The 576,716-nt window shown below is 40.4% G+C and overlaps 4 protein-coding genes and 1 long non-coding RNA gene across 5 annotated transcripts; 2 read left to right on the plus strand and 3 right to left on the minus strand.

Moving 5' to 3' along the window:
- Positions 1 to 1,637: 1,637 nt before the first annotated feature.
- Positions 1,638 to 60,434, minus strand: MAP3K21 (mitogen-activated protein kinase kinase kinase 21). Its single transcript, XM_037510411.2, is given in 12 exon segments — positions 1,638 to 4,384; positions 5,616 to 6,392; positions 9,311 to 9,408; positions 11,775 to 11,925; positions 17,283 to 17,405; positions 26,535 to 26,775; positions 35,162 to 35,337; positions 36,112 to 36,260; positions 42,878 to 43,058; positions 59,602 to 59,712; positions 59,715 to 60,084; positions 60,087 to 60,434. Coding segments are annotated over 12 exon segments (3,129 nt in total). The 3' UTR covers positions 1,638 to 3,980.
- A 33,641-nt stretch (positions 60,435 to 94,075) lies between these two features.
- On the plus strand, positions 94,076 to 337,563 carry PCNX2 (pecanex 2). The gene is made up of 34 exons (XM_037510412.2): positions 94,076 to 94,228; positions 114,982 to 115,187; positions 115,802 to 115,922; positions 117,599 to 117,635; positions 122,295 to 123,584; positions 128,550 to 128,697; positions 128,834 to 128,979; positions 130,426 to 130,519; positions 144,770 to 144,905; positions 152,926 to 153,071; positions 162,112 to 162,265; positions 162,352 to 162,384; positions 171,404 to 171,575; positions 180,416 to 180,526; positions 181,667 to 181,758; positions 198,291 to 198,400; positions 199,320 to 199,416; positions 208,004 to 208,096; positions 208,931 to 209,081; positions 227,350 to 227,491; positions 231,158 to 231,335; positions 252,574 to 252,682; positions 258,026 to 258,155; positions 274,236 to 274,294; positions 277,513 to 277,728; positions 298,662 to 298,915; positions 308,197 to 308,430; positions 310,198 to 310,310; positions 323,874 to 324,018; positions 324,500 to 324,730; positions 325,387 to 325,661; positions 326,325 to 326,509; positions 334,699 to 335,147; positions 336,565 to 337,563. Exons 1-34 carry the CDS (start codon positions 94,076 to 94,078, stop codon positions 336,736 to 336,738), a joined length of 6,384 nt encoding a protein of 2,127 aa, XP_037366309.1. The 3' UTR covers positions 336,739 to 337,563.
- A 4,498-nt stretch (positions 337,564 to 342,061) lies between these two features.
- NTPCR (nucleoside-triphosphatase, cancer-related) lies at positions 342,062 to 371,553 on the minus strand. Its single transcript, XM_037510413.1, has 5 exons — positions 371,422 to 371,553; positions 366,864 to 367,026; positions 366,358 to 366,454; positions 350,131 to 350,340; positions 342,062 to 342,176 (listed from the first exon to the last, which is right to left on the minus strand). Exons 1-5 carry the CDS (start codon positions 371,453 to 371,455, stop codon positions 342,108 to 342,110), a joined length of 573 nt encoding a protein of 190 aa, XP_037366310.1. The 5' UTR covers positions 371,456 to 371,553; the 3' UTR covers positions 342,062 to 342,107.
- An 85,546-nt stretch (positions 371,554 to 457,099) lies between these two features.
- On the plus strand, positions 457,100 to 553,948 carry LOC129145760 (uncharacterized). The gene is made up of 3 exons (XR_008551777.1): positions 457,100 to 457,357; positions 459,323 to 459,428; positions 553,793 to 553,948. It is a non-coding gene; the product is annotated as an uncharacterized LOC129145760 (long non-coding RNA).
- MAP10 (microtubule associated protein 10) lies at positions 487,524 to 491,647 on the minus strand. Its single transcript, XM_037511474.2, has one exon. It carries the CDS (start codon positions 491,610 to 491,612, stop codon positions 488,883 to 488,885), a length of 2,730 nt encoding a protein of 909 aa, XP_037367371.1. The 5' UTR covers positions 491,613 to 491,647; the 3' UTR covers positions 487,524 to 488,882.
- Positions 553,949 to 576,716: the final 22,768 nt, after the last annotated feature.

Below are 576,716 nucleotides of genomic sequence, written 5' to 3' on the forward strand. Positions count from 1 at the left end.
TGGAAAGCAACAAGAGAAAAATGATTCAAGGACTTCCCTCGGTGACTAGTGATTATACGGGGATCACCCCTCAGTCACTGAGGTCCTCCTGGCTTTCTCAGGCACCTTTCTTACCTCCGCCCAAACAGCATTGGCTCTTCCAATGCTACCAACACAATAACTACTTCACCTGTTGTATCACTCATTCCTTTTGTCAGGCTTGGTCACATCATTTAAGAGGCCTACTACAAAGCAAAATGATGGAGCCCTGTTCACAACTTAAGGATTTCAACATGTTGGTATCACGTTCAGGGACCTTCTGAGTGGGAAGCTCTGCTCAACTGCTCAGCTACTCAAGTTGCATGCCTAGGAAGTTGGTCCTGTTTAGTTTCTCATTTTTAATTTTGCTAGATATTAAGAATTGCAGGCAAAGTACAAAAGTGCTATTTCTTGCTCACCACTAAATCCCTTTATCTTTTCCAACGCTTATCCCAGTAGCTACTCAGAGAATGTGTCAGTGTATGGAAGCTCCAAAATTCAACTTACCTATTTTTCTTAGCTGTAAAAAGCAGCTAATTTTTGTTTTACCAAATGATACCTATTACACTATTTTATTCATAAAGCCATTGCCATTCACTGTTGAACTTTCAGCATATTGAACTCGCAGAAGAATAGACAGCTTAACCTCAATTATTTCATCCATTGCAGTTCTTAAATAATTTCACCATATTCACAGGCCCACTGAGCAGGATATTCCATTTTCCTGAATAGGCATATAAGAGATTTATGTTTTAGTACTTTCCATTTCATTTTATATGCACTGAGACAGCTCTCCATTAAAAAACCACTGTTAGCTTTGCTTTTAAGTAAATACTCATACAATTCTGGACTTCTGAAATATTTCATGAGTGAAAAACTGCCTTAGCTTTGGATTCCATTTACAAAATTCACATTTCAGATGTCTTCTACTTCTATGCTCTGTGTGTGGTTACAATAGGTGTGAACAGGTAGTATGCACCACCTAGTGGTGACTAAATGCAAGCTGGGTCTTTGGAAATTTACCAAACTGCTGTTTATTTCATATCTAATTAAATAGAGGTATGATTACCTACCTCACAAATATTATAAAAAGAATTACACGAGGTGTTTTATACAGCTACCTAGGAGGACTATTAACATTTAGAAGACACACAATGAATGTTAAATTTCTCTCACTCTGATATTGTAGGGTGATACATGGGATCCGCATGAGATACTATGATCTGCTTTTCAAATTCAATCTAGCTTTTCACTTAACAAGAATTACCAGGTGCTGGGTTGGCTTTAAAATTCTACTGATTTATACATGTGAATAACTGACATCCCATCAAGCACATTTCTCTAGCATCAACTAAAATTTGAATTATATACTAATTACATGCTGCAAAAATGTGCTTTCTGAAAAGCTGAAGTTGCAAACTTCTTGCAATAAAATACAACTTTTCAAAGCAAAAGTATAGCAAATATTTTAAATATTTCATTATACTTTTTAAAAAGTATTTAATCCATTTACTCATTTAGCAAATGAATTTAGCAGGTTAATACCTGACTTATTAAGCATTGATAATCTTTATTAATGTACTTTTCCTTACTGAGTACAGAGTAAATCATAACAAACTATAATCACAATCACTGAGTAGATCAAAATCACTGAGAAAATAGATTAGCTATAAAAAAGTTTATTAAAAAAATAGACAACATATGTAAACATCTTTTTCAGTCACAAGGCTTCATGATACAGCATATCAGGTCCAAGCCTTAAATCTGCAGTGGGAGCACCTTAATTATTGACTAACAGTAATCAGCTTAATTTATCTTTCAATGTGCTATTAAATCTATATGAAAATAAATAACCAGATTTGGCTAAGTATACTAACACAAAACAGAAAATCACAAATGTACAATAGATCTCAGCAAAAAATAACTATCTGCAGTAATATGTGAAAATGAATATATCATAATTATCTTTTTAATACAGCTTCATTCTAAATTCATCATAATGTAGAGTTAACTAAAATAGAGCTAAACAAGAGCAGGAACAAAGGAACAAGATAGACAAATACCCACCACTTCCTGCCTCTCACACCACACACACACACACACACACACATACTGTTTTGGTCGAAGCAAAACTGAGAACACACCTTCTATAATTCTTTCATGTATTATTTTTTTGGCATGTACTTCCTTTACTTTTAGCTGGAAGTTACATGCCCCCAAGTTACTGAATATGAAGCAGACAACTAGTGTGTCAAATATGATAAAATTTTGAGGAAACCAAATCTCTTATTACCTAATTCAACAGCTACCCCAAAGTGAAGTCCAACCACAGAATGAACAATAATACAGAAAAATGTAGCAAGTACCTGAGATTATGCTGCAAGAAATATGAAACACAAGATTGTTTCCTTAGGGCAAAATGTTAATAGAACCCTGTCATGTCCTCTTCACCATCTTCTGGGGCTACATGCCTGGAGACTAAGATGTTGTAAAGTAGCCAAATAATATAATTTTCCTTGTTTTCTACTACCAGTAGATAGATATTTTATCATATATGATTCAATTTTAAATCACTGATATTTCAACTACTCAATGAGCTTTAACCCATGTATAATTTAAAATAATATCAAGTAATGTTTATCATATAGTTTTTCATGGCAAATTTAAACATCTATTGTCTGTCATCTGAACAACCATATTCTAATGACAGAAGAGGAATATTATCATATTTCTAACAACAACAAACCTGGGAAATTTACCAAGCTCCTGGATAACCATTTTGTAGCTGAATAACTCAGTAGTCTATTTGTATCATACATGCATGATTTACAAGGGACTCATAAAATATCTTTAAATCGTTAAAATCCTGATCTAGTATCTAAAGATGTATTTTATAAACTCATATCTGAAAATAATCTATACCTTATGTATCTTTTCCACCATATCAGTTATCTCAGCAGATGTTTAACATTTATTTACAGTTAAATGAAATGTGAAATAACTGCAAAATACCTCAATTCTCACAGTACTGCTGTTTCTTCTCTTGGCAGTGTTGCTCTTTAACTGTATTTGGAGTTATTCAGATAATTATGCATTTAAATAGAGAAAAATAAAATTAAATGTCATAAGTATTTATAATACATGTGTCACGATTCTTAAAAATTCTTAAAATTTTACAAAATGAAAAGCTTTTACACTTCTGGACACCAAATAAATGGTGACTGAAGATGAAGAAACTACAGATGAGCCTCTCAGGAGGGTACGATATAGTCATAACCACACATCAGAGACCGCTTATCTTCCGAAGATCTATATTGGAATTCTAATGGATAAAACTTTTATAAATTACATTCAGTCAAACATTTACAAATTACATTCAGTAAAATTTCCTCAAAGAGAGAAATATTGCATAATTTGAGAATTGGACATATTTATGCATAAGACTACTGCTGAATTTAGGTAGTTTAAATAGGTCTCTGTATTTATTCTAGTCATCGATTTTTTTTTTAAATAGACACCTTTACTTACTAATATCACATATTCTTCTTGGTTTTGGGTTTCACAAATAAAAAACAAAAATAAAAGTAAGAAGGGGCAGAAAGAAGGAAGGAAACAAAAATAGAGCCCTCATTCCAATTTCTCAGCACTAACAAGACAGGATACAAATGAGAACAAAGTATTAAAATTGTGCTTAAGGCAATGCTACCCAATAGTTTCACATTGCAGCTCATATCTTGTTTTACCCTTGTGTGTTCAAGATACTGGGCAAGAGTCCAATAGAATAGAACAAGAGACACTAACAGAAATCGTATACATTTTTTCAAGGAAGTCAAACATTCACTACTAATTTAGTAACAAGGCCACAGTTTTTGAAAACCTAGCAGCATGAAAAAGATTCAAAGGGAGACACATTGCTTTCATTTGTTCACCTTAAGAAGAAAAGCTTGAAAAATATAAGGCACTTAAGACAGAAATTCTTTCTCCAGATCATATATGGATGGGCGGTTCATCCTGCTCTTCATCCTGCACAAGGGCACGGTGCAGTCCCTGCTCTGGCCTTCCATGTCAGTGTCCAGCAAGGAGGGCATGTGGGGTTTAGTTCTCTCTTTGGCGCCGGGGGCACAGGTGGGGGTTGGTCCAGGCCCCACCACCACTGGGTCGGCCTGTGTGGGCTGAGGTTTCATTCTGAGTGGAAAAGCCAGCACAGGGTCTGCTCGGCGAGGGTGGGGTAGAGGCGCGATACTGACAGCTCTTTGTTTTTCAGGTAGGACCTCAGTGCGCAGGTTACTGTGTGGACCCAATGAGGAGTGGGGCACCCCCAAAACCCACTCAGAGGTTTGAGTGGCTGAGATAACAGTCGCACCTGCTGGTTGAAGAAAAAAAAAGAATGTAATTAGATGGCGGTTTCTAAAACAATGAGTGTCAAGAAAAATACCAACTGTGACAATTAAACTAGGTAATCACATTAAAGCGGACTTCAATTAAAAAATCAAAATGCAGGCCTTTTTGAACTGTTAGGGTTTTTTGTTTTTTTTTTTTTAATGAAAAAGCACAGCATGATTGGAAAGATGCGTCCACCTGTGGAAAATATATCTGTAGACAGTGAATCAGCACCAAAGGGCATAGTTGCAACTGGTGACAAACAGGGAGACTTCAAAATGGATCAGCCTCAAATAAAATTAAGACTTTAAAAAATAATAGTTAATATGATTAAGCTTCACTTTCAAGTTACAGTTTGAAAAAAAAATTACTGTAAATAAGAAAGCAGTTACTTTTTACGTTCCCCCTTCTCTTTTTACCACGCTAGCAAATAATTACTGACTTATAATTAAGAGAAAAAGAACAGTTTCTTATAAGACTACTGTGCTAAGATTTCTCCTTGTGCAATTACAAATTACTTATGTTCTAATGCATTACAACAGAATAATAACCCAAATTATCTAGCGATAATGAACAATAATCTGAAAAAAGTCATGTCTAGGTATCGTAAAGAGGCAGAGGGAAAGATAAGGAAATGACAGCAGTTTTAGCTTTAATATAGCTTTAGCATTTCACAACTTAAAAGGCACGTTTTATATACATGACCTCACTTAATACTCAGGAGAGGCACATGAGGTGATTGCAGTTACCTTCACCTACCAAAGAGATCACAATGTGTACCCCCTGAGCACTCAGAACCTCGCATGCCATTTGAGTTTTACACCTGCTAACCACAGTCTCAGCATAAACTGAGTAGTGAAGGGGGTAATAGAGATGACAAGGCATGTGGGAAGGTGAGGTTAGTTCCAGCTCTCCCGTCAGATACTGGTTCAGATTTGGGCGAGTGACCTGTCTTCTCCAACACATGATTTTTGAGTCTCTACATGCTCTTTCTGCTAGAATATATTTACATCATTGAAATTTAATTATATTTTACCACAGAATCTAAGTGATAAAGTCAAATAAAATAGGGCAAAATTCAGAGATTATGTGAAAAGTGCAAATAAATTGCAAATGTAATCCATTGGACAAGATAAAATCAGATAGCTATACAATTTGACAGGCAAATCTCAACAGTTGTTGAGATTTGGTACTTCCCCCCAACTAAAACAACCTACTTGGGGTCCAGAAGGCATTTCCATCAGACCTGGTCCGTCTGTGACATGCTGTTCTTTCTTTAGAAGGGACATAATAAGGCACGTGTGTCTGCTCTATGAAGGGCACAGATGGGTTTTTCCACACACTAACATCAGTTTCCAGTCTTGGCACAGAGGTTGGCTCTTGATTATGTCCTCTGACAGCAGGGCAAAAACCTGGAGCAGGCGTCTTGGGGTCATAAATGATGTGTGTGCTGCCCTCAAATGAATCGTCACCATCAGTCTGTAGCAAGCACTTTGTGGAGAGAGAAGGCATGGAGAGAAGGCTCACAGCACTTGAGGGAGGGAGGGAGGCTGGGCTGCTGCCCCCTTCACTAGCAGATGCCCTCCTAGGGGCAGTGGTGCTGCTACGGGACTTGGGAGCCCTCTGGAAGATCCCCTCACGTTTCTTCTTTTCTTCCCGGGGCAACAGTTCCTCAGGGGCCTGTGCTCTGCTCAGTTCTCTGATATCCAGGCCCAACGCCACTGACGCCAGCAGCATGGTGCAACCGTACAAAGCAGACTCCATTTTTTTTCTCTGGGGGGTTCTACTCAGACTATTTGTAGGGGTCACCTGAGGAGTGCCAGCAGCAGGACTCACAGGGGTCCCCTCCTCCCAGCTTTCAGGTTCCCCAAGATTCTCTCTCTGGCCATCTTTCCAAAGAGGTAGATCAACGTAGGCTTGACCCGGAAATTTTATTTGCTTTGGTTTTCTGTGTTCTAATCCATCAGGGGCAAGTTTTGGCTCTTCACAAGCACCTAAATAAAGGTTGAAACAGACACATGGTACTAACATTTCAGAATCAGTTACATCCTACTGTAAAACAACCGCTGAAACCTAGTAAATACATAATCCAAATGAAATATACTGCCTTCTTTACAGCTCAACAAATGGTTCGTCTGGGAGGAGCCAAGGAAGGAGAGTGAGGAGGCTGCTAGCTACCCAAGGTTCCCTGCACAGAAACGAGCAAGTGTATTATGGCTATTCCCTATCATGGAGAAATCGGCTCTTCACTGGCAAGGAAGACAGAAATTACTATAGAAATAAAGTCATGAAGATACAAACATGCACATGCACATATACAGGCTCTAGGCATATGTCAGGCCAGATGTGCACTACTCCTCTCCTGGATGAAGGGCCAGGCCACCTCAAGGACTCACCAGGTAAATGGACTGTCAGGCCTAGACCAGCAGCTTCTCAGTGTGCAGCCTGCACCAGCAGCACCTGCATATCTGGAAACTAGAATCGAGGATTCTTGGCCCACTCAGACTACGGAACTAGAAATTCTAGGGGTGGAGTCCTCAGTTTGTCTCAGCAGGCCCTTACCAAAGTTTGAGAGCCCCTGTCATGGAGGAAGATTCTCCAAAAAAGGTTAGAGTCCCAAAAAGCTACACACTTAGGAACTGAAGAGGAAGCTGTAGTGGGAGCACTGAGGAGCTTGCCAGTGAATGACGGAAACAACAAACTCCTCCACATGGTGTTCTAGGCAACAGGCAATGGAGTCGTGGGTGATTCTGCCGTCCCACTACATCTCCAACACACTCTATAATCTAGATATGCCAGCTCTTCTCCAAACAAGCCAGTGCTCGGCATACGCCCCTCTTCTCATGCCTCTTCCTGTTTCCACTCTAACACTGAATACCCCAGCTCACCTGTCCCTCAGAAGGCTCTCTCAGAAAACCACCTTGCCCTGCCCAGCTCACTAATGCCTACTTCCCCATGTACAAGCCTGACTTCCTCTGAGGCCTCGGAAGCCTCTCTGTTTCTTTTACTCCTTTAAGATCAGTCGGCTGTGTGCACGTCTGCTATCAGCAAGCTTCTGACCATATGTTTTTTCTATTTTATCTTCTGGGGGGCTTCCCTGAGTAATGCCTGCATCAAGTAAGCACAGTCTACATAACAAGTATCAAAGTAGCAATCATTACCAATCCATCATTTAAAAAAAATCTACAGATTTCAGTCTGCTAATTCCTAATGTGAGCTGTTCCTAACATGAGGTATATGCACTCTCACTGAGCAGCACAACACACATCTTCTCCCTGCAGTCACCACAGACTCACACTGACCAGCCACAGTCTTTCCCAGTGCTCTTCCTGAGCAATGACATGCATGTGTAGCCCCAAGCAAACGTAAATATAATTATTATTAACATAATAGCAAACAGTCCTTTTAGGATTCACTCATTCAATACATATTGAATATTTGACATATTCCAGGCATTGGAGCAGAGCGCTGGGCAAAGCAGATGAAATCCTTGCCTTCACGGGGCTGACATTCCAGTTTGGGGGTGACAGAATACATACACTACAAATGGGTGTCCAGGTAGACAAATGAGCATTTCAAATAAGAGTTAAAAATTAACAAAAATGTGATAGAGGGATGTGGTGGGATACTACTCTGGCTTAGGGGAAAGCTTTCAGGAATTTTTGAGTTGGGCCATAAATGCCTTAGAGGAATCAGGTCACAGTGGACATTACGAGGGGGTACAAGGAGGGAAACCAGTAGCCCAGCACAGACAGATGACACCTGTTGCCCATTAACCCTTTGGTTAATGGTGAATTTAGTGGTAACTTAATGGACATAGAGTCAGCCAAATATTTCCTTTTATTTCCACTGTCTTTTGAAGGAGTTATTAATAAGATCAAATATTTAAAGAAAGAATAAAAGAATTAGAAAGAATAAAAGAATAGAAGAAAGGATAAAAGAATTAAGGGGAGAAAAGGCAGGAAGACTTCTTTGAATAACCCTGAACAGTGATAAATAATGAAAAATATACTATCAGGACAGCAGCCTTATTACTTCTAATTGTTCTTCATTAGTCCCCAAACTATGATAATAGATCACAGTATATAAGAGAATCTTTTGCCTTTACAAGCAAGAGTCAGAGCATGAGAGTGAATCTAACCACACAAAGCACTTATGCAAGAACTACAAAGCACCTGTCCTGTGTAAATTCAAGTGTATTTCTACGGAAACCACATTCTCATGATACAGAAGAAAATTAAATATGGGTAGTGAGTGGTAAGGTGCCTATAAAATTTATTATCAGATTGCACTGAAAATAAATTCAAAAACTTTATACCACATTTTGCTAAATTTGGCCACAGTATCAAAGCATTTTCTTAAATTGTCAAATACTATAAAGACCCATTTTCTCTGGTGATAACAATATTTGAAGTTTTTCAAGAATTTCCATATCCTTTTCACCTTCTATGAATACCTAAACAGGATCACTTAAACAGTGATTCCCAATATTATACTGTCTGAGTAGTTTTTCACAGCTAACTTACTGGCATGATTTCATCATCTCAAGAAATGGGGGTATAGCAGGAGAACTCCCCTTAATATCAGCAGAATTTCAGGGTGTCTATATTTTCAACTTACTATTTCTTATGTTAAATAAATTCTATATAATGATTTTTGACACTAAATTTTTTGGTAAACAACAGTAGTTACAAATTTCCAATCAATAAAGTAACTAGTGGCTTTCTACCATACAGCTTTTAGGACAGATAATAACTTTAGAACTTAACTAAATGTATAAGCAATGCTGTGTTATCTGCTAACCTTCCCTATGCTATTTGAATAACCATGTGAAACTACTTACACAAAGCTTGTGAAACACTCAGGTGCTAAGTCTAATTCAAACAAATTCTATTTCCTGAAGCACATTTACCTGGTTGGTCCACAAATAATGAAGCCAATGGCATGGCTTTCTGATTTTTTATGAAGAGAGTTGACCAAGGACTGTTGCCATCTGAGAGAGGTCTTATTCTACAAGAGAAAGATGTTTATTTTGATAAAATAAAAACATACAACACACAAACTAAGTTTTGGTGGGTGCACAACACCAACATTCCCAAGGCAGTAAGACAGAACACATCTGTACTTGTGTTCTGAGAAGTCAACAAGTACAAATAAAACCTTAACATGAAACAGAAAATCAGATAATTTTTTTTTTTTTTAAATAGAGGCATGTTTTATTTATTTATTTGTTTGTTTGTGCAAAATCAGATAATTTTTTAAAACCACTTGACTAATAATTAACTTAGTATGATAAACTCACAAGTTAAATTAATATTCAGATAGCTCTGTATTATTTTGCTTTTAAAAAATATTTATTTATTTATGCATACAAGAACTGGGGTATAAGCCAGAGGTACGGGGGAAGGGGCAGGGTGAGAAGATTCACCAGAGAGTGGGGAGCAGAACAGGGAGATCTACTGAAATACACTGCTGAGAGGAGCAGCGGGTGAAACAGGAAAGGTCTGCTGCACTATATGTGTTGCTCCCTGGCCAGCAGGATCGAACTTGTGCTGCAGTGGCTGGTTGTGCTCAGTGGTCAGTCTTGACCCCTACAATTGGCATAAGTCGGCAAGATGATCCATGCAGACGGGTATGGAGCCCTCCGAAGACCTGGAGGGACTAAGGAGTAAAAGACTGCCTGTGACGACGCCGGAGGCATTGTCAGGAGATGGACAATGTCCAGGATCTATGGGATAAGACCTCGCCGAAGGAGACGCCTAAAAGAACCAGCCAATGACACCTGGAAGGACCAGCCAACGACCCCTGAGGCAGCAGAATCATCGGGGAGGAGAGGACCACGATTCAGAGCTCGCCAGTGCTGATGCAGGGAGAGGCCAATGGACTTCGACTGATGGACATGGACTGATGAACTTGGACTGACAATCCCGCCAGAAGGCGGAGGACCTTGCAGGTTGGTATGTTTTGGGACCCTGGGGGTGGAACAGTTTTGTTTGTAAACCCCAGGAGATGGTAGTCTGGGGGTGGCCAGTGGGCCTTGATGGCCAAAAGCAGCCTGTGCATGCCCAGCAGCCAGGCGGAGGAGAAAAACCAACTGAGAAGGCAAAAGCTGGTGCTGATGCTAAGTTGAGAAGCCCTGAGTGGCTGTTAAGCAGCCTGAGTATGCTGAAGACCTGTGAGTCTCGTAAAATCACCTGTGGGTGATGCCCTGCTCATTCTTGAGTGAGGGTGAGGAGCTGAGGAACCCGTCCTTGAGGGACGGGTGGGGAACGTGGCTTGGAGTGGAGCCCAAGCCGCATGTAGAGTTTGGATCCCCAACCCATGTGCTTGTGCAGTGGGTTGGCTTGAGTGCAGGGGTCTGCTAGTCGCATGGGTGGCTATGAAGGCCGAGTGTTGGAGCGACTGCTGACAGAAACCCTGAGGGTTGGCAATGACCCCCAACAGAATAGAATCGCCAATCCTGGAGCTCGTGCATCCTGGGGGTGGTGCTGTGTGTGGCTTATAGCTGAGACTACAGCCAGAGAAGGCCAGGAAGCCCGACGGCTCCTGGTGTGTTATAGTAGATGCCGTGAATGGTTCCCCTCCCTCATATGAGCAGTGCCTTCGGCAGCAGATGTGGTGGCTCATCTGCTGGTACCAATAATTGTCTTTTGCACTAGGTTGGGGCCCTGCCTGGACTTATTTGTGTTCTGTTATATTTTGTTATATTGTGACGTATTTGCTTTTGTGGGCCATGGCTGCATTGTTTGTGTTTGCTAAGAAACAAAGTTGTGTATGTGTGGATTATATGGCAGAAAACACTGAGGGGGTGGACTATAGGGTAAGGTAAAAGGTATCAGGCTTTTCTGCCCTCCCGCCATCAGGATAGATGAGGGAACCCCGTGATCCTGAATGCATGCCTGATGGCGGGCACCTGAAGTGGGTGCACCTGCGCTAAGACTGTGCTTTTAAGGGCGGCGTCACGGGGACACCAGTAGAAGCCGAAAGAAGCTGAGAGAGAAGCAGAGCCATAGAAAGAAGCAGAGAACGCCAGAGAGCCCAGATAGAGTGAGGATTTGCTGGGGGCTGGGAGGAATGCCAGCCTCCCGGCCCCCAGCACCCCTGCCTGTCATATGCCTGGTGAATCCCAATAAAAGACCTGCAAAAACCCACTAAGGACTCCTCCTTTACCCAGTCTGCATGGGATCAGAAAACCTGCTCTGTGTCCATTCCTGCCCTTACACTGGTGAAGCTTGATAGTGCTGTCTTAAACCTCTGCATCACCAAGGAGGACCCTCTAACTGCTTTTTGAAAGACTGGCCATGCCATGTTTATACAGGCACCGCTGCACCCTGCCACAGAGCACACTAGAATCCCAATGGGCGCCAAACACGCACCTTTCTTTGCAGTCAGCTCTCTCTTTCATTTGAATTGAATTTGGTCCCCAGGTACAACCTTTTTTCTTGAAATTCCTTTTCACATCTTCAAATTCTTCTTGTCGACAGACCATGTTCCTTCCCCAAGTTTTATTGCTTTCATCTGAAGTCACTAAACAAAGAACAATACTAATCAACCAGTGGAAAAATATTTAAGTTAAATGAATCAAGTCTGTTGTGAAACGCCATAAGACATGTAGTGAAAAATGTTTTTTTTCATTCTATGCATGGCAAACTTCTTTCCTTAGTCATGAAAATAACAAGAAAAGTGTACTAAATTAAAAGAGGAGATAAAAATTTGAGGAAATTCACAGCAAAGATCTGCTTATTTATTTACCTGTTTTATTTGGGGCAAAAAAAGAGTGAAATTGAGTATTTAACTTAAACAGCACCCTAATTTTTTTCAAGGTAATCTGTTTCAATATTTAATCCAACACTGTGGCTTTTAATACATCTTAATACACTTTATCCATATTCTTATCAAGTTGTATTTTATAGTAAGTTTTTGTTTCCAGTTTTATTAATTGCCATATACCACTGTATAGGTTTAAAATGTAAAGCATAATGGTTTGATTTCCATATATTATGAAATGATTATTACAATAAGATCAGTTAGCATCCATTACCTCATATCCACAATAAAAAGAAAAATCAGAAAAAGAAATTCTTTTTTCTTATGATAAGAAATCTCAGGATTTACCCTCAACAACTTACATATATATCATCCAGCAGTGTTAAGACAGCATGTTGGACATTACATATTGACCTTATAACTGGAAGTTTCTTTTTTTATTTATTTTTAATTATTTTATATATTTTTTACATCATTTTTCATTTTTGTACAGTGTATGCATTTTCATCTTGGTTATAGTCCCCGTAAAATTCCTGCCACCCTTGTTTTGATCCTACTCCCTTCTCCCCACCTGGTTTATAGTTGCCTCTTGATTTTGATTTTTACTTTATTATAATTAGCTTTTTTTTCCTGATCCCTTATTTGGATCCTCTACATTCCTGCTACAAGTGAGACCATCGGTATTACCACAAGTTTCTACCTTTTAACCACCTTCCTTCAATTCACCTTCCCCTGGCTCTAGTAACCACAAACCTGATCTCTTTTTCTATGCATTTCTTTGATTGTTTTTAAATCAGGTTCCACATAGTAGTGAGATCACAGATTACTTTTGCTTGGTTTACTTCACTTAAGTCCTTCCATGTTGTTGCAAATGACAGGGTTTCCTCTTTTTTGTGGCCAAATAATATTCCAATGTGTGTGTGTATCAGACCACAACTTCTTTATCCCTTCATTGATCAGTGGACACTTGGATTGTTTCCGTATCTTGGGTATTACAAATAATGCTACAATGAATATAGTAGTACAGGTATCTTTCCATGTTAGTGCTTGGCTATTTGCTTGTCTATATTCTCAGAAGTGGAACAGCTGGATCATACAGCAGTTCTATTTCTAATTTTAATTTTGTGAGGACCCTCCATACTGTTTCCCATGTCCCCCAATACCTTTAACTGAACGAAGAAGCTGGAACGGACATGGTGAAGAATCCACATGCTTCACCACTGATTCATAGCTACTGAGTTAGGTCAAGATTGATAACCTCTCTTTGCCTTTTTGAGGGACCATAACAGTATCTACTTGAGAAGGCTGCTTTGAGAATGAAATGGGTTAGCACATAAATACAACTTGGAAGTGGGTGTTTGGTGGATGTGAACTGTTATTACAATGGCGCTGGGGCTGGGTTACAAAGGTCTGTGCCTTGGTGGGGGTCATACTTTACTATACTTCTCCCTCTCTTTACTCATTATCAACCTGTTATCACCACTCTAGTTACCAGAGATTTCTGGTTTTTTTTTCCTTGCTATGGACATCAGTAAGTAGGGTGGAATGGGGGAGGACTATCAACCATCTCCTTGGAAAAACAAGTGCTTCTAACTTCCCTCTTCATTATGATACTTTTTATTGGGAAACATGCCAAGGACATACAATGACAGCAAGTCCCTATAATAACAGGAGTCTCTGTAATTGCCTTTTCTATCATTTGATTCTATTCAGTAATAGGAAAAAGGTGTGTGTTTGTACTCACTTGAAGACATCAACCCTAAGACACACCCTGAAACCTGAAATTCTCAGAGGATTAGTGAATTCTACCATTTCCTAGTCTCAAAGAAAAGGGAGCCCTAAATATGATATCATGCAACAATGCCAATCATTAGAGCAAGCCAGAGGAAGTTAGAATAAGAGAGTATTTTGTTCAAATATATTAGACTATGTTCTCTTTAGCAGACAGTGATTCTTTGTACCAGGGTGAAATAACTATGTTTTTATCCAAAGTCAATCTTATACATCTAAAGTCCTTTACTTTAGTATTCTTTGAACAATCTTTGGGGTAATTACTTTTAATTCAACTTTACCTAAATGAGCCACATCTTGCTCAAATTGTAATTATCCTTCCCTTTAATTTCACAGCTTTTTCTTTCTTTCCATGCTTTCCTAAGAATTTTTCTCATTTAAGTTAACTCACACTTTCTCATCTTTGTTCAGGGAAAGTATGCTAGATAATATCTACAACGCATCCGAAAAAGAAGTCCATTCATCTGAATCAGGTGTGCATGTAAATATACCTCAATCCATCTGAGAGAGGCAATATCTTTAAAGGAATAAATATCAATACTATAAATGGCAGACAATAGTGAGAGACCTTCAGGCCACAAACAGCTTCAGAGTAACAATAGTAAAAGTGAAGACCATGACAACTGCTGACACATATAAACTGCTTACCATGTGCAGACATTGTTCCAAGTGTTTTATATACATTTGGGCCTTTGAAACTAGTCTCATTCCCAGCTTAAAGAAATGGAATCTGAGGCATGATGAGGTTCAGGCACTTGTTCAAAGTCACAGTATAGTAGGGCCAGAGCTGCAATTCAATCCTGGACAACGTGATTCCCAAGTCCACGCCCTTCACTGTCACACTACACTGAACAGTGAAAACGAGCTAGTGACCAGAGGAGACCCAGAAACCAAGACACGATAAAGCTGTTGGGGGCAGTTAGGGTCAGAAAAGATAGTGACCAAGATTCAGGTTAAAGAAGGTGAAGCAGCAGCTCCTATACATAAAGCTGGTTCTGTTTGGAGTATCTGGATTACAATGCTTTCATGGGCTACCTCAGAGAAAGAATTTCGAGGCACCTGCTGTTTGGGGGAAGTGGGGAAGCTCCCCAAGTTTGCTTCATTTTTTTTTTTAGATTTTTTTTTAAGAGGCATGTATTATTATTTGTTTGTTTGTTTGTTTGTTTGTTTGTTTATACATGCACTGGGTACAGTCAGAAGCAAGGGAGGGTGAGAGAATTCACTAGAGCCAGAGAGCCACATGATCAGAATTTATTTGTAATCCCAAAAGTATTCAGCTTAACTAGCACCAATCTTGAGCCTAGCTCATCCAGATACGACTTCCCCATTCAGTGAGGCCAGCATGTACACAGGGACCCTCCCCTGCTGCCTGTGGGAATGCAAATGGCACAGCCATTTTAGAAGACAGGGTGGTGGTGTCTCACAAAATGAAACATAATCTTACAAATGATCCAGCAATTGCACTCTTTGGTATTTATTCAAAGGAGTCAAAAACTTATGTGCACACAAACACCTACACATGAATGTGTACAAGTTTATTTATAACTAAAATTTGGAAGCAACAAAGCTGTCCTTCAACAGTGAATGGATAAACAAACAATGGTTCCTCTAGACAATGGCCTATTATTCAAGGTTTAAAGGCAATGAGTTATCAAGTCATGGAAAGACTTGGAGGCACCTTAAATGCATGTCATTAAGTGAAAGAAGCCAATCTGGAAAAGTCATATGCTACATAATTTTCACTACATGATATTCTGGAAAAGGCAAAACTATGAAGACAAAAAAAGATCAGTGGTTGCTAGGAGTAGGGATGGGGGGGCAGTATGAGGAGGCACACATGGCACAAAGGGAATGTTTAAGTGAACTAAACTCTCCTGTATGATACTATGATGGTGAATACATGACACTACACATTTGTCCAAACTCAGAATGGACAACACCAAGAGTGAACCCCAATGTAAACTATGGACTTTGGGCGGTGATGTTGTTTATGTAGGTTCATCAATTTGAAATGAACCTCTGATACAGGATGATGGAAGCAGTGGTGGAGATGGTTTGTGCCTGCGCAATCTCTGTGCCTTCCTCTCAGTTTTGCTGTCAATCTAAAACTGCTCTGAAAAATTTAAGTCTTGAAAAAAATTGTCTTTAAATACAAGAAAAAAGAATATGAAGACAACAGGGAAGAGTGCAGAGAAACAGCTGAGTTCTCGATTCTTTGTTCCTTCAGCAGAGCTGGGAGACAAGTCTTTTACACTCATTATATTCCTTTAATTAAGTCCTTACTTTGTGTAGGAAAAGCAAAGCATAAAGTACAGCTTTATAAAAAATGCTTTCACAAAGACCAATCAGCTATAAAAATAAAATGAAGTGCTTTACTTAAGGTCTAAGAGTCTACATTAGATTATTACACATTTATTGAAGTGATTTTCCTTCAAATATAAAAAAGGGTTTAAGAAAAAATTTCTGCTGGTACAAACACTTTCATTGCTAAAAGAAAAAAAATAAATTGATGGCAGAAAACCTGGCTAAACATTATTTTGTAATTCTTTTTTTCCAAATAATCATGGCAGGAAGAGAATTAAGTTTGGTGGTAAAAGGAGAGGACGTAAATTATTAATATGGTAACGTAGACTGATTTACAGATTACGTACATATATACACATTTAACCCCTTCTTTTGCATAGTCTACTTTTGAGCTTTATTTGGAGTCATCTTCAAAAATTATCAATAGTTTTATTTCATTCCACTAACCGAAATTCTCATAGTACAAAGGTGCCAGGCAAACTATCTCTATGTATTTTTTCCACCAATCTGAAAATGGTGGAAAAAATGCTTTCAGATTGGTTATTCTGGAGTATTATATTGGCTCAGACCTAAAGTAAAATCTCAAAAAGCAAAGGACTTTTTTTCTCTATAAAACAAGAAAAGAAGTGGAAGAAACCTTGAATACTTGATTTCATTTTTTTCAAAATATTCATAAATATGCTACTGATAGAATGACATCAATTTTACATTTAAGTGTTATCAATTTTACATTTAAGTGTTTAGCAAAATGTCTTGAGATATATTAATTATTATACTTTCTACTCTGTGGCCTGATCACATCACCACTTGCACAGACCAAAATCATTTGTTGTACAGATAAAAATATTAGACTAAGAATCATAAGACCATATTTTGTTTTCCAAATAGTTATGACACCTACTATATGTGACATGCTTAGTTAGCTATAACCAGCTAGAAAAAACATGTCTGCCTAAGTTTAATCCATGTCAATTAATGACAGAAATTGGCACAGAGGTCCTTGTGCCGGGAATAAAGCTTACATTGTATAGCTCGGAGTCGGGGAATCACTGTGGGGCTACTGGGTGGGCTGGAACTGCTGCTGTTCAGACTCCTCCTTTTATCCAAGTTGGGAGAGGCCTGCACGGTTATCTTGTGCTGGAAATCTGCAGGATATGGAAAAAAGCAAGAAATGAGATTTCATAATTTTTTAGAATATGTTGATGCAGGTAGCATTGGTTTACAACACTGTCTATACAGTTTTAAGAGTACAGGTTCACATCTCTACAAATGAATGCTATTATATACCATGCCCACCCCCAAAGCCCCAATAACATTTCATCCTAGCCCACTGGGTGCCCCTTCCACTTCTGTCAGTCTCCCAGTTTTGCAGAGATTTCATGATTTTAGGTTATCTTCACCGCCACTTCTTTAGCATTTAGCAATTAAAGTAAAACTGCCAGACACTGAAAATGAAGTAGCTATCAGAGTCTATTTCTTAATTTCCCATCTACATCAGGATTCAACGATTGAGATTCTATGATATGTTAGGCATTGTGAGATACACACACCCGCAGAAAATGAAATATTACTGAGAACATCTAGAACATACAATCTTTTGGGAAGAAAGGGTTCCTTTCATTCAGTCTGACATAGTTAAAAACAGAACAGACACAGGAAAGCCCAGACATTAAATGGTTAACGTTAACTGGTTCTGTCACTAACAAACAATAGACCTCAAACCAGAAGGAACCCAGCTCTGGGAGACTGTCTTCTCAACTGCTAAGTGGGCACAACAAATGTCTCACAGGCCTTGCTATGGTGATTAAAACAGAAAGTGTCGGTGAGGATGGGATGCCCTCCCCTCATGCTATTTAACCTATCACATTTCTATGCAATTTCCACTCACGTAAACCTCACATAAAAATACTCAGGTCTGTTTTTTGGGGTCTTCGTTTCCTTACAAAGGTTCCTGTACCATGTAAAACTTACATTAAGCACATTTTTATGCTTTTTCCTTGTTGACCTGTCTTTGTCAGCTTAATTTTCAAACAAACTCAGGGACCCTAAGAAGGTCAAGGAAAAATTTCCTTTGCCCTACAGCTGAAAGCATTTTGTGGTCAAGGCACTCCACAAATGATACTTACAATTACCTAGCTGTAACGCAGTGGTCGCCACGACAGAGAACTAAGGGAATGTATGGACAAACAATTCACATTACCAGAAGGATGAGGAAAGGGTTTGGGACAACTGTGTAAACAGGAAGATTGCCAAGAATGTACACACAGGAAACAAATTACTGGGTGTTCTTGCAGGGTAGTGCTGAGTTCTTAACCTTTGGTTTTCTATTGACTGGGCTATATTTACAACTTGGCAGGGTCAGAGGTTAACCTGTAGATTTTGTCTGGGGATGACACAAATAATTTCTGTCTGGCCAAAAAGACAGTCCAAAAGGTTATAGTTTATTGCCATACTGGTAATTAATCAAGTTTATATTTAACCTAGTAATCTAAGCCTAACATTCCTTTATTAATTTGCTCTTAAATACTTATACCTCCTCAAATTTTCATTTGAACTGACTTTAATGGGCTCCCTCATTAATCAAAAAATTGAATAAAATCTTTGATACATGTTTATTTCATTTTGCAAGAGAGTTAATTTTTGAAAATTATACTCTAAAGAACCTTAAAGAACCACCTGGCATTTGAAATGAGGAAGAGTTGGAATTTGCTAAGTAAGTTACCTATCCAATTATTCATACTAGAAATCTATAAAGTTTTTTTGCTATTGCTTTCTCCCTGACCATCCACATCCAGTCAAACATAAAATATCTTAAAAATTTTGTAGTATATATCACCCTTATATTTATACTTGAGAAGCTTATTTTCTAGGATCTGGAGTTAACAAACTTGGATCTGAAGGCTAATTAACCACATACTAACCAATTCTGGGAAGGCAACTTAACCTTATCTGTTAACCAACATCTCTTACCCAAAAATGGTGGAGAGAGGAAATCATTATTCTTACTTCGTAGGATGGTTGTAAAAAATCAAGTACAAAGAAGTACAGAGAACATTTAGTGTGGGGCTCAGGATCTAAAAAGTGCTCAACATACATTAGCAACTCTTGTTCTCTCACCACCACCATCATTTCATATTGATGCTCCCACAATTCTTCATTCTACATTTTTGCATCTAGATGTGGGCACTCTGGTCTACCCAAAAGCAGCCATGTGCATTTTTTAAATCTTTCAAAGGATTCTTATAATTCTCAAGTTACAGGTCAAAATCATAACCTACTCTATAAGCCCATGGAATACAAATCTGAATTCTTCTTGCTGCTCCAACCTCACCTCTCCCCTTTCTCCCATCATTTGCTGTGGTATAAAGCAGAAGGCAGAAAACCTTCTGTGAAGTGTCACACAGTAAATACTGTAGGCTTTGTGAGCCATTTGGTCTCTGTTACAACCACTCAAATTGATGATGATGATGTGTGAAGGTTGTCACACACAACATAGGTGACTGAGTTCCAATACAACTGTGTTTATGGACAATGCTATTTATAAATTTCACATATTGTTCACATGTCATGAAATATTCCTCTTTCTCTGTGTACTTAAAAGTGTATAGTCCAGGGCCTCCCCGGTGGCGCAGCGGTTGAGCGCTGGGGTGCGAAGCTGCCCGCAGCCTCTGCAGCGCCGGTTCGATCCCTGGCTGCTCCCCGGCCACCGGAGGAGGGTCCCACATGGCGCGCAGACCTCTCCTGCCGCCCGCTGCTCCCCTCAGCAGTGTACTTCGGTCCTTCTGCCTGCTCTGCTCCCCGCTCTGGCTCTGGTGAATTCTCTCACCCTCCCGCGCTTCTGACTGTACCCAGTGCTTGTATAAATAAAAATAAAAATAAATCTTTAAAAAAAAAAAAGTGTATAGTCCAGTTCATGCACTGGACAAAACAGGAAAAGACTGGACCTGGTGTATGGGGCATAGTTTGTTGACCCCTTAAGTCAAACCACACTGGTCTTTTTCCATTTCCTGGAAGGAAATAAAGCTTTGCTCTCTTCCTTTTTTTCCCCCTTAATCCTCTTTATTTGTTAAGATACTACTTCAAGGGGCCTCCCCGGTTGCGCAGCGGTTGAGCGCTGGGTTGCGAAGCTGCCCGCAGCCACTGCAGTGCCGGTTCGATCCCCGGCTGTCCCCGGCCACCAGAGGAGGGTCCCACATGGCGTGCAGACCTCTCCTGCTGCCCGCTGCTCCCCTCAGCAGTGTACTTTAGTCCTTCTGCCTGCTCTGCTCCCCACTCTGGCTCTGGTGAATTCTCTCACCCTCCCACACTTGTGACTGTACGCAGTGCTTGTATGTATAAATCAATCAATCAATCAACAAATAAATAAATAAATCTTAAAAAAAAAGATACTACTTCAAGACTCTATTTAAATATTACTTTTTAAAGAAGTCTTCAGTGATCTCCTTAGACTAGGTGATATCTCTTTGCTAATCATTGTCATATGAATTTTCCTTCATAGTAGTTAATAACTGTAGCAAGTAAAAAAGTGTGCAGGGCCACCCCTGGTGGCGCAGGCGGTGGAGGGCCACACTGTGAAACTGTTCTCAGCCTCTGCAGCACTGGTTCGATCCCAGCTAACAGGCGAGGATCCCACATGGCACAGCAGAGGGTCCCACAAGACACCTTTCCTGTCACACCCGCTGCTCCCCTCAGCAGTGTATTTCATCAGTCTGCCTGTTCTGTTCCCCAATCTGTCTCTGGTGAATCCTCTCACCCTCCCGTGCATCAGGCCTGTACCCCAATTCTTGTATAAATAAATAAATAAACAAATAAATAAATAAATCTTTAAAAAAAAAGTGTGCAATTATTAGCTTAAAGTTCACACCCTTCCCCCAATACAACAGCAGCCCTCCTAAGGGCACAGGTCACTGTAGTCTCCATCACAGCTAGACCCCACTCCAAAATGGAAACAGCGCCCTGCACATAAAAGGAGATTAGTCTTTTGCACAGTATTTTCTGTTTAAGATTATAAGTAACATGAAGGCAGAGATCATGGTTTACTGTAACCCTTAGGACTTGGTACATGGTAGATCCTCTAAGAGCTTGTTGAATGAGAAAACTGTACAGAGTTTTGAAACAGAATCACACTGGCACTGAAATCTAATTGCTGAGAACTAGATAGTTGGGTGGAGGGAAATGGAAATAAAGTTCCAGATGGAGGCTTTTTCCATCTATACCAGATAAGAAATTTTATGAAATATTTGACTAGCAAAGCAGTTTAAGCAAAGGAAAAAAAAAAAAAAACAATGCAAGGAAAATTTCAGCAGGAGTGATGATTGGCTAGATTGTAGGTAGGAGGAGTGGTAAAGAAATATTCTTATTCAGACATGAAACAGTTTATTTTAACTTAAACTGCCTTATAAATGTTCAACTAGCCCATAAGGTTGAACCATGAAATCAAATTCTATATGACATTTTATAGAAGGATCCTCCAGCCCAGAGCAGAAGGCAGGCATGTCCTTGCAAGCCTTGGAACAAAACAAAGCCAGATCACAGCATATACTAAGCACAGGTCAGGTAACTTAGCATGGACCACTTGCAAAGTCAAGGATCAGTAGCCAATGTACAAGGCTGGATTTTAACAATACCAAAGATTCACAATGTTTCTGACCTTTTGAAAAAAGTCTAAATATTTCCATTAAAGGAGGCTTTCTTTCTCTTTAAAAAATAAAGAAAATACTCTTTACTATAAGCATCTTTGTCCCTGTGAAGCAAAGGAAGGTTGATTCTGTCCCAGCACATTTCGGAAAATGAGAACTGAATTGTTCTCATCTGGCTGAGAAAAATGGCTGATGTTCCGTTTTCTTTGTATTAGCTAGAATAAGCATTCTCAAAGATACCTGCCCATAGAAAATTATCATTTGTCCAGACTTTTGGGCAAAACCCATACTTGTATTTTTATTGCTAATTGGCCCTTGAACAATAAAGATTTGAACTTCACAAGGGTTCATATATACGCAGATTTTCTTTTAAACAGCAGATACAAATTTAGAGTATCAATATTCAGTATAGTGTCAACGTGTTTTCTCATGATTTTCTTAACATTTTCTTTTCTCTAGTGTACTTTATTGTGACAATACAATATATAATACATTTAACATACAAAATATGTGTTCATTGACTGTTAATGCAATCAGTAAGGCTTTCAGTCAATAGAGGGCTATTAGTAGTTAAGTTTTGGGGAGAGTTAAGAGTTATAAGGGGCCTCAGAGGTTGAGCGCTGGGTTGCGAAGCTGCCCACAGCTTCTGCAGCACCATTTCGATCCCTGGCCACTGGGCGAGGGTCCCACATGGCGCGCAGACCTCTCCTGCCACCCGCTGCTCCCCTCAGCAGTGTACTTCGGTCCTTCTGCCTGTTCTGCTCTCTGCTCTGGCTCTGGTGAATTCTCTCACCCTCCCATGCTTCTGACTGTACCCAGTGCTTGTATAAATAAATAAATAAATTTTCAAAAAAAATCTTTAAAAAAAAAAAAGAGTTATAAGGGCATTTTTGACTATGCAGAAGATTGGCATTCCTAACCCTCATGGAGTACAAGGAACAACTACATGTTCCATTATGGAAGTTAATACAGGCTCATGGAAATATTCTGTTTTATATGACAGTGGTGGCAGTGCCTTATGAAGTATTGGCCCTTTCTCCCCTGTGATTTGTTCTCACACTCACACACAAGAAGCAGATGGTTGATGTTTCACTGTTGCTGTTTTGGATCCACACCAACTTTGAAGGTTTTTAATCATTGTTGCCTTGTTTTATATATTCTAAAAAGGCAACTTTGGTTTGAAATAAACATAATTCAGCATGATATAAAATGGTCACAACATAAAAATGTCTATGGTGATCATTCTTTTTCTACAAATTCCAAGAAATTTCAACAATTCACAAAGTATAACTTAAAAACTCTTATCTGAGATTCTGGTGTGTCATTTTCTAATCATTTATCTTCTGTATTTGGTAGCCATCTATGAAGGATTGCCTGTAGGAATAACTTCGAGAGTTTTGATAAGTCACCACGGCTATAAATAGCCATAGGATTAAAAGTTAACATCAATAATTCTGAAATTGCCATACTATAAAGTCCTAAGATTAAAGGTTATCATCAATGATTCTGAAAGAAAAAAATCATAATAATCATATTTGATAACAAGTGTTTGAAAGATCTGTAAGCACAAATATTAAAGGTCAGTTTGTAGAAGTCTCAAATATGTTTCTGAGAAATTCTTCAAATTAGTCACACATTGGGAAAGCTACTACAAAAAGTGTTCAAGTAATTTGGTAAACTGAAAGTATCACCACTGCTGATTATATATCACTGCTTCTACTTGACAGTGTACCCTTAAGCAGCTTGAAAATTTGGTAATTCAAAGAATTTTCTAGCAGATAATACTACTAAAATCCACTAACTCCCTTGAACTTATGGTACAGATAAAAGCAAAAAGTCCTGAAGAAGAAAAATAATTCTCCTTACAGCTATCATTCTTCACTTTGAATCTTTGTTTTTCTTTTTCCATTTTTTTTTATTGTGGTCACAGATACATAAATATTTGTGTGACATATATAACATGAAATTTACTGTCTTAAACATTTTTTTAAAGATTTATTTATGCATACAAGAGCTGGGGTACAGGCCAGAGATGGCGGGGTGACAGGATTGACCAGAGACAGAGTGGGGGGCAGAACAAGCAGACTGACTGAAATACAGTGCTGAGGGGAGCAGTGGGCGAGACAGGAGAGGTCTGCTTCGCCATGTGGGTTTCTCTCTGGCCAGCTGGGGATCAAACTCGTGCTACAGAGGCTGAGGGTTGCTTCATAGAGTGGTGCCCAAACCCTTGCACCACCAGGGAGGCCCTATCTTAAACATTTTTTAAGTGTACAATTCAATGACATTAAGTCCATTCTCACTGTCATGCAAACTTTACCACCATCCAACTCCAGAATCACCTTGCAAAACTGAAATTCTACATCCATTTATTTATTTCATTTCAATTTTTTTCAGCTTCTCACTTTCTTTCTTTTTTTTTTTTTTCCCACTCTGAATCTTTGAATGTGTGCCTATGCTAGACTATTACAGAAGTGATCGAGTACGTGTGCATACACACTCAAAGTTTGGGAGTCCTAATGAGGTATTCCTATAGTGGTAATAGTGTTACAACAAGCAGCAGCATCTGGTGGGTATAAAGGTAACTGCCATGCTAAAGTACAGAAGCCAGATTTCATTCCTGCAAGATGAATTAAGATTATAACAGTATATTTTAGCTGGACCATTTTATTAAGTGCCACAACACAAATAAATGTGTAACTAAAATGTCCTCTCTAGTCTCAGAAACAGACAAGTCAAATAGCACAATACAGGAACCATATAAGCCCATCAAAAACAATCATATTCAACCTGCTTTGAATAAATGCAAAGCACTGGCTGAGTAACATTTGAGAAGATAAATAAGATTGAAAGTTTAACTTCAGGATTCCTGAGAGATTTTATTTAAACCTCTACTACTGAAGATCAAAGAATCACTGGAATGATTTGATTTCTCTCCTGTTTATTTTCCATCAGTCCCTCCCTCCAAAGTTTTCCTAATGGAATTAGTTCATATTAATCATAACGTACTCATGATACAGAGAGAAGAATGCTGATATAGCTAAGAACAGGTAAAGAAAATTGAAATGGGTTGAAGTCTCAGTGCTATCAAGCTATCATCAGCCAGTGCAGCCCGAGTTCAATCCCTAGCCTGGGAACTAACCCACATGGCACAGCAGACCTCTCCCGTCTCACCCTCTGTTCTCCTCAACAGTGTATTTCAGTAGATCTGCCTGTTCTGCTCCCCACTTTGGTGAATCCTCCCACCCCCTGCACCTCTGCCCCACACTCCAGTTTTTGTCTGCATAAATAAATACAAATAAATCTTTTTAAAAAAGAAAGAAAACTGAAATGGAGTGCTCTCTGAATTGTTTTTTTCGTCTGTGCTTGCAAGCAGAAGCCTCACTACAAATAAAATAGTCTACTTTAAGTGATGTCTGACATATAAGAAAGTCCAGTCAGTGGTTCTCCAAGTTATACTCCAGTTAAAAGCAGACATCAGAGAACCTGGAAATGTATACCCCCCTCACCTGGGGAGGTCAAAGGTGAAATGTATAATAGGTCCCAGAGCTTATTCTCACCTCATGAAACCAAATAATCAATAACGTACATTTTGTCCTAATGACTACCACATACAGCAATTTTCTGATCAATTGAGGACATCTGTAATTAACCTAAAAAGTAGCAGGTTGCCAGGCATTTTTGGAATAATGCAAAAGCTTCTGAGTGTTTTGCAGTATTTTCACAAGACAATTGATGCATATTTTATATAAAGTAAAATTGTTATTCTTTAAATCCAATTTCCATGCCATCAACAAACATCTTAGGAAAACATTATAATCCAAAAAGAGCTCTCTAATATTTGAAACATATAGATAGAGGGAGAGGGGCATACAGATAGTTATCTAATGCACAGTCTATGAAAATGCAGCCAGCTCTTGTGTTGTCACCGTTCTTCCCTCATATTAGAAAGAATCGTAAACTACATGGGATTAAGTCGAGCAGAACACATAACATTAAAGAACTTAACTTCGCAAATTAATATGTTTGCTGTTTTCTATTCTATGTAGTTTCTCCTAACACACATAATCCTTTTGTTATTGTCAGAACATTTTAAAAATAGTTTTAAAAGCTTGCTTAGATTTACTGGTTCATTTTTATACCACAAGGATTTTAAACCCTAAGATGAAAGCACATGTGTAACTGAAGCACTTGATGTATATTCTTGAAGGTGCTAACACCAACCTCAGTATCCTAAATGAGCTGTTACCAGACATTATAGATCTCTGTAGAAACAATAAACATAACGACAAAGTAGCAATAGTTTTGTTGTTCTCCATTTTCACAATGTCATGTAAGCCTGGTTCAGAACATTCAGCTACGAAGCAATTCTGCTTTGAATTCAAAATATGAAAGTATGCTGAGCATGAAATACAGTGTGCAATGTATTGCAATGCACTCCTTGAGCCATTGCTTAGGTATAAATGCATTAGCACTAAACTATGATCATGAACTGAGGCAAGCCACTGAAGATACTTATTCATTGAATAATTTAAAATCTTATTCCAGCATCTCTACCTGGCTCTGATAAAACAAAGAAGCTGATTGCAGGGATGACATACCAAAAAAATCTTAGGAAACACAAGTACAAAATCATACCTGAAGGTAAACTGATTCGATGTCCATCTTTGAGTTTTAATCGACTCCTCTTAAACTTCCCCTTCCTTTTCTTTACATTGGGCTTCTCCTGGTTTAACTGGAATATCAAAATGTTTAGCTCCCGCTCCAGCACATCAATCTCCCGTTCTGCCAGCTGCTGCTCACGCCGTTTCAGCAGTTCCTCCTGAGACTTCTGCTGAAGGGCTGCTCGGGTGAGCTCCTCTTCCCGGGACCGCAGCTCCTGAAACAGAGTCACACCAACAAAATCAAGGAGCCAAAATTTCCTTCTTAACCACCTTGTTATTCAAGTCCTCACAGGACACTGCTCTTTGTGGACAAAACAGTAGGTGTGAGGTCATTTCCAGCACATCATTACTGCAGACAAAAACCAAAGTTGTTTTCACAAGGCTGTCTTTTGGTCTTTTAGTTTTATGATCCTGAAAGAGGCATCACACATTTTTTAAACCCAATTTTAACATTTCTCTCCCTTCATCTCTAGTCTTTATAACCACTGATACATAACATGAACATTAATATGTATCAATGAAATGAATGACCGATTGAAAATAAAGCCCAAAGTTAAAAGCTTGACTGATTAAAGGATATTTGTTGCAGCTACAAAAGGCTGCATTTGAGATTTCTGCCCTCAGAGACTTCCTAATATTTAAGAATATGCCTAGACAATTAAAGCACAGGAAAAAACAAGCTAATGTGTTAGAAGTGAGCTGAAGTGCATCGGAAATGAAAATTAGACATCAAATTATAAACCAAGGGGAAATAGGTTCATTATACAAAGAACTTTTCAGGATCTCATCAGCATAGGAAAAATATCACTTTATGCACAGATCATCATGAATTATATATAAAAAAAGTTCCCGCTGTCAGGACACTTACTGATTAAAGTTTAACTTCCTGTTGTTTTTTACTCTTAGAATTATTGAACTTCCGAGAAACAGAAAAATCTATAAATTGGAGAATACTTTTATGCCTATTAGAAAAAAAGTATTCAATAGTAGAACTGAAAATTCCACAAAGTTTTAAAATCACACCTCAATTCTTATTTCATTGCTGTAAAGCTTTGAATTCTTTTTTTTTTTAAACATTTATTTATTTATTTATACACGCACTGGGTACAGTCAGAAGCATGAGAGCTTGAGAGAATGCACCAGAGGCAGAGCAGGGAGCAGAGCAGGCAGAAGGACCGAAGTACACTGCTGAGGGGAGCAGCGGGTGGCAAGAGAGGTCTGCACACCATGTGGGACCCTCCTCCTGTGGCCGGGGAGCAGCCGGGGATCGAACCCATGCTGTAGAGGCTGCGGGCAGCTTCGCAACCCAGCGCTCAACCGCTGCGCCACCAGGGAGGCCCAAAGCTTTGAATTCTTTATCAAAGACATAAATATTCCTTTCAGCACTGAGCTACCTCTCTTCTAGATTACTCGGCAACTAACTCAAGCACTTGCACAGAAATCAAGACACTTATAAACTGTCCCTTGCACTACCTCAGACACATTTAACCTCAGAATATCCTAATACTGAAGTCTATGTTAGAGATTATGGATTCCATTTCAGGTGGAGTTTTGAGTTAGGCGCTTTGACAGCTATGAGTGTTGTACAAACATTCCATATTTGATATAAAACAGGTCACACTACATATAGGCCCACCTCAGGAATATTGAAGCACGAAGAAACACTGTAATGTGGAGGCTCAAGGAAGAAACGAGAGCTGAGCCAAGGGACTGAAATGCTAACTCAAGCCTACTAATCCCCTGGACATTTTACAGATGAGTTCAAAGAATAATCTGTGGCTATCCATCAACACAGTTATCAGAAACGGAGAGGACCACCCTTCCATAAACAAACATGATAATATCAAGAAGTGACTGGGAAGCTCTATAAACAAATATAACCGATTTACTCAGATCAAATTAATTCTGAATTTATGGTACATCTATTAAGTAGATGGACATTGACCTCTGGAACATTCTTTAAATTTATGTTTTCAGGGCCTCCGCTGGTGGCGCAGGTGGTTGAGCGCCGCACTGTGAAGCTGTCCGCAGCCTCTGCAGCGCGGGTTCGATCCCAGCTGGCGGGCGAGGGTCCCAAATGGCGAGGGAGACCTCTCCTGTCTTGCCCACTGCTCCCCTCAGCAGTGTATTTCATCAGTCCGCCTGTTCTGTTCCCCACTCTGTCTCTGCTGAATCCTCTCACCCTCCCATGCATCTGGTCTGTAACCCGGTTCTTGTATAAAATAAATAAATAAACCTTTAAAATAAATAAATAAAAATAAATTTATGTTTTCAGAACAAACTTCATAAACAAAATTGTAGAAGAATGATTTACTTAAGACAAATAAGAACTCAATTTTTGTTAAATGTACCAACTGATTCTTACTTATAGAGCAGATTAGTATTTCTTCATTATATTGTGCCTGATATAAATTTTTATTTATTATTTGAAAAGGAAAAAAAAAGGAAATGTACATATCAAAAAAAAAAAAATCATGGCCTCCATTATACCACTGGTGACTTTCTTCAACTAGTCAGCTACTCTGTTCAAATTGGAGATTTTACTGTAGTTTTTCTGGGAAAGAGAGAATTATTTCCATTCAACTTCTAATTTCTAACTCATTACTATCTGTTCTTTTGTTAAGATTTTACTTTTTAGGGCCTCCCTGGTGGCGCAGTGGTTGAGCGCTGGGTTGCGAAGCTGCCCGCAGCCTCTGCAGGGCCGGTTTGATCCCCGGCCGCCGGGTGAGTGTCCCACATGGCGCGCAGACCTCTCCTGCCGCCCGCTGCTCCCCTCAGCAGTGTACTTCGGTCCTTCTGCCTGTTCTGTTCCCCGCTCTGACTCTGGTGAATTCTCTCACCCTCCCGCGCTTCTGACTGTACCCAGTGTTTATATAAATAAATAAATAAATCTTTAAAAAAAAAAAGATTTTACTTTTCAGTGGCACTGATATCAACCCAATTAGTTATTGAGCAATGAAATGGTATGAGGAAGAGATAAGGGTAACAAATTCAATTAGGCTTTTGCTGGTTACAACTACAGTAATTTAAAAAGAAACAATTTTTGATTTTTAATTCTAGGTTCCAAGCTAAAATGTGAAGCCCCTTGCAAAGAGTTTATGAATCAAAAAAGAAAAAAAGAAAAAAAAAAACAAAAAAAAACACTTGCCTAAGATTTCACAAGAGAGAAAAAAAAGAAAAGAAAGGAACCAAGGGATACTTCCTTCTGGATTTTAAAATATTCAAAAGGAAAAGGGGGGCAGGGAGTCTGGAGTATTAGGATCCCTTTGAATACTTCCAAATTATGAAAAATATTAAAATTCTTTCGGTTGCTGAGACTACTAAGCAGTAGTATTTGTTAAATTGTTTGGCACAGGCCTTTCTAGTAATGACAAACCTGGATTCCTGCCGGAGATGTTAATCATTAATGGTGACATGCCTTCATACAGTGGTTCAAAGACAGGTGCATGCACCCCATGCACAAAGAAAGACACACAGAGATAAGAAGCCAGGAATTTAGGGAGGAACTGGTATCTAAGGAGGCTACAGTTTACTGAATAACACAGAGCACAGCCAAGTTACTGGCCATTAATTCCAAGTTTGATGCCTCCTACCTTAACAATCAGTGAACAAGAAAGCAAGATACAGCACGTACACTGGCTTTTCACTCCATCAAAAAAGATGCAATTACAAACCTTTCAGTAATATATAGATATATTAAAAATCCTCTAATAGTAAAGCAAAGGCTCACAAGATACCTCATCTCAAGGAGCACTGCACAAAAATCATACAAAAAAGGAGGAAAGGCCCACTACAGGATAGCTCAAAAAGTCAATCAAAAGAGAAGCAAAGAAACTACCATAAATCTCAAAATGGAGAAAAGGCAGACATACATTCTTGAAACATGCTTTTCTGGTTTTTATAAAACCACATAAGAGCTAATTCATTCAATATGCCTCTATGCTACAGTTTCATAATTCCCAGTAATGTAAAATGCACATTTTAAAATAATTACTAATGTTACTTCCAGTTTTTAAATTCTGTGACTTCAAGTTTTGTTTCCTTAAAATCCTCTCCCATTCCTCAAAATCATCTTACTCTTGCTAATAAACATCTAATTATAGAATTTCTGATAAAAAATTGGGGTAATGCAAAGAAAAACAATCACTTTTAAGTGGACAAAATGTATTAAAGTTTCCAAGAAACACACAATATTACTGATAGTAATCCTTCAAAGAACTGCAGGATTTAAAAAGTAATCCAGTCAGTCATTTTGAGGCATTACTGCTCAGAGCCTGGTTTCCCATATGGCTGACTCTGGAATGGTGGTGGCTGCCAGGACCTGCCCTGGCTTCAATCAAAGCCACCACTTCCTTTGTTGTAAGACTAACACTTAACACTTATTTAGCACTTACTGTAAGAACTGCCCTGAGCACTTTCTGCACATTACTCATTTAAGCTTCACACTATCCCTGAGCGAGATGAGACAGCGTGGCTGTGACGTTTAATAGTGATGAGGCAAAGAGAGAATACTCTGCGATCAGCAAATGCACAATCCCAACTCTAACCAGGCTGTCTGGTCTGGTCTTAACCGCTCCTCAAGATGACTACAGATTTTGGCATTCCACTGAATATCTAATGGTAAAAGAGGTGGAGGGGGAATAATCCATTTTCACAGTCCCATATAGATACCCTCTTCAGTTGGCTTCAATTCCTTGAAGACCAACAGCTCAAGAAGCAGTCTACTGCACTGCCAGACAGCTCCAAAGTTTAGAAAACTGTCAATTCAAGACTAAATGTTAATCCCTGAGCATTCACCCAAGAGGTCCTACTTCTGAACTCTGAAACAACATAAAATACAGTTCCTCACCTGTCTACTTGCAAGTTCTTCCACTTTTCGAGGGTAGCCCCTACATTTCTCACCCCCTTCTGCATCTGTTTTGATCTCTGTCTGCTCAGATTTCCTGGTCCCTCTCCTGCCTTCCAGACCATCTTCCTTGGAGGTGCTTTAAAACCTGGTGACCACAATCAAGCACAGAACTATGGATATGATCTGAACAGAGTCAAACAGTATAACTGTTTCTTATTACATGAGTTCCATGTGTTCATTAGCTCTGTGGGGGCTGGGGGGCGAGGGGGAGAGGGCTAAGGCTATTTTTGCCTGCTACAGTGTTTTTAAACTTTCAAATTACTGACAACTCTTTGGGAGACAAAAAATTACCTTTAAGTCTACTACTTGTAAACATGACTTGTAAACATTAGCAGCAAACATATTTCTCTCTAATCTTATTTATGATCATTCCAAGTTAAGAGATATTGAAAATTTGCTACAATGAAAGAGAATAGCAAGTACCCAAGTACTTACAATCAACAATTAATAGATGCTAAATGGTTGCCCTGTCTGGTTCAGACCTGTTAAGTTCCTAATGCATCACACTCTGACCCTGTCCCCTCTCTCTTCTTCTGGTCTGTGGTTCTTAAGTTGGTATGTATCCTTCCCTTGTTTATGCTTTTAGTCTTTTTATACTATGAGTAGTACTGCTTTGTGTTTTTTACAAATTTACATAAATGATATATAATGCACCCTCTGTAACTCACTTTTTCTACCCAGTATCATGTTTGAAATTTATCCTCATTGAAACATGTAAACAGAGATCACTCATTTTAACTATATAGATTTTTCCACTGTATGGATATGGATAGGATTAGGCATCTAGTCCCCTATTAGTGAGTATCAGGGGGTGCTTCCAGTTTTTCACTATAGCAAACAATGCCCAGTTAACAATCTTCCTTGTGCCCAGGTGCAAGGGTTTCTCAAGAACATTTATCCAGAAGTTAAACAGCTGATTTATATGACTATTTTTCATTTAAATTAGTAATAACAATGTGGATAAAAATTGCCAATATATCTCACCTATTAAAATATATACCAGAAGCATATTAAGAAACTTTACATGTTTATTTAATGTGTTTAATGCCGAGTACTTTATTCAATGCTGCTGTTATCTTGCAGAAAAGACAGACCAAGAAGTATTAAAGAAGCAAATAACAATAAAGTATTATTGGGTGCCACCTGTGATAAGTGAAGTACAAGAAACCATGACACAGTTTTATCTGGTGCAGCAAAATAAAGGACTGAGGGACCTAGAAAGGACTGAGAATGAAGAATCCAGCAATTTTAAAGTAAGGATAAGGGCAAGGGAGAGGACAGTGTTCTCCACAGAGAATTTGTACAAGGTCACTGTCAAAGGCTTGGCGTTCGAGGAACTGAGAGGAATTCAGTATGGATGGGAGAAAAGTGAAACTAAATATATAAGGACAAAGAAAGTTAATAAGGAAAAGTAAGGCTGTTCAAATTTGCTGTTTAGAAAGGTCTCAGCAGTAGTGAGGGGATAAATTAAAGCAACAAGATGAATGGAGAACCGCCAGGAAGGATGCTACTGCAGGAACATAGGGGATAAGTGAGAACAACAGGCATCAGGGAAGGAATGGTCATTGATGATCTTCCAAGACCTCTGAAACAGAAAACCTAAGAGGACAGCAATCCCACATCACAAAAGAGGAAGCAGAGGGAAGGAAGGCAGAGGAGGAGTAAGGATGAGATTCTGATTTCAATGTTTGGCTTGAAAATGTCAACAGCATATTAAGTCAACACTTACATGTTACACTAATGTCCTTGATAATAGATAGTATATTAAGCCCATTTTAAAAACTTATCAACTGGCCTGGCATTCAGAGGACCATGCAAGGCTACAGAATCCATATCCATATTTGTATCTCAGTTCTCTAACCCTTTTCCCAGCATACAGTAGATATTCAGTATTTTTGCTGAAATAAAATGATCACTTTGAAGCTCAGAGCAATTTCCCCATAGACACAGTTGTCAATTGTTTTTGTTTTGTTTTAGAAAACAATTTGTATTTGGGGGAATACCCATGATAAACCTTGTATTAATTCCCCCCTCAGATCCAATTAAATCCCACACAGAAGTAAGTTACTCAAGGACAGAATTTGGGCATATGAGGTGGTAGTATCACAACAGTATGGCATACATTAGCTCTCAAGAAATGTCTGAGCATATATATTGATTCCCACTTTTGCCCTTTCCTTTGCACTTAGGTTGGCTTTAGACCTTTGTGTTTTGGTCAAGGTACAAGTCAAGAGATAATATGAAAGTCACACTACACAGGACAAGGTGATTCTAACACAGGAGAGTGGCTCTCAGCAATGCCATAAGGCATATTCCAGTGTCATAAATTGGAGTAAGCAAAAGAACTCTCTTTAAAATAGCAAAATACAATCACCTACTTTAAAAGAATTCCACCATTTTAAAATTACAAATATGAGTTATAAAAGTTCCTTCCTGGGAGATAATATGGTTTTATAAAGGTTATCAACTACTTGCAATATTTCACTTTAACCTGACATTTAATGCATGTATAAGATAAAAATTTAGCATCCTGAACAATTATGTACTTCAGATAACTGGAATAAACCATACTTCAAAATGCTCTGGTTCTACAAACAGGTTTTTAAAAAGTAAGTTACTGTCACAGAACTATGCCCTGAATTTGGGGTTCTCCAATGACTGGTAACAGTAATTTGACAACAGCCAAGAGAGACAATTTTAGTTCATTTCCCAACCAGTCTGGCTTCCAAATAGGGGAGGTTTTACTTCTCATGTTTCACTTTGAACATGACAATATAAATGCAGCTTCAGTGTGTTTAACATATAAGTTTATTTTTGTCTTTTTCTTAAAATATAAAAACCAACCAGAACTTGATGCATCTAATTAAAAATTTAAAAATTACACATTTTTCCAATTTCCCTACAAAGCAATGTCTTGAAGATAAAAGGAAATGGGGTGATGCCATTAGTATAAAAGTCTTTAAAGGATATAACTAAAACCTGTAAGAACTCTTTGAGACAAATTGTGACATTTGGTTATGAAGTATTATATGACATCAAGGAATTACTATTACCTTTTTTTGGTGTAGAAGAATTGGGGTACAAGCCAGAGGTACAGTAGGTTGAAAGGATTCACCAGGGACAGAGTGGGGAGCAGAACAGGTAGATCTACTGAAATACACAGCTGAGGGGAGCAGTGGGCAAGACAGTAGGGGTCTGCTGCACCATGTGGGTTAGAATTCAGGCCATTGCAGTGGTAGCGCTGAGACTCAACCCCTAGGCTACCAAGGAGCCCCTGCTATTACTTTTAAAGATAATAAAAGAAAGTTATTTTTAAAAATCTTACCAATTAGAGATGTTTATTGAAGTATCTCAGGGCAAAATACATGAGTGTAGGATTTGATATGAAATCCTCCAGTTAAAAAAAATGATATAGGGAAAAAGATTAACAAAATGATAAAATATTGACAATAATTAAAGCTGGTTTTTGCACATTTACCATGCTATCCACTCTTTTTAACATTTGAAAATTCCCTTAATAGAGGGAATTATATTCAATTATGCATTTTGAAAATGGTTCAGTCTTGTTTTGGCAAGAATTAATAAATATTGGTGACTGAAAATATTTTAGAACAATACCCACACTGGTTCTTGACTCTGACTTTCTATGATATTAAAAAATGTGCTTATATAGTCAAATATATATCTCTCACCTTTTCCTTTGTTCTCAGCTCATCAAACATTTGTTGAATTTCCAGCTTCCAGTCATCTTGCATGGAATGAAAAGATTCTTGAGGCATTTCAGTCATAACAGCTCCTTCAATAGCCATCAATTGTTCAAGAATCAAGGCGAAGGATGGACGGATATGAGGGTCTTGCTGCCAGCATTCTAAAATAAATAAGAAGCACATTAGTTGTACTTCTCAATATAGTTCAGGTAATATTGATAGTGTCTGCCGAAGATTTTAAGAATCCTTTGAAAATCTTATTTTATACAGTCTCTGTGTCAGAGAGATATATAACAGTTACTCTTAAATATTAGACAATGTTTTCACTGCCTTTGTTACAGACATTACTATGTATATGTGGTGTTTTCCATGCCTTGCAGTGAATACTGTGTTTCTGGTACCTAAACTGCCCAGGTCAGATAATACACTAACACAGAGTTCAACAACTCAATCCAAGAAAACAAAATCTCCAAAAAGAGAAGAATTCAGAGACCTGCCCTCACAAAGAAATAAAGTAACTTGCTGCTTAACAAAATGAGTTAACAATGTTTCAAAGATAGGTCATATCAAAATCATGCCAGTTAAAACACTTTTGATTATTAGGTAGAATTTAAAATAGCCTGTCTGGAGCCAACTCAATATTGTCTTTGAACTCTACAAGTGTACTTGATGAAAGCTTTAGTACCATTCAGTTGAATTTTGTATATAAATGAGTCACTGATAAAATTGGGTAATTTTTAAGTTACTTAGTTCATCAAATCTTTACCTAATATCTTAGATCAAAGACAAGGTTTCTAATTCTTCAATCAGTATAATTACTTAAAAGTATTTGAAAATTAGAATCATAAAAATTCTTTTTGATTAAAAAAGGATAGATGTTTTCATGAACAAGTCCCTCACCCCCCACTGACACAAAAACACAGGTGTGCAAATACCTTTCATGAGCTTGGCAAATGGCTCAGGGCAGGTAGATGGAATGGGCAGTGTGAGTTTATTGACTGCAACTCCATAAGCCACAGCAAGACCATCAATGCCACGATAGGGGACTTCTCCCGTGAGCAGCTCCCACAGCAGCACTCCGTAGCTAGAAAGCAAAGTTTTCATGAAGTTACACAGGTTGTGTACTCCTGATACAGCAGGTGGGAGTAATGCATTCAGCTCCTAATAATAATTTCCTCTTCTAACAAAGCCATAGTGGCCATCATCCCAAGGTGAGAGGTGGACCCTTCTAGTTAACCTCTCAAACGCGTGCAAATGCATGCCTTCCCAGAAGTCACTTGAGCCTTCAGTATAGAAATTAAAACCACTACTGAATAGGAAAGCAGTGCCTAACAGAATTGAACAGGGTCCACAGCCAGGCTGCACTTTTAAGAGTAATGTAGGTACATGTAGATGCTTGGATGTTTCCCCTGCTATCTCATTTTTTTACACAGCTAGGTAAAAGCGCTTGAGGATTGCTACACCCTGAGGATTCTAGTCCCACAGAGATCTCAGGCTACAGACCACAGAACAGAGATACAATCAGGTTGATTTTAACTTTTTAAATAGTTTTTTTTCCACACTGCTTACTTTTCTCCTCTCCCTTTATATTTTAGGAAATATGTTATTAATATTTCCACCATAGGGCTAATAGTAATGGAGAAATCATTGTGAGCCTCCCTATGCCTGCTGATGGGACAAAACATCTTTTTTTCATAATGGAAGAAGTGAAGTGAAATGGAATAAAAAAAAACAGGGAAATCCTGAAGCTGCCACATCTTCCCTGTAGTTAGCAGATGTAGCACAGACTCTGAATGAGAATACAGCAGGACTTCTAAATGCATTTTTAACCTGAAGCTGAAGGACTAGCTCTCACTACACATCCAAACTACAGGTCTTAAGTACCCCACCCCTCAAGGTCATACAAAGAAGTACAGGAATAAGAATATATTTATTCTCTGCTACAATGCAGATTTCTCCCTCTCTTCTTCAAAACATCCTTTGTTAATACATAAAGAAGCAGAACCACTCCAGAGAACTCTACTTGATTTGACATTGAAACACATAAGCATTATGTAGAGCAGTCCTCTTTACTTTCTTTTTAAATTCTATTAACATAACTAGTACACAGTCTTATTTACTTTCCTAATCTTTTAAAACATCATTATCAGTAAGTTTTAAAGAGTTCAAGGTTTAAAGTGGTAACAATTCTCATTCCTTATGCTTATTCATAACATGTAAGCATTACTGTAAAGATAACAGACAGAAGGTAGTAAAATATGCCTTAAAGTTAAAAAGCAACCCAGAATAACACAAAAAAAATAATTTAAACTTCTGAGCCCCACTGGATTATCTTCTGAGTTTCAGAGATGGGGGGCTTGAATGCATGACTGACCCATACAACAGGAAAAGCCTCCCATCAAGAAAACTGGGTTTGCAAAGAGCTGCAAGTTCTAACTCCAGATTCAGATCCTTCTGAATGTAATACCTTTCCATTTGAAGACCTCTCCATTAATGAATGCCTACTGACATTTAAAATAAAGAATGTAGAAAAACAGAAGACTTGAACTTGAGCTTTGGAAGTATTACTAATTATTAGCTATGTCTCCACTCCCAAAACCATTAAAGGTGATGCTGAATTAACTCATCAATAAAATAGTGATATCTGCTCCACCACCTCAAAGCACTCTTTTACATTTTAAAAAGGAATATGGAGTGCAGTACTTAGAAATTACATAATGATATAACTATTAGCAATTAAGTTAAAAACAATATTTTACAAAAGTGATATGCTTAATTTCTTGAAATTTTACTATAGTTCATTATAGAGCTTCACTTTTTTTTTTAAAGACATATATTTATGTATACAAGAGCTGGGGTGTAGGACAGAGGTGTGAGAGGGTGAGAGGATTTGCCAGAGACAGAAAGGGGAGCAGAACAGGCAGATTGACTGAAGTACACCATTGAGGGAAGCAGCAGGTGAAACAGGAGAGGTCCACTGAGCCATGTGGGTCACCTCCCTGCCCAGGGATCCCAGGGATCGAACTGGTGCTGGAATGGGTGTGGACAGCTTCAGAGTGTCGAGTCTTAACCCCTTGTGCCACCAGGGAGGCCTCTACAGAGCTACCCTCTTAATTTCAATATCAAAATCAATTAAAATCAACTCCTCACAGTACCAAAAAATTCTTAAAATAAGTAAGAATTGGCTAAACGCAAAGAAACCTCCTTACTATTCTCATTAGCAAGTAACAAAACTAAAACAAATAATAACAACAAGGTAACTTTGCTTCTTGGTAGTTTCAGAGAATAAATAACTTTAGGATAGGTGATTTTCCAAAGAGAAGAGGGTTTATTTCACATTGTGAAACTTGTGAAAACCAATGTGAAAAAATGCAACCATCTCACTGGAATTATTTCTAAAGTAGAACAGATGTTCTTCTGTTCTCCAAAACCAGGTAGGAGGTATAGTTAAACCCTTTCCTGAAGACTCAAGTAGACTCATGATTAAGGACTTGGGAAATTTACCAGTTTCACAACCCTGAGGAAGTTTCTTACCCTCTCAGTGCGTTGGTTACCTACTCTGTAAAGCCGAGGTAATCACCAGAGATAGTATAAAAATTAAATGATAGCATCTATCTAAGTTACCTCGTAGTAAAATAACATTAAGGAGGAAGTATGTAATAAATACACTAATCCACAAAAATGTTACTTCAATAAAATTATTTTTTTAAGATTTATTTATTTATACAAGAACCGGGGTACAGGCAGATGTACGGGAGGGTGAGCGCATTCACCAGACACAGAGTGTGAAACAGAACAGGAAGACTGAAATACACTGCTAAGGGGAGCAGCGGGCAAGTCAGGAGAGGTCTGCTGAGCCATGTGGGTATCTCTCCAGCAGGCCAGGATCAAACCCGCACTGCAGAGGCTGTGGACAACCTCACAGCGCTGTGCTCAACTGCCTGCACCACCCAGGAGGCCCCAGTAAAATTATTTATGGCATCAGAGGAAGACAGTCTAAAGCAGAGGCCATGTGGTTCAGAGCAATGGCCTTGCCCACTCTCACACACCCTGACACCCAGTGGCTCTAGGGCTTTAATCTACTCATACGTTGTCTAGCTGTGTGGGGATATTTGGCCCCACAACTAGAGGGCTCCTAAGGGTCAGTAGTTTCTAGTCCTCTTCATAGTATTTCATGCTTTTTTCTTCCTGTCACCTACTTTCAGCTGCCAATTTTTTTTTATAATAATCTTTTATTTATTTATTTGTTTGTTTATTTATTTAATTTATACAAGCACTGGATACAGTCAGAAGCGCGGGAGGGTGAGAGAATTCACCAGAGCCAGAGCGGGAAGCAGAGCAGGCAGAAGGACTGAAGTACACTGCTGAGGGGAGCAGTGGGCGGCAGGAGAGGTCTGCACGCCATGTGGGACCCTCCTCCGGTGGCCGGGGAGCAGCCGGGGATTGAACTGGCTCTGCAGAGGCTGTAGGTAGCTTCGCAACCCAGCGCTCAACCACTGCACCACCGGGGAGGCCCCCCTTTTTTTTTAATATTTTATATAATTCTTACATCATTTTTCATTTTTGCACAATGCATGCATTTTCATTTTGGTTATACTCCCCATACAATTGCAACCCCCCTTATTTTGACCCTAATCGCTGCCCCGCCCCATCCCTTGCCCCTGTAGTGTGTCTGTGGTTTATAGTTGCTTGTTGATTTTGATTTTTACTTTGTATTAATTTGTCTTTTTCCTGGTCCCTTATTTAGGTTTTCTAAATTCCTGCTGTGAGTGAGACCATCCTGTATTTTTCTTTTTCTTTCTGACTTATTTCGCTGAGCATGATCCCTTCTAGCTCCACCCATGTTGCTGCAAACTGCATGTGTTTATCTTTTTTGATTGCTGAGTAATATTCCATGGTGTATATGTACCACATCTTCTTGATCCAGTCATCTATTTTTGGGCATTTGGGTTGTTTCCATATCAGATGCCAACTTCTACTATTATCACATTAGCATTGCTCTCCTCTCTTCTAATTATCTACTTTTCCTCAAGATCAGATAAGCTTTTAAAACTGAGAATTAATTTTGAAAGACTAGAGACATATGGACTAGAGGCATATGACTGGTTTCAGAAATTTTTTGCTTACTTCCTGATTCGAATCTATGTTGACAATAGATGAGGTTGCTATGAAACATTTATATGGATGATACAAATTGATATAGCTTGTAATTATATAGCTTATAAAATAAGCAAACAAAACAAGATGGTCATAGTCTTAAGTAATATTACTTTGAATGTAAATTTGATTTATGATGTATTTTGTTTTAGTACAATTTCTTAAAAATATGGAAGTGTAATTTCATATAAGAATCACCAATTTAACTTAAGTATTTTGGTATTATCACATGGTTAGAAAATTACTGTAATTAAATCAAGAAAACACAGTTAATTTTTTAAATTTAATTAAACTTTTTTATTTTCTTACATTATTATTCGTTTTTGTACAATATTTCATTTCTCCCTCAAGTGTAGTCTCCATATATCTCCCACCACCAATTCACCTGTGAACCATCACCATAGGCCCTTGTGCTCTTCCTGGCCCTGTTTTGATCCCTCTCCCTCCCCGTCCCCTATGGTATTCCTCAGATCTATAGTTTGCCTGCAAGTTTTGTCTTTTTTCCCTGACCCTTTGTTCACTTTCCCAATATTCCTTCTATAGTGAAACCAAATTTTTCTTGTTCCTTCTGACTTACTTCACAAAGCATAATCCCTTCCAAGAAAATGCATATAATGTTTTATAAGGACCCACATGCTCAGCTTCCACCAACAGAGTTTAATTCACTAAGTAAGGGGTGAGGCTCAAGCATTTGTGTTTTTCAAAATGACTCTAAGACATTACAGAACCTTTAACACGGTTGATAAATTTTTTGAAAGTCATAAGAACTATTAAATTATATGTTGAATACATACCTTTAAATAAATTATTTTGAATGTATACTAATAGGCTCTGCCAATAACTTTATGTGTGAATTTAAGAGAATAACTTCTGATGCCCTATTTGTCTCCTAGTTAAAAAAAATGGAATTTGAACCATATTGTGAGAAACCACTACTAACTATAAAATGGCTATAGCCAAAATGTCAGCTTACAAGTGTTGGCAAGGATGTGAAGAAACTGGAACCTTTATATACTGCTGGTGGGAATGAAAACTAGTGCCACTGTTTTGGAAAAAGTCTGGCAGTTCCTTAAATGATTAATCACATCATTACCCCGTGGCCCAGCAGTTTCACTCCTAGGGACCTACTAAGAGAACTGAAAACATATGTCCCTACAAAAACTTGTTCACAAATGTTCTCAGCAGTGTTATTCAGAATAGTCCAAGTGGAGACAACCTAAATGCCTATCAGCTGATGAACAGATGAACAAAATGTGGAATATCTATCCAAAGGGATATTATTGGATAATAAATAAGAATGAAATTCTGACATATTCTATAACATGAACCTTGAAAAAATTATGCCAATTTTAAAAAGAAACAAAGGATCATATATTGTGTGATTCTTTTTATATAAAATGTCCAGAATAAACAAATTAAAATATATAAAACATAAATTAGTGGTTATCTTGGGCTGGGAGGAATAGGATGTTGGGGGTGATGGTGAAGGCATGTAGGGTTTATTTGAATTATAAAATGTTCTAAATTGACTATGGTAATAGAGATTTATACCTCTATTAATATACAAAAAGCCACTGAAATTCTACAGTTTAAATGGGTGAATGTATGATATGTGATTATATGTTAGTACAGCTGTTAAAGATGATCACTGAAAAAAACCTGCAATTTCAATACTAGCCACCCAGAACTTTCTGAGAATTAAATAAAGGCAAGTAAACTCCTGGTGCACTGAAACTATTACAGTGATTTTTCCTTGTTGTTCTGTTACTGATAGTATCTTCATCCCTTAAGACACAACCAAATGGAAAATCCAGCTAACCTGAGAACACATTTGAATCCAAATCTCCATCCTCAAGCCAGAAGCTTTAATCTTTAGATGATGCAATCTATAATATAAAGAGGCTGGTCCAATTTTTCCCCCTCAAACTCCTCCTTTCTATGCTAATATTCTGTGAATCATGAAGAATCCAAATATTGTTTCATGCAAAAAACTTACTTTTACTTACTGATAGGCCTTACAGAATCTTGGTATCATCATTAACTCAAATTAACCCCAGTTTTAATCAAAGCTGAGACAAAGGAGGGCTCTCCAATCAACTGACAAAGTCATATGACAATAAAAACCTCAAGTTACCTGTTCTGTTGTGATTAAACTTCCTTTTTCAAAACCATAAAACCCTCTTCCAAAAGGCCTGTCCAAGACCTCCCAGGTGGCACAAGCTCTGCAGTATGAGTTTGATCCCGGCCGGCCAGGCAGCTACCCACATGGTGCAGCAGACCTCTCCTGACTCGCCCACTGCTTCCCTCAGCAGTGTCTTTCAGTCAGTCTGCTTGTTCTGCTCCCCATTCTGTCTCTGGTGAATCCTCTCACCCCCCACATCTCTAGCCTGCACCCCAGCTCTTGTATGCATAAATAAATAAATCTTTAAAAAAAAAAAGGCCTATCCTACCCTTTTTGCTCTTAATTTCTGAATACTCTGGGACTCATTTAAATGAAGCATAACAAGCAGCTTCTGCAGATGTGTGCAAACACCTGGAACTTACCTCCAGATGTCACTTCCCTTAGAAAACAAGGAGCATTTGATGACTTCTGGGGCCATCCAGGCATACGTGCCTGCAGCACTCATCTTGGTGGTCCTGTGCCACTCTCGTGCTAGCCCAAAATCTGTGATCTTCAAGGTTTTATTGCAGATGTCGTCATGTTCTATCTTCTCAAGGAGCAAAACTAGAGAAAAATCACAGGTTCAGTTTTCACGTTCTTATGATTTTTCAGTTACAATTTTTGTTTGACATTTAAAACACAATCTTCATTGCAGTTCCCAGACTAAGTGAGGATCAATTTGCATCTTAGCATTTTATCTTACATCTCACCTATTGTAACCATTAGTGGGTCATTTGTGTCCAAAGTCAGAGGTTAAAAAAAAAAAGCACACACAATAAAGCTGGCTTTATGAATGTTTCCCTTTACGAGAAAGTAAATGATTTCTAGAAACGAGAAACATTTACAGAGATATCACAGATGAAATCAGAAGTCTGTGAAAGTTTACTTGACAGGGAAAACATATATATTACTTTCTTCCAAGAAATTAGATCCTGGTCTAAATGTAGTCTTTACTAATGAATGATTAGAGAATATTACCGTAAATCATTATCAAACTAATATTTACTTACAAAAAGGCTTATAAATCCTTTAACTAATAAATACATTTCATAAGAGATGACAACTTTATTAAAGCACTCCCTAAAAAGAGAATGGTTTAATCCTACTGTTTGTTTTATCTCCTCACTTCTTCCTTAAAACCCTGCATTCCAACTGTAGTCCATTGTTTTCCTTCATCTGAAGGCCCTGCAAATCCCCTCTTATCCATTTCCCCTACTACTAAATTACTTTTGGCCTTCCACCTCACATCTGAGTAACAATCCTATTAAATGGACTGGAGGTTGCCACTCCCCTTGGCACCCTATAATCCACACCAGCACTAGCAGACTCATCTTCCTGAAGGGACTTGGCAAAATTTCTTCATTTCTTAAAGCTTCCATAAACAAGCTGCTGTATATTTGTAACAACTACATGCATCTCAAAATCATGATGATTTGTGAAAAAAGTTAGCCAGCACAGGTTACATGCTATGATTCCCTATGACATTCTGGAAAAGACCCAGAAATCAGTTCAGTTGTTGCCAGGGGCAGAGGGAAAATCACTACAAGAGAACTTCTGGGGCACATTTTTTTATCTTGATGGCTATGGTGATACAGGATATATGCATTTGTCAAAAAACATCAAACCAAACACAAACACACTCTGAGGATGACTCTTACCATATGGAAGTTATACCTCAATAAATCTGCTTAAAAACAAAAGTCTCCATGGTTCCCTAAAACTACGGGATAGTGTCCTAAATCTGGGCATTGATATCCTCTACATTTGCACACAAATTATACTTCTGACACCTCATTCCTCTACAGGTGAAATTCCTCTGCCTAAGCAAGGCTTGACTTCTCATCCAGCCCCCAAATTATCTTCTCAATATAATATCCCAAAAGCCTTTAAGCAAAGGAAATTATTCCCTCCTTCATGATCACATGGGTTTGATGTTTCTATTCCACTTGCTTCATAAGTTTTTACTTGTGACTCCTCCACTAGACTTGTTAGCTCTGTACGAGTGAGTGTGTATGAGAGTGAGAGAATAGGTGAGTGTGAGAAAGTAAAAGTAAGTGTGAGAAAAAGTAAGTGTGAGAGTAAGAAAGAGTGAGAGAGAATACGTGAGGGGGTGAGTTGAAAGTTGACAGAGGGAGGGAGAGAGGTGGGAAGTGGTATTGGTGAGGAGAGGGAGAAGATGGGGAGAAATATATTTGATCCACCTTTGTATTCATGCATCTCAACTCAGGTCTGATTCAGAAGTGCTCAATGTTTACAAATGAAATGAATGAAACATGCACATTTTTATAGTTGTACTCTGCTTATGCCACCTCCACTTAACAGAAATATTACAAATCAGTAAGTCACTAACAATGATTGAGTAGTCACAGCATGCTTTGCACTTCACATGCACTAGTCACTCAATCCTAACAAAAATTGCAAGAGATAGGTCTTCATTACCAGAGGCTAGTTAGTATTGAAAAACACAAAGTGACAAAGAAAATCCACTTGGACTGTAATCCAAATTTCAGAGTAAATATGGGGAGAAGAATTGATGTTCCGGTTTTACACCGAAAAATAAAATGAAAACAAGTTGATTTCAACCTTTATTTAATGACATTTTTGTTACTGCAACCATACATTCATTCTTAGATAAAAATTAAACAAGTATGGGAGGCTTTTTAAGAATAAATGATCCAAATACTGGGGAAGAGCATAAGACCATCACGTTTGACTTTTGTTACGTGATCATGAAAAGGGTGACTTTGCAAATAGCTGTAGATATAATTCATGTTCAATGAGCACATTAAAATACTTACAGGCATTTTAGTCATATAATCCACATCACAGTGCTATGGGTAGAAACAATTTACTACCTGTACTTTATAAATAAGGAAACTGAGACTCTGAGTTGTTGCTCTTGAGTAATTTGTGCAAGGACATGCAGCTTAAGGCGCAATGAAGCTTAAGCAATCTGGCCCCAGAGCCCATGGTCCTGACTACTATTGAATTGCTTGGTTGAAAGCTGTTATTAATCTTTCACAAGTTTTCTCTATTCTTTGGAAATCTGTCTCTGTTCAGGTATATTCTTCTCCTTTATGTTTTTATTAAGGATGATTATCAGCTGACAGAGGCAGAAGCAGTATGACACCAGAGTCTGCATGCCAGGGCAGGCTGCTTGATTTGGATGGACTCTGTGCATCTGTCCCGGTGCCTGTCACAGGAGCTATGGCAGTTTGTACTTATAAGGCTGTAGTGAGGAAGAAATAAATAATGGAAAGTATTTTAAAAGGTGTCTGAAACATAGTAAGCATTTCATAAGGATTACACATAACAAAACTTTATCAATGGGTCTGAATGTATTTTTAGCAGAAATTACTTTCAGGAAATCCTATATTTTTGACAAGGCTTGAAATTTCACTTTGCAGCAGATACGCTTTTCATAGTCATTGTCTAATCAACTGTTTACACCATAAGAGAGCCATAAAAATCCAAGAGTTAATGCCACTGGAAAAAAGCAATACTAGGTTTAAACATGGGAGAGTTACTTAAATGGGGACTTAAAAGTCACCAATAAAGAATCAATATTGTGTTGTAATGTTTTTTCCCCAAATGATCTTGCAACTGAGATTCAGAAAGCTAGGACCCCATCCTGACCTATTCTTTTTTTTTAAAACTGATTTATTTGTAGTGAATAAAACTGACATATAACACTGTGTAGGTTTAAGATGGACAATGTGTTACTTTGGTGTACTGTTATTAACAATTAATATATTGTAATATAATTGCCTTTATAGTGATATTGATCATGTTACATAATTGTAGTATAATGTTATTGTCCATATTCATTACAGTACATGCTAAATCTCTATAGCTTATTTACCACTCATTGGTAGCTTATATCCTTAAACAACATTATTCTCACCTCCTCATACCCCATCACCTGATAACCAGCACTTAACTCTTCCTTTTAATTTTTCAGGTTTAACATTTTAGATTCCACATATAACCAATATCACACAGTGTTTGTCTTTCTTCCCAGCGTTCAGGGTATCACCTTACACGTGCTATGGTGACTGTCATCAAAAGACGAGAAACAACAGGTACTACTGAAGATGCAGTGAAAAGGGAACTCTTATGTCACTAGTAGGAATGTAAATTGGCCCAATCACTGTGGTAAGTAATATGGAAGTTCCTCAAAATATTAAGTATAGTCCTACCTACAATCCAGCAATTCCACTCTGGGTATATACCCAAAGGAAATGAAAGCAGGATTTCAGAGAGATACATACACTACCATAATTATCACAGTAATATTCACAATAGATATGATATAGAAATAACCATCAACTGATGCATGGGTAAAAAAGATGGGATACATATACACACACCAGAATGGAATATTATTCAGTCATGAGAAAGGAGGGCACAACTGCCATTTGTGACAGTATGAATGAGACCTCTATCCTGCTTTCACAGGCATCACAGATCAGGTTTATGGTGGTTATGCAGGTAGTTACACAGTAAGTACTGAGGCCAAAATTCAACCATTTCTCCTACTCTTAATATCAATGTTATACTACATAATGAATGGTGGAGAAGGGTAAGACACTGCCTTCTGTTTGAAATAGCCTCATTCTTTCTGTCCATACATACTCTACCTGTTCTTCAGATCTAGATACAGCTTCCTAAAGAAAGCTTCCAAAGCACCCTGCAAAATAATGACTGTTTTATCTCCCTAATCATTTTATGCACATATTATGTTGTCTCATCAGTTATCTCTTTACCTAAAGTATATGGCCCGAAATTATGTACAAGCTATGTAAACTCAGTAACTTTATTCTACCGCTTTCCACTGTGTCCTCTAATAGCATCTAACATAGCACCTTGTGTATCACATATTTATTTATTTGTTTGTTTATTTATTTATTTATTTTGTGGGACCCTTGCCAGTGGACGGGGAACGAACTGGCGCTGCAGAGGCTGCGGGCAGCCTCTGCAGCGCTCAACTGCTACGCCACCAGGGGAGGCCCATGTATCACATATTTAATGTAATAGTTATTAATGATAATTATCACCTGTGCTACTAATAAGGATATTATCTACCATTTACTGACCCTCTGCTTCATTTGATCCTACTACTATTCGCTGAAGAGGGAATTTTAATTTCCAGCTTACAGTTTGGAGTATTACCAAAGATCATATGGCTACAAGTAAACAGCCAGGCTTCAAATCCTGCCTGCAGGACTAGCTCCCCAACCTCTCTGTGACTGACAGACATACTAGTTAGTTATAAAAGAGGGGGTGGGGGGAGGAACAAGCAGAAACTTCATTTTGCACATTGCTCAAAATAATAATTTTTAACTTTCCTTTTTTCCACATTAGATAAAGATGTATTTATTTCTCACTTATTATTCCTCATGACTCTCAAGAAAAATATAATCTTTAAAACCCTATACATAAAGAAAGCAAAAGCTGAAATTAAGAAGCTACTTCAGTCAAATGCTGTTTTTCCCCTTTTAACACTAATTTTACTTTAAACATAGGTTACTCTTAACACCAGAAGACTCAAAGTTAACGATCCAAATGGTGTGCGAGTTTTATAAAACTTTGTTTTCCAAGGCACAGATACATACATTATAGATATAAATATATCTTCATTCTTACAAATATCAAATAGGAAGACATGAAGAAATACTGATCAAAATAGGCATTTAGATGATTCTGTCTCCCCAGACCCCAAGTAAACAAAGGTCAAGGGAAGGCAGCTCTAAAATAAGTGAAAAGAGAAGTCAAAAAAAGAACTAAAAAATAAATACTAAAAATTAATTGCATTTCTAAATAAATGTCATGGTAGACTATACCACTAGCAGCCTTTGTAGCTCAGGTTTTAGCTCCCCCACTCCCAGGTCCAAAGTTTCCATAAGAGCCAAACACCTCCACACTTTGAACTAACAGAAAACAAGTTAAAATAACAATCTGAATGTCAAACGTTTATAGTTCCATGAAAGGCCTATTGTTTTGGATTCTATTTCAGAGGTGTTCAGCAGAATTCCTGAAATTCCTTATCTTTTGGGCAAAGTGACCGAAACCAAAAATAGCCAGACTCCCTGACAGGTAACAACTGGGCACCTGGCCAGGTTTCAGCCTAAGGACACCAGGTTGGCAGCCAACTTCCGTTTCCTGCCACTCACCAGGAAGAGTTAAGAGCACTAGCTAACCACCAGAAATTATAATGTACAAACCAGGCAAATAAACTGTTTTGGCCACAGAAATGGTAAATTCTTGTTAGTAACCTAGCAACGAGTGTTTGAGCCCCCTTTTGTGAGACTTCAGCAAAGATTTTTGACCCTCGCTAGTCCCATTCTTCGACAATCAGCCTTTACAACCTTGTACTTAGTCTACTTATTCAACCATGAGGTACTTGATTTTTCCGGCTTCTTTGAAGTTTCACATTGGTATTTTCAGAATTACAGTATATAACGTATATTTTTTTCAGAGCAATTACAATGTACCTATTCTATTTTCTCAACATTTATGGGATTGCTGTGTCCAAACTCCATTCTAGTCAAATGGGTTAGTTTCAATTAATCTTTAACTAGGAATATATTAACAAAAAAGTCATACGAATGAAAACAAGTAGAGAAAAGCAGCAATGTGAGAGAATACATTAAGAAACACCCCCCTCTCAGGCTAAGATAATGAAGTTGCTCTACCTCTAAAAACAATCATCCATTTACAGAGAATAAATAACTTCATAAGTACCAAATAGCATTGAATTTTCAACATTTCTTTCCATTTATTCCCCCACTGGCACACTGTCTTCCTTTCCCAAAACACCAGTCAGTCTATGGAGTCAAGTTCCTTCTCAATCTCACGCTAAATGATCTTTTTCAGTTCTTATACTCCACAAGGTGAACCTTATAGTCCTAACAATTCTGTGTACAAAACTGACTTCGAAAAACTTCAACATTGCATCTCCCTGTCTCAGTGGCTCCTTGCACTTGCTGTACAAAATGCGTTCCCCTTCCATGCTCCAAAAACCACACCGGCTTTCCCACAAGTGCATTAGGTTTGGACTGGATTTGCACGGTACAAGCCCATGAGCCTTTAGAATCTCAATTTTTCCTTCAATTGAAAGAAATGAACAACTTTATGATTTTCTTCCAGTTCTAATATTAAATGACCCCCTAAATAACTCCAGGTGGGTGCCCCCCTTCCTAAAACAAGCTAGGAGTGCTCTGCATTCCTAATACACTCAAGTTGTGATAGTCCCATTGCACTTAAATACTACCTTATCTTACCTGTTATATAGTCTCATCCCTCTGATTAAACTTTAAGCTGCTGGAGGATAGAATTTGCACCTAATTTATCATATTTATTTCCTTACCTATTTATTTTTACTGCTCAGCAACCAGCATTTTTATATGCTCACTAGATACTGGTTATATCAATGAGTAAATGAATACTCTTAGCTCAGGAATGAGTATGAAGATGAATCATAAACTTTTTCATGTGAAGTCAGCTACAAACTATAGAAAATCAGCTCTCCTCTGCACCTCTGAAATAATACTCAGAATTGAGGATTGTTTTAAAAATAATTGTAACACAACAGTTACTGGAAGGTTGATCCATCAATAGAGATGGATAGAATTTGCAATTTCTGTTTCCTGTCCAGAGAGGAACATACACTGATCACACCCTCAGGTGGGTCCTTTACTGGCCTGCACCGCATCACACCCCTTCCTGTGTTTCCTTTCCTGTTCCAGCTGCTCCTTTTTCCAGGTTCCTCCTAACTATTGGAGACCCGCAGGACTCAGTCCTTAGACTCTGATCTTTTCTATCCCCTAGCCCCCAGATAAACTCAGGCCTTTAAGTGCCATCTATGTGCCAATAATTCCCAAAAGTTCATCTCCACTGATTCCCTTTCACACTATGTTCAAAACTGCAGCCATTGTAATCCCATTCAAATGCAAATCATCCCAGCTTCAGTTCAAAAATGCTACAGTATCACAACAAAGACCTATAAGGCCTGAAGGACTTGATAAAACCCCCCTCCCACACCTTTTCCCTACAATTCTCTTTCATTCCTCTCTTGTCACAAGGGCCTCCCACTTCGGTGATTATGCAATTTCTGTTCCCTCTAACAAGGTGTGTTTCCCTCCAGCAAGACTACCTCCCCATTTCTTCAGGTTTTGCTGATAATCCAACTTTTTTGTCAGGCCTTCCTTAGCCATACTATCTAAATGCAAGTGTTCACCCCTGCATTATACACTCCCTTTTTCAACTTTAGTTTTGGTTTTTCTCCTAGGCACTTACACTTTCTAACATACTACATATTTTATTATTTACTATTTAATGTATGTGTTGCCCACTGAAATCTCATTTCCATCAGGAGAGGAATTTGTTTCTGCTAAAGAATAACAAGAATCTAGGAGAGTTCCTGGCATATAGTATACAATCAATAAATATTTTTGTATGAATGAATGAGTTAACGTACTAAATACAAGAGGACAATTTTCTGTTTAGAAAATAGAGAGTTGGTCAGCTAAAAGTTTCACATTGCTTTTATGCAAAAAAAACAAAGTCACTATACAAACCTTTTCATGGACATGTACAACACTCAGTTTTAATGAGGAAACCCCTACATTTCATTGTGTAAAAATCTAATTCTATATTGCTATCACCTTAGTATTTTAGCAGAAAACATGAAGCCAAAGAAGCTCTTTAAAAATCACCTTAAACCAATATTCATTCAAACATCCTACCTGTAATCAGGATACTTCCCCTAATGGCATGTGATGTGCTCTTTTTCCAATAGCTTAAAAAAAATGCACAAATAATGAACAGTGGTAATGAAACAGTTACAATAGTAATGTAGTATTTCATGCCTCCTCCTTGACCCTCAACTTATCAACCCAAGTTACAAGCAGACCTGCCAAAGCATGCAGATGGCAGCACTCCTACAAAGAACAAAGCTCACGACTGTTTCCTCATACTGCTGGCTGGCCTGAATCAAGCAAGCTAGCCAAATTCAAAAGACCCTCACCCCAGCCAAGATGAATAAATACATGATACAGGTCACTATATTTTGCAGAATGACTAACAATGATGTTCTTGAATTATTACAAATTGTAGCAAACATGTAAGTTGCAATGAGTTCACAAACACAAAAATTAGGAAGTATTTACAGTACCCAAAGTTTCTAATATGTAATGTGTTTATCATATATAAAAATGTATACAGTCCCCAGTTTAGATTTAGACTGTGTCACAGACACATTCATTTGTTTACATATTGTCTTTGGATGGTTTTAGCTACAATAGTAGAATTGAATGGTTGTAACAGAAACCCTGTGGCCTGCAAAGTCAAAAATATTTATTATCTAGACCTTTGTAGGAAAAGTGTGCTGACCCTAAAGGTACATTTCCTCACTTGATCTTCGTATCACTCTATGCAGAAAGTGAGGACTCACAAGTCCACAACAGGTGAGTGGTGTCAGAGCTCACATATCAGACCCCATAATGACACTATTTGTCCCCAATGTCAAAGGGACAAATACTTAGAGATATTCTTTTTTCCAGTCACAAGCCCAAAATTAGCTATTCATACTCTTACCCAGCCAATATCATCACAGTTAACTGAATTTGGGACACAGTCTGTAACTAATGAAGAATTTACATGTCCACCCCTAAAGTCCTGAGAGGAAACACACAAATCTGGTCCTTTGACCAGTAGTTTCCAAATTTGACTCTGCATCTGAATCATGCAGAAGCCTTTTACAAAATATGTTGTTGTCTCTAAAGCTCAGACAAGTCCATGGACAATAGGGTTAGATTTGTGTGAAAGCAAATTAGTAAAATTGTCTGTGGTAGAATAGAGGCAGTGAGTACATATTAAGGGGGAAAAAATCATTGTTTGTTCCCAACTAACATCAACTGAATTAGAATATCCAAAAGTGAGACCAAGAATTTTATTTTTTAAAAGCTCCCTTAGGTGTGGGAACAACAGCTCAGAACAACAGCACCATTCTTTAACAACAGAAGTGATCATCTAATCTACAGGTTCATTCAGTATGGGGGTGGGGTGTCCCTAGTCAAGTCTAAGGTGGCAAGTGATTAAAAGCAGCAGATATGAACAGCCAAAAGTCTTCAGTATAGTCTAACATTAAGTGAGCTTCTCAAGTGTAAAACAGTTCCACTCTCTTTGCTAAATATATTTTAGAAAAGCGGGATTTCTTTTCCATTAAATTTGGCCATGTTAATATGCAATAGTTCTGTTGTTATTTTTGTATTATTAAATATCTTTAAACTTTTTCATTTCAAATTTCTAATATGGCAAAAAATCAGCCTCTATAACCCACATGAACAAAAGTTCTTCAGGGTCCTAATAGCAAACATCTGAGAAATATTAATGGCGACAATATATGGAGAAGATAACAGCCATGTTCTGGGATTTGAGACCCTGAATTAAATTTTCTGACAAGCTAAACAACCCTTGATCAATCCCTGGCTTCAATTTCTTCATCTACAAAATGGGGTAATTAAAGTACCTACCTCAAAAAGGTTGCTGAACATAAAGTTTGGGCAGTGCCCCATACCTGGTAAGCATTATGTAAACTGTTGTTCTGTCAGTAATGATATTTTTTAAATTAAATTTATACACACACACACATATATTTACATCCCTGTTCATTTTTGTACAATGTTTGATTTCTCCTCTCAGGTGTAATCCCCATAAAATTCCCATCACCAATTCACCTATGAACCATCATGACAATCTCTTGTGTTCTTCCCTCCCCTGTTTTGATCCCTCTCCCTCCCCCTGCCCTGCTGAATGTCTCCAATTTATAGTTTGCCTGCTGATTTTGTTTTTGATTTTTCCTGATCCCTTGTTTGGTTCCCCTATATTCCCCCTGTAAGTGAAACCATAGAGACTTTTCTTTTTCCTTCTGACTTATATCACTGAGCATAATCCCTTCCAGCTCCATCCATGTTGTTGCAAATATCATGAGTTTTGTTAATACTATTGATATTTAGTTAAAACACCTAAAATGCAGCAATATTTAAAGAAGGTGAATTGTTAAAAACAACCTAAATTCACAAAGATTAGGGGTCAACAATGCAATTATTTTCTTTTTCTCCTTTTTTCCTATTATTTTACCAGTCAAATTTAAATTTCAAGGACTAAAATAAAACCAGTTTCATTCCGAATCTTTCTGCTCCATAAATGTAGAAGTCCTCTATTGGGTGTTTCCAGTTTTGGGGAAGCCTCAAGTACAGTGACATTTAGAGTTAAAATCATCACTGACACAGTAAATATGGTGAATATTTTCTAACACTGGTGAATCAGAGGGAGAAATTAGCCTAAACTAAATCACTGAACAAGGTGTGATTATAAAAACTAAGGTCTGGTCAAAAGATAAACAATTTACATCAAATCCATATCAAAGTATTTTATTTTTTATTTCTCCCCTTCTGATCATCAATAGTAGTATAATAGTAAAGCAAATTATCCTGACCTTTTTTTTTGGTAGAAGTTCAATTTTTAGAAATCAGACCACTTTCCTTCTCAAAGCCTTCAGTGGCTCGTACTTACTAGGCAGTCCACACATGTTAGCATGGCCTTCAAGGCACTCACTGTCTGACCACAGCTAAATGACTATTTTCTTCCCACAAAATACCCTGTCTACCTTTCATTCCAGCCGCACCTAACTATACCCATTGCTCCCCAAAATAATCCATGTGCTTTCATGCCAGCATTTTCCCAAATGCCTTTGGAGGGTCAAGGAATATTAAAGAGATTTTCCACATAGAACTTCTGTCCATGTTCAAGAGAATTTAGTATATAGTATCAGAAGTCAAGAAATTCAGGATCAGTGAGGTTATATAATTTGCCAAAGTCACACAGTTAGCTAATGATGACACCAATATTCAAACCCAGGTCTGACTGATTGAAAGCCAACAAACTATTCTGGAAAAGTTCAATACACTTAAATACTAGAGTGAGAAGACAGAGCTTAGGGATGACCTTCTGAAATGGACAGATTTCTTCTTTCTTTTTTCCTTCATGGGGCTTTGAGTTATTTAATAATAATGACAAAAATAATCAGATGTGTAGAGTGGGCAGTTTATTTGCATAATCCAGAACTAAATAACTGCCTCAACTGCTGTAAAAATAATGAAAATGGGCCTATTTATTTTTTACTATGAAGCACAAAAATGGTGGGGGAAGATGTTGGAAACCTCTGTGATTGCTGTTCTTCTAGATAGAAGTCCTTTAGCTGACTTTGTTTCAGAAGCAGATTAGCTCTGGGGAACTGTTAGGATATTGGGACAGATCTCCCGGTGCCCCTTAGAACAGGAAGCAGCCACAGCATGAAGCTACATGTTCGGAGTAAAAGAACAGACAAGAAGAAAGATGCATGTCTTTTAACTAATAATAGTGTAATTAATAGCTCCTGCAAATCACACTTATGGGCTATTTAAGCACCTTATTTGAAGATTACAGTTGTTATAATTTTCTCAAATAGTTTCTTTATTTACACTGTCCTAAATGAGAAAAGTTAAACAAAATTTTATATTCCCTTTGTAGTTTGTTTTAGTAAGACCTCTAAATTGCATTTCATTATAAATATATCTATAGACTGCCAATGTCATTGTAGAGTACAATATAGCTAGTAATTATTTCCAGGTGATGACAAATGGCATGATTTAAAAAACGCTTAACCCTTGAAATAAAAAGTATAAAAGTAATCACCTACCAAAATTTGTGGTTATTTTCTACTTTTAAAAAAACAGGTGGCATACAGTAAGCAGTATTGAAAATAATAAAAAGAATTTTAAACCATGCTACACAATTTTCTTACAACCCTGGACTACACCAAAATAAACAAAACAGACTAAATTCTAAAAATTCACTCCATCCTCAACAATTCGCAAATTTACACTATCTATTCATTCCTCCCTATAACTTCCTGAAAAACATTCTTCTGAAAACCACCACCCTCAGCCAAGCCAATGCCTTTTCTGTCTTGAACAGCCTCAACAGCCTTCACTGAGGCCAACTACATACGGTCCTTTCTCCAGAGCAGCCAGAGTAAACTTGTAAACACAGAAATCAGATCACACCGATTTTCTGTCAGAATGCTCCAAGGCACTCAGAAGGGAGCCCTCAACACCTACTTCTCCTCCACTCTGCCTCAGCCTTCTGGCCTTCTCTTCACTCCTCCAATAAGCAAGGCTCAATTCATTCCTTTTTGCCTGAATCTCTGACTCATTGCTCCTCCTCATTCATGTTTGTGTTACTTGCTCAGAGGGCTTGCGTTGATCACCCCTTGCTGAACAGCCCGCCGCTCCATCTTTCTAGCCCCCACCATACTTTATTTTCTTGATAGAACTTACTGATAATGCCACCACACAACAGTCATCTCTCTTTGCTGTTAGACTCAACCCAATCATGGTGGATTTGTCAGCTCGTGCTATTGTGTCCCAGGGGTCCAAAAGTGACCATAAAGGATGGACCCTCAAAATGTGTTAGATAAATAAATCGACTTTATAGATGAAGAAACTGAAGCTTAGCAAATTTTTGCCAAGGTTATAGACGAGCTTTAATTTGAACCCACATAAATATCGGGCATTCAAATTTCCTGGTCTACTGTAATTATACAGTGAAGGATTGCTGGTGCTCTGGTGGTGGGTGTAGTGTCACATACATTTGTAGTGGTGCGAACTTACATCCCTAAAACAGATAGTGTGCCAAAAACAATAAACCTAATAAAAACAAAATTCCAAAAATAGATAAAATAAATCAGTTTTCAATATCTCACTCTTCTCTGAATGCATATTAAAACTGGCAGTTTCCATAGCAGGCCAAAGTTGTCTTGCATGATTCCCTAGTTGTTGCATATAAAGACTAGCAAAGTGTTTTCCACTTATTTTACAACCTGGGAGTGAACAGGGCCTATAGCACATTTTAACAACATGAGTGATGCTTATTAACACTTGCTGATTGAATCAAGTTTCAATCCCTTCTACTCTGTTAGAAAAGGGACAAAGTTGTTTGTACCATCACAAGGTATCAACTACTACTTCAATATATACATTGTTTCAAATGATATCACAAATCTTAAAAAGACCCACTAGAAAAGAGGAAAGAAAATCTTTCAAGAGCAATATCTTCCTTGGACAAATTTAAAAACTGGTATTAAACAATGATTTCCACTAACTTGATTCCAAGTTGTCTTATACTACTTCTTTGTTACATGAGTATACTACAGAATGAAAACAAAATTCAATATTTATTTTTAAAACCTTGTTTACATTATCATTAACTCACTAACACCATTAGCAAATAACACATATAGTCAAATAAAACATACTGTAACAAAGTATCTCACTGTACTCAAAAGTTTGAACAAGAAGTTAAGGCTTCATATTATCATAACAGATTTCCAAAGTATATTCAGTCATTCATTGAATAAATACCACCACAGAACTAGGATAAGTCAATGTGCTAGGTGCTATGATTTGCTCATTTTAGCACCTACTCAAAATGTTGGTGTTGGAGTAATTGAATAACTACAATAATAGTCATATTGTAACAAATATCTGGCTAGGCTAGCAACATAGCCAATTAAATCTTTTTAAAAGTGCAACAATTTAAAGCCAAGGCAACCTTGCCTGACAATTACAGAAATTAAAATGCTCCAGAGGGTAAAAAGTCTTTCAAAAATTATGTTGCAGCATATAATCACCTTCAAATTATATAATATCTTCCATATACACAGTAGACAACTTTATACTCTACAAGTTTTTCTGGTGTCAATGAACACTGTTCAAACATAGTTGTTATTATAGGGACATGTTACTTCTTTTTACTATCTAATAGTATTAGTTCTCTAAGTGTTTTAATTTATATAAGTAATGTTTATGATTAGAAGATGGATTTATTTCCCTTCCTCCACTTTTAAAAACACTAGTAAACATGCTCCAGCTTCTAAAAAAATCATGTGAACCTCAGGCATTATTATACCTGACAAAACAAATTAGGCGCATTGTAAAAATAATAGTTACAGATCCTTTCACTTTTTGTGCTAAGGACCACTCCAACCCAAATCCTCTGCCTGTGCAGGTGATGTGATGTCCATGTGCCACATTCTATGTGTATCACAAAGCCACTTGCCACTGCCAAGATACAGAGTAAGTAAAGGTGCTTACTAATCTCCTTAGAATGAATGCTTGGTGCTGCAGAAAACTGGCAGACTAGGGTTGCAGGGCAGTACTGGGAAGAGGGATATGTGGGCCCCACAGAAAGGCACGGAAACCTGGTTCTGGGGTATCAGTTAAACATTTCTTTCAAAAAACAACATATTTTAGGACATAAGCATAAATTGGTCGTAAAGACGGTGTCAGTTTGAAGCATTTATAAAATAAGTATAATGAAAATTGTGCCGTCTTTACTTTTTTTAAAGAGAAAAAAAAAGTTTATTGAGGTGAAAAGGAACAGAAATAAAGTAGGACTCCCAGACCGGTGGAACCTGTGCTGTCTTTACTATTACATAGTAATAGTCCCAAAATAAATGATCTAAAATACTGTGGCCTTTGTCTGAACTTTAAGAATATGCAACTACCACTGCCATTTTTCTGTCATTTTTTAAAGACAAATTTATTTGTTTGTTTATGCAGAGAAGAACTGGGGTAGGGTATAGGCCAAAGAAGGTACAGGAGGTGAGAGTATTCACCAGTGACCAAGTGGGGAGCAGAATAGGCAGATTTGCTAAAATACACAGCTAAGGGGAGCAGGGGTGAGACAGGAAAGGTCTGCTGTGCCATATGTGGGTTAGCTTTCTGGCCCTGGCCAGGGGATGGAACTCAGGTGGCAGCAGTTGATAGTGCTGAGACTTAATGCTTAGGTCACCAGGGAGGCCCTCTATGTCATTTTTGTGTTAGACATTGCTCCTGTCACTTAAGCAGTTGCAGTCAGAATTAGACGATCTGAGAAGTGGGAGTCATTTAAACACACACGCGCACACACACACACGCACACACACACACACCCCCCCCACATCCCTCAACACATATTGAATACATTACTTACTAACACTCGATTTATAATCCACAAAATAAAAATGCTTGTTACTTTAATCAAATAAATTTTGATGCTGAAGGATTCTGAATAGAAAACAAAATCTAGACAAATCTACAACAAATATATCATTTCTCCCTGTCACTCTTGTTTCTGCACACTTGGGGAAGCACAGTGCTTCCCTTTGCCTTAGCCCTGTCCTAGCAGGTTTTACAAGGTTGAAAGACAAGCAGCTGTGGTAGGTCAGTGCCAGTTCTGGCTGCATCCTTTAATCTTTCAAGAGATTTCATTTCATTCTAAGAATATGGAGTGATGTTCAATAGTGAAGAAACATCTTTAAACAGTCATTCTATGAGCTCTTTGACACCAGTCAAATGTAGCAGGATGTGTTTACACATCCAGTTGTGGGCTCTTTACTGACATTGGAAGATCCACCTCAAGTAAACGACAGTCATAGGCCGTCTTCAGGATTTCAAGCACCTGTGCAAGGACAATGAACTTGTGCAAGGAAAACAAACTTGCTCTGAATCAACCCAAATGTGCAGAGAAGTCAGAACAAAAAAGTCTTGAGAAATGTCAAAGGGCTCGAAGTCCTATTTGAAGTGTGAGAATAGTGACTACAACACAGCACTTGTAAAGCTGAAGGTGAGACTGAGTTCCATGAATGAGGCCTCAGTTTACAAAGTTCTACCCAAACGAACCACTTATTGCATGGAAAGGCAAACAGCACCGAGAGGTTTCAAGATGATACAGCTATCTTGTTAGTCTACAAGATACAGATATCTATTTAGTCTACAAGCAAGTCTGATGCGCATTCTTCTAAAAGGCACCCAAAGCAACAAGTCCCGGTAAGTGTCACCTGCCCCAAAGCAAGTCTAGCTGGACCTCTGGGTTCTGAAAGGCCAGCGCCAAGAGGAACACTGGCGTGGAGGCGTTGATCCGCGCCTCTGCCTGCCCGACACCAAGCCCGGTGGAGCCGCGGGGGGGTGACTGGCATCCAGGCGTGCCCGTCTCGCCCCTCCCCCCACCCCGGCCCACTTACTGTTGCTGGACTTGAGGTCCCGGTGCAGGATGGGCACGACGGCCTCCTCGTGCAGGTAGAGCATGCCCCGCGCGATCTGCACCGCCCAGTTGACCAACACGTGCGGGGGATGCGGCGCGCGCGGCGCGGGCCCGGCGCGCGCGGGTCCGGGGCGGCGTTAGCAGCGGCCAGCGCGCGGTTGAGCGCACCGCCGCGGGCGAACTCCAGCACCAGGCAGAGGTGCGGCTGCCGCAGGCACACACCACGCAACTCGATGATGTTGGGGTGCCGCAGCATGGCGAAGAGCCTCGCTTCCCGCCGCACGCTCTCGGCAGCCGCCGCCGCGTCCTGCTCCGGGTCCCGGCGCGCCGCCTTCACGGCCACCTCCTGGCCCTGCCAGGTGGCGCGGTACACCTGCCCGAAGCCGCCGGCGCCGATGAGCTCCTTGAGCTCCAGCCGCTCGAAGTCGACGTGCACCGGCGAGCCGGGCCTGGGCGGCGCCGGCGGCCCGGCGGGCTGCGGCCCGGGGCAGGCGGCGGGCGGCACGGCGCCACGTAGTTGGCGGGGAAGATGCCCAGGCGCCGCTGCACCTGGCCGGCCCACCAGCCCTCGTCCCCGGACACGGCGGCGTCCTGGGACAGCACCTCCACCAGCTGGCCGCGTCTCAGGCTCAGCTCGTCCTCGCCGCGCGCGTCGTAGTCGTACAATGCGGCCCACAGTCCCGCGCCCGCCGAGGCCGAGGCGGAGGCCGAGCCTCCGGAGGAGGCGGACGACGACGATGCGGAGCCCGGAGGGTCGCCCCGGTCCGGGGACACCGGCCTGTCAGCCGCGCCCCCGGCACCTGGCAAAGCCATGGACGACGGCCGCGCGAGAGAGGGCGCAGCGGCGGGCTCAGCCTCCGGGCGGCCGGAGGCGCGCATCGTCCTGCGGGGTCGCGCCCGCGCCCAGGGAAGGCAGGGAGGCGAAGTCGGGCTCGGGGACAGTGGGTGATCACGGGCCCACTACCCGGAGACCCGGGCCTCAGCCCCCGTTCCTCCGCGGTCGCTTCTGCTGCTGCAGCGGTCCCCGCGGCCGCGGGCACTGTGGCACCATGGTGGCGCGCAGGGCGGGCGGCCGGCCCCGGCACCCTCGGCTGAGCCGCCGCGTGGGCCCGCCCCCTCCGGGCCCGCCCCGCCCTCCCGAGGCCCGCCCCTCACCTCCCGGGCCCGCCCACCGCGCCGGGCCCGCCCTGATGCCCAGCCCGGGGTCGCCCCCGCCCCCCGCGCTCCGGGACTGGGGTGCTTCGCGTCCACGTGGCCCGGAAGGCGGAGCCCGCGGAGGGTTGCTAGAAGTTGTCGGGAAAGTTTGTTGAGATTAGGGTTTGGTGGCCTCCCTGGTGGCTCAAGGGGTTAAAGCACCGCACTAGGAAACAATCCGCAGCCTCTGAAACACGAGTTCGATCCCCAGCCGGACAGGGAGCTACCCGCATGGCGCAGCAGCTGCTCCCCTCAGCAGTGCATTCAGTCAATCTGCCTGTTCTGTTCCCCGCTGTGTCTCTGGTGAATCCTCTCACCCCCCCCCCCCACCCCACACACCTCTGGCCTGTACCCCAGCTCTTGTATGCATAAATAAATGAAAAGATTAGAGTTTGGGGTGTCCGCTCTGTTTTAGAACTCGGTGGCAGAGGTGAGGAGCATGTGGTGTTTAGGGTGTAAACACAAAGGGTCTCCGTGCCGGGAGAGACAGAGCAGCCCTGACCAGGTCGCAGGACCGATCCGAGCGCTGCCGCAGACCTGCTGGGCAGGCTGCACGCTATGGAAATCACAGCGCCGCGCAGCGCCGCGCTGACTGGGTTACAGATCACCGCGCGCACCGAGCCGCGGGGTCCTTACCGTTCCGGAAGTTCGCCTGCGAGGCAGATAATGTTGCGTTTGTCCTCACTGTGTGCTCAGATGAGAAAGGAGTGTCTGTCTGGTCGCTGCAGCCCTAAACCCAACAGTGTTGGGTTTACTGGTATTGGCTACGACTGGGTGCCAGAGTCCCGGGCCGTACCTGTTCTCTAGAAGAGCGCATTGAGCAAGAATTTTTTGTGCACAGGAACTCAAGTCGTCACTAGTGTGCCGGCTCTTCTCTTATCCGTGTGTGCTTGACGTTTCCCAGGGAACGGATTAAGTGCATGAACATTCTGAAAGCAGCCCTTCCACCTTCCATTTGATTTGGGTATGGAATGATAGGTAGCCTTCTAGAAGAGTTAGAAAGTGAAGCTTTTGTGTTTGGGGCTAGGGACCATATCAGATGTAATGATTGGGAGGAATTTAGGATTTTCTTATATGAGCTTTCGTCTCTGTAATTTTTTCATTAATTCTATTTAAAAAGATCTCTTTGAGGTTTTACTGATGAGAAGGGTTGTGGAAAGGAATAAAATCATTAAATCGCATGAAGTGGACTGCTGTTATGAGTTGGCGCCAAGGGAGCAGGAGGGAGTTGGAGCAGAAGGGACAGCAGTGCCCCTCCCAGAATTGCAGGGACGTTCATTCTCCAGCCTGCCACCCCTCCATCCCTAAGCCCACTCACAGTTTCCACCTAACAACAGAGATCTCCTCTCTATGTTGATGAGATGTGGGAAGAAACTCTACATATAACATTACATGCAAGACCACCTAGGTTGTTAACTTAAGCACCTGGGTGGATGATGATGATGTTAAGTGATCCAGGAAATAAATTCAGGAGAAAGGCTATTTTGGGGCATGTTGAATTTGGCATGGTTTGGAGGCAACGTGTTAAAACAGTCAATATGAGATGGTCAGAAAGGTGTGCAAGAATGGAGGAAGCTGAACTTTGGAAGTAATTCTCTAAACTTGAATTACTTGTTATCACACAATGAAAAGAACTGATCTGGCCATGTAGAGAGCAGGGAAACCCACTGTGTGCCTTTGAGTTAGCAGGCCTGTCTGTAGCTATGTGACAGTGCTGTTGACCCTGGCAGACTTTTCATACCCTTCAAGGACACTCTGCTGCCTGCCTGATCCCCACCTTGAAGTAGAGGGATCAGTCCAGAGTATTCTAACTGAGATAAACCAGTCTTAACTCACATCCCTGGAACTAAGAGAGCAGTGCCCAGTGACTATAGCTCTTCACCCCACAGAGTTCCTCTTCTAGAACCTACTTGAACCTTGAGCAATGGATGATTCCCTTTGCAACTTTCCCCAACTAGGGACCTCTAAGCAGGAAACTGTCCAGTCAGGATGTCTTTCTGGTCTTCATTATCCTAAAATAATTCATTTATTACCTTTGTTTCTTTTCTCTTTAGCTCCCCAAATCTTACAGTTGGGAAAATAGCTAAGGCTATGCACTACTCATGTGTCATCACACCGTCCACTCTGTCTAGCCCAGCACATTCCACCAAGAAGACAGTAACACAAGAACAAAGCACTAAGACAGAACTTTGGTGAAAAACAACCTTAAATAGAATTTGGTGAGGAAAAAAGCTAAAATAGAATTTGACCAAAAAAAAAAAAAAAAAAAAAGAACCAAGGGAAAACAATAAAAAAGAATCAGGATAGCAGTGGGAGAGGCTTTATGAATTGCTCTTAAAAATAAAATGAATTTGGGGCCTCCCTGTGGTGCAAGGGATTAAGATGCAGCACTGTGAAGCTATCTACAGCCACTGCAGCAGGAGTTTGATCTCTTGTCAGGGAGGTGACCCACATGGCACAGCAGACCTCTCCTGTCTCACCTGCTGCTCCCCTCAGTAGTGTATTTCAGTCAATCTGCCTGTTCTTTTCCCCACTCTATCTCTGGTGAATCACACACACAACACACACACGCACACACACATCCCCAACACCTCTGGCCTGTATCCCAGTTCTTGTATGCATAAATAAATAAATCTTTTAAAAAATGAATTAAAGGTTCCCATCTTTTGGGGAGCCTTCCCCTAATTAACTACCACTGCTCCTATTATCTTAGCTCAGCAATTCTCAAGTGTGATCTGAGAGTCCCCAGAGATTCCTGAGGCCATTTTAGGCAGTCAGCATGGTTAAAACATATTTCATCCTTAGACTAAAATATTATTTGCCTTTTTCACAGTCCTGACATTCATCTTGATAGTGTAAAAGCAATAGTAAGCAGAGCAAATAAAGGCAGTGGCACCAAATTTACAAGTATTTATTATATTCTTCAGTGTCTCTCAGAGTAGAAGGAAAAAATACCAGGTCACTGAGGTGTTCTTGACAAAGCAGTGAAAATTGTTAATTTTACCAAATCTTGATTTTTAAGCACAGGTCTTTAATACTCTGTGACAAAATGGGAAATATAGAGAGAGCAATTCTGCTACATGCTCAAGCCTGATGGCTGCTTTATGGAAAAGCCCTTGGATTATTTATTGAACTGAATGCCAACCTGGTCACTTTGTTTATAGAACACTATCTTTACTTGAAAGAATAACTGACAAACTGTAGTTATTCAGATTTGGATATTTGGAAGACATTTTATTGAAAATGGGAAAACTTATTTTAGATTCCCTTTGAAGAGGGAGACTGATTTTCTGAAGGAAAAAAAAATAAACACACACTGATAGTATGTGTTGCCAATAGTATGTGTTGCCATTAATGAATTTGAGCTTCCAAGCAAAAATCAGAATTTTTGAAAACATGTACCTGCTTTTATGAGCTCAGCAATGTCCCAAACTTAAAGACTTTTCTCATAAGATTGGTATTAATATTAACAAATGTGATGTCTCAATGTTGTATCATAAAATTCCCAATATTTGGAAGATCTGTATAGCTCAGTGAAACAATATTTGCCGAAGACCAATATCTTTTTTTGATATCACAAAATCATGAATGGATAAAACACCAAAGTGAATTTTGACTTCATTAATACATATTTCAGTCTTCAAAAGACCACCACTTGTTAAGTTTTGAAATAGTATCAAAGAATATCCATGATTGTCTAAAAGCCTATTAAAAGTATTTCTGCCTTTGAAAATATTAGTGATGAACTCAACATCGCTAATTATCAGGGTAATGCAATTAAAAACCCAGTGAGATATTGCCTCACACCTGTTAGAATGGTTATTAGCAAAAAGACAAGAAATAACAAATGTTGGCAAGGATATAGAGAAATAGGAATCCTTGTACACTGTTAGTGAGAATGTAAGTTGGTGCAGCCACAGAGAAATGGCATATGATCCAGCAATTGTATTTCTGGGTATTCACCCAAAGAAAATAAAACCACTAACTTGAAAAGATATAATACAACTCCATGTTCATTGTAGCACTATTTATACTAGACAAGAAATGGAAACAATCTAACCATCAATCTATGGATGAATGGACAAAGAAATTGGAATATTATGATGTAATATTATTCAGCCATGAAAAAGAAGGAAATCCTGTCACTTGTGACAAAATGGACAGACTTTGAGGGCATTATGCCAAATGAAATAAGTCAGAAAAAGATAAATATTCTATGATCTCACTTATATGTGAAAAAAATATATAAAGCAAAAATGCCAAACTCATAGATTGAGAGAACAGAAGGGTAGATTCTACAGACAGGTGTGTCTTTGTGTGTATGAAATGGATGAAGATGGTCTATAGGTACACATTTCCATTTATGATATAAATGACTCATGGAATATTCAGCATGAAAATGGTAGTTAATAATACTGGATTGCCCATGGGAAAGGAAATCTTAAGCATTCTCATCACAGGAAAAAAATATATACAACAATGTATGGTGGTGACTGTTAACTAGACTTACTGTAGTGATCATTTCACTATATATACAAGTCTTAAATCATATTGGGAGTAATACAATGTGTTATGTCAATTATATCTCTATAAAAAAGAAATACTCAGTGGCAGGAAAAATATGTTATTATTAATACCTGTAACCATGAGGCAGGACCTGTAAGTAATTGAAACAGAATGGATTCGGTGAATTGGAGAGCATACACACACACTATCAAAACAAGAGAGTGACAGTCAATTTTGCCTAAAGGGAATAAGAAACACAGATAAAAGTATGTTATATTATCAGATCTGAAATATTTTTAAGAAAGTCAGAATTCAAACTTCTGTACTAATTCTTCAACTTTTAAATTAAATTTCTCATTATTTTAATATTAGTTAGTGTTCATGGAGGACCTATTAAAATAGGAAATTCAACAGAAAGTGTAGCTATCCTTCTTACTTTTTGCTTCCATTTAGTATATTTTCCTATATCAAAGATAAAACTCATCGAACAATAAACAGTGTGGGAGAAATTCAAAAGATAATTTCCAAGGTTCTCGGGCATATTATACCACAAAACAATGTTTTTTTAGCAAATCAAGGTATACACATATGCAACTAATTATAATGTTTATCCCATTGTCACCAGATTTCTAATTTTTTCATTATGAACCATGCTACAATAAAACCAAATAGTAATAGAGCTAGCACAGAATACCCAGAAAGAATAGGTTCATCAATCAATGAATATTTTTTTTGAGTGTCACACAGTAATCCAATACTTAGAATGTAAAAGTGAATGAAACAAAGCCCACTATTATTGTGGACTTGGTATCCCAGTCATAGATAGGAAATGGACAGACTATATAGGTAAATTACATATTAGAATTTGATAACTGCTATGTAGAAATAATGAGAGCAAGAAAAGAGATCAGGAATGGTGGTGCAGGTAGAACGAACAAGGGCATGTTGTGGTATTTATTTATTTATTTATTAAAGATTTATTTTTATTTATTTATGTGTACAAGAACTGGGGCTTAGGCCAGACATGCAGGGTGGTGGTGAGAGGATTCACCAGAGACAGAGTGGGGAGCGGAACTGGTGGATCTAGTGAAATACACTGCTGAGGGGAGTAGTGGGCGAGACAGGAGAGGTCTGCTGAGCCATGGGTTAGCTCCCTGGCTGGTGATCGAACTCATGCCGCATTGGCTGATAATAGCTTGATAGCATTGAGACTATAACCCCTGCACCACCGGGGAGGTTCATGTTGTGGTATTTAATAGGGTAAAGAGTGTGGCATTACTGAGAAGATAAAATTTGAGCAAAGGCTTCAAGCTACACAGGAACTATGAAAACAAGCATTTGGAGAAAGATTTTTTTTTAAAGATTTATTTATGCATATAAGAGCTGGGGTACAGGCCAGAGATGCAGGGGGTGAGAGGATTCACCAGAGACAAAGTGGGGTAGAGAACAGGCAGACTGACTGAAATACACTGCTGAAGGGAGCAGCGGGCGAGACAGAAGAGGTCTACTGCGCCATGTGGGTTGCTCCCTGGCTGGCCGGGGATCGAACTCGTGCTGCAGAGGCTGCAGATTGCTTCTTAGTGCTGTGCTTAACCCCTTGCTCCACCAGGGAGGCCCCTGGAGAGAGATTGAAAGAACAAATGCCACAAAGGAGTTTACAGTGTACTTTGACCTTCATGTTCTCCAGAAGACCAAGTATATTACTTCAATATTGTAGTTTGGTAACTAGAAATTAATATCCTGTGAGTAAAAACTAGCTTGAGTGTTTTTTTTTTCAATGTGTTGAAATGATAAACTAACCTTTTTTGCTTGAAACTGCTACTCTGGCTTCCTTTTCATAAGTTTCAATATGTGCGCTGAAATAAATGTTAATGAATGGCCTCCCTGGTGGCTTAGGGGTTAAGTCCCAGTGCTTTCATACCCATGATCTGAGTTCGATCCCTGGCCAGGGAGCTAGCCTATATAAGGTGCAGCAGACTTCTCCTGTCTGGCCTGCTGCTCCCCTCAGCAGTGTATTTCAGTCGATCCACCTGTCTGCTCTGTACTCTGTCTCCGTGAATCCTCTCACCCCCCGCACCTCTGGCCTACACCCCTGTTCTTCTATACAAAAAAAATAAATGATGAGAATGATGATAATGGTGATGGTGATGATGATACTACAAAAATAGTGAGTCCATATTTACTGACATGTATTTATTGCAAGTGTTGAAGCTTTGAATTCAGTCTGTGTGTCAGGTTACTGTTTATTCTCAAAGTTTCAGCTGGCTTTCAGATTTAGACAGAGTAATCATAATTTTTAGAATTCCTGTAACTTTAATCACTGGACAAGACTAGAGACTTATCTGTCCACGCTTAATGGTACAGATTACAGTTAGGGCTACTGAAAGGAACAATGAGCTACTTCATTGAATAATATAACAATGTAAAAATCTGAGTAGTTTCAGAAAGCCAAGGTCTATTTTGAACCCTTGGAGATATCCCTTCTGAAATAAAGCTACAAAGCTTATGACCTTGGACCTGAGATAGGAACTTTGTCACTCCACTCTGAATTGCCATTTTTGTATACTTTGTCCTATCAAAATTAGTTTTATTTATAATTTATTGGGCTCTTTTCAAATATAATGACTAATTCTTCACGATCAGCTAGAAGTACTAAACAGAGGACAGAGATTATTTTTTTTTTAAACAGAACAAATCATTCTCTTAAGAGCATAGAAAATAAACCTTAGAGTAATGAGTTTATAATTGCTATTTTTATTTCTTTATCCAGTGCCATTTTCTTGCTAGTTGCATTACAAAACACACAATAGCTAATGTTCTTGACTAGACTCTTAGGGCTGTTTCTGAGTTGATTTTTCTACTCAGATTTACTCTGTAACACTCTTTTGTCTTATTCATTCTATGAAAATAATAGTTTTTTGCATATCAGATCTATGGTGTATAACCTTCCTAGGTATCATTAGACACAACAGAAGTCATACTTACACCACTGACCTTGTTAGACACCTCGCACTTTTGTTTCAACTCTCCAACTTTCTCATCCATCTATAAAATTCAAAGATTATAAACATACTACCTGAACAGTATGATGACTACCATGAAAATTAATGAAATAACAGAACTGTAAAGCTGTTCTTTTGAAATTCTTAGAAACACCAAATAAATCCAAGATTTTTTTCCCTACTTTTCCCTACCTTACTGCTTTAAGCACATGTTAATTCAGCCTGATCTATGTAGTTCAGGTTTCTTTCATAAAGTAATCTCTTTTTTCTCAGTCTTTTGCAATATCTGCTGAAGTTACCTTACAACTCTTCAATTAACCCAGCTGACCTTTCCTTTATACACAACTGTGGAACATACCAGTTATAACCACTCTGCTTTCACGCATTCCTGTTGCTGCCATTTCTCAGCCCTCAATGTTAGTTTTATTCTTGTCAGAATGTCCTGCACTCAAAGTCACAGCATCTGCACCATAACCTGAAGTTCCTGCTTTATGTTATTGTTACCTGGAAGGATAGATTTTCTTATCCGTGAGGAGCTGAGTATGAAGTACTTTACTGTATCAATGTATTGTTTTGTCACAGGATTATTTGAAGTCTTCCTTATCTTTTCTCAAGTCACTTTTCTTTTTTTTTTTTTTATAGAGGCATGTTTTATTTCTTTCTTTATTTTATTTGTTTGTGTTTGTTTATACATGCACTGGGTACAGTCAGAAGCGCGGGAGGGTGAGAGAATTCACCAGAGCCAGAGCAGGGAGCAGAGCAGGCAGAAGGACCGAAGTACACTGCTGAGGGGAGCAGCGGGTGGCAGGAGAGGTCTGCGCGCCTTGTGGGACCCTCCTCCTGTGGCCGGGGAGCAGCCGGGGATCAAACAGGCGCCGCAGAGGCAGTGGCAGCTTCGTAACCCAGCGCTCAACCGCTGCGCCACCGGGCAGGCCCTCAAGTCACTTTTCTTAAGTCACTTGGTAAATTTGAGGTTCAAAAACGGAAAGTGAACAGTGTTACAGATATACCTCCATGAAAGGAAGGTGCCTTTTTTCCATTTTCCCCACCTCCACTTACATGCAGCCTCCTTGGATTACAAGTCTCAGTGTGTCATCAACTGGCCTTTCTTCTTTTTTTTTCTTAAAGATTTATTTATTTATGCATACAAGAACTGGGGCTTAAGCCAGAGGGGCTAGGGGTGGTGCGATGAGAGGATTCACCAGAGACAGAGTGGGGAGCAGAACAGGCATATCTACTGAAATACACTGCTGAGGGGAGCAGTGGGCTAGACAGGAGAGGTCTGCTGCACTATGTGGGTAGCTCCCTGGCCAGCCGGGGATTAAAGTCATGCTACTGTGGCTGGTGATAGCTTGACAGTGCTGTGTTTAACCCCTGAGCCACCAGGGAGGACCCAACAGGACTTTCTGAACAGGGGTGCTCCTGGGAACGAGGGGCAGAGCTGAGTGGCCAGGTGGCCCTTATAACAGGGAAGGCAGGTGGGCCTGCTTTCTTGCTTCTCCATCTTCAACTTCTACTTGGGGACTTGAAGGAGAGATGTAGAGGGGAGACATGTAGAGACATTTGGGAGAGGTAGTTGGAAGAGATGTGGATGAGAGACATGTGGGAAGTTTGCTTCTGTCCTTGGCAGAAACAATGGCAGATGTTATCTTGATTATTTTACTTTGACTTTGAATTTCAAGCCTCTCCTTTTGTCCCAGCTCTCTGAGACTTGACTAGCTCTTTTCTTGAGGTTCTTTGCCGGTGTACTTCAGACTTGTGGAAAGCTTTCAGTGTTTCTTCTCAATGTTTCTTCTTCAGGCCACCTTTGCCCATGAGGGGCTAGGTAATTTGGGGGGTTGGTCTTATTGGGAAGCTATTATTAGGAATATCATGTCTTTTTTCTCTATGCATATTAATTTTATTAAATATCTTTCTCACTTCAAGAGTATGCTTCCTTTGCCCTTGTGTGGTGGATAGATTAAACCCTTTTTAGAAAATGTACCCCATTACAGTTAGGGGTCCCTGGGTACCCTTTGGTCATGTGCTAACATAAGTATCTCTTTCAGGAATGTTTTCTTAGCTGACAATGATCTTGGGCAAACCAGTTTCCTATACTAACAGTAAGAACACCGCTAAAATACAAACAAAAACCCAACAGCCTGACTCTCAAAGATTTGAAACAAGCCATTTTGAAAAAGTATTGACAAATTATGGTTTTATTAAACAGAGAGTCTCTGAGCCCCAGTTTCTACTTATAACTGATGCTGATTCTCCTTATTGTTAACTTTGAGAGAAGAAGTCTCATTTTTCCTACTTAGATTTATTCTAAGCCTTCGTTTCCAAGTAAAAATAATGTTCTGTTAGTGGTTTTTTAACCTCTTGACTAGTTACCTCCTTCTTCTAATGTTTTCCACATTTAGGATCTATCTAGAAGGGATCTAGAAAACTTTCTATGGGTGTGTTCCAATTATTTTTATACTCATTTTAAAAATAAAATACATAATTTTAAAAAGTTACATACACAAAAGGATAGCTTGAAAAGTTACATTTCTCTCCTGCACTCCCTCCACAGCCCAGCATCTATTTCCTTGCCTAAGAGTTTAATTTGTATCTCTCCAGAGATAGACTCATACAAATAAGCATTTACTTTTGCATTATTTTATACCTTACTAATTTCACTTAATGTATCTTGGGGAAAATCATTTCAGAATAGAATAAAACTGATTTGTTCTCTTTGTTCCTTAGTGCCCACTGTATGCTGTATTTTAATTTCTTTAAAGAGGTCTTTTAACAGAAATTTTGATTGTTGTCAATTCTCTCTTACCACAAACAGTTTGGCAGTGGCTATCTTCACATACCTATGTGCACAAGTGCTAGTATAAAAGCATAACAATTTTCTAAGAGCAGAAAAATGAGTCCAAGAGTATGTGTACATATTCTGATAGATTTGGCTCAACAGTCTTCCATAGAGGGCATACACTTCACACTCCTACCTAAGATTTGCTTCCCTCGCACCCTCCACTACGCAGTGTGAAATGGAACTTTTGGTCTTTGCCAATCAGTTAGTGGCAACTAGTCTCCCAGAGCTGTAAACTGTTGTCTGTGACTGGGAGTGAGTCTAGGCATCTTCTCAGACATCTGGGTCATCTGAATTACCCTTTCTGGGAACTATCTGCCCTTTCTCTTTGCCTGTTTTTGGTCTGTCTTTTCCTACTGATATTTAGGATGTCAGTGCATATTAAATGAGTAATCTCCTTTGAAACTGTTGATTTTTTCTTGATAATGGAGCCAGGAATACCCAACACTCAGAAACTTTCTCTCCCTATGCTCACTCCCTTCCATTCATCCTCTAGAGCCACAGGCTCAGTGACTGTTGCTAGGTCATTCGAGTCCGTGAAGATAATATTTATCAACTATTTTATTACTGCACAACTTGGGTCCCATCTTTTCAGCCTGCAGAATGTTTCCTTCGTCCCCATTTGTTGAACAGCTGCTAAGCCTGTGCCAGCTATTTTAAGTTTCATTATATTTGTAGCATTTCAAGGTAACCTTGTCAGGATTAGGTTACGCTGCTGTAACAAAATAGTCCTTGGATATTTAGTCCTTGGACACAGAATAAAAATTTGTATCTTTCTCATTAAAAACTCGTGGGCAGGAATTTGAGTCAGTTTCACTTATTTTCTTTCTATGACACTGACTGTCAATGTTTTATGACCCCACAAAGCACTACTGTCATGGGTACTCAGCTGGCAGAAGGACATGAAAGGTCATCCAGAAAATTATCTCATCCACTTATATTCTAAAACTCAATCACATGACCATGACTAACCAAAAGAGATCTGCACAATGTAGTTTATTGGAATTGGGAAATACAGTCTATGTTATTCTTCATTATGAGGCAGAACAATGACTTCATAAGCAACCAGTGATCTCTACACATTTTTAGTAGAATAAATTATTTGAAACTGTACATCAGTTTTGAGCGCAGGTTTATTTTTCTGTTTTCCTTTCTTCTTTTTTTGGTATCCTGTTGGTTCTGATATGGCATGTTTTCATTGTTTTCTAAGTATTTTCTTATTTGGATTTTTACCTATTTTTTTTGAACCACAGAATTTTAAGAAATTTTCTTAAATTCAAGATAATATCAAATAATCATATTATTTGAAACAATGGTATATTTTGTAAAAATGAGGTATGTAGTTAATATACAACAATTATACCATCTAATATTACTAATATTTAATAATAATCTTATTATTTATTTTATCTGCAATGAGCAGAGAGAGAATGAAACCTTTTATTTTGTTTCTTCTTATTTATTCCAAAGTTTTTTTTTTTAAGATTTATTTATTTATTCATACAAGCACTGGGTACAGTCAGAAGCTCGCGAGGGTGAGAGGACTCACCAGAGCCAGAGCAGGGAGCAGAACAAACAGACTGACGAAATACACTGCTGAGGGGAGCAGCGGGCAGCAGGAGAGGTCTGTGCGCCATGTGGGACCCTCGCCTGGAGGCCAGGGATTGAACTGGCGCTGCAGAGGCTGCAGGCAGCTTTGCAACCCAGTGCTCCACCACTGCACCACCGGGGAGGCCCTATTCCAAAGGTTTTAACTGATAAATATGGATGTAAAACACAAATTTTTAAATTGAAATAACACTGGTTTATAACATTCTACAGGTTTCAAGTGAGCAGCATTATAAATCATCTGTACATACTACATGATGTTTGTCTCCAAAAATCTATTTTCTGCCCTTCACCATGAAATTAACCCTTTTTACCCTATTTATCCACCCCCTATCTCTCCCCTTCTGGCAACCACTATATTGTTCTTATAATCTCTCAGCTTTTGTTTTGTTTATTCATTAGTTTTACTTTTTTATCTTTCACATATGAGTGATATCAAATGATGTTTTGTTTTTCTCTGTTTGATTTATTTCACTAAGCATAATACCCTCTAGGTCTACTCATGTTGCAAATGTCAGGATTTCATCTTTTATTAATAGCTGGATAGTATTCCATACTATATATTCTTTTTTATTTTTTTTTAAGATTTATTCATTTATGCATACAAGAGTTGGGCACAGTCCAGAGATGTGGGGGGTGAGAGGATTCACCAGAGACAGAATGGGGAACAGAACAGGAGGACTGACTGAAATACACTGCTGAGGGGAGCAGCGGGCAAAACAGGAGAGGTCTGCTGCGCCATGTGTACTGCTCCCTGGCTGGCGGGGGATGGAACTGGTGCTGCAGAGGCTGCTGATTGCTTCATAGTGTGGTGCTTAATCCCTTGTGCCACCAGAGAGGCCCTTTTTATTTTTATTATTTATTTTTTTATTTTTATTTTTGCATAGAAGAACTGGGGTATAGGCCAGAGATGCGGGGAGGAGCTGCGGGAGGGCGTGAGAGGATTCACCAGAGACAGAGTGGGGAGCAGAACAAGTGGGTCTACTGAAATATACTGCTAAGGGGAGCAGACAGTGAAAAAAGAGAGGTCTGCTGCACTATGTGTGTCACCTTCCTGGCCAGGGATCAAACTCAGGCCATAGCAGTCATAGCGCTGAAACTTAACCCCTAGACCACAAGGGAGCCCCCATACTACTTGTTTATCCATCTCAGCTATTGGGCACTTAGGGTGTTCCCAGCTCCTGGCTATTGTGAATAATGCTTCTTAACTTACCTCTTAAAAGAAAAAAGATAGAGTGCATACAAGTTTCCTTCACTTAAAAAATCTTATACTATTTGGTCCTTTTATTTTTGTTTTGTTTAGTGTATCTCCTGAAAATTTGGATAGATTTTAATTTTTGGCTTTCATATTACCCTTTTAACTCTAACATTTTAATATAATCTTTTCTATAGACTTTTGTCTATTGAATCCTTACTATAAACAGAATTGAAAATAGTTTTTTCATTATTTTCAGTTCTTTTCTTCTCCCTTACCACCGATTTTTAAAAAAGTTTTATTTGTTTATGCATACAAGAACTAGGGTACAGGCCAGAGGTGCAGGGGTGAAAAGATTCACCAGAGACAGAGTGGGGAACAGAACAGGCAGACTGACTGAAATACACTGTTGAGGAGAGCAGAGGGCGATACAGGAAAGGTCTTCTGTGCCATGTAGGTAGCTCCCTGCTGGGCTGGGGATTGAACTCAAACCCATGCTGCAGAGGCTGAGGATAGCTTCAGAGTGTTGTGCTTAACCCCCTGTGCCACCAGGAGGCCCTTTACCACCCATTTTTACCTGATAAGCTCTTTTTCATTGTTGTTGTTGTCATTATTGTTCACTTTTATATTTTTAAATATATTGATACATTTATTACTTGATATACCCAAATTATCCTTTTGACCTCTTCTCTTTCTTTTGCTAACTATAATTATGTCATTTCTCTCTTTATGGAGTTGATATTATTTACATGTTGTTCTATTAACATAAAACATAAATTCATTTTTGTCTGATTCATACTAAATAATGCAATGCACACTGCAGTCTTTTCATTATAATTTTCTATTACATTTCTTGGTTAGTAGTCTTTTTTAGTAATCATTTTCAGGAAAAGCCACGTGAGTAATGTTTTCCAGTTCTTATTAAAAATAATTTATTTATATATATTTTACATGATTGTTCATTTTTTTTTTTTTTTTACAATGTTTGCTTTCTTTTCTCAGGTGTAGTCCCCATAGAATTCCCACCACCAATTTACCCGTGCACCATCACCATAGTCCCTTGTGCTCTTCCCACCCTCGCTTTGATCCCTCTCCTTCCTCTTTTCCAGTTCTTCTGTGTTGTTTTTGCCTGTGTGCTCAAATGACTTTAGGTAGACAGGTAATGCAGCAGCCAAGGCACAGCTCTGGTACAGGGAGCCTGCAGTCATTCTGTTGGGATTTGAAATCAGCCTCTACCCCTTATGGCAATTGTTTTGGACAATTGACTTAACCTTCCCTTCCACTGTCTGTTTCTCATTTATAACATAGGGATAATTATCACTCCTACCACAAAGAGTTGTTTTATGGACTAAGTGAGTTAATAGATTAAAATGCTTCCAGTAATGCTTGACTCAAGGAGATTTTTCAAGGAAATTCAAAAAGATCTGTCACAAAATCCTCAAATACACCATAAGTGTAGCAAAATCTTACATTGATCTTTTCCAGAAGATTTGGTAAACATAACTTCATCAACTTCTCACATTATGTAATTCCAAAGAAAGTTCAGAGCCCAATCTAATATTTTCCTTTTACAAGTGACTTTATATTTTTTTCAGCTTTCCTAGAGATTCTTCACTTTTTTGAGTTTTGATAATAAAAAAGAGGAAATCCTCTTTTTTAAAACCACCATTTTAAGATCTAGCACTCATAGGGGAAATGAATATATTTTTTAAATTACTGTATTTGAATATTATTTAAAAACAAACACCCTATAATCATAACCCAGATAAAGAAACAGAACATTTTCAAATCCCAGAAGCCCTAAGAATTCCATTTATAATCACAACTTTCTAAGTCTAAATTAGTTCTTCCAGAATTGCTAAGCACCCAAAGGAAAATTAAATCTCAAAGTCTAAACTAATTCCTATCTCAGTAGTCAGAGACAACTTTAAGCATATATTATGGTTTGTTTTGATGTGTTTCTTAAACTGCTTTATTAAAATATTATCCAGGGCCTCCCTGGTGACGCAAGGGGTTAAGCACCGTGCTATGAAGCTATCCGCAGCCTCTGTAGCACAAGTTTGATTCCCGGCAGGCCAGAGAGCAACCCACATGGTGCAGCAGACCTCTCCTGTCTCACCTGTTGCTCCCCTCAGCAGTGTATTTCAGTCAGTCTGCCTGTTCTGTTCTCCACTCTGTCTCTGGTGAATCCTCTCACCCCCCTCATCTCTGGCCTGTACCCCAGCTCTTGTATGCATAAATAAATAAATCTTTAAAAAAAATAGAATATTATCCATACACCATATCATTCACCCTTTCAAAGCATTCAGTTCAGTGTGTTCACAAAGTTGTACAACCATCACTACTATCTGATTTTAAAACATTTTCATAACCCTGAAAAGAAACTCCACACAGATCACTCCATTGCCTGATATCCTACCCACAGTCCTTGGCGACCACTAATCTCCTTTCGGTCTCTATAGACTTGCCCATTCTGGACATTTCCTCTCTAGGTGATCATACGACATGTCTTCTGTGACTGACTTCTTTCACTTAGCATGATATTTGCCAGACTCATCCAAGTTATAGTGTATAATAGTACTTTCTTTTTGTTGTTGAATAAAATTGTTTGGATATACTGCTTTTAATTTATTCAATCATCAGTTGGTGGGCATATGTTTTATTCCCATTTTGGAGTAACTATGAACAAATCCTGCTGTGAATATTCATGCACAAGTTTCCTTGTAGATATATATTTTCATTTCTCATCAGTATATACCTAGAAGTGGAATCGATGGGCTGTAGGGTGTTTAATGTTGAATTTGTATAGAACTGCCAGACTGTTTTCCAAGGCAGACACATAATTTTAAATTCTCATATGCATTTCTGCATGTCCTTAGCAACACTTGCTATAGATTGTTTATAGTTTTAAGCCTCACGGTTGCTCTTCCTCACAGCTTGACAGTCTATTAAGAAAGACTTTGGTCACACCTTTGGTCCAATATTTTCTTTTTGATAGATGATTTATAGTCCAATCTATAGTTTGATTAAGTTCCAAGGCTCTGAAATGATAAACTTTAGTTGTTTGGCCTGTATTTTTATTGCTTTTTTGGGAGAATGAGTATACCAAGGTGCTTACTCTGTGATTGAGATGATCATCTCAATTCACAGCTATCTTGATGCTCTTTTTGGGGTGGGCCATGTTCATTTTTAATGCTTAGGTAAAGTCCTCTTTTATTTCTGAAAAATTCTTTAATTATAATATAGAATATTTCTTCAGTAACGTTATTTTCATTCTGTTCTCTAATTTGTAGAGAAATTTAAGAAAAAATAATTTAAAAAGTGAAAATAATAGTCACCCACAAATCACACACACAGTACATCCTGTCATAACACATGAACAAACTAATCAGGTGAACAGTAGAGGTATCATTCTGAGGGCATTTTCGCAGTATTGAATTCACCCCTTGTTTATGTTTTTCTCACTTTGTAAAGTCAGCGAGTTGTGTTTTACGGTTCGAAGCAGTGTTCTAGCGCCATCTAGTGCTACAAGTGAGTAAAGGTCCCGCTACTTCCCTGCCCTGCTCTTCTCTCTCTCCTTTCCAACCCTGCTCTTCTTTCTCTTTCTCTCCCTTCTCTCCTTTGTTTTCCTTCTCTTCCCTGTTCTTTCGCACTCCTCTCCCTCCCCTCCAATCCTTCTAATAACTGGTGCTTTTCTATGTGAAATTTGACTGAGTTATAGTTTGTGTTTTGTTTTTTTTTTAAATGTTATTTACATTATAGTTTACTCTGAGACAGCTCTAGGCATATTTTGGAAAAATCTCATAGGGTAAAGGGCTAGTGTTCTACATATTAGTAATTTCCTTCAAGCACAGGCTTGTCCTTATTTTGTATTCCTATTGCCTACAGACCAAGCATTAGCCTATCTTTTTTCTGTTCCCTTCAAATTCTTTATGCTATATGCTGTGAAATCCCTACATCATTATGTTACAGGGCAGGGAGCGGGGCACCCCAGATCCCCCAAACCTGCCTGCTCTAAATTGGTTCTGCCATCTGCCACATCAAGACAAACCATATAGACCTTTAGCGGAAAGGAATTTTAATGCAATTAATGTGCAATACAGAAAAGACAAAGAATATAGTTTCCAAATCAAGCACCTAAAGTTACCCATCCCCTCATGGGAAAATGTCCTGCCACAAGTCTAAAACACCTGCCGGCGAGGACTCATAGAAAAGGATCAGAAATAGACAAGTCTGGGCGGAAAAGAGCAAAGTCAAAAAGGTCTGGCGGTTCTGGGGTGTCTTTCTCCCTGCCCTATAACAATTATAAGTAATCTATGCTTTACCAATTCCTACTCAATAGAATAATAGTGACCCATGCCTGTGCTTTTCTGTGCTATGTCTCCACATGCGTCCTCCAAGTTCCAATGTCGTCTTTTCTACTGTCAACCTTCATTAGAAGCATATAACTTCATGTTTCTGATCTCTTAAAAAAAGGGTTTGAGAATTTATGACTTCGTGCTAAGAAGTTTGAGTAAGCATAATTCATCCAAAAGAAGAAAAAAAAGGCAATAGAAATGTGACTAATTGAAAATTTTTTGCAAGATAAAATGATTAACTCCAAACATATCACTACATTAAATGTAGTCAGACTGTAACAGGGTGGTCCCCAGGAAAGGGGGAGGTTCCAGCTTCCCTGCCCCACCCAAGGAAGGGTGGAGCTGAGCAGGAAGAGAAGAAACTGGAGAAGAGACTGAGGAAGGAGGCAGGATGGAGCCAGGAGACCTGGAGGAGGCGCATGGAGCCTAGAGACACGTAAAGAAACTGTGCTTGTCTTTTGGTCGTGGACTGGGTGACACAGATGTGGGTGAGACCCATGGGGAGGTGACAATGGCAACTTTTATCTTGATGTTGATTTTGCTCTTTTCCTTCCGGGCTTGTCTGGTTGTTTCTGACCCTTTTCTGTGGGTCCCCACTGGAAGATGCTTCAGACTTGTGGCAGGCTTTGGGGCCTTGCTCTGGGCCGATCCCATTTGGATGGGCTTTTACCCACGAGGGGACGGGTAACTTTGGGTGCTTCATTTAGAAACTAGATTCTTTGCCTTACCTGTATTGTTTCCTAGTTTTATTAAAGTTCCTTCCCATTAAAGTCTCCTATGTTTTGTGTTGATGCGGCGGATGGCAGAACCCATTTAGAACAGGCAGGTTTGCGGGGTTTGGGCTGCCCCTCTCCCTGTCCTATAACAAGACTAGGTACTCAATTATAAGGCAAAGATTATCAGACTAAGTAAAAATCAAATTTAGTTCATGCTGCTTGTAAGAGATAAAACCAGAACATAAGGATACAAAACAATTAAAAATAAAACAATGCTTAATTATAATTAGTCTTTTTCTTGGTCCCTTATTTAGATTTTCTAAATTCCTGCTATGAGTGAGGCCATCTGGTATTTTTTTTTTTTTCTTTCTGGCTTATTTCACTGAACATGATCCCTTCCAGCTCCATCCATGTTGCTGCAAATTGCATGAGTTTAAAATCAAAATCAACAAGCAACTATAAACCGGAGACACACTATGGGTGGGGGGGGGGTGCAAGAAGGGGTAGAAGGGAGTAGGATCAAAACAAGGGGGGCAGGAATTGTACTGGGACTTTAACAGGGTGGTCCCCTCTCCCTGCCCTGTAACAGGACTATAACCAAGATGAAAATGCATACAAAGTGCGAAATGAAAAATGATGTAAAAAATATATAAAAATAAAATATATGCAAAAATACCATATGCAAAAATATATGGTATACAAGCACTAAACAAAAGAAAGCTGGTTTGACTATATTAGTGTCAGACAAAATTAAATTTAAATTTAATTTAAAACAAAAAAATTACAGGAGAGATTCTGCATGATTATAAGATTAATTTTTTCAGGATTTATTGAAATACCCTGCAAGAGAGAAGTGGGTAGATGGGAGAAGTCCGGATTGAAGGAGGATTTGAGCTTCTCTTTTATACTGTTTTTGTGGACTTTCTAACTTGGAGCACCAGTTTGCACCAGTTATCTGCAGGGATGTCTGGTCTTGGGCTCTGGCCTTTGACACAGAAACATGTCCAGGCCCAGAGTCTGCATTCCTGGTGCAGGGCTGGTTTCTCTAGTCAGGGTGGGCTAATGGCTCTGTTTCCAAGACAACCTTATCAATTCCCTTATCTATTCAAACCTCCCAAGTCTGCCTGCTGGGCACAGAGTGGGGGCTTAGTTTTTAACCTTATTAAATTGGAGACACTTTCCAATTGTTCTGCTTCAATGGCCTGCTATTTTATTTTTAGTCAGTGCAATATTCCCTCAATTCTCCTGGAGAATATTAGTTATAATTTTAAGTATCTCATTTTTTTTCACGTTTTATTTTAGTGGGGTTATTTTCTCAGAGTGGTTAGTTTTTGAACTTTTAGTTATGTTAATGATTTTTAAAATTTTTTGATATTTTACTCATTTTTATAGATGAGGTTCTCTAAATGAATGAGGATAAATAACTTTCATTACCTCTGTGCAATTTTATCAACCCCATTTCATTACTCAAGCAGGAATAACTTTTTCCACTTGCCTATATTCAGAGCCCTTTGGGAACCTAGAGTATTTCACTTAGGACAGTGAGCGAGAATGGGCCTGCAGTCCAGCTCCTCACTGGGTCCTGATGAAAGCTTAGAGTAGAAAATTCAAGATGGAGGCATCACAAGATCAGAAAGTGGAGGTGGGGGTAGAAATGATTAACATAGTTGTTAAACCACCTATCAAAATGAAAAATCCGGGGCCCCAACTGCTATAGCAAGTATCAGGCTACTACAGAAAGTATCTGGAAGTGCAGACCAGAGGTGGAGGGCCATAGCAGAGAATCACTGGTCCCTACAAATCAACCTAATCACACCCTAGAAGTAATTAATTTAACAATAGATACCAATTCCACAAAAGAATAAACCCCTCCCAAAAGAGCACTGTTGTCAGTACAAGTTCTGCACCAGCAAGATGCAGCTCTCCTGTCCCCTGGAACTAGTGGCTAAGCCTGTGCCTCTTTTTCCCTTTCTTCTACTAATGAGCCCGATCTTTTAAAATGTCTTGTCTTCTTGGTAAACTCTCTGTATGCTGCTGAAAGGGGAATTCTGCCAAAACTTTTCTCAGAGGTAAGCCAAGGACCCTGCTCACTGAATCTCACAACTCATTAAAATAAGACATCAGGGGAAAGAAATAGTAACAATACAAAAGAAACAATAACAATCTGCCCAGAGCAGATTGGTAGATGAGGGCTCTCTTTGAGGAACAGCAAAATTACCCCTTTACTGGCCTAGTGAGTCTGGGTAAAGGCTGGCAGGGATACTTCACCAGGCATTCTTGGTTTAGGGCTTTTGACCACTTTCATGTGTTGGTTTTCTGCTTTGTCATGGCCGTATCTTCATCCTCTGCTGGAACCATCTTAAGGATGCCTGTGTCTTTGATGAGGGTTATAGGGGGAAGTAGTGAAAGAGGCTTTAGAAAGTCAAGTGCATTAGGAATTTTACTGCTTTGCAAAGCCATCTTACTCCACCCACTGTTTATATTGTGGTGACTCAAACATAGTTGAGTCACTGTTCTCTCTCCAGCCAAACTGCCCACATCAAGGGCTGCTAGACAAACACAGTTAGTAAGCAATTCTTACCAAATGAAGTCTGGATATGATTCTGGCAACAAGGGATGATGTTCAGTTGCCACATTATTTCAATATTTCAACAGCAATTATTTCCAGTCCGTAATGTTTCATTTTTTGCATTGCTTCTTTCAACCCTAGCCAACTGGATCATGGCCCACGCTGGATACCAATAAATAGTGTGTAGAAATTCTACATGGAAAATTATAAACTATTATTGAGACATCTTAATAATATTAAGGGATATATTTGGTTCATCAATGGAAGGGCTCAATATTTAAAAGAGGTCGGTACTCTCAAAATTGACTAGCAGAGTCCATTACATTCCCAATAAAAATCTCTCATACTTGTGTCTGCGTGTGTGTATGTTGACATTTTTTGACCTGATAAGAAAGACATTAGCAAAGGCAAAAAGGCATGAAGAAACATGGGATATACAGAGAAATATTAACAATGTGGTTTTCCAGAGATGGGGTTGAAGGGGTTAGTTGAGGTCAGCCTTGAGAAGGCACTTAACTGTTTTTCATTTGTCTTTTCTGTGATAAAATTTGTTTTAAGGATTTATTTATTTATGCATACAAGAGCTGGGGTGTAGGCCAGATGTGCTGGGGGGTGGTGGTGGAGGATGAAATGATTCCCCAGAGACAGAGTGGGGAGCAGAACAGGCAGATATACTGAAATACACTGCTGAGGGGAGCAGCCATCGAGACAGGAGAGGTCTGCTGCACCATTTGGGGCCAATGAACTCATGCTGCAGTGGCTGGCAATAGCTTGATAGCACTGTCTTTAACCCCTGCACCACCAGGGAGGGCCCTGTATGTGACAGAATTTTAAGAAGAGGTAATCAGGTTGCCATTTTACATAAACCACTTAGGTTTCCCCTTTGCTTACTGTGATCTGCATTACACATAACTCATTTCCCAGGCTTCTTGGTGCTTTTGTGTCCAGATAAGTTGGCTGACAGAAGGGGCAGGTAGGAGATTGGGAGACTAGAGAAGAGAAGTCAGGCTATTGATGTGTGTTTCCCCCTCCACCACCTTCTATGGAATCTCCTATGGCAGCTGCTTGTTCTCCAGGTTCCTGTCTCTCCAGACTGTCCAAGGCGATCTGCTTCTGCTTTTACTCATCTCTGGATTGTTCATCACCCCTTATTTACTTTGTCAGTTTTTCTATTCCTATATAAAATTATCTCTGTTAGAAAGTCAAGAGTTGCTCCTTTATTCTGGAGGCACCTTCATGGGTATAGATGGATAAGATATGAAAACCTCATTAGGAAAACTTGGAAATAATTCAAGTGAGAAATCCTGAGTACTTGACCAAGAGTGGTAGTAGGGATAAAGCAAAACATGCCTAGTTAGTCAGCATCTGGAGATATAATGGATAGGCCTTGGTGTTGACTGGATATGGTGGTTAGTGAAAGGAGAGAGAGAGCAGGAATCTAAGACAGATCCCAGGTTATAAATGATTGGGTAGATAAGTAGTTTTTTCAGCTGAGACCCAAAATACAGGAGGTGTAATAGGAGAAACAGCAGTAAAGGAGAAGCCAACTAGAACATATCTGAACATTTTGAGGGCTGATGTGGAGGGCACCCAAGTGGACTAAATCTGAAGTTCAGAAAAGAGATTAGGGTTGGCTACAGATATCTCAGAGTCATAAACAGAGGCATAATAGTTTAAGCCAGGACAGTAGATTAAAACCATTGTGGGAAAAGCAGAGTAATGAAGAAGAAATGAGCTCAATTTTCCCCATATTAAAAGTCAATCATGGGCCTCCCTGTTGGTGCAAGGGGTTAAGCACCACACAATGAAGCAATCCACAGCCTCTGCAGCACGAGTTCCATCTCTGGCCAGGGAGCAACCCACATGGCGCAGCAGACCTCTCCTGTCTCGCCTGCTGCTCTCCTCAGCAGTATACTTCAGTCAATCTGCCTAACCTGTTCCCTGCTCTGTCTCTGGTGAATCCTCTCACCCTCCCACCCATCTGGCCTGTATCCCGGTTCTTGTATAAAAATAAATAAATCTTTGAAAAAAAAAGTCAAGCAATCAATAGGAATACTCCCTCCTCCCTGTACCTGCATTTAGAGCACACCTGCCTCCATGAACTCTTTGGCTGCTTCTACTTCTTCATTTCACATTCACTCTCTTAAATATAATGCAGGACCTCCCTAGTGGCCTAGGGATTAAGTCTTAGTGCTATCACTGCTATGGCTTGAGTTTGATACCTGGCCAGGGAGCTAACCCACATGGCTCAGCTGACCTTTCCAGTCATACATTGCCATTAACAGTGTATTTCAGTAGATCTGCCTGTTCTGCTCCCCACTCTCTCTGTTGAATCCTCTCACCTCCCACTCCCATGCGTCTGGCCCACACCCCAGTTCTTCTACACAATATATACATATATATGAAAATCATTATATATTTGTGTGTGTATATATGTAACATATGCAATATATATATATATATACAATGCAAATAGGTGTCTGCCCACTTCATCATCTTCAGTTGCTGAAGTTGCTGTGACACAGGTTACTCCTAATGATAACTTTCAGTCTTTGTATTTGGCTTCTTCTGTGGCACTTGTCACCATTAACAATTTCCTTTTTTGAATAGTTGCTCTTTTCCTGTATAGTTAGTTGGTGATAATAAGCTCCTTGGTCTCCTGCTCTCTCTCCTCTTCTCTGATCTGTGCCTTTAATCCTTGGGATCCGCAGTGCTCATGTCTCCTTTTTTATAATTTTCCTTCATGTAAATATATGGTGATTTCTACCAAGTTTATTTCCTCTATATCTCTATTTCAAACTCCTATTTAAGCTCCAGTCCCATACTTTCCCTGCCCTTACCCCTCTCCAAAATACCTAGGTCACTCAAATTCAATGTAGTCTTTTATTTTCTTCAAACATCCTAATTCCTGGTAGATTAATTATATTAATTTTATAGCACACTCATTCCACCAAAACCCAGAAAGTGACCTTCTTTTACCTCTACATTGACTTTGTTCCTAAGCTTTATGGTATTTAATTCCTCAATATCATGCACATTCCTGCTAGTTCACATAGTCAACATTTCCCCTGCACTATTGCTCATGTCACATCCATGCTTAAAGCCTTCCAACTAATATGGAAACAACCTAGCTCCCCAAAACAGATGAGTGGCTCAAGAAGGAGGTGGTATGTATACATAATGGAATACTACTCAGCAATCAAAAAGGATAAACTCATGCAATTTGTGACAACATGGATGGAGCTGGAAGGGATTATGCTAAGCAAAATATATAAGCCAGGAGGAGAAAGGATAGTGTCACTTATATGTGGCATATAGAGAAACCAAACAAAGGGCCAGATGAATATTAAAACCAACCCTTGAAAGCTGACTATAGATATGACACATCCAGAAGGGGAAGGGGAAAGGTGAGCATGGGGAGAACTCAATGGACTATTGTTGAGGACTATGGGTGCTTTGGTGGTGAGAGGGTTATGGTGATCATACCCGAGGGAGAAATCCTATACCATCAAAATACTTACAAGGGGGCCTCCCTAGTGGTGCAGGAGGTTGAGCACTGCACAGTGAAGCTGTCCATAGCCTCTGCAGTGCGGGTTCGATCCCGGCCAGCCAGCGAGAATCCCACATGGCACAGCAGACCTCTCCTGTCTCGCCTGCTGCTCCCCTCAGCAGTGTATTTCATCAGTCTGCCTGTTCTGTTCCCCACTCTGTCTCTGGTGAAACTTCTCACCCTCCTTGTTGTATAAAAATAAATAATTTATTTTTTATTTTTTATTTTTTAAAGATTTATTTATTTATGCATACAAGAGCTGGGGCACAGGCCAGAGATGTGGGGTGGTGAGAGGACCCACCAGAGACAGAGTGGGGAACAGAACAGGCAGACCGACCGAAATACACTGCTGAAGGGAGCAGTAGGTGAGACAGGAGAGATCTGCCATGCCATGTGGGTTACTCCCTGGCCAGCCGGGGATAGAACTTGTGCTGCAGAGGCTGTGGATTTCTTCATAGTGCAATGCTTAACCCTTGAGCCACCAGGGAGGCCCATTCATGTATTTTTTTTTTTTTGCCTAATTCTTTTTATTTTTTATTTTTTTATAATAAATTTTATTTTTATATTCTCCATACAATTTCAACCCCCCCATTTTGACCCCAATCCCTCCCCTCCCTCCACCCACTCCCCCAAAAGTGTCTCTGGTTCATAGATTTTTGTTGATTTTGATTTTCACTTTCTTATAGTTATTCATTTTCCTGGTCCCTTATTTAAGTTTTCTAGATTCCTGCTATGAGTGAGACCATCCGGTATTTTTCTTTTTCTTTCTGGCTTATTTCGCTGAGCATGATCCCTTCCAGCGCCATCCATGTTGCTGCAAATTGCATGTGTTTATCTTTTTTGAATGCTGAGTAATATTCCATGGTATATATGTACCACATCTTCTTGATCCAGTCATCTATTTTTGGGCATTTGGACTGTTTCCAAAGCTTAGCTATTGTAAATAGTGCTGCTATAAACATAGGGGTGCAAGTGTTCTTTGGAATTGATGTTTCTGTGTCCTTTGGGTAAATACCTAGGAGTGGAATTGCTGGATCATATGGAAGCTCTATGTTTAGTAGGTCCAGAAATCTCCACACAGCTCTCCATAGTGGTTGGACCAGTTTGCACTCCCACCAACAGTGCAGAAGAGTCCCTTTTTCTCCACACCCTCGCCAACATTTGTTGTTGCTAGTTTTTTTAATATGTGCCATTCTCACTGGTGTAAGATGGTATCTAATGGTAGTTTTGATTTGCATTTCCCTGATTTGATTTGCATTTCTCATCAGCTCTTTGCAGATTTTTGTGATCAATCCTTTATCATTAGTGTTGTGTGCAAAAATGTTCTCCCAGTTGGTGGTGTTTCTCGTTGTTTTTGTTATTGTCTCTTTTGCTGTGCAGAAGCTCTTTAATTTGATGTAGTCCCAGCTGTTTATCTTTGCCTTCACTATCACTGCTTTGGGTGATGTGTCTGTAAAGATGTCTTTGATGTGCATATCCCGTAGTGTTTCGCCTATATTTCCTTCTATGTATTTTATGGTTTCAGGTTTTATGTCTAGTTCTTTAATCCATTTTGAGTTGGTTTTTGTGTATGGTGTGAGGTAGTAGTCAAGCTTCATTCTTTTGCATGCAGCGACCCAGTTTTCCCAGCACCATTTATTGAACAGACTTTCTTTGCTCCAATGCATATTCTTTGCTCCTTTGTCAAATATTAGTTGACCATAAATCTGTGGGTTTATTTCTGGATTTTCTATTCGATTCCATTGGTCTGTGTGTCTGTTCTTGTTCCAATACCATGCAGTTTTGATGATTATGGCTTTGTAGTATAGCCTGAAATCTGGGAGTGTGATGCCTCCATTCCCTTCTTTTTTTTCAGGAGAGCTTTGGCTATTTGGGGTTTTTGGTGATTCCATATGAATTTCATCAATAATTGTTCTATTTCTTTGAAGAATAACATTGAAATTTTTATTGGAATAGCACTGAATCGGTATATTGCTTTTGGTAGGATGGCCATTTTAATAATGTTTATTCTTCCAATCCATGAGCAGGGGATGTCTTTCCATTTCTTTGTATCTTCTTCTATTTCTTTTAACAGTGTTTTATAGTTTTCTTTGTAAAGGTCCTTTACCTCTTTTGTTAGATTTATTCCCAAGTATTTGATTTTTTTTGTTTCGATAATAAAGGGGATGGTTTTTTTCATTTCTTCTTCTTCAGATTTATTGTTAGTGTATAGGAAGGCTTCTGACTTTTGCATGTTGATTTTGTATCCTGCCACTTTGCTGAACTGATTGATGAGTTCAATTAGTTTTTCTATGGAGTTTTTGGGGTTCTCTATGTAGATTATCATATCATCTGTGATATGATAAATAGTGATAGTTTGACTTCTTCTTTTCCTATTTGGATTCCTTGTATGTCTTTCTCTTGTCTTATTGCTCTGGCCAGGACTTCCAGTATTATATTGAAAAGCAGTGATGAGAGTGGACATCCTTGTCTTGTTCCAGATCTTAATGGAAATGCTTTCAGCTTTTCACCATTGAGAATGATACTGGCTGTTGGCTTGTCGTATATGGCCTTTATGATGTTGAGGTATGTTCCTTGTATCCCAAGAATTTCAAGGGCTTTTATCATGAATGGGTGTTGCACTTTGTCGAAAGCTTTCTCGGCATCTATTGATATTATCATATGGTTTTTATATTTCTTTTTGTTGATGTGTTGGATAACGTTGATTGATTTTCGGATGTTGAACCATCCTTGTGTCCCTGGAATGAATCCTACTTGGTTGTGGTGAATTACCTTATGGATACACTGTTGGATTCTGATAGCTAAAATTTTATTGAGGATTTTTGCATCAGTGTTCATTAGGGAGATTGGCCTATAGTTTTTTTTTTTTTTGTGTTGTCCTTGTTCGGTTTTGGTGTTAGTGTAATGTTGGCTTCATAGAACGTGTTAGGTATTATACCTTCCTTCTCAATTTTTTGGAAGAGTTTGTGAAGGATAGGCACCAATTCGTCTCTGAATGTTTGGTAGAATTCATTTGTAAATCCATCAGGTCCTGGGCTTTTGTTTTTGGGGAGGTTTTTGATTACCATTTCAATTTCGCTAATTGTAATTGGTCTGTTTAGGTGTTCTATTTCTTCTTTATCTAGCTTTGGGTGATTGTAGAGTTGTAGGAATTTGTCCATCTCCTCTAGATTGTTGAACTTGTTTCCATATAACTGTTCATAGTAGTTATTAATTATTCTTTTGATTTCTGCTGTGTCCGTTGTGATTTCTCTTCTTTCATTTATTATCCTATTTATTTGTGCTTTCTCCCTTTTTGCCCTTGTGAGCCTGGCTAGGGGTTTATCTATTTTATTTATTTTTTCAAAGAACCAGCTCTTGGTTTCATTGATCTTTTGGATTGTTTTTTTTTTAGTTTCAATTTCATTTATTTCTGCTTTGGTTCTTATTATTTCTTTTCTTCTACTGGTTTTGGGGTTTTTTTGTTGTTCTTTTCCTAGATCTTTGAGCTCGAGATTAGGTTGTTTCTTTGAGTTCTTTCTTGTGTCTTGATGTGAGCATCTATTGCTATATATTTTCCTCTTATTACTGCTTTTGCTGCATCCCATACATTTAGGAAATTGGTGTCCTCCTTGTCATTCAATTCAAAGAATTTTTTAATTTCTTCTTTGATCTCCTCGTTAGTCCAGTGGTCTTCCAGTAGTGTGGGTTTCAATCTCCACGAGGTAGGAGAGTACCTTGCCTTCTTTTTATGGTTTATTTCTAGTTTGATGCTTTCATGGTCAGAAAAGATGGTTGGTATGATTTCAATCTTGGTGTATCTGTTGATGTTTGTCTTGTGCCCCAGTATATGATCGATCCTAGAGAATGATCCGTGTGTGCTTGAGAAAAATGTATACTCAGATTTTTTTGGGTTTAGTGTTCTATATATGTCTGTTAAGCCCAAGCACTCTAGATCCTTATTTAGAGCTTTAGTGTCTTCACTTATTTTTTGTCTTGTTGATCTATCCATTGTTGATAGTGGTGTGTTGAAGTCTCCCACTACGTATGTGTTTTCTCTGATGTCTGTTTTCAGAGATGCCAATAGTTGTCTGATATATTTTGGTGCTCCTTCGTTTGGTGAATATATGTTAATGAGTCTTATTTCTTCTTGAAGTATTGTCCCCTTGATCATAATGTAATGACCACTGGGGTCTCTTTTTATCTTTTTAAGTTTGAAATCTGTTTTATCTGATATGAGTATAGCTGTTCCTGCCTTCTTTTTTGGTCCATTTGCTTGTAGAATTGTTTTCCATCCTTTAACTTTGAGTCTATTTTTATCTTTGCAGCTAAATGTGTTTCCTGGAGACAGCAAAAGGTTGGGTTTTGTTTCTTAATCCAGCCTGCAACTCTGTGTCTTTTTATTGAAGAGTTTAGTCCATTTACATTTAGAGTTAGTATTGATATGTTAGCATCTGTATTTGCCATTGTGTTTGTCTTTCCTTTGATTTTATTTATTTATTCTTTTAATAACTTTCTTTGGCCTTCTTTTGTTGTTATTTGTCCCTCTGAGGTTCTGGCTTTAGGACTCCTTGTAGTATTTTTTGGAGTGGGGGTTTAGTCGTAATAAAATTCCAGAGTTTCTGTTTGTCTGGGAAGATCCTTATTCTTTCTTCATAGAGGAAGGAGAGCTTTGCAGGATAGAGTATTCTTGGTTGGCATCTGTTTTCTTGGAGTCTGTTGACTATGTCCCTCCACTCTCTCCTTGCCCGTAGTGTTTCTTCAGAGAAGTCTGATGTCAGTCTGATTGGTTTCCCTTTGAATGTTATCTGTTTCTTCCCTCTTGTTAGTTTCATTATTTTTTCCTTGTCTTGGATTCTTGGGAGCTTTACTATTATGTGTCTTGCTGTATTTTTCCTTTCGTCATGGAAGTTTGGTGTTCTTCTTGCTTCTTGTATATCAATTTTCAGCTCCTTCTTCGCGTTTGGGAAGTTCTCTTCAATTATATCCTTGAATATTTTCTCTGTTCCTACATCTCTCTCCTCTCCTTCTGGGATTCCTATAACTCTTATATTTCCTTTCCTCATGGAGTCAGATAGTTCCCGAAGTCTTTCTTCGGTCTTTTTCCTTCGTACTTCTCCTTCCTTTTCTGTTTTAGTTCTTTTTATTTCTGTGTCTTCAAGAGTAATTATTCGTTCTTCCATTTCATCTATTCTGCTTTCATTGCTTTTCCCAGAGTTCTTTAGCGTCTCCATTAATTCTTTCATCTCCTGCATTTCTTTTACTTCCCTCTTTAGGGACTCAATTTCATTCTTCTGGTCATTAATTATTTTCCCCTTATCATTGTTTTCCTTTATGACTTCTGTCAGTTTTTTAATCACAGCAATTTTAAATTCTCTATCTGGAAGGCTCAGAAGTTCTTCCAAGTTACTGTCGTTGCAATCTGGTAGATGGTTTTCTTTTTGCGGTGTGCTTTTTTGCTGAGGAGTTGCTGGGTTGCATGTGGTTTTTCTACTCCCTACTGCCTGTTTTCTAATTTGCCATATTCCTTGTGACACTGTGTTGCTGGTACTGGCCGGCATCTTGGGCGACCTTCCCAGCTCACCTCTGGCTCCTCTGGGGAACTTCTGCTGGGTTCACACAGTCTCCAGCAAGAAAGGTCCCTGCTGCAAAATGGCGATGCGGGAACATGCTCCCCTGCATGCCCGATCTGCCCCAGCTGTGGGTGCTGCTCCCCTCTGGGCTGGAACTGCAGGCTAGAAGGCGCCCGGCATGGGCAAGCCTCCCAGCTTACCTCTGGCTCCTTGGTGAGCCTTCTGCTGGGTTCACACAGTATCCAGCAAAGAAAGGTCCCTGCTGCAAAATTGTTATATAAAAATAAATAATTTTTTTTTTTAAAGCTCAAGTCTTTTCTTGGTCTTCATGCTTTTTTTTTGTTTTTTTAAGATTTATTTATTTATTTATGAAAGCACTGGGTACAGTCAGAAGCGCAGGAGGGTGAGAGGATTCACCAGAGCCAGAGCGGGGAACAGAATAGGCAGACTGACGAAATACACTGCCGAGGGGAGCAGCAAGCGCAGCAGGAGAGGTCTGTCGCACCATGTGGGACCCTCACCGGTGGCTGCGGATCGAACTGACGCTGCAGAGGCTGTGGGCAGCTTTGCAGCCCAGCACTCTACAACTGTGCCACCAGGGGATGCCCAAAAATAAATAAATCTTTAAAAAAAATTGAAAGACTTTATTAAAAAAATACTTACAAGGATTTAAAACAAAGAAACTTCATTAAAAATATTAACAACAATAAAACTTTCCAATTGCTGTCCATTGCCTAAGATAAGGTGGTAATGTTACAGGGCCAGGGAGAGGGGCACCCCAGTGCCCCCAAAACTGCCTGCTCTAAATAGTCTGCCACCCGCTGCATCCACACAAAAGCATATGAGACTTTAATGAAAAGGAACTTTAATACAATTAGTAAACAATACAGGAAAGGCAAAGAATATAGTTTCTAAATCAAGCACCCAAAGTTACCCTTCCCCTCGTGGGTAAAAGTCCACCAAAGCAGGATTGGCCCAGAGCAAGGCTCCAAAGCCTGCCAGAGGTCTAAAGCATCCTCCAGTGGGGACCCACAGAAAAGGATCAGAAACAACCAGACAAGTCTGGGGGGAAAAGAACAAAATCAAGATCAAGAGTAAAACTGCCATTGTCACCTCCCCACAGGTCTCTCACCCACATCTGTGTCACCTTGCCTTTGGCAAGTGACCAAAAGGCAAGTGCAGTTTCTTCACGTGTCTCTCAGCTCTATGTGTCTCCTCCAGGTCTCCTTCTGGCTCCATCATACTTCCTTTCTTCCTCAGTCTCCTCTCCAGATTCTCCCTCTGCTCAACTCCACCCTCTTTTTGGGTGGGGCAGGAAACCTGGAACCTCACCCTTTCCCAGAGACCACCCTGTTACAGTAAGACCCACAAAACTCAACCTTGCTCAGCTCTCTTATTAAGTTTCCTACTGTCCCATTTCTTCCTTTTCCTGTCTTCCCTTTTAGGCATACCTGACTATACTGACATCTTCCCAGAATCACCCATGCATCTTTTTCTTTATACATTGATGTGTCTTCCTGGCAAGCTACTCACATATATCTGTCCAGATGCTAATATTTACTCTAAGACCCAGTTCTTTGGGTTCCTCTTTCATAGATATGAACATGTGTCTTCTTTAGTGTCTCAAATCTTACATACCCCATATTTGTTGGTTTGAAACCTTAGGAGTTCACAGGCTGAAAGATGAAACTGGTCTCTGTGCATGGAGGGCCAAAAAGGATGAAAAAAAAAAAGGCAGATCATTCCAGATTTAATAAGTGAGAGTGCTTATATACAAGGCTTGTCTTGAGCCTCCCCAAGACATGCAGATTCAGTGACATGTATACTTCATATGTATACTTCAATGTACACATGTATACTTCAATAACACCATACTTTCTCAATGTTGCATCCTTGAAGTGTTTCCTACCATGGGAACAAGGGTGAAATATACATTGTAGAGACAGGGAGAGGCTAAAGGAGCCCTCTGATTGTCCTGCTCCAGAGTGAACTGGAGGTTACACTAAGTCAGCACCAGTGCAATAAACCTGCTTCTTGTTAGCCCTGGTGTCTAAGTTTCCTTTGTGTCATATCATACTACTAAAGGAGATGAGTTCCTTTTTATATCATCCCTGTCCAAAATCTCTTTTCAGAAGAGAATCTGAAGTCATCTACTATAAATTATAAACTACTAAGAAAGTTTAAAAGTTATAAGCTCAGTGATAGCTTCTAGTGGTTCTTCTTACCTATTAACAATATAGAAATATTAGATTAATGTTCTCAATAGTTGATAGACACCTGGCACTGTATTCTAGGAAATATATAAAAGATGGGTAAACTAACTGAGGCTCCAGAAATTATACCAGGAAGGTGGTATCTCTTTCATTTGCCAAGTTGGACAACAAGAGGGAAGAAGGGAAAATGTTAGAGAGGGAAAAATGTCAGCCAAAGGCACAGGTAGAGCTCCATTCAGTAAATAGAACATCTGGAAAGATTGTGCAGGCAGTGACCAGGGGAAGAAAATGCATTGAGTGATGTGTGGCAGGATTTTAAATTAGATAACTATTTTGGTGCAGGAGGCAAATACGGAAGAGGCAAAGGCTCCTGTTCTGGTTTGTCTTTTCTTTTTTCTAAAGATTTATTAATTTATTTATGCATACAAGAGCTGGGGTACAGGCCAGAGGTGTGGGCCGGGTGAGAGGATTCACCAGAGACAGAGTGGGGAACAGAACAGGCAGACTGACCGAAATACACTGCTGAGGGGAGCAGCGGGCGTGACAGGAGAGGTCTGCTGCGCCATGTGGGCAGCTAGGGGGTGGTGGGTGGGATCCAACTCCTCCTGCAGAGGCTGTGGAAGCTTCATAGGCTGCGTCTTATCCCCTTGCCCCACAGGGAGGCCCTGGTTTGTCCTTTCTACATGAGAACATAATTAATTTTTAAGCCTTTCACCCCCCTCCCCCCTCTTTGAGAGGAGGAGCTGAGTGAAAAGCGGGGAGATCTTGGGGGAAGCGGGAAGAAGGAAAAGCTGAGAGGTTGAGGGAGAGGCACAGAAATCCTTTTAATCCATCCCCCCAACCCCCGGGTTCCCGCTGCTCCCTGCGCCGCCCCTGGTGTGAAAGGGCTGGAGCCCGCGCGGGGCGGAGCCTGCGGAGCATCTTCTGAGCAGCCGCCGCGGAGCACCCTGGGAAAATCCTTCCTCCCTCGGACATGGCGCCCACCTGCCCGGCGGCAGCAGCGGGCTCCGGCGCCGCGGTTCGCGGGTCGGGGCAGAAGAGCAGCGCGAGCTTCTGGCTTGGGGCGGAAGGGGGTGGTGGGGGTGGGGGCGGTGCCGCCCGGGAGCTCGGGTATTAAAGCGGGGCGCGCGCGGGCCCCGGGGCGCCGCCGACATGGGCTCCCAGGTGCTGCAGCTGCTTCGGCAGGGCGTGTGGGCCGCGCTCACCGGCGGCTGGTACCACGACCCGGAGCAGAGCAAGTTCACCAACAGCTGCCACCTCTACCTGTGGCTGTTCCTGCTGCTGCTGCCCCTGGCCCTGCACCTGGTGAGTGGGGGGTGCAAGCCCCGGGGAGACGTGAGCGTGGAGGGAAGACGGAGCAGGCGCCCGGAAACCTGCGTGTGCGCCTCTGGATGGACAGGGTTGGCAAGGGTTCTTCAGAGGTGGGATGGAGGAGGTCTTCTGGAATGTGGCACAGAGAAAGTACAGAGAAAGGCAGGCAGGGACTCAGTGCAGGGAAAGAAGTAGAAAGGACTTTGGGGACTCTGGGACTCATTAAAAATTGATGCTAGCTGTTAGGATGACTCTGCTTGCTTGTCGCTGAGCAATGTTGAACCTGTTTTGTAAGTGGACAATCCAAGCCTCTTGATTGATTAGCCTGGGATAATATTTGGTATAAGATGCTGTGCATGTTAACCAAAAGGCAAAACGAAATATTAAAAGTAACCCATTTCAGTCCATATTCAACACTGCCCCCCTCCTTCCTGTTTTGCTTTTAGAAGGCAGGTTCAATTATCTGTAACTCAGCTTTTATTTGCCACACCACTGTGTAAAGAATTCTCTAGACAGATACAATAATGGGTAAATCGAATTTTATGTTAAGCAAAATATTACAGCTCCTAGCCGGGACTTGACGCCTTAATTGGTAGAGTGATGATAAGTGAGTGCTGTTGAATAACCACACAGGTCACCTTCTTGGGCAAATTAAATATGCCTAATTCGAAACCTAAAAACTTATTTGAAAAGCTGTACAGGTAAGGTACACCATGTCCTATTACACTTAATGTGCCAAGAGTTTAATTTTGATTTGTCTGTTGAAGAACTTTGTACTTGAAACATAATTTGATCATGTTCTTCATAGCAAAAATCTCCACTGAGTTTGCACAGCTAATAGATTCTGAGTTCAACATTAGAGGTTGTCCATGATGTGGTTTCCGTTTACTCTCTTTCTGGCAATCTACCCAGAGGGTCAATTCCGGCTCTGAAGTCATGCTGCCTAGGGTAAATTTTGGATCCATTTCTTCTCAGTCATCAGTCTGTGACCTTGGGAAAATTACTTACCTCATCTGATTTTTCTTTTTCTTATATGTAAAGTGAGAAAATTAATAGTACCAGATTTACAATGTTGTATTTGGACTTAAATGGAATACTATATGTAAATCCACTATCTAGTTTGACCTAGAACTGGACTCAGACTGGTTTACATTTCTATTTTGCTACTTACTTGCTTTTTTGACTTTGATGGTTCTGTTATCTAACCCTTACGTTTCTCATCCTCAAAGTAGATATGATAATGACCATTTCACAGGAAAAAGAAAGAAAATTCTTAAAAATAAAAGCACTTAATACAGACTGATACATGGAGGCCCTTCAATAAATGAATGTTTCCTTCTTCTGTGACCATGTTTATAGTTTGTGCTATAATTTCCCAATGTTTTCTCTTTGCCCAGAGATGTAACATAGCCTAGTGACGAGAAACACAAGCTTGAGTTCAATCCTGGTTCTTCTGCTCACTAGCTGTGTATATACTGGAGCAAGCTTGAGCAAGCTTCAGCTTCCTGGCTTATAACAAGGAAAATAGTGTCTCCCTATAGAAGACTTATGAGGTTTGAATGAGTTACTGAAAGTACTTAGTACGTGGGACATGGTGAGGCCTCAATAAGAACTGGCCTGTTTTTCCCGCTCTCATCTTTCAATTGCCAAAATCTCCCTATCCTTTAAGAGCCAATGAAATGTTCATCTCTGTCTACACTTCCCTGATTCCATTCAGCTAGAATTAATCTCTCTTGTTCTTACACCATTCTGTATTTACTGTTAGTACTACAGCACATTTTTAGTTTAATTGTGTACTTAGTTGCTGAAACATGTATTTTTATTTTATTTTATTATCTTTACTTCTAGTTCATGAGCTTTTGTTGACATGGATTTTGATTTTGTTGATTCATCTTGGTTCCCCTGTTGTATTAGCAGAATTGTTCTACATTTGGTTAACACTCCTCCAGCATATCGCAAACTGCTGGAAATAAAATAAACACGCCTCTTTGCTCCAAACAGCATGATATTGCTATCTCACTAAGTATTTTGAGTATTTCCTTGTAATGAAAACAATGTGTTCCACTTCTTCTTTTAAATTTTTTTACCTCCAGATCATTTTTGAATGTTAATGTGCTCCAAAATATAATTAGATTCTAATTACGAATTAGAATCTACCAGTATTTTAAAAATAAACTGTATCTTCCACTTTTAATTCCCCTTCTTAGCAACAACCATATTAACATTTAATGTTTGTTCCTACAGAGTTTTTTTCTGTGAACATGGGCTTATTTTACATAACTTCTGTTAAGATTTAATGTATGTATAGATCTAGTACATGCATCAGAATCCCGAATTTTTACCTAATGATGCTTTATTGTGTAGTTTGTTATCTACCTTATATTTGTAAACAGTCCTCAGTTAAGTTTCTCTTTAATGATATTGTAGAATAGTTTTTGGCAAAATCTCAAGAGTTTGGAAAGTAAAAGCTGATACCTTAAATAGTTTTACTCAGTTATTTTGGATCAAAATATGTTATACACACATTTTTATGCCAGTGTGCTTTTTAACTCTTTTTTAAAAAAAAAAATTAAAGATTTGTTTATTTATGCATACAAAAGCTGGAGTACAGGCCAGAGATGAGGGGGGTGAGAGGATCCACCAGAGACAGAGTGGGGAACAGAACAGGCAGATTGACTGAAATACACTGCTGAGGGGAGCAGCGGGTGAGACAGGAGAGGTCTGCCTCTCCATGTGGGTTTCTCCCTGGCTGGCCAGGGATTGAACTTGTGCTGCAGAGGCTGTGGATTGCTTCATAGTGCCAAGCTTAACCTCTTACGCCACCAGGGAGGCCCTGCTTTTAACTCTAGAGAGTAATTTTTTATCATTGCATTTATTGTCATGCTGCTTTTTAATAACCTATCCTAATAAATAATGTAAGTTATCCTGTTCTTGCTCTGTCTTTTGGTCTTTGAAAGTGACCTTAGAAATAGAAGACCCTTCTTTCCCAACTGAGAATTCTGTTCTCTAGGTCTTGGTATTTAAAAATACTTGCTCTACCTCAATACTGACTGTGACTGTTAATGTCTTTTTTCAGATTTTTTCACTTGTAAGAACTTGATCCATAAAATATGCTTGACTCTTTGTGCATAGCATGGGCTTGTTCAGAGTTCATTTAAGGAACTCTGAACTTCTCTGGGTTTTGTACATCTTCAGCTTAAGTCTGTTTAAGCTAAACAATTCCACCTTTTAATTTAATGGGAACTTTGAATATAAAATTAAAAGTTTATTATTAGTTATTGAGGCAAATTGTCTCACCACCCCCCTACCCCCACCTTCCCCCTGCCCTCACCTTCCCTCTGCCCTCACCTCCATCTTTCCCTCTCTATTCTCCTTCCCTTAGCACCCCCCTCACCTTCTTCCTGCCCTCACCTACCACCTTAAACAGAATGGAGTTTGAATTGAATGAGCTGCAGCTTTGTGGAAGTTGAAGACATTCTTCCCTGAGTCCTGGGCTATAGACCCAAACTTTCGAGATTTGGGTTGAATACCATTCCGTGCAGGTGTCTTTAACTTTCTGATTCCCCAAGTGGCATCTGGACTGTGTGCACAAATGGCTTGGTTTCGAGAGGGCTTTGCTTTCTTGCTATAAGCACTTTTATTAGGCTGCTTCATCCCCAGGGCATTGCAGGGCAGTCATGTCCACCTTTTCAGGTCAATACCTCCTTATTTGAGTGATGCTTGCGTCCCCTCTGCAAAATGGCTCCTGCCTGACCTCAACTTCTGCCATTTGGACACGTGTATGTCCGTGGGCAGGTTGTGTTTTGTGTCTGTGGCAAAAGAACCAGCACCTCCCTGGACCTGGGTGTCCGCCTTTTGAAGAACCCTCCAAAAATAGCACTTCCCTCTTTCTTTCTGTCCATTATTGCAAGTTTATGACAAATTTTCTAGTGGTTAAATTTGTTTTTCTCACCCTCACTTCTCTTAGGACTTTGTGAGACTTCTCCCAATTAATGGCTATATTTGGATGCTCCTCTCCTCAAGACCTTTTGTTATTTCCTATGATTGTAATCTAATACCTTAATACCCTTGACTTTCTTTTTTTTTTTTATGGAAGTTGGTATTAATCTGGTCGCTCTTGCTTTCTGATTTTAACCAATTGGTCTCTCAGATTTCCTTTACATATTACCCAGATTTCCACTCTAAATCTCTTTCCTGCGTTTTATGGAAGAAAAAAGGGATTTATTCTTAATGGTATTCAGTGTTTCCCCTTTTGTTCCTGATGAATTAACTTTTCACCTTTCACATTTAAAATTGTTATTATATTGTTGGGATAGGTAATAGTAACAGCCAAAACTCATCCAGCATATACACAGCAGGTATTGTTATAAGGACTTTGCATGAGTTAATCATCTCAAACTTATAACAACCCAGAGAGGCACTATAGTTTTACTTTTGATGAAACTAGCATAGAGAGGTTGCCACAGAGAGGAAGAATTTAGATGTATCTGTTGGACAGCACTTACGTCTACAACCGAGGATTCGATATTCTGCTGCATATTGGGGGGAGCAACAGACAAAAGACAGATTGGTGTCTCTCTTCATGAAGATGGCAGGTAAAGAGCCACAGACCAGGGCACCACAGTGATCATTACAGACATAGGGGTAATGTGACTTGCTATGTATTGAAAATGGGAGACGCCATCCTGGCTTTGATGCCTAGGAAGGCTTACCTGAGGGAATCACTTCCAATTTGACACCTGACTGATGACCGTAGGTTAGCCTTTCAAAGGTGAGTAGATCATGAGGAGTTTGGACTTTTAGTACAGTGAGATACACACTGAGGGGTTCTTCTTTTGTCCAGTTTGAAGTAGGATATTATTTTCTCATCTCCCCATTTTTTGGATGTTTTTAGTCTACAAAAAGAGTTGCACAAAAAAGCGTAATGACTAACCAACTTTTAATGTCTTGCCACATTTGCTTCATTGTACTCTTTATATATTTATACATTTTTATTTTCCTGTATCATTTCAGAATAAGTTGTCAGCATCAAAATAAGTTCTACCTAAAAACTTCATCAACTATCTCTTAAAACAGAGGACCTCCCCGGTGGCCTAGGGGTTAAGTCTCAAGAGCTGTCACCTCGATGATCCACTATGACTGCCTGAGTTCGTTCTGAGTTTGATTGCCTGAGTTAGCTCCCAGCCAGGGAACTATCCTACATATGGCACAGCAGACCTTTCCCCTGTCACCCGCTGCTCTGCTCAACAGTGTAATTTCAGTAGATCCACCTGCTTTGCCCCCCGCTCTGCCTCTGGTGAATCTTCTCACCTCCCGTACCCCTAGCTTATACCCCAGTTCTTCTAGGCAAAAATAAATAAGTCAAATCTTTAAGAAAATAAAAAAGCAGAGGACATTCTCCCACACAATAATCACACCCCCCAAAACTGATCATTGATATAATGTTATTATTTGATATATAATTTCTTTCCAAATTTACCAGTTATTTGAATAATATACTACATCTATGAGTATATTTCATTTTGCTTTTCTGGATCCAAGATTCAATCAAGGGTAATACGTGACTTTTAATTCTTCTTAAATCTTTTAATTCTTCATGTCTCTTAATTCTTCTTTAATCAAGGACAAGTTCTTTAGGCCTTTTTGTTTTCTTTTGTGGTGTTGAAAGTTGTTTTGCAGATTGTTTCTTAATTAGGATTTTTTGATTGTTTCTGTAGGATTAAATGTGCAATTGTGCATTTGGGGGCAGGAATGTGTTACTATTAGGTAATATATTCTTGTCATGTTCTTGTCATATCCAAGGCCTAGCCCCCTATTGTTGGTGCTCTTGCTCATTAGTTAAGGTGGTGTTGGCCAGATTTCTCTGCTGCAAAGTACTCATTTACCCCTTCATATTTAGTAATTAATCTTAGGGGGAACCTAGAGGCTGTGTACATGTTGTAGTTGTAAGCTATTGGTGATCCTTGCCTAAAATCATTTTTTAAATGGTGATTTTCTATTTATTTGTATTCTTCTGTGAAGAAAAGCTTTCTTTTCAGATGGCCCTGTAGTTTTGTTGTGCTTATAAGTGTGATCTCAGATATTCACTATTTCTTTTTAATTCAATGGGCTATAACCCATTCTGTCATTCTTTTTGATGTTCAGATTGTCACATGATCTCACTTATATGTCTGATCTTATATATGAGAAAGATAAACTCATTGATACAGAGAACAGGTTGGTGGTTGCCAAAGATAGGCAGTGACAGTTGGATGATATGGGTAAAGTGGTCAGAAGGTAAAAATTCCAGTTACAAAATAAATAAATCCTGGGGATGTGATATGCAGTATGGTGACTATAGTTAATAATACTGTGTTATATATTTGAAAGTTCTAAGAGATAGATCTTAAAAGTTCTCATTACAAGAAAAAATATGTAACTTTGTGGTGACATGATTTGCTCTCTTATTATCTCATTATATATATACATATTGAAGCATATTGTATACTTTGTTACATGTCAATTACATCTCAATAAAAACAATGTCAATTCAACATATTAAAAATAATATGCTGTTTTACCAAAAATATTCTCTGCTGCATAGAAAGTAGGTTAGAGAAAGGAGAAGAATCAAAGTGGGAGCTTCAGAGGCTATTTTATTAAAGCAGCCATGGATGGTATTGGCAGAAAAGAGAGAGGAATGTAGAAATGTTTTGATAGGAGTTAGTGATAAATTAATTTTTAGGGTGGAGGAGTGTGGACGGGAGAGGAATGAAGAGTGAGTTCTGGTTTGAGCATTGGGTATATGGGATACCTTTGAGATGGGAAAGGGTAGGAGAAAAATGTTGGAGAGAAAGACTGGGAAACCAGACACCTAATTTTAGACTTGTTAGTTTGGAGTTTCCTTTTACTTTGTTTTTAAATTTTTTTTAGCGGGCTTCCCCCGTGGCACAGTGGTTGAGTGCTGGGCTGTGAAGCTGCCCGCAGCCTCTTTAGCGCTGGTTTGATCCCCGGCCGCCGGGCGCGGGTCCCAGCTGGCGTGCAAACCTCTGGTGCTGCACCCGCTGCTCCCACTCTGGCTCTGGTGAATCCTCTCACCCTCCCATGCTTCTGACTGCACCCAGCGCTTGTATAAATAAATCTTTAATAAATAAATAAATAAATAAATGTTTAAAAAAGTAAAAAATAATTTTTTTAGCATTCTTAGAAATACCTTTATTATAAGGTTTAATAAACAACTACGTGAGTTACAGAATGTCTGTCCTTTTGCTGTTCTCAAAGCAGCTTGCAAGTCATATTTTTAGAAACATCTTTATTACAAACATTCTTTCTTGGAAAATATATAAAGCGCTCATACAACTCAATTAAAAAAAAACCAAAAAAACAGATTTTTAAAAATGGGCAAAGAAACTGAATAGATAATTCCCCAAAAGAATCATTCATGTGGTCAACAGGTACATGAAAAGATCACTCAGCATCACATATCATCAGGAAAATGCAAATGAAAACCACAATGAGATATCACCTCACAACTATTAGAATGGCTACTATCAAGAAGACAAGAGATAGCAAATGTTGGTGAGGACAAAGAGAAAAGGGAACTCTTGTATAGTATTGGTGGAAATGTAAGTTGGTGCAGACATTATGGAAAACAATATGGAGGGTCCTCAAAAAATTAAATAGAGGAGCTTCCCTGGTGGCCTAGGGGTTAAATCTCAGCACTATCACCTCTGCAGCTTGAGTTCAATCCTGGGCCAAGGATCTAACTCACATATGGCATAGCAGACCTCTCCTGTCTCACCCACTGCTCCCCTCAGCAGTATATTTCAGTCAGTCCACCTGTTTTGCTCCCCAGTCTGTCTCTGGTGAATCCTCTCACCTCCCACACCTCTGGCCTGCACTCCAGCTCTTGTATACATAAATAAATAAAATAAATCTTTTTTAAAAAGAAATTAAATAGAACTAACACATGATCCGGCAAGTCTACATCTATATGCCCAAAAGAAATAAAGCCAGATACTGAAAACATGTGCACTCCCATATTTATTGCAACTTCATTCATCATAGCCAAGATATGGAAGAAACCTAAGTCCCCATCAGTGGATGAGTGGATAAAGAAGATATTATATATATACATATCTCATTATTATTATATGTTTGATGACAGATATTTGATGACATTTTGGTCAATGACAGGCTTCTTATACCATGACAGTTTCAGTACGGTATACCAGATAACCTAGGTGTGTAGTAGGCTAATGCTATCTAGGTTTGTATAATTACACTGACTTTTCACAATGATGAATTTCTGAGCACAAATACCTGTCATTAAGTGACACATGACTGTATACTATGGAATATTATTTAGTCACGAGAAAGGATATTCTGCCACTGATGAAAGGTTATCCTGAGGCAACATAAATAATCTTTGAGCATGTGATATTTAATGAGATAAGTCTCACAGAGAAAGACAAGTATTGTATGTTGTAGAATCTTAAAAAAAAAAAATACAAGAAGAAAAGTGGGAGGTTTGAGAGTAAGACAGATGTTTAGAGGTACAAACTTGCAATAACTAGTAAGGAAGCCTAGAGATCTAGTGCACAATGTAGTAAACATAGATAACAGCACTATCATCAGACTTGCTAAGAGGCTAGAAAGTAGCAATTCTAATCACTAAAAAAGAAATAATCATTATGTAATGGGGATAGAGGTGCTAATTATCTCCATAATGGCAATCATTCCAACATATAGGTATAAAATTAGCATGATGTATACCTTAAATTTGCAGAATGTTATATATCAAATATATATCCATTAAAAAATCAAGTTTCCTTTTCTGCATCAAAGTGGAGATATTGAGTAGACAGTTGGATAAAAGTGTGGGGAACTTAGTGGAGCAAGCTCAACTAGAGATATGGATTTGAAAATCATCAGTGTAAGATATGTTTACTGCCAAGGGACTGAATGAGAAGTTCTAAGTATAATGTGTAGAATGAGAAGAGAAGGTCCCAAGAGCTCTATTCTTAGATGTAGGCCAAAGAGGGGATGAGAAAAGCCAGGAGAGCAGGATAGCATTGAAACACAAAGAGGAGACCATTTCAAGAAGTAAGCAACTTAGTGCTGAGAATAAAGAAAATTGTATTAAATTTTTATCTTGGGAGACATTAATAAGAACATTTCAGTGACATGTTGGCAAGTTGGGGAGTAGCAGCTGTAGGTTTAAGAGGCAATGGGAGGTGAAGAAATAAAGACAGCTGGTGAAGATGGTTCTTTTCATTCAGGAGTAGAAAAACTGGCACACTGCTTGGAGAGAGATTCAGAGTCAAAGGCTTAGGCCTTCTCCCAAGTTTGCAGGAATTAGGAAGGTGGATCTGCCTATTTGAATTATCCCTTGAGCCTAGTTTGGAACTTTATACACAATGGAAATCTAACTCTGTGAAGGAAGACACTTCTTGGTAGTGTATAGTCAGCCCTATATCAATATACTCACCACAATCCTGTGACCAGGATCCAGGTCTTTAAATATGGAGGTTGAAAACCAAGGTGTTATCCATGTATTAGATTGTAAGTTTATATTACTGTTGTTCAAGATAACCTTTGTTTTATTGCCTATGTGACAATTATGTGGGTAGCTCCATGGCCGGGAATCGAACTCATAGTGCAGTAGTTGCTGATAACTTCATAGTGCTGAGACTTAACCCCTTGTGCCATCAGGGAGGCCCAGATACATTATTCTAAAAGAAACTTGGGGAGATGGTACATTCAGTTCTGAAGCCAAAATCTGTAGGAGCCTAAGATCAAACAAGCTATTGAAAAATATTAATGTCATGTTAAATGCATATGGAGATGGGTCAGTTTGAACCCCCATGATGTCATATAAAATGATAAGCATTTTGGAGTAGGGTGTATATTTAAGAAGCATAAGACATTAATACTGTGATATGGAAACTATACTATATGCCAAAGGGCTTATCTGTACCAATAGAAATAGTGGTATGTTATCAGTAAGACTTGCTCCCAGGTCTACCTCTGGGCTGTGGTTGGCTGCAGAATGGGATGGAGTTGAGGGCATTAGTGTCTCCAGCTCAGCAGCAAAGGACTGGAGAAGCAGGACTGACAATGAAAAACAAATATTATCCTGCTCATATTCCTTGGTTATCAGAAAACCTTTAGTTAGAAATTTCTACTGCTCTGCACAGAAGAGCATCCCCTATTACCAAGCACAGTTCTTTAAGATCTGTCCTTTCTCTGATTCATGAAATTGGAGCTCTTAATCCCTGTGGCACCATGGGAGTAAACTTTCTTTTTGAGGTGCTGTTCTCCTTGACATGCTGTCACTGCTGCAGAATCCTCTCTCCCGCCACACTTGACATCTCAAGAGTATGCTTACAGGCCTGACAAGTAGCCCAACATGGGAACCCTGACACTCTGCAATGTCAGCTACTCTTGTGATTTCTCTCTGCACTAGGCTTTGTCAGACTCCGGAGGAAAGCACAGTTTGTCCTTACCATCGACGTCCCAGGTCAATGGGAGCCTGGAAATATATATGAGGAAGACTAGGTCCTGGCATAAGAAAGGGGACGTTACTTACTGTGAGTCAGGCATTGAGGGTATACAAAGAGTGGACTCAGCCCCTGTATTCAGGAACTTTATAATGACCAGAAAAGAAAATCCATAAAAGTGAGATAACTTTCAGTAAGTGGCACCATATTATAATCAACTGATTAAAAAAAAAAAAAGGTAAACACAACCTTTGATATTGCAAAGAAACATGTTTCCTGGCTGCCATTGTGATTCGTTGCTTGTTAGTGTTCTTTCCTTGGCTCCATTTCCCTCTTTTCCTTCAGTGGGGATCTTCTCTTCAAATTGATCTCTGCATTTCATTATCTTCTCTTTGCCTTGAGAGTCTAGCTTCCTGATGATTTTGCCCAATAATCTGTGCTAGTGCTACCCAGCACCTGCCCTCACCGAGATCTCTATTCTTTGTTTTGCCTTATCTGTTTCCTGCATCCTACTTGCTCACCTTCCTCTTGAAACCTCAACAGTAGCTCCCCTTCTCCACAGTCTTATCCACCTTCTCCCATGTGACTGCCTTGGACTCTGGGAGGGTTTTATCTGAGTGAGCCCTGAGTTTTATGCAGTTGTGTTGTTTATACACCACTTTGTGTCTATTAGTCTTATCTCACTATCTAGGTAGTTTACTTCTTGAGGCCATTTAGGTTTGGGTTCTGCCCTCTGTGAGGACAGCAAAGTATACTATTGTTATACAATGATGAAGAGCCTGGAGGCTCAAGAGGGCTTTGAAAAGTTTGAAGCTAATATAAGGAGTGCTAGAGGGAATAAAAGGAAGGTAGTTGCCTAGGGCAGTGATGTGATTTAAATGGGGCTTGAGGGCCTCCCTGGTGGTGAAAGGGGTTAAGATACAATGCTAGAAAGCTATGGGTAGCCACTGCAGCACGAGTTCGATCCCCACCTAGGGAGGTGACCCATACAGTGTAGCAGACCTCTCCTGTCTTGCCCGCTGCTCCCCTCAGCAGTGTATTTCAGTCAGTCTGCCTGTTCTGCTCCTCACTCTGGTGAATCCTCTCCCCCTGCACATCTCTGGCCTGCACCCCAGCTTTTGTATGCATAAATAAATAAATCTTAAAAAAAATGGGGCTTGAGAGGGACTATTTTGAAAACTGTAGAAACTATGCCACTCTCTCACACCATATACAAAAATCCACTCAAAATGGGGTAACATATTTGAATGTAAGATTGGAAACCGCAAAATACATAGAAAACATAGGCAGAACAACTCCATGACATTGGTTTCAGTGATGTCTGGAACTCCACTCCAACATTAAGGGAAAGCAAAAATAAACAAATGGGGTTACATCAAGGTACAAATCATCTGCACAGCAAAAGAAACCATAATTAAAATGAAAAGATATCAAGCATCTGACGAAGGGCTAATATCTAAGATCTACAAAAAAAATTTACACAATTCAATGAAAAGAAGACAAAGAACCCAATCAAAATAGGGCAAAAAATCTAAATAGACACTTCTCCAAAGATAACATACACATGGTCTATGGCACATGAAAAATATCCAATATCATATCAGGAAAATGCAAATCAGAACCACAGGAAAATAGCATCTCAGTTCTGTGAGAAAAGCCCATATCAGAAAAAAACAAAACAAAACAAAACAAACCCAGAAATAACAAGTATCGGTGAAGGTGTGGAGAAAAAGGAATCCTCAAATTGTTGGTGGGAATGTTGACTATAAAACACAAAGAATTTCTCCAAAGTATTAAAAATAAATATACCATATGATTGAGCAATTCCACTCCTTGATATTTATCCAAAGAATACCAAAGACACTTATTTGAGGGGATATATGCACTCCTAAGTTCTTTGCAGCACTATTTACAATAGCCAAGTTATTGAAACAGCCTAAGTGCCTGACAACGGAAGAGTGGACTAAAAAGATGTCATGTTTATACAAAATGGAATACTACTCATCTCTGAAAAATGATGAAGGCTTGCCATTTGTGACAATATGAGTTGAACTCGAGGGGATTATGCTAAATGAAATAAGTCTAAAGGAGAAAAACAAATACCTGATGATTTCACTTATGTGTAATATAGAGAAACAAAACAAAGGAAATGACAAAAATGAAACCAAAAGAAACCCTAGAACTGAGAATGTAAAATTGAGGCTACTTGAGGGGGGAGAGTGGGGAAAAAATTAAAGTCAGGGAGGGGGCCTGTTGTGGTAACATATCTGAGAAGTTGTGAACCTATAACCTAAATTATCCAATAATGCAAACCAAGGTAACCTCAATAAATAAAAAAAAAACTTCTAGGACAGAAGGGAGGTGACTAGGAAGCAAGTAACCAAGGGTCTCCCTGCAGGTACTGAATGAGGACTGAAACAGCCCCCGCAGGTTTTCTCATCTGGCTTCTTCCATCTCTCCAACCTTTTCTCACTCCTCCTGTCAGCTGCAAAGGCCTTTTAGTACCTCTAAGGCTGCTTTGTGGCTTTTTGCATGCTCTGTTTCCACTGCCTGCAAAGTCCTTACTTGTCTTCCCAAGATAATTCTTGTTCATCCTTCAGTGCTCAAGTTAAATACCAGATTCCTGGATGCTCCAGACTAGCTTGGGTTCCCTTGTTGGACAAAAATAAATTCATTTTGTAATTACTTGTAATTAGTCTGTTTTACAGTGGAAACCCCTTGCAGACAGAAATTTGCCTAATTCATTTACAGCTCTCTCCCGTGTACCATGCACAGTGCCTGGTACAGAGTGTATTCAATAACTGCTTGTGAAGCGTTAAATGAAGAGGTAGCTTGACTGTCTGTGTGACCCACTTAACTCTGTGGAGCTTTAATTGTAGCTTACTCTGGGCAGAGAACCCATGTTAATTGGATGCAGTTTGATCTTGAGAGACATTCTAGGACATTCTGTAGGCTGTCTCCTGCTTGGCCTCCATTTTCAAACAGAGCGACCTAACTTGATTTGGTTGATTGTGTTTTTAAGTCGGAAAATGCCATAATCAAAAGTGTTATAAAACAATAATTATCTTGAAAAATTATAATAAAATACACATAACTTAAAATTTGCAGCCTTGTATTTTTGAGTGGACAGTTCAGCAGTGTTACATATAGTCACATTGTTTTGCAAGAAGTCTTCCGAATGTTTTCATCATGTAAAATTGAAACTGTACTCATTAAACAGCAACTCCCAGCCCTCCGTGAGTACCTAGAAATCACCATTCTATTTTCCCTTTCTGTGCATTTGAATCCTCTAGATACTTTATGTAAGTGTAATCACATAGTATTTGTCTTTTTGTGGCTGACATATTTCACTTACAATAATTTCCCCAAGATTCATTTGTGTCAAAATTCACTTTTTTTTAAAGGGCTGAATGATATTTCATTATGTGGATGCTGTATTTTGCTTATTTTTTCCATCTTTGGATAGGCACTGGGGTTGATTCTACCTCTTGGCAATTGTGAATAATCCTGCTATGAACTTGGGTGTCCAAATTCCTCTTTAAGATCCCAGTTTCAGTTCTTTCATTGCAAGTGGAATTACTGAATCATATGGTTATTCTATTTTTAATTTTTTTGGAACTGCCATACTGTTTGCCATAAATAATCACTTTTCAACATAAAATAATAGCAACTTACCATATGGTAGCTACTTGGAAGTAGTCACGTTGCAAGATTATTCATTTATTCCAACAGTCCTTTTAAAACAGGATAAACTCTGGGTGTGGGAGTGGCCTCACTTGGTGGACCCTTATTCCTGCACTTACGACTGTAAGACATGACCCAAAAGCAAACAAAATTTGAAATGATAATAACAAGATTTATTTACACGGGAAGTGGAGAGAGAGTATTCACAGGTTGATGTGGCTAGGAGCTGTCTGTCCTACTCCAGTAGTATCCACTGAGCAGAGACCAAGGTCCAATCCAAAGCTGCATGTGGAGACCTGGTGGCCTCTCCACGACATCCTTCTCTTCAGTGGTTGAACCGCCAAAGCCCCAGCTGAACAACTATCAAAGTGCCAGCAGTTCAACTACCAATGCCCTAGCAGTTTAACTTCCAAAAACCTCATTCTGCCCCTATCCCCTCACTCTGCCCACTTTCCCCCATCAGTCCTCACTGCCCCGGAAGGGCTAGAGTTTGGAAAGCTCCACCTTCTGCTTTTGAGTTGGCTATGAGCACCGTCCACTGGCTGGGAGTTTGCTTCTCTCCCTTCTTACACTTCCATTGATTGTATTGGTCTCACCTTTGGAATTTCTAACACTGACATAGAAGAACAGAGACAATTGTTTGTATTTATATATCACATCACAGTTTTAGAAGTGGTTTAATGGAAAATTCAGTTCATATTACACCGTGGGCATCCACATGGATGATTTATTTGAACTCCACATTAGTTCTAGGAAGTAACTCATCCCCTTTTCTGGTCTCGTCATGGCCACTCTCACTGCTATGTGCAGCTTTCCCTTGTAAAATGCAGATACTGACTTTTCACTTCCTGGCTTAAACCGCATTCTACACTGTTCATGGTTAAGATCTAATTCTGTCAGTGTTACCATTATCTTCCTACTTCGAATGGCCCGTGTGTGTTGTTCTGAAATGTCTGAACATTCTGGAGAATCTGTGTGCTCTCATCTTATGCTCCTGCCTGACTTTTCTCAGCAATCTTTTTAGTTCTCATAGATGTCTGCTTGCCTTGGCCCTTTACTCCATCCTTCAATCTGAGTTAATCACATCCCAATTTACCAGAATTATAGCACTTGCTACTCTATCTTATATGTATTTACTCATCTTTATTAACTTGAACTCTGAGTATAAGGACTTTGTTTTTATCTGTATGTTGGTACAAGGGAATCACTTATCCATTTATGGGCTTAAACAATGATCATCAGTGGGGGGTGTTAATTTTGCACCTACCCCCCCAAAGCATTTGGTAATGTCTGAAGACATTTTGATTATCACAAATTACATGAAGTTTAATCTTTAAGCATGAAAAATCAATTTGCTTTAACCACATTGATAGAATAATTTTAAATTTCCCTGTCTTCTCTAACAGTATATTGAATATCACTGAATATTTTATTTGTACATCTAGAGTTTTTATATGTACTGTAGTGATATCCTGTGAGATGACTGAGGTGTATGTGTCGCAAATATGACACAACATGGGTGTTTTGCTTTTCTTTTAAAATATACTTTTTCTTTTGCTTTTCCAACACTAAGCTGTCACTTAACAGATCTTGTTACATTATTGTGTTTATGTGTATTCATTCTTTAGTCTCCTTTTTAATGTCTGTTATGCACTGGGAGACCAAATTTTATTAGGCTTATTAGGTACCATATAACTTAATTATACACAGATCAAGAACACAAAACTTTCTACTGAATCTCTGAGTATCCCCTCCCCCCCCACCAGTCAAGAGCACACAGTATGCAGAGTTGGTGACCCAATAAATAGCACTTCCTTTCTGAGCCACCTGGGGGAGACAGAGAGTTCAGCAGATAGAATTCAGAGAGCACTTTTATTGCAAATGAAGCTGATAATTGGTACATGATTTATATCTGTATGTAAGTGAACTTTCTATTTGTGAAGTTCAGAGTTGCAGAGACTTACCTACTTGGTGGGGGGGGGTGGTGTGGAAAGTTTCTGGCCATTCTGACTTGCTCCTGATTCTTGAGACTGAAACAAGGAGATGCTACCTGGGGGCACATGTCCAGTCCAGCTCAGCTCCTGAGAAAGAAGGGAAGCAAGAGGAAAGTCTGTTCAGTCCCGAGCCCCCCAACGCCAGTCACAAGTCACCCAAGAAGGAATGTCAGAGGTGTGGACAGGCCACTATGTAGAGGGAATTCATTCTCTCTTCTGAAAGGCAAGGGAGTGCAGAGGAATTGTTTCCCATTTTATAGTTACCTGCTTTGATTTTCCAGACTATTTATTTATTCATTTCTTCTGAGTCCTTGGAGTCTGTCAGGTCATTGAAGTGGTTGGTAAATAACTCAGGTCAGAGGACACATGAGCACTCCTCAGTCTGTAGTATGATACTCAGCTTCATTTTCAAAATGAAAATAGTCACTTGCAGAATTCTTCAAATTTGTTTGTGAAATTAGACTAATAAAGTACCTTTATGAAACATTTGTTGATAAAGCTTGAACTCCGAGAATGTCCCAAGGATTCCCAAGATTGTCCTTCCTTCTGTCTTTACATACAAATTTTCAGAAGTGGTTTATTCTGACTGGACAACAGCATCATTCAAAGCGAGCCCTCACTCAGCCAGATTGTTGGTCTCCCTACACTACCCAAGAGATGGAAAGTAGAAACACATCACCCTAAAGTTAAAAACCAGTGTGGCATATAATGGTGTATTGCAAAACAGTATGGCATTTCTTCCAAAAGTGAGACATAGATTTGCCATATGATACAACATTTCTATCTCTGGGTATATATTCAAAAGGATTGACAGCAGGGTCATAATACATATATCACATTCATGTTCATAGCAGTAATATTAACAATAGCCAAGGGATAGAAACAACCAAAATGTCCATTGACAGATGAGTAAATAAAATGTGGTTTATACATTCCATGGAATATTATTCAGCCTTAAAAAAGGAAGGGCATACTAACAGATGCTACAATATAGCAGAACCTTGAAGATATTATGTTAAATGAAATAAGCCAGTCATAAAAGGATGAACACTGCATACTTTAACTGATATAAGGCACCTAAAGTCATCAGATTTATAGAGACAGAAAGCAGAATGGAGGTTGCCAGGGGCTTGGGGAGGAGGGAATGGAGAGGTATTGTTTAGTGGGTATCGAATTTCAGTTTGGGAAATGAAGAAGTTCTAGAGATAAATAAGGTAATAGTTGCTAGAGAGTATCAATGTACTTAATGCCACTGAACACTTAAAAGTGGTTAATATCGTAAATCTTGTGTATATTTTGCCATGTAAAAAAAAAAAAAAAGTGGTGACTGAGACAGCCAGATCTATAAGCCTAAAGAAACAGCAGTGGGTCCCTTATAGTTTTCTTTGACCAAGAAGGGGCTTTTGAAAAATTTGCTTTAGTATTAATAGTTAGCATGTGATTGTGCTAAAATACAAGTTTATGAAAACAAAAGCAAAATTATGATTTCTTTTAGAACAAGTAAACCTCTATTCAAAATTTCAATATACCTTATATGAGGGGGGAAAAATCTGTGATAAAAAATAAGAACAAATTTAAAACTGCTCATCATGACACATTCCTTTGTGAGCACTCCCTTCCTCCCCACATTCATACCTACATGGAGAGAAAATCATAGAAACTGGAGAGCTGTTGTTGACTGAGCATAATGATGTCAGCTGTAAAATGGTTTTGACAATAATTTTAAGTGACATCCCTGGGAATGTTGAATTGGAGGAGCCTGAGCAGAGCTTAATTAACTAGCATAAAAGGGGGGGGCTATTTAGGAGAGTACTAGATTCTGTTCAGTGTGTCTATTGAAGGCAGAGGTTTTTAAAGGAATCATTTGAGCATGGCATCTTGAGAGGAATAATGTGCCAGGTGTAGCATGCTGTAAAACCTGTCTTCTCACCCAGAAAATTTTTCAGTAAATCTGCTTCTCACCTCACCTGGTGAGGTGCATGGGCTTTTGGGGGATGTGACAAAGTGCCACAAAGTGGTTCTTCATAGAGCATGAGACAAGGCTGTTCTCACTTGACTTGCACACTAGACACTAATCCTCATAAATTTCAAATTCTTACTTCTTGCCTTTTAATTACAACATTACCAGGTCAATGCTGTGTTTTAATTACAACACTACCAGGTCAATGCTGTGTTCATATACGTGAGGGTTGATAGAAAAATAATCTCTCTTATTGTGGCAAGTTAGGTTTTTCCCAAATGATCTCTCCCAATATTCATATATAATCCTTTTTTTTCTCACCCTACTTCCCTGGCATTTTTTTTCACAATGCTTTAGAGTTCTTTTTTCAGTTTTCTCTAGTCTAATTTTTTTTTTTAAAGATTTATTTATTTTTATACAAGAACCGGGGTGCAGGCCAGATATGTGGGAGGGTGAGAGGATTCACCAGAGACAGAGCAGGGAACAGGACAGGCAGACTGATGAAATACACTGCTGAGGGGAGCAGCAGGCAAGACAGGAGAGGTCTGCTGCACCATGTGGGACCCTCGCCCGCCGGCCGGGATCAAACCCTCGCTGCAGAAGCTGTGGACAGCTTCACAGAGCGTCGCTCAACCAGCTGTGCCACCAGGGAGGCCCCTTCTCTAGTCTTAATTTTAATGGACATGTCCTCATGGAAATAACCCCCCAGTATTAAGTGGGTTAAGCAATGCAAACTGCCACAACAGACAAAAATCCAGATTTCAGTGTTTAAGGAATCAAAGATTTATTTCTTACTCATAGTACATATCCATCTCGATTCTATAAGCGTTTTGTTCTACAAAGGCGGAAGCAAGCTCCACCATCTTGTAGGTGGATCATCTGGAAGACATGGCATCTGGCATGATGAGCAGGCCCTTTGCTTATAATGGTCTGGACCTAGAAGTGACACTGGCCACTTCTGCTCATGTTCCATTGGCCAAATGTAGTCATGTGATCCAGCCTGACTATAAGGGAGACTGGGAAATGTAGTGGAGCATATGAGATGTTTAGTGAGCATTAACTCTCCCTGGTACCCCTACTAAGCAGACTACTATGAAGTCCAAGTTATGTTATACATTATACAAACAACTGTTGAATATGATTTGTATATGACAGAATGTTTATCTCTTCTCATACGTACTTGCTTAGTTGTACTCCCTATGAGTTTTCTTCAAACTCATACTCTAGATTCAGCATAAATTTCTTAGACCTCAAATTTATAGACATGTTAAGAAACAGTTTTTGAGGGGGCTATTTGTTTCCCTATCCCACTTTCTCTTTTTTTCAACTTGTCTATATATTTCTTGAGCTGTTTTATCATATATATTCTCATCAGGAGGTTCATGTTGTAAATGTGAAACTTGGGGCCTCCCTGGTGACCCTCGGGTTAAGTCTTAGCACTATCACCTCCATGGTCTGAATTCGATCCCCGGCTAGGGAGCTAACCCACATGGCACAACAGACCTCTCCTGTCTCACCCGCTGCTCCCCTCAGCAGTGTATTTCAATAAATCTGTCTGTTCTGCTCCCCATTCTGTCTCTGTGAATCGTCCCTTCCCTGAACCCCCCACATCTCTGAACTACAACCCAGTTCTTCTATGCAAAAATGAATAAATCTTAAAAAAACTGGAAACTTAACCTATTTCTAGGGTGGGAACCTGACCTTATTATCTATCTCTGATGTTATTTCACTGAATCAGTCTTTCACTTACTTATTTATATTTATTTGTGGACTTTGTTTTCATGAAGTGAAAGCAAGTCAATGATCCGTGAAAATTCTTCACTTCAACTTTTACTTGTTGGTGATGACTTTTACTTTGTTGTTTGTTTGTTTGTTTTAGTTTATCTGTTTTAGAAAAGTTTGACCTGTCAGCTAGGAACACAGAGATTGTGCAGGGTTTCTTGGGAACAGATTTGGGCTGGGTCATACTGATACAGGTGTTATTATGTTCCAGGGCATAATACAAACTAAGATCCTTTGGGAGGTACATTGATAAAAAGAGTTACACTTGTTTATTTAGACTCAAGATACCATCACACAATACTGAAGGTTACTTTCCATCCCCAAAGATAAGTTTGTTTAGGATGGACCAGAAATCCTGGGAGGGAAGAAAGTAAATATGTGCTGGATCTTATAGAGTGAGGCATGAATAACATGAATCTCAGTGATTACTTTTGATGGAATTGGACAGAACTTGAGTTGACCTTCACCATCATCTCCATGCTAAAATCCCATGTCTTTATTGGTAGTATCCCTCTTCCTTTTGGAAACATCCTTTTGTGACACACATCACTCCCCTAACCACATCCAACCTCAAAGGGAGGTCAAGGAAGGGAAAGAAAAGGTTGCATTAGCCTTTTTCCTTCCCCTTTTTCTCTAACTAGTACCAGAATCTGAGACTTTTTTAGAAAGACACAGAGATGTGTCTCTTTCTCCTTAGATATTGCAGTGAGAAAAAGTTATCAAGCTAATAAAATTTGAAATCTTTGCCAATTTATGGTCAATATATAGTTTGTAAAAGCTTTCAGGATTAAAACAAAAGCTCATTCTCTAAGCAAATAATTTTTTTTTTCATTCTTTTCTTTCTAGGCTTTTCCTCCAAATGCCATCACTATATTTTTTTACTGCAGTTCAGTGACTGTATTCTTCACAATAATTAAGTTGATCAGTTATCGCCTACACCTCATGTTTGATAAAGGAGAAATAATTCAGCAAAGGCCCCCCAGAAAGAAAGAAAAACCGAATAAAGACAAGGAGGCCAACAGTGAACATATCATTAATCACAAAAATCCAAGGTAACATTTATAATTATCTGTATTCATAATTTAAGTGTTTGCTTTAAGTACCTTTCCTCATTTACTAGTTACTTATGAAAATGTCAGTTTAGGTAGACACAATTATGTACATTTTTTAACATTTTTCTTATATTTAAGCTTGCACTTAAACATGAAATTGATATTGATAAACAAGATAGTTTAAATGATTATTAATGTAATCCTAATCCATGCTCTGGAATTCATTTGCATTAGCCTTAGCTTAGTAAAATATTACTTCAATATTTTTAATCTTTTCATTTAAATGCTTAACATACATCAAAGTAATTTTAAAAAGAACATTTGTGTTTGTTAACATACCAGTAATACTTTGCATAGAACTGAAATTTTGAGTCATTTTTGAATAAGCATCATTGTCACTATTCTTGCCCTTATTTCTGAGGAAATAAGAGAAGGCATGTTTTGTTTTAAGGTAATGTTTATTACTTTCTTTTTTTTTTGATGTTTATTACTTTCTTAAAAATAAAATTTCTACCAATGAACATGACAAAATGGAGCATAGAAGAAAATTGTTTTGGGGTTAACACTGAGTCAGTGGTAATGTCACTGGTCTTGTGTCTCTCATGTTGCATTAGCAATAACGGGAGGATTACCAATGGCAAAAAGGAGGAGCCCAGTCGAAACCTGTCTACATCTCCCCACCACTGCAGCTCCAGAGGGCAAAGCATAAACTCTCACCACTCTTCTGGGCTACTGGTTAGTGGTCTGCTTTCTGTTCACTGTCTCCATGTTGCTGTAGAGTTGATTTTATCCAGAATGACCTGGAATTGACTGGAGGGGAGCACTTGGACCATAAGATACACACCCAGTTGCTTATTGGAGAGTTTACCCACGAGACTCTGTTAAGGGTCCACCCTGCTGGGCCTCCCACTCTGGCCAGAAGAACCGATTTCCAGGCTTTCACTTCCCTCTGTCTCTTCTGTCTGTCCCTGTCCTGTATATAAATCATCTTACTTGCAATGCCTTCCCTGGGAACCAATGCCATTTCTCCATATTAAATTGCATTTGTCTCTTGAAAAGTTAATACAGGCATCCCCCAGTTTTTGAAAGTTCATGTGACAACACTTTGCTTTTAAGAAAGATCTATGTTAGTAACTATTTCCCAGGAGAATTTTTGTTTTCATGACAAGGGCTGAAATGAAAGCTAGAGCTCTTATTGGTTATGCAATGAGCTGTTAGAAGGGGGGCTTCCCCACCTATGGCAGTGGCACCAGCAGGCACCTTCCCTGGGAAGCACTTGCTACGGGTTGTGTATTATCCTGTCATTTTCACTTTGACTGTATCTTCGTGTCATTTTAGTTTCTATGCATTATTTGATCGGATTTGCTAGGTAATTTTTTGCATCTGGGAATACTCAAAATATTTTACGTGTAAATTAATAGTGATTGCTTTTTTTTTTTTTTTTTAAGATTTATTTTTTATTTATTTATACAAGCATTGGGTACAGTCAGAAGCACGGGAGGGTGAGAGAATTCACCAGAGCCAGAGCGGGGAGCAGAGCAGGCAGAAGGACCGGAGTACACTGCTGAGGGGAGCAGCGGGCAGCAGGAGAGGTCTGCGCGCCATATGGGACCCTCCTCCAGTGGCGGGGGAGCAGCCAGGGATTGAACCGGTGCTGCAGAGGCTGCGGGCAGCTTCGCAACCCAGCGCTCAACCGCTGCGCCACCGGGGAGGCCCGTGATTACTTCTTTATGCCATTTTAACTCATGGAAATTTTCTTAGAAAAGCTTTACTTTGGATAGCAGGGGAAATGTGTAGATCACCTTTTTTTCCTAGATTAACTTTATTGAAATCTGTTTACAGTGGAATAAAGTAGCATATTATTCCTTCTCCTTTTTTCTTTCTCAATTACTGAGCTCTTTCATCACAGTGCAATGGTCTTGGTTGTTTGTTTATACTTTTATCTATTTTTGTATTCATTTGTGTTACCTATTTTATTTTTTTTTAATTTTTTAAGATTTTATTTATTTATACAAGAACTGGGGTACAGGCCAGATGTGTGGGAGGAAGAGAGAATTCACCAGAGACAGGGCGGGGAGCAGGACAGTCAGACGGACTGAAAACACTGCTGAGGGGAGCAGTGGGCGAGACAGGAGAGGTCTGCTGCACCATGTGGGTATCTCCCTGGGCAGCTGAGAATCAAAGCCACACTGTAGAGGCTACGGACAGCTTCACAGGGCTTTGCTGAACCTGTTGTGCCACTGGGGAGGCCTGCTACCTATTTTATTAGAAGCCTAAACAGAGTGGACACTATTGTCTTTTCCCCATGTACCATTTAGAAAAACAACTGCTGCTTGGTGTCTGCTGGCTGCTTGGAAATGGGCAATGAGCTGAGTCCTTTATTGATTTCTTTTGTTCTTTCATTTATTTAGGAGTTGCCAGCACAGGAAACTGTGGAAGATCTCAAAGGTAGAGTGTTTGTTATCATCATTTACTATTTTAATTATAACATTATTCTCTCTGAAGTGAAAAATAGTTTTTATAAAACAAAACACCAGTGAGTTAATTGAAAATAAGAACCATACCTATGATTACATAATTATATTTTAACTTCATTTCTGTAACTCCTAACTTTGTTTCATATCAGAATTTGTACATAATGTCTACATTCATAGTATGATTTATTTATCATATTTCATTGTCTTTTCTCCAGTTCATTCTTCTACTCATATGGCTCATAGTAGCAGATAGAAAATAAGATAAATTTATCATCAATGTACAAACTTTTCATTATAACACACATTAAAAAAACAAAGGAAATTATATTGCATTCTGTATGTATGCATTTACTTCAAGTTACAAATTTTGTCTCTGGAATCTTGTTTTTAAATGCCTCAATTTTTTTTCTAAACTAAGATTTCATTTCATTGTCTTTTGTTTTTTTTTAAAGATTTATTTTTATTTATGTATATGAGACTGGTGTGTAGGCCAGAGGTACGGTGGTGAGAGGATTCACCAGAGACAGAGTGGGGATCAGAACAGGTGGATTGAGTGATATACACTGCTGAGGGGAGCAGCGGGTGAGACAGGAGAGGTCTGCTGCACCATGTGGGTAGCTCCCTGGCTGGGGACCGAACTCATGCTGCAGCGGCAATGGCGGCAATGGCTGGCGATAGTTTTATAGCACTGAGACTTTAACCCCTATGCCACTAAGGAAGCCCTCATTGCCTTTTGATTACCTCCAGAAGACCTAGAAAGAAGTTTTGGAGGTCTGAAGTAGAAATTTATGGTCTGTTAAAAATTTGAAAATAGTGTAATATTTTATTTTCTAATAAACATCTAAAATTAACATGATGTACCTGAAAGCCTAAAATGAAATTTCTCTTTTCATCACTCAAGTAAGTTCCCTGATAATTGTATATAAAGGATTAACCAATTTTTTAAATGTACTACTACAACTGAAATGAAATACATACTAATCAGGTTTCAAATATTAGTTACACACTAAGTTTCATAAAAATGTTATTTTAAGTCTTTTCACACACACACACACACACATATTTCTGCCCATATTGACCTGCATATTCCTCTAGGTTAGGCGTTGTGTTATTAGTACTCTTATCTTGTTATACCCTTTCAATGATTGTTCTGACCTTTTAATTTCACCATTCCTATGGAAATCATTATTTCCTTCCTTCCTTCCTTGTAATAAGAATTGTAGTAGAGACATTGCATATGACATTTTACTCTAAGTCATAGGAAGTAATGTACAGCTGCCAATAAATCCATACCTGACTGTTAAATCCAGTGTTTTTTCCACAACATAGCACTACAACAATTTTTCTTTTAAATCTCATAATACTCCATCCTAATATTCAAATTCTTGTGTTGCTAAAAAGCACAATGGCTTTTTAAAATTATTTTAAATGGCTCCATTGAGATATACTTCAGATACCATGCAGTTCTCCTATTTAATTTTTTTTTGTATATTCACAGAATTATATAGCCACTATTACAATCAATTTTAGAATAATTTCATTACCTTGGAGGGAAAAAACCCATACCACCTCTCAATTTCTCCATCTGTTCTCGCCCTAGATATATAGTTTGATCCTATAGATTTGCCTATTCTGAACACTTCATAATGGATGTGGTGTTCTTTTGTGACTGACTTCTTTCAATTAGCATGTTTTCAAGGTTCATTCATGCATGGTACTTAATTTCTTTTTTACTGTCATAATATTCCACCAAATGGATATACTACATTTTATTTCTCCATTCATCAGTTACTGAATATTTGGATTGTTTGTGCTGTTTAGCTACTATGAATGATTCTGCAATGAATATTCATGTGTAAGTTCTTGGGCACCTTTTTGAATTCTCTTGGCTATGTTCTTAGGAGTGGAGTTGCTGGGTTACTTAGTAACTCTGTGTTTAACCATTTGAGGTGCTGCCAGACTGTTTTCCAAATTAGATGTATCATTTTATTTCCCATCATCAATGTATGAGAGTCACAATTTCTTCATGACCAATACTACTTGATAATGTTAATTTTAAAAAAAAAATTATAACCATTCTAGTGGGTGTGAAATGGTGTCGCATTTTGAATTTCATTACTCTCATGACTAATGGTGTTGATGTTTTCATCATCAGTAATCTTTAGAGAAATATCTATTCAAATCCTTTGCCAGTTTTCAACTGCATTGTCTTTGCTGGTGAGTTTTAAGAGTTCTTTATGGATTTTGGATAAAAGTTCTTTATTGTATATCATTTGCTAATAGTGTCTTTCATTCTATGGGTTATCTTGTCACTTTTTTTTAAGTTTTAGTTATTTATTTTTGCGTGGAAGAACTGGGGTGTAGACCCTGGAGATGCATGGGGTGAGAGGATTTACCAGAGACAGAGTGGGGGACAGAACAGGCAGATTGGCTGAAATACACTGCTGAGGGGAGCAGCAAGACAGGAGAGGTCTGCTACACCATGTGTGGGTTAGCTCCCTGGCCAGGGATAGAACTCAGACCATAGCTGTGATAGTGCTGAGACTTAACCCCAGGGAGGCCTCTTGTCACTTTCTTGATGGGGACCTTTGAAACACAAAATTCTTTAATTTTCATGAAATCCACTGTTGTTTCTTTAGTTACTTGGACTACTTTTTGTGTCATATGACACTATTGCTGAATCAAAGGTTGTGAAGATTTAGTGTTTTCTTATAAGAGTTATAGTTTTAGCTTTTAAATTTAGATGTATGGTCCATGTTAAGTTTTGTATATGATGTAATGTAGAAGTCCAACTCAATTATTTTTCATATATATGGTGTTCCAGCACCATTTGTTGAAAAGGCTATTTCTTTTCTCTTGGTACCATTATGGAAAATCAATGGGCCATACATGTGAGGGCTTATTTTTGGACTTCCAGTTCTATTTTTTGTTCTTGGCAGTTATTATTATGACAGTATCACATTGTCTTGATTATTGTGTATAATAGTGTAATAAATTTTGAAATTGGAACGTGTGTACTTTTTGTTTTGATTCCTTACATTTTCATATGAACTATCAATTTTTGCACAAAAGGCTGCTGAGATATTGATAAAGATTACATTGAATCCATAGATAAATTTGGGGGAGAATTGCCATTTTAACAATTTTATTTTCTAATCCATGAAATTGGGATATCTTTTTCATTTATTTGGGTCTTTGCTCTCTTTGAAAATGTTTTGTAGTGTTTAGTGACAAATTTTTTATTTTTGCTAAATTTAATCTTAGATATCATCCAATATTTTTCTTTTTCCTTCTGACTTATTTCACTGAGCATAATTCCTCCCAGCTCCATCCATGTTGCTGTAAATGGCATGAGGTTATCTTTTTTGATTGCTGAGTAGCATTCCATTGTGTATATATACCACATCTTGATCCAGTCATCTATTTTAGGGCATTTAGGTTGTTTCCTTATTTTTCCTAATTTTTAATAATTTAATAATAATAATATCCTCCCCACAGCTTTCCATAGTGGTTGGACTAGTGTGCAAATTCACTTTAGTGGGTAATGTTGGGAAACCTCTCTGAACAGATAGCATTCTGGTTGAGATCTTAATGACAGGGCAGAGCAGCCATCCACACATGGAGAGTTGATGTGATAGATCAGAGGATTGTGCAGTCAGGACTCAGATGATTTGGCCTCTAGTTTCAGCTTCATCAATAGCTTGGCGACCTTACAGAAATTTCCTGACCCTTCTCGCTTCTGTTCCTTGTAATGGTATCTACACTGCCCAGTAGGATAACTAGCAAAGGATTGTTACAAGGTAAAACAATTTTCACTATCATCATCACCCAACATTCTTGAGCATGGATAAGAAAATAAGTTGGTTTCACTGGCGGATTCAATGAATATAAAATATGGTTGTTTTTCTAGAACTATGTAGTTCAGTTGAGAAGGTAATTTCAATTTTTTTTTCAAATGTGTTATAACAATCAAAATGCTGAATGAACCTGAATCACCACACTGTCAAAGCATCACACTGCTAAAACACAAACAGAAGAAATTGTCTTTTTTGATTTATATCACACACAAATTTTTAAATGAAATTACCTTTCTTTTTTCTACATCATTGTTAATTTTTGAACAATACATGACTTCTCCCTCAGGTGTTGTCACAGTAGTTCTCCCATCACCAAAACACCAATAGTCCATCACCATAGTCCCTTGTGCTGTCTCCCCCTGTTTTCACCCTCCCCCTTCCTTTCTCCTCCTGAATGCCTCAGATTTATGGTGAATTTTCAAGGTTTGTCTTTGTTTCTCTGTATTCCACATACAGTGAGGCCATCTGATATTTACAGGAGAGGTCTGCCGCGACATGTGGGTAGCTCCCTGGCCGGGGATCAAACTCGTGCTGCAGAGGCTGCGGATAGCTTCATAGTTCTGTACTTAACCCCTTGCGCCACCAGGGAGGCCCTGAAGCATTATTTTAAACATAGGGATTTCAAGAACAAAATTATGGTGGAGGTGATATTTTAAAAATAGGCATCCAATCACATTTGTTGCTATTTTAGTTTTGTTATTATTCATTCTTGCTCTGGGACCTTAATCATCTATTTCAGATGCTGATAAAGTTGCTATTATTGTGTATTTCAGATGTGGTCCTGTCAGAAGACCAACCTGTGGCACCAGTGTCATCTACCTCACCTGGTATCAAAACAGAAAGCTTACCTGCTTCCAAAGCATATGTGCCGGATACCACAACCACATCGGCAATACCTGTGACACCAGTTGTAACAGAAACTCTAATCAAAGGCAAGGCAAGAGGAGGCAAGGGGAAACCTCCTCTTCGCCACAGATCTGAGGGCGGCTTAGTGGATAAAGATGTCTTAAAGAAGTTGCCACACCTGTCTTTGTCTCAGTATGACATACTAGAAACAGATGTTTCTTTCCAGCCTTGGGGGAGTGAGAATTCAGTCCTGATTCCAGAATCTGTGAATTATGCCCAGGCCTCCATAAGGGAACAGATGCAAAGCAAGTCACCCCAGGGCAGCTTGAGCAGTAGCTGCCCTCAGTGTGACACCGTTATCACCAAATCGACACAGGAGCTGGTAGATGGCTCCAGGCAGGTGGACCCTCCCTCGAACCAGAAAGTAGACTATTCAGATAGTGAAGTAGCTGTTACTCTTATTGATACCTCTCAACCCGGAGACCCTCTGAGTCTGCATGAACCTATTAAAATTGTCATCACCATGAGCAGTAGCCCAAACTCTATGACAGACTTGGAAAGTTCTCTCCACCTGAAAGTGATTGGCACTGAAAGAACTGGTTTAAAGTCTGATGTGGAGCTAACTACCCCAGGGGTGGTCAGTTCTCCAAGCACTGAACAGATAAGAATTCCTGTCATCACCCTTGAGCTATCTGAGGATGGGGGAGGAGACATTATTTGTCCAGAAGGCAATAGAAGTGAAAGGACTCCAGAGAGGTTGATGGTGGAGGCATCCTCCAATCCGTGTTCTGGCTATGAATCTGCAGAGGGAGGAAATGCCACGAAGGATGTTAGCCTTTCCCCGAGAGACCACTGTGAAACAACTCCGCCTCTCACACCTAATGTGGTCTCTGAGCCTGAGGAAGGAAAGGAAGGCCAGGCTAACCTTGACCCATCATGTTGCAAAACCAGCCATGAAAAGAGACACACCAGGGTCCTCAGTGTAGACAGTGGGACAGATGTCTTGAGTAAGAGCTCCACAGAAATGATTAATGATAAAGAAAAAACAATGCCAACTTCCAAATCTGACCTAGAGGCTAAAGAAGGACAAATACCAAATGAATCCAACTTCTTGGAATTTGTCTCCCTGTTAGAATCAATTAATACTTCCAAGGTGGTGGCCACCAACCAAAAGAATGGCTTGGCAGAGCAGAACAAAGAAACTGAGCATCTCCGAGGTATGGTTCCACCTCAGTTTTGGCCTGATGATATAAGATGATCTCTTTGTTATTTTCTTTCTGTGATTTGCTTTTGCAAAGAGTGCGACAGCTATTGGCCATTCTCAGTTGCTTGGTATTGTCATTGACATTTGTTGAACGTCAGTGAACACTAAGCTATGTGGTGAGAATATATTAAAATTACTTTCTCTCTCAGGAATGTAAGCCACAGTAATGAATTTTTGGCTTCCCTAGAAAGAAAGAATACTTGTCTCTAAGGAAGTAAGCAATTACTGCTTACTGTGGTGACAGAGACTCGAAATAGATGTCTCTTTCTTATTATTGAACTTCTGGGATGACTGATCATTTAAGCAAATTTTTACTAAGTGAATTCATTTTTGTATCGAATCCCATTATAAATAAAATATTCTGCAAATATAATATATTTTCTGTATGAAAATAAGATTAATTTATTTTCAGGATTTCTTAATATCCCACATCAGTTTCCTCACTAGTAAAATGATGTTACTGGACTAGACTTTCTACAAAGCCTGTTAATTTTAAATGTCCATATGGCTGTGATTTTTGAGTATATCATCTCTCTCTGTGTGTGTGTGTGTGTGTGTGTGTGTATGTGTGTGTGTTGAGAAAGTGTCTGTATGATAGCATTGCTTGCCAGAGTTGTTGCATATGGTAGCTCATTTTTTTTGCTGTAGTTTTTTTTTGTAGCATTTTTTAATGCTGCGATCGTCCCTTTCCTGCAGGCTGTACGCTCCTCTCTGGGAATGCCAAGGGGCCTTTGGCTGGCTTCATGTTGGCAGCTCCCAGTGATTTACTTTTGTTGCTTTTGTCTTTTTTGTGCTGTCAACAAGATTTCCATCCTTGCTGCTCCTTTCCATCCTTCCGTCCTCTTTAAAAATTCATTATTTCAATATTTAAGTCATGTAAAGTGAATGTTCTCCATTTTACTGTATCTCTATATCTAAGATTTTGCGAATAGAATAAGAACAGAAAAGACTCAGTTAAACCTTTTAAATTCAGCACAAAAAGTCCCTGTTCACTTTGAGATAAAAGATAAAAGAATCTTTCTGACATAGGATTTGAGTGTTCCTCATCTGTTCAATAGAAAGATGCATGCATGTAGCCTAGCACTATTCACTAGCACTATCTACAGTAATGGGAATACTCTATGTCAATGTCTATATAATAGCCACATATAGTTATTAAATATTTGAAATGGTGATTGTACAGCTGTGAAAAAACTATTTTTAACTTTATGGCATTTTAATTCATTTAAATACCCCTACGTAGTTCATGGCTTCCGTATTGGATAGCACTGATCCAGACAACACATTTATCTTCCTAGGAAGCTTTGTGTGTGGTAGACAGAGCACTGGCTTTGGAACCTAATAGCCCAGGGCCAAGTTGTGGTTTGTAGTATTGGCAGGATGAGCTCGGACACCATACCGAATCCGTCTGAGTCACAATTTCTTCAGGAAAGCAGATATAATTTCAGTTAGGAATGACTCAGTTAGGAAAAGTGAGACATCCTGCTACTTGGACAATTTTAGGGTTTTATTTTGGTTTTCCCTTTAAGCCATAAATAAGGTTTATTTGGTTTGTCTGCTTAAGTTTTTACTCTTAAAAATTTCGATGAACTTCATTCAATTAGAACATTGTTAAATTGGAAATATAGGGAATGTGCACAGAGATATAGATATCATAAAGTTTTCCATGGAAAGGAACAATGTTTGCTTTTGGAACTCACAGCTTACAGCAGGGAAGGAGGAACTGGTGTATATTATACGCCTCTTCGAGGGCAGGGGTTGGTAATTAAAGAATGAAGGAGAAGGTCAATTAGTCCTTTAGTTCTTAGAAGGCAGTCAATGCAAAGGACAAATAAGTGCTTTCCCAGTGTTACCTTTTGTCTTTGAGATTGACAATATCATGTCTTATTCTGCTATCAAAAATTTATCTGTTATTTATTGTAATCTGAAAACCCAATTTTGGAGTGTATTTATAAAACAATATAGCAGTGTTTATTATTACCAGCCTAAGGATTGTTCCTTAATCTTTGTCTTGCTTAATGGTAAAACAATGCTTGCGCTTGGACATGATTATAAAAAGAGATGTGCTTTCCCAGTTCTTTGTTATTTCCAACCCAGGTCATCTCTCAAAATATTTCAGGATTATTTCAGGCTTTGGGACTATCTTTAAAGTAGAAGACTATGGAAAACCACCCATGTTTCAGAAACCTTTAAAACCATATACTTTGTTTTATTGGGATGGTTTTACTTTACTTTATGGAAATGAAGACCACTCACATAAGAAGAAACAAAGGCGAATTCAGAGTTTGCTATCGTGAGGGAGTCAGCCACCATCACTTGCCTTTGGCAGAGACTCAGAGGCAGGCATAGGAGTGGGAAAAGCTTTGTAGTGGGATAAAGGGAGGACTTCCGGTGTACTCTGATTGGAAACTGTTGCCCTGGACAAGTGGAAGAGGGCTTATTAGAGAATCCTGAGCTGTTGGTTAGAGGTACATATTTGACTTTCTCTACTTGGTTGGTTTCATCTGGTTTAGAAAAAGGGACAAAAATTAGGGAAGCTGTTAGTTTTGAATTAAGTGCTGCCCATTTGAACCAGTTGTTACCGGTTTTATTACTTGGCTTCTTGGATCGTTTGCTAGAAATAGTGATCTGACTTCCTTCAAGTCTGATTTGTATATACATTGACTTATTGGGTGGTTTTTTAAACTGGTTGTTGTAGATTGAGGGTCAGAGTTATTTATTTTTATATACATATGATATAAGCATTATATATATTATCTGACCATTGTCCATTTATGTATTTAGTCTCCTCTAGAATTTCTAGGAAAATAGCCATGAATATATGTAGAGATACTGATGAAAGAAATATTTATAGTACAGAAAAATGGAAACAACCTAAATTTACAACAACAAATTTGCTGTAAACACATAGTAGTATATTATAATATGTTATTAAAATGATATAACTATCATTTTTGGATGATGTAGAATTTCAGATGTCCTTAAATTTTACATTACTTTAAGATAAACGTAACAGTTATAAAACAACATCTGTATTATGATTGTAAAAAAATGTGTGTGCTTTTAGAAGAAAGACTGGCGACATGTGTATCTTACTGGCTTCTGTGTCATTGTGGTGGAATTAGTAACCTAAATATTTTTTCTTTTCTCTGGTTTTAAAATTTCAAGGAACATAGACTGTATTTATAAGTAGCAAATGTCTACAAATATTTTCTTTAGGGGAAAAATTTAAAAATAGTCCAAATATTGACACGTGTTATATACTCATCTAAGAGAAGGATCGAGACTACAATATGATAAAGAAATGTGAACAAATGATTCCAAGAACATGTCGCGTGAGTGGATGGAGCTGTCAAGTGTGCTTTCTGCAAGTTTTTATGTGCCATGATCACTGGCTAAAGCCATTTGTTATGATAGCATTTTCTCACAAATGTGTTTCTTGAAAACTGTGAAAACTTCTATCTTGACAAGTTGTCAAATGAAATGCAAACATTTTTATACAGAAGAAGTTCTAATGGTAGTTTCACAGATGTGCTGGGAATGTTTATCTTTAGGACTTACATAGACGTCAGCAATGTTTCTCTAATTACTTGAAGTTTAAGATGAAAAACTTTGTTATATACATAATGATGTGATTTATACCCTAGGGAAGCTAACGTCATTTTACTTTTTTTGAGAGGTTAGGTAGATCTTGGTGGCCTTTCCAAATGGCATGTCTTGGAAGGGCCTATACGTTTAAACCACTTAATCATGATCTCTCAGGCAAAAATTTCCTCAGAAGGAGAAACCCATTGATATCTTTGGTTTAGAAAGCGGATTAATCATTGTGACCTTAAAAGTGGCTGTTGGGGCAAGTCCTTAAGGAAAGGCTAAGTAACCCTTAGGGACTGATTCCACCTTACATACTGGTGTAAGTTAAGGCTTGTTTTAGCCCATTATTTACAGAGGATTCTAAAAAAAAAAAAAAAACAACCTATACCATTGATCTTGGAATGCTTATTTCCCTTAAATCATTTTCAGGGCAAGGAGCATTTGTAGTATCTCGTGTCCTCTACAGCACTAAGCATATAGTTCAAAGTCAGCTATACTTAACAAGTATCTATTGATACTTTGTGAGGGGCCCTGAGTCTACTTTTAGGTTGAAAATGTTGATTTTGGAGAATGAATGAGAAGAAAAGGTTGAAAATACTTAAAATGGTAAATTGAACCTTACTCCAAAATAGCCAGGTTGTTTATACAAGTTTTTTGTTTGTTTTTCATATGATGTTGGACATTTATAAGTTATAACCCTTCTAAAATAAGTAATTTAACTGGGTGATTTAAACCGCATAAGCCAGTGAGCACTGCAGTTACTTCAGCAGGTCTCTGAATTTATATGTAATGTAGATGGTATTTATAGATATCTAAATAAAATGCTTTCCATCTATATGTGCTTCTTTTTTTGAAATATATTTTGGTACATTCATACTTAATAAAATGAAAATTTATTTAAATGTATTCTGAATTCATAGGAACTGCTTAGATATTTTTATCTGTTTTTTTTTTTTTTTTTTTTTAGTTTAAGTAACATTTTCCAAATGCTTGCCTCTTCTTTTTTTTTTTCCAGATTTTATTTATTTTTGCATAGAAGAACTGGGGTGTAAGCCAGAGGGGTTAAGAGGATTCACCAGAGACAGAGTGGGGAGCAGAACAGGCAGATCTTCTGAAATACACTGCTGAGGGGAGCAGCAGGCAAGACAGGAGAGGTCTGCTGCGATAAGTGTGGGTTAGCTCCCTGGTCAGGGATCCAACTCAGGCTGTGTCAATGATAGTGCTGAAACTTAACCCCTAGGCCACTGGGGAGGCCTCCAAGTGCTTTCACATTAATTTTTTTTATAATTTCAATTTCTATATTGGCATGTAAAGCAATGTTTTTCAGATAACTGCTCCCAGGAGAAAAAGGAGGACATCCTAGAAAGCGAAAAGCCTGCTAGGTGCAATTCCAAGCCAGGAAAACCAGAGATGCCAAATCAAGACCCAGTTAGCACCAGCCCTGCGCTCACTGAACCTGCCAAGATCACCACCCTGTAAGGATGACTTACTTACTTAGCTTCCTGTTGGTGAAAGCATGAGGTAGACTCATTTATTGACTGCTGCTTTTAATGCTTTATTAAGGATAAGGACAAGTTCCTAATAGTTTTTGAAACTTTTATATATGTTAAGTTTCCAGGGCAATAGACAAAGACAAATAATCTACAGGGTAACTTCCCAACAAGATAGTTCTGTCTTGCAAGTCATCAGTGGGCCTGAAACATCCGTGCAAGATGAGATATCTATGGATGCTATGCATGTCTTCATTGATGAGCACGGTAAGTCTTTACTAATGAGGAAGGAGGGTTAATGCTGGCAGCTTTCTCAGGATTCCATAGGTTCTCTTAGCCCGAGTACTAGATTTTGGGACAGGAAGACTTCGTCCTAAGATTGCTCACGTAACATGTTTTGAGAACTGTGTTCCCTTCTGCCTCAGGGCCTTTGAGCATACTGTATCCCTTTAGATCTTAATTCTTAGGTAAGTTCTTTAGGAAAACTTTTCCTGAATTTCCTTTTTTAACACTCTATCCTTCCTTCTTTGGTATTGTTGCAGCTTGTGATTATTTATTGACTTATAATCATTTGATTAGTGACAATTTATAACTATAAACATCTGGAAGGCAATGCCCAACATCTAGTAAATATTTATTATACTATTCTCTATTTTGGAAGTCTCACTTTGATATATTTTTAGTGCTTTGTTACAAATAGGATTTAAAATAGTATAGAGAATTACAGTTTCAAAGTTCTATAGATAAAGGATGGAGTTTCTAGTTTTTCTAAGATGGGTCTTGGCTTAAGTACCTTATAGATCAATTAATGTTTGTTATTTTACTCTCAAAAGGAAATTAATATGGGTAATAAATTATGTGGTTATCCTATCTATAGATCTGTAGTTTAGAGTTTTAAGTGGTTTTGAATTTGCAGAAATACAAAGAACCACTTTCACTATAAAGAACAACACTAACACTTATATTAAAGCCTCAGAGGGCCTATGGTTATCCTTGTTGATGTTTCTCCTGGTGGGAACCTTTACCTTCACTTTGAGGTGCAGCTCACCCATGTATGTTCCAGCTGCTCACAGCAGACAAGGTTAATTATGCTTCTGTGTGACCTAAGAAGGCTCTCCTATAATTTCTTTTGGAGAGAGATCATTTTATATGTACAAAATGAACTTATTTTCACACCTCAAAACCCTAGGCCTATTTAGCAGAGCTAATTTATCTCTGCAAATTAATTCCATCTCTTGCTTTCCCTCATTACCAGGCTGACACACCAGGCAATGTGCTATGCCGTGCTCATCTGTGGATTTGAAGGGAGGGATGGTCTCCCACAGTCTCTGAATCAAAACAACATTATCAAGCCTCTTTTTGCATATGATACAAAAACACCTGGTTATAGCATATACATTATACTGACAAATGAAAAGAATATAAAAAGATGAAGAGGCTATCTGAAAGTGAATTAAGAGATGGTACAAGTTAATTTCATTAAAAGTAATTAGTTATAAGTAATGGAGTCAAACTTGTCTGATCATGTTATCAGAGGGAAGCATGTCAGGACGATTTTCTGAAGTTATACATTCTGTGGATAAATGAAATGAATTGACTTAGATTGCCAATATTTATTTTTCAATTAGTCCAATATGAGTAAGCTAAAAATTGAAATTTTATATACAACTAGTTGTGTAACATACTCTGTGCTGAAATTTTGTGATTTTGTAGGAGAAATTAGATCTTGTTATTTAAAGTCTGGAAATCAGAAAGAAGGCCCTTTACAGCAGCAGCCATCAAATCACGATGTAGTCTCTCGTGCTCGGTAAGTAGAGCTCAGTTTTCAAGTTTGGGAGCTGTTGTGTTGCTTACTCTGACATGAAACTTACTCTGACTGTAAATGAATTGAGGATCCTGGTGTAGGATGAATGTGTTGATCTCCTTGTAGATGTTAAAGAATCCGGGTTTTGTGTACAAGGAAAAAAAATCTGACATAGTAGAATAACAAAAAATAAACAGAACCATTTTCATGAAACCCACTGCCAAAAATGAACATATCATGTAGGTAAAAATGGAGTGGAGGGCGTCCCTGGTGGCAAAAGGGTTTAAAGTCTCAGCACTATCAAGCTATTGCCAGCCACTGCCACATGAATTTTATCCCTGCCCAGGGAGCTAACCCATACGGCGCAGCAGACCACTCCTATCTTGCCCGCTGCTCCCCTCAGCAGTGTATTTCAGGGGTCTGCCTGTTCTGTTCCCACTCTGTCACTGGTGAATCCTCTCACCCACCTGTATGTACCTCTGGTCTGTACCCCAGTTCTTGTATGCATAAATAAAGAAAAATAAATCTTAAAAAAAAAGTGGAACCCTTTGCAGAAAATAATATTCCTTCGGGAAGGGTGGTGCAGCTCAAAATCATGTTTAAATTTGTCCCAAGGAATGGACTAGAAATGCAGTAAGTTCCCATTGATACTAATGGAGGCAAGCTCTTTTGTGGCTAGATAATCTGAACATCTTTTTTGTTCTCCCTCAGAATTTATTGACTAACTTAAAATTTTATTGAGTTGATATTAAATTAACTTGCATTCCTGAAAATACACAGATGAATTATAGTATGGGAAAATGGTAAATCTTACTAGTGACAACTGAATTCATCATTCATCTTGAGCTTCAAGATTCTTTGAGGATAATCCATATGTGCATGCCTCCAAGTGGGAAAGCAAATTTTTCAAATGCATTTCTCTAGAATTATATGTAAACATAAGAATGTGTGGGAGACTTTTGCGGTTTTAAAGATTTATTTATTTATTTATTTATTTATTTATTTATTTATTTATTTATTTATTTATACAAGCACTGGGTACAGTCAGAAGCGCGGGAGGGTGAGAGAATTCACCAGAGCCAGAGCAGGGAGCAGAAGAGGCAGACTGACGAAGAAGTACACTGCTGAGGGGAGCAGCGGGCGTTGCAGGAGAGGTCTGCATGCCATGTGGGACCCTCGCCGGCTGCCGGGGATTGAACTGGTGCTGCAGAGGCTGCGGGCAGCTTCTCAGCTCAGCGCTCAACCGCTGCGCCACCAGGGGAGGCCCACTTTTGTGGTCTTAGTCTTCACTCCTGAAAAGCATAAAGGGGGAGCTTCCCTGGTGGATCTTTTGTCTTTGTGATTGGTTTCCAGGTGGAATTCTGTCGTGTGCCAGTCCTTTAGGGTGTTCTCATCACTGCCACTGCTGCCTCTCACCCTCTTAGGGATGCTGGTATGGTCTGTTTGGTAGTGTGGCTGGGTAGTGTAGATTATGGCTTTCCTGGTCACACAGTCCCAACTGGGCCCCAGCTCAAAAGCTGCCTGCTTGTGTCCCGAGTCATTTGCCTGGGGAAACGGCACGTTCCACACACCCTGTATGTCCTTCACTTTTCTGAAGACCCTCAGGTACCCACACACCATTCAAAAGAGACAACAAATAAGACTTTCCTTCCCTAGACAAAAAGCAAATTGAGACTCCTGAAGGAGAGGGAGGCCTAGTGTCCAACCTCAGCACAGTGCCTTGATAGGTTTAATTGTCTCAGATGGCAGCGTTTTCAGACAAAATATTTAATGACATGACAACACAACTTTGAGCACTGTCATTATTTCACAACCCTCAGTTGAAAGCTGTAGTATTCTGAAACTATATTTAGATCAAATATATGTCTCTTATTTTATCCCAAAATAAAATTATAAGACATTTTCATTTTCCTGGGTAACTACTTCCCTCTTGCCTTGTAAACATTTTTTATCTGCAATTGCCATCAATGTCAATTAGAATAAGGTCATATATCCAGAACCTTAAAAAACTAAAAATATAACTATTAATAAAAACATGCCAATAGGAATTAAAGAGCATCCATGTAGGGTTTCTAATATACCCCATTTGCTTATGCCAAACTTCACCCAGAGCCACCCAAAGCCACTCACTTTCTTCCCTTTATTTCTTTCTCTTTATTAAATTTCCTGTAATTCTGCCGTTCTTTATTTCCTCTGAATTTCCTTTCTATATTAGAGCTCATCTTTATTTAATCTGCCCTCCATTCCAGACCTGGCTGGGTTTACATTCCCACAATGCATTTGCTTTAATGAAAGCCTTCTTGCGAGGTCAGGCTGTGGCCCTGCTGGGGTGCTGGGAGGTCCAAATGTGTTTATGCTGGACTTCCTGTGCAGTCATGTGGCTTAGTGGAGAATCTCATATAATCAGTTCCATCCTAGCTCTGCCTTTTCACCTACTTAGCACAGTTAGACCCTTTCTATCATACACAAGAACAATCCAAGTGAAACAGGTCCATCAAATAGGGATCTAGGGGGTCATGCCACTGAGATATCTTTGCTAGACATGTTCAAGGGTGTACTTTCTTTTTCTCTAGCACTGTTTTGACATTCTCAAATATCTCGCCTAGGTGGTCAAAAGATGCCTATAGTAGCCCCAGCTGTTATGTCCTCTCTCATTCAAGACCAACGGAGACTGCTTGCCTCTTTATCATCAACCCACTCTCAGTGCGTGATTGGTTCTTGGCAATTGGTGACTGGCAACATATCTAAGCCCTGTCACTTAGGCTTTCCAAGTAGTTGACTTGACTGGGGTCTGCTTACATACACAGAGCTGGCATTGAAAGTTCTCTTTGAGAATTACTTGGGGTCATTTTTTAGACGGAATTTTGGAGAAAACTCTATGTATGCAGGGCAGCAAAACTCAACAGATAACCCCTGGGGATGCTGCTTCTGGTATAATGGCAATTGAATTAATTATCGAGCTTTTTTTTTAAGGAGAAAAATAATCAAGTTGTGTAAAAGCAACCTTTCCCTTAGAGAAATTCCTAACATTAACATTTCTAGTGTTTCTCTTGTGAACATTCTCATAGATATGGTCTCATTCCTCTAGCCTCATGTGCAAGCTCAAGGTCTTTCACTGCCTGCTCTTGCCCCAAGATAATTTGCAGGGCATTTGGTCTTAAGAGTTCTGGGAAAGAATGACATGTTGCCACAGATATCTTCTCTTTCTTATGATTCAAAGATAAAAATTAAAAAATACATGATTTCTGGGCGTCCTTGGTGGCGCAACGGGTTGAGTGCAGCCCTGTGAAGTTGTTGGCAGCCTCTGCAGCATAGGTTTGATTCCCAGCCAGCCAGGGAGATACCCACATGGTGAGGCAGACCTCTCCTGTCTTGCCTGCTGCTCACCTCAGCAGTGTTTTCGGTCCATCTTCCTGTTCTGTTCCCCACTCTGTCTCTGGTGAATCCTTTCACCCTCCTGTGCCTCTGGCCTGAACCCCAGTTCTTGTATAAATAAATAAATCTTTAAAAAAAAATTACAGGATGTCTATCAGATGTATGGACTATTATTTGAGAATATACATGTTTATTACACTGTCTCTTTAAAGTAAGTTAGTCCTGGGCCTCCCCGGTGGCGCAGCGGTTGAGTGCTGGGCTGTGAGGCTGCCCGCAGCCTCTGCAGCGCCGGTTTGATCCCCAGCCGCCGGGTGAGGGTCCCACATGGCGCGCAGACCTCTCCTGCCGCCCGCTGCTCTCCTCAGCAGTGTATTTCGTCAGTCTGCCTGTTCTGTTCCCCGCTCTGGCTCTGGTGAATTCTCTCACTCTCCCACGCTTCTGACTGTACCCAGTGCTTGTATAAATAACTAAATAAATAAATCTTTAAAAAAAAAATAAAGTAAGTTAGTCCTTCAGAGGGGACTTTCTTAGGGGGCATGATGGCAAATAATTCGGTGGCCCACTGGGCATAGAAGATATGCAGTACTTTTTGTTTGATACTTTGGTACAAAACTCTAGTCACCTCATTTAGCAAAATTATAGCATAATGGAAGCTGTTCCCTAAACAGTTCTGGAAAAGCAGTTAAGGAGCTGCCATCTGTTTAATTCATGCTCAGGAAAAAATGGCTCCTTTGTACGTAGTCAGATGATCTCTGGATTTACACTGCTGTCTGACAGGCTTATCATGGATATTGCACCAGTCCCAAACTCCTCCCCAGACTTGGAGGTGTTGAAATCAATGCCACCAGTTCATGGGAGGCTAATTTCTCTGGATTTGTAATAAGCCTGGGCTTCTGTGGAAGCTCCTGATGTGATGATAATTTGGGTCTTTGAATTGGTTGTAGGAAAGAAAACTTGTAAAATAGGATAAAAGCAAACAAGCTGGTTCGATTAAAATATTTTAATCCCTACATTAACATGTTTCTGTGCGTGTGTTTGTGCTTCTGTGTATATAGATAACAGATGGCATCCCTATTTTTTAATGTAAGGAATGATACCAGAGCATAGTACAGCTGATCAAGTGCAGTGCCAGTAGGTCAACTTTTTGCAGGCTGGAAGGGCTGACGCAGTCACACCTCACACCTGTGCTCCGGTGTGCAGGTCTCTCTATGCAGAGCAACATGTGCCAGTTCCTGGACCTGAAGGAAGCATTTCCTGTAATAGTTCTGGTAGTAGCACGCCCCTCCCCCCACTTATTAAATATTTATTTTGTGCTAAGCACTGTATTAACTTTTCTAATTTTATCTGAACAGCAAAACTGAGATAGAGGATTATTAGCTCCACTTTACAGAAAAGGCGACTAAGATTAATTAAGAAGCATGTTCAACCTCCATAGTTAGACTGTTGTCTCGGCTCCCCTGGCCATGGCAGGGCCACAAGCTCAGAGTTCTTTGGTGTCTCCGCAGGGAGGTAAATAGGTGGGCTGGGCTTGATGCTGAAGTTCTCTTGAGGGCATGTGTTCTGTCTCAGGGCTGCTGCTACTTATCTTTAGTAAGCCTGAAGGGGGACTAGATTTTCTGGTTTTTGCCACAAGGAGCTAGAAACCCACATTAATTTGTAAAACTCAGTTTTGTTTAATGTTTCTTATTTTAATGTTGTGGAAATACCACAGGCCACATGTCGTGTGTGTGGTTGACCATGTGTGTGAGTCACCAGCTGTCAACTCCTGCTCTGACTTCTGGGACAGCATCCTGTGCTCTGTGACTGCCTGTGGGGCAGCTCTCCTTGTTGACACATGTGATAGCCACATGCTCTGATGTGGCCCCCACTGTCTGGGCAGGAAGGCACTGAGCTGGCTCCTCCAAACCCCCTTAATGGCCCTATCCTGCTCCTCTCCTCTCTGGGAAGCCCACACTGCTGGCACTGCTCTTCTTTGCCTGAAATGCCCCTTTCCACTCATTTTTTGAACTTTAGCATTCTTATCTTTCAAAACTCCAATTACAGTTTGCCTCTTTTATTCTCTTTCCTTTATTAGCCTTACTGTGATGGTAAATCTATCCTTCCACATTACCATCAGAGGAGTGTTTATCACATTCTCCCTGGTCCTTCATTTTTTGGTGAGGAACTTCCATCTCCTACTACATTGCACTTGTCTAAAGGAAAACAAGCAATGACTAAAGTTCCTTTAATACTTAGTCCGCTGTAGGTGGATATTCAATAAATATTGGATTGAATCTAATTGAATCATTGAACATGACAAAAACAGGCCCAGTTGGATATCTGGACAGTGCAAAGACCAGCTGAGCATTTAGGGATGGCGTGTGAGAAGCTGAACAGGAGTTGTGGAATCAGCTCCTGGGGACCATGAGGCTGGTTAAAGAATTCATACTTTGTTCTATTTGTAGCAGGAGTGGTTAGGCCTGAATGTAGAATTACCAAGATAGCATCAACCATTAACTCCCTCTCTTGTGGTGGTTGTATAACAGGGTGGTCCCCAGGGAAGGGGGAGGTTCCAGGTTTCCTTCCCCACCCAAAAGGAGGGTGGAGCTGAGCAGGAAGGAGAAGTAGCTGCAGAGGAGACTGAGGAAGGAAGGAAGCAGGATGGAGAGCCAGAAGGAGACCTGGAGGAAGCACATGGAGCAGAGAGACATGTGAAGAAACTACGCTTGCCTTTTGGTCGTGGACTGGGTGACACAGATGTGGGTGAGAGACCCGTGGGGAGGTGATAATGGTGGTTTTTATCTTGATTTTGTTCTTTTCCTTGCAGACTTGTCTGGTTGTTTCTGATCCTTTTCTGTTGGTCCCCAGTGGAAGATGCTTTAGACTTGTGGCAGGCTTTGGGGCCTTGCTCTGGGCCAATCCCATTTGGATGGACTTTTACCCGTGAGGTGACGGGTAACTTCTGGTGCTTAATTTAGAAACTATATTCTTTGCCTTTCCTGTATTGTTTCCTAATTGTATTAAAGTGTATTCCCATTAAAGTCTCATATGTTTTGTGTTGATGGGGCGGATGGCAGAACCCATTTAGAGCAGGCAGGTTTGCGGGGTCTGGGGTGCCCCTCTCCCTGCCCTGTATCAGTTGTAGGGAAAGAGTTAGAAACTAGTAGGTTGTCTGATCACTGCATTTGATTATGGGTTGTGATCTTGTCCTCTTGTTAGTGAAAAGTGGAGGTGGTAGGGACCCTGCAAAAGAATGTCCTTCTCTACACAGACATTAGAAGTACAGACTCAAATTTGATTTTCCACTCCCGTGTTGCATTCATTCACCAGGAACGAATTCTCTCTGCCCATACGAGAGGTGGCTGTTGTGGAAAATCTGACTTCAGGAGCCGTACATCCTTCCTTGAAATCAGAGGTCTAGTATCTTGCAGCACAGATACCAGTTGTAGTCGGAGATGGTTCTGTTGTGGTTTTTGGAGTCTGTGGGTTTGGAGTGCAGGGTCCTTGGGTTCACTCTGGGAAAGGTTTCACCAGAGCTCCCATTTCAGCGACACGCAGCAAGTTTCCCAGGCAAGTTTCTCCACGACGCAGAGCCGTTAACTATATTTAAAGAGCAGGTTTATTAGGGAAAGGGACAGAAGAATAAGGGACACTTGAATAGACACAAGCGGGCAGGAATAGCTGCCCTGAAGGAACAGATTTGCTGAGAGAGGCCTGCATGGTTGCAGGTGGGCGGCCTTGAGGAGAGCGGCCTCAGCTGAGGGAGGTCAGTGAAGAGAAATCCTGACATGGTACAGGTCATGGGCATGCAACGGGCATGGAAGGAAGCTGCTGCCCTGCAGGAGAGAGTTGGTGAAAAGAAGCACCTGCATAGTCACAGGTGTGCAGTGGGAGTGCTGCCCCGAGCCTGTGCAGAGATTGCACTGATACAGTCTTCTGTTTGGGAGGGACTCACTCCTTGAGAGACTTCAGTTGGTTGCTAATTTTGGATAACTATGGAGAATCCGAAAGGGACCAGAGATTCTACAATGGGCTCAATCTCCATGTCTTTACCTTTGAATGTGCCCTTGGATACCTGCTTGAATGTTATGCTTTGTAATCTAGGCTTCCGCGCCTAAGGGTACTAATTTCTGAAACTGTGTTGTCTGCGCCTAAGGATCTTGGTTTCCATAGCTGTGTCAGTGGCTATGCTAGTCTCTTTTACCCCCACCTCCTTGTGTGAGCCAGGTTTCTGGTCTTGGGCCCACCTCCTTTTCAGTTTTTTTTTCTATTCTTGTCCTTCAACAGTTCGACTTCCACTTCCAGATCCAGCAGTGACTATTGCTTTCCGTTTGGCATAGGGTAACTTGCTTAACCATCTTGAGCATCAGTTTTCTCATCTATGAATAGAAATAACACTAGTAATTAACCTACCAGTTGGCTTTAAAGGTGAAACATAATTTTATATACAGTGCTTAGGACAGAGCCAGCCATAGAGTAGCTCAATGGTAGCTCTTACCTGTAAACAGAAGGGATAAGACAACAGTCAAAGTTCACTAGGACTTGATACAGTGAAAAGTCCTGACTTTGGGCCTGGTAGAATGAGCCTTTTAGATGAGCCCTGGTAGAACAAGCACATTTATGAGTCATTTTATGAGCTTTCAGGTGGTGAAGTACTTTTGCATTCTCCCTGTCAACCTACTGTGGCCTCTGGGGCAATTTTAGAGTAGTTATTTTGACATTAAAACTTTGCATTTTAATGCCATCAAATCCTGAATTTTCCTACTATAGTAAACATAAACTTTGATTTTGAACTTGGAAGAATTCCTAGTTGGGACCGTTTCTAAGACAGCCAGCTATGGAAGATATTGAAAAAGCAGGCTGTTCCTAGTAAGGCTGCTCAGCGACTGGGATTGTCTCCAGCCAGGCCATTAACCACTGATTCTTATTATTGGCAAGAAAGTCATTCCTCTTTGCCATTGTGAAGCCTAGCTGCCATGTGACAGTTTTATATCCCTGATTCCCAAGTATGAATAGGGAATTGTTTGCAAATGTAACTTCATGTCCCTTTGGGGATTCCTGGAGGAAACCAGGGGAGGAAACAAATTTCCCTCTGTGGCCCCACTGTCATTGTGGGAACCAATACATTTTCCCTTAACAGCCAAAGAACTATAAGCAGTATTTTCTGGTTGTGCAATAACTGTCCATAAAGCAGGTTCCTTTGGCGACATTATATAATTTAGTTCTGCTTATCCCAGAAATTAGAATGAGGGGGTATGGCTTGAATTGCAGCATTTAGAATTGCAATCTAGGAAAACTTTCAGTGGATAAATTCACTTAATTGTGTCATGGCCCAGGACAAAGGATTGGTCCAGGAGCTCACAACCTGAAATGAGTTAATCTGCTTCAAAAGTTGAAGTTACTAATGTGCCTGAAAAATTGAACTTGAAGCAAGCTATCTGCCTAGGAAGTGGAAGTATGTATTGTGTCAAAAGCATACCTTGAAGAGTAGACTTTTGTTATTTCCCTTTACAATTAAAGCTTGATAGTTTGTTCTTTGTCCAGCACAGATTTGTCTTTCTTTTGTGTGTAGAAATTCTTCCAAGTAGCATAGCAGAGCTTTAGTCTATGAAAGATATATAACTATGCTTCCGTATTAATCCAGTTTTTTTTCAGTGTTATAAACCATCTAATGAAAATACATATGAAGTATATATCATCTTTCCACTGAAATCTGATGAAAAGATACAGAATTTACATTTGCTTTGAGTAACAATAATTCATAAAAGTGTGCATAAAAGCCTACTGAATGAAAGATTCATTCTAGAGCCATCTAGTTCTTAGGATTTTCATACTGGATTTTTGTACCTGTACTTGTTTTTGTTAAAAATACAGAGAGATTTGGTGACAATGTATTTATCTGGACATATTTATTGTTTGGCTTTGTTTTATGACTCATTTATGAATCATTCACTATGCATTGAGTTTGGTAAAGCCCTACACTTAGTCTTTCTTGCCTCATATTTCTTACTCTTTTTTGGCATCATCAACATTTCTGACCCTTATCTCTGTAAAACCTCTTTTATTTATTACCATTAAATCTCAGGAAAACCCTTTAAATACATGATGATGCTTAAGTATATTCCTGATCCTCAACGAAGGCAAGCAGTCAGAAAATTGTAAAAAGTGATCATCTCTTTAGTCTCTATTTTGTGAAGGTCAGAAGATATAGGGACCCCTGGGTTGTAATAACTGAGGGAGACGATGCGGCCTGGAAGTTAGTCAATTCAGTCTTCAAAATGTGGAATGAAATGTGAATTATATGCTATGCATATATGATGTGATATATGAGATTTTCCAGTTCTGTGTCCCATTCAAGTTGAAATTGTTAACTCATTACAAATATTGAGAGTGTGTTGACTTGCACAATAGAGTTATGTGTTTACTGCTTTAAATTTTAAATCTGTGGCCATTCTTGGTGCCCTTGATCACATAACAAGTGGAAGTGATCAGGAAGGAGTCGATGGCCATCCAAGAGTTTGCCTTTGAAGAGTTTCTGCTGTTCCAAATTTTCTCTGGCCTCTCCTGCTTTTCAGATCTTTCCATGCAGTCCTTCCTTTGTTTTCTTAGACCCTTTAGAAAAATATTAAATTTTCATGCTGGCACAAAGTCATAAGGGGCGAGGGCTTATAAGGGTGATTCTAGAAAGACTACTGTTCTCTGAATACTTTGTATGAATCCAGAGACCCCCAGAGCTCTGTGGGGTTGGTTCCCAAGACCACAGCCTCAGCTGCCACAAGGGGGCAGTCAGACCCCATGGGAAACTGTCTCACTCCTGTGTTTTCTTTGCTCACACACGCAGAAATTTGTCTGTCATATAAAAAAAGAGTTGTTTGCAGACATTGAAAGAGGAATCCCTATTAAAATTATAAATAACAGGTTATAACTTTCAAAAACAGTGCTGCTTTATTTAAATATTCTACATGTTGAACAGGTTGCTCTGATTTTCATTTCTAGACTACCCTTCTATGTAGCTTATTCCGGTGTGTCCTAGGTCTGAAAAAAAGGAAGAGAAGCAGAGAGAGGCCCTTTCCCTCCCTCAGACTCTTAAGTTTTGAGATCTGGGGAAGATGAATTTTAGGATTTCTTTTTCCATATCAATGGGAAATTGTAGACTGCTGTAGAAAAAAATGCAGAAGAAGCTCACATATTTCCATTATTTGTTTACTTAAAGCTTACATGAGTAAAAGCCTGATGGAATGTTGCCATCAACAATCCCAGACCCAGTTCTGTCCATTCAAAAGTACACCTTTCTGGCTAAGCCTAGAGTCTAGCCCCCTGCTAACCTTTATCTTCTAGTGGATGATCTTTTTGCAGTTTCCACTACCCATCACTATTTCTGCTATTGCTCTGAGCTCAATTTCGTTTAAGTAAATTTATCTCTGTAATAGTCCTGAAACAACCATTTATCAGAGGTTTAATCAGAGAGCTGGATGAACAAGACCAGCTGTACAAGTGTCACTCTGTGTGGCTGACCATGTAGTCACTGCAGGTCTGGGGGCGTGTCCATTTCCATTGCCATTTTAGAGGCAGCCATGTCTCCTGAAACTTAGCACTCTCATGTTCGATTTAGTAATGAGGAGGGGGGTCTTTGGACTTACGCTGTTAAAACAAAGATTTTTTTTAAAAGATTATGTAACTCATGGTCCATAGCAAAAAAGAAAAAGGACAAAATCAAAGAAGGGACAACAAATTGCAAATAGTTTGAAAAGAGATACAGGTAAAAGGTACCAAGCAACAGAAATTCTTTATGCTTGGTAGGTAAATGCTTATGCAATAAGTAACTTTTGAGACATTATAGACTTTGTGGTTCTTAAATGAACAAGCTGGTGCACCTGCTTGTTGATGCACCTACAACATCAAGATCCCAGAGAGCAATCTCTAAGTCAGGGGGTGAAGATCATTTCCAGTTGAGCAAAGCTTATCAAAGCATTTAATCTCCTCCTGCCCTAACAAGAATCTTATATTCACCTGACAGTACAGGTTTTCTATTGAGGACGCACCAGTCATAAATCTCAGAAAGCTTCCTTAACAACATCATGCTTTGTTTAGAATACTGTGGGATTAATGGAAAGGAAACTTACCATGCTGTTTGAGTCTCTCTTTATAAGATAAAGAGGACTAGCTATAAGTGGAGAGCAAGATCTCTTCCCCCATCCCTGCTATAGAGACAATTAGAATGAATATGTTATTTGTGTGAAAAGCATAGGTATTGTGTTACTATCCAGTATGAGAATAAACAAAGTCAATAAAGGCAATGAAAAGGTTAGGTGTGGTTTATTTAATACGTGGCCTTAGCTAAATGGTGTTTGGTGCTTTATGTACCTCAGTTGGAACTAAGCCCTATATTCTTATGTAGGATTTTTAAGTGACTTGCCTAAAAATGTTATTAATTAGTATTATTTTGCAATAGAAACATGCTTAGCAGTGTGCAAAAATTAAGCTGCAGTTTATTGACACCTTTTTTGCATCATGTTTCCTTGCTGACAGCAAATTGATAGAGGAGGTTGCTAAAACATAACAGTTTGATACATCCTGCACAATAGTCCATGCTTAGTTTATTTCCATTGGCAATAGAGGGTGCTCTACACTTTCTAGATTTCCTCACAGAGGCACATATTTCCATCCTTGCGTGATTGTTTATCATTATCACCTCTATTACTTACAGTGAAGTCAGATGAATTTTGGCGTTAGTGAAACTTTGGCATTTACTGAGCCTTAGATTTCTCTGAATTTGTATTAACAAGGTGCTTAGAATCCTTTTGTGTTTCGCTATGAAATGACAGAATTATAGTACTCATAGTACTCAGTGGTTTTTGTGTAAGGCAGGAGAGTTTGAATGATCATTATCTTTATACATCTTACTGTTTTTCTCTGTTAGTGACAGGTATTATTCTACTGATACAGATAAGAAGCAAAAGCACTATTTACAGAACAATCATCCAAATAAGATAAATGAATTTTTAAGTTTTCAAACTGTTATGTTCTTATCCTACCTGATTCCTTTCTTAATCTCTGACTTTAATATATGAATTTCCCTAAGTGACTCTTTTTAAGGAGGTTTTTACAGAATACATGATAAAATAGTCATAAATTATGTCTTAAAAATGTACAGAATTCTGAGGTTTTTTTTTTTTTAGTGTGTGTATATAAGAGAGAGAGGGATGAATAGTAAAAAAGTATTTTAAACACTTTCTATAAAATAAATATTTGTATGTTTGTGAATAGAGTAGTGGGGAGTTAGGGGAAGGAAAGATTGAAAAGTTAATCAGAGACTTTATAATGAAGTGGGAGATCAGAAATCAGAAGGCAGTTACATTAGTGTAGCGTTACATTCTTGCGCCAGTTCGGGGCTGCATGTACCGTGAGACTCAAATTCAAAATGGGTAAATAACAAGATATGTAATTTCAGAAAATAAGAAATTCAAAGTTATGATCAGGGCAAGGGTGGCAGATCCAGAGGCTCCACACTGTCTTCATGAATCTAGCTTCTATCTCTCAGCTCTGTGGTCCTGGGGCTCTGTCCTGCACCTTGTCCTCATGACAGCAGCATGGCTGCTGCAGCTGCATGTGTTTCTTAATCACATAGCTCCCAAGCCCAAGAGAAAGATAGTTAGTTACCTTCTTCTTTTCTGTTTTAAATAGAAAAACTTGTCCCTCAGCTCCCTTATCTCCAATTGATTGCCCTTTGCTTTGTTATCGATTCTTAGAACAGTGTTATACTCTCTGCCAGAGCCAGCACTGACTAGGTTGAATGCAGCTACCCTGGTGGGTATAAAGTTCCCAAGGTTTAGCCCTGGCACTAGGGAGGGACTTTGTCTTTCTTGTAAAGTAGTCTTGGAGCATTAATAAAATTAGAGTTGTGTTGGAGGAATTCTGGAGGAAAGGACTATAAGGTGGGCAGCCCACAGTGTCTCCTCAATGTTTTTGGCTCTCTGCCAGAAAAGCAGGATGGAGTAGAGTGTCCTTATTTTTGCTTTCTGAGCCAAAGGAAAAATGCCAGGCTGGAGACAGTATTGAGTTCTTTTTTTTTTTAAGATTTATTTTATTTATTTATGCATACAAGAGCTGGGGTATAGGCTAGAGTGGGGGGTGGTGAGAGAATTCACCAGAGACAGAGTGGGAAGCAGAACAGGCAGATCTACTGAAATACACTGCTGAGGGGAGCAGCTGGCAAGACAGGAGAGGTCTGCTGTGCCATAGGGGACTGCCGATAGCTTGATAGTGCTGAGATATAACCACTGCGCCACCAGGGAGGCCCAAGTTCTATTAATTTAAGTCAATGTATATGTGACTAAAGATCATAAAACTATTGAGATGTGGATCACAACTAATTTGCTAAATTCTCTTTTTTCACTTACCCGAGTTACTTCCTTTACCAAAAATGTTCTTTCTTTATTTGAGATGAGGTTGGTGGGAGTGAGTAGGAAAAGCAGAGTGTTGGGGGTTGGAGGAAGGCACAAAGGTATTAGCACATTCTTTCATCCTGACCCATGTCTAGGGAACTGTCTAGCCAACTACTCACAACATATAAAACTAAACGTTGTTGCTACCACTCTCCCGTCCATCAAATACATAGAAAATTAAGGTTACTATTTTTGGCACACCAGGCTCCTGCCCACCCATTCCAGGAACCCTGCCACCCTGGCCAGCCTGAGTAATGAGTGGGAATAATGATTGCCCTTCTGCGTGAAGACAGCTTTGTAGACTCAATTTTCAACTTTTTACTGCTTATGCAAGGTCGTATAGCCTTATCTGCCACCTGTACTGGGGAACCCTAGTGTCCTGTGTTTGTGCATAATAACTAGATCAGTTCCCATACTTCCAGGTAACCAAAACCTTTGTTCTGCTTATCCTCAGAGAGATACAGGTCAGTTCCTCCAGTACCACGACTTCTGAGAGTCAAGATCCTTCTTCTGGGGACCCCGCAGTCAGCGCCCTCCAACAACAGCTATTACTAATGGTAGCTCGGAGGACCCAGTCAGAAACCCCTCGGGTACGTTCCAATATCTCTGTCCATGAATGTTCTGGAAGCAGGGACTTTGATTCCTATTTCCAGGTTTTAGCAGAGTTAGTCAGGTCTTACTCTGCATTTTATGTTGTAGATGTATCACTGCATTGTATTCTACTGAACAGACATGAAAAGAAACCATTTAGATAACAGGTACCATCCTGTTGATAGTAAGGAGTGCCTCTGTCTAATTGCTTTTCCAAATGCATTAGGAATTCATTTACTTTGATCTTTGGTTCCTGGGAAGCACAGATCCCAAAAAAGCTCATTTATTTAGGATGCTCTCCATCTCCCCCCATAGTTTGGAAAATATCTCTATTTTCATTCGTTCTTTATGCCTTTATATATTAAGCATTCAGAGATTCTTAAAAGAAATGTTTGACTTGAAGAGAGACTTTATTCTTAAAGCAAATGACATTATCATCAAGGGGCTTAAAACATGAAGCCTTCCAATTATTTTACTGAGACAACTTATTGATGTTCATTTGCTTATTCAGTAGATCTTTAATTAAACTCTGTGAGAGGCAGAGCAAAGAATTCAAAGGGATAGATAACATGCGCGTTAAGACTTATACCCAGGCTTAAGCTCCTTTAGAGCTAGATTCAACCCTGAGCATTTTGGAGAAAGAGGATGCCAAAGGCCCCTTAGAAGGGGCACTTGGGCTAGACCTTGAAGAAAGGTGGGTTTCATTTGGTACAGATTGAGTGAAGAGTATTATTGATTGGATGCTGAAATTAGTGTGAGGTCTGTTAGCTGCTGTGTTTACCTTCCTCCTGGCAGTGTTTTGTTCACTTGTAGATAATAATCTTACCTCAATCAAATATTATAGTCTTATTTTTTTTTATGATGGCTTAACCAAATTTTTCCAAAAAATGCCTGATAATATAGTGGGTTGACATTTATGCGCAGTTGCGCAAAATAATGTCATGTTATCTTCTAACTGAAAACACTTTGCTCTGGTGTCCTGATTCCTGCAGACTAGGTGGGAGTCGGGATTGGGTAGAGAGGACTGCCAATAAAGGGTTAACTTGATCCTTTTAGGCTTAAAGGAGTTTTTGTGGGAATAAATATTCCATTAGTTCAAAGGATCAGCCTCTCAAACTGTTTCTTCCCTTTTTCTTCTTTCCAAGGCCTCCAGATATAGGAGAAAGCTTCCCTATCCCGAGGGAAGCAAGCAGAGGGGGAGGGCATCTCAGGTGATGGGCATGGTTCATATGCCTGGAACCTGCTTGCTCACTGGGCATGCTAGATGGTACCTAGATAAGGGCCACTGCTTCTGCTCCTTCAGGGTGCAACGCTAGGGCCTGCCCATCTTGCCATAGTCCCCAGCTGATGATCCTGTATTTTGTGGTCTTGCCCTCTTCATCAGTATCCTGGGGTTCACCAATCTTTGCTGTATCTCCGTATACTCCTGGGGGCCCTGTGCCCAGCCAGTTCAGCCTCAGTGACCACTACTAGTTTCCACCACATGCCTTAGTGGGGGGTGTGGGCGGGTGGGGGAGTTGTTGGGGAGGGATGGTACAGAATGGCAGAATGTGGGTTTTCTCTGAGAAACTGACATTTTCCCTCACACAGGTCTGGGGAAGCTCCAGCTCCCTGCTCCAGAGTATCACTATTGAACCTCTAGGGAGTAGAAGGTTATATAAAATGAACCAGATAGTTTGAATAGATGTGAAATATCATAAGTGGAAGAGCCACAGGGAAACTAGGAACTTGGGATTGTCAGAGACGCAAATGCATTGATCGAATATCTCAAAAACATCCAAAGTAGAGCAGAAACTCATAAACAAGTAAATACTGCATGAATAAATCAGGAAGTCATGGTACTCCTTACTTTACATGCAGATTAGCACTGAGGGACTCTGGATATTATCAATCACAGTATCACAGGCATCTCTCTCTGTACCTTGGTTATCCATCTTGTAAGTCTAACCTCATGGGGTATATTCTATGGATTTATTACCATGATTTTTAAATTTTATATTGTTTCATTATGTTATAAGTAACTATTTGAATAATTATACTGAAACACCTTCTTTATTAAATTGCCATTGAGAGTCTACTCAAAGACCATACTGGATCTGAGAGGATATAGTATTTTATGCTTCCATTATGCTGACCAGGATCCAGTTCCATACCAATGCAGCTTGTGCTGCATTACAAAATAAGATTGTATTGTATGTGAAAGTACTGAATAAACTAAAACTAGAGCCTCCTTGGTGGAGTAGGGTTTAAATCTCAGTGCTCTCACTGCTGCGGCCTGAGTTCCATGCCCAGCCAGGGAGCTAACCCATCTATGGCACAGCAGACCTCTCCTGGCTCACCCACTGCTCCCCGCACCATGTATTTCAGTAAATCCACCTGTTCTGCTCCCCACTGTCTCTCTGGGGAATCCTCTCATCCCTCACACCTCTGGCCCACACCCCCTTTTTTTTTTTGGTTCTTTAAAAAAGAACCAAAAGCCCTCCAAATATCACAAAGTAAACTAAGGTTACCTGTAAGTCTATGAAAACGGTATGATAATAATAATGGCCTTTTTCATTACTATGAACACAATAGTAGGAATAGCATGAAAGCCAGGGAGTCTAGTTCATTGGTCCTCATTGGTGAGGATTACGTTGCTAACAGCACTGACCATGACTGAATGTCACTTTAAATTAATGTAAAGGTAACACTCATATCACAATTATTACCATTAAAGAGTGAAAGGAGAACTTTGACTCCTTATATTTCTTTGACCCCCTTATATTTTTTCTCATTTGTATTGTTTTGTCACGGTGATATAGTCATCAATTGCTGCTTTTTTTAAAATTTAAGACATTTTAAAAAGGAAAAAAGAATCCTGGACTCTAATTTGCATGAAATACTATGTGTAATATTTTATTAAATAATCCTTGTCTATAAGAACATTGAGGAAACATCAATTTACATGATTTGTTACAAAGTCTGGAAGTTTGACTGCCAAATCGAGCCACCACTGTAATAGAATTCCATGTGTGGTTTATACTTTTTACCCTTCAAAATGCTGTTCATGTCCAGGCTGCACTGGCATTTCTTTAGCATGTGGGACATTAGTTCTGCGTAGGGTGCTGTGCTGGGCACATCCATATTTGTTATCACATTGTCTTCACCGGAAATCTTGGACATAAAGTGTTACTGCACCTTCAGTTAGCCATCTGAGGGAATCAGAAGGGGTCCTGGTACTTTGGGCATTGACTGGCCCTCGTTCACTGCTCACCTTACTTCTTCCTTCCATCAGTTCTGGGGTTTTCAGTTTTGCTTACTTGCTCTTCAGTGGGCTTTGCCCTGTTTTCTCATGAATTCCCCTTCTGAAACCAAACCAAATCAGGGAGGTAATCTGACGTCTCAGAACTATGGGATGGTCTCACTCATAGCAGGAATCTAGAAAACTTAAATAAGGGACCAGGAAAATGAATATAAGAAAGTGAAAATCAAAATCAACAAAAAACTATGAACCAGAGACACTTTTTGGGGGGTGGGGGGCGGGAGGGGAAGGATTGGGATCAGAATGGGGCGTTTGCAATTGTATGGGGGAATATAAAAATAAAATTTAAGATTAAAAAAAAAAAAAAAGAACTATGGTCTCATGTTTTAAACATGAGTATTTAAATACTCACTCTGTGGGGAAGAATTATGGAAAGGTTTTCAAGATTATATATAATAAATGGCAAAGTTTTGCCTTTTTTCATCAGTGACAATTATTAGTACCATCAAAGTCTTATTAGTTATATGGAGCTTTTGACCATACCATTATTTTGCACAATAAAATTTTTCAGATATCTTGGGGGAGAGGGATAGATCCTCATGTTTTTAAATGTTTTCCTCTACCAAAAATTATTTCTGAAATGTGCTATATACTTCCTTGCCTCCTTAAATTGAATATGCTGATCATTTAAGTCATTCTAGATAATGCAGATTCAGGAAAAGAACCCTAAGTATTGTGTTGTAAATGTAGATCCATCCTTACTGGGACTGTGAGCAAATGCAACTCTCTTGTTTCTTAAAAAGAACTTGTGTTTTTAAAAAAGCACAATCATATATTAGCTTTTACCTGTATTACTAAATATTACAGGGAAATCTCCAAGAAATTGATTTATTTATTTCCAAGAAATATTCCAAGAAATTTACATGGATAACAATATAATTAATCAGTAGGAGAAAAAAAAATGGCTACAATTACTATCAAATCTTACCAAATATAACCCAAACTCAAGACATAGGTAAGAACAATTAGGATCCTGTCTCTTGTTTTTCTTTTAAATAAACCTCCTTAAAAACAAACAAACAAAACAACAATAACAACAACAACAAAAAAAAACTTGTATTCAGCTTATATGCAGGCCCTCTACTTTTTCCATTTTCCTTCTTCTAAGAGAGAATAAAACTTGACTTATGAGACAATGTGACGTGGTTGTTCTTTGGCAGGGCTTAGTTAATGAATCAGAACTGCAGACAGCTTTTTGGTCAGTGTTTGTGCATTTAGATGAGTCACAGATATGAAATTTCACATAGCCTTCACTGGGGGTCCTCAGCCCTGCTAGCCCCTCATTACTGAGGCTCTCTGGGGGCTCTTTCGAGACCCCTCTCCAGGGATATCCACTGTGCACACTCCCAGGCTCATTTTTCTCTCTCTTTGGTCTACTTCCCAGGGCCATCTAAATCCTCTAAGAAAGAAACTATCTTGTTATCCTTGAATGTTCGGCACATATTGAATATAATATCTGGCTTATATCATCTTTACAGTAAATATTTGTTGGATGAGTAATGAATGGTTAAATAATAAATGAATGGTTAAAATTTGAGAAAAATTGGGAAATATTTGAATTTGAAATTTGTACCAGAAAACAGACTAAAAAAAATTGCTGTAATCAACTGAAATGCTGAACTTTTAGATTCCTTGATATTTAAGATGACAAAACTAACCACAGAAATTCTCTGAACCTTACTTTCTCATAAAGGAAGTTGGTATGAACTGATGTATGTTCCTCAAAATTCTTATGTTGAAGTCATCACCCCCAATACCTCAGAATGTGACTGTATTTGGAGAAAGGATCTTAAAAATACCCCCAACCTTTGATCTTAGATATCCAGCTACCAAAATTGTGAAAAAAAATACATTTCTGTTCTTTAAGCCACCCACCATGTAGTGCTTTGTTTTGGGAGCCTTAACATGCTAACAAAGACATAAAATCATTTTTCTTTGTGTGCAACCCTGAGATGTATTTTAAACAAGCATTTCACTTAAGCAGAAATAGCTGATACTGTGTGCCAGCATCTTTAATAAGATTTGGAAAATATGTGACATAATGTTCATGTGATGTGTGTTTATATTATATATGTGTATATATACATATATATAATATATAATATACACATATATGTATATTATATATATAATATACACACACACTGGCCTTTCCTAACAGCACAGGTTGTCATATATAACCTCAACTTAAGAAGAATATTTTTCTTTCTATTCAGAACACTGCTATCATCTTCACAGTTGCTTAGCTGTGACCTATTTATGCATCAACCATGAATTTCCACATTACAAAACATCTTATGCACATATTTTCTACTTGAACTCTGGCCATGAAACATATAAGAAAAGGATTCCTTTTGGGGGAAGGTTTATCATTGTCATTAAAAAAAGATGCTGTTTTTGCTGACATGACACCAGGTCTACAGGAAACTACAGTCTACTTTAAATCCTTTTTAGAAAAATAAAAGGGCAAAAGCAAATGAACAAAAACAGAATGATCCAACAATTCTACTTAAGAATATATCTCCAAAAGATTGTGAAGTCTGAATTTGAACAGGATTATGCATGCCCATGTTCATAGCAGCATTTTGTTGGAATAGGGTTTCAGACACAAGTAGCAGTTACCAGCTCAACTTTCCTATAATAATACAGCCCTATCCATCCTGTATATAGCCTGTGTATTGTCTTCGTGATGGATCAATTTTCCCTTGAAATGCCTTTTACATTAATATTTTATAATCTGAATAACTCCATGTTCCATAAGCTGTGTCAGTGAATTAGCATCTAGGAACAAAATGGTAAAATCAACCTCTTTTGAGAGTTCACAGTGGTCTCCAGTGAAGCAGGTACGCTGCCCTCATGGATACCAGGCATTTTGACTTCCACTGAATTAAGAAAAAAATCATGTAGTCTGTCCAAGTACAACCTTCTTGTTTACAAGTCAAAGAGAAATATGTAAGCCCTATACAAGACAGCAACATCTCAACTGCTGTTCTTCTGAACTGTCCTCACCTCTTTTCTTGTCTGGTTCTTCTTATTAGTCTCCTGTGTCATGTTTATCCACCTACAGGAAACTAGAGCCTACTTTAAATCCCTTTTGGAAAAATATAGGGCAAAAGCAAATGAACAAAAATGCAAATTAGAATGATCCAACAATTCTGCTTCAGAATATATATCCAAAAGAATGTAAAACCTGAATTTGAACAGATCATGCACACCCATGTTCATAGCAGCATTATTCACAACAGTCAAGAAGTGGAAGCAACCCAAGTGCCCACTGACAGATAAATGGAGATTTTGTGTATATATAACATTGGGTTATTGGGAAAGTTGTGGCATATTTTTCTATGCAAAAGTGTGTCATGACTTTTCCAACAACCCAACACACACACACACACACACACACACACTGGAATATCATTGGATCCTAAAAAAAAGGAAATTCTGAAACATGCTACAACATGGATAAATCTTGAGGATATTAACCTTAAGCCAATCACAAAAGGATAGATGCTGTATAAGTTTATTTATATGAGGTACCTTGAATAGTCAAAATATTAGAGACAGAAAGTAGAATGGTGGTTACCAAGGGCTGGGGATGGAGGAGCTGGGGAAACATTCAGTGGGTCCAGCATTTCAGTTTTGCAAAATGAAAAATTTTGGAGAGCTGTTGACAACAATATGAATGTAGTTAACACCACTGAATTGTACAACTAAAATGGTTAAGATGGTAACCATTTTATTATTTATTAATTTATTTTAAAACATTTTTATTGAAGTATCATTGTTTTATATCCTTGCTAGGTGTAGTCACTGTAGCCCTCCCACCACCAAAATACCCACAGTCCTCCACCATAATCCATTGTGCTCTCCTCCAGCATCTCAGTTTACCTTTATCTGACTCTTTGTTTGGTTTATCTGTATAACTACAAAAATTACAGATTAGAAATAGAAGATCTGCAAGGGGGCTAGGTCATTAAGAGAAGGCTTGCTGGTAGTGACTGATGACTTTCTGATAGCAGCAAGTGACAAGCAGTAGCCAGTTAGTAAAGGAGGAGGTGAAGGGAAGCTTTGATTTTATAGTTTCTGAACAGAGAACCGGGGCTGGTCTCTGTGCCTCCAACAACGACTTTAAGGTGGTACTAGACCTCCATGTGGTTGGCAGAATATGGAGCAATGCAATGTTTATTCGTGATTGGTGGAAGTATAAACCAACAGAACCAGTTTAGAAAACTTGTTTCCTGAAAGAGTGTTCTCTATAAATCAAACATTGCCATTCTGCTAATTCCGTTTGTGATAAACTTGTGCATTTCCTGGAAAAGTTAAGGAATTTGTTTCATAATAAAATTCACCATCTGGTACAGTTGAGCATTTGTATTCCTAGCAATTCTGTTCCTAGTTTCTAAAGAAATTCCTGCACGTATGTACCACGAGACATGTCCAAGAATATTCATAGCAGTATAATAGTTTTAAAACCTAAGTTGTGTTTTGATAGGATGAATAGTACAAATTTAATGGTACGTTATAATGGAATTAAGAGTGCCTGTAAGAAAGATTCTTTGGTTGATTGCTATTTGAGAGCCCATTTTTATGAACTGTTTTGGTTTACAGTTAGCATTTGAACCTCTGTTTTTTTGTTGGTTTTAGTTATGATTGTATAGTTATAACAGTAACATGTCAATATGAAACCCTTTCTTTGTTGTTTCTTTTGGGATTTAAAGCATCTAAGTCAAGATCTGGAAGACTCATCATGTTCTTCAACACAAGGAAAATTTAACCGAGAGCAGTTTTACAAATTTATCATTTTTCCTGGCAAGTGGATTAAAGTCTGGTATGATCGACTTACCTTGTTGGCGTTACTTGATCGGTAAGCCACTGGGCATGCAAATGTACAGATGAAAGAAACATTGGGGTTTTAAGAGTGTGCACTTGCCTCTTATAAAAGGAAAGTGGCCTTTTGCTGAGGTTCTGTGGAACATTTTCAAGTGCTACACCTTTGGTGCTGCAAACCTTAAGTTGAAGCAGTGAGATCTTGACAACTGAAGAAATTGTAATTTAGCAATGAAAATGGGAGAGAGGGAGATTGGGTAGCATGGTTTAGTGCAAGGTTAGCTTTGGGATCAGTACTATTCCTTATGTGTCATTCTGTGTACTGCTTGCCACGTTTTTGTAGAAAAGCTCAGGGTTCCCTTCTGTGGCAGGGGTGACTGGACTGCTTTTGGCTATGGGGAAAGGAGGCAAGATGAAATGGGATATTTTCTAGTTCTGCCCTTTGACCACTTTGATTCTGTCTGTCACTCCTGTCTGATATACATTAAGTTGAATGTTAATCATTCCTTTAAAAACTATGTTTACTCTTTCACCTTTTATTGCCATTGTTTCTTTTTCTTTTTTCTTTTTTAAATATTTATTTATTTATTTATACAAGCACTCAGTACAGTCAGAAGCACGGGAGGGTGAGAGGATTCACCAGAGCCAGAGCGGGGAACAGAACAGGCAGACTGACGAAATACACTGCTGAGGGGAGCAGCGGGTGCAGCAGGAGAGGTCTGCACGTCAGGTGGGACCTGGCCGGTGGCCGGGGATTGAACCAGCACTGCAGAGGCTGTGGGCAGCTTTGCAGCCCAGCACCCAACCCCTGCGCCACCAGGGGAGGCCCTATTGCCATTGTTTCTTAAGATAAGATGTTGTTTCTTGGTGGGGAGAGGGGATTAGAGATGGGACTAAGTAGGAGTCTTCCCTTTACATTTTTCTATCCCCTCACCCCAACCCTAGCCCACTGAAATGAACAAAAAACCAGGATTATGATCTTCAAGGACTTTGTAGTTCTGACTGGGGTGTTGGTTTGAAAATTCAAGATGCCATTACAAATGTTGAGTTTCACAGTTAAATGCCAGCCAGTCAGGTGGTGGAAAGACTGGTTGTCTGTTCTGCTCTAGTTGGTCCCCCAGTGACTACTTGTTATAGTAATGTCTTAAATGGTGTGATCACATACTAAAAAACTATAGTCATGCAAAATTACAACAGTAAATTTCAGGACCCACAAGTCAGAGAATGGAGTTATAATGGCTTTTCTAACAACACTATGTTACCCAAGGGGGACACACTTAAGATGAACATTTCATACTTAACTAAAATAATCCAAGATAATACAGTCTGTTAGATGAGGCAGATTTTGAAATATTAATTTTTTTCTGTTAAAAAGGAATAATTTTAAGTTAGGCTGGCTTGTGTTAACCCTTCATGTTAAAAACAAGTGTTTCCTTAGATTTCTAGTTTTGTTATTTTGAAATCCACCAGGTCACAAAAAGTTGACTGAAAAATCAAATTAAGGCCTAAAAGAAGATGATGAAAATTATTGCACTTTTAAAAGGTGTATGGTTTATAGTTTTAATCACTCCTCTAGTAAGTCATGTGGATTTTCAATTTTGTGTCCAGGATGACATAGAGACAGCCCCACCCTGGTATCCCTCAGACCCTAGGTTTTGGGGATTCCCCCAGGGTCCATTCCAGTCTCTATTACTTTCTAGTGTTCATGGAATGACTGTGACACTGTTTTGTGCAGGTTTTCTACCTGTTAAGTGGAGAAAAATCTATACTACAGGGAGGTTGTGAGCATTAAATCAATTTAGCCATAGATAGAGTTCTTTATTAGTTACTGTAATAATTATTCTCTGAAATGTGGCCTAGAATCCAGAAAGAAAAAAAAAATGAATAAATAATAAAATTAGGGTAGCCACAGTAGATATTGTCAAACACAGCCAGTAAAATTTAGGCCCTTAATTCATCGAGGGAATCACTGTTTATTCAGAGCCCTTATCAGCCTACTTTCAGTCATCTATTAGCAAGCTTGATGATCTGGTTTTCCAGTTCACAGTCAATTAAGAGGGGAGAAAGGGACTGCATGAACCCCCAGCTGACAGCAAGGAAAGAGGAAAAAACCCAAAACACTGACCTAGAAAAATGGAGCAGCTTGGGACCTTTGCAAGGAGACTATAATCCCCAAATAGAACAGTGGTTCAGAAACAATTGGGAGCTTTATAGAAATACAGATTCTCAGGTGTGAGATGTCACCCCATGGCGTGGCCTGGAGGACAGTTAGGGCTATATTAGAACATAGCTCACTGGCACACCGTCCTAGCAAGACCATGATGATCTAAATGGTCTTTTTAGGAAAAGAGGAACTTACACTATGAACTTCAGGTATTCTGCTAAGATAAAAGACATAAATAAATTATCTTTGGTATTCACTGGGGGGCAATACAGTCTCACATGAATTACATAACTTGAATTGTCAGATTGAAGTTTAGCAAGAAAAAGTATGCAAAAAGGATTGGACAGGAAGTAGAAGATAATGGTGAATGGCAAATATTGAAATGGAACTAATCTTTGCTATAAACTCTCATAGTTTAAGGCCTTCAGCTTTACTCTGGAATTCAGACTGATCTTCCTCGAAATGTTTCCTTTTATTCTCCGATCATATCTTCACAGTTTCTATAATTGCAGCCTTTTTTCTTTGTCATTCAATTTGTCATTCATCCTACTCATATATTTTTGGACCTGTCTTTGTTCTCCTTTCTCTTTTTATCTAATTTTCTATTCTGCATTACCCCATGCTGCAAAACACCTGGTATTATTTTCATTTATCTAGTTTATCAGGTGGTCACTGGAAATAAGAAACTGTCCATCTGTGCATCATTTTATTCATTCGGCAAATTAAAACAAAACAAAACCAAGCACCTACTCTATGCTATGCTCTGTACTGGGCACTGGAAACAGAGTGATGAATAAAATACATGTGGTCACTGCCTTTGTGGAGTTTGCATTTTACTGGGGAAATAGGCAAAAATGACAAAATGTAATAGTTGCTATGAAAGACGCACATCAAGATCTGAAAGAGAAGCTGGGAAGGAGGGACACTGTTGACAGAAAAGATGGTTGTAGAATACTTTTCTGAGGAGGAAACACAGTTGACACTTTTTGGTCCCCAAAAAGCTTTTATAAGTTTTTCAACTTGAATATCAGAATATTTGAGTTCTTCACATTTTTATACATCTCTATAAAAATCTCAGTTGTATGGGAAAAAAAAATAATGCTCAGCTATGAAAAAGATGAAGTGTTGCCAATTGTGACAATGTGGATGGATCTGGAAGGCATTATACTAAGACAAACACTATATGATTTCAGTCATGTAGAAGATAAAGAAACAAAACAAGCAAATAAACAAAAATCAAATAAAAACAAAGTCTTAGATTCAAAGAACAGAATGGCAGTTACCAGAAGGGAAAAGGACTGAACTGGGTGAAATGGATAAAGGGGGTCAATTTGTGGTGGTAGATGGAAATTGAACTTTTAGTGGTGATCATAATATAGTACACTTGAAAATTATAAATCAATGTTATGTCAATAAAAAACTTTAAAAATGGACAAATGATCTGAACCACTATCCCAGCACACAGATGCCCAGTAAGCATATGAAAAATATTCTGTTAACCTCTATCAACAGGGAATTGCAAGTCCACATGACAGTGAGGTAATTCTCACACCTGCTGGAATGGACTGACAGTACCAAGTGCTGACAGGGATGTAGAGCAACAGGAGCTGTCTTTTATTGGTGGGATGTAAAATGGTATAGATACTTTGGAAAACAGCGTGGCAATTTCTTATAAAACTAAACATATTTCTTTTTTTCCTCACATTTTAAAAGGAAAAGTTTATAGGAAAAGGGGAAAGAAAAAGAAAGGCAACTGCGTGGTCACAGGCAGGCAGAAGAGCTGCCTAAAACTAAACATTTCCACACTATGGTTTAGCAGTCATACTCCTTGGTTCCAACAACTTGAAGACCTAGGTTCATGCAAAAATCTTTATGCAAATGTTTATAGAAGCTGTAATAATTGCCAAAATTTAGAAGCGTTCAAGATGTCCTTCAATGGGTAAATGGATGAACAAATCATAGTGCATCTGTACAGTGAAATATTTTCCAGCACTAAAAAGAAATGCACTATCAACCCATGAAGAGATGAGAAACCTTAAGTGCATATTACTAAGTGAAAGAAGCTGACCTGAAAAGGTTACATATTGTATGATTCTAACTGTATGAAGTTCTAGGAAAGGCAAAGCTCCAGATGCTGTAGAAAGATCCAGTAGAAAGATAGGTGGTTACAAGCATTAAAGGAGCAGGAATGGAGGAACAAATAGGCAGATCACAAAGGATTTCTAGGGCAATGAAAATAGTCTCTGTGATACCACAGTGGTGGGTATATATAAATGTGTATATTAGTGTGGATATCACTATATATTTTTCTAAGCCCATAGAATGTACAGCACCAAGACTGAACCATAATGTAGACCACAGGCTTTAGTTGATAATGATGTATTAATGGTGGTACAGTGATTGTTAACAAATGAAATACTCTGGTAAGGATGATGGTGGTGAGGGAAGCTGTGTTTGGGGGGGGGTGCTATGTGGGAAATATTTGCACTTACCCTTCAGTTGTACTATTATCTAAAATTGCTCTTAAATTCAAGTCTATTAGTGCCTGTATACTAGGAATGAAGTAACTAGTTGTCCTCGTGTGAAATCATAATTTAATGGAGAGACCCGTGTACATAAGCAAAAACTGGTGAGGTTAAGAAACATACTCAATTCTTGTCAATGTCCATCTAAGCTCCTGATTTTGTGGTCCATTCACGTGATCTTCTTTTACTCTAAACCACTCCTTCCCATAAATTCCTCCTGCATCCTGTCCTCTGTAACGGGGCAGGGGAGAGGCACCCCAAAACCTGTCTGCTCTAAATAGGTTCTGCTATCCACCGCATCAAGACAAAACATACTGTAGTGTGTAAGACCTTTAATGGAAAGAAACTTTAAATAATTAGTGTGTAATACAGAAGAGACAAAGTATTAAGTTTCCAAATCATGCACCCAAATTTACCCATCCCCTCGTGGGAACATGACCAGCCAAATATAGTTGGCCCAAAGCAGGGTCACTGAGGCCCAAAAGCCTGCCACAAGTCTAAATAAAGCACCTTCTCGTGGGGATCCATAGAAAAGGATCAGAAACAGACAAGTCTGGAAGGAAAAGAGCAAAATCAAAATCATGATAAAAGCTGCCATTGTTAACCTCCCCATGGGTCTCTCACCCACATCTGTTTCAACCAGTCCAAGACGAAGAAGCAAGTTCGGCTTCTTCACATGTCTCTCTGCTCCATGTGCCTCCTTCAGGTCTCCTTCTTGCTCTCCATCCTGCTTCCTTCCTTCCCCAGTCTCCAGCTACTTCTCCCTGCTCAGCTCTACCCTCCCTTGGGTGGGGCAGGAAACCTGCAACCTCCCTTTTTCCTGGGGACCACCCTGTTCCACTCCCGTAGAAGTCTTCTACTTCTGATGTCAAATCCTAGACTCTGCTGATCCTTCATTTCCTGCCTCAAAGTTTCCCAAACCATCTGTAGCATTTTGACCTTCTACTTTCTCCTCTCTAGAAGCTCTTCCTGTTTTCACTTGCATCCCCATCGTACTTAGGCTCCATGATCCAGTGTTTTGTGTATAGGTCCCTCTCCATTGAAATAATACTAAGGGTTAGAAATGCTTGGGGACACTCACCTGGGCCCTGCTGAATTTCCCATAGACCTTTCTCTTTTTTAAGTCACTATTTCAGTTGCACCAGCCCTGAAAGTTCTTAGAATTGCAAGATGCCCTTCAGCAAAAACTATCAGAAATCTTTGAAGAAAACAGTTTATACTTACAAGACCTGGAAATTATACAGCACACCTGGGCCACAGTGCAGTCTTGGGGAACTCCTGGGGTAGAGAATGAGAGAAGGGACCAGGAGTCCTGCCTTTATTGGGGTCCACAATGGGGGGTTTAGGCTTTCTTAGGCTTGCTTTATATTGACACCTTTAAATCATAAGAGCAAAAATTTAAAGCAAGGAAAGAGAGACGAAAGTAGTGTTTGTCACAACTGTCTAGTTCTCTAAATCAGTCCAGATCTGTAAAAAACAAAAAGCTTGGGGGAAGGGGAGTTGGAGCTGGTTTTCTTTTTTGGAAATATTTAGTGAATTTACTCAATTGAAATGATAAGTGATACGACTGAAAATATTAAATATATACAAATGTCAGTATAAATTAGCTAGCTCCATGAACATCTCCAGTTAAGCATTTATACAATACATATCCATCTTTCTCTTTATGTAGGAATAACAGACATGACATGACATGAAGATTCTGGCAAAAAAAAAAAAAATCAAAGATATTGAAAATATTCTCAAGTTTTAAAAATGGTGTGGGGATAATTTTAACAGCAACATTCTATATGAATGAAAACCCTGATTTAATTTGTGAATTTTATTATGCCTGGAACATGGTTGATTTTAATTTTCTTAGAACAGATATTGGTATCATATACATTGACTTATTAATAATTATGATATTTTGTATGCCCAGTGTCTCCATATAGGCAAACAATTTTAGTATTATTTACAATGATTTTTTTTAAAGATTATTTATTTATCTATCTATTTATTTATTTATATATACAAGCACTGGGTACAATCAGAAGCACGAGAGGGTGAGAGGATTCACCAGAGCCAGAGCGGGGAACAGAACAGGCAGACTGATGAAGTACACTGCTGAGGGGAGCAGCGGGTGCAGCGGGATAGGTCTGCCGCACCATGTGGGACCCTCGCCTGCAGCCAGGGATTGAACTGGTGCTTCAGAGGCTGCGGGCAGCTTTGCAGCCCAGTGCTCAACCGCTGCACCACCGGGGAGTCCCTACAATGATGTTTTAACTTTTGAAGCCTTTCAACATAAGAAAAGAGCTGCACACATTTCAGTGTTTTTTTATAGAACCCCATCTTTAAAAGATGATTGATCTTGTGGTTCCTGTAATAAGTCCTGTCTTATTCTTTCAAACAGTACATATTATTCTTATGCAGGAAATTATTAAGACCCAGTAGTCCTTAAACAGTGCTCTCAAATAACCATATAAATCCCAATGCAATGAAGGGAACAATCTTCCTCCTGCACTTTCATCCCACTGAAGTTGCTCCTTTCAGATACTTTCCCGCTTCAGTGTGAAGTAGATGGTTAGAGTTTCCTTAGTGTTTTCACTGTAGCTTCTTAAGCAAAAAAAAATATATATATATATATATATTTTCATTTCTTTCACAGTTCCATTCTCAGATGATATATTTTTTATGGAAATCATACAACCCAGGAATGTTTTAAATAACCAAATGCTCCTGTGCTCACCAATGGTTTATAGAAAGAAAATCACCACATCTCACTTGACTGCTGTGCAGTCTTATTGCTTCTGGTTTAAAAAGTAGTGGTTAAAGGGGCCTCCCTGGTGGCACAAGGGGTTAAGTCTCAGCAATCTGAACCTATCCGCAGCTACTGCAGCAGGAGTTTTCTCCCCGGCCAGGAAACTAGCCCACATGGTGCAGCAGACTTCTCCTGTCCCCCCTGTTCTGCTCCCCACTCTGTCTCTGGTGAATCCTCTCACCCCCCTCCCCGTACCTTTGGCTTACACCCCTGTTTTTTTCTGCATACATAAATCTTTAAAAAAAGATTCTATTTCTGTTGAAGTAGAACTGGGTTACAGGCCAAAGGTGTTGGGAGGAGGGTGAGAGGATTCACCAGAGACAGAATGGGGAGCAGAACAGGTGGATCTACTGAAATACACTGCTGAGGGCAGAAGAGGGTGAGGCAGAAGTCTGCTGTGCTATGTGGGTAGCTCCCTGGCCTGCTGGGGATCGAACTTGTGCTGCAAAGGCTGCTGATAGCTTTATAGTGCTGAGACTTAACCACTTGCGCCACCAGGGAGGCCCAAATAAATCTTTTTTTTTTTTTAAAGTAGTGGTCAGAACTATTATCCAAAACAGAAATTATAAATGACAGAAATATTCAGATTTTAAAGCAACATTTAAGTGGATTGTGGGAACAGAAAAACCATCTTACTTTGGTTCTAAGACCTACTGGTAAAACAACTAAGGATGAAGATGCTTATTTATTACAGTTGCCTTGAGAGACTTGATCAACTGAAAAAGAGCAGCTGGGACTTGATTCTTATCTAGTCCTGGGACTGGCCAAAAGTTAGGCCTCCTAGCAGTCAGTGCTTTTTTGATATGAATGCTTTGCAGCTAGCTTGGTTCAGGCACTTGCATTACCATAAGGAAAAGTCAGTCTGGAAGCTTACAATATACCCAACTTTCAGACCCTTTATAGCAACATCCTAAAATGTGCTTATGTTGTCACTTGCACACTCATTGGCAATGCCCCACCGTGGATAAGCCCACCTCTCCATCCCACACCTTGTCTGGAGCCCCCAAGACCACACAATAAGGCTTGGGGGTCAAGCAGACCTTCTGCATGGTCAGCTCACCAATGGAATTCTTCTGGAATTGGACTGCACCTGGAAATGAAGACTGTATCTGGAAATGATTTCCCACTCCAACCAGGTGTTAATGACTTTTAAAAGAAGCCACTGAATCCCTGGCCTGTACCCCTGTTCTTGTATGCATAAATAAATCTTTAAAAAAATTAAAAAAATAAAAAAAGCCAGTAAAGTTCTTTATCTGAAATGTATTTCACTCATAGATGGAATAGTTAATTGCCTTTTCCCAGTGAACACAGAATAGTGGTTAAGGAGACCCCACGGGATTATATTTCATTTGTTTCAATAACATAAATCTGGACTTGAAATAAGTGTTTTGTTTATAAAACACAGGAATCAGGAACGGAAGAAAACCTTAAAATCAATTTACCAAAAATAAAACCATGCTTAAGATAATACTCTGTCATCGCTGTCAGTCTTTTGGGAAGCAAATGGATATCCTTTGTTTAAAAATAGAGAAAGTACCTCTTATTTCCTTTCTTTTCTTTTCTTTTCTTTTTTTTTTTTTTTGCATAGAACTGAAGATGTCAAGGAAAACGTGCTGGCGGTTTTGCTCATTGTCCTGGTTTCCCTGCTTGGATTTCTGACATTGAACCGAGGTTTTTGCAAAGATATGCGGGTACTGCTCTTCTGCCTAGTCATGGCCAGCTGCCAGTATTCCCTTTTAAAGGCAAGATCACATCTCATTCTTATCATCACTAATGTATCCCTGAAAGCATGAGATGATGACACAGACGCTTGTGATTTCTGTTCTAGAGTGTCCAGCCGGACCCTGCCTCACCAGTACATGTAAGTGTCAAGTAACAGGCAAGTCGCTTGTCTTTTGGGCTTGTGTTGAAGATACTGGGCCAGCCAAAATCTATTCCAAAGGCTTTGTGTGTATACACACACACACACACACATATATCAATGTACATATATATTGAATATATAAATAGAAAATTTTAATAAAAATACTAATGCATGACGGTTAAGTTCAGGCTGGGTTGAGAGCATGGTGTATGTTGGCAGTAGTGGGGAGTCAAGAGTCTATGGATGGTGTTTTCTATCCGACCAGACTCGTATAAGGAAAAACCCTGTAGCCTGGTGGAAAATGGCAAACTTTTTGATCAGACTACCTGGTTCTTCCCACTTGCATGAGCAAGATTCGTCTACTCACTATGCCTCAGTTTCTCTATGTGTGAATAAGGAAATAGAAAATTTTCTCTGGGATTAAATGGTCTATGTCACATGCTTTCAACAGTGTTTGGCACAAAGCTATTGCTTACTAAATGGGGGCTGTCATAATTAGTGTTATCAGTTATGTAATCATGACTACTTAGCCAATCTCATTCTATGTCACATTTTCAAGTGTATTGTTAACTTTCATCCCCTTACCTTTGGGTTAATTTATAGTCAAGGCTCTGGGCTCACCAGTACTGATCTCTTGGTGCCCTGGCATTTTCCCATGAGCTCTGAGGCACACACAATATTCGCTGAACAGCTGTACCTTCTCTCACGGGGTGCTGAAGGACAGGCTTGTCCCAGCTCTCCCCTCTATCCCAGGTGCCCTGACCACATGCCTTTGCGCTGAGACCACTGCCTGGTGAAACTTCCTGGCACTCTGGGAAACCTGCTTTCCTTTGTCATGGTGAGCTCCTGTGGGCCCTAGAAAAGCCCTTCCCATGAAAGAAAACTTAATCTTCCCTCTATTGTGCTATAAAAAAATGCATATCCAGGATTTAGGACTGCTTTTAAAACTGTGATAGCTCATGTTTAGCTCATAGTAATTAAGAAAAGCTTATAATTGGACAATCACAAGGCATGGTTCCTATCTTGTTAAATTCCTCTGTTGCCTGTAATTGGTTTACATATAATACATCTTCTTTTATCCCAGAGTCTGAACGTCAAGATAAGTAGCAGCAGCATAATTAGGGTATTAAGATGTATTGTTGTGATTATTGTCAGAAATCTGTGTTAGGTGGTGTGCATAGAGGTGTGCAGCTCTGAAATGTTCTGTTCAAGCCCACCCCAGATGCCCCATCACCCCCTGCTTCAGTAGTAGCACTGCAGTCTCGTGTCTTCATCATTTTTCTGGGTGACTTGGGGGAGGGGTGTTGTATGCTATTAAACATTCATTTCCTGCACGTACTTTCAGGAATAATGCAGTACATGCTAGCAAAGGTGATGGTGAGTACAGCTGCATAATCTCCGAGGATGTGAATGTCCATCAGCAGGATCCTTATGTCACCGCTCTCAGCTGGAGTTAGAGTGTCTGTATGGGTCTAGTTCCGAAAGACTAGATTCGGCTGCTTCTTTATCCGAGCAAGCATATTATTAGTGAGACAGTGAAAAATGACTTATCTTACTATCAGAGTAAGACATACTCAGATCTCTAACTACTTTCCTTGCAGTAATTAATTCACTTACACAGATTTTTACAAGAATTACTCCCTAATATGAATTGGCATTTCTCTAACAGTGCTAGTGAGTAAAGAAATTTTGGTGGCTGTAAAATATTTGTCTTGCAATGTGCCCAAGCATACAGGCATTTATAAGGCTGATTTACTATACGTAGTTCATAGGTGAGCATGTCTCCAAAAGGATATGGCCTGGCGGGTCTGTGCCCAGGGACCGTTCTGGAGCCTGCCACTGCCTCTACCCTGGTTACATTTAATTCATCAGTGGCTGTCAAGTGAATCAAAGTGTTTTTCAAAACTACATTACTTTGTACATTTGGGGGAGGGGCTGTTAATAAATTCAGTCAATTCTTGCTTGTAGAGCAACTCACTGGGATTTCTTCTTTGTTTCCTTCCAAGAGCACAGAACTAGCAAGTTTTAAGCAAGTTGGTAAAACTAGAAGATAGCAAAATAAAAAAAAAATTTGGCATAACACTGTTTATTTCAGATATAGATGCAGAATTAACATAACATGCTAATGGATATTGTACAATAGACTGTGGGCAGGAAAAAAAAGGCATCTGATCATAAAAGAAAAAAGTCTAGGAAAGCTTAAAAAACGGACAGGTACATGGAGACTGGTAGTAGCAGGTTGGGCGATCACAATGTAAATTGGTTTACACGGATTTATGCATTGTTATAACCAAAACTATTTACTAATACTCACCAAGAAAGCAGAATTCAGTAGGTTGTTCCCAAAATGGGATCCCCTGTATTGCTCAGGGGCCATTCCCAGTACCAGTATATGTACTAGGTCCACTGCAGGGCCTAGAATAGACTGAGTCGTCTGGATACATTTCCATCTTTTTTTTCCTTATTTTTGGCATGATTCCTTCCTTGTTCATAGTATAAACACCAAAAACTGAGGGCTATAACTGGTTCTATGTTCTACTCATAGAACTGTGGCTACTACATAGTGAGGAGATTTGGTATCTTCAAGGTATATAAAATAATCAATAAAAATAAAAACCATTGGGGATGCTTTTTGTAAATAAGTTTTTTTTTCCCCCAACAGTTTTACATTTGCTGAAATATTGGAATAATAGAACAGAGAGTTCCCATATGCCCTGTACTCAGTTCCCCTATAATTAACCTCTTACATCAGTATGCTACGTTTGTCATAATTTTTTTTTTATTTTTTTAATTTTTTTTTTTTAATAGAGGCATGCTTTTATTTATTTATTTGTTTGTTTTGTTTATACATGCACTGGGTACAGTCAGAAGCACGGGAGGGTGGGAGAATTCACCAGAGCCAGAGCGGGGAGCAGAGCAGGCAGAAGGACCAAAGCACACTGCTGAGGGGAGCAGCGGGCGGCAGGAGAGGTCTGTGCGCCATGTGGGACCCTCCTCCGGTGGCCGGGGAGCAGCCGGGGATCGAACCGGCGCTGCAGAGGCCGCGGGCAGCTTCGCAACCCAGCGCTCAACCGCTGCGCCACCGGGGAGGCCTATACGTTTGTCATAATTAATGAACCAATATTGATATGTTTTTATTAACTGAAGTCTATACTTTAGTCAGATTTCCTTATTAGTTTTTACCTAGTGTCCTATTTCTTTCAAAGATCTCATCCAGGATACAATGTCACATTTAGTCTTCTTAGGCTCATGTGAGCTGTGACAGGGTCTTAGATTTTGTTTTTGATGACCTTGATCATTTGGAGGAGTCAGGGAATATTTTAGACTGTCCCTCAGTCGGGATTTATCTGATGTTTATCTCATGATTAGACTGGGGTGATGGATTTTCAGGAGGAAGGTCACTTTGCTAAAGAGCCATTTCATCACATCATATAGAGGATACATACTATCAGCAGGATTTACCTCTGTCGATATTTACCTTGATCACCTGGTTAAGGTGGTGTTTATCAGAGGGATAATTTTGAATGACATAAAATAATTTCTCAGCCTTCAATCCTATAAGTAAGATTTTTTTTTTAAATGAAGCACCATTATTTTACATTCTCATTATTTTTGGACAGTATAGGATTTCTCCCCTCAGGTGTCACTATAACTCTCCCACCAGCAAAGCACCCATAATCCTTCACCATAGTCCATTGTGGTCTCCTAACCACCTTGTTTTCTTTTCTTTTTTTTTTTTAAAGATTTATTTATTTATCCATACAAGAACCGGGGTACAGGCCAGATGTGCAGGAGGGTGAGAGGATTCACCAGAGACAGAGCAGGAAACAGAACAGAACAGGCAGACTGACTGACTGAAATACACTGCTGAGGGGAGCAATGGGCGAGACAGGAGAAGTTTGCTGCGCCATGTGGGTCAGCTCCCTGACCTGCCGGGGATTGAACTCGCACTGCACAGCTGTAGACAGCTTCACATCACTGCGTTCAACTGCCAGCACCACCTGGGAGGCCCCTTGTTTTCATCTCTCTTCCCGGATGCCTCTGATCTTTGGTCACTTTTTAAGGACTGGTTTTAAAATTTGTCTTTGTTTGACCCATTGTTTGGTTTCTCCGTATTCCACATATAAGTGAAACCATCTGGTATTTATCTCTCTCCTCTGGCTAATATAACTTAGCATAATCCCTTCCAGCTCCATCCATGTTACTGCAAACTGCATGAATTTATCATTTTTGATCGCTGTCTAGCTATCATAGAAGACTCATGTCTTTTACTTCCATTGAGTGAAACACTGATGAAGACTGATGAAGTGGGAAAATATGTGAAATGGGTATTGGTAGAGTGGGCTGTATCCTGAACATTGCTCTGAGGAACACTTTGATATCCATTTCAATGCCCTCTTGGTTGGACAATTGCATCTGCACATTTGTCAAGGTTCACAGATCTGAAAGTTAGGAAGTTAGACCTAAAAATAAATCATTCTGTGGAAATAGAAACTAAGTTTATGGAAACTCATTTGCCCATGTCTTTTTAATTTTTTTAGATTCTATCATTTTTTTTAATTTTTTTAAGATTTATTTATTTTTATACAAGAACTGGGGTACAGGCTAGAGGCGCAGAAGGGTGAGAGGATTCATCAGAGACAGAATGGGGAGCAGAACAGTCAGAAGGACTGAAATACACTGCTGAGGGGAGCAGCTGGCACAACAGGAGAGGTCTGCTGCACCATATGGGACTCTCCCTGGATGGTCGGGAATCGAACCCACAGTGCAGAGGCTGCAGACAGCTTCACAGTGCTGCATTCAATCCGCTCCGCCACCGGGGAGGCCCAGATTCTTTTTTTTTTTTTATTTTTTTATAATTCCCTAAATGTCTTTTTTTTTTTTTTTTTTCCAAAGATTTATTTATTTATTTATACAAGCACTGGGTACAGTCAGAGGCGTGGGAGGGTGAGAAAATTCACCAGAGCCAGAGTGGAAAGCAGAACAGGCAGACTGATGAAATTCACTGCTGAGGGGAGCAGTGGGTGGCAGGAGAGGTCTGCGTGCCATGTGGGACCCTTGCCCGGCAACCAGGGATTGAACTGGTGCTGCAGAGGCTGCAGGCAGCTTCGCAACCCAGCGCTCAACCACTGCACCACCGGGGAGGCCCTCTGTCATTTTTGATTGAGGAAAAATTGGTTTATAACACTGTATATGATTTAGGGGTATAGGTTCCCACCTCTTTGCACCTACCTCAAAGCACCCCTGTGCTCCCCACCCCCACCATTCCCTACTGGTAGCTTCCATTCTGCAGTCAGATTTATAGGGCTTGTTTTGGTTCTTTATATTTCACGTATGAGTGAAATCACCAGATGTTTGTCTTTCCCCTCCTGACTGACTTCACTTAGCATAATACATGGATGTCTTTTCAATTTTTGATTTCTACTGTGATTAAACTGAGGTAGCATCTTAATAATCAACTGTTAAGAATTACTTGACCCTTTGGTTGCTACTTATCTCCCATACTGCTTTCTCTAAAATGTGCAGGATGTGCTGGTACACACCATGCACAAGTCAAAGAGTACTTGCTGTCCAGGGTTTTACTTGGGTTCAGCTTTGTATAGAGCAAATGATGTCTCCAACCCCACCCCTCCCCCCAGCTATTCTCCCTTTGCTCCACATTCATAGGACACTGAAAGTGTATAGTTAAAAATGTTGGTTTGCTTAAGCTAAAGTGAAAAAAACTCATCAACAACCATCAACAAATGCTGCTTAGGTAAAGTAACCTACACCACCAAAAGAAACTATACATATAGTAAGCCTTTAATTAGAAGGATGAGAGTAGAGTCCGTGTTGGTAAGCTGAGGGGCTGGGCAGAATATGTGGTTATTTTTCCACAACCTCCCCAGGTAAGTAGCCCTTTTCAGCCCCTAAAATCCTTTTAATAAAAGTCGATGCCCCAGAGCTTTTATGAATGCCGCTTCCCATATTCTGTATTTGCTTGTCATGAGTGGTGGTCACATTGTATGTTTAAAGAACAGTTATTAATAAAATCTAACAAAGTTCTGTTGGGCCTAGAAGGATCCAGTGTCAGATAGAATCCTCTCCCTAGTTGTTGGGGTGCTGTTTGTTGGGGGCCAAGATTCCAGATGATCAGGGTTCGAACTTTTGCTCAGCCACTGTTTTCTGTCTGTGAAATCCGGAGCAGATTTCTTAGTTGTTATGCTCTATTTACTTTTGGGAAAATGAGAATAGTAGTATATGCTTCTTAGAGTATACTGAGGATTAGCCACAGGAATGCATTTAAAGTAGGTAGAACAGGGCCTCCCCCCCCGCTCTTGTATGCATAAATAAAGAAAATAAATCTTTAAAAAAAAAATAAAGTAGGTAGAACAGTGCCTGGGGCAGGGAAGGGCTGGGGATGCTTAGCTGTCTTGCAGTAGCTGGGCCTCTGAATGTGGCTGGATGGGTGCAGGCTCCGTGGTGAGGCAGCTCTTGACTGCCCTGTACATTGAAGAAGCTGGACATCTGGAGTGGGCATGCGCAGCCAGCTGGTGGGATGGATGTGGCTTGACCCTGGTTCAGGGGCCTCTGAGGCCCAGCTGCACTCCAGCCCCTGGGCCATTTAAGATTCTCTCAGATACCCTCACCTTCCTTACATAAAAACATTTTTTTCTTAACAACAACAGAGTTGATGTATTTGACCTCTTGGTAAGAAGGTCTTTAGAATGACCTCATCCCTCAGCCTCTTGCTCTCCACAGGCAGAGTTCCTGGAGGTTTTAGGGGCTCTCACCCCACTTTCCCTGCTCTTGACCAGAGTGTATACTGTGAGATTGTATATGCAGTGGGCTGAGGGAGCCCCAAGTGCACACAAAGACCAGCTTTTATTACACAGCCTCCAACATGCCCGGCAGCTGAGATGTGCTCCCCAATGTGTTTCAAGATTAAAAAAACAGATGGGAAATAGTCAGATACTAAGTTTCAAGTGTTTCAAGTCAAATTCACCTGGAGGAACAAGTGAAATTTTCCTGTTGGAAAAAAGCAGTCCTTGGGGGTTTTAATGATTGATTCATATGTAATAGAAAAAAATTGGGAAGCCAGGATATTTTGTTTGCAGGTGTTCTTAGGAATCAATGCAAATAAAGGTAACTTCTATGGCATGTATTAGTGATATGCTTAGGATGGTTTGGGGACTCAGAACGTCTTAGAGGAAGTGAGATGAAGCAGACACATGATGGAGAGGGTAGGATCTTTGTAAGAGAGCCTTAAGTTTTTTGTTTCATAAATTACAATACAAAGAAGTAGTCCCAGGGCCTCCCCGGTGGCGCAGCGGTAGAGCGCTGGGTTGCGAAGCTGCCCGCAGCCTCTGCGGCGCCGGTTCGATTCCCGGCTGCTCCCCGGCCACCGGAGGAGGGTCCCACATGGTGCGCAGACCTCTCCTGCCACCCGCTGCTCCCCTCAGCAGTGTACTTCGGTCCTTCTGCCTGTTCTGCTCCCCGCTCTGGCTCTGGTGAATTCTCTCACCCTCCCGCGCTTCTGACTGTGCCCAGTGCATGTATAAACAAAACAAATGAACAAACAAATAAATAAATAAATAAAACATGCCTCTATAAAAAAAAAAAAAAAAAAAAAAAAAAAAAGAAGTAGTCCCATACCCAATAAATAACATTGGGCTTGGCATATCCAAGATGAAACCTCCAACTTGTTCAAGGCCAAAGACTTTCAATTCCTAGAGAATTTATTAATAAGCTCTTAGTAAAAGGAAGAATTAGGGCAAATCAATGGTAGCTACTTAATTATATATTTTTTAAAATATCATTTTGAGAAAATGGCTTATATGCTTATGTATTTGTATACTAAGTAGCTGTCTCTATCACCCAATTTCTTTTGCTATTCACTTGATGGGAAATGCATTAAGATTTAACTTAGACTTTATTTTCAGGTTTTTTCTTTAATGCAGAGGAAGTATTCCCATACCCATTAATCTATGACCTAGTTGGATACAAAAGGAAATTTCATAAGAGTGCAAATATTCCTGCAAGACTGAGTCTGGACTCAGGGCCAAACATAACCAGTCCCCATGGACCACCTGTGTTTTCCTTCCTATTAAAAGATGGTCTCAGAATAGGACTATTTCTATTATAGAAGCGGTGGCAATTTAAATTGCATTTCTAAATATAACATGTTTGAGGCAGTGAATTTAAAAACCCACATTCAAAAATGTATCACTTTTATCTACGTTTTATACTCAAAGTAGTTGGTGAATTGCAAAGAGTACTTTCCCTTTAATATGTCTTGGTTGGATTTTTGAGCCTTATATATTGTGTATTGATTGGCGAGATATAAATTCTTCATTGACTTTTACCCTGGGAATTTGATAATATATTTTTTCCTTAGTTTTTCTATCTATTCAAGGAGAAAAATAGAAAATGTCCCTACTTCTCCTTATTGCAATATTTCAAAAGCTAAGATGAGATCTGTTAAATTTTGGACCCTTCTCAAAGTATATATAAATAGCAGGTTCTAAAAATTGGATTTTTTTCACAGTGCTACATGAAGGCCTTTTATGCAATATCTGCAGGTATAACTTTATAGCCCTATTGTCTTGCTTCCTAAAACATGAGGAAATTAAAGCCCAAAATTTATAATTCTATTTCTTATTAATAATGGAGCGCAAGTTGGACCATGAAGAGCAAGTAATGGTTTAAATTAGTTTTGCACTTGCAAATGAACAATACACTGTTGGGAAGCAGTAAAGTAGATCGAGATTCTCTCCAAGGATGGTAATTAAATTTTCAGGTAAATCTTGTTGAGTCTGAGAGGTGTAGCATTCTTTCTGATATTCTCATTCTGATTTGACAGAATAATCATTAGTTTTTTTTCCCCCCTCTTGGTGTGCATGAATTATGGTAGGTGTGTGTGTGGGGAATTGTTCTATGATCTAAGTTGTATGAAATGGTATAAATTATTGACTCTGAGGCTTTTTTCATTTAATCAGAATAAAGGTACCATTCAGAAATTGTGTTTGTTTTCTAGGGACACAACCAAATGATAACATACAGCAGACCAGTCTATTTTTGTGTGCTGTGTGGCCTTATTTTGCTTCTCGATGCAGGGGCCAAAGCCAGGTACCCTCCCACTTACGTTGTCTATGGCCTGAAGCTCTTCTCTCCCGGGTCCCTCCAATCAGCTAGGGACCTCTTAATAGGTGAGTTAATTTGGGGGTTGTGGAGAAGAATATAGGGAAGGAAGGATATGTTTCCCTTTATCTTCTCATTCCCTAATTAGAGAAACCTGGTAATTGGATGAAGCGATGGCCTGCATACCCTCTTGGCCTGCATACCTTCTGAATACTGTCTGCAAGTTGGAGCATTAGAACATCCAAGAACATAATTGGGTTTTTTTGATGATTAAATATCTTTTTTTTAATTTTATGTATTTTTTACATTGTTTTTCATTTTTGTACAATGTATGCATTTTCATCTTTGTTATAGTCCCATAAAATTCCCACCACCCTTGTTTTGATCCTACTTCCTTCCCCCTTCCCTGTAGTGTGTCTCTGGTTTATAGTTGCCTGTTGATTTTGATTTTTACTTTATTATAATTAGTCTTTTTCCTGATCCCTTATTTGAGTTTTCTAAATTCCTGCTATGAGACCATCCAGTATTTTTCTTTTTCTTTCTGACTTATTTCACTGAGCATGATCCTTTCCAGCCCCATCCATGTTCCTGCAAATGGCATGAGTTTATCTCTTTGTTTTTTATACCCATGGCCGTGAGGTTGCAGTGCTGTAACATCTGAAAAGTAGTCGCTGTGGTGCCTGGTATGGGGTGTCAGTGGGACTTCCCGGGATGGGGGTGATTTTGCTGTCAGGGCAGCAGCCACAGCCCCATCTGCATGGTGACCCATGAGTAGCCCGGTTCTTAGTCCAGGTGGAGGCCTACATATGCTGCCCATCCAGCCATTCACTAGCGCACGTTGCTCCCTTTACACAGGTGACGTGCATATTGTAAGGGCTTAAGGCCCAACTCCAGAGCCCAGATGACTGACTGGTTGAATTCTAGCTGTGCTTCTTTACTTGTGATAACTTGAGCAAAATTCAATTGTAATGTGAGGACAAAATTAGTCTCCACCTCAGAGGCTGTCTCAAACTTTACATGCTTTAGTATATATTGAAACATACAGAGCAGTGCCTGATGCCAAGTATGCACTATCTTTGTTATTAGGCAAACAGGCTGCCAAGCAAATTGCCCTGACTGGACTGTGATGTTCTGAGAAATTTTGTGATGGCCTTTAGGGATGTAAACACACGCTAACATGTGATGGACTATGATTCCTTTGACCATGTGAGCTGATGAAGACGGCTACTGAATTTGTTGCCCTGCCTCTGTGGCATGGCAACAAGAAATCCTACCCAAGAGGATCTTGCCAAAGCCTTAGATCCCCTAGCATCCTTTCTCTAGCTCCCATGGTATTTCCCTAAGTCTCTTCAATGAGACGAGGGAGGGCCCCTGAATATAGAGTAAGTTTTTGTTGTGCTGTGCTCCTTCGTTACAGGTGAAAACTGATAGACATCTGTAGTGGCTGAAAGGCACAGAGCAGGATCTCTGTGATCCTATGCAGACAGGTAAAGGAGAGTCCTGGAGCCCTTGGTGCCTTTTCAGGCTTTTATTTTGTGTTTACCAGGTACAGGACAGGCTGGGGTGCCAGGGGGCCGGGAGGCTGGCATGCCTCCCAGCCCCCAGCAAGTCTTCACTCTTCCTGGGCTCTCTGGCCTTCTCTCATGGTCTCCGCTTCTCTTTCTTCTGCTTTTTTTCCTCTCTTCTTCTCATTCTACTAGAATGAGTGCTCACTCATTTATTCTCCTGGCGTCCCCATGACACTGCCCTTATAGGCCCAGTCTCAGCCCAGGGGTACCCACCTACGTATGCCCACACCCAACTTCAGGTTCCCACCATCAGGCTTGCATAAAGGACCGCAGGGATCATCAGTCCTAATGATGGGAGGGCAGAGAAGCCTCATACTCACTTACCCCACAACATCCTACCCCTGACACTCCTTCCTGCTTCCATCCCCCATCCTCTTCCCACTGTCTTGGTAGCAAATTGCTTGCTTCACCTACACCCAACCCACCACCAGCCCAACTCTGTGTCCTCAATATACCTCTTATTACAACATGTGAGGGCTTGAGGAGCTTCTTGATACTCCAGGTTTAGGTACCATGTCTCAGAGAACATCTGAGCTCAAATAGGAAATAGAAGCATGTTGAAAAAAGAAATGAAAATAGCTCCTATGATTACACTCCCAGTCAGTGCTCTCTTACCTAAGAATATTTCTGCCCTGGCTGACAGTTTTCACCTTCCTTTTTTATATGACTTTAAAGTTCTGTCAGTTGGATCAGGCACACATAAAACGAAACTTTCAGTTTCACTGTTTACCTTCTCTTAATTAGCTCACCTATCATCCGCCTGAGACCAGCTGCAGTGGAGAACTTGAATGCACTGAGATTCTGGCTGTGGCTGCATAAACTTCTGATTCCATCCTTTTCTGTTGTCTTCTTTTTGCAAGCAGCAGTCCAGAGCTTTGCAGACAGTTGGAGTCCAGAGCTAAGGGGTATAGGAGGACCTGGGGATTTCATACCAGGGGGCTTTAAAAGATATGAGAAGATGTACAAGAGACGTTTGTCTATGTCTACATGTGCTTTTCCTGCTCTGCACCCCACACTTGGTCCTGCATGACTCCTGGCCATCTTTTCCACAATCAGGATCATGGGTGTAAGGGCAGGACAGGCCACTGAGCAGGTTTTCTATGATCCAGCAGACCAGGTAAAGGAGGATAGAGTCCTAGAGCATCCTTGGTGGCTTTTGCAGGCTTTTATTGGGATTTACCAGGTACACAGCAGGCAGGGGTGCTGGGGGGCCAGGAGGCTGGCAGGCCTCCCAGCCCACAGCAAGTCTTTACCCTATCTGGGCTCTCTGGTGTTCTCTCTGCTTCTCTCATGATTCTGCTTCTGCTGGCGTCCCTGTGATACCACCTTTAAAAGCCCAGTCTTAGCCCAGGTGAATTCCATCTATATATGCCCACACCCATTTCCAGGTGCCCACCATCAGGCATGCATTCGGGATCACAGGGTTCTGTCATCTATCCTAATGGTGGGAGGGCAGAAAAGCCTGATACTCTTTACCTTACTCTACAATGGGTTAGTGTTGGTAGACTTCCACTCATACAGGTCTCAGGAATTTGTAGCCTGAGCTATAATCCCTGTGATCCCTCCTTGTGCCTGGAGCTGTGACCTTGAGCTGTAACCCCTGTGATTCCTTTCTCTGCCATGGACCTCTGTTCTGCTTTTCCCCATGCCCTTGACTATGCCTATAACAATGGCTCATTTTCCCTTGATTTGGTACCACCTTCTATCCTCTCGCAACCCATTACTTTTCATAGTACTGAACCCATTTTGTAGTAATCAGTTTCATTTTTGATACTGGATTAATGTCTGCCTCCCTAGCTAGCTCATTGCTAAGTCAGGGCAGGGTGGAACTCCTGCCTGCTTTCTTACCACTGAATCCCCAGCTCTGAGCATAGGGTCTGTTGTATATGGCATTAAAGAAACCTTTGTGTAACAGATGAACTACTGAATATAGAATTTAAGTATCAGAGAAATTAATGTAAGGATAAACTTTTGAAATACTTCCTATTCATCAGCCAGGGAAAACAGTCATTTTTGGACCATTCAGCTCAGCCTATGAAATAAATAGGGGCCTGATAGTTTTTGTTGATTTTTCTGTGCATGAGTGTCTTCTCATTCCTGCTTTTCTTTAATATGCTACTATCAAAAAGTCAACATTGTAGAATAAATATAGTTGTCTTAGGACAAAAACTTACCATGGCTTCAGAATGTGAAATATTGTTAAGGCTCAAAAAGTAAGATCTTAATATACTTACTCGGGAAAAAAACAAAAACAGATTTTATTTTAGTAACCCTGCTCTACATTAAGCTACTGACTACGTGCACTCTTATTTTATTTTTCTTTAAATCAATTCCATGAGGAGTGAAGATGGGGCAGGGAAAATGGCACTTCTTATCTTTTCTCACTGGAATTCCTTTTCCCTCATTAAACCTTCTCCTGAATACATATTTTTGTCTGCTTGTCAACAGTGACAAGTAAAAATAGCGATAAATAATCCATCAAGCCTCCACTAAATGACTTCTGGGGTAAAGAAAAAAGGAAAAATAGAACAATAGCAGTCCCTATGGAAAGAGTGTGTTAAACATACTAATTTGCACTGAGAAGGAAAAGATCATGGTACAGATTTAGTGCAATTGGGAAAGAGGAAGGTGATAGAGGGTTATACTATTTTTCTAATTTTATGAGAAAAAACAAGGGCAATTCAAAGCCATCTATTCTTTGCACAACCCCTTCACCATCTGTCCCCTAGCTACCAAGGGATCTAAGTGGTATATAGCTGCTGTCATTTTCAGGTTGAGAGGGAAAAAGAAAAAAAAAAAATATTAGGAGAAAACAAAAGGTTATGAGGAAGAAAAAAGTGCATTAGTTTCCCCTGGCTGCCCTAACAAAGGACCACAAACAAATGGCTGGGAATAGCAGAAATTGATTGTCTCATGGCTTTGGAGGCACCAGGAATCTTAAATCTCTGATGGCTCTAGGAAAGGTCCATTGCAGGCCCCTCCTGGGCCTCAAGATGTCCATCCTCTCTCTGTGTCATCACATCCCCTGCCCTCTGTGCCTACCTGTCTCTGTGTCTGAACTCCCCTTTCTGGAGGGACACCAGCCACTTTAGGTTGGGGCCTGTCCTAATTGATCTCAATCTTCACTTGGTCATTTGTGAAGACCCTGTTTTCATAAAGGTCACATTTATAGATCCTGGGGGTTTAGGACTTCAACATCTTTTGATGTTTAAACCATTCAGCAAGGAGCAGTTAAGGGAAAGGAGAGCGAGAGACAAGAACTAAGGACATGGGAGGTCATTTACCATCTCATGGGGGAGGCGCTGTTGTGTCTCACTGTGGATGGAGTGGAGGTGGCTCATCTCCAGTAGTGCTGGAGAACATGAATGTTTACTACAACCGTGCCTTGTTGGTGCTGTTTGTGCTACCTCTGCCACTCCTGGCTTCTTCTCAGCACCATCAACCTGTTCGAGGGGGTGGAGGTATAAAAGAAGGGGCGTAGGAAAGGGACAAGGGAGAACCATGGTCTGTTGCTTTCAGCAGAGGAGCCTGCTTCCTCCTGCCTCCCAGGGCAGAGGGAACTGAATGCTTAAGACATCCGTGGGACGTGACTCCGGTGTAAACCAGGTGGGTTGGAAAGAGGGAGAACTTCCTTGTTATAGGACAGGAGCACCTTAAAAGCAAGACGAGCACATCAGATAATAGAACAGTAGAAGAGGCAAGAAATATGAAGACTGAAATTGACACAAGAAGAAAAAAGGCAAAATTAGTGACAGGGGCTGGTTGCTATTTTGCTGGCTGGGGATGAATTCAGGCAATGGAGACACTCAGGACAATTTTTTTTTGCTTTTATGATCCCTCATATATAATCAGAATATCTCTCTGGGCATTTCTCTTTCATTATCAGGAAAATTTTATTTCCAGGAGTAAGGTTAAAAAAACAACCCCTTAGTCAGTCCCCATCCCTGTGGTCCATCAGAGATTGGTGACTTCTGGGTTAGAGTTTTTATTACTTTCTTTTTGGGTGACTTCAGCAGCAGCCTATGAGTGAGACTGGCTTTGCAATGATCCTGTAGATGAGAAGGCCAAGAGGATGTCTGTTCTTAGTACCATGTTTTAAAATCAGTAGGTGCAAAGCCAGAGTGTGTCCCAAGGAAGGTAACCATGTGAACTGCCCTGGGTCTGCGGATGGGGCCAAGGCATGGGCAAGTCCAATTCAGAGCAGCAACACATGGGTGCCAGAAGTGCCCTCCACATCTCCCATCATGACAAGGCTGTCAGGGATTTTGTTCTCTGTTGCTGCAGTTATACTATCCAGCCCCAGCAGATAGTTAGGTGGATTAGAACTCACTGCAAGACAGACCTGTGCAATCATTTAAGTTAGTAGTGTGGGTTGGCTAGTGAAGCGAGGAGCTTGCTGATGTGGAAAGTGAGGACAAGACAAAAGTCCTGGGCTGCAGGATTCTGGGTTCTTTATCAAATAGCCTCTACGGCCCTTTTTGGATTGGAGGACTTGATGTTTTCTTTTGTGCATAGATTCATCACCGTGTATCTACAGTCCAGCTACAATAATATAACTCTTAAAGATAAGGATAGGTTTTATAACCTGTTACTGGAATGTACCTGTTCTTATTTGCACACTGAGACCTTACATTTCCATGTCTGTGTAAACACTTGTTTCCTGGCCTCAGTAGTTATCATTGGGTGTGTTAGTGCACAGATATGGTGAGTTGGAGACCCAAAATGTATCCATTCACATCAACTCCATAGGTTTTAGTTCTATTTCCTTGTCATTTTAATTATTCACAGTAATAAACAGTATTATTCACCTTTAACTGTAGAATTAAGCACATTACAGTATTTTCATTTCTAAAATTTTCTTGAAAAGAAATGGAACTGTACCGGAAGTTTTTGCACTTATGATAATTATGAGGGAAAAGGAGGAGTAATAAAAAGTAAGAGAAAATTATGGAGCCCCTCAGTAGTATACTAAGAAAAAAGCTTTTGCTCACAGGAGAAATTGCCAACAACCACAGGAATTGTCTTATTTTTTACTTTTGGGAAAAAGGACAAAATCCAGCAAGCTCAAGTGTGATTTTCCAAATCTCCTATGAAGGCAACAGATTTGGCTGCTTTTTCATTCACATGAACTGCAGCTTGACAGATGAGATCCACCTTGCCCTTATTCACACCCCTGGCTCTGGATTCAAAGACCAGAGATTTCCTCCTCTTGTCTTTGAAATGAGTTAGATTTCCTAACTCATTCTAGAGAAGATCTCCATCCTGGGCTGCCTTGTCTGCTGCTCATTAAGTTCTAATTCTGCCCCAGGACCAGAACATCTTCAGTGAGGACTTTCAGGTGTCTCCTACCACTTATTTCCCTCATGTCATCCTTCTTTGTGTTCCAGTTCTTTCTGCTTCATTAGTTTTGGTTCCATTGCCTAATGTACATCTTACAGCGAATAGTTCCCACCTCCGTTTTGCCAAACAACTTCCAATCTTGGGCTGTATTCAACATGATTTCACACCCAGACTTTTTCTGTAGTTCTTCATACTCAGTTTAGTGTTGTCACACACACAGCATTTGAGACAGTGAGTGAATAAAATCTGGCTGCATCTTCTCTCTGCCCCTATCCTGCCCATGTGAAATATCAAGTAGCAAATGATCTTCCTATCTGAGTTTTGAATCCTGAAGTTAAGAGAACTACTCAGTTTGCTTGAAATTCTACGGATTAAAATTTCAATCCATAACTCTGTGTTCTATAATTAAATGTCTATGTGTTACAGGGTAGGGTGAGGGGCACATATGGATTTCTTATATCTTGCCTTTCATGTCTCTGAGTTCCATTCACAAAAGCTGGAAAAAAAAAGAAAGAAATTGCATCTTATGCAGTCCTGTCTTACAGATCAGTGTCTGTTTCTGACTGCCTACTTTGGGAAATGTGTTCTTCACAGATGCTCTAGGTTTTTACAGGGTAGTTAGATCTTGCCACAGGGAAAAAAGATTATAATAAAATCATCATGTAATTCAAAATATAATTCAAATTCCAAGCAAAGGCCTGTTGATTATAGTCATGTTCATTACATAAAATTGTACTTTTGTAAAGGGTTGACATGCTTTCCTTGTATTGCCATAGAGGGGTTTGTCCCATACTTATTTTTAATTTACTACTAGCAAGAAAAAGGGCTGGGCAATTACTCTCATTCCTACAATTTCACTATGGAAAGGTTGCATTTCCAATTTCTCAGAAATGGGTGAAACACTGTCCGCTATCATCCCTACTTCTACGATTCATTGTAGTTTGTGTTAGGACATAATTTCATGTCTAGGCATATTGGATCAATTTTCCTTAGTTTTATTAAATCAAATTTCCTTAGTTTTATGAAAGTTTGCCAGTATTAAACTTCATTGACTTTCTACCCAATAAACTGAGGCAGAAAGAAGACAGATGTGCTATAGCACTGTAGTGGAAATTTCTGTATTTTCGTGAAACCTAATTTAAATAGAAAGGAGAAAGAGAGAATGATAGAGAAGTTGCTGTAAAATACAGCTCTCCTGTGTTTTATTTCCTTTAACAAATGAGCTCTGTGAAACACTGAATTACAGCTAATGGCTCTTCTGTCCAGTTGCATTGTTATGGTTTGGAGAGGCAGCACCCTCTTCCTCTCCTCAGGCAGGGCCACCTTTATGTCCCCGGCGAGCCCGTCCACCTGGAACCAGGCACCATCTCAGCATGTGGAGTTTCTAAGTTAGCCACCACTCACTCTCCCCGTTCTCCTGGAGTCCGGAGTTCTGACTGAGCTGTGGATCTCCAATGGTGGTTAGAATGTAGTAGACTTTTAGCAATTCATTTTTGCTGGAGGTCACAGAAATGCAAAGTCAGGAGGAGCTCCTTGGCTCCAATTTTTATGCCTCCCTCTCATGCAGGAAGAGATCCCCTGATAAGTATCCTTGGGTTTTGTGTGTTCCTGTGGGTTTCCTAAACCTTTTCCTCCCATCCTCACCCTCCCCCACCTCCCCAAGCTCCACAGTGCTTGTGCAAACTGAAGACCAGCCTTCCTTCTCACTCCCCACCCGGGGGGGGGGGGGGGGTGGGGGGGGGGTGGGGGGGTGTGTGTGTCTCTGCTCAGTCCTGGGCCTGTCTGCATTCCTTTCACCTGGGCCTCTTCCTTAGCAGTAGCTCCTCGGCCTTTCCACAGGCATGTTTTCAGCTCAGCCTCCAGACTCTCCTCCCAGTGGGTGAGAGGGCCCGAGTATTACCTCCAGGGTTGCAGGATGGGGTGGCTGGAGGGGAGGGAGGCAGAATTGCAGCAGGAACCCTTCCATGTACTTACCAATGATCTTGTCTGTTCACTTTCAGTATTTTTATATTGCTTCCCTGCAATTTCCCTCCTTGGACTCTTCCCACAGATCAACACTTTTTGCATTTATCTTTTGGAACAAATTGACATGCTGTTTTTTGGAGGTTCTGGTAAGTCATTTATTTTCTATTCTTCCTGCAAATTTCAGATAAGGGCTAAGGAGCCTCAGTCTTGAAATGAAAGCCTGGGCAGTTGGGGCTCTTCATCTGGAGCATTTAAAGCTACTTCAGTTTGGGTACATCAGGTTGATGGTGGGCACAACTAGATTCATCCAGCCAAACTGAAAGTGGACCACCTAGTAGTTAATGGTAAAGACACAGACAAAAAACAGGGTTGTGTAGAATTCTCTGAACATTGGAATAGCTTTGGGAACATTCTAACTCATCTTTACAAAAATGATCTGTTGTGTGGATGTGTATGAGTTCTGTGAGTGGACATAGCGTGTGGGTACCTGTCCTGGAGTATGTGTCAACGTAGGTGTATAAAAGTGAGTTTGTGAATTGGACATTGTCCGTAAGTATTGTGTGTGTGTGTCTGTACAGATATGTATCCCTAAACATCACTATGACCTTTGTTTGGTGTGACACTTACGATTCAGGTGGAGCATTACCTAGTGCTTATGTAGATTGCTTCGTTTTAAAGCTTACTCTTCTCTAAATGGAAATAAACACTCTGATCTCATAAAATAACTATAAAAGTTAAATGAAATCATATACATAAAGCAGAGAGTAGAGCAATTGATTATTATGTTATCACCACATTACACACACACACACACACACACACACTCTAGCACTTGTTCTTCCTTTTTATCTATTGATCTTTTAATCTGTCCTCTTTCTGTCTTTCCCATTTTCTCCCCCTCTCTTTCACTCCCTCTCCTGCATCATCTCCCTCACTGTCTCTCCTCTTCCTTCTGTTGAAATCTGTTTCAGTGATATTTTCTTGGACTAGCAACTTCCAACTGTAAGCAACAAGGTCTTTATTACCTCCAACCTGACAGGTTCACACGGTTTTCTAAGAATGTTGTCAAGGCTCCTCCTATATGCATTCTTCCCGAGTTTTTAACCCAACTGTCAGTCTCTTCCTGGACTAAAAGTCACCCAGTGCTTTTGGCTGATTGCATAGTTAGTTTTTGCTCCTTCAGCAGACATTTGAGTAGGAAGCCTAAAACCTTCTCTTTACTTACTTACATTTATTGATTGGGAGACTTGAGATCTACAAAGCAATTGTTCACGTTTTCGTTCCAGCTGTTTCTGGGTTGACATCAGCCGTCTACAGTGTGGCCCGGAGTGCTGCAGCAGCTGCCTTGCTCCATGTGTTCTGCTTCAGTGCGGTGAAGGTAGGTGTGAGGCCAAGGACCTTCCCCTTCTTCTCGTATTTATTCAATCAAGAAATTATTTTAGTGAGAAATGTTCTCTCTGATTATAAGAGAAACAGGATTTGAGCAGAAACAGGAGCGGCAGGATCCAGTGGGACAGAGTGGGGAACAGAACAGGCAGACGGACGGAAAACACTGTTGAGGGGAGCAGCGGGTGAAGCAGCTGAGGTCTGCCTTGCCATGTGGGTTTCTCCCTGGCCGGCCGGGCTTGGCAGATGTTAGGAGTCATGTTAAGGCATCTGATATGCCAAGAAGTATGAAACCCACTGGCTTAACATCCCCCTCACCCCCCAGATCTGTTTGAAAGGTCAGTTGATGACACTGTTTATCATGGTCGTCCATGATAAACCTCTGTGTTTGCCTTCAGTTCCATCTGAAATACCATGCAAAGATGGTAAAGGAATAAAATTTATGCATAATATGGACAGAGAGAGGATATGACAGCAACACAATTTCAGAATCTAGAAATCTGATGGGCTTATTCAAGTGGATAAAGTTGAAACCTAGGCTGGCAACAAGGGATGATGGAAAACAAGGTTTAAGAAAACAATATGTTGGATCAGAAAAGAAATGTAACTGTTACATATGCCTGCTCCGTTGTGAATACTATTTTGTATGTGATCTGAATACCAGTTATATTTATAAGGGAAGAAAGCTTTGTGTGGGTCCTTGTTTCCATTTGGTTTGGCGTCATACTCCACTGATCTGAAGAGCTTCCTTTAACAAATCTAGTGAATATTTTCAGCTTCTGTCTGAGACATTCTTTATTGTGCCATCATTTTTTGAAAATATATTCACTGGGATAGAAATCTGGATTGATGTGTTCATTTTTTCATTTTTCCTTCTTTCAATACTTTATTTTTTTTTAAAGATTTATTTATTTATACAAGAACTGGGGTACAGGCCAGAGGTGTGGGAGGGTGAAAGAATTCACCAGAGACAGAGCAGGGCACAGAACAGGCAGACGGAACAAAAACACTGCTGAGGGGAGCAGCGGGCAAGGCTGGAGAGGTGTACCATGCCATGTGGGTTTCTCCCTGGCTGGCTAGGAATAGAACAGACATTGCGGAGGCTGTGGACAGCTTCACAGTGCTGCCGGCGAGTCCCGCTCTTTCAACACTTTAAATATGTTGTTCCCGTTTCTTTTGGATTGTGTGATTTCTGATCAAAACCTGCTATTTTCCCAGTATTTGTTCCTCTACTGGTAATGTTCCTATTTTCTTTGGCTACCTTCACAATTTTCTCTTTGTCTTTGGTTCTCAGGATTTTAACAGTGATGTAACTTGGTGTATCATGTATCATGTCCATTTTTTATTTTATGTAAGGTTCCCTAAAAGGTTTTTTTTTTTTATTGAGCTTTCCAAATACTTAGCCATTATCTCTTCAGATATGTCTCCTGCCCTGTTCAGTTTTTATTTTCTTCTTGGATGATTACATATATGTTGGATGATTCAGTATTGTTCTATCTTCTGGATGCTATGTTCTTTTTATTTTCGCTTTCTTTTTTCCTTTGGAATTTCCTTTGAATAGTTTTAGTGACCTATCTTGAAGTCTACCAGTTCAGATAGAAAAATGTCTTATTGATGGATTCCTGAAGTTAATATAAGGAAGCAACATCATGGGCCTACCTAGTTAAAAATGGTATACTTGAGACAGTGGTTTTCTCTTTTGCACTCTTTATGCACCAGTATTCCTCCCCATGAGTTAATCGAATAAGCCTGCTGCTTCCAAGATGGTGAGAATGGCCAAATACTACCAGTCCACAGATGTGCAAATCCAGATGTTATGTTGTCTGCCAGCCTTGTGGCCTGCCCCTACCCCAGCCCTCTTGCCTCTGATTCCCTGATTCAGGTGACGTCAGAAGGGTGTTAGCAAGACCTTTTCCTGCTTACTTTCTCAGAACTCTCTTCTCTCTCTTTCAAATGGAGAATGGATGTTGGGTCATGTGTTCAACCTCAGAACTATCTTTCAGTTTAGTTTCATCTGTATGATCAAGCATAACTTCCTCAGGGCCTGGTTTATGCACGAGTACCACACTTGAGTACCAGTGTGAATTTATGTTTCTTGCTTTTTGAATATTTTATTAGATATTTAGTGAGAGTAGAAGCTAGTTTTCTGTGTTCCTAATGCCATTTTGACCACATATTGCTTTGCCCCTCTTTGTAATCATGATATAAATCCTGAATAACAAACAGCATTTGCAGTACATATCCTGTGGCTGATGGAAATGGGAACAGGCCAGGCCCTGTGAGTGCTGCAGGAGCTGGGGGTTCACATTCTCTGGTAGTCAGTGTATATTTTTTTTGTTTAGAAATGACTTCCTTGTACTGTAGAGATAGGAAAGGGGGATGTATCAATTCTCCTCAGCAGGTTAACATTCATCAAAGATGATGCTGTGCTTTGGGTGATCAGAGAAGAAAAAATCTATCAGGGAAGGTGGTCTTTAACATGGCCTTGCCAGTCTACCTTGTCAGTGGAGGTGCTGGCCACTGAGGACGCAGTTGAGCTTGAGAAACAGGTTTGGTCAGAGTTAGGAATGAATGACCATGGCAGGTGGAAGAGGCAGTGAGGACATTAACCTGCTAATAGTGAAGAAGTGAGAAGATTAGGTATCTGGGTAGGAAGCATCAGAATTACAGACACTTTCTAATGCAAGGCTAAAATCTATTTCTGATCTGGTGGACACATTATGCATCTTAATTACATATATAAGCTGATAGCCCCAGTGGTGACAGACACAAAGGCATTAAGAAGTTCCACCAGTTAGTTGACTTTCCAAATCACTCCAAGAGCAGGCAGACCAGAAACTCCACTTCCTGATTCTCCCTCAGATGCGTTCTCATCCTCTGTCCTATTACTAATACTGCATCTGCTTGCTCTAAATCTTTGGCTTGTGCTGCACCTTTCTCGTGCCTCATGCTTTTGAGCAGGTAAGACTCACATGTAATGAAAAATAATTTTTTGAAAATAGAATCTTGGTTCAATGTATGAAAGAGAGAAAAGTCTTCCATCTTTAGGATGATTTCCACAAAGGAATGACTCCTGGGACTTCTTAGATTAATTTCTAAAGGAGAAATATATGCTGTGAAAATCCCATTCTATTTGACGAGTGTTGAAGGCTCATTACTACCAATTCAAGTATTATCAAAAATAATGTGCATTCCCGGGATGATAGCTGGGCTTTTCTTACAAAATTCTTAGAAGGTTTTGAAAACTACTGAAGAATCCAGTAATCAAAAAAAAAAAAAAAATCCAGAAATCTTTTGAATTTTTATTTAATTGTGGGACAGGTGCTATCATCCCCTTACCCCTCCAAGTCCAACTCCCTCTTCATTTCAGACAATGCTAATTAATCACACTACTTTTTTTCATTGAGGTCAGTAAGGTCTCAGGATACCCAGACAAGTAGGCAGCCAGCATGAGCTGATCAGAAGTAGCCCAAGTGATAAAATCTCTTTATAATCCTGGGCTGAGATTTTTGTTCATTTCTGCTTTCCTTTCTATATATAGTATGCTATAGGTGCAAAAACTGTTGGATCAGAGTAAGTAGATTCAATTTTGGAAGCACTCTGCTTCACTTTGTGAAAGGAATGAACACATCAAAGGCTCTGGGGTTTACTTAGGTGTTGAAACATGCTTTTTGCCAGGTAATTTAGGAAGGTTTGTTTCATCCCAAAAAGGTATTGACTTCTCTTGCTTAGCATAGAACAAGCGCCACTTGAGATAAATAGTATCGCCTTATGTTAAAGATTTCTAATGTTCTATCTATATTTTGAAATACCTTTTGGTAAAAATAGAGCAATTTGCATTTCTCCCTTCTCACTTGGAAGCCTTGAGTTTTCTAATGGTTGCAGCTTGACTCTCCACTTTAAAATGCAGTACCTATTAAATGCCATGAATTGAATGAGCATGGCCAGCAAATTGGCAAGGGGATCCTTAGGAAAAAAGAAAAACTCACCCGTCTTCAATCTACCACACTTACCCAGAGCTGTGATCCACTTCTTATTTAATGATGCTTTTGTTTATGTCGTTTGTGCTTTTTCTTTGCATTGCCGACTGGATTTTTTTTTTTTTCCTTTTATCTCCACTGTACCATGATAGATTGATGGGCCCTTGTGAATGATTTCAGCAAGTCAGCTGCCTCGCCAGAGATGTTTCTCTATATGGATCTTGATATGTATTTATGTCCTTGCTTTTCATTTTTCTCACATGATATAAACAGACTGAGGGACTGTGAGTTAATTCTTCTCTCTGGAATATTAATTAGGGGAAAAATTTATTCCTTTTTAAATTTCATATTCTCTTTGACTCACCCAAGATGGTAGCCAGTAATATATACATAGACTCCCTTATTGACTTAAGTATTTGACAGTGATGTACAGAAACAACTGGAATATTTGCTCCCTGGAGAAATGACTCAGTAGTTAATTAACTGGGATTTCTCTATGTCTGGATAAAGCATGACTGCTATTATTTTTTTTAATACCTTACAAAGAGAGTCTGTTTTATTGATGGCAAGGGGATCCAAGGGTTGAGGCACATTATTATAATTTAATGTTCCCCAAGAATCATTAAGAATGGCCTGTGGGAGCATTTTCCCTGTGTTCTTCTCGGTACTATAGTGTTGCAGCTAAAACAATAGCATTTCCCCTACATTCAGGTTTTAAAATCCAATTGCAGATATAAAACATACCATAGTTCTAGAATACTTTTAGTACTGAAATGGATATTAGCTATCCCCTATTCCAACTTCTGCATTTTATTATTAAACATGAGAAAATGAAGGTCTAGAGGGAGATTAAGTAACTTAATGTCACTAATCACAGGCCCCTTATCTTGTGTCTTTTCAATCTTTTATGTCATGCTCTTCAACAGTTTTGAAGTGTAAATATATTTTTCTAGTCAAAAGAATAATTCACAAGCCTATAAGAAAACTTGTAAATCTATGCTACTTTAATTTTCAAAATAATTTCCCAAGCGATTTCTCATTTATCCTTTATTATAGCTTCATGTAATACATAAGAAAGATAATAGTATTTTTATATTCCAATGGTGACTTTGAAGCAGAGTGCTTAAATTGTTTGCCTGAGGGCACATGGCTAATTCACATTGTTTTTCCCATTGTAAAACGGATTAGTGATACCTGCTCCATATGAATGTTGTCAGAAGTAAATGGAATTAAATTGATAATGTATAGAGTGTTTAGCTGGAAGGTTCTCACTAAATAGCATGGTGGACAGAATTCTAAGACTGCCTAAAACTCCTACCCCTTGGTGAGCCCACCTTGTGAAAGTCCTATCTCCTGGGTGTGGGCAAGACATGTGAGTAGGATGGGACAGTCCCTCCAGTGACCAAGTTACATTATCTGGCAAAGGGGAGGGGATTTTACTATTGTAAGGTTACTAGTCAGTTCACTTTAAATTTATCGTAAAAGAGATCATTTGAGTGGGTCTGACCTAATCAGGCAAGCCCTTCAAAAGGGTCTATAGGACAGAACCAGAAGCAGCAAGGGAGACCCTCCCTGGTTGGCTTTCAAGAAGTAAATAGTCATGTTGTGGATTGCCTATGGAAAGAACTACCTATCAAGGACCTGAGGATGGCCTCTCAGCTACAGTGAACCCTAAAAGATGGACAACAAGAGAAGGGGGCCTTCCATCTTACAGCTGCAAGGAACTATATATCCTGCCAAATACTAGTGAACTTGGCAGACAACCCCCAGTCTCAGGCTGTCTTGGCTAATACTGTCACTTCAACCTGGTAAAACCCTGAGACATGACCCAGCCAAGTTGTGTACAGACTTCTGACCCTTGGATAGTGTGAATCACACCATTGTGTTTTCTAAACCACTAAGTGCATGGTAATTTATTCCATCACAATAGAAAATAAATACAGATGGCAACTTAATTAGCATAAATATATGACAATTGCAATGGTCATGAATATAATGGTGTAATATAATAATATGTTTGAAAATAAAATCCTAGTTCACCTTTTTTACACTAGACTACAGGTTATATTTTATATCTAGAACCATGTCACTTACAGTTGCAAGGGAGTGGGAATTATAAGTCTTTTAGCTCTCTGAACTGCTAGTGAGGAAGTTCTTGAAAACAGAGGAGGGGGGGATGGGAATTATGTAGGCAGTTGGTACTTAGTGTCACACCTCCCATCCTAGACAGTTTAAAAAAAGGGTCATCCATCAGCAAACTAAGTTCACCCTAAATTGTTTTACTCCCTCGAGCTTCGGTAGGATGACTTTGACTGTGGCAGTGACACTGATTTGGGAAAAAAAAATAGGAAGAATAATGAAACCTCAGGTGTTCAAAGTGGAATTGCAATTGTTGAGTGAACCAAAGATCTGAACTCAAGTTTTGAAACATCAAATCCAAATGTGGTGAAATTGATATTGCACTCTGTGACTGTCCCATTTGGAGTGATAGATAGGGAAAGGGAAGGGCCGAGAGAAGAGTGAACTCTAGGCCTGGAGCGTGAGCAGCAATGTTCCTGGTGAAGCTGGAAGATTATGCTGTCCTGGCCACGTCAGTAAGGGCTTATTTTTTTCTCTTCCAAAATCGTGTAGACTTTTGATATTCACTCAGTATTTATTTTTTTGCATATAATCAGTTCTCTATGGGCAATACACATACTCGCCATAATAATTAGGAAAGTAAAGCCTCTATTTCCTTATGTTTAAAGTGAACAATACTTACCTTTCAGGTGTGCTGTGAACTAAATGTGAAAATATATGTAAGTGGATAGTCAAGCCATTGAGAAGTTTATAGGAACTATTTTTTTTTTAATATTTATTTATTTATTTATACAAGCACTGGGTACAGTCAGAAGTGCAAAGGGTGAGAGAATTCACCAGAGCCAGAGCGGGGAGCAGAACAGGCAGACGACGAAATACAATGCTGAGGGAAGCAGCGGGCAGCAGGAGAGGTCTGCGCGCCATGCAGGACCCTTGCTGGCGGCCGGGGATTGAACCGGTGCTGCAGAGGCCATAGGCAGCTTCGCAGCCCAGTGGTCAACTGCTGCGCCACCGGGGAGGCCCTATAGGAACTATTGTTTGGACTTGAGAGCGTGGTTGGGGGTTCTAGCAGGGGAGTGCAGCTACTTTTATATCTTGATGGATGAACTGTCCATCTCTATGCAGGGAAGGTCCTGAATGAACAGTCCTCCTCACTGATAGCGTAGCCAAATCAACCCTGACAGTCAATGGGGCGACAGATGTTGCCAGCTGGATGGCCCTCACAGCCTCTTGTTTAGGCAACTGATCATCATTCCCATTTGATTATGATCTCCTCAGTTATAGACTGTGGCTTTTATATGCTTCTTTTTATATCCTGTATAAAGCCCAGTGTCTGTTACATAAAAGGTGAACTATGAACTTTGGCATTGAATAAATTCAAGTAACTGAGAAGGTTGAGGAGGAAAGTAAATGTCCATATATCTACCCCAAAATATGTACATTAGAGTGCGTGTTATTTACATTTCTATATGTTGATATAGATAGGTTTGAATGCATGGCACCTATCAGTATATCTCACTAGCTAATGATCTCATTTTCCCCTAATAAAAGTAAACTGTTATCTTAAATTATAAACATTGAATATTTTTCACCAAAATGAAAAAATATGAAACAGAAAAATCTGCTTTTAGTAAACAATGAAGTCTGATTTATCATCTTTATTAATGTGATCATTTATTAATTTACTGAACACATATTGATGACTTCTATGAATTAGACTCAGTGCTCAGCACTGGGGATGCCCCTAAAATTTTCAGGGTCTATGAGGAGTATCAACCATAGCTGCAACAGAGTGAGCACTGGCTGCTAGGGGAGAGGGTGGGGGGCCCAGAGTATGTCCAGTGCATGCTCTTGATCCTGTGATAACTCAAGGGCTGTGTGTGAAATGTGAACAGAGTACTTAGTACAGGGACTAGAAGACATAGCTGAGCTTACTGAATTTCTGGAAGTTTAGGGGCACAAAATTTCTTTAATTTAAAGATGAGATTCTTTTCAATAATAGGCCTAAAAATAGGGCTTATCTCAGTATCAGAGTGATGTGATTTAGTTCTTATTTGAGGATATACAAAAACCTGAATCTCAGAAATGCCCTTATATTTATTGGGCTAAGAAGAATCCCTTGCTTTTACCTTAAAAAGAAATAGTGTGAGTCTATGATGAAGGTCATAGCAAAGTAAGAATTTGGTCCATTTGCATTCCCTTTATATCCAAAGCCTCAGTTAGCCTGCCCTGTAAATTCCATCATAGAGATGTCTAAAATTTCTAAGAAAAAAATGCCAAAACTAAGATTCTCTTCAGAGAATACTTTTATACAAAGTTTAACTTCCCTGTGCGTTTTCATCGAAAGAATCCCCAAATGCCTGTGAAATGTACCACAGAATTGTAGAACTATTAGGAAGTTTTATTTCTACCTCATAAAAATATTTCAAAACCACTGGGAGTTTTATGAAGCCAACACTCATCAATCTGTATCATTCCCAATTCAGAGGCCCATGAGACACATCTCAAAGCTATTAGGGATGTTGATTTTGAAACAAATTGTCACATGGTGTATACTTCATTATTAGTGGATGATACATTGTTTAAAACCTTATCTCCCTCCAAAATCTTCATATGCATGCTTGTATTTGTGTACTCATGTACATGTGTGTGTGTATTTAGGAGAGTAACGATTGATAACAAAATTCAACATCTATGCATTTATATTTAAAGTATAAAAATTTAATTGAAAACTATGTCAGTACTTCTGCTTCTCCTTTCTGCTTTTCTTTGTGAAAAGAAGCTGTTTGAGACCGCTGAACTATGTCTTCCAGATAAAATAAGCAATGTTTCCAATGATTTTATTTCAAAATCCCTCTGCAGGTCAGTTGTTCTATTCTTCATCAAATGCCAATATTTCCTTCTCAGTTCCCATATAAAAATGAAAATAAAATCATCCTCAAATGCATTTTTTTCCTTACCCTGTCTCTGACTTGACAAGTTCTACTTTTTTCTAGAAATTTAATTCCTAGCTGCCATTGATCCTGTAGAAAGTCTCCATCACTCTCACTGTTCTTCTTTCCCACCCATGATGTACAGAACTGCCTAGGGAAGAGACAGTGGAGAGAAACTTGGACCCTGGAGGAATACAGTGTAGGTGATTAATGGCAGAATAACTAGGAGACTAATCAATTGAGCAAGGAGAAAGAAAAAACAAAAGGGAACAAAGGCAGTTTATCCTATTGGGGTTTCCCTCCCAACCTTAATTCTGTAAAACAATTTGGAATAGATCTTCCTTATACTCAATCTGTTTATTTGTATGTCTGTGGGGTGTGTATGTGTGTTAAGTTGTGGAGTTGTTAAAACCATAATGTTTTAAGTTATAAAAGCCTAACAAGAAAAACTTTCAGCAAGCTTCTCTTCCTTCTCTTTTAGACAAGCTTGTATCTTAACTTTCCAAGGAAAATATCTGTGTTTTAAACTAACTTGAGAAAAGGAAATGGTAATCTTTCTCTAGGGTAACTTCACTTAATCATCAGTGTTGGGAAGTTCTTCCTTAAATTACTTTCAGATTCCATTGCTCATGCTTAGCACATTTTCTTTTGTCTGATCATCAGAGTTGATGGCATCTGGCTAATTTTCTTCTCAGTGTAGAAAATTATGTGATCATGAACTGTGAAGGTCATTGCCCCTGCTATTTATTTTCTCTAAGCCTCACTATTTCTCATACTTTTATCTGTTTTTATGCTCTGTGTATATGGTTTATGAGCTGTACCTTTAGAATGTCATCCGACACCAGGTCCTGCAGCATAGTCAGCTCCATACTGGAGACCAGGTTTGTGTAGCCCAGGAGAGTGGCCCCTTCCTTGAATTGGGACATATTCTGGCCCGGTTTATTCCTAATTATCCTTTACAACCCAACTCCTGAAGCTACCCCTGAGCTCCTCCCTGGTCATTCCTCCTCTGGGCATTTGCTCTTTGTGTTAGAACAAGCACTGGAATGAGCCATGCTCTGAATAGAATCTAATATTATTGATTGGGGGATGAGTAAATGAATGAAGACATCTGTAAAACTGGGAACTTCTCATTTAAGGTGACTGTGCAAACTTACCTATCCTCTTTTTAATAGAAAGTGGTAAGGAGTCCACAGTTAACCCTACAAAAGTTTGGAATTGTGGAGCATACAGAGCACTGAATTTGGGGCTTGGTCCTTGTCTTGCCTTCTTGGGTAAGACTGTGCTATTCTTCCTGTTTTCTTACTTTTGTTAAAAGATGTGAGGCAAACTCAGCTATGATATCTCTTCCAAATATAAAATAATCTTGTCTTGCCCTCTTGGGTAAGACTATGCTATTCTTCCTGTTTTCTTACTTTATCAATAGTTAAAAGATGGGGCCTCCCCAGTGGTGCAGCGATTGAGCACTGGGTTGAGAGGCTGCTCACAGCCTCTGCAGCACCAGTTCTATCCCCGGCCGCCGGGCGAGGGTCCCACATGGTGCGCAGACCTCTCCTGCTACCCGCTGCTCCCTTCAGCAATGTACTTCGAGGTCTGCCTGTTCTGCTCCCTGCTCTGGCTCTGGTAAATTCTCTCACCCTCCCGCGCTTCTGACTGTACCCAGTGCTTGTACAAATAAATAAATAAATAAATCTTTAGGGGGAAAAAAAAAAAAAAGATGTGAGGCAAGCTCAGTTATAATATCTCTTCCAAATATAAAATAATCTTGCCTGAAGGTATGGTTTTACAAATATTTACCCTCTCCCTTCTGCATGTGATAAAATAACTCATATAGAAGTAGTCTTTCTTAATCTTTCTTGAGCAATTCACCCCCTCTTTTACATATCTAGGTCAGCTATATTGATGTAAGGACACACATCTGTATCTATTGAAATAATGAACAAAGTTAAGAACTTAGAGTTGAGGCTGTTTCCAGTAGAAGAGACTAGGAAGATCCCAGTGGTTTTCCTTCTTTCAAGCTGTCAGCATACCGGTAAGCCCAGGTTCTTTCTAAGAGAGAGTTGTATCGCGGTCTGAGGTTGGGCTAGAAAACATGCAAAGCACCTCCTGGAACATGGACACCTTACTATCCTGCATCCTACCCTTCTTGGTAGAATAAGTATGCTGGCATCCCCTTCCTTATACATTATTAAAGAAAATATTCATTCCATCTGTCCACCCCTGAGGGCACACTGATGTTCCTTCATGTCTAATAATTTATCCTGAAGCTATTGGTTATGCTTTAACGAAATCACATGTATGGAGGAAGGCATACAGACTTTTATTTTTACTAATATAGGACACACACCAGAAGGAATGTAGCAGTTTAAAGTAATAGATGAGAATTACCCCTAATAGAGCTGTCAATTCAGACTGTGTAGCTTGGGATAATACCATCACATCTTGGCAAGGTCAAATTCACATTTGGTCGAAGAATTCCTCTTTCCTGATTTTCTGTCTGTGGTATAAAATGGAAGCATAAAAAAATCTACAAAACATTGTTCACCCCATCATCTCTTAGAGGAAGACCATACCTAAGGTTGATTCTAATTTTTTCGGAAATGTGATTTATTGCAGTCCTTAGTCCCCTTATATGTTTGCCTTGGTTCAGATATTTATGTCTCCCTGCAATTCATATGTTGAAGTTCCAACTTCCAAGGTGATGGTTTTAGGAGGTGGGGCCTTTGGGAGGTGATTAGATTGTGGGTGTGGCACCTTCATTATTGGCATTACCCTTTTATGAGAAGGCTGAAAAACTCCCTTACCCCTCCCACTGTGTGAGGATTCCCTGAGAAGGCACCCCATGAACCAGAAAGCAATTTCTTAGCAGAAGACTTGCCTTAACCTTGGACTTCCCAGCCCCCAGAACCATGACCAATAAATCTCTTCTGTTTATAAGCCATCTAGTTTATGATATTTTGTTCTAGCAGCTGAATGGACAGTACAGTATCTTAGTAAAGCATATAGTATTAGCAAACATTTACTGAGCATTTTATGATGACAACTAAATGTTTTACACACAGTATTTCATATAATATTTACAACAGCCCTACAAAGTGTGCACTATTAAATTATCTAAGATAAGAAAAGAGGCTGAATAGCTTGCCCAGTATTTTAGTGCAGAGTCGGGGTTGAAACCAGCAACCCTGTACCAGAATCTTGCTTTGAGCTGCAGTTCTGCAATCTAAAAGATCAACCTTCCCTGTAGTTGTAGATACTTAAATAAAACAATCCATGTAGTTTATATATTATAAGCTTTATGCAGTAAGGTGAATTGGTTCCATACATATTGATTAAATGCTTTTCAGCACTGCATAGGTATTGAGAATACATTGAGGTCGAACACACGAGTGCCTCCTGCCCGTATGCTCAGCCTAGCTGAGGGATCAGATGTCAATCAAACAGTCACTTGTCTGCATAGGTCATCACAGATGGAGAAAAATGCACAGAAGTAGAAGGTGGGGGGGGGGCGACATCACCCATCTCTAGCTCCACAGGTTCTGATTCGATATTTTTAACTCCCACTCCCTTTTCTATCATTTGCTGTTTGAGTAGGTAAAGAGGGAGGGTCCGGGGCTGTTCTTTGCTTTTGCCTGGAGAGAGTTATTTAAGTAGAGGATGAATGAAAGACACATTATTTGAGGGGTAGCTGGCAAATAAAAGTAATTACCTATTACTTTTATTAGGTAAACTTAATTACTTAATTATATTTAGTCTAGATTGAATTGATTGTCAGAGAATACTGTCCATCATGGATACTCTTTCTTTTCCAGTGACTAAAAAATGGATGCTGACACACTACTTTGCAGTGTGCAAGGCTGTTTCAAATCTTATTAAGTCACCAGAGCAATGTTCAAGAAAGATGACATTGTCACATTTTTCAGAAGAGAAAGTGAACAACTTAGATGTAAATTTTTTTCCTACAGAATCATTCATGAGCCTGGATCAACTATTTGACTGTTTCCTCTGTTCTGTACAGTGACACTTATTTCCATGGTCATGGTTACTAAATCCTTTTCATAGGGATTGTTTTTTTTAATGCATTTTTGTTTTCTTGAACTGCATGTAAGAGAAATACCCCAGCCTTCATGAAATTGTGAATGAAATACATTGAATAGGTAAGAACAGGGGAAGTAGAAGGATAGCATCATCCACCCACAGGGCTGTTGAGCTGAATTAGCCTTTTCAGAAACTCCTGCAGGGGAGGGAGCATGTTTTGCTGTGATTCTTCTGTGTGAGGCTCCACTTAAAAGCACACTCTTGACTCACTCTGCCCCCTGCTCTGCTCCCCAGTATGGCACTCCTCCCGATTATTTTCACTCCCTGTACCCTATTGCAGTTACTCATGTATTCTTTCTTTTTTTTAAAGATTTATTTTTTTATGCATATAAGAACTGGGGTGTAAGCCAGACGTGTGGGGGTGGGAAAGGTGAGAAGAGTCACCAGAGAGAGTGGGGAGCAGAATAGACAGATCTACTGAAATACACTGCTGAGGGGAACAGAGGTGAGACAGGAGAGGTCTGCTGCGCCGTGTGGGTATCTCCCTGGCCAGGGATCGAACTCGTGCTGCAGTGGCTGGTGATAGCTTGATAGTGCTGTCTTTAACCCCTGTGCTGTCTTTAACCCCTGCACCACCAATAAATAATACTCATGTATTCTTTCTTTCCCAAGACACTGTGTCTGTCCTCTCACAGGGGAGCTCCTTGGTGCCTGGCACAAAGTTGGAAGCCAGTAAATGTATGGTTAGGAAAATATAAAACTCCCACTTTTCAGAATAACTGTTCTGCTATTACTGGTGGCATTTGAGGGAAAAATAAAGTTTTAGAGTCAAGGAACAATTCTCTGATGAGCTGTCATTTTGGTGGAATCTCATTGCTTGGCCACTTTTTATCTAAGCTACTTAATTATTTTACCCTCTTTTCTTGCCAAAAATTCTTTCTACGTAGGTCATGGAAGAGGGCCCAATGTAGTAAAAAAAAAAAAAAAAAAAAAAAACTGAACTGATACAGTCCTTCACTCAAGGATACCTTGATAGCTTATCTTTGAGCCACCTACTGGAGGAAGAGCTGCAAAGCTGAGCCTACTCACGTTGCTCAGTGCCAGCACCTCTCAGATGAGACATGAGGGGAAGTCCCACCCATGCCCATGAATAACAGGAGTGACGTACCTTAAATGCTGCAATTGAGATGTTTAAAGCCAGTTTTGATACACAGAGGGCTGCAGTCTACCTGGAAAGTCTGGTACTGGGCAGTACTAAGCAGGTGATACTTCTCATACTGGGTCCTAAAGCATGGGTAGGAGTTTGCAGAGAGAGGGGAGTGGAATGGCATCAGAGAAGAAGTACCCTCTGGGCAGACAGAATGCTGTTTGTGAAGGCAGGGCCCGGGAAGAAATATATCTTTATGCTATTGTATATATTCTAAGTGGAAGGAATGAGGTTAGAAAGTTAGGTTAGGGCCAAGATCCTAATTGGTTAATGTAGCTTCCTGTGGAGTACATTTTATTTGGTAGGCAATAAGGAATCATTGGAAAATACTAAGTGAAGGTCAATAATGTGATTAATTTGGCTTTTATGAGAGCAGGGTCATTCTTTTGTTATGTGGAAGATGTCTTGGGGTCTGTGAAATGGGGGAAGGATGTGGAGATCAGCATTTGACCTTCTTGCTATGAAGTTGTTATCAACAGTCCAGGAATGAGACACAGAAGCCTTTCCCAGTAGGGTAAAATGAACGCAAGGGACAGATTGGAAAGGTGTTGAAAAGATGCATCCCTGATTCCTGAGAATCAGCTGAGTGTGGGGATGATGGAGAAGCTTTTTGCTTCAGAGCATCGTGTGTTTGTCACCAAGCATGAAGCACTGGGCTCCCCTGTGTCAAAAGTTTTATTCTTAAATTATAACATTATGTAAGTTTCAGGTGTGTGTGTGTCACCTGAAACTTACATGTTATAATGCAATGCTGTCTTAATAAAAAAATTTTAAAAACTTGTGGGGATGATGCCAGCAACTCCAAGTTTCTTTTTTAAAGCTGCCTGGGCTGATGTTGACAACCTACCCAGCCTGGGATGGTTCCAAAACAGTGGGTACACAGGTATGGTTGGCCTTAGGGAGGAGGATGTGTCCTCTCACACAGAAGGGAGAATCTTGCTGAATGAAACTTCAAAGGAGAGAGAAGCAGAGAACAGTTATTATAGTTCTGAGATTTCCAGCAAGATTTGTGGATTGGTGGGGAAGAATCTGCCAGAATTAGGAAAATAAGCAGTTGTGGGACCTTAAGGGTTCAGAGAGTTACTTTGTGGGGCAGTAGGGTAAGAGGGTGAGCTGAGAGGTGGTGGGTGTCCCTGGGGCAGGGGCCTGGTTGCTTGACCTGTGTCTGTGGGCCTGTCTCCCTTCCTGATGTCCAGCTACTGAGCTCAGCATCCCAGCGAGACTGGGTTGTGCTGTGTGCTCTTTCTGGCAACTATATCTTCTTTGCAGAGAGGAAAAGGTAATGCATTTTAATTTCTAGGAAAGCGAGTCATGAAAAAATAAAAATCACTGATCCTACCCAGGGCAGCACTTTTCCAGTATATCTTTGCACTGACAAATGTAATATGACCACTCGCGACTCATTCATCTGTATATTTGATCTGAACATCATTAACAACTTATCCTTCACAAACAAAACACTTGGTAAATTTACAGGTCAACATCTGGACAGAAAAGTATTGAAGTCCTTTACTAGATCCAGCTTTGAGGCCCTTGGCAGGTTGTACTGATGTTGTTGGAAAGTTTCCTCCTTTGCATATGAAGATGCATTTGAGTTGGTGGGAGTTCCAGGTGTGTGGGATGGGGTGGGGGGCGGTGAGAGCTTGTCCCTGCCGCCAAGTTCTCCTGTTGGGTACTTGGGTTTCCAGAAATCTGTTCTTTCACCCCCCGACTGCATTGCCCTGCATCAGTGCTTCTGTCAGATGAAACCTGTAGTCATTGCTCTTTTCAAATAGTTTTTTCCTTCTTTATGGATGGTCTTTTGTTTTTACCAAGATTTGTTTCAATCCATTGGTTGACTTAATCTCTCCTCTTGTGTTTACACGTCTTACACCTCTGAAACCATTGATTAACACTAAGAAATACAATCCTTGTAATCATTATTAAGCGTTCTATTGAATCCAGAAGAGGCAACATGTGTTTTTAATGTTACATCTTATAAAACTCTTAAATTTAATTTTAGATAAGATTAAGTACATATGTTCTTAGAAAAGAGTAAGTAAAGATATTCTTGTAAATATGTGGAATTTATTTGAAATGTCCCTCACCCCTGCCCCTGTCTCTTGTCAAACTCAGTGTTCACTGGTGAACAGGCCACGTTTCTCTGTGGCCATCAGGTGCTGTCTACCCATTGACAGAGGTGCCCTCAGACACCAGTTCCATCTAGCTGGACCGTGGGGCATTTTGTAGTGTCCCTGCCATCGGCACCAGCCATGGAATGACTTGCTGTGTCGTGTGTTTTCCTCAGGAGCCATGGAGCACACAGCACATCCCAGCCCTGTTTTCAGCCTTCTGTGGCCTCCTGGTTGCACTTTCCTACCACCTGAGCAGGCAGAGCAGCGATCCCTCTGTGCTCCTGTGAGTAACACACACACCTACACACACAACTTTCATAACACACACACCTGTCGGCAGGTCCTGCAGCCTTGTTCTCTTTAGTACTCGGGGCATTTGGACTCTTGCTGTCAAGCAAATGTAGGAGCAACCGGAAGCCAGTGAAAAGGGTCAACTTTCAGGGAACATTTAGCTTTGACTGTGATACTTGTGCAATAAAAGGTGCAAAGCCAGGAACAGATGGTTGCCAGCACTCATGCACCATCCCTTTCCCTTGCACGAGAAGCTCTAACAAGAACCCAATTTGTGGTTCATAAATTGGCATCCTGGCCTTCATTCTAGGCAGTTACCCTGGAGAAACTATACTGTTGCCACCTCTGAATGGAGAGGTTTTTGTTTTGTTCTATTGCTTTTTGTTCCCAAGACGCCAGTGCCCTCTGGGTTTAAAGTGAAGTTTGTGCCAAAGTTTTAAAATGTGTTTAATAATAATCCTTAGTTACTAATATCCATCAATCAATCACAGTTAGGTCTGTCATCTCAAGTGATTTGTCCAAGCTTTCAGAAGACTTTGAGAAATTATAATTTTAGGCTGTAGCAAGATGAAAGGCATAGAGAAATGGAGGAAAGTTAAATATGGTTTACACAAGTTTTTGTGTCAAGTATTTTACAGGAATGTTGGGTTTTGCTGCCATTTTTTCCTAGTTAGCTGTTGACAGTCGGAAGAACTGATACCTCTTGAGGTTCTTGACTGCTTTAATTAGGTTGGAATTTGAAAGTCCAAACACTATCTCTGTGATCACTTAAATATGCATCTATTTTTCTTTATTGAAATTATATAAAGGAAAGGGGCACTTGCTTTTGTCATTTGTGAAGTTGTTCACTTTAAATTTTGTAAGAGGCATGTATTTAAAAAAAATAAGACCTGGTGTTTTTCCATTTTCAGGTCCTTTGTTCACTGCAGATTGATTCCTAAATGTTTACATCAAAATCTGGAAGAGCTGGCTGCAGACCCTCTCCCCACGAAGATGAAGGATTCAGTGGTGAGAGATTTGTGTGTATATGTAGCAAGGGCTATGGTTGACATGATGTGGAACTTGTCAGCAAATCTCAAGTTCTCACAGGTCCAGAGCTCGCAGGGCGTGGGAATGATTAGTGTAGAAAGAGGTGCCTTTCTTGGCCTAAACCTGGCAGCACATGATTGTTAAGCTCCTGCCAGGGGTGCACCTTCTAGAGCCTCTCAACGTAGAGCTACACACGTGTGCCACAGGTACACAGTTGGTTTTTAGTTGAAGGCAGTTTGCTGGAATATGCGAACCAATCACTCAGTCAGTTCCACCCACTTACTGGCACCAAACAGCAAATGGATTGAGCATGAATAAAAGTTTGTCAAATAAACACTCAGCCAAACCGCTTTTCTGCCACACTCCACATAGCTCTTTCCATGTCATCTTGCCTTGGCCTGAGGCTGAGCTTAGAGTGCTCTCTGCTGAGTCGTTTGGATCAAAGTTGACAGCTGCACAGCCTTTTTGGGGTCTTGGACTTAAGACTTACTGTCTGGGGTATTGGAGCAGGAAACAGCTATATTGTGTGGGGCGCATAAGAAGATAGAAAAGAAGGAAGGAGGAAGAGAATCCAAAGAATATGGAAAATTATGTTATTTCTTTGTCTACCAAGAGAATGGTTTAAGGTTGTTTCAAAATCCATCGAGCAGGTGTGGCCTCTTTGGTGTTAACTTCTAAACGTTCATGGCTTGAAAAGCAGTACCCATTGATGGTGTTGCCTCCTTTTCATTTTGAGTATTGAGCTTGAAGTGTCTAATGCCTGCAAGTCATGCTTTTCCTGAGTTTTTTTTTTTTTTTTTAAGATTTATTTATTTATTTATACAAGCACTGGGTACGGTCAGAAGCGTGGGAGGTTGAGAGAATTCACCAGAGCCAGAGCGGAGAGCAGAACAGGCAGAAGGACCGAGGTATACTGCTGAGGGGAGCAGTGGGCAGCAGGAGAGGTCTGCGCACCATGTGGGACCCTCCCTGGCAGCCAGGGGTTGAACTGGCGCTACAGAGGCTGTGGGCAGCTTTGCAGCCCAGCGCTCAACCGCTGCGCCACCAGGGAGGCCCTTTTCCTGAGTTTTTAAAGAATGGCAGATCACAGGAAAAGTGGTGAATGGGCCATAAGTGCAAGCTCCCCTACCCAGGCCCACGTCTTACTCATCTTGGTCTCACAGTGCCAGAGCCTGATGCAAGGTTGGGGATGCAGTACATTCCCGGGAACTGAGATGACGGAACTTGCAAGCCACCAAGTCATCATTTTAAGACTATATTCAGGACTCATGAACAACATAGTTACATTTAAAAAATTCATACTCAGGGCCTCCCTGGTGGCACAGGGGTTGAAGACACAGTGCTATCAAGCTATCGCCAGCCACTGCAGCATGAGTTTGATGCTGCCCACATGGCACAGCAGACCTCTCCTGTCTCGCCCACTGCTCCCCTCAGCAGTGTATTTCGGTCAGTCTGCCTGTTCTGCTCCCCACTCTGTCTCTGGTGAATCCTCTCACCCCCGCACCTCTGGCATACCCCTCAGTTTTTGTATGCATACATAAATAAAAAAAAGAAATTAAAAAAAGAAATACAATGTGAAACTTGCCTTGCAGACACTGGTAGCATTTCATTAGTATAATTAGATGTGAGGGGTTAGGTGCTGCCTGACTCATTTTCATACACTTTGAAATGCTTTGTGCAACGTGGAGCATATAACTTGTAGGTCATTTAATATGACGCTTGTGCTCATTTCTCTGCAAAGTCTTCTGGTCTAATTATAATATTTTAATGGGGTTATCAGATTCAGTTTTTACAGTTTGATGTATAATACACTGATATTATGTGCTATAGTGCAAACATAAAATTTCCCCCTGTTGTCTGTGATTTTTCTTTCTCTGTTTTTCTTTCTGACTCTTATTTCCTATGTCCCTTCTTAAATTTTAGTATGGATGAGAAGCCCCTCGGGAGCCTCTTTAGACCTCAGTTTTTCCAGATCTTCCTCCTATTCTGATTCATTTAGTCTGTGAGGTGGGTAGGGAGGTCTGGGGGTTGCCTATTAATGAAAACTGCCACCCAGGTGATTCTGTTCAGGTGACCCCCAGGTTGCTTTAAGGAGCATTGCTCTAAAAGAACTGAGAGATCTAGAGTTCCATCAGTGGGTCTGTATATGTCATGCACACAAAGTTAGTTGCCAAAATTCAATCATTAATAAAGAAAAATGCTTGCCACTAATGGTCTTCTAGGTTAGTCTGTTTCCACATGCCTTATGAGCTTGGTCTTTCAGGTTTGCCCATAACTTGCCCTCATTTTTTTTTTAAAGATTTATTTATTTATGCATACAAGAACTGGGGTGTAGGCCAGAGGTGCAGGGGGTGAGAGGATTCACCAGAGACAGAGTGGGGAACAGAACAGGCAGGCTGACTGAAATACACTGCTGAGGGGAGCAGCGGGTGGGACAGGAGAGGTCTGCTGTGCTATGTGGGTGAGCTCCTTGGTGGGGGATCAAACTCGTGCTGCAATGGCTGCCTATAGCTTCATAAAGCTGAGACTTAACCCCTTGCACCACCAGGGAGGCCCACTTGTCCTCATTTTCAGTTCTTCTTCAGATTCAGACTTCCATTCATTGTGTCTTTTTCTCTGGTCTGAGAAACAAAAACAAGCCAACAAAAACACCTAATTTTTATCTGTAAAATTTAAACAGCTTCTTTTAGACTATTGATGGATCATCTTGATTTTTCGGGTCCTGCACTGTCTAAATCTACTGGATGTATAGTGTTGGATAAGTGCTTCTGAAGTTTCTTTTTAGCATTGGGGCATGAAATGCTACATAAAGGCCACAATGAATTTTAAATATTCGATATTCTAAGAACTGGTACATTAGTTAAATATGCATGAACTCATGCATGAACATTAATATTATTGAATATTGTTTTAGAGGATCTAGCTAGTATAAGTCCTGAAAGAGAAAAAGGTATTGATGATACTAATGTATGCACATGGGATACCCAGAAAGTTTATTAAAACTGGCTATGATTAATAAGATAATTCATAAATACCACTTGAGACAAGAAGATTTGGAAAAGCAAAAGCATTCTAACATATCAAAAAAGAACCTTAGAAAATATCAATATAATGAAAAGGTAATCTGACTGACAATAGTGACAAAACATGTAAATTGATAATAACAATGATTTTAACAGGTAGTTTCAGAAATTAAGAAAACTATAGCAGAATAGGTTGTAGAATAGGTTGTAGAATGTAAATGAATTTCTGAATACGTGGTGATAAATAGATATAACCTAATACTGAATAGAAAGGCTGAGATCTGTTAAATCCCAATGCTTTCTAATAAATTTATAGGTTTAATATCATTCAAAAACAGTTCCAAAAGAGTTATATTCACAAGTTGGGGAAATGATTCTAAGATTCGTTTAGAAGAATAACAATTAATAATAGCTTTAAAACATGAAAAAGATGAATAACAAAGAAAAGCTTAGTTCTTTGAGATTTAAGAGTACATTATGAAGGTTGAATAATAACCAAAGTATATGACACTCATCAATATTAGAAAATGTTTGGTTTTTCTTATTAAAGGAATACAACATTAATAACTTCCAAAGATGAACATGGTATAATAAAAGATAGAAGAAATTTTTCATAAGTAACAACACATTATAGGAATCCTCTGTTACAGTATATTTAAGTCAATTCAAAGTGGATTAATATCTAACTGAGATGACAAAACCTGAAAGCACTTAGAATTATAGTTAAAGGAAATTATCTTTATGCTATCAGGATTGGAAACAATTTTTTAAACAATACAATTCAAATTCATTAAAATGATGACCTTTGATTTGTCAAGTTATACCAGGGATTTATAGAAACAAGTCAGAGGCTGGGAAACATTCTTAAACTATGCACAGCTGATAAAGCTATGGTGTTGAGATGAATAAAAATACCTACAAATCAACAAGAAAAGTCCGATATCTAAATTAAAATGGGTTAAAAAATGTACATGTACTTCTCAAAAGAGGAAATATATAAATCGCCAAAACCATAAACACATGTGCAACCTAATTAATAATAGGATTCTCCAAACAAAAGCCACTCTGATTTACCATTTCGCACCTATCCCACTGACAAAAACTTAAAAGTTCTCCTAATAATTAAGTGTTGACAAATGAAATGTAGAGCAGGGGAACGCTCATGTACTTCATAGTGTGATTTAGTATATTTGCTTTGGAAGCAGTTTGGTATTATAAATTTGAAAATGTTTGTAGTAATCACCAGCTAGCTGTTTACCAGGGAGCAAATCTTACATGTTTGTGCCAGACTACACATTGAAGATTGTTCGTCATAGCATTTGCTCAAAAAAGCACCAAACTGAAGCCATTAGGAAGTCTACCAGGAGTAGAATAAGAAGGAGATAGCAAACAAAAAGACCTTAATAAGGTTGCATGAGGTATCATGAGTGAATTAACCTTATAATGTTGAACAAAGGGTGCAAGACAATTACGAATATTACATATAACATAGCACCCCTTATTGGTTGAAAATAGGCAAGCTAAATTGCTTACAATAGCATACATAAGTGGCAAAGTCATTTTTTTTAAAAAGCAAGAAAATTATTCTCTCCAGTATCAGTATAGTTGTTAGGCTATCCAAGAGAGAAAGGAAGGGTTTGTTTTTACCTTATAGCCATTCTTTAAAGTGTGCGTATGTGTGGTATGTGCTTTTTTTTGTAGGCATGGCTTACAATTTTAAAATTTTGAAATTTTCAAGAGTATGACATAAAATCGAATATGTGTTCAAATTCTAGAGAGGGCATGGTTTTTCCCGACTTGGATTGTATGAAATAAAAATAGATAAAACACACAGAGTTAGATCTGAGTACATAAGAAATTTCAACTGCTGTGTGTAAAAGCAAGGCAATGAAATTCCAATACTTAAAATATTTGTTGCACATTTGAGAAAATTTCGGTAATTTTCCCATACCAATCACTCTTACAATTTAATTCTTAAAATTCTATAACAAATAATGTATTTAATCTGGGAACACAATATTTAGTAAGCAAATGTGTTAAATATATTTTCTCTTCTTGCAAATAAATACAGATTGAAGTAAGATGGCTTTCTTTTGTGTTCACTCAATTAGCACAGGATAAATTAGTGATATTGCCAATTGTGGCAATGTGAGATCTCTTATACATTGTATCTGTGTGAGTTATTGCAGTCACCTGGAAAGGCATAATTTATCAAGGGTTGTAAAATATTCATAACCTATTCTACAATAACATCTACTTGTCAGAGTTTTTCTAGGGAATTAAACCAAAATATGAAAAAAGATTTAGGTGCATAAAAATGAAAATTGCAGGATAATTCATCTTGGTAAAAAATGGAAGGCAACCTAATCTCTGGCAGTCAGGGAGTATTTGCAGTAACTATAGCTCGTTCACTTTTATTTACTGAACTAATGTTTTGAGCGCCCACTGTGGTGCTGTTTTGATGTGGATTGATGTGTATGTATAGGACCTACAACTTGGCAAGATATTTAATCTTTAGGTGGCTGTTGGTAAGTCTATACAATAATATATATAATTCTCACAATATAAAGTACTGCTGAAAAAATTAGAAAATTATATGCACATTAAGATTAGCTCTTTTTAAAATATGCACAGAACTGCCCCATATATATCATGATTACAGATAGTTACAGGTTCAGCATTCACTGGCAAAAAATATTGGTCCAGAATACACAAAAATGCTAATACTGTTAGTGTCAGGATGTAATGATTATGAATGATCTTCCCCTTTTTTCCTCTATGTTTTTGAGTGCTGTAATGTTATTATGCTGTCCTATAATGGAAAAATTAATTAGTCATAAAAAATTGTAGACTGTCTAAATTTGCATTTTGCTTAGATCTTGGGCACTCTCTTTTTGGTAAGATGTGACATTATACAATTCACTGTTAAGTCTTAGGCCATTTATCAAAATGAAAGAGATCCTAAATCTCTTATTTAAGTAAGTAATGCAAAAGGGTCATATGTTTTTTTGATCTTCAAGCATGTAAAGGAAGATAGCAATAAAAGTTATTTTCTTTTTGTACAACAAAACTAAGACTGAAGCAAAGCACACACCAAAAGAATATTTTTTACATATTTTTAAATATTTTTTCACATATTTTATCTTTTAGAAGCAGAAATGTATATCAATAATATACATTTAAATGAGCAAAATATTATTTAACCAGAAAGCTAATCAAAATGAACTTTACCTAACCTCAGTCTCTGAGGTTATTCTCCTCCTTCTTTTTATACTGCTCCAAAAAATTTTATTCTTGAAAATATTATTTTTTAAAAGAAACCTTGAAAGACACCTATAAATGATATTTTAAAGATTAAATACATGAAAAGATGCTCAATATCATTATTGGAAAATGCAAGTTAAAACCACAGTGAGCTACCACTGACCAGTGTTTCACAACCTTACATATTATTGGCATTCTGGGCCAGATAATTCTATTTTCAGGGATTACCACATGCATTATAAGATATTTAATTGCATCCATGGCCTCTAACCACCAGGTGCCAGTATCATCCCTCCCTCTTCCTGAAATGTAACATTCAGAAATATCTCCAGACATTACCATATGTCCCTTGGGAGATAAAACTGTTTATTGTTGATAACTTCATTCTACAAAACCATTGGGATGGCTAAAATAAAAAATACTGACAAGTGTTGGCAAGGATATTGAAAATTGGAATGCTTATATACTGTCAGTGAGAGTGTAGAATGGTTACAATGACTTTGGGTAAGCTTGTGGCAGTTTCATAAAAACTTAAACCTAAGCCTACCATATAATTCAACCATTCTATAAATAGGTATTTACATAATAGCAACAAAAATCCATGTTTGGAAGTATGTTCATTAATATTTGTAGCCATTTTATTTCCAGTAACCAAAAACTGGACACAACTCAAATATCTATCCACAGATGAATGGATTAATGAGTTGTGGTATATCCACATATGAAGGAATATCACACAACAATAAAAAGGAACATACTTGATACAGACAACAGCATAGGTTAATCTAAGAATAAATACACTGAATGAAAGAGGTCAGAACAAAAAAGACTACATATTCTACAATTCCATTTATATAGTATTATAGGAAATTAAAGTAAATTGTAGTGAATGAGCAGCTGAATAGTTACCTGAGGACTGAGTAAGGAAAGAAAGTAAGGATAGATTAGAAAAGGTCCAAGGAGGAAACTTAGGGGATGATGGGTATATAGTTATCTTAATTATGGTGATGGTTTCATGAAGATCTACATATGTCAAAATGCATCAACATGTTCACTTTGTGTATATATGCCAGGTTTTTGTATGCCAATTATACCTCAATAGAGCTATTTAAAATTTATAATGCAGAAAAGAAATGGGAAGAAAGAGCATTTTCATGAATGAAGGCTGTGTAATGGTTGGTATTTACAAAGGATACTCAGGGGCCTCCCCGGTGGAACAGCGGGTTGAGTGCAGCACTGTGAAGCTGTCCGCAGCCTCTGCAGTGCAGGTTCAATGCGTGGCCAGCTAGGGAGCTACCCACATGGCATGGCAGACCTTTCCTGCCTCTCCCGCTGCTCCCCTCAACAGTGAATTCCATCCATCTGCCTGTTCTGCTCCCCACTTTGTCTCTGACTCCTCTCACCCTCCCACGCCTCTGGCCTGTACCCCAGTTCTTGTATAAATAAAAAATAAATCTTTAAAAAAAATAAAAAGCATACTGAGGACACTGACAAAAATCAGTGCAATTCTGAATTCCTGTGTGTCATTGAATTTTGAAGAAAAATGAGCAATAAGTTAAGGTCATTCTCCTGCTCAATTTAAGAAACTTGGAAATGCAACTCTTCTCTTCCCAGCGGTTGTCCTGGTGAATACTCCTCTGCCTTTAGACAAGAATGACTGTCAATTAAAAAGGGCACTTAGTTTTAAATTATTATTTTTGGGGAAAGGTTTATCTTCCTTTTAGATAAGCATTTCTCTCTCTCTCTCTCTCTCTCTCTGTGTGTGTGTGTGTGTGTGTGTGTGTGTGTGTGTGTGTAAAACTTGAAAATCAACTTTACCCAATCTGACTGGTGAATAAAAATGTAAAACCTGTTTTGGTCCAAAGAAATAAGTAAATGTGTCAGAGGCCTCTGTTCACATGATAAAATATAAGCTACCTTAAATAAAGCCAAGTAGAGATATTAGTACTAACCCCCCTTATCAGACCGAGGCCTCCTATATGTGCTCTCTATTCCTAGAGACTAACCTTATCTTATGCCTCTTATACATGCTGAAAGCCTTCTCACTTTCCATGGCTAGCAGACATAGGCTGCTTTTGCAGGGTGTATTTTCCTTTCCCATACCCCTGCTAGTCCTCACACAGGAGGTAGTGAGCAGTCTTTCTAGCGTGTGCCATTGAGATCATAGCAGAACATGCCAGGGAAATGAGGGGCTGACATGCTGTCATCTAATGCACCTTCTGACACAGAGTCACAGAGAGCATGACGAGCAGGCTTCATGACTGGCTTTCTCTTTACAGAAGGAGATCTTAAAATCGGATGTCATCATCTGCTCGGTGGCTGCTGTTTTATCGTTTGCAGTCAGTGCCAGCACTGTGTTCCTGTCTCTGCGAGTATGTATCCATTCAACTTCTTGCTCATCCTTATTCCACATCCTTATTCCTTCAAAATGGAGCTCAGGTAAAGCTCATGGGTATTGCCAGGCGAGAGAGGCAAAGGAGGAAACAAAACCCAGCTGAGAGTGTTAAGGCACATGTACTATTATGTCCATGATGAGACTGGGCTGCACACAGATTTGGTTCAGTTGTTCTATCTCAGCCTTTCCCAGGGGGGAGGGGTCGTGGTTCTGTTTGCAGGAGCAATAGTGCATCCCCCTGGAATTCACCCCGTGCACCCTCCGTAGTGATAAGACAGACTGAATACAGCTACTACCAGCCAGGAAGGGAAGAGTTGCCCTATCAGGAGCAAGACGGAGGTCATGGAGCCAACAGGATGATTGGAACATGATTTTCAGTTAGAAAAACCAAAGTAGAGAGCTCCAGATGGGATTTCTGGCCTGAGGTTCTTACAGACATTTGTCTGTAAAAATATTATGCATGTGAGAGCCCCCCTTTCAACAAGGAAAAGTCTATAAGCTAAGTTTGTTATACTCCACTTCTTTTCAGGAAAAAAAAAAAAAAAAAGGTATTCCAAAGCTCAGAATGCCCCAGCTTCTGGATTTTCCCAGGCGAATCCCTCTCCCCCTTCTTAGTGCTTAGTGGTTCTCAGTGCAGACCAGGTTCATGCTGTAGACAAGAAATTTTCAGAAGCCTGAAACAGAAACAGAGTGCAGCTGTCTATTCTTTAAGAGTAAAGAGGGGAAGGACAGTCGTGTTATGTATTATTCATGGCACCCTCATCCCATCCTTGTAAGCTACATAATGAGATTTTGCCCTCTTTTATCGCAGCCATTTCTCAGCATCGTGCTGTTTGCCCTGGCCGGCACTGTGGGCTTTGTAACCCATTACCTGCTCCCTCAGCTCCGCAAGCACCATCCGTGGATGTGGATTTCACACCCTGTTCTTAAAAACAAAGAGTATCAGCAGCGGGAAGTGAGAGGTTAGTAATAGATCCCTTCTCAACATTGTCATGATCACCCTATTTTGCACTGGAGAGTTCCCAGCCTTGTGAATGGGCTCGAAGCCACAGACTGTGCTTAAAATGGTCACACTGGTAAATGTCACGTTATGTATATTTAATCAAAATTTTTAAAAAGAGAGTGCACACCTGGAATATATAGCTTATAGTATTGTTTCCTGAACAAGAAAGAGAAATGAATTATAGTATGTTTTATAAAACTATTAATTGGCTATTAGTATTGAGAAAAATTAAGACATAAAATTATAACATTAATACCTAAAGATTTTGCTGTTCCCGTTCAAGTTGATTGGGGATCAGGAAAAGCATCACTTCGTTAGCGGGCAAACTGAGGGGCACTCTCAGACCACTGCCTGCTCTAAATGTGTTCTGCCATCCGCTGCATAAAAGCAAAACATACTCCTACTGCCTAAGACTTTCAATAGAACAGAACTTTACTAGAATTAGTGTGCAATAGAGAGAAGAGAACATAGGTAAAATTGTTTCCAATCAAACACCTAGAGCTACCCATCCCCTTGTGAGTAAATGTCTGGCCACACAAGGCTGGCCCAAAGCATGGCTGCGCACGCCTGAAAGCTTGCCCTAAGGCACCTTCTAAGGCACCTTCTGATGGGGACCCATAGGAAAGGAGCAAAAGGGGCCAGGTGAGTCTGGGAGGAAAAGAGCAAAATCAAAATCTGGGGCCTCCCTGGTGGCGCAAGGGGTTAAGACCTACCACTATGAAGCTATCCGCAGCCACTGCAGCGAGGGTCCAATCCCTGGCCAGGGAGCAACCCACATAGCACGCAGACCTCTCCTGTCTTAACTGCTGCTCCTCTCAGCAACGTATTTCGGTAATTCTGCCTGTTCTGCTCCCCACTGTTTCTGGTGAATCCTCTCATCTCCCCCCACACATCTGGTCTGTACCCCAGTTCTTATATGCATAAATAAGTAAATCTTTTTAAAAAATAAAGTAGAATCATCTAGATATTTTAGACCATGGTCTTTTCAATGCAAAGGAAGGTGAGCATGCTTGAAAGTTGACTTCTCTGTGACAGGGAAGGGAACAGACAATACAGCCCTGGAGCTCTGTCCTGTGGGGAGGCCAGGAGTTGTTCACACTTGTTAGCACAGTTTCAAGCAGAGGCTCTGGATGTTTCTCACTTGCCTACATTAGCTGTTTATAAGCCACCTGAAATGTAGCCAAAAGTGATAGATTTGACAGATTAGGCTTATAATGAAAAACAGATTGCATTTCAAAATTGTATTGGGAGGAAAATCCAAATGTCTAATATATGTTGGCATGAGTTCATTGAAGACCTCTTTTCCTGTTCATTTGGTATCACCCATGCCTCCTCTTCTTGGCCTTTTGCTTTTAGGTATTAATTCTTCATTTCTTCTATTAGCAGCAAACCATGCACAGGCATCTCAGGTCACTTACATAACTTTTGAGAAAATTATGCTTAAATTATTATGCTCAAATTATTTTTCTCATAGAGTCATAAAATAGTGTAACTAGAAAAGAAGGGAGACAGAGCAGGGCTAGCAAGACTGTAGCATTCCACTGTAAAAAAAGTCTGCCCTGTGGCAGACTTTTCTGGGAGCAATCCGAAAACTGAGCCAGTGGCAGACATTGCTAATCGATTTGAATTGGCCAGTAAGATGAGTCATAGGGGCTGTCCCTGTCTTTGAGTTTATATAATTCTATTCCACCATTTTACAGAGGAGGAAACTGAAGCCAAAGAAGTCAAGAGGTGGAACTTGGGTCTCATCAAATTTGTGGGCAGTGAGTGACTAGAACCCAGGCCACTATCTACGTAGCTTTCGGTCAAGTGGGGAGATTGTGTTCAATTTGAATGAGTTTCTGACTGTTTTTGTAAGCACCTTTACCCATAAAAATCCCATCCCCGCAATAGGTCTCAGAAAGTCTGACATGCCATAATCAATACTAACTCTACAGAACGTTAGTCGCTAGTCTGAAACATACTCCCTATAGTAAATTCTGGACATTCCTGTGGTTTCTTAAACACACTACATTCTCTCACTGCCCTCTCCTTGCTTTTCCTTTGGGAAGTGTTTCCTCAAGCTTCAACAGACTCAAGCCATAGGATTCATCTTTTAGGTCACTGTTAGAAAATCATTTCCTCAGCAATCCTTCTATGACCTCCTAGACCAGACTGATGTCCCAGTTGCTCCCTAACCCTCCACTTCCATAACATTCTGTAAAGTGATGTTGAGCATCTTGTCTGCTTGCTCATGCTGGCCCTCCACTGCTTACTCTGGTGCCCATCACAGAGGTATGTTTATTTAACTGCATTTAATTTAAATATCATCAGCCTTATGTTTCCTGGAACAAATTTAAAACTTAGTGCACCTACCTTCTTTCAGGTTACCTTCCTTCTGTACAACTCTGATAGGTATTTTTACTTGCTAAGTGAAAACACTTGGATGTGCAAAATTAATTCTGATAGAAAATTTAGATTATGATGAAATGGGTCTGTGTTATCACTCAAGTTACAGACTCAAATTAAAACATAGTTTAGCCAGCTCAGTTCTTTACCTTTGAGACTAATTTAAGTATATATTCTCCCTTCCCATCCCACACCAACAAGGTGTTTCACCCATATTTGAACTAAAAGAATAAAACCCCATCACTTATGCTGCATACAGTTCAGAAGTCAAATGAATCAGGACTATTGGTGTGGGCAGTATTAAGTTATGTTTATGGGAATGCATGAAGTTGCTCTTTTTGTTTTGCTGTTTCCACCAATCTACGTGAATCATGCTGACAATAATAGAGTGGACATCATTACAAGTGGCGCCGTGTCAGTCAGGCAGGGAACATTTAAGACTTAATAGTCAAGGAGCACTGATTTCTACAGAGTAAAACAAATCTGTTGTCCTGAATTATGATCATGATTCTATACCAATGACTGTGTTGACTCACCTCTGTTGCAAATGAGTAAGAAGTTGAGTCTGTTTGAAAAGTTGTTTTACATAGGAATTTTCCAAATTATGTTTTATCTAAGAACTTTCCTAATTATGTCAATTTGAAAGAGGATAATAGAGTTGGGTCACATTTTCACATGGTCCTCCAAGGAGAAATTTCCATAATTATCTAATTCTTAGATCTTAAGAATTTAAGAAAACTTGAGATGATCTGATTTTATGACCATATTAGAGAGATTGTTTTAATGGTATTAAAATAAATTGAGATATAGAATAAATGTATTATTGGCATTCATTTGTTTACATATTTATTCACTCAGAATAAATATGTTTATGAATGTATTATAAAACTATGTTTATGAATGTATTATTCATTTAAAAATCATTATTGAGCTCCTATCTGATGCCAAGCCAGTGAGCCAGTGAGATGGGATGACTAAGGTATAGTTTTTATCATCAAAGAGTTTCTGACCTACTAAACAAATTTATGGCTATGCAGGAATGAAAGAACCGGGATTGCTACATACACAGTGATATGGGATCTGCACTCTGTTAGCATTATAGGAAATATAAAGAAGCAGAAAGAAGACTCAGACCTTAAATAAGAAGCTTCCGATTAATTGCATGTTTACTAGTGAAATTTTCCAACTGGTTGAATATACATATAAAATGGAAAACATATGGGGTTGTGGAATTTAATGTTGAAGTAATGTCTAGCTCAATATTGGTTGAATAAGCAAATGAATGATTAGTGTTTTATAAATTCACTGAAGGAAGAGTTCCCTGTTGCCAGAAAAAGCTCTTTGAGGTAAAGGCTTGTTGAGAGGACTCAAGAGTGTATAGTGTAGAGTGAGATTCTTGAAAACAGGTTCATCACTGTTGAAAAGCTTAAGCTATCATTTTTGGATGTATATAAATTAATACAAAACTATAGAAATTATTAAAAATTGTTTTGTTTTAAATTTATTGAAAATCTCATTTAAATTAATTTAAAAATTTGCTAAACCCATTCATTAATGAGTCCTGAATTGGTAATTCTTACACAAGATTTCCTTTGTCTTTTAGCAAATCTTGCCTGTTGATTTGTAGATAGACTTGTTTCTGCATGTGAGAAATGTGATTCTGAAATAGTGCTTTTTCTAATGTAGTTTTTATTTGTATTGTAGTGTTAAAAATCAAGATGTAATGAAAAGCAGCAGACCCATGACAACTTTCCCCATTTCTGATTTCCCTCTGTCCAAAAAAATCCCTTCTACTCATTAGGTATTTCTTCTGGTTTTTACAACTTTTCTAAATAAAAAGCATGTTCTGCCATTTGTTGATATTTCGGATTGATTCATCTACTCACTTCCTGTTATGAAAAATAGGTTTTTATCTTTCTTGTTTCTCTCATTCATTAACATTTTCCCTTTCTTCTTCCTTCTAATATTTTTGAAATTTTTTTATTGAACACAAACTCAGTTTTGTTCTTTTTATACTATTAAGTCTAATTGTGGCTCACTTCTAGCCTGGTAGTATAGCCTGATGCATTTCCTTTCTGGCTCAGATTACTGTTTTTGCATTTGGTAGCCTCTCTAACAGTTATGTAAAAATCTCTTTGTTCAGTTTTCCATACAGCACACCTGTCAGAATATCTTTTAGTTCCATTTTCTCCTGGGCTTTTCCTGGCACCTGTTCCAATTGTTCCTTCTTCTTTTTATGAAGAATTTTCTCCAGTCATTCAGGGCAAGGGTGTGTTGGAAGGAAACTTCTGAGACTTTGCCACCTCAAAGGCTTTCATTCTTCCTTGCACTTAATGGATAGTTTGTTGCCTGCTGGCATGGAAACACTTTTCTCTCATTCTAAGGTAGTGTTCCATTTTCTTTCAGCTTCCACTACTGCTGCTATTGAGACATTGGATGTCTTTTAGACCCCTGGTTTTTTATATGTGCCCAGGTTTGTCCAATACGAAGCTTTTGGAAAGTTTAGGAGAGTAATTAGGGGTATGGTCCAAGAATGAGCTTTGGAATGAGACAAGGCGGATTCAACTCTGGTTCTGTCACATGCTATTTATGATTAACTATTGTGGTTCAGTTTACTCATCTGTAATTGGGGGTGCCTACAGCAAAATTTGTTGGGGAGATGAAATGAATATGAGAATAATGTAGCACATTTGGCCTAGTCCTTGACATGCAGAATTCACTCAATAATGGACCTTCCTCTTCTTTTTCATCACGGTTCTGAAATTCAATCATTATGCTTCTTGCACTGTGTCTCACTTTGCCCTTATGTTAGGCTGATGGTTGCCTTTTATTATATGGACATACATGTCCTACAATTTTGACGTTTTTGTCAACAAGTGACAGTACTACTTGAATAACTTAGTTCAAGAATTTCTGTGGTGATTAAATCTAGCCTGATTAACATATAAAAATCCTTTGATATGTATATGGCCCCCCATAAGAGAATACAGCATGGCAGGCACTGTGTAATTTCAGAACATAGACATTGCTGGAAAGGTCTCATATTTGTTTGTGATGAGGAGAGGCCATAATCTTGGGGACAAGAATATATTCCTGTTAGTGCATACACTGAGGGACAACTAGGGACCCCCAAACTATACTCTAAAGGGGTCTGGCCATACATGTGCACAAAGACAAAGCTGACTTTTATTGTAAAAGAACTTTAATAAGAATAGTGTACATAGAGAGGAACGGAAAATAGTTTACCAATAAAACACCCAAAGTTACCCAACCTCTTGTGGGTAAATGCCCAGCCACACAGGGTTGGCCTGAAGCAGCATCACCAATGGCTGAAAGCCTGCCACAAGTCTGAGGTACCTTCTGGTGGGGAACCATAGGAAGGGTGCAAAAAGGGCCAGGCAAGTCTAGAAGGAAAAGAGCAAAATCAAAGTCCAAATCAAAGTCACTGCTGCTATTGCCAGCCTCCCCACATGGCTCTCATTCATGCTCTTTTTCAAGTGTCACCACGTCTCTCCTTCAAGCCCCCCAAGTCCCTGGTGCAAGTACAAAGCCCAGAAGCAAGTGCATCTGTCTTCTCCCCTCTTTCCCTGAGCCCACCAGCCTTCCATGTAGCTTCCACTGGCCGCTCAGCTCTGCCCCCTGGTTCCCAGTAGCTAGTCCAAGCGGCTGCATGTAAATGGGGACAGGGAACACGGAACCTCCCCCTTTTACAGAAATGCCTGTTGCAGTCCCTGTCTCCCTTTCCCTTCTCACCCCCACATAAAAAGATGCTAGTATCAGGAGCTAGAGATCTGCAAAACCCGTCAAAGCATCTTTAATTCAAAGTGACTATAATGGTTCAAGCATGGGTGGAACCAGTGGTCATTGGGTTAGTCTCATTTGCTGTGCTGCTTCTATAGGAAAGGTCATTCCAAATGCCAAGGAAGTGGCTGAGAGCAGATGTGTCGGAAAATAGCCTGTCAGCTGGAAGCCTGCCTTATTAAGTTTCCCCTCTGTTGTGATTTTTTCTATGCATGTTCTCTTGCTATCCTTTTCTTTCCCTCCCAGGCATTGCACACACTGACTGATGTTCTCCTAGTCTACTGGGAAGCCTATGTCAGTCTCCATAAGAGGGGGCAACAGGGGATTGGCAGCGAGACCAGGTTCACACTATAGCAGGAAAAAGGAAAAACGGAATACGGTTACCTCTGCTGGAAGAGGAGGGAAGCCTGGGCAGTCTCAAGTGAACCCCAGCCAGCATCCAGAGGATGAGGGCACATGGACCGTGCTCTGTGGTTAGCTGTCAGCCCCAGGCCCCAGCTCTCCAAAACCACAGGGCATTCACCCTATTGTCCACTGCTCCTGGACTTCTGAGAAATCCAAATGATGCAGAAATAAACTGAATTGCCAGTAATTGGAGTAATATAGAATAAAATGAGCACTAAAAATCAGGAAGTGTTAGTAAGCAGTATATGCTGTGGGCCACAGCAGCAGCTTTGCCCTGAGGCACAGGAAGGACCAAAGGAGGCTTTGGGAGAATGAAGTCACTTGTCTGACACTGCAGGTGAGGTCAGTGTGCTGGGTCCTGACTCAACCTGCAGGATGTACATCTGTGCGATCTTAGCTGATGTAGCTCAACCCCCTGACGACGATACAGTGGGTAATACATGGAAATGACTGTCAAAAAATAGAAGTGGTGTTTTCAAGTAATCTTGCAATCTAAATAACATACAAATCACGCTTTATTTGGGGGAAGAAGACTGATTTGTAAATTTGACTTTTACTGAGCACCTGCTGTGTCAAGGCTCCACGCTAGGAAGAGAGAGAATGCAGAAGTGTGTAAGCGCATGCTCCATGTTCTGGTGACATGACTGTCCTAACAAGGAGGATCTTCCTTTGTGGCCACGGCAGGGCCATCTCAAAGTTTCTACAAACCTCCTTCATGTGGAAAATGCACAAATGAGTCTACTAGGGCGTTCAGTTTTAAATACTCCGGCTTGCTATTAATTGAAGACCTTTCTATCAAGAGGAAGAAGCCCATTAATGCACTGATTCTCCCAAGATGTTCTCCATCCCTTTGAGGAAATGTGAAGGATACATTTTTATTCCCACTGAATTAATGAAACAATCAGTGGGATGGTTTGGAGAAAATGAGCTAAACATTTTTTAAAATGGAGTCCGATTTTCTTTATACCAAATGAAATTCCAAATGGATTAAAGATTTAATTTTTTTTAAAGGAAGTGAAAGAAAAAGAAAGAACAAGAATAGCACTGCAAGAAAATATAGGTCAAGTTATATAATCCACGTTGGGGAAGAGAAAAAGAATTTTCTAAGCAGGACCCAAAGTCAAAAACCACTAAGTAAATAACTAAATTTTATTCCTTGAAAAAGGTAAACTTTCATATCCTGATTTCTTTTTTAAATTTCTTTTTAAATATTTTTTATTTTGTATGTTTTTTACATCATTTTTCATTTTTGCACAATGTATGCATTTTCATCTTGGTTATAGTCCCCATACAATTCCCACCTCCCCTTGTTTTGATCCTACTCCCTCTCTCCCCCCTCATAGTGTGTCTCTAGTTTATAGTTGCTTGTTGATTTTGATTTTTACTTTATTAGAATTAGGTTTTTTTCTTAGTCCCTTATTTAGGTTTTCTAAATTCCTGCTGTGAGACCATCCGATATTTTTCTTTTTCTTTCTGGCTTATTTCGCTGAGCATGATCCCTTCCAGCGCCATCCATGTTGCTGCAAATGGCATGTGTTTATCTTTTTTGAATGCTGAGTAATATTCCATGGTGTATATATACCACATCTTCTTGATCCAGTCATCTATTTTTGGGCATTTGGGTTGTTTGCATAGCTTAGCTATTGTAAAGAGCTGAGGAGATGCACCAAAAACAAAGTAAATAATCCAGTCAAAAAATGGGCAGAAGAGCTGAAGAGAAACTTCTCCAAAGAGGAAATGCATATCCTGATTTCTTAATGCTACTCTTCACCAACTTCTTTTTTTAAAAAAAATATTTATTTATGCATACAAGAGCTGGGGTACAGGCCAGAGATGTGGGAGTTGAGAGGATCCACCAGAGACAGAGTGGGGAACAGAACAGGCAGACCGACTGAAATACACTGCTGAGGGGAGCAGCGGGCAAGTCAGGAGGGGTCTGTGCCATGTGGGTTGCTCCCTGGCAGGCCAGGGATCAAGCTTGTGCTGCAGAGGCTGCAGATTGCTTCATAATGTGGTGCTTAACCCCTTGTGCCACCAGGGAGGCCCCACCAACTTCTTTTTCTATGAGAGGTTCACACTGATGTTGAATCTGATAACATTTATTAATTCATTCAGAAATATTTATAGAACACCTAACTTGAAGGTGCAGGATATTGGGGAAGCACTGAGGAGCAAATGGCTTACTTGGTGAGAAAGGGGTTGATTTGGCTGAGAGTGAACCCCAGGTCCCTGTACTGCAGCAGTGCCTCATCATGGAAGCCCCAGACTTTGTTTTGCCTGGTGTCTACTTCAGTTAATTTAATTTTCAATCGGTTAATCAGTGACATTGACTGACTCTACCAAGTGGCAACTATGGACAGGGTGTGGAGCTAAATTATGACTGTGATACAGAAAGACAGTCCTGGACCTCTAGCTGCAGTGGAGAGATGAACACCCATCACACAGGTGAATATACATATTCAGCATTTGAAGTCCAGTGCAGAAAAAGCATAACTAACTAACTAACTAACTAACTAAATAAATAAATAAATCTTTTAAAAAAAAGATTTAAATTGGACACAATTGTCTTCCTAAAGATAAAATAACCTAAGAATTTTTGATTAACTTTTAATTATTGAGAGGACTTATTTTTGTAACAGAAGCAATCTAAAATAGGGAGAATAAGGGAGTCTTGATTTGGACTTAAAGGGGGAGAGAATGACTTCTTTGAGAAAGTGACATTTATTTATTTATTTATTACTTTTTTTAAAATTTTTTTTATTTTTATAGTCCCCATACAATTATAACCCCCTTATTTTGACCCCAATCCCTCCTTTCCCTGCCCCCCAACCCCCATAGAGTGTCTCTGGTTCATAGTTGTTTGTTGATTTTGATATTTTCTTTCTTATAGTTATTCTTTTTCCTGGTCCCTTATTTAAGTTTTCTAGATTCCTACTATGAGTGAGACCATCCGGTATTTTTCTTTCTCTTTCTGGCTTATTTCGCTGAGCATGATCCCTTCCAGCGCCATCCATGTTGCTGCAAATTGCATGTGTTTATCTTTTTTGAATGCTGAGTAATATTCCATGGTGTATATGTACCACATCTTCTTGATCCAGTCATCTATTTTTGGGCATTTGGGTTGTTTCCAAAGCTTAGCTATTGTAAACTGTGCTGCTGTAAACATAAGGGTGCAGGTGCTCTTTGGAATTGATGTTTCTGTGTCCTTTGGGTAAATACCTAGGAGTGGAATTGCATTTTAAAAGAACAGGGTTTTTAGGAAAATGAAAAAGAAAAAGAGATGCTGTGTAATCATAAGTGGGCAGGACAGCTGCCACTGCTGCTTTACAAAGGTGAAAGGTTGGTGAAATGCAAAGAGAGTGACATTTAAATTGAAGTCTGGAGGATAAAGAGAGGGTAGGCCCTCAAATTGGAGGGAGAGGATCCCAGGCATCAGAAGGCCCCATTGGCACACCCTGGGAATGTGTGCCATCTTACTGGGAATGGAATGGGCAGCCCTTGTCTGTCTCCACGGAATTATAGGACTTAGAGCCACAGAGTGATCAGATTTGCTTTGCATTTAAGAATGATTCCTTACTCTGAATTCATGTTACTGGTTTTGGAATTGAAGTCAGTTTCTGGAGAGTAAACCATGACGTTTACATGATACTGCTAAGCCTTTTGCAATCTGAGATTTGGCCCAATAAGAAAAATGAGAGTGAAAAAATTGCTCAGTGTGAAGAACAGTGTCTGTAATAAGGAAACACTACAGCCTGGATGTGGCAATTCCATTCTGCAGGGTTCTCTGCTTCAGAAGCAGCAGAGTGACTAGTGGAGTCGAGCTGCCCCCTAATTGAAATGCTTGTAAACATGTCTGGCCCCTATAAAACAGGATGACTGGTGTTCTTGAAGCTGAAATCATAATTTAAGATTTAAATTGGAGGGGCCTCCCCGGTGGTGTAGTGGTTGAGCGCTGGATTGCGAAGCTGCCTGCAACCTCTGTAGCACCAGTTCGATCCCCGGCTGCTCCCCGGCCACCGGAGGAGGGTCCCACATGGCGCGCAGACCTCTCCTGCCGCCCGCTGCTCCCCCCAGCAGTGTACTTCAGTCCTTCTGCCCGCTCTGCTCCCTGCTCTGGCTCTGGTGAATTCTCTCACCCTCCCGGCTTCTGACTGTACCCAGTGCTTATATAAATAAATAAATAAATAAATAAATAAATAAATCTTTAAAAAAAAAAAAGATTTAAATTGGACACAATTGTCTTCCTAAAGATAAAAACATCCTGAGAATTTTTGATTAACTTTTAATTATTGAGAGGACTTATTTTAGTAACAGAAGCAATCTAAATAAAATACTACCTGAAAAGCCTTGGAGAAAATTTAAAGTGTTCAGTGGAAATAAGTCATATACAAACTTGTAAATGGCAGAGATAGTTTGCATTCTTTTTCTCAAAGGCCTAATATTCCAGGGAAAACAGAAATCATAATGCTAATGTAACGTCTTTTTATGGTCTCTTTGCATATTCAGGATATTGTAGAAAGGCAGTTATAAAATACCCTGGCAATGATTTTCTTTTAACTATCTTTGCATGAATTCTAAGGCAGTTTGGGGACTTAAGAAACATATATTATGTTATTGCATTTGTAAGCTTTCTTTTTTATTATCTTTTCATGGTCACCCCATAAGAAAGAATTAAGATTAGTCCTTTAGAATTCAGAACTCCAGATTTCTACTTTTGTTTTAACTTCCTTCTATATTATTATTCATCTTTGTATTTATTCTCTTATTTCCAAATATAAACATTCAGTAAAAATGCCGTTTATCTGTTAAATTTTCTAAAATGTAGAGGCTGAAGCTTTCCACTGGAATAAATTACCGATCCCTGACAAGGTTTCTGGAGATAGCTAAGGATTAAAGTGGAATCAACTTTCTGTCAATGTACAGGTTTAACAGTACCTGAGGTCAAAAGCTTGGAGGTAGTGGTCTTGGGGATTTTCTGTCATTTCTAGATATTTATGTTAAGTCCTTTTTAATATCCTTTCCTCCCCTCATTTGGCTAGATGCTATATTGAACACCAATGAGTAAAACTATGATATAGGACAATCTTTTACCTAAAATGTTTTTTGCTTAATATATAAAGTGGATACCTGTGTTTGCTGGTGTGTACAGATGGTATAAAATGCATTCGCTGTCCTCTCTCTAGAGATTCAGAATTAATCAGTGGAAGGCATGTGGGAGCTTCTATGTCACATTTTGATGTCAGTGACTGTCACTTTCATTTCCCTTGTAGCACACCGAGTAGTAAATTGGGACTGAATTATGCAGTATAGCCTCGCTTCCAGCTCAGTCTCTTTTGTGACTCTAACTAAGGAAGCTATTTTCTTTTTAAAATAAAGGTTTTTGTAACTTATGAATGAATTCATTTCTAGTTTCCTAGAAGTTCTTTTTATCCTTCAGAAGTCTGACATAGAACTTCTTTGTAGCTTTCATCTTGCTTTGCTTCTAACTAGAGACGTGGTTATTATCTTTGAAAGATGCAGGTCTTAACTGTTCATGTATGTCACTGTTGCCATATTGAATGTATGAACAATGAACACTCTGTTGCAAAGTTAGATAAAATGATGGTGCTTACAATCCAAGACTTCCTAGAGTTTAAAATATCTTGCCCCATCCTTAAAGGTACACCTGTGCTATAGTTTCAAAACACACACACACACACACACACACACGGATAATGAATTTTAAACTTATTGTTGATGATGAAGATGGAATTCAGTGATTTCTGTATTATTTGGAATTCATTGCTTTGTATGTGTCTGAGGTGGATTAACTGAAATTCCCATGGCAAACCCATATTTGTTATCATTGTTTGCACTAAAGCCTTGTAGATGGCAATAGGATTGTGTCCCTGCACTGGCATCAGCTTAATCTTCACTCACTGGAAAATATCATTTTCTGAATGTAAATGTGACAAGCATTTGAAAGTATAGTTCACACGCCCCCAGCCAAATGGTACCCAGATCACTCTACAATGACGAGCCACTCAGACTTTTTTTTCAAATTTAGATATTTTCCTAACAGCACTGAAGGATGAAGTTGGCTTATATTTCTTTGAATTTACATATTTTTGCAGGAACCTAGCTATGGTTGTCATGTTTCTCTGAATTGGTGATAAATGTTGATAGCACTTTGTAAATGTATTTTTATGTATATCCTGAATGGCATTTGATGTGACAGCCTCAATCTGACACTGTTGATCTCTATAAATTGAGAAATCAGAAAAAAAATAATTTGTATAGAAGGAAACCTAACTGTAACAGATTGTATTTTATGAAGGACTAAAACCAAAAATGTTGTCTAATGTGTTAGAGTCAGAAAGCTTTTTGTTTTGTAATCAAAAAAGTAAATTCAAGGGGCTGCTTTTTTGACTCCCCCTTTATTGAATTTAATTATTCAGAGTTACCACCACTGAAACCCATAAGACAATAAATTAACATTTACTGAACCCTGACTCCAGCCCATGCAATCTGCTAGGCAATTGACATTTTAAACTGATAACTGATTAAGACTAGTACCTACTCTTGACAAACTCACAATCTAGTGCCTGGCAGACACCTAGTGAGTACTTGGCAGCATCTAATGGCTGGTGGTTGGATTATGTTGAGAGTGTGGGGGACATTAGCCAATAAAAAGGAGTCCAGTTCTAAGATAATTTCATTAGTCTAGATAAGAAATGGTGTTGGGACTTGGACCAGGGGATCTGAAGCACAGAAAGAGAAATCTCATTGACTGTGGAAGAACTACTCTTCTTTGACTTGGCACTCATCAGTTATCTTTGAATATGCTATGTAATTACTTATTCATTATGCTGATTGTTTGTTGTCCCTATTAGAATGCAAGCTCCATCAGAGCAGAGATTTTTTTAATGTTCTGGGCATTAATTATCCAATGTGCCTAAAAATGTGTGTGGCACACTGTTGCTGTCCAGTTATGATTTATGGGTTGGATGAATGGTGAGCACCGTGGAAGAGTAGGTTTAAGTGAAAGAGTATAGAATGAAGGTCTTTGCTCAATGAACGTATGAGAAATTCAAGATATGTTGAAAAGTTAGTTGGATATACTGGTTTGGAGTCCAGAAAAGAGGTTATGGATGGAATTATAGTCTTGATAGCCAGCAGCTTATTGATTATATTTAAAGACCTGGAAATCCATGAAATCATGTAGGGACTTGCAAGGAGAAGGGAATAATTAACATGATTAAACACTGCTGGGAGGTTGAGTAAGATAAGATTAAGAATGACCACTGGGTGTAGTAAGGGGGAGGTCCGTAAGAAAGCAATTTCATTGAGCAATTGGGATTAGACTCTAATTGGAGTGGACTCAGCTGAGAAAGGGAAAGAAGTTGTGGAGAAAGTGAGTGTAGCCATAATTTTATTGCTAAATTGTTATAAGGGCATACAGAGAAATGGAGTGGTATCTGGAAAATACCCAACAATACCCAACATCAGGATGGAAATGAGTCAAGGGAGGTTTTTATTTTTTTTTTGATGGTAAGATATTATAGCATCTTTGTGTTGTGATGAGAATGAGCCAGTAAAGAGTGGAAAATAACTCTTTTGTTATGAAGGAGTAATGAAGGAGAGTGAGTGATAACTGCATGAGGAATGTCCTTAAATAGTAAAAAATAACGAGATTCAGGGCACAGGAATGGCAGGGTTAGGAAAGAGAGTTTATTTGACTAAATAACAACTATAAATTTTTAGACAAGGGATTGAGTATCTGAGCAGTGAAAATACACATCCAGGGAATAAGTAGATGGAATCCACACAATTTAGTCTTACATAGAGCAAGATCATCCAGAACAGTGGTTCTCAAACATGAACATGTGTCAGAATCACTTGTAGTGAAACAAGTTACTGGGCTGAACCCTAAGATTTCTGATGCGGCAGGTTCAGGATTAGACCTAAGAATCTGCATTTCTTCCAACTGCCCAGGAGATGCTGATAGCACTGGTATCTATTTCTCAAAGTATGGCTTAAGGGTCAGCAATGTTGGCATCACTTAGAAGTTTATTAGGAATGCAGGATGTCTACACTTTAGCAAGTGATTTATTTTCATATGGGAGTTTGAGAATCACAGATCTAGGACTGATTTTTTTTTTATCCCTGTCCCTGGTGATTCCAACATACAGCTATGATTGAGAAGAACTGACTTAGGATGACTTCAAGGTATACTGCCCATGTGACTCCGTGAGTGAATGTAAATGTCATGAAATAAATAATGCAGGAGGAAGAGCAGGTGATTAGAGCTGGACAGAGTTCAGTATTTGATTTGTACTTGAAGATTCTGTTGGGACATCAGATGAAGCTATTCAGTTGAGTATTTAGATCTAGCGGTCAGGCAAGAGATGGTAGAGGGATACTCCAATGTGAGTCTCATCAGCATGGAAGGAATAGTTACAGTCGTGGGTATGAAGAACATTAACTCGAGAAAGTAAGAAGAGCAGGAAAGAGGTCCACAGAAAGTAAGTAGCCAAGGGTAAGAGAAAAGGGGTTTGCAAAGGAAAAGGCAAGAGTAGTGTATGAGGTTTGAGCCTAAGCTGGAATTGGAAGGATAGAGATGCTAAGGGCTTTATTTATTTATTTTTATTTTTTATTATAGTGTTTTTTTTTTTAATTAGGGTAACATTGGTCTTCAACAGCATATTTGACTCAGAAATATAGGGTCCCACCTCTTCAGGTGTGTGTTACTATTCCTGCTCACCACCAAGGCCCCCATAGTCCTTCACCGTGTCCTTGGGTCCCTCCTCCACCCTTTTCCCCACTTCCCCTTTAGTAGGCTTAGTTTTACAGATTGCAAAGGTTTTTTTTTTTTTCTTTTTTTTTTGCTTTTGGTGTGATCTGACTCTCTTTCACTATAGTCCACATATGAGTGAAACCATACAGTATTTGGGCAGAGAGAACTTTTAAAAGAAGGGTTATGCTGTTCTTTTGGCCTCAAAAAGGTCTAGTAAGATAGCCTGAGGAGTGCTGGTTCTTTCTCAGAGTATCACAGGTGGCCTTGCCCTGCACAGTTCTGGGCAGGTGTAGCTACAACACCCAGAGGTTTATATTTTAGCAGTCAGTATGAGGCAGGGAACTGGGATTATCAGACATAGAAAACCTTTTCAAGAAGGTTGACTGTGCAAGAAAGGACATCATGAGCACTAGGATGACATGAGGTCAGTTTTCAATTTGGCAACATTTAAATCTTTTCACTTGCCATTAAGAATGTGCTATTGGTAAAGCAAAGGAATGACTATTGAACCAAGATGTCAGGAAAGATGGGACCCAGGGGACTGGACTGACTATGTGGATATAGTAGATAAATTTCAGTTGGAGGGATGGGAAGTTTAGGGAATTTGTGCCTAAGAGTCTCAATTTGCTCTAGGAAGCGGGGGTCAAAAATCACTTTCTTGGAGGAAATGAGGAGGGGATCCTGAAGATTTCTTTTCTTAATTTTCATATACTCCCCCCAAAAAACCCTTCAATATTTAAGTAAGATAGATCACATACCTGAATTGCATTGATGCTATATCAAAAGCTTCGTTCTTTACAAAGTAACCTATTTCAAAGTCTATACCAGAAAACATTACGCATTGACTATTAAAAATACCCAAGGTGGAATTCATACCCAAATACCTTACTTTTTTAAGATTTATTTAATTTGTTTTTTATGCATACAAAAACTGAGGTGTAGGTCAGTTGTGCAGGGGGTAAGAGGACTCACCAGAGACAGAATGGGAAGCAGACCAGGCGGATCTACTGAAATACACTGCTGAGGGGAGCAGTGGACGATAGAGGAGAGGTCTGCTGTGCCATGTGGGTTAGCTCCCTGGCCGGGGATTGAACTCATGCTGCAGTGGCTGGTGACAGCTTGATAGTACTGAGACTTTAACCCCTGTGCCACCAAGGAGGCCCCAACTTCTTTCTTTATTAAACTTAATTTTCCTCCATCTCTCTCTCTCTTGGTTCCATTTGTCACTAAAATTTCTTCTTCTTTTGATAATTTCTCATTGTATCTCTCTCTACTTAAGTTAATCATTGGGGTGTTTACTATTATTTCTCATGCCTTGAAGTCTTTTCCCTCTATCCAATCTCATCATTCCTATCTTATTCAAGTTAATTCTTTTTGAGTAAGATCTCTCAATGCCAAATTTCTTCTTATGTTTTAATCAAATGAAGATAGCTTTGTCTTCATGAGTTATAAAGACAACACATTCTTATATACAAAGGTAAGTTATACAAAGAAGAAAGTTAACTGTCAGTTCCCAGTGTTGTGTGTGGTATATGTGTGTGCTTGTGTTGCTTTCTGAGGCCTTTTATTTATTGTGGGATGAAGAATGTGAGAAATAGGTGATCTATATCTTAATCTTGAATGGACACCTGGAGAGACAGCCCATTTGATGTCCCTGTCTTGTCATTCTGCATGGTCATGTGACCTTTCTCTTTGATGAGTTGGCTTATTGTGATATAAACCATGTAAATCTTCATGGCGCTCTTGTTTTTTTAATTATAGATTATTGGAGAATAGATTTTTTTATTATAGATTGTTGAAGAATATGACTCCAGAGGTGTGATGGTCACCTTCCCCCTGTGCAGAGTTAGAGACTTTGAAACTTGCTATGGAGAGACTAGCATCTTCACCTAATCTGGGGCCCAAGGCACTAACCAATGGAGAGATTGGCTGGGAAAGAGATGGTCAACCCTGACCCTGAACCTGCTGCACCCTCCTCACATAAGTGAGAAACAGGAGGGTTCAGACTGTTGTGCCACACACCTGAGGCAGGGAAATGCGATGCTTTCCCCACTGAACTTCTCTCCAGAGAGAAAATTAGTAAGAGAGGGGTGAGGGGTACTTACAATCCACATCATCCATGATGGGGTGAGGAACAGTGGGAAAGAGATACCAGTTTCCTAGTAGCAGACTCAGATAGAGGAACGGGCAGGACATCAAAACTGAGACTCAGAAAGATGAAGTTAATAGTTCACAATCACTACTAGTTGGGAGAGTCTGAATGTAAACTCTCATCAACCTGACTTACATCCTTTGTTAGCTCTTATGGGAATAGGCCTCACCCTCGGGGCTTCCTTAGGTGGGAAGGCCCACAAGAATGTAATACATTCATACAAATAGGGACTTGCGATCAACCTCCTCTTATTTGTATATGTTGCTCAAATTTTGAATGTGGATTTAAATACCAAAAGGGGGAGAGGAGAGCCCCGAAACTAGCCTCAACTTCAGAAGTGACTCCAACCTTACAAAGAGATGGATCCATGAGAGTTTCTTCATCCTTCACTTTCCTTGGGCCTTACACTGAGATGCTTGACATTTTTGTGACTACCTCATTTCATTGGTAATAACTAGATGTGAAAAAAATCAATTGACTTAAAATATTGGGATACAGGCCTATGTTGGTGAATATTTTTTATGAACTATGTAAAAGGCAAAGCCAAGAACTGCTACCTGGAAAGAAAATTGGTAGATCGTGTCTAGTATCTAGAGTTCTGAATCATCACCTTTTGAGTTAAAGGATATTATTTATTGTTACATGCACTGAAAGAAAAATAATTTGATCAGCAGCTGTCCTAAGCAGTTTTTGTGTTTATTTCAGATGTCGCCCATTTAATGTGGTTTGAAAGACTCTACGTTTGGCTTCAGTGTTTTGAAAAATATCTCTTGTACCCAGCAATAATTTTGAATGCCCTCACTATTGATGCATTTTCAATAAGCAATTACCGGAGACTTGGTACCCAGTAAGTAGATACGGGTTTTATTTTCATAATGATTTGCATCAGAGTGTTTCAAATTTTAGCAACTCTTCTTTAAACAGACTACAGCAGAAGCCAACTCATGTCTACCCACTAACCGCCATAGCACAGGAAGTCATGGTCTTTTACTCAAACTCTCTAGAGTCAGATGATTATCATAGAGTAACTGCAGTGCAAATGAAATTAGATTTGCTTCAAGTAATGTTGGGAATAGATGTCAGTAGATTTGAAAATCATCCTGCAAAAGCTTATTCACTGAGCCTTCATAAGGTGACAGAAGCACAGTGTGAGTCAGGGATTCCTGGAGTTTGTACCATCATGCTAAGAGCTTTATCAACTGCCTTATATAGTTTCATTTAGCAAATAATCTCATTCCGTACTTGAGGGAGGGGGGATTAATCACTGTCTTTACTTAATCTGCATTTATCAGGCAAAGACTCATAATTGAAAAAATGGAGCATAGAGACTCCATGCCGTCAAAATGGCCATGTTTTTGCAAAGCTTTAGCAAAGTATAGTTATTGGTTTCAAATGTTAAAATTAACTCAGATTTTGAAAATGGAAATCTACTTGATAATTTGTGGATTGGTCATTGTGACAAAAGGTTGCTTCTGGTCAAATAAGTTGTTAGAGTAGGAGGTTGTCAATAGTCTTTCCCAGATTTACTTATTAGTCATGTTGCTTAAAAATCACATGCCCAAGTCAACCATGATGGGTAATGTTGAGCATTTTAATCCCAGCCTGTCCCTCCCTTCATGGTGCTATGAGGACAATTAATAAATATTTGCCAGTGGCTGAACTAGCTAAGATAGAAAGAATTTGATTAGTTTGTTAGGCTTTAAATAGATTCACAAAACAGACATTAAGTGAAATGATCCTATAACTTTCCTGTCTTTATCAGACTCTGCTTTCTTTCAAGTCCTGATCTGTGTCAGGTCAGGGCAAAAAGGCCATGCCTTTTGTTATTTAAGATGCTAGAATTCCCACTCAGGGTTGAAAATCAGTCTCACTGAATGAAGAAGGCAGGCATGGGACTGCAGACCTCTTAGCAAGTATGAGTATATACAAGTCCAGACAATGACTCTCCATCTAGAACAGCGAGTGCTCCCCTAGTGACTGGTGTTTCTAGTCTGGTACAATCCTGGCTGACCTCTTGATGACATCCCAGAACAAGACAGATTCTTTAGAATTTGGGTTTACAATCAGAACCAATGTAGCAAAGAAGGTACCAGTACTGCTCTGTGGAGCTGAATAATTCATAGCGCTTCCTGTGCAAAAATTAGGCCCTAAGCTTGTAGGTTGAGGTCAAACAGTTCTAGCTGTTGGCCGAAGATGGATGCAAGGGTTGGGAGTCATTCAAAGTCAAATAAATAATTTGAAGAGATGTAATATTGTTCGCTAGCCCCTGTAATTTTTTCCATACACCAAAGTCGTAAAGTAACGTCTCACCTATGTACTGCCAAATATTCTCAACTCCCCAGATGACACAAAAATAATTACTTAGAGCCCAAAGCTGACAGTGTCTTTATGTTCTTGAGGAATCCATATGAACACTTATAAAATGTTCTCTCAAGATTTCAAGCACCCCACTAGACCAACTGTTTGCAAACAGGGCAGCATGAGATCCCATATCACCTAGAGGTCTGTTTCAAACTATATAAGCCTAACCCTCATCCTACCTTCTTTGAGAATCACTATCCCAACAATCGGATAAGTGCCTTAATGTCTGGCACTGTTTCTCCTTCAACTTCAACCCAAAGCTCTCGTAAATGTTAGAACTATGGATGGATGAATATGTGGTGGAAGATTGGTAAATGGAAGAGTGAATTGTGATGTCTTGTTAAGTATTTCTATTTTTTAGCCCCATCTGAATGGATGGTTTGTATCTGTCCCAGGCATTGTTTATTCATTCCTACCTGAGCCTTTATATAATCTTCAGCTAACCCTACATGGATCTATTAACATGAACATTAGTGTTGTATTGTTATAAAAGCCATAAACATCAATCCCTAAGATCTTCCATAGTCTCAACCAGTCATTGTTAATAAGCATAAAATAAATGCTGTCCATGTTAACCACAGTCACAGAAAACAGAAAGTTAAAGAGTTGACCGTCATGGAGATTTGGCCTGAAAAATCCAGAATATCTCATCTGAAAACCAAAATATTCTTAGTTTTGAGACACCCTGTCAATGGGGCTCCTCTAAGGGTTTTGTCTAGCCCACTGGGATTTTTGTGCTCTAGACTGTTGTCAGAGGCACTTGGAAAGTCTACTGGAAAAGGAAGGCGAGTTGTGGAGTAATATACAAGGACTTTGAGGACTTTGTTGAAGTTCCTTGGATGCATCCCCACTCTCCCCAAATCGCATGTAATCAAGGGCTCTCCTTTCTCAGAGGTCAATTCTGAGCTTATCCTATCGGGCCTTGTGCAAATGTCACCCCATTCATCCTAGAGCAGAGTGAAAACAATTGCACACCTAGTTCAGAAGGCTTATAAATACCAGGCTGATGCAAACGGTATTGCCAATACCAATACTGACTACAAAAATGACAAGTTTGTACCCGACAGATGCAAAGACTTCGGAAGCACTTTTTTTTTTTTCTTAAATATTGTTAGTTTTGCCCTCAACCTGGGAGAAGAGATTAATAATCCCCATGAGGGTCTGGGCTTAGGGCAATGGGACATGGACTGAGTTTTTCGTACTTAGCCAGAAAAAGGAAAGTTCTCTCTGTCTTTCAAGTGCAATCATTCCCTGCAAAGTGTTCCCACCTATCTTTGTTTTGTGTTCCCAAATAGGATGCTCTAACTGGGGGTAACATGGTTAAACTGTGCAAAGGCTTCCTTCAGAAAAGCAGACCCTCACGGAGGCACTTGCTTGCTCTGTCAGACTGCTCTGAGATGTCAGCTGCCTTCCCAGCTGAATGTAGGGGGCTTGGGCATTGTTGACCTCATCATCCAGTGGAACTGTGCACATACACATGTTCCCCACACAGGTAAATAATCTGACTCCCTAGCAAAGAATTCAGGAATTCAGCCCTCAAAGCAAAGTCCTGGTATGTCTTCACTGGTCTGTTTTGGTGAGCTCCTTAACTGAAAAATCCTATGCTATGGGGAAATAAAGGTGATATAATTTTCAACAGAAACAAAAGAGAGGCCAGAAAGCTTATGTTCACTGGAGAACAAATATGCCGGAAAACATTGGAAGTTAATATGTAAAAGTAAAATGACGTAGCCAGCTATTGCCTTTTCCCGTCTTTTCAGAATTTAGTAGTAACTATTATTAGGTCAAAGCTTCAGTAAGATTCTTTTATAACAAAAAGATATATCCTGGCAGATGTCAACAGGGACAGCATACTCACTGGTTAAATTTTCCATGGACCCTATGGTAGTCCTTCAGATAAGCCCCAGGGCAGCTTGGAAACTGAGTACTGAGTTTTAGTCCTAGCTCTGTCGCATAAGATTTTAGACAAATTGTTCAAAGTCTTGAGAGGCAGCTTACTTCTCTGTCAGGTGGGCAGAATAGCAGACCTACCCTCCTGCTTGCTTATGTCTGTGTCGGTAAACGATCAACCCTCAAAAAACATCAGCCCTTGTGTCCCATCTTGTTGTTTGCCTGCCCTCATTGATTTCTTCTTTGCTTTCATTTTCAATAGCTGGGATATCTTTCTGATGATCATCGCTGGCATGAAGCTGCTGCGGACCTCGTTCTGTAACCCAGTTCACCAGTACATTCACCTGAGCTTCACCGTGATCTTTTTCCACTTTGACTATAAAGATGCTTCGGAGAGTTTCTTACTGGATTTCTTCATGGTGTCCATTTTATTCAGCAAGGCAAGTTAATGAGCTATTTTCTTCATTTAAAACATTTGAAAGGTGCATTTCTTACCAAATGTTTTAAGGACTTTAAACGTTTTCTCTTAAAATATTTGTGGAAATTAAATTGAGTTACATATGCATGTTTTGTTCCTACTGCCATTTTAAAAGCATTCCACAAAGAATATAAATATGACATTTAGTTTCCAAAAGTCACTAATTAAAGTGAAAAAATTATTGGTGTTGCTTGAAATTATATAATCTTTGTCTCTCTTAATGGTCTCATTATAGAACTTCCCTAGTTCTCAAATGTTATAAATTAAATTAAATGTTAGTGATCAGACTAATTTTTTTCCCTTAACTAGCATTTTGCCTCTTGAGGTAAAATTTGAGAACTGATACCCATGAACTAAGTACCTTGAAGTATTTTATACCTTAGTTTGTTTCAAGCCAAGGCTTCATCTGTTATAAATTCATACATGGGCTATGAGAAATCCTCATTACAATTCAGACATTTATCAGGGATGGTATCTAATGCTTAACATAAGGGAGATGAAATTGTCCTCTGGAGACTCGCCTGAGTATATGTTGAGCACCTTACAAAGCTTAGGTTTGTAAACAGAAATGCAAGGAATTTGAAACAAGTCTTGCTGTCAAAGGCCCAGGGCCTCTTATCACACCAGGTTTCCTCCTCCTGCTAGTACAAGCCAGCAGCCCTGCAGCTGACTTCTCCAGCACCTTCCCCCTTTTGGCCAATAATTTTTGAATTTTAAGATTTTTAGCCCATGAACTTAATTTTATTTAATTCTTTTTGAATCAGTTCTCTTAATTTTTCTCTTTATTCCTTATCTTTCCCTTCTGCTGGCTCTCTCTTTGCATGTTTTAGATAACAAAAATCCAAAAATCTCCTATTATTAAAGAAGTGATTGTCATCATCCCCTCGTGTCATGTGCATTTCTTTTATAACTCCTGCTGAACCCCGATTTTCCAGATGCCTGAGTCCCTCCTCTTGTCATTGTCACTCGCTCCTTCCTATTACTTCTGCAGCCTGCTCCAGTTTACGTATCTTATTCCAGAACATTTCTTTTCTTTTTGTTTGAGTTCTGTTCAGTTGTGATAAATGTATCCCAGTTTTCTGACCACTCAAATCACAGGCTTTCATAATCTGTATTCATTATGTGAAAATTCCAGTTATGTCACATAATCATTGTAGAATTGTATATAATGATTTGTAAAACATTGTGAAGTTATTATAAATAAACTTACTCTCAGGGGTAAAAGCCTGTGATCAGATGTGAAATGTGCTGGGGTGAGTTGAACTCCTGACTCTGGCAATATTCATAGTTTGATATGATGATATTTATATTCCTGAACCTCAGTTTCTTGAAAAATGGAAAGTAATGATGTGGATCTCACCTGGGAGTTGAGAGGATTAACTAAAATAACTATAAAAGAAGTTTGTAATGAAAATGTGATTTCCAAATATAAGGCAGGAGTTTTAAATTCTTTGTAAGCAAAAAAAGAGAAGTGACACGCTGTGTAGTATGTGAAGGAGAGTGGCTGGTTTCCTGCACTGAACTGTCCATGTAAACATCATCTTGTAAAGTGAGAGGCCCCAGGTAAACCAAAGCATGGCAGACAGGTACAGGGTCTGTCTGGAAGTCTTAAGAGCGCAGATTCTAAATGATTCTACTTCTGTAATAGGAACACTGACTTTCATTTTCTGGAGCACAGGTGAGCTTTCCCTTTGGGCTGTCTGCTCGCCAACTCTTGTGGCAAGTTCACAGGGCTGGTTCACTGTTGATTCAGGCAGATGGATAAAGAGAGTCCTCGTGCTCTCGGTAGATTTTTAAGGCTTTAATGCTCTCACAGGGAACCAGACACACAGGCACACCATCACGGAGGCTGGCATAAAAGGAGGGACGAGCCAGGCAGGGGGGACTGGGAGGCAGGCAGGCAACTGAGCCTTCCAGTCCCCCACAAACCTTTACACTCTTTCTCTGGGCTCTCTCTGGCATTCTCTTCCTTGTATTGTCTTGTGGCCTCATGTAGTGCCAGGAAGGCACAGAGCAAGATATCTATGATCTGAGCAGATGGGTAAAAGAGAGTCTTAGAGCCCTCAGTGGCTTTTCAGGCTTTTATGGAGATTTTACCAGATACACGGCAGGCAGGGGTGTCAGGGGGCCGGGAGGCTGGCAGACCTCCTAGCCCCCATCGAGTCTTCACTCTTTCTGGGATCTCCGGTGGTCTCTCGTGGCCTCTGCTTCTCTGCTGGTTCTCTTCCACTCTCTCACCTGTTCTCCTTGTCTGGTGTTCTGCTGGCATCCTCATGATGCCACCCTGAAAAGCCCAGTCTCAGCCCAGGTGTACCCACCTACGTTATGCCCACACCCCACTCCAGATGCCCGCCATCAGGCATGCATTCAAGACTGCAGGGATCCATCATCAACGCCAATGGCGGAAGGGCAGAAAAGCCTGATAATCACTTACCCTACACCTCACCTCTTCTGGAGCCTCTTGTCCCCTTGTAGCCATAGTTTCTGATGCTGCCCTATATCCCTGACCTCTAGGCACTTACACTTTAGGTGTCTACAATCAGGCATGCGTGCCCACACTCCCAAGCACCTTCTGCATTCAAGGTCCAAGGTGATAGCCACAAGGCTAGTGGTGTAAAAAGCCTGATTAATTCATTTACCCTACACCAACCAAGAACAGGCCTCTGCTGAACAGATGTGGCCGCAGGCACCCTGCAGAGTGGCTCAAGGGGATAGATACAGAAGGAACCATGGTTGCTATTGTATCCATGAGGACCCTTTACGCAGCAGCCGTGCACGATGGGGGCAGGGGGCTGACAGGACACAGTCTGAAAGGAAATACATAAAACCTTAGCTACTGCAAGCATTTGGCTTCCACTTGTCAAAATCTTTTTGAAGCACCAATTAAACACCAACAATTTCAGAGAGAACCACGGTAGCAGGGTTCTTATTTTCTCTAATTGAGGGAGCATTAGCACATGTAATTTGGAGAGCACACTTTTAGAGTGGAGATAATAACAGAATCTAAAAGCAAAAAGGAAAAAAAAAATGCAAAGCAAGTGATACAAAAGCTAGAAAGATGACCCTACTGGGCAGTGAGTCGCTCCTCACTCACCCATCCACCCACACCTGCTTCCTCTTCATCTTCAGAGTGTACTTTCTAGAATGAGAAGCAAGATCTGATTCCCTGACAAAAAAAAATATAATTAAGGAAAGAGATAGCATTTGGGAGCTTCTGGAAGAAGAGCCAACAGACAGACATCTCTGTCTCTTAGTGACAGAGATGGTGGTGGCTGGTGGCTGTGAGGAAGGCCTCAGCTAATGTTTCCTCTAAAGGTTCTGCCTGCAAGTCCCAACTGATACTTCCTGTTCAGTCTCCTCTTATTAATGTATCTTTAACTTTTTTTCTCAGCATATTTCCTGCAATACTTTCTTTTGCAGACGGCATTGTTCCTTAGCTACTCAGGGCACAATATGCAATTTTATTTGTTCGCTAGACTAATCAGAGTCCTACATAGGAACATTACAGGAACCTTTTCCCAGCCCCACTCCTGTTCTGCTAAATATAGGCATTGTTAGCTGGCAGCCCGCCTCACAGAAGGGCTACAAGATTAATGATGAGACCTTGGAAGGGCATCCAGTTTCCTTAGACAAAAAGCTGCATGAATATAGGACTTGTTATTATTATAAGTCACTTGCCCAAATCCTTCAGGCTTTATGGGTAGAAAGAGAGAGATGTGATTAGAGAGGTGTTGTTCAAAGTGAAATCAAAACACCGGGGGGCCAGAGGATGACATTGATGCCTTCTAGAGGGCCTGCCTATGTGTAATCCCCTGCCTCCCTGAATCCCTGAGTACCTCCTGCCCCCAAAGTCTGGAAGATAAATGTTGGGTCAGTCTCTTCCATCTGCCTGACCTGGTAAAAAATGGGAAATAATGAATTCTAGCACCAGAGCCCTACAGAAAAGATTTGGTGCAGTCCATGCATTGATGGTCGGGTGGCAGTCATAATTAATGGAGTCCTGGGCTGCGGGGTTATGGGGGAGGGGTGACATTGGTGAAGAAGGGACCCTGCATATCTCATCCTGAGATGCGTGAATCCCTACTGCCACACACCCCTTGGCTTTTATTGTCTTTGAGAAGTCAGGCCTTCTTGCCCCTCTCCCCCATTCTCTCAGTCCCTTCCTCCCTCTTCACTGCCCCATCAGTCACTCTTTTTTTACTGATTAATTAATCTCTAACATTTCTGGTATGCCTATTCATTGGGGGACAGGGATAGGTGCTCCAGGTGAAGATACTTGGTTGTGTGGAATATTTGGTTGTGACAGGAGCAGAGCAGACAAGGCCCCTTTTTTGCCATGGTCCTGAAACAGTTCTTAGAAACCACCTGGTCTTATAATGTTTTGTGGTAGAAGCAGGACTTGAAAATATCTTGCCAGAGGATAGTTCTGCCACCATTTCCAGAATCCATTAAGTATGAAATTCTATGGGCCATTAGTTCAACATGGGGCTAGCACTTTTACCATTTAGGAAATTAGAATTAATGGGTAAGGTTGTTTTTATATAAATCTCTGTGAGTAATAGCACTGGAGTCATGATGAGTGGCTATGTTATGAATGACTGCAATTAGCGTTCAAGTTATTTGAAATCAGAGCTTCTAAATGGCATTTTCCTTTATTTTCGGTGAGCAAGTAGAAAGCTTGCATTAAAATCGAACCACTATTTTTTTTTTCCCTTTTTTGGGAGTACATGCTTTGTCAGAAGTATTTGTTCAAATGCATTGTTTAGAAAGGTGATTGTTTATTTACTGAGCACCCCTTAAGTGCTAGACTTGTTACTAGGCACAAAGACTACTAATATTCCCATAAGAGCAAAACCTTATTTGGCTTCTTCCGTGGGCCAGCCACTGTTTTCAGCACTTTCAAGAGAATGGCCTGCTTCATCCCCGCGACAATTTTGTGGGTGGTTACTCTTCACTGTACAGATGAGGAAACTGAGTACATGAACAAAGTTAATTTCCTGTAAGTCTTACCGTTATAAAGTGTGGAAGTTTCTACTCTGAGGCTGTATTTGTGACAGATAATTGATTGGTAGATTGAAAAAAATAAGCAAGAAATAATAATAAATGATATCTACATATCGGAGTAATTTTGTAATAGCTTGAAACTTAACATGCACTTTTGTTGCCAGTCTTTTGAAAGAGAAAGGAGCCTTTTCTTTGAGCAGAAATCTACTAAATTAGGACTAGCTCTCGTCTTCCTGCATGAACCATGGTCATAATATGCTTTCTAGGATGTTCCATTTCCATTTTTTAAAAATCCTACTTGAAGTAGAAAGTTAAAGTTACTTGTGAAGCAGTTCACGTTTTTGTTGCTCCCAAATCTCTTCTATTCAAACCTGAGTTCACAGAAATATTTTTTAGATTTGCCTCCATCAAGTCATTGCATTTTTATATGAGAGAAATGATTTTATTTTGTTTGCTCTCATATTGCATCAATTTGTATGTTTAATGGAAATACACATCATTATAATGACAAGTAAAACTGACATAAACAGTTTGGGAAAAAGTATAAGCATCTCTTATTAAACATTCAACTCAAGTGGTAGGCTCAATCAAGAGCATACAAATGAATTTGAAAAATAAAAGTACTGGCCTTATGAATTCATTGGATGTGTATGGGGGTGTCATCAATAAGTTTCACAGTACAAATAGAAATGTCATAAATCTGAAACTTAATTTGGTAGTATTTAAAGAAGGTGCCCACTCTAGTAGGATAAGTAGGGGCATTATATTGGCTTGTATATTGATTATTAGTATTACTGTTCCCAAGCAGAAATAAGGAAACAAGAAAGATATCATTATAGCAGCATAGAAAATTTGATTCAGTGATGATTGTTTAGTGACAACGAGGTGTCACTCCTACTAGCTCCTTAGCTTTTTAAAGACCTGATATGCTTCAGCAGACTAAACCATCTTAGAGTATAGTCTAGTGGGTGGAATATAAGAACAATAGCAAAGAGTTAATGCATCAGGCTAAAATTCTGATTACTTTCTCAATTCCTTATTCAGAGATTAACCTTCAAAACATATACCCAGTATCTACTCGCTTCGATTCTGCCGGATGTAAGCAGTGTACTTCGGTCCAATTCTCTCACCCTACTGTACCCAGTGCATGTATCATCATATACCCAGTATCTACTCCTTTTCTGCCATGTCAACTATTGCCACTTAGTTCTACCCTCATCATTCTCACTTGCATTACTGCAGTAGACTTCTAAAAGGCTTCTTGCCTCCATCCTCACTACTCTTTAGCCTCTTTTTAACTGATTGGCCTGGATAAGTTACATAGAAACTTTCTGCTCAAGGAGGTAGAATAGAACTTTCCACTCTTCAGATATGGGATAGTGACTTTCCTTCAAAGGATACAATATGGAAAGAAGGACAAAAGGGCAGCTTTATCTTGGAAAACTCTGGCAAATATTACCTAAGCCTGATTATCAAGGTTAACATCAACAATGTTAACTCATATTGCTGGAATGAATCCTTGACATAATTTGATAAGAAAAGCACTGTACTTATATTAACCTCAAATTTGTAACTCCAATCTTATGAAGAGAAAAATATCAGACTCTTTCAGTATACCCAAACATTCATCTTTAAAATTGTCAAGGCCAAAAAAAAAATAAAATAAAATAAAATAAAATTGTCAAGGCCCCCAAAAGCAAGGAAAATATGAGAGCAGTCACAGTCACACAAAGTCTAAGGAGACATGACAACAAAATGCAGTGTATTATTCTGGATGGAATCCTTGAGGAGAAAAAGGAAAATATAGAAAAGCTAAGAAAAATCTGACTCACGTATGGGATTTAATAATAACAGATCAATAACAGCTAATAACAACAGATCAACTTTGGTCCATTAATTCTAACTAGAGTACTATATGAATGTAAATTATTAATAATAGGGGAAACATATTAATTGAATTCATTTGAGAGCTCAAAGATGGAAAAACTGGTATTTGAGAAATGAAATCTTAGCTTGGATGAGGTGGTTGGATGACATTTTGTTATTCTAGAGGAATCATGATTCACAGTGGAAGGGCAGGAGAGTGCATGGGAGGAGCAATGGCTTTAGATTGAACATATGGGTCACTGAGAGTTCCCTCCTCAGTCTCTTCATGGTGTGTGTTTTGGTTTTCTTGGCCTGCCATAAATCTTGTTTAGCTGCCTCCTTGCTGCCCACTGTCCTGTTCACATGGCCGACAGAGCTGCCTGCATCCCTCTGAGTATGGTGCTCTGTGATTTGTAGTCCTCATAGCCCCTTTTGCAAAGCTGAGAGGGAAACACATCTGCTTCTAGCTGTGGTTCTACTCCAGTTGTGACAAGCTGATGTCATCTGACTGGGCAGCTCACTACATGTGGCCACAACATGACTTCACTCTCAACTGGGGCATGTGACTGTTGGGGAGCTGCCTGAACCACCCAAATCTGCTCAAGATTTATAGCCCAGCACACCAACTTTCTTGTCTTCTCCTCCCCAGTACAATATCCACAGAGTAGGAGGATGGGTTTCCCTTAACTCAAACCATGCAAGTGACTGTAATTCATCTGGGAAAGGATGTAGGGCTGAAATAAATACTAGCAGCTCCTCCACACCTCAGCCTTCAAAGGAAGGGTGAGTTTTTCTACTCCATTTGGAACATTGAGTCTAGTATTCAAGAGTTATGCCATTTTCCTCCTGTCATTTTCCCTTTATTCTCATGCTAAAGCATACATGGAGTTAGTCATGTTGTTCAAATATCTATGTAGTTGTAGTTATAGTATAACAGCAATAGCTGTGTGTCCTTGCTAATGTCAAGGAAGTATTATCAACTCATTTTTTTTTAAAAGTCTACAACTTATTTTACTGAAGGAGGCCGCCCATTGGCTAAACACGGCAGCCCCTCCCAAGAGCACATGGTGATCTGTCCTCATGAAAACAGAACTAAAGAGCCACGGCTGGTGAATCTTCATAGGAATGTGCATTTAAGACCAAAAAAGCTACTTGAGTGACTTCAGGGGATTCAGGAAAGGTGACAACTCTAGACTTCCTTGTGTGGGTTGTGAAAGAATTTTAACTAACACATTTCAGGGATTATTTCATTTAATCTTTGCAATAAATTTCTGAGATAGATATCATCACTCTACTTCCTTCGTGGATGAGAAAGCTAAGGTTTAGTTGAGTGAAAATTGTCTAAGATCACACAACTAGTGAGAAACTGAGCTGAGCTAAGAACTCAGGTTGTCTAACTCCAAAGTCTATTCTGGTCACTAAGAGGCTATACTACTACCGAAGGGATGTGAAATTATAAGCCATGTATTGTGGGGACCTTGAAAAGGAGCAACTAGTTAGGCTTGGGATGTAGGTGGAGAGAATAGCTGGAAAAACTTTAGAGGAGATGTCACCGTGAATTGCTTTTAATTCCATTTTATTTTCTATATTAGCTTAATATTGAAGCCTCTTTCTTCAAAAGCTACTGCTGTTTTACTATAAATATAAAAGGTTAAATCATCAGTCTTGCCCTTCAAATGTTATACCACTTCATGTAGAGTGGAATTACAACAGTACTCTCCCTCCCACCTTCTGTGCTATTGTCAGATATTTCGTTTTTACACATGCTGTAAACACATGACATATTGTTACTATTTTGTTTTAGAGCAAAATTGCTATTACAGAGCAAAAAAAAAAGAATAAAATGGTTTTATTGTCACTCACTCCATTTTTGATGCTGTTTCTTTGTGTAGAACCTGATTGCCAACATTTATCATATTTCTTCCTTCAGTAGTTCTTGTGTCAGTGTGTTAGCATTCAATTGTCAGTTTTATTTGTCGGAGAAAGTATTTTGCTTTCATTTTTGAAAGATATTTTCACTGGGTACAGAATTCTGTGTCCTCCAACATCAGCACCCCCTCAACTTTCAAAATGTTACTCCATTATCTTCTGACTTACATGCTTTCTGGTGTCTTCTGTGGTTTTTGTTTTTGTTCTTGTCCTTTTTTGTTCTTTTTGGCTGCCTTGGAGTTTTCCTCTTACTCTGGTTTCAGGAGTTTGATGTCTACATGCCTCGCTGTTGTGTAGGATATGACAATGTCGTGTGTTTGTTCATTTGTTGGTGGGGTGTTTATCCTCCGTGGTGTTAACTGGATCTTCTTGATTCTGTGGCTTGGTGTCTGACATATTTTGGAAATTTCTTCACCATTATTTCTTCAGATACTTCTTTTGGCTTGTTCTCTTTCTGAGGATCAAAATATGCATATGTTAATTTGATATTATTATGCAGTTCTTGGATACTTGGTAATCTTTTTTGCATCGCGCAATTTTACCTTTGTGTTTCAGTTTAGGTCATTTCTTTTAAACTAATTTCAAGGTCACTGAATATTTTCTCAACTGTGTTAGTGTGATGAGTCCTAAAATCATTCTGAACCTCTATTTCCCATTTCTATCATTTCCATTGTAACCCTTCATAACTTCCCCCTGTCTGCTGAAAGTTACTCACCTATTCTTTCTTATGGAATACCTTTTCCACTAGAGGCCCTAACATATTAATCATTATTCTTTTAATTTTCCAGCTAGATAGTTCCAACTATTTGGTGTATGTCATATCTGAGTCTTACTCTAATTGTTGCTTTGTCTTTTAGGAGTATATTTTTCCCTGCCTTTGTATGCCTTATAGTTTTATTTCTGAAGGTGGACATCTTGTGAAGGACATGGAGAATAAAGTAAATAGTTTTTAATACTGGATCTGAGCATGTCGTGTTCTACTAGATTTTTAATATGAGTATGGGTTGTGAGTTAATTTAGTTAGGAGATTAAGCCAGGATGGTTTTTGTTGTTTCTGCTATGGTTACTATTAGGGTACCTTAAGGTATCTTGGAAGGATACCTTGCGTTTAGGTTCTGGCCTGGTTTGCAGAAGCAATGTCAGCTTAATTTCTACTCAGTCCTTAGTCCTTGTGTCCTTGTTGTACCTTAGCATTCTCTCTGAGCAGGCTCTTGTACCCTCACCCATCAGTATCTGCTTTTACTTTTTACTTGAAATTTGTTAGCTTGGTGGGTGGGGGAAAGAGTGTCAGAAGCTTTGGGTTTGCTTGGTTTTTTTACAGATTTATTTTTATTTATTTATGCGTACGACAACTGGGGTATAGGTCAGAAATGCAGGAGTAAGAGGATTCACCAGAGATAGAGTGGGGAGCAGAGCAAGCGGATCTACTGAACTACACTGCTGAGGGGAGCAGAGGGTGAGACAGGAGAGGTCTGCTGGGCCTTGTGGGTCACCTGCCTGGGTGGTATCATGCTGATACCTTGCTAGTGCTAACACTTTAACCCTTGCACCACCAGGGAGGCCCAAAAACTGTGTTTTTAATTAATTTAAAACCACATATACCCTCCAGTTCAATTTATATTGTCACAAATGGCAAGATTTTATGTCTTTTCATAGCTAAGTAGTATTCTATTGCATATCTAAACCTCATCTTTACCCATTTCTCATTGGGCACTTAGTTGTCCATAGCGCTCCTTGTATTAATAGTGAACATGAGTGTACATGTCCTTTTGAATTGGTGTTTCTTTATGCTTTGAATAGATTATGCTAAGCAAACTAAGTCAGAAGGGGACAAATACTGGGCAATTGTATTTATATTTGGCATAGAAAGAAAATACAGGGACAGAAAAAGCTAAACCAAAACAAGCCCTAGAAATCTGACTGCAGAATTGAGGCTACTGGTGTGGGAGGGTAGAGGTGGGGAGTAATGGGGGAGAGAGTCCAGAGACTGGTGAAGAATTGTGGGTGCTTTGGTGGTGTGCTAGTATGGTGAAGAGGTGTGAACCTAAATCCTTTGCAGTCTTGTACACTGGCGTTACCTAAATGACAATACAGTTTTAAAATAGAATCAAAATAAATATTCAAATATCCTCGAAAAACTTCCTTTGAAAATTTCAGTGCTTAAAGCAGAACATTTCTGTCATATGAAACATTACTATATAAGTCACTGCATTCTTATATGTATTAGATTGATGAAATGTTATATAAGTATAAAATCTCAGAAGCATATACAAGTTAGATACCCAAGGGGGTTGCAGAGGATAGGATGAACAGGAAGGCATCCAAAGAAGATGGAGAAAGTGCCTCATAGTTGTGTAAGTTTGCATTGTTTGTTTCCCTTAATAAAACGGCATTTCAGTAAACGCAGCAGTGTATGTCCTAATGAGAGGCTTCTGAACTTGACTCTCAAGCCCTCTCCTTAAAAGCAGTTTTTTCCCCACCCATAGGACTATAATGGACATTTCAGAGACATTTCAGCCCCCCAAAACAGAATCCAGAGAGCTGTCTCTTAAGTAAAATCCAAAACAAAGACTGGGAAATCATCTCCCGTATAGAGCAGGCTGATGAAGACGAATATAAAATCCAAAAAGTTATGGGATTGAAAAGGAAGGCAGAGTGTATCTTGGACTGTTACTTCTACCACTTTATTCCAAGTCAGTTTGGGCAGGATGCTTAAAAAACAAGAGTAACTCCCTCACCAGTTACTTTCATTATCTCCTGTTTCTTCTGTGATTAAATCTACCCTTGTCTCCTTTCTCAGTAACCACCTACCCACACACCTGATCTCCCATCCGCCAGCAAAATGGGAAAACATACACACACACACACACACTGATTACATTTAATTCCTGATTATTAGCTTTGTGCATTCTTACTTCTTGGTAGATTGTAAAATTTCCACATGCATGGTGACTTCATTTGCATTTATAGGTGCACTAATTAGCAGTTGTGAGATATGAACCTAACTAATATTTTCTGCCATGTTCTCCTAGGTTCTGCATTTGTCTGGCTTCATAAGGTCGGCTAATCAAAGAATCTGGGCTTGTGGCATTTTCCCTTATTAGTTCCACATTCATTTGCCTAAGTAGCCTACCCCTGCTGGGCATGCTCATCCCGCTATTATTCCTATGTCTCTTCTTAGCTTCAGTTTTCCAAATTGCAATTCACAGATGATAAAATATTACCCTTGGTTCTTTCTGCCTTCCTTCCATTTTTGTCTCTCTTTAAAGTTTCATTTTTCTGTTGTAGGTTAATCAGGTTCACCTTTCACTTTACCACTTTTTTAACTCACCTAATCCAACTGCAAAGCAGTTTACCTAAAACCAGTTCTTAGCACTGATTAATACTTCTTTTGTAGTTTAGTAAGTCATCAATTCTTGTAAATATACAATGCTTGAAAAATAAGTTCTTTTTCTATTGTTAATTTGTAAGATTCTAATATACACATCTCTTAGATAAAGCTTACTAATTCTGTTGGTCAAATGTTTTATGTGCGTATATATTTATTGTTGAATTGAACTATCATCTTTTTAAATTGTAGATTTGTATCTTAGTTTGTAATTCTATTCCTGTTTACTTCAAATATTATGAAACTGTTATCTCCTGATGATGATTTCTTTTTGTCATTTTGTATGGCTTTTTATCCTTTTTTTGAGTAAAAGTCTATTTTGTCTAATATTAATATAGATAAGCAAGCTTTCTTTTAATTAAGATTTACCTGGTATCTTTTCTTTTTTTATTCTTATATATCAAAACTTTCTAAGCCATTTTAATATTTCCTGTAAAAGAATCTAGGAAGATTTTTCCTTTCAATGCAGACTGAGACTGTCTGTGTTTTAGTAGGTGAATTTTATCATTTATATTTACTTGGTTTACTGATTTGCTGGGTTTTTTATGAATTTTTTTTTTTTTTTTGCTTTACATTTATGATGCTTTTTCTTTTTCCTCATTTCATGCCTTTGAAAACTGGGAATCACAATGCTTGTTTTACAAGCGCATTGAAGTTTGAAACTTCGGAGGTTACATGATTACTCTTAAGTTATCAATAAGCACTCTTAATTAGCATATAAAATTAAGATAACTGCCCTCTTCTCATATAATCCAAACACAAAACACATTAGCTCCTACTCCCTCCCTGCTTAGATCTTAAATATTTATGATATCTAGTACTAGTCCCTGGTTACACATTCAGATAAGTCACCCTTTATACAATTAATCTTCTTGTGATTTTAACATTTTAACTGCTTCTGTTCTCACAATTATGTTTGTATCTTATTTCTCTTTTAGGAATAATTTTCCTTCTTCCCGAAGGACATTCTTTAATTGTTCTTTCTGAAAAATTCTATGAGTTATAAGTTCAGTCTATTTGAAAAGGTCTTTCATTTTACCTCACATTTATGTGATACTGGAGTTCTGTATAAAATTCAAACTTGATAGACATTTCTTCTTAAAAGCATTGTTTCCTTGGCTTGTGGCACATATTTTGCTAATGAGAAGTCTGCTGCCCATCCACAATTGCTTTGTAGGCAAACTGTAAGAAAGAGTTTTCTCTATGATGTTACACATTTTCACTACAACATGCAATACAGTGTGGGTTTGTATTTATCCTAGGTAGAACTTGATGTGCTTCTTCAATAAGCACTCATGCTTTCCTCAAATCTGGAAAAGTCTGAACCATTTGTCCTTCAAATATTTTCTCTCTGTACTTTTCTTTAAGAACTGCAGTTGGATATATGTCATAGCTTCTTTTTCTGTGTTTCTTTTTCTCTAGAATTTTTTTTTTTTACATTTTCATCTTTCTGTGCTGTGTTTTAAAGAATTACCTCAGTAGAAGGGATCATGCTCAGCGAAATAAGCCAGAAAGAAAAAGAAAAATACCCGATGGTCTCACTCACAGCAGGAATTTAGAAAACCTAAATAAGGGACCAGGGAAAAGTCTAATTAATACAAAGTAAAAATGAAAATCAACAAGCAACTATAAACCAGAGACACACTAAGGGGGGTACAGGGAGAGGAAGGATTAGGGTCAAAATAAGGGGGGTGCAATTGTATGGGGAATATAACCAAAATGAAAATGAATACATTGTGCAAAAATGAAAAATGCTGTAAGAATTACATAAAATAAAATATTAAAAAAATAATTTGCTCAGACCTTCCATTTCTATATTCTTCTGTTTTGCTATAACTAATCTGCTTTTAAACCAGCTCCTAAGGGGACTTATTTTAATGACTTCATTTTCCACTTTTAGATTTGGAAGTTTTCTTCCAAATTCCGTTTCTTCTTCTTCAATTCCATTTGTTTATTTTTCATATTATATTACTTTCAGTAATGTTTCTTTTTTAAGTCAGTTCTTTCCTAATTTATTAAATTCCTTTATTTCTTTGTACTACTGCACATTCTTAGAATGTTATTTATCCTGTGTGTTGCGTCTATTGATTGTCTTCTCCTTTGCTCATTTGCTAGCTTAATTTGTAGTTTTTATTGCACACCGATCTTCAGTTGGAGGTTATTGGGTTCCTTTCATAATTATATGCTTCTTCAGTGGAGATTGCTGTAGGAGACCTATATACTTTGGTTGTAGAATTGTTTCTGAAGTCTGAAGGTTTGAAGCTTTAGTGTATTGTGGGTGACCAATTGTTTTTCTCTACCTTAACTCAGGCAGCTGAGCTCCCAGCTCTGGGAGGTAGGGTTTTCTAATTCTCTTTTTGTAGACAATGGCAGCTCTTCAGGTCGATTAAGATCCAAGTCCTCATCTCCCACATTCCATATCCATGTTTGTATGCATCTAGGATTGCCATAGTGTTAGGTGAAGTTTACCATTCTCATTTCAAATTCTCTCTTTGGTTCTGACTGCTGGAAGCATTCCTTTCTTTTTTAATTCAACTATTCCCTTTTTTTCTTATAACCTTTTAGATTACTTATATTATTTTAAATATTTATTTATTTATGCATACAAGAGCTGGGGTACAGGCCAGAAGTATGGGGGTGGGTGAGAGGATTCACCAGAGACAGAGTGGGGAACCAAACAGGCAAATTGACCGAAGTATACTGCTGAGGGGAGCAGGGTGAGACAGGAGAGGTCTGCTGCGCCATGTGCGTTGCTTCCTGGCTGGCCAGGAATGGAACTCATGCTGCAATGGCTGTGGATAGCTTCTAGGTTGCATCTTAACCCTTGCGCCACCAGGGAGGCCCTACTTATATTATTTTTACTGTGGGATAGTAACCTTTCTGCATTACCATGCTCCCCAAAGTCCATGAATTTTGCTAAACTGTGTGTTGTTTAATAGGCTCCCAAAGCACATTGTTTATTGAGGTAGAACCTCTTTCTGGTCCTCTAATTCATCTTTGTTCCCAATTATAAACTTCCACCTAAAAAATGTTTATTTAACTTTTCCAACTCATGTTGTCAATCCTTATTTGTAAATATTTATGTTTCACTACTAATATCCAAAAATTTAATTATGTGCGGTTATGAATCTGTTATTCTTTAAAAGTGGTGTTCCCCTTCCCCCAAAAAAGTGGTGTTCCACAATTGAGATGTCACTAGCTTTAGTTTTTCCAATCCTTCTTGAACATTTTTCTGCTCCCCACATTACTGCCTAAGTCTTAAAATATCTGGTAGTTTTCCCCAATTCTTTTTTTCCCGGCTTTTTAAGCCATCACTAGTGTCCTATCTGAATTTATTTACCTGTTTCCCCTTGAACCTCCAATTTTCTCCCCATTTGTTACCTCTATTCCAAGCACTTATGAGACCCTGCTCCTTCAATGTTCTTTCCTTTCTGGGACTTCATTCAGACATGTATGCCTCTAATGTTGAAAATCAAAAATTGGGTGTTATATTAACTGAAGTGCGTAGTTTTTTGAGAAAGAAATTAGCTGAAACTGACAAAAAATATAAAAATAATAGTAAATTCTAGAATTACCCTGGGAGGTTAGTAAGTTTGAAGCCATAAGAGAAAAGGTGGTTATTTGTGTTGGGAGGGGTAATTAATTACACTTTAATCAAGTGCATGTAAGGGCAGCTCCCTGAGATAATACCCCACATAAGTGTGTTCAATAAATGGTCAGCTTTTTCAATGGGGATAGAATGGGGAGTAGATGGAATCTCCAGTGTAAAGATGACATTTGCCTTAGTTCAGAATGTACTAGCAAGAAAATGTTTTGGAGTCATCTCTATTTGATGAGAATTCTCTTAAGATGGTTCATGGAAACTATAGATCCGAGGCATATGGCAGGGGATATTGAGGGTGAAGGGTCTAAATGGGAAGGGAGAGCACAAGAGACTATGGTGACGCATCGTTCATGGGTGATGTGGTGGTGGGAGAACTCCGGGAACTACACCTGAGGGGAGAAATCAAATATTGTACAGAAATGAGCAACAATGTAAGAAAATAAAAAATTCAATTAAAAAAAGATTTAAAAAACAGTAGTATATGAGTAATAAATAATTGTATTGTTATTTAAAAAAAAAGATGGTTTGTGGATTTATGCAAATTGGGTCTCCCCTCTGTAGCAGAGATATAACAGATGCCTAATTGAAGACATATTTCCAAAAAGGTCATTTGGGATGAGAATATTTATGGTGTCTTTGGCAAATAGCCCAAATTACTCCATTGTGATTTTCTTTACTCTTGTCCAAGAGTTTTCAGTGGAAAAGGCCCAAATGATTTTGTTCTTTCTCACAGATGTACTTGTGAAGTTTATTGTGCTTTAATGGGGCTGAGATTTAAGATCTCGGAAGCTACCCATTAGGATTGAGATAAGCGTCATAAGAACAGAGCCCTCAAACTATCTAAGGAGGTGCAACTTCATAGTCGATTTAAATGCAATTTCTATTTCAAGTGCTACAAAGCAATGTTTTACTGCAGGTGGCAGTACTTGCTTAGAAGGTGCTGCTATTGCAGTTTCCACTAACTCTTATCTTAAAGGTCTTATTATCTTAAAGGTCTTAAAGGTCTTATTATTTTATACATAATGGCCTAACATGGCATTATTGGTTGATATTTAGGTTTCACTTTATGCCTACACTTAACTTTTTCCATATCTACAAATTTTTCACCTGGCTTTACCCTGAAAAAGAAAGACAAAGTTGAGTCCTTTTAACCTGGATCACACCTGTTCATACTTATAGAGAGAAAATGTGTGAGCCTCATCGTTCTTTTTGGAGCTGTGCATTCAAGTCGAACAGGCAACCCAGTGAGTCAGTCTGTTTCTGACACCCACCCGAATGTCACCAAGCTTGCTGGGTGGTGTTTTATTCATTGGGCATTTATATTGAAAGGATTTTCCAGGCTAGATAAGAATCCTTGCTCACTGTGCACATGAAGAAATCCCTGCTGGTGCCTGTAGCCAGCGTCTGTCCTGTCCCAGTTGTGATCCTGTACCTGCTGTCAGCACGAAGACCTCAGCAGAGGACACAGCTCCTTGGCTACATCAGACTGGGCACATTGTACTGTTGTTCTCCTGTAGACAAAGCTGGTGATCTTGAGGGGACATGGTAAGACTGGCGATCACTAGAAAGAGAAAGGGGATTCTATTTCTGGTTTCACATGGGCCAGTGATTTCTTGTCTGACCTAAGCAGCCCACTAAGCCTTTTGAGTCTGTGTGCCTCTGAAAAATGAGAGGATCTGGTTTGGTAAGCTTTAATTGTTTTGGAGTGGGTCCCTAGTGTTTCCTGATTCTGAGCTAAGTACATCTTCATACCATGACAGCCACTTGTCCTAACATTTATCAAACTTTCATATTCATTTAGAGTTGCCAGGCACTGTTTGAATTCCTTAACAAAGATGAAGTCATTTAGGTCCCCAAGGGCACCATGTGGATGTACCCTTATCACTGCCATGATAGGTGTGAGCTGGGACTCCATCCACTCAGCGTGCCTTCAAGTCCACTCAGTTAAATACAGCTCTGTGTGGACATCTGACACATTGACACATCTCTTTTATGTTGGATTTCATGGAAGAATATTAAATTTCTATGCTGTGCAACCAAAAACATAAACTCATGCCATTCACAGCAACATGGATGAAGCTGGAAGGGATTATGCTCAGCAAAACAAGTCAGAAGGAAAAGGAAAATATCTAATGGTTTCGCTTATAGGTGGACCATAGGGAAAGCAAAGGGTCAAGAAAAAGACAAAACTTGCAGGCAGAACATAGATCTGAGGGATACAGTAGGGGACGAAGAGTGAGGGGGGTCAAAATAGAAGAGGGAAGAGCACAAGGAACAATGGTGATGGGTCACAGGTGCTGTGGTGGTGGGAGAAGTTCAGAGACTACACCTGAGGGGAGAAGTCAAATGCTGTACAAAAATGAACAATGATGTTAGAAAATATAAATAAATAAATAAAAATTTCTTTGCTGTGGAGGAATCACCACTTTATAAAGGACTAGCACTGGAGCACTGACTTCATCAGTGAGTAAGAACAGCAGAGCCTATTTTATGAACTTCATATTGAAAAATCTTTTACAAAGCTTGTATTACATTCTTTACAATATACATTAAAAAAAAAAAAAGGAACATGGAGACACAGGAAGAGTGGAGATACCTGTGGCCTTGGCTGTAATTAGCTCATGAGAGCGCATGTGTCTGATTGCTGGTTTTGCTTGCGTGTAAATACAAGTTGCTGTGCTAAGCAAAAAATAATTGTAATAGATTCATTTAATCATAATGCAGCAAAGTTTAACTTGTTAGAGCTTTAAACTTGCAGATGAGCCTTTCCCTGGGGCTGCCTGTCTGATTGTAGTTGCTAAGCCTGACCTACTTATCAGCTTTTTCAGAAGATGGCTTAAACACCTCCCAGGATATATTCATACACTGGAAAATCCAATAGTAGTAACTTTCCATAACGCATGATTTATTTTTAGGGCATTGGGTGGGGGGCAGGGAGGGGCTGTCATACATCACATAAGGCATCTTGTTCATGCTTGTACTTTCACTTAGACGTGAGTCACAAGGTTAATTCTTAATAACTAGATGAAAAATTCTTAATGGTGGGATGACTAGAGGGTTTCAGATTCAGAGTCATTTTGGTAGTTAGGTTCCAACGAGCAAGTTCATACAAGAGAGCCCACTACCAACTTTTCAGTACTTTTGCTTCTGATGTAATCTAGTCTCTTGTATGAATGCCTTCTCTTTGGTAATTAGTGCATTTTTCCTCTGGTTGACTTAAGGGTAGGAATAAAAGAAAATTATATTGAGGGGCCTCCCTGGTGGCCTAGGCATGAAGTCTCACTGCTATCACCACCATGGCCTGTGTTCGACCCCTGGCCAGGGAGATAACCCACATTTGGCGCAGCAGATCTCTCCTGTCATGCCTGCTACTCCCCTCAGCAATGTATTTCAGTAGATCTGGCAGTTCTGCTCCCCACTCTGTCTCTGGTGAATGCTCTCACCCCCTGCACCCCTGGCCTACACCCCAGTTCTTCTACACAAAAAAAAGCAAGAAAGAAAATGATATTGACCTTTAAAGGAAATCACATCCTTTAACACCAGTTAGTCATGAGTTTGAGTCTGTGGTAGAACTTTTAGTTTCTTATTCTGTAGTTTTCATCTATTGACTCAAGAAAATGAGGTGATAGGAACAAGGCTTTTTTATGTGAGCCTGAGAGATGTGACCTCAAGTCACATAATAGAGTAAATGACATTCTCTCGATTACCAGACTCTCGCAGGCCCCGAGAGCTCTGGCATCCCATCCAGAATGGATTCAGAAAGCTTAAACCAAACCCAGGGTTAAAACTAAAGTGGCCTTTCTAAAAGAATTTGGAAGCCAGTTGAAATCAATGCTCTGTAGTTGATGGAAGTGAGCAATGGTAAAGAATGTGAGACTTCAGTGAAAAACATCTGTCTCCCAATGCCAGAATTCGTATTCCTAAACAGTTCTTCAACTCCAGTCATTTTCCCCTTCCTTCTTAACCTTCTTTGTTTTCCAGACTGTTACTTTGTTGTGTCTTTCTCTCTCTCTTTCTCCTCCCTCTCTCCCTCTCCCCTGTCCTTCTCCATTCTCTCTCTCAGCTACATCTGTGACAAGACTCCCTAATGGACACATTTAGATCCATGAGTTCTATACATAACCAGAAATCTGTACTTCTTAAGAATTCCTCGCTTGCTGTACTGTTGAGAGAACTTTTATATTCAGTTCACCTTCTATAGCCTGTGTGATGATGTTTAATTATATGTTAACATTTTTCTCCCAAACCCAGATATTTTTTTGAAAATCTCTCTGGTCAGACAAGAGAACAGAGGAGGACTTGGAGAGGATTCTAATTAACTTTATTTGTCTCCTTACACCTTCAAGGACAATAAGAGTAATTTCGTCTTTTGGCTCCAAAATCACAAGTCTGACTTTCATTGAAAGGCTCAGTTATCTTGTTTCCTTGAAACCCCATCTCCCAATTCTACCTTCTATTCATTGTGGTCTTCTGATGTTTCATGTAAATACCTTTTGAGCATAACTAAGAATTTCATTTTTTCCTCTTTTCACACCTGTGGTCTTGGTGAATGTATTTTATTGTCTCATATGCTAGTCAGTCTAGGGACAAGCACATCTTTGTGGTTAAGACGTTTATTATAATGATGTTGGCATATTCTGCTAGAAAAAATAAAGCATTTGCAGTTTCCAATATGGATGAAAAGTGTGTGTAAAGTTCGGAGCATCCTGGTAAGATATCATTGACTACATGGAGAAGTCACAGCAGAAGGATTTCCCTTCTTGGATTCATTGACCACTTCTTACCACAAAGTAGAAGTCTGCAGCCAGACCAGTCATTCTTCTCCAGCCTCCTCAGTACATATATATTCTGTATTTCCATGTCCTTCTTGTTCATCCTTGGTCCATGGACGTCTCTCTTCTCTACCTTCTATTTCTCCCCAGAATTCACCTTTTTCCTGTGCTGGTTTATCCAGTAAATACAACAGCTATCGTATCCTAGCTGTATAATTTGCAAGTCAAAGGCAGGGGGCTGTTTTTCCTGGCAAGAGCAGATGGAGACATATGATGAACTTAATACACAAGAACTTGAATATTGTCACCAGTGAAGATTATCACCACTTGAATATTGACCCCAGTGAAGATGGGAAGACCACGCTGTGTTACTCTAAGGAAAGCAAAGAAATGCAGCCTCACAGGGGACTGAAATAATCTACTTGGTAATAGTGACCACAACAGGTTTCTTCTTTTCATCTTGTAAAGTAGTTTTAAACTATCCCTCAAGGGCTGTTTTGCATGTAGGAGAAAAGAAGGTAAGAATAAGCAAGTGGGCAAATAGTTTCACTGCCCCTGCCTAACAACCACATGTGTGTCTGGAATGACCTTGTCTGAATGCCATGTCTGATGAATCTTTTTCTTCTTTTGCTTTCAGCTCGGGGACCTGCTTCACAAATTACAGTTCGTCATGACATATGTGGCTCCTTGGCAGATGGCTTGGGGATCTTCATTTCACGTGTTTGCTCAGCTCTTTGCAATCCCTCATATCCTTTCTGCTTCTATTTTCACCCAAGAGCTGAGATTCACATTTTACAGATGCGAGCTTCTCATTGAACTCTGGCAATAAAAATATTTTAAAGTCTTTAAGATTACATTTTAATGGGGACATGGGGAGGCACTTTGGATTCCCTTTAGGCCACTTAGCCTTAAAAGATGTTTCTTAATTTTGAATTCTTCCTGTTTCTTAATGCATATTCAGGAGTTGCTTTAATTTTTCTGATTCTTTCATGTCTATGCCCAGATCTGCGTTTAGCCGTCCTGTCTTTTGAATGGAAACTTACTGTTTAAATAATTTGGTTGACTTGTGCAAAAAAGAGCAAGTAATTTGTTGTTATTAAACATGTGGATAGAGTTTGTATTTTTAATATACTGTTATACCTTATATAACATTATGATATTGTGTGGTTATCATATACTAGAAAAAGATTCAAAAGCCCAGAATCAGATACAACAGAAATAGTCAAATGTTTTTGAAAACTAATAAGATAATTTATAGTTTTGTTTTGTAATTGCTAATCTCCAATTGCTAGTCTTATCACCTGTAGTTTCATTTGACTTCCTGATATTGTTTTAAGTGTTTCAATAATGATAATAATTTATAATTTACTTCAAAACAGTTGAGCTGCTCCTTGTAAAGATCACCTTGACACAGAAGGCTGAACAGTGTGTGTGGAGAGATTAATTCTTTAAAATAATAACACCTTGAAAAGCAAGATTAAGCCAAAGTATTCTTGACTGAAGTCTGAAATTTGCCTTTAAAAAGGCTTTCCTTTAAGAAATTTATATTCTCCCACTGAATTTTCATTTTATAAACTAATCTCTCCCAAGAAGTGGTTCGGGGACCTTTTGCATTAGAATGCGCAGAAGAGCTTGTTAAATAGGTGGATTCTTGAGCCCAGCACATACTTTTATGACCACATTTCAGTGGGTTGATCCTGCCCCCTAAACTTCTCAAGCCTCCCCAGAAATTCTTATCCACTGGTATGTGGGAGCTGCTGGCTTTCCAATAGAGGTACTATTAGCCATTTTTAGTGACCACTCAGTGTTTTCATATGACAATCACATAGGTTCCTAAGACAATTCATAAGGAATCTCTGGGCTCTAAATTTTGTGCACTGTACTTGGGCTGATCATTAAGTGATAACAGATTGTATGTTTTTTAAATGCTCTCCTCCATACTCATTTAAAACACACACATTTTTTAAAATTTTATATATTTTTTACATCATTTTTCATTTTTGTACAATGTATGCATTTTCATCTTGGTTATAGTCCCCGTAAAATTCCCACCACCCTTGTTTTGATCCTACTCCCTTCTCCCCACATAGTGTCTCTGGTTTATAGTTGCCTGCACTCAGTGAAATAAGCCAGAAAGAAAAAGAAAAATACCGGATGGTCTCACTCATAGCAGGAACTTAGAAAACCCAAATAAGGGATCAGGAAAAAGACTAATTATAAAAAAGTGAAAATCAAAATCAACACACACACATTTTTAAGCATACCAAGAGCTGGCCTCACAATGCTCATTGTTCTGGGTTCCTATTCTTAGACCTGCATTGGTATTTCCAAAGTGTTCAAGGTTATTTGGCAGAACAAGCTAAGGAAAAAAATTGTGAAAGAGTGAGCTTGGCCCCACCTTTTTCTTTTAGCTGCAATCATTTTCTATAATGCCAGTAATTTTAGTCTTTCTAAACTGAGTCCTCTGAAAACAGTAAGGTGAAAGATTGAGGTCATTTTTATTTCTGATGTGTTTTCTACAGTATCCTGTCTAGAATTTAAAGCCTGTTTATTAAAAGAAAATTATTAAATTGATGCAAACTCGTGGTTGAGGAGTAGCACTAAGATTTTGAAATTTGAAATTGTGGTGCTCAATTGTACCCTTACCTTATTCATACATAGACTCATAGCATTTCTTTGGGCTATTTATGCCTTGTTAAGTGAGTTCAGTAATACTTATTACTCCATAGTTCCATAGCTGAATTAACCCCATTCTGGGAGCCATACATTTTAATTACCTGACCCACACGTGTGTTGAGAGTTCATGCTCAAGGGTAGCATAAGTGGCATTTAATATCTCCTACAAGAATGAAAGTAGCATTAGCATCTATCTGATATTGGCGCAGAGTGAGTGTTAATTCTAAGTACTTTCATGAAAGGTGGACTCATTCTCTTAAGAAATTGGACACATTTAAGATGTAGATTTTATTGGGCATTTGGTAGTTAGTTCTGTTTTAGAACACTCAAAGGATCCCCTTGGTTTGTTCTTAAAACTTTTCCTGTTAGTGACATTCACTTCCTCCTTCTGCTAAGGTGCAGAGCCTTCAAAATGACCACTTAGGATCAGGGAGTTGTGTTAGAATTCATGGGGCCTTCAGGTCCCCTGTCTTTGTCCAAGGACATCCTCCCAGCCTCAATTAGTTGTAAGGTAGATATTTGCTATTTGGAGTCCAGCATCCTCCCATTCAGAATAAAATGAGATAGAAAAACAGTTTAGGAAACTGAATGTAGATGCCATCAAGACCAAGTTATCAGATTCCTAAACACCAGCCCTGGATCTTGACTAATTTTGAAATGTTAATTATTTTATCACTCTATTAAGAAGCTGTGGGTTCCATCCTGGCACTGAGAAGGGACTAATTTGCTCCATTTTGGAAGTGAATTAGCTTTCAGGCCAGCGGGGCACTGTTTAGTAAATTGCTTTTTCCAGTACTGGCATGTTTTCTCCCTCGGTAGCCTCTGTTAGTTTCTAAGCGTGTAACCTCCAGGGAAAGATGAGAATGTTCACCCTTTTAATATGTGTAGAGACCATGCAAGACCATTGTCTTCTAATAATTAGACAGACTTAGCCAGATTATCTGTTAAATGTATATATTAGGAAGGCTGCTTGCTATTTGAGCTCCTTTTGTGCTTCTAATGATGTTTTGTAACTTAAATTACTGACGTTGATGTTATATTTTAAATGGCCTCAAATAAAACTGAAACTTTTGAAAGAGTCACCACTTACCTCTAAACCTCCGACCTCTTAGCTCTCAATTTCTGGGTAATTGCTGTGGCATTTATTAAATTTATATCTGGCATCCAATAAAGTATAAACAACATAATCTTTAGGGAAATGTTTAGAATACAAAAGAAGGGCAATGGCGGGCCCTGTAGCATCTTGTTCAGCCCTGGCCTCTCTTGGCTCTGTCTTTATTTTTCCTCAAACCCCAGAGTCCTTTTGTCACCTGAGAATGTGGACAAGCCCCTCCTCCTGACACCTCCCCTCCTGACACCTCCCCTGGTGACCCCATTCTACCTTCTCACAATATTTTCAGTTCCTTTATATGCTGACATCTTCCATGAAGTTCTCTTTTCTTCCAGCGACAAGAGGCATTGTTAATTGGGTGTGTTTTGTGACAGAAATATTTAGATATTTTCAGGTTTCAGACCAAGAGGAAATTGGTGGTGATAGACACCACAGTAGCTCATTGTTCTGTAGTTCTAGTTTGAACCTGGGTCAAAATAAACGGAATTTGATTTAAACTGTAACACAATAAAGATGTTTTCGATATTCAAACAATTCAACACCAGAAAGGATTATTAAAAAAGGATGTATCATTTCCTTAAAGAACATGTTTGGAATGAAATAAGTTAAAAATCAGAAAGGACAGTTACTCTTGAAACGAAACTCTGAAATCCATAGAAATGCTTGAGAAGTGTCTGTGACTGGCTCAAAACTCACTCCCTCTCCATATGTGCATGTAAGTGGGGCTTGGGTGGTTCCTGTCTCTAACCCGCCCCTACTACATAACTAAAGCAAATAGGACAATATGTGCAAGCACTTAGAAGCCTGATTTGCTTTCCTGTGTCCTAATGGTAATGAGACAAGTCCTCCTAGAGGTGCCAATCATTTCTTTTTAACTTTCTTTTAGAACCTTTTGAACTGGCTAGAGAGAAAAGACCTCCATGTGTGCTGTAGTGAGGAAGAAACACATGTGGTGCCATTGCAAATGGGAAGATCAGGCTTTAGGAGACCAGACTAGACCTGCAGTAGAACACTCCAAGTCTTTAACCTGTGGAGTAAGGAATGGTATGTGGACGTAGGGCCTGGTCAGTCATGCCCCCCTCTGCCAGCCCCAGGGACCTCTGCCTTCCAGCCCTAAATCCCACAACCACCCTTGCACTATAATGACACAGTGTGATTGTTAGCCAGTTCTCCCATGATGGAGTGAGGCTGGGGAGGGACTAGCTCTCTGGCACCATCCCTAGATTTCCAGAGATCAACTGAGCTTGAGCTAAAAGTTACAACTATACTTATTTTAAAATCGAGCATTTACATTTTTGATCAACAAAGTACATAAAAATGAGGCCAGAAAGTGAGAAACTGACACAGTGCTAAAGAGGCAACTGGGTTGACCAGATGCCATGATTGAGCGTGCCTGTCTTTAGCTTATAAACCAGATCTTGAACTGAACCATTGGTGTTCGGTGTATGAGAGCATGAGAGCAGACATATGTTTTTGAATAGTGGGAAAAGATTCTTGGAGAAACAAAGACGTAACCTTCCCAAACAATGCTATGATTTCTTTCAAAGAGTGTAGCTTAATTTTAACTATTTATAAAGCTACTTGGTACTTCAGCAGATGTACCACGGTGCATTTTGTTCAGCTAATGATAGCTGAGCAAAAAGATTCAGTTCTTTTCAACTCTTAGATACTAAATCTTTGCCGAGATGCACACTGAGACTGCTGGGATGTTTATGAGAATCATTTGGTGTTCTTGGTGGTGGAATGGAACCTAGCAGGATACTACTGCAAGTTTTATATTTCCAAATAAGTGCATAGAACAAGTGTATGCCCAGCTTTCTTTCCTTGGTGAGAAAATGGCTTTAATGTTGTTAAAAAACAAGTCATTTGAATACATTTAGAGATCCAATTGCCTTTATTAAATGATTCGTGAATGGGGCGGCATCCTGTCTAGCAAGCAGTAAGGTGCTGCCAGAGTGGTGCAAAATGGAAGGTTTCTGGCATCCGAACTAGGATAGGATGAGATTATAAACAAAAGAAAAGAGATTATTTCAGACAAAGCCATCTTCTCTCAGGGAAGAGAGGGGTCAAGTGTGCCCATGAACTCACGCGTGCAGAGCAGGAGACTGCAGATTGGTTCAGAATTCACTTTTGGAGAGGCGGAAACTGCCCTTAGGCTAGGTATTCAATCATGATGGGGCTTGGCATACATGAGTCCATTTTGGGCTGGTTTCTTTTCAGAAAAATGTAAACTAGCCAAAATCTGAAACACTGTTTAGAAATAGAACGATAAAAAATGTGTTTACCTTAACTCAGAAGTCAGATTCTGCCATGCTTTTCTTCCAGACGATCGCCACATCTGTCTTTTCAACCCCATTGAGTCCGTTTCTCGGCAGCGTCATTTTCATCACCTCTTACGTCAGGCCAGTGAAATTCTGGGAGAAAAACTACAAGTAAGATCCGAAAACCAATGCTAGTTTCTTTCACTAAGATTTGTGCTTCAGAAAGCTCCTTGGCCTCCTGTCTGTAAAGTTCCAGGCTTTCTGCTTTGCCCAGCGCCAGGCCATGGGGACTCAGCTCAAGGACAAACCCTGGGGGCTTCTGCGCTCTGGTCACTACAGAGCCTTATCTCAAATTTGCAATCAGATTGCACCATTAGTGAAGGGAAATGAGTAATTACTGCTCAATTTTACCATTTGTCCAAGTAAACCTGCTTGAGGCGCCATCGTCCTGTCATTTGGAGTTCTGCTCCTAAATGGCACGTGTGTTCCTCTCTGTCATGCCGCTTCGGTGAGCTTTGTACATTCGTGAGTTGTGTCCAAAGGTACACGCATCACAGCTCAACACGAAAAAGCAGACAATCCCTCTGAGCGCTGTTAAGCTCCTCAGAGATGATTTATGTACTCTTTCTTACTGTTTGGATTGGCCAATCATAAATTTCCTCAAGCAATGATGGATTGGGGGCAGTTATTTTTGAAGGAAGGTGTGAAGAGAGGAGTAATGGGTTGATAAGTAATTTTCAAGAACACTCAGCTACTGATTGTGGCGGGGACAGATTCTAAGAACAGCGAGAAGAGGAGAGCTGGGTGCACCAGCCCGCATCCAGCCTGGGGCAGAGGAGTCACTCCGTGTGCGAAGGGCAGGACTTCATTCCAGGTCTCCTTTGCCCCAATTTATTAGCCATTCCCATGCTCTTCCATAAAAACCCTAATCCATGTTCCATAATAGGTCCATCTCTGGCACCACCCTGGCACTTTACAACACACCCTACATTGTCTCACATAGGCCAACGTGGAGGTAAGAGATTTGTGGTTTCTGCTTCTCTCATTAGTTGGTTTATGTGAACATAAAATGCCCAATCGTCTGGGCCAGGCAAGCAGGTTATGGTGATTAGAAGAAGGCCTGGGCTACCAGCCTCCCGGGGCTCACAGCTCTCCCCTCCCACTTAACTCCTGTGACTCAGGCCTCCCTCTTCTATTCTAACAATGGGGGCAAAATAAAAGAACCTACTTCACACACTTGTTGTGAAGAGATAATGAGTTAATACGCAGGAAGCCTCTAGAACAAAGTGTCGAGTAAGCCTGCACTAGTGTGAGTCTCTGCTCTGCACAGAGGTCCCCAACCCACTATTCATCATGACTGAGTGAGTGGAATTTAGCATGCTCACCTCTAGGGGTTCTCCTGGGGAAAGGTAACCAAAGCAGAGTAGCCCAGGTCCAGCCAATACTGGGACAGCACCGAAGGGGGAGAGGTACCTTGTGTTCCTGGCGGAGCTGCATATTCTAAGAGAGGTGAGCTTTTTGCAATACCAGTAAAGTCATCTTCAAGCTTGTACATAAACAAGAGTCCTTTTGCATGTGTCGAAATATCTTACCTATTACAAAGCCAGAGAGTAAAAGAAAATTATTAGCACTGTTTTCTTGAAGTTTTTTAAGAGAAAGCAGTTTGGAGAACCTTTTCTAGAGCTCTGAAGATCACACTTCTGGAAAGTGCAAGTGCTTGTAAATAGGGGATGGTTTTGGGAAGTGCAAGATATTTAAAAGTTGATCTTCAATACAAAAGATTCTTTTTTTTTGTCTCCTACTCTCAGGTAAGTTTGGAACCAGTCTGGCTGGGGAGGATTTGATAGCAGTGAAATCCATCCTAGGTGAACTGGAAAGGATTTTAAGCATCCCCAATAGAAAGGGGACAGGAGAAATCTTGGCAGTGGAGACTTCATTGTGGGGAGGCCTGCTAACACCTGTGTGGAGTTATGTGTTTGGTTGTTGAGTCTCTGCCATCCTCTCTGGGTCTGACTTGCTGGAGTATGAGCTGCTAGAGCTGGATTTATGTGTCCTTCAGTCTCACGAAGCCTTGATTCAGTTGTGTGCCATCCTTTCCCCTCATTTGGCACCCTGTTCCATGTGGGAGGGTCCACCTTTGCTCAACTTGTCTTGTGTGGGAAGGAGGCTCTATAAGGATATCCAGACTTTATGAGACCTCTCTGAAGGAGCCAAGTTAAAGAAAATGTTCAGTCCAGATCAGGAAAAAGTTCCCAATGCGAAACCCCATCAGTAAAGTTCTGTTGTCGCCTCGAGTTAAGGTATCAGAATATAGAGTCCCGTGTGGTCCATCTGCTTAAAAGATCAGTGATGGAACTCAGGACAGCAGGAGTGGTGAGTTCCAGGAAAGGAAGTGGCGGGAAATCTCATCTGGATCTCTACAAATGCTCTGGAAAGCTCATTTTTTCTATATTAAACTGTGGGTTTTTATTTCAAACACTACTGACTTCTGTTGCTTTACTTCAGAGTGTGTGTCTCTGTTGCTGCTTCCTTCTCTTCAGCCGGCTACAAAGGATCAGTCTGTAAGTGTGACTGGTTCTGTATCATTGACTAACTGCCCTGTCTCTTGAAAAGTCCTGCTGAAAGAAACTGTGGCGTTTTAGTGAGTACCTTTGCCACCCTCAACCTGAGGGTGTGGTGAGGGGCACTCCCAGTCACCCTTCCTGGGCCTCTTCTCGCCCCTGCCGCCTCACTTTCCAGTCCTCTGGTTGCCTTTCAAAGCTTCCAAAGCCAGCTTTGGTTTTTGCAAGTCCCAGGTGAGTCCTTTTCGGTAGTGAAAGCGCTTAATACTCTGAGGAAAAGATAAGTAAATCAGCAGCCACCTGATAACTACCGCTAGCCTGTTTTCCCCAACCCAGGCCGTCTTGAAATCTGCAGACTCCCTCTTCCTCAAAGCTGCTCCTCATTGCCTTTCTGACTAATCTGCCTTCCAGTCCACTCCCCACACATAGCACCGGGTTATGTCCTGCCTCTAAAGTCTGGGTGGCTCCCTGTTGCCTGAGGTACAAGAACAAATAGCACAGAGACCAGTGCTGGCCAATAAGACATTCCCCACTCATCACAACACTGTGTATCTGCCTTGTGCAGCATGGAAGCCCGATCAGCCACATGTGGCTGATCAGCACACAAAATGAGGCTAGGGTGACTGAAGAACTGGATTTTCTATCTAATTTTAACTGATTTAAATTTAAATAGCCATAAGTATCCAAAAGGCTACTGAATTGGACAACACAGATGGGAGTCTTCCTCAGTCTTAATCTTATCGCTAGCCTATCTCCCACTTTCCACACATCACATATTGTGGATTTATCATTCCAAGCATTTCCTTGAGCTGTGCCCTTCATACTGTATGTCCTTCCCTCCCACAACCTCACCATTCTCATCCACACCCCCCAGATTCAACAGGGGAGGAGAATTATATTCTGCCTCGTAATGGATTCGTGGTAAGTTTCCAAAAGGACTTGTCGAATGAGAGGTATTACAGCAGTCATCTTTGGAAAATAAATTTGCTCTGTGACCAGCAGTGACTTCTATGTGGGATTGGTGTAGACTGTATTTACCTCAAATTCTGGACTTGTTTATTTTTCATTTTATGTCCGTATGGGGACATTCATATAGTAGTATAACTGCAACCCCGGGGGATACTCAGGGACCCTGAACTATTGTAAAGGTGTTTGTATTCTAAAAGGATTCAGCCATTTGGGTGCACAAAGGCAGAGAAAGCATACTCTTAGTGTGAAAGGTCTTTAATTGGTCATACAGAGAAAAAAGGGAAGAAAGGATTTCAAATAACATATTCCCAATAAAACTCTAAAAATTACCCACGCCCTCATGGGCAAATGCCCAGTCAAGCATATTCAGCCCAAAGTGGGGAGACTGAGGCCCCCAAACTTGCCACAATCTAAGATATCTTCGAGGGGAACCACAAGAAAAAGATTAGGCAGTAACCCAAAAGCTGGGACAGAAGAGACCCTATATCCAGCATGAGGTCAAGATAATGACGTCATTGTCTCTGCCAAAATGCTACAATCCTAGGAGTAGCCGCTTCATGTGTCTCAACTCCAGGTGTCTCTTCTCCAAGTATCTCTTTTTTCTTTTCTTCCACCTCCACTTATATATTGACCTCACTCTGCCCCAACCCCCCAGTTCAGGCCTGGCATGCTGGGAATTGTAGTCCGAGATGACTGTGTGCAAGTGGGGACGAGGACAGATGGCATCCATTCACTGCTGCAGTGCTCTTCCCTGCTTCACAGAGGTGCTTTCTGTAACAGGAAGTGTTCTGTAACTATTTCTTAAGTGAATTACATCTAATAACATTATGGGAAGGAGGAAGAAAATCTCAATTTTGGGTTTCATTTCCTGTTGTTAGAAAATTCACTCTTAAGCTTCATTAGTGCTCTTGACTAATGATATCTTTAAAAATCTGTCTTGATGAGCTCTGCCTGGCGTCCCATTTAAATGGGCTCCAATAGCAAATGCACTGTAGTGACAGTGCCTCGTGTTTATCAGTGCCCTTATGTCAGAGTATTTTTAAAAGACTTTAGAAACACATTCCAATTTCTGATTTATCATCCTCTTCATATGTAAACAGCCATTAAATAACCCAATTTTGTCATTAAAATGAAGCCAGTGTTTAGGCATGAAAGTATTTGACTCTTGTCCCTGGTGACCTCAGCAAATATCTTGGTCCTAAAGGAGTTGACTGTCTTCAGCCCTAAAATAATGAAATTTTGTTTTCAGATGTCAGAAATCTTATATAAAATGATATAAAAGGATTTTGTCACATGTTCTCTACTCCCTGAGTTGTTTTCAACAAGCTTCTAAGATCTTTGTGCAAGCACAAAAGATCTTTGTGCAAGTTTCTTAAAAGGCAATTTTTAAGTATAAAGCAGGAAGCTTTTATATCTTATTTAATTGGGAAATGCAGCCTCATAGTTAAAGTTTGCAATTATGCAGGGAAGGGATTTCTGTATTTCAGTTTGCAACTAAGCTACCCCATAATTTGCTGGGGGTTTTCAAAGTGTCTGGACATAGTTATGCTGAGATAAAGTCATGAAGCTGTCTTCGGGCTGTTTTATCAGCTGTCTTAGGGCTCTTAGAACTCTTTTAACCAGACCTCAATGGCCATCGCCTGGATATATTATTATTCACAATAATAATAAAGGAGCAATCAGTAGTAGTAGCAGAAACGAGAATCTTGAGAACCAACCAGATCAGAAACACCATGATTCTCAATCTCTTCCTCAATCACGAGGCTGAGCTTTCCAGAGCATTTGTGATACTGGATCACACAAGGCTACTAGCTCAAAAGCACAGAGCCACCCTCTTTAAGCTGGAAGAGAACACAGCAAGGAAAAGCTTTCCCTCAAATCACCTGCGCAGAGAAAAAGTTTTCTTTCCCATGTGTAACTGAGCTTGGGCATAGCGCTTCTCTGCAGGCCACCTTCTTCACGAGGCTGATTGTGTGCTGCAGCCCATCCTGGTTATCGTAGCTCCAGCCTCCAAGCAGCAAGATATAAAGCCACCTCTTTGGATATAGCCTGCTTTCTAGCACTGCCCTAGCCATAACTGTGGGACCTCTCAGACTGGGAAAACTGTGATCATCAACAATGTGAGGGGCCTTTTCCTTCCTGAACTTTCCAGGTCTCTACTAGGTGATTAAATCAGGAATGACACTTTGGTCATCCTCATAGGCAATAAGTGACTTCCTGAGGTACAGCGTGGGTTCAATTCCCGGCTGGCCAGGGAGAAACCCACATGGCACAGCAGACCTCTCCAGGCTCACTCACTGCTCCCCTCAGTAGTGTCTTTGGTCCATCTGCCTGTTCTGCTCCCCACTATCTCTGGTGAATTCTCTCACCCTCCTGTGCCTCTGACTGTACCCTGGTTCTTGTATAAATAAATAAATCTTTTTTAAAGAAAAATAAGTAAGGCGATAGTAGCAGGAAATAGCCCTAGTTGTGTATAATAAAAGGGAGATGTCAAGACAGACTGGGGTCATGTGAGTTGGATCTGTGAACTTAGAGGAGGCCAGTGTCTGCCTCTTGTTCTGCTCCACTCCAGTAAGACTTAGCTCTGAATAAAATATTTTCTAGACCACAGGTAAACAAGAAATAGTCAATCACATGAGACTGTGACCAAAAGGACAGAAGCTGTAGAGAGACCGTATGTGAAACCCAAAGACCCAGAGAGCGATTGTTTCTGCCCAACCTGAGTGAGTTCTAGAACTTTGTGGATGGAAGACATCCAGGAAAAGCAGTCTTCCCTGTTCTGCTGGACTTGGTGGTGTGGGCTGCAAAATACTCACTGCTGGAAGCCTTCTAGTCTATAATGAGGCAAGAACTGTCCTGAGAGCCCAGCAAACACAGAGGAGGCAGTGCCAGGGATGTGGGGGATGATTCCTGTTGATGACACCCCATCCTGAAGCCAACTGGGCTCAATCAACCTCTCAGTGATATCATCAGTGAATTCCATATTGTGCCTGTCATTTCCATTTGTATTTTCTGTCATCTGAAATCAAAAGATCCCTCGTTTAAGGCAAGGGATGGATTTTTTTTTTTTTTTTAAGACACCCTACCTTTTATTTGGAGACAGTGACGGCAAGAAGATAAGACTTATATTGACATGATTCTGTGGGTCTTAAGAGTGAGAAGTGCCAGAGAAGGTGCCAGGTGTCCCCACTGTGCCTGAGTGGCAAGTGCCAGAGCAGCAGTCTGAACCCCTCTATGACTGCTGTCCCTGTGTCTCAGGACAGACCTTCCCTCTCCCTTCCTGGTCTCCGATTTCTTCACCTGGAATTCCAGATCTGTGTCTGAATGCCATAAATGATGAATCTGGCCCCCTCCCATGGTTTTTCTCTCATACCACCTCCTCCCCCCCATGACTCTTCAGGTGTGGTGATGAGCTATTATGCAAATGTATTCTAGAAGGATGATGCTTTTGAGGAAATGCATTGCATTTCCTCAGTTTGAGCTTATTATTCATTATGCTGTGGTGCATAATTTTACTCAGGGCCCTGTTAAATTTTGCTGAGCAGTTCAAGAATTTGAAAAGTGCAGAGTTGTGTAGCTGACGATGTACCTGCAGAAAGGAGTCCAGCCTGCCACCTGCTTCCCGGCTGTCCACTGCTGCTGACTCCACACTTGAAGGTCACCCAGGGGCAAGGCACTGTGACTGAGTCAGGCTGATGAATGGTGGTGGGAGTGGAGGTCTAGGAGTGTAGGACAGAAAAAACCCTTTCTCCGTCATTGCAGCAAGTGAGGGAGGAGGGGCCTCAGCTTTTTTAGTCTTTAGGTCAATGTGGGAGATGGGATTGATTTATTCTAAACAAAGGGAGGCAGGAAGTGTTCAGCTTTTAAATCTACATTGTCTCAAACCATTTTACTCTAAGACTCAAAGGTAGATGGTGCAGGAATGCGTTGGACATCTCTGAGGCATCTGCCCAGCCAGAGCTCACTTGCCAGTACACAGAACCTTGAGCCTTTTTTTTTTTAAAGATTTATTTATGCATACAAGAACTGGGGTGTAGGCCAGAGTTTCTGGGGGTGGGGGAGTGAGAGGATGCACCACAGACAGAGTGGGGAACAGAACGGGCGGATTGACTGAAATACACTAATACACTGCTGAGGGGAGTAGCAGGAGAGACAGGAGAGGTCTGCTGTGCCCCGTGGGTTAGCTCCCTGGCCCGGGATAGAACTTGTGCTGCAGTGGCTGGCAGTAGCTTGATAGTGCTGTGTCTTTAATCCCTGCGCCACAAGGGAGGCCTACCCTGAGCCTTTTCAAGAGTCTTCTCTGGGACTGACAACACTCAAAGTGGGTGCTACCAGCCTTTCAGTATGTTTTAATTCTTCCCATACTAAGAGTTGGATGAGGAATGACCACTTTGGACCCTGCGGGACTTCTGCATTTGAGGGTCTAGGTTAGAATTCCTTCCTTACTATTCTAGTTATTAAGTTGAGTTTCTTTAATCTGTTACCCTGAGCCTATTTCCAAGACTGATTTTATTTTTTATTTTTTTAAAGATTTATTTATTTATTTATTTATTTATTTATTTATTTATTTATTTATTTACTTATACACGTACTGGGTACAGTCAGAAGCGCAGGAGGGTGAGAGAATTCACCAGAGCCAGAGCAGGGAGCAGAGCAGGCAGAAGGACCGAAGTACACTGCTGAGGGGAGCAGCCGGCAGCAGGAGAGGTCTGCGCGCCATGTGGGACCCTCCTCCGGTGGCCGGGGAGCAGCCAGGGATCCAACCGGCGCTGCAGAGGCTGAGGGCAGCTTCACAACCCAGCTCAAACGCTGCACCACCAGGGAGGCCCTTCCAAGACTGATTTTAATCCTACTTTATTAAAAACCAAGACTTTGCATGGGTTTCTAGATGGCTACAGGAGTATTGATTGATTGGTAAAATTAATACCTGACAGGAACATTGGAAGCTGTACACTTTTTTTCTTGTTGCTTTGGAAACATTCTGCCATGATCACCACTCTGGTCTGTAACACCAGGTCAGGTAACAAGACCTTATTCCTACATAGGGATAAAACTTGAAATGAGACTTCTACATTAAGTCAAAACCACTGACGTTCTTCTCCCTCCTTAGGGAAGTGGAACATCCAACACAGAGAAATGAAAAAGAAGCTCAATAATGTCAATTAGAGATCAGAATGAGACCAACTTTCCACTGTGAGTGTACAGTGCCAACCTTCTGCCACATGTAGACTTGGAGTTCAAAAGTACACTACAAATACCTAGAAATCCTCAAGTTGAGGAAGGAACATAAAAATGGTACTGGTTTATAAAAGCTTTGTCTAACTGACAGAACAAAGGACAGCCTCAGCTCATGTGGTTAAACACCCTCTGTAAATAAGCTATAAGTCTGGTACTACAAAATTGAGGAGGAAAATATTCATCATGATCAAAAGCAAGCTAATAAAATAGCCAACTTAGACCCTCCAAAACTATAGATAATGAATAAATTATATGTGCATTTAGATAGAAAAGTCATATAAGAAATAAAATCAGGGCTTCCCTGGTGGCGCAGGTTACAACGCTACCTATGAAGCTGACAGCAGCCGCTGCAGCACAAGTTCGATCCCCGGCCAGGGAGCTACACACATGGTGCAGCAGACCTCTCCTGACTCACCCACTGCTCCCCTCAGCATTGAATTTCAGTCAATCCGCCTGCTCTGCTCCCCACTCTGTCTTTGGTGAATCCTCTCATCCCCCACACCTCTGGCCTATACCCCAGTTCTTGTATGCATAAATAAATAAATCTTTTTTTAAAAAGAAATAAAATCATAAGTCTAAGATACATTGAAAAAAATGTCAAATTGGAACAAATGGAGGTTGTAACAGTAAGTTTATATAACCATTAATTGTATAGTATAAAAGATACAACAAATTATCAGTTAAACACAGCAAACTGGTCCAACCACTATGGAGAGCTGTGTGGAGATTTCTTGACCTACTAAACATAGAGCTTCCATATGATCCAGCAATTCCACTAAGTATTTACCCAAAGGACACAGAAACGTCAATTCCAAAGAGCACCTGCACCCCTATGTTTATAGCAGCACTGTTTACAATAGCTAAGCTTTGGAAACAGCCCAAATGCCCAAAAATAGATGACTGGATCAAGAAGATGTGGTACATATACATCATGGAGTATTACTCAGCATTCAAAAAAGATAAGCAGGGCCTCCCCGCTGGTTCAGCTGTTGAGCGCTGGGTTGCGAAGCTGCCCGCAGCCTCTGCAGCGCCGGTTCGATCCCCGGCCACCAGGCGAGGGTCCCACATGGCGCGCAGACCTCTCCTGCCACCCCTTGCTCCCCTCAGCAGTGTACTTCGTCAGTCTGCCTGTTCTACTCTGTGCTCTGGCTCTGATGAATTCTCTCACCCTCCCGCGCCTCTGACTGTACCCAGTGCTTGTATAAATAAATGAATAAATCTTTAAAAAACAAAAAAGATAAGCACATGCAATTTGCAGCAACATGGATGGAGCCGGAAGGGATCATGCTCAGCAAAATAAGCCAGAAAGAAAAAGAAAAATACCGGATTTATTTATTTATTTATTTATTTATTTATTTATTTGTACAAGCACTGGGTACAGTCAAAAGCGCTGGAGGGTGAGAGAATTCACCAGAGCCAGAGCAGGGAGCAGAACAGGCAGACTGACGAAGTACACTGCTGAGAGGAGCAGTGGGCGGCAGGAGAGGTATGCGCACCACGTGGGTCCCTCGCCCGGCAGCCAGGGATCGAACTGGTGCTGCAGAGGCTGCAGGCAGCTTCACAACCCAGCGCTCAACTGCTGCGCCACTGGGGAGGCCCTAAAAATAAAATTTAAATTAAAAAAAAATAAATAAACACAGCTAAACTGGAAAGCAGTCCAAGAAAATCACCCAGAATACAACAAAGAATAATAAAGATACGGGAAATAATCCAGAAAGGTTAAGAGACATGGAAGATGGGATGAATGATATCAACTAGATATTCAGGAGGCGTTCCGAGAAGAAGGTCTTGACCATGATACCTAATTCTGATCAAGTTATAGAAGAGGTTTACAGCCGTAGGTCACACAGAAGTGTTACAGCTTTCATGTCTTGTCACAGCTCTTGTTCTACAGTTGGAGTGTCACAGCAGAAGTATTATAGCAAAGGTTGAGTAGGGGCTGGAGGACTGCAGTCCATGGAAGGCAGACTCAAGGAGCACATGAGCTGAATGCCCAAGAATCTCTGCAGGGAGCATGCTTATATAGACAAAAGGAGATGGGACTTATCTATTTTGTGCAAATTAAGTTGTCAGTAAGAGCAACTTTGATCGGTACAAGGTTTGTCAAGCTTTAATTTGTCATTTTCAATTCTACGCACTTTTTACTGGCGTGATTTCCTTTTCTTGGCTGTGGAAGCATCTGTCCATGCCCCAACATTCCTGGGACATGAACATCCCAATTCTGTTTTGTTATACCCAAACTCAGGATCATTCCAAGTTCACTTTTCTTTTAAATTTTATTTATTAAAAGACTAGCATAGGGAGAAACATCCTTTTAAGAGAAAATAATATGAATTTTTCAAGATTTCTGAAAGACATGATTTCCTAGGTTCAGAAAGCTAATAAGTTGTGACCAGAATAAAATCAAAAATAAACCCACATATTTACACATAATGGTGAGGTTTCAAAACACTAGTAACAAGAAAAGATCTTTAAAACATTCAGAAATAACAAGAAAGAATACATACTAATACCAGTATGACTAATAGATCTTCTCTAAGTAGCAACAATAGAAAAATATGTATTTCTCAGTATGCTTGTTTACATTTTCTCTTTATTTCCTCCTCCCCTCCTTTATTCTCCTTGCCTCTCCTCTTTTCTTTCTTTCACCCACCCCACCCCCTACCTTTTTTAGTATATCTTTCTAGATGTATGCATTTTTTTATGTGTGGGTAGTTATTTAACTGCTGACTCCATTTTTAAAGTTTTTGAACTATTTGCTCTTCTTTTTCTTCTTAAGTTTTGGTGCTTTTACAGAAAATTACCTGTTTAAATTTTTTAATTTATTGGGACAAAGTTGTTCATGATTTTGCCTTATCATTTATGTTTTTTATAGTATTGTTTTTATGATTCTACAGTCAGACCATAGAGTAACATGCATAAAAATCAAAGAAGCAATAAAATCAGATAACTGGTTTTAACATAAAATATGAAGACAGAATAGGATCAGATATATCTGTCAGTTCACCCAAGACAAAGGCACATCAAATATATAATGACTTGAAAAAGTAAAGAATAAAAGAATGCAATTAAAGCAGAGGTTGTGGCTTAATATTATACAGATGAATCTGGGGCAAAACCCATTGGGATCAAGAACATTTTATAATGGTAAAGACTAAAATTCACAATGAAGATATAAATGTGAATCCAGTAGATCACAATAAAACTCATACAGAAAAACATAAAAGGAAATTTGGTAAGAAATGAAACAGTAGTGTTAGAATATGTAATTTACTTTTCTTAGCTCATGACCATTCAAGTAATCATAAATTAGGTAAAGATGGAGAAGATTTAAATACCATACTCAATAATGCTATCTAAATACATATTACAGAACACACACACATATGCTATATATGTACAGAAAATGGGGTGTGCTGATTGAAGGAGCCACAGGACATTGACAAACACTGATTATAAAATAGTCAATTAAAAAGCTCCCCCTTTCCGTAATCTCTACAATCCATCATAGTAGTTTAATTTCTGTGTAACAGGCTAGGTAATCAAGACCTTCCCTATGAAGAGTAACTAAGGAAAATTGGGTGAAATAAAGAAATAAAACCCAATAAATGTCTTAAAAACTTCAAGGTAGGGAGGGATTCAGGTTAAAATTCAGGAAGGCAAATACCTGTGAACTTACACCTAAGTTCCCCTAAGAGTATTGACTGACCTGGAAGAAGGAACAGCCAGGTCCAGCTATGCTTTGTGGTCTTGAGGGAAAGGAAGTCAAAACCAAGCCTGTCATGGGTGGTTGTGTTTGACAAAGATCCCCTACCTTTGATTTAGGACACCACCCTGCCTAAGATAACAGAGAGCCGAACTAAACCAAGCCTCCAAGATGGTAGCAAGATTAGCAGTCACCTGAGTATCTGACCTCAGACAGAGGTCACCCAATCCGCTATACAACCCTGTGTCTTGTGTCCTCAGGAAACTTTCCATGTCAAGTCATTATGAAGCAAATCACCAGAAAAAGGTCATTGGCTTTAAGAGAACTAATACGGTTATCAGTGGCAAAAATTAAAGATGAAAAAATTCATCTTAAATTAAAGACGAAAAGCAGACCCAGATGAACCTTATGTTTATATACAACTTAAAAGGTTAGTGTCCTGATATTAAGTTCTGACTGCTTTCTCATTATCCACATTTCTCTAAGCTTGACCTGCCCCTTGAATAGCTGGATCTACAATCCATTCATAACTCCAGCTTGGGTTTGCGGTACAAATAGATCACATCAAACTGCTTGTTCCAGCTGATCAGATGTCCTCATCAAAAATGGCATTACTTCTATGATAAATAGTCTCTGTGTGTGCAAAAATGGGAATTTGAAGTAGTGTAATTTTTTAAAATCATTGTTAAATTATTAAGTTCCTCAAATGAAATCATGTAAGAGAGAAGGTGCCTGACATGGAGAGACAGCTCAGGAGGTGGAAGGCAGAGTTTGAAGGGAGAAAGCTAGCTTTGCTATCTACATGAGGGAAGGATGTTTCAGATTAAGTCAGCTTCTTGGAAAGACCCATTATTGGACTTTTAACAGGAGCATGTGCATAGCAATGAGCAGAGACTTTGCCAGATGAGTGCTGAAAAGAGTATACATGCAGATGCACACCTGACATACACCAGCATTCTGTGCTCCCCTTGAGATAGAAGAGTGAGATATGAGCCCCCATTTTCTCTTTGAGCAACAGAATTGATATTCATGCAATAGGACAGTTAAGGCAGAAATCCAATTACAGAGCTAATTAGCACCTTTGAATGGTAAGCACCAAATTTACAGATGGAAAGCACTGGAGACACGCTCAAATTACTCGGTATGGCTGACAGTTCACCTTCTTCGAGAGTCTGGTGGAGAGCCAGAGGCCCTGGGGTACACAGGAAAATCTGCTTAGTTCTTGCTGATCAGAATTTAACACTCTGCATCCCATAGCCTTTCAAAAAGATGGCTTTCCAGTTAACATAGTTTTAGAAGGTGTTTTAATTCCCTAAGGAGTTTGGTAAATGACTTTCTTTTGGTTTAATCCCACTTTAAAAATTGTTTATACTGCTTCTGAAAATTCCATTTGTCCTAGGTCTTAAGGTGAAATTAAAATTCCATTTAGGAACTGACTATGCCAACGAGGGATTTCAACTTTCATTAGAAAAAAACTTTGTTGTTTGCTTTATTTTCTGCCACCCTAGGCTCTTTTATTTTCAAAGCCAATCTGAGGGTATCTGGGAGGAAAATTGAGGTACCAACAGAACAGCTTGCTGGGGTTAACTGCCTTTTTGAGATGTAACAGAGTATTCCTTCTCTCCAATGCAACTGTGGAATCTGTTCTACAAAACTCAAATATGATCTTGCTTAGGTGGTTCTCAAATATCTGGGACATGTGAGGAAAAGAGAATTTTTTTTCTGAAAACACATTCTTCATTCAAATTATAGTTCCATCTTAGTATCTTTTTATCTGTTCTGATTCCCAACAGATAAGTTCATAAAAGAAATGTGCATCCTGAGATTTTTCCATAAGCACCATGACCAACATGTGCTCTTCCTTTATTAAGTCCTGCTCGATAGGCCAATGATCATGTTTAAGTGTAATCTTGCAATAGCTAGTCTATTTTCTTCTTAGCATGTCTCATGAGAAAAAAAAATCAGATGTAACAGAATCTTTGACTCTCATTCATTCAATACTAAGTGACTAATACAGGACAATTATGAGCAAAAAGCTTGCCTCATGGATCTGTTGTAGGAGAGAAATAGCATCAAATAATTGCTTAAAGAAATGTCAGATGTGATATGGATTGAAGACACCAGAGCCAGTATACCTGGGTTCAAATACTGACTCTATCACCTGTTAGCTCTGACCTTGGGTACTTGATTTACTCTCACTTTGTTTTAGATTTTCTGTCTGGGAGAATGGGCATAATAATAGAACCTACCTAAGCAGGTAGGTGTGGGGATACAATGAATTAATACATGTAAAGTATTTGCACAGGTAAGTGCTACCTAAATTTATAGACATCATCATTAGTAATATTAAGCATAAGAAATGCTCCAAGGGGGAAGTTCAGTAAATGACAGAGCACAGGACTCATGAACGCCTCCTAGAGCAGGCATCAGGGAAGACTTCCCAGAGGAGGTGATACTTGAGCTGGACTTGAAGGATGAGAGGAATAGATGAGGAAAAATGGGTGGCACTGGAAAGGGTGAACTCCAAGGTGAATGGGTTCTAAGGAGGGAGGGGTGACAGGTGTAGGATGTGGGGCACATTGGAGACAGGGACAAAGAAGGCTAGCGTGGCTGGGGGATAGAAAGCAAGAGGCAAGAGATAGCAAAGGCCAGGGCAAGATATGCTAAAGATTAGTTTTTCTACACTTTATTAGGACCCTCATTGTGTTCAATGATATATTTCAACTGAAAGTCTTTATTAATGGCTTAGTTTTAAGCATATGAAATTGCCATTTGGGTAGGTTATAAGCAGTTGAATATCATTGATGGGATTTCATATTTCATTCCACAAAGGATGAGGAACCCACTGCTCAATATCTGAAATAACAAGACAGTCTTTCTGGTCAGGCACAGTCTTTCCAAGCAGAGTAGGCTATCATACTCATTGCTGGGTTTTGACGGTGCAAAGTTCAGGGGCTCAAGAATTTTTAGAAGCACAAGTGTGTTGATATCACCTGCACAGGTAATTACTTGGGGAGATTTGCTGTCACTACTCAGAAGTCTGGAGTACGTTTGTGTCTCACTTACTGATTTCCAGAAGCAGGGCGGTCACCAGGGATTGACTGACTTGCAAAAGCTGTGAACTGAGGATAGTTGTCAATATTGAAGAGATTTAAAACTGTTGCTGGTGACCCCTTGTTACCAGAGCAACTGTTGATCTGTCTTCTTCTAAGTGTGAGAATTGTTTTTATTCTTGTGGTTCAACCCAAGAAAAGCTAATGAGAATGAACCCAGTTGGTGCAAAGCAAGTGGTGGAAACAGTGACTACTCACCACGATTTCCTGTGATCAATTTGAGAAGAAAGGTACCTGTGGGTGCCCTGCTCAGATTTTGAAAGTGAGTGACAGACCATTGGCAGTTCAAGTGCTTGCTATTTTTGTCATTCTGGTGCTAAAATCAATAGGGCACATTGTCAGTCTTCCAAATCCTGAGACCTAATAATCACTTTCCCTACACTGAATGTTCAGCAGGTACATTCATAACTTGATAGAATTATAAGTTTCTTAGAGGTAGATCATGTAGGTGCACTTGGGATCAATCTTTACCTTCCTGTACCCTAATAATCACTTCTTGTACTTTTCTATGCCTTCTTCCCCCTCCTTTTTCTCTAACATAACATTGTTAAATAATACGCAAGCTATAAGCCTGCATTTCCCATTCACACAGCTGATTCTGTAAGCCAGCTCTCATTGGTAGGGTTCTAATCATGATTTTTTACCCTTTTGTGGTCCCTGCTAGCACAAGGCGTGTGGATAATTCCAACACAAGGCTGGTGGTCCAAATTGAAAAGGATCCAGGTAAGAAGACCACTTCCTTCTCTCTCTTTAAACTACTGATAGTTACTTATTATGTTATCTAGATAAATTCTTTTAATCCAGAAAGGGGGATTAAGTACTCACACTTTTTAATCATTATGGAGACATGCATGCCTTGGTAAACAGGCTGACTGTAAAAATGAAATTATGCAAGTAGCTCGATCAAGCATCCTGATTTGGTTTGAAATGCATTTCTTTATTTTTTGGATTGATTAGGTCCCTGTTCATTAATGAATGATTTTGTCAAGTAAGACATTTTAGTTTGTGTATGTTAGCATCAAATATAGACAATAAACCTGGGTATTAGTCTTTTAGCAAAAACTTATTTGGAAAAACATCAGCATTATGATATCCTTAAAGGCAACCCATCCCAGGATCCAGCATCCGGAAGCCTTCAGAAACTTCATTCAATATCAAGCTATAGAAGGAGTTATCTGCTAGAAAATTGTTTCACTTTTTTCTTTCCATAATCTATCTCATCATCTCTCCTTTCCCCATATGTCACAGTGTAAATTTAAGTGTTCCTTTTTTTTATCCACCTCACTTTCTCCTCTGGGCTAGAAATTTTGTCTAGAAGAAATTGTACCATTCTCATTATCTACATTTGAATTACATATACATGATTGATTTGAAAATACTTAGAGAGAGGTTTACTTTATTTTTCTGTTGAGTTTTATGTCAGTACAACCTGGTGCATCTCTGGGGCTCTATGACATTGCAGAGTCTTGAATATGAGGCATGTGGATAGTTTCCCAGGCACACCCTGCCTTTAGTTATCTGTAATTGTTATCTCACTTTAATCTAATTGTGCAGATATTGGTCAGTGTGTTCTAAGAAGATTTCCATTTTTAGTGGTTTAAACTTTTTTGTTTTATTTAAACATCAAGCAGGTTAAATAATTAAGCAAAAGTTAATTCCTTCATTGAGGTCTTTCTGATAAAGTGTCAGAGATTCAAAGTCATCTCTAATTAGTGTCTCGGGATGTATGCTGATTTATCATAGAAAATGAATATATTGGCTGGTCAAGCAGGCTTAATCTGCATAGAAGATTAAGTATACGGATACTTTCTTAGATGACATGACTCAGTGCATAGGACCACTTCTGCCCATTAATCATAATTAGGCTATAAGTGCTCTAATTTCATTTCTACTTTTAGCTTTCATGAATGTCTAGCAAGCGCATTCGTAACTTGATAGAATTATAAGTTACTTAGAGATAGATCATATAGGTGCACTTGGGATCAATTTTTACTTTCCTGTGCCCTTTGTGCCCAGGGTCCTGAGGTTACAGGTGGGGAGCTCTGTTCAACTCTGTAGATTTTATCTTCTATCTCCCAGCATCCCTCCAATAGATAGTCTCAGAGGGACCCTTGGGTTTGCTATAGGCATTTTCTCTTTTGGATATTTCTATACATCTCTGGCTTTCCAGGGCCATGACTTGATCCTCAAAGAAAAGGTATTCCCTAAAATAAAAGTATAGAATGCAGACCTCTCCAGTCCCTCTCAGCACTTCCTCTAGCCCAAGCACATCAACCAAGAGGACTTCCCAGTTCACCTTGTCTTCTCTTCCGTGGTTTCTATTCTTAGTCATGAAAGCCCCAATAGAGAGAGTGAAATGAGTCAGGACCCAGCAGGAGATTAAAAAGAAATATACCTTTAATTCCCAATTCCTCAATTCTGTGCCCCCTGAAATGCATACCTTCTGTGGGGAAGCAGGGTATACCATCCTTCCGTCTCCTTTACTATATCCTTCCTTCACTCTTCCTTTGGTGTCATCACCCATTCAATTGGAAGACTAAAATCAAACAAGCAAGAAATAGCTGATAATACCAAGTCCTGGCAAGGATGCACTGGAAGTCTTGGTCACTGTGAAGTAGAAACTGCAGCCACTTTGGAAAACAGTGATCCCACTCCTGGGTATTGGCTCAAGAGAAACAAAAACTTACATAAACTTCCATTTGTGAATATTTTTAGTGGATTTAGCCATAATCACCAAATCAGGAAAGAACTTCAATGGCTAAACTAACTATAGCACAGCTTACACAGGAACACTGCTCACCAGTGAAGCAAAACCAGCTGCTGTATGTGCAAAGGTATTCTTTAATCTCAGATGCATTATTTGAAGCTGTGGCTACATGACTATATGGATTTTTTTAAAGATTTATTTATTTATGCATACAAGAACTGGGGTACAGGCCAGAGGTGCGAGGGGGCGGGTGTGGGGTGGTGAGAGGATTCACCAGAGACAGAGTGGGAAACAGAACAGGCAGATTGACTGAAATACACTGCTGAGAGGAGCAGCGGAGCGAGTCAGGAGATGGCTGCTGCACCATGTGGGTTGTTCCCTGGCCGGATATCGAACTTGTGTGGTAGTGGCTGCAGATAGCTTCATAGCTTGCTTCTTAACCCCTTGTGCCACCAGGGAGGCCCTATATGGATTTTTTAAGACTCACGGGATTATACACTAAAAAGGGTGAATTTTATTCTGCATAAATTACTCCAATAAATCTGAGCTGTATATATATATATATATATATATATGTGATATTTTAAAAACAGTAAATGACACCCATATATAATATAAAAATTTATATCTATGTGTATATGACATAATATATATGCAAACTATGCATCAAGATTACATTATTATCTACTGCTTTCTGCACTGGGACTGACTACATCTCAAGGCTACATGTTATGTACTAGGCCACCTGTGCTGGAAGGTCATGGTGAAAACAGTTAGAGAAAACTGTTTTCCCACAGGTCCTACAGTGCAAAAAGAAATAAAATTTTTTTGAATAAAGTAAAATTGAGAATCTTGGTATGAAGGAATGGAAATAAGGATTCCTGAGGTTATGGCTGACTGGAGGATGGGCCCGTTCACAAAGGGAGAATTGAGAGGGAGACCAGATATGGACATGTTGAAGTTGGGGCACATTCTAGACATGGAAGAGATGTTACGTAGACAAGTAAGTAGACAGGTCTAGAGTATAGACAAGAGGCCCCAGCTGGAGTCCATTTATATAGATGAGCTTGCCCAGAAAGAGTACAGATGGAAAAATATTAAGAGCTCACATAGTCCATTAAAATAGGCAAAGGATCTGAAAAGTCTGACGTACCTTTAATCAAATGACTATTTCATCGATCTGAGTACATGGGGAGTCAGCATTCATTGACCGTACTTCTTCTTCTGTCTATAGGGAATGATGACAACAATCTCAATTCCATCTTTTATGAGCACCTGACCCGGGCCCTCCAGGAGTCTCTCTGTGGAGACTTGGTCCTTGGTCGATGGGGGAACTACAGCTCCGGCGATTGCTTTATTTTGGCTTCAGATTATCTCAATGCTTTCGTTCATCTAATTGAAATCGGCAATGGTCTTGTTACCTTTCAACTTCGGGGACTGGAATTCCGAGGTAAGAATCCTATTATTGTGGAAGTCAGTCCATTGAGTTAATTATCATGTGAATCTCTAATTAGAAGTCACCAATATAAAAGAATTTGATGCCTGTCCTACAGAATGAGAATTAGGGAGCCTGTTGTAACCACCATTAATTATTTGCTTTTATCTACCTTTATTCTGCTGCAAGTAAACCCCAGTCATCTGAGGGGATGATGAAGTTTAGGATATAATCTGGTGGAAACCTTTGAAACAGCAAGTCACAACTTAGGCTTCAATCCTCCTGGGAAAACCCAAGCAACAGGAAGTGGTGGAACATGCATGGGTTCGATGTGGAAACAGCTGGAACTAAAGCAGAACGTGGTCGTGGGGGTTACCAGTATTGTGTTCTACGGGGGACAAGTCACTCAGTGTCTGTGAACTCTTTTTGTCCTGACTGTGTGACAATGAGAAGATTGGTTGCCTCATAAAGTTGATGTGTGATTTAAATGAGGTCATATAATTGAATGCACACCATTCAATCTTGGAAGTGTGACCCCAGTTTTTCCTTAGTCAGGTGCTGGAGCTGTGTGGTGGGGCATAACAGAGGTCCTCATGTTTCTTTTTCCTGTATTCTCTGGGTGCACTTTCATGTCATACATGTTTTTCCAGCACATCCTTTGTGCTGAGCAATGTTCTAACACTGGAAACACAATGAAACTTGACTTGAAAGGGTCCTTCTTCCCTTAAAGATGTTTGATGGTTGACTGCAGTGGGAGAAGTAGAAAATATGGGAACAAGTAAAAATATGAGCAAACTGATTGTGGCTTGGAGAAGTGTTAGGAGGGAAATTCAGGTTCTGTGACCAAACTCTCTGTGAGGCTGAGGGTGAGTGGTGCCACATTGGATGGATTAGTCAGGGAAGCCTAAAGAGAACAGGAAGAGATGTCCCAGGTTGGGCACTGAGCAGTGCTAAAAGTATGAGTCAGGAGCAATGGGGAGCATCCCGGCCCTCAGGAGGACCACCGGGATGAGCTCTAATGAGCAAGCTGGGCACAACATGACAGAAGACAAGGTGAAAACAGGTCACATGGGTCCTCACGGCCACAGTGCTGGGGTTGCGTTTTATTCTGTATACGTAGTGAGACCCATGTGTGGGGTTTGAAGGGGAATGATTAATTCACACTTTAAGAAATTGTTTTGGTACCTATGTGGAGAATGTTCTAGAAGGGGACAAAAGCAGACAAGGGAAGGTCATTTAGCAATGTTTGTAGCTGCCCAAGCAGGAGCCAAGTCATCATTATTCACAACCTCACAGTGGACAAAAGAGACCTTTTAACCAAGAACACATTGCCATTATTTCACATATCTTTAACCTAAAGAGTACCAAGTCTTTTGGTTCTTTCTTTATTTTTTTAAAAGATTTATTTATCTATTTATACATACAAGCACTGGGTACAGTCAGAAGCGTGGGAGGGCGAGAGAATTCACCAGAGCCAGAGCGGGGAGCAGAGCAGGCAGAAGGACCGAAGTACACTGCTGAGGGGAGCAGCAGGCGGCAGGAGAGGTCTGCGTGCCATGCGGGACCCTCCTCCGATGGCCGGGGAGCAGCCGGGGATGGAACCGGCGCCGCAGAGGCCGCGGGCAGCCTCGCAACCCAGCGCTCAACCGCTGAGCCACCGGGGAGGCCCAGTCTTTTGGTTCTTTAGATGATACATACTAACTATTAGTTTTGTGACTAATAATAGCCATTCTTTTAAATAGCATTCCTAAATAAATTTGTACATAAGTTTTGTTTTTCTAGAGCAGTGGGTTCTGTGATTCAGGTGTGTATTCTGTGTATCTTTCCACACTTCAGGAATGTAATTTAGGGAGATTATTTTGGAAACAGTTATTGGACCATGCGAATAATGCTTAGTTAGCTTCTACAGTACAATCCAAAAAATGATATGCCCTTGAAATTTTGCACAAATGTTAGAAAATGTCATAGGAAAAGTGGCAGAAATTAAGTGTCTCCCGTGTAAGAACACAATAGAAATGTCTGTCTTGTGAATTTTTGTTTTTTCCTAGAATTCAAAGGAAGAACTTTAGAGTTAATCTTATGGAATCTGAGTTACAGTTTCTATCATAAGTCTTCTGTGGCTGCTTCTTTAGGAAACTAGTCTTTGACTTAGAAGATTCAAAGTCAATGAGCTTTTGGAAGTTTGCAGTACTTGACCGCTCTGTCTGTGTCTTTCTCCTCATAAATAGGGGTTCTTCTTAATCTACCGCATTCAATGTTTTGACCTCACCTTATATAAATTTTTTTCTTTTGGGGGGCGGACAAACCAACCACAATAGAATTGAAATTTGTCATCCTGAGATGACATGGGTGTATTCCTTTTCACTATTACGTTGTTGGCTGGGAGTTCTGCCCATCTTAGACCACATTGCTCATACAGCTGCGTTCAGTTGGCAGCTGAAAGTCCAAGGGGTCGCATCTGGAGCTGTTTCCAATCCTGCTATTTTTTTTTAAGATTTATTTATTTATGCATACAAGAACCAGAGTATAGGCCAGAGGCATGGTGGGGGGAGTGAGAGGATTCACCAGAGATAGAGCGGGGAACAGAACAGGCAGAGTAACTGAAATACACTGCTGAGGGGAGCAGCGGGTGAGACAGGAGAGGTCTGCTGTGCCATGTGGGTCACCTCCCTGGCCATCTGGGGATCGAACTCATGCTGAAGTGACTGCGGACAGCTCCGTAGGTTGCATCCTAACCCCTTGAGCCACCAGGGAGGCCTCTCCAATCTTGCTATCTTGACCCTCCTTCAGTAGTTGCTCAGCCTCCAGCTGGCTGGATGAGGCATCTTCATGGCAGGTGGTCTCAGGGTTAAGAATAGGAGAACACAGGTACTAAGAGGCCTCTTACTGTCCAGCCTCCAGGACAGGCACAATAGGCCAAAGTAATTCCCTAGAACAGCTCAGATTCAAGTGGCAGAAAAGGGGCCTCATCATGTTACATGACAGACTGGAAGCCAATCTCATAACAATATACCATACTCCTGATATTCCATCACGTAAAATGTGGCAGGAAACTCAGAACTTATATGCATGCATGTGGTGGGCATGAGGCAGAGGCCTTGGAGTTTTCCTGCCTCCTGCCAATCACAGTTGAAATGTAAGCTGGCTGTAAGGGTGAAGTAAGCACAAAATGACATCTTGAGTTGAAAACGCCAATAAATGGCCCTGATACCACCCACTCTGGTACACCACATTTTCTTTGACCTACCTCTACCGTAGTTGGAACACAGAGCTATTAAGAGAGCATGTAGCTTGACAAAATCTAAATTATGCTTTTGTTGCAGGAAGAATCCAGCTGACCTAAAATGAATGTACTGTTCCCTATCTTTTCATGGCATCTAATCTATTTTCCCAGGGAAGATCTGCTTTCTGTCACTTCCTTGGATATTGTCCTAAGATTGCTCTTCAGCATTTCACTTTTCTATCCAATTCCCTATTTTTTCAAATAGTAGGCTTTATTTTGGTCAAATTTAACCTACTTTGGCACATATGTGTTGTTTCTCCCTCCCACAGAGTACTTGCAGTCATCAGTGGGGAAATGACTGGCTCACAGCATGGGCTGACTCAGGAAATAGCCACTATTCCTTGGGAAGCCAGCCTCCCCCAAGCCAGGGAGCAAGGAGGCCTGTCTCTCTCTTTCTCCCTAAGAAGTATGCATTTATATCAAGAGGAATTCTTAGTTTCAAGCAACAGAAATCAACTCTAAGTTAAGTAAGAGATGGGTTTATTGGAAGGTAATATTGCACAGAGCACAGACTTTCTGAGAAGACCAGAGAAGCAGGCCAGGTGCTGTCAGACAGAGCAGCATCTAAAATCACACAGTAGTACTGATCTGTGAAGTGGTTACACCTTGATTGGTGGACCCGAGCACTACCTTCACCTCATGGACACCTGGACCTTGGGTACTGGACTCTGCTGCTACAGGTGCTGCCTCTGGAAACTGGATGAACATCCCCTCCACCAACTCCTTTCCAGAATCCTTCCATGCAAGCCTTACTTCTTTGGGTCACCACCTCATTTGTCAATATCTGATCAATAAAGCTGAGATCACACACATGTACTGCAAATGCAAGCGAGAGTGGGAGAGAGAGCTTTTGACTTGTCAGTTCCTATTATGGGAGGTGATCTCTGCCTCTCTCCAAGACTCATTATGTGGGTGCTTTCATTGGAATCACAATAACTACTCTAATAGTTCAGCATCAACTATCAATGACCACAGCATATATTTATTTTGTACTCACATAGAGTCCAATGAATGAGAGCTAGGGATTGGTAAAGTAATTCTGGCTAATGAAATCATTGCTTATTCCTTAGCACATTGCTCTGAGGTCTCTCTGAGCTTCCATATCAAGCTGGCAGAGAATGGAGGATTGCATGGAAGATTGTTACAGGTCAGGCCTGAGCCTGTGATTTATCACTTGCTCTTGTACTCTGTGGTCCAGAATGGACACAACTGCAAGAGAAACTGGGGAATTTTGTCTGCATACCGGGAGGAAATATAAAAGGGTTTCTATTTCAAAAATTAGCTTGTTTCTGCCATAGTGGGTAATTTTCTAAACATGGTATGGGGATAGGCTCCTGGGTAACCCAAAGATTAATAAAAGTTCAGGACTCATCCAATTTCCATTGAGCAGTACTACAGTAAAGGACTGATACAAATTTGTTTATTTTTATTATCATTTTTAAGACATTTATTTATGCATAGAAGAACTGAGGTATAGGCGAGAGATGTGGGGGGTGAGAGGATTCACCAGAGACAGAATGGGAAGCAGAACAGGCGAATCTACTGAAATACACTGCAGAGGGGAGCAGCAAGCATGACTATAGAATGTCTGTTGCCTGTGGGTTAGCTCCCTGGCTGGGGATTGAACTCAGCTGTAGTAGTGATAGTGCTGAGACTTAACCCCTAGGCCACCAGGGAGACCCCTGTTAAAATTTAAATCACTATAAACAAGAAAGGCATGTCTTTGTAGTATAGTTTGAAGTCTGGGAGTGTGATGCCTTCATTCCCTTCTTTTTTTTTTTTTTTTTCCCAGAAGAGCTTTGGCTATTCGGGGTTTTTGGTGATTCCATATGAATTTCATCAGTAATTGTTCTATTTCTTTGAAGAATGTCATTGAAATTTTTATTGGAATAGCATTGAATCTGTATATTGCTTTTGGTAGGATGGCCATTTTGATAATGTTAATTCTTCCAATCCATGAGCAGGGGATGTCTTTCCATTTCTTTGTGTCTTCTTCTATTTCTTTTAACAGTGTTTTATAGTTTTCTTTGTATAGGTCCTTTACCTCTTTTGTTAGATTTATTCCCAAGTATTTGATTTTTTTTTGTTTCGATAATAAAAGGGATGTTTTTTTTTTTTTTTATTTCTTCTTCAGATTTATTGTTTGTGTATAGGAAGGCTACTGATTTTTATGTGTTGATTTTGTATCCTGCCACTTTACTAAACTTATTGATTAGTTGAATTAGTTTTTCTCTGGAGTTTTTGGGGTTCTCTATGTATATTATCATATCATCTGCAAATAGTGATAGTTTAACTTCTTCTTTTCCTATTTGGATTCCTTGTATGTCTTTCTCTTGTCTTATTGCTCTGGCTAGGACTTCCAGTATTATATTGAAAAGCAGTGGTGAGAGTGGACATCCTTGTCTTGTTCCAGATCTTAATGGAAATCCTTTCAGATTTTCGCCATTGAGAATGATACTGGCTGTTGTCTTGTCATATATGGCCTTTATGATGTTGAAGTATGTTCCTTGTATCTCAAGAATTTCAAGGGCTTTTATCATGAATGGGTGTTGCACTTTGTCGAAAGCTTTCTCGGCATCTATTGATATTATCATATGGTTTTTATATTTCTTTTTGTTGATGTGTTGAATGACGTTGATTGATTTTCAGATGTTGAACCATCCTTGTGTCCCTGGAATGAATCCTCCTAGGTCATGGTGAATTATCTTATGGATACATTGTTGGATTCTGATAGCTAAAATTTTATTGAGGATTTTTGCATCAGTGTTCATTAGGGAGATTGGCCTGTAGTTTTCTTTTTTTATGTTGTCCTTGTTTGGTTTTGGTATTAGTGTAATGTTGGCTTCATAGAACGTGTTTGGTATTGTCCCTTCCTTCTCAATTTTTTGGAAGAGTTTGTGAAGGATAGGCACTAATTCGTCTCTGAATGTTTGGTAGAATTCATTTGTAAATCCATCAGGTCCTGGGCTTTTGTTTTTGGGGAGGTTTTTGATTACCATTTCAATTTCGCTGCATGTTATTGGTCTGTTTAGGTGTTCTATTTCTTCTTTATCTAGCTTTGGGTGATTGTAGAGTTGTAGGAATTTATCCATCTCTTCTAGATTGCTGAACTTGTTTCCATATAGCTGTTCATAGTAGTTTCTGATTATTCTTTTGATTATTCTTTTGATTTCTGCTGTGTCTGTTGTGATTTCTCCTCTTTCATTTGTAATCTGGTATTGGAACAAGAACAGACACACAGACCAATGGAATCAAATAGAAAGTCCAGAAATAAACACACAGATTTATGGTCAACTAATCTTTGACAAAGGAGGAAAGAATATGCATTGGAGCAAAGAAAGTTTGTTCAATATATGGTGCTGGGAAAACTGGGTCACTACATGCAAAAGAATGAAGCTTGACCACTACCTCAAACCATGCACAAAAACCAACTCAAAATGGATTAAAGAACTAGACATAAGACCTGAAACCATAAAATACATAGAAGAAAATATAGGCGAAACACTACATGACATGCACCTCAAAGACATCTTTACAGACACATCACCCAAAGCAGTGATAGTGAAGGCAAAGATAAACAGCTGGGACTACATCAAATTAAAGAGCTTCTGCACAGCAAAAGAGACAAAAATCAAAACAAAGAGAAACCCCACCAACTGGGAGAAAATTTTTGCACACAGCACTAATGATAAAGGACTGATCACAAAAATCTGCAAAGAGCTGATGAGACTCAACAAAAACAAAGAAAATAATCCAGTCAAAAAATGGGCAGAAGAGCTAAAAAGAAACTTCTCTGAAGAGGAAATGCAAATGGCCAACGGGCATATGAAAAAATGTTCAACATCACTTGTAATCAGGGAAATGCAAATCAAAACTACCATGAGATACCATCTCACACCAGTGAGAATGGCACATATTAAAAAAACTAGCAACAACAAATGTTCGCTAGGTTGTGGAGAACAAGGAACTCTCCTGCACTGTTGGTGGGAGTGCAAACTGGTCCAACCACTATAGAGAGCTGTGTGGAGATTTCTTGACCTACTAAACATAGAGCTTCCATATGATCCAGCAATGCCACTCCTAGGTATTTACCCAAAGGACACAGGAACAGTAATTCCAAAGGGCACCTGCACCCCTATGTTTATAGCAGCACTATTTACAATAGCTAAGCTTTAGAAACAACCCAAATGCCCAAAAGTAGATGACTGGATCAAGAAGATGTGGTACATACACACAATGGAGTATTACTTAGCAATCAAAAAAGATAAACACATGCAGTTTGCAGCAACATGGATGGAGCTAGAAGGGATCATGCTCAGCGAAATAAGTCAGAAAGAAAAAGCAAAATACCGCATGTTCTCACTCATAGCAGGAATTTAGAAAACTAAATAAGAGACCAGGAAAAAGACTAATCAATACAAAGTAAAAATCAAAATCAACAAGCAACTGTAAACCAGAGAAACACTAGGGTGGAGGAGAGGGAAGGGCAGGGAAAGGAAGAACTAGAGTCAAAATAAGGGGGGAGGTACAATTGTATGGGGAATATAACCAAAATGAAAATGCATACATTGTGCAAAGATGAAAAAAAGATGTAAGAATTATATAAAATAAAATATTTAAATTAAAAAAAGTCATGTCTTTCTAATCTACTTCTTTTGTCCCATGGTTACTGAATATAGCAAACTCTTTTCATGTTAATTCTCGTGCCCCTGCTGCTCTTAGATTTTTCAGTGTTAATTTCATCTGCCTAACCAGGAAAGCTTCAAGGGAGCAACCCAAGAGTACACAGATTAGTCATCAGCTTTAAAAAAATGTATCAGTATAACAGATAATGCACTTTAGAAGACCAATAGTGTGGAGGGCACCAAGTTCAAGGTTTTTAAAAAGAAATGGAATCTGCTGGAATGTAACTCCTACTTACCCATTATTTGAGTAGGTGGCCATGGAAGAATGGAAAAGCAGGGGTTGATTATCTGTTCAACCCATTTCTGTTCTCCTTTAGTCATGCCGGTGACTTTGGGCAATGGGTTAACTTTTTTCTAAGAAGACAAGAAAAATGAATGAGTCACGGTACTGCTGGCAAGGGGAGCCAGGCAACTTGAAAATACTGTCTGAAGAGGCGGAGAGCCAAGAACAGAAGCAAGAAAAAAAGACCTAGGAGGGAGTCCCCTAAGAGATGCATGTGAGCCCTGCACTAAGAGAGCCTGCTGGTCTGGGAAGTTGCATCTAGTATCTCAGCGGCTCTGATCCCCTTTCTTCCCCGCCGTCTAACCAATGGGAAAAACAAGGCCCCAGAAGAGAATACTTTCCTGAGAGGCTTGAAACCAGTACATGCAAGCTAGGCAAACCCACATGCTCTCTTTTATTTTTTTTATTTTTTTAAAGTGTTTTTTTTTTAATTATTTATTTATTCAAGCACTGGGTACAGTCAGAAGCACGGGAGGGCGAGAGAATTCACCAGAGCCAGAGCAGGGAACAGAACAGGCAGATTGATGAAATACACTGCTGAGGGGAACAGCGGGTGAGACAGGAGAGGTCTACTGGGCCATGTGGGTTTCTCTCTGGCCAACTGGGATTGAACTCGTGCTGCAGAGGCTGTGGATTGCTTCATAGTGCAGTGCTTAACCCCTTGCACCACCAGGGAGGCCCAGTGATCATGAATTTAAAGGAAGGCCTGCTAAGATTGCTCATGCTTTCTTTCTAAGCTACATTCAATTTCATGGGTGCATGTATGGAAGGGCAGAGTTAGAGTTAGTGAGGGTTGGAATTGAGGCACATGAGTATCATGAAGTAAGACAAGGACAAAGAAACTGACATGATTCGCAAGGGGTTGATAATGATTATAACATCTGGCCGTGGAATGTAAGCTGAGAAAGGAGGGCAGTGAGGGTCTGTGAGAGGTGGGAAATGGGCCTGGAGATAGAACTTCCTGGATGCTGGGAGGGTACAAGGGCTGTTGAAGTTGAAATATTATTGGCAATGAGCTGGAAAGATAGGCAGCAGTTCCTGGAGCCTAGAATATTGGAAACTAGGGGAAGTAGTTTTTAGTAATCAGAGTTTAGAGTTATGACCATGGAAATGAGTGGCTGAGGTTGAGTGGAAGATGAGATCACTGGAAGAGAAGCATCAAGTATAAAGTTGTTGGAAGGAACATCTCTGTGGATACTGAAATTCCAGGAGTGGTCAAAGAGGTGTTTTGGAGATGATAGTAAACCAGACCCAGAATCTTCTTGGAAGGACCAGGAGTGACCCAGAGGGGCCATTGCAGGTGGCAAGGACAGAATGGTGTGGGGTGTAATGAGAGAGTGGCCTGAAAACATCAATGAGGTCGGTATTTTCTACCCACCTCAGCATGTAGGTGAGAGGAGTGTGTGAAAGTATTTAGCTCCATTTGGGGGAGATAAAGAGGGAACAAGGAGGTCTGGGTGTCCAGTAGAGCATCAAGGAGGGGAGGAGAACATTCAGAGAAGTTGAGGAATGGATCAGGGATTTCAGAGGGCACAATCCAAAGGATTTTAAGAGTTCCTGGTCCCAGTGGGACTAGGGTGGGGGTTAAGGTAGACTCAGGAAATGTGATTTATAAAACAGTACAGAATTAGACTGCAGGGCTCCTGGACTGTCCATGGCAAATTATTTGAATTGCAATAAAGCAACATCCTCTCCTGGGATGGTGAAGCAGATCTACCATCTAAGGCTGGGTCACATCACAGAAAGTTTTGAAGTTGCCGAAATGAAATTTTCTTATTCACATAGGTATGCATGCAGCTTTCATTATCCTCATTAAGGTTGGACCACTCCATTCTTATCACAGCAAAATCGATTTTCCTGAAATCTTCTTAGATGAGAATTCTAGGAAATATGAATCATTTGATAAAGTGGGTTTCAGAAAAGCTCAGGAAAAACAATACCAGAAATGCTTGGTGTTATATATTTACCTTTTCTATTCTTTATATAGCTGCATTTTTTTCTCTGTAAATTTATTAATTTCTCAGTGTTTCCTTGCAATGAATGTACATGTATTTTCTACATTCCCATGTGGCCAAATATTTCCAGGTTTTTGTCATAGATTAGTTCAAAGAAGAAAACATAACCAACGTAGATTAACATGCCCATTTATTTAAATCAAAGTTGTAAAGAAAGTTATGTTTGTTTTTAGATATTTGTATGTGTGGATCATGAATCCTGAAGAACAAGATCCCTGATGCCACTGTGGGGGAAGGGCATGGTATGGTCAATAAATATTGCTGGCAATCAAATACTAAATAAGAGTTGTAGAACCAAAGCCAGTTTATTTTTAATATTCTTGCAAATGTACATATTCAGTTCTTTATTCCTGCAGGCTATGAAAAATTCTACTAAATCAGGCTCCGTTAGACTGTGACTCCCTCGAAGACTGGGATTCCTTGCCTTATCCATGTCCCTCCTCCAGTTGACTGGTTCATAGTCAAATGCCCAGTATATTCTGGTTGACTGAGGAAGTAGAGACAGCCTAAAAGTTCCTGAGCACTAATTATCTGCCAAGTACCATACGCAGCATTTAATTTCTCAGAAATTCCTTATAATAACCCTAGAATATAAGTAGGTATTTTCCCTATTTTAGATGTGAGAAGATTGGGTAAATGAGACTCATATCAGTAAGTTGCCCAAGGCCTCACAGTAGAAGGAGGGCTAAGTCCCTACATGTGGTTGACTCCAGTGTCCTTGACCTCTGCGGTAAGACCCACTGTCCTGGTGGGAGGGAGACAGGTAGGAAGGAAGGAAGACAGAAAGGGAGGGAGCCACGGAAAGGAGGAAGGGGAGGAGAGGAGGAAGAATAAAGAGAACATATGAAAAAAAGAATGAATGGCCTGACCATTCTTTAAAGATTTCTTTGGCTGTGGAAACACAAAAGTAAAAATTTTACCTGAATGTGTTCTGAAATGTTAATATAGCACCTCTGCTTTTAGCAGCTTAGTTTTTTAAATTTCCAATTGCCTTAGCAACCATGAAACTGGGATGACTCTTGCAGAATGAACAGGAAAAACAAAGGCACCATTTTCAGACTGTAGCTACACATTACCATTGGGTCTGGAAAATATCAAAAAAGGGGGAAGGATTTATGTTCCTGTCTGTGAAATGTTATCAGCTATCTCATAGATTGGCTAACACCCGATAATCACCAGCCTGCAGGGACATTTAAAAAAATGTCTATGTAACCTAATCTTATCTAAAGCTAATCCAACCCAAACCTTTATCCTAACTGGCTAATTCATGTAGAGCCATAGTTCTCCTACTAATCTTGGAGTTATCTAGAATTCTCTCTTCTCTATGGTCAGTTAGGGCATTAATGATTCTTTAGTTCTTAAGTCTGCATAGCTCAAGTAATCTATTAAATCCCTTGGTTTCAAAGTTAACTCATAAAATAATAGGTTCTCCATTCAGAGTTCCTAAATACATATTCTTTTTTCATTTCCAATTTTATGACATGTTAGTAAGAGACAAAGCCTTGTTTGTCTAGATAGCAAGACTGGAAGGAAAGGGCCTTTTCTGTGGAACATTAACAAAGTCTGTGTGTTTTCGCCTTAAACATGTTAAGTAAGTTTGTGGGGAGGAAAGGAAGATACTACAAGTTTGAATTAAATATGAATTAGAAGGTACTCACTCCCCAATGCCATTTGATTTTCCCTTTCTGCTGGTAAAAAGTTAACTTCACAAAACTTTTGCTTGTCATTTGTCTAGCCTTGTTAGACAGTGTGTGACAAGGGGGAAGATACTGATTTTATATTTAAAAGACCAGCCTCTTCTAGCAAACAAGTTATTTTTGAAACTTGGTTTCCTTATTTATAAAAGGGGACATGACACCTGCATAACCAGGCTAATGTATGTTATAAATGAGATGCTATTTGAGAAATCACTTTTTAAGTTGATAAATATCACATGATAGATGATTTTTTATAGGTAAAGAAAGTGAGTTTAATATTATTACTATTTTAGGGATACAGACTCACTTCTTCAAATATATGATTCCACACCATTCCCATTCCCAAAGCACTAATGACCGTAAATTAGAGTCCGTGGGCTGCCCTCTCCCCTTCCCCCCACCCCCACCTCTCTCCTTTCCTGTCTAACAGGTGACCCTGTCACTTTTGTTGCCAGGATCCAAGAGTTTGTTTTATTGTAGTTTTGTCTGTTTGCTTGCTTTGTTTCTTACATGAGTGAGATCATCCTGTATCTGTCTCCTGATTTCTCTTAGCACTATCCACTCACAGTGTATCCAGGTTGTTCTAAATGGCAAGCTTTCATCATTTTTGACAGCTGAGTAATATTTGGTTGTGTATAATTGCCACCTCTTTATCCAATCATCTGTCGGTCAGCTCATATAGGTTGTTTTCCTGTGATGGCTATTGTAAATAGTGTTGCGGTGAGCATGAGGGTACACATATCTTCTGAATTAGTGTTTTCATATTCTTCAGATAGAAATGCATGTGCTGAATTATAATGTAATTCTATTTTTTTTAAAGATTTTATTTATTTATTTATACAAGCACTGGGTACAGTCAGAAGCGTGGGAGGGTGAGAGAATTCACCAGAGCCAGAGCGGGGAACAGAACAGGCAGACCGATGAAGTACACTGCTGAGGGGAGCAACGGGCACGGCAGGAGAGGTCTGTGCGCCATGTGGGACCCTTGCCGGTGGCCAGGGATTGAACTGGCGCTTCAGAGGCTGCCGCAGCCTCACAGCCCAGTGCTCAACCGCTGCACCACCAGGGGAGGCCCTGTAATTCTATTTTTAATTCTCTGAGGAAACACCATACTGCTTTCCAAGGTGGCTTCACCAATGTATGTTCCCATTAACAGTGTACAGGGATCCTTTTTCTTTACACCCTTGCCAACATTTTTTGTTTCTAATTTTTTTTATATAGGTTATTCCCACAGATATAAAGTAAAATCTCATTGCAGTTTTTTTTTTTTTTAAAGATTTGTTTATTTATTTATATAAGCACTGGGTATAGTCAGAAACACAGGAGGGTGAGAGAATTCACCAGAGCCAGAGCAGGGAACAGAACAGGCAGAACGACGAAATACACTGCTGAGGGGAGCAGCAGGCTCGGCAGGAGAGGTCTGTTGCGCCATGTGGGACCCTCGCCTGGGGCCGGGGATCGAACCGGTGCTGCAGAGGCTGTGGGCCACCAGTGGAGACCCTCATTGCAGTTTTGATTGCTAATCAAATCCTAATAACAAGTGATAACGAGCATTTTTTTCATGTGCCTGTTAACCATCTGTATGTCTTCCTTGAGTTTGAGGGGAGAAAAAAAATCCCACTGTGACCTTTTTGGAAATGATAGCAATTCAAAAACTTTTAAAAACCTTTTTTGACATTATCTCATTTGGTCACAAAATGGCCCATGTTATAACCAGTTGGCAGCAGACAATGATGGTTTAGATTTCCATCCTTAGAAAAATGTTTGGGTGCCTTCCTCCTGGTAACATCTCTCATCGGACATGCAGCTCCTTGTTAGAAGTGGAGGGTGCATCTTCAATAAGAGCTCGCTGGGGCTGAACCCTGTCTCACACATCTTGCACATGACATGCATGCACTCCTGGCTGTGTGAGGTCCAAATGTCTGCAGAAATTAATTGCTCTAAGCCCAGCAATGACCAGATCTTATGGCCTCCTCTTTTGTGGCCCAAGCCATTCAGGAGAGAACAATCTTAGCTGTCACCCCAGAAGGGGATGCATTTTATATAATAATCCAACACACACATCCCAAAATGTACCTATTAGTCCCATCTGCAGCTTGAAAAGCACTGGCTTAACTCTATGGATGACTAACTAAAGTCTACTCCATGAGTAGGAACTGACTGTGTTTTAAGGGAAATCCAAGCTTCTCTTGTGTCACTCCCCGTCCTGGTCACCTCATTGCTTGGCACATGGGAAACAGCAGCCCAGTGCTTGGCCTGCTGCACCGATTAAGGCAAGTGACCATTTGAAAGCTCACCTCAAATAAATGTCCAGTACCATTGTTTTGAAACATTACTAGTTTAACACAATCATGTTAATGACATTTGGGGGTTTTCTTTGGAATTCAGTTAGTCAGATTCATTGGAACAACTGAGCATTGTTGCTCCAAGTACTCACATCAGATAAGGAAGAAAATGGGAGAATTGAGATTTGACTATACGTTGTGTACTTAGGGTTTAATGTGCCTTGCCGGAAGGTTGTAAAGCAAGCTGACATTTTCTTTCAGTGCAATCTTCCTGCTGCAGGCAACCATTTTTAATGCATCCCTTTGAAGTTCCCATCACATAAAGGCCTGGAGTCTCCATTATTTCCTCAACCTCTTGGTAAACAGCCCAGACCCCAGTTCCAGTCTCCTTCACTGTCCACCCAAAATGGGATAGCAGTGACTGAGTTCCCCATCACTGGTATCTTCTGTTTACTTCAAGTTTGCAGAGACAGCCTTCTCAAGTGCAATCTCCCTATATTTCCTGGGGACTTCAAAGTCCCCCTCACTTGCCTGTTATCTTCCAGAATTAAACTCACATGTCTCCATAGGAGTCAAGATCCCCCTCCAGCCAGCCTACTTTGAGTGCCCCTCCCCACTTCAGGGGACATGTCCTCTGGCCCAGGCTTCCCAGCCAGGAAGGCACTACCACTCCCCCCACCCTACTCATGGGGTTGTTCAGAATGGAAGGTGGGAGCACTTTTGGTTCTGTTCAGACTGCCACTCTCTTTTGGCTTCCCAACTTTCCCAAGAGGTTGCCAGCTTTCTTCTGTCCTGGCTGACCATGAAAGCAAGTGTCCACACTCACCAGGCACACTGAGTGGCTACGCTCCTATGCTTGTCAGTGAGGATATATACAAGTTCACTGCTGCTAATACGTAATTGTCAAAACTAGGCAAGAAATGATCCATATGAAGGATTACCTGAAAGGGATGAGGTTCTCCCTGTCTTCAGGAATCTCTAAAATTATCCCTTAGGTGTCCTCAGCTCTCTGGAGAACCGCATACCTAAGGCTGAATTGTTTGGGATGCCTATGAAAATGCTTTTTCTTTCTTGTATTTTGGCCATGTTATAGCAACTCAGCAAACCCTGTGTTTGTACTTGACTGCGCTGTGCTGTTAAGGATAGTGTGACTATACTGCACAGTATTTTCTTTATGAGAGTCCTGGGGGCATCATGAATCTAGTATCTTTACCAGGAACAGCTATGATCCTTTTGATTATTTTGTTTTCATCTTAAGGTCACAAGGAACTATTCAAGTGTTCCTTCTGTACTGGCTCCTCGAAACTCTGATTGAAATTGGCAACCCACATTTAGTCAGGGCACCAGAATGCACAATTGGGGTCACTTGGCATTATTCCAGCTTGACCATATTGTTCTTGTCCCCCTTTTCACTTAAATTTATCATTTGCTTTCATACTGTGCATCCCTTCTGGGTTTTGCTTCATTCCCTTTTGGAACTAAGCATGGATCAGTAAGTCAGAGCCAGCTGGACACTGGGAGTTTGACAAACAGTGCTTAAAGGGGATGCTTGCTCCTATGGAAACAAGAAAAGGGAGGAGGAGGGGCAGGTGGTCAGGAGGGAGCTGCCAGTCATAGCTGCAGTGGCTGTCCCCCATTTGGGAACACTCAGGAAATTGATACTTATCTGATGTGGTAAGACATCTGGAATCTACTACATAACTGGATAAATGTTCACTGCAAATACAGAATTTCCACAGTTTTAAGTAGGTGTTCTCAGCCATCAGAAGTAAAGGATTCTGGAATCCTCTTAAAATGAATTTTTAAAACATATGTATTAAATGCCTCACTGACTTAGACCATGAGAACACAGCAACATAAAAGGTGCCGAGAGTCAGATTCAATGGATACACCAGGCAGAGACAGACTGCTCATCAGTCTTCTCCACAGGGTGGGGAGAGATCATAGTGTGGGCACAATGGAGTCAGAAGACAATTTGGTCTTCCATTGGAAACAGATTTTCTGAGCTACTTTGAAAGAATATAGACCTTTAGTTGCATTTGAACAGCAAAATTAGTGGATTTGCAGAAATGATTGGCCTTCATTATTGTCATATTATTTTACAATGTGATACCGAGTATGATGGTTTTTTTCCTAAAAGAAGTACTGAGACCCAGCAGTCCTTCATAGCAGAATGACTTCCTCACTTTTAGCAATGCAGAAATGCACCCAGGCTTCTCACAGCGTGTGGTATTAACCCATCTCATTTGGATAGTAGAAATCCAAACTTTGCATTGTCCCATGTAAGATATACATGTAATTACAGGTGCATAAACACACACACACACTCATGCCAGTTTGTTTGATGAAGGAAAAGAACCTCTGACATTCAACCCAACATGATAAATGCTAGCCTAATGAAAAAGTGGAGGAAGAAACTGGAAATAAACGCAGCTATTTGAACCATGCCTTTTAACCACGTTAGCTAATCTCTTTGAGGTGAAAATTCTTCTCTATGCTTCTTTCTTGTGGAGTCCATTTCTAAGAACTGTTTTTCGTTAGAAGAGAATTTCTTCCTAGATGGTGTTAGCTTGTAGGACACCTTGTTATTAGTTGCCCATCATGGGGAGATGAGATGTCACCCACCCCTGCAGTCGTTAGGTCCCTGGGGGCAGATTGGTGAGGACCGGGTGGTTATCACTCAGCTGGATCCCCCAGAGCATGTGGAATGAATTACTCACTGCTTAGAGTTCAACAACATATATCTATACATCTCTACCAGACGGCATAAAACTTTTATGATACAGAATGAGCTGAGGCCATTGATATGTTTAAAACAGAGTGATTTCAGCTAAGACCCAAAGCAGTAAAGTCTTAGAGAAACAAATGGAATTGTAAGACCTGGGATTGTTAGAGGACAGGGAGAGGGGCAGCCCAAACCCCGCAAACCTGCCTATTCTAAATGGGTTCTGCCATCCGCCGCATCAACACAAAACATAGGAGACTTTAATGGGAAGGAACTTTAATAAAACTAGGAAACAATACAGGTAAGGCAAAGAGTCTAGTTTCTAAATGAAGCACCCAAAGTTACCCGTCCCCTCGTGGGTAAAAGTCCATCCAAATGGGATTGGCCCAGAGCAAAGCCCCAAAGCCTGCCACAAGTCTAAGGCATCTTCCAGTGGGGACCCACAGAAAAGGGTCAGAAACAACCAGAAAAGCCCGGAAGGAAAAGAGCAAAATCAACATCAAGATAAAAGCTGCCATTGTCACCTCCCCATGGGTCTCACCCACATCTGTGTCACCCAGTCCACGACCAAAAGACAAGCGCAGTTTCTTCACATGTCTCTAGGCTCCATGCGCCTCCTCCAGGTCTCCTGGCTCCATCCTGCTTCCTTCCTCAGTCTCTTCTGCAGCTTCTCCTCTTCCTGCTCAGCTCCACCCTCCCTTGGGTGGGGCAGGGAATCTCCCCCTTTCCTGGGGACCACCCTGTTACAGGATAAGCCCTTCGCCTTCGCTTTGTGTTACACAACCTGCTTGCTTTCCTCTTTCTGCTGTTGACTTTCCTTCCTATTAGCTACAATGATGGCTCCCCCTCTCCTTCTGGTCTCTGACTAAGCAGCCCTGGGATGCCTACTCTGATCCCCCTGTTTGAAATAGATCTTCCCACCCAGCCCTCTGTCTTCTTTTGCTCTTTTATTTTTTCACCAGCTGACATTTTATGTTTTTCTTACTCATTTGTCTATTGTCTATTTTCTTCAACGTAAACTTATAAGTTGCATAAAACAGACATTTTTATATTTTCACTATTATATCCCCAATGCATAGAACAGTGTCTGGCATCTGGTAGAGTGCATCTTTGTTTGGTGAATTAATTTATTTGTTAGCTCATTACTTAGTTAATGAATTTCTATCTGCCAGTTCTGTCCTTGTGGAGCTTATAATCTAGTAAAATAATTGTAATTTACTGAGTGGTTACTAATAAATATACATATGCCATTTTATTTGAGCTACAGCCCATTTTATTTTATTTGAGCAGTAGCCCATTTTACAGATGAGGAAACAAACTTGGATGAGTCAGATAACTTGACCAAAGTTGGTACCTACCACCTTTCTTCAAAACCTAGTTCTTAACTGCCTTCCACTGAAATAACATTCTTCTATGCTGAACTTTAAATGGTACTCTATGCCCAAACACTATTTCAAATAGTTTAACTATATTTAAGTAATAACTCTTGACAAATAACTCCATGATGCAGACCCAGAGCGAATCAAGCATCTCTTTTAAAATGAAAAATTTTAGGGACACTTATATCCCCTTTCTTTCCTGCTACTCCCTACCATCTTCCATATTTTCTCTCCTTTCTGAGGCTGCTTTGAATGTCTATCTTATTTTCCAGTGCAAGATGCTTTTTGATTTAACTTTACTTTCATCTAACTTTATTTTCTTTCTTGTATCTTATGTATATTTCCACTCCTCTTAAGTTCTGGTTTCAACCATTTCTTGAATTCCTTTTTTTTTTTTTTGGGGGGGGGGTTCTTTTTTTCTCCCCTCTGCCACTAACTGTATTTGGGACTAAACTATTTTGAAAAATATACAATAATTTACAAAAATAAACAAATCAGTATGACCACCAATAACAACTGCTTTATTTGATCTTGCTGTTTTTTCTGGCTCTACTCTTCTTCCTATTCTCTTCATTGTGACATATTTCAAGTGGTTTGTACCATAGTGATTAACTACTATTGCTTTTGCTTTTCACCAACTGTTTCCTTAGCCTGTTATCCTCACAGGGCAGTCCACATCATACCTGATCATCTAGTTGTTAAAATGATCTTTGCTCAATACCCTTAAACTTTCTCCCACTGTTTACAGTGATGCCCTCTGGAGCTCCAGAAAATATCCAGTTCCTGTTTCCATATTATAGCCCTTCAGATAGTTGGTGAAGGCAACCATAATTTCCCCCAGCCTTCTTGCTGCAAATTAAAAATCCCTGGACTTTGCAGGCATTCTTCAGTAACAGAGTTTTGAGGTATGTTACAACTCTGTAGGTTTCTTAATGTGTACCTAACAATATTTCTAATTGCATTAAAAATCAGTACTAATGTACTATTTCTATTTAATGGAGGAAGTGTAACTTGCTTAGATCCCCTAGCTTTATTTCATTTTATCAGTGACTGTGTAGTATTCCTTTGTAGTATACAAAGGAATGAAACCACATATAATCTGACCCAAGCTGTCCCTTTGTTTTGATGCTAGCAAGGTCACATTGGTTTTTAAATATTATCCTACTTCTGGCTCTTAATATGTTACTACATATTAGTAAATTGTGTAGCTGGGTTTTTGAGCCTAGATACAGGAGATTGCACTTATTTTTAATTTTCAGTGTACTTGTTTCAGTCTGTCATCTTATCTAACTTTAGATCACAACTCTGCTTTCCAAATGGTAACAGTAACCACATATGATTAACATATTGCTATCGACAGTTCCCTTGAAATCACTGACAAAAATTTTTTTTAAGATTTATTTTCTTTATTTATGCATACAAGAGCTGGGGTGTAGGCCAGAGGTACAGGGTGGGTGAGAGGATTCACTAGCAACACAGTGGGAGAAGAATAGGCAGATCCCCTGAAATACACTGCTAAAGGGAGCAGTGGTCTAGACAGGAGAGGTCTGCTGCTCCATGTGGGTTAGCTCCCAGCTGGGGATCGAATTTGTGCTACATGGCTGGCCATAGCTTCATAGTGCTGAGACTTAACCCCCTTGCACCACCTGGGAGTTCCACTGGCAAAAATCTTAAGGAATATATGGTATTTCATTTTCAAAAACAGTTGACAACCATCAACTTAAGCTTTGGCATTAACTCCTTTGAAAATGTGCTTAACTCACTGCTATCGTACCCTCCTTCTCTTGGGTCTAGGGGTGTGCCCTTGCTGTCTGGCAGTGGACCTCTTCCAGGGCATCCCTTTCAGTAATGCTTCAGCATGCACTTGGATGCCCTCAGACATCTCCACCTGCCACCTTTCCTTAGTCTTCCCTCTGCTCATCATGACCTGCAGGCTTTTGAGAAAGGGAAGTTAAGGCTATAATCATTTCAACCATTAATGTCCATGGCTGCTGTGAGAGCGTCTCCCCTCTAACACATACAAACAGAGACAAAAATTATGGGGAGGAGATGAGAATCAGAATAAATATAAGTGATTAAGAGTTAACAACTAGGGCCTCCCCGGTGGCGCAGTGGTTGAGCGTTGGGTTGCGAAGCTGCCCGCAGCCTCTGCGGCGCCGGTTCGATCCCCGGCTGCTCCCCGGCCACCGGAGGAGAGTCCCACATGGCGCGCAGACCTCTCCTGCCGCCCGCTGCTCCCCTCAGCAGTGTACTTCGGTCCTTCTGCCTGCTCTGCTCCCCGCTCTGGCTCTGGTGAATTCTCTCACCCTCCCGCGCTTCTGACTGTACCCAGTGCATGTATAAACAAAACAAACAAACAACCAAACAAATAAATAAATAAAACATGCCTCTATTTAAAAAAAAAAAAAGAGTTAACAACTATGAGAACTGTGACTTTATTTGGAGGCACTATTTGAACTAAGAATTAAACAATTCTTCTGATGCCTAGGCTGTCCTCAGCCTCCTCTTCTCTTATGAAGACAAGAAGAAACTCCATTCAAAGCAAAGGTTATCCTGTGACTTCTTGTATATTTCCATCATGTTTGTACTCTGCCAGGAACTTACTGCCAGCAGAGAGAGGTGGAAGCCATCATGGAAGGTGACGAGGATGACAGAGGCTGCTGCTGCTGCAAACCAGGTCATTTGCCTCACCTGCTGTCCTGCAATGCTGCCTTCAACCTCCGCTGGCTCACCTGGGAGATCACGCAGACGCAGTACATCCTGGAAGGCTACAGCATCATGGACAACAACGCAGCCACCATGCTGCAGGTGTTTGACCTCCGTAGGATCCTCATTCGTTACTACATCAAGGTACTCCTCTTGGCCCCAGACACTTGGTAACTCTGTAACACTGGGCTGCTTGACAGACTCTTGCAAAGCTTTGTAAAGAGCTAGATTGTGAAGCTTCTCCTAAAGCTCCTGAATCCCAGTGAGGTTTGGGAGCCATTAGTTTCATGAAAAGTCCTCAAGAGTTTTGGGTTAGCCTGAGGTTGTACCCCTAGTCATATTTTTTAAGCAAGATTGAATTAGGGAGCCCAGGAAGCTTCCTTGAAGAAGGAATTAGTGCAGGAAAACAGGGTATATTCTGAGGAGGGGTCAAAAATTGGGGAACAAGAGGCTCAGAAAACTATCCAATGAACTGTTTGGGGACTGAGTCTTAGAAGAAAGTAAAAAAGGGATTTATTGAGTCATTTGGAGAATGACTTATCAAGGGGTTCAAGGGAGAACGTAGATGAGAAGCTATTGGGAAACCTGAAGATGCACTTGGCAATATTAGTCAGGGTACGATCCCTTTTTTCTTTTCTTAATTGATGTGTAGTTGACTTGTAATATTAGTTTCGGTGTATCCTATCATGATCCGATATTTGTATAAATTGTGAAATGATCACCACAATAATTTCTTAATCATAACCATACAGAGGAATTTTTTTTTCTTATAAGAACTTTTAAGATTTATGATCTTAACAACTTTAAAATATGCAATACAGTATTTTTAATCATAGTCACTGCTATATGTTACATTTGCCAAAATTATCTATTTTATAACTGGCAGTTTGTGCCTTTTGACACTCATCACCCATTTTGCCCACCCTAACTGCCTGTCATTGGCAACCACCAATCTGTTCTCTATGAGTTTGTCTCTTCCTTCTTTTCTAGATTCTGCATGTAAGTGAGATCATATGGTATTTGTCTTTGTCTCTCTGACCTATGTCGCTCAACATAATAACATCAAATTCCATCCATACTGTTGCAAATGGCAAGATTTCATTCTCTTTTATTGCTAAATAATATACTACTGTGTGTGTGAGTGTGTACACATGTGTGTATCACATTTTCTTTATCCATTCATCAATAGACACTTAGGTTGTTTCTCTCTCTTATCCAGCTTTCTTTCGGTTTCTATTTGCATGGTATATCTTTTGCTGTCCTTTCATTTTCAGTCCTTGTGTGTTTTTACTTCTGAAATAAGTCTCTTCTAGGCAGCATATAGATGAGTCTTCTTTTTTCATCTGTTCAGCCACTTAGTGTCTTTTAATTAGAGGATTTAGTCCATTTACATTTAAAGCAGTTATGATAGATAGGTACTTACTGCCATTTTGTTCATTGTTTTCCAGTTGCCCAGTCACATTCTAAAACTTGGCACTAGTAAGAAGTCTGTCTTCTAACGTGGGTCTGTTTCTTCACTTCTAACACAGCATAAGTTGCTCGTCATGATGGGGATGAGAAATGAAAGCATTCTGGAAATATTACCAAGCTTCAATGTTTACAAGTTACAGATGTCAATTTAGATGCTTTGCAAAGGCTCTGCCTTAGAACCAGTATCATTTTTTAAGCTCATGACAAAAATTCAAAAATATAACTCAATGATACAATCAGGATTAATAATGACAGCCTTTTCTCCTCATTCATGTGGGTACTAATAACATGTTTTTTCAGTTACTTAGTCCCCATGTCTTCTCAGACTACATTCAGCTTCAGAAAATGTGCAGGTTTGGAGTAAGTCTCCTAGAGAACAAATAAGAAACTTGGCAAAAGAGGCAGAACTATAATTGGGGGAAGGGGCAGGCGAGGGCAACCGTGGCTGAGGATGTATGTGTGGTGGCTCCTATCTTGAAGGAGCATTTTACATGGTGGCAGCCCAAGATGGTGTGTGTGGTGGATGGGGCGCGGGAAGAGGGTCCACATTTTAATGCCATTCAAAATCAGGAAGCTCATCCATCTGCCAGCTGAGTCTGACACAAGCAGAAATGGAGAAATACAAAATAAAAGGACAACATGCGTTCCAATCAACTAAAAAGGAAGATATTTAGAAATTTGGGATAGCAACCACATTGTGGGGAGCCCCAATGTTTTCAACAATAAGGGTCAATTCTACAGAAGACAGACTATGAAAGTCATAAGTTTAAATAACTTTTAATGATCACTTCCCAAGTTGACTGCAACAAAAAATGTTTCTGAAACCTTTTTCTGTGTCAGAAAATTTATAACAGATTTAGCGGTTCATACTCACCACCTTGGTGTGTGCTAGAGAGATTCAAAATGTCACATCCAAAACTCACACAAAGCTACAGATGTTTTCCCCAACCATACGTAAATTGGGGAAGATTTGGAAGTCCATCAGGGAGTTGTGACCTCTTGCCTCACAGTTCCATGGTTTGGTCCTCAGCCATTACAAATGAGATTGCAAAATGTTTTTCATACAGAGAGCCAACTCTAAGCAAAATCAGTATATCAGGTGGCATTAGATTTGACTGTGGGTTATTAAATAACAAAGACACACGTGCTTACACAGAAGTGTATTTCTCTGACATAAACGAAGGTGATATAGTAGCTCTGGTTCATGACATCCTCAGGGATCCAGATTCCTTCCAGCTCCCAGCACCACCATTTTAAGTGTCTTCCCCACCTTTGTGTTCCAAGATTTAACTCCAGGCTTAAATGGATGCAGGAAAGGACACAGAAAAGAAAGGCCAAGGGCATGCAGCAGCTGCCCCTTAAAAGGTTCCTGGAAGTTGTCACAGTATGCTCCTGCTGTATCTCATGGGCCAAAAGGTTGCCATATGGAATGTGAGTATGATGGTGTGCTACCTAGCGGAGCACTACTCACAAGCCAGGGCAGACTTATGACATCAAACTTCCCTGTAGGCTAGATAATCACAAATTTGCATTCTATTCGGAAATTCCAAGTGGGTCTGGGGAGAACCCAATCATCTGTATTTTTAAGTAAGTTTCCTAAGTGGTTTGCTATACAACTGAGTTTAGGAATCACCACAGACATATTTGTGTTCCATGGAAAGAATATTCTTAAGGGCTTTCAGGAGAGGCTGAGATTTGGGGACAGATGGGAGCCCTCTTGTTATTTCACTGTTCAGGCTTAGTCTTGCGAGGCTTTCTCTGAACTTTCCTACCCTTTGGTGAGGAATAGCTCAGAATTTTATTCATTTCCCTGGTGTAGTTAAAGGAAATTTTATGAGTGCTGAACAGCTATTGGAAGAGAAGAAACAAGTATTTTAGGGTAAAAACAAATGAATATTTTCTTCTTAGGCTCTAAAAATTGCCTGGTAGCTCCGAATTGCTTCAAGTTTCAAGAGTTTGGTTTCATCCTTATTATTTTTTTAATGGACAGCTAAATTGAAAAGGAAGAATAGCTTGGAATAATTCCTTTACACAAAAGCATATTTTTTTAAATCTCCTAATTAACTGGGTCAGTTTCCCCACCCTCTATGAATATATTTGAAATCATTTCCTTCCTGACAACTTGAGGTTTTCCCTGGTGCCTCCTCCGTCTCTCCTCCATTTATTAGTGCCTAAAACCCTCATAGCAGTCAAGAAATTAGCTGTCTGCCAGGGCCTGGTTTTCTGCTGCCATTGTTTCTGCCCAGCTCCTGTAGAAAGGAGATGTGCTTATCGCTGGCCTTGCAGAATGAAGAGTGAAAAACCTGGACATCTTGGTCTGCCTGCCAGGGCCCGTCCTAGAATGAGTCCTCTGATAGAATGTGCTGATCTACAATTAAAATGAGAAACCAGGAGAATCCCTGCTGGAGAAGTCAGATATGGTGAATTAATTCAGAAGAGGTCCCGCTTTCAACACAGATCAGGTTTTATGCACGCAGTTCCTTTTCACTGTCCTTACTTATTAGTTTTACTCAGTATCCTATTCATTCATCCTGACAGAATCTGAAGGATTTCACACTGTTCAGTGATGATGTCTCCTGACAGAATTTCTGCCTAAATAAAGTGGAAATCAGGTATTGCTTGTAACTAATTGAACTAGTTAGGATGGTTTTCTCCCACTGAGGGGAGTTGGTACTGATTCTCCTTACATGTGGGAAAGCTTAGTCGAGCTGGGGTCCTGATCAAGAGTCAACACTGCAAGATTCTGTCAGACATCGGGGTGGAAGTTTTAACCTCTGGGATTCAGAGTCCTCATTAATTATTCTGACTTCATCCTTTGAGGGGTTATTTTAATTCCTCTGCAGAAATGAATGAGAAGGTAAACATTTGTCTTTCGATTTTTGTTTGTTATTCCTAGCTGGCACACGTGATTGGGACATATTGGAGAAAACTAGACCAGATGTTTGCTAGAACCAGATGTTTAGACAGTCCAAATTTTTTCCCCTTTACAACAATCAGCTGAGAAATGAGATTTTTTGGCCATGGTCACAGATCCACATTTATCTGTGACTTGGGCTGACTACGTAAACTCTCTACCTCAGAGAAGCTTTAAATTATCCTGACAGGGGCCTCTCTGGTGGCACAAGAGCTTAAGCATAGCACTGTGAAGCTATCTGCAGCCTCTGCAGCACGAGTTTGATCCCCAGGTGGCCAGGGAGCTACATGGTACAGCAGACCTCTCCTGTCTCGCCTGCTGCTCCCTCAGCAGTGTATTTCAGTCAGTCTTCCTGTTCTGTTCCCCACACTGTCTCTGATGAATCCTCTTACCCCACCCCCCACACCTCTGGCCTGTACCCCAGTTCTTGTATGCATAAACAAATTTCTTTTAAAAAAATAAAATAAAATGTCCTGCCAGTAAATAGACAATAGACAAGCATCTAGATTCAGAATTTACATTTTTGGTTATTAGATGTGCCCTCTGGTGAGCAGCACAGACCCAGCTTTCTCCTGTCCCCCAACACCTAACCTTTCCAGAGATGCTGCTCGTGCCACTGTAGAGGCAGGACTGGGCACAGGTGCAGGTTTTCTGATCCCATGCAGATCGGGTAAAGGAGGAGTCAGAGTCCTCAGTAGTTTTGCAGGTTTTTTATTTGGGGTTCACCAGGCATATGGCAGGCAGGGGTGCTGGCTGGGGGGCTGGGAGGCTGGCAGGCCTCCCAGCCCCCAGCAAGTCTTCACTCTATCTGGGCTCTCTAGCGTTCGTTCTGCTGCTTCTCGGCTTCTCTTTCGGTTCTGCTGCTGCTGGCTGGGGCTGCTGGCATCACCCCGTGACGCCGCCCTTAAAAGCACAGTCTTAGCTCAGCTGAATCCATCTACCTATGCCCACACCCTATTCCAGGTGCCCGCCATCAGGCATGCATTCAGGACAAGGATCCATCATCTATCCTGATGGCGGAAGGGCAGAAAAGCCTGACATTTTCTTTACCCTACAGTCCACCCCCTCAGGGTTTTCTGCCATACAGTCTATACATATATATACAATTTTCTAAGCAAACAAACAATGCAGCCATGGCCCACAAAAGCAAATACATCAAATATAACAAAATACAATATAACAAAATACAACAGAACACAAATAAGTCCAGGCAGGGCACCAACCAAGAGCAAAAGACAATTATTGGTACCAGCAGATGAGCCACCAAATCTGCTGCCGAAGGCACTGCTCATACGAGGGAGGGGAATCACTCACAGCATCTACTATAACATACCAGGAGCCGTCAGGCTTCCTGGCCTTCTCTGGCTGTAGTCTAGTCTACAAGGCGCACACACAGCATCCACCCCCAGGATGCACTAGCTCTGGGGTTGGCAATTTTATTCTGTTGGGGGTAATCGCCAACCCTCAGGGTTTCTGTCTGCAGTCGCTCCAACACTCGGCCTTCACGGCCACCCATGCGACTCACAGACCCCTGCACTCAAGCCAACCCACTGCACAAGCACATGGGTCGGGGATCCAAACTCTGCATTTGGCTTGGGCTCCACCCCAAGCCACATTCCCCACCCGTCCCCCAAGGACAGGTTCCTCAGCTCCTCACCCTCACTCAAGAATGAGCAGGGCATCACCCACAGGTGATTTTACGAGACTCACAGGGCTTCAGCATACCCAGGCTGCTTAACAGCCGCTCAGGGCTTCTCAACTTATCATCAGTACCAACTTTTGCTTTCTTAGTTGGCTTTTCTCCTCCACCTGGCTGCTGGGCATAAACAGGCTGCTTTTGGCCATCTAGGCCCACTGGCCACCCCTAGATTCCCATAAAAAAACATAACCTGCCAAGGTCCTCCGCCTTCTGGCGGGATTGTCAGTCCAAGTTTATCAGTCCATGTCCATCAGTTGAAGTCCATTGGCCTCTCCTTGCATCAGCAACAGCAACAGCCTGCTGCCTCAGGGGTCATTGGCTAGTCCTTTCCGGTGTTGTTGGCTGGTCCTTTCCGGTGTCGTTGGCTGGTCCTTTCCGGTGTCGTTGGCTGGTTCTCTCGGGCGTCTCCTTCACGCCAGGTCTCGTCCTGTAGCTCGTGGACGTTGACCACCTTCTGTGCCGCCATGGCAACTCCAGCGTCATCACAGGCAAACAGTCTGTTCTCCTTAGTCCCTCCAGGTCTTCGGAGGGCTCCAATACCCGTCTACATGGATCCTGTCGACTTACGCCAATTGTAGGGGGCAGGACTGGGCACAGGTGCAGGTTTTCTGATCCCATGCAGATCGGGTAAAGGAGGAGTCAGAGTCCTCAGTAGTTTTGCAGGTTTTTTATTTGGGGTTCACCAGGCATATGGCAGGCAGGGGTGCTGGCTGGGGGGCTGGGAGGCTGGCAGGCCTCCCAGCCCCCAGCAAGTCTTCACTCTATCTGGGCTCTCTAGCGTTCGTTCTGCTGCTTCTCGGCTTCTCTTTCGGTTCTGCTGCTGCTGGCTGGGGCTGCTGGCATCACCCCGTGACGCCGCCCTTAAAAGCACAGTCTTAGCTCAGCTGAATCCCATCTACCTATGCCCACACCCTATTCCAGGTGCCCGCCATCAGGCATGCATTCAGGACAAGGATCCATCATCTATCCTGATGGCGGAAGGGCAGAAAAGCCTGACATTTTCTTTACCCTACAGCCACCTACCCAGAGCCTCAAGCTAGTTGGATAGGTAAGTCAGAGATGCCAAAGGTACACTGTGTGCAGACTGTGTACTAAGTGCTTCATATACATCATCTTGTTAGAGGGCAGGGAGAGGGGCACCCCAGACCCCGCAAACCTGCCTGCTCTAAATAGGTTCTGCCATCTGCTGCATCAATACAAAACATGTGAGACTTTAGTGGGAAGGAACTTTAATACAATTAGTGAACAACACAGGAAAGGCAAAGAATATAGTTTCTCAATCAAGCACCCAAAGTTACCCGTCCCCTCATGGGTAAAAGTCTACCCAAATGGGATTGGCCCAGAGCAAGGCCTGAAAGCCTGCCACAAGTCTAAAGTATCTTCCAGTGGGGACCCATAGAAAAGGATCAGAAACAACCAGACAAGTCTGGGAGGAAAAGAGCAAAATCAAAATCAAGACACAAATGGCCATTGTCACCTCCCCATGGGTCTCTCACCCACATCTGTGTCACCCAGTCCATGACTGAAAGGCAAGTGCAGTTTCTTCATGTGTCTCTCAGCTCCTGTGCCTCCTCCAGGTCTCCTTATGGCTCTCCATCCTGCTTCCTTCCTTCCTCAGTCTCCCTTGCAGCTTCTTCTCTTCCCCGCTCAGCTCCACCCTTCTTTTGGGTGGGGCAGGAAACCTGGAACCTCCCCCTTTCAGGGGACCACCCTATTACAATCTCATTTTAAATAAAACAGTGATGAAAAATGGGCATCGTTATCTCTCCTGTCTTTCCCACCTATTTTCGACTTCCTTTGGCCTCTTCTTCCTCCCTTCCATGGAAGGGATTTCTTAAGGTCAGCATCAATGTCCTGGGGTGTGTGCTATAGAGGCTGGCAGAATAGATCAACTACTGAGTCCACTTATTGCCTGTGGGCTAACTTTTCTTGCTCCCTCACTTTGGGGTCAGGTGTATCATGGAATCTAATAAAAACATGCCCAAAAGAGGGAAACTCAATGTTCTGAGCCACAGATTAGTCTTGACTGAGCAAGAGAGGCTGAGTCAGGAATTAGCCTTGTCTAGCCCAAACCCAGCCACCAGGTATCTGTCTACTGGAAGCGGCCAGGGGGATGGGGCAATCTGCTTAGAAAAGAGCATTTTGGTGTCACCTTTAGGTGTCAGTCACCTAACCTGTGTTCATGTCCATTCCATATGTGCTACTGTCTGTCTTTTCACTTGGAAAGGAGGTGTTTTTATAATCAGAGAAGCCATCAGTGAAAGGTTTGATCTCTAGGGGCATCACTGCCTCCTGGCAGTAGACGTGGCCCTTCCTGTGGCTCCAGATTCCATGAGCTGCTCACCATGCTCCAGGCCCACCTCAGCCTCAGTGGCACCCGGCACCTCTTCCGATTTCCTGTGTGGTTGAAAAGTGGTGCAAGTTGGAACAGAGTCCTCAGCCACGTATGAGGCTCCATGCTGATGTATCACATCACACTTGAATTTCCATGGACTCTGTCACAGAATGGGCGATAGACTGTTGGAAGGAATCATATTTTCAAAACCTACAAGATGACTTTCACGAAAACTGTGACTCCAAATAATAAAGCCCAGGAGTAGCAGTTCTCCCAATTGGGGCTTACAGGTGAGGTGGCTGCTAGGAGGGAAACATGGGTTATTTTTGAGCATATCACAGATTTCCCCTGTGATATCTTGTTTTCTCTCTACAGAGTCTGGGCACCTGCAGCCGTGCACGTGCATTCTTTGTGTGTGTGTGTGTGTGTGTGTGTGTGTGTCTATGAGAGAGAGAGATGGAGAGAGAGAGAGAGCGCTCCAGGGAGTGTGCGCACGCGAAAGAGGGGAATGGGAAGGGAGAGAGAGAGAGAGAGAGAGAGAGAGAGAGAGAGAGAGAGAGAGAATTCTACATAAGAATTACTGTGATTTAGTTCACCAAACACCTTTTGGGGCCCTGGATGAGGGTCTGCCCCAGTATTTTTCAGGTGGATCAGTCCAGCCCAGTGTCCCCAGAAATTGAAGGGTGCTTTCATGAGCTTCTCTCAGAAGGGATAGGGCTGGCTGCCATTCTTTCTCATCTCAGATTCTGTTCTGATACATTCATTAGCATTTTGATCTTCTCACTTCCCTCTTTCCTACAGTGACCCTTAAGAGTGGGCTTTTAAGAATGTCTTGTGCGGGTTCTATGCATTAAGATCTAGCAGGAAATACAAATGTTACCACATGGGGGGAATTTCATGTCTCATAGTTCCCTGATATTGATTTACCTTATGAAATATAATAAATAAGGAGTCGTTCTGGTTTTAGAAAGGCTATAAAGCCTCAAACTCTTGTTTTCTCTCTGCAGAGTATAATATACTACATGGTCACGTCTCCCAAACTCCTCTCCTGGATCAAGGATGAATCACTTCTGAAGTCCCTGCAGCCTTTTGCCAAATGGCATTACATTGAGCGTGACCTCGCAATGTTCAACATTAACATCGATGACGACTACGTTCCGTGTCTCCAGGGCATCACGCGGGCAAGCTACTGTAATGTTTATCTGGAATGGATCCAATACTGCGCGCGGAAGAGGCAAGAGGTGGGTAATGGAGGTGGGGGACTAGAGGCCTTGAAAGGAAACTTAAAAAGCTTAGAAAGAAGGAACTTTGTAAAGCCCATCTCTTCCTTTAACTCTATGGCAGATTAATGTAGAGAAGAGAAAAAAAGCATTGGTATCAAGATAAATATTTCACAATTAAACAGAATGGAAAGGATGATGCTTAGTGAAATAAGTCAGAGGAGAAAGACAAATGCTAGATAATTTCATTCATATGGGGAATATAGAGAAACAAAATAAAGGAACTCACAAAACTAAACCAAAATAAGCCCTATAATATGACTGTGAAACTGAGTCTATGGAAGGGAAGAGTGTGCATGGGAACAAGGAGGGAGGGGCCCAGTGGTCTCTGGTAAAGGGACAAGGGTGCTTTGGGCCTGGTGTGGTAACATATCCGAGGAGGTGTGATCCTATTCCCCTAAATCATATACAGTGTTGTAAATCAGTGTTACCTCAGCAACAAAAGAAATTTTTAGAAAATGTTTATGTACTATATCTCCTCCAAAGAAAAATTGGAGGTAGTTCCCTCTAAACTGTGCTCAGGGACAGTGCAGTTTTAAACCTCTATCAGCTTTATAAACTTGAAGACTTTGTTTCTCTGTTTAAAGTTACTTTTTGAAATTTCGGTGCCATGCTGAAATCTGGAGAATTTACTGGCCTCCTATTCAATCATGGACACGCAAATGCTGTTTAGCCAGCAGAGGTTCAAATTGCTTCCATAGTTGTTTTTCTTGTGTTGTTATTGCTTCTGTGCTGAGAACACTTCTAGAGATGAATGCAGGCTCTTAGAAATGAAACCAGGGCCGATGATAGCAAATAAAAAGAAGAGAAGGCCAGCCTAGGAGGAGGAAGGGAAAGAAATCAAGTGGGGGGAATTGGTTTACTTTGCTTCTCGGGATCCGAAAACCTGATTCCAGGTGTTCTTGGTGGAAACAGTGGAGACAGTAGATTCAAACTGAAACACAACTTCCTCAGCAGCTGGTGAAGCATGTTGTCGCATGACCTGTAGAAGGTAAACCAAGTAATGACACTAGCCCGTGTCCTTAACCTTTTCATGAGTGATTAAAAACAGGTGGTTGCTGGAGTAGAGAGCAGACTCTCCTTTCTCCAGATGCATCCAGGTCTTAACCCATGGGCCTCTTCTGGTGGCTGAGATATTCAAAGCATCTATTGATATCCAAGGCTACCCGTGAGAGTGCATGCAATTTTTTGTACAAAAGATATTTTGATTTTAAATTTCTTCTCCATTCCCTCCACCTTTTGTAAGCTGACCTTGGATGGTCCCCTTAATTTACTTGTTGACTGGGACTTAGGGTCAGTTCAGTGGGTTCCTCATTATGGGGCGATTGCTTCCCTTACTTCTTTCTCCCTGTTAGACAGGCCTTCCCTCCCTCACCATGCCTCCCTCACTGGAGAATCTTAAAGTGGGCCTCTGTCTCACTGCAAGCTCTGACCACCTTCCTGACCTGAAGTGCCAGATTCAAAATTTCAGGAAATTGGCTCAGCAAGTCACATGTTATCCCCTTTCCTTCCTTAAAGTAGCTTCCCCGTTTTGAATTTTTTTTTCGTGTCCAACATCCAGAGAAGCTGTTTTAGGAAGAAGAGTGATCCCTATCCCTGGGATCATTTTAGTGGGGACTAGAGGACCACAAGGGTCAATAGTACAAGACTCCTATAACCATACATTTGTATTTCTGTGTTGTGCATGGCAGAACCCGTGTTGAAAGCTGAACACCCTTGTTCTTTCAGCCTTCAAAGAACCTGGACAGTGACGAGGACTCTGCTTTGGTGACTCTGTCCTTTGCCCTGTGCATCCTGGGGAGGAGAGCGCTGGGGACAGCAGCTCACAATATGGCCATCAGGTACCTGGAGAAACAATTGTGATGGGCTCCAATATTTGATATTTTGGACAGACCTTTGTCACATTCTTTGTTTTAAAATTGGACTGCTTATACTTGTTTCAGATGATTCTTTCCATAACATATGTTGGATCACTGTGATTCTTTGGAATATTAGAATTGGAAATGGCATTAACATGGATTAATCTGGGAATTTGGGGCTTAGGGCCTTCTGTGTTACAAAGGTCCATGTAGATTTTCTGGGAAGATTAAATGAAATCATGCATATGAAGTATCTAACATGGTATATAGCAGAATCAATGCTCAATAAATGTTTGGTCCCTGTTCCTATTTTTCCTCACAGGGGAAAAATCATCACATCTGTGCTCCATTTAAGATCCTTCTCTGCCTTTAGCTGTGGGTCTTTAGTTAATTGGATAGCCCTTCTGTTTTCTCAGCCTCTCTTGTTCTAGATCCTCCCCCTCTAGATGTTTATAGTCAACTTGCCTTTTCTTAGTGTAGAGGGCAGGCTGGACCACAGTATAGGTTTTCTGATCCCATGCAGACCGGGTAAAGGAGGAGTCAGAGTCCTCAGTGTTTTTTTGCAGGTCTTTTATTGGGGTTCACCAGGCATATGGCAGGCAGGGGTGCTGGGGGGCCAGGAAGCTGGCAGGACTCCCAGCCCCCAGCAGGTCTTCACTCTGGGCTCTCCGGCCTTCTCTCGGCTTCTGCTGCTGCTTTCTCGGCTACTTGCGTCCCTGTGACGCCGCCCTTAAAAGCACAGTCTTAGCGCAGGTGTACCCACTTCAGGTGCCCGCCATCAGGCATGCATTCAGGATCACAGGGTTCCTTCATCTATCCTGATGGCGGGAGGGCAGAAAAGCCTGATACCTTTTACCTTACCCTACACTTAGGGAACAAAATAAAACCCTGTCTGGACCACTCACCCTCCTTCACCTGTCCCTCAGGTCTTGTCTTATTCATAAACTAACTCTTAAACTTTCCCTCACAAATGAAAATAATAGCCCTTGCCCCACTGCTTCCCTGCCAGCTTGCTTCTGCTCCTAGCACTCCAGCGAAATTGCTCTTAATGAATTTCATCAGTCACCCAGTCATCACCCAAATCCGTGGTCATCTCACAAACTCTTTTGGGATTTAGAGATCAGTGGTTCTTAAATCAGGGATTTTGGGATCAGTAGTTCTGCGGGCCTACCCCTATTAGCGCACATTAAAATCTTTTAAGGGGCATTTAAATATCCTGCTACCCAGGGCCTAAGCCAGTCCAGACCAAGGACATCAGAAACTTTGGGGGTAAACCACACATCAGGATTTTTTATAGTTTTCCCAGTGAGGCAGGCTGGATAGAACATATCGGGTAGCTGCAGGACAATGAAAACACTGCAGCCTTGCCAAAGAGAATGCCATAAGAATAGTGAAGTCGGTCAACATCAAGATGGAAGATGAGTCCCACCCCCAAACCTTGTTAGATGCTCATTAGAAAGCTGGAAAAACCCATCCCAAACCAATGACACTTTCGGAAATGCCCTAATAAAGCCAAAAAGTGGGCGGCAACCCCATGGGACGGGGGGAGGAGGGAAAATACCTCCCCTTCTCTTTAAAGTGTTGCATATTCCACCCCGTCATTAAACCTCATGCCAATCCACCCATAAAAGTGGGAAACCCAAACCCAGTTGGCCACCACTCTATCAAGTTTGCACGCGCTTCTTCCTGCTATGCTTTCTCTTGCTACTAACGCCTGGTCTCTACAAACTCTGACTCCTGAATTCTTTCTTGGAACCAAGTCAAGAATCCGGTCAACCTCGGGTATAGGTCTTCCTTCTCTTTTGAGGCCTCTCCCGCCATAACGGGGGGTGGGGGGGGTTCAGTGTGCCCTAAGGTTGAGAATCACACAGGCCTAGGGAGCTTAAAAAAAGGGTGTGTCTTCTGCTGAGCCTCTTCTGGCTCCTTCTCTAGAGGGACTTTCTTCACTTTTTCTTCATTGCTTTTCTGATACAATGTTCTGTAAAAAGGGCTCTTTAGAGAACTTGAGTTTAGGAGGCTGGATTACAAGCTTCTTAAAGGCAAACCCCACTTGTATTTCCCCAACAGCCCTCCCAAACTCTGGCCACTGGGTAAACCTTCCAGAGAACCTTGTTCCCCATGTTCTCAAATGCCCTGCCTGCGGGAGCACTGGGAGTCACTATTGGTGGCAGGTTGTGGAAACACATCACTACGATAAGAGCTGAAAAAGTTGAGATGTGGTTGGGCGCTTTTCTTCATATCTTTGGAGCCAGTGGCCTCCCTCACTAAGAGGAAAAGAACTGAGGTAGTTAGAATGTGTGACATTGACTATTCTTTCAAGTCTACATCTTAGATTTTCTTTTCTTCATAGAGAAATGCTAATGACCTAGCCTTGAAGTCCTGTGTTAATAGTTGTGTAGGGTAAATGGAAGTGAACAGATTTTTTCCCACCCTCCCGCCAGTAACATCAATGATTGACACCTGTGGTCTTGCACGCCTGCCTGATGGCAGCACCTGGAGTGTGGTGTAGACGTGTGTGCGTGGGCACACCTGAGCCAAGAGACTCAGCATATAACGGTGTTGTCATAGGTGTGTGGGGGGGGGTCTGGCAGAGGACAGAGTGGCAGAGCACAGTAGAAGCCAGTGGAGAGACCACAGGAGAACTCCAGAGAGCCCAGGAAGAGTGAAGATTCGCCAGAGGGTAGGAGGTCTGCCAGCCTCCTGGCCCCCAAGCTTCCCTGGCTGCCCTGCACCTGGTTTCCTCGATACAAATGGTGTAGAAAGGTCATAAAAGCCTGAAAAAGCCACCAAGGGCTCCAGGACTTTTCTTACCCCTCTTCCCAGATCTGTAGAGAACCTGCCCTGTGCCTTGCTGGCACTTCAGGATTGTTAAAGGAAAATTCTCTGGGGAAGGAACACTGGTTCCAGGCTTTGTCTTTCTTTCCCTCTGACTCAACCTTACACTAGACCCAGGCAAATCCCTCTGTGGTCATCTGGGAATAATTTGAGGTTTGTTTGAAAGGCTAACAGAAGTGTCTCCGTGGCCTTCGTACAAGGCATGTTGTGACTCTTCTAGGAGCTGCTTCTTACACAGTAAGGAGAATCTTCAGGTATTTGTAGCATCCAGGCAGATGGTCTTCTTATTTGCTAGATTTTAAGTTTTACATAAATTTCAAATTTCTCTTACAAACTGCAAATTGAAATGCTCCAAAGTTTTCCCTCTTTTGGTTCCTGTCTAAGACCTTTTCAAAGACTTCTTCAATCTTGTTCTTTCGTAAATTAGCCAGCTATTCCTGACCAGGTGTTTTTTGCTTGGTCTGCTTTATTTTTTCCTTGATTAAGCACCATGTTTACCAGCTGCTTTTTTTTAACCTTGTTTAGATGGGATTTTCTTTGTTTCAAACAGTTTCCTATACCCAGTGTCAGGTCTACTTGTTGCAAACATAGTGATGAGATAAATCTGGGAATAAACTCTTGCTGTTCTAGGGAAGGATCTGATCATCTGGGACTGGTTCACTTTACTGAGAAGTAAAATCCTTCCACATGCTTTCATTTCAGTCTTTGACTTACAAAAGGTAATTTATTTTACATGCTACCCCAGGCCAGCAGTCAGGCCCGAAGTTCATGAAGTTCTGATTAGGTAGCTGCGCTGTGGGGCATAGAGTGGGCTACAGTGTGAGGAGGTTAGAACCTGGTAGGGTACCCATCTTTGCTTTGAGCAAACAGCTCTGCTCTGCATTTACTGTGCTGGAACTCAATACATGATTTTGAGTTCAAAACATGGTTCCAGAGTTCAAAAAAAATTTAAGATGATTTTAAGACAGTCAAATTGCTCTCCAAAACTGCTACCCCAGTTTGTATGCCCACCAAGAGTGCTTTGCCATACCCTTCACTAATGCTGGACATTTAATCAGTTTAAATTTTCATGGTCTCATGGGCAATTTTATCTTGATTTGAATTTGCATTTCTGTTGTTAATAGTGAACCTTTAAAGGTCAAAATATTTTTTTTATAAAATTTATTTATTTATTAAGATTTATTTATTTATTTATACAAGCACTGGGTACAGTGGTACAGTCAGAAACACTGGAGGGTGAGAGAATTCACCAGAGCCAGAGCAGGGAGCAGAACAGGCAGAAGGACCGAGGTACACTGCTGAGGGGAGCAGCGGGAGGCAGGAGAGGTCTGCGCACCATGTGGGACCCTCACTGGCGGCCAGGGATTGAACCGGTGCTGCAGAGGCTGCGGGCAGCTTCGCAGCCCAGCGCTCAACCGCTGCGCCACCAGGGGAGGCCCAAGGTCAAAATATTGTTATGTATTTATTGGTCACATTTTCTTTTCTGTGAATTGCTTGCCAGTTTATGTTCTTTAGCCATTTTTTGTTAGGTACTTAGAGGTTTTCAGGAGCTAGTCTCATTAAGATTTAACAATGTTGAAAATACTTTCTATCAAGATGTCCCTGTCTTATTTTTATATGACATCTTTTAAAAACTGATTTTACAATTTATGGATTTTTGTCTTTTAAAAATGTTTTTATAGCTCCAGATATGAAAATACTAGCCTCTATTTTCTTTGGATAAAATTTTATTTATATTTATTTTTATTTAATCTGTGATATAATTATAATCATTTTAATTAATTTGTAAATATCATTTGTGAATTACTTATAACTTATTTATATTTTTTCCATCTAGGTTTTGAATCCTGTTAAGTCTTAGAATTTAATTTTGCTCTACTTATTAGTTGCCTTGTTACTGTTTCATGGATTCTGACATTGAAAAGGATAGAAAATTTCAGGGTAAAAGTAATCTTTAAGAATAATAGGCAGACGAGCCAGGCATAGATGTGCTATGCCAACCCCCGTGCTGGAGGCTGCATGCCACAAGACACAAGGGACCTATGGCAGATTGTCACTTGCAAGGGCAGGAGGACACAGAGCAGGTTCCCCATGAACCTAGCAGACAGGGTGAAGGAGGAGAGAGTTCCAGAGAGTCATCAGTGGCTTTTCAGTCTTTTATTGGGATTTACCAGGTACACAGCAGGCAGGGGTCCTGGGGGGGCCGGGAGGCTGGCAGGCCTCCCAGCCCCCAGCAAATCTTACTCTTTCTGGGCTTTCTGGTTCTCTCTGGTTCTCTTGTGGTTCTCTCTCTGATTCTCATGGTTCTGCTTCTGCTTCTGCTGGTGTCCCCATGACGCCGCCCTTAAAAGCCCAGTCTTAGCCCAGGTGAATCCCATCTACGTATGCCCACACCCTACTCCAGGTGCCCGCCATCAGGCATGCATTCAGGACCACAGGGTTCCGTCATCTATACTAATGGCGGGAGGGCAGAAAAGCCTGATACTTTTACCTCACTCTACACACTATCATGGTGTAGGGTCGTATGTGGCATGTGCCCACCCCTTTCACCCACGGTACATTGAGACACAATCTGCTGGGACATAACCTGTTACTCCTTCTAGTCTTTATTTGATTTTTTAAAATTTATTTTCTTACATTGTTGCTCATTTTTGTACAGTATTTGATTTCTCCCCTCAGGTGTAGTCTCCATAGTTCTCCCAGCACCATAATACCCAAGATCTGTCACCACAGTCCTTCATGCTTTTCCCTCCCATGCTTTGACCTCTCTCCCTCACCCTCCCCTGCTGTATACCTCAGATCTTGCAAGTTTTGTCTTTTTATTGACCCTTTGTTCAGTTTCCCTATATAAGTGAGACCATCCAATATTTTCATTTTTCCTTCTGACTTATTTCATTGAGCATAATCCTTCCAATGGCATGAGTTTAGCTTTTTGAATGCTGAACAGTATTCCATTGCTTATATATGTACCACATCTTCTTGATCTATTCATCTGTTTTGGGGCATTTATGTTGCTTCTGCAATAAATATAGGAGTGAAGGTTTCCTTTCAAAATTAATGTTTTTGTGTCCTTTGGGTAGGTATCTAAGAGTTGGATCCCTGGATTATGTGGTAGGTCCATTTTTAGTGTTTTGAGGAATGTCCACACAGTTTTCCATAGTGTTTGGACCAGTTTGCATTCCCACCAGTAGTGTAAGAGGGTTCCATTTTCCCCACATTCTCACCAGCATCTGTTGTTTCAGGATTTTTAAATATGGGCCATTCTCACATGTGTGAGGTAGTATCTCATCATGGTTTTGATTTGCATTTTCCTGAACATTTTTTCATATGCCCGTTGGTCATTTGAATTTCTTCTTTGGAATAGTCCTCTATTTGAGATGAAGCCCCAAACTGTGGCCAGTCATCATCCTGGATCACCTCACCTATAAGATTAAGATCCATTTGCCATACAGGATTTGGGAACTCAGAAGTCAGAACCCAAAAGAGATATAAGCAAAGTAAACATGATACAAGACCCTGACCAAGATAATAAAATCAGTTCATCATGCCAAAATCAGAATCTTGGAGCATGGGGAAAATGTCAAAATTGAAATCATAGAAAAATAATGGTAACCTCAAAAACAGAAGAAGAATTTCTGAGAACTTACACAGTGACACTGGCAGAGTCACCTCCTATCCTGGCCTGGTGTACAGGATCTTGTGTACTGGCTCCTGAAATGTCTGGACATCTTTAGGAGACATCCAGGTTCTCTTTCTTATGAGTCCCCAAATTTATTGCACTGCAGAATTACCTGGGCAATTTGATCAAAAAAGAGACCTCCAGGCCCCGTCACAGACCGCCAATTTGAGAACTCTAGGAATTGGGACGGGTCATCTAGTTTTAATTTTGAACAAGCCTCCATGTGGGTGAGTCCTTTGCAGCCCGACGCCGGTCCCCAGGTGGCCTTGGGGAGCATTTTACACTAGGTGATAGCGATTAATCTTTGGGATTTGGAGGTTTCAAAGCATGGAACTCTTGGGTGTTCAGATACCATGAGATATTTTTTAAAGCTCTTCATCAAACCTTGCCTTTTAGTTACTTCTCACTTGGGGATTATTATTTCACATTTTATTGGGGATTTATTTGAAATAATACTGCTGAAATTCTTTAGCCAGTGATTATACGAGATCCTGCAATATAAAAAATATCCTTTACCACTGAAATCCTTTGCCAGTGATTATACGAGATCCTGCAATATAAAAGTGTTGGTTTATATGCAAAGTTTATGTAGTCTGGACAGACCGGTTTAGGATGAAAATAAGAACAGCAGAGCACCTCTATAACAGGCTCACTGGGTACAGGGAACAGCGCTAAGTGCTTTTTGTGAGTTGACGCACTTTATTCTCTCTGGGGGTCTGAGGGGATAAGACAGGCACTATTTTTGGTTCTATTTCACAGCTGGAGAAGACATAAGCACATTGCTTTGTCAATGTTTTTCCATTGCCGAGTCCTTTCCCAACTCTAGATTCCTGCTCTAATTGCCACCATTAATCCCATGTGCTCTGTGGGATTTCTTCAGGTTGCCCCTAATCTCTGTGGTCATTTTCCTGGAGTGACTTGGCCACACTGTCTCCTCCTCACCTACTTAAGCTTCCTTTTGGGAATACACCCTGTGCTGGCTTGTGTTGCTGAGAATGGCCATAGGCACCTGCTCATGTCTGTGTCGTGGCTCCCAAAGCTCCCTGTGACCCATGCTCAGGGGCATTCCATCCTCTGGGTCGAGGGGCACCTTGCCCTCTCCTCTGGCCCAGGTCCCTTTCCTATAGGTGTTGCTACCACCTTGCACACAATGCCCCAGCTCTCATCAACACATCTGTGTCTCTCAGGACCCAGACATGGGCGCCCCAGGACAGTGAATGCTGGACCCTGGGCTGTATTTGTGCTGTATTTGTACTGTCCCTCCACTGACCCATATCCGTTGTTATAAAGCCACATTTGTGCTCTCAACCCCTCACAGAAAAAGATTCTCAGCAAGCCCCTCCCCAGCCTCCACATTCCCCTGAAATACTTGATCCTAAAGATGAACAAAGGAAAAAAAAGTAAGTGATAATGCAGACAAGAGACTTGCCCAAATATAAACTACAACTATCAGAACCAAAATTCAAGCTTGGGTATGGAGCTTCTGGCTCCAGTTCTTCCAGCTCTGCTGGGCCATGTGATGCCTCCCCATGTAACAGCCAGACTCCAAAACCAAGTCAGGAGTCTTGGAGCTATTTGAGGGACATCATTGCTTGCTTCCCAATGGTCTTTAACAGGTAGGAGAGAGCTGGTATCCAAACCAGGAGGTGGAGTGATTTTAGACCCAAGAGGGTAACTTTTCAGATCGAAAGTGCATAAAAAATGGTTACTGCATTATCAATTCAGGATGTGTGCTGAATAAATACAGCATTGTAAACATTGGAAAATTGCGGTGACCAGCCTCGGGAGGATGAAGTGGGGGGAAGCTCAACCCTTTCTGCCCTGCTTCCTATTAAATGAGAGGGCTAGAATAATGTACCTTTTTTTTTTTCCCTCACCCTGGTCTGCAGTTAGTGATAACTTGCAGTGTTGGACTTACCATTTTTTGTATAAACAAGCCTTCCAAACTTAGCATCTAAGGGTCTGTAGCCACCTGACACTTATCATACCTTTGGAACCAAGAACTCAAAAATGCTGAAAGTATTTTTAAAAAATATAATAATATACCTTTGTTGCGACAGGAACTTTGTTGCCGCTTTGCGACAGGAACATGATAAGGGACACAGCAGTCGTGGAGCAGGCTTGCAAGGCAAAACCCTGCTTCTTGAGCAGAAGTTCATGTGCCATTTATTGAAAGCATGCAGGCTAGTAACAGCTGATCATGCGACAATGGTATGAGGAAACAAGTCCGGAGGGTAGGATTAGAATGGGGGACAAAGTTTTACGAGGGACAGGGAAGGGAACATCATGACCATAAATCAGGAGACAATTGCATTAGCAAAGTATTCGATGTTATCACAGTCGGAATTATCCTGAGACCGCCATGGAGATAGTCATGTAATCAGGTCAACAGCAGCCTAGGTATTCTCAGGCCGTCCTTGTGATAGTGGCTATACTCCATAGGTAATCAAGAAATTCTCTGCTGTGATTTGCAGATAGCAAATAGGTCACAGTTGCCCATGAGTGGCCAGTTACTAGCCAGCTCATAGGAACCCACATACCATGTACAGGCATTCGTGAGGCTGAGAAGAGTTGATGGGAGAGGAAGTTGTCAGTCTTCCAGAAATCACCAGAAAAATGTACTGTCCTTACTAGCTCATTTCTAGTTGATCAAAGGTGGTACTAGTCACCTGCATTGCTGTTTTTGCTTGGGGAACTTTAGCAGGAAAGTGTGTTTAGGAGTGATGAAATTGACCAGTGCCCAGCTACTGAATGCTGGGGTGGGGAGTGAAGCATACATGACGCAGGCTGCTGTCCCCGAGGTCAAGATGCTCTGAGCTTGGGACCCTGACTTAGGTAAACAAGCACATACTCCTGAGCATCTCCATTACTAATAGCAAACATGGAAAATCCAGCCTGCAAATCACACTTAATTGTTTGCATGTGTTCTGCAAACCATCCTTTCATGGCAGTGCACTATAGCAGAAGTCTCTTTGCATTGCCTGTCTGTAAACACATAGTGTACCTGTTAGGAAAGAAACTGAATTAAACAAATCATTCTTTGTTCCAGAGAGCCCATCGTCAAGACCTGCATTGACCCTAGTGTTAGGGCTATTTCCTTCTGACTTGTATGATTCCTGAAGACTGGATCCAAAATAATGACTCCATTGTCAAAATATTAAAATATGTGTCTCCCTATGGCATTCTTTTTTTTTTTTATTTTGCTAAAAGCCAGAGTTTTTCAGCAGCAGAACTATTAAAGTTTTGGGCTGTATGGATTTTTATTATCAGGGGCTATTCTGTGCATTGAAACAGCATCCCTGCCTGAATTTTACCCACTAGATGCTAAAATCACCCTCTCTGGTTGTGAAATTCGTAAGTGGTTTGAAAAATGACATCATAAAGTTATTGCCAGATGTCCCCTGGGAGCCAAAATTGAGAACTAGTTGAGAACCGGTGAGAAAGGGTGCAGGCCATAAGTGAGCAGAGTTGGTCAATGATTTGAAACAAAAGTAGGGTTTACAAGGGCATAGATAACCTCTGGCTAAAATAAAGCTATGTGGATAAAGAAAGATGAGATACAAGAGAGTGAAACAACTTCTGTATCCACTGACTGTCTTCAAATTCTCATCGCCCATGAAAGGTGGTGGATGAATGAGGATGCTGGAATGGGCCACACCTGTTAAAGCATAAGCCTTGGTCAAATGCAAGTGAGAGCAGTAGCTGTGACAAGCTCTGAGAACAACAGCTAATCTCAAGCCAGAAAACAGTCACTCATCTATACTCCTCATCAGAAGTTGAATCATCATATAATAGGAAACAGGATCAGGATCCAGAAAGACAAGAACAGGAGTTACTACAATCAGAGGGTCACTGGAACATATCTTTATGGTCATTGGTGTCTGCTGGGTCTATTCCAGCAAAAGCTGGGAATCCTTTGAATAAACATGTGAACACATATGCACATGCAGGCATACACATGTGCACACAGACATGCACACTCTGTGACAAAGGCAAGGTCACTGCTTTTACTGACTCTGGATCAAATCCTACAAAAAAGGGACAGAAGACTAGCAAGGAAGCAATGCAGCCATGGTCCCTTCTGATGGATGCAGGTGAAGGGTCGAAGGCATAGATTTGTTCTTGGGTTGAGTAGGGCAGAGTTAGAGTCTAAACAATGCATACCAGCCTTTTCCATGAAAAAGAAAATGTATTCAAGTATCAGCTACTCATCATCATATTAAGGAGCAATATTTTACTAGTGCTGTTCTTATTTATTAAAATTTGAGCACATATGAGGCGCCAGGTTTCCTCTGTGTGGGTATGTTTACATGACACGTTTCTTCTGGAGTTTCCCCTGCCCTGTGCCCTATGTTAATCTCACACAGCTGGATGTGGTTGTCCCTGCATTGCTGATTGCCTGGCCAACAAACCCTATGACAGAAGGATTAGAGACCTCCTTCATTAACATCATCAGGTGGGACGCTGGGTCTATCCCAGCAAAAGCTGGGTGAGGCTGTGTTAGTCCCCATGAAGTCCAACCTTGCCTGGATGAGCTGTAACACTATATCCCCACTCCAGCTCTTGACCTGGGGGTGGGAGCCTGTCATGTCTAGGTAGAGTATTAAAAAGACAAAGCCCTCTGAAGCTCTGAGTCAGAAATACTGCAGGTGTTCCAGAGATGTCTGCTCTCTCCCTCCCAGCTTGTCACCTCTCTCTGCTTTCCTCCTTTTCAGTCTCTGAAAGGCAGATAATGAAACACCTCACTTTTAGGATGCTTTTGCCTTGAAGGTACTAAGGATAATACCCCCAATCTAGAGGAACACCATTTTGAGTTTGCTATATTGAGACTCATTTTATTGAATAGAGCAGCTTTGAGTGCTACAGCGTGTCAATCTCTCCAAAGACAGAAATGACAAGTAAAGCATCTATCGTTGGGGTCTGGCAGGGGAGCTTACTGGCTTTAGGGAGGCTTTGGGGAAGTGTGTTTTCTCTCCTGATAAGAAGGTGGCTGGGGTGGCCATGCACTTGCTATGGGATGATGCCCTGAATTCCTTCCTCTTCTCTTTTGTCTGCAGATGTTGCTCTGAATATTTGTGCAAATCCCTTAATCTTCCTTTACCTTCATGGGAGTGTTTTCTCTTAACGTGTCTGCAAGCAGCATGGCATTCCCCATCTTTTCCAAAAGAAACCTCACCCATCTTTTAAAAAAATTATTTATTTATGTGTGTATTTATTTATTTTTTACAATTTAGCTCTCCCTTTGCTGTACTTAGGTTCGACCTGATGGCAGGAATATTGCTAAATGGTTCCCACTGAGAGCACAGAGAACTTCTTTGAAGGCTTCTGCTCTGGATATTCACCCTAATGCAGCCTGCCATTCCATTACTCTCCTCTAGTACAGTGGCTAAAGCTCACAACCCCCAGTGAGCTAAAGCTCACAGTCTTTGTTCTGGGATGGGAGAGCCTTTTCAAGAAGGCTTCCTCCTGGAACATTCTCTGGAAGGTTCCAGGCTCCTCCTGCCACAGGGTCCTGTAGTCCCACCTGATTAGGCCCTGGCTGCTTCCGTTTCCCACAGTCTGCTCTGACTACAAGTCTCAGTGTCTCTCTCAAGGGAGTTCTAGGTAGAAATTAATGATAGTGGCACATTTCACAACAAAATGCTAAAAGAGTAATCAGTGGATCTATTTCCCTGATGTGCAGGTCTAATGTGCTATGTTGAATCAAAAGTCTTGCTCAGTGAGCCAACTCATTAAATCCTTATGAGCAACCATCCTTGGAGAGTCTGTTTCACACGTATTTTCCTGTTCATTCTGTCCCAGTTCAGCCCCTATCTGGGATGCTGTTTCTTGTACTTGCCTCCTAACTATCTCTCTGGGATGTTAGAGGCCAGGGTCATTCAGGCAGCTATGAACCAGTCTATTCAGGGAAAGAAAAGGGAAAAAAAAAGAAAGAGCCCTTCTTCCTTTCTTCACAATACGGAGTGAGTCACTTTCCCAAGCTATGCTTATCCAAAATCTAAAAAAAAAACATGCTCTGAAAGATTTCCCTTGAGTGAGTTTTGTGTTCTTGATCCAGGCAATACTCAGTTACATGCAAACGAAAGCAAAGCAGGAAAAACCTAGAAACACAAAAATGTGAAAAATTCTTTGTCATTCCTTTTAATCCTCTGTATCATGTCTCTTTCAGTAGTCATTTCAAAATGGGTTGGGCTGGGAACCAGATGTTCTCTGAGACTCGAAATGGCTGATTTGAGATTTCATTTTCTTTCTCCATATTATGGTAGAATCCCATGTGTATTATGAGTAACATAACCCAAAAGTAATATCCAGAAATAAAAAGAGGAAAAGTAAAAGCCCCTGGGCAATCCCACAGTTCACCCCACTCCTTCCTGGGAAGTGGGATTATCAGAATAGAGTATGTTGTCACAATTGCTCTGATTTTAGGAGTGTGCATTTTGACCCGAGTGTCTACCATCTTATTTAGTGATGGCTGCAGTGGTTCTAAAAATTGCTGAAGAAGACCACCAACCCAAGTGTGGGGAGGTCCAGATGTGGGCTGCAGGATCAGGTGTATAGTGCAGCCACTCTGGGTCAGCCTGAAGACCCGATGATTCTTTTTTTTTTTTTTTTAATAGAGGCATGTTTATTTATTTATTTATTTGTTTGTTTGTTTGTTTGTTTGTTTATACATGCACTGGGTACAGTCAGAAGTGCGGGAGGGTGAGAGAATTCACCAGAACCAGGGCAGGGAGCAGAGCAGGCAGAAGGACCGAAGTACACTGCTGAGGGGAGCAGCGGGCGGCAGGAGAGGTCTGCGCGCCATGTGGGACCCTCCTCCGGTGGCCGGGGAGCAGCCAGGGATTGAACCGGCATGGCAGAGGCCGCCGGCAGCTTCGCAACCCAGTGCTCAACCGCTGCGCCACCGGGGAAGCCCCCGATGATTCTTCTTGATGTGACACACGGGAGACGCAGACCTTGCTCCAAGAGACAGGATCATGAACACCATTTGCTCAGTGTGAATGGCCAGTAATTCAGACTTTGCTTTGCAGTCTGGATTCCTTCCTGTATGGTCTCCACACGCTCTTCAAAGGAGACTTTCGAATCACAGCACGAGACGAGTGGGTCTTTGCAGACATGGACCTGCTGCATAAGGTGGTCGCTCCAGCTATCAGAATGTCACTGAAGCTTCACCAGGTAAAAGTTCATTTTTATAAAAAGACCAGGTCTGAGACATTAGGAAAGAACATTGAAAAATGCATTTCCCTTTCTAGTCCTGACACTTGAGAGTGTGTTTATTACTTGGGTAACTCAGCAGGCTGTCTGGGTAGTCTTCACACTGACCCAAGGCAGTTTCCTCTCTAGAGCTGCTAGGAGATGATATTCCATTAGGATGGAAGAGGGAAATAGGACACATCAGAAGTCTCCAAAATGTATCCAAAAGGCATGGGCACCCAAGCCACACAGCTGTCTCCCTAGGTGTCTAGCAGTAAGGGCAACAAATAGGATGAAGAGATGACCTCTCTCCAGCTCAGAATTCAGAACAAGAGCAGGGAGGAGAGTAAGACCTGGACACGGACATAGCTTTGCCAGTGACTGGTCAGGTTGTCTCCTGTGCACATCGCTGAGGGTCAGCTCTCAGCCCTCACTGAGCACACAGATGGTTGTCTTTCTCCAGGACCAGTTCACTTGCCCAGATGAGTATGAAGACCCTGTGGTCCTCTATGAAGCCATCCAGTCCTTTGAGAAGAAGGTGGTGATCTGCCATGAGGGTGACCCAGCCTGGAGGGGTGCAGTGCTCTCCAACAAGGAAGAGTTGCTCACCCTGCGGCACGTGGTAGACGAGGGCACTGATGAGTACAAGGTCATCATGCTCCACAGAAGCTTCCTGAGCTTCAAGGTGATCAAGGTACAGTGGCCATTCTTCCTGGGTTGGCATGAGTCTTCTCTGTAGGGGACATGTAATGCTCATGTCCAGCACCAGCATGCCCTGTTCAGGGTGGTCTCGGAGGACCATGTGGTCTCGGAGGACCACTGACCAGCAAGCAGAGGTGGTCACTGAGCTGGTGGGGCAGCGTTCCCCTGCCAGGGTCATTTCCCACCACAGAGAACCAGAATGTAGGCAGGGGCTTTGGAAAGATGCACATGTAGATGAGGGTCAGCATCTACCTTTTTAAAAGACTTTCTAGAGTATTTTCTGAAATAAATTTATTACGTTGTCATTCTAAATTGCTCTAAAATTCTAGACCTTTCTCTATAACCTATTTCTGGACCCAAACATTTCCTTCCTTCCTTCTTTTCCTGTAGCTTCAAATCAGTGAGCTGAAGACTAACTTCAGAAAGTCTAACAAAGACTGACTTTCTTTTTATGTTCCCTTTGTTTCCCCATGAAAATGGCTTCCGATCAGTCCTGTAGGGCTGCCTGTCTAGCTTGACTATGTAAATAGCTTTAGGCCAAAATGTTGTAGCGATAGATATTCAGCCCCAGAGCCCTGCTCACTCAGTGTGGAATAAAGCCAACAGACTGCCATCTGCTCTTCTCCCTGCTCCTTCCCTGACCTCCAGGTTAACAAAGAATGTGTCCGAGGACTTTGGGCTGGACAGCAGCAAGAGCTCATCTTCCTCCGGAACCGCAACCCGGAGCGCGGCAGCATCCAGAACAATAAGCAGGTCCTCCGAAACTTGATTAATTCTTCCTGTGATCAGCCCCTGGGGTACCCCATGTATGTCTCCCCGCTAACCACATCCTATCTAGGGACCCACAGGCAACTGAAGAATGTCTGGAGCGGCCCCCTCACTTTGGACTGCATCAGCACGTGGCTCCGAACCAAGCTGTTAAGGTCGGTCTTTAGGATAGAGACCTCTGTGGAGTGCTGGGCGGGGGGCGAGGGCATGGAGAGCATGCTACTTCTGGTTAGAATTTCATATTTTTTTCTTTCATCTGATTAAAAGTGTCTACCCAAGTGTCATTTAACAAATCATTTGTTTCAACCAGCAGTTTCAGACTGTGAATCAATGGGAAACCTCATGCACTATTTTCTAGAATCTATTTTCCTCGAACTCTACACCCTGGGGGTTGGGCTTGGGTTTTCGGGGGCTGTGAAGGTGATGGGCCTTTTGGAGGAGCTGCCATACATCTGTTACACAGATCCAGGCCTGAGCCCCCCAGCGCTCACCTCACCCACTAAGTCTTCTTACCTGGTTGTAATAATGTCTCTGGTTAGTTAATGAATTCTAAGAAGTTTTGCCAGAATATGACAGAAGTCCTCATTGGTTCTTAGAGCTCAGGGCTCTTGTGGAAGATGGAGATTGCTACTTGACATCTTGGTGCAGTTTATTCATATTTATTAGACCCTGAGGTTTGGGAAAGAGATGCCCCCCCACTCTCCACCTGCAAGCCAGGTGTGCTGCTCACCTGTACAATGTAGTGTGGTCTCAACCCTGATTTAGACATGGATGTGGTAGGGCGTTTAAGGGTTTTAGAAGTGTTTCTCCTCTCGCAGAATGCGGAAGGACTGTGATGCTGGCCAGCAGAACAGTGGCAACATTGAAGATGTGGATGGAGGAGAGGCTCCATCCACAGGGGGGAGCAACGCCCCAAGTGGGGAGAGTCAGGAGAGCAGCACAGAACAGCCCAGAAAAGAGGGAAACCACCACTGGTCACCTCGTGAAGGGACACGGAGGACAGGTGGGTGCCTCATGGTTACTGATAAAATTTCCTTTGGTCCCCGTGACAAATGCCATGGGTTATGCTGACATTCTAACATCTGAGAACTTCTTGCCAGAAAAATCAGTATTGGGCCAGAGGATGCCCCAGATTTACTGACTTGTAGGTCCTGCTTAAAACAAAACTGTTAGATTCAGCTTTTATCCTTTCTCCATCTGTTTATCTGTGACTTTAGCCACCCATCCGTCTGTCCATCCACCTGCCCTTCCCATCTCTCCCTCATTGGTGAGGCACCTTCTGTGTCTGGCTGCTGATCCATGGCAGTGTTTTGTCTGACTGTGAGTCCATCCCGCTCCTCTCTACGTCTGTGGGGTGCTCAGACAAGCCTCCTGCCTTCCCTTCCTGCTTCTTTCTAGATCCCACCTTCCTCTCCTTTCACCTGACATTTCAGAGGATAAGAAAAGAGAAGGTAGGTGCCAGCAGACAGGAATGGACGGTGTGCCTTAGTCCAAGTTAGTTTGACATTATAGTTTAAAATCACATTTAAACAAACACCTGCCTACTTAGACTTGACCAGATGGATGAGGTTCCAAAACGCTGCTCCACTGTCGGGGGTGGTGTGGCCCCTGGGTTAGACCCGGTGGCCCTGAGGGCTTTTGGAGGACATCCCCAGGCAGATGCAGGACTGACAGCTCTGCCCTGGTTCCCCCCACCTTCACCTCCGAGACATCAGTGCTGGGGTTTACCCTTCAAAGCCTGCCAGGGGTTTCACCTCCTGGCTCCAGTACTTGCTTCCTCACCATCCAGAACATTTATTAAGAACCTTTGTGTATGCTTTACCTGCCAGCTCTGCACTAAGTGAGTCAGCAAGGAACAGGCCATGCCTCCTGGAAGTAAGCAGGGAAGTAATTATTTAACTGAAATAATTTAGATTTATGTACATATGGGACATGGGCAGGATGGTAGCTGGATGGATGGATGGAAGAAAAGACAGACAGCAAGCTATTGGATGAGAGAAGGAGTGGGGAGAAGATAGATGGCAGAGAGGAAGGAAGGGAGACAGAAAGACAGAGCAGGGAGGGCAGTGGGTAAATAGGTAGATGGGCAAAGTAGTTGACATTAACTGTTCACAGGGATAAAAGGACCCTTTCCCCAGTGGGTGCCATCTGTCCTGAACCCTGAGCAGAGCACCTGCCCCTGCCACAGGCCTACAGTGTATGGCTAGCTCTCAGCCAGAGTTTCCTGTTGCTTACTTAACCGTGGTTATCACTTGAGAAATTTAAGTTTCAGAATCAAATAAGTGATCTTCCAGATAGGAAAATGCAAAGCAGGTTCCAAGTGGAGACATGCCTTTATATTTAGCTTTTGCTAGCACAATACTGTCCAGGTGGCTTGTCTGAACCAGAGAAAAGCTGGAGTGGTCGAGAGGCAGAGGTGTGGCTTTTAAAAGAGTCAGAGAATCTTGGCATGTGGGGTGAGCTTCTGACTCAGTGACCAAAGGCTGGCACTGCCCAGCCTGGAAAAAGCTAGGCTTCCTTCCTCTCCCCAGAACTCACATGCTGTAGGTACTGAATACTCCCCCCATCTATAACCAGAGACTTGCAGCCAGGAGCAATCACAGACTCCTGTGATGTTGAAGTCCAGCTAGAGCCCAAAGCAGCTGTTAATTTTTTATTATTGCTCCTATAAAATTGCTCCTACCAAGCCCACTCCTGACTTCCCATGCTCTGCAAGGTGACGGGCTTGCCTGGAGACATAGCTGGTGGCCAGTGCTCCCTGCCCTCCTGCTGGTGGCTCCCACCTGCAGCCTGAGGCAGGCCCAGCCTCTAAGACCAGTTGTCCTCCCCTTGGGGACTTTGCGAAGCTCTGACACAAACTCTCCATGCTGCTGGCCCTGCTCTTTCTGTGCACACGGGTCGTGGTTACCACATCTTGGTGGAAGTGATCTCACGTTATGCTACCACACAGCTCTCCAGCATTACTATGTGCCAGACCCATCTGGAGTGGTTTATAAGTGTAAATTTACCTCATCTTCACCATGATGCTAGGAAATGGGCCCTCTCTCTCTCATCATCTCACAGCTGAAGAAATTGGGACATAGGGAAGTTACGTCACTACCCTAAGCACCCCAGCCATTAAGCAGTTGATCTGGGATTTGTACCCAGGCAAGGAGAACCTGATCACCATGCCATGCTGCCTCACCCTGCCTGGGAAGCTGCCTCTTCTCATTAAGGGTTGTCCTTGTCTCCAAGCTTGGGGATGAACTGGTGCAGCTGCTGCCCTCGCTCCCAGTGCACCATCTGTGCTGCTGGCGGTGTCACTGCTGCGCCTGACTGTGTCCTGTCTCCTGGCTGGCAAGGGCTCTTCTTGCCAGTAGATTTCCTTCTGGCCTGAGAGTAGGCAAAGCTGGCATCCAGTTCTTCCTAAAGCAGCCAGCCAGGGTTCCTTTAGGTCATCATGGTGGGCAGGGAAAAGGGACGGGGCAAGAGGCAGCCATGGGTACCCCTCTGCTCAGCCAGCTGGCATGCCTGCAGAGTGTTATCCTGAGATGGGGGCCCACAGAGGGTAGGGAGCTGGTCAGGGAGGGGGAGATGGGCCAGGGCCTACCATCCTCCCCACCTCAGATAAAGGAAGAACTTACCTCTTGCTGTTTTCCATTTCCTCTCTGTTCACGCAGCCCTGACAAATGCACAAAATCACGAATCTCTCCATGTAACTGCCAGAGTGATCTCCCTTTAACTTAAATCGTTCCGGCCATTCTTGTATTGAATATCAGCTTCCCATCTAGAATAAACCTGTGTGCATTTGCAGGGGAAGCTGTAGCCCAGCAGCACAGACGGAATGGCTTACGCAGCAGGGATCCACTGGCTCACAGTTCTGGAGGCCAGATGTCCCAGATTGAGGTGTGGCCAGAATTGGTTACTCCTGAGGGTCGGGAGGAGGACCAGTTCCAGGCCTCTCCCTTAGCTTTTGGTTTCTGGTGATCCTTGTTGTTCTTGACTTGCGGCAGCATTCCCCCCTCTCTGCCTTTCATCTTCACATGGTGTTCTCTCTGCGTGCATGTCTATGTCCAAACTCCCCCTTCTAGCAAGGACAGCAGTCAGCTTGAATTAGGGCGTGCCCTCCTCCAGTAGTGCCCTCTTAACTAGTGATACCTGCGACAGCCCCATTTCCAAATAAGATCGTATTCCTGAGGTCCCGGAGGCCAGGACTTCAGCTGCTGCAAAATGGGGAGCAGATCACAGTTTAGCACTCACTTGGCCCCCCGGGCTCTCCATGGCCTGCTCTCTCTCTCTCCTGGCATCTCCTATCCCCTCCTGCTGGCTCAAGTTGTCCCTGTCCTCCCCTGGGACTCAGCGTTGCTGCTTCCTCCCACTCTAATGTGTTTCCCCAAAACGGCACAGTCGTTTGCTCACTCACTCACCCTCTGATCAGATGCCACTGATCAGCAAGGCCCCTGGCCAGCCCCACCCTGCCCTGCCCCACCAATCACCGTGTCTACCTGTCCATGGTCAGGGCCTGTGAGTTGCACCTAGGACAGCTCAGCATGCAGTGGGCACTCAGTTCGGCTGGCCCTCCCTTCTGCAGGGTCTGCAGGGAACAGGATGGAAAACATGGCCCACTCACTTCCCCTGCTCCATCTTGCTTGGGGAGGGGCCTTGTGCATGTGTGTAGGCCACACCATCCATACCCTGTCCTTGCCTTGGTCCCTGGGGTGCACACAGCTGAGGAAGGCCCAATGTTTACCCTGGGAGAGAAGCCTGGGAAAGAGGCCTGTGCAGCCTTTGAGTTTGGATAGGAAATTCTGGAGCCAGACACCCAGCATGGCCTAGCAGGAGTGTGTAGCAGGGGTAGGTCATCATGTCCCCTGTCTCCTTGGGGGAGATGTGGCAGGAGGACCCCAGCAGGGTCTCCTAAGTGCTAGGCCAGGTGGCTGCTCCCATCTCAGATGGCTCTGTGCTTAGCAGACATGGGTTGAGTGAAAGAGCATGGCCCCCTCCAAATGCAGAAGAGCTAGATTCAGCTGCCCTCTAAGGCTTGGCTAAAGGGTGAGGGGAGCAGTTCTTGGGTCCCAGAATTCCCAAGTGCAACTTCAGCTGAAGCCAGCTTCTGTTTTCTCACAGCCGAGAGCTCCAGAGACAAGAGTTGCTGATCCTGTTGGCTTGTCCTTGGTACCATGAATCCCTTCACCCCCAGAATCCCTCCAGGGACCCAATTTTATATCTTCAGAAGGTTCTTTGGGAAACCTAAACCAAATGCTGTTCTGGTGATGCCATGGGGATAGGCCCCACGTGCACCAAGCTGGCATGATCTGGGGAAGAAGGGGATCCCAGAGGGCAGCAGACTATGCCTTTCCTGACTGTCATGTTCCCCTGCAGGCCATCCTCTGCCTAGAAACCATCCAGGGTGTCACTAGATGCACCAGGATAACTGAGTGGCCCTGTGACAGGTGACAAGTGCTGCAGACAAGCCACCTTTTCAGACTATTTGTATTATAGCCCCCAAAGGAGGGTCTGGGGGGTGGGTATGAGTCCTCTCCCACCCTGCCCAACTCCAGGGGACATAGACATGGCTGGCATCCCTCACTTCAGCAGCTGTGGGACTCCACTTGGGTGAACACTTGTGATGTGAGTCTTTGCTAAAGCAAACTGAGGCGCTTCACAGTGGGTGGGGGAGCATAAGCAAAACATTCATGGTGGGGGCAACTGCCCAGGGCTGGAGCTTAAACTCCCATTCAAGGGGATGCCAAGAGAGAGACGGTTTACTTAAAATTGGCAGGTGCTTGGCTGTACTGGTCAAAGCTTTTTTTAAGCCTCCCAAATTGTTCTAACGGCCAAGGTTAAGAAGCTCTGTAGTACCCACCCCAAACTTCAGGGGTTAACTGTGCTCCAAAACAGGGATTTGAAAATTTCTAGGTTGGAGCAAAAGGACAGTTTTATAGGTTGGTCCCCAGTGTCTCTTATTTGCCAGTGAGTATGTTACGTGCTGAGCCTGTAGAAAGGATGCAGTCGTCCTCTGTCGGTGAAGGTGGTGAGCACCACGGAGTTCGTATAGCAAACAGGACCTGTGTGCTAAGTGCCATGCAGGGGCATCCCTAGGGGCTGCAGGCGGAGGGCCTGGCTCTCCAGATAGCGCACATGAGAAACTTAGCCAGGTGGCAGTGACTGAAGGATGGACATGAACCAGAGTCTAAGGACAGGGATCTTGTTTTACTCATAGTGCCCATGGCTCAATTCACATAATTGGGGACCCTCCTCAGTTCTCAGCTGGTATCCCAATCCTGGGCGCTGGCCAAACTCCTGGACAACTGGGATCCTGAGCCCCGATAAGCAGGACCTCTGTTAAGGCCAGCCATCCTATGTGTGCGCTGTCCCCAGGTGCCCACATGTCATGCAGGGCTGGCGTGTTCTCATGCCCTCTGCTTGGAGTGCACCAGGCAGCCTCAGCTATGACCTGACAACCTGGGGCAAGAAGTGTATGTCCCAGCTGGGAGGGGATGGGGCCCAGTGGTAGAGGCCAGCCCCCTACTTATGAGAGCAGTAGGAATTCATGACTGATCTGGATGCCAGATTGGAGAGCAAGACCTCGCTGTCCTCTTGGTAAGGACTTGGAGGATGTGCAGTACAACCTGTCAGACGGCAATCAGAGGCACAGGAACAGTGCCAGGATAATGAACCGAGGAGAGTAATTTATATGGAATTTCAACACAGGTTGAACCGAAGGAGATTTCCCCTAGAAACACTCATAATTTGATAATGAGGTAACTGGCAGAGTAAGTTAAATTTTAAAATAATGATCCTGAGTAGCATAAATGCTTCGAACATGGCTTGCTTTACTTGGCCCCTTTTCAAAAGTAATTGTTTTTTAAAAAATCAAGAGTGACCCAAAAAAACAAGAAAATCGGAAGCCATGGAATTAGAGGGGCGGGTGCCAGGCTTGTCCTTATCTTACATAGAACATAGACCATCCCCCTTTGACACAGATGGGTCTTTGTCCCTTTGTTTCTGGAATTACCCGAGAAGTTCCCCCACTCAGTGCGGGTGGTCTTTTCCCTGCATCAGAATCACTGCCTTGTGGATGAATGTGGAGTATTTTTGGACAGCAATCAGCGTAACAGTATAAATCACAAACAGATGTTTCGCCTTGCCAAGCTCTGAATAAACTAACAAATCACCATCTCTGTTCTTAATTCTGATTCGTCAGGGCCCTCGTTTTTTTTTGCTCTGTAGGAGTCATTTATTCAGCTATTCAGCAGAGAACTTAAAGATGGGCTCCAGCCTGAGTGAGAGCCCCCTGCCCACACTCATCCCAGGGAGCAGCACCATGGGGGGCACCCTTTCTTTCAGCGTATGGGCAAGAGGGAGCAGGTGGAGACACCCAGACCCTCTGGAAACAGACCATCACGTTAAGAGGATGGGCCCTTCCAGCCAGTTAGCTGCTGTGGGAGGAGCAGGTCTGGAGGCAAGCCTGGAATCTCCATATTCACATTTGTTCCCTCAGGAGTTATCCCTCCAAAGATATGTCAGTTATCAAGTTCTGCTGCAGACACACATAAATAATTTAGACTCACAGGACGCACTGTTATAATTTGGGCCTGTGGTGTGAGGTGGAACATGAGAAAATGCACAGGACAGTCATTTGGGACGCCCAATCTAGCCCCCCCATTTTATGTATTGAATGCCTAATTGGAGCAGCTTCGGGAGCACATCAATAAGGCAACTGACGGAACTGTGACATCACTAGCTGTTTCCTCCAAAACAGTGCTTTAAAATTAGACCCTTGTAATCCCCGATGCTTAAATGAAACAATTCGGCATTCTGGCCCAGCTGTCCTCCTGACTGCTTAGTCCACAGAGCCTCGCAGACATGCGCTTTTTTTTTTTTTTAAAGATTGATTTATTTATGCAAGCACTGGGTACAGTCAGAAGCGTGGGAGGGTGAGAGAATTCAGAGCGGGGAGCAGAGCAGGCAGAAGGACCGAAGTACTCTGCTGAGGGGAGCAGCGGGCGGCAGGAGAGGTCTGCGCGCCATGCGGGACCCTCCTCCGGTGCCCGGGGAGCAGCCGGGGATCGAACCGACGCTGCAGAGGCTGCGGGCAGCTTCGCAACCCAGTGCTCAACCGCTGCGCCACCGGGGAGGCCCCAGCATGCACTTTAAGGCATCCTTCTTTGAGAGACGTGGTCAGCTCCTGATCTTCGGGGCAGTCCTCTCCTTTTCTTTAAAACCCACACTGTCTTGGGGCCTCCCCGGTGGCGCAGCGGTTGAGCGCTGGGTTGCGAAGCTGCCCGCGGCCTCTGCGGCGCCGGTTCGATCCCCGGCTGCTCCCCGGCCACCGGAGGAGGGTCCCGCATGGCGCGCAGACCTCTCCTGCCGCCCGCTGCTCCCCTCAGCAGTGTACTTCGGTTCTTCTGCCTGCTCTGCTCCCCGCTCTGGCTCTGGTGAATTCTCACCCTCCCGCGCTTCTGACTGTACCCAGTGCTTGTATAAACAAAACAAACAAATAAATAAATAAATAAAAACATGCCTCTCTAAAAAAAAAAAAAGAAAAAAAGATATTAAAAAAAAAAAAAACCCACACTGTCTTTACAAATCTCAGTCAGAGCTGGGGGCCAGTAGGCTCTGGAGCTACAGCGGGTGCTAGACATGTAGACACAGACCTAGACATGGACTGTACGCCAGGCAAGCCCTAGGGGTCTGTGGCACATCCTCTTAAAGACCTTGATCTTCAGGAAAAAAAAAAAAAACAGAAAACAGTCCAGCATGTAGTCCTGTCCTCTTTTATTTTTATTTTTAGGCAACTAAAAATGAACTGTGTGTGTTTCCTCTGTCCCTTTAACAAATGAGGATTGGATCTCAGATCCTGACACAGGAACAAAATGAAATTTGCTTTATGAGGCCAAGATATGAGGCTGACGTTTGCCTGGGACTGAGGCTCCCAGGGACGCAGGACTTTCACTGCTAAAAGCTGGGAAGTCCTGGGCAACCAGAAAGCCCACCTTCCCTGCGCTCCCCATTTCACCACCTCCCATCCTACCCAGGGCCGTGAGGCACCCTTGGGTGAGCCGTTCTGTCCTCAGGGACTCATGGTGGTGCGTCCTGCTCTGGGGCTTGACAGCAGTGAGGCTTCTAGGTCCCTGACACCCACCTTACTGCGCAAGCGCCGATGTCTATGACCACCTATGTGGCAACCTGTTCTCCTTTCTTTTAAAGGCAGGAGAAAAGGCAGGAGTCAATCTGTCCAGGCACATGGGACATTAAGCCAAAGGCCGCCCATCCTGAGCTCATCGGGCCCCATCCTAGAGAGCCACCAGGCCTTCCTCCAGACATCCACATCGGTCCACGACATAGCCCAGCGGCTCTCGGGCAGCCGGCCCTCCTTCCACACCTCCACCACGTCCCTGCACTCTCAGCCCCCGCCGGTCACCACCACGGGCCACCTGAGCGTGCGGGAGCGGGCTGAGGCACTGATCAGGTCCAGCCTGGGCTCGTCCACCAGCTCCACTCTGAGCTTCCTCTTTGGCAAGAGGAGCTTCTCAAGCGCGCTTGTCATTTCTGGCCTCTCTGCTGCAGAGGGGGGCAACACCAGTGACACCCAGTCATCCAGCAGTGTCAACATCGTGATGGGCCCCTCGGCCAGGGCCTCCAGCCAGGCCACACGGGTAAGGGGTTTCATGGGGTGGACCAGGGTGTTTGTGTGGGCCCTGGGCCTAAGGACCCCTATGCACTGCTTGCTTGGACTCCTACCACCTTCTCCACAGGGTTACCAGCGTGACATATGTAACTGACAGGAGACAGTTAGTTGTTCTCCGAAGCACAGCTCTATAAGATATAACAACAGGCACATGTTATGGGGGTTCCCGATGTGGGGGAATGTTCACTCACCCACACAGCAGGGCCAAGTCATACTTCATTCTCTTTCTACACTAGTCTTCACTGAGGGAGAGGAAAGGACCCCCACCCTCCCTGATTATATTATTATCAATTCCTATGCACCAGATTTAATTTGAAAGTTCTGGACAGCCTTCTATTTGTTATGTATTTAGAGTTTTAAGGACTTCACCCAAATAAACTGTTACTGATCCAGAGTTCTTTGCTAGCTGACCTGAGGTGGCGCATAGGTAAATACCTAGCAGTTTTCTTATGTGCTCTGGTTGGGAGGGAAAAAATGAGACACTAAGTCAAAAATTGATATCAGATTGGAGGTTTCCCAGGCTCTGTTTGATTGTCCACACCTTCCCTGCCCTCAGTCCATGCTCTTTAAAAAGCACGAGGCTCACAGTCCGATGGACTCTGGTTCTGGGGTAGGTGTTTGGAGGTGGGTGGTGGAGATACTGTTCTCTCTTCCCTCAGGGAAAAGTGGAGCTATATAGCAGGCACATGCAGGCCCCTGGAAAATCAAGCTGGCACAAACCAGCCTAAAGAGAGCCTTGGGGTTTTCAGTAATGGTGTGCCACCTTCCAGAGCAGGCTTCAGGGTCTCTTCCTGGATCCCCAGGTCACACCAGTCAAGAGCAGGGAAAGTGATTACATCAGAAGTTTGGACTAAGTTTAGTTAGATAGCTAACTTTTTTTTTTTTTCAGTTCCTTAATAAAAATGCACAAAATATCACACCTTTCTCCCACCCCCACTCTGTCTTTAAGACAACCCGTGGGTGTAGTTCTCGGATTCTGGCAAATCCTTTCTAACAAGGACAATTGAGTCCTTGCATCCAAAATAAAAATTATTACTGTTTGGGGCCAAATCTTTGGGGCTTAGCATTGGTGACAGGAGCTGAATGGAAATGAAATAACGCTGACCCGAACCCAGGAGTGCCAGGCAAACAGTGACTTTTTTCCCAAGGTATCTCTTCCCAGCAGGTCCAGATTATCTGAGAAAAGGCCTCTACATTCAGAGGCAGCCCCCACCTGTGTTAGGCCTGTGGCTTCACTGCACATCCTTTCCTCCAAGGCCACTCTTTGGTCCTCTGTCATTTGTGCTTCCTACAACTCTGGCTTTAGTACCTACAGTAGTGGGGTAAGTAACCAGTGGCAGCAGCATTTGCTGAGCTCCTTGCTGTTTTTTTTTTCCCTTTGGAAGCACTTCTCTGATCCATGTGAACCCACGGAGACCACCGAGCAGGGGCAGCTACGCGACCGCCGTCTGGCTGAGGCCGTGGTAGGGAATGTGGGGGTGATCTGCAGAAGAGCAAGCCAGGAGGACATGGGCCTGGACGACACCGCCTCCCAGCAAAGTGCCTCCGATGAGCAATAAGGGACCTCGGGCTGGGAAGGAGCGCCATGCAATTAGGGCAGAAATGGAATCTTCAGATTTTACCTCTTTCTCCCTTGCGCGCTCCCAAAGCAAAAGGAACAGATTCTGTGTCCCATGTGAGACTATTCCCTTGGACAAACAAGAACTGTTGTAGAAATCAAAATAACTTTATCTCAGGTCCTTGAAAACAATCTCATATGATAAAAGAAAATATGGACACCAGGCCTTCTCGTCCCCAGCGGGGCTCGGGGCTCACTGCCCCAGAGCTGCAGGACATAGGAGGAACAGAACACTTCAGCATCTGAAAATGCAAACAGAAGCCATGTCATAGCTTAAGGCACGTAGAGTAAGTAGCGCATATAAGTCTTCGCTGCCCTGATGAAAATAAGACAACTGCATGTTAACTAATGGCCGTTTGCTATATCACCGTTACCATGAAAAAGAAATGAGCAACGACATGTGTCATGCCATCCATGCGCCAAGGTTCAGTCTTTGTGTAGCGAAAATCTCTCTTCTTTCTAATATTTATGCAGATGTTAAAGTAAAACCAGTTAACAGCTTTTCTGAAAGAAATGTGATAGTGCATGCAGTCACATCTACAGTATTCTGTGAAAGAGCCCAGCACTACCTTACAATGCGTTGAGAAATCCGGTCAAGGCAAGCGTGGAGAGCCAGGCCGGAGTCTCGTGATGCACAGCTGTAGTCAAAGCTTTTCCTCTGCGCTGGCCTCCCTCGCCCGCGCTCCTGTGCGCTGCTTCTCCAAGCAATCCCTACTGTATCGCTTGCACATGCCTTTGTTTTTGGAATTAAAATGTTTATATTTATTGTTGTGTCCTGTTGTTGGAATTCAGCTGAAACTGTCATTTCTGAAAAATGCATCCTTTGCTTTGAGAATGGCAATTCTGAGACAGTGCTTCCCTTTTTTAGGGTTCGACTGGGTAAGGACCTGACTTCTTCTGACATGAGGGAGGGAAGGTGCCCCAGAATACAGTCCATGAAGAATATCATTGCTGGCCTGTGGAACAAGCCCTTTTGGAGCTAGAAACACTCAATATGGACACAAGTACTCAATTTGTTAACAGTCACATGAAATTTTCAAGGAGAAGCTATGTCCCTGAAGCTTGATTACTTGAGACAAAACAGTGGAAAGATAGAGGACGCTTGAGAAGAAAGGTGTAAGCAAACAGGCATTGCATTGCATTTTATGGGCAAAAAGAAATTGGAGCAGAGTGGTTTTAGAAACGATTTGTGTCCCGTCCCAGGAGGATGGGAGGAGGTGGTTGCAGAGAATCCCTTACTCTTTGGAAGCAGATGGTAATGCTCTTCTTCTTTAGTGAAATAATAATTAGAAATAGGTGGGCCCTCTCATCAGAGACATGGTACATTATCCTCAGATCAGCAATCCCTGGTGACTCAGACATGGTTATTTCTGATTGGTCTGCTGGTGTTTCATGAGAAGCTTAACTTTACGGGAACCTTATAGTAGTTCTCTCAGTTAGCCAAACAAAACTTGGCTGGCAGCTCCTAAAATCCTCTTGGACAATTTTACAGCCAAACTCTAAGGCCCTGAGCTGTGAGTGTGGCCTCCTCACATGGGGTGTCTCGTTAAATTCAGCAAGAAAATGACAAATGCCCAGCAGTGGTCAGCAATCAGCTGACCACTCCTGGGGCTTTCAGAAGAAAGAAACACAGAAAGCCTCCATGTTCCTCAGGAAGTAACACCTGTAAAGAAATGGCAATGCAAAGGAAAAGGCGAAAATGCCTGGACTCACCTCCAGAACCAGCTCTGAGCTGCTTCTCTGGTGTTGGATCTTACTCACCTAATTCTCTATGCAGCCTTTGAGGAGACAGTGGGTAAAGGAAATTTCTAGTTTACCATCAACAGTGAGGTCAGATTCCTCAGATAAAAACACAGCTCTGCTTTGTCTATGAAGAGGAACGTTTCAAATGTACGTACTGGGAATGTGTGCACACACCTAGCCACAGGGGGACATGCCCACGAGAGGAGAGGTCACAGTCAGGACACTTGGTGGCTGTTTGGCCAGCGTCAGTGATGCATCACACTTTTTTAAATTGTGGTAAACAACTTTTATATTTACTACTCATGAGCTAGTTAATCTGGTCTTCCATCAGTCAGCTGTTTACCAGAGTATTCCTTGCAAAATATTGTATTATTAGTCTCCATTTAAAGGAGATTTTCCTAACATGACGTTTCTTGCCAGAGTTATTCAAATTTTTGCCAGCATACAGCTGGAGAGTTATTTTCTGCATTTGGATGTTGAACAAAATTGTTTCTCCTCTCAAGATAATATAAAAACTGTACTGCTTTGGTTTTATATAAATCATGTGGCTAATCTGGCATTATTGATTCTAAATTTTGCTCTGTGTGTTGAAACCATCTGTGTCTGGCAAGTTGTTTCTAAAAATCACTCAATGCTCCAGTTTCTTTTTGCCCATAAAATGTGCAATGCAATGCCTGTTTACTTACCCTTCTCCTCTCAAGCCTCCTACACCTTTCCACTGTTTTGTCCCAAGTAATCAATCTTCAGGGACATAGCATCTGTTGTCAACACACACACACACACACACACACACACACACACACACGAGTGTGCCATCTTCCCAAACACAAACTTCTAAAAATACAGAGGTACATGGGAAGGAGGGGCAAGGCTCATTACATTGTTTCTGGGCTGCCATCATCCGCTAGACCACTGATGATTTGAGAGCTGGGAATGAACTCACAACTCTACTGGGGACTCTTCCTGTCAGTTACGATGACCAGAGAAATTATATTCTATGAACTTAAAAGACTTGTCAGCTTCCCTACATGTGCTTCTCTTATTCGGAGGAAAAAAGAGATGGTTTTTAAAATACTGTGAGTTAGTGGTTTTTGGTACCTTCTGCTAACGGCGGAAAGATTTTGTAAACTCATTCTGTAAATCAGTTTTGCTTTGTCTCATCCATGTTATTCTAGCAAATTCTTTATACAGTAGCACCTATGTAAATTTTGCACTCTTCAAGCTGAATTTTTTCTTGAACCAGTACCCCTACCTATCTATATGTTAGGTACTGGATTTGTTTAAACAGTAGGCACTTCAAACTAAGGTGTAAAAGAGTATTCCTGATGTCTGCCTTCTCCAGCCACTGCTCCCCTTCCTCCCTGAGGGTTCCTGGTCTGGCTAGTGGCACCAACACAGACAGTGCTCAGTCTCCACTTCTAGCCCTGGCTTGTGCTCAGCAAGAGAATGGACCTCAACTGGTGACTGGCCTCAGCATCTCTCCTCCTTTAAGCCTCAGCAGAATGCTCTTTCTATAGGCTGTGCACACTTGGCTCTGAGTGGGGGTTACTTGTGAAGTCATCTTATTTGCTATCACACACTGGGTGGTATACACACAAATATTTCTTACAGTTCTCGAAGCTGGCAACTCCAAGATCAAGGTGCTAGTGGGTTTGGTGTCTGGTGACCCCACTTCCTGGTTCATATACAGCAGCCTTCTCCTGTGTCCTTATAACGCAGAAGGGGTGAGAGAGGTCTTTGGGGTCTATTTTATAAGGGAACTAACCCCCTTCATGAAGGCCCCATCCTCATGACCAAATCACCTCCCAAAGTACCCACCTCTAAGTACCACAGTTCGGCACATGGATTTGGCAGGAATGCAAACATTCAGACCATAATATTGCCCTTTACTGAATATTAGTTCATAAAATACAACAATTCTTCTGACATCTTACAATGTTCCCTGATCGGTGTTTGGCAAGGTAATACAATAATTATCTACTGGGAAGAACAAGGGGCTCCAGACCCATCAGGGCTTGGGTAAATCCTATAAGTGCCCCAACAAACTTGCTTCTTTACCTAAAGAGTGTTTAGAAGCCCCAGCATCCTAAGAATGTCAGGGGTCAGCCTGAATCTCAGTTGCATATAGGCAACATCTGAGAAGATTCTAACCTCAAACTCTTCCATAAGCACACTTGGCTGCAGCTCTGTGTGCCTTCAAATGAGCTACTTTACCTCTTTGAATAAAGTTCATTAATTTTCCTTCTAATTTGAGACAAAATCAGGAGCAGTGGGACAGAGATGCCCTCTTTGTCATACAGGACAGGTCACCCTTTTTAAAGGATTTGCTTATGACCTACTAGGCCTTCCAGTCGTGGTCCCTCAAAGGCTTGGAAAATCCATATCAAGCTTCTTAAAGTTACCTTGGGATAAAAAGCTGAGGAGACACCAACCTAAGAGCCTGTCAGGACCACCGGCCCTTGTCTTGGTGTAGAAATGGGAGAGCTCCCTGCACTTCCACTGTGCCCAGGACCCAGCCCATAGGTCACCTCACCACACAGGATGGGAATGGACCACGGTTATTAATGGGCACCCCAGCTGGGTTTGTAGCTAAGGAGAGTTACTAAAACATCCTAAAAATTCATAGTTCATTAAAATGGCCTAAAAACATTGATTGACCTTATCACTCCAGTACCATCAACCACTAGGAGGTCTGTTTTTATCCTCTCTGAATTCTGGAGTTTCAGCAGTTTTCTCTACAGTGACCTACTATGGGCTGAACCCTCCTCTACCCCATAGCTCCTGACAGCCTGGTTCCCACACCAGGCACTCCCGGGGGTCATGCAGACAGCAGGTAACTGCCTCCTTCTAGATGTGGCTTCTCCTCCTCCAGCCACACTTACCTGCCCCTTTTGCTGGAAGGGAAACAAGGTACATGTCTAAGTGAATGTCGTCAAAGAGGGGGCCCATGGGTTGTACGTGTCCAACACTATGGACATTTCTAAACACTGCTTGTCTCTCCCACAGTAGAAATCGCTGCCAGTAACCATTATATTCCTATTTACTTTATTAGGTAATAAGCAAACATACAAACAGTAAGGGGAAGACCTAAATTGGTGTTCTTTTGAAATAATAATTTCAGAAATCAAGAAACTGTTGCCACTGTCATTTGCAGTGCACCTGGAGAGGGAGCTCATTTTCATGACATGCAGAATTGATTAGCGAGCTCTCTTCACCCGCTTCTCCCGAGCACGTTTATAAACTTCAATGGGGGCAATTCTGTCTAATACTGGGAAAACTGTTTTTCATGTTGTAATTTACCTAAATCATACGCACAACTGCAAGAGGAAATAAACAGAAATCTCTGGGCATAAATAAGCCACAATGGATTGTTGATCTTGTAGTCAATTCCACATTAAGGCTAATTTGATCTTTTAAACATTTTATGGAAACCAGCTGTCATTCTTCCTTTGGCAAAGCCCACAAGGTTTCATAGTCCCGAAGGCATAAAAGCTTGACAGGCCACTGAATGGGCACCTCTCGAACTAGCACATTTCTTCACGTGCAGGAAACCAGGAATGCGGACCGTCACTTCCTGCTGCTCTGCACCCACGTCACAATATCTGGCAAAAGGTGGTTTCTATTTTCTTTGGTGACCTGTGGGAAGCAAGAGATGGGGCTTCAGAGTCCCTTCCTTTTTCTTCTAGCCACTGATAAGTTATATTTGGAAAGAAGAGCCTGGGGGGCCAACAGAGGGTGAGGTATGTTTGGGGCCCAGAAGGAAGCCCTCAAGAGCTCCTCAGGAGCAGAGAGCAGGATGGGGCTAGGAAATCCCGTGCCAGCTGCTGCAGAGTGACTGCTCCTCAAGTGCAAGGGGATTTTGCTGAAAGGAGTTGTGACTTGAGTCCTGTGCGAGGCCCTCTGGGCTGGAAGAGGGGATTAAGGGTGGGACCTGACCTAAGCAGAGGAAGTGGCTGAGAAGCCAGCAGTAGGGCTGCCCTGCAGGTGGGCTCACTAAGAGCACCCCACTCCCTGGTCATGAGTCACACCCAGATTTCTGGGAGCAATGGGCCTGGTCCCACTGCACATCACACCTGAGTCTGACCACACCTGGCACACAGTAGATGCCAAACAAGTGTCTGATGAGGAAGTGCACAACACAATTTACTACTTTTTGTTCTCCAGCATCCACTCATCTTTACAAGATTTTCTTTTGGAAGGTGACCAACTAGGAAACTAGCCCTCGGGTAAGGAGTGTGAGCTGAGCCCTGGAAATCTTCCTGAAAATTTGAGTCCTTAGAGAAGTAGTCAACCATATCCTTGTCAATGAACAGCTCCTAACAATCTCTTTGTTTATGTCTTATAAAATTATTCTTTTGAATACCAAAAAAAAAAAAAGTGAGCGTAGCAGCAAATGGCTGAGGCTGACACCCTAACAGCAGTGTTGGAGGACACCATCCAGTAGCCACATCACTCCCGGGGCAGTTCTGGCTCCAGCGAAATGAACAACATCAGCTTTGCCTTCTGCAGAAAGAGAAACCTCATCACCTTAGAAAGTTCTTTGCTGGTATTTTGCTTAAATTAACTGAGGTCCATTTCTGCTGTTTGCATTCAAGGAAATCCTGATTTGAAGAGGAAAGAGGTAGACAAGCAGGCAGTGATGGAAGCTCAGCAGGCTGGCTGGGGAGTGTCATGTGGCTTTAGCAGCAGGGTGGAAAAGGACAGACAACATGACCCCAAGCCCGGGGTTCCTCTTCCACCCTGACTTCACTAGGAAGTCACCTGGTTCTGCCTTCAGAGTCTCTGAGAGTGCATGGGGTTCCTCAAGAGGCGACTTCAGAGGTGAAGGGCATCTGGGATCACTTCCTTTTCTCTAAACATTTATTTTATCACCTCGTTTAAAAAGCAAAGGATGAGATGTTGAGTGGAGAGGAGAGATGTAGAGGAGAGAGGGAAAAAGAGCAAAAAAGAAGTGAGGGAAGGGGAGAAAGAAGGGAAGGGAACACCAATTCCTTCCAGATGGGAGAACTAACCCTGAGTTTGCAGGGGGGAGTGACGAGGGAAGCGCAGCACTGCTCCCCGGAGTCACTACTGCCTCCCAGCGGAGACACTTCCCTGTCCAGCTATTAAAAGGAGCTGCCACAGGTGGATCACCAGTTCCGCACAGGCCAGCTCTGACGTTGCCCCACTGTAAATGTCCATTACAGCAGCTGGAATTTACAGGTAACAGAATCAGCAATCTGCAGGGAGGATGGGGGAAGGGAAGACCTCTTCCTATGGGTCATTAGCACAACTTTGTTTTTATTCTTTAACCCCCTAAATCTTGAGATGAAATAGTTGGGGGCATATGAAGGTAAGCCAAGGGTGTTAAGGCAGGAAACTCCATTACCCACAATACCAGCTATGAGTGAGGGCACAGCCAAGGCTTGCATCAGAGACAATAAAATTAGGAGCCCAAAGAGCCTTGCCATGCCACACAGCCCCAGATACACACTCCAGGGAGATGCCTCGTCATCTCCAGCATCAAACTCATGCTGCAGCCCTGGATTCCATACAAAGCTCTTAAGACCCTATCTTGTTTCATTTCAATTTCACACTGGGCCTGTGGCAAATGAGACCCGCATGATTATCCCCGTTTCACACAAGACTAAGCACAGGAAGACAAGAGCTTGCCAAAGGCTGATGGGCCTCACCCAGGGGTCCTGGTGAGTCAGTGGCCGCCCTGCCAAGATCCCCTCCCTCCCTCCTCAGTAACTGCTGGGGGCTCAGGGTGGTACAGGAGGAACAGTGCCAACTGCCCCTAACAGTCAGCTCTTTCCAAGCCTCAGTTGGACATGGGAAGAATAAATATAAGAATTGGAAAAGACATTCTAAGAACATTTTCTCATTAAAAAATAGTGAACAGAGGGCCTCCCCGGTGGCACAGTGGTTGAGTGCTGGGTTGCGAAGCTGCCCACAGCCTCTACAGCACCAGTTCGATCCCCGGCCACCGGGCGAGTGTCCCACATGGTGTGCAGACCTCTCCTGCCATGCCCGCTGCTCCCCTCTGCAGTGTACTTCATCGGTCTCCCTGTTCTGTTCTCCACTCTGGCTCTGGTGAATTCTCTCACCCTCCCGCGCTTCTGACTGTACCCAATGCTTGTATAAATAAATCTTTAAAAAAAAATAGTGAACAGAATGCAGCAACTACATTCATGTTTTGCAACACCCCCCCCTTTGGCCTCCCTAAGATTATTTCTGAAAAGCATGCATTGAGATGTCTATGTGAAACTGACTACTACTACTACTACTACTACTACTACTACTACTACTATTATGTTTCTTGTACCCCAAAGACAAACTCCCAAAGACAAGAACAAGCATCATCTGTAAACCTCAGGGACCCTTCCCTTTATGTAGAAGACCAGGTTACTTTTTATTTAGTCACCACAAGTTTGGCTTAGAAAGTCTTTCCTGAGTGGCTAATTAAAAAAGGAAAGTGGGGTCCTCCCTGGTGGCGCAGGCGGTTGAGCGCAGCGCTGTGAAGCTGTCCAAGGCCTCTGCAGTGCCGATTAGATCCCCGCCGGCCTCTGAGCAACCCACATGATGAGCCAACCGCTCCTGTCTCGCCCGCTGCTCCCCTCAGCAGTGTATTTCGTTGGTCTGCCTGTTCTGTTCCCTGCTCTGTCTCTGGTGAATCCTCTCACCCTCCCGCACATCTGGCCTGTACCCCGGTTCTTGTATAAATAAAATAAATCTTTAAGGGCCTCCCTGGTGGTGTAGTGGTTGAGCGCTGGGCTGCGAAGCTGCCCGCAGCCTCTGCAGTGCCGGTTCGATCCCCGGCCTCTGGCGAGGGTCCCACATGGCGCGCAGACTTCTCCTGCCGCCCGCTGCTCCCCTCAGCAGTGTACTTCGGTCCTTCTGCCTGCTCTGCTCCCCACTCTGGCTCTGGTGAATTCTCTCACCCTCCCGCGCTTCTGACTGTACCCAGTGCGTGTATAAATAAATAAATAAATCTTAAAAAAAAAAAAAAAGTAAAGTGGGGGGTGAGAACTGTAAAAGGAGGGGAGGAAGGCTGCAGAAAAGAACAAAGGTGCCCTGTCCACCCCCACACCCCTTAATGTAGGCTTAAGACAGAGAAGGAAGTCCAATGACTCTGCCCAATGCAGGGGCTGTCAGAGGGGAGTAACCCAGTGGCCTTTGGGTGACGAAAAGATTAGACTCCATCTCCATGGGGACTGGGCAGGACAGGAACTGCCTCTCAGAGTGGGTACTTGATGAATGTTTATTAAATTCTAAGCTGAGGGGGGTCTTTGAAATACAGCTGAGTGAATAAATAAAGGTTACAAAGACTGATCATCTTAAGCATCCAAGTTGCTCTGTGCCTCCTGGGGACAGAGAAAGGCCTAAGAGTGAGTCCAAGGTCAGTAATTCTGGCCATAAATTCAGGAAAGCTGTAAACATCCGGATACAGGAAAACATGCCTCTCTGCATGTGTACTATGCAAGAAACTAAAACAAAATCACCCTCATTTCCTTGAAACTGGGAAGGGCCCAGAAAAGTTTCCAATAGGCAAGGGATTATAAAAAGAATTAATGTGACAACACTTTGTTTATTATTGTAAGTTAACACATAACAAGTTATTAGTAGCCTGTTTGTTTCATGTTTTATTTCAATATAGTGAACCTAAAAATAGAATCATTCATGAATCCACCAGCTCAGCTCTACTTTTTTCTCGAAAGTTGATGTTTCTAAACTAAGAATTACTTGGGATTCTTTAGAACCCAGAGTTAAAGCCACAATGCCACATCTCCCTGGAGGAGGAAGAGTATATACAGAAAATTGCTTAATTTAGATATAATTCATATGCCATAAAATTCAACCCCTAATGGGGCATAATTCAGGGGGTTTTAGTATATAATAGTTTTTTTATTTTTATTTTTATTTTTTTTTAAAGATTTATTTATTTATTTATACAAGAACCCGGGTACAGGCCAGATGTGCAGGAGAGTGAGAGGATTCACCAGAGACAGAGTGGGGAACAGAACAGGCAGACTGACAAAATACACTGCTGAGGGGAGCAGTAGGTGAGACAGGAGAGGTCTGCTCGCCATGTGGGACCCTCGCCAGCCAGCTGGGATCGAACTGGCACTGCAGAGGCCTTGGACAGCTTCACAGCGCTGAGCTCAACCACCTGCGCCACCAGGGGGGCCCCACAATTTTTTTTAAAGATTTATTTTTATACAAGAGTTGGGGTACAGGTCAGTGGCGTGGAAGGGTGAGAGGATTCACCAGAGACGAAGCGGGGAGCAGAACAGGCAGATGGACCAAAATACACTGCTGAGGGGAGCAGCAGGCAAGACAGGAGAGGTCTGCTGTGCCATGTGGGTATCTCCCTGGCCAGCCGGAATCGAACCCGCACTGAGAGGCTGTGGACAGCTTCACAGTGCTGCACTCAACCCGCCGTGCCACCAGGGAGGCCCAAGTATATTCATAGTTATACAATCATCAGCACTGTCTACTTAGAATATTTTTATCACCACTCCCATTATTTCCATTCTCATTCACTGCCCGTCTTCCCCCTCCTCTTCCCCCAGGTCCTTGACAACCACTATTTTCTGTCTCTGTAAATTTGCCTGTTCTGAACATAGGAATGGAATTATGCAATATGTAACCTTTGTGATGGGCTTCTTTCACTGAACATACTGTGAACTTAGCCACTCATTGATGCTGTAGCCAAGTATCCATTCCTTCTTATTGCCGAAAGATAGCTGGTTGTATGTGTAGGCCACATTCTACTTGTGCAACCATCAGCTCATGGACACTTGGGTTGTCCCCACTCTGGCTATTATGAGCAATGCTCCTATGAACACACATGTACAAGTTTTGTGTGAATATATAGTCTCAATTCCGATCTATGAGCATATACTGAGAAGTGGTACTGCTGGGTTATATGGTAACTCCAATTTTACCTTTTTGAGGAACTGCCCAAGTGTTTTTCACATTTTTGCCCTCCCAACAGCAGTGGATGAGAGTTCCAACTTCACATCCTCACTAACACTTGTTATTTTCCATTTCTTTTCTTAAATTTTAGGATAGCCAGCCTAGTGGGTGTGAAGTGGTATCTAATGGTAGTTTTGACTGCATTGATATTGCTAATGATGCTTCACATCTTTTTAAGACTTATTGGTTATGTGTCCGTTCTTGGAGACATGCCTAGTTAAATCCTTTGCCCATTTTCTAACTAGTTTTTCTTTTTATTAAGTTATAAGAGTTGCCAGTACACGCAGGGATACAACTCCCTGAGCGGCTGTAATCTGCAAATATTTTCCCCCATCTGTGGGTTGACATTTTACTTTTGTAGTGTCCTTTTAAGAACAAAATTTTAAGGTTGAAAAATTATAGTTTATCCTTTTGTCACTTGTACTTTTGGTGGTGTATCAAATAAGACTGTCCAACTCAAGATTACAAAGAATTATTCCTTGTTTCTATATATTTTCCAAGAGTTAGTTTTAGGTTAGTAGTTTTTTGTTTGTAACATTGGTTTGTAACACTATGTGTGTGCATGAAATTTAGGGGAACAGGGACATACCTCCTCAGATGTATGTCACCACACACCACCCAGCATCAAAGCACCCACACAGCCCCTATACCTAGACCATTGGGGCCCCTCCTCACTTTGTTTCCACACTCCCTTACTCCCTCTCTAGTACCCTAAATTCTGCAGTAATATTTCTAGGGTTTGTTTTATCAGTTCCTTTTTTTATTTCTCTATATTTCACATGAGTGAAATTATCTGGCCTTTGTCTTTCTTCCTCTGACTTATTTCGCTTGGTATTATCCCCTGCTTGGTATTATCCATCCATGTTGTCTAAATGGCAAAGGTTCATTTATTTTCACAGCTAAGTAGTTTTCCATCATGTATATAAATCACATCTTCTTAAATGTTTGTTTAGATTTTGTTTTCTAGTCCCTGTACTAAAATGTTCACTTCGTGAGGTCAAGGACTTGATCAGTCTTATTTATTGCCAAGTCTTAGAATGATGCCTTAGATATAACAATATTTACCAAATGAAGAAGGAATAAATGAAGTTATACAGAAACACATTCTTCCAAGTCAGGTTGGTCTAACCCTAATGGTTGTTTACTATCCTCAAAGTACCCCAGGACACTCTGGTGACAACATATGGATGCCCCACTAATATCAGCTGGCCACGGTGACATCTTAGCCAGGGATGTAAGTTCACTGGCATTTGGAGTGAGAGCTTACTCACTACTTGTCCCGACAGGAATGATTTTACCAGACTGACTAGTCAGTTTACTTGGCACCTGTAAGGCCAGTGAGCTTTTAAACTGGGAGGGGTGGAGAAAGAGTATAGGGGTTAGGGAAGAGGCGTGAGGGATGTGAGCAGAACTCAGTCAATATCTGACTAAGGGCAGAAAGTAACAGGGAAGAAAAGGCAAGTGTTTCAGTGCAGTGTCAGCAGTGTCAGCAGGGACCCTTACAACAGGCTCAGGCAGCACCACTGGCTAGTAACACAGAACTACTCATCTGTCACACATGGTCTACCCTCGGGCTTCTCCAATTCTAAGGGGCCTGAAAACCACCAGACAGCTTATCAAACAGATTCAACAGATTACTCGGCTGTTGCCCAGAGAATTCAATTCATTAGGTCAGGGTGGGTCCTACAACACTGCCCATCTTGCAAGTTCCTGGGTGAGGACCATACTGCTGGCAGCAAGACTGTGCTGTCCATGTAGCTACTAAGTACCTGAAATATGGCCAGTGTGATCAAGGAATTAAATTTTTCTTTTTATTCAATATGATTTTATTTACATGAAGGATAAAGAGCCACATGTAGCTAATGGCTATAGCATCTATATAATGCAGATAGTACACTTCCATCACTGTGGAATGTGCCATTGGACTCTACAGTATCTGGAAGCTCTGCTGGAAACTGTAATTTCAGCCTCTTCTCTCCTAATTCCCAACTTGGTCACACACTAAGGAGAGTTGGGGTTAGGCCAGAAGTATCCACTACTCAGGCAAGTCATTTGCTGACAAGGTCCTGGCCTCTCGTGGGGGAAGGAGACGGAGGCAGATTGCAGGGCGAATGGCTAACAGTTGGGAGCCTTTGCAGATAAGGAAGACTGGCTGTGTCAGAGGAAAGGTGAAGAGCAGCCTCTGAGCCGCTGGGTAGTGCTCACAGCCACCTCTCTGGAAAAAGGTAGAGCTTTCTAGTCTCCACCTCCCGAGTGTGGGCTTATAGGAAAAGGGACAAAGCTAAGGCTTTTAGCAGTCAAGCTGCTGGGGCTTTGGCAGTTAAACTGCTAGTGAGGAGGGGTGTCTGTGGAGAAGTCACCAGCTTACCACACGGGGCTTTAGCTTGGACCTTGATGTCTGCTCAGCAGATGCTGCCTAGGGAAGGACAGACACAGCACCTGGCCACATGCCAGCCTGTGGATATTCTCTCTCTCTCTCTCCTCATTTTTCTTTACTCCCTGTGTAAATAACTGCTGTTATTGTTTCTGACTGTGCATCTGCTTTTAGGTATTCTGCATTCTTAAGCACATGGGTGAGGACTGGGTCAACCCAGTTCCCCTGGGTTTGCTCAGTTTCAGCCATACTCACATTGAACACTTTAATGTCGTTTCTGTTTCGTATTTCTTCCACAAGGGCCAGAGGTTTTCCTTTTGGTATTGGGATGGTGCCGAGGACTACAGTCCCTGGGGTGGACAGTGTCTGACGAACAGCCTGGATGAAAGGCTGACTGAAGAGCTCCATCTTCCCAATCTCATCAATGACACACACTCCATACTCAGGGCCACTTCTGGAACTTGCCTGCAGATGACAAAGACATTAATTGGAACATTAGAGTCACATCAGGCAAAGGTCCAGGGGTCCTCAGCCCCAGTCACTCACCAACCAACAGTTATACCAAGGTGAGTGAGCTACACTTTGGAAGTCAGTCACCCAGTCCACATGGAACAATTAATTAGCAAACTAATCTGGAAGGACTCCTTTGGAGAGGGCAGCATCCAGAAAATTCAATTCCCTGTGCCATCCAGTTTTCTTGGCAATTGCTCCAACCAAGCTTTATATTTATATACACCCAGGAAAAAAGTAGGACTCAAATGCCTCAGGTGTGAAAGAAATGAGACAACTGGTCTGGGAACTCTTTTTATTAATACTACCTTCTTTTTTTTTTTTTTCCCCAATTTTGAGTCATATAAGCTATCTTCTAGGAAGAGGTTACTGCTGTAGGCAGATACCTGTGTATTTCATAATCTGCACTAAGAGGGAAAGAAAAAAGAAGTGAAAATTAAAAGACATCTTAAAAAGTTTAAGAAAAAGTGAGCAGAATTTTTGCCCTTTAAATTCCAGAATCCCTTCTTAATGACTGATACCCATTTGTGGACATTACTTCCTTGAAAACCCCACAGGAACAGGCGAGCAACCAGACTCCAAGAGGGTTGTCCAGCTACTGAGAGTCACACTCTTTGTAGACCCCTCCCACACAGTACCAACTGAATTGGGTCTGTGTGGCCGCTAGAACAGAACAGAACTGATTTTAAGATTAGGTAAGAAAGACTACTATTTCCTTACAGACGTTCCTCAAAAACAAAAAATAGAAATTCTATACAATCCATTATCCCATTTCTGGATATTTACCCTAAGAACATGAGAACATGAATTCAAAAGCATAGATGCACCCCCATAATTCATCACAGCATTATTCACAATAGCCAAGAGCTGGAAACAACACAAGTGCCCATTTACCCATGAGTAGATAAAGATTATTATTCAGTTATTTAAGAAAAAAAAGATGAAATCCTGCCATTTGCAATAATATGGATGAACCTAGAAAGCACTGTGCTAAGTAAAATAAGTCAGATGGATAAAGACAAACGCTGATTTCACCCGTAATTAGAAGATAAAACAAAAGCTTTTAGAATATAAGAACAAAACAGTGGTTACCAGAAGAGAAGAGAAAGGGAGGGGGGTAACTTGGATAAAAGATACCAATTGGATGGAGAAGAACAGAAACTAGACCTTTAGTAGGGAACAGAGTGTAGCATACAGATGTTAATTCACAAAGTTGTACGCATGAAACATATGTAATGATATAATCCATGTTACTCCAATTAAAAACAAAGACTACTGTTTCCAGCTTGGTCTTAATCCCTTTCTCTGAGACCACTCACTCCAGAACATTGCTGTCGTGTTATGAGGACACTCAGAGCCAAGTGCTAAGGATCCCAGCAACCACGAGGCTGAACTGGCATGTGGACCTTTTCTAGTCCAGCCTAGGTCACTGCCGCCAGGCTAACACTTGACATTGAGGCTGAACCACCCAACTAAGCCCATTCCTGGCTTCCTGACACAGGGAAACTATGAGAGATAATAAATATTTGTTGTTATAAACTGCTAAATTTGGGCCTCCCCTGGTGGTGCAGCAGTTGAGCGCTGAACTGCAAAGCTGCCCTCAGCCTCTGCAGTGCAGGTTTGATCCCCGGCCACTGGTGAGGGTCCCACACGGCGCGCAGATCTCTCCTGCCACGTCCGCTGCTCCCCTCAGCAGTGTATTTTGTCAGTCTGCCTGTTCTGTTCCCCACTCTGGCTCTGGTGAATTCTCTCACCCTCCCGCGCTTCTGACTGTACCCAGTGCTTGTGTAAAATAAATAATAAATAAATCTTTAAAAAAATAAAATAAATTGCTAAATTTGGGGGCAGTATGCTACAGACTAAATAAGTCCTTTCTAGAAAGTCTTCCTAGAGAAAGCTGCTATGACTTTGAATAGTTTCTTCAGAGCAGGGACACAACAGAACACATAATACTTCACTGAATGCTTAGTGACAAGCATATCTTATTTATTTACCATTCTTGTTTATTTTTTCACAATGTAGGATTTCTCCCCTCCAGTCCTCCACCACACTCCACTACGCTATCGTCGCCCTCCACCACCTCCACCCCGCACCCCCATTCTTTACTCCCCACCAATGTCTCAGACCTATGGTCTCAGATCGAGGGTCAGTCCTGCAGCTTGTCTTTGTCTGATCCATTGTGACAAGCATGTTCTACATATCTTTGTATAAATGATTATTTTGAAACCTGTATGTAAAGCAGATTTACTTAGTACTTTTTACTTTAGTTCTTAGACTCCTTAATAATGACATCAATACATTATCAGAATGTTTGGTTGAGTTAAGCTAAAGTCTGCTCCACCACACTACAGCTGCACCAGAGCTATACTACAGTGTGGCCTGTGTTGGGGTGCACACGGCAGACAGTGGAAGGAGGGGCTCAGGGGCAGAGCCTAAAGCTTTGTATGGTGTCCAGAGGGGTGGAGATTTTGTTCAACAGTTGAGACATCCTAAGGCAGGAAGGATCCCAAATCATGCTTGACAGGCCACTAGCTGCGTGGAGTCAAGCAGACAAGCTAGACATCTTAGTTACAGACAATATGAAGTTGTGGGGGCGAAACCCAGGGCAACTGGAGGGAAGCATTAGAACAGAGGTTTTCAAGCTTTTTGGAAGTGGCATCCTCTTTATTTTCCTACTTAGTATCATATGCATGTAACAAAGTTCCCCACTCATTTTATTAGCAGAAGGAATGGGAAGGGATCCACTGTAATTATCTGAGGATGAGAGGTCTAAACAATCACTCAAACTTCGGCATTTCTAGCGCTCCTCATTCCTTCTTCCAAAATGAGTGTCACACCGGGAGAAATAAAGCAGCTATCAGCCACCTGGTCTTCAGGATATAGACAGTCAACAGCAGAAGGGCAGGCCATTCCAACCGACCTGACTCTTACCAAGGAGTGTTTGGGACATTTTGCTGCCTCCAGGACTATGGATAATCATAGATGTTATCTTTCCAGCAACTAAGAGCCAAACAGAATCTACTCTTGCACATCAAAATGAAAGTTTCGAAAGCAGTCAATTCAGACAAAGAGAATCAATGTGTGTGCCCAGTAGTCAAATGCACTGGGCAAAGGTGTAAATACATGAGTGGGTACACATATAAAGCACAGGGCTCTACAATTGCCCTTCCTGAGACTCTCTGATGAGTGCTCACATTACTGAATCTTCTGCACAGGTGTCTAGGCATGCCCGCCTGCATACATTATTTCCTACCAACTGGAAATGCTTGTTTTAAAACCTTAGCTTAAATAAAATCTCAATGTGGTACAGAATGAGGGACTTTTTTTAACCAGGAACTCTAGGAATAAAAAAAACCAAGTCTGGGATTTTCAGTGAAAAATGAAGCTATTGTTGCTCTTCTGAGAGACAGCAGATGCTAAGTCACTCAGAAGCCTATAAATACTTTGCTTGTTGTCCTAATTATCTAATGAACATTATCAAGAATTTAAAAGAACCATTATTATGTTAAGAATTATTTTATTTATATATATTAAGCAATTTTAGAAGGTAACAAAATATAAACCAGTAAAAAATACACGACTGTGTTTACACTGTTCTAATTTCTCCTCTGAGCTCATCAAGATGGCCTGATGACTCAGGTTTGAAGCCATCAGGACCTGCCATTTCCAGTGGTGGGGAAGTAATAAAGGGTTCCTGGACTAACTACAGCAGAGATAGGGATGAGGAGTGTGTGAAGAACTTCAGGCTCTGAGCACACTATCTGGGATGCAGTCTTTCTCCCTCACACCCCTCTCTCCCTAGGGGACAATACACGCAGCATCATTACTAAGGGCTCCGCTGCAGCTTTCTGTGTCACCACACCCCTCTCTTAGGCTTCCATTTCAGTAGATCACACATTTTCACTGTCACAAAGGGTGAGAAAAGCATCTCTGTGCAAAGCCTATTTTAGTTCCTTTGTTCTAAGGGAAAAGATATTTCCTTAGGATGGAGTCCTAAATTGACCGGCCAGGGGTGAGAGAAGCTATGAATAATTTTATAGCTTTGGTTGCACTCAACTCGTTTGCTTTCCAGAAAGACTAAAATCGATTTAGAGCAACAACAAAATATCTTTATACCAGTTATGCCAGAGACCTGAAAATAGTGTGATCTCTCTGTTCTTTGTTTAATCTTTGTGTATACTTTTAAGACTACAAAAAAAATGTAAACCTAAAATAAGCCATTTCAATTACCCAAAATAGGACCTAGGAAAAGCTAACTAGTCTTTGCAGAATTCTGAATTATTTACATAGCAAGTGTCTTTGGCGGTATTATTTTTTTTTTTTTTCATATGCAACACACACTCCCTTCTGAGTTTGCCTGCCCAGACCAGCAAATACCAGAAGTCATGGGAGAGAAGGGTCAGGGATATCTGCCCAAAGTCAGGCAGCAGAACTGAAGCCTCCCCCTAAATAGCCACAAGTTCTGGGGAATCCAGAAAGGCCAATGGTGAAAACAACAGCTATGAACTAGCAAGCCCACAATTGACCTTCTTAGGTTATTAGCGAAAAATGCAGAGCTACAATTAGATCTTTATGTGTATTTATGCCAAGTTCAAAAGCTTCAGAATTCCTTAGTAGTCTGGTGGTGTGCTGACTGTGTGTCCTCAGGGAGCAAAAACACAGGCCAACAGCCAGGCAAGATGTCTAGACTGCCCGGCACTCCCTGCAGCCCATCCCTTCCCCAATTAGGACACACTCTGGATGGAAGCTGCCCCTACCCACATGCCAGAGATCCCTGCCCCAGGTCAGCAGATTAGTTCTGAGGTGCCCCTTGAAATGTCCTCACTGGCCTCCCCAGGACTCACCCACATGAGCACCTGACCACAGAACACCCTGGTATTTTCTAAGCTACAAGGACTATTTATTCTAGTACTGAAATAGGACAGTCAGCCCAGTGGGACCAGGAACCCAATACTTCTCATGATCCCAGTGCCTAGGGGCCAGCATCGATTCTGGGCTTATGCATCCCACAAATGACAGATTTTTTGTTTGCTCTGGCCCCCAGGCTCCTAGCAAACACAAACGAGACCGCTGATGCAAGGGCACTCCCAAGATATTGACACCCATCACTTTACTCAATTTCTTAAGAAAAATAATCAGAACTACCCCTATGTTTGCACCTCTTAGCAGGCAGAAACTACTGTACTTTACAACCATTATGGCATTCAGTTCCAATAATTTCATATTGCATCTCTGTTTTAGATAGAAAGAAAGGATATTAGAGATCAAGCAATTTATCCAAAGTGACAGAGCTGGGGGTCAAACTCAGGATTATCTGACATTAAAGCTTTCTTCTCTAGCCCATATGCAATACCACCTGCACGCTTTTATTCTTTTAATTTTTTTTCACATTTAAATTTTATTTTTTATATTCCCCATACAATTACAACCCCGTTATTTTGACCGCAAGCCCTCCTTTCCCCGCCCCCCACCCCCCATAGAGTGTCTCTGGTTCATAGTTGTTTGTTGATTTTGATATTTTCTTTCTTATAGTTATTCTTTTTCCTGGTCCCTTATTTAAGTTTTCTAGATTCCTGCTATGAGTCAGACCATCCGGTATTTTTCTTTTTCTTTCTGGCTTATTTCGCTGAGCATGATCCCTTCCAGCGCCATCCATGTTGCTACAAATTGCATGTGTTTATCTTTTTGGAATGCTGAGTAATATTCCATGGTGTATATGATCCAGTCATCTATTTCTTCTTGATCCAGTCATCTATTTTTGGGCATTTGGGCTGTTTCCAAAGCTTAGCTATTGTAAATAGTGCTGCTATAAACATAGGGGTGCAGGTGTTCTTTGGAATTGATGTTTCTGTGTCCTTTGGGTAAATACCTAGGAGTGGAATTGCTGGATCATATGGAAGCTCTATGTTTAGTAGGTCCAGAAATCTCCACACAGCTCTCCATAGTGGTTGGACCAGTTTGCACTCCCACCAACAGTGCAGGAGAGTTCCTTTTTCTCCACAATCTCACCAACATTTGTTGTTGCTAGTTTTTTTAATATGTGCCATTCTCACTGGTGTGAGATGGTATCTCATTGTAGTTTTGATTTGCATTTCCCTGATTACAAGTGATGTTGAACATTTTTTCATATGCCTGTTGGCCATTTGCATTTCCTCTTCAGAGAAGTTTCTTTTTAGCTCTTCTGCCCATTTTTTTGACTGGATTATTTTCTTTGTTTTTGTTGAGTCTCATCAGCTCTTTGTAGATTTTTGTGATCAGTCCTTTATCATTAGTGCTGTGTGCAAAATGTTCTCCTAGTCGATGGGATTTCTCTTTGTTTTTGTTATTGTCTCTTTTGCTGTGCAGAAGCTCTTTAATTTGATGTAGTCCCAGCTGTTTATCTTTGCCTTCACTATCACTGCTTTGGGTGATGTGTCTGTAAAGATGTCTTTGAGGTGCGTATCATGTAGTGTTTCACCTATATTTCCTTCTATGTATTTTATGGTTTCAGGTCTTATATCTAGTTCTTTAATCCATTTTGAGTTGGTTTTTGTGCATGGTGTTAGGTAGTAGTCAAGCTTCATTCTTTTGCATGCAGCGACCCAGTTTTCCCAGCACCATTTATTGAACAAACTTTCTTTGCTCCAATGCATATTCTTTGCTCCTTTGTCAAAGATTAGTTGACCATAAATCTGTGGGTTTATTTCTGGATTTTCTATTTGATTCCATTGGTCTGTGTGTCTGTTCTTGTTCCACCTGCATGCTTTTTATATGAAGAAGGAATCTAATAAATTCTCCTAACCATTGAGAAACTACTTTTCCCTCCAATGAGAAGGAACTGTGCTTTAGTTTCTGGGGTCTATAAGGTATAACCATGAAAAAATAATCCTATGACTTTCAGTAGTTACATACCTGGGGTCTCAGAACAATTAATATCACCAACATCATTTTAACAAGTATGTAGTTACATACTTGGGGTCTCAGAACAATTAATATCACCAACATCATTTTAACAAGCATAGACACTTGCTAATGGTCAACTTTAGTGGGCAGATGTGACTGCAGGTGAAAGGTCCTGGGTCAGGAGCACACAGCACAGGCGACAGGGCCAGGGACACCAGTTTATACTAACTCCTGCCCCTTCCTTATCAGCTGGCAGTGTTCATCATAACTAATTTTTTTTTAATTCCACTTGCTTGGTGGAATCAAATTCCACTTGATTATACATTTTAATCAGTATTTAAGCATTTGATAAAAGTTTGGTGTGTTGGATCTCTAATATCCTATTATTAGAAACTGCCTGAGGGAGAGAAAGGTGATTGTTTTTCCTACAGTAAAATATGATGATACTTTTTCTAATTACTGAGGTAAATGGATACAAAAAGAGGTATATAGGGCCTCCCTGATGGCGCAATGAGTTAAGACACAGCCTCTGAGGCATTCCGCAGCCACTACAGCACAAGTTTGATCCCCGGCCAGGGAGCTACCCACATGGCGCAGCAGACCTCTCCTGACTTGCCTGCTGCTCTCCTCAGCAGTGTATTTCAATCAGTCTGTTCTGTTCCCCACTCTGTCTCTGGTAAATCCTCTGGCCCCCCACACTTCTGGCCTATAACCCAACTCTTATATGCATAAATAAATGGATCTTTAAAAAAAAAAAAAAGGCATGCAGCTTAGATTAACCATTAAGGGTCTTTTTTAAAATGAAGTATAACTGACATAGAACATATAAGTCTCAGGTGTACATAATGACCTATTTGTATATGCATTATGGCTTTTCCAATTCAGTTTTTGAATGTAGAGATGCTAGGTTTATTAGTTATTGTTACAGAAAGTATTTCAAAAGGCAGAGTAGTTAAATTTTCTTTCTGTTAAAGCCTCAAGAGAAGACTTTTTGTCTTCAGATAATCTAATACAGTGTAAATAAATCAGAATTGGGAGAAATTTTGATGAATAGCATGTTCATGGTCTTCAAGTTTCTCCCCACTCAAACAAATAATGAATATACAGTAAAGAAGATGAATAATTACTTGATCAGGCAAGCAAAGTCACCTAACATCACTTGCCTCCAGAGAAAAGGCCTAAGATGCATCAGCATTTATGCAGCATTCCAGCTGAATCCAGTCATGGAGAAACATCAGAAACCCCCAAACAGGAGTGTCCTATTAAAAGAGAACTGTATTCTTCAAAAATGTCAATGACATACAAGAAAAAGAATGACTTAGTAAGGGCTCCAGATTAAAGGAGGCCATAGAGATATGATGACTAAATATAACTTGGCCTTAGATTGGAGGAAAAGAAATGTAACAGAGAACACTGTTAAATCAGTTGACAAACTGGTTTAAGAATGGTAGATTAGATCAAAGCATTTTGTCAGTGTAAAATTTACTGAATTTGACCACTGAGGTTGTACTGATTACATAGGAGCATTTCTTATTATTAAGAAAAATATACTGAACACTTAAGTTCCCTGATGATTGCAATATATTTTCAAGTGGTTGCTCCCCGACAATGTAAATTTATATAATTAAACACACACACACATACACACATAGAGTAAATAACCAATAAGGCAACTGTGAAAAATAGGTTACTCTGGGTATCAAGTAATAGAAAGGTGGTCTTGTACTATTATTATTTCCTTTAAGAGTTAAAACTATATTGAAATAAAGTTAAAAAAATTAGAATCAATACCCAAATAAGGCTCACATGTATACATTCTTGTATCTTATTCAAAAAACAACTAAGTCATGGGCATCCCCGGTGGCGCAGCGGTGGAGTGCTGGGTTGCGAAGCTGCCCGCAGCCTCTGCAGCCCGGGTTCGATCCCCGGCCGCTGGCAAGGGTCCCATATGACAGGCAGAGCTCTCCTGCTGCTTCTCCCCTCAGTAGTGTACTTCGTCAGTCTGCCTGTTCTGCTCCCCGCTCTGGCTCTGGTGAATTCTCTCACCCTCCCACACTTCTGACCATACCCAGTGCTTGTATAAATAAATTAATTAATTAATTAAATAAAAAAAAAAAAAACTAAGCCATGACATGTAAACCTTCAGAAGGAATGGAGGGCTTTAGAAAGATATGTATGGAAAGTGTCAAGGATATGTTGGAAACTGGACAACTTGGGTGAGTAAAAGGGCGGGAGGCAACAGTTTATACAAATTCTACCCCAGTCCCACTTAAAGAAGTGTGACTTTACCATATTTCTTTGGCGGAGACTGCAAGAAGAATTGCATGGTTCATTGCAGCACTATGTACAACAGCCAAACTATGGAAACAACCTAAGTGTCTGAGGACAGAGGAGCAGATTAAGAAGACGTGCTATCTGTAGACAAAGAGAACTGTTCCCATTTGCAACTACAGGAATGGAACTGGAGGGGATGATACTGAATGAAATTAAGTCAGAAGGAAAAAGACAAACACCTACAGTCTCACTTACATGTGGAGCATGGAAAAACAAAACACAGGGTCAGATAAAACCAACTCAATAACAAAATCTAGAAATGTGACTATAGAATTGAGCCTACCAGAGGGGGAAAAGGATGGTGGAGGTCAAAAGTAGAGGGTGCCCAATGAATTACAGTGGACTGTGGGTGCTTTGGTGGTAGGTGTGGTGTGGAAACACACATCCGAAAAGGTTGGATCCTATACCTCTGAGTCAAATACAGTGTTGTAAACCAATGTTACCTCATAATAATAAAATTAACAATCAAAATACAGGGTAGAAGCCTGCCCAGCATTTAAGTTCACAGTGCCTCACCAAGGCCAGTAGCATAAAATACTGAAAACTTCAGTCCAGAGGGATTAGAAGGATTACCAGTAAGGGTTATGACAAACCCTGAAAGATGAACTGTAGAGTCAACCTTAAATGTAATTTTCAGTTAATTTTCCTATTTTGATTCACTGCAGGAATCCTAGCACTGACATAAATTGTCAAATATGTACCAGATAGTTTTTAATTGACTGGCTGATCTTGCAATATAAATATATATTGCAATATATATATATATATATAGGTGTGTGTGTGTGATTGTGAGATACAGAAATAAAAGTAAGGAAGAACAAAGAAACAAGTGTCTAATCTGCTAATAATAAAGGGAATTCTAAAACAATGCTTGGCCTTTTGTCAACCTTTTAAGAATGAATTCCAGCTAGATCTTGATTTTTCTAAATTCTTTCTAAAGCCCAGTGGCCTGAAAGTACTAAGAGGCACTTCTAGGTCAAGTGATAAAAAAGAATAACCTTTCCTTAGACAGTTGTTCTCTCACCTTCAAATGAAGTTTCAAAGATTTGAAGCAGAGTTTTATCTCAGAATCAAAAGCAGGTTCTGCTCTCAAAAACAAATACACATTGAAAGCCTTTTTTTTTTTTTTTATCAAAACAAGGAAATAAAAGGTTCAAACTATATTGATTTTCACTGGTATCTAGCTTGCTATTCCTTTCATGGATCTTTATTAAAAAATGACACTGTCTAGCCTAGAAAATACAGCTCTAAATAGAAGTCTACTATTTTTTAAAACACTACAATCTACTGTTATCTTTCTGCATGAGAAGATACATTGAGAACCCATAAAACGTTAAATCCTACAGTGTATCAAAATCTAATAAAGCATTTGGTGTAGCTGTCAAAAAAAATCATTATGAAAAAGGCCAGTATCATCTTATCAGACATGTTAAAAAATAAAAAAAAAAATCCCAGTTACAGTAGCATCAGAAAATAGAAGAGACCCATGAATAGCTTTACTGAAAAATTTAAAGCGTGATGGATCATGTTTTTTGTTGAGAATAGAGTATCTGAAAAATTAAGATATTCTTTATAGCAAAGTAACTAGTTTTGTATAGTTCCAATCACTCCGTATAAGGCTTTTTATAATGGATAATATAGTCATTCTACAATTAAGCCAGCTCTACCACTAGTAAGTCAGCCGTTCCTGGAAAAGTTACTTGCTATACTATGACTCAGTTTCCTAATATGTAAAATAGGATTTACAGTGAGAATGCTGTTGAGGATTAAATGAGTTGGCTCCTGACACACAGTTAGCACTCAAAAACTACCACCACTACTACTACCACCACTGCCATGATTACCACCAATACTGCCTCAATTTAGAATGTTGAACATTCAGCATCAGATAATTTTTTTTAAGAATAATAAATGGGGCCTCCCCTGGTGGCGCAGCGGTTGAGTGCTGGGCTGTGAAGCTGCCCGCAGCCTCTGCAGTGCCGGTTCAATCCCCGGCGGCCGGCAAAGGTCCCACATGGCGCGCAGACCTCTCCTGCCACGCCCGCTGCTCCCCTCAGCAGTGTACTGTACTTCGGTCCTTCTGCCTTTTCTGCTCCCCACTCTGGTTCTGGTGAATTCTCTCGCCCTCCTGCGCTTCTCACTGTACCCAGTGCTTGTATAAATAAATAAATCAATAAATCTTTAAAAAAAATAAAAGAATAATAAATGAAGAATCAAGCAAATTAATGGAAGAGAACAGAACACTAAAATTATATACAAACATCTAAGTTATTTTCAATATAATTAAAAAGCATAGTAAACTACTGAAAAAATGGGTTATTTAACAAAGGGTTCTAATAAAGTAGCTAAGACTGATGTATAAAGGGTGTTTGTTACAAGGTTACTTACAACTGTGATGACAACCTAAGTGACCAACACTGTGGGAAGAGTAGTTAAATCCAAGTGAAAATCCAGACCATGTAATAACTCTGCAATTAGCAAAATTGTCAGTTTTGAAAATTATCATTTTGTGAGACTATTTTCATGTCACTCAATCATACTGTAGGAAAAAACCTAAGTCTATAAAAACTGTATACTGCATCTTCTCCAGGTTTGAGCACTGAATCAGAAACAAAATATGCTAAAAGTGATCAACCCAGTGCTAAAATATAAGTTAACCATATTTTCTTTTTTGAGTATGGAGAACTTTAATATTCAAGAAAACAGTTTGCCAGATAAAGAAATATGCCACCCATGGAATGAAAATCACCAACAGTCAATGCTACAAAGAGCTTTCTAAAAATCTTACTGAGTCTAGAAATTTCACCAAGGTCACTCTGTTTTCCTTGATTTCTCACAGGTGCCCATGACAGTCCATCAGTCTCCATTCCTGCCCAAGGAAATGAAACCAGGGCGCCAGCACAGGATGGGGACAGGGTCAAGCCTGAACCACTCCCCCCGCCCCACGCCTCTCCCTCAACTCAAGCTACATTTTACCTCCCAGCCACATTCTTGTTTCCCAGCACACAGCAGGCAGATGCCTACTAGCCCATCAAAGGATTGTTTCTCTTGTGGTTCCAACTGCATTTTAAAAAACAACTCAAAGTATTTTTCACCCATAAGTAATTTCTTACACACAGCAGGCACTTAATAGATATTTCTTAACTGACTGTCAGAGTTTTGGCTTTCATACATCCCAGGCACTATGGATCTAACTTGCTGCTTATATGTGTAGTCTTTCACCTGCCTAAATGTGGTTTTTTAAAGCTTTTAGCTTATTTTAGCTGGTTATTCCAATTGCTAATATTAAAGAATCTATTTCCCTATATTATTCACTTAGTTAACTTTAACTTTTTCTTTCTCTTTTTTTTTGTTGTGTGTGTTGTGTGAAGGTAAAACAGTAATTTTTTTTTCCTTTTTCAACCCAATAAAATATATGAGCTATGAGAGAAATTTCTTCTTCAGAAGAGAAATCCATGACCTTGACTAAGAAAGAATCCACACAGCCAGGAACATTTCCTACATAGAATGCGAATATATGGGTTTGAGAATCAAGGATTAAAAAGTCAGCCTTTATTTTTTAATTAAAAAGAGAGAGATTGAAGCTCTTATTCCAGTCAGTATACAATTTCTTATATCTTGCAGACAGACTTAAGCATGTTTGTGCTCGCTGCTCCCCGAGGACTTAGTCTGCTCTAAGCAGGGGTGAAAAAATCAACTCTTTGTATTGATCTAGTGCCCAAAGGTGGACTCTTCAGTGAGAATTTCATTTGAAGTATTTCACTTGCCTTTTGAACATGTAAGCAGAGAGGTGTGTATCTGATGGGAAAGAACTAGAGAGAAAAATACCATGTGTTCGAAGTGCTCCCACAGAACATAACAGCCACAAAAGTCCCCAGCACAGGAAATGAGGAAACATTCCAAGAGGAAGGACTTAGGAAAGGAGGTTGCAGGAGCAGACACAGGTGAGGAAGCAAAGGGGAAGGAAGGCCTGAGGAACAGCTGCCCCTTTCCAAAATAGAGCACAAGATCCTACTAGCCTTCTGGAATTAGAAACTGCCCTGGGCAGGCTACAATTAAAATTTTCAGTATCCTTGGGCAAGTATAATAGCTCTCTACCACGTATTTCAGCTGAGTCCTGAATGTCAAAAAAGAGCAGAGAAGCAAGGCAGGAGGAGCATACCAACCAAAACAAATATCAAGAACCATGGGCCAAAGGGTAGAGTGGTCCTGGCATGTGTGAGGAATTTGTTTGAGCTAGTATGGCTGAAGAATGGTAAGATGAGGTCAGAGTTGAGCATGGCCAGACAGGGCCTCCCAGGTCATAGGAAAGATCTTGAACTTTATTGTTGGTGCAACAGAACCCCCTGGAAGGCTTAAAATTGTGTCATAAAAGAGGTCTGTACCATTCAATTTTCATGCAAGTAAATCATAGTAGTAAGTCTCCAATAAATTAAGTGAAACTCATATTCCTTAATATAGTCCACAAAAACTTGGCATCACCATCTCACCTAGTTATCTACATTTTCTTTTTCACTTGTTACATCGCCTTACCTCCCAAGGCCCTGGGGTTTCAGTGAGCTGTTCCTGCCATCTCTCCCTATTCTCTCTCAATATACATATACATATCTTCCCCAGCGTATATACATATGTACACACACACACACACACACACACAGAGTATTCTCTATTTGAAATGATCCTGCTTTCTCATCTTTTCATTTCAGTTTAAAAGTGTTACCTCCTTAGAACTCTATTCTGTCACCTGATCTCAAGTCAGTTCCTCCTGCCTTTCTCTTAGAGATCCCTGCTATTTTCCTTCACAGAATTTATGACACTATACATTTATTTGTTCAGTGTTTACATTTACCACTAAACTGAGATTTAGAGAGGGAAAACATGTCTGTTTTATTCTTGACTGTATACGTAGGATTCAATAAATATTTGATGAATCAATGCAAAAAAACAAAACAAATAATAATCAACAAAGCCAAAAGTTGGTTCTTTAGAAAAGATCAACTAAATTGATCAAAGCTTTCAGTTAGAATGGCTAAACAAAATAGAAAACTTCAATAGCTAAAATATGACATTAAAAAAGGAAAATATTATAGAACTTAAGCATAAAAAGGAATATAGGGAGATAGATGAACAACTGTAAGCCAACAAATTACTAAAAGATACAAATTACCACAAGTGACTCAACAAAAAATAATTAAGTTGGTAGACCTATAATAAGAAATCAAATTAAATTTGTAATTAAAAAGCTTCTATGAACAAAAGCCCAGGTCATACTTTGTCTGGCTTTACTGGTGAATTCTAATCAAATATTCAAAGAAAAATTAATATGAACCCTTCACAAAACTCTTCTAAAAATTAGAGAAGAAACACTTTCTTATTCTATGAGGGTGAGACAGGAAGGGTCCCAGGACAGATCTCAAGGAAAAAAAATGTTACCGTTCCCACGGCTGGTAAACAGGAGGTTAAAAACCTGATGACTCTGGGCCAGGAAACTGGCTGCCAGAAATTCCCTTGGCCCATTGTTTTTACTACTTATTCTCCCAGCCTGGGCATCCTGAGATATCTTACCACTGAGCTGGGGCTGATGGGTGCCCACAGTTAGCCACAATAAATGAACTTTAGCCAAGTCCAATCTCCTTGCTTCTCTACCAACGAAGATTAAATTCCTCTGTACTCAAACCTCAATCCTAACACCTATCTAGACCTCTACCCCTGCCACCTCGGAGAGGCTCCCATGCCCAGAGAGGTCTCCTCAGAGCTCTCTTTTCTTGCTCTTCACTAACCAAAAAACGCTGGCTCCTTGCCTGCCCTCAGAGCCTGTGGAGTCCTCTTTTCAAGACCCTTTTCCCAGTTTGGAAATGGTACTTCTCAGCTCATCCCTCCAACTCCCAGTGGGTAGCTCAGCAAACAGTAGCTGGTTTGCTTCTAGTTTATCTGCCTGTGATGTGGGGGAGGTTGGGATAGGGCTGAGAGATCCTGGGCCTTTTCTGTTGTCTGGTGACAAGAGCAAATTGGCAAAGGTTTCATAAGAACTCCATATCCATTATGAATACTGATGCAAAAATCCTCAACAAAATACTAGCAAACTGAATCCAGCAATATATAAAAAGGACTATACACTATGACCAAGAAAGCAAGATTGGTTTAATATCCAAATATCAATGAGTATAATGCATGATATTAATACAATAATATACTATACTAGAAAAAATTGACTGTACATTTTAAATGGGTGAATTGTATGGTATATGAATTAAAGTTTAATAAAGCTGCTTTCAAAAAAATAACAAATTTACCTTACCTATATTTGACAGTGCAGAAATTCTTTCATTTCTCCATGGACTTACACTGCTATCTACAGTAATAGAATCTATTAAGTGCTTACCATTATGTTCATATAATGACCTTTTTTTCTGTTTCTAAATGTTTACCTGTTGTGCTATGAAAATACGGTTAAGATATCAACAAAAATAAGAGAGAGGAAAGGTATCTTTGGGAACCTTGGTAACCAGGCATTTGAACTCTAAATAAAATATATATATGTGCTGAATTTATATGACAAGCAATTTACTCTTAATTCAGAGAGATAGCAAATTATGTTGCATATCCATATTGACTCAATCACATGAAGACTTGTAAAAACTGTAAAATGCAAAACTGGTGTCTCCCTAGGAGAAAAGCCACTCTGCTCCTAGGGTGGGCAATTCTCACATTGCACTAAGAACAGATAGGTTCAAGAAGCAGAAACCATACACTCACATTCTTTAAGACCGGAAGTGCCAACTGCTCGAAGGAAGTGAGATCCACTGCATATTGCCCAACTCGGTATTCACATTTTCCAGGCAGAGGCTCTGACCTGAATGAAAAGCAAGCATGTTCTTGTTGAAAGATTCCTGCACTGATTTCTGGTTCTTTGCAGCTCCACCGAGCCTCTGACTACCCACATATGCTAAATCATCCTTTAAAATCACCTACACAAAAAGTGGAGGCGAGCAAAGCACATCCGGGGAGTTTATGTACGACCAATCTTTGAAAAATGGTGTGAGAAAAGAGCTACAAATTACAAAGCAAGAAGAGCTTATGGCTTAATAAAATGAATTTTATGGTGAAATGTATTTTTATACTTTGTTTTTCATATGATGGTTTCAACCTCTTCTGTCTCTGAGAAATTAGTAATGGTTCAAGATTTTTCAAGAGAGAAGAATCGATTGGCTTCACCCTGTGCCCAAGGAGAATAAGACACTGTAAAAATGAAGTGTAAGTACCCAACTCTAGACAGAGGGCCCCGCATTCCAGATAACGTGACAACATCAAATCCTATTCTTCTCCCCGCCTGTCTGACTTCTTCTGTATAAAATCCATCAACAGGCAGACCAGAGGACTTCAGAACTTCACTGGCTTTTTGGATTAATGTTGTTTTTCCAACTCCTAAACAAACAAACAAACAAACAACATTAAGAACCATTCCCTTGCTAGAGCACACAAGGCACTCAGCATTCACTGATTCCAAGAACAACATGGTGGACAGAGAAATGTAATGCAAATGGATTTTAGGACTACATTTGAATTTTGATTGCTCCAGGTGTTAAAAAATTTAATTTTAAGTACAAGCAAGTGCAATAAAATGAATGGTATCTTAAAGTTGATTTTTAAATTCTGAAACATTATTCCTTTTGTCAGGTACACAATCTCAGAACCAACTGGGTAGTTTTCTGATGATAGTCTCAAATGCAATTTGGATCCTAAAGGAAGACAAAATAGAAGTTTTTGTCCTAGGTTTACTCTCCTCCTTGGCTGGCCAAACTTTTCCACCTCAGATATAAAACTTGTCATGCTTGGGTTGAAGGATGGCCAGGCACTTTAAACTTGACTTTCAACCTTCAGATATTCCTTACCTATATTTGACAGTGCAGAAATTCCTTCATTCCTCCATGGACTTACTGCTATCTCGGGAAAATGTGTCTCTTATGTACACTAAATACCACTAGAAATGGCATTATCTAACTTTTTCACAAGGTCAATCTCATCAGATGGTAATCCCTAAACCTTCCTCTGGCTTGTCTCCAACCCCTTCCTCACCTCTGTCACCTCATGCTGCCCACTTGTGACCCCAACCTTTCCTCTTAGCCTGGCCTGAACTCTTAGGTGGGCCCCTATTTTATAGATGAGGAAAATGGGTAAAGAGATGAGGTAACTTACATAAGTTCACACAACTAGCAAGAGCCATACATTTTTACAGAGGCCTCTCTCTGTCACCATGACTTTGTTTATGTGGCCATTGTTCTCATGTACATCTAAGTCAGTGGCATCATGATTACCCAAAAATGGAAAAGGAAGGCAAACTTCAAGCAGGTCTGCCATAGAAGCAGAGAAGCTATAAATCATAATATTTCTATGGCTGCCCACACAGAATCGCTGGGATTCCCCACAAATCCTTTTACGCTTCCTTGAAGTAAGATCTGTTATTCTTATTTAACATATTTCTCCTCCAAACTTAACAATAACAAACAATGGCATCTGGCCTTTTAGAACATAAACAGCAACCCAAGAGGACCCCATCTACATCTCACTGTGGCTAATAAGAGAACTGTGGAGGGTTCTGATGCCAGCTCTGATCCTCTGTAACTGCTGCTTTAGGAAAGTCACTGACGTATCTGTTTAATACAGCAAGAGACATTAGTGGATATGTAAGATAGTACTTTTCTGAAGGGCAATTTCAATGTGCCTTCCTCAGCACAGCAACTTTATGGCCAGGAATTCATCCTTAATAAAAAAAAAAAATCCGACAACAGTACAAAGATATATGAAATAGCATGCTCCCCTCAGCAGTTTTTATAATAGCAAAACACTGAAAGCAATCTAAATGCTGACCAGTAAGGGAATGTTCAATTATGATACCATGTATATAATGACACATAAATACACAGGAATACCATGCAGTCATTAAAAATACTGCTTAGCTATCTTTATTACTATGGAAAACAGACAACAACATGTAAAACTACCAGGTTAAGAATCAGCAGATACAGACAGTATTATTCTATTATGATGTTTTAAAGTGAAGTGTGTACATGTTTATAATAGAAAATGTCCAAAAGAATACAGAAATGTTTATAGCACTTATTTCTATATGTTGGCATTCTATATGACTGTTACTTTCTTCTTCAAAACATCCTTTATTTTTTTGGAGGGGGTCTTATAGTGAGTGAGTATTACTCTTAATGTAGCGAAAAACAAAGTTAATTACATTTTGAAAAGGAGAAAATGAAGCAGCTGTAATAAAAGAGAATAAGTGGCTCCTGCATGTTAGGTAGAAGGTAATAAAACAAGAGGAAGCCTTTCACTCAAGTCCCCTTTTTCCTCTTTGGCTCTAGTAATCTTCACACAGCTAACTTTTTTTTTTAATCTCTTCCAATTAAGCTGCAACCTTAGTGCTACAATGGCTAAGAAGTGCTGGGGCCTTCCTGGTGGCACAGGGGTTAAAGACACAGCGCTATCAACCTATCCCTAGCCACTGCATCACTAGAGTTCTGCCGACCAGGGAGTAACCTCCATGGAGCAGCAGACCTCTCCTGTCTAGCCTGCTGATCCCCTCAGCAGTGTATTTCAGTAGATTCTCCTGTTCTGCTCCCCAATCTCTCTAGTAAATCCTCTCACTCCCCCATACCTCTGGTCTACACACCAGTTCTTGAATGCATAAATGAATAAATCTCTTAAAAAAGTGACTTGTGCTGAAGGAGACCCCAAAATGATAGCTCTGCACCACATACAGACAAGCTCCAAAATTTTTTTAGTTTCGGTTTCCCATAAACCTGACCCTAAGATAAATATTCAAGTATGGGTAGTTTAATCTGGAAAGTTTAATCTGTAAGACAGGCTGGTAGGAGGTAACTACCTTGGAAAGTAGGAGTTTAATAATACTGGGGCCTCCAAGGAGTTCTGGACATGTAGCTCAGAGTTTGACACTTAGAGGGGTGAGGAAACAGAGCTTATTCACTAACTTCCATCTATCACAAGTTAAAGGCTGCTCTTGGCAGGATGGAAATTCCCTGGTCCTTCAGACCTGCCACACAGAGTGGGCCTTAGTCCTGCAGATCAGCAAACTGAGTGGGTTCCAGCGCCCAGAGAAAGCCCTCCAAAATGGGTCACAAGCTGGATGGTGGAAGTCAGGAAAAATGCTAAGGGCTAAGGAGACATGGATGGTGCACTGACAGTACAGACAATAAAAGGAAATGTCTTTGAGAAAGTGCAGTAACTCCTACATTACTCTCAAAACATGAAGTTTGGGATGGAGTTGGGGATAAGCAAATATAAAACAAAAACGTAATACCCCAAAGGTGGGGGTGGGGGGCTATGCATAAAAGAAAAAAATCATAGATGACTACCTGGTTCTTCTGTGATTAGTTTTTACATAGTCATAATACTATAAAAACTGACTATTGAGCTAATGAAATGTATATTAAAGCTGCATTAAGAAGATGGGAAAGTAGAGGTGGGTGTGTTTGAGGACAGGTTTAACAGAGCAACACTGCAGAATTATTTGCATCTTTTCATCTACCTGGACATAAAACATTTATTAAGAAGAAAACAGAATGAAGAACCTGTGCTGGCCTGACCAGCCTCTGTCCCCACCCATCTCCAGGACTAAGGAGGTACAGTCACAAGAACAGGTCACCACTGTTATGAAACACATAGATGTCCTGGGGTCAGCCTGCTGAGAAAACTGAATTCCAAGTTTCAAATAAAGGACTGCCAAATCAACCTTCAGAAGACAATATTTCTTTGCAATATGAGGGAGTGCCTTGGGATATTAAAAATTTCTCAAACCACCCTGCCCTCACCACTCCCCCATTGTCTGGTAAAAACAATACTCTAAGTCTGCAATATCACATGTAACCTTTGCTACTTAAGGCTAAACATAATCATTAATATAAAGTGGAAAGGAATTCTGGGCTCAGGGTAACAATTTTGACCTGTGAACTCACAGCTAACTTGAAAATGAGACCTGTGTTGCAAAGGAACTGAAGAATCCCATCTTTCTTCTTTAGCTCCTGTGATGCTGCCACCACATTCCCACCTCTCTACTCAGGCCTGATACATGTGCAGCACCTGGTTTGAAAAGCATCTCCACCTCTAGCCTCTGGTTAAACTGAACATTATCCCATACCATAGGTAAGAACTCCACAGCACAGAGATTTAAGGGGTTTGGCCAAGGGCAATCAGTAGGCCTGATACCTACAAACTCTGGGTTTAAGAGAGGGGTACTGTAGATACTAAGATTTCTTGACTTGCAGCCTCATCCATGGAGGGTGTTCAGAAAGTGAGTGACCTTGGATTGGGAGGGGAGGGGGAGCTTAAATCTTTAGTTTCAGTGTCTATCAACTGAAATTCCGCACTTACTTTCATTATAAACATAGACCACGATCCACAGGACAGCGTGTGACTATCAGTAGAAACTAGACACCTCCATACTAACCACAGTGGTGCCAGATAGCATGAGCTCTCTTTTTGCATACATCACAACTTCAAAACTACACCGGTTACTGCAGCCACTGGACCCCGCTATTTCATACCTTAATGAAGAACATCACCACATCACAAGTTTGGTTGCCTTCAATTCCAATCCTGTCTATCCTAAATACTTAAAATCACGTTTTCTAAGAAATACATGCTTCAGACTACCTAGCCTGAAATTTAAACGCAGAACTCTGGAGGCGGACACAGAGTCCCAAGTGCTGCTCCCCGAAATCTCGGGGCTGCCCCGACTCCGCACATCCCCCAACCTCGGCGGTCCCGGAGGCCCACACTCGGGGAAGGGGTTACCTGGGGGCCCGGTCAGAAACACGTGCCGGGCCATAAGGCTGGGATGGAGTGGGGATCGCCGCCTGAGTCAGGGGTCACGGATGCAACCTGGGATAGGGGTTCGCGGCGCAGGTCCCGCCCCCCCGCGCTGCCAGCCCTACCCCTCCCGGAAGCACCGCCCCCGCCGCGCATGCGCCTCCGCTCTCCGCGCAGTCGCCGCACCTGCGCCTTCGGCTGCGTCTTGGGTTTGCGCATGCGCCTTCAGCTCCCGGAGTTAACGTGCTGCAGGCTCGCTCGTGTGCAGGTGCCGGCAGCCAGGTGGTGGCCCAGTGCCCTCTCGGTCCTTGTATTTAAGTCTCTGTGCCGGACTTTCGTGGAGTGTTTACAAGGAAACGTGTGTGACAAAGCCTATTCTGCTCTACGTGAACGCACTCGCCCCATTTCTGCCCTTGGGTTGCAGACTTGAGAGCTGACATTACCCCCTGCGGCCGGAACCGCACTTATGGAAATTTGGGTTCTGGAAGCTTTCCTTAAAGAAGGAAGCTTTGGTGCAGATTCGGACTGTTTACCTGGTGTTGGCGATCATGTGGTTATTCTGCAGAGTAGAATTACCTGATGAAACCTACCTGATGTCTGGGCTCCACTTGCAGAAAGTTGGACATTGGCTTTGGTCTTGGGCAACTCTTGAGCCTCTGGATTTTTTTTTTTAAATGCCCCAGCAATTTCTAAAGTTCACTGGACTTGGGACTCTGCTTAGGCCGACTTGCCATCCTCAGCATACATATGAAGGCCAAGTTTCCCTTCTTTCCTCAGTACCAGCAAGACCCAGCCAAAGGCGCTCCAGGTGCCAAAAATTGAGTGACTTTCCCCGTCACTTAACCACTCGAACAGTTTCAGTCAGCGAAATGAAGTGTCTATGGCCTTGGGCCAGATATACCTGTAAACTCTTTCAGTCTAACATGTGTACAGTTTGACATGTGATCAATCATTCTCCATCCTGGCTGAGAAAGCAATTTCAGTGAGTGCTCAACTTAATTGGTCTGTGCCCACGCAGGACCCGCAGGGCTCCCCCTTCGCCTGTGATACAACCAGTCACATGGTCTTAGTTTGTGACTGCTTTAAAAGGAATCATCCTTGGGAAAAAAAAAAGTCAGATTTGCACAATGTAGCTGTAAACCGTTGATTCTGCTGCATTTGTAACGCTGCATCGCTGGTAATGTATGGCTTTCCACCCAGATTTATCTTTCACCTTCTTTCAAATTGGAATCAAGAACAGCTGATGTACCTCAGTATTGCCCCACCCCACCCCACCCTTCCCGCCCAGCAACAACACACACTTTTCCCCTCATGGGAGTAACTTACAAAAGAAAGGAATGGTACATAGTCCTATGCGTACACTTGTTTCTCTCAAAAACATTTATTTTTTGAGGCTAATTATATAATATTTTCTATCACTGAAAATAATTTTATATTTGCAGGGCTCACCAGAGTTTGGGTTATTTTCTTTTGTTGCTATCCCTGGAATTCTGGTCGCTCCTAGACGATATCAGATAGCTCAAGGAATGTAGAGACTCCAGAATTGATGTCTCAGAGAACAATTAACTATTCTTCCATAGTTGCATAATCGTTTCCACTAAAAACTATTTTTTGGGGTGGTGATTACACAGGAGTCTTCAGTTTATGATAATTCATTGCCTTGAGTCTATTTGTAGTTTGCTCTGTGGGTTATATACATCAATAACTACAGATGAGATACTTTTTATTACAAATTAACAAAAGAGGAGAGCATTATTAGCATTACAGTTAAAAATAAATAGGTTATTAAAGTACTGTGCTGAATCTAACTTTCGCTTAACTATTGACATAGACTCTTTCAACTAAATAACTGTTAAAGAATTTGTGAACATATATTAAAACTGCCAGACCTTAAAATAGACATTCTCCCACTTTGTAAGCTACATACTTGCCATTAATTATCCCACTAAATGCTTAGAAACCCTGTGAGGTAGAGCTTCTCTGTCCTATCCAGACCTACTTCATAGTGAGATAAATCAAGCCTTAGAGAATCTGATTAACCTATCCAACCCAAAAGAGAGAACTATTAGCTGCTAAAAGTGGTGCCTTCAAAACTAGTGCTGCCACACATTGATTTTAATTATGGAATTTGTCTAGAATTTTCTGACAAATTGGAATTGTGTCAATTTACAATCAACCTCTAATTGAGTTTCTATAGTTATTGTATTTTTTTAAGTATAGTTGGAATTAGTATAACAGATACTAAGCTTAGCAGGAGTAATAATTGTATGTGGGTAAAGATGTGCATACACATTTGTGTAGTTTTATGGGTTTGGGGGATATTTTATTATACATCCTGTCTCAATTGGATCAGTTACTGCACATCTGTGGGTACTATGTGCTAATGAGGGCATAGGGAAGTGGAGCTGTTCTGGCACACAGTAAGTACCAGTGGGAGAACTATAAATAATGGCCAACTTCTGACTTTCTGTGGTCAGTATCCTTAGCCTGGGAATGCATTCTGGGCCCAGTCCTCTGGATGTGCTGTGGACATTTTTAAAAGTGTGGCAATTTTAAGAGTGAATGCAAAGAGCCAAAGCAGATGAGAGTCCATCAGGATGCTACAAGATTCCATGAGGAATGGTAAATCCACAAAAAAGGGAATTCTCTCTAGCCTCTTAAATCAATGATGGAAGTGAACAGTGAAGTTTATCTAGGACAAGCTGATAGGTACAGGGAAAAAGGAAGCCTGTTGGCAGAGCTTCTCTTTGGTTTTATGTCATTTCCTTGGGAATGCTAACACTGCACATCTCTGTTCTTTTCAGGTTCATAGTCATTCCTTACACCCGGATGCTGACAGTGGAAAATCTATTGTATGCAGAATAATACGGCACTTGTTCTGGTCTGAATCTGCCTCTGAAGGGTAAGAACCAAAAAAAAAAGTCACTGTATATAATGAATATTCAACAGTTGATATAAATAGAACTGTTTATTTACTAAACCCTTGCTTCTTCCCTTCCTCTCTTACTTTTTTCTCTGTCCCTCTCTTCTGCTTCCTTCTTTCCTTCTCTCTCCTATTTTATTCCACACTGTGCCTGTAGTAAATAGTAGGAATGAAAGATACACTTGAAATAGCTTCTGACATCCTGAGTATATGAAGATAGCCAAAAGCACTGGTTAGCAACTTTATATACCCGTGGTTCAAATTAAAAAAAAAAAAAAAGCAACCATAAATGATAACATCTTCTCCTTCAAAATGAGAATGCCTTTATTTGAGTTTCAGGGGAAAGAACCACTTTTCCACAACTTTATTTTTTTTTATTTTCTAAGGATTTATTTATTTATGAATACAAGAATGGGGGTACAGTCCAGAGGTATGGGGGGGGGGTGAGAGGATTCCCCAGAGACAGAGTGGGGAACAGAACAGGCAGACTGACTGAAATATACTGCTGAGGGGAGCAGCGGGTGAGACAGGAGAGGTCTGCTGCGCCATGTGGGTATCTTCCTGGCCGGCTGGGGATCAAAGTTGTGCTGCAGAGGCTGCGGATACCATCATAGTGCTGTGCTTAAGCCTTGCACCATAAGGGAGGACCTTCCACCACTTTAGATTAACTACATTATTGAATAAAAATTGCCATAAGATTGTTGTTATTGCATTTTGAGCCACCAACGTTTTAATTATATATGGTCATTTTTAACATGATAGTAAGTAGCATTTATGTATTGTTTATTATGTGCAAATTCTACTCTCAGAGCACTATCAATTATATTAACTCCTATAATACTTACAGAAAATTTATATGTAGAGAAACTAAGGTATAGAAACTTAGGGACTTGCTCCAGGCTACCATACATACATACATACATACTCACATGTGTGTGTGCATATTTGTATAACTGTACCCTTGTATGGGTACGTTTGTATATACATGGTTTAAATTCAGCTACTTTGGCATCATAGTCTTTGATGCAGATTTTTAAATTTTGTCCCGAGTATACATGAGACAATATCACAAAGCAAGAAGGGTCATATGAGGACTGACTTTTCTAGGAAAACAAGAATCATATTGCAGTGTGATAACAGCTCTAAAGTAGCTCTTATAGTAGTATGAGCACAGAGATAATGGAGGGGCTCTGACTGCCTGATTCTAATCTCAGTCTTCTCCCCACGGCTTTCCAGAGTGATTACTATTATCCTGTATGTCTTCATAGACCAGCTAACTTATGTGATCCCTGAGTCAATAGGTAATGGAGTGGGCTTGGCAGACATACTGTCTCAACCCCAAGTCACTTTGGGGATAAAGTTGCAGGTTCTTGAAGGGTTGTGGACCCTGTGCTTCTGCTGAAAAGGAGACAGACTCAATTCCTGACTCTGTTAGTCAGCAGAGCTACATCATGAAGGGTTTCTCTTCCAAATTAGGTATAAACTCATTTTTATTCAAGATTTGTTGTCTTTCTCTATAAATCATCTGTAGGGGAAGCTAATTGTTTTTTCATTTGGTCAAAATATATCATCCCAGAATTGTTTGTACAATGTAGCCCAGACAAAGAGGTGGTTGGTTTTAATTATCCATATTCATCCCCACGGAAACCTTGGCAGTCCTCACTTGCTCACATGCCCTCTTGTACATCTTAGTACAGAGTGTGGTTTCTGTTTCATCATCCCCTTCCAACATCATGTGAGGTCTGAAAGCCAGTGGCACTGAGTGTATGAAGCATTAATTTGTTTCCAACTAATAAATAATATGGGGCATTTAAGACAAATATTTTTCCTCCCATCCTTCCAAGAAACACACACTGGCTAGTGAAACAGATATCCTGGATTCTTGCTTTTAGTCACCCCAGTGTGAGACAGAACAATTTTTCACAGAGATGTTGGCAGGTGGAACATGTTCCACCTGAAAACCACTACCTCCATTTCTTATTTTATAATGATGCTCCTGGATGAGTCAGGAGCAAAGTAAAGACTTGCTGAGAAGAGACTCAATTCCTGGTCCTATTCACTGTTCCACAGACCCTTATATTTGACGAGCTGAGGAGAGTTGGTTGCTTGGATAGTTGTAGCCCAGCAAGATATCAAGGATGCCCCCATGACAACTTGGTGTAGGAGAGTGGGAATGATGGCATTGTTGCATGGGAGGGTTAGGCCAATCTTGAGTTTCCTAGCGCTCCTGCTAGGAATGAAGCCGATGCAAAATTTTCTCACATTCCCATAGGGATTCTAAGCACTCTGCCAGAGGGCCTTTGCACATGCTATTTCTTCTGCTTCTGCTTTAGTGTTCTCTACTCCTCCATCTTCCTCTGTGTAATACTTATCCATCATCCCCCAAGAATATTCCAAGTATCCCTTAACTCCCAGAACTTCTGTTTCATTTGATTTACTGTTGTAGTGATTAGATAATATAGTAATTTAAATTTATTAAGTGATACTCTCCTCCACTAGAATGAAAACCTCATGATGGGGCACTAAGTCAGACTTAATCATTATATCTCCAACATCTGGCCTCCCCGGTGGTGCAGCGGTTGAGCGCTGGGTTGCGAAGCTGCCCGCGGCCTCTGCGGCGCCGGTTCGATCCCCGGCTGCTCCCCGGCCACCAGAGGAGGGTCCCACATGGCGCGCAGACCTCTCCTGCCGCCCGCTGCTCCCCTCAGCAGTGTGCTTCGGTCCTTCTGCCTGCTCTGCTCCCCACTCTGGCTCTGGTGAATTCTCTCACCCTCCCGCGCTTCTGACTGTACCCAGTGCATGTATAAACAAAACAAACAAATATAATAAATACATAAATAAAAACATGCCTCTATAAAAAAAAAAAAATCTCCAACATCTAGGAATTCAATTAATGGTTCTTAGCTAAGTGTATTCCTAACTCAGTAGTTCATTTTGGAGTACTTTTGAAAATCCTCCTTGGTGGTACAGATATTTTGGAAAGATATATAAGACTGCACATATCAACATTTGAAGAAATGTAACTATAATGTCATCAATTATATTTATTACCTCTGCTGCTTACAGTGTGCTTTTTAGGCATTCTAAGGTAACAAAAGATGTATTTTTGCCCTAAAAATTAAGTATAATATAGTTTGGGAGCCACACCAATACAAATAGCACAATTATAGATGATACAAATAAAAGCTGTATGAAAATCAATACTGTGGACCCCACACAACCCTGTCAATATCTACTATATACGTGAAAAATAACAAGTATTGGCAAGCATGTGGAGCAGTTGGAATCCTTGTGTGCTGTTGGTGGGGATATAGAATGGCATAGTTGCTGTAGAAAACAGTGTTGAAGTTCCTCCAAAGAATTAGAATTACCATGTAATCTAGTGATTCCACTCCTGGTATATACCCAAAAGAAGTGAATGCAGAGACTTGTAGTGATAGACATACACCTATGTCCATAACACAGAAGCCAAATGGTGGAAGCATCAGTGGGTGCATGGACAAGCAGAAGGTGGTATATCCATTCAGTGGATATTGTCCAATTTTAAAATATCACTCAGTCTTAAAATTAATGACACATAACACAACATGAATAAACCTTGGGAACAATACTGTATGCTTCCACTTACATGAGGTACATAGAATAGTCAAACTCAGGGAGACAGAATGTAGAATAGTAGTTGCTAGGGACTGGGGTGGGGGGATAGGAAAATGGGAGTTATTGTTTGATGAAGACAGTTTCAGTTCTGTAGAATGAAAGGCATCTGGAAATAAGTAATGGTTGAGCAATATTGTGGATATACTTAATACACTGAGCAATACACTTAAAATGGTTAAACTGCTAGATTTTGTTTATTTTACCAAAATTAAGTTGTTGTTTTTTTTAAAAAAAACTGTCAACATATGGAAAGGTAGACCAAATAAAATAGATCATTAAAGGCAGGAGTAGTCAGAGAGGGGGTCTTGGGGAGGTGTGACTTGAGCTGGGCTGTGGAAGAGGCACACTTGAGTGGGTTGGATGAAAAGCTGAGTCAGGACACCTTCACTGTAACAGAATGTCCAGAATCCAGAAGTGGATCCTCTATGAATGAAGCAAGGGCTTTCATTGAAAAGCAGATCCTGGAAAGCTAGCTCCTGCTGGTTCCTAATACTATACTACAGGGCTGGTAAGGACAAAAAGATACATGTCCTTTCCTTGTCTCTATTACACAGCCCCCAACTAGAGACTTCCAGCACAGATAGCTGGAAGATCCAGAATTATCCTTAGCCCTATTTTTCTCCTTTCTTGCAGCTGCCTCAAGTCAGGTGTCCTCGGAGTGCCACATTCCCAAAAAGGCAGACTCCATTGGCAGGGGAGCAAGGACAGAAGGAAAAGTGGAATGAATAGGACTAATGGGTACGATGGCACTTGAGCTCGTTGGTGGAGTAAAATTGGACTGTGCAAATGCAAATCAGTTTTACATAATTATACTCACACAGAGAATGCACTATTCCACTAAGATAAGCAGCATCCCTGCCATCCCACAGAACTGAGGCTTGGTAGTGAGGCCACTAGCTATCTGTAACAGACGTGACACTCCAAACATGCACAAGCAAAACCAGGGTATTTTTTTAACTTTGTAAATTTTATTTTTAATATATATATATTTATTGCATCATGCTTCATTTTTGTACAATGTATGATTTCCCATGAAATTCCCACCACTAATTCACCCATACACCATCACCATAGTCCCTTATAGGAGGAATGTAGAGGAACCAAATAAGGGAACAGGAAAGAAAAAAATAACTATAATAAAATCAAAATCAAAATCAACAGGCAACCTTAGACCAGAGACATTCTGTGGAGCAGGAGGAGGGAGAGGGATCAGGACAGGGGTGGGAAGAAAACCAGGGTATTTCAGCCTGGCTTTCCTGCCACAGGAACAGGAGTGACAACTGAGTTTGGCTGCTTTGGCTAGAAATAAATCTTTTGAAGTGTGAAAGGAGCATGAACTAGGAGTTCTCTTTTTAGATAGCAATTTGAGCATTTATAAACCTAGTTGAAAGATGAAAGGCAAGGTTAGTATCAAAATCTCAAATAGCAAATATTTATGAATAATAAACATATTTGCTTTGTGGTCATGAATTATGATGATAAACATATTATTCTTGTCATTAATTATGATGATAAAATTTTAAATGCCCTACGGTAAGGGTATGAGTAGATAAATCATGACTCAGTCATACTAGGGAATATTGCTTGATGTGGCCAGGAAAAGCTTCTGCTTATAAAGAATTTTAATAAGCATAGAAAAATATGCTAAATGTTTTGAAAAAGGACTCAAAATGATACAAAATTTATTCTAGAATATAGATGTATTAAAATGTTTGCACAGAAATAAGCCTAAACGGTAAATGATTAAAACCTTAGTATTGGTTATCTGTGGGTAATTAAATTATGAATGATTTTGATTGTTCTCATTTATGTTTTTTTGTATCTTCATGTTTTCTATAGCAAATGTGTATCACTTTTATAATCAGAGAATATTAGCATTGTGTAAGTGGAGAACCTCTTGACAGAAATAAACATGTTTAAGCATGTAAACCAATTATTAATCTATTTTTAGAACCCTTCACATTCTAAAATAGCGATGAAACGAGACTGAGAACTAGAAATGCAATTATTTAGCTATAAATCTACAATTTTTGGCAATTATTTCTCCCCAGTTATTGCAAAAGCTTGTGATCAGTCACTCCTCCTAGCGTGCCCCACCTTTAGAAATGAAGTTTGCAGTAAGCAGTTGACCTCTTGTTATCTGGTGAGGCTTAGCTAACAGAAGCCAGGTGAGGGAAGGGCTGTAATTTTAGGGGAGTGGAGTGTCTCATGATGTATGGCAGTGGGATGAAAATGGATTAGTCAGAGTCCACATCCAGAACAATGAGAAGCCTAGAGGAACTGCAGTAAGAAAGTGCAGCCCAACTCCAAGGGCAGTCTCATTTTTATTTAGAATCAGAAACTAAAAAGATGAAAGAAGCAAGCAGGCAAACGAGGAATGCACAAGTGTATGGGGGATGCATAACCAGCTGCACTAGCCAAGGTTGAGAAACAAGGAGAAAGCCAAGGAAAGTCTCAGTGTTTATGCTACCCTAGCCATAACACCTATTGCTGTTTCTGCATGCACTGTTTTCAGCAGGTATAGACCCTCATGCCAGGACTTTTGCCCTGAGAGGTTCCCTGTCTTAAACTTTCCCTGTTTCTGCACACCGAGAGGCACAGGATAAAGCAAAGGATAATCAAGGCAAAGATACAGAATAGTTGAGGCACATAATAATACAAGTTCCCACAGTGGAGGGTACAAAAAGTCCATCTGTCAACATATGTAAATAAAAATCTGAAGAAAACAAGGGAGTAAGCTATGCAGATGTGTGAGGGGAAAGCATCTGCAGTAGGTGGAATAACAGTCTGTGAGGCAGGTTTGAGGAATGGGAAGAAGTAGCTGGAGCCCGGGAGTAAGCCAGAGGGAGAGCAATAGAAAAGGATTAGAACGTATTTTATACAAGAATGTTTGCATTTAACACATTAAAATTTAAAACAAATCCACTGTAATATAACTATATTTTTAAATACAATAATTATAATTACTCAAAAATTAATTCCAAAAAATATATTTATTTTAAGGAATCAGATCATATGATTATGGAATCTGGGAAATTCAGAATCTTTCCAGTAGACCACATAGGCAGATAAGCTGGAAACCCATTGGTAAAGGCCCTCAATCTCCAGCCTCTCTCCTCTTCCTGGAGGTGGGGGTAGAGAGTGGGAATAAAAATTTTAAAAAGTTGTGACCCTTTTTCACATGATTAGCTCCCCTGACAACCAGATCATCTTCACTCTGGAGATCAGGGAACCACTGTAGGGATTTTGCCTGTTGTATGTTCCAGTTATGTATTCCAAACTGGGGAAATCGCCAAGAAGTAGGTCGGTACTCACTATGTCCACCATGAGGTGGACTTATGTCAAAATGTAATTGGTCAGCTCACCTTCATAAGCCCTGTTCTAATTGGTGGAGATCAGTGTTGTTTTGGCTCCAGAAATTAATTTCAGTTTAGAGTAGTAATCCTGTAATCCCTGAGAAGACTGATTATTACAATCACTCTAGCAAATGGTCACATGCCCTTTTAGAGAAAGATTTATAGTATAAATGTTTGCTGTGCAATAGGGTCTTCCTCTACAGGAAGGGGCTCTGTTGGCTGGAGGTAGGGTGAGGCAGGAGAGGTGCTCCTGATGTGGGATGCCTCCGTGTTTCAGTCTCTCAGGATTGCTTTATTTCTCTGGGGACTTTGTGATGCCATACACATTTTATAATCGTTTGTTCAATTTCCTTGGCATTTTGATAGGTATTGCGTTGAACCTGTAAATTGCTTTAGGTCATATGGCCAATTTAACAATGTTTATTCTTCCAGTCCATGAGCACAGGATATCTTTCCATTTCTTTGTGTCTTATTTCTTTTAACACAAAAATTACAGTAACAATTAAAAACATAAAAGAGAAAGCACTGTAAAATGAAAAAAGCAAAGAAAAACAGAGAGGTGCTCATGCACAAAGTTTAAGGAGGTGATTTCTTTCTGGGCCCTGTCTATGCTGATCCTGCATTTGCATAAATCCAGGAAGAAGTACTTCCTTCAGTCCTGTGCCCAAGGGGTCTGTCCTGCTTCACTTCAGTTCAGGCCCTGGCTCTCATCTGGACTTGAACTGTCTCCAGCCTGGCTGAAGGGTTAGCAGTCTATTGTGGTGACTCAGTTCAGACTTCTGTTCAGCAGATGTAGAGCTTTTCTGCTTGTACAAATTAAGACTTTAGGAAGCTGCCCAATTATGTCAGTTCTGGGGACTCCATGACCAACAACAAAGTCATTGCACATCTGACTCGTCTGATTACTGTTTAGCCTGATGAATGAATACCTTTGCCTCTGCTGTCCATGACCACATGTACACTCCATGATTCAGTCCTTCTGCTTAACCCTCATACCCCAGGCCCCGAAAATGCCCAGAGAATGCAGGGAATCCAGTTCAATGACAATAATTTCCACTGTCATTTTGGCTTAAAAATCATTTCACCATAATATCCTCAATCAAGCACAAAGAGCGATTTAATAAATGCACTATAGTAGATGTACGAAAAGGTAGAGGTGTATGGTCTATAAACCTCAGCATTTTGTGTAAGTGGAATAATGAATCTGCTTTCTTATATGGTTCCCACTTGCATAACATGTCAAGTTTGCAGTCCAATGGTATTGGCATTCTAATTCATTGCTAATTCCTAGTGTGGCCATTAGGCCTGCTACCTGCTAGTGTTGTCCACTTTCCAGGAGCCCAACCTTTCAGTGCAGGCCATGCCTGACTGGTGAGGGTACTACAAGTGCCTATGATGAACCCCAGGAGGTATACTCAACTCCCCAGGACTAGTACAACAAAATATCAAGCCACGGTGGTTCAGAGTCTGGAGTGTTCTTAGATGTATCTTGGGGGGCATTTGTATAAACCTGGCTATAAAAGGTAGAGAAAGTAAAAGGAGGTAGAAGGGGCAAGGCTGCCATTGCTCAGGGTTCAGCAATGAAGAGCTCTGTGAATTTATTTTAAAGAACCACTTTGATATGAAGGAATATGGCAGAAATTTGTACATTTGTTCTAAATCTCTGAGTTCTTTTCTGAATGAGATCACTCCCAAATTCCCCTTTCCACCTTAGAAAGGCTCACTTAGTTTTCCTTTGTGTCAGGTTTGGATTGTTGCAGTGGTCTCTAGATTTCAGTATCTAAACACTGTAGGTTTATATGGATAGAAATTACTTTTAAGCTACTCATGAACTGAAAGCCTGAAGTCCTCTTTAGAAGGACTTTACTTAACTACCTCATGGTCTCCTGCTGAAATTAAAAAACAACAACTTATAATTAATGCTTTTCTTGCTTTATTTAAAATATGTTTTTTTAAATTGCAGAACCTAAAGTGCACGTTTTGCTTGTCTACTAGGTTTTGAAATAAATGGTAGTTTAATTATACAAACAAAGAAACTATTTTAAGTTGGGAAGAAAATTAATCTTTCTTTTTTTCCTTATCTCTTTAAGAAAGGTTATTTTCCTTCTGCTCCCATTATTTCATTTCACTTGAAATTCATAGACTTGCTTTCTTAATGTACCAAGTCTTGGGGATATGGGGAAGAGTTCTAAGCTGATAGATAACTTTTATAATATGTATTTTTTTCTAGCTCGTTGTGGTTTCCATTTTTTAACCAGAAGCTTCTGATAGTACTTTAGAAATAGAACCTGTTAGTTGTTGGGCTATACTTAATGCTACAGAGGCTTTGTTTCATTTAATCCACATAATGCTATTGAGACAACTTTTTAAAATAAAGGATATACAGTCTGTCATCAATCTTAACAGATGCATCACAGAGAGCATCTCTGTCACCCCCAGAACATTCCCTTATGCTCTGTCCCACAGAGTCCTGCATATGCATGTCCTCTCCTCTCTCTCTCTCTCTCTCTCTCTCTCTCTCTCTCTCTCTCTCTCTCTCTCCACCAAGCAACCTATGATTTGATTTCTATCAAAATAGATTAGCTTTTCCTGCTCTGAATGCCATGTAATTGAAGGGGAAGAAAGGAAATTTCCCTGTACCAATCTAGTTCTTCTCAGCTGGACAAGAAATCAAATATCAGACAGATTAGTAGAAGAAAAGAACAAATTTAATTACATACATATGAAATATCTACATGAATGTGAGTCTAAAGTCACTGTGGCAAAATGAGTATATTCAATCTGAGCTAATAAATGGGCTGGGACCTGGGACTTCAAGGGGAGAGGAAGGGAGGTACATGATGAGAAGAGAAGAGGGTGACTCATCTGACAAAGAACAGATGCTCCTTAATTAGGTGCTTGTCCTCCTCTGTAGATATGGCCTCTGATAGAAAGGTTATTTCTAGCACAAACCCTCATTCTGGGTAATACCCTCAATTTTCATTCTTTTAGGTCGTTAAGGGAGTGGCAAAGTTTTTCATGACTCTGCAGTTTCTTGATTGATATTAGTTCACAATATAATAATCCACATGTCAGAGTGACACATCTTGGGCGGGCCTGTTCTGAACATCTGGGAAAGGCCTATCTAAACATCTGCATCGTATATATTTTTGCGTGTTTTTGGTTTTATTCACTCTAATATCCATGTTGTGGATTCCATGGGTTACAACATGAGGTGCCCATTCACCTAAACTTAGTTCTAAAGCAAGAGAAAACAAAACGTGGAAGAAGGGACACAGGATGGCATTGAAAAAGGTTCAGAAATAATTACTTGAATTTCTTTCAATGAACTTTATAGTCCTTCCTTTTTATTGTTGCATCTTATTCTATTATATGGACTTAGCAGGGTTTGTTTATCTGTGGAATGATACTTGAATTGTTTCCAATTTGAGGCTACGGGGGAGAAAAGCTGCTATAAACATTATGTACCCAGCTTTGAACATATACTTTCATTGCTCTCAAGTACATTGGCTGGATCATATGGTGGCTATTTGTTAGCTTCATTAAAAACTGCCAAATAACCAATATGCTGTGAAATTTTACATTGCTACAGGAAAAGCAGAAAGGTTTTAATTACTCTATATCCTTGCCAGTATTTAACATTTTCAGGTTTTTTTTTTAAATATGCTATCCATTAAATGATACTTTGTTTTAATTTGCATTCCCCAATGACTATTAATGCTGTGCATCTTTCATGAACTATTTGTATATCTTCTTTTGAGAAATGTCTTTTTGATTTTTTCCTCCATTTTTTATTGGATTGTTTGTCTTCTTGTTATGAGTTCTAGCAGTTCTTTATATAGTCTGAATAGAAAACCTTTATTAGATAAATAGTGAATGTTTACTCTGGCATTTATTAACTGCTCTTGAATTTAAACCAAACATTAAGTAGATATATTAGAAACTTGAAGTCTTCATTGATTAAATTTTATAGACCTGAGATTATACTTTGAATCTGGGAGAAAAATAAGAGTCTTGCTAACCTGCTCAGTATACTTTTGGGATTTCACTGAGCCCATTGCTCATGAAATGAAAGGTATTGACACCTGCATAGGCCACATAAAAGTTAAAATAACCAGATTATTATGCAAATACATTCTGGTTAAATCTGGAGCAGGAGGAAAAACTGGCTCCAGGAGGTCAAAACAGTTGGATAGGAAAGCGTGAAGTTTCCAGAGAGCTGGTTTGTTTCTTCTGTTGCCTACAGAGACTAGATGCAAAGAGAAACAATCAAATGAAACAAAAATGCAGAGGCATAGCCCTGTATGTATGCATAACCACTGGGAAACCAATGAGGGGAGTATTTAGGAAAAAATATTAAAAGGGAAATATAGTAATAGTATTTTATTATTAAAGATGGTAGAGAAGTAATTGCCAAGGTACAATTCTACCCTCTCTTATAATCAAGGAGCCACTAACCAATGTAGGGACAGAGCAAAAACTGCCCCCTACGTCTCTGCCTTTTTTGAGCAATCAAATTGACATCAGACAGATTAGTAGGAGAAAATAATAAAGTTATTACCTATAAATATTGTTGGGGTACAAAGGAAATCATCTTGTACCCCCTCAGTTGATTGCTAATTAGCTTAAGCTAATTAGTAATCAAAGAAACATTAGAGAGATTACTAAGAGGAAAAAATCCAGTAAGAAGTGCTCTGTCCCCACATTGATCATAACCTTCTGTATACATAGGAGAGACCCAGTATGATTGAGTGTGGCTGACCCACATGGATGCAAATGCCATCTTAAATAGGTTAGCTTAGACAAGGGAGGTGGAAGGAAGACAGGGGAAGTTTATTTAGGGAGTTTACTGGGGAAGGTACAGTAGACAAAGATAGGTAGTTTTAAGTTGTGCTTCTCCGTTGAAAAGATGTAAGGTGATTAGGTCTTTCTGGGGGAGGCCCTTACAGAAAGAAGTTTACATATAAATAATTTTTTCAAAGGCAAACTCCACTCAGTTATCAGAGTCCATCCCATTAAATCAGCCTTTTGCCAAAAGACACATTTTGCGTTGACATATTTTTTACTGCCCTCCAATATGGAGAATATGGAGATTAGTAGGAGAAAAGCACACATTTAATATGGAATGTCTACATGGATGTGGATTCCAAAGCCCATGGGGTGAAATGAAGGCATGTATCCTGAACTAAGGAATAGGACAGGGGCCTGGGGGTTCAAGGAGAGAGACAGGGGACTTACATGGTGAGGAGAGGATGACTCAGGTATTAAAGATCAAATGCTCTACAATTACATCTTTGCCCTGCCAAGTAAACATATAGACAGGCTTCTCTGATAGGTTATTTCTGGGGCCTCCCTGGTGACCTAGAGGTTAAGTCTCAGCACTATCACCTCTACAGCCTGAGTTCGATCCCTGGCCAGGGAGCTAAACCCCATATGGAGCAGCAGACCTCTCCTGTCTGCCCCTGCTCCCCTTAGCAGTGTATTTCAATAAATTCACCTATTTTGCTCCCCACTCTGTGAATCCTCTCACCCCCCGCATCTCTGGCCTACACCTCAGTTCTTCTACACACACACACACACACACACACACACACACACACACACATACACACGGTTATTTTTGGCAAAAACCTTAATTCAATAGTACTCCAACTTTTGTCATACTTCTAAGTAGTTAAGGGAATGGAAAAATGTCTTGTGAGCCTGCAGAGCCTTGATGAATCTCAGCTTGAAATAGCCCACAGGTCAAAGTGACATATTTGGGAAGGCCTGCTCTGGACATCTTGAGGAGGCCTACTGCTCACCAATGATTAGATCCCTTGTAAAGAAAAGAAACTAGGCAGTTTGTGGTTGCCAGTGGCTCTCTTCTTTGCATAAAAGATTCTAGTCAGTGATTTTTTTTAGGACTATTTTGATTCTGCTGATTTATCTGCTCAAACTAAAACTTTAAGGGTCAAGGACTTTTACAAAAGGGTGAAGTTTCTTCCTCATTTAATCTGTGGTCCAGAAATATGTATGAAAGATCAGTCAGAAAATGCAGAAGAGGGAGCATGGATCTAATATGTTACTGAGTGTGTGAACTTTCAAGTGGAGGGTGGTATATATTTGTCCCTCCTTTTTTATATATCACTCAGATCTGATTTCCTGAGGATTTTTATTTAATTTTTTTAAAAGATTTATTTTATTTATACAAGAGCTGGGGTACAGGCCAGATGCGCAGGAGGGTGAGAGGATTCACCGGAGACAGAGCGGGGAACAGAACAGGCAGACTGAAGAAATACACTGCTGAGGGGAGCAGCGAGACAGGAGAGGTCTGCTATGCCAAGTGGGATTCTCAACGGCCGGCCGTGATAGAACCTGCACTGCAGAGGCTGTGAACAGCTTCACAGTGTGGCGCTCAACCGTCTGCACCACCAGGGAGGCCCTCCTGAGGATTTTTATTAAAAATTATATATTAATTAAAATGCACATAACAATAAGTTACAAATGAATTGGAAAAGGCAATAATAATTTTCAAATGCCATCCTTTTTGTGAAATCATTCTTCACACATGGGATACATTCTGTCTATTCCAATATGGTCATCCATTCCTGATGATCCACATTAGAGCCCCACACTCTGAAACTTTATATTTACACCAGAGAATGAGGGATGGCGATCTCCTCTGCCTTAGGGTGAATGTTGCTTGATCCCTGACGCATTGTGCCTGTGTTTGCCATTCTCCAAAAGGTGTAATTATAGCATTCTAGATATGAGGGAAGCAGAGTACCACCACACATCTCAAACAGGGTGCACATTTCTTTAAGGGAACACAGCAGGAAGGACAGCTAGCAAATTGAGCACTCGAATGCCAGGCACTGCCCTGTGCACTTTGATGTACATTCATTTGTTGGGCCTCACACCACAGGCCTGCAGGGGAGGTGCCACATTTGTATCCTTTTACAGAGGAGGAAGCAGGCCACTGTTGTTGTGTTACCAGTGGCTTTGCTTGATTGATGTCCTTGTATCCAGTGTCACTAATGTCAACATGAATATTCAGAACCCTATTTAAATGAGATTGGGAGGCTAGAGAGTGCCTGCACTTGCGTAAATCAGCAAACTACATTCCCCAGTGTTTCCATCTCCAGTGGAAGTGAATGAAGGGTGCCCCAAAGTTTATGAAGGGGGTTGTTAGACTTAGAGGCAGGGAAATGCAAGCAGGTCTCATCCTGAACACCCTGTCCATTCTGCCCTGTCTTCTCTTGTCTTGTATCCAAATAAACCCTCATTGTTGTCAACATAACCAATTGTTTTGATTAAGGTCAGCACTAGTTGTTTTATTTCTCTCCCTAGAACTGAAACCACTTACTATAGTTGATCCCCACTATTATACAGTTAGTGAGGCACATACTTTTCTCAAAGCAGGGACTCCTGCTTTTTATTCACTGCCTGGGGACATGATTTTATTCACAGCCTGAGGACATGACTATATATTAGGAGACAGGTATTTGAAATGTACTTCCAAAGCTTTCACCTTCAATGTTCCAACTTCTACAGTGTATTCCTAATTAAGTTCCAAGCAGGGGTTTTGGTTGTTTCCGACCCCCCCTGCCCCCCTCTCCCCCCCTTACCCCCCGCAGATATTTAAAGAATCTACACTGTATATTAGCTCAGTCCGACTTGGATAGTATATTCATTGTGCCCTTATCACATTTCCCTTCCCTGCTGTGGACATCGCTGAGTGTTCAGCTTCTACTTCTGGATCCCGTGTGACCTTGGCAAGTCTTATAACCTCCATGTATCTCAAGTTTCCTCACCTGTAAAATGAGAAAAGCCTCTGCTCCTTTGCATGCCTCCTAAGGCTTCATTTGAGATGTAGTCATTTCTTTAAAATGCTGAGAGAGACGAAAGTGCCCAAAGAGTGTTAAATGGCAAGTTGCTCTGAGCTTGTCATGCTGAAGAGCATAATACTCTTCATTAGCTCCTCATTGCCCTTATGATAAAGTCAAAACCCCTGGCATTTTTACAAGGCCTTCAGCACCTGACCCCTGTTCATCTCCCTGGCCTCATCTTCTGCTCAGTCCTTAGAAACAACACTTGAGCTTCTGCATTACAACCTCTCCCCAGTCTCCAGGCCCTTTTGCATGCAGTCTGGGCTTTTTAGCCCAGACTCTGTCCACTCTTGCCTGCTCATAGTTTTCTCGCTTGGGTATAATTTTGACATTTCTTCTTTGGATATGTTCCTTATACTCCAAGTTAGGGACACTGCACATAATGTAATATCATGCTAGCCTCTTTACTTATCCGTATTCCTTCACTTGATCATAGATTCCAATGTTTTTTATTGAATCTTCTGCAACAAGCACGGTGCTAGGCTGATATGTGGCTGGTGCTCCATAAATATCATTGAGAAAGAAGAATGACTAAAGGAAGGAATATAAGTTTGGGAAGGGACTGGTCATTGCCAGTTCTCCCAAGGTAGAAAATACAAGAATTCCATGGATGGAGAAGAGATAGACAAGAGCTACACACATGTCCATTTTTGGGAACCTGGGGCATTATCTTGCAGGTCAAGAGCAGGGTTCAGAGACCCTGCGAGTAAAATCTAGGAACCACATGGGCATTCTTATGAGTCTGCTAAGGGAACCAAGATCCATTGCCCAGACCATGCTGTGTGGAGGGAGGTTGTTAGTGGGGAGAGCCATGTGGGCACATACATGGACATGAAAGTTTGCTCTTCCATGGCCCCACTGTCCCTTAGGAACAAGATCGTCCCCTAATGAAACAGGTGTTTTCTTTTGTTGGTACTGGATCCTATCACAAAGAAATTACTGTCTGTGATAGGCAGGTGGCTCTTAACTCCTTAACAAGACTAATAAGGACTTACTTGTTCATAAGAGAGGAGGCTACAGAGAAGCTAATATCACCCATGAAGTCCAAGCCAAGTGCCTCCCACCAGGAAAACTGCACCCAGCCCAAGACTGTCTCTCCCTCCCTAGACCTATGGTGAATGCAGACTGTTCATTTAGTGAATCACTATACTTGAATACCTCTTCTTAAAATATTATTTCAGCCTTCCTTCTTTAATTACTAATAAGTTCATGTTTTGGTTAGTCACCCAGGTAATGAGAGAGTAGGATACAATGACAGTGACATCTTGAGAGTAAACGTGGCCCAGTCTTTTGCTTTTTACCCTTGGGAGGTTCTCAGTAAATATTTGTCAGTCAGATTCATTTGATTCACTTCTCAGTCTCAGCACGCAGGGGTCATAGTGGAGTCATTTTTCCTCCCACTATTTGGCTTCTCAACACCCTTTCTTAGAATGAGTTGTTTTGCTTGTGTGGGGATGCTGAGAGGTGTGAGGAATTTGGCTTTTCTCAGGCCCTCTTCAGGCTCAGGCCATGGGCCCTGCCTGCATGGTCCACTGTCTGAGTGTTTTGTGGGCTCTCTTCAAAGCAAGGTCCAGCCTTTTGAACAAAAGGCACAATAGGCCTAATAAGATGATACTGCAACATAGCCAAACATAAATGCATCTGAGAATGGGACACAGATTCTCCCATTCACCACAGCACAGTGCTTCAGGGGTCTCGGGAAGGCTCGAAGAAACCCCAAGTTCCTTTCTTAGAGCTTTGATGTGCCACTGTAACTAATGCACAGCGGGGCATTGCACCCTGGTTTGAATTTAAGCCGTCTTGTTGAATTTGAGCAAGCCTCTCTTTATAGGAGAATTAAACAATACCCACATCACAGGGAAATCTCCAAGTAGCAGCAACATCTGTTGCAAGCATAGTGACAAGCACATGGCCCTGATGGCCCACAGCCTCCACTGAACAAGTGCAGATGTCTGCAGAGAGGAAGAATTCTGTTTGTAAGATGCTTTCAGTCTGGACTTGCCCTTTGGCTCTTGTTAAATGGAGAACTTAGCAATCTATTGAAATAAACCATTCTGTCTCCACCTTGTAGAGCCAAATTGTTTCCTTGCTCCTTTTAGCTTCCTGACTGATGAAATAAATCTTGGTCTATCTCAGTTAGTTAGTGTGGTTAGTGGAGCATTGACACTACTGTCGCAGAAAAGGGAGTGGACCCGGGGTTCCTCAGCCTGATCCCAACCTCCAGCAGCACAGGCACACAGGAGCTGTCAACTGCCATGCCCACCAGGAACTGGAGGGATGGTTCAGGGGCCCTGCTCATGAGACCCTCTGGTCAAGGTTGAAAAAACTCCACAGACACCAGTGAGGGCAGGCGAGGAGTCAGTGTTTGTGGATTAGTGAAAGGGGGTGAACTTCTAGAGACCTCTCTGGGCAAGAGAGACTCTCCAAAGTCCTCGTGCTAAGAGTCTGGTGCCACCTTCCCTTCTTTTATAGCCAGAACAAAGAGGTACCAGTTCAGGACAACCTTTTAACCTTTGGGTGGAGGAAGAGAGGTAGAACTCCTTTGTTCTGGGGGTTGAGAACAAAGGAATTAAGCTTTATTGGCTGAGAAAGCAAGGAGAGTGGACTTGGTTAAAATCCATTGATTGTTGATGATCATGGGCACCCATCAGCTGCTGGTCATGTGGGCCTTGTCCGTCTCCACAGAGAGCATCTCCTGGCGGCAGTTCCAGTTTCAACTGGTCTGGTCTCAAGGTCTGTGACTCCTTTCTTCTGGGTCAGAACCTCCCCTTTTATTCCACAGTAGCCCAAACTGATCAGTTGTAGAAAGAGCTCAAGAATGCTCAGGCTGGGAAAAATTAGTAATAAAAAAACAATGGCCAAGGAAATTTATAGCAACAGGTATCTGGGCTAGAAGTTTTTTTTTTTAAAGATTTTTTTTTTATACAAGAGCTGGGGTACAGGCCAGAGGCGTGGGAGGGTGAGAGGATTCACCAGAGACAGAGCCAGGAGCAAAACAGGCAAATCTACTGAAATACACTGCTGAGGGGAGCAGTGGGCGAGACAGGAGAGGTCAGCTGCGCCATGTGGGTATCTCCCTGGCTGACAGGGAATTGAACCCGCTCTGCAGAGGCTGCAGAGAGCTTCACAGAACTGTGCTCAACCTGCTGCACCACCGGGGAGGCCCTTGGGCTAGAGGTTTTTATCCCTTTTACCAGCCTGTGGGAACTGGAAAATTTTGTCCCAAGTCTGATTCTGTCCTTGTCCCAAGACCCTTCCTGTCTCATTACCAACAAGACACATGTCAGACCTATTGTTCCTTATTGTTCCTGGTAAGGCACAGTTCAGTCTTTAAATATGAAAGCATAGAGCTGCCTATTTGACCTGAGCTCTAGTCCCTGTATTAGTGTGCCCTTGGGTACATCCTGCCCTGACTGTGTATGGTTTGCATCTGTAAGAATCAGCGGTGGTACCCAGCACTTGTTGGGCTCCTTTTCAGCCCTAAGCTGACGTTTCTCTCTTATCCATTTCTCTGGGTGAAAGAAGTACTAGAGAATTTTCATCTTGCTACACCACCCTGACATCTATGAAGAGGAAACACAGGGCTCTAGCAATTTCCTGAAAAGTTTCATCAATTCATTACAAATAACCAAAGGAAATTAATCAGGCACCGAAGTAGATTTTTGCTAACTCTAAACAGTCCTCTTTTATATCAGTCTTGGAAACGTGTGTCAGACATTTTCCGTATCTATTTCCCATATCTCTATTTTGTGGTCTCTATCTCTGGAAGAATTCAGTGGCGACAAAAGTAGATGTCACAGAAATGATTAGTCATTCCAGTTCACTTGTAGTCATGAGAAGGCACATCCCAGAAATACAGAAATGAAGCAGCAGAAAGATTGTTCAGTTCCCTTCACTCTCTCTTTGCTCATAGAGGCATAGCCAGAGAGGCAGCTCCATGATCTCTGTGCCGGATACTCTTGGTAACTTTTTACACTGGGGCAAATGCATGTCCTCAGCTCTTATCCTCAACCAAGGGTGAAAATGTTTGAAATATCAATCCCTTCCGGATCCCATCAGGGTCCTAAATGACCAAAGCAATACCTTTCAACGAATAGTTCCCACTAAAATGGAAGATGTAGTTTGTGGTCCATTTTTACTCAGCTACAACAAACTCCAAAGCCCAACCCAATATTATTGCTTTGGAAGGTCCCAATTACAGTGTCTATATTTTGACACATCCTTGAAGAGTCTTCTTGGGGTCTACTGGTGACATCAAGTTCAAAGCCTTCTTTGCCACATGAGCCCAGTCAGGCAGCCAAGGAAGAATTACCCAAACAACACCTTGTTCTTCCCTCCTTCCTGAGCTGTGTTTCTATTTAGTGAATGCTTTAGGAATTAAGGATAGTTTTACTTGCCATCACAAGCTATCCGAGAGGGAAATGGGAGAAGAGGGGCGAGGTGACACACCCTTGAGTTGGTCTCTGATGAGGTCTAAACTAATCAACGCCTAACACCATGTCAGTGCCTGACTTAATAAGTGACACCAATCAGTGTCTTAGAATCTGTCATTAGAAGCTGGTCCTCTCTTGAAAGAACATTCTTCCACCTTGACCTCACCCTCACAGTAAATGCCACCTTCCCTTCTTTTATAGCTAAAACAGAGAATGAAGTTCCAGTACAGGACAGCCTTTTAATCTTTGGGTGGAGGAAGAGAGTGAGAATGTTCCCTTTGCCACTAGAGAGGCATCATATCCTTGCAGGCTTTTGCTCCAGGCCTGCTGTCCACTCTCACCAGACATCAAAATTGAATGAGTCAGGTTCTCCTGTGAACCCAAGAAACCTATGTAGCAATTTACCAAATGGGACCAGAAGAGTGATCTGGATGAGTTAATTAGCATCTTCCATTGCTTGCCTCTCCTTCCTGCCCCAGCCTTTTGCACTGAGGGAATCTGACTCAAGATTTGTCAAGTGCTGTCACATAGCATGTTTGAAATAAAGGTCCCCCAGAGCACACTTATTCCTGAGAAAGACATCATTTTTTTCATGAAAGGAAAGCAAGCACTCTTGAAGTACTATCCACTTTGCTTAATGTACAAATGACTTGCATAATCAATCATTGTATTGCAGAATTTGTCATTTTGTTCCAAAATTTGAATTCATTTGGTCAAGTAAGTCCGCAGCCAATCAAGTCAGGAAATTAAAAAAGAAAGAGCAACTCAGACTCATTGACTAAGTCAGGCAAATGTATTCAAAACAATCAAATTACTATGTACTTCTAGAAAACACAATCTAGTAAAATGAGAGACCTCATACCTCAGTATCTTTAGTAAAATTCTAAACTCTTGAAGCCAGAGTCCATGTATTTAGATTTTTTTTTGTTGTTTTTTTATTTTTATTTTTTTTAAAGATTTATCTATCTATTTATTTATTTATTTATTTACCTATTTATTTATTTATGCAAGCAATGGGTACAGTCAGAAGCGCCGGAAGATGAGAGAATTCACCAGAGCCAGAGCAGAGAGCAGAACAGGCAAAAGGACCGAAGTACACTGCTGAGGGGAGCAGCGGGTGGCAGGAGAGGTCTGCGCGCCATGTGGGACCCTCCTCTGGTGGCCAGGGAGCAGCCAGGTATCAAACCAGCGCTTTAGAGGCTGCGGACAGCTTCGCAACCCAGCGCTCAACCGCTGCGCCACTGGGGAGGCCCCATGTATTTAGTTTTTAATCTCTACATCTTCAGAAGAGTATGAGGTATACACTAAATGATCTTAAATAAATGCAAATTTTTTACTTCCTGAAAAATTAAATGATGGGCCCCAAGATTTTACCATCATATTCTGTATCTAGGAAGGTATTAATATTGTTTCTGGATTTATATAAGAGTAAAATTTGTAAGCAAGTTTATGGAGGCAATTAGCTTCAGATTTTTATCACCTCATCATTCCTCTCCTTCACCTTTGTGAATATATAATAGTTCTCTTCTTTGGTAGTTTCTTATGCTTTAATAAGCAGTCTAATTTCATAAGCTAATTGGCATCTCCATTGGAAGCATTATAAATCTTTCTCTTTTTTTTTTCTCAAAAGAAGAAGAGTTTTAATAATGGGATAAAAGTAGGTGACCTGATACTTACCTCTTCTACCTTTTCTCCTGGGAGGCAGCCCTTTAGGAAATGGGAACATGAGTCATCATTTTGTGTTTTATAATGAGTATTTTCCCATTTTTCTCCTCCAGTGGAACAACATTTCTTATGGTCTCAACCATTCATAATAAGATGTAAGTAGGCCAACTCCAAACATAAATTACAGGAACAACTGAGGTAAACAACATCCCATTCTTCATTTAAATTTATGCTAACATAATGTCCAACAGTTTTGAAAACCAAACTCACTGAGTACACAAGATTACAAGCAGAATTCTGGGGATGACAGCAATGGGGCACCCATGATGCTAGTACCTCCCCCACATCTCAGTGCCCCAGGAAGATCTTACAAACTGATCCATTTCCCTCAAAACTTAGGAGCTTCTCAGATCCCTTCCCACCTAGGAAGCCACACTCATTTTATCCAGTTTGGCTCATGACTCAAGTCTCTTTATCATTTTCCTATATGTGTAAATAAATTGTTCCTTCACAAAAAAAAATGGGGAGATTTTATAGCTCGCCTTTCAAAAGATTTATCAGACACATTAAACCCCCATGATTTTAAGTGCTACTTTTACTATTAGATGAAATTGAGACTCCAAAACACAGTTTTGTTTGTGTAAAATCTATGCAACTTCTGGTAGATTACATATATGTGTATATACAATGCATAGATGTGTGTATATAAGCAACATAAACACACAGAAAGAGAAAGAGAGAGGGTTGGGGGGGAGGGAAAGGGAGAGTTATTTTAAGGAATTCACACACAAACACATACACACACACTATTGGGGGGCAGGAGGTTAGCAAGTATGAAATCTCCAGGGTGGGGAGGCAGGCTGAAGACTCAGGGAGGAGCTGATATTGCAGCCTGAGACTGCAGTCAATCAATCTGGAGGCAGAATTCCTTCCTCCTTTAGGAACCTCAGCCTTTCCTCTTAAAGTCTTCAATGGACTGGATGAGGCCCACCCACATTAATTAGCTTTACTCAAAACTGACTGAGTTAAATGTAATTCTCATTTCAAAAATTATCTTCACAGCAACTATTAGACCAAACATCTGGACACCAGCCTAACCAAGTTGACACTTAGAATTAGCTCACAGTGTGATTTGAGTTGTCAGAGCACAATGCCCATGTGACAAATATCTCCTCACCAGTGACTGAAAATTCACCTTTAGAGCATGGTTCGCAACTGTAGTGTACATCAGAATCTCTAGGAGAGCAGAACAGGATGCAGAGGATGCAGATTTCTGGGCCACACTATAGAGAATCTCTCTGTGTAGCTCACAGGTGGGAAGCAAGCATTTAGGCATCCCAGGTAACTCTAATAAAGACACTTCTACAAGGTTTACAAGGTACAACACCACATTATAAACTCTCTTTTGTTATCTTAGTGACTTGTTAATACTCATAAATTGCCTTTAAACTACAACCAGGAAACAAAACCATATAACATTATTGTTAGCAATAAGAGAAAAACAAATTAAAACATTGTTGCATTAGTTAGTGCCATAACAAAATCCCACAGACTGGGTGGCTTAAACAATAGAAAGCATTGTTTTACACTTCTGGAAGCCAGAAGTTCAAGATCAAGACATCAACAGGCTTAGTTTCTTTTGATTACTCTGAGAGAAGGACTTGTCCCATACTTCTCTCCTAGCTTCTAACCACTTTTGATGTTATTTAGCTTAGAGAAACTTTACTCCAATCTCAGACTTCATCATCTTCACATGGTATTCTCCTGCGTATTTATCTTCATGTCCAATTTTTCTCTTTTTGTAAGAATATGTATCTGATAAGAACCCACCTTGGCAACCTCATCCTAACTAAGCACATCTACAATGACCCTGTTTCCAAATAAGGTCACGTTCTAGGGTGCTGGAGGTTAGGAATTTTGGGGGGAGGCACAAATCAACACATAACAATTATGTTGTGCCATTGTCCCTAAACTGAGTCAATAATACTTGGGAGCTAAATTTGGCATTCACTTTATTGAGGTCTTGATTTTCCCCAGGGAAGAACTTTTCCCTAGAGTCCTTCTCTCAAGATATTCCTCATGGAAGGTTTGAGCTGTGTAGATTAGTCCAGCTCTTCTCTAGACCTTAGAGAGAAATTTTTCTCAAGAAATACTCTTCCTAAAGTTTTCCTTGCTTCATCAACAAGATTGCAAATAGAGGTGAAAAGTGACAATACAAAAAGATAAGAGCAACATGAACAAGGGTTTAGAGATGGGGAAGAGAGAAATCAATAAGCCATTACTCACAAGGGCATGATTGTACATGTAGGGAATTCCAAGGCAGTTACAGCTAAAATACAAGGCTTGAAAGAAAACATAGCAAAACACTGAACATAAGCTCATTTGTGCTCCTAAATAACTGCAATAAGCAATTAGAAAGTAAACCTCTTAAAATTGAGATCATTTGCAATTGTATCAAAGGAATTATTGAAACATGTACAAAACTTCAAAAAAGAAACCATTATTAAGAAAAATGAATGAGGATCCTAGTAAATTCAGAAATAAACCAAATTCAAGAAGCAGGAGATAACATATTGTAAATATGTGGATTTTTTGAAACAAATTTCTTTACATTCAATGCAGTGCCATTCAACACTCCAGTAGCATTTTGTGAAATTTTGGAAGCCCGTTCTAAAATTTGTATAAAAATGTAAAGGGCCAATATTGCCAAGATGATCTCAGAGATTACAGAGTGGAGTCAGCTTTCGCTGCTGGGTTTTGAGAGTGATTATGAACTCAGGAAGTTAAAGTGGTATTTGGGCAAGAAGAGACAAATGCACTGACAGACCAAAAAGAGAATCCAGAAAAAGACCCACTCATATGTGGATCCTTTATGACCAATATTTTATTACAGCACACTGGGGAAAGGGTGGACTGATGAATAAGTGATGAAGGATTGAAGCCTGGAACAAAAGTCTTCACACAGTATGACTTCATTTGTATAAAGTTATATGAAGGCAAAATTGAACTCAGGATTGCCACTAACTTTGGAGAGGAGGGGAGGGCAGTACCTGAGGGAAACCCAAGAAGATACTGGGGTAGGAAAGCAGTTTGATTTCTTGGCATGGATGACCATGACAAGATATATTCACGGGTCTCCCCGGTGGTGCAGCGGTTGAGCGCTGGGTTGCGAAGCTGCCCGCAGCCTCTGAAGCGCCGGTTCGATCCCTGACTGCTCCCCGGCCACCAGAGGAGGGTCCCACATGGCGCGCAGACCTCTCCTGCCGCCCGCTGCTCCCCTCAGCAGTGTACTTCGGTCCTTCTGCCTGCTCTGCTCCCTGCTCTGGCTCTGGTGAATTCTCTCACCCTCCGGCGCTTCTGACTGTACCCAGTGCTTGTATAAATAAACAAAAATAAATCTAAAAAAAAAAAAAAGATATATTCACTTGGAGATAACTCGTCAAGCTGTGTACTTATGCTGGTGTGTCAGACTTTAATTAAAAAAAAATAAACTCTGCAGAGCATTTGAAAGGGAAAAATGAGGAAATCTTGTATAGAAAATAAAATAGCAAAGAAATTTTAAATAGAAAAAAATCTAAAAGTTAAAGGATTACTCTGGAGATCAATGTCCAAGTACTAAAATTTCCAGAAAAACATTACAGAGGGAAAGTACAGGAGGAAATCTTCCAAAAAATAATTCAGTAAAACTCCCTAGAACCTAAATTCAAAGTATCCTCCTAATGCCCAGGTAAAAGGGTAAAAAAGCAATAACTATACCCATTAACATGGTAGACAAATTTCAGAATACTGTACAAAAAGAAATCTTAAAATCTTTCAAAGAAAAGTAATATCCAACCTCTCCCATCCACATAAAAGTGCCTTCAAAATTTAGAGAGAAAACAATTTTGAATATAGAAATCTATACCCAGAAAAACCTCCATTACATTCGAAGAATAAAGGCATTCACAAAATATATTTGTATCAAAATATATTTGATATATACCACTATTGTGAAATGAAGGTATGTGACATGTCAATTTGACACATGTATATATTGTATAATTTTACCACTGTAGCCATAATTAGCACTTTTATCCCATCACATAATTATCATTTCTTTTTGGTGGTTTGTGTAATTAAGGCCTAGTCTCTTAGCAAGTTTAATGATTATAATGCAATGGTGTTGTCTATATTCATTACACTGTGCATTAGATCTCTAGGAATATAAATTGGTTCAGTCACCATGAAACAGAGTCATGGGAGAGTCTTCAAAAAATTAAAAATAGTTGGGCTTTCCTGGTGGTGCAGGTGGTTGAGTGCCGCACTGTGAAGCTGTCTGCAGCCTCTGCAGCGCCGGTTCAATCCCAGCCGGCCGACGAGGGTCCCACATGGTGCAGTAGACCTCTCCTGTCTCTCCCGCTGCTCCCCTCAGCAGTGTATTTCGTTAGTCTGCCTGTTTTGTGCCCCACTCTGTCTCTGGTGAATCCTCTCACCCTCCTGCACATCTGTCCTGTTCCCTTGTTCTTGTATAAATAAATAATCTTTAAAAAAAATAAAAATAGCCACCATATGATTTGATAATTTTACTTTGGGGTGTATACCCAGGGAAAATAAAAAAAACATTATATAGAAATACAAACTTCTCTCTTAAACACCATCTTCCTTTATGGTTTGTGTTTTCTGGGATGTAGGTGGCAAGAATATTTAAAACAAATAATATTGAACAGTGGTCAGAAGAATGAGCTTACTCCCCAAAAGGAAAACTGCATATCATTTTGTTTCCAAAGGTTACACATTCAGTGTCTGAGAAATCCAGCAGGTGAGCAGCAGGACTAGTGGAATCTGGTTTTGAAGCTGTCTACTAATAAGCCCCTAGGTCCCTGAACTGGAACCTTTTCTTCCTGTAGTGGGCTGGGGGATAAGAACAACTGGGCCACTGATCATTCACAGCCACAGAGTGGACACAGCAGATTATCTCATGTCTTTCTTCTGGTCTTGCTGCTCTTCCAGAAGACAGAAACTTAGTGTCCTCCATGGAAATATTTATTTTAGCTTCACCCGGAGGACTGCCATAAGGACATAGCTCAATGTCTAGCTCGATGATGTCCCTGCAATATTTTTTGCTGAGGAAGCATGGGTGGTTTCTGTAATTTGTGTTGTAGAACAGTAGTCTGCCTTCTTCAGTTTGACTTTGTGTCCCGGTGTTCCACAATCCATTTGTTTTCTGCTCTGCCTTGAGGTTCTTCACAAAAAGAACAAAAAGGGAGTCAATCTAGAAAGAGAAAGACATTGACTCCTACATCAAGGAACCCCTAGGAGATCATGAAGAGAGACTACTGACTTGGAAGCACAGGACTGCTGAGGCTTGTCTGGGCCATATGGCAACCGTGGTCTCGGCTGTCACTGCTGCCGGCCTCAAGTTGTAGGTAGGCTGCACCTGGGTGTGCATGGGATCCCATTGTGGAACCACCTGGTAGAGTGGTTGCTAGGTGTGTGTGTCCACACCTAGGTGTGAGCCTCAGCCTTCCTAGGGCACATTAACCCACAGGGGTGCAAGGTTGACCACAGTCTTTCAGAGACTATAGGTCACTGATTTGTTACAAAGGAGAGGTCTCAACAACCAGATGGAAGAGAAGCATAGAGCAAGTTATGGGAAAAGGCATGGAGCTTCTATGCCTTATCCAGGCTCACATGCTCCCCCAAATCTGCACATGTCCACCAACCTGGAAGCTGCAAGATTTCACCTTTTTTATTTAAAAAAAAAAGACTTTAAAAGGTTGCATAAGGGAAGTGAAAATTGGGAGAGAGGTGTAGTGTGGCAGGAGACTACTGTTTTTTCTGTGGAAATGTTTGACACTTCTAAACCAGAAGTCCTTAGAACTAAGAAAAGTCTAGAAGTTGGGTACAAGCAGCTATAAGTGCTATATTACAGTTATGGGAGGCATGTGCTTGCAGGAGAGGAGGCACAGAAGTGCTAATAGTTGCGCTAGAGAGGTGGCTGGGAGCCTTCCTCCTGTGTCACAGGAGTAGCTGGAGCAGACACAGGCCATGCAGCCTGAGGGCCCAGGCAGAAGCCTGCACTATCCCCCTACCCCCCATGGCACCTAGGCTCTGTGTAAAGGACCGAAGTGGTTTTTCTATCAGAAGGAATCAATAACAAAAGAAGGTAAACTCCCGAGGAGGAAGTAGCCTCAGACACAGGTCCGAGTATCCATGGGAACAGTGGGGTAAAGGCCTGTTCCTGAAGGGCATCCTCTCCCTTGTCTGCATTGATGAGGACATTGGTGGGCATGCACACTGAGTAGCAGCGCTTTAAATGCCTTCTTTACCACCTCAAAAAGGCTCCCCTGGGTACTCTTTGCTCGTCTCCCAGAGGACTCTATTTCACAAAAAATTCCCAAGCTGCTCTGTACAGAAAGGTTAATTAACAGAGCAGTTGTTCTTTCTGTCACCCAATAGCATTGAGAACAGAGAGGGACCCCAGTTTTGGTGGAGCCTGATGAGACAGGTTTTGACTTTTGTGCTGTTTCAAATGAGTGTCATTGTTAATTGGTCTCTAACTCAGTCTCTGTCCAGCCCTGTTCCCTGATAGATTTGGAGTTCCTCAGAGGAATCAACATTATTTTATTCATCTTGATTTTTTCCCTTTAATTGTACCATAGTGCCTAGAACATACCAAATCCTCAAAATATTTATTTTTGAATCAATGAATTGAGTATACATAGTTTCCTTGGCAATACCATGGATATAAACCCCAACCCCAGTCCTATGTTCTGAGGGATAACATTCATGGCCCCTCAGCATCCATTGTCTTTTATTGACTGAGTTCTCTGTTGAATTTTTTCTCATTCAGTCCTTTGAGTATTTTGATTCTTCTCCCCCACTCCCCAGAAATAATGCCTATTATGTAGGATATTATAAAAGTCTAAAATTTTTCAGAACAATAACAGCTTAAATTTCCATCCATTAAATTTGAAATAAATACAGCATGTTTAATTTGGGTGGAAGGGATTGGAGAGGAAGTTCAAGAATCAAATAAACAACAGGATGTTGCAACTTCCAGAAAGTTGGGCAATGCCTGTTCCAGAGGACCAGAAACAAACCTGTGGACTTTTATTAGTACTAGGCTTGGTTCTGCTGCAGACCCTGATAGAAATAAATTTTGCTAAAGTAATGTTTTGCAAGGAGTACCCCTCACCAGGTTTTGTTCTTACTGGCTGTTGAAATCAGGGTGGTCACAGTCACAACATAGCCTCATGGTTCAAGTGGTGCTTAACAATACTCAGATGGGAATCTATTATATGGAAGTCAATAGAAACTTCCTGCAAAGGGACTGAAACTTTTTTTGCCTTTACATCCACAAATCTAAAAGCTATTCAACTGTTTTTATTGTACTAGTGTTCACAGTCAAGAAGTAGATCAGAAAAAACTTTTTCTTTATTACTAACACCTGGCATAAAACAAGATCATCTCTTTTTTTTATTTTTTGGGGGTGTCTTCCTCCACAGACTCCTTTTACCTGGGGTACTGCCACCTTCACTATGCACCCAGGAATGGAAAATTGCAAACTTTTATGACATGCTCCTACCCTTTGGGCTGAGATCCTGGGCATGGATAGCTCTTTTGGCTTAGGCATACTCCTGACCCTGGTATTTCATTCCTTATTCTGAACATCATAGGGCGAATAGACTACAATCAAACAAAATTATTTAAAAATTTAAATTACTTTTGTAGCCTCTCTTTCAATGATTATATAGACATTGGTATCAGTTTATAACTTTAAAGAATTGGTTGTGCTTAACTAATTCTTTTTCATGAGTGTTTTGCTTAACAGCTTTTTTATCTTTAGTGCATTTAATTCAATTGGCTGGTATGTAAAAGAAGAGGGTGGTTGGGAGGAAGTACAAGGATAATGTATTTTCTGAATCCTTCCATGATTTGAGATGTCTTCTTACTAACTTCACACATGAAAACAGTCGGATAGACAGAGCTCCATTGCTCTGGACCAGTTGCTGAAAAGGAGTTTGTTCATTTGCAGGTAGACTTTCATTCATTTTATTACCTTAGGATCCTCCCTGGATATATAAATTCTTTTAACTTTATTCTTGAAATTCACATTCTTCCCCCAGTTAAGACTAAATCAGTCTCTCTCTCTGCCTACCCTCTTCCCCTGGTACTCAGTAAGACTTTTGAGACTATTGTTGAAGTCTTCTCTTTGTTTAGAAAACTCTTCTAATTTTTAATGATCTCTTTCTTTTGCACTTATTCTCTTCTCTTCTGGGATTCCTCTGTAGTTCTCATATCGTACTTTTCATTTTTATTTTTCTTTTGTGCATATATCTTCTGGTTTGTAGTCCCTTGGTTGGCACTCCTTAACATGACCTGTTTTGTTTTCCATTTATGAATCATGTCTGTCATCTCCATGGAATGTTTCATGATTTCACAAAGTTGTCTTCGCTAGGTTTACGGATGCTAACATCCCTTAAATCTTGTTGAAAACTTGAATTTGAAAGTTTCCAAATGTTTCTAGTACCATCTCAAGGAATCTTTGTTCCAGCTCACTGCATTGTCATTCTGAGTGTTTGGTGGGCATTCTGCTTGGTCACCCAGAGAGGGAGGTTCCTACTTGTTCCATTCCCTGTCTACACTGTATGCCTCCATGTTCAAAATCTTAGTCCCAAATAAAAGGAGGAATGAAAGGGTACATTTTTCTACAACTTTCCTTTTCCAGGTTAGAGACTCAAAAATGGGAGAGAAGAAGGAAGGAATTGAAAATTGAACCATTTGTTGCAGGAAACTTTACCAACATGGCAGCTTTGCTTTTGGTCTTTCAGTCAGAAGTGAGCTGGGATGGTGTGCTTTCAATTTCTCCATATGTCACCCTCATTAAATCCAGCTATAAAGTATCTCAACTCTCTGGCCAGCGTTGACTGAGAGCAAATGGGAAGAGGAGTGTGGGAAGTGTGCAAGTATAGAATTGGGGAGACTCGTTAGAAAGCTGCAGCAATAATCCATGCAGAGATGAGTGCACAGATTGTGGGAGTGATCACATTCTGGATATAGTTTGAAGCACAATAGACAGGAAGTGGCATAGGGGAGATGGAGACTGGAATTTTACCTTAGCAACTTGGATGAATTTGCCATTAAGATGGAAAAGGACTATAGAGAGAACATGCTTATGGACACAAATAGAGTGTTTGGCTTTGAATATGTCAAATTTGGACCTTGGGGAAGTGTCAAGTGTGTGAGTGTGGAATTCAGAAGACAGGTCCAGGATGGAGACAGAAATACGAAGTCTCCCTCCTCTGTATGCCTTTAAAACTGTGGGACAGGAAATAAGCATAGAAAGAACAAAAGACTCTTTATAGAAAAGGGCTCTTGAACAAAGAACAATGGATTCCCACAAAGCCAGAGCTGGGAAGTTAGAAAAAGGAGAAACTGGCAAATGAGACAAAGGCTGAGAAGGAGTAGGGGGCCAAATGAGAGGGTGTCTTGAACAGAAATAATGTTCACACAATCGTGTCTTTCTACCATGTCAATTTATTTGCAGTTTATCAAACTAACAGACAAATGGGTGATGACCCATGACAAGTAAACACTTGCCAACCTGATCCTCAGAGTTGGGAGCACACAAACCCCAAAACAAGTAGCCTACCAGCTACTGACAACCACCTTCATGCATCTGTAAATCTAAATTTCTCAAATGTTGCCAAACATAGTCAACTGTTATACCAAATTCCAAGCTGATGAGGGTGCTGGTTCAGTCTGGGCAGAGGTGTTTTCTGGAGCTCCGTGTGTCACATCCAGCATCAGAGGAGCAGTTGGAGATGCAGGGTGCTCTGCAGCCCCGCCCGGATCCAATGGCAGCATGTCAGTGAGTGGCTAGAGGTGTGTCTGTGGTTTTCTTGGTGTCCAGTTGCCATTCTTGTGCTCTATACCTCCATCCTGGACCTGTCTTCTGAATTCCACACAATGTCTGGTTGTTCAGATGGGAAAGTCCCCTTAAGGTGTTCCCCTGGAGTGCTCTGCTTATCACTATATCCATCAGTGCATTTGAGTGCTGTCTGACTTACTTCCCCAAAGCAGGTCTGTGCTTTCACATTGCTGACTCCATTTTATGTTTGACATAAGTTACTTCATTCATAGTTTATTAAATAGTGTAACTACATGAACAATAAAAAGCTCTCATCAGAGGATGACTTCGAGGCTCAGGGAAGAAAGTCTTTTGAGAAGGCAGAGTCTTCAAAGACTGAAACATTGATGGTTGAGCTCAGGGGTTGTCTGCAGGGGAGCAGAGTTAGTTAGAGACATGGGAGGTATGAAGTCCAGGCAGAGCAGATTTATGAGACCATGAGAGAGGAAGTGAAACCCGCAGGTGTTATAACTAACTCTTCAGGGATGTGGCCAGAGAGGGATGCAAAGATATAGCAGTGGGAACACCTCCCTATAATCCTTGGGCTGTTGTTAGGAGGAGAGGAGAGCTGTTAGAGCATGTTTATCCTATGGGGGAGAAATGAATACAGAATGAGGGCTGCTTGAAGGATGTTGTCCTTGAATCAAAGGCCTCAGGTTTTGCACTCAGGATGTACAGAATGACATGGACGTAGGCCAAGGGCGGAGTTTCATGGCAAGATGCATGGAAATTCTCATACTTGCATTTTCTCAGGGGAATAATGAGCAAGGAGAAGAGCTGAGAGTAAAGAAAGGGTGGGTATAGACCCTGGGAGTTCTAATAGTTGCTTCAGTGTACCTCTAAGAATCTAGCTCTGCATCTACCTTTAGTGAAAATAAAGTCTTTATGAGCTGAGTGTCTACCAGTTGATTTCCAGAAAGTCCCCTCATCACTAATATACTTTGAAAAATGCTACTGTCTATTTAAAAAGGTAATGATCTGACACCAGATCTCTATTTCTTCCTGTGCTGTGGTGATGGGAGTGGTATTTCAAACCCTTCTTAGAGGAAGAATCAATTCAATTCAGTAACTCAGTTCAGCAGTGAATTACTGAGTGCTGGGGTGTGGCCCACTTCCTGCCCCGTGTCCAGGTCACCAAGAGAAGTAGCTGGCACTGCTGGTCTGTACTGTGCTTTCCTGCTCAACCAATGTGGGCCCGATCACCCGGGCTAGAAGACCAGTCACGGAGGTTGCCCTTTGTGCATCAAGGGCCATTGCCCCCTGATGAAGAAGGGAAGAAAGCAAGAAAATAAGATTAGGTGACTTCTGCCTATTTTGTCCCTGGCTGGTTATTTTGGAAGGTAGAAGGCTTCACTTTATGTCTATAAGAGAAGAAAAGCTTCCACTGTTGCCTGTGTGAAAGCCTCAGTGACAAATTTAGGCAGAGCCTTAGAAAGCACTATTAAAAAAGTAGACTAGAGAGATGTGATTCCTGTAGCTTAGTACCTACTCACCCTGCCAGCTGCCATCCAGAACACAGGAAACAGTTTTAATATTAGAGTTTTAGGAAAGGCTGTCCCAGATAACATAGCCTTGTGTTCATTATTGAGACTTGAAGGTTAAAGCACTTGAGAATGTTTCTCTTGAGAGAGAGAAAAAAATGGGGAGAGACAGAGAGAGAAAGGAGAGATGGGTGGGTGGGGGAGAGAGAGAGAGAGAGAGAGAGAGAGAGGGAGGATTGGGGAGAGGGGAGAAAATACATGTTGATTTGATTAGGGGCAAAACCTTTGTAAAGAGCTACAAAGAATAAATACAGAAATAATAAGGCAGCTGTTGAAAAAATGGACTCATCTTAAATGATCAGAAATCATTTAATTGACTAATGAAATAGCTACACTGTAGCACCACCATGCTTGATATTGTCAAGGGGAAAGGAAACAGTTAACTTAGAAGTACTGTTAGTACCATTTAAAGTTGTTTTTTTCAAGTCAAACAATAAAAGCAAGGGAGGAGCAATTAAGAACTAGAAAAAAAGGAAATCTAATTTGTGACTAAATTTTCCATAGAATGATTCTTCCCCTGGCCCCAAACCACCCCCACCGTGATTTTTTAAGAGTGTGCTGCTTCCACCCAAGTTTATTCCAAATTAAGTGGTGGTTTTCACCCATTTAAATGCAGATTCTTGAAGTGCACATAAACAAAGAACAATAATTCCTGGCCCCCAAACTATCTAATGAAATTGTCTTCCCCCCAAACTACAGGGCATTTCAGGTATAATAACAGGAAATAGAGCAATGCTATCTTACCTGAGTGAGAATTGCCTTGATAAGAGTTGGCGGGATTTTGCTTGGAATTTACCAGTCAAGGGAAACTGGGCTGTCAGCGTAGACAAGGGGCACCCACATCCTCTCCCCCACTTCAACTGCCCCCCCATTCAGCTCAGGATTTTCATCAATTCCACAAGCACCTCCTGAGGGTTCCTTTGTGCCACACCTGGGTAGACTTTGGGAGGGACACAGAGGTGATGGACATAGCCCTGTTCCCAGAGGCTCAGAGGGCAGAGGGAGGAAATGTGTATAAATGGGCACAATCCAGTAGTGACGCAGTGCCCTGGGCAATCAAGTGCAGTGGGAGAGCCATTCTGACAGGTCCTGTAGAGGAGGCAGGATTTGAGGAGGGATGTGAGATGGAAGTGGATCTTTGACAAGCCTAGGTACCCAAGAAGGAAATTTTGTGCCTTTATAATAACCACACTTCTGCATTTCTACATTCGATGCTTTGGCATCTGAGGTCTAGTTGGTTCTAGCTCATCTCAGAGCTAGCCATTTCCTGCAGAGGGTAAATGACTCATAGGGAGTGTGCCTTTCATGTGACAACTTAACAATCCAGAGCCCATGCCCCATCCACCTCCTCCCTGGGGTTCTCATTCTGGGCTCCTACTCTTCCATCATAATCACCCCGGGCCAGATAACAGACAGCAGAGAGAACCCTTATGCCTCAGAATCTGCTAAATTACTCAAATTACACTGCCTATTCTGCCTTGCCCATTCCTTTCCACAGATGCCACCATAAAGCTTTTTGTTATTGTTTTCCTCTGCCCCCTGATTGACCTCCAGGTTTCTTGGTGGGGGGGGGTGTCCCATGGCATGGCATGCCCCCTCCTATTGGGACCTAACAAATTATCTTTTCAGTGACAGTCATCTGATTTGTGGGGCTTGTCACACCTGAATAATAATCAAATTTACATTTTAAAACACCTTTCTTGAAATGCAGGGATAAATGCAGTGGGGTGGATTTCCTTCCCTCATCTTGGAGGCAGTCACCATGTCTCTGGTTATGAGCACTCTGATAAAGTAAGAAATGCCCAGAGACTCCAATATCTGTTCTCAGGTGGCTGCAGCTTTCCAGCCACTTGTGTCTGTCACCATCTGTGCTGTCGTGGCTTCGTTAAATCAAGTAAGGAGAAGTTACAGCACTATTTATAATAGGTAAAACCTGCAGACAACCCAAATGACCCAAAATAGGTGACTGGATCAAGAAGATGTGGTATATATACACAATGGAATATTATTCAGCAATCAAAAAAGATAAACTCATGCCATTCACAGTAACATGGATGGAGCTAGAAGGAATTATGCTCAGTGAAATAAGTCAGAAGGAAAAAGAAAAATATTGGATGGTTTCACTTATAGGAGGAATATAGGGGAACCAAATAAGACATCAGGAGAAAAAAATAATAACAATACAAAACAATACAAAACAAAAACAAAGAGACACTTATAAATCAGAGACATCCTGCAGGGAGGAGGAGGGAGAGGGATCAGAGGGAGGGAGGGAGGGAGGAGCATAGGGGACCGTGATGAGGGTACACGGGTGCATTAGTGAAGGAAATTCTATGGGGACTACACGTGAAGGGGGGGAAGCAAACATTGTTTAAAAATGAACAATGATGTAAAATACATATAAATAAAAAAATTTTAAATAATGAGAAAAAAATTTCACTTCATCAGGTAGTCAAAGAATTAGGCTATAGCTTAGGATGCTTCTGGAAAAAACCTTAACTTGAACCCACTAAATGTTAGAAGAACATTTATTTTCTCACCAGGAAGTCCAAAGGGATGTATGTGGGGCGAGTGGGCAGGTGCTCCAGGGCTGTTTGACTGAGCAGCGCAGTTATGTCCCTCACTCCTCTCTGTGGCCCTAAGCTGGTAGTGACATGGCTGCTGCTGTTCCAGACATCCCATCCAGACCCAGCAGTGCTTGGTAGGAAAGAGCTAACCAATTTCCTTAAATTTCTCTCTTAGGAGAGAGAAAACACGGAGGTCTTTCCCTCATTTCTCCCTGGCCAGACCAGGTCACATAACCACTCAAGAATCCATCCTGCCCTCACACCCAATTGGCCTTTCTTTGGAACTGGGGGGTGTTGTCAACCACTCCCGAAGCAAGAGACTGGGTGAGGAAGGGTTAGTGCAAATTTGAGCTCTGACTGGACGGAGAAAGAAAATTAATGCTGTGTTTACAACTGCTAGGACCCTACTAGGAGGAGATCACAATTCAGGAATGTGTTTGAAAGCAAGTAACAGACAACAGACTCTACTGCCTTAAATCAGAGGGTTTTTCTATATTCCTTTGCCCAGAAGGCTTGGAGGAAGGACATCCAAAATGGGTGGAACTGCTAGACATTGCCAGCAAGCACCAAGGCTCGCTTTTTCTCTCTGCTCACCCCACTGACATCCAGTAAGAATATCTTGAATAAGACAGAAGCTTGTCTCTCTCACATTAAACATGAAAGTAGGTAATCCAAATACGGTGTGTTTCCTCTACTTCCTAAAATCCTCGGTAACCTAAGACTCTATTTTGCCACCTTATCAAGTGTAGCCTTAGTAAATCACAACTTCATTCCAGATAGCAGGAGAAAGGAGGGGAAGAATATGATACACCTCTACATTTTTAGGGTCCTTTTCAGAAGATGTATGCCACTGCTGTTTATATTCCATTAGCTGGAATTTAGTCATAGACCCATAGAATAGCAAAGGACATGGAGAACAGATTATATGAAAATTAGAAACGTGATTTGAATGAGGTTTGGAGGCAGGAAGAGAATTCTCATGTACATTACAGAATCTAAGAGATAGGCCTTGCATCTCCCACAAGAAATGATGCAACTTCGCTGCCCCAACAACAGGAGGAAGGAGGAGGTTCCCCTTTGCCCAGCAACAGCTCAGCCAATGAGAGAACACCATGGCCCAACAGCTGTAAAGCAACTGTACTTTGAACTCCCAGTTTCCAACAATGGACTCCTATAACAGCTCCTCTAAAACCCATAAAAGAAAATGTCTTTTTTCTCCAGAAAATATGAGTGTGTTTTCCCCTCGAGATCACACATTACAAATTGCTTTCAGTGGTTGTTTCTGAATGAACACATTTGACTGGTGAAATAACTGGCTGCTTAGTTTGAGGTGAATAGTAGCATATGGGCTGGGATAAGTTTCAGAGGCTCTGTTACTAGACAAAGAGAGGTTACCTACCTGACACGCCTCCTTTTCTCACCAAGGAGCCACTGAGTACTTTGGGAGATCTGAAGTCCAGTCCAGCCCTTCCAAATTCCTATTTCTCCTCATCCCAGTTCTGTGTTTCAGTGATTGTCCTCTCTGCCCTCTGGGGAACTATAGCTGGGCATGAAACCATGTAGCTGGGCATGACACTTCCCTGTATTTTCAAGAGAGAGGGGAATTGGAGTTGTGGCATTTTTTTAAAGATTTATTTATTTATGCATATAAGAACTGGGGGCTAGCCCTGAGTTGTGGGGGGTGAGTGGATTCACCAGAGACAGAGTGGGGAACAGAACAGGTGGATCTACTGGAATACACTGCTGAGGGGAGCAGCGGGCAGAATAGGAGCCGTCTGCTGTGCCATGTGGGTTAGCTCCCTGGCCAGGGATCGAACTCATGCCACAATAGCTGGCGATAGCTTGATAGAACTGAGACTTCAACTCCTCTGCGACCAGGGAGGCCCAGCTATGGCATTTTTAAGTAACATTTTCCAGCCCCCTCCTCACTGTTGGAGACATGCAGGTTGTAATGCCTGGAAGGGTTAAAATGGCTTGAAGGACCTCAGACAGCGCAGATACTGAGGAGTTTCTATTGCTAAATTAGCACCATAGAATAGATGCTGTCTTGGTGTTTCATATTTACTCCTCTCTTGTGCATTCTTTCTAAAGTGAAAGCTGCAGTTGCTTATTACTAGGAAATGGATTGTCTGTCATTCTGTCTCTCCCTCCCTCTCTCTCTCTCTCTCTCCAGTTTTAATAGTTGGGATAGTGAGTGCCACATGCCACTCCAGCTTTGGACAGAATGAGGGCAACTTCTATTAGAGGACACATCTCTGTGAAAGGGAGAGGAGTGTTTTAGAGCAGTGGCTCCAGGAACAGGTGCTATTTCCCCCACTCCCACTTACATGCAACTGCCTTGGACTATAATTTCCAGCATGCCATGAACCAGACTTCCTGAATGGGCTACAGCTGGGAAAGAAGAAGGAGCAAAGTTGATATATATTAGAAGTAGAACAAAGGAGAAAGGAGAGAGAGTTGGAGAAGAGACATGCCTGTGAAAGATGCTTTGGAGGCTGCTCCTGGTCCTTAGTCATGGCAGCTTTAGTATTTTGGAAGAGAAAATGGCAGCCATTATGTTGACTTGCATCTCACCATCTAAATTAGCAGCAAAGAATAGATGTAGTCTTTGTATTTAAAATTTACTCTTTCCCTGTGCATTCTTTCTAAAGTGAAAGCTGAAGTTTCTTATTGTTAGGAAATGGTTTATCCATCATTCTAACAGCGAGGAGGGGGTTGGAAAATGGTAGATACATGGTACGGGTTTCAAAGCCTTAGTAGGAAGAAATGCACTTTCCTGAGGAACTGACTGGAGTTTATCTCATGAACATTGAGACTCAGACAGTTGGTTATATTTTCCCAATTGACTTACCTAAAAGGAAATCTCTGTACCCATTAGCCCACTGAGAGCTTCACAACTTCTTTTATTCCCGACTTTCCTTTCCTTTTGATTTATTTTAAAAATTCTGTGATAAATATATTTTGGAGGCCACCTGAAATCCCCTCTTTGTGGGGAAACAGTGGTGTGTAAATAAATTATATTTCACTCACCCCAGGACTTCACTGACAATGCCTTGCTCATATGTTCTTTTTTTCCATTGCCAACTTTCCTCAGACCTAGTAGAGTCCCCAAGTACCATCCAAAATCTAATAGGTAGTGACAGCTTGTCCATCGCACACATAGACTGAAGCCAGCATCAGCTGAGAGTGCAGGAACTAGGAAAAGAAATCTGAAGACTCCTGTCAAAAAGAGAGATGGACACAAGGTTTCTCAAATGCAATTAAGTGTTTTGACAGGCAATTATTTTTCTCATTCAACCTAACCTAAACATCCAGTGCTTGGCAGTCAGTTTGCAGGTAAGCGAGCTTTCTCTTATCAGGGGAATGCCTCTCTGACACCTGGCAACTGCAGCCAGTGGGGCTAAGAGTTTAGAGATGGAGGTGGGGAGTCTTGCCTGGCAGGATTGCTGAAGCCTGAGCGTGAGCCTGGGAGGGGCCACCCGAGTTTCCACCATTGCCAAGTGTTGAGACCCTGGGACTTTAAGAGTGTATCTAAGTTTAAAATGAGGAGAGAAGTAATAAGAACAGAGATTTTGATTTAGTTACCATTGTTAATTATTTTATTTCAAGAGCATCTCTGCTTCTCATCTATCTTTGGAGCCTAGCTCCATCTTCAAAACCAGCAATGGCATATTGAGAGCTCACATCACTCCAACTTTTCTTCTAACATCCCATCTCCTTCTGAATCTCCTTTTCTGACTCCCTCTTACACTTTTAATACCCTGTGACTCACATTGGGCTCACCTCAATAATTCAGAATAATCTCTTCATCTCAAAGTCATCTGATTATCAAATTTGGCTCTGTATGAAAACTTAAATCCCCTTTGCTATATAACCTAACATGCTCGTGGATTCCAGGAAGTGATCTTTGGAGACCATTATTCTGTCTCCCATATTGCACAAAGAGCACACTTGTTTTAAGAACTCCTTCTTTCTTTTGTGTACTGAAACTTGGACTTTTAATTTTTAGAAAAATTATTTATGTCAGGATGCCTCTGCTGTAGATACTAGAGAAGCTTTAAGACCTTGTGTTATTTAGTTTCTATAATTTTGATTTCCATATTCTAAGTGACACAGGTAAAAGAGAATTACTACCCACCTAAGTATGAAAGAAATCTTATTTTCCTCCAAGATTCATAATCTGCCAGTCCCCAGATGTCCTAAAGTTCATCTTTTTTTTTCTTTTGTTGACAGTCTTCATTGCAAGCTGCTTACAAGCTATGAGTCCTCAACTCTCTCCAGTTAATATTAGAGTGTGAATTATATAACTGTCAGTAGAAAGCACAATTGAGCCCCAGGTAGCTTCTATTAGAAACCCTAAGAATTCTGAACACATCTCTGGAACTTATGATGCTGGCAAGTCTGAATGTTAGTAAGGAAGAACCGTAAAATTTTGAGGCTGAAAAATTGAGTTGAAACCCATCTCTATGATTTATTACCTGTGATGTGAACCTTGTCAGTTACTTACACACTCTCAATCTCAGTTTCTTCATCTGTAACATATATGTTTTTATATACATGGTAGAACTGCTAGGAGAATTATAGATCATATAAGAAACCACTTTTCGTAGAGCATGCTTAACAAAGAGCAGCTATTATTACCATTTAACCCCAATTATGCATGTGTGCCCAATAGAATATGGCCACCTTCTGTTTTAGTCTCTGTAAGGGGTTCAAAGAAGACAAAACACAATTCCTACCATGGGAAGTAGTTGCTGCCTAATGAAAAAAATTTCCTGTGAAACAAACAAACAAACAAAAATGTGTGCATGCTCTTTACCAATTTATTTTTCTGGGCTTTAGTTTCCTCATCTAAAAAAGTAATCAAGTAGATTAGATGATCTTTAAAGAGACTTGTGGAGACTTGTGGAGATTTGGTTTATAGGGTTCTTAGAAACATTCCGACTGTTGCTAATATAGCTAACCCATGAAATAAATTTCCCAATTGAAAGGCCTGGCTGTATATGAATCCCCAAAGGCATGTGCAGGAAATGAAAAGTTACCACATCCAATACCAATCTCAGGACCTTGCAAGCAACATACTGTCATTCAAACACATCACTTTTAATGTCTCCTTTGGACTCACAACGTATCTTTGGGCAAAAAGGCTCTGTGAACTGGAACAAAATGGCAGGCAGTGGATTTGAAGAGAAATTGCGCACAAAACACATAGGAGGCAGTCACTCTGGGCATGAAAATGAGTCAAAAGGGAAACATTTAATACAATTGAATGAGCATGGAGCTAAATTATAGTCACTGGAATTCTGGCAATGCTGACCTGGCCATTTAACACTAATGAAAATCTTCCATTTGTTCCCAATATTTTCTGATACATTTTTGCTTTTTTGTTCCCTTTGGGAAATAACTGGGTGCTGTTATATTCAAGCTTTCCTTTTAATGTACAATTTTCTACCTGATCGCAGAAAAGAACAAATTATAGGTTAACCAATGATTTCATAACAGAACTAATTTCCATTTGAAAAAAGGGAGAAAGGTGGCAACATGCTCTTTCTCAGAAACATTCTCTCATGCAGAGTAATGGGCTCAAGTACAAGCCTTAGGCAGATCAAGCTTACAAACAGAGGAAGGAGACTGAATTGGAGGCTGCCTCTGATGACAGCTCCTTGACAAATGAAATGGGCTGGGAAGATGAGGCTGGGGAAGGCGACTGACTTATATCTACTTGTGTTAAATATTTAGAGTAGAGGCAGCAAATTCAAACTCCAGGTCTAATAATGCACAGATAGCAAGGAGACTGTAAATGTGGGACTTAAATAATTGGGAAGTCAGACCTCTTAGGTGATACAGATACACAATAAATGCTGTTGATTAGTATTTGCAGCCTCCTTATAAGTGTTTTCAGACAACACTGTTGTATTGTCTCTGGGTGTCCCATAGGGAACCCTGCTATCAGAAGTTACCTGCCCAATATCTGGACAAATATTTTGTAAAATAGAGAAGCAAAGCAGATTTTATGATTTGTCTTCTACATCTTGTTCTAATTCTCTAATGACTATCAATGATAGGAAGTTGATTAGAAACTACTTCTGAATGTCATATCAACACCAGAATTAATTATATATTAATTATATTATATTTCCCTATTGTTGGAATTTTGCCTCTTCTGTGACACAAGTTTGTGCTTTTCATCTTTGTTGAGGTGTTTCCAAAGGGAAATTTGGAAACAGCATGGCACACTTTAGAGTTTTGCTTTAAAAACAATTGCATCTCCTCTTTTCTGGTCAGCAATGTTATTAGACTGTTACAAGAGCAAGAAGCTTACAGCTTGCTCAAGGTTGGGATGAATCATCAACAAAACTGGCTTCTTTATTCCTAGTTCCTTTGTCCCCAGATCCCATGGGTTGCATAGAAGTTTACTTATGTGATTCTCATTGTTTTAACAACTCTTTTTTAAAAAAGATTTATTTAATTTTGCATGTAAGAGCCAGGATGCAGGCCAGAGGTGCAGGGGGTGAGAGACAGAGTGGGGAGCAGAACAGGCAGATCTACTGAAATACACTGCTGAAGGGAGCAGCTGGCAAGACAGGAGAGGTCTGCAGCACTATGTGGGTCACCTCTCTGGGATCTCCAACTCCCCCTGCAGTGGCTGTGCATAGCTTCATAGTGCTGCTCCTTAACCCCTTGAGCCACCAGAGAGGGCCCTGTATTTATTTATCTATTTATCTATCTATTTATTTATTTATTTATATTTTATATCATTGCTCATTTTTAAACAATGCTTGCTTTTTTTCCCCTCAAGTGTAGTCCCCATAGAATTTCCTCCACCAATTCACCCGTGCACCATCACCACAGTACCCCCCCACCCGTGCTCCTCCCTCCTCCTTCTGATCCCTCTCCCTCCCCCTCCCCTGCAGGCCCCTGTTCTAACAGCTCTTAAAGAAAGATGTGATTGGATAAGAGTGAAGATATGACTTCCAATGTTTGCTTCCACAGAGTTGAATGCAATCATTTTTGTCAATGAAATATTTACTCAATGAAAGAAAGTGAGAAGAGGAAAGAAAAAGTTTAAAATACAGAAAATAGATGGAGAAGGGAGAGAGAGCAGGTGGGAAGGAAGGAGGAATTAGGGACCTGGGGAACTTCCTGCCTAAATGTAGTATCTTCTGATCACCATTTAATGTAATTCTTCCATTATTTAAAAAAAGCCAACAGCTTTCCGTTTAATTGGAACCACGTTTTATGTTGGAAAGTCCACTGAACTTAGACTTGACTTAGTTCTGAGTCTTTTTTTCCCCCTAAGGTAGTTTTAACATCAAAGCTTTTTTAACTACTTGCCTTCAGCTTTCCAGAAAGAAGACATCAATTTCCCCTGTACACCTTCCTTATTACCTCTCTCTTATCCTGTCTCTTGATAATTATGGGTATGTGGGAAGTAGACCTTCCTAGTAGGGCTACTAGATAAAATGTGACACCAAGTTAAATTTGAATTTCCAATACACAGCAAATCATTTGTAGTGTAAGCTGTTCCTAATACTACAAGGGACATACTTACACTAAAAACATGTTGTGTGTTAAAAATGAGAATTTAAGTGGGTGTCCTATATTTCTGTTTGCTAAATCTGGCTTTCATCAAGTTGGCTGCAGTCAGTATTGCCATGGAATGCCTCACCTCAGAATCATGTGACCAGCTTCCTCTCTGCTCCCAGAGCAGGAGAGGTCCCCCAAGTCTCTGAAGCTCTGTCCACCTGGTAAAACTCCTGCCTGTCTAGGGAAAGAATATTTCCTTTCTATCACTCTGCTTTTGCTATTGAATTTTCTGCCCTTTAAAAATTCGCATTTGTATAAAAATTGCATCTCATTAAATAGCATAATGATACACATAAATCATCCTAACTAGATTTTTTTAAACACCGTATTTTTTGTTTCCTTTTTCCATAATCTATATTTGAAAGCACACACCAAGAAATGTCTGAACTTTTAAAGAAATATAGCATTGTCTTCCCCATGTCTTCACCAGTGGTGGCCAGAGGCACACCACACCATGAGCCCCGCAGCTCTGAGCTGAAATGACTCAGAGCTGTTTCCACATAACCCAGGATACATGGGATTATACACCCTCAGGACAAGAGAGCCTCCCCCACGAGGGGTCTTTCCAGCTCTTACACTGTGTGGAGGACTAGACCAAAGTATGAAAGACAATTTGTTTTTTTTAAAGATTTATTTATTTATGCATACAAGAGCTGGGGTACAGGCCAGAGATGCAGTGGGTGAGAGGATTCACCAGAGGCAGAGTGGGGAGCAGAACAGGCAGATGTACTGTAATACACTGCTGAGGGGAGGAGCAGGTGAGACAGGAGAGGTCTGTTGCACCATATGGGTGGCTCGCTGGCTGGTGATGTAACTCATGCTCAGTGGCTACGGATAGCTTCATAGTGCTGCGTCTTAACCCATTGAGCCACCAGGGAGGCCCAGTGAAAGACAATTTGATTCATCACTCTGCCTTCTAATTGGGAAGGAATTTTGGAGATATATTATTTTTACTAACTTAGTATCTATATAACATTTCTTTTAAAGTGGCATGAACATAAACAGTCATCAATTTAATAATATTAACCAATAGAAAGGTACTAAACACATGCTGACATACATGCACATGTAATGCCTGCTTCTTAGATGGTTCATTTACTAGACAAAGACTGATAGATCTTCAGGAAGCCACATGCAGCTCCCACAGAGGGGAAACCCCCCTCCCTAAAAAGCAGGGAGTTAGAGGCCATAAAACAAAAAGACTTAGTGACTCTTTCTTTGTTGGTAAGGAGTCAGGAGAAGCAGCTGTACTTGAGTTCTATCCCTGAAACTGGAGTGAAACAGAAAAGTGGGTGGGGTCTGCTTATGCATCCCCACAGTCAAATGCCCTAAGTGTAAAGCTAACACAAGACATCTTAGGGAACACAGAGTAGAGCGCTCTTGGGAGGAAAAGCAGCTGCACTGCAGAACAGGAGAGCTAAGACCAGACCAGGGCGTGTGGGAGGGAGGAAGATACAGCCCTGCACTTGGTCCTACCCAGCCACACCAGATGAGCAGCACTGGGTAGGGCACCAGACATGATAGGAGCAAGATGAAACAAGGTAGTGCAGGGGAGAGGGCGGTGCCCAACCTTGGGAGGTAGACCTTGTGGACCTACCACTTCCTAGCAGGTTGACCTCACCCAAATCTGTAGGCAGTTTGAAGACAATTGGTGAAATAAAAGTAATGGAAATCAAACAAGACCTCCTGGCATCAATTTACCAGAGCAGAGACTGCAAGGAGGCAGAGGCCTACCGAAAGAGAATCTGATGGGCAGGGATCACACCATGCTAGGTGCTTGTCCTGCAACGAGTCCCTTATCAAAACAAAGGATCAAAGGAGCAAATGATAAGGACAACCTGTTTATTGAGAGGACCGAATGAGGCAGTGCAAGGAAAGCCTGATTTTGAGCATGCTGTAGGAAGCTCTCAAAAAAACTAGTTATGATTATTAGAACCTAATACTGACAGGGGACCCTCATTTTCTGTCTCTAAGGGTATACTCAGTTATTTATGGGGAACAATCAAGAGTTGGGGCCTATACAAATGGGACAGGAATCTAGCCAGTCCTCTTCTAGAGCTGCATAATCTTTCCAGATTCCCATGAATTCCCCATTTGGGGCATCTTTTTCTAAATTTCTACAAGGGCAGTCTGTGGATAAGCAGTCATTCTGGAATGAAACAGCTGCTTACCACTGCATTGTTCTCTGACAGAGCAATACAGTTTTGTACTTCATACCTAGCCAAGCCTCACTACACCAAGAGTGGTTGTAAGTGGTACTCTCCTTTCCTGATTGCTCCCCACCTTGCCATTTCCCTGTCCTCTGCATTACATCCCACTCCCATGGCTGACCAACTACAATGGAGATGATTTAAAGTTCCTAATCAACATCTCCTCCAAGCAGGTGATGTAACTTGGTCCATTATAGTTGTTCCCTTGGACAACATGAGAGCAGGGCCACATACACTGTAGGCTTGGAAAGAAGGGCACCATTTAGTTCTCTCGCTCCCTTTAATACTTCCTTTTCTTTATTCCAAGCCCCTCAGCTGGTGCCTTCACTGCTCCCTGAGGAAATTCTACTCTTTCCCAAAAGGTGAAGGAGATTCTGCAGCATCCTGCTAGAGCCTGGAGCCTCAGATTTAATGCCTGTGATTCTCTTGTTCAGACATTTTGCACTGGCAAAGGGGAGAAAGGAGAAGGGTTCAAATCCTAGGAGTTGGGTGGAAGGTTCTGGTTCTATCTCTAGGAAACTGGAGGACCAGTCTAAGAAGAGGCACATAGTAAATGGTCAGCTTTAACTCTATCAGAGAGATGATCTAATTTTGCAGTGGGGAAAAAATAAACATGTCTTTCAGTCTCACGGATGGGACCCGTCCCCATGTGAAATAGAATCCCAGCATTATCAGGCTAAAAGCACTCAAGGATTTTCTGGACCTGGGTGCAACTCTAGATGAGAACACATTAGCTGAAGTGTCTCTCCATCTCCTTGACATCCTGACGGGGTGGTCCAAGTCATTTATTCCAAAATATTCTCCCTGACTCATGGATTTTCAGTGTTTTCCCTCCAAGTTTATTCTGCCACTGTTGTTAATGACAGTCTGTCACTAACCTATACTCCACATACTCAGTGAGTCTAGAAGAGATGAAGCTTTGTCCAACAGTAGCATAGTGATCGCCCCAGGCGAAGGTCTAAGGCGCCACAGATTTAACTACATTTGGGATTTCACTGGTGAGTGTGATAGCAGAAGAGGGCGGCAAGAGAACTGAAGTAATAATCACAAGCCATGGACTAAGTCAGGTAGAAGCAAAGTGAAGATATTAGGGGGAGGGCTGGATAGACAACAAAAAGTTAATAAGTCACTTGATCAGAGGTCCCAGTAGAACAAAGAAGTGCTTCTTTGGAAGCAAAAGTGGGTGAATGCAGAAGATAAGAAACCACAAAGAATGGGGTGTGGGAAATGAAGATTTTAGAGTTGATGTGCTTTTGGTAATGGCCAGATAGAATATGACCTTGAGGTGGCAGAATGCAGTGGAAGAGGAGTAAGGAGAGAAGGATCTGAGACTTTGTGGAATTGTGAATTTTGAAGTTGCCAAGAAGCAGAAAGGAGCCAGGGGAAGAAAAGGACAGCGGGTTAAGTGCAAAACATTCGTGAATAGGACCTTGAACCCGAGGTGGTGAATGACTACGAACGGAGGAGTGGCAGATAGCCTGGTCAGATGGCACGTCTGCTGAGGAACTGGGTTTTTGTTTTGTTGGTTTGCTTTTGTGTTTGAGGACAGGGAGGCAATGTTCTGGAAGTGGCAGTGAAGAACAGGAGGGCTCTTATGTTACTCGGGGTCCAATTAATAGGAGCTGGAACACAAAGAGATACCACTTGAGGGGCTCACAGAAAAGCAAGGTCCTCTGAAGGCAGTCGTGGTTCAGTTGGAGCGAGAAGGGCAAGAGCTTCCTTTGAAGCAGCCACAAAGACAGAGGACTAGCCGAGGACAGATCAAGAGCTCCCCATGGCTCACTGCCAAAGCTTAGGCAATTGAAAAGAGCTGTACAAAGCTATATGGGGAGAAAAGTCTAGGTGTTGGTGGAGGATGTGGGAGACTCGGACCTCAGTTGTGAGGTGAACAGTGATCCAGGACACAAGGGGGCAGTTCTTTAGGGAGAGATTAGGAAGCTTCTCTGCAGCTTGCCATTTTCCAGCCCAAAGCACCTAGAAATGTCCTTCAAATCTACCTAAGCAGCCTGCAGATAACACATGCTGGTATTTCCTGTAACTATCAAGCGATGTGATCAGGGGAAGCAGCAACAAATGGAACTGAAGATAATTGCTAGACATTAGAGAGTTTGGAGTGAAATATGGATCAGCAGAGGCAAAAGTCACATCATGCAAGCAAATTGTATGGCACTTTGTCACGCCAGGTCATCAGTACCTTTATTTTGGGTCATCTGACCTTGGTTACAAAAGTACTGCTTGGAGTCAATTGGCAGCTAAGGAGATGAGGGATCCCCTGATAGAGTCAGGTCAAACTTGATTGTGGTTAAGGCCCCTCATAGTTACTTATTCACTAAAAAAACATAGACCAAATGAGCCATCTTGGTTAAGGTATTCCTTGGCACCAAGGTTGCACAAAGGTCAGATCTTTAATTAAAGTTTATAACAGTGACTTCCCAGGACTGGTAGGGTGGGGTTCTTCAGCTGGTTTTGTCAGAATTAGACAATAAAGGAAAGTGACCAGGAGAAGCCAGGTGTTGGGACCAAAGCCTACATTCCCCCATTCCTCAGTTTCTGATCAGGCATGGCCCACCTCCCTAAATGGGCTCATGGGGTGCAGTGAGGGGTGGCTTCCAGTTGCTTTGTGTATGCACCAAGAGACCCAATTTCAGACCACCTCACCCAAGGGTTGTGTAAAATTGGCAGGTTGCAAGTCCCTTCCCACTTGGGAACCCATGATGTTATATCCTTCCAAGATTCCAGGCAGAGGGGAAGTGACTATTTCCAGGACTGCTGGTCAGGAGGGGCTTTTAATATCCCTCTAGGTTTGACTCTCATGCTTCAGCACTGGAGTGCAGTCAGTCCTCTATTTCATGCCTTTGGCTCAGGTGGTAGCAGGTGTATACTGAGAGATGAACCCTTTCCAGGTGGAGAAAGGTGTTTAGCAAATGAACAGAAGTGGGAAAACGTAAGGTTGTCTAGTTCTGTAGCTCACAAAGTCTGGGGAAAATGTAAATATGGGCATGACTCAGCTGCAGCACAGGTGTGACATTTCTGCTTATCACTTAGGACAATCTCTTAATCTTTGGTTTTCTTTCTGGTGAGAGAGGGGTCCAGGTAGGGACGGAGAGGGAAAGTAGTAAGTTCCATTTCAGTGTGTGATGTCCGTACTCTAGTCTGCTGAGCAGATTTCATAAGAACAGATTTCATAATAATTTCTTAAGTGGTGTGGTGTGCTCAAAGGTGGGCTAAGTCAGTCCCACCCATTCCCCATTAGGAGAGAGTGTGGTCGTTCTCTTGATCTTCGGTGATTCTTGACCTCTTCTCAGAGCCAGGCTAAGGTGGAAACTTTGATATGCACTCAGTAAAGGTAGAATGGGAAGAGAAATGGGGGAAGAGGTGTAGGAGAATGAAAGAGGATAAGAAGGAAGAGACTCTAGGGGATTTCAAGGTATTATTAGAGTCAGACTCCTTCCCCCTAGTGAAATGTTACATGGAAGCCCTGCCCTAGATTGGTGCAGATGACTGCTCTCAGTAAGGTAATAAGAGGTCCTCCACCCCAGAACCCTCACCACACCCCCACTCACCACTGTCACCCAAGCAACAAACTCTCTGGGGTCCCAGTCTGCCCCTTGTGCTGGCTTTCAGCTGCTTTTCCTCTTAGCAAAAATAGGAATCATTTTAGAATTTTAAGCTTTACAATTCTATTTCTTCAGTCTTCAAAAGGAAGGAAATTCTGAAACTTGCTACAACATGGATGAAGCTTGAAGACCTGATGCTGAGTGAAATAAGCCCATCACAAAAGGACCAAGTCTCTTAGCTTCTCATTTGTATGAGGTGTCTAGGAGTCAAATACCATGGAATATTACTCAGCATTCAAAAAAGATAAACACATGCAATTTGCAGCAACATGGATGGCACTGGAAGGGATCATGCTCAGTGAAATAAGCCAGAAAGAAAAAGAAAAACACCGGATGGTCTCACTCATTGCTGGAATCTAGAAAACTTAAATAAGGGACCAGGAAAATGAATAGCTATAAGAAAGTGAAAATCAAAATCAACAAAAAACTATGAACCAGAGACACTCTATGGGGGTAGGGGGCGGGAGGGGAGGGATTGGGGTCAAAATAAGGGGGTTGCAATTGTATGGGGAATATAAAAATAAAATTTATTATAAAAAAATAACAAATTCACAGCCAGGAAGTAGAAGTGTGGGGCTAGGGGCTGGGGAAGGAAGGAACAGGTGATGGGTGCTTAATGGGTGAGCAATTTCAGTTTGGAAAGATGCAAACATTCTGGAGAAGGAAGGAAGCAATGGATGCCCAAAGTGTGAGTGGACTTAATGCTTCTGAACTGAACAATTCAACGTGGTTAAGATTGTCAATTTTATGGTGTGTGTTTTACCACACTTAATCCAAATCTGTGATTAAGAGTTAGTAAAGAATATAAAGAAGTGACAGCTACAATATCATTTGAAATTTTCCTTCCAGTGACATTTTCAAATCAGAAACTGATGACTCAAATGCTTGTCTGAAGATACCTGGTTTCCTCTTACTCTTCCCCAGTAACTGACTGCAGTGGGCGGTGGGCCCTGCGTGCTGTCAGCTGCCCCTATGGCCCTGCTGCCTGCCGACCTTGGATGAGGGAACATGTTGGGAGCATGTGGGAGAGATGACTGTACACTGCTGAGCCCTGGGGGAGGCTCAGACAGACCCCACCTGAAACGAGCCTATCACCGCAATTCATTCCCTTGCATCTTATATTTCTTTTCTCAAATCCAGTATTGGATTTAGAGAAGGTGCCTTGGGGTTGAATCACAAGCTGTTTCTGACTTTCTTTCATCTAGGAAGCTCCTGAACTCTCAGAGGCTGAATGGAAGTCCACGTTCAGAGCTCATATCTCCCTCCATGCCTCTCACCATAGCTTCAGCTCTAACTGGGGTGCTTAAATCACATAGCCTGAGCCTGGACTGTTTTGAACCATTTTAAAGTCTCCCTCTGATGAATCAGCCATGGAGACATCAAGATCAAGCCCCTGATTCCTAAGAATTCATAAAACCTAAGTTACAAATGTACACCTATGATGGGGACCAGGCCCATTTATAAATATCATTCTTTTATAAAGGCATTCAGTAAATACAAGCCTTTTTAAGATCATTTTGGTGACAGCCTATTTGAAAAATCAGAACTTAAAAATCAGCAATTTCCTAAATGTATGGGATGCAGCAAAAGCAGTAATAAGAGGAAAATATATAGCAATAGAGGCTCACATCAAGAAACAAGAAAGAACTCAAAGAAACAACCTAATCTCAAAGATCTAGAAAAAGAACAACAAAAAAAACCCCCAAAACCAGTAGAAGAAAAGAAATAATAAAAACCAAAGCAGAAATAAATGAAATCGAAACTAAAAAAAAATCCAAAAGATCAATGAAACCAAGAGCTGGTTCTTCGAAAAAATCAATAAGACAAATCCCTAGCCAGGCTCACAAAGGAAAAAAGGGAGAAAGCACAAATAAACAGGATTATAAATGAAAGAGGAGAAATCACAACGGACACAGCAGAAATCAAAAGAATAAACAGTAACTACTATGAACAGTTATATGGAAACAAGTTCAACAATCTAGAGGAGATGGACAAATTCCTACAACTCTACAATCATCCAAAGCTAGATAAAGAAGAAATAGAACAACTGACCAGACCAATTACAAGCAGTGAAATTGAAATGGAAATCAAAACCTCCCCAAAAATAAAAGCCCAGGACCTGTTGGATTTACAAATGAATTCTACCAAACGTTCAGAAACGAATTAGTGCCTATCCTTCACAAACTCTTCCAAAAAATAGAGAAGGAAGGAATAATACCAAACACGTTCTATGAAGCCAACATTACATTAATACCAAAACCAAACAAGGACAACACAAAAAAAGAAAACTACAGGCCAATCTCCCTAATGAACACTGATGCAGAAATCCTCAGTAAAATTTTAGCTATCAGAATCCAACAATGTATCCATAAGATAATTCACCACAACCAAGTAGGATTCATTCCAGGAACACAAGGATGGTTCAACATCTGAAAATCAATCAACGTTATCCAACACATCAACAAAAAGAAATGTAAAAACCATATGATAATATCAATAGATGCTGAGAAAGCTTTCAACAAAGTGCAACACCCATTCATGATAAAAACCCTTGAAATTCTTGGGATACAAGGAACACACCTCTACATCATAAAGGCCATATATGACAAGACAACAGCCAGTATCATTCTCAATGGCAAAAAGCTGAAAGCATTACCATTGAGATCTGGGACAAGACAAGGATGTCCACTCTCACGACTGCTTTTCAATATAATACTGGAAGTCCTAGCCAGAACAATAAGACAAGAGAAAGACATACAAGGAATCCAAATAGGAAAAGAAGAAGACAATCTATCACTATTTGCAGATGATATGATAATATATAGAGAGAACCCCAAAAACTCCACAGAAAAACTAATTCAACTAATCAATCAGTTCAGTAAAGTGGCAGGATACAAAATCAACACTCAAAAATCAGTAGCCTTCCTATACACCAACAATAAATCTGAAGAAGAAGAAATAAAAAAAGCATCCCTTTTACTATCAAAACAAAAAAAAACCCAAATACTTGGGAATAAATCTAACAAAAGAGGTAAAGGACCTATACAAAGAAAACTATAAAACACTGTTAAAAGAAATAGAAGAAGACACAAAGAAATGGAAAGATATCCCCTGCTCATGGATTGGAGAATAAACATTATTAAAATGGCCATCCTACCAAAAGCAATAGGCAGATTCAATGCTATTCCAATCAAAATTTCAATGTCATTCTTCAAAGAAATAGAACAATTATTGATGAAATTCATATGGAACCACAAAAAACCCCGAATAGCCAAAACTCTCCTGAAAAAAAAAAAAGAAGGGAATGGAGGCATCACACTCCCAGACTTCAAACTCTACTACAAAGCCATAATCATCAAAACTGCATGGTATTGGAACAAGAACAGACACACAGGCCAATGGAATTGAATAGAAAATCCAGAAATAAACCCACAGATTTATGGTCAACTAATCTTTGACAAAGGAGCAAAGAATATGCATTGGAACAAAGAAAGTTTGTTCAATAAATGGTGCTGGGAAAACTGGGTCACTACATGCAAAAGAATGAAGCTTGACTACTACCTAACACCATGCACAAAAACCAATTCAAAATGGATTAAAGAATTAGCGTAAGACCTGAAACCATAAAATATATTGAAGGAAATATAGGCGAAACACTGCATGATATGCACCTCAAAGACATCTTTACAGACACATCACCCAAAGCAGTGATAGTGAAGGCAAAAATCAACATCTGGGACTGCATCAAATTAAAGAGTTTCTGCACAGCAAAAGAGACAATAACAAAAACAAAGAGAAACCCCACCGACTGGGAGAACATTTTTGCACACAACATTAATGATAAAGGACTGATCACAAAAATCTACAAAGAGCTGATGAGACTCAACAAAAACAAAGAAAAGAATCCAGTCAAAAAATGGGCAGAAGAGCTAAAAAGAAACTCTGAAGAGGAAATGCAAATGGCCAACATGCATATGAAAAACTGTTCAACATCACTTGTAATCAGGGAAATGCAAATCAAAACTACCATGAGATACCATCTTACACCAGTGAGAATGGCACACACTAAAAAAAAAACTAGCAACAACAAATGTTGGCGAGGATGTGGAGTAAAACGAACTCTCCTGCACTGTTGGTGGGAGTGCAAACTGGTCCAACCACTATGAAGAGCTGTGTGGAGATTTCTGGACCTACTAAACATAGAGCTTCCATATGATCCAGCAATTCCACTCCTAGGTATTTACCCAAAGGACACAGAAACATCAATTCCAAAGAGTACCTGCACCCCTATGTTTATAGCAGCACTGTTTACAATAGCTAATTAGGTTTTGGAAACCACCCAAATGCCCAAAAATAGATGACTGGATCAAGAAGATGTGGTCCATATACACCATGGAATATTACTCAGCATTCAAAAAAGATAAACACATGCAATTTGCAGCAACATGGATGGCGCTGGAAGGGATCATGCTGAGCGAAATAAGCCAGAAAGAAAAAGAAAAATACCGGATGGTCTCACTCATAGCAGGAATCTAGAAAACTTAAATGAGGGACCAGGAAAGTTAATAACTGTAAGAAAGAAAATATCAAAATCAACAAACAACTATGAACCAGAGACACACTATGGGGGGGTGGGAGGCGGGGAAAGGAGGGATTGGGGAAAAAATAAGGGGGTTGTAATTGTATGGGGAATATAAAAATAAAATTTAAATTAAAAAAGAATTAAAAATCAGTAATAAAAGAAAACATTTTATTACTTTTTAAGTTTGCTGACAAATAGTAAAAGGCTGCCACGATTCTGTGTAGCCATTGGATCCTTACCATTGCAGGTGCAAGAAAACCTGACCCTCGTTGGCTCAAGGAAAATAAAAGATGGTGTATTTTCTTGTGTCATTCAGAAGCCTGGGCTGAGGCAGGCTACAGGTGCAACTTAGTGCAGGTGCTCAGCTGATGTTACTTCCACCCTGCAGTTCATAATCTTTTAGGCCATGTAGAAAAAGGAAAGTTAATGGGCAACGCATAATCTTCTGGGAAATAAAATTTATGTTCTCTGTTTGCTCAGAAACAATGAAACAAATGACCATCTTAGATCAAAGAAGAAAACAAAAACAAAGGAATTTTGAGCCCCTTTGGAAGAGCCCTACTGGCAAGCTCAGTCAGCCCTGTGCTCTCTTTCCCTTTCGCTCATGATTCTTCCTCCTGAACTAAGAGCCGCACCTGCACTGACTTTACCTGATGCCCATTTGTGGTCCTGATGGGCTGTCTCCTCAAGTTCCCATCTTAGCTTGGTTCCAAGACACTCCCAAGCAGAGCAGGCAGACATTGACAGATCCAGAAATAAGACAGATGCATGGTGACTTAGCCTGGGTTCTTCAGAAAACACTTCCTGATGCCCAAGTTAATGTGCAACTGTTTCCTTGGCCATCACGCTTCTAGGGGAGAAGGAAAGAGATGGAGGGAGGTAAGCCATGCCAGAATGGCAAGCCACACGCCAGGATGCCTTACCAACCAACTGCAGCTGACTGCTGATCCGATGGGATCATCTTCACAGAGATTGTAAAAATAAATGACTTAAGTCAGTCACTCAGAAGAGCAGCAGGGGGAGGGCTGATCCATTGGCTTTTGTGTCCTATTGGTCACAATGTGCCCCACAGATGTTAAACCCTCCACGCATTAGGCTGAGTAGCCATGGGCACCTCATGGGTCAGGCAGCATCTCGTGTTGCAGCATCAGCTGGCAAGGAGGTGCTGGACATGGGCAGGGGTGAGGCACCAGGGGATGATGCTGCCTGGAGTTGCCAGAGCCTGGGCAGGACTGTCTTCCCATGGTGAGCTTCATGACAGTGACCAAGGCCACCAGAGGAAGTTGCAGCCCAGTCAGCTGAAGTGGCAAGAGCTGTCTGATTCCCATGGGTTAGGAAAGGGACTGCAGAAGTGGCCAAGGAAGGGCAGGCAGCTCTGGGCACAGAGCTGCAGTGAGGATGAAAGAGGGAGGGGTCAGTTAGGTCTGCCTGGGGTGAGCCGGAGGGACGGTTCAAGCAGAGGGAAGGGAAGAGGCTGTGTGTGCTGTGCTCCAGATACCACATCTGTTGAGGGACTCAGCTAGATCCCAAAGCATGGATAGCATTTTGGCAGATTGTCCTCTTTATTGAACTAAACATCCATGTAATTTTGTTGTCAGTATTCATTTGTTTTGTGAATGCCGTTCTTTCATAATATAGAAGCCACAATAAAACTCAGCTCAGCCCAGATGGAATTATCAGGAACTCAGAATTAGTGAAATCAGAATCACACGTGCACACAGTGCTAAGTCATCAGGATGCAGGGGTCCCGGGGGTTGGCGGGCCAATGGCAATGACCCGGGGCATGTGGGGCTGGGCGAGGGAAGACCCTCCAGGGAGGTAAGTGCTATGCTGAGTTGAAATGGGGAAGCATGGGGGTTGGCAGGAGGAAGCTTGGGGGAACATCTAGTCTCTGGAGAGAAAAGGAGCCTGCAGAGAGGCGATGCTACAAATCCTCTTCTGCAAGGATAACTAAAGATTTTCTCTTAAAGACACCTTCCAGGAATATTCCAGTTGAGTGATGGCAAGCTGGAAATCAGATGAGTAACAGGACAAGCAACATTCTTTTGTGTCATTGCTGTCCTCTCCAGATCCCAAACTGCCCATAGTGGCTCTCTTCATCCCAGACAGAGATTGGAGAGAGGTTATAATTAGAAAAAAACTAAATTGACTAGCAATTTGGGAATTTCTCAAATGGACCCCAAGCTTGAACTCACAGCCAGTCTCTTCCAGGAACACAGAGAGGAGGCCTACCTGTAACACTGGTGTTTGATCCTCAGTGACAGATGAGATTCTGGGGTCCCAGGGAACCAGCCATTTGTAGGCTCTGGAGAATTAAAGGTGTAGTGACCCCAGGCTGTCTCTGGGCAAGCTTGCTAGAAAGCGGGCCTCATTTGGGGATCCCTTTGCTGCCTTTGCTAAGCCTTATCTTCAGATGACCGATCACCCAGTGGAGCTTTCCTGAGTTTCGTACTTAAAGTGCCACATCTCAGGATACACCTCAGATCTAGGAAGACTGACACAGTTGGTCATCCTACTGACCTCCTTCTCAATTCTAGAAACCCTTTTTCCATGAGCCCAGAAATTTGTTTCATAAAAGTTCCTTCAGTTCTTTTTTTTCAAACATTCGTTGCATATTAAATACATATGATACTTATTACCTCTTCCCTCCGAACCTGGGGGTGGTACAAATAATAGTGCACTGCAGTGACAGTGCACTGCAGTGACTTGGGCTCCATATTGCGGAGACAACTGAGAGCAGTGGCATTTGTGCCCCCAAGAGAATTCCAGTCCCATGGAAAGAGGCAGCTGCAGCTCAGCCCTATGGGTTGCTGCATGTGGGGACAGGGGCTAAGGGTCACCAGGCTGTCTGATTCTTCATGATAAACTGAAATTGGTTCAATTTTGTGGGGCAAATAAAGACATGTCCTTGGGTCACATCCAGCCCATAGAATGCACATTTGCTCCTTATGGATTAAATCACATAAGCAGTTGTCATTTTCTTCCTTCCCCAATTCCCAAGTTGTGATGTAGACACCTTTGACATTTTAAATCCTGTTTGCAGACATCTGCCATTTACAGAAATGGTCTCAGTGGTGACCTTGGGAGCAAAGCTACAGCCCTCATTTGACCTTCAACTTCCCCCAGTTTTGTCTTCCCCAGAGATGACTTGAACAAACCTGCTGCCCAGAGCACACCTGCTCTTTCATCCTCCATTCTGTCAGTTATCATCAAAGGAACAAAAGGATGAGCAGATGAGTGAACAGTCTTCTTGGGCTGGGGATATCCCCAGGTTCTCCCTATGTGGCCAAGCCACAGAGCTTCCGTAGCCAGAGCCATCCTTCTCCAACAGAGCCAATAAAGTTGTGTTCCCAGAGTAGTGACCTAGGAGGTGCCTCAATAAGCAGGTGTTGATTCTCTCTGGTTTGGAGAGAAATGATTTGAGGAATGTAGCTATTAATGTAGCAGGAAGGGAGCAATCCTATCTAGATTTTTAATGATTTTATTTTAAGATAGAAGAGGAGAAAGGAGCAAAAATAAAGCTTTGCACTTCCATATAGTTAAAAAAATTCTTATTGAAATAATCTTTAGTTGGAGAAGGCACTGTCTTCTCCAGCAAAATCATCCCCATCATCATCACCATCATCCAAGTTTGGGATCAGTGTGATAGGCTAGACATCTAAGATAATTATTCATAACTCATTTCAAGGATCAGATAATAATAGAAAATAAGCTTATTGTGCTGTGTTAACTGGAACCTATGTCTGATGACTGTGAGCCAGCAGTTACATTATATTTAATGAGTCAGTCAAGTCATGTCTGAAAAGCAGGGATCAGCTTGGGTGGCTGTTAATCTATGCCTGTATCTGTATACTAACTTTGCTTGTAAGAAGCTAACACCCTCTGCCAGCAAAATCTTACTGGTCTAAAAAGGATGATGATGCCATGTGCTATATAGGCTGTCTTTAAAGAGAGTCTTTACTTATGTAGGAAATGTGACACAGAGACTTTTCCTTGAGTGGCAAGCTCCAGCAAGCATGCACAGCCACCTGGGTATTTTCTTGGAGGTTCAAAGGTCATCAGTCTTGCAGAATGCCTGTGAAGGAACAGTGGTATATATACTTCTGAGATTGAAATGGATGATTGCTGGCTATTTTGCCAATCCACCCTTTAAATTTAGGCTTCCTTCTTCAACCTCCATTGAATGTATCAGCTTCTTTCCTTAGAAGTTATTGCTTAAAATTCTTGCTTGACAGACAAGATCCCTTTCCAATGTTTTTAAAATATGTGATATAATTTTCTCACTTACAAATAGCCTAATATGCCTGATGTACAGTGATAGCCTGCATTGGTCAAATATTCTAAGATCTATTGAATTCAATGAATAATTCTGCATGGATAGTTTTGCATTTTATGCCACAATGACTGGAAAATTGAGTGACTGATAAATTGAACATCAGCTGAATAACAATATATCAGGTCAAGCAACCTCAATTTTGTGTTACTGCTGCCTTCACTAAAACCCAGGTTGTGAGTGAACCAGATGGCCCTGGGATCTGCTTTAATCTGGAATAAGCCCTAAAGCCAAATCTAATTTTATCTCTGGTCTAGCATGCATGTGCTCATAATGTGTCCATACACACACACACACACACACACACACACACACACACACTATTATTCCCTTTGTCAGGTGCTCAATATATTACAGATAAATTGAAACAATCTCATAAGGCTTTCAAGTATATATTTATCTGATGAATAAATCAAACAGTAGCTACACGATAAAAAAAAAGTCCAAGAGTAAGTGTTTAACATGTTGTGTATTTGCAGAGCACAAGGCTATGTGCTATGGTGGATTGCAAAAAGAGAGAGAGACATAGTTCTTGATTTATGGAGTTGACAGCTGTATCATCCAGGGCTTTACCAGAGGCAGAGAGAGTAGGAGAGATAGATGATAGATAGATGAATAATGTTGGACAGACAGACAGAAAGTTACTGAATCTATGGATCTGCTGCAAGAAACTGGCTTATGGAACTGTTGGGTCTGGTTAAGCCAATCCAAAAACTGTTAGGAACAACAGGAAGAGAAAATCAGGAGCAGATGGAACCCCATGGGCATGGGCTAAAACTGCTGTCCAAAAGGAGGAATCTCTGTCTCTTTCTTTCTCCAGGGAAGTCCTAAGTTCCCTTTTAAGGCCTTCAAACTGATTAAGTAAGAACCACTTAGGATAATTTCCCTAATATCATCAACTGATTAAAAACCTTAATTACATCTGCCAAGTCCCTTCACAGCAGCACCTAGATTAGTGTTTTGTTGAATAACTGGGGGAAGGTGTGATTAGGCTACAAAAACCTTGCTGCTTCCCCCTCTCCTCATGAGACAGGATCTCTTGTAGCCCACTCTTCCCACACACTAGAAAGGCACTCCTGGGGAATGTAATTTAGCCTTGCCAAGTCGATCTACCATGAAACCATCAAAGCTGCACAGTTAAAAATGACTGTGTGTATGTGTACATATATATGTGTGTATATATGTATATACGTGTGTATATATGTGTGTATATATATATGTATATATATATATATATATATATATATATATATATAGGAACACCCAAATAAGACAGGACATGGCACAGGCAATGGGCCTACCAAGATGGAGTCTAAAATGGAATGACTGTATACACGTACGTATGTATTTGTGATCCAGGTTCCTCTGGTCTTTAAGGGAATGGGGTCCACTCAGTCTGTGGCTGAGGTGAAGAATGAAGTGCCACTGTATGGGCCTGTTTCAGAAGACACCAAATGCTCGTGGATCTCCAGCTTGGCCATCTGGCATCTTTGCCTATATACATAGCAGACGGCTGTCCTTGAGTACAACAATAACCATAAAATACATGGTGGAACATATTGAAAATGTCCACAGTGGTGCCACTGGGCAGGGTCCAACCTACCAAGCATGAATTTTTCACAGAAAACTGCATCTCTTTCTGGTTAGAGCATGTTTGGCCTGATTTTTATGCCAGGCCAGAGATGGACTGTTTTTCTTCTGCTAATAAGGTTCCTGCTGTTCATGCTGTTGAAACTTGCCCTATGCTGAGACTTGAATCCAAAGGCCAACATCCAGGTGTCTTGTGGCACCTCCGCTCCAATGGCAAGGTTAGAGGAAATGACACCCCTGCTTTCCTTGTGATTACTATCAGGTCAAAGAATTCAAACCAGACAATTTGGGGAGACATAGAGGAAAGAAACCACAGCTTTTCTGGCTTGAGATAATTATTTCTTCGCACTCATTGAACATTCTTGGTGAGAAAGCATGGTGAGCATTATCGCTTTGCCTGCTTGTAAGGTTTTTGGAACTCACCCTAACCTAATTAAGTGTCTGTTTACCCTTAGGCCTGGCACATTCTCTCCATGAAGCAACAGCTGCAACCCTGCAAGAGGCCACACGAAGGGCAAAATATGTATTGATTGCTGCTATTTTCAGTCTTGCCAGAATAAACAGTGATGGGCTCAGCCATATCAGCTCATTTTTCAAATGTTTCTTGAAAGATATTGGCTCACTCTGTGCTGGATGCACAAGACAGTAGCATGGACTTGTAAAGTACTGTCAGTTGGGAGAAGGTGTTGGAAACTTCCTGTTCCACAGAGACAGGGTCAGGGAGGGATGTTTAGGTAAAGTCTACACAGCAGTGTTTGCAGCCTTATAATGTATATAGGCGCCTCCTATGTGAATTCATTTACATTTGGGTTTTTGGTGTACCACAGAAGTCTCCTTGAGAGACCAAGGAATCTGTGTTCTTATAAGGATCTTATCATGTGATTGTAATGAAAGTGGCCTGAGAAGCACCAGTCTAAAGGACTGCGAGTCAGGAATGTTAAAACTGAGCAGGATCTTGGAAGATTATTTTTAACTTTAAATATAGGCAGACATCTAGCAAGAAATGAACACAAATTGAGACCTATGGAAACAAGCTTGGAAATCCTACTGAAAAACTCAGAAGTGAACTGGGAGGTCCACATTGTGTTGGATGGAAGAACTTACAGTCAAGAATGAGCAAGAGAGAGAGATTGATAGATAGAGAGAGAGAGAGAGAGAGAGAGAGAGAGAGATTGATTTACATACATAAAGTCTTGAAAGGGCACATATCAAGAGTGATCTTCAGGTCAGATTGAAGAGGAAACAGGCACGATTAGCAATCTTTTTCTTGGCTAGTTTTAGATGACAGACACAATGCATTAAGAGACCTTTGTCAAATTAAAAGAGTGACGGGGGCCTCCCAAGTGACGCAGCGGGTGGAGTGCAGCACTGTGAAGCTGTCTGCAGCTTTTGCAGTGCCGGTTCGATTCCCTGCTGGCCAGGGAGATTCCCACATGGCGTGGCAGACCTCTCCTGTTGTGCCCACTACTCCCCTCAGCAGTGTACTTTGGTCCTTCTGCCTGTTCTGCTCCCCGCTCTGTCTCTGGTGAATCCTCTCACCCTCCCGTGCCTGTGGCCTATACCCCAGCTCTTACATAGGAATAAATAAATCTTAAAAAAAAAAAAGAAAAGAATGTCTGGGATGAAGGGCAGTCTGGATCATTATACTTTCCCCATGGGGATGTATGAAAAAGAACTGAGATAATATAAGGAGAACTCAGAGTAAGTACTCAATAATTGTTCACTTAGATAGGCTTAAAGAAACTGAAAGTTTAACTTGGTGAAAAGACAATATTAGAGGGAGACCCAATAACAGTTTTCAAACACACAGAGAGTTGTCTTCTGTCAATTTGGAGTTGTGATTGCAGGAAAGTAGGTTGCAGGTCGATGCAAGAACAGATTTTCAATTCTGTGACGAGTTCCCACCATATGCTGCCATCTTCATCACTAACAGGGTTCCCATGGTGACTGCCTGTCAGGGCTGTAGGATAGGTTAGACTGGCCTGGTTTTAGGGCACCTTCCAAGTCAAGATTCACATCATTGTACATCCCATCAAAATAAGTTGACCGACTGGAAAGTGGATCAAAGATTCACCCCCTGCATATCCATCCATTTATGGCCTGGCAGTGTCAGGAAAGATGTTGGGGAATCCGTAAGCAGTTTCCTATCAAGGCTTTTTCATTTGCCTTGAGTGGCTGTTGTTACTCTTACAGTAAGTTAGTTAACATGTATTCTACTATATCCGAACCTCAATATTATACACATGGATTTTTATCAAAGGCACAAAAGCATTGAAGGGGGTTGCAACTTCAATGAAAGAATAGCTTCCTAAAGAGCTTCGGGGGCATTCACCTCCCAATGTCCAGAGAAATGATGATAGGAAAACAGGAGAAACAGGAGAAACAGTGATTACAGGTGACTGACACTTGTCACAGTGCTCGGCCTAATTTTCTTTAGAAATTGGGAAGCATGATACTGTGGGCTAGAGTGGAAGGAGCTACAGTTTTTAGAATCAGTTCAAGCCCTGGTTCTGCCACATGTTAGTGAGTACCCATGAGCGACACAGTGTCAATTTCCTTGTCAGCAAAATAAAAATGATACTAGAATATGAAGAAAAAAATGAGACAACACACACATCAAATACCCAAGCCATAAATAGGCACTTACTAAACATTAGTTTTTTTTTTTTCCTAGTCTTTTTTTTTTTTTTTAATAGCACATCCCTGCCCACCGCTATTTTCTCAGGAAATCAAAGAGGAAAATTGCAATTGCTCTGTCTGACCCCAATAACACTCCTTCCTTAGAGCTTAGCCATGGCTCTCCAGCAGAGCAGTGATGCGGTGCAAAGTAAGCACACCCCATGTCACCACAGGGCACACCAGGAAAGACAGATCGAGGCCATTCTCCACTGTAACTGGGGTAGCAGACACCAGCTGTCTCACATGGAGATCCTGCTTTCAGCTTATAAAGGGTTGTTTTAACATTTTTTAAAAGATTTATTTATGCATACAAGAACTGGGGTATAGGACAGAGGTGTGGGGAGTGAGAGGATTCACCAAGACAGAGTGGGGAACAGAACAGGCAGACTGACTGAAATATACTGCTGAGGGGAGCAGCGGGCAAGTCAGGAGAGGTCTGATGCACCATGTGGGTAGCTCCCTGGCCGGGGATCGAACTCATGCTGCAGTGGCTGTGGACAGCTTCATAGTTTGTGACTTACTCCCTTGCACCACCAGGGAGACCCTGTTTTAACATTTTTAATTATTATACACGTAAAGATATTCTTTCTTTTTTAATTGAGATCACATTGGTTTACTTTCCTGTTTGTATTTTGGAAGTCCCATCCTTCAGGTGTTGTTACCATAGCACTCCCACCACTAAAGTACCCACAGTTCACCACCATAGTCCATTGTGCAAACTCCCCAAGTAAAGATATTCTTGGTCAAACAGACTTAAGCTACCAAAAAGCAAATAGGAAGAAATAACTGACCTACAATTATATCATATAGAGAGGATTTTTAATATTTAAGTAAATAATCTTCAAGGCATATATGTACAGATATGTATACATGCAAACAAAATATCTATAAACAAATATCTGTACAAATAAAAATGTAGATAGCCCTGTATCTACGTAGATATGTGGTAATATCCCAGTAGATATACACAGGCCTGTTGGATATGGGTGCCCACTTAAAAATACTGCAAACTACACGGGTCTGTGGAGCTGTATCATGGGTGCTGTGGTGGTAGGAGAACTACAGGAGGTACATCTGAGGGGAAAAATCAAATACTGCCCCCAAATTAACAGAGATGTAAGAAATAAGACGTTAAAAAAATAAAAATACTACAAACAGGAAACAAACAGGCTTCCCCCTGGGAAAATGTAAATTTCATGATATATTTACCTGTTCTCCCACCATTAAGAGACAAATCTAAATGATGACTTTTAATAGGGAAACATGAGAGGAGAAAAATCAGTTTGGCCTTTCAGTAGCTCAATCATCCTTGCTTCCATACGCACACATAGAAAGCAGTTTCCTATCATTGGTCAACCGATCACAGGGCTAGAGCTTTTGACTCTAGAAGTAGTAGGATGTAGGATTCCCATTAACAGTGAATGGTCTTTTGATCGCAGACATGTAAGTAACCACTTCCTTCCTGGCTCTTGACAGAGAGAGGACAGAATCTCAGTGAGACTATATAAGAGCATATGAAAGGGCCTCCCCTGGTGGTGCAGGCAGTTGAACGGCGCGCTGTGAAGCTGTCCGCAGCCTCTGCAGCACTGGTTCGATCCCTGCCATCCGGCACAGGTCCCACATGGTGCAGCAGACCTCTCCTGTCTCACCCGCTGCTCCCCTCAGCAGTGTGTTTCAGTCAGTTTGCCTGTTCTGTGCCCCGCTCTGTCTCTGGTGAATCCTCTCATCCTCCCGCGCATCTGGCCTGTACCCCAGTTCTTGTATAAATAAATAAATATTTTAAAAAAGAAAAAAAAAAAAAAGAACATATGAGAGCCTAAAAGGAGATGGGGAGGCTATTCTATGGAGTGCTAGGGGCCATCTGCCTTCAAATATGTTGATGTGGTTGACAACAAGGAAATACCAGTTACAAGATGGAGAGACAAATAAAATACCCTGACAGCATGGAGAAAGCCTTGTGCACAAGGTAAAAATTGCTGTCAGAGAAGAATCAGACAGCCTGCTTCATGGAGTCCCTTGTATTGCAACCATAAAGATGGACTTTAGAGACCAGAATAATTAAAAGTTCATTTTTTGTGACTAATGATATGATAGCATATGGATGTATATCCTGTGAGATGAATATTTTATATACTTAACCTTATTAAAACAGCTTGGGTGAGTAGATTTCTTCAGGCAGTTTTAAATCATTATTCTACATCCAGGAAAGCAAACATCTTCTGGCTATTGTGTGAGCAGATGGGAAAGGCTGAGAAAATCTGGAGATCAGACAATTTGGCAACGGTAGGACCCTATTAAATTCGTTTATAGGGTGTACACTCATAATAAACTAACAAGGTGGTTTCTGATGTTGCCAGAATTAGCTTTTTTGATACTTCAATTATAAAAGAAGTACAAATAATTCATAGATTTATCTTTGGGTGTATAGTTTAAAGGTGAGAGAAAGAATAAGGGGACTCCTGGGCTCTGTCATAATTCCAAGATCACCTTTGTCCTGATGACAGGTCACCCTTCTATTAACCTTATGCTGCCTAGTCCTTCTGCTAGTCATGCTCAAGCGAGTGGAGTTCAGAAACCAATCATTTTATTCTTATTAATTATGAAAAGAACAGACTGTGCCTTTCTTAAAGTTAAGTACTGCTTTAGAACATATTTTTTTCCTCTTCCAGAGCATACCAAATTAGAGGTCAAAAGTATCGAAAGTTCTCTTGAAGTCTAGTATGATCAGTATCATTCTACTCTATTACAAAGCTAATCCTAGTTGCAAGCCATTTTATTGAATAGTAGACATTTTATTTATTCTTGAAGACATTTTATTGAAGAGTAGACTTCAATCTGTACAGTGATTATTCTACCTTTACATCAAACTATCAATAAGTTTGACCCTTTAAAGTGATCCTTTGTCTTGAAATTAGCTGTTTAGGACAGTGGTGTAGACCCAGTTTATTTTATTTATTTATTTGTTTTTGTTTTTCTTTGTTTTTCTTTTTTTGTTTTTATAATTCCCCATATAATACAATTGCACCCCCCTTATTTTGGCCCCAAACCCTCCTTTCCCTGCCCCCCCATAGTTTGTCTCTGGTTTATAGTTGTTTGTTGATTTTGATTTTTTCTTTCTTATAGTTATTCTTTTTCCTGCTCCCTTATTTAGGTTTTCTAGATTCCTGCTATGAGTGAGACCATCTGGTATTTTTCTTTTTCTTTGTAGCTTACTTTGCTGAGCATGAGCCCTTCCAGCTCCATCCATGTTGCTACAAATAGCATGAATTTATCTTTTTGATTGCTGAGTAATATTCCATGGTATATATGTACCACACCTTCTTGATCCAGTCATCTATTTTGGGGCATTTGGGTTGTTTCCATAGCTTAGCTATTGTAAATAGTGCTGCCATAAACATGGGGGTGCAGGTGCCCTTTGGAATTAATGTTTTTGTGTCCTTTGGCAGACCCAGTTTAAAAACCTTCATGATTATAGGAGATTTTAGAAACCCCGGGGTTGATTCCTAAATGATCATAACTCTCTTTATTTTGTATAGAGCTTAACAAATCATGGACTTTCAGCAGAGTGTCAACAGAGAAGCCGTGAATTACATGTCTCTAGTTTGAAGTTTAAAAGACTATATACTGTTATTAACTTTCCACCATTTCTGAGCATCAAACCTCTGACACTTCTGCAGGTTTGAAGAATTACAAGGACCTACATTTACAAGGATCTACATTCAGGGTTGGAATTCTTGGGTTCCTAGAAATCTTAAATTTTAACAACTATAAATTAAATGAAGATTAGTTTTTTTTTTTTTTTTTGATGTATGGCATTTCTAAATAGAACAGTTCCTGTGGGACATTGGAATATATTCTCTGGCTTTGTTAAGTGAAACCAACCATGTGCCATCCTGTACAAACACCAATTCATCCCAGGGGGTTGCCAGTCACCATTAGAATAAAGATTAGCAGTCAGGGATCCCAGACATTTTTCTGTCACAGGGCATTTTTGCAATTTCAGGGGCTAGCCAGGAGAAATAAAACACTGATTTGCTACTGTGTAAACTGCCAAATAAGAATCATGACATTTTATCCTACTTGCTCTGTGAAGATGCCTGTGAAACCTTCAGGGACTGTGCCAAGTTAGGCTGTGGTCTCCATCTCAAGTCTTGGCGATTGTTTCCTCCCCCATGGTTGAGGCCAGGCCTTCCCTGGAAGCCAGCTCTACAATGTGCTTTGTCCTTAGAATGCAGTTTGGTCCAAGGCAGGAAGCATTAGATTTGTTCCTAGGATGATATTCTAAGGAGGGAGGGAGGGGGGGAGAAGGATAGAGGGACTCTTGTTGCTAGCTTGATCAGATGCTGTGGTGACCCACTTTTATTAACCCTGCTTCTGTCTTTACCTTACTTTTAGGTTCTGATCTAAGATCCTAGTACATGGTTGCAGGGTAAGTGAAAATTGTCAGGATTTTCTGCCCTCCTGCCTTTAGTATTAATGCACACATGCCTGATGGCAGACACCTGGATTAGGGTGGGGCACACCTGGGCTGAGAGACTGGGCTTATAAGGGCTACATGACAGGGACGCCAGCAGAGGTAGCAACAGCAGCAGAAGCAGTAGTAGAAGCAGCAGCAGTAGCAGAGAAGCAGAAAATAGAGACCACGAGAGAACGCTGGAGAGCCCAGAAAAAGTGAAGACTCACAGGGGGCTGGGAGGCCTGCCAGGCTCCTGGCCCCCCAGGCCCCCTGCCTGCTGTGTACCTGTTTGTCGCACTACAAATGATGTGAAAAAGCTCAATAAAATCCAGCAATTCCACTCCTAGGTATTTACCCAAAGGACACAGAAACATCCATTCCAAAGAACACCTGCACCCCTATATTTATAGCAGCACTGTTTACAATAGCTAAGCTTTGGAAACAACCCAAATGCCCAAAAATAGATGACTGGATCAAGAAGATGTGGTACATATATACCATGGAATATTACTCAGCATTCAAAAAAGATAAACACATGCAATTTGCAGCAACATGGATGGCTCTGGAAGGGATCATGCTCAGCGAAATAAGCCAAAAAGAAAAAGAAAAATACCGGATGGTCTCACTCATAGCAGGAATCTAGAAAACTTAAATAAGGGACCAGGAAAATGAATATAAGAAAGTGAAAATCAAAATCAACAAAAAACTATGAACCAGAGACACTTTTGGGGGGTGGGGGGGCGGGAGGGGAAGGATTGGGGTCAGAATGGGGCGTTTGCAATTGTATGGGGGAATATAAAAATAAAATTTATTATTTAAAAAAAAAAAAGCTCAATAAAAGCCACTGAGGGCTACAGGACTCTTCTTTACCCGTCTGCCTGGATCACAGAGAACCTGCTCTCTGCCTTCCTGGCACTACAGTGGTGGTTTGCAACAATCCCAGGCTGGGTAGGCTCATCATCGGTTCAGGCAGCTTGAAAGAGAATCTTGGAAACCTTGATGTCATCCTCGCAGGTTTGGAGAAACAAGCCAGCAGGGAGACAGCAACTTGGGCCCCCTGCAAATCCCTATACGCTCTTTCCTCTTATAGGCATTCTCTGACACTCTCCACTGCACTCCATGGCACAGTCCTCTGCCACCACCCGTCCGCTGCTGCCACCTTTATATGCCCAGTCTCTCGGCTCAGGTGTGCCCACTCACACACACCCACACCACACTCCAGGTGCCGCCATCAGGCACGCATGTAAGACCACAGGTGTTGATCATTGATGCTTATGGCGGGAGGACAAAAAAAAACCTGATCACTTCCATTTACCTTACACACGGTTAGTTCTGGTCTCCACTTAGATCTTGTTAGATCTTGCTCTCCTGGGACCAGAGCCTGCAGCCTGTTGGCAGGTATCCTATGCACTGTCAACCAGAAAACTTCTCACACCGCATACTCTAGAGAACCTTCCTTTCATGAGGCCTTCTAATTAGAAGATACTAATATGTCTTTTTGAAATCATTTAGGACCTTGTGCTTGAAAAACTGAAAGCTGTACCGCAGGGTAAATTAAATAGGCTTTTATGCCGCTGGCCTCTGTGGCCTTGAATACAGGAGGCACTTGGGAGCGTAGGCTCAGTGTATGCATACCTGATGGTGGACACCTGGAGCATGGTGTGGGCATGCGTAAGTGTGCACACCTGAGCCGAGAGACAGGCTATAAGGGCAGCTTCACTTGCAGACAGTGGTGGAAAGCGAGGTCTGCAAGGGGAAGCCCAGAGGAAAGAGCATAAATGGATTCCCAGGGGGCCCAAGTTATTGTCTCCCTGGTGACTTCTTTCCCCTACATACTGTTAAAAAACCTGTGGGAGTGATGCCAAGGGCTCTAAGGTTCTTTTAAGCTGCCTGAACCAACCAGTGAACCTACCCTGGGGTGGTTGTAGAACAGTTGGGTGCACATTCTGTTTTCCATCAGATCATCACTACGTAGAACTTTTTTTTTTAAGTGTCATTTATTTTTATTTTTTGTTTTTATACATTTTTAAAAAAATTACTTTATATATATTTTACATCATTTTTCATTTTTGCACAATATATACATTAGATACCATCTTACAGCAGTGAGAATGGCACATATTAAAAAAACTAGCAACAACAAATGTTGGCGAGGATGTGGAGAAAAAGGAACTCTCCTGCACTGCTGGTGGGAGTGCAAACTCATCCAACCACTATGGAAAACTATGTGGAGATTCCTCAATCTGCTCAAGATTGAGCTTCCATATGATCCAGCAATTCCATTCCTAAGTATTTACCCAAAGGACACAGAAACGTTAATTCAAAAGGGCACCTGCACCCCTATGTTTATAGCAGCACTATTTACAATGGGTAAGCTATGGAAACAACCCAAATACATAGAACTTTTAACTGGCCCCTTCATCTGGGTGCCCACATGGGTCTGCTTTCTCAGCCATTTCCCGCTAGTCTTTTAGAGAATATTACTAGAAAGCCACTGGGAATTAGAATTGCCAGATTTAGCAAATGAATGTAGAGGACATCCAGTTAAATTTGAATTTCTGGTAAACAATGCATACATTTGTAGTAAAAGCATATGCCATGCAATTCCAAGAAATGCTTCATTGTTTATGTAAAATTCAAGTTTATCTAGATGTCTGGTGATTTAGCTGACAACCCTAATTGAAATGATGTTGAATTCATAAATGCCTTTTGAAGATTGCAGCCCTGGAATCTGTTCTACTACTCAAAGCTGTGCTTGGTGCAGCTGGCTCCTATGCCTCCCAGTGCCTTCAACAGGAAGAACATGATCTGACCGCTAGGCAGCCATTGCTACCCTGTGGCAAAATCTTGGTTCTTCAAAACTTATTGTGCCTTTGGGTTCATTAGAATTCTTCAAGATTTCTAGGAACCCAGGAATTCTGTGTTCCCTGCCCTGAATGTAGATCCTCATAATTGGACAAAGCTATAGAAGTGTGAAAGATTTGATGCTCAGAAAGGGTATAAAGTGCATTTTCATAAGTGTGTAGAATTCATCATGTTCTAACTACCTTCAAGTTTTTTCATTTTTTTAAAGATTTATTTATACAAGAACCAGAGTACAGGCCAGATGTGCGAGAGGGTGAGAGGATTCACCAGAGACAGAGTGGGGAACAGGCAGACTGACGAATTACACTGCAGAGGGGAGCAGCGGGCGAGACAGAAGAGATCTGCCATGCCATGCAGGATTCTCGCCGGCTGGCCGGGATAGAAACCGGGCAGCAGAGGCTGCGGACAGCTTCACAGTGCGGCCCATCATCCTTAGCGATTTGAAATTTCTTAGAGAGTCCCTCCACTCAAGGAATTTTAACTGTCCTATCTCTTTTGCTGTGTGTTTGGGCTGCAGGGTGTTGGGAAGCCACGAGCTAGCTCTTTCCTACTTTGGCCAAGATGTGAGCATACTCAGCCTGAAACCTACCATTCACTTCTCTCTTGTATTTTTTCTGGGCCCCTTTCCCACTAGTCTAATCTATTTTCTTTTGTCACAGTTCCACAGGCAACATTATTTGCTGCTCTGCTTTTCCCAAGGGCAGTGCTTCTCCACTCTTTCTTTAAATTGCAATTACCTGGAGAGGTTTGAGAAAATAACTATGCCTGGCCCCATCCCCAAAGATACTATTTAATTGGTGGAGAATGTGCCCCAGGCATGGATAGCTGTAAAAGCTCCCCAGGTGATTCTAATACTCAGTGGTGTTTGGAAACCCTGCCTCGGGGCATCCTTCCAGAATAGGGCTCACAGGTGTGGATTCCATCCAGGTGTTAGGACAGCCTGTTGACCCAGCACATTGCAGCCACCACATTGACCTTAGCACGCAATCGCCCTCTCCCAATGCCATTATAAGTGATTTCCAACAATATTGGCAAAAATCCTCAAATCTGAGTCCAATAGAAGAAAAGCAGAAAATTATAGAATTACAATCCTTTAAGCATTTTTCTGTAAATTCTATGGCAATTTGCTACAATTGTTCAAATGTTTGATATGGACTAAATAAATTACCGCACCCCCAATTTAAGTCTGGGCTTGCATATTCAATAAGGAACATAAAATACCTAATCCTTTAGTAATCATAACAGTTTGAAATATATCCAATTATTGATGCATATATTAAGTTTTCTAAAAATCTTCATAACTCAGCTAACAGTCCTCTATTGTACTATAATATTCTCTATTTCACTCTCTAGCCATTTTTAAACATTTCTCTTCAAAATGGTTTGCCAAAATTCATTCATGATTTTCCCTGGCTCATTGCTGTTTTTAATCCAGAGTATTTCTTCTCACAACAGTGCTTTTTTATAACTTTCAGTAGCTTACAGATTAGCCTGTCTACCCATAGAGACAAAAAGAGTTCCTGGAGATGACCTGCTCTAAATCCAGCTGTTTTGTTGAGTCTTCTTGTTAATTATGGTTAGGGGGCACTCTCTCCTCTGTCTACAGTTACTGCAATGAATAAGGTCCCATACACTGCTTGTCCCCCACCACTCCTTTTGATCCATGAGACTGAAGGATTTCTTGGAAATTGATGGTTGCATAATTCTGTATTCTTTACCAAATATTGGGGAAATATTTGTAGAAAGAATGGTGGGGGGGTGGCTACCTGGTGGTGCAAGGGGTTAAAATGGTGCAGCCTGTGAAGCTGTCCATAGCCTCTGTAGCACAAATTCAATCCCCAGCCGGCCAGGGAGAAACCCACATGGCACAGCAGACCTCTCCTGTCTCACCCGCTGCTTCCCTCAGCAGTGTACTTTGGTCGATCTGCCTGTTCTGTTCCCCACTCTGTCTCTGGTGAATCCTCTCACCGCCCCGCCGCCCCACACCTCTGGCCTATACCCCAGCTCTTATATGAGTAAGTAAATAAATCTTAAAAAAAAAAAAAAGAATGGGGGGGATTAGGATGAAAGGAAGGAAGAAAGGGAAAGAAGTAGAAAATTCCCTTAGAAAAATCTGAATATTATACAGTGAAAGTAAAATCCAGTTTTTAACAAATCCTTATTTTGTACTGGCCCTATAATTTTACTATTCTTCTGAAATATATTTGGGTTGAGATACACTAATTACCAATGTTCCATAACTGAAACTTAAACCTTCATCAATTTCATTAAGAAAAACAACAGATTCTCAAATTAGCCAAATGTACAATTCCAGCATAATACACATGGTCTTTGCCATATAGGCATGAATTCAAACCAGAAGTAACTATCATTGTCCATTCAAAATTTTAGGCCAATGCACAGCACATAACAGGTATTCTGTGTCTTTGAATGGAAGAAGAAAAAGTGATTATGTCTTACCAGCACTATTTATTTCAATTTATTCAGACATCTCCCCAAGGTTGTCCATTCTTAATCTCATCACTTTCATTTAGATCTTTAAAGTATTTCTTGGTTGTTCCCATGCACAGTCCCTTCCCTTTCTGATTTTTCTTTAGCAAACACCTCTGCTTCACTGTATACTGACCAAGGATTTCTGCTTTTTTATGTGAAAGTATAGAATGTAGGCTAGGCCAAGGTAGTTGGACTTAGATCTCTTGGGAATATAAGATTTGAATGGGGCACAATCATTGTTATTCTGCCCACTGCAACCCACAACCCTATCCCAAGATCTTAAAATGAAGTTTATTTCATGATAGTTCTGGTGAGCTAGGCTGCCTATTGCTGAGCTTGATGTTCTTAATTAAGAAGAACGATTATTTTCTATCTCACCTTAAGGTTGATCTTCTCCACACTGTTTCAACTACAGACAGGTCCTTTGGAGAGCACTGGAATTCTCTTCTTATTGACTGCTTCTCCGCATAGACAAGACATCTGTGCCACTGATCAGCGTGCTGACATCTTGCGTCTGTTTGGCTCTTTCCTCCTGAGGTGAAATCTCTTTGCAATCAAGGTGCGGTGAGGGAATCAGAGACCCAATATTTTCAGCTTGCCCTGCCTTCAGTCGCAATTTCAGTCTCTGGGTTTTGACTGAGTGGGGGACGGTAGCCTCCAAACTCCCAGTTATTCTCACCAGGAATCTAGCTCTTCAGTTTGGAGTCGGGGAGGATGAAAAATGCTGCTAGTCTACCTCTCCCTGTGAAATATAATAATCCTGGAGAAGATGTGGGGGATGGCACCTTGTCTTTTTTTTTTTTAAGATTTATTTATTTATTTATACAAGCACTGGGTACAGTCAGAAGTGCAGGAAGGTGAGAGGATTCACCAGAGCCAGAGCGGGGAACAGAACTGGCAGACTGATGAAATGCACTGCTGAGGGGAGCAGCGGGCAGCAGGAGAGGTCTGCGCGCCATGTGGCACCCTTGCCTGTGGCCGGGAATCGAACTGGTGCTGCAGAGGCTGCGGCAGCTTCGCAGCCCAGCGCTCAACCGCTGTGCCACCAGGGAGACCGTCTTTTTTTTTTCTTCTTCTTTTTGTTTTTTAATCACAACCAATTTGGAGGGGGGATTCTGTCAACCTAAGTTGAGGTAAAAAGTGGGTCACAATGGGCCTCCCCGGTGGCGCAGTGGTTGAGCGCTGGGTTGCAAAGCTGACCACAGCCTCTGCAGTGCTGGTTCAATCCCTGGCTGTTCCCCGGCCACCAGAGGAGGGTCCCACATGGCGCGCAGACCTCTCCTGCCGCCCGCTGCTCCCCTCAGCAGTGTGCTTCGGTCCTTCTGCCTGCTCTGCTCCCGGCTCTGGCTCTGGTGAATTCTCTCACTTTCCCGCGCTTCTGACTGTACCCAGTGCTTGTATAAATAAATAAATAAATCTTTAAAAAAAAAAAAAAGTGGGTCACTATTACAAACATTACAGACTCCTGTCCTTAACAAATTCTAGCAGATTTCTTTGAATACGTGTTTCTCCCCTTGCTATATGCCCTTAGAAATTTTTTCAAAGACTTAAGTGTCTAGGTTTATATATTTTTTTCACCAGTTTTCCTTGTTTGACTGGGGAGTGGGCCCATAGAGTGTCTCACAGCGCTCCCCACGAGTAGAATGCCATGCTCAGAAGTGTGACTTTGTCATGTTGTACTGATCATGGGCCTAGGAGTCTAGTTCATCTGGGTTCTGTCTTTGATTCTCCATGTGACTCTGGGAAACTAGTTCTATTCGCTAAGCATTAGTTTAATCATATGTACAGGGCCCTGATATGAATCCTTATTTTAAATACTTATGACAGTTTAATAACAGAATAAAGTACTTAATACAGTGCCTAGCACATCATGAGTCCTTACTGAATATCAGCTATTATTGATTTTAACCTTATAGGAAGTGAGGAGTCATTGAAGAAGTTTAAACAGCAAAGTGTTATGAGGAAATCTGTGCTTTAGAAAGATCACCATCAATGGGGAGATTAGGTGATCAGGAAATGATTACTGTAATAAAAATGAGAAATAATGAAGGATCAAAAATAAAACATAAAAGCTGGGAAGGGGTCATTGGAAACTGAAAAAGAAAGTGGAGTTAATAAGACTTGGTGTCCAGATAGGTTCAAGAAATGAGAAAGTAAGGAGAGGGAGGTGTGAGATAATTTCTGGGTATCTGACTGGGATATGGATGAGACCCTCAACTACTTCTTTTTTTTTTTTTTTTTAATTTTTTTTTTTAGAGGCATGTTTTATTTATTTATTTATTTGTTTGTTTTTGTTTATACATGCACTGGGTACAGTCAGAAGCGCGGGAGGGTGAGAGAATTCACCAGAGCCAGAGCAGGGAGCAGAGCAGGCAGAAGGACCGAAGTACACTGCTGAGGGGAGCAGCGGGCGGCAGGAGAGGTCTGCGCGCCATGTGGGACCCTCCTCCGGAGGCCGGGGAGCAGCCGGGGATCGAACCGGCACCGCAGAGGCTGCGTGCAGCTTCTCAACCCAGCGCTCAACCTCTGCGCCACCAGGGAGGCCTCAACTACTTCTTATGAGTCAAATCATCCTGTTTTATAGTCATGGCCTTCCTAGGTCTTGACCCCAAAGGAGTGGTACAAATTTTAAGTCCAGGTCCTTTATTTCCAGACTCTAGATCTTAGAATTCTTGTATTGTTTTAATGCATTGAATGTAATTCAGTAACCAAGATGTGCAAACAACCTAAGTGCACAATAGCAGAGGAGTGGATTAAGAAGTTGTGGTATTTATACATTATGAAATATTACTCAGCTATAAAAATATGAACTCTTATCATTTATGACAACATGGATGGAACTGGAGGGATTATGCTAAGTGAAATAAGTCAGGAGAAAGACAAATACCAGATGACTTTACTCAAATGTAGACTATAGAGAAGCAAAACAAAGGAACTTACATGACTAAACCAAAACAAACCCCAGAAATGTGACTGTAGAATTGAAATTACTAGAGAGGGAATGAAGCTAGAGTAGGGTCAAAGGGGAGAGGGGCCCAATGGTCTAGGGTACATCATTTGTCAAAAATGATTGAACTATAGACTTCAGATCTGTACATTTCTTTATTTGTAAATTACATATCCATAAAAATTTCTTAAAAGTTAATTCAAAACTCATCTGCACTATTGACACTTGCTTGCTATTCTGGTGTACCCTGACGCTAGTTGGAGCCTTGGTGCCAGCTCTAGAACACTGCTTTTTCTACCCTACCTCTGAAAAGACATGTGGACTTAGCGTCAACCCAAGTAAAAGCTTACTTTCCTTACTTTTGTCATTTGCCTATTCTTTTTCAAAAGGTAATGCCAAAGAGGAAAAGGTACAGTCACTCTTCTTTAAAAGCTGGAAGAGCCAACTTAACAATAAGTCACTGAAGAATTTACTGTTTGGAATATGATACCTATTCAGTAACCATCGAATGTGGAAGGATCCAGGCCCATAGAGGACATGCCTCTGGCAAATTCTGTCCATTTCTGGATGCTGACTATTGAATCACACAGGCATTATTCAGAAAAAAAAACCTGGAAGAGTTTGAATAACTTTACAAGGGTCCACAGCTGTGACTTGTGCCTTCGATGATGAATCAGTGCTCTACTTAATTATATATTTTTCAAAAATGCACCAAAGAAAAATGACTTTAGCTTTTTTTTTTTTTTTAGCTTATGAGAATGAAAATTAGACTTCTTTTTGACAGCTCTCTAAGTTACTACTTAAGGCAGTAGAACTTTGGTCTGCTTTCTTTTTTCTTTTCCCCAAGTAATAATAGGTATTAATAAGTGACAGAATAGAAAATGAGGACTTGTTTGATGAGTTATGACATGCACTTTTATTGCTAAAAACTATAAGCTCATTTGTTCCACCATTAATAATCCAGACCCTTGTCCAGAGACTCACTGATAGTGTTAGACATTTTCCCTCTTGGGTGATTCAGTCCCTTGGAGTTGTGAGTTGATCTTTAGGTCATGGATACACGACTTCTAGCAAATCCAAATTTATTGGAGACTTTTGAGATATGATTTTGTTTCTCCCCTTTCAAATCATTTTTTTTATCACACGCCTAATTTCATTTCAGTCTCTCTAGCTAAACTGGTGCATGCACATTAACCAGATGACTCCAGACTGTGTCACACAACAATTCTGATTTGCTTTCCATATGGGCATCACTCTAAACACAACGGCCACACTTACCAGCACCACTCATTTCTAACAACTGGTGAACAAACACATTATTTACAAAGCATGCAGTCAGGGAACCTGATCCAACTCATTAACTGTATGACATCCACTCTTTATTTAGACAGTTTACTGGCTATGGACTTTGGTAGGGGATCTGTCATTTACACTTCCTGATAATAAAATTTAATTGAAATTTCATTCCTGTACAAGCAAGATGCCAGTTTAACAGATGGTCTGTAATTGTTATGTCCACATATTTTATATTGGATGGTATCACATACAATTTCACACAACTGTTATTCATTTAAATGCTGGGTTCATTTAAGGCATCCCTCTCATATTAAAAACCTTATTGTTTAATGTGACTGTAAAATCTAAAATTAAAATAGTTAAATTTGAGAAAATGATTAAAATAATCTTAATGAAAGTAAATAATTAATATCAAAATCTGAGCTGTGGTCTTAAGAAGAGTCAAACCATTGAACAGAACCATCTGGACTCACATGTATGAGGCAGGAACTGACAGAGTATATACTGAGTGACTCATATTTTTTAAATGATCTGCTTATTAAAATTGTTCATTCTAATTAACAATTGTTAATTAGTCTCTAAATATGTTGTTAATTAGTCTCTAAATCTTGTTAATTTTGTCTCTAAGTTTCAATGCTCCTTTGATCATTCCAAATCCCTTTTTATGTTCTTTAATCTTGAGTTTGTATCCACTGACTTTAATAATCTGTAATCAGAATGTCACAAGGAATTATCATCCTTTAGAATGGGATAGGAAAGGGTTTCCTAGAAGGGACATATCAGAGGCGTGTGTAGACAAATTCCAAATCTTTTCATATAACCCAAATGTCATTCTGTCCCAAGTGTTACACACAATGAAATTTGAGTACTTATCATTAAGCTAATTTAATTGTTAATGTCATGATTCAAATGGCATTTTAAGGGAAGGTTAAAGAATCTCTAATTATGAAATAGCAGGCCTTGATGGGTAAGAATGATCCTGGATTCCCTTAGTGGCTTTCTTTATATATTCCAACATCACATCATGCACTCCCTATGTAAGGAACAAACCACTTAAATAAGGAAATGTGCCATAGGCTTTTCTTAGAGGGAATGAAAAACAAGATAAATGGAAAATACAGGAAGATAAAAGGAGTCTGCAGAGGGTGTGGAAAGTCTACACCAGATTTTTTTTGAGAAATCAGATACCAACTGAACAAGAAAAAGAATAGGCATATTGGGAATTTTCTTTCACAAGAATTTGCAGTATGCCATAAGATAGTCTAGTACATACCACAGTACATATGTACTTGTTCAGAGTGGTTGTGAATGAGGTACTCTGGTGATTTCATTTTCATTATTTGTATAGACTCAAGTTACCATGTAGTTTTTTAGTAGTAGTTGACTGAGACCATTAGAGACTATTATTATCCTATTATTTTGAAAATTGATAATCTGTTTTAATTTCTTTTCCTTATTTTATTTATTATGTTCTCTTTCCCTCTTTCTACATGATTTGTAAGCATAATCATTTGTTATTCCATTTTTTCTTACTACTTATGTCCCTTCAAATAGGTTCCAGTGGTTCCTCTAGGTCTTTATATTAAGTGTTGAGACAGTCTATTCAGTTGTTGAGCTGGATTTGGTTTTGTATAATGATTACTATAAATATACCCTGGGTGTTACCTTCCAGTGCTGTCTTAGCTTACCTAGCATTATCTTATTCTTCTCATTTACCTAGGGCTTGGGCAGTTGGAAGATTTTTCTCAGTGTTCCCATTCCACCCTCATCTTTAGGCTTACCCTGTGTGCCGAACCCTAGAGAAAATCTCTCTCCATGCTCTTGCTCCTTCTGCAGCAGCAGTTGGTTACTATGACTTGATGACGATACCCGCAAAAGCGGCCAGAGTGGGGGCATTCTCTGTTGCCCTGGTTCATATCCTGAGTAGGCCCCATGGTGATGAATCAGGCCCAGGGCCTGGGGACCCTAGTGGGTTCTGTTGGTTCTTGTCTCAGTGAGGAAAGACTTCAACGTCAAGACCAAAGTTGGGCAGCAAAGGAAGATTTATTAATAAGAGAAGGTCTGGAAAGTTCTCTGAACAGGGAAAGGTCCCGAGTGGGTAGCTGTTGAGGGGTTGGAAAGCAGGGGTTTATATAAGTATAGTGGGTGAGGAGTAGGGGGGTTTGGACATTGGGTAGCTCAAAGTTGTGTCTCATGCTGATTGGTTGAGGCACGTGGGGTCTCCTAGGTTACTGAGGCCCACTGCATTTCCTGCATTACCTGGCCTGTCATCCTAAAACCAGCTTTGTTCATTGCTGTAGCACTGTGTTATTGTATTGGTGTTCTGAACATTCTTTTTTTCAAATTAATAAATGGGCTCAGGGCACCTGGGCTTGGAGGTGCCTTTGGTTTAAGTAATTGTTCCTTATTCAGATTGATAAATGGGCACGGGGACTTGGGGCATCCTATTCCTAACTGACTCCTGTACCCATTTCCTAACTTCCTCACTCAATACTGAGCTTCAGTGGTGCAGAATTCTAATGATCTTGGCCCCTTTTCTGGTGGCAACCTAACTATCTTATAATTTTGTCACCTCCTATGTGCGAGTTTCCTGTGCCACCCGCAGCGATAGGAGATTCCTGATGCTGTGAGCCTGCGATGGTTTCCTCTCTCCCATGTCTCAAAGCTTTTTGTCCTCTTGCCATCCCCCAGCTGAACATGCCTGTCTTTCCTCAGGTGTTGGACTGTGGGCTGGCCGGCAAATTCAGCTCCCTGGTAGATTTGAGAAAATTTATGATTTGGTAGGCTCTCTGACTTGTTTTTGCTAGAGTGGGAGCTGCTCTTTTTCCCTTTTTTTTCTTCTTTCTCTATAGGAACCAGCAGTCCATACATTTTGGTAAGCTTCCTCAAATCCTTTTAGAATGAGGCATAATCTGAAATAAACAAAATAACATGGCTATCAAATACAAAAATGATATAAGATGGCTCAATAGGTTAAAACCTAACAGAATAAATATAAACTACATTGTAGGAAAAATACAGGCTATGAAAAATAACTAATAAAGTAAATGTATTAAAGGTTAAGATTAATTTTAACTTTTAAAAATATATAAGGCCACATGCTTTTAGAATTTTAGAGTATACTTTCCTATCAATATGCATAAAATAGCAATTACTAGTCAGGAATTCTACAACCTTCGGCTGAATGACCTGGTCAAGAGGTAGCTTTAGGGTTACAGATTAGGAGACATAAGATAGATTTATCTTCAGTATAATTCCTTTCCTCTCCGGATCCTTGGCCTTTGAAAGTCAAATTTAAGTCAAAGTTAATTTCTTTTAAATTGTTTAAGATGACTTTCCATATATTTTGTCTGTGAAAATAGGGCAAAGGGAAAATATGTTGAATGTCTACAATGTACTTGACCAGTGTTTCTCAAACTTTGATGTCTATCAGAATCACCTGGAAATTGTGGTAAAAATACAAAGAATTTTCTCCTACTCCCATGCATGTGGGCTCCTGGACTCATTAATTTCCAGGTGGTCATAGCACATATCAAAGTTTGAGAACCACTGTGCTGGCCACTTACATGTGTATTAGCTCATTTAAATTGTTATTCTACTAAAGCAAATACTGTTTTACTTGTTTTATAGATGAAGGAACTAAAATTTAGGATGACTAAGTAACCAATTCAAAGTTGTGAAACAAGTAAGTCACAGACTCAGTTTTAAAACCCCAAATAAGGAATCAGGGGAAAAGATAACTATAATAAAGTAAAAATCAAAATCAACAGGCCAGAGACATTCTGCAGGGAAGGAGGAAGAGGGAGCAGGACAGGGATGGAAGAGCACTAGGGACTATGGTGATGGTACACAGGTGAATTGGTGGTGGGAATTTCATGGAGAAATCATACAGTGGACAAAAATTAAGGATGATGTAATAAATACATATTTAAAAAAAAAAACAGAGTGTGTCACCTTTAAGCTCATGTTCTTTAACTCAACGACAGAAAGATCCAATAGTTTCACTGCCATCTCCCTAAAGAAGGATGGCAAAGGACAGTTTGTCTTCACTGATCCAATAAAGCAAACTAACACTATTTCCCAAGACTTAGAACAATTATTTTGCTTTGCCTTCTTGAAAATACAAACACTTAATTATAAAGGTCTTCTTTCCTAGAGGATCTACTAATTGAAATCCCAGTGCATTACCATTCACACGTCTATAAGAAAGCTGAAGAATTTTCAGAGATACATAATTAAGACCCAGAGGGGAAGCCATGTTTGGAAAAGAGCTTCCAAAGGATGGAGTGACAGCCAGCAAGACCACCAGGGAATGCCCTGAGACAAACGAGGTGTGAACAGTGATGGTTTGCTTCAAAAAGCACCAGGAAGGAAGGTGAATAAAGGATCCCTATGTGAGTAAGCAGCATCAGTTAAAGACAAGAAGGGAAAAGACGATATTATTGTCAGCCAGAGAGATTCAGGAAAGGAAGATGTCCTTCACGGTTGTGTCAGGAGAAGAATGAACTCCAGAGAGAATCATTCTGAAGCTATGAAGAAATGAAGGGAGAATTAGAGCATCAGGCCTGTTAGGGAGCTACAACAGAAAATGGGTTTTTATGCCTGTCAGTGAGGCAAGAACAGAATACTGGATGGTTTATAAGCATATTTGTCCAAGAGATTGGGACAGGAAACCTCAAAGATGGTAAAAAGAGTCTGTCATTGAGGAAAAAAAAATCTGGACTATAAAAGGCTTGGTGTAATGAATGTTTAACCCTCAAATTCAGTTCAACTCTACCCTAATTTCAAACGCTCACAATACATTATCTGCCAGAAATAAAAATGATAACTTTTTGTCTGAGATGTCTGCAGTATGCTGGCATTATTCTGAATTATCAAAAGAACCCATTGGGGAGTTAACTGATTTCGATACCTAGTGTCCTTAGTAAGTTTCCTTAAAATTTTCTTACTTCTGTGTTTTGAAAGCAATATAAGGACAACAAAGGCTCTGGTGGGTTGAAATGGACAATGTTCATATTTTGTTTGAATCACTGATATTCTTATTCCATGCGACAAATGATATCTCCATGGAGCCATTGCTGGAAACTTCTCACTTCAAGCTATACTTCAAGAATGCTCTTTAAGAATATATCCTGCTCATTTGGTGTCATTTCATAGCTAATTTCTCTAGATTAGTGCTTTTAAAACTATAGATTGTGACACATTAGCATCTGCTAATCTTGAAATCAATTTAGTGTATTCCAGCCATTTAATAGGTCATGAAATGATATACAGAAACTAAGTTCACGACACATCATATTTATTATTATTTTGTATATTGTTAATGATAACAATGTGTATGTGTATGTGCATGTGTATACCAAGTCACAACATAACATATTTTTTACTTGGATAAATATCTGAAATTCAGTACTCTCTATCATGCTGTAAGAGACTTCTCAACACTTGCCCTTACTAGTTTCTCTCTCTTCTAATAGGTCCTGGACCCTATTAGTAAAGCTATTCTCTATAATTTTTTTAAAGATTTTTTTTATGCATACAAGAGCTGGGGTGCAGGCCAGAGGTGCGGGGCGGCGTGTGTGTGTGAGAGAGAAGATTCACCAGACAAAGTGGGGAGCAGAACAGGCAGGTCCACTGAAATACACTGCTGAGGGGAGCAGTGGGCGAGGCAGGAGAGGTCTGCTTGCCATGTGGGTTACCTCCCTGGCCAGGGATCGAACTTGTGCTGCAGAGGCTGTGGCTAGCTTCATTGTGCTCTGTTTAACCCCTTGCGCCACCGGGGAAGCCCAAGCTATTCTTGTTTAAAACTACGCTTTGATTTGTAATGCTTTCCTTCATTCAACAAATTTCAGGAAATATTCTTTGCCAGATACTGAGCTTACAGAAACAAGTAACACTTCACCCCTATTCCTACCTCACCCCTTCCTCCTGTAGAGACAGAGACTATAAGTAACTGCATGCATTTTATTTGTAGGGCTAATTCCTTTTCAGGAATCTGCTCTTCTGCCTATCACCTGTGATAAGAAAAACTCTTCTCACCTGTCAAGTTCCTCTCGAATCTACTCTCTACCCAAGCTCCTTTTCCATAGTCAGTGTCTGAATCTAACTGGCCTTTCCACTGAAGGTACCCATCTGTGTACCATGTCATTTCTGACTCTTGTGTTCCTCTTCCCACCACTGACATTGCCTTTGCTTCTCTCCTCCTATGGAAACTCCCCTCAAGTCTCCTGGATCTCTCAGTCCACCCTCTTCTATTCACTCTCTCTGTGGGCCCCATCTGGTCATCATCCACTTCCCTGCCCCCTTTTTGCTTCACCTATCAACACGGAATTCTCTTCTGCAAAGCACTTTTTAGTCCTTTGTCCTTTTATTTAGAATGTCTCCAGGGATTGTGTTTCCATCACTTTATTTGAAAGCCTATTTCACAGTCTAGTAGGTCTCACTGTCTAGAGAATTTTTATCTTCTTCTTAAAGTGTTCTTTTCTTAATTTTCATCTATTATTTCTGGTTTTACCACTGGTAACACCATAAATAATACTTTCATTTTGCCCAAAAATTATTTTCTCAATTAACTTAGGACTGTGTATTTAAATTAATCTTCAGTCATCACTTAATTTCACTGTTCATCATTGAATTCTAGCAGTTAATCATCATACATATTACGGAAAACAGGGCAAGCCAAACTAAAAGTGGCTGCAGATCATTAAAAATTGCTAAACATGGGCCTCCCCTGGTGGCGCAGCGGTTGAGCGCTGGGTTGCGAGGCTGCCCACAGCCTCTGCAGTGCCGGTTCTGTTCCTGGCTGCCGGCGAGGGTCCCACAAAAAAAAAAAAAAAAAAATTGCTAAACATGAAACTGTATAATTTTTATCTTGCTGGAAAAATCCAGTAGTGAAAATAGACTATCCAAATATTTGATGACCTCATTTGACTTCCTTCTGGCTTTATCATAAAAGGAAATAAAAACATTTAAGCAATACTTTATTTTTTGTTATGACAAATTTTCTTTGTATGTCATCATCTACCTAGTCTCAGGTCCTTTATTAAGTGTCTGGGGTCAAAGGTGAATGAGGCCACACTAGTTGCTCACTACCTATTTGGAGAAACATACTTGTTTGTCTTGCCACCAAGTAATTATACACCATTATTGTACAACTTTAAATGGTATAGGAAGAGTGTTTGTTACAGTGGGAAAATTCAGCTCTGGTTGTGAAAATGACAGTTTATTCCCCAAAACTGACAGTTACACTGGCCTTCTTGAAGGCATGAGTGAAAACTTCTTAGATAGAAAGAGGAAAAAAGAATATTCCAGGTAAAGGAACATAGCATATGCAGAGGCCTGAAAGATGCTCCCTACCTCAGGTAAGGTGATGAAAGACAGGAAGACTGAAGCTATGGCACATAACGAGACATAGTTGGAAATGACCTTGAGTATCTATGAAGGATTTTATGCATGTTAAGCAGTTTAGTACTCATCCTGAACCATCTTCAAGTCAGTGGGGGGTTTTGTAAATGAGGGAAGGAGAGGTGTGGAGTGTAGCTCTGTACATTCTAATGTTATGGTCCATTGTGAAAGCAGAGAGCACATTGGAAAGAGCATTATACAAGTACTGTCAATTTGGAGACTGTTGCAGTATTGTAGGCAGACAATATTTTAGAAAGAAAAACATGTATCTAATCTTTATCAAAAAGAGGAAAAGTATACTTTTTTTAAAAAAAGAAATTGCTGCATGGAAAAAGCACCTTGAGAATGGGTATCTTGAAGTGCTTCTCTTGCTGTGTAATTTTGTTGCTGAAAATGTGCGTCACCTATAACAACTCCCTGAAAATAGCATTTTCTAACAGATTTAAGGATTTCCATTTGAAGAGTTTCAATGGGTTTTAAACATTTTTTGTCTCTGTGTATATACATCCTTCTGTATAAAAACCTCTGGTCAATTAGGAAAGGGAAAAATAATATATTCTTCACCTATGATAATAAGAAAAACCCTCAAAAATTATATCAGTTGAACAAAGAGCTTAGACACAGGTAATCCTCAATGAATGGAATTCCATGAAAACAAATCATTCATATCTGAACAATGAGGTGGAGCAGTAACTTTACCAGTCTTAGAAGCAGCCATGCCATGGATAAAGATATTTTGAGGGCGCAAGGAGAAATCATATGAGCCTTACGTGACAGTAGGCTAACAGAAGATTTTGAGCTCTGAAATAGCCCAATATGTAGACACGAGTCAGTCCAAATATTCGTCTACTCAATATTATACCAGGAACATAGCCTTGGGCCTAGATCTGCACATTCTCATATTATAGCAATATGATTTTCACTCAACCACAGTGAAGACATCTTAGAAAACAAGAAACTCAGAGGTCAGTGGTAGGAAAGATGTGCTCAGGAGTAAAAGCTACACTACAATTGCATTAATAAAGCATTACAAAAGTCTTGAAAAAAATCAAGCTGACCCCAAGTTACTAAATTTGTTGCCAAAACAAAGTTCAAATAATTTCTTAACTTTTTAAAAGGCAGATAGTAGCATTCATCAAATTAGCTTCCTACTAACATGATTATTACAAATTGCTAAACATGCCATGAAGTAGGAAAATGTAGCTCAGAACTGGACAAAAATTAGTCAGTAGAATAAAACCAAGACATGTCATAAGTGATGGAACTACTGTTTTAGTTCATGTTATAAGTATGTTCAGTACCTTAAAGATAAATATAGTGGGGAAAGGGATTAAAGATCTAAAGATCTAAAGGGATTAAAGAACTGGAAGACAAAATGTTAGAAACTATCCAAATTGCACTATAAAAAGTAAAAAGATCAATAATAATGATAGATCTTCTTACCTGTGAAACAATATCAAATATCAAATACAGGTAATTAGAGTCCAAAAAGGGGAAAAAAATGGGCATGAATGACAAAACATTTAAGGAATAAATTGGTTTTAAGGAATAATGTGTGAAATTTCCCCAAATTTTATGTAAACGACATAATCCAAGACACACACACACACACACACACACACACACAAATACAACCAAAAAACCAGCTGAAAAAGCACAAATAAACTATAATGCTCATCAAAATCAAATTGGTAAAAGTCAGTAGTAAAAAAAATCATAAAAGCAGCTAGGGAAGAAGTAGCATATTATATACACAGGAAGAAAGCTAAGAATGACTACTGCAGTCTCATAAAAACATAGCAAACCAGAAAACAAATAATTTCATTAAATTGCTAAATGAAAAAAAAAGTGCAAATAATATCCAGCAAAAATATACTTGTAAAACACCTATCTTATAAAAGTGGATTTTTTTTTTTTTTTAGGCAAAACAAAAATTGAGAGCTGGTTTCCAGCAGATTTGCATTTTAAAAAATATTAAAGGAAGTTTTCCAGGAGAAGAAATATGATACCAGATGGGGACATTTGGTGGTAAGCGTGGTTATTATATATACAGTTGGAGAGGTGAGAAGCTGTGCACCTGAAATTTATACTGTTTTAAGCCAATATTACCTCAATTAAGAAAAAAAACGTTACCAGATGGAAATGCAAGTCTACACAACTATGTAGATAAATATAAAATTTTCTTTCTTGTTTTAAATAACTCTAACATATAGTTGAGTAGTTAAAGCCAAAATAAGAACAACATATTATGAATCTAGATGAAAAATTACTAAAATCAGAAACCAAAATGACATTCACTACCAACTCTGCAGAAATAAAAAGGCTGATGAGAGGGCTAAACACAATTGTGCATCATTTATTTGGATAACCTAGACAAAATGGACAAATTCCTAGATAGAAAAAAACATACCAAGATTAAATTATGATGAAAAATAAAATCTGAATAAGCCTAAATTTATAAGGAGTTTGGATCAGTAATCAAAAATCTCCCAACAAAGAAAAGGCCTAAATCTGATGACTTCAGTGGTGAATTCTACCACATAACGAAGAACTAATAGCTACTCCTCTCCAGCTTTTAAAATTTTTGAAAATGATGCTTCAGCTTGGTGGTTTTATTTTTCTCTGCACTTGTGACTATAATTCCTAATATATAGACCATAAACAATTTGTGGGCAGCATGTTTGCATTTTTCCCGCAAGACCTAGTACGGAGTTATCAAAAGAATCTGTGGGATCTGTTATGTTCCTGATCCTTTTCCACTTACATTTTCCACTGCAGTGGGTCCAACAAGACCAGCATAGCCTCATAATTATGCCTAGGGCCTTTGCTGAAAGATATAAAAGGGGCAAGAGAGCTATGCCTGCGTCTGTTGGGCGAGGACAGCGGGGGCGCATTTTATGGTCATACATCAAATGGATTGTACCAAGAGTCACAAGCAAATGGTATTAGGCTCAGCCCGCCTCTGTAATGGAGGTGCTGCTCCTTTCTGTACTTTTCTTGCTGTACTTTTCTTGAAGTGCAATACTGTACCACAATCTGACTCCCATCCATTTAGGAGTTTATGGACATCAGTATCTACAGTCCACTAAAAAGAGAACCAGTAGTCCCTAGTGTCAGTGGCTTGTTTGTATTTCTGTCTTCTCACTTCTTTGGACTGTAAGTTCCTTAAAGACAAGTTAAGTCTTCGTGATTGTGTCTGCATTATGTACAACTGTGTGACTCACTGTAGGAGCTGAGGACTGAGTAAATAAAGGAGGAGAACACAGCTAGCAGAGGCGACTGTTGAATCCATCAAATGCATGGAAGTGAGAGAGGAGAGTAGGAAGGGAGCTAGAAGAAGACATGCTTTAGGAGCGGGGTGGGGGGGGCAATCCTTTCTAAAAGATGAGAATAAGCTAATGATCAAATGTGTATTGAAGGAAGGAAAATCCACAGAATTGGAAACCATGAAAGGAGATTATTTGAAATAGATCGGGATTAATAGAGAGAGATGTTCATTTGGTAATGGTGAGAGAGGGAGGAAGAGGAGATTCAGAAAAGCCATACTGAGTATTGAGCGCGTTGCCCCCACCCCAACCTCCTGCGCAGGTCAGAGCTCATGTGAACTAAAAAAGAGGGAGGGGAGAGAGAGAGGGAGGGAGGGAGGAAAGAAGGGAAGGCCTAATAAAACATAAGACTTATCAACTACATTTTATAAAGTCAGTATTTTGGGCAACATAGAACGTGGAAAGTATTCAAATTTTGTCGAGAATGTAACAGACCTAGATTAGGAGAAAGTCAGTGAGCAACTGTCCTTGATGAGCTACAGCTGTTTCTCATTCCTGACTCACTGACCCACAGAATAAAACATGATGCTAAATAAAGAGTCACTGGGGGTCAAGTGGGACTTTCTTATGCTCAAGACTCTTAAGTATCTAAAACTGAGAAAAAGATTCAAATTCCCTGCATTCTTGGGAGAACTGCAAGCAGTAGGTCTCTGGGCGTCCATGCTTGGGATTATTGGGAAGTGTCCCAATCAATTCTTCTTCCTTCACTGAAACTCCTTCCTGTTGTGCTCCCCTGCAGCCAGTACAAGCAGAAATCCTGGAGCGGGATGAGGGGGTGGATGGTACAAGGTCCCAAGTTCACCATTTGGTGAAAAGGACTGGGCTTTCTCTTCGCTCCATGAGCTGCTCCCCCAGCCTCTGTGTCAAGCCAAGTGGGGTAGGGGGCAGCAGACTACAGTCTCTCCCCAAATGCAGCCCACCCCCTATTTCTGAAAATGAAGTTTTATTGGACCACAGCCACACTTGAGCATTTTCATATTTTCCATGGCAGCTTCTCACTATAAGAGCAGAGTTGAATAGTCAAAACAGAAATTATATGGCTGAGAAAACAGAAAATGTTTACTTTCTGGCCTTTACAGAAAAAACTTTGTTGACCCCCACTCTAGGAGAGTCACAGAGATTACAGATGCTGGCCAAAATGGGGGGCTGACTTCCATTCTAGGCTGGTCATCTGCTGATGTCATTGGCATTTGTGTCTATTTAAACATAGGAAGGAAGGTAGAGGAAAATGGCCCAGTGGAGACAGGTATGGTCAGGGAATTAGTAACCATAGTAACCATGTCACCATGGGCTAGTGACCATCAATTCCTCCTCCTTCACCTGTTTGTCCTCGCTTTGCTCCTGTTTATCTTTTTTGGCAGGCAAAACCAGACAATCAAGCAAAACCAGTTAAAACCAAGGTGGAGGTTGAAATAGGACAAAGGTTAAGCACAGCCTCATCAACATGGTATAAACCACACCCACCAGCACCATGAACAACCCCATCAAGATGAAATTTGGGGGCCTCCCCGGTAGCACAGCAGTTGAGCGCCAGGTTGCGAAGCTGCCCACAGCCTCTGCGGCGCTGGTTCCATCCCAGGCTGCTGGCGAGGGTCCCACATGGCGCGCAGACCTCTCCTGCTGCCCGCTGCTCCCCTCAGCAGTGTGTTTCATTATTCTGCCTGTTCTGTTCCCTGCTCTGGCTCTGGTGAATTCTCTCACCCTCCCCTGCTTCTGACTGTACCCAGTGCTTGTATAAATAAATAAATCTTTTAAAAAAAATGAAATTTGGAAGAAAAAAGGGAGTGAATGCAGTTCCTAGAAAACACTGCCTATTTCTCTGAAATCCTGCTATCATAGACCCTGTAGCCTCTCTCTCCTTTCCTAGTCCCTCCCTCTCCATACCAGTCCTTGCTTCTCTCCAGTTCAGGGAGATGGCCTTTGTGACAGTAGTCTGCTCTGTCCTCAAGTTTACTGATAATTGATAAAACCTGATTTCCTTCCACCAATTCTAGTGTCTAGTTTTGCTCATGGGCAGCAGACCCTCAAAAACTCCTGTAGCAGAACCACCAGTGTTCCCACTTCCTGACATGCTAAGGATGCAAGGGTTTTCCCCAGATCTGGTGGACTGAGGGATGGTTGTGGAGCTGGAAGCCCCTATGGCACAAGCCAAGAAATCAGTCACTTGCCTGGGCATATAAGCAGCAGGAGCAGGTGGGACGTCGTGCTGCAGGGGGCACAGGGAAAAGGTGAACTGGTATTCAGGGCTTGTGCATTGGGAAGGGTCCCTTCACCCAACAAGGCCCCTCAAACAACTCATATGCTGAACTGGAGCACTTACTTTTGCACATGGATGTCACCTAGTATCAGACAGGGGAGCGGAGAATGTCTAAGGAAGACTACTATGGCACCGATTAAAATAAGAGACACTGATTTTCCATATATATCCCTTCTTCAGCCCAACCCAGAGGAATCAGCACTAGCAGGAGGAGCAGGGAGGAGTGAAAGAGACAATCTCCTTCCTCCTCTCACCTCAAACCCCTCCTGTGGAGATGAGGGAGGAAAGATGCTGAGCCATGAGTTGGGGATGAGATTGAAGCATTCAGCGGGACCGCTGTGGAGTAGGGCTGAGCCAGCAGTTATTGAGAAGCATGGAAAGGGAATTTGACAAACCACTGATGCTTACCTTGCAACTCTTCTGTGAACTAGACTGGGGACACTCATTTGGATTTTTTGAGTACCTTATTATAAATTTTGATTTATATGTCTTACTAGTTTTCTTATTGGATTAAAAAGAATTTGCTTTTATGTATGAACTAGAAATAGTCTGTCTCCCCATGCCTAACTTAATCAGTTGCAAGTTTGTAGTCACTGAGTACCCGGCACTCAATATCATATGGCGCCGGAAATCAAAGGGCTGAGCAAAATTCTTGGCTTTAATTTTAAAAGCAAAGATGGAAAAAAAAAAAGTAAGATAGAAGAGAAGAATTCCTGCAATGCCACAAAACAATAATAGGTGGTGGCGAGAGCAGAGTGTGCCTAGTGTGTCATTTGTCACCTAGTGCTGTACAGAACACCATTATACCTGCTTCCACCGGGAGTCATAGAACAGCATATTGTTTTATTAGATTTCTTTCTCAGTAATAGTGTCTGGAAGACAGAGGCAACAGGACTTCAGGTGGGTTTTTGTTTTTGATTTTTTTTTAACTAGTAAAGAAAGCTATCTAGCTTTTAGAAGGTGGCACTCAGAGAAATTTAGTGTCCTCTCAGAATATATATTTAAAGAATACAGAAAAATACAGAAAAATATCTTTAAGGAAGGCTATTTTGTGTTTAACACTTTGAAATGGATTTTTCAAGCTATTATTAAATAAGATAGGTCATGTTGACCCTCTGGTACAGATTATTCCTTCTATGTAGGTCAGAGTTTTGTAAGATTAAAATGATGCACTTCTGAAAGAGAAGGGCTGGGACATTTATAAGTTGGGTAATTCCTAGACATCAGAGAGCACCCTGATTTCAGAAGGAGCATTAGGGCAGCAATATAAATATGCCTTATCTGTGAGTTTACATTTTTCTGCCCCCAAAGCTAAACAAAATATATACATATACATTTTAATATAGATATAATTACATATACACATATATAATATTTTCTTCTAACTTGATTTTTTTTTCTTTTTCTAAAAGTATTTAGCATTAGATGCTGAAATTCAACAAAGGACATTCTATGCATGCATTGAGTTAGCAAAAAGTGAGAACTGTCAGAAATAAATACAAACTTATGCACCAAGCCCTCTCTGGCCTTGGAGACCAAGCTGACATTGACTGCGGTCCTCAATTGTATGGCTTTTCCCTTACCACACACCACAGCCCACCACTCCCCCATTCTGCAAATACCTCGACTTTTTCCCTGGTGCTTCTTTCTGCTCACCTCCCACATCTGCATGTGTTTCTGTTTGGTTCAATTCAGTCCAGACATGAAGCCCAGCCTGTTCACAGTCTGAAGGGGCTAAAAAAACCACCACTCCCCTTGCAAATTACATGAATTTAACAACTTTGAAAAAAATCTGGAGAGCTGTAAGGAGTCGTGGGACTGAGCCCACGGTTCTCCATCCTCTTTTGAGTTATCCTTGCCACTCTTTACATATCTTTTTCCCTCATCCCTCCTACCTCCACATTCTGCCCCAAAGCAAAATGTAGCCTTCCTTATTGCCTACAGAAATTCTGTGTTTTCACCTTTAAGTCAGGGACTTTCACTAACAAATACAATTCTCCTGCCAAAAGACAGTCACAAAATTGGGAATTACAAATGTCTGTCTTGTCAAAATAATAGGAACGCAAATTATTCTAAGCATCAGAGACTGAAAAACAGAAGCAGTTAGTTGTCTTGAGATGTGAGATGTTGAATGAATTAAAGTGATAAACATGAATTTTCTTACAAGGCCTAATGGCACAATGTTCAAAACTTCTTTGGCTTTCTTTACTTCAAAAGTTGGAACCTAGTTCTCCCCAAAATGGCCTGGATTTAATAATTTGCTTCTGATGAATAGATTGCATTGGAATGCTTATATGTGATTTCCAAGGCCAGGTCATAAAAAGCATAGTTCCCACTGGCTCCTTCCCTGTAAGGCCATTTGCTCATCAGCTGCCATGTTGTAAGGAGACCCAAGCAACAATATGGAGAAGCCCCAGGGAAGACAGACTAGTGTGGAGAGGAACCAGTTGGTCAGCCCATGAAGTGGACCACGTTGGAAGAAATTTAATTTTACTATGGAGACAGTGGTAAGCTATTGTGGGGGTGGCCTAAACTAGGATATTGGCAGTGGGTGTGAAGCCACCTTGAAAGCAGGTTTTCTAGTCTCAGCTAAGTTTTTATTTTTATTTATTTTTTTAAAGATTTATTTATTTATTTATATAAGCACTGGGTACAGTCAGAAGCGCGGGAGGGTGAGAGAATTCACCAGAGCCAGGGGGGAGAGCAGAGCAGGCAGACAGACAAAGTACACTGCTGAGGGGAGCAGCAGGCCCAGCAGGAGAGGTCTGTGCACCATGTGGGACCCTCACCCAGTGGCCGGGGATCGAACTGGTGCTGCAGAGGCTGCGGGCAGCTTTGCAACCTGGCGCTCAACCGCTGCGCCACCGGGGAGGCCCTCAGCTAAGTTTTTAGATGACAAGAAAAACCTTCAAGTCAGAACATTTCCAAAGAAAAAAAAATTTATGTACCCAGAGATTTATTATGGCCACCTCCTGACTGGTGTCACTGTCTTTTTGGTTCTCTACATTGCTATATGGGGGTCACATGGGATTTCTAAAACTCCAATCTGATCTTGTTCCTCCCTTTCTGAAAACCGTTTGCTACCTTCTCATTGCCCGTCTGTTCAAGTTTATATTCCCAGTTAACACAATTTGCCTTGTCCTTGATGACCTGGCCTTGCCCTACCATTTCCCTATCTTTCTTCACAGCAGGTCCTCTATAGGGCAAAAGAAGTTATCAGGCTTTTTAAATACCCTCCGGCTACTAGCATCTATGACCAACACCTGCAGCCTTGCATATACACCTGTAATTATGGACACCTGTGCCCAGAGAGCACGGGGCATACGTATATGTAAATAGAGAAATCTGTGGTGAGTGAATAGAAAGGTGGCCTCACTCTGCGTCAGGAGGACAGAAGGGAGGAGGGAGACAGCCAGAGAAATGCTGAGAGAGAAAAGCTGGTCTGTCCCCCTGTTTCAGCATTAAAGGCCTGTAAAAATCTACTGAAGGCTCCAAAATTATCTTTTCATCAGTGAGAACTGACAGTGAATCTACCAGGCCTAGGACAGTTGCAAACCAGCAGCCTTAACACATTTCTTTCAATATTCTGCTCCCCTTCCCTATGCTTTTGATGTGGGGTACACTGCCTGCTGCTCTTATTTCTCACTTCTTTTTTTAAAAAATATATTTTTTAAAAGATTTATTTATTTATTTATACAAGCACAGGGTACAGTCAGAAGTGCAGGAGGGTGAGAGAATTCACCAGAACCAGAGCGAGGAACAGAACAGGCAGACTGACGAAATACACTGCTGAGGGGAGCAGCAGGTGAGACAGGAGAGGTCTGTGTGCCATGTGGGGCCCTCGCCGGTCACCGGGAATCGAACCGGCGCTGCAGAGGCTGTGGGCAGCTTTGCATCCCAGTGCTCAACTGCTGCACCACCAGGGGAGACCCAAAAATAAAATTTAATTGAAGAAACATTGCATTGACATAAGATCCAGGTGTGCATCATAATAACTCAACATTCATAAATACTGCATTAAGTTCACCACAAAAAAGTCTAGTTCTATCCTTCAATTTACCCAGCAGCCTTTCCACGTCTCTCTGGTAAATACTAATTTGGTCTTAAAGTCTAAAAGTTTGTTTTTATTTAGTGCATTCATTTAATTTCTCTACCACATGTGAGTGAAATCAACCAATGTTTGTCATTCTCCATCTGGCTTATGTCACTAAGCATAATGCCCTCTAATCCATCCACGTTGCTGCAAATAGCAGGATTTCATCTTTTTTTTTTTTTTTTTTTTAAGCTGAGTAGTAGTCTATGTTGCAGCCATGTTGTATCTTCTTTAGCCTGTCATCTGTCAATGATCACCTACGTTGTTTCCAGCTCTCGGTTATTGTATATAATAATGCTGCAGTGAGCACGTGGGTGCAGACATCACTTTGAGTTAGTGGTTTTGTATTCTTCAAGTAAATACCCAGAAGTGGGATAACCAGATCATTTCCTCCAGCCATGCTTCTCTTGACTTCCTCAATAAGCTTTCCTCAAACTTCAATGTGTGGATGAATCACCAGGGATTTCGTGACGATGCAATCTGCACTTCCAGCAAGGTCCTATGTGATTCAGTTCGAGGATGTCACTTTTAGGTGTAAAGATTTAGAGGACCTTATTGCCCTGTTGTGGCGCTTCCCTTCAGGGTACTTGACACCTCCTTTAGGGAACTTGGTTTTGATAGCAATTGGTTAGGGTTAAGGATCTCACTGTGCCAGCAGTAAGCCCCAGGTTTCAGGTGTCAATGTTGCTGACTAGGTTGAGCTTTATCTGAGTCTTGGCTCCTAGAAAACAGTGGTGGTTTAGAAACCCCCTCTCCCAATGGACTCAGACAAAGCTCAACATCATCAGTGGGGAGCAAATATTAAACTGATGTTTTTACTAACCCAAGAAACAGAGAAATAATTCTGTCATGATCTACCTTCACACTGAGGAAAAAAATCAATAATTTGCAAAATATAAATGTTTCAAAAAAGCTATTGAAAGTTTTGATCTCCATATATAGATCTAAAGAAAGCATGTATGGTAGATTTAAAAAAAAAAAAAAACAAAAAACAGCTCCAATAATATTTTCCCTATGTACATGCCTCTTTGCAAGGTGAGTTTATAGCCCCTTGCAAAGGTGGCAAGGTCTCTTTCCCACTTCTTACACCTCACCGGAACTTGGAGCTGACTTGGACCAGCAGGATGAGGTAGATGCAATGTTGTTCCAGTTCCAAGTTTACCACCAACTGGTTTTTTACCATTCTGTTGTTTTTCTGGGTACCTTGCTGCTACTGTGAGAACCAGCTTGCCCTTTCCTGCCCAATGTTGGAAAATCTTGAGAATAAGACAGGTACCTGAACTGACAGTCAAATCCAGAAGCCAGGCCATCCAATCTTCTTTAGCTGACTACAGACTCAGCAGTGACCCTAGCCGACACAGCTTCAGGTGGTGGTTTAAGTAGCACCAAAAAAACTGATAGTTCACCCACTGAAAAAATGACTACCTCACTAGTTATCAAAGAAGTTCAAAATTAGTAAAGTATGACCACATATCATCCAGGAAATGGGCAAAAGTAAACATGAATGTTCATACAGAGTTTGTGATTATCTGCGTTGCAAGATCCTTGGAACCTGGTCCTTGTTTATTGAGGGAACCTGCTTCTTGTTTGTGACCTTACCTCACTTACCTTGTTATTGAGTTAAACTTGTCTGGTCAGCTAATACTCTGCTTCCCTGCTACCCTATTCTGGTGGTCACCCCATAAAACCAGGACACCTGTACCCCTCCTGCCTCAGGTCAAGAGTGTGACTCCGGGCAGTTGCCACCCTTCTCCTATCGTGATCCTTGCTTGAATCCTCAATCGGTGTGGGGCCCCATACTCATCCGCCTGTCATCCCATCCTTGCGCTGTGTGTGAGGCCTCAGCTACAGGCTTACCAGGTTCTCAATGGCAGCAGACAAGAAGCAGTTCATAAAGCCCATATGAGGGGAGCAGGAACAAGTCTTTATTATGAGGCAGCAGGAGATGGACAGGGAGCAACAGCATGATTTGTCTGGCTGGCCTGGCGGCAGCAGCCAAATACCCACCCTGGTGGTGGTAGGCCTCTGAGCCCCCTTGGGCTCCCTTGGCCCTCTGGATCCCCCCTGGGCAAAACAGCAGCAGCAGCAGCAGGAGCAGTAGCAGAAGCGGTAGCCCCCCTGGGCTTGGACCACAGCAGTGGCCTTGTGCCCAGTGAGTAGCCAGTGAGCTCCCCCTACCCTCAAGAGCCCTATTAGCTTTTATATAATTTACAGACAGAGCCGGCACAGGGCCAAGCTTAGGCCTAGTTTACAGAATTATGTTTTGTGCATGTGAAGTGTACATCAAGGTTACATTATTATCTACTGTTTTCTGCACTGGACAACATCTCAAGGCTACATGTTATCTACTAGGCCACCTGTGCTGGAAGGTCATGGTGAAAACAGTGAGAAACTCTGAGAAAACTGTTTTCCCATGGATCCTACAATTGGGTATCTCTCTCTAAATTCCTTTTCCCTTATTAATAAAGTCAGACAACAATTCTTAAGGGTTAGTAGCACATAGAAAGCAGAACCTAAAAATCTGGGGAATGCAATTTGGCAATATGTATCAAATTTCCAAATGTGTCGACTATTATAATTCTTGTCTTTTATTCTTTAAAATTATAAAAATATCATTTTTGTAATATTAAAGTTAGGAAATCAATTGTAATATTCCTTAACAAGGAAGGAAGGAATTTAAAAAATCATTTTGCTATGTCCATACAATGTAATATTAAGTAGTCATTCAAAATGATATTTAGATATGACTTGGAAAGATTGCCACATTGTTATTAAATTAAGAGAATCTAAATAGAATGATTCCATTTTTCTCATTTAACAACAAAAAAATCTCTACAGATAGAAAATGTCCAGAAATATTTGTGTGTAAAATATTATAAATGATCTTTGGGGATGGGATTATAAGTCATTTTCATTTTCCATTTACAAACCTCGATCATTTAATGCTATACAAAAATATCTATCACTTTCAAATTCTGAAAAATCTTCATTTTAAAATAGTTTTAGGTTCTTTTAATATCAAACTAAATTGATCCATTTCATTGCAAACATAGTTGACAAAATCAAAGAAATGCGTTTCTAACTTTTTAAAGAATAAAGAAATAAATTTGAATTTTAAAGGTATGCAACTATAAAGATTTACTTCTAATTTTTCCCCTCCTGAAATATTAAAGGAAAAGTTTTCTAGACATTAGGAATAATCTAGAAATAGCGATATATTAATACATAAATTTTGGTATTTCAAACAGAGATAAGTGATTGACCCAGAAGATCATGGCAAAGATTTATTTTTCCATTTTAATCAAACCAAAAGGATCTTTACAGATATTTTGTTAGAGGCCTGAAAATTAAGAGGTTACTGGTAAAAATTAATCAAAAACAATAACAAAGTATCTACTAGATACAAGATTTATTTTGCTTGCAACAGACATCCTAATCCAAAAGTGTCTTTGTTGTTTTTTTTTTTTTAAGTTATTTATTTTGCTTATGTAAGAGTCCAAGAGTTAACTCTCTTCAAATGAATGACCCAGGACTTAAATTGTACCAGGACCCAATTTCCTTATTTGTATTTCTTAGTGTTTGCTCCATCTTCAGGAAGGCCCTCTCTCCCATATGATCGCTTCCCAGATGGCTTCCAATATACTTCATCATTCAGACCCAATGAGAAAAATAGAAAATTTCTCCCAGAACAGTTTTAAAACATTTCCTGATGTGGAATCATGTGCCCACCCAATTACTATTGCATCGGAGAGGAAATATGCTTGTCGTTTTAAACTACCAATGGGATTAAACTCATCAAACCATATTGCTCAGGAATAGGGGCTGATGGGCTTCCCCAGAGGAAAATTATGGTAAATATTTTATCCAAAGAAAAATGAATGGCTTCCGAGTAGCAAGATTAATGGATGTTCACTAAGTCTTCTAGAAGATTATTTAGAAAATAAAAAGATGTATAAACACTTCTCTTGCCACAAAATGTATCGCATAGCCTTAAATAGTAAACCGCAGATACTAAAAAATAATTGCAATAAATATTAAGAGTGCTAAGTGGTAAATTAGTCATACAAAGGACAAATATATCATAGCAGAGGAAACACTACTGTGTACTTGGATAATTATCCAGACGTCATCCCTTCATTTAATGGTTCTTGTAATAACATGATGGTTTAAAATATTCCTGCCCAATTCAAGTGTTTTTTTTGGATTCTTGAGTTTTTAACCACACTATTAAGTGATTAGTCTTCAGACCTTAAACCCAAGATCTGAGGCTTTGTGATTGCAATAAAGGTAATAATTTGATTACCATTTGAAATTCTTTTCCATTGGGTTTTCATGTCTTTTTTTTTTTTTCTTGAGCACATAATAGAAAACATCTTTGTAATTATCCCCAAGTGTTGAAACTTTAATCTCCTTTGTGTAATTGAAATTTCCTCTGCAGCTAAGTGGTTTTTTTCTGGATCCTCAATAGGCTAAGAACATCTAAATGTTGATCATTCCCTTCAGGGGCGGAATGGGGGGGAATGTCTATGAGATTCTCTCTCTCCCCCCACCCCTCCTTCTGTTGTGTAATCTCTTTGGTTTCTGTTGCCATTTACTGTGCATCTCTCTTTTTTTTTTTTTTTTAAGATTTTTATTTATTTATTTATACAAGCACTGGGTACAGCCAGAAGCGCAGGAGGGTGAGAGAATTCACCAGAGTCAGAGCGGGGAGCAGAGCAGGCAGACAGACAAAGTACACTGCTGAGGGGAGCAGCGGGTGGCAGGAGAGGTCTGCGCGCCATGTGGGACTCTCTCTGGCGACCGGGGATCGAACCGGCGCCGCAGAGGCTGCGGGCAGCTTCACAACCTAGCGCTCAACCGCTGCGCCACCGGGAAGGCCCTACTGTGAATCTCTTAAGGAAACACCATTTGCTTTTTTATTTTTTTTGTGGGACCCTCGCCGGCGGCCAGGGAACGAACTGGCCCTGCAGAGGCTGCAGGCAGCCTCGCAGCCCAGCGCTCAACTGCTGCGCCAGCAGGGGAGGCCCCATCATTTGCTTTTTAATCACTTGACTATTTAAGTATTTATGCATTGAACAAATATTAATTGAATGCAACTGTGAGTCAGAACAAGGCGCTGACTAAAACCTGAGTACATAGAGGTGAACAAAACAGTTATAAGTTGCTGTCATCAGAAAGTTTAGTCTGTCTGTTTTTGTAAATATAGTTTTATTGGACCAGAGTTACCTTTTTTTTTTTTTTAAATTACAGCAAGGAAGACACAAAATAAAGAACATAAACAAATAGAAAAATATTGTTAACATATTTAAGTATATTGTAATAAGTTCAAAGAAATAACCAACATGCCATGGCAGGAAATAATGGGAGGAAACCCTAACTTGACAAAATTGTCACAAGGCCTTTCTGAGGAAGGGACATTTAATCTGAAAGCTGAAGAACAAGGCATATGTGAAGAGCAAGTGTTCTATGTGGGGGATCAAGAGTTTCCCATAAAGGAAAAGGTATGGGCAAAGGTGTTCAGGATTCTTTTTTTTTTTTAAAGATTTATTTATTTGTGCACACAAGAGCTGGGGTACAGGCTAGAGATATGGGGAGGGTGCAGTAAGAGGAGTCACCAGAGACAGAGTGGGGAATAGAACAGGCAGACTGAAATACACTGCTGAGGGGAGCAGTGGGTGAGACAGAAGAGGTCTGCTGTGCCATGTGGGTAGCTCCCTGGCCGGCTGGGGATTGAACTCGTGCTGCAGTGGCTGTGGATAGCTTCATAGGTTGTTTTAACCCCTTGTGCCACCAGGGAGGCCCCTGTTTAGGGTTTGTAAGGGGCAGGACAGGACAGGACACTGAGCAGGTTTTCTGATCCCATGCAGACCGGGTAAAGGAGGAGTCAGAGTCCTCAGTGGTTTCTGTAGGTCTTCTATTGGGATTTACCTGGTACAAAGCAGGCAGGGGTGCTGGGGGGCCGGGAGTCTGGCAGGCCGCCCAGCCCCCAGCAAGTCTTCACTCTCTGGGCTCTCTGGCGTTCTCTCTCTCTCTTGGCTTCTGCTGCTGCTTTCTCAACTTCTTTTGGCTTCTCTTTCGGCTTCTCCTGGTGTCCCCGTGATACCGCCCTTAAAAAGCACAGTCTTAACTCAGGTGAATCCCATCTACCTATGCCCACACCCTACTCCAGGTGCCTGCCATCAGGCATGCATTCAGGACAAGGATCCATCATCTATCCTGATGGCGGGAGGGCAGAAAAGCCTGACATTTTTCCTTACCCTACGGGGTTCTTGGACCCATTTGCTGCTTGTGTTTGGAGGCTTCCTCACACCAACAAGCAGTTCTCAGAAACCAGCAGAAATGTCTGAGAACTCAACTCAGTCAGACTACAGTCTTCTAGAAGATTATTTAGACAATAAAAAGATGTATAAATACTTCTCTAGCCACAAAATGTGTCATATCAGATTCCACAGGCTGAGTGCTCAGTCTCCCACAACCACCCTGCACTTCAGATGCAATCACAGTCCAGGCTGCCACCTGTGTTTCTGACCAACTGACTACAATTAATAGGTTTCCCCTCCTCCCCCTGCCCTGCCCCTCCTCAGGTTTGATTAATTTGCTAGACTCGCTCATGGAATTCAGGAAGCTCATTTACTCATTAGATCACTGATTGATTACAGCAAGATAGAATAATGCATAGGCCTAAATAGAGGGCACAGTACCTCCATGCAATCTCCAGAGGTACCATTCGCCTCAAGTCTTTACATGTTTGAAGGGAACCTCTCAAAATCCCTCCATTGGGGTTTTGATGGAGGCTTCATTATTTAGGCATGATAGAGTATCTAATTGACTATTAGCAATTGAACTCAATTCTACTCCCTTTCCCTAGACAGAAAGTTCTAATCCTCTAACCATATGGTTGGTCCATGTGGTTGGTACACCTGGCAAGTACCCCCATTCTTAGGTGCTTCGCAAAGTCACCTCATCCTAACAAGAGACACATTTACTACTCTCAACACTTAGGAAATTCCAAAGTTTTTGGATGTTGTGAGTCAGATACTATCGATGAAAACCAACTTGTAAAGGCTGGACAGGACACAGGGCAGGTTTTCTGATCCCATGCAGACCGGGTAAAGGAGGAGTCAGAGTCCTCAGTGGTTTTGCAGGTTTTTTATTGGGGTTCACCAGGCATATGGCAGGCAGGGGTGCTGGCTGAGGGGCTGGGAGGCTGGCAGGCCTCCCAGCCCCCAGCAAGTCTTCACTCTATCTGAGCTCTCTGGAGTTCGTTTTGCTGCTTCTCGGCTTCTCTTTTGGCTTCGGCTTCGACTTCTACTGCTGCTGCTGGCGTCCCCGTGACGCCGCCCTTAAAAGCCCAGTCTCAGCTCAGCTGAATCCCATCTACCTATGCCCACACCCTATTCCAGGTGCCCGCCATCAGGCATGCATTCAGGACAAGGATCCGTCATCTATCCTGATGGCGGAAGGGCAGAAAAGCCTGATATTTTCTTTACCCTACACAACTATATGAGAAATATCATCCTAATGACCAACTACATATTTCCAATAAATCATAACATAGCCACAAAAGGTGTGAATGAGTTCACCAGGGAGAACACAGGGAGGACAGTGTGCATGGAGCATCAGTGGGCAAGTTGGAGTGGGGTGCGAGGGAGCTTGGAGAGGTGGTAGAGAGGCAATCATACATGACCGTGGAGGCCTATGAGAAGAAATTTGGGTTTTACTCAAAATCTAAGAAAATATCAGTTTTCTTTAAGCATTGAGTTTTAAGCAGTGAATAAAGATTTTTTTTTCTGCCTTTCAGTGAAAAGGTCCAAAGAGGCAACAGTAGAAACGGTGAGAATAGTGAAGGGGCTCTGACTGCTCCATGGCCAGGAGAGGCATGGCTAATTTCACCTACGCACAGGAAGTAGCATGGACAGGGTGGGCTGATGGATTGGAAGTGGAGGGTAAACAGAAGGGATGATGGTGGCAGTTTTCTGACATGAGCAACCAGAGCGGGGATAATTTAAACCATGTTGGGAAGTTACTTTAGTTTGGATCTTGTCAGGAAATAGATGGTATACTCAAACAGGATATCTGGAGAAACTTTAAGGAAGGTGCTGTTTATGAAGATGAGGAGAATTAAGTAGATGAACAGGGGGTGGTGAAGGACCCCAGGAGCAGCCACACAAAGAGACTTTACCATCCCTTGATCTCGAAGGGTAAAGGGAGTGGTGAGTTCCTGGAGCTCAGAGAGAGTATACAGAGTTGCAGCCTCACCTGGAGAAAAAAATTCCAGGAAAACTGGCTTTAATAAATAGGAGTGCAACCTCACCACCCCACCAAAGGTTACAGGGAGCAAATCAGGGAACTAGATATCTCCCCTCCTGACCTCTAGTTTCCTGCCAGTGCCTCCCTCTGGCAAACCCAAAACATGAGCAAGAATCCATAGCGTGTCCATTGATGCACCCTATAAAGGAGTGGTATAGATGGGTGGAAGAAAAGGTAGAAAATGGATACAAAGGTGCAAACAGAGAATATTCAATACGGAAAATAAATATGGGTACTTTTGGGGATGAGAATCAAAGTCACACTTTGTACCTGTTAAATTTGAGATAGCCTTTGAGACTGGAACTTCAAGGAAGGGTTTTGTGCTGGAGATCAAAGTTGGGAAATTATTACCAGTGAGATGGTTTTAGGAGCAATTGGAGAGATAATATAACCTGGACCGAAAATTTAAAGGATTAAAAAGATTGGGTGGGGGAAGAGCCCAAGATGCTTAGATGAAGAGTAAAAGGAAAGGATTCTAAAAAGATTTTGGTTCTGTGAGTTCAGAAAGAGGACACAAACCAAAAGAATGGGGTGTCAAGGAATTTAAGATAATAGAGAAAAGGGAGAAAAACATAGATGGGGAAATATATGAGAACAAGGCCCGGGTAAATGAAATGAGCACAGACACGTGTTCACTGAAGTCAGAGAGAATAAAATACAATCCTCGACTCATTCTTTACCTTCTAAAATTATGTAACAAGCTTCAATCAAATTTTCTCACACATTATTATAGCAGTATAAAGTGTATACCATTCTGTGTCTGGTTTTGTAAGAAGATGTATACTACATTTTTAAAACTTGGGGAACAACGATCCATTTGGCATTTTAATCATATTAAATGAACCACCCCCCAAAAAAAATCTAAGCAACAATTTCCACTGCAAAGGAACACTAGGCCCAAATAATTTTACAGCAAGTTTTGCCAACCCTTAAAGGTCAGATCACTCCTACCTGATCTAAACTAGTCTAGAGAACAGAAATAGAAGGTTTCATGATTTCATTTTTAAGGCTCTTAATCTTGATATGAAAAATAGATAAAGATAGCATGAGACAAGGCAATTTACCAATAAAACATTAGCAAATGAAATATAGCAACATATATATAGCAAATTGTCTATTTCAGGACCAAGAAAAGAATGCAAAGGTAATTCAACATCAGAAAATCCCCTGCTTTAATTCACATTACCAGATAAAGGAAGGAAAAAACACAGGATTAGTTTAATAGATTCAGAAAAATGTTAGATAAGATTCAGGACATATTTACAATTAAAAAATAAAATTCAATACTAACAACCTAAGTGTTAGAGGAAACTTCCTTGTAAAGTATGTTTACCTGCATATGCTTAGAATGGAGAGCTATTTGGAGCCTGCCCTCTAGAGTCAGGGAGTAGAGATGAATGCCCATCGCTACCACTACATTTGACTTGGAAAGCCCAGCTCATGGGCAAAATCCAACGTGTGATCTTTCACTCCCCACTATTAGCAATTACTGGGGGGTAGAGTGGCCCTTCCCACATCAGACTTGGGGCCTAGTATGTAAGGAGAGAATGCAGTCAGAACCCAGCCCCTCCTTCTACCCCCACTGTTCAGTTATTCATATCTGCATTGCTCCCCCATACACCTCCATTTAGAGGCCAACTTATAAGGGGGCCCTCTGTTGAGAACTTTCTTAGGTGTCTCTGCCAAGACCATTGCTTTTGGGGGGTGAGAGGGCTTAAGACCCTCTTCTCACTCTGTCTCCTATTAATGCTATTATAGTCCTTCTCCTAGCCATCCTGGTTCCATAAGTGACAGGAACCTTTTCTTGGGGCCGGGGGTTCCATAACAATGAAATTATCTCTGTCTATGTTGATATATCTGACCCACACCTGGTGCCAGGAAAAATGGACCCTGGGGGTGCCAGCTCCCTTTCCTATTTAGATTCTTGCTTATACTATGGCAATATGGTCTATCTGGTACTTTAGTTTTGTCTTATTTTAAATGACCATTTGGATACCTGGCAATCCAGTCCAATACTTGACAAACACTGGGCATGAAGAGATCCTTGCCGGCACAATCTAATCTTTACCCTCCAACCCCCCAAATTAGAGGAATAAGAGCTTCAAAATCACCACTATGTGAAACACATAAGTTACCTGGTAAAAGCACAATGTATAAATATAAAACCTAACATAATGTTAATTACTGAAGGGCACTGTGTTTATGAGTACCCAATATCATAAATATGTCAGTTCTAGCAAGTTAATCTACAAATTACATTGAATGCAAAATGAATCTTTCTGTCTGTTTTGTGGAACACTACAAGCTGATTCCAAAATTCATATGGCAGTTAAACAATCAAGAATAGCCTAGAATATCATTTTCAAGTTGTGATCCAGGAAACCACAGGGGGCCTTGAGACCCTTGCAGGTATTAGAAGTAATACATGAGTTTAAAACTGTTTTCACAATAATGTTGAGACATTATATGCTTTTTTCATTCTCATTCTCTTACTAGAATACTGTGGAGTTTTTCAGAGGCTACCTGGGCTGGGATATCAATAGATTAAATGCAGAAGCAGATATGAGAATCCAGATGCATCTGTTAATCCAGGGATTAAAGATATTGCAAAAGTATTAAACAATGCCGTTCTTTGAATCTTTTTTCTTTGGAAAATTAGTTATTTTTAAATTTAAAATAATTTATTTGTGTTCACAAATAATGCATTTAGTAATGTCAGTTTTATTTTTTTTAAAGATTTATTTTATTTATTTATATAAGCACTGGGTACAGTCAGAAGTGCAGGAGGGTGAGAGAATTCACCAGAGCCAGAGAGGGGAACAGAACAGGCAGACCAACGAAATACACTGCTGAGGGGAGCAGCGGGCACTGCAGGAGAGGTCTGCGTGCCATGTGGGACCCTGGCCAGTGGCCAGGGATCAAACCGGCGCTGCAGAGGCTGCGGGCAGCTTCGTAGCCCAGCGCTCAACCACTGCGCCACCAGGGAAGGCACTAGTAATGTCAGTTTTAAATGCGTTCAGAACTGAACATTTAAAAAATTTTTCACTTTCCTTCAATTTCTAATAGAGTAAATATTGATAGAGCTCATCCATATAAATAAAACTTCTTCGGAGCACTCAATTGTTTCTAAGAGTAGTAAGATTTCCTGGGACTAAGCAGTTTGAGAAATGCTTGCTTAGACAATGTTAAAAAAGAAAAAGAAGGGAGTTGACTTCCCTTTCAAGCTATCAGTAATTATCATGAATCTAGAGTAGTTAAATACTGCAACAAAAACTTAAATGTCTAATATTTGCCCTTTTTTTTTTGGTGGAAGTGGAAGAAACAGGAGCTCTTGTGGGCTGCTGGTGGCATAGCAAGTTGGTTCAAGCACTTTGGAGAGCAATCTGGCATTGTTGAGCTGCGCGTGACCCAGAATCTGGCAATTCCAATGCTCAGTCTAAAATCCTAAGAAAATTCAAACAGATGTAAACAGAGAGGCAAGAATATTAATTGCTGCATTGTTTGTAATAAGAAAAATCTGGAATCCAGCTCCATAGCATCTCCCAGTAGATGGCTGGTTACACAATAACTCCAGAATAATGACCATCTCTTGGAAGGAAGGGCAAAGAAAAGGGGACAGGAAGCAATGGGGGCTTTCAGTTGTGTCTGTATGATTTGTTTATCAGAGAGAGAACAAGAGGGTGAGAGGAAAGAAGAGAGGAAAAGAGAGAGAGGCTGGTTGCAGGACAGCAGAATGCCAACACTAGGTTAAAGCTAGGTATTGTGGGTTATGTGTACATTGCAAATACATTATTTCTTCCTTTCGGTGTTTTAAATATAACATAATAAAAGCAAGCAAATGGGTCCACAGATTTGAGATCAAACATATTCATATACATTCTTATCCTTTATAGAGCACAAATTAAAACTGGCTGCCTATAAAGAGAATGTTAATAATTTAAATTCAGGTACAAAGTGGTCTAAATACACACCACAGTCTAGCTCTTCCTAACACTCTGACAGTGTTAAAGGAAGTTTTGTTTGTTGTGAGTTTTATAACCAAGCTATTTCAAGAAATGCATTGGAAGCACAGAGATAAGAATATTTCAATCTTCTGGTGCTTCTTGGGAGGTGCCATATGTTGGAATCCTTGTCAGCCAGAAAAACATCCGCTACAAAAGTGCACCCAGGCTTCTGGAGAGTTGGCTTGCATAACCAATCTAAAGAGTAAATTGGGGAATGGGGGTGACATCAACAATGGGAAGTGATATGTCTGGTCTGTGGTCATTCCCATTCTTAATACAATAAACTTTAAGATATTAACCAAAGTAACTAATTGAAGGATCAACCCAAGACTTTTCGTTTTGGTTTATTCCTCAGGGTAGTGGAGGATGAAATAATTTAGTCTCATAGATCATTGTTTCCAATACCCTAGTCTTCAAGTGTTTGGATGGCAGAGTATTCTTAGCTAAGCAGTGAGGCAGACAAAGTATAGAACATTCTAATTTGCAAACTATGAAAAGATGCTAGCTTTAGTTATTGATTCTATTCCATTTCAATAACATTCATGAAGCATATACTTATGGAAGGTACTGTGGTAGGCTCCTTGCTGGGATGGGGGAGGAAAACATAATTGAGTAAAATCTTCTTAGTATGTACATGTATAGAGGTGCCTGGCATGGTAGAGTTTGATTGATTGGTTGATTTTAAGCTAGTGAAACTCTCTAGGAAAGTTCTCTATAGAAAAGTTCTCAAATTCTTCTACTCTTTTCACAATACCAGAAAACTTAATTTAAAACATTAGCCAATACAAGTAGACTACACATCCACTGGTCTTAAGAGTCAAATCTTTTTTGGTGACTTGATGGAAACCGACAGGCAGTAAATTTGAATGGCATTAAGCAGACTTCAGAGAACAGGATCTAGTCTATGACTTCTTCCTTCCAGGCATTTGAATCTATGTTTTTAGGTAGTGTTGGTGAAAGTTCTCCAGCAGGAAAGGGCCTAAAGTCTCCAAAGAAAATGAGGAAAATAAAAACCTGTGCCAGTAACCGTTGCTTGCTCAGAGTACCTAGTTCTTAGTGGGAAGAGCTTTAGGACAATTCCACGCCCAACCACCCTGTGAATATGAACATGTGAATAAAACCCAACAAAACATCTACCCTGAAGACCTCTGTTGGGGACAGGACCGGGGAGAGAAATGATCTTCAGGTGCAATACTTTGTCACAGTAATGGGAACCACAGCAGCAGAATCCCGAGGCAGCCCCAGCCTGACATATTAAGCAGGAGAGGCCACTTAAATACAACCAAGTAAGTGTCCAGGACTTGGGGTTTGGCATGGTGGAGCTCATTGAATTTTGAAGCTGGACTTCTGGATACCATGAATATGCAGAGCTGGCACAATATTGCTACTGGAATATTGCTACTGAAATATAAAGGGAGAATCACTGAATCTGTATCCCAAACTAGGGAAGTGGCACATACTGGTTATGCACACATATCCTCAGAACATTTGTGAAACAAATCAGTTTTGAGGAAATAACACTACGGTGGAAGTTTGCAATTAATGCTGAAGAAGCATTGTGGAAAGAGTCAGACTTTTAGAAAAGCCATACTATGAAATCATTAAACTGCAAGAAAAATAGAAAGTTAATGGTTATGTATTGTTCAATAATTTTCTTATGCACTGAAAACACTGCACGCACAATTACATTAGTTCTACATCAAAGAAGTGACTAAGAACAATTCCATATACGTTTTAGAAGCCAAATTTGTCATTAGTGTGAAATTTAGACATTTCAGTTCAGACTGTAAAATTAAAAGATAATGTTCATATTCTACAGAGGAAATGTGTAGTTCTCATCACAGCATTCAAATATGATACACATCAATTATGGCCAAAACACTTGGCCAAATACCATGTATGCTCGAATAACATTGTGGGATGCCTGCAGGCAATTGGATTTGCCTGTGCTGGCTTGGAGTAACAGTCAGGACCAGCTATATAATTTGTGGGGCTCAGTGAAAAGTAAACATGCAAGGTTCACTTTTCAAAAAATGGAGAAAATGCCTACAGTATGATGTTTTTTTCCTTTCTTCCATGGTCTCAATCTTGACTTGTCATGGTGGGTTTTTATGGCTATTTGTATTAATTTTCTACCACTACATGACAAATTACAACAAAGAGAGCAACCTAAACAATGCCCATGGATTATCTGATGTGTAGTTATGGGTCAGGAGTACAGGGTCCTTTCCTCAGGGTCTTCAATCTAAGCATTGGTCATGGGAAGGGTCTCAGCTAAGATTTGGAATCTTCTGTCAGTGATGGTTGGGTAGGAGGGGATAGAAGCTGGAAGGGATGCAGGGGCTGCCAGGGCTATAGTAATGTTTCATTTCTTTACCTGGATTCTGTCTGAAAAAAAAAAGTGTTACTTAAGGGAAATTCATAAAGCTTTTCATTTGTGTACTTTTATGAGTGACATACTTCAATAAGAATTTGCATAGGACACATATACTACACAAAAATGTAAAGAGAGAGAATGAAAGAAGGAGGAGAGGGAGAAGAGGAGAAAGAGTAGGAGGGAGGGAAGAAGAGGGAGGAAAAAAAAAAGAGATTAGAAACAAGTTAAATAAAATTGAGAGGTACCAGAAGCTGGTAATTAGTAGTTAATGAAAATAAATATTAAAATTTATATTTGCATTTTCTGGTAAAATAGAAGATAACATGACAGGTGATCTCCCTTTTGTGTGATATCAAAAATGTTCTTCAAGAAGATGAACTCCTGGTATTAAACTTCATTGTGAAGCTATGTGATCAAGAACATGGAAACATTAAGCAATTGAGACTTAACAGTCTTTCAGAGATAGATGAGACAATTTTGACTTGAGGAAAAATATAAAGGTTGGTGTTACCAATAAGACAGCCAGACAGAGGAAAGTCGGCATATTATCAGATTTTGAAAAGTAATAATAGCTAATGTATTTTGATATGTACCAGGGATCATGCTAATCACTCTTCCCTGCGATATTACCTCACTAATCCTTATAATCCTGTAAGATAAATACTATTAATTTCTCCGTTTTACAGATATGAATACTGAGTACTGGAGAGACTCGCCTACAGTTAATAGAAGCTGGGTAGAGGAGCCAGGGCTCTAACAGATCCATCTGATCCTAAACACAAATGCCTTTATTGTGCCGCCAAGGGTGGATCTCCACAGGATCCATCCAAGGAATTAACTTTTTGGCTAGCATTTTCATAAATGTGATAGAATGTCTGCCAGACATGCAATTTGAGTTTGCTATGTCTCCAATTTGACACCCGAAGTGGCTCTTTCTAAAGCAAAGAACCTTGTGTTGGGGGCAGGAGACCAGCAAGCTCCTTTTTTCTGGGTCACCTTCCTTCTTTATGAAAACAGAGAGTTGAACTCAATGGTTAGTGAAGCAACTTCTAGCTCCAAATTCCTATGAATTCCACCTTTCTTTGCTGACAACCATTGTCTAACGCTTTCAGCTGCTTTTTAATACCATGCTTGCAGTCATGATCATGTAATCCTATTCTCAACGTAGAGATGCAAAGAAAAAATACAAAAATAATAGGGAGGGCTACAATATAGTCTTTTATAATACACTGTTTTGTAATATTTAAAATTAGAATTGTATCTATTTATTGACTATTGCTATCCATTCTGACTCTGGAAATGCCAAGTTTTGAAGAAACATTAACTTGCTGAGATTTCTACCAAAGTCTTACAGTTTTTCTACAGAAATGAGAAAGGCAATGAATATGGAAAACAGCCTCCATTTCCTCATCTATATTAATATATATTAACCTACAGGGTTCTTGTGAGGATGAAGTGAGATTGTGCCAGTTGTTCATCCACTGTTGAGTGTTACTCAGTGCCGGGAGGCATTAGTGTTAAATTAATGACAACAATGAAAAACTTAAGTACATTTTTTTTAGCAATCCCATTTTCCAATGAAAAGGCCATAATTTTAGCAAAATCCTACCTCTAACACCAGTTCTTAGAGGATGAAAGTGTCCCATGCTGTGACCAGGGAAGCAGGAGCATAACAAGAAATCTTACAGAGGTCTCCCCCATTTTTTAAAACTTTACATTATGCCACTTCACTCCTGTGAAAGACCTACATTAGTCCCTGTTTTCGTTGACTAAAGATGAAGAGGAATCTTGCTTTTTCAGCAAAAGCCAGAAAGCCAGCATTCAGCATTGGCTGTGGGGCAGCCATTCTGCAGGGAGCAGGCGCCCTGAGCCACAAGAATGTCACTGCCACCTTTCTTCCCTGGAACCACTTTATATGCGCTGTGTACTCACCATAATCATTCCTGCTCTGTGTTATATATTGTATACTGTATGTTATTTTAGGTGATGCATGTTATTGGTATGATTTAGTAGGTCACTTTTTGGGTCTGGAAACACTCAGACATTTTTCCATAAATATATAAATGAATGATAATTGCTTCTTCGCTTTATGCCAGTTTGGCTTAGGAAAGGCTTCACTGGAATACTTCTTTTACTGTTGCTGGGGTAGACCTGTATTCCAGAAAAGGAGCATGAGAATGGAAGGCAGTTCCATCTGAAAACAGTTCTACCCTCTTAAATACTTGTTTCATGGCTATTACAGAGAATATTGTGGGTATAGGACACTTTACTAGCAGCAAGCCAATGTTCATACTCAGGACTTTTTCAGATTAGAAAGATCTTTTCCCTCAGGTTAACAAATGCTGTCCCAAAAGAACTCAAAATGTTCTTAAGAATTCTGGATATGCAAAGCAATAATTTTCAGGCCAAATCTTCTGACAATAGGTTCCTCCATATCTAAAGCAATCCATTATTTTTTATGTCATTCTGAGACCAGAATTCAGTCCCAAGTCACTCCACAGGGTAGATACTGAAAGCACAAGTTATGAAATACAGTTCTCCAGGCAGTTGTTGGGTGTGAAACCCTCTAATTGAACAACTTCCCTTAATAAAACAAAAAGCAATACCCTCCAAGGTTTTGAGGAGAGAATAGCTGAAGAAGAAATCTCTGGGTAGAAAGGAGGGGCTAATCCCCCAGTATTTTTTTTCTTTCTTTCAATATGTAGACCCTGGGGGTATACTGCTCTTCCTTTAGGATTTCAGCTCAATTACGAGCCACAGCAAAATCTATTTCCTATTGCACTTATAGCTCAACTAGAAAATCTTTTAAAAGGAACTATATTAAAACGATGAAGAAACAACAAATAAATGAACACAGTATCCTAAGTAACGAAGCTTTCAAATATAGGTTTCTGATACTGCAGTAACTAACTCATTTACTAACACATTCTTTCTTTTTTCAACATATAACCTTCACAACTGTTATCTTGTCTTACTATTGCTCAGCACTTGTGTAATCTTCTACCCTGGCCTGTTTCTCAACAAGCACAAACATTCTTTATTAAACTCAAATCTTTTCATTGATTTTTGCTGCCAAAAGTTCTCCTACTCAGTTATAATATCTTGTCAGAAAGTTGACTCATCCCTTCCCAACTCATTCTATTAGCTTCTGACTCATTTATTGTGATGCTGTATTGACAGCTCCTGCTCCAGTCACCCATCCCCAACTCCAAAACACGGAAAAGGAAGGGACATCTTTGTGCACCTATTATGGGGAGATGTGAAATATCCAGAGAGAATATTTAAAAAAAATGTTTGTTTTCTAAGGCAGCTTCCCACAGGAGGGGCCTCACCTAGGTTTGCAGGGAAGCAGAGCACTTTCCTACTATTTTCCACACTGCTTTCTTAAACTATTTTAGAAATATTTGTCTTCACCTATGCCCTGGCTATGATTCCTTCTTAATCAATGGTATGAAAGTTTTGTGTGCCCTTCTTCCCCTCTCTAATATACTGCACAAAGCTAGACTTGCCATTTAATATTCTGGGGACTCCATCTGCTTCTTTTTGTGGCTCTGCTCTCCGTCCTGAAGTCTTCATCACTGGCTCTGTGATGCTGCTTTTGTCTCCATAGGCTTCTATGCCTTGCAGGGCCCTGGGAAGTTTAAACCTTTTGGAAGAAAAAGTTGATTTCCTGACTGGGGGTTACTTGAAAATATATCCCTCTGGGGTGGAATACACATAGCACAGTACATCCTCATTCACCATCACATGTTCTGGGTAAATGTTGTTTCAATCCTCAAACCAATCCTAAAATGAAGAAAGATCTCTCAAATGTACACACAAGAGTACAAACACCACCTGTTTCTAAAGACTAGGATTCTATCACACATCACTTTGTCCATAGGGTTAGTGGTCTCCCCAATAAAATTGAGAGCTATTTTCAATGTTTTATTGTTAAAAGCAAAAACATTGATCTTTCTTTTTGGTTCCAATAGCTTTTCTTGTTGATAACCTTTAGCCTAGCCCCAACTTCTCTATCACATTCAGGGGTTTGTGTCTGATTCCAGTTGTCTCATAAACTATTCCTATGTCCCAAGACAGCTATCTGAATTTCATCTGGGGTTCTGATAGAAAACACCATCTTCTCATTTCTACAGCAACACCCTCATTGGGCTACAATGAAGAATACATTTCTAATCCATTTTTCATTGATCTAATCCCCTCTGAGATTTTCCTGGAATTCTTCAAACTGTTCTGTTCACCACCAGCCTGTGCTTGTTCCCCAGGGCTACTATGTGTTTATTCTTATTTTTATATCTCTTTTGTCATGTTAAGCACAAGGGCAGTTTATGGCTTAACAAATGTAAATATTGTTTATCTTATTTCTATATTGTGTTGTCATGAAATTTCTTTGTGGTGCCAGTAAGTCAATATAATTAAAATTCTTTAACTTGTGGTCCTAGTCCATATATTTGCAACAAATAAAATTTGGTTTCTATGACAATAAATGCAGTGCATGTTTAGGCAGAAAACCATAAATTAACTGAGCTGTGAAGGGGTGGATCTCAGCAGAAAGACACAAGAAGAGTAAGACAGAAGTGCAGTATCATTGTTCCTTGTGTCTGTAGCATGTAGAGAACTGGAGTAAAAACACAACATATACATCTGCACAGTTCTCTTGTAATCTGCCTGTAACAGTTCAAAGGACTTGTTATCTTTGAGAGCTGTCTTCTATGCTGCAAGTATTAAAACTACACACAGTAGTTTTAGATACCTATACTATTCAGAAATAGCTTAATTTTACAAATAATTTTACAAATAATAATTTACAAATAATAATGCAATAGCTTAAATTTACAAATAAATGACATATCCCTTTGTTGTGACTCAGCAATACTATTTTATGTTTCAATGATTTTATTTTTTTATTTTAATTTTTTAAAAAGATTTATTTATTTATTTATCTATCTATCTATTTATTTATTTATTTATCTAAGCACTGGGTACAGTCAGAAGCGCGGGAGGGTGAGAGAATTCACCAGAGCCAGAGCGGGGAGCAGAGCAGGCAGAAGGACTGAAGCACACTGCAGGACCCTCCTCTGGTGGCCGGGGAGCAGCCGGGGATCGAACCGGCACTGCAGAGGCTGCAGGCAGCTACGCAACCCAGCGCTCAACCGCTGTGCCACCGAGGAGGCCCGATGATTTTAAACAATTGAGGATGTAAAAAAAGTCAGGAGAGCTATCTATTATGATATTCTTTAAAAATTAAGTTTATAGGTTATAAAATTAAAATGTGAATTATAATCTCATGATAGAATGTAAATAGGAAGTACTAAGTGCATGAAAATGGGTGTGTTCACTGGAATTAAGCTAGAAAAACCAATATTACAATTCTAGAAATAAATATATGTGGTATTACTCAAAGAGCTAATTCAGTTACTCAGTTTTATAATTTTAGGTACATTAATTCTTTGGCCTTTGCTATATCTTAGATACACTGAATTAATCATTTAACCTATTACCATAGACATTGATTCTCAATTGAATAAAAAAAAAAAAAACACTGGATTTTAAGGAATTATTTCTTTGATGATTCTGATATTGCTTATAATGTGTCTCTTCCATAGTAATGAAATATTGTTAACAATTTACACACTAAAGTGATGTCACCTGAAAAACCATAGTACCTAGCATTAAATTATTTTGATTTTGTGAGATGATGTATTGTATACATTCTAGTTACAGAAAAATTAAGATCATAGCCACTATTAAAAACACTTTATATTTCAAAACTTTTATTGGTATAATTTCTGTAACTCTAAAAATTATCTCAATAATTTAAAATAGTCACAACATCATGGCTACTTACTGGTGCTCATTAATAACCTAAAATTCTATTGTTTCTGTTGCTTAGAACTCTTTTATTATGCCAGGCATTTGAAGCTCTCAGACTTTTGTTAATCAACAAGTTTCTTTTCTACACTCTGCACCATGAATCTACCATTCTACTCAAAACCTTCCACAGTACCACCATGTTCATTCCCATCTTTATTTTTTTCATTTTGTTCCTCAAAATACATCCTAAAATCATACTATTATCTAATTTCTACCTATTGTGATCATTCAAAAGATAATCCCTATCTAATTACTTATAAAGGATAATTAGGATCTCACCTCATACATCCAAAAATATTAGATAGGGCCTCCCTGGTGGCACAAGGGGTTAAGTCTTAGCACTGTGAAGCTGTCGCCAGTCACTACAGCATGAGTTTGATCCCTGGCCAGGGAGATGACCCACATGACTCAGCAGGCCTCTCCTGTTTTGCCCACTGCTCCCCTCAGCAGTGTATTTCAGTAGATGTGCCTGTTCTTCTCCCCACTCTGTCTCTGGTGAATCTTCTCACCCACCATCCCCACCACACACACACTTTTGGCCTATATTCCAGAAGTGTATGCATCCCTTGTATGCATAAATAAATAAATCTTTAACAAATATATTAGATATATTAAAATGTTAAGCATGAAACTGAAAATATAACCAAAGTAAGTGTATGTAAATATCTGAACAAAGAATAAGGTCTAAGTATAAAACCAGGTCAAGAAACTATAAATGATTTGACTTTATAAAAACTTTCATACATTAAAAACACCCATTGAACAACCTGAAATAGCAATAAAGTAGATAATGGATTTTTTAAAAAATTCTCTTCTTCAAATATTTCAGAGGATATCTGAAATGCTTATATCCAGCAAAACAAAAAAGTGTTACAAATAATCATATCTCCAATAAGGGTTTTCTACAGGTTTTTTTTTTTTTTTTTAGGGTATGTATTAATTCAGCTTTAGAATGATCAATACTTTAGGATGGATACTTTGAAGAAAGAGTTTAATAAGATAGATATTCTTATTTAAAAGTTTACATCTTACCTAGATTACAAAACGATTTCATGATCAACAATGTCAAACTTATAGTAGGAAAATACTATTTAGACATCACAGGAATGACAAACTTATCTATATTTCTGAAAAAAGAATTATTCACATAATCAATGTACTAAATTATAAAGTCATTAAAAGTTGTTTCACTAATCGTACACATTATAAAAAATTAAATGTTTTTTAAAAGCAATTATTGTTTATACTGTATATCCTGGAAGTTTATTTATTACTAATTCACAAATATCTTTGCATTGCTTGGAAATACTTAGCGAACCAACTTCATCTTTCTCTTCTTCGGAGTGCTCTGATGTACTGCTATCCAGGACATTAAATTCCAGTTCAGACAAATTAGATGGCAGATAAGAACTCACTTGAGATGTCCTAGGTGACTGGCTTTTTTCTACAGATTTGCAACTAGTTCTTGTGTTAACAGAAATGTTTTGACCCCTCTTTATAACTTCAGATGCATGCATCCAATTGTGCTCTATCTGGTGTCCTTTTTCCTCCATCAAATATGATGAAGATACATCACTGGAAGAGATACTAGTAGCTTCCTCCAAACTTTTATCTTGAGTCTTTGCATTATGCAATCTTTTATGTGAATGTACTGGTGATCCAGCTGAAAAAGGTGGGCTAAGAATAGAACTCTTTTCACTGCTAGTTTTTCTTATGGACAATCTTGTTTCACTAGACTTACTTGTATATTGACTCTGCTTTGAATTTTCTGCTCTCGGACTGCTATCACGAGCTTGTAAAATTCTGCTGGTGTCTTCAGCAGTATAAAAATCTTCAGAATAGCATGTGCTGGCAAAGTCATCTGAATATTTTAGTTCTGAGATGCTCTCAGAGCAACTATTTTTACTTGGCTTATTTTCATTCACATCAGCAGTAAGAATGTCATTGTCAGTGTTTTTCACCTGCTTATCACCTATTTCTTTATCTACTACAGTTCTCTCAACCAGTGCCACCTGTTGGAAAACATGTGGCCTTTGGACTTGCATTTCCAGTTCTCTTTCCAAAATATTTGTATGATTAAATCTTTCTGGGTCAATGGAATGTGCAGGACTAACAATTTCTCCCAAGGAACCATTATTGGTTCGATTTTCACCATTGTCAACCATCTTCTCAGTTGCACAATTCAGTTTCGTTTCTTTAGTTATAGTGGAGCTGTCAAAAACCCCACTCACCTGCTTTGAGGTATCACTATTTTCAGCAAAGGACACATTTGATTCTAAATACTTATCTTTAGACAGCTGTTGGGGCTCCCGATATTGTTTTGCAAAGCTGAACACTTTAACTTTGGATGACTGAATTCTGAGTCTTGCACCCAACATTTGTGTTTGCATTTTCCTATACTGTTCTCTCTTTTCATGTACTGCCAACATGTCAGGATTTGTCTGCTTTAAACGTAATTTAAGTGTGTTTGTTAAGCCATAAAGTAGCTTCCCCCTTGGAGCTCTTTTAGGGAGTGTACCACTGTTCTTTTGAAAATATTTATCTTTCTTTACATTTTCAACTTGGTTCTTTGGATACTGAGGAGTTGCTGACTTTTCATTTTCCCCAGCAGAAAGGTTATCTTTCTTAGATTCAGATTTAAATGTGGATTTGGCAGATTCTGGTGACTTATCCTCAGTTCTATATAACCATGCTAAGTGAGGATGTATATGAGTAGGTCTTGCCATGGGTTGATTGTATAACAAGGACAACTCAACCAACAAAGCATTTAACAAAGGCAGCTGGTTTATCATATTCATTCTATTTTGTTCAGTTTGATTACTTGCTCCAATATCCTGAATATGTGGAGGATTTATAACCACTGGAGGACTTTTGGGTGGTATGGAATTTGTATGATTTGGAGGATTAGTATGTGCTGGAGGATTTACAAGTTTTTCTCCCAGAGAGATACCATCCAGTTCCTCAGGTTCATTCATGTGAGGCTTAATGGTGATTTTACCCCGTACAGCAGGTACCTTTTCTTGGGTCAAATGAGTGTAATACAGAGGAGGAGGACAAAATATGTTACTCTCAATGTCCAACTCTGCAATTTCCTGATGCGAGGGACTAACACTCCTAACGCTGCTAGCATCTGAACCAACAGAGTTATTTTTGCCACTCTCCACAGAACTTGTATTATCAGGGCTGGCTTTACAAAGACAGACTATTTCCTTCAAGTCCTTCTGTGCCTTTAGGATTTTTAAACCCACAAGAGACCCGTCAGCATCTGTTGGCCTTGGCTCTGTGGTTGGCTGCGGTGGCTGCTGTTTCTCCTGCTGGGTTTGGGAACTGACCTCCACTGCCTTCTGCAATTCTATAGTTTCCAGGCCACCTCCAGTGGATCTGAGTGGCCGCTCAAGATGGCCCAACAAGCTGTTTCCCAGGTCAGTCAGGCGGTAGCCCAGGGCAATATCCCCAATGTGCTCCCCCCCTTGGTTATGCAGAGGAAAACTTCCTCGATGACCCTGGGAGCAGCCCGACTTGGCAGGTCCCAGGACTTTGTTGACAGCTGTGGCCAGTGAGATGGTGCAGGATCCCAGGAGCTGCGGGGTAGGTGTCGGGTCCCCGGGGGGCAGCTGCAGCAGCAAGATGTAAAGTGGGGTCCGAAGGAGCAGGCGGTGCAGGGTGGCGGGGTGCAGGCGGAACAGACAGGACTTGCCGCGACCGAAGCTGAGCAGCCCGGGACGGGGTTCCGGGGCCGGGGAGGCCGGGCCTCCAGGGGGGTAAACCAGCAGCGTGGGGAAGTCCAGCAGACGGAAGGCGACCGCCGGGCACAGGGAGCTGGACTGCTGCGGGGGTGATCCCTCTTCCTCCTCCTCCTGCTCCCCCTCATCCATTGAGACCCCCGGCTGCGGCAGCAGCCCGGCTTTAAGACGCACCCAGTCAACGAGCAGCTCCAGTGAGAAGAGCCGCTCGGACAACGCAGCCGCCATTGCGGTTGCCCCAGGAAACGCGGCGGCGCTCTCCGCGAGCGGGAGGCCGAAGGGCTTGGTTCTCGCGAGAGTTAGGGGCCAGCGCGGCGCCTGCTCTCTCGCGAGACTAAGGTGCGTCGGGGCCGGTTCCGGCGGCGGATGCCCCAGGCCTCTCGCTGCTCAGTGTGACTTGCTTTCCAACAGACTTTGTTTTGATCACTTATTAAGAAACATACAAAGAACCCTCAGATCCCGTGCAGTTTTAGGGTTAAATCAAATCTGTCTGAGATCTCTTGTCAGCAAAGCAGTACTCCCTTGTCAGACCCCAGATTTTATTTTTTTAATATTTTATTTTATATAATTCCTACATCATTTTTCATTTTTGCACAGTGTATGCATTCTCATTTTGGTTATATTCCCCGTACAATTCCCACCCTTCTTATTTTGGCCCTGATCTCTCCTCTTCTCTCCCACCCCCCATTAGTGTGTCTCTGGTTTATAGTTGCTTGTTGATTTTGATTTTTCTTTATTATAATTATCAGACCCCAGATTTTAAAAACGAGTTGACTGTCCTTCCTCGGACTTCTCTGAGAGCAGCTCTATCTAAAAGATGACACCCTGCTCTAAAGAGGCCTGGAGCCTCTCGGTAAATACAGTAGCTCTGAGATGCAATGAGTGTGGCCACAATTCCAGTTGAGTACTGTAAGGTCAGGAAGACCACAGTGCAGGTTTTCTGATCCAGCACACGGGGTAAAGGAGGAATCAGAGTCCTCAGCGGATTTTTGCAGGTCTTTTATTGGGATTTACCTGGTACACAGCAGGCAAGGGTCCTGGGGGGCCAGGAGGCTGGCAGGCCTCCCAGCCCCCAGCAAGTCTTCACTCTATCTGGGCTCTCCAGCGTTCTCTCTCTCGGCTTCTGCTGCTGCTTTCTCAGCTTCTCTTTTGGCTTCTACTGGCGTCCCCGTGACGCCGCCCTTAAAAGCACAGTCTCAGCCCAGGTGAATCCCATCTACCTCTGCCCACACCCTACTCCAGGTGCCCGCCATCAGGCATGCATTCAGGACAAGGATCCATCATCTATCCTGATGGCGGGAGGGCAGAAAAGCCTGACATTTTTCCTTACCTTACAAGTACTTTCCTATATACAAGAATAATGTTAGTGACTGCAGATATGTATGTATACATACACATATATGTACACGTAAGTATGACAAGTACATGTCACACAAGAGGGAAAGGGAGGCTGGGAAGATCTTAACAGCACAATCCCAAATTTTCAGCAAGCATACATGCTCCTCACAGTAAATTGAACTGAGTGGCGTTTTAAAGGAACACCTGTATGAGCTATCTATCATAAAGTACCCTGCTACGTTGGATCCAAAGCTGATGCATGGAGAGCCTTGAATACCATAGTAAGGAATTTGGAGCTTATTCTGTGTAAGTTGTTTTGAGCCAATTAGTGTGATGATGTCCATGTTCGGAAATGCAGCAGTACAAGTACAAAGGATGAATTCTACTAAGAAATAGATTCTAGAGCAATTAATTGGGAGGCAGTTGGAGTGCTCAGTGTGGGAGATACTGATGGCCTGATGTAGTAGGGTTAGTGAAGATGAAAAACAAGGAACAGGAAACATTTGTGATAGAATAACTGAGAGAAGTTATGGTTGAAAATTTCATGCTACTGAAGAAACAAAAATTGAGGAGGCATAGATTTGATTTTTAAAATGTTTTACTTGTGGTTTTGGGATATGTACAGTTTGAAGTGCAGACATTATATGTTCAAATTACAGAGTATGATAAGTTGTAGTTAAAGTACATTACATTGAAGCTCAAAAGAGCATCAGGGAGCTCAAGAGAAATTGCAAATTGAGCCTGGCACTGCAGTGTAAAGATAGGAGGGTGGTTCCATTGCAATATATAAATAGAAGATACTACCCTTAGACATCTTGGACTTGAAAATATTATGTTTGCAGAGGAAACAATCTATCAAGTTATATCCTTAATGGATGGAAGACCAGAGCAATAAAAAAAAAAAAACCATATTCGCAAATGAAGAGCACTGAACTACTAGTCCATGTGTGCCAGACAAACTCAGTAGATAAAATTATTCCTAGAAGGTATCCTGCAGCAAGACTTTTAAGTAAGGTTAATAATGTGGATATACTAGTGCATATCTCCTGTATATGGACAGGGAAACCTATGTCCCTCTTCCATAAAGGACATTTACTTCCATAATTTGAAAAATTTCTAACAGGATTAAAAATTCTCTGCACAGACATACTACATGATCAGTATTACAATATGTGGATATTTTATAATTACAAATAATGCTGAGTGTAACAAATAAAACTTACTATGACGATAGAAGTTTTACTGTGCAAAAATCACACATGGAGAAATAGCACAAGACTGACTTAGAGCCTGGGTTCTAAAGGCAAACTCTCCAACTCAAATCCTGTCTCTGTGACTATGTAATATTTTCTTAATAATTGGTGAATTATTTTCCTCATCCAACTGAGGTAATCATAGTATCTCCCTTATACAAACATTATAAATTTTAAGTGAATTAATATTCACAAAACTATTTGAACAAGTGTAAGGGGCAGGACAGGACACCGTGCAGGTTTTCTAATATCCAGCAGACCAGGTAAAGGAGGAGTCAGGGTATTCAGTGGTTTTTGCAGGTCTTTTATTGGGGTTCACCAGGCATATGGCAGGCAGAGGTGCTGGGGGGCCAGGAGGCTGGCAGGTCTCCCAGGCCCCAGCAGGTCTTCACTCTGGGCTCTCCGGCCTTCTCTCAGCTTCTCTCTCGGCTTCTGTTGCGTCTCTTTTGGCTTCGGCTGGCGTCCCCGTGACGCCGCCCTTAAAAGCACAGTCTCAGCCCAGGTGAATCCCATCTACCTCTGCCCACACCCTACTCCAGGTGCCCGCCATCAGGCATGCATTCAGGACAAGGATCCATCATCCTGATGGCGGGAGGGCAGAAAAGCCTGGCATTCTCTTTACCCTACAACAAGTATTTACTATGTGCCAGACACTATTCTAAGAAATATTAGTTATTATTTGTCATATGACCAACTTTTTAGCTAAGTTTTTTAAACACCGTAAGGGCAGGACTAGACACGGTGCAGGTTTTCTATGATCCAGCAGACAGGGTAAAGGAGGAGTCAGAGTCCTCAGTGGCTTTTTTTGCAGGTTTTTATTGGGGTTCACCAGGCATATGGCAGGCAGGGGTGCTGGGGGGCCGGGAGGCTGGCAGTCCTCCCAGCCCCCAGCAAATCCTCACTCTATCTGGGCTCTCTGGCGTTCTCTCTGCTTCTCTGCTCTTCTGTTCGTTCTGCTGCTTCTCGGCTTCTCTTTCAGCTTCTGCTGGCGTCCCTGTGACCCTGCCCATAAAAGCCCAGTCTCAGTCCAGGTGAATCCCATCTACCTCTGCCCACACCCCATTCCAGGCGGCCACCATCAGGCATGCACTCAGGACCGCAGGGATCCATCATCTATCCTAATGGTGGGAGGGCAGAAAAGCCTGACATTTTTCCTTACCCTACAAACACCCAGCATTATAATAAATCACTTATCTAATCTGGGTATATTGCTTTCTGTCTGTTAACATTGATATGCTCTGTCCTCTCCCTTCCACGTGGCAGTAGCTGGTTTTGTCAATGTCAAGGCACAGCTGGGCAAAAGACTATGGGTTGATGGCCATTAATACTTTGTTATATAAACCAACCATGCAAAGTTAAAAAGTTTGAATTTTACTGTGATGGCAGTGGGAAGTTATTGTGGTGGTTTTTGTGAATTAGAATGTCAGCAGTGCATGTGAAGAGAAAGGCCTGGACTCAAGAAATATTTAGGCAAGAGACTCCCTGAGTCTTACTGACTGGATGTGATGTGTGAGGGAATGGAAGATGAAGCGCAGGTTCCTACCTAGGCAATTAGGTAGATAGGACAAATTAAAAGAATGGTTTTCCTACTTGTTAAACAGGTGGTGAAGGAGGCCAGAATTAACAACTCTGAGTTTCAGTGTCTGCTATGTTGAGTTGCACACCTGACATATATCCATGTAGGAAGGCCCATATTTTATATATATGAATCTGTAACTTAGAAGAGCAGTATGGACTGGAAATACAAGTTTAGGAGACATTAAATAAAGATGGTAATCTAATCTCCTTATATAAGACTTAAATAAGTACAATGATGAGGTATTATTTTCTCCTTTTCTGTGTGTTATCATGGGACTGTGCATATTACAAAAATTTTTGACCTGATTTCTAATTGATTATCAGGATCAGTTATGATGTTAACTGTCTTTTCTGTCTCTTAGAGTAAAGAGAAACAAATGATGTCATTATTCATTAACTAAAGTCATATAGTTGTAAGGCATGATGAGACTAATGCTTTCCAGAGAAAAGCACAATTGGTTTAGTTGAGTTAATTGAACTGCAAGTCTGACTTTGAAAAGGCAGACCTATATGTGGTATCATAAGGGCAACAGACCCAGCAGATGGGATGGTTTAGCAGGAGTTGGAACACATGGCAGTGGTGGAGTTAAGTAGGAGAGCGGCATCATACTCTGGGTGGTTTGTTCTAGTTTGGAGCAGAAACACAGACATACGGAGGGAGAGAGAGCACCTTGAAGAGCGTGGGGACTGGCAAAACTATATTGATGGCAATGCTCTAACTTGTTCTGTTCACCTTCAGAAAAAGGAAAGTAGCTAAGGTGCTGTTGAGGGAAGCAATGTCACAACTGGGTTTGTAGACTGAATAAAAATTGATTAGGAGGAGTCTATAGCTCAATGGCCATGCAAATGCCAAGAATTACTCTGGAAGCACCAAGTACAAACTTCAGGCCCAATATGGGGGGTTGTGGGAAGGCATTCTTCTGCCTATATGTTTTTTTTTTCAGGATTTATTCTAAAGCCAGGTATAATCACCTATAATCAACATGGACTGAGGGGACTGGAGATGCCTACCAGGTAGAGGTCCTAAAACTGAGAAAAGAAAGGAACTTCGTGGAGCTAGCTCAAGGGAAAATGGAATCCTGTTTAATAATAATTGTTTACATCAGGGCTTCCTTTCCCTCTTTTAAAAGAATTTAGCCTGCAGACAGCCTACAACTAACATCCCACTTAATGTGAGAAAACAGAAGTTTCACACTAAGATTGGGATCAAGGCAAGGATGTTACCTTTCACCACTACTTGTCAGCATTAAACTGGAAGCTCTAACGATAAGATAGTAATAAAATAAAATAAATTAAAGGTATACAGATTGGGTAAGAAGAAATAAAATTGTCTTTTTTCTTTGATGACATGATTGTCTATGTAGAAAATCCAAATGAATCAGCTAACTCTTGAAAATGAGAAGCAATTTTAACAAGGTTGCAGGAAATCAGTTTAATATAAAAAAGAAGATAACTTCCCTATATAGTAGCAATGAATATGTGGAATTTGAAATTAAAAACAAAATACCATTCATCTTAGTACTTCCAAAATTAAACACTTAGATACGTAAATCTAACAAAATAAGTACAATAGCTACATAAGAAAACTAGAAAGCTTTGACAAAAAATTAAAGAAAAAATAAATGTATTTATGGATAGGTCAACTCAATATTGTCAAGATGTCAGTTTTTTTCAACTTGAATTATAAATTCAATGCAGTGTTACTCAAAATCCAAGATATTGCCAAGATATTGGCAAAATGATTCTAAAGTTTGTATGGAGAAGTAAAAGACCCAGAAAATTAACATAATATTGAAAGACAAAATTAGAGGACTGACATTATTAGACTTAAGCTGCAATAATCAAGACAATATGTCACTGATAAAAGAATAGGCAAAACTATTCATCTCAATAGTGCAGAATAACCCCGAAATAGAACCATGTAACTATAGCCAGCTAATCTTTGACAAGGGGGCAAAAGCAAACGAATAGAAGTAAAATAGAGTTTTCAACAAATGGTACTGGAACATTTGTTGCAAAAAAAATTTACACACACACACACACACATCAAGACAGAGCTTAAATCTTTCACAAAAAATTAAAAGACTAAACTATAAACCACCTTGAAATAACATAGAAGAAAATCTAGATGATTTTGAGTTTAATAATAATAATTGTTTATATCAGGGCTTCCTTCCCCCCCTCCTTTTAAAAAAGATTTATTTATTTATGTATACATGAACTGGGGTACAGGTCAGAGGTGTGGGGGGTGAGAGGACTCACCAGAGACAGAGTGGGGAGCAGAACAGGCAGACTGACTGAAATACACTGCTGAGGGGAGCAGCGGACCAGTCAGGAGAGGTCTGCTGCACCATGTGGGTAGTTCTCTGGCTGGGGATCGAACTCATGCTGCAGTGGCTGTGGATAGCTTCATAGGTTGCGTTTTAACCCCTTGTGCCACCAGGAAGGCCTCTCTTTCCCCCCTTTAAAAGAATTTTAGATACAACTTGAAGGGCGTGACCCTTGCATAAAAAATTGATAAGTTGAATTTTAATGAAATTAAAAATCTCTGCTGTGTAAAAGACATTGTCAAGAGAATGAAAAGACAGCCCACAGACTGGTAGGAAATATTTGCAAAAGACAGAGCTGATAAAGATAAATTATTTACAATATACAAAGAACTCTTAAAATGCAATAGTGAGAAAGCAAACAACCCAACTAGAAAATGGGCCCCCAAATCTAAATAGACCAAAGAAGATATGCAGATGGTTAATAAGCATGTGAAAAAATGCTCCAGGACACATGTCATCAGGGAAATACAAAGTAAAATAACAATGAGATACCACTGCACATAATAGAATGGCCAAAATCGAGGACACTGACAACATCAGAAATGTAAAAAAGGCTGTTAAAACCCTTTCCTCTCACTGTGGTTAAAAAGTCCCCAGTGAATGCTTGTGTGTGTGATGTGGCAAGTCTGGGAACATTAGCTTTGAGAATTGCTGGAGAGACAGACTGGAATTCCTGATACAGCTCTCTGATCTCTAGTCCCCCCACCCCCAACCTCCATTGTCTTCCAAAGGCTTGCATCTCAGGATTCTAGATACATGTTGTATACCTAGAGCAGGATTTTCATTAGGAGAAGGATACTGCCACCACCATTCATTCAGTACATATGCTAAGTCTGAAGGGAAAGATGCCCTGTCCCAGGACCTGATTAGAAGCTTCTGAAATCTAAGCCAAGAATTCTCCTCTGCCCTAACTGGGTTATAATGGACTTCTCACAACTTCAACACCACAAGCAACCAGAACCTTAATTTACACTCGCCTTGGCATGTTCTCTTGTTGGTAAGGATGACACATCCTACAGTATTTCAATGTGGATCTTTTATCTTTACTGACATTCTTTTCAGCCACTTCTGTTTTCAGTTTCTGTATAGGGGGAGTCATAGCACTCCCATTATGCTGTCATTAAATCAAGGGCACAGCTAGATTGGAACCAAAATGACACTTCCCATATGATAGTCATGAGAGATCTATTGTAAATAAGTGCAAATTAATCCTTTAAAATTCTATATATTGGTACTAAGCCTCTGCATTGCAATTTCTACTTTGATTTTAAATTTTCCAGAACTTGATATTGGTTATTCCTTCACTTAAGAAGAAGGACAAAGAGGAAGGAGAGTGAGAAAGAAGAGAGTTCTGGAGAACAAGCAAATCACTACTGGTGATGAAAAAGAAAGAGTGGCTGAAACCCTACTCTGATAAATCTCTCTTCCAGAAAGAAAGAGCAAAGGGAAATCATACAGCGTCTTATAGCATTAAAAACAACATGTTGATAGTGGTTTGTTGAATCATCTGACTGTCATTGGCAGTTAGAAATGTGGCATAGGGGAATTGGCATAGGCTTTGAAGTTAAGCAGTTCTGTGTTAAAATACCACCTTTCCTATTTCATAACCATCTAATCTGGGACAAGTTCATCAACTCTGGGAAGTTTCCTCCAAGAATATCTCAAATGTTCTCCAACTATAATATGCATGTCAAAATGCAAATTATTGGCTTCTGCTTTCAGAGATCTCAATCTACTAGCTCGAAGCAGGACTCAGAGATACACCACTTTAGCATCCCAGAGATTCCAATGCAGAAAGTCCCTCGACTCTTCTTTGAGAACCATCAGCCTAATTTCTGGCACACTGTAGACAGCTGTATTATGGTTTGTGGGATTTATAACAAGTAAAATACTATTATCTTTAAGCCAATAGAATAGCAGAGAGATTTATATATAGCTCCCTCTTTCACACTTTGCATACTAAATGGAGGAAATGAAATGGGTAACTGTCAACATGTGCTGTCAACATGCCCCCATGGCAGAGATTTCAGTATAGCAGCAACAGCCCATCCAGGATTTAGAGGAAGTTGCAGAAATCTGCTCAGGGAAAGGTTATAAGAAGCCCCCTCAATAGACTGAATCCTGCTTTCCAAGACACCAAAGACATTGTTCTGGTCCAGGGAAGACTGATTATAGACTCCTTGGAAGAGTACCCTTCTTCATTTTTCAATAGGGTTGGAAGGTAGAATTTAGGAATTCTTTTTGTTCCATGCATATAAACATTACTAGTCATTTTGGCCTAGACCATCTCATCAGAATTAAGGTAAATAGCTGTTCCATTTACCGGAATTAGGTTTAAAATTAGGTTTATCTTGCTTGTTTTACTTGAGGTGACATTGGTCTACAGTGCTGTACATGATTTAGAGGAAAAGAGCCACACCCTTCAGCAGTATGTTACCCACACCATGCCCTCCACCAAGGCATCCATAGTCCTTCGCTATAGTTCACTGAAGGGTCTACCCATGGTCTCCTCCAAAGACTTTTGTGTTCATAATTAGTAAATTACCTATCTTTCAAAATTTGGGAAATAAACTACAAGTTTTCATAACTTTGTCAAGTAGATCAGTCTTTTAGGACATACTGATCATAAACTAGAGCTGAAATACACTAAAATAGCCCTCTACATATTTCCAGGTTGTTAGTGCCTCTTCACTTCCCCCTCATAGCAAATCCATGCAATTAGTGGTATGTTCCTAATGAAACTAACTTGTAAAAATGAAATAATGTATACAAGTAGGAATTTACACAGGAAGTAGTTAGTGAAGCTGGCAAGAATATTCAGTTCTGCCTGTCTTAAAGAAAAAAAAAAAAGGAAGCTTATGTGCTTCCCAATAAATTTCCCTAGCTTATTCATCTATACTTGAGGAAAATATTAATCAATAGAAAACTAACAATAGCCAACTCAAAAATTCATTTTGGGGTAAAGAGGAAAAGTTAATTGGTAATATAAGGCAGCTAAGAGGCAAATATAACATGTAATATATCCTACGAGAAGCTTAACCCAGTTTAAACAAGTCAATGACATGGAGGAAGGGGAAGAGAATTCCAAATTTAAAGTTTTAAGTGACATAAGCACCAAATGGCCAGTGTGAGCCTTCTCTGAAATCTTACTGAAAGACTATCTTTAAAAAAATGCAGTGCCTTTTTGACACAATAGGGAAAATGTATAAAACTAACATTAAGTGATACAAAGAAATTATTAACATAGTGTTCATCTCATTATGATGGCTTAAGAAAATGTTTATGCACATGTGAGATGCCGATTGAATGAGTAGGACTGAAAATGACAATGCCTGGACTGCTTTAGAAAGCTTCATTATTTAAAAAAACAAATAGGGGTCTCCCCTGGAGGCGCAGCAGTTGCGCGCTGGGCTGCAAAGCTGCCCGCAGCCTCTGCAGCACGGGTTTGATGCCCAGCGCCCGCATGGTGCGCAGACCTCTCCTGCCACGCCCGCTGCTCCCCTCAGCAGTGTATTTTATCAGTCTGCCTGTTCTGTTCCCCACTCTGGCTCTGGTGAATTCTCTCACCCTCCTGCGCTTCTGACTGTACCCAGTGCTTGTATAAATAAATAAATAAATAAATAAATCTTTAAAAAAAAAAACAAACAAAAACGAATAGGTAAAGCAAATTTTGCCTAATCTTGTTATTCACTAAATTTATGTGATATGTATGTATATGCAAGTCCATTAAGTTATTTTTTATAGTTTTGTGTATCTTTAAATCTTTATTAAAAAAAAAAAAAAACTTTGAATGTTTTCGTTTCATAAGTTTCTTACCAGATCAGTGAGGGAAGACTCTGAATCTATAACAGTAGATTATACTGTTACAGTATAACAGTACAAGACTGGGCTTTTAAAACTGTAAAGACTATAGAAAAGATCCACGATACATTAAAATGTTTTGAGGGGAAACATTCCTTTGCAAGAGCTGTGAGCTTCTACACTAAGCAGTATTAAACTCTGATGACTGTCCAAGGGAGTTACTTATAACAAAGGTATTTTTAAGTAGGTTATATATAAATAACATGCTTCCTATTTATAGATCTTAAAGGCTAAGCATATTTGGAATTCCTCTGACCTTGCCTCATTTCTCAATGCCAGCCACTTAAAGGGGTAGTCTAGTGATTCTGCATAACTAAAACATATCCCCCCTTTACTGTTCCAATATGCTAATATTGTCTTAATTTTACTTCTCTCAGTCTCCACCAGCTATTTTCAGGTGCCAGGTATAATTTACATCTAAAAATTTATTTTTCCTTAAAACATGCATGTGTTTATTAGGTCTTGAACTGGAACTTCCGAGAAGGGTAATTTGGTTCGATAGGTACTATGATATATATAAATAATATAAATGTATGTAACTTATTTGTATAATTAATATAATGCTATGTAAGAATATTAAATTATATAACTATATATAATTTCCAGAATGTAGAAAATGTTATCTATAATTTTATACATATACTTATGGAGAGAATATAAAATTTAACTACACAGTGATATTTCTAAATTATAAATAACAATTATTAGCATGAAACAATTTACTTCTTAGCAATACAAGAATCTCTAAAGACCACATCCTGCATCCCAACCAACTCCCCCTTTTTTTACCATCCAAACTGATCCTTTCATTTACTGAGCCTCTTCACACACACTTTCTTATTTTCGGTACATGATTTACATTTTATTTTTCCTCTGCCTAGAATACTCTTCTACTCCTCCACAGGTCTCAAACTTCATCTCTCTTTAAAATCTTAACTCGGATATGTTGTCCTTTTTGAAATTCTTTCCTGGGAGTCCTTGTTGGAAGCATTTTTTTTTTTTTTCTGATCTCTTTTGTGAACTGTTTTTCTGTCTTGTAGTATTTATTCTGATATACATGACTTACTGTCTCTAGTTCTCCATAAACTCCATGCTGTTTCTTATCATTAACCTACTGCTTTGTTTCTATACATAGGATTTGTCTATATTTGATGCATTAATAATTGGAAAATATAATCCCTTATATGACTTGTTTGTGTAGAACACAAAGTTTGGAAAATATCCTGAACTAAAAATTAACAAAGCACAAACTTAAAAGAAAGCTCTGATTGCTGCCAGTTTGCATTGTTTTTCTTTGTATGGAATCATGTTTTATAGAAACCAAGGACAAGCTCATAGAATGTGGTGTCCTTTTCAAAGAGACCCTACCGCGTTCAATTTGCCTTAGATTTTGAAGTTCTGGTTGACTAAATCCAAGGCCTTAGGTAGTCAGATTAAAGGAAACAGGATTAAGTGCTTTTCTCTCCAGGCCAATTTTATGATATGCAGACTTCTCTGCAGGTTTCCTTTTTGTTCAGGCCCAGGGTGTGAACATTCTCAGAAGACTGCTCAGTGCCCACCCAGCAGCAGGAGGGCCGGGTGCCCTGCTGTAACCACAGCTGAGGTTGTAATGATGCCATGCAATTGTGAGCTCTGCCTTCTTTTAAATGATTAGTCTTAATGTATGCAATCTCTGAAGGAAACTGTAATCCAGCCCAGCTAAAAATAGAATCCATATTAGTTTAGATTCTCCTAAATCATTCCCCCCTCGCTTTGAGATAAATGTCAGCTTTCTCTTTTGTGTCTTTGCTTCCCACTGTCTTTGCTTCTGGGATGTTGGGGCAGTAAGACTTGCCATAAGTAGAGAGAAGCCCATAACAGGGTTGTGGCTCCACTCACATTTCCCAGGCCCCACATGAGGAGGTGGATCACACTTCTTTCCTATTAGTATGGCTTACTTAAAAAAAAAAAAAAAGAATTTAACAAGTGTGGGCTGGGATGTGCATTGTGGGTGGGATTTAAAATGGTGCGATCACTATGGGAAAAAATATAGTGATGTTATGGACTGAATTGTGGGATCCCCTTTCATATGTTGTAGCCATAACATGACTATTCAGAGATAAAAATGGTAAGAAAGTAATTAATGTTGAGTGAAGTCTTTAGGGAAAAGTCAATAATCCAATAGAACTGGCAACCGTGGAAGATCCAGGAGTGCTGCACACAGACAGGACGCTGGGGGCAGGCAGCAGTCTGCAAGTCAAGGGAGGCATCTCACCAGAAGACAACCTGCCTGCACTTAATCTTGAACTTCCAGTCTCCAGAACTGAGAGAAAGTAAATTTCTATTGCTTTAGTTGCCTAGTCTTTGGTATTTTATTATGACAGCCCTAGCTGACTAATACAGAGGGGTTCCTCAAAATAATGCAAGTTTTTGTACTGGTAGCAATCACACTTCTGGTTATAGATCCAAAAGAATGGTAAGCAGGGTCTCACAATCTACGTGAGTGGCCTATGAACAGCACAGCAGCATCACAACAGCCAAGAGATGGGAACAATGACCCATCAAAAGATGAGTGGCCCTAATGAACACTGATGCAAAAATCCTCAATAAAATTTTAGCTATCAGAATCCAACAATGTATCCATAAGATAATTCACCATGACCAAGTAGGATTCATGCCAGGGACACAAGGATGGTTCAACATCTGAAAATCAATCAATGTTATCCAACACATTAACAAAAAGAAATATAAAAATCATATGATAATATCAATAGATGCTGAGAAAGCTTTCGACAAAGTGCAACACCCATTCATGATAAAAGCCCTTGAAATTCTTGGGATACAAGGATACCTCAGCAGCATAAAGGCCAAATATGACAAGCCAACAGCCAGTATCATTCTCAATGGTGAAAAGCTGAAAGCATTTCCGTTAAGATCTGGAACAAGACAAGGATGTCCACTCTCACCACTGCTTTTCAATATAATACTGGAAGTCCTAGCCAGAGCAATGAGAAAAGAGAAAGACATACAAGGAATCCAAATAGGAAAAGAAGAAGTCAAACTATCACTATTTACAGATGATATGATAATATACTTAAGAACCCCAAAAACTCCACAGAAAAACTAATTCAACTCATCAATCAGTTCAGTAAAGTGGCAGGATGGAAAATCAGCACGCACAAGTCAGTAGCCTTCCTATATACAAACAATAAATCTGAAGAAGAAGAAATCAAAAAAACCATCCCTTTTATTATCAAAACAAAAAAAAAATCAAATACTTGGGAATAAATCTAACAAAAGAGGTAAAGGACCTATACAAAGAAAACTATAAAACACTGTTAAAAGAAATAGAAGAAGACACAAAGAAATGGAAAGACATCCCCTGCTCATGGATTGGAAGAATAAGCATTATTAAAATGCCCATCCTACCAAAAGCAATATACAGATTCAATGCTATTCCAATCAAAATTTCAATGTCATTCTTCAAAGAAATAGAACAATTATTGATGAAATTCATATGGAATCACCAAAAACCCCAAATAGCCAAAGCTCTCCTGAAAAAAAAAAAGAAGGGAATGGAGGCATCACACTCCCAGACGTCAAACTCTACTACAAAGCTATAATCATCAAAACTGCATGGTATTGGACCAAGAACAGAAACACAAACCAATGGAATCGAATAGAAAATCCAGAAATAAACCCACAGATTTATGGTCAACTAATCTTTGACAAAGGAGCAAAGACTATGCATTGGAGCAAAGAAAGTTTGTTCAATAAATGGTGCTGGGAAAACTGGGTCGCTACATGCAAAAGAATGAAGCTTGACCACTATCTCACACCATACACAAAAATCAACTCAAAATGGACTAAAGAACTAGACATAAGACCTGAATCCATAAAATACATAGAAGGAAATACAGGTGAAACACTCCGTGATACGCACATCAAAGACATCTTTACAGACACATCACCCAAAGCAGTGATAGTGAAGGCAAAGATAAACAGCTGGGACTACATCAAATTAAAGAGCTTCTGCACAGCAAAAGAGACAATAACAAAAACAAAGAGAAACCCCACCGAGTGGGAGAACATTTTTGCACACAAAACTAATGATAAAGGACTGATCACAAAAATCTACAAAGAGCTGATGAGACTCAACAAAAACAAAGAAAATAATCCAGTCAAAAAATGGGCAGAAGAGCTAAAAAGAAACTTCTCTGAAGAGGAAATGCAAATGGCCAACAGGCATATGAAAAAATGTTCAACATCACTTGTAATCAGGGAATTACAAATCAAAACTACCATGAGATACCATCTTACACCAGTGAGAATGGCATATATTAAAAAAACTAGCAACAACAAGTGTTGGCGAGGTTGTGGAGAAAAAGGAACTCTCCTGTACTGTTGGTGGGAGTGCAAACTGGTCCAACCACTATGGAGAGCTGTATGGAGATTTCTTGACCTACTAAACATAGAGCTTCCATATGATCCAGCAATTCCACTCCTAGGTATTTACCCAAAGGACACAGAAACATCAATTCCAAAGAGCACCTGCACCCCTATGTTTATAGCAGCACTGTTTACAATAGCTAAGCTTTGGAAACAACCCAAATGCCCAAAAATAGATGACAGGATCAAGAAGATGTGGTACATATACACCATGGAATATTACTCAACATTCATAAAAGATAAACACATGCAATTTGTAGCAACATGGATGGCTCTGGAAGGGATCATGCTGAGTGAAATAAGCCAGAAAGAAAAAGAAAAATACCGGATGGTCTCACTCATAGCAGAACTCTAGAAAACCTAAATAAGGGACCAGGAAAATGAATAACTATAAGAAAGTGAAAATCAAAATCAACAAAAAACTATGAACCAGAGACACTCTATGGGGGGTGGGGAGCAGGGACGGGAGGGATTGGGGTCAAAATAAGGGGGTTGCAATTGTGTGGGGAATATAAAAATAAAATTTATTTAAAATTTATTTCAAAAAAAAGGTGAGCAGAACATGGAGTATCACGTAACCTTAAAAAGTAAGGAAATTCTGGGGCATCTACCACATGAATGGACCTGGAATATGTCTGACTAAGTAAAATAAGCCAGTCACAAAAAGACAAGTACTCTATGTGCACTTAGTGTAAGGATAGCATTTATGTGAGGAGTCTAACCTGGTTAAAAACTAGTGTGGTTACCAGGGTCAAGGGAAGGGGAAAAGGAGAGTTGCTATTTAAAGGGTATAGAATTTCCATTTTGAAACATAAAACATTCCAAGAAATGATCAGAAAAAAGGGAGATGAACAGTGGAAAACTCTAGAACTATAGGCTAGGCTGATGCTTCTGCACTCAAGAGTGAATCTAATTACTCACCTGAATAAGAGGTTTTTCAAATATGTCCAATGAGCGTCTCTCAACAGCATCACAACCAGGAATTTGGGGGTAACTATAGGCTAGTGAGTGAGTCATTCTTTGAGTGAATCTGGAATGATCTTTGTGATTCATTCCAGGGCAAATTGTCACAATGTGACCTTTGAGCTTTCTCATCCTCTGTGACCTACTGCACTTGGCTGAGAATAATCCACTTCCACCTCCAATGTGCTGCATGCACCTTGCTCCATGCACACTAAACCACCCTGCACCTCAATGTTTTCCTTTTTCCCTTTGCCCAATCATAATGCATCCAGTCTACCAGGTTTTTTAAGTTAAGTTACCTTACATATGAGTGTTTATGAATGATGACTATTCTTCTTTCAAAAAACAAAGTTTTTAAAAATGTCTTCCAAAAGGAGTAAACAATGTTGCATTTCATTTGCTAACATATACATTTGAAGTTTTCCTGTCCTCACCCTTGAAATTACATTTTTAGTGCTTATTTATCTTAACATCCAAACCTAGATGCTTTTGCTTTGGTGTTTGATTTCATGATCTTTCCAAAAGAAAATTTTATGACTCATTTTGTGTGGTTTTGTTTCTAATAGTTACATGTCATTGTGATAACATTTGGCTTTAATTTGAATTACAATTTAGATTTCTCATGGTTTTAGATTTTGTCATAAATGTCCTAAGGCCTGATTACTTCAAAATCACTAAATTAATGAGCAATGAGGAAAACTAATTTGGGATCTTTATCTTGTTGAACGTTATCAACCCAATTAATAAAGATAATGTTTAATTGGGTAAAACCCACAAACTCTGGCTTTTTGGTAATGAATGAAAAATTGATTGAAAACCATGAAATCTGGGCCCTTTTACATTCTTGCCTTTCTCAAAAATTCTGTACATGTTGATAGAGCTAACTGTCCCAAAGACTTCCCCCCCACAGTAGTTCTATTGAGCTTTATATATTAATGGCAGTCAACACAAAATATCATGTTAGCACTCCCTGCAAAGAAAAAAATATTCAGTATATTGAAAAGACGATGACAAAAATCTAAATGTGAAAAGTGAACATATTTGTGAAACTTGGGGGTTGTAAAGACATAAAATTAAGTTGTGAAATTTATCACTTTTAAATCTTTCATTTGAAGTTGCCTGTTCTTTTCATACCATCAATGATCAGAACGTGTGGGTTTCTGGTAGGTGTAGTATCAGAGTCAGTGAGGCTATTGATTTCAAACTCCTGCCAATTTGAAATGAAATCAACTTTTATCATTTCATGAGAGCATTAGCATTAATAGCAACAGCTCTCTCTCTCTTTTTGTAACCTTTGTATATATTTGATATAGATTCTGAAAAATAAGATATCTGGATCAAAGATACATATTTAGTGTCTGTGTGCATCCCAAAATTATTATTCACAATAATATCAGTTTACATTCTCATCAAGTTCGGATAGTATCAATACTTTTATTTTATGCTAGCGATGTGAATAAAACCCAGTATCTCATTTGCTTTTTGTTTTCTACCAAGGTGAAAACAGTTTACAAAACTCTAATTTTCAGAGGTACAGCTTCACCCCCTCAACACTATACCCATTACCAAATATCTAGTTATTCTTCATCACCATTTTGCTCAGTAGTGAAATTAATATCTTGTGATAGATTTGCTGTCTATCTCTATTCTATGACTATCTTTCAATGGATTGTTTCTTTTTTTCTATTAATTTATAGGAGCTTTTTATAAATACATAAATGGACATGTTTATATGTATATAAATATATGTATGTGTTATGTGTGAAATAATTCTAGTTTGAGATTACGTTTAACTTTCCCTATCGTAAGCTTTTATTGATAGCTGTTCTTATAAGATAGTTACTTTGATCATTTTTTAAGTTTTTATTAGTACGTTTTTGGTCCCATGCCATAAATCTTCTCTACTATGAGGTTACAGATATATTATCCTATATTTTGTTTGCCAGTGTTTTGTTTTTCCTCTTATACATGTATATATAAAAGTGATTTTTGTGTTTGGGGTAACACAAGGAACCAATTTTATTATTTTCTCATAATCAATGGTTTTGGTACTATTTATTTAATGGTTCATGCTTTTCTCCCCAGTAGTCTGTAGTGCCCTTTCTATCATGTTATTTCATGTGCACAAAGTTCATACCTTAGTTTTCTACTCTGTTCCATTGTCTATCCTGTTGTCTTATCATAACTTCCTAAAAAAAACCCCACCGTTCTGTAGGGAATTTCCTCTGTTTTATTCTTGTTATTAGAAATATCTTCTCTAGTCTTGATAAATATTTCAAATTCCTGAAAAAGCACTGTTAGAGATTTTTATTGGAATATATCAGCTTGGGGAGAAGGCATGATATCTCATTACTTCTGAATCTTTCTATGTGTTAATATGATACATCTCTCCATTTATTCAGGCTTTTTTAATGTCTCAATGATTCTCCACACACATTTTTATTTTTGGTACAGATTTATTTTTAGGTCCTGTATATATTTGTTTCTATTATAAATTATGCCTTTTATAAGCTATGTTTTTAAATGTTGCTGATGTGTAGAAGTACAATTGATCTTCTAATATTGATTTTATATCCAACTTTCTTGTTAAACTTTCAATTTTAATAATTTATTTTATTTTTTATATAAAATAATATCATCTATGAAAATGATATTTTTTTGTCCTTTCCAAACATTCCTTTCACTTTTTCTTATCTTACTGCAATATTTAGGACCCCAAGTAAAATTCTGAATAATTTTAGGTATGTAATTATGGTTTTTAAGAGATCATAGTCTTTTTTAAGAACCAAAGATGTGTTTATTTGATTTCTCTGCACACTAAGTAAAAAGAATAGTTATATTTCCACACGAATGCACTGACTTACCCTTTTTTCCTCCTCACTGTTCACTTACTTGGAATATTATTTTCCAAAGGCTATAAATTACAGAATCCTTTAGAGGGTAAAGTAGAATTCCCCTTGGGACTTGAGGTACATACAACAGATTTCCTGTCTGGAATCACAGGAGAGCCAAATAGGTATTAATTTTTTAAACTTCCCTATAGAATTCTTTCTTTCTTAAAAAAGTAAAATTAGAGGTAAGTATTTTACAACAGAAAATTCTCTAGGGATAGAACATTCTTTGGCAGAGTAATGCTTAGGAGTCCATGAATATAAGTTCTTCTTGCAGGGGTCCTTTATGGGTTTACTTGGATATTATCCTTACTCTTGGGTCCTTAGCTTCCTGGAGTATCAATTCAACAAAGTAACACACAATATCATCTCACTGTACAACCTTGACATGAAAATCAGTGATAAAACATTTCAGAAGGATTTGAATTTGCTGAGAAAGTGAGTGCGATAAAAATGTTATTACAACTGTAGTAAAATATAATTCTGCAAATTCAATGCCATAGCTTCATGGATGCTTGCTAAATATTAATTGAATGAAATAATAAACAAATGAAAGATTTAAAGTTAAAAAGAATCTAATTGATCACCTTATAGTTCCAACAGAGAGTGGCCTAGCATCAGGAGGACAAGAAATGCATGATATTGGAGAAACCTTGACAAGATTATCTCATGAGTATGCCCTAAATTTATTGTATTTAGAAACTCCTATTTATCATGTGAAAAAATAGAATGCATTCCCCACGTGATGGCAGCTGTAACTTTACCTGAAACGTCATATCAGGTGGAACAGTGGTTACCAATATATGATTCTTAGAACAGCAGCAGCAACAGCTGAAAACTTGTTGGAAATGCAAATATTTGAGCCCCAATAAGGTCACCCTTATTGCATCAGGAAGTGGGGGCCAGCAATCTGTGCTTAAATTCTCTAGATATTTCTGGAACTTGTGAAAATTTGAAAACCACTGGTATAGTGACTAATAACATGAGCTCTGAATTAAGACTGTCTAAATTTAACCTGTAGTTCTCTTAACTCACCAGCTGGATGACCTCTATGCTTCGTTTTCTTCCCTAAAAATGAGAGTAATAATAGATTGTTTGTGGTGAACTAATTCAATAAAATGCTGAAAACAATGTTTACCACATAGTAACTGTGCATTAAATGCAAAGTAGCATCATTTTTTCTGGACAAAAATATTCTGTAGGCCTACTGATTAAAAAATGCTTTTTTGCTATCTCTGTATCAGAGAGATCTGCATTTGGGAATCCCAAAGCTAGGTGTAACAATAGAATTCTTCTAATTGTGAGGAAATGGCAGGACAGTCTAGTTAGGCAGGGCGGATTAACACCCAGTGAGGCAGCTGGTAAAGCATAGTTGATTTGGGGGCAAAATCAGGGTCTCAGTTGGGCTCTCTGAGAGCAGATGTTGTAGAAAAGTTAGGGGTACAAGATGTATATTAGGAAGGGGAATATCTTAGACCATTCTAGCTGCTGTAACAGAGTACCATAGACTAGGTGGCTTATAAACCATAGACACTTCTCTCTCACAGTTCTGGAGGTTGGGAAGTCCCAGATCGAGTGCTGGCAGAATTGGTTTCTAGCAAGAGTCTGCTTCCTGGTTCATGTCTTCTCACAGTGTCCTCACATGGCAGGAGGCCTGACAGAGCTCTGGGGTTTCTTTGTAAGGCCCCTAATCCCACTCATGAGGGCTCCACCTTCATGACCTACTCACTTCCCAAAGTTCCATCTCCAAATACCTCCACACTGAAGATGCATTTCACATGTGAATTTGCCAGGGGGTGGGGGGCATAGATAACAAGGAAGTAGCAGAAGTAGGCAGAGGAAAACAGTGAACTGTCATGCAGACACTACAAATATTTGACAGAGTGGGGAGCTCTGAAGCAAGGGTTGCCTATGAGAGCATCCCAAGCTGGGCAACATGGTCACTGAGTACAAGCTGCCCCAGAAGGCCAGGAACTTAGGGGGCAAAGCTGGGCGGTTCACTCCTTGTCTACCATGGTTAATATTAAGAAAGTAAAGTAGTTAGGCATGCAGACCTCTCCTGCCGTGCCCGCTGCTCCCCTCAGCAGTGTACTTCATCAGTATGCCTGTTCTGTTCCCTGCTCTAGCTCTGGTGAATTCTCTCACCCTCCTATGCTTCTGACTGTACCCAGTGGTTGTATAAATAAATAAATAAATCTTAAAAAAAAGAAAGGTTGACTAAAAATCATTAAAAAAAAAAGAGAGAGATTAAAGTAGTACATTAAAGGAAGACACAAAATTGAACACCAGATAAGCAATTAATTGAATTAGAGAGTCAACAGAAATGTTTCACTTTGCATTTGAGCAACTAGAGCATATAATGTTATTATGTTTCATTCTGGGGGCTGTGCATAAGAGGGTAGGGTAGGTGACTGTGCATGGTTCTCATCAACGCAGAATGCACCCTCCTCCGGGACATTTATCCAAGTACTAGCCAGGCCTGACTCTGTTTAGCTTCCAAGATCAGGCACATTCAGGGTGGCATGGCCATAGACCGCAGGGACATTTTGGAATGTTAGTGGCACCTACAGTGTTTGGCAGCCCCTCCCATGATTCCCATATGCCCCTCAAGGAAAACTGCTCTCCATTTGGGAATATATAAAGAATATAGTATAAGAATATATTATAAAGAAACTCAAAGCTGTATCGTATGAAGCAAGATGGAAGAAATTCTAGTGTTTAGCCTGAATGAAAGGAGAGCACATTTCAGATGAAATGAATATGCTAGCAAGGTTTCTCAGAATTAAGTAATGCATGATCTCTTATAAAGGAAGAATATTCAAGCCTAGTATGACCTGAACTTGTTTCTACTGTTGTCAAATATTTCTTTTTTATTTTTTTAATATTTTATTTATATAATTCTTACATCATTTTTCATTTTTGCACAATGTATGCATTTTCATTTTGGTTATAGTCCCCATACAATTGCACCCCCCTTATTTTGACCCTAATCCTTCCAAATATTTCTAATGTTATCAAATACATAAAACATAAAGCAGGTGTACACATGCCTAAGCAAAATAGTTACTGAGTAAATACAAAAATAGTCAATAAAAAACAAATTAATAACATTATTGTGATGACTGATAGAGTTTTGGTGGATTTAACCACCACTAGCAGTATAACTATGGCATTGGTACTATAAAATTATTTAAAATAGTCATGCTACCAAGTTCCAAGCGAGTACTTAATTTTGCTGCCATTTTTTACTAGTCAAAGTACTTTTTAGTCAAATCCTTCCTTATACACCATGCTGCAATGCCACCTGGCATTCATTTTGCTCAAACACATCACTTGTAAATTATGTCTGCTTCCTTTCTATTTTCCTTTGCCTTTATATAAAGCATCAATTAATTCCTTTCTTCCTAATATTTCTTCCTTTAGATGACTGTCCTTCTCTACCTCCTATAGTGATGAGTAGCAAAGCTTAGTAACTCACCTTCCAGAGAAATGCCCATGTGACCAAGACCTGCCCAATCACAGTACTCATTCTCTCTGACCAAAAGAATGGACAGCTGACTCAAGCAGGTTCTGTTAGAGTCTCATGCTGGTATTTTCTTAATGATTACTGAAAGAATGAAGCTCACTTTTTCTTCTGTGGTTGCTTCACACAACTGTTGTAAACCTAGTACTCTTCTACGACCATAGCCATTACACTTCCACCTTGATCTGCTGGAGAAAGTTTTTCTTAGTGTGGCCCAGAGCAAACAACAGAACTGAGATGCACATACTTTCCAAGATAAGGAAGTGAACTCTACCTCTAGACTTCTAAGTTGGGGGAACTAAAAGATTATCATTTAGCTTAAGCTAAAGAGGACAGAAAAATCTAGGTAACCTTGGAATGTCATTTCGTATGCCTTTTTAGTAACTTAGTAAAGAGTTAGTTTTGCAAGTCTAGGTAAACTCAACAGAAGAATGGGCTGACACTTGCCACTGAGAATAGAGAGATTCTCCCTTCTTCACAATGTCAATTTCTCAAGGTAGAAGCTTGCATTGTTACATAGCTACATAGGGACTCCCATTCTCCCCCTATAAACATATACAGCTTTATTGGGTTAGGGTCCATCTTTAGTGGATAGCTCATGCTTTGAGAGTTCTAGTAGTGCCTGGCCCAGCCACATCTCTCAGTGAGATGACAGCTTAGAGGATTGTATATACTCTACTACTTCTGTTTTGGAAGATTTTCCCCCAATTAACCATATGGACATGGAACCTGTGATGCTGGTGTCTGTGCTGTCCATGCCTCTTTTGCAAGGCCACTGGTTTGGATTGGGTTTTTATCATGGGCAACAGAGTCCTGACTAATACAGCCCATAGCAATTAGAGCAGCCCTACTTAGCACTGCAGTAATCACAAATATAAATGCAAATCCAAGGACTAAAATTACACAGTGGTATTTAGGATGGCCACTCAGATGCTGCAGAATATGCATAACACACAAATGCAAATATAGCTCAGATTATCTTATGAAATCATGTACACATTCATACACACACACGCACACACACATACCACATACACAAAAGCCTTAAAGATGACTCAGAACCCTGAGACTATTAACCATAAACTGGGTTTGAGAAACCTTGAGCTGGATGAAAATAGAACATGCTGTTTCTAGAGTTCTCTAAAGATACTTATTCATATTCACCCAAACTTCAAGATAATAATTGTCTATGGACTTCACCTTGCAGCTTTTTCATTTTTCTTAGCTTTTTCTAATGTATAAAGTCTCCAGTTTTAGAAAATTTAGTTTAAGAGAATTCTGTTCACATCAAGCTAGTTATATTTCAGAAGTTCAGTTTATGGGATTATAACTTTATTTGCAAAAGTGAGATTTGCATTAAGAAAACACATCCTTTTATCTTTATTTTTCAAGAGCAAGAAAATAAAGTTATATTCCTAAAGAAATGTCTTTGTGTTATAATATTAGAATTTTTTAAAGTGGGTTCAACACCTTGTGCTAAGATTTGGGGGTGCTTTCTAAGAATATATTACAAATTTAAGTCTGTGTTATGCAAAAATGGCAGGAAATTAATAATTTGGAGCTTTCTCTCTTTTATGACATTAGAGTCAATTTGGGAGATTCTAAGTTAGTACAAGTGTGTCTTTAATTTTAGCTTTAAATCTAAAGTTCAGTTATTTGTGGTAATAAAATATTTCAAAGCATAAATTTTACAGGAGTGGAAACTATTAACCCAGTCAATCTTGGCCCAGTTCTAACTTAAGGATATATTTGGAAAGAAATAGGTCAATGTAGTACAATAAATGCAACTTGGAGTTAGAAGACCACAATTCTAGTCTGTTCTGCCAGTCATGTAATCTTAAACAAGTCAAGTAAACTCTTAAAGTTGGTTATTTCAAAATAGGTATGTGGCTATGTGTCCTGAGTACGGCCAATGGAGTGAGAAAGGGCAACATCAGAATCTCCAGTTATATCAATTTCATTGTGATTATGTCATTTAAAATTTTTATTTGTGTGTTGGGTTTTTTAATGTACATTAAACTTTGGTAAAACGCATGTGAATATGACTCACAAATATATGTATGATCCAATTTCATTAAAATTGTGAAATTAAAAATATTTAAAGACAATAGCCCTGATCTTCCTTTGTAAATTGAGGGTGTTGCACTGAGTTCTTTTTTCTTTTCTTTTCTTTTTTTATTTGATCTTATTTTTTCTTTTTTTAAATTTATTATATATATTTTTTATATCATTATTTTTTATGAACCTTATTTACATCCAGATTTATTTATTTATTTTTTCTTCATAATTTTTTTTAAATAATAAATTTTATTTTTATATTCCCCATACAATTGCAACTCCCCCATTCTGACCCCAATCCCTCCCTCCCGCCCCCCACCCCCCAAAAAGTGTCTCTGGTTCATAGTTTTTTGTTGATTTTGATTTTCACTTTCTTATAGTTATTCATTTTCCTGGTCCCTTATTTAAGTTTTCTAGATTCCTGCTATGAGTGAGACCATCCGGTATTTTTCTTTTTCTTTCTGGCTTATTTCGCTGAGCATGATCCCTTCCAGCGCCATCCATGTTGCTGCAAATTGCATGTGTTTATCTTTTTTGTTTTTGTTTTTTTTTTTTTCTTTTTTCTTTTTTTTTAATAATAAATTTTATTTTTATATTCCCCATACAATTGCAACCCCCCATTCTGACCCCAATCCCTCCCCTCCCGCCCCCCACCCCCCAAAAAGTGTCTCTGGTTCATAGTTTTTTGTTGATTTTGATTTTCACTTTCTTATAGTTATTTATTTTCCTGGTCCCTTATTTAAGTTTTCTAGATTCCTGCTATGAGTGAGACCATCCGGTATTTTTCTTTTTCTTTTTGGCTTATTTCACTGAGCATGATCCCTTCCAGTGCCATCCATGTTGCTGCAAATTGCATGTGTTTATGTTTTTTGAATGCTGAGTAATATTCCATGGTATATATGTACCACATCTTCTTGATCCAGTCATCTATTTTTGGGCATTTGGGCTGTTTCCAAAGCTTAGCTATTGTAAACAGTGCTGCTATAAACATAAGGGTGCAGGTGCTCTTTGGAATTGATGTTTCTGTGTCCTTTGGGTAAATACCTAGGAGTGGAATTGCTGGATCATATGGAAGCTCTATGTTTAGTAGGTCCAGAAATCTCTACGCAGCTCTCCATAGTGGTTGGACCAGTTTGCACTCCCACCAACAGTGCAGGAGAGTTCCTTTTTCTCCACACCCCTCGCCAACACTTGTTGTTGCTAGTTTTTTTTTTTAGTGTGTGCCATTCTCACTGGTGTAAGATGGTATCTCATGGTAGTTTTGATTTGCATTTCCCTGATTACAAGTGATGTTGAACATTTTTTCATATGCCTGTTGGCCATGTGCATTTCCTCTTCAGAGAAGTTTCTTTTTAGCTCTTCTGCCCATTTTTTGACTGGATTATTTTCTTTGTTGTTGTTGAGTCTCATCAGCTCTTTGCAGATTTTTGTGATCAGTTCTTTATCATTAGTGTTGTGTGCAAAAATGTTCTCCCAGGGCCTCCCCGGTGGCACAGCGGTTGAGCGCTGGGTTGCGAAGCTGCCGGCGACCTCTGCAGCGCCGGTTCGATCCCCAGCTGCTCCCCGGCCACCGGAGGAGGGTCCCACATGGCGCGCAGACCTCTCCTGCCGCCCGCTGCTCCCCTCAGCAGTGTACTTGGGTCCTTCTGCCTGCTCTGCTCCCCACTCTGGCTCTGGTGAATTCTCTCACCCTCCCACGCTTCTGACTGTACCCAGTGCATGTATAAACAAAAAAACGAACAAACAAACAGACAAATAAAAAAAAAAATGTTCTCCCAGTTGGTGGGGTTTCTCTTTGTTTTTGTTATTGTCTCTTTTGCTGTGCAGAAGCTCTTTAATTTGATGTAGTCCCAGCTGTTTATCTTTGCCTTCACTATCACTGCTTTGGGTGATGTGTCTGTAAAGATGTCTTTGATGTGCATATCACGGAGTGTTTCGCCTATATTTCCTTCTATGTATTTTATGGTTTCAGGTCTTATGTCTAGTTCTTTAATCCATTTTGAGTTGCTTTTTGTGTATGATGTGAGGTAGTGGTCAAGCTTCATTCTTTTGCATGTAGTGACCCAGTTTTCCCAGCACCATTTATTGAACAAACTTTCTTTGCTCCAATGCATAGTCTTTGCTCCTTTGTCAAAGATTAGTTGACCATAAATCTGTGGGTTTATTTCTGGATTTACTATTCAATTCCATTAGTCTGTATGTCTGTTCTTGTTCCAGTACCATGCAGTTTTGATGATTATGGCTTTGTAGTATAGTTTGAAGTCTGGGAGTGTGATACCTCCATTCACTTCTTTTTTTTCAGGAGAGCTTTGGCTATTCGGGGTTTTTGGTGATTCCATATGAATTTCATCAATAATTGTTCTATTTCTTTGAAGAATGACATTGAAATTTTGATTGGAATAGCATTGAATCTGTATATTGCTTTTGGTAGGATGGGCATTTTAATAATGTTTATTCTTCCAATCCATGAGCAGGGGATGTCTTTCCATTTCTTTTTGTCTTCTTCTATTTCTTTTAACAGTGTTTTATAGTTTTCTTTGTATAGGTCCTTTACCTCTTTTGTTAGATTTATTCCCAAGTATTTGATTTTTTTTTTGTTTCGATAATAAAAGGGATGTTTTTTTTTATTTTTTATTCTTCAGATTTATTGTTTGTGTATAGGAATACATCATTCTTTATTTTTGTACAATGTATGCATTTTTATCTCAGTTATGTTCCCATGAAATTCCCACCACCATTCCCTGGTGTACCATCACCATAGTCTCTTGTGCTCTTATGGGAAAAAAAAATACACAAATATACATGCACTTAAATCTATACTACATTTACTAAATTCTGGCACATGTTCTACTCTTTTAATTGGCAAGAGAAATCTTTTACTTTCCCAGAGGTCCTATGATCATAAGAAAATGGTGACTACATAGGTGGGGCTACTTTATGGTTCACCCCAACAGTGTTTCTTGCTAATAAAAACTAATTTTGTTCATGATTTTATATTTGATAAGAAATGTAATCATTTTTAAATGAAGCTGTTGAAACTGAAATTTTAAAAAATGGAATGTCATTACATTTGATAAATGTTTTCTCACTTGAGAGGCTCATATCTAAATCTCTTCATATGTCTGACCTTCCTGGGTTTTAGTATTTTGAGAAAATGGCTTCTAAGTGATAAAATGTTTTGCCCCTGTGGTTTTAGTTAAGTCCCAACCTAAGGAAATACAGTCATCTCTTTTTGTTTTAGATCAATATGGCTACTGATTTAATTCTATGACTTTCTGGGCTTGCAAAATTTTAAAACTTGAATTGCAAATCTGATGGTCTCAATTTGTATATCTACCCTTATCCACATGACTATAGGTCTTGACAAAGACCTATACTTAGAAAAATAAAGTTGACAGTCAAATACTAGGTGGATTAAAGATTTCAATAAAGCCATAAAAGTACTAGTATTTGTGATTACTCCCGCACTGGTAATTAGGACAATGACTGCGCTTCCTATACACCTGAACATCTGAGAATCACAAGACTGCTGTTTTACTTCCTCCTTCCAACTCTTGCGTGGATTTCTCCTGTGATCTGTGTGCACCACGTAGGACAGAGAATGATAGAAACACACTTCACACACCTAAGCTGACACAAGACAAGGCACTGTGCCAAAGGGAAGAACATCATCCTAGAATAACTAGAATTTTGTACTTTACACACAGAATATACCTTTTAAAAAGTATAGGAAGATTTATAAGAATCAATTATGTCACAGTCTCAGGCATACATGCAGACACACACACAACCCTGAACTCCATCATGTAGCCAGAGTATGTTAAAATTATAAATAAAAATTTAAACTTCAATAATTCAGAACTTGAAAGCAGAAAAGTCATCAATTGTAATTTGACTAAAAAGGATAAATGGATATGTAGAAGTTGAAATATATCCATAAGCAAAAGCTTATGAAAAATCAAATTCATAATCATGGATTTTATTGGTATAAGTTCATCAGTCAAAAATAAATTATTTGCACAGAATTAGAAAAAAAGAGAAAAGAACTGAAAGCTTGAAGACAATTGATAGAAGATAAAATACAGAAATTCATAATGAAGGAGAGAAAGTTTGATAAATATACAAGGATATTTTGAGGTTTTGCTCTTTTTGTTTGTTTTGGTTTATTATAGCACAACTTATATATTTCAAAAGGACAAAAATTTAGTATTACTTAAGTATTGTAAGATAAATTACCTTTGAACAGGAACTTCCTTTCCAGTACTTTGGAATCTACAAGATGTATCTAGAAAATTTTCTGCTGCTTAAATCAAATAGGGTCAGGGAAAAGGCCTGTGGTCTTTCTTTTTCTTTTTCTTTAAATTTTTATTATGCATTTTATTTATTTAGACATTTCTATATTTATATTTATAAATGCATGTATTTATTTTATTTGTTCAACACCTTTATTGAACACCTACTATAGTCCAGACACTGAAACAAAAATAACAGAACAATGAAGAGAAACTCCTTTTCCATGTGGGCACTGGGGAAGGAGAATATATTTCTCTAAGACTGTGAGCTTGAAACTCTACATTTTCCAGTGGTTTTTCTTTTTGATTAATTGTTGGAACACTGTCCTTCCTGCAGCTGAGAGTTTCAGGTTTTCTTTAAGCCTCATTAGGCTCTTTTAGGACAACTTTGATGTTTTAAGAATTCTGCCTTCTTCCTACTTCTGATGTGACTCTGGAATCCACCATTTCCTTAGGACTATTAATTACGCTCATATTAATTTGTATTACAAATCTTACAAAGGGGGTTGCTTCTCTTCTAGGTATTTAGGTCCACATTCTATTTTTAAGACCGTGTAATCAGTTGTTATAAACTATTCTTGTAGGCCCAGTTATCATCCCTGTCCATCCTTGAAAAGCTCACATCTTTACCTTTTTCTAGACCCAGCTAATCATCTCCTATTCCCTTCTGGCCTACTTGGAGTTCCTTTAAGAGTTGTAATTGCCAGGAACTTTTCTTCCTGAGCCGGTGGTAGTGTGTGTTCTTATCGCTCCTGTTTGGTTTAAGCCAAATTTAACTTGTCTCTGGTAAATCTACTTTGGAGGAAATTTTATAAGTTGCAAACAGTTTGTTTGGTTACCCCATAAAATCTGATCCTTATATTTTACAGCATTGTGGTGATGGCCCTCCTCACATTGCCACAGTAGTCAAAGGAGAAGTCTGTAAGTTAAAGCTACAATTATTTTTAAAATATAGGGTTGGTGCTAGAATAGATTGTTAAAAATTCTGAAGCAGATCTAAGAATATGGAATAAGAGGAATTATCAAAAAAAGGAGGAATTGTTTTATAAATGCTAGTATAACTGTGAAAAAATAATTATTTGGGAAAATAATTTTGAAATAGCTTATCACCCATTCATTCATTGATTTAAGAACAGCTAGATCAGTGAGTTAAATGAAAATTTAAAAATCAAATAAAAGGGGAAAATATAATGTCAACATAGGGAAGAGCTCTTGAAAGTGAATACAAAGAAAGATCATACACAAAAAAGCATAATGAAATTGACTATATCAAAATGTTTGCCTCAGTAGTGTAAAGCATTCCCACCACTCATTTTTTAGAAGTCCTAATATTCTGATGGGTAAGTGGAAAAAGGATATATATTATTAATATAATGTATAAGCTGTTATAACAAAAAATACAAAAATACAGTAGAGGGCAATAAAGGCAAAAATGACAATAGAACCTTCTACCTTTCATGAGTAATAGTCCTCAAGTGATACAGCATGAATATGCTGCTCTGCCCCATTGCTCACTCAGAGACAGGAATACTTCCAGATTGCTGTGAAGGATAGGTCTCCCCAAGGTGTCCAGAGCATGCCTCTCTAGAATGTGTCAGTTTGGCATCTGGATTATTTTGAGCTAAGGTCAGTAGAGGCCTGGGGACTTACGAGAAACTTTGACTACTCTTTTAATTATCTACTAAAGTGAAAATTGGGGGTATAACCCAATTTTGCAGATTGGGTTTCACCGGCATTTTGACCAGAAATAACCTTTATATCAGATATCAGAAGTCTGTCAATATGGAAGAGCACACATCTAATTATAAAGTATCTGGTCTTTGTCATACAGGCACGTTCTCCTCCTCATTCTTGAAACCCCAGGCCCATTTCTTAGCTCAGGATATATACCCTCATTTTGCCCCTTTGACTTTAGAATCCACATCTATGTGTTTTCTCCATACATCTGTAATTAAATTTGTCTTTTTCTCTTGCTAATGTGTGTGATGCTAATTTGATTGCTTGCCCAGTCTGAGTAGAAGTCAGAGGGCTAAGGGGAAATTTCCTTTCTCTACCTCTATAGCTGCAACTTCCAGAAGCATGTTTTGGAACACACCAAAAGTATGTAAATTCTTCTATATAGTTTTTTTTTAATTAATAATAAATTTTATTTTTATATTCCCCATACAATTTCAACCCCCCCCATTCTGACCCCAGTCCCTCCCCTCCTGCCCCCCAACCCCCAAAAAGTGTCTCTGGTTCATAGTTTTTGTTGATTTTGATTTTCACTTTCTTACAGTTATTCATTTTCCTGGTCCCTTATTTAAGTTTTCTAGATTCCTGCTATGAGTGAGACCATCTGGTATTTTTCTTTTTCTTTCTGGCTTATTTCGCTGGGAAGCAAAAAAGCCATGAATTCAAAAAGAACCTCTATCAGGTACCATATATAAATTCCAGATGGATTAAAATGCTTAATCTAAAAATTAAACATAAAAATAGTCTTGTGTGACTATAGATAAGGCACTTAAGTTTCCAGTCTTGGTTTCTTGATATGGAAAAAAAATGAGGATTGTGATATTCACGAAAACCTTGTTGTGAAGATTAAATGAGAAAATACTAAATAATTAGCATAGTGTGTGGAACATAGAAGATGTTTGGTAAATTTTAGTCATCTGTTTCTCCCCCTCCCCTATTATATACATGCACACACATATATGTACACATTATATCAGCATATGTACATGTATATGAAATATAATTATCATGTAAATATGTATAGATTATATATTTATGCGACTATATGTTAATAAATTTCTAATCATAAAACCACAGGGGAAAAGATGAATAGATTTTATTATTTTTCAGTGCCAAATTTTTATTTGTTAAAATCTGAATACACCAATGCCTCCACTTTTTTCATTTGACAAAAACTTATTGAACTTGACTATCTTCCTGGCCCCATTCTTGATACTGCAGAAATCCAAATCCCTTAGGATGTAGAACTGACACTTCAGATGACTAAGACTTAACTAGAGCTTACAGTGTGAGCAGTTGTGCTGTGCCTGCATCAGGCAGCAGAATGATTCAACCCTCATAATGAGGAGGAGACAAATGGCACCCAGGGAAAGGGGCAGAGTCAGAGTCCAAGAGGCTCTCAGGGAATGATTCACAGCAGAGTGGGTGTCAGAGAGAACTGGGAAACCAGGAAGACAGTGGAAGACTGCTAAGAGGACAGTGAGAGCCAAGGAGTGGGGGATGCAGACTGTGGGGTCAGTATTGTGTGCCCCAACATGGCCAGTTTCTAGCAGACCAGGGTCAGCTGCGAATGACTTGCTACTTCCCGAAGGCATGTTGTGGAGCAATAGTGCCAGACAGAGGGAGGTCATGGGTCAGGAGACAGCTATACTTTTGAATGATAAGCTTGGATTTCAGAGTTGAATTTGTTTGGAGAATGTGTAAATTACTTGTTACAGAAATTGTGTCAAGTTTTTTGTGGATTTAATGAGTTTGGTTAGATAGGAGTTTGACTTTCATCTCATAAATAATAAACAGTCTTCAATATGCTAATTTCAACTTCCCTTTCAGTTGCTCATGTTAATCTTGCAAAGAAAATAATCAAGGACAATATGGGAAATGGCTTCTCCCAGCTAGAATAAAGCATCTATTTAGTGGTGTCACATCTCTGCTCAAAGATTTAGGAGTTTTTGATGACATCTTCCTTAATGCTTTTTCTATTTAGACAAGCCCTTCCCGACCATCTAATCAATGTTAAAATGAAACATAAATGACTTTAACTGAATAATACATATCTGTTCCATAAGGTTTGCTAAATCTGAAATAGAATAATATGACCAGAATGGAAACTAAGAAAGACATTAAGAAATTCTCCCCTCAGCAGTGTATTTCAGTCATTCTTCCTGTTCTGTACTCCACTCTGTCTCTGGTGAATCCTCTCACCCCTCATATCTCTGGCCTGTACCCCAGCTCTTGTATGCATAAATGAACAAATCTTTAAAAAAAGAAATTAAGAAATTATTTCTATGTATTTCCTGTCATTTGTCACACATTTTTAATTGATATTTTTTACCATGGTATCTTTTAAAAGAAAGATGTTTATAAGTGGTAGATTAACTTTATCATGTCACTAGGGAATTTTGGTGGGTAGACAGAAAGTCACTAGATCTTACTTATCTTTTTATCTTCAATATCTGACTTAATCCCCTTAATCCTTTTACTTAATCCTTTTCTCTTTACCCTAATGCTCCTGTGTGAGATGAAATGTAAGTCCTAAGCCTTCTGTATGTTCAAGTCCTCATGAGCTCACTCTGCTCTTCTTCCCGGTCTTTTCACCTGCCATGTGATTCATTATGTGCATTCTGAGCTGTGTCCTCATGGGGATACTTGTAGTTCTTCAAAGAAAAAAGCTTGCCCTCATATCTTGGATGTCTCTGCAGGCACTGTTTCTTCTACCTGAAATTCTCACCTGCTATCTCCTCTCCACCCATTTCTTATGTGTAAGAATGAAGAAGATGCTAGATTTGAAACTAGGTGGTCTCTATTCAAATTCCAGTGTTGCCACTGCCTGGCTTGGCCAACTTCATTTTTGTAAGTCCCATTTTCCTCATCTGAAAAATGAATATGAGTATTCATTTCATAGTATTGTTATGAAGGTTAAATTAGATAATGCAGGTGATTAACCCAGTGCAAAATGTATTCTAAATAAGCAATATTGTTTTAGACATTACTATGATTATAGTTGTTATTGCCTTTTATCCATGACAATTCTACTTACCCTTTCTTTGTAGCAATCTTGTTTCCCAAAGTCAAGTTCAGGAGGAAGGAGATAAGATACTTTTTGAAGGTGGGTTGTTAGAAGCACCAAGTGCTAAGGCCTCTGCCCCTCCTGTACTGTCTCAGAAAGTTCTAAAGATGTAGAGGGCAAATATAGAGGTAGTAGAAATACCAGGTGCCCCAAGTGGCTGGAACGAGCAGATGTTTTGCATTTTTCATGGCATCTCTTTCTAAGCCTGAGCCAGGACTTAGTTCCCTTGGTACTCTTGAATACCCAGCAAGCAGCTTGCTGCAGTGAGTGGAAAATGCCCAGACTCAGGGTGAGCAACTTCGATCTCCAGTTTGACTCAGCCAATAATCAGGTATTATCCTTAGACAAAAGACTTTCTCTTCCTGGGTCTGGCTTCTGATTTATAAGAAAAACAAGGGGAGTACCTTATATGATCTCTAAGTTTCTTTCTGATTCTTGTATTCTAAATGTAGAAACTCATTTTGTATTTGCTGTTTGTAGACTTATGAGGCACTGTGGGATATGCTGAGTCAGGCCTCGCTACATCTGGGTGTAGAGTGAGGTCAGATCATGTGGCTCTTGCTCATTAGAGGAAAATGCCTTCAGAATCTGTGGAGAGAAGTGGAAGAGCCTCAGGCTTTCAGATCTACTACCTTCTAGGTTGTGTGTGTGTGTGTGTGTGTGTGTGTTTGTGTGTGTGTCTGTATGTGTGCGCACGTGTGTGTTACAAATAAAGCAGAATACTGTATATCAAAAGTTGACTCTGTATCCTGTCAAGTTCCCAAATGCTAAGAATGAAGAGTATAGAGAATGGAGGAGTATAGAAGAGAATGCCAATTTGTTTGTTATTTAATTCAGTTTTTCTTTTACTCTTTATCCACTTGACATTCCCTTCTCAGAAAGGGTAGTTTTATCATGCCATTGAAGACCCAAGGAGTCAAACTCAACCACATCAGCAAACACTTCTAACAAGACATTAAATTACCTTTCTGGAAGGGCTCAGAATCTTTAGGTAATGTGAATTTCCTCTCAGAGATCCTTGAAGTATGTCTTCTTGGTTCTGACAAAGAAGAGTGAAGAAGCAAAAATAGAAGTCACTTTGAAGACACTCAGGGGCCCTAAGTACCCTTTGTAAGACATCTTTATTAACACTAAAAACCCTCCCAGGTCCTCCCCCTCCGATCATGACAGATGCCTTTGAAAGTCTCTCCACAGTGGGGGATGTCTGAAGATTTCTTCTTGCACTTCATAGAGTTTTCAGAAACTATACAAGTTGCCTCCACTGCATTTATCAAGCAAGAAGTAATTGAAAACAGCAGGTAGCTGTGCCTTAGTCACTGAAAGGGGTCTATTTGCCCATGGATACATGGGGCATGGAGGTTGGGAACTCGCATTATAGCTGCTGGGTGGTAATTCAGGTTCAGTAAATCCCCTGAACATCAGGTGACTGGATTCCTAAATCTTCAGACTGTTTTCATCCAGTAGGGATAGAATTGGAGTTGAGTAGAATCTACTTAGAAATTTATTTTTCCCCTAAGTATTTATTAATAGAGACATTATCAGTATGATTTTGGAAGGTCTTATTTAACTGTACATTGAGAACAGTCCTCTTTCAAAACAAAACAAATGTAGCCATAAGATTCAGAAACACAGTAGGGGAACCATATGTCTCAGAATTTCTAGGCCAGTCCTATTTTCAACTACTATATTGAGTATAATAGTATCACAAATTCTTATAATGTCCAGGAAAGTCTAATATAACAACATCTAGACTGTATACTCTTGGTTACCTCTTACATACAAATATGGCACACAAAATCCTTATTCAACTTTTTCTGTTGTGAGATTCAGAAAAATATGGTCACCACAATGAGTGATCAAGAAAGTATCTTAAACCCATAGCTGGTATTGAACAGTCCCCTAAAAGTGTATTTGGGGGAACTGAACTTTAGCCCTTAGGACTTAGGAAACTACTTAAAGTGGATCAGATAAAGGCAAGATAGACTAAAGGAAATTAAAAGTTGATTCTGAACAGAAAGGCTAAAAGTTTGGAGGGGATATATAACCTAGAAAAGAAAATATTTCAAAAATATGTCATAATTTCCCCAAGTGATATGACTGACAAAAAGAACTAATTTTGATTATTAAATTAACATTTGGTTAGAGTTGGCTTACTGCAAACAGTAGTGAATTTGTGTAAATTCACACACATGCTGTGTATGACTAATCTTATACTATAAGGTGGTGGGAGAGGGTTGAAGTTTTTGACTGTGGATCAGAGATGGATGTAGTGGTTCTTTCAGATGCAGGACTCCAACTTTACAGATTAAATGTTAATTATATGGGCAGTGGGTCTCCATTCATATCTAAATATAGGAAACGGAATTACAGGATACATTGCAGCTGAGAAAATTAGTAAATAAACATTACGGAGACATTCTTGACAATTACAATAGCAAACTACAATTCCAAATAAATGGCTGGGATTTCTCATAAAGTATGCAATTGTCCATCAGGCAGGAGGCTAGAGGAAACAATTCTGATGTCTTTCTAGCCTTATGTTGCTGGGATACTTTTGATACAATTTAAGAAAAGTTCCGTTCAATAGCAGTTCCTGAAACATTGCCTCTTTGTATATGGTTATTTTTGTGGAGAAAGTACCGGCAGAACCAAACTCAAGAGAAAAAGATCTTAATTTTTCTCCCTTAAAACCTTACTTTCTATTGTAGAAACTTTTCCATCACCTCTTGCCTGGTCCACAGCCTGTTGCATACTTCTTGGGTCTTAGAACCATAAGTCTCAACCCCAAGTTTCCTAACAATGACAATCTAGAACTGTGCCTGTGCCTGGGGTGTTGCTGTGCTTACTTCCTGTGAGTGACAAGTGCTCGCCATAGGTCCACCTTCACCAAGAAGCAGCTGCTGAAGACCTCACACCTCTCCCCCAAGGAGGAGCTGCTAGCTCTGTGTCAGCTGCCCACGCTGTGCCGAGAGAGAGATTGCTCTGGAAGCTGTACCGCAGCCTGCCTCCATGCTGACGCTCTGTAACAGTACGCTAAACCGAGTTAATAAGTGATCCAAAAAATCCTGGTGATGGTACATGGGTGAATTGGAGTTGGGAATTCCACAGGGATTATAACCAAGACGAGAAAGCATACATTGTAAAAAAATGAAGAATGATGTAAAAAATATATTTAAAAAATCTTCTTTCATTGCACTAAACTTCTTTACAGATACAGAAAGTGAACTTTTCAAAGACTCTTTGAAAGGAAGAACAGAATCTAATTTCACCAGATGTTTCAGGATAAAAAAAGGGTGATGCCCATATTGCAGACAATGAGCTGTGATTATTGTTTCCCCTTTAAAGACCCGTGTGTTACTGATTGAAGGAATGAAAGCCCTTTGGAGCCGAGGTGAAATTGGAACTTAGCTTTTCTGCCCCCCTTTTTCTCCTCTATCCAGCTCCTCTGACATCATGCTCACCTTCATACAGACAAGTCTGACTGGTCTACCAGACTCCAGGAAGCAGCCCTTTCCCCACCTCTTCCTAAACCCTCTCAGTTAAAAATCAGGACCCCCTCTTTAGAACTCTAGTAGTTTCCCATCTGGATCTTTCTGTCTTGCTATAGAATCAGTCTGTGAAACTCCCCTAGAAGACGATTTGCTCCTAGAAGCTCTGGTCTGGACTCTACTTGATTCATATTGTAACTTTCTCAGTCCTCAGGAGCTCAGTGAAATATTTGTTACACAACTAATATGACTGTGATATTCTATCTGTAGCTGTCCTTAAAGTAAACTACTAGGAAGAAGCAAAATGAAAATCTAAAAGATAGCAGACTAATGGCCCCCACTTGCCAAGAGGATGTTTTTATTTTGTTTTGTTTAAAAAGGTTTATCCTAGGGTAAGAGCAAGAGTATGCTTTCCTTTTTGGGCAAATTATATTCATGGCCAACAGCTGGTTCATTCCTGAGAATGGGTAAGGACAGAGAAGGAAGGATATAACTCTGTGCTGAGTCACCTGCCTGATATGGGGGTGATGTACCTCCTACTCCCCAAATGCTTTGATCTCCAGTGGAACCACACTGGAGAGGACTGATTTGAGGTGTTCAACGTTACAAGACTCACAATGGAAACACCATCCAGAAGGGCAGCAGTGCCACATCTGGTAAATGATTACAGCCCCAGAATATTCAGTGTCCTTTAGGGAGTCTACTCTAATACAGCCCCTTCACATTCAAATCACTCCACATCAAACAGTAAATATAAAAGAACTTGGCAGAGGCAAGAAAAGAGAACATGTTCTTTATAAAAAGGAAAGGGAAAAGATAAAAAAGAAAAAGGAACTTCAAGCCAGTGGCGGGGGTCCCGTATTCTCTTTCACCTTAAATTCACTTCTCTGGCCCCATCTCCCCACTTCTTGTTTGTTTCTGGAAGCTTTGCTTCATAAGATCAGGGTTCTTTTTTTTATTATTATAGCATGTGATTCATAGTGGATTTGACCACTTCCCATATATTTCTGGAGGCAGGGAAGCAGGGTAGTAAAATCTACCAATGTCACAGAAGTAGGAGAGTGACTTCCAGCTCAGTGTGACAGGGACACACACTCTCTCCAGGCCTCAGGGTGCCTGTTAGTGAATTACTTAAGAGTACTTAATGGCATCCTGGCAACCTGAGGGTTTTCCAAAACAGGAAATGTACTCAAGAAAATCCTTCCCATTCAGTTTTAGTTGGGAGAAATATTGCTGCAGAAAGTTCAGTTTCAGCTGGAGTTTAGTTGAATGCTTAGCCTGACAGCTGAAGGTCGCTCTAGTTATTCAGAAGAGGCATTAAGTTAATATGCTACTTGAATAGCAATTGCTGCACAATGACTTTGAAATGTACTGTTTGCATTTATTTACTACAGGTTAATAATAAACGCACTAGTTCATGATGCCCAATAAAGTGGCCTGAAAGAGTTGGTGCTGTTTCCAAAAAGGTCAGCTTACTCCCAGAGTATAAATTGCACAACAAATAAAATTCTGAGCCAAACAGATGTCCCAGTCTTGCAAAAATGGGAAATGCTATGGGTTACATGTCTTCTGCCTCATCAGGCTTCACCGCAGGCACACAGGAGTTAACTGTGAAGCCATTCAAGGCAGCAGAAAGCAAGGTTTTCTTTCTCCCTAAAGCCAAGGTTGATGATGCTGAGGCTGGGTGATGCAAGGGCAGAAGCACTAGCAATGTTATTGCTAAAACAAGGGTGATAACCCATTTGTCTGTAAAAGTATCTTCTGCTGTTACTAGGTCATTAACCTTAACTGTATCAACATGTTCCCAGTTATATACTAGTGGGAATGAAGAACAACTACTACAGAAAATAACCTTAGGTCCATGCTTTATAGTTTCTGAAGAAATGCTCGCAAATCCCAGTGCTTCCAACTACCCCTGGTTAAAGAGGGTAGGGGGGAAGGCTGTGAAACCCACAATTAATAAATCAGAAGTTGAACAAGGCACTATGCACCCAGATGTTGCCAGAGTAAACCCCAAAGTCCACGTTTAATTGGCTTTGTTTGAAGAATTACAAAGCAAAAACAAACCTCAAAGAAAACAGATGAAGCTGCCAAGTAGAAGCCCTGAACACACTTAGTCTCACTCGGTTCCAATTCTAAATTGGCAATTCTCCCCCAGAACTTTTTCAAATCTTTAACCAAGATGGGTGACTAGGAAGCCAAGCTTTACACAAAGGAACTTTTCACCTGGTTTTGGTTGACATCTTTGAAGAAACATATAAGGCTGGTATTTGGCAAACTGGCAACATGTGTTGAATAATGAGTTTAACAAGGAACAGTAGGGATAAACATTAAATACCTTACTACCTAGAATGAGGGGGAACAGTGTGCTTATAACTCCATCTTTGCTACCCAGGGACAGTAACTAGACATTGCTGGTAATGGATGAGGTAGGCAGATTAAATAATGTAACTTAACAATTTTTCCTAAATTATGCAACAATATAAAGCCTTTTGGAGTCCAGTAGTCCCTTCCTTGTTCTTGAATTTTCTAACTTCCTAGAACAGAAAAAGACAGATGGGGAGGAACAGTAGGATGCCAGAAGTGGGTCTTCCATTCTGAAGACTCAGTTTCTTCACTAACAAGCTCTGTGTCGGTCTATAATTCATGTACCCTCTGAACTTTGGTTTTTCCATCTGAAAAACTCAGAAGTGATTAGATGAAATAATCCCAAATCCTTCTTAGTCCTTTATTTGTAAATCTCTCCCAGCATGAAGATAACCATGGAGAAGCAAACAGGTCAATTCCCAAAAACGAAAACTAACACCTTACCCTAAATTCTCCTCAAATTGTCATCTACTTTGACATTTGATTCAGGAGCAGATGTTCTAACTTGTGATTGCATGATCAGCTAAGACCTTCTGAAGGGGTAAAAATATACAAGAGGTTGAGCCTGTCTGCACTGGGGAGACGACCTCACTTTAGGAGATATTGGTAAGAGAACATTCTCACTCGAGCACTTAAGTAAATGTTTAAAAATAAATTTTCCCCTAGACATATCTTATCAGTTTGCTGGCAAAACAAGAAGAATATACAATTTTTAGAGAAAGGAAAGAAGGGGAAGAGATAACAGAATTTAATTTTAAGGTCATAGGTTAGTTTTGAATTTACCCACTGACATTAGGATAATTTTCAAGAGTATGTGGGAGTTACAAAGGGAATTAATGATTTAGCTTTTTATTTTATTTTTTAATATTTTATTTTATATAATTCTTACATCATTTTTCATTTTTGCACAATGCATGCATTTTCATTTTGGTTATATTCCCCCTATAATTGCTCCCCCCTTATTTTGACCCTAATCCTTTCTCTGCCCCCACCCTCAGTAGTGTGTCTCTGGTTTATAGTTGCTTGTTGATTTTGATTTTTTCTTTATTATAGTTAGTCTTTTTCCTGGTCCCTTATTTAGGTGATTTAGCTTTTTAAATCCTATCTCTTTTAGCAAGACAAAGATTTTAGTTCCAGAGCTGGGAACCTGGGGATAGCAGAACTGTTTGATTCTGAGAAGGTGACATTAGGAGGAGATGAGCCTGTCTGACTTCTCCATTATGATCTTAGCCAAGTGTTATAGTTTTCTTCACATAGATCCTGCACATTTCTTAAGATTATTCATAGGAATTCTGTAGGTTGCTGCTAAGAATGGCATCCATTTAGATATCTAATATTAAGTGATTGGTAGGTGTTTAATAATGATTTGTAAATGATATTAACTGACTTCTTCATGCTTAGCTAGGTTTGCCTCTGCCCTTATCAGTGAATGCCAGATAGCAGATTGAGGGCAACCAGGCAAGAAGAGATTTGCAACAAAGAAAATTCTGAGTGGTTATCTCTACCTTTTGTCTTCATCATAATAAATGATTTTATTTTTTCCTAAACTTTTCTTTATCCCATTTTTAGTTATTGATGCTATGTGTTTGTCTTTTCTCTCATTTTTTTAGTAAATCTTTAAGGCTTATGGATATTGTAATTCTAAAATATTAATGAAAAGAAAAATATTTTCATATTCAGAAAATTACAAATTTACTCTAAAATTTTGGTAATTGTTTTTCTCTCTAACCAACCTATATAGTGACACTCCCTAATCACGGTGTCTATTACCCACATCAGATTCACAGAGATAAATGGAAAGAGAAGGATCCTTGAATTTCTGCTAAATTTCTTCAGGGGCTGGCAGGGATGGTGAATGGGGTTAAAAGTGGAGAAGTAGACATATAAATTGTGACTTAAGCTAACATAGCCGGGGAGTCTCCAATTCCCATCTATCTACAAGGACCTTTTATAATGAGGCTGATATCAGCACCACTGCAAAATGAAAATATGGACATTATTGTAAGTTTCTAATAAATTTAAATGTATTCAAATTAAGCAATTGTCTTTTAGATGCACATCTTTCTTGCTAAATGTCCCTCTTTTTTATTATTTTTAAAATTTTATTTATTTATTTTTGGTTTTATTTTTCTGTTTTCACAAGCTCTTTGCAAATGATATCTAGCAGTGTTTTCCCTAATGTTATGAACTATTTAAAATTCTTGATTTTGAACATAAAATTTTATATATTTTTTACATTATAAATGTCCCTCTTTTATGAACTGATTATGATACTAGATGACAGGATTTTTTTCCCCTCTTTCACGCAATTTGGGAACAAAAGTTGGATAATAAAATGTTGCTTGTCAGATTTTTTTTTTTTTTTTTTGAGATATCACTGGTCTCTAGTCCAGGATCTGAGAACCACTGCCACAGCCACAGATAGGGGACAATACATGGATTTTATAGCACATTTATCAACGGTAAGGTGAAGAAGTACTGTATTAGTTTTCTGTCACTGCTGTGATAAATTACTATAAATTTGGTGGCTTAAAACCACAAATTTATTTTTTCATAGTTCTGGAGGACAGAAGTACATCTTGTCAACTTATACTTCTCCAACATGGTACTGCAGTGGCCCGTTCTATGTAAAAAAATCTGTTTATTAATTTATAAATTTTCCTTTATTTGTCTTTGTGTTTTCTTCTATTCAATTTTCTCTGTTTCTGGAATTCTTATTAGATGTTAGTATGCTTGAAATGAGCTTTCATGTCTTTTACTTAACTCTTTTCTCAATCTGATGTTTTCACAGAAAAAACTATGCCAACCTCTGTTTTCCACCACTAATTTGCCCATTGCTTTTTCCATCTATTCATTCCTCCTATTAAATGTTTTTGGTTTTCTAATGTAAGTATCCTAAGAACCACTACTTGTCTTTTGCTTCTTTTTCAGGGCGGCCCATGCTTGTAATGTGGAACAACATTATCTGAAATATCTGATCATTAATAAGAATGATTAACATTCATTTCTCTTTCCTGACTTCTCTGGGGTCAACTTTCTGTCTCTTCCTCTCTTTTATTTAAATGCCACCTTCCCTCATCTGCTCCCCCACCCCCCACACAAAAACATTGGTTAGTCTTGCTTGTCCCTTTATACCTAAGGAGAAAGAACTAGATTAAAACACTCTGCAGGTAGGTGGTGTGGATTCCCACTTCTGGGGAAGAGGAAGTTCCTGGAAAGTGGCTTTGCAGTGCTGCGTGCGATACTTTAATTACCCAGATGATTGCAGAAGGTCCCATCTGCTCTCTAATTCTTTGATACTGCGTTTGGGTTGTTCTACATCTGCTCCTGTCTTCTAGTAGGTTTTTCCTGTGCATATGTTGGATAGTGGTTTCCTCAATTCTTGTCAATTTAATCCCATCTGCTTTCTATCTTCCAGGAATTCTTCACAATTTCAGGACCTCTCAATGTCACCCCTCATTCTTCTAGTGCTGCCTTGAGTTTAAAAGATTTCTTTTTCCTGTCACTTAAAAGGATTTGTGGGGAGGTGGGGAGAGGGGGTTGGTAGACATGTGTGTTGGGTCCACCCTCTCCATCCACTCCACTTACACATTGCAGGTAAAATAACTGTGTATTCTTCTCTTTTATATGTCAGCTTTAGGAAGTAAGCTATTTCATACTAGCATATTTTAAAACTTAAAATTTGTCTATTCAAAATAAAAGCTTTAACACTTTAATCATTTTGATGTTAATAGCATTAAAACATTATTAGCTTCCTGGTTCCTTAAATGGAGGATACTCAATGCAACAAACCACATATTTATACATGATCAGCATCAGAGTGTATTCTACATTCTGGGTGGTTATATAATGTCCTTGGTTCTTCAGTTCCTTAGCCACATCAAGTTCTTTTTCTCCTCTTGGTTTACAACTTCTAAGACTTACCCTTTATTGTCTTTGAAATTTCCACTTCTAATTTTCTGTGGAATGGGAAACCACACAGCTAAGCATATTATAAAAGTATATGCTATAGATAACTGACATTAAGACTGAGGGCTAAAGCAAAGCAAATGTGGTTTGGTGAAGTGGTTATCTGCAAACTGTTTCAGACATGCACAAACTTTTTGCTTAATCCTAAACCCAGGATTTTTTCCAAGTAGATAAGCATTCACAGGAAACCTGCCTCTGACATATTGGGATATTTCTGTGCTAATAGCTTTGTCATTAAAGGAAAAGATTTGTCACTGCATATATTATATGTATAAATGCACAAGTTACTATATGTCATATATTTATTTGCATACAAAATATATTTTTATAAATATATATTCCATAGAATTTATATAAATAAGTGATATATAAATGACACAAACACATATGCATACTCCCTCACACACCAAAAATAGCTTGCTTCTTGCTGAAGCAATCACCTACAGAGAAAAAAAAAATTTGTTTACCTATTAGTTTAAATCTCTACTTGAATCTCTAGCTACTCATAAAATGTGAATGAATGACTAGAATAGTAAACACCCAGAATAGAACATAGTGCTAATAAAAATTTTTGAAGGTGCTCCTAATGGTGTTTTCTTTGTACAGATTGACCACCTTCAACTGAAGTTATACAAGAGTAATCTATAATGACCCCAGCACTTAGTCCGTGCGCATTTACTCCCATTACTTCCTAGGAAACCCCATAGGTGGAGGTTATGGACAGCAGGGGTCCAGTTTAGTAAGTTTTCTGATTCCAATTTCTGTCTCTTCTAATCTTTCCTGTTGTCCAGAACCAGATTTGTATTAATAAATAGCATTTTAAGTTTCTATCCCCTTCTAACGCACTGAAGTTAGCAGTGTAGTAAAACAGATAGAGCATTACTTTGGAATTAAATAGACCTTGCTAACCCCAAAACATGAACATTTGGTAGACTTTAACAAGTCACTTAACTTCTCTTAACTTGTTTTCTCAGGTTTTAAAGAAATACAGAAGACAGAAAATGCTGAATGATACCTTGAGGGTGCAATTAGCAAAATATAGGAAAGGGGACTTGCTTCTTTAATAAGTGCAAAGAAAACTAGAGAGGGGGAATCTATAGGTTAAAAAGGGGACTTATAACAATCAAATAAAAGGTGTATCCACTGATCTTGATTTAAATAAACTAATCATAAAGACTTCTTAGAGTATGCTTGGAAATTTGAGTAATAACTGAATATTTTAATATTAAGGAATTAACTATTCAGGTATGACATTTATGTCATATGTTTGTGTTTTTACAATTTTTAATTAATATTTTATTTTATATAATTCTTACATCATTTTTCATTTTTGAGCAATGTATGCATTATCATTTTGGTTATATTCCCCATACAATTGCACCCCCCCTTATTTTGACCCTAGTCCTTCCTCTCCCATTCCCCCACCCACCCTGTGGTGTGTCTCTGGTCTATAGTTGCTTGCTGATTTTGATTTTTACTTTGTATTAATTAGTCTTTCTCCTGGTCCCTTTAACTTTTCTAAATTCCCGCTATGAGTAAGACCATCCAGTATTTTTCTTTTTCTTTCTGACTTATTTCGCCTGAGAATGATTCCTTCTAGTTCCATCCATGTTGCTGCAAACTGCGTGTGTTTATCTTTTTTAATTGCTGAGTAGTATTCCATTGTGTATATGTACCACATCTTCTTGATGCAGTCATTGTATTTTAATTTAGCCTTTAACTTTTAGAAATACATAATATTTGCAGTTGACATTGCTAGTTTGTCAGGGATTTTTTTGAAAATAGTCTAGTTTGTCCCTTTATACCTAAGGGAAGGGTTGAGGAGGTATTGATGCAACAAGATCAGTCATGAGTTAATAATTATTGAAGTTAAGTGATAGATACACAAAGGTTTATTATACTGTTCCCTACTTTTGTTATGTGTTTAATAATTTTATAACAGGTGAAAATTTAGCAAGTCCTAAAACCAAAATTATTCAAATGCTTACTTTGTTTTTATATTTTACTTCTATATTAACAAAACTCAAAAGTATTATTCAGGCAGGGGTGCTGCAAGTCTTCACTGTGGACTCTCCAGCCTTTTCTCACATTCTCTCTGCTCTTCTCATGGCTCTGCTTCTCTCTCGGCTTCTCTGCTCCTCTGCTTCTTTCTCGTCTTCTGCTGGTGTCCCCGTGATGCTGCCCTTAAATGCCCAGTCTTCGCCCAGGCGAATACCATCTACATAGGCCCACAACCTACTCCAGGTGCCCGCCATCAGGCATGCATTCAGGACCACAGGGTTTCGTCATCTATCCTACTGGCGGGAGGGCAGAAAAGCCTGATATTTTCACCTTACCCTACAAACCAATTGGTCATAAGGCCATTTTCCATAAAAATAAAATAACTGTGGTCATTTGTTTTGACAATCTGGTTTCAAATATGCCCTACTCCATGACAAACAGATATTGCCATCTTAGAATAGTGGCTAATAACAGCTACAGATATTGACTTCTAGAAAATATAGTAATAAAGTGTACTTAAACTGTGGAATAAGAATATAAATCAGGATTGCATACTATACTAGAAAATTATATCAGTTTATAAATCCTTCCATGAGCCCAATGGTATATACTACACAAGTCAAAAGCAAAAGTTTACTAAACTCTGGCAGAAGAAGCAGCCAGTAATTCACAACAGTCTTACAAAGTAACAGTGTTACTTTTCATTGATTTAGCTAATTTAGATATAACAACTTGTTCTCAAATTTATCCCACAATATTAGAAATTGGAGGCAAAAGAAGAATTAAGCTCTACCTCTCCACCACCCCTTTCCCCCAACAAGAAATGATCACATGGCTTTATTTTTCTGTTTTAAAGATTTATTTCTTTATGCATATAAGAGCTGGGGTACAGGCCAGAGATGCGAGGGGTGAGAGGATTCACCAGAGACAGAGTAGGGAACAGGACAGGCAGATTGACCAAAGTACACTGCTGAGGGGAGCAGTGGGTGAAACTGGAGAGGTCTGCTGCACCATGTGGGTTGCTCCCTGGCCGACTGGGGATCGAACTCATGCTGCAGAGGCTGTGGATTGCTTCATGGTACGGTACTTAACCCCTTGTGCCACCAGGGAGGCCCCACATGACTTTATTCTTGATGACTATAAGTTTCTTGAAAACTTACTATTTGATGGTGGACAACATGATTTAGACAGCAGTTTGTATTTGACATAGAATCTGCTTAAATGATTTGGTGAAATATATACAACGATTAGACATGTGATAGGACACTAAAATGCAGTCCAGATATGTAGTTGGAGTTACACACATTAAACATAATTAAAAAATAGCAACATCTGATAGCAGCATTTATCAAATAACAGAATTGAAAGCTTTCAAAGTGCAATCAATATAAAACTCAGCTATAAATAGGCATCCTAGTATCTGAAAACAGGTATTTGTGTTAATGAAGGAAGAAATTTTAATGAAAAAGAAAAGTGCTTCATTGTATCTTTTAAATCAATGCCCCTCTTTTAGTTTGTGTGATTTTATCTTTTTTTCCTACAGCAAATTGTCTTACAAGCAATTCCTTATGCAGCAAAATGTTTGCATCATAATGGTATAAATGTTTGTGGTATACCATGGTCATGGCAAGGAAATTTCAGCAAATCTACCTAGCATTACAATAGGAGAGAGACTCTTTTCGGGTCTTTCTCATCCTGAAAGATACTCTTATCCTGCTCCCCTCACAGACTAGAATGTCTCCAGGTAACTTCCCATCACCTCCATGTGGGGAGAGATTCAGAGACTAAAACCAGAGGAATCACTTGAATGTTTTGAGGGTTCTGCAAGACTAGTGTCGCTGGAGCACTGAGAACAGAGTCAGGAGGGAGGAGGAGGACCTGTGCAAGAGGCGGGTCAGATGTTGTGGAATTGTGGCCTGCAGGGAGGAGGTTATTGTGCTTTCTTTTTTATTTTTTAAAGATTTATTTATTTAGTTATAGAAGCACTGGGTACAGTCAGCCACGCGGGAGGGTGAGAGAATTCACTAGAGTCAGAGCAGGGAACAGAACAGGCAGACTGATGAAATACACTGCTGAGGGGAACAGCGGGTGCAGCAGGAGAGGTCTGCATGCCATATGGGACCCTCGCCGGCTGGGTGGGATCGAACCGGCGCTGCAGAGGCTGCCGGCAGCTTCGCATCCCAGCGCTCAACTGCGGTGCCACCGAGGAGGCCCACCAATTTTTTTTTTTTTTTAATTTTTGAAGTATAAGTGACATACATTCAGTTAGCCTCAGGTGTACAACATAATGATATGCCATTGTGAATTAATCCTCACAAGTCTATTTCCCATCTTAAATGTCATCCAACTATATTCTGCCTAGAGGTCACTCATTGTTCTGTTACTCTCTTGTACAGGATACAGTTTTTCTCTTGCTGCTTTATTTTATTTTTTATTTTTTTAAAAGATTTATTTATTTATTTATCTATACAAGCACTGGGTACAGTCAGAAGCACGGGAGGGTGAGAGAATTCACCAGAGCCAGAGGGGAGAGTAAAGTAGGCAGACTGATGAAGTACACTGCTGAGGGGAGCGGCAGGTGGCAGGAGAGGTCTGCGCGCCATGTGGGGCCCTCGCCTGGCAGCTGGGGATCGAACCTGCGCTGTGGAGGCTGCGGGCAGCTTCGCAACCCAGCGCTCAACCGCTGCGCCACAGGGGAGGCCCTGCTTTTATTTTTTTAATCCAAGTTATTGAGGCAAAGTAGGTTTACAACATTTATATACCTCTACAAATACATACCTTCATGCTCTGCCCACCACCAGTTCCCCCACAACCCTCTACCATGTCCTCTCGAGCCCCTTCTTTTTCCCTCTCCCTACCCATGACCCTCCCCACTAGTTGCCTCAGTTTTGCATTCAGATGTTAAGAATTTATTATCGGTATGGTTTTGACTGACCCTTTGTTATGCTTCTCTATAATCTACATATGAGACCATGCTGTGGCTGTCTTTCTCCTGACTTATTTAGCTAACATAATGCTCTCCATTTCTTTATCCCACATGCAAAAAGAAGCCATTGTTGGGGTTTTAAAAGGACATATGCAAGGACCAGGCTTGCATTATTAAAAATTCATGCTTACTGAGATCAGAGATTGAAATAGGAATAGGACAAGCATGGAAATCATGTTAGGAGCATAATATTGCACTAGGCTTAATGATAGCTGATAGAGGTAGTGGGAATGGACAGAAGTTGGCAGATACAAGGTATATTTTTGAGGTGATATGGATAGAGTTTGTCAATGTATTCATCATGGAGGACACAGGAGAAACATGTCAAGGGTAACTCACAGATTTTGTGGCATGGTCAACCAGAAGGAGTAGGGTACATATGCCTTGTTGAAGAAAACTAGAAAAGAGGCAGGATATTGAGTCAAGTTCTGTGCATGTTAAGTTTGAGGTGCTGATTACATATCCAAGGCACCACTGTATGATGCTATCAAATAGAAATTAGGATGTAGGTCTGGAGCAAGAAGCATCATCCACAGGCATTTGCACAGATTAGAGGGTAACATGATAATACTGACCAGAGCAAGAAGTACTGAAAGACTGAACAGAAAGGCATCTGGAATAAGAAGTCCATCAAATTGGCACGATATACCACATTGAGGGTCTTAAGTTGTGACCCTTCAACTGCTTGACACCAAGGCGTAGACTGCCCCATCTGGTGAGTTCTAGCCCCTGCACAGAGGAAGTCTTGGCTTTCTAAGGAAGCTTTCTTAGGAGATATGTTATCCTGGAGATACTGGTCCTAATTTTTCAAGAAAAGGCTCTTAGATAGTTTCCAAGAAACTAACAAATCTCTTGCCTTTCTTAGAAGGCCTCTTATCAAGGCAGTCATTTGAAAAGTAAAAGATTAACCGTAGCACTATTTAGAAAACCTCAAAACTTGCTGGAAATATAATCCTACCAAGGTGGGGGAGTACATGTCCTCTCCAGAACCACTGGTGTCTTCTTCAGCATGCACAGAGGTAGCCCAGAAATTCCACAGAGTGTGAAACTGTCATATTCTCAGATAAATATTTTTTAGGTCTAGATTTGGCAGTAAAGCTGCAGACATGATCAGAGTCTCACAGAAAAGTAGTCCTAGTAAACATCTGGTTTTCATCTTTTTAGCATTGCAGACTTCTTTGAATACATCATGGACACTGGATTTTTGCCTCTGGAAAATAAAAATTACATATGGATCAATTCATATACACATTTAAGGAGTTTGAAGAATCCCACTATTGGTGGATCCATTTGTGGATGTAATGGATTCCTGACCAGGTCACATGGGCCCAGGAAGTCATATAAGATGTGCTTTGACAAATACAGGGAGGTGATTAGGCAGTTGGAAGATAAGCATCATCCCCCATGGAATCCTGGACATGGGCTAGGTTTCCATGGAGTTGTTCAGGGAGTTAAAAGAGCATCAACTATCATGGATGGATATAGTTGAAGATAGTTTGGCCAGAAGCATACTTATCCTCTTTTTCCTTTACTATAAACCTCAAAGTCCCCAGGAACAGAAGGGAGGGGGGAAGCACAGGGGAGCTACTAAAATTAAGGTACTTACAAGGATCTGGGAACCAGATGTCTTTACGGAGGACACCCATTTGGCAGAGATTTGGGCTTTAGCTTTGATTAAATTCTTTTGCTCCAAATGGAATCCCTCTTGATCTGAGAATAGTTGCCCTAAGTGACACACTTGCCAGGCCCCTTGAACAGAGGCAGCAGGGATCTAGGAAATGTTGCTGGCAAAGTCCAAAGGGAAGTTGGAGGGACAATGGTTTTCTGTCAATGGTCATTTTCTGGGTGTGGCCATCACAAGGACCGTCCTGAATATCCAGGGATAAACCACGGGAAAAAATCCGAGTTTTGGTGAAGAAGGATGTGATACAGAGGAAAGGAGGCTTTTATCAAGATGCTGCAGGAGGGAGCCCAGAAGGTTCCTGAGACCATTTGTCTACCAGAGCAACAGGACAGTATTTCCTTCTCACCAAGTGATGCCAGGAAACCTGTGATCTTACACCAACCGAGCAAAGTGAAGTCTTGGAGCATTACTCCTGGATGCCTTTCACAGATAGTGCCTATGAGATAAGAATGGCCTTTTGATGGTTAAGTCCTTTTCCACTCTCCTGATTGGCATTCTAGCTAGACCTGCCCACTACCTTTTCTGTGCATTTTCCAAGGAAGGCACATTCTGAATAGACTCTAGTCACTTACAAATATTGTGCATATTCTTTGTCGTTGCTCAGTCCTTTGAGGACCATGCAGAACTACAACACACGCCGCCTGCATTTTCCAGAGCAACCTGGACATGCTCACTTCACCTCAGGAGAGACCACTTGGGCATAAAACGCAGGACAGGATCAGTTATTAAATCTTAAGAGAGCTAGTTAATTTTTAATAGTTCATATTGCCTTTAATAAATGAGAAAACTCAGGCCTAAGTGGTAGTGAGATAGATTCTAAGTTTAACTTCCTTCGGTGATGGGAAGCTCCATTTAGTGTGGTGTCTCTGGGCCAGGGGAGTAGTTATCACACTGTTTGACCTCTGTGAGTAAAACTGAGGCAGGAAGTTCTTTGCTAACTCTGTTTTATTACTAATATGAATCTGGAGTTTCTTATGCCAAATCATGGGGGTTAAATGCATACTGAAAACAGTCCTTCCGCCCCGTGGCTTAGGGAAGTCAGGAAGACATTATGCCAGGACAGGAAATGCGGCAGCATTGAGTGAGGGAGAAAGTAGAGGCTGCAACAGGCAATGTCTGGGATTATTGAAGCCAGTGGGAAAAAGGCGTCCTATGGAAACATCAAGCAGCATTTTATTTTATTGCTCTATGGAGACTTCTTCTTGGGAAAACAAGCCAGGTCTGTGATCCTTGAACTGGGTAGTTCCTGTGAGCATTGCAGTGAAATGAGTACACCAGGGGCCCGGAGGAGGGGAGACGTGGAGGGTGCCGCCAGCACACATGCTTTGTCAGTTAGAGCTGCCAGGGGAGCCATTCTGAAGCACACACCTGCACATTACAAGGTGATGCTTACCCCGGTGTTGTGCAGTATGACAGGCAGGGGCCATCAGTTCTCAAATGTCCCCTTCCTCGGAATGCTTCCAGGTAGATCATTGTCTCGTTGGAGGGAGGTGTCCCTAGCTGAGGAATTTGGCTCATGCAGTAATTATGATTCACCTTAGGGACTGGAGATATTTCGAGGCGAGACCAGTTGAGCATTTGAGTGTGAAGAAAAAAAGAAGCCATAGGTTTCCTGCTAGTCTGGGAGCACACTCTTCCAGACAAGTGTGAGAGCCAGTGACTGTTCAAAGTCCTCCTTTTGGCAGCTTAGGAAATTATGTGCAACAAGAGACACTGTGACCATTTTATAGAATCATTGTGTTCTTGGTGAAGGAGAGAAAATGTTGTTTTTCCACACAGTAATGGTGTCATAACTCCTTTCCACGGCCACAATCAAGACTTTGTTTCATAAAGTCCATTGTTTCATATACCTGCTTAGTAGAGCAACTTTGAGTGTCAACTATGTACTAGGCATTGTGCCAGGTACGGGGGCATTAGGGATACAAGTGAGACAACTCGAGCAGCCATAGGATCTCCCCAGAAGTAGTTCACCTGAACTTTGACAGGACTGTCTCCTCTTAGCTTTGTATAGCACTGACATTTTGAAATTCAAGGAAGGAACTCAAAGCTCAATGGTGAAGGAAGGCAGGGACCAGTTTTGTACTCTGGTCCCCCAGTGTCAGTTCCTTTGAGTACCATCCTACTCAGGAAAGTTCCTCCACTCAGGAAAGTAGAGCACATTTGTCAGGAATGTTGTTGTAATCCACTTCGAAGGACAGATGACCTTAAAAGAATCTACACCCTGGGAATCTCACAGGCACCAGAGTGTGCTTGGTTACACGGACTGCCTGCCCCTTTTCTGCCTAGCTGGGTATGTAATTAGCTTTCCCTGGCACTCCTGCTCCAGGGTCTCTCTTCATTTCCTTGACTCTGTTGTAGGTGCCCTGTCACCACCTCATAAGACCTGAGTGCTCTGACCCATTGTCAGAGTCAGTCAGCTGTGAACAGGACCAGCTGAGTTGAAGAAAGGGGAATGATAAAAGTTCTGGAATTACTGATATCTTCAGAAGTCATTCCAAAGTTCTCTTTGATTTCTTTGAGAGGATTTCAACAAATGCATATACTTATTTTAAGCCTTTCTTAAAATTTATTTTGCAGGTCCAGATGTCATCTTGTGATCTCATTTTTGTTCGGGGACACAATATAAGGAATTGGAAAATAACAAAATGTAGAATGCAGAATTCACTATCTTTATCTCATAGTGTTTGTCTAGTTCATATTATATTTTGAAGCCATTATAGGGCCTATATAAATTTCAAGAAATTCATGACACATGGTGTCTGATCTCTAATCATTATTTTTATTTTTAAATATTTTTGAAATATTATAGTTATGGAAGATGTATTTCAAAAATAAGAGGGGGAATAATTGAAAATCTCAGTATAATCGATATAATTGAAATGCTCTATAATTTCCGGTTTAACACAAGACCTGACAATCTTTGTCTGCACCTCTATTTCATTTAGAAACAACCACAGGTCGTATTTTACTTTGTAACCACTTGTTTTTAACTTAGAATTATATGATAGCATGAGAAATTCCTGTGTGAGTTCTTAGAGCCTCTTCCACATATGCATTTTCCCTTGGGTCTGATTCTGGGACTTTCCTCACATCATACCCTGCACACCAGTCTATGATCCAGCCTCAAGCAAAGATATCATGACTTCCTGTCATGCCCCAGTGGGAAGAGACATCCGACTCCCTGGGTATGCAGCAGGGAAAAAGAGCAGCAAGGAGAAACTGAACATATTGATGTACAAAGTGAAATAAACTTAATGAACAAGTCAATGAAGAGATTTTGAAAATAGAATAGAAATATAACAAACTGCCAACCAATTTTTTTCAGAGGAGGCTTGAATTGATTGCCAAAAATCCCAAATTTGGGGGTAACAAGATTTGTCATCAATAGGCAAAGTGTAATGAAAACCTCTCTAAATAGATAACATGTAATTTCTGCACCGATCTCTGCTTAGGCAATACATCACCACATACCAGTCAGGAATCTTGCTCCAATAAAAGAATATAAAGATTTAAAAAAAAAAACTTCCTATATTGCTTTATAATCATTTTTATTTCTAATTTTATTTATACTGACATGACTATACTTACATATAATTTTATTTTAATGGGGAAATATACAAATATTCAATGTTTTGTTTTACTTACTTTTCCTCTCTTCTCTCCTCATCCCTTGTCAAACTGCTGACCCTGCAACTAGCCCCAATTTAGCTTTCCTACCAAAGTAGTGCAAAGTCTTCCTTCCTTTCTTTCAAGCTCCTAAAATACAACCACACACACACACACACACACACCATACAGTCTTTTTAATTTGCTTTTACAAAAATGGGATTATGCCAATGTTTTGCTTTTTTTTTTTTTTTTTCCCTTGTTCAGTAGTAGCTCTAATTCACTCTCTGTGATGGCGCTAAAAATTCCATGGAGTAGATATATCACAAGTTATTCAATAATCTATTTATAGTTTAATTGAATGTATGCAGTTTTAACTCTACAAACAGTACCTTACATAAACATTGTATACATCTAACCTTATGAACGTGATATTTTTATTCCTATGTGAAATATTCCCATGAGTTGCATTGCAATTCTTTTTATTTTTTTATAGATTTTTCCAGATCGCTTTGCAAAGAATTTTTTTAAAAGATTTATTTATTTATTTACACAAGAACCAGGGTGCAGGCCAGATGCACAGGAGGGTGAGAGGATTCACCAGAGACAGAGTGGGGAACAGAACAGACAGACTGATAAAATACACTGTTGAGGGGAGCAGCGGGCAAGACAGGAGAGGTCTGCCATGCTGTGTGGGACCCTCACCGGACAGCCGGGATCGAACTGGCGCTGCAAAGGCTGTGGATAGCTTCATAGCACTGAGCTTAATGCCTGCACCACCAGGGGAGGCCCGCAAAGAATATTCTTATTTACACCAGCAAATAAGAGATTATGCTCTTCGTACCTGACATCAAAGACTCTTTCTTAAACCTGACATTATGGATGTAAGTCACATGTCACTGTTAGTTTAATTTGTGACTTTCCCACAACTTGTGACTTTCCCACAATTTGTGACTTTCCCATAGTGAATTTGAATGCCATTTCTTATACATATGAAATAGATGGAGTTACTTTCCTGTGAATTGCTTGTTCATACCCTTTGCTCATTTGTCTCTTGGGTTGCAGGTCTTTTTCTTGTCTTTTTGTAAGAGCCCTTTGTATACTATATTTTTTGAAAATATTTATGCATACAAGAACGGGGGTACAGGCCACAGGTGTGGATGGTGAGAGGATCCACCAGAGACAGTGGGGAATAGAACAGGCAGATTGACTGAAATACACTGCTGAGGGGAGCAGCGGGCGAGTCAGGAGCGGTCTGCTGCACCATGTGGGTTGCTCTCTGGCTGGGGATTGAATTCTTGCTGTGGTGGCTGCGGTTAGCTTCATAGGTTGCGTCTTAACCCCTTGCACCACCAGGGAGGCCCCTATATACTGAATTTTTTTTTTCCATCATATTTCAAATGTAATTTCTGAGAGGTAATGGTTGCCATTCCTTTTATCCTTCTACTGTGGTCTTTCTCAGACTCAGGTCCAGGGCGTGTTGCAGCTGAACCCCTGTGTTCTGTATCTTATCTCCAGGTAGTGGCTACGTGGTCTTATGAGAGTGACTAAAGTCAGAATGACTTATGTTACCATGCTGATGATGTTACCTGGATTTTGTAGTACTGACATATCCTTGCAATGCATGAGTAAATCCCAATTGGCTATAGTGTACTCATATTTGGAAACATTGAACATATTGAATTATACTTGCTACAATTTGTTAATAATTTTTACTTCTGTACTCATGTATACTTTTTAAAATATAGATTTATTTCTTAAATAATGATTCTTTACCATAATTTGGTATTAAAATTATGGTAACTTTATGACTCTGAGAATGGTGGGGGGGTTCCATCTTTTTATATAGTTTGTGGTTAATAGTCTAAAAGGCAGTGAAATCTCAAATTAAATTTTTTTAAAGATTTATTTATTTTTATACAGGAACTGGGGTACAGGCTAGAGGAGCGGGAAGGTGAGAGAATTCACCAGAGACATAGAGGGGAGCAGAAGAGGCAGACGGACTGAAGTACACTGCTGAGGGGAGTAGGGGGGGAGACAGGAGAGGTCTGCCCCGCCATGTGGATATCTCCCTGGCCAGCCGGGAATTGAACCGGTGCTGCAGAGGCTGCAGACAGCTTCACAGCGCTGCTGCATTCAACCCGCTGTGCCACCGGGGAGGCCCTCAAATTGAATATTAAATGGAACTCAGATATGGAACTATCTGGACATGGAATTTTTTGAAATGATAACTCTCCAAACATCTTTCCAAGGTTTCTGTGATAATTAATTTGTGTATATGCTCTCCTTTATCTTGGGTCAATTTTGGCAATTTATATTTTGTTGGAAAGTCAAACATTGCCTCTAGATTTTCAGGGTGTTGTGTTTTTTTTTGTTACCAAGATATATAAGGTATTACATAGTAGTTCTTTTTTATTTCTTCTCCACCTACATTGTTTATCCATCATTCCTAATCATGCATAGTTTTACTTTTTTCTTTCAAACTTTAATTTTAATTTTTTAAAGCATAAATATATAAAGAGTTTGTCTAGTATTCTGGTATTTTCACAGAACTATCCTGTGGCCTTATTTATCCTTTCTTCAATTTTTGTATTTTATTATTATTAATTTTACTTTTATCTTTACTAATCACCTTTTTTGTTTACTTTTGGTTTATTTTGTTGTTTCTCTCATTTTTATGTTACAGACTTCATTTAATAATTTTTAACCTTTCTCTTTTAATGAAACCATTTAAATTTTTAAAATTTCCTGTGTGAAAAATCTGTGCTATCTTTCTGTTTTGAATACCTCTTTGCTCCATAGTTTGTGTAAAGGTGTATTCCCTGATTTCTAAATATTCATTTGATCATATTTCATCATTTATTCTAACTCTATTAAATGCTGATGAGAGACTTGGGTAATAGAATCTCTCCTTCTTTGTCTGATCAACTTAGAAAGAGTTTTTATGATTTATATGAAGGATTATAGGTTCATAAATTCCATTGTATTTTCAATTTTTATTGCTTACGACTGATTCGTAAAGGGTTGTATTAAAATCTCCCCCTAATAAAACCTTTTTACATAATCCCTGTTCTAGTGCTAATGGTTTTTGCTCATGATTTAGCTGCTATTTTTTATGCATAGAGGTTTGAATTATTATGTTTGTGTAGGTTGTCTGAGAAGCAGACACCAAGAGAGGACTTTATATGTAAGAATTATATTAGGGAAAATGCCTGTGAGTTAAGATGGGGAAGGAGCTGGGAGAGATTGGAGAGGCATCATGCAGACCCTACTGTAAGTCTGTCCCTTAATAAAGAGAATATAAGAGGTTGTGCTGAAGTGTTAGAGATTCTCTTGAAGTCTATCAATGCTCAGCAAGTCTGCCAGGAAATCCTTGAGCCAAATGTGTTTGTTAGGGGAGCCTTGTATCTTCAGTAATGAGTTTACCTTAGTACCCTGTTGCTCTCAGTCACTGGCTGGCAGTAGCCTGGGGGAAATCTGGCCTCACCACAAATGTGATGATGGATTTTGGAGGGCAGCAGCTGGAGCTCATGGTCAATTATGGTTCCCTGTGGTTGGAAGTCAGATACAACTGTCATTCTGATGACAGTCACTTTCATGTACTTTTTTCAAAAATGAAACACATTTAACTTCTAGTACCTGAGTATGTTAGCATTTGCCAAACCTGATAAACTATGGAATCCTTTTCTCATACAGACCCCTGGGAAATAGTCTTGTAGTTGCCTGTCTTTAGGTAGTGTCCTTGGTCATGTCTAAAATATTTTACCAATGACATCTATGCAGACAGAGAAAGCATTTGTGTTGTTTGCAGCTGATTAAAACAAAACAGAAAACAAATTTAATTGATTTAAAGATGCTCCTCTTCCTATTACCAATCCATTCTAAAAGGCATTTTTTTTCAAAAGCCATTTACTTAGAAATCCAAAGCGAAGGAGGCTGTTTTAAGCTTGAAATCTTAGAGTATACCTTCCCAACAAAATGGGTATGGGTCATGTCTTTAAAGCATTAAAATTGGACATACCCTTCCCTAACTTACATTAGTTCTGTAAGTATCAAAGGTTTTGGAGGCAGTTAATCCCCATCTCAAGCCCCAAGAATCTTGGACAGTGTTTCTACTAACTCCTTAGACACCATGTAATATCAGTACATCTGTGACTTTTCACTTTGATTTTGTGCAAATCCAAATGACCATAAAAGCACTCAAATAGCCATGACTCTGACAAGTTTCCTTGGCAGTAACACTACCTTGTTGTTTTTTTTTCAAGTTCTCTAGTTCTTAGTTTTAGACAAGTTAGTATAATAATCTAAAGGCTAAAAAGCTACTTAGTAGACAAGAAATACCTGATACTAAGGTTGATATTAAAACCACTTAAATCTCTTTCCCTCACTCATTGTGCTTATTATTGTCAATTGGATAAGCCTATATCTTTTCATTCATTGGTGATTCACTTTTTATTCTTGAGACTAATTCCTACTCTTAAATGATTCATCTTAGGTACATGTGCTGCATTTGTCATTTCCTCACCACCTTCAATTTTTAAATCACTTCCTCTGTTTGCCTTGTCATTGTGAGCCTCTGGCATGAACACTTTCAATACTTCTTCAGCAATACTTTTCAAATATTATGGGTTTAATGATGGTCTCAAAAACAGCTCAATAATAAACATTGACTAATCAATAGTGTGATGATTGAGTCTAAAATAAGTATGCAGGCTGATGTCATTTGTTGGTGGCAGTCAGACTTGAAACAGGTTGTTCTACAAGACAACAAAGCTTTGTTTGTGTGTGTAAAAGTTTCTTGGTTGGATTCTCATAAGGAGAGTTAGTTCTATATTCATCTCTCTAGGTAAAGGGAATATATTGGTTAATATCCAGAATATATAACTACAAGTCAACAAAACTAAATATCCCAATTAGAAAATTGTCAAAGGACTTGGATAAACAGTTTTCCAAAGAAGATATTGAAGTGACCAGCTACAGTCTGCAAAAAGCAAACAGTAAGGCATGAAGATTCTGGTTTCCAAAGTTATCACATTATTACATTCCAAAATTATTTTAAAAACAAATGGCCAAGAAGTACATAAAAAGTTGCTCAATATTACTAATCATTAGGGAAATGCAAGTCAAAATTATAATCAGACACTATCTCATATCCATCAGGATGGGGACTATTGAAAGATAGAAATAACTGGTGTTGATGAGGATGAGGAGAAATCAGAATCCTTGTGTACTTTGTGGTAATGCAACATGCTACTGCTATTATGGAAAACAGTATGGCAGTTCCTCAAAATATTTAAAATAGAATTATAATACAATCCAGCATTTTCACTTCTGGGTATACATCCAAAAGAATTAAAAGTAGGTAATTAAATATTTGTACACCCACATTCATAGCAACATTATTCACAGTAGCCAAAAGGTAGAAGCAACACAAGTGTTCATTGGCAGATGAATGGACAAACATGTGGTACAAACAATTAATATTATTCATCCTTAGAGGGGAAAGAAATGCTAATCTATGTTCCAACATAGAGACATCTTAAAGACATTATACTAAGTAAAATAAGTCAATCACAAGAAGAAAAATACTGTCTGATTCCACTTATATGAGGTACCCAGGGCAGTCAAATTCAGAGAGAAAGAATGTAGAATGGTGGTTGCCAGGAAGGGGGGTGGTGGTTAAATAAGGTTTTTAATCTGTATAGATTTTTTTCAAGGTTAAAGGAGTTATGGGGATTGATTGCAAAATCATGTGAATGGACTTAACGAAACTCAACTGTACATTTGAAGATGGTAACTGTTATGTTATTTTGCCACAACTAGGAAGAAAAGAGTACTGATTGGAACAAAAGACATAGATAGATGTCCTGACTCTGAAATTTAGTGTTGCTAACTTTCCAGAATTTATTTATTCCACTCTAGAATATGAAGCCTTATTTATTTCTACTTGTATCCCAGGTACACAGAGAGAGTTATATGAGATAGTCCGTAGAAAATTACCTAGTAAACAACAAGCGGTTATTTTAGCATAAGCTATCAGTAGTAAATTGTAAAGAGTAAGGAATGTTTAGACTATGCCTAAGAAGCCAATGAATGAGTAATTTGAAAGAAATTTATTGAGTTAAAGGAATCCCAGAGACCTGAAGTATGGCGTGGACATGCAGTTCAAGTCAACACATTTCACTGAAAATTGACCACATGTCAGGTATATCCTAGATACAAATGCAAGAATAACCCACTAGCTGAACATATTGAAATCACAGACAGAAATCCAGAAATATTGTCCTGAGGGGGAGACAAGGGCAGTGAGAGAGTGTCAGCTTCCTGAACAAAGCAAGTGTTTCTAAGAAAATGGTATCTAGTCTGAGGTGTGAATGTTGAGTTAAATTTCACCATGCCGAAAGAAAAGAAACTAGGAAGAAGAAACAATTTATGGAAAAGTATGAGGGTAAGAGAAAGCTTGAAGTGTTTGAGGAGCTAGCAGTAATTCCTCCAATAATTTTAGGAGAAAAGTTAAGAATTAATGGGAACACAGACTTGTAAGCCATGTTGAGGCACTGAATTTTAATCCAAAGTACAATAAAATCCTACCTAAGATTTTAGGTAGATAGTATCCAATTTTTGTTTAATGAAGAGCACTTGGGTTATTGGGTAGAAAAGTATATTGGGGTGAGCAGAGGAGGAGAAACCCACGCATAGAAAGGTCAATCTAGAGAGAGATATTATGCAGTGAAAACAATCAGATCAAGTTTAGGAAGAATTGAGAGGACGTGGTGCTCTACTAGAAGCAAAAAAAGGAGAGAGGGGAATTCTGGGTGATAGCATGGGCAGCTGTGAAGATTGTGTGGTACTATTCCTGAAGAAAAGGAACATGAGGAATGTTTTCAGTTTTAGATATGTTGAGTCTGAAAGGCCTGAGGGTCATGCAAATGGGATATCTGGGTCATTTGAATGCCCAAGTTTAAAGTCAGGTCAGAAGTAAAAGTCAGAGATATAAGTGTGGAGATCATCAACATATAAAGGTGGTGGAAACCATTTGTGTATGAAAACACCCTTTAGGAGTGTACATGATATAAGAAGATGAAAAAAATGGAAATGTTTTAGAATATGGAAAAATAAGCAAAAAAGAAAACAATTTGGTTTACTTCATTAATTCAAGAAAGGAGAGGTTACATTTCTTTGGATGATTCAGCAGTAAAATAAGTAGGTACAGTCATGAGCATCTTAACAAGAGAGATGGGGTCTAAATATTCAAGTCCAGTTGTTTATTCTAGCATTATAAGTTAACTTTTTACTTTGGTCATAATTTTCATGCTTATGAAAGGGATACGCTTCCATGTCTGGTCTTCAGTACAGGTCATTAGAAGATTCTCCACATCTGATACACACCCTTCTCCAGTTGTTGTTAGTTACGTTGCTATCAATAAAGCAGACCCTTTAATAGCCTCTGTGACTTTGTTCTTGTCCAGACTCACAGCTACAGTGAGTAGCACCTGCCTGACTGTTGAGCAGACACCTCCCTGTCCACTCTCCCACTCCTTAATCACTTTCCATTTTGTCTCCACATCAGTCACTCCATGAGGCCTGTTATTGGCAACATTAGCAGTGCATTTTGTAAACTTAGGGGCCATGATGCAGGGAACAAAACCAGATTAAATCAAGCACAAGAGGAAATGTTGCTATCAAGAGAGGTGGTAAACATGAGATGCAGGGGGCTGTGGCTAGTGTGAAATTCTATAACCTGACAGTGGCAATAAGTACTTGGGTAGCACAGTCATATATATGATCTGTCATTGACCAAAACATTGTTATGTGGTACATGACTACAATCTGATGCAAACATTATGAATGTAAACCTTCACTATTGATTTTAACAGAGTAACAATAGAATTGAGTGCAGGGGCAGGTGTGTGTGTGTGTGTGTGTGTGTGTGTGTGTGTGTGTGTTTTTGGGCCATGGGAAAAACCCTAATTTCATCCTTTATAACAGAAAATTAAGTGAAATATCTAAAATTTAAAAATGAAAATCCTTTTTTTAATAGAATACTACTTTGAAACAGCAAAGTATATTAAGTCCTAAGAAACAGCTAAGAATGTTAAAAGCGATTTTACTTGGTGAATAGGAAATAGGAAAGAAAAAAGTGTGGTAAGAAACTGCTCTTTTATTTCTTTTATTATCAACCCTATATCATTGTTTGACTTGCTAAACTGTTTCTCAGTTACTTTGCTAAAAAATTAAAATTTAATTATGATTAGATGAAGTCATAGAATTGCTGATGAGTCATAGTTAGAATCCTCAAAGATCTTTGCAAAATGATTCCAACTTTCAGAATGAAGAAAATAAAATAAACCTTAGCAGTGAAGTAATATGTGACATATTCTGGGAGAGTGATGAACTGGATTTTAAAAAAGAACAGCAAGGCAATGGTGCAGTGTTCTACGCCCACACAGGGTGCTAACCAGTCATTACGTTTGTCCTATTTTCCAATGAAATACTGGCAACAGAAACATTGATTTATCACTATTTCATAAGGAGATAAATTGGCAAAGGCTATGGATTAAAGAGTACATAGAATGTATGTCTTGAAACTGGAAAATTTCCACTTAGGTTTGATGAGAATTGTAGCTAAATAGAATAGTTATTCATTCAATAAAGACCAGAGCATCTAAGTATAAAGCATTCTGCTAAACTTTGGGCGGGGAGGTGCTGAGAAAGATGAATGGTTTGCAGATTCAAGAAACTTTACAATCTACTGGGGAAGATATGAGCACATAGAAATTAAATTAAGTAAGATGTCACAGTCACTATATCAAGTCATTTAAATGGGGTCTCATGAGCAATTTAGTTTGACTGGATACTTTCATACATTTTGAATGAGAAGGATATGGTCACAGTGACGCATTTTTAGACTCCTAATTGAGTAGGTCTCGAGGGGAAAAGTATGGGGAGGAATGGAGATACATTCTGTGAAATCAAATTGATCTTTTCCAGAACTGTGTTTGCATTGGAGATGAAGGAAAGAGAAAGCCAATGCTTAAAAGATGGGAAAAGAGGAATCAAGAAAGAGAGAACATTAAGAATAAGAACAGTAACACCTAATGTTGCTAAACCAGTGGTTACAACCCATGGAGACCCTTCTAGGAAACAAGTGGATGGAGGTATCCAACTGTGTCCATGCCTATGTATGTCCATATCTGTAATTTATATGTTGATACACTGAGCAATGTCACAATGACCACTACATGGGGTGATTTGTTCATTTCTTGAAATTTCATGTATTTGTTTACTTAAAATAAGACAGGTTTTTAAGGGGTGCTTGCCATTTTGATGTAAATCAAAAATGACAGATTTTTAAAAGGAAGAGAATGTAATCACATAATAGTGGGGAGGAAGCATTTTGGAAGTCCCTGAGAACTTGGGAAAAGATTTGTCTGCTTAAGAGGTGCTCTGGCTTAAGGGTGAGAGGGGTAGCCAGTGGAATGGCTCAAAGAAAGGTAACAGAGTGTGGGTCTGGGAATGGAAGATTTGCTGAAAATACCAGGACACTTCAAATGTAGGCACATGATTAGTAAAAGGTATCCAACAATTCCTAGCTAAAGACCTTAACGAACAACAACCAGTTAAACAGGGTATATGGAAAAATCAGGAAAGGAATGCAGATAAATTTAAAAATTGATATGTTATAGTACTCATATTTCTTAAGGATAACTATATTTACAGAGCTATTGAATAGTAGGGTCGCAATAGTAGGGCCATCAATTTTCCAAAGGAGACAATTTAGAAATGAAAAAACAACCAGCATTTCAATAAGGACAAACAACACAGCAGTGGCCTAAGCAATAAAATCTTTACTGGGAAAGTGCTTTGCGTTACTGTTTTTGCTTTGGTTTTCTGTTATGGTGCTTTGATATTTTCCTGTGGTATACAGAATTTAGGAACAGAAACAGGTGGTCATGTGAGTCAGTAAAAAATTGATATTGTACTAATCAGGACTAAGTCCCTATGAAGCATTGTAAAGGACTGCAATTGATCTGGTCTGGACCACGATTTTTATCAGTACATTTAAGACATGATGGGTTGATGAGTATCTGTTCAGTTCTGTGGGCCCCTCCTTGAAGCAGCTCAGTAAGAACTGGAATCAACACTCAGCTGGACCAGCAGATTCCATTGTAGCCTCCTAGCCCCAGAAATTAGACACCACTTAGGCTGGGGGGTGCAGAAAGCTCAATAAAGAACCTAGCCATATCTGATGAACTGAGAAGAGGGAAATCATTTCTGTTTCCCAATGTCCTGTTCTACTTTTGGGAGAGGACACTGGCTTCCTCCGCTCCATTCCAAACACTCACCCTCCCACCCCGACCCCTGCCTGTATGGGAGCCCCTGCTCCTCATGGGACAACATTGTACTAATGCAGGGTATAGCTGTTCCACCCAAGGCCACCATTGTCATGGGATGCACCTGGTCATCGTTACTCAACATTCTTCCTGGAAGAGGTCCTTGATGTTTCTCTTGCTCCCTGAACTGTGAATTGAACCAGGAAGTAGGGAAATGCCCTGTGGAACATTTAACTGAACAACCAACTAAAAGCAGATCAGACAGGTCAAGTGATGACTCATGCTTTGGAGCTCATTTCATCCCTTTGGGATAACCCATACTCCTTCCCTGAATCCTCTGAAATAAATTGCAAAGGTTTAGAAAGTTTAAAAACAAATGCTTCCCCTGTGGGGAGTTGTCCCTAAGAGTGAATTTCCACATTGATTTTAATTTCCTGTCTTGCTACATTTTCTCTTTATACCCTGCCCTCTGCCATCTCTTTGGAAGCTGCCATTAAACCTTGAATTGTGTTTAATGAAGAAACCAAAGAAGTCAATTAACATTTCCATGGTCACACATACCTTTCCTAATGACTTACCTGCATTATCCTTCTGTTCTCAAGATAACTAGAGTATTTATTTCCTGTGCTACCCAACTGAGTTTCCAATGCTCTGCTGTCTATATTTTATTCCCTTGTTTTACTTTGGTTATTCCATCTTCCCACTGCAGGGGGTGGTGCAGTGCTTGTGTTAATAAGGGTCAGTGAGTCCCTCATCCATAACTGAGTCTTCTCTCCCTGGTTTGTTGTTGTCCCTCAACTTTGATTTCCATAAGATCAATATTGAATTTTCTTTGAGAGGAATGCAATTTCATTGCCAAGTGTCCACCACATTGTGAGGATTGCACCAGTGCTTGCTGATGGCTCATTCTTGCTGCTGGACTCCAGCATGTGGGTGAACTTTTACGCCTGAAGCACCCAAGCCCAGCCTTCTTGTCTGTCTCTTACCCAGGGAATGAGATGAACAATAGTACGTTTCATACCAGAAGAAAGATGAAGCTTTCAAGGTCACTAGCCAACATCTAAGTGTGAACATTCTGATGTGAGGGTAAAGAAAAGAGAAAACTTAGACTATTCCTCTTAATTTCATAATTATTGACAAAGTAGGGAGGCTTCTTTGCTTTTCTTTTCCTCAAGTTTAATGGAGAGGTTATTACATAACCCATATAAAATTAAGTTATACAATAGGATGATTTCAAATGAGTATATGTATTTGCTACATATGTGCTAAATATGCTACATATTTGCTAAAAATGTGTGTGTGTGTGTGTATATATATATATATGAAGTGGCTACACAATAATGTTGGTTAATACCTCCATGCCATCACATAATTATCATTGTATATGTGTGTGTGGTAGACCATTTAAGACTTACTCTCTTAACAACTTCCAAATATTTAATGCAGTATAATGCAGTATTGCTACTGACAGTCACATGCTGTATGTTAGTTCCCCAGAACTTATTCATCCTCTACCTGGAAGTATGACCAACATTTCCCCATTCCTGTGTACCCCAAGTTCCTGACAATCACCAATCACCTCTATTTCTGAGTTTAGCTTTTTACATTCCATATATGAGTGATACCAGGTAGTGTTTGCTTTTTCGGGCTCATTATTTCATTGGCATAGGGTCTTCAAGATCCACCCATGTTATTGACTATAGCAGGAGTGGGTTCTTTGAAGATGGAATCTTTTCCACTGTGCCTGAGGTCATGAGTTCTTAGCAGGGGGGCCAAAAAGGACACATTTACAAAGACAGGCACCATTTTGCTCCTAGATCCGGGGAGGAATGAATCTGCTCAGTTACTAAAGTGGTGTGAGTCACTGAGCAGCTGACCCATTAGCAGTCATTAGCCAGCCACAGGCTCCAGAAAGCAAGTACAATTGTGCAATCTTTAAGAACTTACAAATTAGGGTTGGGTACTGTACTGAGAGATCTGGGACTGTTATTAAATAGGCAAGACTTTCCGCCTGCTGACTATTTTGGCCCCCTGGGCCCAGCAACACGAACAAGTACTTACAATCAAGAAACAACATCTCCACCATAGCTGGACACCAGGGGCAGGTCGAAGCGTGGCCTCCTACACATAGATGTTTATTTCTTTCTCCCTGTTTGCTCCTCATGAGATCATACACTAAAACTCATGTGCTGAACAGACAGATCAGGTTATTTAGTTGATGTCATCTGGTCCCTTAGACAATGAACTGTTTACTACCAGGGCTATTTTAATAGCTATTGACTCGTATGTGTGTCGTGCCAAAACACAGGGAGCAATGGGAGACCTGGGGTGGGGAACTAAACTGAGCACAAATGCCAGGCAGGATAAGAACAGGATGTCTCTCAATTAGGGAACCAAGGCAGTCAGCCAAGAAGGGACAAAGCACTTGCCAGGCTGTCGGAAGTATGAAGTGCTACCCTTGAACCCCAACTTCCTCATTCTTCTCACTCTGGCAGCCATCTTTACTTGGCACCTCCCTTTTATCCACTCTGTAACACTGACCTTGGTTAGGGCACCTATAAGGATGCCTGTGGTAGAGCTTTGTGGATAACTGGTCAGTTTTCTGGACATTTTGCCTCTACTTTGATACCCTACTTCCTCAATGTCTGGTTTCACTGTCTGGTCACTAGGTCTGCAGCCCCAGCCTGGCTGGTAGGTGACTGGGCACTTGTCTAAACCCCAGGTCCTTAATGATAGGTTCTCCTGACATCTAATTCAGTCAAGTTATTCTGCCTCGTACTTTGGTCCTGCAGTACTGGATTTCCCGCCCATGAGCTCTAGCATCTGTTGTCATTGATGGGCTGCATATTTGTATTCTTGATTACCTGGTATGAGGCTGGCACTGTTTTAGGCATTAAGGATACAGTGATAAACTGTATATAGAGAAGGTTCATGTTTGCTTGGAAATGAACTTGCATGTTGTCTAGGGAGAGATAAGGGAGTGTGAGAGATAAAAAACAAACAAAATTTACATGATATTTTCAGACAATACTAAATGAATAAATGCAGAAAAGGATGCTATGAGAGTAACTGCAATGGGGGAGACATGACTTCAACAGAGCAGGATATCAGAGAAATTCCTACTGAAAAGATAACATTTACAATAAGATTCTGTGGAAAGAAAGTCAGTTTTGTGAAGATCTGGAAGCAGAGGGAAGAACAAGAGTAAATGACATCAACAGGGACTGAGCTTGAATTGCTCTAGGAAGTCCTGGGTGGCATATAGGGAACAGGTGACAAAGAATGTGATAGAGATGAGGTTAGAGGCAAGGCCTGTAGTGTAGGACCTTGGAGGCCAAGGGAAGGAGTAAATCTTAGTCCACATGCTTTGGCAGATGAAACCATGAGAGGAATTTTCTGCAGGGAGTTGACATAATTTGACTTGCATTTTAAGAAATCATTCTGTCTGCTTCGGAGGGTAGGGATTATAGAAGGCGTGAGAGCAGAAAGAATAATCAGGAGCCCGTGTATTATCCAAGAAATTCTAGTAGTTTGGCTTGGACTAAAATGTTATGCAGAGGTGGGAGACAAGTTAACACAGCAGAGATCCACTCTAGAGATAAAGCCAAAATGCTGTGCCAATGGATAGAACGCGGGAGGCTGGGAGGGAAAGGAATCAAGGATCGTGCCTAGGTTTTTGGTTAAGCACCTGGGTGGATGACAGTCCCTTTTACCGAGTGAGACAGGGAACACCAAGTCAGAGCTGTGGTGGTGGCAGGGAGAGCAGGGTCATAGCAGTCATGAAATTTGGTCATTCTTCTTAGACAAACAAGTACAGCTGTCAGGTCAGTCATGAAATCTACTATATATTGGAAACTCAGTGGAATTTTCAGGAATGAAAATATCTGAGCTCATAGATAGTTTTGAGGCCAGCACTCTGTGAGCCCTCCCTCCCACCTTCCCACTCTCTAACAGATCCTGTTCTAGGCACTGTGGTTACTGCAGTGGACAGAACAGGCAAAAATCCCTGTCCTCATGGCACTGACACGCGAGAAAAAAGAGAAGGACACAAATAAATACATGATCAAAACATATGTCAGAAAAAGGAGCAGGGGGCCTCCCTGGTGGTGCAGGCGGTTGAGCACTGCACTCTGAAGCTGTCTGCAGCCTCTGCAGCATGGGTTCGATCCCAGCTGGATGGCGAGAATCCCACATGGCATAGCAGACCTCTTCTGTCTCGCCTGCTGCTCCCCTCAGCAGTGTATTTCGTCAGTCCACCTGTTCTGTTTCCCACTCTGTCTCTGGTGAATCCTCTCACCCTCCTGCACATCTGGCCTGTACCCCGTTCTTGTATAAAAATAAATAAATCTTAAAAAAAAAAGAAAAAGGAGCAGGAATGACAGAGCTAGGGATGGAGGTTGGTGATAGGAGAACAAATGTGAATTTGTGAGTTAGGAAAGGCATCACAGAAAAGGCAAAGCCTGAATGCAGTGAGGGAGTGAATGCATGTAATCTGGGGAAATGTTCCCAGAGGAGCATGCTAGGGTAACTCAACAAACAGACAATGAAATCCAAGATAAAAGCTCAGCCTCAGCCTTCATGAGGTTAGCAGTCTGCCTGGGCTGATAGACAAGAGGACAGGTCATTTCCACAGGTCCCATCTTGGTCCGGACCTGGTGTCCACCCATTAAGCTGGGACCTTATAGCCACACAGACATGTGTCAGTCATTGGCAGTGGAGGGGTGACCTGTGAGTGTCACCAAATTGACCGATCTGAGGTCTGTTTATTGGATAGACTGACGCTAGCCAAGGACCCGTGACTGTCCTCCCATTGCTTGCCAATTCCACCTGCAAGGATGAAGGGAGAATACCAATCCCTATCATCGCCATCCCTACTACCACCGCATGCAAATCCCAAACTCGCATGAAAGCACTGGCATGTGTTCAGTAATATTGTGGCTGTGGAGGGTGGCCTTTCTTCTGCAAGGAAGTCAACAGATTGTATCCAAAGAGGGTTGCTGCATCTTTGCTGGAGCTTGAGCATCTCCCTCCTCCTTGCTTGTCTATCTGCCCTACATTCCCTAAGACATGGCCAGGATGCCCACTTTGGCAACCAAGTCAGGGGCAGATGGAGGCAGGTCCCTAGATACTTCACTTTGTCACCTGCTGACTCAGCTTATGCTGTAGTGGCCCTGGCTTCATAGCTGCTGATTGCTGCATTCTTCAGCAGCCTCCACCTACTTTGCTGGGACTGAGCAACAGCTAAGCCCTCTGAAGCCAGCCGCCCTGGTTTGATCCTGATCCTGCACCTTGTCATCCCTGTGCCTTATAGATGGTGTGACCCTGAGCCAGCGCCCTTCTTCAGGGCTCTGTTTCTTTATCTGTAAAATGAAAACACTGACAAAACCATTGGGGTCGTTGTAAGTCATACGTTGTTAGTGGGTTACCAAAACCTGTGCTTGTCAGGCATTAAGTGCTCAAAATAAAGTGTTATAATGACTAACCAGTTATGATCCTCTGCTTTGTAGAGTGTAGTTTGTGACTGCAACAGCAGTCTTTTTCATGAATGCTAATAATACATTTTATTTAACTGAATATATCCAAAATAGTATTAGCCCAATGGGATATTTTTATTGTGGTAAAATAGACATAATACAGAATTTACCATTTGAACCATGAATAGTATCCAGTACATTTATGTTGTGCAGTCCTCACCCCTGTCTGTGCCCGACCCATTATCCGTCTTTGAGTTTGTGGCCCCTCCTTGTGCAGGGCCCCTGCTAATTTTCTCTGGCTCCCTTCCATTTGTTGCTGGCTGCCCCACTCACACAGCACCCTGCCATTTGAAAGAGGCTCATGCATGGCCTAAAAGTGACCAAAGTGTTTTCAATCTTGTAGGGAAACTGCACTTTAAACTTAATATAATTCCTTCACAGAAAAAATCTCCTTCAGAAACACTCCACCACGAATCCTGTGCACATCCATTTTATTGAAACAACTAGAATCTGAACTTTCTCATCTTCACTCAACCACTTAAGGTGAGCTGTCACCTGTGTGCTTTCTCATGGAGTATGTGCCTGCTCACCAAGCCACCGTGTTAACAGATTCTTCCCAAACTTGTTCTTTTCACAGATCTTAGACATGATTCCTTTGTAGAGTCCAGTCTAACTCCTTTCTAACCCTCTGTTGTAAAGATGGCTAATCAATTCCAGATCAGCTCAAAAATTACTATACAGATGAGGTGCAGACACATTTATATTTGATTCTTTCTAGCCATGTAAGCATTTTATTTTATTTTATTATTTATTTATTTTTTTTTAAATATTTAAAAATCACAAAAGGATTATGCTGAAAATCTCCCTTCCATTCCAGTCCTCAGCCATTCCCTTCCTTTCTTTGGAAGTAAACAATGCTATCTGTTTTGTAAATACATTCCCAGGGTTTTTTTTAATGCATGTGCAAGTAAATATATATATTTCTTTCCTCTCTTTTCATACTCTTCATATGGTTTTGCACCTTTTTTTTACTCAACATTTGCAATAATTTTATAGCTGTACAAAAAGTACATCCTCATTTGTGTTTATGGTTGCAAAGTATTTCATTCAATGGGTATATCATAATTTATTTACTGGTTACTTAATAAACATGTAGGTTATTTCTAGTCTCTTGAGATTTCAAACAAAGCGACAGTGAAATATCTTGCATGAAAGCATTTTAAACTAGACTCAGGAAAGAAAAGGATGCCTAGGATGGGAGTTAGGATTGCATCCCACCCAGGACTCCTGGGTACAGAGCTTCACTTCTCTTGAAGCTGAGTAAGGACTTTTTGTTGAGTTGGAGCAGAAGTGACCTGTGGAGGAGAAGTCAAATCTGAAGTTCTGTGTAAGACTGGGGGTGACATAAAATGAAAGTGACCCCATCAGCCTGGCTCCCTTAGAAATTATGATGCTAAGAGGCATCTGCTAGTCCGTGCTAGACAACTAGTATAAGAGGAAATAAAGTTGCGTGGCTTTGAGTTCCTGAGATTTGGGACTGAGCATTACAGCAGCAGTATCAACCTCATCCTGACAAATGCAGGATGTTCCTAAGAAACATGAAAATTTCACTGTACCACTGAAGACTTTCCTCCCCTCCTTCCATAGCTCCAAATTTCCTCCCTAGCCACTACATAAACAATTGAAAGAATTCTGGAAAAAAAAAAAATCTTTCGGGTATAATTCTAATTTTATACCTTTTTTTGTTTTCTAACTCAGATTTGGAGAAACAATGCACCTTTAAATCTTACTATTTTGAAGTTCTGCCCTCCAAGGTAAATAATTATTTCTAGATATTGATGTCTGGAATTATCTGTCTCTTAGTCATCTCATGACATTCCCATGGCATTCTCATTTGACAGCGATATTTTGAAATTGAAAAGTGATTTGCTTTAAAAAAAAATCCAGTGTGAATCAATTCTCTTCCTAGTTTGAAACACCATGCTATGCACCTTCCAAAGGTGAAGCTGCGAGCCCCAGGCAGTCACTGGGATTCTAGCCATTCAGAAAAGAGTGAAGGAGAATCTTTTGAACATCAGGGAATCTCTCTCCAGAACACCCCCCCCACTAAAGTTTTCATTCAACTTCAGGATGGGTACACCGCTCTTGAAACCTGGGTGACATCATATCTCTGCCTGTTCTGGAGAGATCCATCCAATCGAGCAGTATAATGGAAAGAAAATCACACAGAATTCAAAATCCTGAGTCCAAGTCCCAGCACCGCCAATTACTGAGCCTGTTCTGGGTCAAGTTCATATAGGAATGGAGCTATAGTCTTAGTTAAGACTCACTGCCTGCCATCAGCAAGCTTATAGGCTGGTAAGGGAGACAGAAAGGTTGAAAAATACAGAGGAAGAACCTCCTCGAAGCCCCAACACATACACCTCCCTGTCTTCTTATACTATACTTATACTAATCCCAGAGACTGACTTCCAGAATATTGATTAGGGCCCATTTGTCAGGGGTGGGGCCGCTATGTTCGAAGGTTCCATTTGGATAAGTCCTCTTATTCCTCCTGCTTCCTGCACTCCAGCTGTGGACACACCCCTCCTGCTCCCGATGGCTCACTTTTTCTGCTGCTTTCCTGCGCCCCATTAGCTGGCCTGAGAAAAAGGCAGGTCTGGAATGGAGCCTCTTGCTCTCTTTTCCCTTCATCCCAAATCAATGGGCTCCACACTTGGGGTTCAACACCAGATTTATGCTGGGGGAGCAGGCTCATCCTGAAGGCTCATTCTTGTACAGCAGTCCATAAAGAGCCCTGCTAAAAATAAAGTGGGCCTTCCTTCTCTCATCTGTTCTTTATTTATACATGTCCCTCGGGGAAAGAATCAGGGTGGATTCCTGAGTCTTGTAGGCAAACATCAACAACGTCCCAGCACCATGTGTGTGCTTTGGAAAAAATATCTGGAAGACAGTCTACTCCTTGCTCTAGTGGGAGCATGAGCTACATATTCCAGAGGTGGGGGTGGGGGACAGTTTCATGGTGGGATAATATTGCCTCTGCCCTGGGCTTACCTCTGGGCTATAAGGTATGAAATGAATTGTGCACAAACTCCTTGCACAGTGTAAAGACAAAAGTGAGACATACTGTCACATTCCAATGGTGACATCAGTCCCTGCAATTTATCTCAAGGAGAATGGGACTGGCTTGGATATGTGCTTCCTTTCTTTTTCAATCGATGCGCTTGTCTCAGGCATCTCTCCCTCCACAAGGATTGTGCTTCAGTCAAGTGTAAATGAGTATCTACCCTCCAATATGCTTTCCAGTTCCTTTAGGGATTTTTGCTTCTTGATTTTCTTTTGGGAAATAAGATTCTAGGTAAAAAATTCTTCTAAATTTAAAGAACTTTCTTGGAGAACATCTTATTTCTCTGCAAGAGCTAAAAGCAAGCCTGAAACACCAGGGTAATGACTCAGCAATGCAGGTCACAGTTGGAAACTTCCCAGATAGAGTGGGTGGGACAGGAAGGTCTGATTTAACCAGAAAAATTTTTGCTCAAATGATACACAATCTCTTTGAGGCATTGAGAACTCAACTATAAGCTTTTATATCTTTTATCCCCCCTCCTCATCTCCTCTCCTACATACATTCCTTGGGCTGTCAGTCACATGACATAAGAAAAAATTCCATCACATCACAAACAGGTATACTTTCTTTCCAACCAGCTGTCTGTAACCCAAACAGTGTCCCCTCACCCTTACCACCAGGCCCACAGAGATCAAGAAATGTGTAAGCTTCTCCTCCCTTCTCTATATCTTTGGATGGTTCCTGTGGATCCACTAACCTCTAAAATCCAGGATCTGAGGGTTTGTTATTTACATGCTTAGCTTTTGACTCAAGTGCTCCTAAGAGTAGGAGCAGGGGAAGCTAATATTGTCTAAAAATGTAAAAAATTATAAATGTTAAAATAAAAAAAAATCTAAAAAAAAAATAAGGGGGGGTGCAATTGTATGAGGAATATAACCAAAATGAAAATGCGTACATTGTGCAAAAATGAAAAATGATGTAAGAATTATATAAAATAAAATATTAAAAAAAGAGTAAGAGCAGGAACCCTGTTTCTCATGTTCCAGGTTTTTTTTTTTCTTTAAATATTTATTTATACAAGCACTGGGTACAGTTACAAGCGTGGGAGGGTGAGAGAATTCACCAGAGCCAGAGCGGGAACAGAACAGGCAGACTGACGCAGTACACTGCTGAGGGCAGCAGCGGGCAGCAGGAGAGGTCTGCGTGCCATGTGGGACCCTTGCCGGTGGCCAGGGATTGAACCGGGAATTGAACCAGGAATTGAACCGGCGCTTCCCGGGCAGCTTCACAGCCTAGCGCTCAACCGCTGTGCCACCAGGGGAGGCCCTCTCATGTTCCAGTTTGGAGAGCCAAGACCTAACTGCAGATAATTCAGCACATGTGCAGGGTACTCAGAGCCTTTATATGAGCCTTGAGCCTCCTCAGCTGAGTTTCTAATGGAGTCTGCAGCTTATCTCTTCCTTCTTTCCAAAAGAGGAAATGGAAGCGTAAGACGCAGCAAGGTGGCTTGCATTCAGCCCAAAGCTAATGGCACAGTGCAAAGGGGAAACAGACTGATTTGTCATCTCATTCTGCAAAGCATGACTAATAGTAAACTATCCTTTCAAAATGAGATAAGAAGACTAGAATTTAGATCAGTGTGCATGTTGATTTGTCCAAAATATAAAGAGAAGCCAATTCAGTGACTATGGATACAACTTAGAAGGGTAAGAAGTCCCTCTTATGAAAAAATTATTAGGACTAAAAGCCAGGATGGCTTAGCTGAGAACCTTATTATAAGACCTAGCTCCTACCTCTATTGCATTAAACATGGTATCTATCTATTCATCCATTCAAACAAAACTTTAGCACTTACCTGTGCGTACCAAACTGGAAACAGGATACTGAACAAGAGATACATCCTCTCCTCAAGAAATTCAGTCTAGTGGAAGATATAAATTGGTAAATAGAAAATTATTGTAGTGAAGTAAAAAAGCAAATGATAGACAATCAACAATAGGATGTCAATTTTGAAATGCCATATCCTTTTTCTAAAAGGACTGGGAATCCATAGAAAGGCAGAGAATCCACAGATGGTCCATAGAATCCATGAGGTCAAATGTATATTTGTACAAATGTGATTTTTAGGTATGGATTTTTCATGAATTATAACTTAAGTACTTATTAAGATATCCGTGAAAACAGCTAAACAGTTTGATGGCAGAACAGATCTTTGAGGTGCAGGGTTATACTGTCTCTTACTATTGACATTCTCTTCCTTTTATTCAACATTATCAATAGTCCCACCCAATTCAGGTATCTTCAACCCAGGCTCTGTAGCAGTGTCCTATAGGCTTGTGTGGGGTTAGCAAAAGTGGACTCTTAATTTGGGGAAGACAATAGTGGACTTGACCACCTTCCCCAAACCAATCTGGAGGTTCATGTCTTTGAGTCCACTTTGACCTTTGGGGCTCAGGCAGTTGCCTGCTAGACAAAGTGTCTGCCTCTCTACATAGTGGGGCCATGAGCAAAGTTCTGCCCTGTATCCTGATGCCTTAATGGGTCAATTCTCCGAAGGGCCTGCAATGAGAACCAAAGCTTTGTCAGCTTCCTCGAGCTGTGGACAGGGTCCTACTGCAGTCCTGGGGTCACCACTGTTGGTCTCCTGGCTCTCTGGCCACTAGTTGATGTGGCTGGTGTGTTATAGTAGGTTTTCATATTTTCTCAGGCTAAAGAGGGCTACTGTGGTCTGAAAACTATTCTGAAGCCTTGTCCCTTGTCCTCTCTTGAATTTTTTTTTCCTTTCATTAGGTTGTAGCAAAATATTTCTGCAGCTCTCTTAAACTCTTCACTGACAAAACACTTTGGCCTCGTTTCTATTAGCTTGTCCTTAGAGAACCTCTGGGAAGCAACTCAATATTGTTCCTTATGCAACACAGAAGTAGCCACCTAAGGACGTAAAGCTTGGCTAGAAGCAGATGACGCCACTAAATGCGAACATGGTGCATGGAAGAACAAGAGGCTGAATGTTTTCTCTTCAAGGGCTTCAAATCTGCACAAAATGAAAAAAGACAAAAAAAGTAATTTCAACTCATCAGGAAAAACATCCTCTCCTCTGCTGCCACTGCTCTTTACTGCTGCCATAGACTGCCATAACCATGTGCTTCGTACCCTGGAATGCTTTGTTCCTCTGACTGCTTATAGAGATAAGCTCTAAGAGCTAATCCTGATTGCCTGTCATGGTGCCTGTTATTTGCTAGGTGTTCTAGAAGTGTTTATGAGACACTAAATTTATTGAGTGGGAAAGTAGCTGAACCAACTTCTTCACATTGTGGTGAGACAGTAATAGTTTTTGCCCATTTACTTAGTTATTCAAAAGTTGATTGCACATTAAAACACATCAATGTGAACATCATAATGTTAATCTCAGCCAGTATTTCTTCATTCTCCAGGAAGTATCACTTGAGCACTGTTCAGGTTAATAGAATGGAATGGCAAGGACAGTTCTAGTCATCTACCATTAGGTGGCATATATTATATATAATATATGTGCAAATAAATATATACATATATGCATATATGTGAATATACACATATACACAAATAATGTGATTTGAGGAAAAACTGAGACAATCTCCAGTAAAATTATTTTTTTTCTATTATCTCCCCCTAGTCAATGGGTGAATATGAAGGGTGGTTCTAATGAGGAAAAGAAGGAATGGTATATATTAGGAAATGGTGCTCAGAAGCAGGGAGGCCATCCTGGGAAAGGAAAACAAGAATGAAGGGATTTTAGAGGCGACTGCCAAGCTGTGATCCCAGCCCCCTATATTGCAGAGCTCCCAGAGGAAGGGCTAACTGTGATTCTATGTATGTGTTTATAAGAGCCTGGGAGAAGGGAGTGGGAGACATTTACCTATGTGGGCCACTGAGAGGGCCCCATGGCCTCTTGCATTCACACCAGCTGCTGGGTGAGATCCAGAATACTTTGGACTCCTGGCAGAAAGTGTGTGGACTTGTCAAAAGCAAATACTTTAGAGTTTTCACAGTCTCAGTTCAAATCCCAACTCAGCCATCCATCAACTGATGATTACTCACAGACTGTTTCTTCATCTCTAAAATGGAGCTACTCCTTGAACTCATAGGTTGTTGAAGGAATTAAATAACAAAAACCATTCAATATGGTGCCTGCCACACAGAAAAAAGTAATTTGTTCTGATTTTTTCCCCCAATTTTTTTATTGAGGTCATATTCGTTTACACCATTGTTTATATTTTGAAAGTTCACAACCCCCTTCGTTCTGGTGATATTACCTGAGCATTCCCAATTTGTGATGATTCTCATTAAAAGTTACTACTTCAAGGAGCTGCAGGTGGCCAGATTCTCATTGTAAACAGCCAAGATGGGGTTCAGGAGATATTTTCTATTTACTTACGTTCAAAAACTCCCAGGAAGGATCACACTCTTGACTTCATCGGGCATTCATACTTCAGTTTGGAAGAATTTTTCTTGAGGGCCGGTTTTGACTAAGAAAGGGGAACGAGAAGTGAAAGGGTGTGCAGGCAAAGGGAAGGGGAGATCTCACTAGAGGAATTTCAACAAGATGTAAAGGTTTGCAGAAGAAAAGGCATGTTGCAAATAAGCTTGTCTTCCTTTATCATTTTGCTGTGGCATGCAGAAGGCACCTCCCGTGCCACTCCCCACACGTGCCTCCTTCTACCGTGTGTAGATGTCATCAAAAGGGGCCTTTTGCTCTTGCGAGGGCGACTGCACCAGTTCCTCAAGAGCAAAGCGCCATCCACTCTTCTTTTCCTCCTTTCCAGATGTTATCCAGAATACTTCATTTCTCCCTAATTCTCTTTTCCAGGGTTAGAATTAGGACTGAATAGATGGAATTAGACCAACTTGAATCTCAGTCAACTTGGGAGTCAAATCTTGTGATATTTTCTTGGATACAGTGGTGAAAAATCCAAAATACTCAAAAGACAGCCTTAGGATATTTCTGATTTATCTGGAGCCAGAAAACTGAAGACATTTATAAAAGGCAGATTTCTATGGGAAAAAAAAGAATTTATCCTCCATTTACCTGAAAGCCAGATTGTGTTTAGAATGTGCAAATTGGAAGCAGATTGAGTAAGTGCCTCTGCTTATGGCTTGAGCCTTTTGAAGTTGAGAAAAAGCCCAAATATGAACCAATTGATTTGTCTGTTCTTAGTAGGCTTATCTGTCACGAACTATTACCTTATATTGTCATAATAAACATGTTTTGCCTACTGGAGAGGTGTGGAGCTCTGTAACCTTCCAAGAGGATTTTCACGAGGGCACTGTTTCCCAACATATGGTGGAGGAAGAACTAGTTCCCTGAAGTAATAATACATTATCTGTGCTAGCCAAACTTGGAAGAAGACCAGATTAAATAAAAAAAAATTCAGTTTCTTTTCCTTGAGAATCTTCAACATTTTTATGTAAACTTAACATGCATAATAGTCCATCATTGTTATTTCTGAAGGGTGAGATCAATGTTTAGTATGTCCTAACTTATTTGACCAAAGCATCTTTTTCTCTAAAAATAATTTCACAGAACTACATGTTGGGAAATATTGCACAAAAATTATTAACCAGTCTCCTAATGGACAATGCATACTCAGGTATTTAAATAATAATAAATTTGCTAACATTTTGGCATCTTTGACCTTCAACTCTTTGGGAGACAAAACCCATCACTAATTCTAGAAAAATTAACCACCATTTATTGGAGCTAATGGAATATAAATCCAGCATAAATAAATCTTATTACTTCGGTCTGTGAATGTGGTGAGTAACAGGACCTGGCAATTATCAACCGAGCAATCATTTTTCTTTGTAGATCTTAGCCTGTAGAGAAATATGGTAGAAAACTTGAAATCCAAAGTGAATAATTTTCTTTTTATTGATTGACATTCATTTTGATGCAAAAGTGAAAATGCAGTGGAATTTTTTTAGACTGAAGAGAAGGTTTTAGAGCTCTGAAATCCTCCAAGATGGTATTCATTAGGGTTATCTCCAAACTTAAAAACTCTCAAATCTCTCTCTCATACACATACACACAGCACACAGCACATTTGGGGTTTCTGGCTTGGTATGACTTTAAGGAAGTGGCCAGGCTATGTAAAGATTGAAAAAGTAAAACTTAAATATGCCATGAGAGCTGAGAGAGCTGGGATTTTAAAATCAGGACTTCTAATTCTCATTCCACCAAAAGTAGAGTTTTTCACTTATAGATAGTCCTATCACAAACAGTTACAAACTTGTTAAAAGGAAGATTATCCCAGTGTGTTTCTCAGTTTTCTGCTCAGTGGATTACTCTGCTCTAATTCACTGGTTCTTTTACTAGCCAACCTCGAGATAGCCAATATACAGCCAATGTTGCTGAGGCAAAAAAAAAAAAAAAAAAAAAAAAAAAAAAAACCCAAGCAAATAAAAGTGTGTTCTCAAAGTCATCCAAATCTAGAGGCAAATTTTGTGGAGCTGCTTAGGCAAGGGTACATTATGTAACTGAAACATAAACAAATCACTAATATGGAGAGGGAAGAGATTAACTCACACCTGGAACCTGACTTTGTCTTTGAAAGTTGGGTGGAATTTTAAGATATGAAAGAGGAGGAAGTTGTTTGCCAGCTGCTCTGCATGGCAAGTCAGAAAATGGGTAATCCCTGGTCAGCAGCAAAGCAACACTGGCAACTGACAGAGGTCGCCTGAGAAGCCAAGGGAGGGGGGTTCCAGTGTTAATTCCTGGACATCTAGAGGAAGTAAGAGTTGACAAAGGAGGTGACAACCTTGAAGCCATGAAACTGAATCTCAAATTACGAAATGCTCAGAGGAGAGAAGGCAAGCTGGCATCATTTGGGTGGATCATTTGGGGTTCCTGGTTTGGGTTGGCCTTAAGGAAGTAGGCACATTTTTCCCCTCTCTCTAAGTCACCTTCAAGGCACCACAGGGGAAGTGACAGGAAAAGACACCCCAAGCAAAGGCACGAAGGTGAGAAAATGCCAAAGACCAGCAAACAATCTGTATATTCAGGGATCAATGAGTAACATATTGAACTCAGTCTCTGATCTGGGAAACAAGCCTCAATGTGTATCCAAGAGAAAATAGTGAAATCAAAGCCCAGAACCCAGTCTCTGCTACTGGAACAACCACCCAAGAGGTCAGAACACTCTGACTCTCGGCCAAGCAAGGCCAAATGCCTTTCCCCAAGTGAACCAGAAGCTGCTTGGTGGGCAGCAATGACCTCCACCATGGTTCCCGAGTCACTCTGGGAAAGTGACTGCCATTTTTAAGGATTAGAGGGCTGGTCCTGTATAAGAGGCCCCACAGAACCATCCCATCCCCTAGGATCTTTTCTGTCCAGGTAGAAAAGATGTGAGCCACCGATGCACCCTGAAATGTTAGTTACAACATTTCTCTGGAAAGGGAGCAGGGAAGAAGTCTAAGAATTCTAGACACATGACTTCTGAGAAGGAGAAAGCTGACAGGGATGAGAGACCACCATGCTGCCCTTCAACACACAGCACATGCATGAGCACCAGCAGCTGTGGGACGGATGCCCCCTCCTCACTGCACTCGGGGCAGTGGGACTGTATGCACAGGGCTCTGGACATGGGCTGAGGTGAAGGAAGAGGGTGGTAATCAGAGTTCAGCCATGCTGCCCGGGAGCATTCCTGCTGCTGTGAGCTGAGTCACAGCCCTGAACTGAGAGTGAGGTTGACGAAGGAGTGCAGAGGAGCAGAGCTTCTGGAGAGCTCAGTGCACAGTCAGCACTGACTCAGGACCCAGGGACCCCAGGGGAGCCCAGGACATCAAGGCTGCAGTTTCCTCTTTGTCCTGAATTAGTGCAGATGACTTTCACTGAATGTGTTTCAGGGGTAATAGAATATCACCTTGCCGATGACACTCATCAAGACAGGCTATCAAATGGGCACAATGGGTTTCCTAAGGAAGGAAGTCAGGACTAGAGGAGAACATGAGTCCCCAGAGCCAGCACTCAGCTTGCCAGCTGAGAAAACTGTCTCTCTCTGGAGTCAGCTTTTCCGAAAGGCTTGCATCCTATTTAGAAATATGTCAGTCCTGCCCCAAACGAGAGATATTATTGTCAAAGTCTTGCAACCAGGTCACCTGGACACTTGGTTTCTTTGAGGTTTTTAATGAAGGAAGACCAGAAAGATCAGCAGATGGCTGTGACATCTGACTGCCACCATGGAGTCTGGACTCAGCAGTGACTAGCCGGCCCCCACTATTAGTACATGTCTCTGCCAAGAAGCAGCTTTCTTTTCTTGCTGTCTCATGTCAGAAGCCATTTTCCAAGGAAGCTGAACTCTTCTTTATGAGTGCCCCCCAGGCACTCCCCAGACTTGTGCTCATCTTCGGGGAAGAGTGGCCTGATGCCTGCTCCCACTGGAGCCTCTGTGGTGGCCTGAGGGGTGAGCACTTGTGGAGCTTGGGGAAAGGCAGCCGCGCTCCCACTCACCTAGCTGACTCCAGTTCATGAAACGGATGGACCGTCTCAGTCCTTGGTCACTAGAACAAGGAGACAGCTCAGAGCAGCCCTGGGAAATCCCATGGGGGGCCTTGTGCACAGGAATGGGTGTGTTCAATTCCTTTGTGCTTTTCCCCAACACACATTTAGCAAGCCCTTAGGTGTGCCAGGCACACACTTCTCGATGGTAGAAACTCAAAGATAAATGGATCATAGTCTGTCTGGGAACACCTTACATCTCTATACTTTAAAAACCTGGGATGGGCTTCCCCGATGGCGCAGCAGTTGAGGGCGAGGCTGTGAAGCTGCCTGCAGCCTCTGCAGCGCCGGTTCGATCCCCGGCCACCAGCGAGGGTCCCACATGGCACGCAGACCTCTCCTGCCGCCCGCTGCTCCCCTCAACAGTGTACTTCGGTCCTTCTGCCTGTTCTGCTCCCCGCTCTGGCTCTGGTGAATCCTCTCACCCTCCCGTGCTTCTGACTGTACCAGTGCTTGTATAAATAAATAAATCTTTAAAAAAAAAACCAAACAAACCTGGGAACATGGCAGCTCTTGTGCCCACCTGTGACTCTGCAGGCGTTTCTTTTCACAAACCTTTTCCCTGAGCAAAGCAGCAGTGGCAGCTCTCTGCCAGCCTGTGTCTGCAGTGCCTCTCCTTTCCTTTCCCCTTTTCCTAATAAACCTGTCCTGATAAGAGGTTTTATATATATATATATATATTACCTCTTATTTATATATATATATATATTACCTCTTATATATATATATATATATATATATATATATATATATATATATAAAGGGAAAAACTGCTTATGATGTGAAGGGCACTTGATATAGAGTCTGGGCTACATTTGGAATATGGGAATTATGGTTATTGCTAACTCTAATACCAGGATGAACTACATGTTTCAGGAGCCAGTTTTTTTCCTTTCCCTAAATGAGGGGCCTGGATAAGGTGACATACTTCAGACTGTGCAGTCTCTACCTGTGCTTCCTGGAGAGGTGCTTGACACAAAATGTCACTGTCACTCTCAGGAGGAAACGCAAGTTACCTGGACAGGACTGGACAAGTGACTGGAGCTTCATGTTGAAACCTGGGGGCAAGGGTGATGACCTGGGTGATGGGTCTCCCTCCAGCCCTGCATTTACTACTGCAGGAGATGAGATGACTCAGATCCAGGAGGAGAAACAACAACCAAATTTATTCACAGGAAGTGAGAAAAGAGAGAGGGGAGAGAGGGGGAAGAGAGTGGGGAGGGAGAGAAAGAGAGAGTGAGGGGGTCTGCACAGGTTGGCTCCACACAAAGAAGGGCCAGCGGCTGTGTGTGTTCTAACTTCTAAACCCCCATGGCTGCTCTGCTCCACCCCCTTTCCAGAAAATTCCTTGCTTAGGACATCAAGAGACAGAGGTTAGGCAATGGTGCTAAACATGGGCTTGTCATCCTGTCAGTCACGGGATATCCAGAAGTCAGGGGGCTGAGTGTAGCCCCTCCTTCTGGCTGGGGTGGGGGAGGAAAGTGGCACAGAGCAGACTGCACAGCCCAGCCCTGGAGAGAGGTTGCACTGACTGCCCCCAGGTCCCCAGGGGTGCAGGGCTTAGCTGTGTCCAGCTTGACTCTGACCTCTCCTTATAGGCAGGATGGAGGAAGACTCAAGGGTTCCCAGCAAGCCTGAGACACATGGAGCATGAGCTACTTAAGAAATGAAAGATTTATTTATGTGTCTCACACATCCTTTTATGTGTTAGACCCTTCACTTTATTTATGCTAACATCAGAATACTTTTTTTACAATATTACTTCCCTCATGTTCAAAGATAATAAAAGAGTTCAGAGAGTGTAAGTAGCCTGCTCAGGGTCATGCAGCTAGATAACTGCAGTGCCTGTGAGGCTGAAGAACTCAAGATGGTTTCAATCACTAGGAAAATTAAATGTATGAGTTATGGGTGAAGAAATAGACAATCTTCTACTATCTAGTAGTTAATTTAGTTTGACTTAGTGTAGAAATCTTAGGTTTTAGAATCTCCAAGTTGATGGCCTAGAGCACCAAGTTGACTGTGACTTTCTACAGTAGTCAAGGTGAAATTCTTTGATCTTGATCATAAAGATCATGATCAAGGAGCTGCTTAGGATGTGGAGGACCAGTGGAGAGGGGAGGGTCACGCTTGTGTTCCAGGAAGGAGGCAAGCTATTTTTTGTGGTTCCTTTCTTCACACTCCCTTTCAATGATAGTGTGTAATGAAAATGGCCGCAACATCTTCCACCTGTCCAACTCCACCCTTCATTCCAGTTCCTGAAGCAAACACCACTATCTGGAGACATTAGGTCTGAAGGAGGTAGAGAGACTAGAAATTTCTGAAGTTGAAAGAAGCTTCTTGATAAGGGGGAAGGAGTGGAAAGGGAAGAAGCACTCAAAGCTAGATCTATTTTGGAAAAATTAACAAGATTTTCTGAGTGAATAGGAAATGCAGGGATAATGGGGCCACATCTAATCCTGCAGTTATTGCTTTTAGCTTGTGATTCTTAGTGCTCATGATGAACACACGCTTTATTACATTGTCTCATCTAGCTTTCACTTTACCCCAGGAGAACTGTTCTATTGCCCCCACTTGAAATGAAAACATTAAGGTATCTAGAAATAATGTAGAATGTCTGATTACTGATAGTCATCTCCACCTGGATAGCCAGCACTTTAAACTCAACATATTATAAACTAAATAATTCACCTCTGGCCCCACGTGTTCACCTTCTTTGCTTTCACAGTTCAATGAAGAACATCACCATTCTTTCTATGTCTCTGAGCCAAAGCCAGGAAGAAATATGTCTTCTCTGTATATTGATTGTATGTGCCTCCAATGAATCAGGCACTGTGCTAGGCTCTGAGATAACATGTGTAGTAGCTGTCCTGGCTCCCAAGATGCTTTAAAGGTTGTTGGAGGTGGAGAGATAGGAGAGTGCCTCAGTCCAGTTGCTTAGAAGGGAGGTAGGGAGGGAGCTTCCAAAGGAGGCAAGCTATTCTTTGTGGTTCCTTTCTTCACACTCCCTTTCAATGATAGTGTGTAATGAAAATGGTCCCAACATCTTCCACCTATGCAACTCTACCCTTCATTCCAGTTCCTGAAGCAAATACCACTAGATCTCTGCCCAAAAGCTATGGATTTTTAAAGTCCTGAGAAATTCAGTTTCTTGCAAGAGTGTTCCTAGCAGAGCTACAAATGTGATAAATAGGGAGCCTGGACTCTAATGCCTTCATCACCATTGTGCTTCTGGGAGGCATTCATTTCTTTTCCATTTGCTCCCTGCCTTTTTCCAAAAATGTTCAAAGTACAAGTACAATAAAACTATTTAAATGACAGGTAAGGGTTAAGCTCTGAGTAATGGAGAAGGGAAAATCAGACTCCCAGAAATTTAGAACAAAGAGGAGACTACCAAATATAAAACTTAATTCCAAATGGCCTACTAACGAGGAGACATAGGAGAGAAGAGCTTTTAAAAAATCAACTAATTTTTCAAGTTTTTATCATAATAATAACACATAACAGGTGGCTGACCAACGGAACAAATTTTCAAGTGTACAAGATATAATTGTTGATAGTGGGTATGATGTTGTATGGCAGATCTCTAGAACTTACTCATCCTGCTAAATTCAAACTCTGTACACATTGATTAGTAACTCCTAATTTCCCCCTTCTTCCCAGCCCTTGAAAATCGCTATTCCACTCTTTCATTCTTTGAATTTGACTATTTATATATTCATATTAGTGGAGGAAAGCAGTATTTTTCTTAGACTGGCTTATGTCCTCAAGGCTAATATGCTCATGTTGTCATCTATATCAGAATATCCTTTTTTAAGGCTGACCAGTATTCCAGTGGATGTTTTTATGATGTTTTCTTTATCCATCTATTGATGGACATTTAGGTTATTTCTATATCTTGGCTATTGTAACTACTGCTGCAATGAACATGGGGTTGCTAACATCTCTTTCAGACCCTGAATTCCATCCTTTTGGAGAAACATCCAGAAGTGATATTGCTGAATCATATAGTAGTTTTATTTTTAATAATTTGAGGAAATTTCCATAGCAGCTGCACCATTTTGCATTCCCAACAACAGTGCACAGGGGTGCCAATTTCCTCACATCTGCACCAACACTAATCATCTTTACTTTTGTTGATAATAACCATCCTGACAAGTGTGAGGTAATAGCTCACTGTGGTTTTGATTTGCATTTCCTTTATGATTAATGTTATTGAGTGTTTTTTTTTTTCCATAGACCTGTTGAACATTTGCATGTCATCTTTGGAAAAATATCTATTCATATTCCTTGGCTCATTTTTAAAATCAGTTTGTTAGGTGGTTACCTCTGAGTTGTAGTTCCACTTGTTTTTTGTTTGTGTTGTCTGCGCTCTTGGTGTCATATCCATGAAATCATTGCCAACACCAGTGGCATTAGATCTCACCCCTTTCTCGACACCTGGCTTTCTTCTAGGAGTCTCACAGGTCTTGTGTCTAAGTTTTTAACCCACTTTTAATTGATTTTTGTG

This window comes from Talpa occidentalis, unplaced genomic scaffold (genome assembly GCF_014898055.3).
Source record: "Talpa occidentalis isolate TD23 unplaced genomic scaffold, MPIMG_talOcc4v2.1 talOcc4.14, whole genome shotgun sequence".
In the NCBI taxonomy this organism is placed as follows: domain Eukaryota; kingdom Metazoa; phylum Chordata; class Mammalia; order Eulipotyphla; family Talpidae; genus Talpa; species Talpa occidentalis.

Bases quoted from the DNA above. Each gene is read 5' to 3' on its own strand.
- PCNX2 (XM_037510412.2), top strand. From the start codon at position 94,076: ATGGGCTCCCAGGTGCTGCAGCTGCTTCGGCAGGGCGTGTGGGCCGCG. The intron at 324,019-324,499 runs GTAAAAGTTCAT...GTCTTTCTCCAG, and splicing joins TGTCACTGAAGCTTCACCAG to GACCAGTTCACTTGCCCAGA. The intron at 326,510-334,698 runs GTGGGTGCCTCA...TTTCTTTTAAAG, and splicing joins TGAAGGGACACGGAGGACAG to GCAGGAGAAAAGGCAGGAGT.
- NTPCR (XM_037510413.1), bottom strand. From the start codon at position 371,455: ATGGCCCGGCACGTGTTTCTGACCGGGCCCCCAG. The intron at 367,027-371,421 runs GTAACCCCTTCC...TTGTTTGTTTAG, and splicing joins GTTTCTGACCGGGCCCCCAG to GAGTTGGAAAAACAACATTA. The intron at 342,177-350,130 runs GTGAGTATGGCT...TGCTTCCCACAG, and splicing joins ACGACATTAAAGTGTTCAAT to GTCACCAAAGAAAATAGAAA.
- MAP10 (XM_037511474.2), bottom strand. From the start codon at position 491,612: ATGGCGGCTGCGTTGTCCGAGCGGCTCTTCTCACTGGAGCTGCTCGTT.